At 41.5% G+C, this 576716-nt stretch overlaps 6 protein-coding genes across 9 annotated transcripts; all 6 read right to left on the minus strand.

Moving 5' to 3' along the window:
• Positions 1–58146: 58146 nt before the first annotated feature.
• Positions 58147–62060, minus strand: bcl2l10 (BCL2 like 10). Its single transcript, XM_060853155.1, has 2 exons — positions 61380–62060; positions 58147–59632 (listed from the first exon to the last, which is right to left on the minus strand). The coding sequence occupies exons 1-2, from the start codon at positions 61899–61901 to the stop codon at positions 59510–59512; spliced, it is 645 nt and encodes a 214-aa protein (XP_060709138.1). The 5' UTR covers positions 61902–62060; the 3' UTR covers positions 58147–59509.
• A 5239-nt stretch (positions 62061–67299) lies between these two features.
• On the minus strand, positions 67300–143635 carry LOC132834147 (guanine nucleotide-binding protein subunit beta-5). Of its 3 annotated transcripts, none has more exons than XM_060852790.1 (12): positions 143510–143635; positions 139035–139146; positions 134346–134482; positions 116341–116382; positions 115034–115110; positions 111429–111561; positions 98682–98825; positions 89432–89523; positions 89089–89137; positions 78997–79093; positions 73198–73364; positions 67300–68690 (listed from the first exon to the last, which is right to left on the minus strand). In XM_060852790.1, exons 1-12 carry the CDS (start codon positions 143633–143635, stop codon positions 68679–68681), a joined length of 1188 nt encoding a protein of 395 aa, XP_060708773.1. In that variant the 3' UTR covers positions 67300–68678. The 3 variants fall into 3 exon arrangements, with proteins under 3 accessions (XP_060708773.1, XP_060708774.1, XP_060708775.1); XM_060852791.1 differs by lacking the exon at positions 143510–143635 and adding an exon at positions 139561–139577; XM_060852792.1 differs by lacking the exon at positions 143510–143635 and adding an exon at positions 139463–139497.
• A 14099-nt stretch (positions 143636–157734) lies between these two features.
• Positions 157735–248615, minus strand: LOC132834367 (unconventional myosin-Vc-like). Of its 2 annotated transcripts, XM_060853199.1 has the most exons (41): positions 248382–248615; positions 235682–235792; positions 227775–227946; positions 227521–227665; positions 223529–223685; positions 222414–222557; positions 219321–219402; positions 218255–218362; positions 217268–217374; positions 215332–215597; positions 213225–213306; positions 212895–213035; positions 210141–210266; positions 209914–209997; positions 203806–203940; positions 203608–203705; positions 203394–203480; positions 203203–203314; positions 202435–202646; positions 201097–201262; positions 198081–198227; positions 196326–196490; positions 196090–196183; positions 191571–191634; positions 188745–188925; positions 183764–183857; positions 179392–179455; positions 175022–175102; positions 172325–172505; positions 170639–170732; positions 170298–170361; positions 167744–167912; positions 166930–167017; positions 166573–166680; positions 166292–166446; positions 165394–165483; positions 162187–162337; positions 160826–161111; positions 159524–159698; positions 158429–158509; positions 157735–157967 (listed from the first exon to the last, which is right to left on the minus strand). In XM_060853199.1, exons 1-41 carry the CDS (start codon positions 248406–248408, stop codon positions 157815–157817), a joined length of 5247 nt encoding a protein of 1748 aa, XP_060709182.1. In that variant the 5' UTR covers positions 248409–248615; the 3' UTR covers positions 157735–157814. The 2 variants fall into 2 exon arrangements, with proteins under 2 accessions (XP_060709182.1, XP_060709183.1); XM_060853200.1 differs by lacking the exons at positions 167744–167912; positions 170298–170361; positions 170639–170732.
• Positions 248616–254359: 5744 nt separating this feature from the next.
• LOC132834339 (unconventional myosin-Va-like) lies at positions 254360–456400 on the minus strand. Its single transcript, XM_060853108.1, has 41 exons — positions 455877–456400; positions 392895–393005; positions 384770–384941; positions 379950–380094; positions 362563–362719; positions 357059–357202; positions 353320–353401; positions 352224–352331; positions 350697–350809; positions 340667–340932; positions 336783–336864; positions 335706–335846; positions 334623–334748; positions 332838–332921; positions 328428–328577; positions 324467–324564; positions 320977–321063; positions 320694–320802; positions 316379–316590; positions 312991–313147; positions 311018–311257; positions 308478–308726; positions 308030–308123; positions 305902–306047; positions 304787–304912; positions 302035–302178; positions 300813–300872; positions 298767–298994; positions 297224–297324; positions 282306–282383; positions 280180–280378; positions 275794–275868; positions 274586–274679; positions 273096–273242; positions 270658–270812; positions 266118–266207; positions 265139–265289; positions 262497–262779; positions 260573–260747; positions 258479–258559; positions 254360–256800 (listed from the first exon to the last, which is right to left on the minus strand). The coding sequence occupies exons 1-41, from the start codon at positions 455901–455903 to the stop codon at positions 256648–256650; spliced, it is 5640 nt and encodes a 1879-aa protein (XP_060709091.1). The 5' UTR covers positions 455904–456400; the 3' UTR covers positions 254360–256647.
• Positions 456401–460074: 3674 nt separating this feature from the next.
• On the minus strand, positions 460075–471685 carry arpp19a (cAMP-regulated phosphoprotein 19a). The gene is made up of 3 exons (XM_060852785.1): positions 471555–471685; positions 464441–464563; positions 460075–461259 (listed from the first exon to the last, which is right to left on the minus strand). The coding sequence occupies exons 1-3, from the start codon at positions 471612–471614 to the stop codon at positions 461089–461091; spliced, it is 354 nt and encodes a 117-aa protein (XP_060708768.1). The 5' UTR covers positions 471615–471685; the 3' UTR covers positions 460075–461088.
• A 22009-nt stretch (positions 471686–493694) lies between these two features.
• atosa (atos homolog A) lies at positions 493695–563951 on the minus strand. Its single transcript, XM_060853046.1, has 12 exons — positions 563858–563951; positions 528943–529127; positions 528552–528757; positions 521343–521468; positions 518422–520027; positions 516208–516336; positions 511030–511109; positions 507137–507242; positions 499163–499321; positions 498845–498913; positions 497555–497754; positions 493695–494306 (listed from the first exon to the last, which is right to left on the minus strand). Exons 3-12 carry the CDS (start codon positions 528692–528694, stop codon positions 494153–494155), a joined length of 2772 nt encoding a protein of 923 aa, XP_060709029.1. The 5' UTR covers positions 528695–528757; positions 528943–529127; positions 563858–563951; the 3' UTR covers positions 493695–494152.
• Between the last annotated feature and the right edge of the window lie 12765 nt (positions 563952–576716).

Below are 576716 nucleotides of genomic sequence, written 5' to 3' on the forward strand. Positions count from 1 at the left end.
CGGATGCTGCCTGACCAGCTGTGCTTTTCCAGCACCACACTCTTGACTCTGTAACGGGCTAGTAAGCACTCCATTCAAGCAGCAGTAAATGCTGGCCCTGCAGTGACACCCAAATCCCACAAACGAATACAAAACAGTGGACAGTGACAGTGACAGTGGAGGAACAATGGCAGATATTTCTGTGTATAATGCAGAAGATGCAGGATCAGTTCATTCCAAAAAGAAAGAAAGATCCTAGGGGGAAACGTGGGTGGCCGTGGCTGACGAGGGAGGTTAAGAAACTTGTAAAGTTAAAAGAGAAAAAGTATAACATAGCAAAGATGAGTGGGAAAACGGAGGACTGGGAAGCTTTTAAAGAACAACAGAGGATTACTAAGAAAGGAATACACAGAGAAAAAATGAGCCACGAAGGTAAACTGGCCGATAATATAGAGGAGGATAGTAAAAGCTTTTTTAGGTATGTGAAAGGCAAAAAAATGGTGAAGACTAAAATTGGGCTCTTGAAGACAGAAACAGGGGAATATATTACGGGAACAAAGAAATGGCAGAAAAATTGAATTGTTACTTCAGATCTGTGTTCACTGGGGAAGACACAAGCAATCTCCCTGAGGTAACAGTGGCTGAAGGACCTGAACTTAAGGGAATTTATATTTGCCAGGATTTGGTGTTGGAGAGACTGTTAGGTCTGAAGGTTGATAAGTCTCCGGGGCCTGATGGTCTACATCCCAGGGTACTGAAGGAGGTGGCTCCAGAAATCATGGATGCGTTGGTGATTATTTTCCAGAGTTCGATAGATTCGGGATCAGTTCCTGCGGATTGGAGGGTGGCTAATGTTGTACCACTTTTTAAGAAAGGTGGGAGAGAGAAAGCAGGAAGTTATAGACCAGTTAGTCTGACCTCAGTGGTGGGAAAGATGCTGGAGTCTATTATAAAGGATGAAATTCCGACACATCTGCAGTAACAGGCTAGGTCAGAGTCAGCATGGATTTATGAATGAGAAATCATGCTTGACTAATCTTCTGGAATTTTTTGAGGATGTAACTCTGAAGATGGACGAGGAAGATCCAGTAGATGTAGTGTACCTCCCACATAGGAGGTTAGTGAGTTCAATTAGGGCGCATGGTATTGGGGGCAAAGTACTAACTTGAATTAAAAGTTGATTGGCTGACAGGAAACAAAGAGTAGTGATAAACGGCTCCATTTCGGAATGGCAGGCAGTGACCAGTGGGGCACCGCAGGGATCAGTGCTGGGACCGCAGCTTTTTACAATATATATTAATGATATAGAAGATGGTATTAGTAATAACATTAGCAAATTTGCTGATGATACTAAGCTGGGTGGCTGGGTGAAATGTGAGGAGCATGTTAGGAGATTACAGGGTGACCTGGACAGATCAGGTGAGTGGTCAGATGCATGGCAGATGCAGTTAGATGTGGATAAATGTATGGTTATCCACTTTGGTAGCAAGAACAGGAAGGCAGATTACTACTTAAATGGAATCAATTTAGGTAAAGGGGCAGTACAAAGAGATCTGGGTGTTCTTGTACACCAGTCAATGAAGGTAAGCATGCAGCTACAGCAGGTAGTGAAGAAGGCTAATAGCATGCTGGCCTTCATAACAAGAGGGATTGAGTATAGAAGCAAAGAGGCTCTTCTGCAGTATACAGGGCCCTGGTGAGACCACACCTGGAGTACTGTGTGCAGTTCTGTTCTCAAATTTGAGGAAAGACATTCTTGCTATTGAGGGAGTGCAGCATAGGTTCACGAGGTCAATTCCTGGAATGGCGGGACTACCTTACGCTGAAAGACTGGAGCGATTGGGCTTGTATACCCTTCAGTTTAGAAGACTGAGAGGGGATCTGATTGAGACATATAAAATTATTAAAGGATTGGACACTCTGGAGGCAGGAAACATGTTTCTGCTGATGGGCGAGTGCCGAAGCAGAGGGCACAGCTTAAAAATATGGGGTAGACCATTTAGGACAGAGATGAGGAGAAACTTCTTCACCCAGAGAGTGGTGGCTGTGTGGAATGTTCTGCCCCAGAGGGCAGTGGAGGCCCAGTCTCTAGATTCATTTAAGAAAGAGTTGGATAGAGCTCTCAAGGATAGTGGAATCAAGGGTTATGGAGATAAGTCAGGAATAGGATACTGATTAAGCATGATCAGCCTTGATTATATTGAATGGTGGTGCAGGCTCGAAGAGCAGAATGGCCTAGTCCTGCACCTATTATCTATTGTGCCAAACAAGAGATCCAATGGCATACAGTCCCAATGTTCTTTTCTCCAGGACTGCAAAACAATGGGTACTTTTCTTACAATCTCAAGTTCTTGAAAGCAATTGTTTTATCAAGGAAGGTAGGACAATTAGAAGGCAGAATAACATTTGCCTGAAGTTGTGCAGTGTGGAAAATATGGCATTGGAAGACTTAAAACCATGACGAGTCCATACATGTCATGGCATAGGGTGGGAGAAAGTTTACAAAGACTACAATGTAGCAGAATAACTGCCTAATGTACCCAGTTCCAACATGACAAAAGAAGAATAACGTCATCCAACAAACTCATAATTCATGTAATGCTTTTCACTTCCACAACCCTATCTGGCAGGTCGATCCATTGTGATCATTCACTGGAAGAAGAGGTTCTTCATATCATGTGTCTGAAATGTTTATTTTTTTCTCATCATTTCCCTTGTTGTCATATCTTGGCACATCTTAAAACAGGCTCATGGATTAATCTTATCTGTGCCTCTTAATATTGCACACACCTCTACTGGATCTTCTCTCCGTCACTTGACTTCAAAGCCAAAGAACCACACCTTCTTTCTTGCAATTCAATCCCTTTAATCTTGTGATAAGGTTCATGGTTCAAGTCTTTGTGGTAGCTCCATAGCGTGTTTTTGTCAAAACTGAACACAACACTGAAGGGAATAGCCAAGGTGCCATCCCATTTTAGCAATCGCACCATTCTGACTTAGTACACTTAGTTATTGAATATTGCTTATTACTGCCCCTCTGTACTTCAACATGTGTCTCATGTTAATCTGCCCTCACATCCTGCATTCAGACATTAGGTAGACGTGGCATACGGGGTTGTTTGTATGTCCACTGCCAATTTGACCACCAATCAGAGCCTTGTGACCAGTAACTGGCTTGGGGCTGTTAATGGTTGCTAGCCTCAAGCCTTCTGTCTGTCTGCCGTTGGACACTGACAGCAAGCCACAAATTTCCATAGGAGACTGCAAATAGGCTGACCTTATTTCCCTGACTTTTCTTGCATTGCTGTCCTACACCTCAATCCAAATCAAATCAACAAAAAATTATAAGAAATAGCCTATTCAGCCCCTTGAGCCTGCTCTGTCATCCAAAAAGTTCATGGCTGATCTGATTGTGGCCTCAACATTGCTTTACTGCCTGTCATTCCCCAACCCCCGCACTCATAACCCATGACTCCTTTGTAGATTAAAAATCTGTCCTTGGATATTTTCAATGATCTAGCCTCTAGTGCTCTCAGCAATAGAGAATTCCAAAGATAAGCAACCCTCTGAGAGAAAAAAAAGTCACTCTTTCAAATTTAAGAGGAAACTCTTTAAAATTATTTTTAGAAAGTGTTCCCTCGTTCTCCCGAGAGCACGGTACTCCCATGGGGCAGCACGGTAGCTCAATGGTTAGCACTGCTATCTTACAGGACAGGGACCCCAGGTTTGATTCCACCCCTTGGACAAATATATGGAGTTTGCACAATCTCCCCATGTCTATGTGGGTTTCCTCTAGGTCCTTTGGTTTCCTCCCACAGTGGAGAAAGTGAGGACTGCAGATGCTGGAGATCAGAGCTGAAAAATGTGTTGCGGGAAAAACACAGCAGGTCAGGCAGCATCCAAGGAGCAGGAGAATCGACGTTTCGGGCAGAAGCCCTTCTTCAGGAATCCTGAAATTCCTGAAGAAGGGTTTATGCCCGAAACACTGATTCTCTCCTGCTCCTTGGATGCTGTCTGACCTGCTGCGTTTTTCCAGCAACACATTTTTCAGCTCTTTCCTCCCACAGTCCAAAGATGTATAAGACTGGTGGATTAGCCATGGGAAGTGGAAGGCTTCAGGGACAGGGTAGGGAGGTGGAGCTGGGTGGGATGCTCTTCGAAGGGTTAGTGTGAACTTGTTGGGCCCAGGAGCCTGCTTCCACATAGTGGGGATTCTTTGATTCTAGTTTTCGATTCCTCCACAAGGGGAAATCTCCTATCAGTATCTACCCTGTCGAGTTGACAAATGCATTACTGAAATGTGACATTGACAGTACAAATTGTGAGATTTAGCCAGAGTCTAAATTGGACTAATGGAGGGACAATTCCATTTGCTTTTAGCGAAGAGAGGAATTCAACCAAATTGTGTGTTTGCACACTTGTAAATATTCTAGAACTGAAAGTATATTTTGCCATGAGTGTTCTAATTCTTCAGAAGAATAACTTGTATTCATCTTTCAGAATGGGTATTATTCAACCTGTTGCATGGAATAAGTATTCATCAATGTAGGTTTTAAATGTCAAAATCTAGTTTAAAAATCCTACAAATATTTTTCAAATAAGATCATCAAGACAGCAGTAGCTGTGTTGCTGATAATCTCTCAGTTGTACACGTCATCATTGATAATGGCAATGTATTCAGTGGGGAAATGAATATTTTTCTGTACAGTACCAATAAACAAGGGAGCCTCAAAGTCTGTCAGTTTCCTCCCAGGCTCAGAAGTTATGTACTCAAGAGATTCTGATTGCCCACATTGACAGGAAGACTCTAACTTTGATCAATGCTTGCATTTTAATCAGAGGGGTGTGATGGGTGAGCCTAAGCATCTACAGTTTAGAGAAAAGTGAGAAATAATCAACTGACCACCTTTGCCTGGTTGCTATCTCTTGCAAACTACTGGGTTTTCAATTTATTCATCCATGGGATATTATGGGAGTCAATGGCTCAATCAGCATTTATAGCCCACCCTTAATTGCCCTAAATCATGATGGTGAGCTGAGTTCTTGAAGCTTGAGGTCAAGGTACACCCACAATGCTGCTAGATAGAAAGCAAGGAGAGGGTGAGGCTGTACAGTTGTTGGCCACTTACCCTGGTTGAACATGAAGCTGATAACCCCAGTAGAGTCATAGGGATGTACAGCACGGAGACAGACCCTTCGGTCCTACTTGTCCATGCCAACCAGATATCCCAAATTAATCTAGTCCCATTTGCCAGCACTTGGCCCATATCCCTCTACATAAAGGCTGGAATTGACAATCCTCCCTCTTGGAGAGTTTGGCACTGAGGGAAAGGGTGTTTATCAGATAGGGAATGGCAACTGGGAACCCCACTGCTTACCTGCCTATGCTCCAATCAAGGCTTCTTGCCCACACCATTCAATGCCCTTAAATGGGCAATTAGTGTCCATTTCTCAGGATTTTACTCTCCATAACTGGCATTTCACCAGTCGCTGGACAGTCCTCACACTGCCTTTCTGCCCACCCTATTCTGGTCCTCATCATACAGTGAGATATTGAGAAAAGGGTTAAGTAAGCGATTACTTGAAGGATAGTTACTAAGCATGTGCATAAAGAGCTACTGTGCCACAGATCTTATGAAACTGGGTCTATAGGTTATAAGAGATTCTCACTCTACATCCCACATCTGTAGTTATGTTTGCTTATCTGAGTGCAGATATAGTGATATTGCAGGGTGTTGGGAAGGCACCCAGCTTTAGGATCTGTTGAGACCCTGAAGTGGTCAATTATTGACAGTGGAGACCCTTAGTTTGCCTCCGTACTGCACTGACAATGAAAGGCAGGCGAATGTGAAAAGGCCAATCTATAACTGGTTAGAAGGTGGGAAGAGTGAATTGGGGAGATCCTCCCCCACTCTTGTGCCTTCGTGTGTGGCCTCTGAAACTGTTCCGCAGTCCCCTTGATCATCCTCCAAAGGCCCAGATACCTCCCTGTCCAAAGGACCTGAGACATAGTTTAATCTGGACATCACTGAGGTTACTCATGGGCTTCCTTGCAGTCCAAGCAATGCTCATTACTGAATTCTGACGCTGCTGGGACCGTGCAAGACCCAGCTTTCGAGTGGGACTCTGTCAAAACCTGACCCCAACTCTTTAAGGACATTCAGAGTGTGTCAGGACTGGGAAGGCAGCCTTGTGTAAAGTCAATTGGTTTGGGAATGATTCTCTTTCTGGGCATTGGTGGGGTTGCAAACAGCAAATCAGCCCCATAAAAACACAGCCCAGATTTAATGTTATATGTCAGACATAATGATGTTTCAGCAGAATGGGGAAATGTTAGAAATGCAATAGTTTATACACAAGGGAATAGGGGGATTAAAAAGAGAAGGAAAACGGAAAGACTTTGATAGGGTGGAACAGAAGAGAGATTGAATGTCAAAGGAATTATGATGCAAGGCCGCAATTTAGCCTTTCGCACATACGCAACAGCAGCAATGATCAACTCTCAGTGGCAGTGCGACAAGTAAAGGGTGAAAAAGGTAAAAGCCAAATACTGTGGGATGCTGGAAATCTGAAATAAAGACAGAAAATGCTGCAAAAACTCATCAGATCTGGCAATATCTGCAGAGAGACAATCAGGGTTAATGTTTCAAGAAGGGTTTTGAGGAAGTCACATCACACTCTGCACTGATACTGCCAGATCTACTGAGTTTCTGTTTTCGTAAGGGACAAAAAGAGATGGCTGGAGGAGATGTGAATTGCAGAATGACGGTGGCACAGTGGTTAGCACTGCTGCCTCACAGCGCCTGTAGACCCGGGTTCAATTCCCGACTCAGGCGACTGACTGTGTGGAGTTTGCACGTTCTCCCCGTGTCTGCGTGGGTTTCCTCCGGGTGCTCCGGTTTCCTCCCACAGTCCAAAGATGTGCGGGTCAGGTGAATTGGCCAAGCTAAATTGCCCGTAGTGTTAGGTAAGGGGTAAATGTAGGGGTATGGGTGGGTTGCGCTTCGGCGGGTCGGTGTGGACTTGTTGGGCCGAAGGGCCTGTTTCCACACTGTAAGTCTAATCTAAAAAAAATATGCAAAAACACTGAAGCAATTAAAAACAAATCCTACAAGGAGAAAGGAATCAATATGGAGACAGATTACAATCCAAAACTGAAATTCAGTGTTGAGCCCAGAAGCTGTGAAGTGCAAATTCTTGTGCACAATTAGGAGTTTATTTATATTCCCTTATTTTCCAGAATGTGAGGGCCTAATGAGAGAAGTTAATATAGAGGATGGCTTGCTTTATTAAGTTGCTTTACATGCTACTGAGATTATTAATTTTATTGGAACTTTATTTTGCATCACTGGAGAGACTCAATGGAACCTCACAGAATTCTCCAGTCACTATCTCTGCAACCAGAGTTTAACCAGGGTAGAGGATGTAACAAACCAGGTTTTAAAAAATCCTGCTTCACCGGTTTAGATCTTAAAAACATTTAGATAAATTGGGTTGTTTGTAGGTATTGTGAAGGAATTGTTTGTTTGGATGATTTATGTGTGCATTTGTATGTCATCTGATTTCTGCATTTGCATTTTGTGGTGTTTATTCATGTGTTTATTTTGTTTATATGCCTCAATAAAATGTTTGAAACTCAGCTGAGTGTCTCTTCAAATCCTTCAAGGTTTTTTTACATAATTCTTCTCAACGTCAGCCAAATGTACAGACCTAATTCATTCAGGGCCCACACTCTTACCATAAGCTGACTTCATTAATATCATGTAAATTTAACATTAACAATGGGGAAAATGCAATTACAATCATAAGGGTTTGAACACAATGTGGCAATATAGCCTTTCAACTTAAGCAACAGCAGCAATGATCAACTCTCAGCAACTAGTGACAGCCATTTCCAATCAGTAATGTCAATGTACTGCTACCCATGCTGGCTGCTCCCAACTGGGGAGAAGTTGGTCAATGGTAACTGGGCTGAAAATGTGTTGCTGGAAAAGTGCAGCAGGTCAGGCAGCATCCAAAGAGCAGGAGAATCGACGTTTCGGGCATGAGCCCTTCTTCAGGAATGGTAACTGGGATCAACTATTCCTGATTAATATCACAGACCAGTTGTCAACCATTTCAGTGGATTGAGGAGTATTGTTTTTTACCTTTCTGGGGTAATCGGGTGGGGAGGTACTATGTCTGGAGTTTATACTGAGCTTCATTGGAATTGGAGGCCAGGGACAGAAAGGTTAGTCTGTGAACAAAGAGGAGAATTAAAATGACAGGGACTCAGGATCATGTTTGCAACTGAAGTTTACTTCATGCTTCACTTTGTACAGAAATGCTGGTCACATGATAAATGTAATAGCTACACTGCTGAATGTCTCCAGACACAGGGTGTGCAACATCAATCAGGATTGTGGAGTTATACTTACTGAAGTGCTGTGCACTTCAGAAACATTTGCAAAAATGTGGAGTGCAGACATTTTGCATTAAATCTGGCTCTCTCTATTCTGGATGTAGCTAAACTACAAATAACACGGTTTGAATTGCTAGGAAAATTCCACAGTGCTGTAATGACATAATGGCCCAAAAGGGAATAAGTGATGTAATCTCCACAACACACCAGCGACCGAAAGCCCAAATGGAACATATTTTAATACTGTGATAGCTTTCCACCCTGTGAGACAGTGGAGGTGTATTGTTCATATTCAACCTGCCTTGCAGACATAGCACAATAATCCCAGAGTGTATGCACAGCCAATAGCGATGGAAACATATTATTAAACAGCTCTACAAAATGGAACACAGTTGTTAACCCATGAGTTTCTGTATCAAAGGAGTATTTCCAATATCTCTGTGCAATGTGAAAATAAGGCAGTAGACAGAACAGGGAAGGGGGTCACCACAACATGAACCGCTCAGTTTTACTGAAAATGATCTAAGCCTCAATTTACACATTCGACATTCAAATGAATTGGGACAATGGAAGCTGCACTACCCCAAATAATCATTGTACAGACCTGAAGAGGTCAGTCAGGCTTTTAAAAGATCTGTTTGCAATCGGAGCAAATTAACTGGTGGGCCAGCTGTGGGGGCCTGCACCAATAGGTCAGACTCTGCTAAAAGAATAACAGGATTTCAATGTTACGGTAACCTGCAGATTGGCCAGCTACTTGTGACAAAGCAAAGATTGTTTCTGACTAGTGAATTATCACAAGTTGCCAACAATTTGAGCCACACTGCAGTCAGGTCCATGAAAACATCACTTTGCCCTTACAAGCTCCTCTCCAAGCCACTCACCACGCTGACTTGGAAATAAACTGTAATTTCTTCACTGTTGCTGGTCAAAACTCTAAAATTTCAGTCTTATCAGCATTGTGGGTCTACCTACAGCACATGAACTGCAGTGAGTCAAGAAGGCAACTTATCACTACCTTCTTAAGGACAACTAGAGAGGGACAGTAAATGCTGGACAGCCAGTGATGACCACATCCCACAAGTGAATGAAAAGAAAACATCAACATTTTCAAGACATTGCTGTATTTGCACATCGATTCCCATTGAACACACCACAGCAAGTTCACTCTTGTACCTAACTGCACAGGTACTCTTGAATCAGATGATGATTGTTAATGACATGAGAATTGATAATTATTGCCAGTGAAGCTTTTTTTCCCCAGAAAGTGAACAGTTAAGAGTGGCAAGTTTCACTCTTTCAGATTATGTACTGTTTTAGGAGATTTTCAATTGAAATATCTTATTTTCTCCCTTTCAGACTCTTCTTAATTTTGTTCTTCCTCTTATTTTATTTTTTCTTTATCATTATACAACAATGAAACACTGCAGAGGCCAGAGATCTGAAATAAAATGGACTCACAAACTCCTAACATTCTCTTGTACCTGTGTTCTTGTTTTTGCCGCAGTTTATCTGTTGTTTACTAGCTGTGCTACTTAACTCTGTGATCTGCCTGTATTGCTCACAAGACGAAGCCTCAGTACACATGACAATAAATTCAATTCAATTCAATAAAAATAGAAAATACTGGGGAAATGCAGCAGTCCTAGCAGCACCTATGGAACGAGAAACAAGAGTTAATGATCCAGGTACTGACTTTTCAACAGCTACACATTTTCAAATCTGGCCCAGTCAGGATGGAGGATTGCCAGATCTTAGATTTTGCAGGATTTCCAGCTGGATTTGGTGGAGGTCAAGGATCCCTTGGATTGTGGAGCCAATGCAGTGCACAACTAAGGTGCTGAGTTACTTTTGAAAAAAAGCCTCAATTAAAACTAATGCAAACAATAGTGAGTTTTTGGATACATCCAATGTTCAGGTTGCTGGGATTGATCTACCCCGCCTGCACCTTTGTGCATCTCCAACCTGCTGCACTGAAAGGCTGGATCTCGATCAGCAACAGATGACTCAACCGGGCGTCCACTGTTTCGATGAGTTGTTGTTACAGTCTCATCATTCACAGGTAACCTGGTGCGCTGGAGTGTAAAGACGAGAGTTGTAAAAATCAATAGCACCTGCATGTTATTTCACATCATATCATGCGACTCAGCTGTTTCGCAAGAATGGGTATTGGTGCAAAATCCATTTCATTCACTCAGTCCCTCAATGCTTATGGGATGATGAATAACTGCATGTCCTTTTTATTTCATTCAATCGTGGCTGGCTGGGCCAACATTTATTACTCTTCCAAACTGAGTCTGAGGTGATGGTAAACTGCCGTCTTGAACCACTATAGTCTGTGTGGTGTATACCCACAGTGCTGTTAGGCAGAGAGTTCCAGGGCTCACCTAAAATGGAGGAACAGTAATAGTGTTCCAAGTCAGGTTGCTGTGTGGCTTGGAGATGAACTTGCAGGTGATGTTCCTATCCCTGTATCATCTTTGTCCTTCCAGGTGGTGGAAGTCACATGATTGGAGATTACCAAAAAAGAGACATGGTGACTTATTGCAATGTATCTTGTAGGTGGTACACACTGCTGCTACTCTGCATTGTTGATGAAGGGAATGAATGCTTAAGGTGGTGGATGTGGTGTTGGTCAATCTCCATAATAGTTATTAGAATCATAAAATGCCTACTGTAGGGAAAGAGGCTGCTCAGCCCATCTTTTCTGCATCGACCCTCTGAAGAGCATTCCACCCAAACCCTGCTATTGCGCTATGAAGGATTTTGAGACATTGAGACAATATTGATGTAGAAAAGAAACTTTGCAGTTCTTGATCTGAGTCACATCAGAAAAATGAAACTTAGGCCTGGAATGTCTGAAGAACAGTGGCAAGTGTCATAAAGCATGTTATACCTGCTACAAACATAAACAGAAAAGCCCACCGAATCCTGTGTCTGTAAGGCACATAAATGGTCGCCTAGCAGATTTAACCGTTACATCACTTCACGAGACAGTGACGTCTTGCCCCTCCTCAAGTTGCTGGCCAATCAGAAGGCAGCAGGTATTGTGAGCAATACTGTCACTTCAGGTTGCTGCTGGCACAGCAACACCAAAGTCCAAGCATAGCTGTCAAAATAGGTGACTTTCCAGAGATGGGGGGAATGGTGGAGTGAGGGTAAAGAGGGGAGAGTTTCAGGTAAAGTCACAAGCAAGGTGGCTTTTAGCTGCCACACCGCTAACCCCACCCCAACCAGCCAGCCTCTAATCACCCCCAGATCAGGGCAAATCGTGCCCCCTTCTCCATCTTTGCTGACGCACATGCCCCCTCCACCCCCCTCACTTTCCGTAACCTGGAATGTCAAGTTTGGGCTATCCCATTCAGACCCTAATTGATGTGGAGACATTAAAGTGGCAAATATCTCCCTGATACCCATGGAAATATCTGCCCTTCTCACCATCTTCCCCAAATGAAGGAAGATTCCATCCAAACATTTAAAAGAAGGCTGATTGGCCTAATTCTGTGCCTGCATCCTATCTAAAGGTAATAGGCCATATTTAACTGATTTTCAATCACCCCCTACACTGACACCCTCTTCAGTATGCTCAGTCAGTAGTAATGTTTCAAAACAGTTTAAAACCCAGGACAACGTTTCATTCTCAATAAATGGCACTAAAATCATTGCATCAGAGTACAGAAAGTTTGAGACCATTGACTCAGCTCATGACTCTCGATAAGGTGCAACTTGGAATGTAATGACATATATTCCACATGCCTGGATGGGTGCAGCTCCAACAAGACAAGAAACTAGTCGTCCTTTAAAACAAAGCACCCCACTTCAATATCACACCATCCATCACCTGAAACATGTATTCCCTTTACCACCAGCACACAGAGTATAGCATCTACAAGGTGCACTGCAATAACTCACCAAGACTACTTTGATAGCAGCGCCAAGAATCTTCGATCTCTGCAACAGATGCAGGTGTGCATGAACACCACCACTTTCAAGTCACACACAGCCTTAATTTTGAAATACATTGCTGTCCCATCATGGTGTTTGGGTCAAAATCATGGAACGCCCACGCCAACAGCAAGGTGGATGGACCTACATCAGATGGAATGCAATTCTTTGACAAAGCAGCTTACCAGAATGGTGAGCACAATTAGTGACAAGCATAAACACTAGGCTTGCCAACGATGCTAACCCCAAGGGTGGATTGGAAGTTAAAGCAACTATTTATCTCACCTGTTGTGTGTGGGATCTTACAGCTTGTTATTGGCTGCCACATTTTCCTCATAACCCTGCTTGATCATTTCCTGAAGCCCTGCACCAACCCTTTTTGGGATATTAGGGCCTGTGTTGTGCTAACATTTGACATGAATGAATGAAATGCACTGATTTTCTGATCAGGCATCCCCTGTGTATGAGGCCTTGGTGATGGCTTGAAGCTTTGAAAGATTTTGCCAACTGAAGGCACCGCCAAAGCAACATATCAGCACTTGTGAAGAATCCAAGGAAAGGAGACTTATTGCATCGCGAAGTCTTTTTTTCCCTGTTTTTGGAGTGCCCCAGCAGACTGAGCACAAGAGATAAAGATTTTCTTCAATGCAAAATATGATCCATTTTTGTTTTCAATCAAGTATTAAAATTATGGTTCACATTTACAGATTAAAAAAAAACACGACTTGCCCTTCAATCAATTGAAAAGAAAATTTTTTTAAAGGCCAAGGGGACTTTGTAGTCCATTCTAGTACTTGGAGGAAGTCCAGTTTAATATTTTATTGTACCTTCTCTGTGATCTAGCATAGTAATTTTCTTTAAAAACAGAAAGGAAATTGTCCAACTCATTCCAAGGCAGCAACTGCCAATGTCAATTTATAGTTGAATACCAGGTCAACTAACAAGGCAGATTCCAGGTGGAGTCTGTCTCACATGAAGAATTTGCCATGGAAACCGTGAACCTATTGCATAGGATGGTTGTCATGGGTCTGTGTCACAACTGGACGATGAAGAGGATTCAGTATGCAACTCTTTTGTGGTATACAAGGATTGCACCTTTCTCAATGACCTATATACTCAATTCAGCAATTTTGAAGTGTAGCCACTGTTGTAATAGAACATAGAACAATACAGCGCAGTACAGGCCCTTCGGTCCTCGATGTTGGAAATAGAGCAGCTAAACAGTGACCTGCCACATACAGCATTTCCCTTTCCCCCACCTCATCCCAGTCCCAAACTTCCAGCTCAGCACTGTCCCCATGACTTGTCCTACCTGCCTATCTTTTTTTCCACCTATCCACTCCAGTCTCCCCCTCCCCGACCTATCACCTTCATCCCCTCTCCCACTCACCTACTGTACTCTATGCTACTCTCTCCCCACCTCCACCCTCCTCTCATTTATCTCTCCACCCTTCAGGCTCTCTATCTGTATTCCTGATGAAGGGCTTTTGCCCGAAACGTCGATTTTACTGCTCCTCGGATGCTGCCTGAACTGCGGTGCTTTTCCAGCACCACTCTAAATCTAGATCCTGTATTTATAATGTTCTAGATTAGATTTTAACACTATAACTTGAGAGTTAGAGTTTCGGCTTTGTATGCATGCAGTTGGTCATCTGGATGCAAACTGTACCCAAAATTGTTCCTGTTTGAGAATTTTTTTATCCCCATGTTTTCCTCAAACCAATATCCATTTCACAAATGGAAAATTTGCCATGGATCAATGCAATGAGGCCATATTTAAAAATAAATTAAAAATTGGTTTGCAAAGTATTGCTTGATATATTTAATAGTAACAACTTGGTGAAGTTTGATTCACAGTGCAAGAGGATATATCACAATGAAAATGACTTTAAAATATACAAAACCACATAGGACAGGACAGCAGTCAATTCCTGGTATATGTGAAACATAAATTCATTCAAATCAGTATCATCGTCATCAAAGGTTAAACTTGAACAGAAAAAAGCATGGTTTCATTACTTAAAACAGTCAAAAACTTGGACTACTAACTGAAAAAGAAAGAGCAGAAGGGTAAAAGTCCTCTTTATAATAAACTATGGGAGGGTGTTTTTCTCTGAAATTGATAGCCCTGAAAGACATTGAATTCCAAAGCCCCATGATCCCATAATGTCATCACCGGGTCATTAATGACAGAAAGAATTTTCACAAGCCGTTTCTTTGTTAACAAAGAATTGCAGTCTCGCATTGACATTTTGCTGGAGCCACATTTTTCAACCATTCAATAATGCTGAATTTTTGCCTCAGTTGACTGGTAAAAGGATATTCTCCATAATGAGATTATTAGTTATACCTTGTAAATTGACAAAGCCTTAGAAGGAGACTCTCTCTATATAGGATCTATAATCCATTTAAAATTATGGCTGTCCAATTAGTCAGCACTTAGAACTGAGGGTTCCAAACGATACTGTCTATGAGGGGCTGAGAGAAGCAGGACGTGTTCTAGTGAATTATGATGGTGACATTCAAATTGTGATTTTATCATCAGTGACTAGATTTACATTTAGTTTCCATTCTGCTACTAACCTTCAAACATCCTTCTGTTCAGTTTTGCATAGGCAATGTTTAACTAGTCAAAATTTGCGAAGAATTCTGACAATGCAGCAACTATTTTCAAGAAGTGTTTACTGGAGATCAGTGCATTGCAAAGTGACCTTTTCGGGACTTTCACACCTTGTAAAGGAACATGAAGGGAGTCACAAAATGAAACACAAACAGCAATATACTACATTACATTCTTTCATAAACACTTTAAACTAATGATGAATCATACAGCCAGTGACTCACTTCAATTGGACTTTTGTAAAGGATTAACTGATATCAATCATACTTCGAGAAATTTCAAACATTATTTGCATATGTGTGGGATAATATTAATGTTTCAATGCTTGTACATATGCACCATTGAAGTTAATTTTTTCCTCTTTAGCTTAACACCTCCTCTCTAAGGCATTGACCCTTTGCTGATGCATCTTTCCATCAGGTTGAGTTCTGTTTTGATTCATTGTTTAGATGTGATCCTTGGTAGCAGGATTTAACAAGATTTCATAGTACAGAGGGTAGGAATGCCAAACCTGCACCTCACTGGGCTCGCAAAGTATTGGAAAGAGAATGACTTTCTCCTCCCAATGCAAGGCAAGCTGAAGGTTTGAGCTAGTCAAGTGCCATTTTAAAATTTGACATGGGGAGCAAGAGAAAGTTCAAAAAAGGAAACTTGTGCAGTTAGAAAAAGGACTTTTTTCTTTATATTTTCAATTCACTCGTGGAATATGGGAAACACTGGCTGACCAGCATTTTATTGCCCTTTCCTAGTTGCCCTCAAGAAGGCGGTGGTGAGCAGTCTCTTGAACTGCTGCAGTACACATACTGTAGGGTGACCCACAATGCTTTTAATTCAAGGACCGAGACTGTGATACTGAAGGAATAACAATATATCTCCAAAGTCAGGACGAGTGGTTTAGAGGGGAGCTTGCAGGTGGTGGTGCTCCCATGTATCTGCTTTTCTTGACTTTCATGGGTTTGGAAGGTGCTGTCTAAGGATCTTTGGTAAATTTCTGAATTGCATCTTAAACATAGTACACACTGCTGCTACTGAGCATAGTTAGTGAACATAGAACATAGAACATAGAAAGATACAGCGCAGTACAGGCCCTTCGGCCCTCGATGTTGCGCCGACCGAATCCTACCTAACCTACACTAGCCCAATAACTTCCAAATGCCTATCCAATGCCCGCTTAAATGACCATAAAGAAGGAGAGTTCACCACTGCTACTGGCAGGGCATTCCATGAACTCACAACCCGCTGTGTAAAGAATTTACCCTTAACATCTGTCCTATACCTACCACCCCTTAATTTAAAGCTGTGTCCCCTAGTAACACCTGACTCCATTAGCGGTAAAAGGTTCTCAGTGTCGACCCTATCTAAACCCCTAATCATCTTATACACCTCTATCAAATCTCCCCTAAACCTTCTCTTCTCCAATGAGAACAGCCCCAAGTGCCTCAGCCTTTCCTCATAAGATTTTCCTACCATTCCAGGCAACATCCTGGTAAACCTCCTCTGCACTCGTTCCAATGCCTCCACATCCTTCCTATAGTATGGCGACCAAAACTGCACACAATACTCCAGATGAGGCCGCACCAGAGTCTTATACAACTGCAACATGGCCTCAGGACTCCGGAACTCAATTCCTCTACCAATAAAGCCCAGTACACCATATGCCTTCCTCACAGCACTATTTACCTGGGTGGCAACTTTCAGAGATCTGTGTACATGGACACCAAGATCCCTCTGCTCATCCACACTACCAAGTAGCCTACCATTAGCCCAGTAATCCATCTTCTTGTTACTCCTACCAAAGTGAATGACTTCACACTTAGCTACATTGAATTCCATTTGCCACATTTCTGCCCAGCTCTGCAACTTATCAATATCCCGCTGTAACCTACCACTTCCTTCCTCACTATCCACAACTCCACCGACTTTTGTGTCATCCGCAAACTTGCTTACCCAGCTTTCAAGCCCTTCCTCTAGATCATTTATAAAGATAACAAAAAGCAATGGTCCCAAAACAGATCCTTGTGGTACACCGCTAGTAACTGCACTCCAAGATGAACATAGTCCATCAACTACTACCCTCTGTCTCCTTCCAGCCAGCCAATTCCTAATCCAAACCTCTAATGTATCCTCAATGCCATACCTCCGTAGTTTTAGCATTAGCCTACCATGGGGAACCTTATCGAACGCCTTACTAAAATCCATATACACAACATCTACTGCTTTACCCTCGTCCACTTCCTTAGTCACCTTCTCAAAGAACTCAATAAGGTTTGTGAGGCACGACCTGCCCATCACAAAACCATGCTGGCTATCCTTGATCACGTTATTCCTATCCAGATGTTCATAAATCTTATCCCTTACCATTCTATCTAAGACTTTGCCCACCACTGAAGTCAGACTCACTGGCCTATAGTTACTAGGGCTATCCCTACTCCCTTTCTTGAACAAGGGGACCACATTCGCTATCCTCCAGTCCTCTGGTACTATTCCCGTTGACAATGACGACATAAAAATCCAGGCCAATGGCTCTGCTATCTCCTCCCTAGCTTCCCATAGGATCCTAGGGTAAATGCCATCAGGCCCAGGAGACTTATCTATTTTCATCCTTTCCAATATTCCCAGAACCTCTTCCCTGCATATTTCCAGGCCATCCATTCTAATCATTTGTGACTCCATATTCACATCTGCAACAGTGTCCTGTTCCTGAGTGAATACTGATGAAAAGTATTGATTTAGTGTCTCTCCAATCTCCTGCGCCTCCACACACAACTTCCCACTACTATCCTTGACTGGACCGATACCTACCCTAGTCATCCTTTTATTCCTGACATACCTATAGAAAGCCTTTGGGTTTTCCCTAATCCTACCAGCTAAAGACTTTTCATGTCCCCTTCTCGCTTCTCTTAGCTCTCTCTTTAGATCCTTCCTGGCTACCTTATAACTCTCTATCGCCCCAACTGAACCTTCACACCTCATCTTTACATATGCCGCCTTCTTCCCTTTCACAAGGGATTCCAATTCCTTACTAAACCACGGCTGCCTCACAAGGCCCTTTACACCATGCCTGACTGGTACATACTTATCGAGGACACGTAGTAGCTGCTCCTTGAACAATCCCCACATCTCATTAGTGTTCTTCTCTTGAAGCCTGTTTTTCCAATCCACACATCCTAAGTCATGCCTCACTGCATCATAATTTCCCTGCCCCCAGCTATAACTCTTGCCCTGCGGCGCACACTTATCCCTCTCCATCACTAAAGTAAAAGTCACCGAGATGTGGTCACTGTCCCCGAAGTGCTCACCTACCTCCAAGTCTAACACCTGGCCTGGTTCATTACCTAGAACCAAATCCAGTATAGCCTCACCTCTTGTTGGCCTGTCTGGGAAGTTAAAGTCCCCCATAACAACCACCCTGCTACCTTCACTCTTTTCCTGAATCATCCTCGCAATATTATCCTCTACTTCTCTAGGACTATTAGGAGGCCTGTAGAAAACACCTAACAGGGTGACCTCACCTTTCCTATTTCTAACCTCAGCCCAAACTACCTCAGATGGCAAGTCCTCTTCCATCGTCCATTCCACTGCTGTAATACTATCTTTGACAAGTAATGCCACACCTCCCCCTTTTTTACCCCCATGTCTGATCCTACTAAAACATTTAAACCCTGGAACCTGCAACAGCCATTCTTGTCCCTATTCTACCCACGTCTCTGTAATGGCCACAACATCGAAGTCCCAGGTACCAACCCACGCTGCAAGTTCACCTACCTTATTTCTTATACTTCTGGCATTGAAGTATACACACTTCAATCCACCCTTCTGTTTACAGGCACCCTCCTTCGAGATCGCTGCATTATTCATAACCTCCCTACACTCAAGGTCCTGTACCCTAAAGCTACAGTCCAGGTTCCCATGCCCCGGCGGAGTTAGTTTAAACCCTCCCAAAGAGCACTAGCAAACCTCCCCCCAAGGATACTGGTGCCCCTCAGGTTCAGGTGTAGACCATCCTTTTTATAGAGGTCCCACCTTCCCCAGAAAGAACCCCAGTTGTCCAGAAACCGGAATCCCTCCCTCCTGCACCATCCCTGTAGCCACGCATTTAACTGCTCTCTCTCCCTATTCCTCGACTCTCTATCACGTGGCACGGGTAACGAACCAGAGACTACAACTCTGTTTGTTTTAACTCTGAGCTTCCAACCTAGCTCCCTGAAAGCCTGCCTGACATCCTCACCCCTCTTCCTACCTATATCGTTGGTGCCAACGTGGACCACGATCTGGGGCTGCTCCCCCTCCCCCTTAAGGACCCGGAAAACACAATCAGTGACATCACGTACCCTTGAAGGGAATAAGTGCTTTTGGATGTGATGCCAATCAAGCAGGTTGCTTTGGCCTGGAGAGTGTCAAGCTAGAATGTAATTGCTTCTGATCTGCTCTTGTAGCCACTGTGCTTATGTAGCAAGTTTGGTGAATTTCTGGTCGATGGTAACCCCAAGGATGTTGATTGTGAGGGATTTAGTAATGGTAAGATTCTCTCTTATTGAAGATTATCATTGCCTGGCATTTGTGTGGAGTCAATGTTACTTGTCACTTTGTCAGCTGGAGCCTATATTGTCCCAATCTTGTTGCATTTGAACATGGATTGCTTCAGCAGTAGAGGAGTAATGAATTATGCTGAACCTTCAGCAATCATAAGCGAACATGATGGAGGGAAGGTCATTGATGAAGCAGCTGAAGGTGGTTAAGCCAAGGACACTACCCTGAATAACATGCAGAGACATTCTGAAGCTAAGAAGACTGACCTCCAACAACCACCACATCAGCCTATGTGGCAGGTATGACTCCAAACAACAGTGTTTGTCCCCAATACCCATTGATTCCAGTTTGTTGGGACTCATTGGTGTCACACAGTGTCAAATAGGGCCACGATGTCAAGGGCAGTCACTCTCATCTCAACATGGAAATTCAGCTCTTCTGTCAATGGTGGAATCAAGGCTGCAATGAGGTCAGGTGCTGAGTGAATCTCATGGAACCCAAACTAGGCATCACTGAGCAGGTTACTGCTGAGCACGTACTGCTTGATAGCACTGTAGGTGACACCTTCCATTACTTTACTAATGATCGAGTGTAGACTGATGGGGCAGTATTTGATGGAGTTGGATTTTTCCTGCTTTATGTACAGGGCATAGCAGGGAAATTTTCCACATTATTGGGTAGATGCTCGTGTCATGGCAGTACTAGAACAGGTTATGTTAGGGAACAGCAAGTTCTGGAACAAGTCTTCAATACTATTGCTGCAATGTTGTCAGGGCCCATAGCCTTTGCACTATTCAGTACCCCCAACTGTTTCTTAATATCACATAGCTTGAATCGAACTGGCTGAAGATTGGTATTTGTGATGCTGGGGACGACTGAAGGAGGCTGGGGTGGATCATCCATTTGGAACTTCCTGCTGAAGATTGCTGTGAATGCTTCAACCTTATCTTTTGCACTGTATATCACTTGGCAAAATAGATAAAGACACAAAAGAGAAAAAAAATATTTTGCTTGTTTTTGAATTTTTGGTGTTGGCTTTGGGACCTTACGGCTGATCACTATAAATACTTATATAAAGCTCCTCTTTTACACATTAGTATTTCACATTAATATTCAGTGTCAGAATGTACAAACTGAAAAAGCAGAGAACAGGCAAACTCAGATAAGTGACAGACTCTAGCAGCAGCAAAATAGTTAAATCAGGAAGAGTTGAAAGGAAAGGTCTGCACTTTTTGTAATCTCAGGTTCCATTTGTTTAACTGTTCAGAAGCAAGACTATCAACAACATCAGCAGTGCAGCACTGAGCAATTACTCCACTGGTAAACAGTATTACAATAAATGTTAGCGTCAGTCAGTAACATTGCCTTTCTGAATCTCTTCAAAGGTTAACTTTGATCATGGGTGTCTGAGTAAATCGACAAACTTTTCAACCATCAGGCTATAATTTCTTTGTATTAAGCGTTTGTAAACACACTTTTGGTAATCCGCCAACTACAGCACTAGATGCAGCTCTGTCCCTATTCTGATTGAATTTTCTCTTCTTCAAATACAAGATGAAGATTATTTAGTATCTTTTGCTTTTTGTTGTGAAATCATTACAGCTATATAATAAAATGTTTGGACAAAGCAAATGGCACAGGTGTGACAAAAACAACAGCATGCATTTAAAGAGCACTTCTAATATAGGACTAGGTGTGAGCCAAGATGTACAGGCAGCAGTTTTTGACATATTCATGTTTGCGGGGAATAGAAGACAGACGGCTGGTAAAGAGTGTGTTGGAACGATCAGGACTGGAGACAAAACTTCAAGTTTAATACAACAGCATTTCCTTAATCTGAGGAATTCATTCACAATTACCCCAATGTGCTATTTCCTTGTCTCACGCCAACCATCCATGTGATCTCGGAGGGAGACTGCCAAACAGCACTTCAATTTTCACCGTGCTGCTCATATTTCAATCCACAACAGATTAAATCATCATGGAACATAATAGTTCCTGTGCTGTTGGGAATCACAGAAAGGCCATGTGTAGGAGGTAAATGTCAGCGTTTAATAACGGAAGTATAGCTGTAGTAACATATACGGTTCAGTTTACATTATATTGAGTTCATACTTACTACCGTATTTTACAGAACTGCTCCAGGCTATATGTTGTTGACAGGGTTACAGCCAAAGCACAGGAAAATAGTTAGCTGTGACTTTTCGAAGAGGGCATTAGAGGTTCTTACATGGCATCTTACTGCTTTTCAGAGTGGGGTTTAGGTGGCGAGTGCTGTTCTCATCCACCCTCACTGTGCCAATTGGACATTTAATAGGAAATAATGGTGCCACGGTTGGCAATGTAATCAACCTGGTCACCACAGGACCAGGTCATTCTCTCTGATGAAGAATGGAATCATGAGATTCTAATCCATAGAATCCCTACAGTGTAGAAACAGGTCATTCGGCCCAACAGGTCCACACTGATTTTCCAAGAAGTAACGCACCCAGACCTATTGCCCTATCCATATTACTCTACATTTACGCCCGACTAATGCACCTAACCTACACATCCCTGAACACTATGGGCAATTTAGCATTCACCTAACCTGCACACCTTTGGACTGTGGGAGGAAACCAAAGCATCCAGAGGAAATAGAGAGAATGTGCAAAGTCCACACAGACAGTCGCCCGAGGCTGGAATTCGAACCTCGGTCTCTGGCGCTGTGAGGCATCAGTGCTAACCACTGGGCCACCAAGTCACCCCAAAGAATTCTAAAAATCAACTTTACTGATTACCTGCTATCCAGAACGGTGACTTTTAAAATCTTTAAATAGATGCATTTGTGAAACACAGCACATGGAATACATCAGCAAATTCATCCTTGAGCCACAACTTGTGACTCTTTTAGTGATTTGATTGGTTAATGCTGAACAGATGTTGTATGTGAAAGAAGTGACTTTATACCAGTGATGCCAAAGAACCAGTTTCGAAGTTTGCAATTGGTTGGCAGCTTGATAAATTGGAAGAACGGTTTACCTTTCATACAAAAGCCTACTCAAGGTTTAAGCAGTTTAACTAGTAGCATGTCCAACCTATAAACAAAAAAACATCCTATATAATTTCAACACTAAACTTTAGTTTACGTCTCTCAACATATTTTAATTTAAATATATACTGTTAGACTGAATACATCTGCTGTTTGAAAAATATTCTTCAGACGGGGCCCAGTCAGCAGCAGTGTAGATGGGCCCAGATGCAGGTGGGACCTAGACAACAGCAGCAGTCCCAGGTACTGGTAGAGCCCAGTCAGCAGTGGCGGAAGTAGGCCCTGGGTGTGACTGTGGCCCAGGTAACAGCAGCAGTCCCATGTGCAGACAGGGCCAACATCTGCTGTTTGAAAGTAGATCTCAACTTCAAATGATAGGGCAAATAATGTTTGGGTTAATTCAGCCCATTATCATCTCTACTTGTAATTACATTTTGCAAATAACAAAAGTATTAGATAAATTATCTAACAGAATGGTAACTTCCTAGATTTCATATTCAGAACCACTTGCATGCATCTAAGAAATCAATCCCATCAAATAATTGGAAACACAGCACAAGTGGCAAGAACGTTTTATGTCATCTGACCTGAACAGATTATCTAAACTGACCTTCTAGAGCAATACTGAAGGGGTGCTGCACTGTCGGAGGTGCTGTTTTTCTGAGGTGGTGTTACACAGAGGCCCATCTGCTCTCTTGGGTCAAGGTAAATGAGTCTACGACACTCCAAAAGCAGATTAGTCATCTGTGGTCTTCTGGCTGACATCAAAGTGATTAACCACAGCTTGCCTAGTCATTATCTCATTGCAGATTTTGGGAGCTTACTGTTTGCACAATGGCTGCTGTGCTTCTCACGTTACAACATTGAAAGTACTTCATTGACTTTAAAACACACAGAGATGTCCCAAGATTGTAAAAAGGTAGCTATTTAAATGTATACCTTTCTTTAACTAATCACCTGTCTAAAAGAAGTACAGTTGTACTTACTGACACAGCTGTAACTTTAATATATCAAAAGGAATTGCACGATTTAGTTAAGCTTGTCTTGTATGAAACTACACCTGGAGACATGGATCTCAGGGATCAGATGCAAAGTAAAAACATCTTGTAAACATTATCGGATGTAGGATGTGTATGAATTCCAATAATGCACAGGTTTGCAGCTCAACTATCTATTTGTGACTTGGCAGGAATCATAGCATGTTACATTACAGCCAGAAAGCATACTTTAGTGTGCTTTTTGAAGACAGCATGTACTAACAAGTCTGTTATCACTGTCCTTTCAGGTCCACTGGCTTGATTAGATAAGTTACTGTGTCAGCTTCAAATTCTATTTTTCTACGACTGTATGATTATAGTCAATGATATTCATTGTTCCTATCATAATAGCTTTCTTTTCAGGTTTATAAATGGGATTTACTTTGATGCTGTGCAGGGTTCTAGCCATAAGCCTACACTTGCTGAGATGAAGTCTATTTCTCTTCTACTTCTAGACCTTATAGTGACCTGCAAAGTCATTGCTTTGAGAAGACTCGGCAGTAACAAAGCCTCCAACTGCTGCAGTGAAGTCTGTGTGGATTACCATTATGCTTCTCCCACAGACTCTTGCCTGCTCACCATCCCTTCATGGGTTTCATATATATTCATATACCGCTATAAAAGTCACATGTTCTCTGCTAGATATCTCAATTTGAGAAACAAGCCTTTTGCTTGCGCCCTCAGTTTGAAATGTATCACTCCACACTGGGCTAATGGATTGGTTTTTGCTGGTTCCCATCCAGATGCTGATTAGCTTTTGACCATTGCCCATTGCCAAGACATCAATCTCCCCGGGCCAAAGCGGATTCGAAAGCCCCATCACCTGCCAATTTCCACTGAAAAAAAAAGTGTCTAGTAGTGTCAGTTCCTACACACACACTTGGAATCCCCACGTCTGAAATCAGGCACCATATTCAAATGAGCCCCAAGCTGACTCCATCCTGTCTACCATGAAATCTCTCACAAGAACTTAATATTCTCCTGTTGTCTCTGCCTTATTCTAATGCTACAAGCTGGACACATGAATCCTAAGCTTTGCAATGCTTATGCAAGATAGATATTCCTTCGCAAGTGGCTGCTGCTACTGACCTAAGCCTACTAAAAAAATCACCTTTTCCTTTTCCATTCTTGGGTTTTCCGTTAAAAAAAACCCTCTTTTCTAAACTTCACTTTCGGCATGGATGTGTCATTTTAGGCTGGAAAGCAAATGTTCCATTTTTCTTTCTCTCTCTCAACTCCCCACTCCCCTCACTGTTTGTTTTCAGTCCCCACAAAGATACCATTAACCCTTCAAAACCTACCCACTAACTCCTTTAAACCCCAGCATCCTGAAAGTGTCCAAACTCTCAGTCCCCCATCCTCCTGACTAATCTCACTGGGCCTTCTTTATGGATGTTGTAGTAACCCCATTGCCATCCCCTTACAGCTGCCGGCCAGATTGTCTGAAAATCATCCCACAAGTGGCAGAAGTCCCATGATGCTCCAATTTAGCCCACCTACAGCTGCCCATCGACTTCAGGAAGTGAGACATGGCGGGGGAACAAGCAGGCGAGTTGCCTCTATGCCCAAGTGAAATTCTGCTTTTACTGCTCCCTTCTCAGGTACCTTGTGCTCCCAAATCTCCATGCCAACTATCTCTCCAATACCCCCTTTCTCAACAGTATTCCAGAACTTTGTCCTCAGTATCCCAAAGTTTCTCCTTACATTGTCACAATCTCAGTCTCAAGTGGTCCCTCTTATTCAAAGTCAATCATAAACAAGATAATCTCTGATCACTGTAATATTCCCAGTCTTCTTGTGCTGTTAACGAGTTGCTGAGGTAAAGGAAAATATCAGGCAGAATTTCCCAACCTCTGATTGACGTCTGCAATAGTGAGACAGTTGGGAAAAAGGGCAAGAATGGAAAAGAGATTCTCAATGTCAAGAAAAACAAAGTCCAATTTTCCACTTCAGGTTTCAACAGTTTGATGAGAATCTGATGAGTGAGCAACAAGGGGCCTATTTGCATTAATTAGCATCTCATTGTTGCTTAATTTCACCTCAATTATATGCATGTTGCGATTTCCCCAGATAGCAAAGAAAAACTAGACTACCTAAGAGAGTCAGAGTTACAGCTCACCAGCATCTTCTCTGGGTATCCATTTGGGCTGGGTTTTCTCAGTGCCCTGAGCATCCTTCCATCCATGAAGGTTGGCACTGGGCATGTGCCAAGCCTCACAACATCATGGCACACCTCAGATTTACTTATACAGTTCAGCACTTCGGAGGACAGTTAAAAACGGTGTAGGAAAAGGGATAATCAGCCAGGGATAACTAGGGAGTTAAAGAAGGGTATCAAAGTGAAAGCTAATGCATCCAAAGTGACAAAGATTTGTGAGAAACTAGAGGATTGGGAAATCTTTAAAGGTCAACAGAAAGCCATGGAAAAAAAGCTCTAAAGAAAGGTAAGATAGCTCAGAATCTAAACCAGATAGCAAATGTTTCTACAAATATATAAAATAAAAAACCATGGCTAAGGCAAACACAGGTCCTTCAGAGGACATGAAGGGGGATTTGATAATGGGAAATGAAGAAATGGCTGAGGCGTTAAACAGATATTTTGTGTCAGTCTTCATGGTGGAAGACATGAATAAAATGGCAGTAATTGATGACAAGATGTCTATGGCAGGTGAGGACTGAGAAATGATCACTATCACTAAAAAAGAAGTGTTGGTCAAGTTAATGGAGTTAAAAGGTAGCCCTGATAGAATGCAGCACAAGGCAAAAGGCAAAATCCAACTATAGGCCTGATGGCTTAACTTCTGTCATGGGGAAAATGCTTGAATCTATCATGGAAGAAATAGCGAGACATCTGGATAGAAATTGTTCCATCAGGTAGATGCCGCATGGGTTCATGAAAGACAGGCTGTGTTTAACTAATTTACTAGAATTCTTTGAGGACATTATGAGCACTGTGGACAATGGGGATCCAGCATATGTGGTGTATCTGGATTTTCAGAAGGCATTTGCCAAGATGCTGCACAAAAGGCTGCTGTCTAAGATAAAGGTGTACAGCAATATGGTTAATATATTAGACTGGATTAGTTAACTAACAGAAAGCAAAGAGTGGGGATAAATGGATGTTTTTCTGGTTAGCGATCAGAGGCTAGTGGTGTACTTCATGGGCCACAATTGTGTACAATTTACATAGATGATTTACAGTTGGGGACAAAGTGTAATATGTCAAAGTTTGTTCCATTACTCATCTTAGTGTCATGTGCAGAGTGTACAGAGGATACTGAAAGTTTATAGAAGGATATATAATAGGTTGAGTGGGCAAGAGTCTGGCAATGGAATACAATGTTGGTAAATGTGAGGTCATCCATTTTGTTAGAAATTACGGAAAAATGGACTATTATTTAAAATATAAAAAAATTATTGCATGTTACTATGCAGAGGGACCCAGCTGTTCTTGTGCATGAATCACGACAAGCTGGTTTGCAGGTGCAGCAGGTAATTAAGGCAGCCAAAGGAATATTGTCCTTCATTGTGAGACGGATGGAGTTTAAAAATAGGGAGGTTATGCTGCAGCTGCATAGAGCGCTAATGAGGCCACACCTGGAGTACTATATCTCCCTACTTGGGAAAGGATGTACAGGCACTGGAGAGGGTGCAGAGGAGGTTCACTAGGTTGATTCTGGAGTTGAAAGAGTTGGCTTATGAGGAGAGATTGAGTAGACTGGGACTATACTCATTGGATACAAGAAGAATGAGGATGGGGAATATTACAGAAACAAAATTACTAAGGGAGTAAATAAGATAGAAGCAGGGAGGTTGTTCCACTGGCAGACAAATAAGGGGGAGTGGATTTAGGATTGAATTGAGGAGAAATTTCTTCAATCAAAGGGTTGTGAATCTGTGGAATTCCCTGCCCAGTGAAGAGGTTGAGGCAAACTTGTTAGATATTTTAAGGCAAAGATAGATTTTTGAACAGTAATGGAATAATGGTGAGTGGGGGATGGTGGCGGGGTGGGGGAGGTAAGAGGAGCTGAGTCCACAAAAAGATCATCCATGATTTTATTGAACGGTGGAGCAGCCTCAATGGGTCAGATAACCTACTTCTGCACATGTTCTTGTGTTGATGTCGAAATAAGGTGCATCTCAGGGTTCTGAACTTGCTTCCTTAGTACCTCATTTTGTATGCACTTGGACCCTCACATCATCTCTACCTTGCCTTGTCTTGTTGTACATTGATACTTCATCCTGAAGTGCAGACATTACAAACAATCAGCTTTTTGTGTTTGCAATAAGCATTGAAGGGGGTGAATGTATTGGGATAACACGATGCTATCCCAATGTCACAACTACACCAGATACCAGCAGCTTACACAAAAACAAACACTGTTTCAACCAAATGGTCATGTCTCAAACTTTAAGAATAGTCCTTAGTCCAGTAAAGGGGTATGATGTTGAGTCAAGAGTGCCACTGCTGTCAGTCAAGGGCATAGTTGGATTTCCACCTAGGATCTTAAACAGTTGGCTGCTTGGGACAGTTAAAATGGGGAAGGGGGAGTGGAACCTATCTCAATACAGTCTGGAGATTAGAGTCCAACTTGTGCAGAGATTTGTATCAAGACAACTGGAGGCAGCTTAGTCTAGAGCCTGATCCATTATCCATTGGAGCAGTCTACATATCAGACAGTAAGATAGGCCACAATCATTTCTGGGGATCCATGCACTAAAATTTACTGGGTGTTGAAAGCTAAATAAGATGAATAAGTTGCGGAAGTCAAGTGTAGGAGACAGCATGTTCAGATATAGAGGGGATAACAGTATAAGCCAATAATTCGACATACAACACTGGGAGACAACAGAGCTTAGGAGGGCAGGGTGTCATTTATGGTCACCACCACTCTGGATGGTGACCTGACATAACTAAGCAATATGTGTGAGGTTTAGGGGTAAAAGGCAGGAGAAGTGTTGAATGAAATGGATTTGGTGGTAACATGGGGACACTCAAACCTAATGGGGTTGACCATGCAAAGCAGAAAGGAATATGGAAATGGGGACTATATTGCTTCAGTTATATAAAAGCCTGGTTAGACTACACATGAAGTACTGTCTCATTTTGGTTACCTTACCTCAGGAAAGACATTTTTGTCGTAAAGGGAATACAATGAAGGTCTACTAGTTTTCTCTTCCCTTCCCAGGATGACAGAACTGTTCTATGAACAGAGATTGGGTAAACCAAGGATGTAACCTGCAGGGTTTCACAAGGTGGAGATGTGGTCTCGATGAAACCTATGAATTACATTAAAAGGCATAGTTGGTAGGTGCAGGGAAAATGTTTCACCTGATTGAGGAATCAAGAAGCAGGGGCACAATTTAAGAACAAAAGGGGAATAGTATTTAGGATCACGATGAGAATTTTTTTAAAAACTCATGTTTTGAACCTTTGGAATTTTCTACCCAGTGTTGTGGAGACTGTTGAGTATGTTTAAAATGCAGATTTCTGATCAATGACAATCTATCAAAGAATTATGGGATCAGGTGGTTAAAGGCATTTACAATCTCCTACATGTGACATTAATACACCTTATTCAGATATATGCTACATTATTTTAATGATCTGCACAGAGTCATCCCATTAACCTCATTGTCATAATATATGGAGGACCATAGTTAACTATTGTGTGCGCATACTGACTACTGAATGAGCATATTACTGAGAAGTTGCTTTGTTTGCAATAGAAACATAGAAAAATACAGCGCAGTACAGGCCCTTCGGCCCTCGATGTTGCGCCAACCGAAGCCTACCTAACCTACACTAGCCCAACAACCTCCATATGCTTATCCAATGCCCGCTTAAAAGACCATAAAGAGGGAGAGTCCACCACTGCTACAGGCAGGACATTCCATGAACTCACAACCCGCTGAGTAAAGAATCTACCCCTAACATCTGTCCTATACCAACCTCCCTTTAATGTAAAGCTGTGTCCCCTAGTAACAGCTGACTCCATATGCAGAAAAAGGGTTGACAGTGAGAACCTATCTAAACCCCTAATCATCTTGTACACCTCTATCAAATCTCCCCTAAACATTCCTTTCTCCAATGAGAACAGCCCCAAGTGCCTCAGCCTTTCCTCATACGATCTTCCTACCATGCCAGGCAACATCCTGGTAAACCTCCTCTACACCCGTTCCAGTGCCTCCACATCCTTCCTATAGTATGGCGACCAAAACTGCACACAATACTCCAGTTGAGGCCGCACCAGAGTCTAATACAACTGCAACATGACCTCAGGACTCCGGAACTCAATTCCTCTACCAATAAAGCCCAGTACGCCATATGCTTGGTAGTGGTTACTGGTATTGTGACCATGGCACCAGAAATAGCCACTGAAATTAGTGAGGAACACATGCACCTGGAAGTCCAGGACCAGCAGCAAATGTTGACTAACCTCCAAACAGAGATTATAGCAAAAGCTCCATTCAGGCAGAGCACAGGAGACCCACACAGTTTTTTGATAGATGAGCAAGATGCAGTACTACCAAATAAGAGTGTCCCGAGACACCATGATGCAACGGTCATCTGCAGGAGCAGTTCAAGTGCAGACCATTGCTAGCACCATATCAAAGGCAGTTGACCTCATTAATAACAAAGTGTCCCTTCAGTCAACATCTAATTAATGTCATAAATATATCTTAAATCTCAACAGGGAACATTGCTCAGGTATATCCTGCACACAAAAAGCAGGACAAATCCAACCTGGCCAATTGCTATTGCTTTGGTCTTGTATTGATCACAATCCAGAGCAGTAATGGAATGGACCATCAACACTTAAATCAAAGCAGCAATTGCTTTGCAATCATCTGCTCACTGATGTTCAGTTGGGGTTCCTCCAGGGGCTCGCAGCTGCATTAAGAGCTTTGCTCAAACATGGACAAAACAGCTGAACTGCAGAAGCAAGGTGATAGTGACTGCTCTTGACATCAAAGCCACACTTGACAGAAGCCCTAACAAAACCAGAGTCAAATTTATACCTGGCACAAAAAGAAGATGGTGATTGTTATTGTGGGACAGTCATTTATGCACAGGTTCCTCAGGATACTTTGTTTTAAAAATGAAAAATTCAACCTACTAACTCTGATCATGACACACCTCTGGAGCAGATGGGAAATCAAGTCTTCTGCCCCACAGGTGGAGACACTACCACTGCATAAGAGTTCAGAGTTTTTCAGCGTGGTGGTATCCTAGGCCCAACCATCTCCAGTTGCTTCAATAATCTTTCCACCATCATAAAATCAAAGCTGGGGATGTTTGCTAAAGATTGCACAGTGCTCATTATTTGTGACTCTGTATTAGATTAGATTATTTACAGTGTGGAAACAGGCCCTTTGGCTCAACAGGTCCACACCGACCCGCCAAAGCAAAACCCACCCATTCCCCTACATTTACCCCTTTTACCTAACACTACGGGCAATTTAGCATGGCCAATTCATCTGACCTGCACATCTTTGGACTGTGGGAGGAAACCGACGCAGACACGGGAAGAATGTGCTAACGCCACATAGTCCGTCACCTGAGTTGGGAATTGAACCCGGGTCTCTGGCGCTGTGACGCAGCAGTGCTAACCACTGTGCCACCGTGACTCCTCAGATGCTGAAGCAATCAATCATATCCAAGTTTGGGCTGACAAGTGACACACATCCAGGCAATTACCATATCCAACAAGAGATAATGAGAGAATAAAACAATTACCTCTTCACATTTAATAGCATTTAATCCAATGAATCCCCTACTATCAACATCACAGAGGTCACTGACCTGTGTGTGTAGCCACTGTATTTACATAGCTAACCACAGTATTTACATAGCTAGCCCAGTTCAGATTCTAATTGGGGTCTAGAAATCCTTCAGCGAACATCATATTCCTGACTCCAAATCCTGTTCACCATCATAAAAGGCACAAGTTTGGAATGTGATGTAGTAATCTCCATTTACCTGATGGGTATAGCTCCAAAAGCACAAGATGCTTGACACTACCCAGGACAAAGTGAGGACGGCAGATGCTGGAGATCAGAGCTGAAAATGTGTTGCTGGAAAAGCACAGCAGGTCAGCCAGCATCCAAGGAGCAGGAGAATCAACATTTCAGGCATGAGCCCTTTTCAGGAATGACCGATGGAAGATTCTGGAATGGTTGAGGAATCTGGAGTGTGGGGGTAAGTACATGAAAGTTTTTGGTACTTACTGTCTTTAATTTCCGATATGGCTAGGAAGAACTGTTTGTTTAGTGTATGGATTCTTCTGCGGATGAAGAACAGTAGAGGTCCTTTGCAGGTCTGTGAGAGTGTTGCCCTGAGCTGGGGTAGGGCTGACTGCAGGGAATGTAGGTAGCGGCGCATGGCTGCAAACGTGGAGCGGAGGATCCGGAGGGAGGTCTGTTGCTGGAGGCTTTGGATTTGTTGTAGGTACTGGTTGTCCTGATTGGGTCCAAATTTTGTTGGTCTGAACGTAGTCCGGAATCCATGCAGATTAGTCGGTTCCGTAGACAGGTGCTGAGGAAGGAGATGTGGCTGTGGTAACGAGTCTGTTTGAGAACGTGGCTGAAGAGCTTCTGGGCAGAGGAGATGACCTGGGGGGTGCAGTGAGAGAGGGACTCACTGAAATCCTTGTAGAGGGAGGAAGAGAGCTTCTTCAAGGAAGGCATCCTTGCAAGAGGATTCGCAGTAGGTTAAAATCTTTGAGGAGAAAGTGAGGACTGCAGATGCTGGAGATCAGAGCTGAAAATGTATTGCTGGAAAAGCGCAGCAGGTCGGGCAGCATCCAAGGAGCAGGAGAATCGACGTTTCGGGCATGAGCCCTTTATCAGGAATCATGAATTCCTGAAGGGCTCATGCCTGAAATGTCAATTCTCCTGCTCCTTGGATGCTGCCTGACCTACTGCGCTTTTCCAGCACCATATTTTCAGCACTATCCAGGACAAAGCAGCTAACTTAACCGGCACCACATCCACAAACATCCACTCCTTCCACCATCAATGTTTGGCAGTAGCAGTGCATACTATCCACAAGCATCAATACAGAAATTTGTCTAAGCTCCTTTGACAGCACCTTCCAAATTCATGACCACTTCCATCTAGAAGGACGAGGCCAGCAGATACATGGTTACACTACCATCTGCAAGTTCCCCTTCAAGCCACTCACCATCCTGACTTGTAGATATCTTGCCAATTCAGTGTCACTGGATTAAAATCCTGTCATTCCCTCCCTAATAGCACTGTGGGTCTGTGGACTGCAGCTAAGGAAGGCAGCTTACCATCATTTACTTAAGGGCAACTAGAGATGAGGTATAAGTGCTGGTCCAACCAGCAACACCCACATTCTGAGTGAATAAAAAAATCCATTTATCTTGTGAATTGATTAATGTGGTTTGTAAGTGCTGCTAGTATATACTGAATATGATGGGCACAATGGACGGGTTGGACCAAAGGGTCTGTTTCCATGCTGTACATCTCTATGACTCAATCTACACACAATCACACCGCTGTTAGTGGGACATTGCTGTGTGCAAGTTCTGACATTGCAACAGGGGCCACAAGTCAATAAATACTTTCTTGGCTATAAAAGAACTTTGGGAGGTCTAAGGTCACAAAAGATGTGTTATTTCCCCACCTGCTTTCTGCAGGTACTCTTTTATCCTGGCTGAAACAATCAAAGATATAATGTATTAATTCCAGTTGTCACTGTTCCCTTAAGTCGTCACTCAATGTACCATTCAAATAATTTTCCTCTGCAGAAATCCTTTTACTTAGAGAAGTTGCCTCTGTACTTTATAGTAAAAGATACATCCAGGCACTTGCCAATTAATTTTTAAAAATTTTAACTGCCTTAAAAACCCAGGTCTATTTTTATAGAAGTAAAATGGTGGTGCTGTGATTACACCCTCCAGTGGAGGTACAATCTGCATAAAATAACAATATACTCTATCACAAAATTTAGAAGGAAGATAGACAAGTACACAAGTAAAATATGTTTGCCACCGTACAGGTGAGATCACACCTCATAACTCAACTGGAATGGTTTAATGCTAAGAAACAAGGCTGGTACCTGTGGTTAGGATATATCCATCTATGTTTAGTCATGCAACAGCGAAAGTGTTTGTTCTGACTGTGTTGCAATTTTTTTTAGTTAATAATAAGGTGCTCTGAACTCATGCTGTGAACTTGTATGTTTGGAAAGCTTTCTTCAATCACAGACAATAGAGCTTCTGTGCCTTACTGACCATACTCCTTTCACCTTGTCAGAATCCAACATCAAAACTGCTTTGATACAGTACAAGAAAAATACAAAAGGAACATTATTCACTTTCCAGAAGTAAATTAAGGGAAAAGTAGATAAATTTGCATTTCATCAGCCTTACGATCGTGCGGGTGATGTATGACCCAACTGAGGTTTTGAAAGAGAAATCCATTGTGGACAGCGCAGGTGTGAGCACTTTGAAGTCCAGTTTGATCCAGCCAGCTGGTTTCAATAACGTTATTTTCATTTTAAAAAGGAATGATATATATTATTTGAATTGTATATTTTAAAAATCATTAAATTGTCTTTAGGAGGCAGTTTCAGAGTTTAAGACAGAGAAATTTCTTTCCTTGGAGAGTTGTTCTCTATCTAAAAACCAGGGGAAGCTGGTGAATGAATAGATTTGAAGCCAAGTGAGAAAGATTTTTGATCTGCAAATTAGACTAGGGTAATGGAGAACAGATAAAGGTGGAGTTTACATCATGTCCAGATCAGTCACGACCTTATTGAATCATGTGTCAGACTCAAGGGACTAAATGGACTACCCCAGACCCATTTAACTACTTATATTTCTGGGGGTGGGGGAAGTCTATTTGGGGCTCAGAATAGTGGTTTGTTGCTTGGAAGAGATATACAGTAGGATCTTAATTGGATTTTACAAAAATATTTTTGCTGAATTATAATTAATGTGAATCATGAATTGAGTGTCTACATTTATTAAAGCTGATTTTTGCAGTGCAGAAATCATTATTGGCTCTGGTTTCTCTTTTGTTTAATAAGCTCAAGAAATGTACACTGGCAATGTGTACATATGCAGAGAAGGGAATTGTTGTTGGACTAGAAATCTTGGTTCTCTGAACTTTGGTTGTTATTAGTACTTGCAAATGCTATTTAGGCAATTTTGTACTGCTCTGAGCTGATGCAAGGGATGTCATCTGAGGCCTTGTGATAACAAGTCATTGTTGCAACAGACTAGGGATGAAGATAAATTTGTGAAATAGAGTCTTCTCAAAACCAGTTAATTTTACATAGTTTCTTTTCAAAACAGTAAACCAATGTAGGCGTTTTGCTTTGGGAAGTTTGAGGGTTGTGGGAATTAGTCGTGGCGTTCCTGGTTAAAAACACCAGTCATCTTTGGCTCCCAGGTGCAGAGTCAGGTGGAGAGTAACATACACACACACACACAGCGCATTACCAAGTGATCCAAATTTGCTTGTATTCCTGGATTCAGATGATTCTTTCAATCAAATGGTAATCCTGCACAGGCCCAACCACAGAAAGAGAAAGTCAATAGTCAGGGCTGACAAAAATGTAGAAACACTCAGGAGTAACAAGAGTTAATATTTAAGGTTGATGAACTTTTATCAGGTTTCACTTTAATGTTAATTCAAATTCTTCATTCACATACAGTCCGACCTCTGCCAATTTCCATCATTTGTGTTTTTATTTAGGATTTCCAGCATTTGCATGGTTCTACTTTTCTGAACCTACAGCTACTGGTAGCTAGGCCATGAACTTCCTACATGATGTCAGAGGGAATACAGAAGGCATCTATCCAATCGTTTCGGAGCCTGGGAACTAGGCATTTCACAGACTCCTGCAGATGAAACTCTGCCTTTACTCCAACATTGTTGGGATCAGGTTAGTGTTGTGAAATATACTCAGACTCAAAAAGAACTATGGTAGAACACTGAATGGTCCTTTATGTTATCAACATCATATTAAGAGACTAGCCTTTTTCAAATTTAATGGAAGCTGTGTTCAACCAACTGAAAAGATTTAAAACTCTTTCCACAAAAATTAGAATTGATTCATTGACAGAGGACTTTTCCACCTTAAATTTAAATCAAGGAACTTCTGCAATGCAATCGACTCAATATAAGAGCAATCTATGTCATGAACAGTTGACAAAGACAAAAATAAAACAACTGACTGGATGTTATTAAGTCAGAATTACATCAATGCAACTCCAATCTAATCCAAACCACTCTAGATTGATCAACGAAGTAAATGTCAAGTTTTTTGTGGAGATGGTCAGCAACAGGGTTGACTGGTCTGCATCAAATTCACCACAGATTCCACAGCATATTGGTGAGGGAATCTGCCATCATTAAATATTCCCAAACACATTTATAAAATGCGCTTGAATAATTCAATATTAAACCCATTATGAAGATTTCCTTGCAGATTTTAAAACCCAATAGTTTTAATCAAATTGGGATCAAAAGGTAAATGGCGACTGAACTACAATTTTCCCTGAATTAGCCAAATAATGATCAGAGGTGGGCTCATTGTTCAATTCAGGGTAGCAGGTGAGCTCTCAAAGCTGATAAGACAACCAGAGCCCCTCCAGCACTTTTTTTTCCCCAGCAGAGAAAGACACAAGGTAAGCCATCCTCTCCCCAGAAATCCAAAAGATGAAGTCAGAAAAGCAGGGACAGCATTTAAGCCTGCCTGGAGTGCTGGGCCCCAAATCTGCTTCCTGGCACCTCACAGGCAGGCTGGAAAATTGCAGTCAACCTGATCAATAATTGTTCTCAATAAACCATTGAGTGCTAATTACTACCCATCACTTATGAGCATTACACTTGCTGTACCCCATAAACTCACCCCTGCAAAAATAGCCTGGAGACACATACAGGGGCACCAGCGTGTTGGCTGAATCTATGCCCTGCCCACCTCTGTTAAGAGCCTAATTGGGTGGATACATTCAGCTCATGTCTCCAATATTGCTCGACCAAAGCAACATACATTGTTTGTTAGATTATTCCAGAATCCCTCCAAGTGCACTGCAAGCATGCATTAATGCTGGAAATTGCTGGGAACAGGAGCTGTTAAGGAAATCTGGGACCCAACAGTCTATTTTATGAACCACAGAGGTTTAATGTTTGAGAACAAAGAGCCAGAAGGAGAGGTTGGGTACATTTGAGAAAACTAAAAATCTATTTTTTTTAAAAAAATCTAACTTTACTCCCTACAGGAACAGCACTCTAGTTTCCATTCTGTGCCAGAATGTTTGAGCAGTATTGCAGGAAAAAACTAGACAGACACTTTTGTTAAGTTTCTACACTAAAATCTCCAAAGTATACATCAATTTCTTAACTCAAGAAGGTTAAAAGGTGAAGGCTGATTTCTTTGGGAGGCTAATGGTGGAGCAGTGCATGTTGTCCAGTAAATTGCAGCAGTTTGCAATTCACAGTCTACGTTTGTCTCACTAGAAGTTGCTGGCTGGCTTACAGTGAATGCCATTAAACTATTATTATGAAAACAAAGTTTGGTCAGTTAACATTTAAATGAGTTCTGGGTTAAACAACTGACAAGTTGTATAATATTTTACAACTAAACTATGCTTCGACAATGTCAGTAATGTTTAAAAAGGCTGGTTTAATGGTTTACTGGACTTTAAAAAAATTGGCACAACAAAAGCTTACATCAATGTTGCAAGATTGTACCTGCCCTGAAATTACACACTGAAGAATGATTTATTAAAACAGCATTGTGCAAATGCAACACAAGCTATTGTTTCACAGTCATGTGTGCCAGATTATCTAACTGAGGAAGCAAAAGGCAAAGCCAGTATAATTATTTGCAAACAACTCAATCAGATCATGTTAATAGGCACATGTTTTGCAAGGTCTTGTCAGGGGTTTGGTGGATGCGGGTGGTCTTTGCATTCTTGGTTTAGTCCAATGAGCACTTTTGCTGATGATGCCATTCATTATTTGAACAGGTCTTAACAAACTTTTGAAATTCCAGCTTGTTCCAGATAGTTTCCTCATAATCAACATAAAGTTCATTTCTTTTAAAAAAAACTGATTCAAGTAAACTGAAACAGGACTTTTGAAGTAGGCTAAAGGGCACAAATTGAAAATGGAAAGCAGCTCCCAAACTGTGGGCCATGACCCATAACTGGGTCACAGGATGAACAATTAGAGTCATATGCTCTCTCTCCTGAGGCAGAAGTGGTGCTTAGGCAAGACAAACTCTGGCTGTAAAGACCTAGACCTACTGGATTGGTGTCAAAGAGCAAGGGTCAGCTGGCAAGTTCAAAACACCCTTTAACCTTGGGACGCTTTGCTAACAGAGTCTGGCATGTCTATTTGCTGGTTCTGAAGGGTCACTGGACCCAAATCATTAACTCTGCTTTCTCTCCTGAAATTAGTTTTATTTTCTAATCAACCACTCCAGAGATGTTACTACTTATCTCTGGAGCAGGAGGGATGTGAACCCAGACCTCCTGGCTCAGGGGTAAAGACACCATCACCTGCATCACAACAGTCCTGTCTGAGTAGCAAATTCACATCCCGAACTGGGAATTGAACCCAGGCCACAGCAATGAAGATACTGAATCTTAAGCATTGAATCCATGGTCTTGGCATAATTAGCACCATGACTGAACTCTCTGGGCTAGTGGCCATAGTATATCTTCAGTGGAAGACGCCAGTGCTCCACCAGGTTAGTACAACTAAAGATTACGCTTGGAAGCAGTCCTCTCAATTGGAATGTGAAGAATGATAGTGGTTATTTTGAATTCAATAGTTTTTAAATTCACGGTGAATAACAAGTCTGAAGGTAGCAAAGATAATGGAGTGCTTTTGGCCGATCTAATTTATAAATGCTCATGTAGTCGGGGTTACATTTTAGCATGGATAAAAAATGGTTAGCTAACAGGAAATGTGCATGTATGGGGTGTCTTTCTCTCCGTGGCAAACTGAAACAAGTGGTGTGCTGCAGGGATCAAAAATTGGGATTTCAACCATTTGCAATTGACACAAGTGTCTCAGATGAATGCTTGGAATGTGTAGTTGCCAAATTTATTGATAACATATAGTGAGGTAGGAAAGTGATTTGCAAAGAGAACATAAAGACACTACAGAGACTGTGGCTTGGCTAATCAAGCGATAGGTTTAGAGTGAGAGACCTAAGGGGCAACTTTTTCACACAGAGGGTGGTATGTGTATGGAATGAGCTGCCAGAGGAAGTGGTGGAAGCTAGTACAATTGCAACAATTAAAAGGCATCTGGATGGGTATATGAATAGGAGGAGTTTGGAGGGATATAGGCCAGGTGCTGGCAGATGGGACTAGTTTGGGTTGTGATATCTGGTCAGCATAGATGAGTTGGACTGAATTGTCTGTACCTGTGCTGTACATTTCTATGACTCTAAAAGGAACTGGCTGGCCGGATGGCCTTCTTTTTAAGAAAAAGAATACCCAGAAGTGCTATTACACAAACTGAGTTACCAAAATCAATGTGACTGTGTTTTCCTTTCTAAAGGCTAACCACCACCAGTGAAAGGTCCATGTAGCCAATTCCTGTTTGTTTTGTCTGTTTGCTGATTTGGTGCAGGTAGAGGCTAGCAAGTAGAAGTCTGTGATTGACAAAGTGCAGGAAAACCTGGCAGCTCATGCTATTGAGCCACGTAGACAAGTGGCAACTCCAGAGACTTGATTGTGTCATTGCTGTCTTTCTTGTGCTCACACTTTTTTTTAAAAAAAAGACTCAAAACTGATCACACTTCTAAACTTTCCAGTTCTGATGAAGCGTCATTATCAACAAAGCATTTACAGTTTCTCTGCACAGATGGTGCCAGTGCTGACTAGTCTTTTCTGCTTTTATTCAAGGCTTCAGATCAATGATCTTTGACCGTGGCCAAAGTATAAACAGATCAATTAAGTTGACCCACTGAAAATGCTTTCATGCCACAATGCTCAGTTTTGAGAAATGAACTTTTTAAAATGTTGGTCATGAAGAAATTGTATTGAGAATAAGCTGGAATTAGAATTTAAGACTTGTTAAAAAAATGGCATTATTAGATGAATAGGAAAACTCCCACCTGAAAATTCCCTTTCAAACCACACAGCATCTGGATCTAGAAATATAATCCTTTCCCTATAACTATCAAAATCCTGGAGTTCCCACTATCTGCGGAGTAGGTGCATATACTTTTATGGACTAGAGCAGTTCAAGGGGTTCTCAATAATCTTCAAGGTTCCAGGTTCGGCAATAAATGTTGACATCCCACTTAGAAGTAAAGAATAGTTAGACAACTCAAGCATTCTTGTGTATAGCCAGGAACCTGAATATACAGAGTTACAGAACCAATAACTTTCAAGAAGCCTTTGGGAATCCATTTAACTCTAGGTGTGTGAATGTACCAAGAATTAAACAAAATATACCATTCAGCAAATCTTTACATCTCAAACTGAGCAGTCCTCTGATTTTGTTACAACATCTGGAACTTCTGCTTATGATGAAAAACCTGGTAACTGGTGCCTGAAAAGATCTCTTCTATTCTTATGAATAAAACCAAAAGCCTCACCGGTGTAGAAAAAGCCCTTAAACATTTTTCTTGTTTGCTGAGCAGTCAGTCCCCTTCTTTCATATAACAGAATGTTATTTTTTCTAAATTAGTATTTCAGGGAATACTTAACAGACTTATGAAAAATATAATAACTCACAGTACTGTGCACCTGAGGTGTATATTCAAGTAAAACCAATGTCTTCTTGCTTCCACATGACCACTTCTGTAATAAGTCACTCCCTCATCACTAAATGTTAGCATGTAGTCTATGAATAAATTCATTTTCAAAAGTCATTGTAAAGTAGTGCTCATATGATAAATAATTGGTTGGGAAGTACTTTTCGCACTTAATTTTTAAAAAGTTGTAAAATGCATGTTGGACTTTTTAGGAGGATTACATCTGGCCTGGCCACAACTACTCAAATGGATAGAGCCATCTTAATGGCAATCCCTACAGGCCCAACTTTTGACAAAGTAACTCCAGGATTCAGCCATTTATTTGATTTTATCCAGATTTAGAAATCTATCAAAACAAATGTCAGGAACTGTCTTTTGATGATCAATGAAGATTAGATTGGATGAGTGAAATCACTTCAATGGCAAGTTGACCAAAGGGTCTGTTTTGGGGCTGTAGATCTCTATGACTCTAATATGCTTCGAACCCGCCCTAAAACTCTTGGGCAGTCCTGACTAATAAAATATTTCACCTATTGTGATATACGTGGTCATTTTGTAAACCATTTGTTCAGTCAGTCCATCTTGATTGCCACCCACAAAAGGAGGCTTCTGTTTATTTGTAGATTCAGTAATTCTAGACCAGAAAAAGGTATGCTAGTGACATCATCTGGCATCAACTACAGCCAATAAAAACAATACAAATACAGATAGTGTCTTCTGAATTCACAAGTACCTTACCTCAGAATGACACTGTCAGACTACTAACTTGATCTAATCTGCCTCAGCTAAAAATCACATCCACAATTTTTTTTAAAAAAAAAGTCATTTGAATCAAGGAATGTCTGGGAAAGGAATATGGTACAGTTGCAGTAGTTAATCAATATGTAAAAGCTCACCAGGCTTGTACATTCAGAATGCTGTTATTGAGTCTTTAGCTTATTTGACCAGTAGAATAGTTAAATATTGCAACAGGGAATATTTTCATCAGTCCAGATAAAGGATTAACTGGAATATCTTTCCCAGATCTCAAAAAGGACAAGCTTGGATGAAAAACCTTCTCAAAATACATAGCAATAGCATCTGAGATTGTTGTTCATGAGCCAAAAGTATATGAAAAAGGCTATCAAAGGATACAAAAAAGTATTGTGGTAGTATACCTACCTTGAGTCAGAAGGCCTGAGTTCAACTTCCACCAGGCATAATGAGCAGGTTGATCAAAGTTAAAAATCTCAACACCAGGTTATAGTCCAACAGGTTTAATTGGAAGCACACTAGCTTTCGGAGTGCTGTACCTTCATCACACAACCACCTGACTATAACCTGGTGTTGTCATTTTTTAAACTTTGTACACCCTAGTCCAACACCGGCATCTCCAAATCAGGTTGATCAAGAATACCTATCAAGACATTTGGAGCAAATCCCTGGCTAAAATGTAGCCGATTGGCCATGATTTAATTAAAGGCGGGAATAAGAATGAAGGGTCAGGCAACTTATCTATTCTTCTGTTACCAGCCTCTTCAGAAATTTTGATGTCAAGCTTTTTTACAACATCAAGCATTATTGTTGAATAGAGAGACAGGTTGTCAAAGACCTCTGTCTGGCAAATACGCAAACAACCAATTTAAGATCAACAGTTGGGCTAGTAGTATGCCTTAGTTAATAGTGTTGTAAGTTACATACTGACACAGAGCCCTATTCTTTGTAAATAAGTGTATCCATGCATGGCAGGCAGGAGTTGGTGGTGGAAGACTGATCATTCGCGGTCAAACCCTCAGGTCCCTGATGTAATTAAAGAGTTATGCCCACCTTCTGAAGCACAATGCACAACATCTCTCTGATGTGTTGCAGTGTCTATAGCTCAGACACCAGCTTGAACACAACCTAAGTTTCAGGCAGCCATTCACCGCAGGTGCGGTCACCATGCAATCCATTGGGATCCACCCACTCCTACATACTATAGCTGCAACACATCTGTCGAGCCATCTCTGGTAAAAAAAAGTGTTTAAGTGTACTTTTCAGCTACAATAACATCTCCTGATTTAAGACACTAGGCCAAGAGGGGCATAGAAGAAATATTCACTAACAATCTCTTTGTACCGGTTAGAGCCAAAATGGAGGGGCACAATGAGGCTCTCTGCCACCAACTTTAATCTCCTGCTGCCACTACACTCTCTCATAGGTTTGCCCTTCTTTATGAAGCTACTGTCCACACCCACACCCACACAGTTGGAGAAACTGCCGACTCTGCTCTCTCACTTGCTGCTTAGAAATGTAACTTGTTGGCTTCCGTTGCTGCTCTCATAATTATGAGGGACTAATGATAGGTGGTATTTTAAAATCTGTTCCCATAATCAAAATACAATGAAGTACAGTTAAAGATGGGATTAGTTTAGAATGGCATCATGGTTGGCACAGACATGGTGGGCCATTGGGACAGTTTCTGAGCTGTCCTGTTGCATGCTATGAACAGAGAGACAGTAAATAAATCCCTTCCCAAATCTGTCCTCATTTGACCTTTCTGCATCAGCACTAGTCCATTACATGAAGAATGCTATTGCACATTGTTATTACCAACAGTAATGAGTTTGTGTCACAGATCAGACAGGAGTCATGTTCATTGTAAAACTGGAGTCATGCATTAACTAAGAATTCAAAGGCAACATGGTCAATGTTGATAATTATGTTGTTCAGAAGAAAATAGATAGTAACCATCTGGTTTACTCAAATACAGTTGTGTCTGGTCAAATGAGAGACAAGGACCCTGCTCAGAAATTCATGAAAGTTTTAATCTCTAGTGGAGATTAGTACTTAACATGATTGGATCAAATTCAATTTTGCCAAATGAACGTACAATGTACCATAAGACGTAGGGGCAGAAATAGGTTATCAGGCATGCTCTGGTATTCAAAATTATCATGGCTGATCTGGTAATCTTCAACTGCACTTTCCTGGCTTTTCCCCCTAACCCTGAATTCCCTTACTGATTGTATATCTCAGCTTTGAATATACTTAGCGATTCAGCCTGGACAGCCTCTGCCGTGAAAGAATTACACAGAGATATTCCTCATATCCATCTCAAATTGCCGATACCTTGAGATTGTACCCTCTGGTCCTATACTCTCCCAAAAGACAAACAGCTTTGCTGTATCTACTGAGTCAAGTCCCTTAGGAATTTTGTTTCAATAAAAAGTTACTGTTCATTCTTCTAAACTCCACTGAATAGAGGTCCAACCTACTAAAACGCTCCCTATATGACACTCCCTCCATACCCAGGAACAGCCTGGTGAATATTATCTGAAACCAAAAGAGAAAATGCTGGAACATCTCAGCAGGTCTGGCAGCATCTGTAAGGAGTGAAAAGAGCTGATGTTTCAAGTCTAACTGACCCTTTGTCAAAGCTAACAAAAAGGGGAAAAATAAGGAGGTATTTATACTAGGCTGAGAGAAGGCGAGTCATGGCTCCAGAAGGAAAGGTAGCAATAAAAAGAGATGATAATGGCAGTGCATAGAGAGATTATAGGGAGTTTAGGAGCTGTGAATGACCAAGGCTGAAGCCAGTGCTGTGTGATAAAATATATGGGGAATTGGGGGAGGAAAGGGGTGAAGCAGAGGCAAAATGGAAAACAGGGGAGAAGGGTAGCAACGGGGGAAGAGGAGAGGAAAAAGGGTGATGAGAGAGTGGGAAGCGAGAGAAAAAGAGAGACCAAGAAATAAGAGGTACAGAACAGTGAAAAAAAAATAAAAAGGTAAATAAAATAGATGAATTCAACAACTTCAGATAATTTTATTTCAATGTTGAGACTGGCAGGCTAGCAGCAAAGACAGTTGAAGAACAAAAATAGTGGTGTTTTAAGAAAATAGTTCATGGCTCTCAGGAAAGATTCTAATCCGGAAGGAGGATTCTGGCAAGGGGATAAGCCAACCATGGTTAACCAGGTGGAGGAGTACCATCAAATTGTAAGTTTTTTTTCTTTCCATGTGGTCAACTTTTGTGGTAAGGTAGAAAATGGGAAAGTTGTTTTTAAAAAAAGTACTCATTTCAGATTAAGCAGCATTTCACTTGTACCTCTTTCAATTTGGTCTATTGCATTCGTTGCTCCCAATGTGGTCTCCTCTATATCGGAGACACTAAACGCCGACTGGATGATCGCTTTGCTGAGCACCTTTGGTCTGTACGCAATCAGGTCCCGGACCTTCCTGTGACTTGCCACTTTAACACACAATCCTGCTCCCATGCCCACATGTCTGTCCTTGGCCTGCTGCAATGTTCCAGTGAAGCTCAGTGCAAACTGGAGGAACAGCATCTCATCTTCCAACTAGGCATGTTACAGGCTCCTTCCTGAAGCACTCCAGTCAGCTCTGCCCTCATTCCTTTGAAGTTATCCTCATAAGCTTTTGCTTCTAACCCAAGTTCCTCCTTCTCAAACAGAATGCTAAATTCCATCATGTTACGGTCAGTCTCTAGGGATCTTTTACTCAGTCATCATTTGACAAACCTGAGTCATTACAAGTCACCAGATCCAAAACAGCCATATTCCTGGTTGGATCCACAGCATGTTTTCTACAAAACTGCCCCAAATACATATGAAATCTTTCACATGCCTACTTCTGCCAATCTGACCATCCCAATTTACAAGATTAAGCCACACAAAGTTTAAAAAAAAAAATGCCCTTAATACCTTCCAATTTATTCTGTCCCATCACACCCCTATACTTCTCCTACAAGTATACTCTTCCCATTTTTATTTCTTATATCCACTTGTATGGATTCCACATTTTTAATTCCAGAAACTTCTTGGTTATTAACATACTGAGGATACTTCCCATCTGTTTTCCCAGCTTTGATGTTCTGGTAACCATTGATCCATATTGGCTAGAGGATCATACCCATTAAACTAGGTTTGTGCTGCTAATTCATTTGCTTCCTTCCTAATACCACCTGCATTGAAGTATGAGCTGTGAATTTGACTGGCGCTTTTCCGGTTTTGATCCTACTTACTGCGCTTCTCCTATATTGACATACTTTCTCCTCTTGTCTCATTCAGAATATTATCCAGGTAACTGCCACAGCAATAATGCTGGTGTATCCTCTTGCTTTGAAGATTCCCTTTCCCCCCGCCCAAATCATACACCTCTCATTAGTCTGAGCTCTCAACGCAGCCCTAGTTATTTATTCCATCAGGGCACTGTCAGCATGGTTCAAGTAAAACACATCCTATTTCTACCTTGGAGACCAAACAATTTTAATCAGAGAAAGGCTTCTTGCATTACACAGCAGGAATTAAAATGTTCCATTTTTATCCTGATTCTTTCACAAATATCACTAGGTTCTCGAGTAGATTGTATAAGCTTGCTAGCACTGAGCATGCTTGCACATGTGAACAGGGATTGTGAACTTGTATTGCACAGTAAAAAAAAATTAGTAATGTCACAGACCACAGGTAGACAAGTAATTAATATTACAGTAGACTCATGTGGAATGTCATTAGTGGACCACAGAGCAGTGAGAAATTTATAGGCCTTCTGATTAGATTAGACTTAGTGTGGAAACAGGCCCTTCAACCCAACAAGTCCACACTGACCCGCCGAAGCGCAACCCACCCATACCCCTACATTTACCCCTACCTAACACTACGGGCAATTTAGCATGGCCAATTCACCTGACCCGCACATCTTTGTGACTGTGGGAGGAAACCGGAGCACCCGGAGGAAACCCACGCAGACACGGGGAGAACGTGCAAACTCCACACAGTCAGTCGCCTGAGTCGGGAATTGAACCCGGGTCTCAGGCGCTGTGAGGCAGCAGTGCTAACCACTGTGCCACCGTGCCGCCCACTAATGAAAAGTGTAAAAAGGTTTCATTTCAGAGCAGGGCAAGTTCTCACTTTTCTGATTGAAAAGTATCTCAGCTTAAATCACTTAGCTAGATTTAACCATGTTTGATGGCATTGCTATCACATTTGACAATACAACTATCACGATGCTCAGATTAAAAAAAGTGTTTACTTAGTATTAAAAATGTTTTGGGATGTCCCAAAGTCATGGGGAGTTGCTGCAGATGTCTTTCACCTGGTCATTTCTCTCCATTAAAAGAGACCCTGATTATGCATAACTGGAGGGTAACCATTACATAAGTGGGGGAATAAGGGGAGGAGGCAGGCCTCCATGAACTACCAATGGCAGGACAGGGATGGAACCCATTCTTTCAGTTTTATTCTGCACCACTCTTTAGTCATCTAGCCAGTTGAGCTTAACTAATCCTCTTACTCCTTTAATATTGTTATTTCCATTTTACTTTCTTCCCCATGGTAGAGACAGCTGTCCAGCCTGCTCTGGAACAATAGCTGGTGAAGGCTGACTATGTTTACTCTGATGATCATGAAGGAATAAGTAGAGGCAAAGAGGAGCACTGGTCCAAATTGAAATCCTAGGATTCTGAACTGAGTGAATTTTTTGAAGTGTTATTTCTGGTCTTTTGTACAAATGCTACCAGATCCACCGAGTTTCTCCAGCATGGTTTTATTTAAGAAAATACAGAATAGAGATTGGATTCAAAAATAAAATACCACTTTCTAAAATTAGCATTGGAAACTCTCACCACAACCTGTTACAGAAAGAGGGAAACTAAATTGAGGCATACACCTGAAGGGTTTTGGCTTTCTGAAGAGTAAAAGCATGATGGTCAAATGTTTTTAATTTGAATCATTGCAAAATCAGTTTCAAAAATCATCTTGTGACAAAAGCCTATAATCAGGTTGTTAACTGAGTCCTCTTAGCATTGTGCTGCTGAAAACATAAAACATCACTATTTGTTTTAAATGAGTTGGCTATTGGCGCACAATAAAAGCATATTTATCCAGTTACACCTCAAAACATGTTTATACAAACCCTGTAGGTTTATTACCCTCAAAGCAAGAACCCAATCATTGGAAGACGACCAGTAGTGTTATATAACTTCTAATGCTCAAAGATTGCCAGCATTCCAAAAACCAAAACGGAGCACTTGAAATCCAACATTCCTGATTAATCACAATGATTAGCATAATTGGGGAGGAATTTACAGCCAGGGAGGGAAGCATGCAAAAGAATACTTAAGTGAACAAAGCCAACTCCAATACAGGTTATTCAAGCTCCTACTCTGCTCAGGCTGGAAGATCAAAATGTTGCTCTATTCTTGTATATTTAAAGTTCAGAAAGTTGTAACTGGAATAAATATAACAGAAAAAAGATTAAAGTCTAAAAGACTTTTCTACCTTCATACTTTCAAAAATAAAGCAGCAAACCAGAGCATTACATTTTCAAAATACTTGAATGCTTAATCACATGCTAATTAGCTGTTGAACTTGACAGACATTGCGAACAACGCTATTTTCTTTGCAAGGCATCAGGGTATCATTCCTCTTGTCGCTTGAGGAATACTGCATGGCTCGTGCAGTCCATTCCTTTTGAACTCTTGTGCATAGCATCTCCTGAATAAATGTCTTTTAACATCAACTGTGCAGCCTTAGATTAAAAATAGTGTAATTTTTAGGACAGTAAACAACTCTGGATTAGGCAAACTGGATACAGCACAGGAATAGGCCATGTCATCCAGGCTGTATGTGTGTATTATTCTGCTCTCAGAGCACATGTTCACTGGAGTGTTTTTTTGGGGGGGGTGCGGTGCGGTGTTGGTGAAGGTGAAGAAGAGAATGGGAGGAAACAAAAAGGATTCCCCTGCGCTCTATTCATCCATCAAGTCTATGCGGTGGTCTCCCTATCACTAAACATTATAGCACAACCTTCAAACCTGCAAAAATAAATCCTGAAGTCCAAAGATCCTCAAGTGAGACAAGGTAGAACATGTTTAGCTATCTTCGGGTAAAAAAAATGAGGTCTGCAGATGCTGGAGATCACAGCTGAAAATGTGTTGCTGGTTAAACCTGCTGTGTTTTAACCTGCAACACATTTTCAGCATATTTAGCTATCTATTGGGCTAAAAACTAACTTAGTTAACTTTCAACAGGGTAATCCTCCAGCATAAGATTTACAGGAAGATAGTTCAAGAATGAAAAGAGTAAACATGACACGCATTTGTCTTTTTCTTTGACATGTTACTACCCCTTGTTGTCATTCCCAGGAATTTTGAACTTCTCTTTTCAGCTTTAAGATGTTGAACAGTAGGGCCTTGAAAGGAGTGTAGTGGAACGGAGGGATCTTGGAAATCAGGTTTAGAGTTCTGAAGGTGGAATCACAGGTAGACAGGACAGTGAAGGCTGCTCTCGGCACACTGGCCTTCATCAGTCAGGGTATGGATGGAAGAAGTTGGAAAGTTTTGTAGTTATACAGAACATTGAGGCCGGACATGGAGTAGTGTTCAGTTTTCATCACCTTGTTACAGGATGTCATTAAATTTGAAAAAAAAAGTGCAGAAGGAATTTACAAGGATATTGCCAGGACTCAATGGTCTGAGTTATAGGAACCAGTTGGACAAGCCAGGACGTTCCTCTTCCCCTTCTCCCTTCCCCCCCCCCCCCCCCCCCCCCCCTAACCTTTCGAGCATAGGAGACAGAGGGGGGAAGAAAGAGAGAGACCTGAGAGGTGCACAAGATCATGAGACATAGAGTGAGTGCACTCAGCCTTTTTTCCCCATCGTTGGGGAATTGATGAGATAGAGCATTAGTTTAAGGTCAGAACAGAAAGAATAAAAAAAGGGTACCTGAAGGGCAATGTTTTGTTTTACAGAGGATGGTATGCACATGAAATGAGCTGCCAGTGGAAGTGGTTGAGGCAGGTACATTAACAACCTTTAAAGGGCATTTGGACAAATACATACATAGGAAAGGTTTAGAAGGATATGGGCCAAGCCCAGGGAAATGGGGTTAGCATGGCTGGACATTTTGGTCAGCATGGTCCCAATTTGGGTCAAAGGGCCTGTCTCCGTGCTGTTGGACTCTGACTCTATATTAAAGGGAAACAATGGATTGACAGAGAAACTGTTGGTTGGTAAGTCTAAGAATAGTAATAAGAGTGAAACTAGGCAACCTCTTCACAAAGGGCGAGATTATAGAAATTTGGAACATTCTACAGCAGACTGAAATGTTAAATCTGAGATAAGTAATTCCTTTTGGGTGACATGCCCTCATTACATTACATTACATAACATAACATAGATGAGATGTCATCTCATTGAATATTAGAATGTGTAAGGAATGGCCTCCTCCTGTTCTAATGTTCATGTCGAGATTGCCATATTGGTCTAAATAAAACGGAATCATTAATTCAAGTCGTTTGTGCCTAGAACAAGGGGGAAAGAGGGCCATTAAACAGATTTTACATAATTACATGCAAATTAATCAGAAACAGGTCAAGACCTTAAAAAAATATAAACACTGTGCATAAAATTCTCACACACACTTACTGAGTACTAGTTGACTGCCACATTTGGTCACAAAATTTAGTGTTTCAAAGGCTTACTGCATGTTAGTCCCAGCCTTCAATAAAAGTGGCTTAAATGCAAGTGTCTAAATGCAATTAAGAGCATTAAAGTTTTATTCTAAAATAATCTTATGTCACTGACAGATCGTGACTGCACGTGCATAACTTCAGAAAGACATTAGAGAGAACTCAAATTTCAAAATTAGTAGTGGTTGCAAACTTAGGAACACAGAATGCAAGTTTCACATCTATGCAAAGGGCAATCATGCCCAATATTTTACAATATGCAAAGTTTCACTTATGACCAGTAGTACAGGATGTTAAATCAGCTGTTTCTGGCCAAATGCATGTTAATTCTGAGAAATCAGCTGTAGTGGGGAAGCCGTGGAAATAACACATGTGAATAAGTTCACCACAGCTTCAGGCTAAAGCGTTGACAAGTAGATATTGAGCAACTATTCCAAGGCTCCAATGTGTTTGCACAAATATGCACAACTTCACAGCATAACCAATGCAAGTATTTAAAAGACTTCAAAAACCACAGCAGTTTTCTTGATTGAAAAGTGTGTAATTTCAAACTTCATGTACAAGTTAGTTCTGATCTCTTCAAAGTGGAGCACAGCAAGATGCAACTCTGAATAATTAAAGTTTCACTCCTATTACATTGTAAAAATAGGATTGGGATTTTAAATGTTGAAGAGTGCACATTTCACATCTTTTGATTACCTAATACTAGGATGAATGTTACTGATTCAATAATTTTTTTGGATGAAAAAGGACAGACTGAATTATAGCCATTAAACTGGACTAAATGACATTTTGAACTGTTTTGTTTTCACTATTGCTAAGATCCTCATTTGAATGAGTATAGAAATCTATAGAATAAAATAAATTCAGCCCATCCTTTCCCTGCCAGCTCATAAAGAGTATAAAACTAGTCACTATTAACTCAGATTGTGCTTCATTGTTACAGTCAACTAACTTCAGGAAGAATTTTCAATGCATTATGATGTACCAAATCACAAAACATCTCACTGGAATGACCAAAAAGACCTTAAAAAGCAATGTTATGACGGGTGACTAATAACTTGACGAGAGAGAGCGCGAGAGAGATATGCAGAAGTATTGGGGCAGAAGATGGTTAGAGAAATAGTGCAAGGATAAGAATGGTAGGAAATGGAGTGTCATGGTAAGTGAAGATTTGTTTTTTGGGGGGGGGGGCGCATGTTGAAGAAAACCAACTAGGTGAGATTTGGTGCAGGACAGGAGATAGACAGATTTGAACAAACTGAGATGGGAATGAATTAAAATGGTAATTAAACATTAATGACTTGAGAGGAAAGGTTAGAAATGGGCTTGGAGCTTGTAAGGACAGAGGGGTAAAGAACAGATGTTTTGTGGAGATTGAAGACTGCTATTTTGAAAGGGTGATGATACCAAGGGAAGGAATCATTTACAATCTCAGCAATCTACCCCAATATCTGCTTTTCCGGTTCTCAAATTTTGTCAAGCAATGCTCTTGCAAGTGCATGAGGCATTGTTTCCTTTACAAAGGCTACATAAATCCCAAGTCAGTGTTGCCACACCTTCCCACCCTCTCCTCCCTTCCTTCCCTCCCCAAAGAAAGAAAGATAAGACAAACCTCAATGCCAGGAATCAAATTTAGGTTGTGAAAAGGTTGAGGAGACAGAGGTTTGATAGTATTGAAGAATAAATGAGGGGCACTTGATAACAGCATTGAGAAGGTGTTCCAATTGCCAGGGTTAAAGAATCTAGCAAACCTGAAGTACAAGATACGCACTAAAAATTCTAATATGGAATAAGGAGAAACCTCCTTACCCAAAGCAGAAATTTAAAAAGGGAAGCTATCCAAGTTCCAGCTACATGCATTTCCTTTTAATTGGACAGGATTTACAAACTAACATTACCATCAGATGCAATATTAGTTTAAAAAGGTGTGAAAACTGCAATAATTATCGTTTTGACAGGAAAAGGTCTTTTATTTTGCATTCGTTCCTCTACATCTACAGATTGCAAGTACTGCATCCAAAACTTGCCACAGGCTACATACATCAGAAAATGGAGAAGTCAAATGAAATTGCTGTTTGCCCACAATACCTTTGAAGATGGGTTCGAGGTCACATATGAAGCATCATTGAACACACCCTTATCCTCACACTATAAAAATCGGCAACCAGGCCATCTTTAGCCCTATTGAGGTCTTAAGTGGCTAATAAATAGCCATTTAAGGACCTCATTTCAATTATACCACAGGAAAATTAAGTTATCCTGCCTGTGGAGGAGCCACCTGCACCATTGAGGTGCCTTACGAGAAATCCTTTTAAAATATACAATTTCTATCCACAAAACACAACCTCAAGCCAACAGATTCACCTCGTTACATGACAGAGGTCACAGATAGTCTTCAGACCAATCCAAGGTTTCGATGATGGCAGGCGACATTTCTATTTGAAGGCAAATTAAGATTGAGATTGAATCATTGGATTACTAGCTCAGGAGGCAGGTACTTGGCCCATCAAATTGATGAGTAATCAATTAGTCCCATTCCTCATTTCTTTCCTCTCATCTCCCATGTTTTTCTTCATGCCTAGCACTTACCCTAAACATTTCCTATTAGAAACGTTTAGTAGTTACAATTGTATTTGTTACTGCCACCCTGTTATGCAGCACATTCCAGATCATAACAGCTCACTGTCCAACTGCTGTCAACGGAAACAGTTGCTGGGGAATAACACTGGAGAATCTGAAAAATCAACCAACCATTCACAACCAATCCCTGTCCAATAGGGACATTGATACAAAAATGGCTAATACACATGGAAATCCATGGACTTTCTTTTAACCACAATTTGATGATATTGAATGCATAATTTTCAGTTAACTACAGGCTTCATGTCCTCAACATGAATTCTGCTATTGGAAACTCCACTAAATATTTCATTGGCGGGCAGATTCATCATAAGGAAACCAATTCTGAAAGAGCTGACACCTCAATTTTATTCAAGCAATTTTAAGTTTGTAAATGCCCCAGATCAATAATGATTTCCACGCATCAGCAGAAACAAGTGCAATCTAATTACATAATCATTTTTAAATGACACTAGGGATTTCCCCAATTAGCCACAACTAATTTATGTGGGTCATGTCTCATCTGTTCTGTGTTAGTCGGTTAGACATTTTTCAAGTTGGAGCTTGGGAGTTTCCCCTCGCCCCCAGTTTATGCTGTAAATAGGTTTAAGATTAGCATCATGAAGCCCCAAGGTTCTGCTGCTGTCTGCTGGCAAAGTTGAAGATACTTTTCCTAAATTTAGTGAGTGCAGAATGTGTTCCTACCTAAAACAGGTAGTTACACAAAACAAGCAATTAACCACTTATGAAATGCTGCCAACATTAAAACAAGTTTAATCAAAACAGATTTGCCTCTCATTTCACCAGAAGGCACTAAACTACATTATAGTGTGGCTCCAGGCCTGCCAGCTGGCCTCTTAAGTGCTTTTCTACATGCGTGCACATCTAAAAAAAATTCAGAACACCGTAAACTTCAAAACTGAATATTCAAATTGGCTTACCCAATTAAGCTTACCCATTTTGGGGAAAGGGCATTAAGCACATTTAAGTAAAAGGGAGTAACTTGTGTGGGTTTTTAACCGAAAAGGATAGTGTTATTGGGTTACGACTTGTGCAACTTAGCCTGTGTGCTAAATACCAATGGCAGCAGAGAGAAAGCGGCATATCATTGCCAACATGGAGAGAAACTCAGCAGGTTACAGACTCCAGAAAAAGCATATCTTTATACAGGAGGTTTCTGTGGAATACAATTATTGACAAAAGACCAGTTCAGCTGAATGGCAGTGGATACCAGAGGTTGAATTTCCCCAGAAATTGTCAGAACCACATGATGCCAAGACTGTGCAAGTCATCAGGATATCTCTCAGTGCAACCTTCTAGGAGACAGCTTCCTAAGTGGCCACCTCCACATCCTATTAACAAAAGATGGTGGAGTGTGAATGTTCAAGGCTAATAGTAAAGAGGACCTGCTGCACATACCCACTGAGTACTAAAAAGGAGATGGTGAGGATATCTCAGTATGAAACATCTCACATACCTTCTACAAATTGGAGAAGGATAGATTGTTGGAATAGGAAAATGACATGTATTGTCAAGGGGACTTTCTCAATCTGAAAGCCCAAACAAAAACCAAGAACAATTGGCAGATGGCCATCTCCAAGTAGGTGCCAGCTCCGCAAATGGGCAGTGCTGCACACAAAACAGAAGAGCACTGTTAGCTTCAGAAAATGGCCCTAAAGTGCAAAGAGTGAACTCCTTGGCTTGAGTGAGCTCATCTCCTTGCAGCGAGGTGACTCGTTTGTTTGCAACTCACCAAGCAATTCCTCAGCAGCAGCAAGATGTACATTTGTAGTTTTCCCATATTTTCATAACAACTCATGGTCCAATGCAGGGTTAGGATATTTCAGCATTATAAACTTTGTGGATCTGACAACATTCCAGCTTGCTAACTAGAGCTTAGAGCCAAGTGCTAAGCCCACTCAGTAGGATATGAAGGTGGGTCTGACCAACAGGTCAGCTGAACTGTTGGTCAGACCCACCTTCATATCCTACTGAGTGGGCTTAGCACTAGGCTGTAAGCTCTGGTTAGCAAGCTGGAATGTTGTCAGATCCACAGTTTTAAAGGCTGAAATATCCTAACCCGGTCTTCAATATTAACCAGCATTTCACAAGGCATGCTATTCATATGCTTGAGCAAAATTACAATTAGGAATGAATGGTTGGAGTTTTAGCTGACAAAAAGAGCTGTTGTGTATTTGATCTAACTGCTTACTTTTTCAGTGGCCCACTCCCTGAGTCCAAGGTACTTTTCTATATTTATCATATCAATACATGCATTCTCTCAAGATCCTGTTAGTTTCTGCTCCCTTTCAGTTCTTTATTCATTTTACACTCCCATTGGAACTTCCAACGTCTCAGTACTTCACACAAAAACAAACCAAAAACACAATCTTAGGCCAATCATTGCAGCCTCTAGATATTACTAAACCGGTCATTAGCTGCATCGGGAAATTACAATTCCACTGTTCAGCTCCATTCAGACCATTTAGATGGAAATAATTTCAAAGCTCTTTGCTGGTTGAAGAAGAATATTTTGCATCTCGGTTTCGATGTTATGGACCAAGTGTGGGGGAAGTGGGACTAACGCAAGCAGTGTATTTTTGGTGATTAGAGTCTAGAGGTCAAAGGGTGTCCTCTGCATTGTATGATTCTATGCTATTTAAAACTAATCAGCAGTATTTATTCCTTCATTGACTAGTCTGTTTAGATTAATGAGTGTTAACATTTGCACCAACTGTGCATTTGGTTGCTAATTATTAATTCACCCAAACAAAACCAACCACCTGACTTTCAAAGGCACAATTACCAATGTTCTAATCATCTGTATTAGAATCAATGCTGCCAATTATAACCAGAAATACTGCAGAGGCAGAGTACTTCATAACGACTGGTCTACATACCAACCCCTGCAAGCCTCTCCATCATCTATATTGTTCAAGCCAGTGTAGAGAGTATGCAACATAAAAGGAACACATACATCCTGATAACACTTGCCAGAGGCACCAATATCCAGTTCACAGTAATTGCAAACATACCAGTCACAAGTTATAATTACTTTTACATTTGCAGACTTTACATACAGAAAAGAACAGCAACACTTTGACCCCCAACTTCCCCATCACCTGGATTTAGATATACAATCGTTAGGTCAGAATTCCCTACTTAAACCTGACATGACAAACGTGGATTCTCCTGCTCCTCAGATGCTGCCCAATCAGCTGTGCTTTTCCAGCACCACACTCTGACTCTGATCTCCAGTCCTCACTTTCTCCCACGAGTGTGCACTAAAGCAGTGCCAGGTGTCAGCTCACCATTCTTGGGGCAACCACAGAGTTAGTTAATACTACCCTTGCCTTGGAGCCCATGACTCAGGTTACATTCCAAAAATAATGCACCAAGTTGACACTTATGCAATTTAAGTTGGCGGGAAGTACTTTTCCTTTTTAAAAAAGCAGGAAGCATCAGATGGAATTAGTGTTTGTCCTGTGGTGCTATTGGTGTCCCCCAATGAACATCTCATTCAGATCATTATTACATCAATGTTTGATATCTTGCTGTGTTTATGAACCATTGAGAGATGCTATATAAATGCAAGTCTTTCTTTTCATGGAAATATGGCCGTGGCCACATTATTTATATCTAAAAGACCAATTAAAATTCTGTTTGCTGATCACGTCACCCAATTGACAAAAACAGTACTTACAGGTGGGAATATATATCCCACATACCCTTCAAAGCCTCAGGTACACATCCACTGGAGTTTTCATTGCCCTGGGAAAAGTATTTAGATCAAAATTGATCCAGTTGTAAACAAAAAACATTGCTGATCAGTGACTACAGGGGTCATTTGAAGGAGTTCAAAAATTCTCAAAATTTCCTACTCACCATTTACAGTAGGATTTTATAGTTGTAGATGTGTAAATTCCACAAACAGTGGACATCTAATCCAAAATTAAACATATTGTTACATTATTACTGGAGTTCTGGATTCACTATTTTAAAAATTCTCAAACTTCAAAACATCATGGTACCAACAGGATACATGCAATACACTTTGTTTGGTTAATTTCAAAACATCAAAGCGTATTGCATGTATCCTGTTGAAATTAACCAAACATCACTATATAACTAAAGAAATGAGCTACATGTGCAAGTTTCCTTTTCATCAATTCCCTCTTGACTTTTGATTCCATGATAGATTCTGAGAGGGTGGGGGAAGAAAAGGAGGAAATAGCATATGGGAAACTTAATTTTCAAAAAATAAATCTGGAAACAAATTCCAGAAATAAATAAATTCTCCAGACCACAGTAGAGCTTTGAGACTTACCTTTCAGCGTTTTTCTAGCAAGGATCAGGATTTATATGCAAGTGAGCTGAACTACCACATTGTGTTATTTCAAGAGGGATTCATTTGATTAATGAAATGATTCATCTGCCAGTGAGAATTGGCTCTTATGCTTTTCTTCAGGAAAATCCTTTATTCCATAGCAAACCAACTTTGCTAATTATACAGATTGTAGGCATTCTTTGCCATTACTTGTATGTAATGTTGATAACTTGATAGTGATATCAAGAACCACATCACTGCTGCAAGATAGTGGATTAGAGGTGGGGTCCGAGCTTATAAACACCATCAGTAACCATATTTTTAAAGTGTAGCCTTCACTGCTGTGTAAAATTTATAACAAATTGCTGAGTGATAACATCCCATTGTTTGGAGAAAATTAAGGTGCATCATAAATGCAGAAGTTGCTTATAGTAGAACCACTTTGCCATGGTGTACAGTGTTTTAGTATAGAATTCAGCAACTACAATATAAGTGTAAATATCCCAAGCTTTGTTATCATCCAAATATCTTCATTTCTGATCTCACGGGGAGCAAATTGTTATTTGAATCTTCCTTTGTGAAAGGTCACAAGTCATTGGCGTAATTAAGGGAAACCATTTATTCGTTTGTTTTTTTGCCAGAACATTCAAGTATAGAGAGTCAACTAAGAAACAGGACTGTAATCAGCTTTATTTCCATTTAAACGTTTAATCAGCAATTATGCATCCTCAACACTACCCTAAACTGCATGAATGATATGCATTCTTAGATTTGTCAGGTTAAATCTGCAGTTCAAAACTAAATGCAAAACAATTCACACAAAGAGAGCTGGGGACTAGGCTGTTGTCTTTGCATATGTGCATGATTTGTCAGTCTGATCAGTGGTGTTACCAGATAGATATAAACATTTGATGAAACTTATGAATTCATTGAGAGCGCCTACATCCACCTCTAACATCATTCAAACTTTAGCCCATCTAAGTTCAGCTACTCCCTAGACTAGTCCATTGCATACTCTCCCCTCAAGACACTTTGAAGTCATGCAAAACACTTGCTCGCCTACACACTGGCTCCTATGCCTGTGAAGCAACCTTGTTTTGAAGTCACTCAGGTCCTCAGTCCTCCCCTACTTCCATCCAGACTGCATGAGCACCAAATTTAAATTGCTGAAAGTGCCTTGCACTTTCAATTGCAGACATTCAGTTCTGGTTCATACTTTATGTCTCCAACTCCTGCCTCCTTTGGTCAGAGGGCCAAAATCAGTCAGGGGACCACAAGGTTCTTGTCAATTGTCTTGGAATGATTCATTTCCTTAAAAAAAAGTGCTCTCAAATAGCAAAAGCTTTAAGGCAATGGTGGTTGAGGTTAGAATATATGCCTGTATTTGTATCAGGTTTCACAGAGCCACTTGAATAAGCTAAGTTAATCGAGTGTTACCACACAGAGCCTCAAAATTTGCAAGTTTCATTGGTTTTGCCATTTTAGCATTACAGAAAAGTCACAACCAACTTTAGCCACAAGCACACCATCATATTTGGGGAAGATAAAACTTAGACACATTAACATTTTAAAAATTAAAATTATTTGAAACTATAGAATTACTTGCTTATTAAAGCATTGTACCCAAATGGCATACATATATCAGAGCTGGGGAAAAACAAAAGACAGTAAAGTAATACATATACAGGGAAACCCCGAAAAAGCAGTGTTTCCTCCTCTAACACTACTTAGAAATAATTAGAGCACAGCAAGGAATTTTGTTGATCAACCAAACAAATTTGACATCCTATGTCTGAGAACATCCCAAAGAATACAGGAACTATATATAATATTAATAGCTCCATACACCAAGGATAAATGCTCAGGTAAAAGCGAGCTTTTCAAAGCTGATTAAAAATCACAGCATGATTTTATTTTAATAAAATAAATACTATTATGCAATTTAATATGTGGGATGTTTAAATTGTGATTTACCAACTTCCACAACTGAATTGCTTACAACATTCTAACTTGCATGTACAATGTAATACAACCTTGATACAGTACAGAATTATTAACACTTTGCTAGTGGAAAAAAATTAAAAAGTTACTTTGCTTGCAATGGTTTGCTAGCTAATGTTTACACTGTACAGAGATATGGAAATACCATATTCCATTAAAATTGTTATCATTTAAGACTAAAAAGATTGAATAAGTATTACTACAAAATAATAATGGACTTTCGCAGATCAAAACTAATGACAGGAAAATGGAAGATGAGAAACTAACAGTACTTTATATATACACTGAAAGGTTTTATATTAGGTGGTTTCTTTTAATTTAAAATTTGGAAAAAGACATCAGATGCCACAACTGATATTCTATTGCAAAAAGAACAAATGGATGTCTTGTGATGAGTCAATTGTATTTGGCTATGCCTTGTCATATCTAGATTACTCAATAAGTTAGTGCAATTCTTTGAGATTCTCAGAACAGAACTAGGCTGTAGAAAAAGGCTTCTAATTTCCAGGTTGGTCATAACCTTGCCTTTTTTCTTCAATGCACTATTCTTACAAAAGCCTTTTTAAAAAGATTAAGAGATACTTTGTTGTATTGTAGGCAGTATATTAAATGAAATTTAAGTGTACAAACATAACACTAGCAAAACTGCAGACAATTTTTGAAAATCTTCTGGTTTCTTGCTGTAATGTCGCACACAATGGAAACCTCCAAAAATACCTTAGAAGTGAAGATAAAAACGGAAAACATTGTGCTGAGAAATTTATATCTTCTAGATGTTAGCAATTGTTCCAATTGGTCAGAAGCACCAGTCTATCGGACAGCAAGAAGACAAGCTAATCCAGCTATGCCAAACCCAGCAACTGTTATCAGCATGTTGCGTACTGTTGACTCTTGCCAATGGTCATCACTGCCAAAGAATCTGAGAAATCCCTCCTGTTAAGACAAAGAACAAATTTTACATTCACCAAAACAGCTTCACCCCTTTAGTTCCATTTGTTGAGTCTAATGTTACTATTAATATTTGGAACACTAACAGAACATGAAAGACAAACAACCGTATAAAATTCTGAATGTTAAATGGTCATATATCTTAACACCCAGGTATAGGGAACACTGAAATCAGATTACACACTAAAATATCTTCAAACAAACATCAGTACTGACAGTTTATGCTGATGCATAAAGTGTCTTGCAAAAAAAAAATATTCTGACTGTATTCAATACAGGGGAAAATCAATGGGAACATGAGAAATATTTAAACCTCAATAAAGTACTATCACTTCCATAAAATTAATAGATTTATATATTCTTCGATTTTAAATGCCAAGCACAGCACTGTTCAGCATAGAAATCAACCCCATTCAGAAAACAGGGAAGACAAGCAGCTGTGTTTGCTTCAAGATCCACATTCAATATCATGCATTGTGTATGCATAAGCCCAGCTGGTGCCTGCCAGATGTCTATGTAAATTTCCCTAGTCCATATTTCTTAATGCACTTTTATTGATAGAGGATCAAATACAAAAATCTACATATAAACGAGTGTACCACTTAAAATATTCAAACAATTTTTAAAAAATCAGCCAAAATCTCTAGTACAATTTAAAACATTTATCTCCCCTTAATACTAGGAAGGATTAATTTATTTTAAACACATTCAAAAACCCCAAAATGGAGATCTATGCTGTAGCATTTTAAGATTCTTGCAATTCTAAACAAATGAGGCTTCTGAGATTATACTATATTAACATTCTATTTCACATACAAACAGGTGACTTTTAAACCAAGACAATTCAAATATGCAACACCTTGAATAAACAATGTCACATGAAAACCTCCTCCACAACAGATTTCTTTTGTAAGAAAAGAAAAAAGGTTCCATGGTCATTTTAGTTATGCTGGTTGGGGTGGACAAGTTATGCTAAATAAACACGCCCAAGGAGTCAGTAGTGTTCCTGCCTGAATGCTTCAAATATTGAAATTAGTTGTTGCAGCATGGCCTTATGTTATTAGCACGAATGTTCAATGGAAAGGATAAGCGAGATACCACTTATCCAGTCTTTTGTTGGTCTGTTGTGAAAGGTTCAGGCCATCAGCACGTTTCCTAACGATCTCAAGGGGCTTGGTGAGCACGTGACCAACCTTTAAGCTTGCCTTCAAAGTGTGATAATCTCAGCCATTGCTCAATCTTTGCCCCAACCCATTACAGGGTAAACCACCGCGTCCCATTTACAAACCCGCTTGCTTCTCCAATTCCCAACATGAAGCCACGTTTGAGGGGTTGGTCAAGTAGCTCACACTCCTGCCTCAGTATTAGACCAGTGAGTCAGCACTCAACTATTAGCTACTACAGGAGTTACAGGGACATTAACACAGGGAAGAGCCAGCATAAAGGCAGAGTTAAAAAAAAAATCACACCACCAGGTTATAGTCCAACAAGTTTCAATTGAAGCACTAACTTTCGGAGTTAGTTAGGAGGTTTCGAACCTCCTTCAATCAGGACTATAACCTGGTGTTGGTGTTTTTTAAACTTTGTACACCCCAATCCAACACCAGCATCTCCAAACAATGATAGTACAAAGGCAAGGCGCTGATGAATACAGGGAGGAACTATTCTTGAAGGAGCAGGGAATCCGTACCCAAGGTCAGGCCCTGGGCTGCCTCCTGGACCCCGGACTTACCCAGCCCCCGTTCTGTTCAATCCACTCTCGCCGCTCCTTGCCCAGATAATTGGCCACACTCTCCGCCAGCGAATCCACAAGGCTGGGCCCGGCCTCCGGGCTCATGACGATGCCCGAGTCCCTCATGTGCCGGCCCAACACCCCGGCGAACGCGAAGATGCTCACCACCCGGCCCCAGTTCATCTTCTCGTCGGCCGACATCTCCTCCACCACCCGGCGCAGGAAGTCGGCCGCGGCCACCGCCGCCGCCGCCGCGGTTTCGGCCTCCGCCCGGCCCGACGCCGCTTCCCCCTCGGGCCCGGCCGCCGCCTTCCGCGGCCAAGCCGCCATCTGCAGGCCGTTGTCGAAGCGGCTCTTCATGTTGCTGAAGGCGGCCTGGTGCTGCTCCACCATCTGGTCCGCCACTTTGCGGAGGGTGAAGGCCGTCTTGTTGGGCGGCCTCGGCTCCCGGGCCGGGTTCAGGCAGTGCTGCAGGTAATCGCGGGCCAGCAGCAGCGCTTCCTCCTTCACGCCCTCCCGCATCCTCCTCGCCTCGGTCGAGTGCAGGCCTCGCTCCTCAGGCTGCTCGCTACCTGCTCCCAGGGCTCCGCTGTTGCCAGGGGTAACGGTTGCCCAGTCTCCTTGTTCCTCCTGCCCCGCCCTCCCACAGTCAGGTTGCCCCAGTGACGCTCGCGGCTTCGCCCCCCCCCGTAAACCCTCCCCTCCCGAATTCCGGTCGCCCCGGTGACGCTCGTGGCCCCCTTTCCCTTCCTGACGTTGCCCGGTAACACTGACAGAGACTGCGCCGACAGTAGCGGCGGAGCTGCCCTTTAAATGCACGTCACGTCCATTGTGACGGCGCACGAGCGTCACGTATTAAAGGGACGCTGGCCCCGCACCCCACCAAAAGCTGCCCAGCTCCTACCCACCCAATCCCTTACCCCCCCACACCCACCCTCATTCTCCAACCTAATCCCTTACCCCCCACACCCATCCTCATTCCCCAACCCAATCACTTACCCCCCACACCCACCCTCATTCCTCAACCCAATCACTTACCCCCCACACCCACCCTCATTCTCCAACCTAATCCCTTACCCCCCCACACCCACCCTCATTCTCCAACCCAATCCCTTACTCCCCACACCCATCCTCATTCCTCAACCCAATCACTTACCCCCCACACCCACCCTCATTCCCCAACCCAATCCCTTACCCCCCACACCCACCCTCATTCTCCAACCCAATCCCTTACCCCCCATACCCAACCTCATTCCCCAACCCAATCCCTTACTCCCCATACCCACCCTCATTCTCCAACCCAATCCCTCACTCCCCATACCCACCCTCATTCTCCAACCCAATCCCTTACCCCCCCACACCCACCCTCATTCCTCAACCCAACCCCTTACCCCCTCCATACCCACTCGCCCACCCCACACCCATCCTCATTCTCCAATCCAATCTCTTACCCCCATACCCATCCTCATTCCCCAACCCAATCCCTTACCCCCCACACTCACCCTCATTCCCCAACCCAACCCCTTACCCCCACACCCACCCTCATTCCTCAACCCAATCTCTTACCCCCATACCCATCCTCATTCTCCAACCCAATCCCTTACCCCCCACACTCACCCTCATTCCTCAACCCAATCCCTTACTCCCCATACCCACCCTCATTCCCCAACCCAACCCCTTACCCCCATACCCACCCTCATTCCCCAACCCAATTCCTTACCCCCCACACCCACCCTCATTCCTCAACCCAATCCCTTACCCCCCACACCCACCCTCATTCCTCAACCCAATCCCTTACCCCCACACCCACCCTCATTCCCTAACCCAATCCCTTACCCCCCATACCCACCCTCATTCTCCAACCCAATCCCTTACCCACTCTCATTCCTCAACCCAATCCCTTAACCCCCATACCCACCCTCATTCCTCAACCCAATCCCTTACCCCCCACACCCACTCTCATTCCTCAACCCAATCCCTTACCCCCCACACCCACCCTCATTCTCCAACCCAATCCCTTACCCACTCTCATTCCTCAACCCAATCCCTTACCCCATACCCACCCTCATTCCTCAACCTAATCCCTTACTCCCCATACTCACCCTCATTCCTCAACCCAACCTCTTACCCCCCATACCCACCCTCATTCCTATCCCTTCCCCAAACCCACCGGCATCCCCAACCCAATCCTCTCCCCATTCCAGTCCCATCCCCCATATCCAGCCTCATCCCCCATCCCAGTCCCTTCCCATACCCACCATCATCCCCTTACCCATCCTCATCCCCCTCCCAATCCTTTCCCTCATATCCACACCCTCATCACCCATCCTAATCCCTTCCCCCATACCCACACCATCATCCACCACCCCAATCCCTTTCCCCATTCCACATCCTCATCCCAATCCCTTCCCCCACACCCACACCCTCATCCCTCATTCCAGTCCCTTCCCCCATACCCACCCACACCCTCAACCCCCATCCCACTCTCATTCTTTCCCACCCACAAACCCCATCCCACGCCCAATCTAATCTCTTGCCCTGTACCCACACCCTCATCACCATCACAATCCCTTCCCCATACCCACACCCTCAACCATCATCCCAATGGCACCTTCATCCCTACCCACCCATACCTTCAATCCCCAATTCCATTCCCACCCTAATCCCCTGCACTATTCCTATCCCCCAAACCCCATTCCCACCCCAAAAATCCCCATCCCTATCCTTATCTCTACTCCCAATTCTCCAATCCACTCTCACCCCCTTCCACTGACCAGCAATGCTGCCAAGTGGATTATGCAAGTCAGTGCGCATGGTGGCTCAGCAGTTAGCATTGCTGCCTCACAGCAACAGGGATCCAGGTTTGATTCCACCCTAGGAAGACTGTCTGTGTGGAGTTTGCACATTCTCTGTCTGCATGGCTTTCCTCCCAAAGTCCAAAGATGTGCAGGTTACATGGATTCACTGTGCTAAATTGCCCCATAGTGTCCAGGGATTTGTAGGTTAGATGGATTAACCATGGGATATGCACAGTTACAGAGATGGGGGTGGGATGCTCTTTGGACGGTTGTGTGGATTTGATGGGCTCATTATTTCTCTAAGTCACCTTAGTCTATTTGTTTGATGGGACAGAAGTGCCACCTGAAAGTTTATTGAGAATAGGCATAAACACAGATGAATTTAAGGATGGACTCTCAGGCTTGCTTGTCTCTACTCTGCAGCTTTGTTCATGTCCAGGCAGCATTGAAAAGGAACAAGCAGTGTCTGTTAGTGTACTAATTAAAGTGGTGGCTACATAAGCACAGTGGGTAGAAAAGAATACAATGGTCCATTGATGAAGAGGAGTTTGGGGAGATTCAGGTGGACGATAAAACACTGACATTGGCCAATTTGGTTGAATGGCCAATTGCTATGGTTTAAATTTTAGATTAGATTCCCTACATTGTTAAAACAGTCCCTTCGGCCCAACAAGTCCACACGAACCCTCTGAAGAATAACCCACCCATTTCCCGCTGACCAATGCACCTAACACTATGGGCAATTTAGCACGGCCAATTCACCTGACCTGCACATCATTTGGATTGTGGGAGAAACCAGAACACCCAGAAAAAACCCACACAGATGCGGGGAGAATGTGCAAACTCAGCACAGACAGTCACCCAAGGCTGGAATTGAACCTGGGTCCCTGGCGATGTGAGGCTAATTCTACATACTTCGCTATTAAAATGTTTACAACACTCCAAACACCATGCCAGCTATGATTCAGCACCAGCATTCTTGTCTGTTGATTCAGAAGTATGTTGGTTCAAGCCATTCTAAAGTCTTCATTACCTCAGATGGGCTTTTATGTGGTACTTAGGTATGTGCTGTACAGTCAAGTGATGAGATTTACTGCAGCAACATCTACACCTTGTAAGAGGTTCCTATTTGGCAAATATCTTCTTCAACCAATGGAATGATCTGGTTATTTCAATGCTGTTAAATGAATCTTGCTGTAGAAATTGATTTTATTTTGTAAGTGGACACAGTGATCACACTTGAAAAGTGTTTCAGTGGCCTGAAAGCACTTTGGGATGTCTTATGGTCAGGCATTGTGCTGTAAAAATTCAGATCTTTTGCTTTGATGCTACACATTGATGACCAGTGCATTATAGCTCCCACGTGCACATTTACTGTTACAGAGCTAGGACTGCTGTACACCACAATATTGTAACACTTTCATGCCCATAAACAGACAGGCTGGCTGCCACATTATGACTTGCACCCCTATATATGTACATAAATTGTTTGGCACAACATTTTAAAGCACACCAGATGATAGATATGCACGTGCATTATTTCTTGAGAAATCAAAGTGAAGGGCCAAGTATCAGTGCAGCACACCAACAGGGCAAAGATAATAAAAGACAAAAGTTGATCAGGAAATAATGAATAACTGGTATAAAGTTTAGGTTTAGAACCAGTAATGAAGCTAAGGCATTCAACAGTCTGATGTCTGAGAAAGAATAGGTTTTGGCAGAAGACTGAATGACAATTTCATTAAAATGTGTGCCTATAGCTGAGGGATAGCATATAGAGGCATATTTAGAGATCATGAGAGTCAAGAGAGCAAAATTCAAATGTACACAATTTCAAAGGTAACAATAACATTATACAGTTAAAAATCACACAACACCAGGTTATAGTCCAACAGGTTTAGTTGGAAGCACACTAGCTTTCGGAGCGACGCTCCTTCATCAAGTGATTGTGGAGGGCTCAATCAATCACCTAATGAAGAAGCATCACTCCGAAAGCTAGTGTGCTTCCAATTAAATCTGTTGGACTATAACCTGGTGTTGTGTGATTTTTAACTGTGTACACCCCAGTCCAACACCGGCATCTCCAAATCAGAATAACATTATAAATATTCATCAAAGAGCAAGAAATAGTAGAATGGAAGGGTTGAGATTCAAAGTGAGAAAGGGATCACTTATCAAGCATGTCTGTTTCAGGACATCTTAGCTGAAGGATTTGGTCTGCCTTTATATATAATCTCAAAAGGAGACATTAGGCTTCCAGGGTAACATTAAACAAAGTATTGCAAATACGACCCTTTTATTTGAGGGGATACATCAATATGAAAGCAATATCAGAAGGAAACATTGAATAAATTAATATTATTTCATCAAATCCAAAATCTCCCAGTCCCTATGGCACCCACTGGTCAAGTGTGTCAGGGCGCTAACAGACATTGCATGCTTGAAAAATGTCTTTTTAAACATAATAGATTTCTAAATTAAGAAAGTTTATGAAATAAAGTTTTTTTTCCCCATTTTGATTCACGATATATTCTTTGGTGCAAAGAAGGACTCATTTCCTTGAAATATTTTTCACTGGCTGACCTATTTATTCAGCATAACTCATATTACTGTGACTTTCAGAAGCAGGGGTCCACCATGGTTAATGATAATCTTTGCCGGTGGGTAGAACTCCTCTTTTTGTTCGAGGTCACCCCTCTTTCTGGAGTGAAATTACTGGCTGTTTGAGAAACTATCACCCTGTTCATTTTAAATAGTTTAAAAATCAAAATTATGTGGAATCATTACCCTCTTCCTTATTTAAAGTCTGGTTGAAGATTTGTAGCTCGGGTGTCCGTTGTTGTGGTTCTGTTCGCCGAGCTGGAAGTTTTTGCTGCAAACGTTTCGTTCCCTGGCTAGGGAACATCATCAGTGCTATTGGAGCCTCCTGTGAAGCGCTGCTGTAAGCACTTCACAGGAGGCTCCAATAGCACTGATGATGTTCCCTAGCCAGGGAACGAAACGTTTGCAGCAAAAACTTCCAGCTCGGCGAACAGATCCTTATTTAAAGTATAAAATCAAAACATTTGACATTATTTAAAATATTATATGTTCCATTTATTAATTTTTGGTACATTTCAAAAGATTTACACAAATTTTCACCAAAGGAACTGTTTAAATATACACAAACAAGTACAGTAAACAAAACCAAAATTGTATACTGGTTCTACAGAAAAGAAATGCTTTAACAAGGACCCTACAAAGAGTCAGAGAGCTTTACTTTTTGCCTAGACCCCAGTAGTATTGTAACATAGTATTGCACTTCTTACCAAGTGAATTGAAATCTTCAAAAGTTCACAGTGCATTTAAATCTACTGCATTGGATTACATTGATTGAATTTTACAATTTACCACTTCAAACACTTTATGCTTAGGTTAGTCCTGCTGCAATATTCAATGTTGTCAAACAGTCATTGTCTATAGACCTACTACAGATTTGACATCTGCTATTAAATATTATTTTACAATTCTGTAAAAAAAATTATGCTGTCAAAATGGGCATGCCGAATTTTAAACAAAAGGGAACTTTGCCATCGATAAATAGTGTACCTATTCTGCACAATTCAAATTACTGTATATATCACATACATATTATCTAGCTTAAATAGATCCTCTACACTGTTCATTATCCAGTTCATTCACCATCACACCATAAATTTTCACATATAGTTCTTATTAAACACATAATATAAACAATTCTTTGTAACAATTCTTTAGAGGGTCTCTTCCCCCAGTGCAATCAACAATTTGACCAAAGAAAGCTACAAAAAATGCCCCACAGATTAAATCATTCTGATTTGAAGGGTTTGCTGAAAGAATCATATAACACAGAAACAACCCCTCAGTCTAAATCACCCACGCTGAGCAAGTTTCCCAAACTAGTTCCCACTTGCCTGCATTTGCCCATATACCTCTAAAACGTTCCTATTCATGTTCCTACCCAAATGTCTTTTAACTGTTCTAACTGTACCTGCATCTACCACTTCTCTGGCAGTTCATTCCATGTATGAACCAGTGAAAAGGTTGCCCCTCAGGCCTCTTTTAAATCTTTCTCCTCTCACCTTAAAAATATGTCCTCTAGTTTTGAACTCACCCACCCTGCATGGAAACATTAAAGTTTTGATGTAAATGTGCAAATTAAAGAACAACTTACAAATGGCCAGAAAGTGGGGGAACTTATTACTGAATAACATTTGGAAAAGGCAGAAACTATTTTGAAAACATTTTATTTGCTCTAGGTTGAATTGAATGACGGTACCAAAATAATAATTCTCTAATCTTCTACTAGAACTCTTAAATTATTAGATTGTCATTACAGACTTGGTTATATGTCACAAACCCAAAATATTTTCACATTTCCTATAACAGACAAGATCTAGGAGTCAAGCCATCAAATTAGTAACACCACGAAATCCTAGAGTGGAAACTTTATTGAAGATTGGGTGATCAAGTTCAAGAAACTTTAAGCCCAAATCTGCAAAACAGAATAAGAAAGGCAAATTCATTTTGTTGGTTTATACTGGTAATGATCTCAGTACTGTTAAGTGAAGACATTTCGGATCATTCACGGCACAAATTTTCTTCTCAACCTCACTCCAATAAAGTCATGAACGTATTTACGCAGAATGGATTTATAATTTCACTTGTCCAACAGAGAGAAATCGTCCACCAAGGGGCACACTGTGAAATTCTTCTCTCAGACAGTTGTGAATTGGTGAAATTCTTTAAGACAGACAGCTGTAGAGATAAGGTCGTTAAGTATATTCAAAGGTTATGACAGATAGATATTTAATCAGTAAAGGAATCAAAGATGATAGGGAAAAGGCAGCAAAGTCGAGCTGAGGATCAACTCCATGATCTCACTAAATAAAAACGAAAAGAACTGCAGATGTTGTAAATCAAAAACAAAAACAGAAATTGCTGGAAAAGCTCAGCAAGTCTGGCAACATCTGTGAAGAGAAATCAGATTTAATGTTTCGGGTCCAGTGACCCTTCCTCAGAACTGATGGTGGTTAGGAAAATGTGGGCTTTTATGCAGAAAATAGGGGTTAACGAGTAAATGATAGAGCCCAAAGAGAGATAAAAGCAGTTGGACAGAGAAAGGAGTGGATAATGATCTGGCTCGGAGGGTGAATTCCTGTTAATGGAGACTGGTAGTGGCTAACAATGGGTTGTGTGCAATAGCAGATTATGTTACAACACGGCCTGGTGTATAGGGTGGGGGCTGGGACATTAGAGCGTTCAAGACCCTTAAATTATTGAAATCAATATTAAGTCCAGAAGATTGCAGGGCGCCCAGGCGGAAATGAGGAGCTGCTCTTCCAGCTTGTGCTGAGCTACACTGGAGCACTGCAGCAAGCCGGAGACAGAAATGTTGGCCAGGGAACAGGATAGGTGTTGACATGGCAGTGACTGGAAGTTCAGGGTTTTTTTTGAGGGCAGACTGTAGGTGTTCTGTAAAACAATCACCCAGTCTACCCTTTGTTCTCCAATGTAGAAGAGACCACATTGTCAGCAGCTAATACAGTAGACTAGATTGTGAGAAGTGTAGAAAATGTGTTGCTGGTTAAAGCACAGCAGGTTAGGCAGCATCCAAGGAACAGGAAATTCGACGTTTCGGGCCAGAGCCCACTGTGAGAAACGTATCCTGTAAAGAGTCTACTCCATTCTCCCAGTTCCTCCAGTTCCAATCACAAATGTTCTTCAGATTCCAACTTTGACAAAGGAGCCTCCTAATGTTTACCTTCTTCCTTAACAGAAGATTCCCCAGAACCATCGTTGACAGGGCTCTCAATCGGGTCTGACCCAGCGATAGGATTTCCCTTCTCCTCACCTACCATTCCCCCAGCATCCACATCCAGAAGATCATTAGCCGCCATTTATGCCACCTTCAGCAAGTTGCTACCACCAGACACATACCGCCACCAACCCCCCCCCACCCTTCCTTGTCTGCCTTCAAGAGACCATTCTCTCAGAGACACCTTGGTGCACTCTTCCTTCCCTCCCAACACCCCGCAGCCCTATGGTACTTTCCCCTGCAATCACTGAAGGTGTAACACCTGCCTATTTACCTCTTCCCTCCTCAGTATCCAAGCGCCCAAACACATGTTTCAGGTGAGGCAGCACATTACATGCACTTCTCACAATCTAGTCTACTGTATAAGCTGCTCACAACATTATCTCCTCTACATTGGGGAAACCAAGTGTAGACTAGGTGACCATTTCACCGAACACCTTCATTCTGCCCAAAAAAAAAGACCCTGAGCTTCCATGTCGCCAGCTTAACACCTCCACCTGCAGTGCTCCAGTGAAGCTCAGCACAAGCTGGACCTCAATTTCTACCTGGGGACCCTGCAGTCTTCTGGCCTTAACACTGATGTCACTAAATCTAGGGTCTGAACTCGCCCATGTCTTAGCCCCCACCCCCACACACCAGATGATCTTATCACATTGTCTGTTATTATGTACAACCCACTGTTAGCCACTAACAGTCCTCATTAACAGCTATTCACCCTCCCAGCCAGACCATTATCCACTCCTTTGTCTGTTCAACTGTTTTTCTCTCTCTATTGTTCACCTATCATTTACTTCTTACCCCCATCTACTGCATAAAAACGCACAGTTTCCGAGCACCATCAGTTCTGAGGAAGGGTCACCAGACGCAAAATATTAACTCTGATCTTTCTTCACAGATGTTGCCAGACCTGCTGAACTTTTCCAGCAATTTATGGTTTTGTCCACGATCTCACTAAATGGCAGAACAGAATCAATGGGCTGAATGACCTAATTCTGGTACTACGACTTACAGTCTTCCAGGTTCTGCATTGCACAATCAGAGCTGTCAAAACAGCATAATCACTATGAAGCAAGTAGCTAACCAAGTGATTGACATTAACTGAATCGATCTAAAGGGGAGAAAATGAGGGGGGAGAAAACAGAACATAAAGGGGAGAAGGTGGAACTGGTATATGAAAGAGGTGGTGCTGGAAAAACACAGCAGGCCAGGCAGCATCCGAGGAGCAGGAGAATCGACGTTGCAGGCATAAGCCCTTCTTCAGGAATGAGTGGGCTGAGATAAAAGGTAGAGGGGAGGGAATTTGGTGGAGGGGCGTTGGGAATACGATAGGTGGAAGGAGGTGAGGGTGAGGGTGATAGGCCAGAGAGGGGGTGGGGGCGGAGAGGCCGGGAAGAAGATTGCAGGTCAAGAGGGCGGTGCTGAATCTGGGCACTGGGACGGAGATAAGGTGGGGAGGGAAATGAGGAAGCTGGAGAAATCTGCATTCATGCCTTGTGGTTGGAGGGTTCCTAGGCAGAAGATGAGGCGCTTTTCCTCCAGGCGTCGTGTGGCCAGGTTCTGGCGATGGAGGAGGCCAAGGACCTGCATGTCCTTGACGGAGTGGAAGGGGGAGTTAAAGTGTTCAGCCACGGGGCGGTTGGGTTGATTGGTGCGGGTGTCCCAGAGAGTTCCCTGAAACGTTCCGCAAGGAGGCAGCCTGTCTCCCCAATGTAGAGGAGACCCAAGCGCCCCGTGGCTGAACACTTTAACTCCCCCTTCCACTCCGTCAAGGACATGCAGGTCCTTGGCCTCCTCCATCGCCAGATCCTGGCCACACGATGCCTGGAGGAAGAGCGCCTCATCTTCCACCTAGGAACCCTCCAACCACATGGGATGAATGCAGATTTCTCCAGCTTCCTTATTTCCCCTCCCCCCACCTCATCTCAGTCCCAACCCCCGGATTCAGCACCGCCCTCTTAACCTGCAATCTTCTTCTGCCCCCACCCCCTCTCTGGCCTGTTACCCTCACCCTCCCCTCCTTCCACCTATCATATTCCCAGCGCCCCTCCCCCAAATTCCCTCCCCCCTACCTTTTATCTCAGCCCGCTTGGCACACCAGCCTCATTCCTGAAGAAGGGCTTATGCCCAAAACATCGATTCTCCGGCTCCTTGGATGCTGCCTGGCCTGCTGTGTTTTTCCATTACCACATTTTTCAACTCTGGTCTCCAGCATCTGCAGTCCTCACTTTCTCCTGGTTTATGAAAGAGTCAACAAAGTGTGAAGCTGGAAAAAACACAGCAGGTCAAGCAGCATCAGAGGGGAAGGGGAGTCGACATTTCAGATGGGAACTTTATAACGAATGGAATTCTAATACTTTAGACTCTATACACAAAGAAAAATGTACTGATTTTCTGTCTTTTGACTGGCTTGGATCCAGATTGACACAGTAACATATGAGAGTGTGGTGCTGGAAAAGCACAGCAGGTCAGGCAGCATCCGAGGAGCAGGAGAATCAACATTTTGGGCATAAGCCCTTCATCAGGAATCAGGATGCTGCCTGACCTGCTGTGCTTTTCCAGCACCACACTCTCGACTCTGATCTCCAGCTTCTGCAGTCCTCACTTTCTCCACAGGTAATGTCTGCTTGAAAATGATTACAAGATGCTAGTCTAATCAAAGTCCTGGGTGGTTGAGATTAGCCTGTCACAGCTGGCAAAACTGGAAAAAGTGAGTGAGCAAAAATCACAGATCTTCAAAAGTCAAGAGCCCAATCTTGGTGCAATTGCATTTGTGCAGTGGATTGCTATGTTTATCTCAAAATCTATCAGTTTGATCACAGGCCTTCTGTCAGTGTTTGGCAAAGACCTGTACACATTTGCAAGTGGAAATTGCAATTATGGCTTATATTAAGCACTCAGACATTCAATTTCCAGAGAAATTGATAAGAAATAGTGATACCAGCAGTGACTTCTATTTGTTGTCCGGAGTATGTTGACTGGGTACCAGGAACACCACCTCCTGCTAGCTATCAGTGCTTTGGGAACCATTGGGTACTTCCTCATTACATACTGAGTTGCCCTTGGAGGGGCTGTTTTAACATAAATGGAAACTTGAGAAAGCAGAAGACTTTGCGCTAGATCTCTTCCTCAAGTACAAAGTTGCAAAATGTTCTTATTTAATATCTATTTTTTTTAACAAACCAACCCTCAGAGTATGATCCCACGATCCTGAGCAGAAAGCAGTGCCATCAGGGGAAACTCGCAAAGTGCTGACCCGATTCTCATGTCCAAACAGGATTGACACTCGTGTTCCTTTCAATACATCCCACACATTGATGGTGTAATCGTTGTAACCAGCAAACAAGAGGCGACCTGGAGAATACAGCAAGCATATAGTTTTGGTGACCATTTTTAACTTTACATACTCAGTCCCTCATAATTCTGGACTGCGGATCCCATTTCATACTGGCAGAACAGAATGATAATAAGAGTCATGTGCAAGATGGAACATTCTGTCACAAAACTCTATCGTCCTGAGGGATAATGAAACATTGCAAATAGCTGTTTCAAGGGTGGATTGTCTTTTCACTGATGTGGAAAACCACTGCTTCCCAGATTTAGCAAGGAGGAATCACAGAATGATAGAAATCCTACAGTGTGGAAACAGGCCATTTGGCCCAACAAGTCCACACCAATCCTCCGAAGAGTAACCCATCCAGACTCATTCCCCTAACTTATTGCTCTAGGTTTATCCCTGACTAATGCATCTAACCTACATATCCCTGAACAACATGGGCAATTTAGCATTGCCAATTCACCCAACCTGCACATCTTTGGATTGTAAGGAAGCTAGAGCACCCGGAGGAAACCCACGCAGACACTGGGAGAATGTCCAAAATCCACACAGAGCGTCACCTGATGCTGGAATCGAACTTGGGTCATTGGCACTGTGAGGCAGCAGTGCTAACCACTGAGCCACCAAACGGACAGGAATTCTGTCCTGTGCCAATACACTGCTCTCAGATTCCCTGGGCCTCCTGGGAAGGGTCTTTGGGTCCATCACTCAAGAAGGAGCAAATGAAGTATTTTTAACAATGTACAAAATGGGGGAAGAAGGACTCTCATGGCTACCTGCCTCCCCACGTTATCTCATCCTGTGTCCCGTTGGAGGGATGTCTTGAGAGGTTTGTGCAGGGGCTTATGCTGTTAATCCTACAAATGGGGCAAGTCCAAAAATGAATAGTGTTGGTGTTTATTTTTAAGTTTGAAGTCCTCCTCCCCAAACAATGGTCTAAAATCATCACACATTACCATTACTACAGCACTTAAGTTTCCCAGCTCTCATTCTGCAATCCTTCCCACCTCTACAGTTTTTGCTACAAAGCAAAGGGGAGTTCATCAGTAGAGCACTGATACTATGCAAATAGCATGGTGCCAGGGACATCACATGTTTAACAGACACAGAGCCTTTTGGGGCACAATTATTCAATGTTCAGCAACCATCCATTTAGAAAGAACCATTTATGTATATTATTTAAGTCTTTCTCTTATGGGCAAAAATGGATTGGTTGAACATCCCTTTTGCATTTTCTCTCCAGTTTTATTGAACAGTTCAGTCAGACCCTCACCTCTCTGACTAAATGACATTTCCTTTTCACCACTGTCATCAACATGTTTTTGTTCTGAGCCACAGCTATACTGAACAAAAAATATTTTGCTTGGAAAGTCCCCATAACATTAAAATTCCTGACAGTGATCAACAATATTTTGAATTGGATTAGTTTTCAAACATACTTTATATTTTACAGCCTTACTGGGAACGGAGAGATGGACCTTTGTGGTACAGTTTCAAAACTCTTTCATATAGCCTGTGTTGTGTATTTTCCATGAGATCAATACAATAGATGTTCTTACACTGTAAATGACTTCATTAAATTATAATCACAAATCCCTTGCTGATTATTTTCTGTGAACAGTCTGACCTTTTATTCTCTCAAAGTGAGTTATGCTGCTATTGTATCTTTACAAAGGCTTGTGCCATCAAGTGGTCTGCAAGTTTCCACCTCTCACTGGGGCAGTCACTGGTACTAAATCTGAGGGAAGTAAAATAGCTGACCTAGTGGAAGCTATGTATCCTTGAAAAAGACAGGTTAACATTACATTGGAGAACAAGCATATACGAGAGAAATGGATTCTACCTGTCCCTGGTGTTGCGAAGGATGGGCCTGGCCTCACTGCTGCTGAACACCCCAAGTAGATGGACTGTTCCATATTATCTGTCCTTCGTGGAGAAATTTATGAAAGAAAACACCTTTGACCACAAGTCCATCAGGAAGTGGTCAGCACCTAGTGTTCTTGAGACACTTTGGGAAAAAGAGAGAGCAGATCCTGTTGAACGGTTTCCTGTGCAGACTACCAAAGTCATTTGGCAGAATCCCTCATTGCCAGAAATTTTAAACAAGCACCAGAACATGGCTGGGCTGCTGGTGAGAAGTGCCCTGCCTGTGAGATTCTTTATGCATGCCCAGACTGTCCGCGCCACCACACGCTGCCTTAAAGCAGCTGTGGAGGGGATGAGACTGTCACACATCTCCTTCTGGACTGTGCCTATGCAAACGAAGTCTGGAGAGGAATGCAGTGGTGTTTCTCAAGGTCCGTCTCAAGCAGCTCCATGACATGGGGCTACGTGCTCTACAGTCTGTTCCCTTGGATGCACACCAAGACAAACATCAAATGCACCTGGAGTACCATCAACTTGGTGAAAGATGCTCTTCAGTCTGCCCAAAACCTGCTGATCTTCCAGTTGAAGGAGTTGACCCCAACTGAGTGTTGCAGACTGGTACATTCCAAGGTTCAGGACTACGTGCTGAGGGATGCACTAAAGCTTGGGGCAGCTGCTGCCAAGGCATAGAGGAGAAAGACCACCATGTGAGGTCCTGCTGCCAAAGAATAATGGGCGGGGGGGGCATTCAATAATTGGGCCCTCCTGACACCTCAGGTTGACTGTAAATTTGTTCTCTGTACATAAAGAGAGTATAGATCTGAATGGCTTCATTAACTGTACACATACCTAAAGATTTCTATCTATGAATAAAGTACATATTTGCAATAAAACAAGTACATGATTTTTTCATTGGACATGACAGCAACAGTCTTATTAAAATTGTAGATGTTACTGAGCATGATATGTACTCAGATTGCACCAGGACAGGGTACAATCTTGAAGAACACAAAAATATCCTGATGCTGACCTCCAACTCCTACTCAAACAGACATAATGTAGGAGGCAGAAGCGGTTGGATCTGGGTACTATGTGTAGCACAGTGGCACAATGGTTAGCACTGCTGTCTCACAGCACCAGAGACCCGGGTTCAATTCCCGCTTCAAACAACTGTGTGTAGAGTTTGTACATTCTCCCAGTGACTGCGTGGGTTTCCTCCGGGTGCTCCGGTTTCCTCCCACAGTCCAAAAACGTGCAGGTTAGGTGAATTGGTCATGCTAAATTGCCCGTAGTGTTAGGTGAAGGGGTTAATGAAGGTGAATGGGTCTGGGTGGGTTGCTCTTCAGAGGGTCGGTGTGACTTGCTGTGCCGAAGGGCCTGTTTCCACACTGTAAGTAATCTAATCTAGTGTATTAAGACTGGCATAAATATCAAATGTGCAAACTGGAGGGAGATGGCATTAGCCATGAGTGCCACCTCTGTCAACCCTGGAGCTGCAGACCACTAATGCAAAAGAATGTCAACAATCTCAGCAGAGTTAGCAAGGTAACCTACATGCTAACTTCTCATTTTCTTCTTTGCATTTCAAGCATGAGCACAAATCCCGCGCCAATACTAATGATTCCTTTCTCAATACGCAATACCCAGTCTAGGATGGCTTGTTGTCTAGTTGGTTCCGCAAATGTATTAATCCAGAAAATATTCCCGTATACATTCCAGGAATTCCTCCTCTATGGTTTGCCCAATTTATATGCAGATTAAAATCACCCATAACTGCAGATGTTCCATTATTGCATGCATCTCTAATTTCCTGTTTAATGACATTCCTCATAACAGTCAGGGGGGAGGGGATGTCTACAGTTTGGGGGAGTCTTTATATAACATCCAAAATATCTACACAGATTCCACATTGTCAGAGGAAATATCTTTCCTTACTGTTATGTTAATTTCCACTTTAACCAGCAAAGCAATTGTTTGCATGTCACGGTTTGTGTATTCAATGAGACTTTGTTCTGACATGTCATTTTGTCATTGGGAGGTTACAGGAAAATATGTACTCACTCTTATAATTAGACAGATTAAAGTGCATGCGATGGGGTGTAGTTTATTGGAGAACTGGTTGACAGACAGGTGACAGTGTATAGGAATAAATAAGTCTTTTTCAGAATGGCAGACAATGACTATTGGGGGACTGCAGGCATCAGTGCTTGGACCCCAGCTATTCATAATATGTTTGAACGATACAATTATTGACATTTTTGTTTGGGAGGAGTGGCTGCACCTATTATGTTGTAAGATGAGCAGTGGGTTTACGAATGTCTCTACCTCAAGTGGAGAAAGAAGGGAATCAGGCTATGGTGTCAAAAGAAAGGCAAGATAAAAAGGTGACCTTTGCTATGATCTGCTCTCCAAGTGCCTATTATCTAGTAACTTGCTTGTTTCATGTGACTTTGGATCCATTGCAGCCAGGGACACCTCCTTGGCCACGTCCATGATCAGTCTTGAATGCACTAAAGTTCTGTTCTGACATCACATGCTTTCACCATACACAGGATGTTTACAACTTAGAAAGAGACCACTCAGCCCATCATGTCTGTACTGGCTCTCGGTGAGAACAATTCACCATGCAGGTTTTTCACAGAATAATAATATTAATTATTATAATTTATAGTCAGACTCTTAAAAGACATTTTTTAATTAGTCTGATAGAAACCAGTTTATATATATTTCTGTTATGAAGTTCACTCTTACTTTAATCAATTACAGATCTGATATTTTTTTTAAATCTGAAATGGTTTTCTGTGCAATTTGAAATCTTTCCCAGCATCCCTTCCTTGTTAGTTGTGTCCTTGGAGTGGATGTTGACAGAACTAATTCGACATATTCATCCATGTACTAAAGAAGAACATCCATTCCCTAATGTTTGCAAATCAATTTTACCAATTTGCTTAATAGATCCATTATTGAAAAAATTATTTGGAAACAAGCGTTAACTTTGAAAGGCTAGTTAAAATTCCCTTAACAATTAATGATTAGTAAAAGTATTAACTACATTCTTCAAAAGCTTTGGGAACTATATTTAGAGAAACTGTCAGCAATCATTTGAAAGGATATCTATGTAATTTTCTTTCTCTCCATTCCTGGCATTCACTATGTATTTAATTTTTGGTTCCCAAATTGGAAGTGCTGCACTGACATAATACTCATAGGTCAGGTATCTAAGAACAACTCACGTCTACTTAATCATTAGATACTACTACCAAATGGCATTGAAAGTACTAATCATTGCCATTAACTGCATACCTTTCTTTATTTCAACTGGATAGGACGAGACTGGATGTTCATGTTTGGAAAGAGAGAGGGTATCCTTGGAGAGGGAGCACGCTGTGTCCATCAATGCTCTCAATGCCTTTAGAGAAAGAGGTGGTCACCATGGGGGACACGGTGCTTTATTTCCCCATCTAACTCCATTTTGATTTAATTCCTTCCTGCTCTCTCTACCCCCACCTCACCTTTGGTGGCTTGCATTGCCCTTATGGGCTTTGCTTGTAAACATTCAACTGGCCACCTTGGTGTTTTACTGGTGGTGGTTACTAGTTTGGAAACAAAATTCGCATTGATTTTGGTGGGAGGAAGGTCACTCCGCTGTGCGTAACAATAAAAAACAAATGGACAACACAGAGGACTGAAGTACAAGTTTAGATTCAATGGTGTTTTTTCAGCTTTTGAATGTAATTCTGATTTCCTAGAATTGGCTGTTTTAGCCGTTATGAAGCTACTCACCACTCAGTGAAAAGTCTACACTGGAGGCACCAAAGATAATACTGTCCTTTGAGTAGATGGCTACTTCTCTGTCTGCACGGAGATCATACAGACGACACTGTAAAACAAGCAACAGTCTTATGAAAATCTTAAATTATTATAATTTCAGACTTACTTTAAAAACGGTAGAGATGTTGATGGTTTAAAATTTGTCAAGGCAGAATGGGACACTTTAAAAGATATTCCAGTTTCAGTTCAAAGCAACCCAACTCGCAAAAGACAGATCCTTTGGTTTTCTTGAAGCCTGCATATCTTTATAAATGGGCAGATGCTTGGTAAATTTTTTTTAAAGGTGGTTAAAGCACGGTGTAGGACTATGTATATTAATTCTGTGGAATTCCAGGAGACAATTGGTAAATTCTGTTACATCAGACTGGGTGGAAATGAGGAGATTGGCAAAACGGAAGGTGACAAGACTATATAGATAGTGGACAGGATACTCTAAATGGCAGGAAATGACTAGTGATATTCCACAAGCATGTGTGCTGGGCCTCAACAAGCAACTTTATTCATTAACTTGGATGGTGGGTTCAAAAGCCACATATCCAATTTTATAATGACACAAGCATGTGCGGTACAGTAAGGACTGTGTATTGAAATGGACAATCACCACAAGAGATATGAAGTGAATTGTCAAAATTGTGGCGCTGTGTGGTCATCCACTTCAGACCTATAAAGGTCTCTGCTCCACAGTCACGGTTGCTATTGTAGAGGAGGTGCTCACAACCCCAAAAAAATAAATAAGATCATGGAAGCAGGCCATTTAGTCCATCAAGCCTGCATTGACTCTCCACAGAACATCCCACACAGACCCTACCCCCTACCCCCATAACTCTGTATGGCTAATCCACCTAGCCTGCACATCCCTGGACACTATGGGGTAATTTAGCATGGCCAATCCACTTAACCTGCACATCTTTGGGCTGTGAGAGGAAACCCAGAACATAAGGTAGAAACCCACACAGACATGGGAAGAATATACAAACTTCACACAGACAGTTGCCTGAGGATGAAATCTATGACCCTGCGACCCCACTGGGGCTCATGACCCACAGATTGGGGGCCCTTAATTAAATAAATTGGGATTATATTCCCTAGAATTCAGAAAGCCAAAAGGCATCTTGTTGGGTGGTTTGGGGATATTTCAGGTAGATTGGGGGAACCTACCTTCACTTGCTGGGGTGTTTAGGACTAAAGACATAATTACCAAAAAAAATGCTTCAGGATTGAATTGAGGAAGCTGTGGATCTACCCACAGCACATGGACTGCAGGAGTTCAAAACGGCAGCTCACCATCAGTATCTCAAGGACATGCTCACATTCCATCAAATGAACAAAATAAACACTTCAATACAGAAGCGTTAGTTGAAGTTTGGAACACTCTCCTTTGAATGGTAGAAGGCATTGGATCATTCTTAATATTAAAATTGTGTAAAATTTTGGTTATCCAAAGGTATCAAGGAATATCTGCCAAAAACGAGTATGTGAATTTAGGCCACAAATGAGCCATGATCAGACTGAGCGACAAAATCGCTTGAGGGTTAAATGGCCTCTTCTGGTTCTGATCTTCTTACTTCCCTCTCTTCCTGCCCTGCCCTCCCATGCCCACTTGAACTGGTCACAAAGCGACCCAGCTTTCTATTGCAAATGACAATTGCTCCGTATTCTTGTATGCTTCCCCCAAAGCACAAAAATTGAAAACCTCGCCCTCACCTTTAACCCATAAGCAGCTTTATTCCACCTTAAGTATACACCCACCTTCAGACTTACATTACTACCAGTGACCACCAATCCTTAGACACTAGTTTTTTGTGGAATCCCCATCCCTTTGTCCCCTCATTAGTAGCAAAAACCTCAGCTTCCATTGTCACTGTGATGATGCTGTCCTTTAGCAAGGTTAGTTTGTCCTTGTTTTTTTTGAGACGACACACACAGGTTCCAAAACGTCTGGGTTGATCTACTTGGGAAGCTTTAAAATTTTTAAAACAAAACACTTGTACAATGCAATACAGTTCCCCAGCTCAGCATTTCTCTGGTTTGGTTGGGTTTAAGAAGTCTGGCTGTTCGGTGCCAGCAGTCAGTCAGTTTTGAGGCTGCTGGTCAAAGAAACAGCGACATGGAAGAAAGTGTTCCATATTGAATCTCTCTGCCATCTCTCTCTCTCTCTCCTGTAAGACCGTGTTTGATTTTTCTTTTTTTGCAAGGGGATTGTTGCAAGTATTTGGAACAGCATCAATAAATTGGGATAATCTGTTGGGTTTTTGGAGAGATTATTCTACATTCTGTTCTTGTTTGTTTGCGTTTCATTTGGTAATCTTGCAAATAAATTCTATTTTGTTTAAAACTAAGTGGTTGGGCCAGCTGCATCCCTTCTGAAATATCCATTCTATACCTACTTGAAACAAATGGCAAAGTTAGGGTCTGGGCTACTTTCCTGAAATGTTTTGAGGGGGTCTGACCTGGTCCATAACAGTTTGGGGGCTCTATAGCTCCGATTTGGATTTTGGTTGCTGGACCCAAAGGCAGTGAGTGGTATGTGCTTGTGTCTTTTGTTCTGGGTGTTGATTTTAGTTGTGCTTGGGAATTGCAATGCCTCTTTCAGTCACCAAGAGTTTTCTGGGGGTGGAAGAAGTCGGTCTGGGAGCTTTGGAAAAGGTGAATAAGGCCAAACTGCTGGAATTAGCAGACAATCTGGAGTTGCAGTTGCCTCCTTCCCCGAGGAAAGGAGAGATAATTATGGCAATAGCTCAGCATTTAACTTTGCTGGAAACACCATCAGAATCTTTGGAGATGGCTAAAATTCAACTAAATCAGCTTGAGTTAGAGGCAAAAGACTAAAGGCAACCTAACTTTGTTGAAGGAGATGCATCATCTCATCACATCACACAATCTGCCAGTTCCTCCCTACGGCATTTCGCCTCCTCCCCATTTCAATCTTCCTCTTCAAAAGCGCTCTCATAAACAAAACAAACAAAATGCATTCTCAACCACCTCTAAAGCACTCCCACCCAGGCTTGGCACCTGTTCCTCGCTACTCTCATCTATTTCTCTCTCCCCACCTCCACGCCACTCCCAGCCCTATCTAAAATCCCTTGGAACACCGCACTAAATGCTTTACATAACTGTCTGCTGCTGCTGTTGGCAAAGATTCACAGACACGAAGAGACTTCCGGCCCACCCACCATTCATAGATATCAATCATTGATGGAACAAATAATCCTCAGAGCTCCTGAGTGTTTGATTACATCTGAAAAAAAAAATCAGCTAATTTTCCGCAAATGTTTCCAAGATCGAGAGCTGATAGCTTCTGGCTCAAGAGAGAAAGGTTAATGTTGTTGATTAAAAAGTTCTGAAGGTTTACAGTTTACTGACTCCACATCAAAAAGTCCTTCATTGGCAGCAAAACACTTTGAGATGTTTGCCAAAAAATGCTAGATAGATATACGTCTTTCTTTTCTCAAGTTCATTGCAATCACACACAGGTAGTATTCCAGTATTCTCAAACCTCCGGGTGTGACGTTGGGGAATATTGTGTTTTTAAAAATCTATTTCTATTCCCTCTCTGCTCCACTTTCCTTGCTTGCAAATGGACATATTCCTAACCTGGATGGAGCCAGTCAGGACCATCAAAATGAAATTGTAAACAAAACAGGAAAAGATTTCAGCGTTTTTCTTCAACAAATTTAAAGGCTTCAATCAAATCTGTGGCTTCCAATGTTCGTGATGGGGACTAGTTCATGAAAGAATAGGGAATTTCTGAACTGACATTAAAGTGTTAAAATAACCCTGTGTAGTTCTGTAAACTTCCAGCTCAAAGTTTAAGAGCAAGGTACCATAGTCTAGATCTGATGAATCACTCTTTCAGCATGAGTGGAGGGTATTTTCCACAGAATGCTATCATCAGTTCAGAAGGGCATCTTACCCACAACAGAACTGAGCTAGTGTGTTTGTGTTTCAGTTTTTCTGTGATGACATATAACAGACCATTGCAAGCAAACAATCCCAGCAACTGGTTGAACAAATTGGTGGCACGTTAGCTCAATGGTCACCATTACTGCCTCACAGTGCCAGGAACCTGGGTTCAATTCCAGCCTTGGGGGACCATCTGTGTGGAATTTGCACATTCTCTCAGTGTCTGTCAGGGTTTCCTCTGGGTGCTCCAGTTTCCTCCACAGTCCAAAGATGTGCATGTTAGATGAATTGGCCATGCTAAATTGCCCTGTAGTATCTAGGGATGTGCAGGTTAGCCACAGTAAAAACCTCATGCAGGGCTATGGGGATGGGGTGGGGGCTGGGTCTGGATGAGATACTCTTTGGAGGATTGGTGCAGAGTTGATGGGTCAAATGGCATTTTTCTGTACTGTAGGGATTCTACGATTCTAACAAATCAAACACCATGGTGAAATCATATAGGGGCCTGAGTGACATGAGCTATGGCAAGATGTATGACAGAAGAGGATGACAAATACCACGAGGCTCATCTCGACATTGAGTTCAGCTCACTCCATCTCCTCAGTAGCAAAGCATGCTGAGATTCCCATCAGGCAGCAGTCAGATCTCACTTAATGGGGATTAACAGCGATTATTAAACACCTCGTTAATGCCACACTTGTCTTATTACTAATGAGCCTCCTGTCTTGCAAAACAAGTTAGATGTCAGAAAGACTCGACAAGGAAGTTGGATACCGGGTACCTGGTGAATTCAGCTCATTGCCTGTCCCAAACGACCTCTATGTTGGACACTGGGCAACAACATCTCAGGGCATGATCCTCGGGCACCAGCCTCAAAAAGCTTTCACCTAAGGCATTGGCATCTTGCAACTGCCAACGCATCCTGACCATCATGGCAACTGTCTGATTCACTGGATGGCTGCTCATGAGGCAAGAGTCGAAAAGTGTGGCACTGGAAAAGCACAGCCGGTCAGGCAGCATCTGAGGAGCAGAAGAATTGATATTTTGGGCAAAAGCCCTTCATCAGGAATTGGGGGGGGTACCTGAGAGCATCTGCAGTCCTGACTTTCTCCTGCTCACGAGGCAAGGCTTGCATTGCAGGGTGCTCTGCAAATAGCATTGAGAAGGCTGCTGTAGGGACACTGTGCTCAGGGACAGGCTCCCAGCTCACAAAACAGACCAGGCTACATCCCAGGGGTGCTTGCTCGCACTCCTAGTGTTCATTCATTTTGTGCCCACCTGCATGCTCACCCCATCCATGCCCTGCCTTGTCATGCAGTGCCATACCTGTAAGCACATTGGCACTTCAGCCAGAGTTCACTACTGCCATTTTAAGCCCAGACAGGCTGCCTGTTGTGTTTAGCATTGTTGAACTATTGGGGCATTTTGGTGAATGGCACATGCAGAGATACAGCATGTGCCAGTTGCCTGCGCAGCAAGCACCGGAGTCAAAACATGCAGTGCTGGAAAAGCAGCCGGTCAGGCAGCATCCGAGGAGCAGGAGAGTTGGAGTTTTGAGCATAAGCTCTTCATCAGGAATGTGTTGCAAACACACTCCACCTTTGTTCAATTCTGTGGACATGTCGGAAACTGGGTGGGGCCAGTCTTCTGTCCAGTTAAGGGGAACAGATATTGGTCAGGGGAGGGTGGGTGCTGTTTTTGTCAGTCAGGGGCACTGCCACACACACTTCAGTGGCTTTCTCATGGTTGACCCTCCACTTGGAATTCTCCATTATACTCCGGCGACTGTTCAGCGGTCAGTCCTGTAGGATCAGTACAAACAGCAAGCAGAATGGCATGTTGTCAGTCAGAGAGCTATGAATACAGCAGGCTGGACTCTGCTCAGTCCTGTCTAGGGCTGGTCTTCCATGTCAGGCAAAAGCCTGGGCTGAACATAGTCCTGGGTATCTGCCCATCAACCTTAGAGCAGCATCACTGAATCCCTTACTGTCAACATCCTTGGGGTCACCATTGACCAGAAACTCAACTGGACTCACCACATGAACACAGTGGCTACAAGAGCAAGTCAGAGACTAGGAATACTGCGGTGCATAACTCACCTTCTGACACCCCAATGTCTATCCACCATCTACAAGGCTACAAGTCAGGAGTGTGATGGGATATTCCACACCTGCCTGGATGGATGCAGCTCTAACAACACTCAAGAAGCTTGACACCATCCAGGACAAAGCAACACACTTGACTGGCACTACATCTATAAACATTCAATCCCTCCATCATCGGTGCTCAGTATCAGGAATGTGTACTATCTACAAGATGCACTGCAGAAACTCAAAGATCCTGAGACAGCACCTGCTAAACCCACGATCAGTTCCATCTAGAAGGACAAGGGCAGCAGGTACTTGGGAACGCCACCACCTGCAAGTTCCCCTCTAAGCCATTCACCACCCTGACTTGGAAATATACTGCCGTTCCTTCACAGTTGTTGGGTCAAAATCCTGGAATTCCCTCCCTACCGCCATTGTGGGTCAACCCAGAGCAGGTGGACTGCAGCAATTCAAGAAGGCAGCTCACCACCATCTTCTCAAGGGCAAATAGGGATGGGCTATCAATGCTGGCCAGCCAGCAATGCCCAAGTCCCACTAATGAATTATAAAAAAAGCTTTCAAGATGGAAACCTGCCAGAGCAGTGGGGGCATCAATGACTGAGGCAGGGTTGGGGGAATCAAGGCTTGGGTCAGAGGGGGAAGCAGAAGTATTTATAGAGGTAGGGATAGGAACAATGAGAGGGGGAAATTCAAAGGGAAGGCACAGGCAGGGGAATTTGGTACAGTGTTGAACACGGCGGGGGGGGGGGGGGGGGTTTGTTGGCGGTGACCACCACAGAGGAGAAGAGCAGGGTGGGCACCATTCGGGGGTAATGCTCAGGGTTCGGGGGCAGGAAGGAACAGTAATGAACCAAGCTCAACACGATGCATTTCCACATTGTGAGGAGGACTGAAAATGTGATGTGGAGGTATTGAGAGGTATGGGGGACATACAGGCTCCAGAGGTGGGGTACCCTTGTGACTAAGCACAGCTCGATGCTCACCACTATCATGGTGTCCCACCATGACTTTCCCTTCTCTACAGATAAAATGGTACTGGAAACTGGCTGGAACAATATCTGGGGATGGCGGGGGGCAAGGGAACATTGGTTTGATGGCTGACCAGCTCCATATTTGCTGACACTGCAGATCAAAAACACGAAGCAGCCATTTGCAAAACTCAACGATATTTCATTTACAAACACTGATTTGCTCTGCATGCAAATTGAGGCTGTTTAAGGATCAGTGGCCAGTCAAAGGCAGTTTGATGCATGCGTTTGGTGCTTGCACATTGAACCTGGTCATCTCAATAATATTGAAGAAAGCAGCAATGATGGTTCAAAAAGGGAAACCACAATTCGTTCAACTTCCATGGGTCCTGTGTGAGTCACACCAGTGAGAGTTCTTCTCTGTCATGGAGGTGGGTCAGGCTTCTGTGCTGAATGCTAATTCAGGGTTTGATTGGGAGGAGGATACGAAGGGGGGTGTTGTTCTCATTGCCATTGGTCATCACTCAGCTGGTGTGGCACCTTCGACAAGTTACTGTACACTTGGAGGTAGAATCCTCATGTCAATGTATCATCCACGTTCAGCATGCTTCACTGCATGGTCAGCTCTCGCCTGGACAATGTGCCACCAATGACTGCCCTGAGACCTAATATCCTCCTTCACTCCTTACATTCCCAATGCTAAGTCCTGTCCACTGGGAGTGCCGGGCCTTGCTGCTGCCGGGATGTTGGTTGCTGTGGGGGCTGCCTTCCCTGGATACAGGACGACCAGGGCCGATAGGATGTCCAGGAGCAGCAGGTCATCACCACCCCTCACACCCACACCCCCCCCCCCTCCCACCCGCCCCGTGAAGGACACGGAGCACCTGGCTCAGGGAGCTGTCACAGCCACACGCCCCTTCAGGATCATGGAGACACTGCACAGGAGGAGGCGCATTTTCTGGGGATGAGCGAGGGGCAGTGCCAATGCAGGCTGTGTATATCCCAATACACAGGGATGGAACTGAGCTGCAGGAGTGGGAGGCTGTCCGTTCCCTGGAGCCGGGAAGGTGACTACTGTCTTAAACATCTTTACCATTGGCACTTTCCAGACAGTGACCAGTGCCCAGTGCGGGATCTCTCAGTTGTACTCTGACAAAAAAATTAGGACAGTGACCAATGTTGTCTGGTCGACATCACATTGGATCATTTTGATCCCCCATGATGTGGTCAGTGCTGCTGCCCATGGGCAGTGGGATTCAGGACCAGAGCTGGTGTAGAGTGCCATCAACTGTACACATGTAGCACTGACAGGGCTGTATCACAACAGGAGAATTCATCACCAGGAAGGGATTCCATTCCATCCTTGTCCGGGAGACCTGTGACCACTCTTCCTGGAGCTGTGTGCCCACTACCTTGGCACCTACCATGACTCCTACATTCTGGAGCTCTTTCATGTCCCGGTGGTTGTGAGGGTCAAGGGGCCTTACAAAGCTGCTTACTGAGGTACATGGGTTACCCAGTGTGAACATAGTTCATGATGCTGATGCTTTAGTGTTGCACCGATCTCAATTGGGCATTGATGGAGCAGAGTATGGAGCTCTTCCAGATGTGGTTCTGCTGCCTTGACAGGTTGTGGGGCTAGAAGAGCTGGTGTGCTGCACTCTGCACACCTACAGCAGGCAACAAAGTGAGGAGACGGATGTTGAGGAACTGGTGAACAACACTATTGTTCCAAGCAGGAGCTTAGGACATTGGGGTGAAGGAAGCTGAGTAAAAAATGAGGTCTGCAGATGCTGGAGATCACAGCTGCAAATGTGTTGCTGGTCAAAGCACAGCAGGTTAGGCAGCATCTCAGGAATAGAGAATTCGACGTTTCGAGCATAAGCCCTTCATGTGAAGGAAGCTGACATTGTCCTTTACACAGATCAGCTGTGATGGGCGCCAACTGTCAGTAGGAACCTCATTGAAGAGAAGTGTGGGCAACATACAATTGTCGACTGATAAATATTGTCGTCATGATGCCCAAGCTTTGGGCATCATGGGGGCAAAGGTCAGCCTCCGCTGGCTTCATTGCTTTTTCCTTTGCCATTCTGTAAATAAAAGCTCACATCTGTGTTCAAGTTTGTGAGATTGCTTGCCTGCATTGGGAACAAGGTAGCACTGACTTGAAAAGTGTTCAACAGGGTGTAGCCCCGGGACTAATAAGTGAGTGGCCTGGTGGTTAAACAGAAATTAGAGTGAGAAAAGAGGGTTGCATGTGTGAGGGAGTGCCAGCCGTGCCAAGGCAGCATAGCCACAATGTTGCTGGTGACAGGCAATATCCAAGGGCAGCCTTTCAAAGATGGTGAGGCCACATAGGATGCCAACCAAATGCCCCTGGTTGACATCTAGACAAGTATTCTTGGAGCCCAGTTACTGGTGCAATGTGACAGCCATCCTGTGCACAGCAGGCTCTCACAGACAATGTTGGTAATGTCGATTGAGGAACAAATATCGGCCAAATTATTTCTCCTGTTCTTGGAAATTGTGGCAGCAGATCCATTACCACCACCTGAAATGATAGATTAGTTGAAGATCTTATCTGAAAGGCAGCCCCTTCAACAGTGCAGCACTCCCTCAGTACTGCGATGGAAACACTGGTCTGTCGAGGGTCTGGAGCAGGATGCAAATCCATAGCCTCCTTACTCAGAGGACAGAGTACTACCACATAGCCACACAGAACACCATGATTGGGAATAACAGCTTCTCTGAGGAAACCACAATCCTCGACTTGACCCTTTTTTTTTAATAACCAAAAGCTGTCTCAAAACGATTTACTTAAATTCACTGAAATGAAAGATTGCTCAGGAACAGAAAATTTGAAGTATTTATATGCTATCACCCAATGGTGGCAAACAAGTGCTACATAGTGTATCTAAAGGTTATTCACATTTAGCAGAACAAAATAAGACAGCAGGTTTGATGATCGTATGATGTTTGTCAGGACCTATTTTTGACAAAATAAAACTCTTCTATATAACATCTGGAGGAAACAATGATATGACCTCTGATTAAAGTTGACTTACCGTGGCATCATCTGAACCAGAAGCAAAAGCATCACCACTGGGGAAATACCTATTGTGAGAAAATGGACTTTAGCATCAGGTTTGCAACAGACCAGTGTATTACTGTGACCCAGAATGTTACATATTCTAGCTGTGTGACCATAGCTTCCATGTTAAACATATAATCATAGGCAGTGTACAGACATCATTTCCCACATGGCATGCATGCAGACACACACACACACACACACACACACACACACACACACACTCAGAAGTCATCCAATTTTTTTATCTGAATGAGGGAGTTAGTTCATAAATCTCTCATGCAGTTTCAAGAATTTTACAGAATAAATACACTAACCTAACACTGTTTATATCAGATTCATGAGTTTCAAAGGACTGGATACACTGACCAGAGCGCATGTCCCAAACCATTGCTTTCTTATCACAGCCCTGCAAGTAAATAAGAACATAAATAGACAAGAGATTGCATTTAACTGAAAAGTATTTACTTGACTTTAATAACCATTAACTATGTCAAATGCAAGGAGAAATTAAAACAGATAAAAAGAATTGTGGGAATGATCCCAAACAATCTACTCCTGCTAACTCAGTCATTCATTGGAATTACCCATAAGATCATCTATTAGTTACTCAAAAATGGACACAACTGTTCTGATTAAATTGTTTTATTTGAATCATTGGATCATGAAATTTCTTTGTGTAAAAACAATTGAAATAATCAGGAGGGACTGTATGTGAAATGTTATAATGGGAGAGTTGTATGAATATCAGATAACTCCCAATCATTCTTCTTTTGAATGACGATCGTTCACCTTCCTGCTGACTTGCTGAAATCAGCAGTTTGTGTTGGGGAGCTTGACATGTTGGGGAGAAATATTCACCACCATCGCCATCTCTGCGAAGGCATCTTCTTGCGCAGGATTCTACCTGACTAACCAGGCCACACGGCTCATTGGTGGGGGTGAAAGAAAAAAAAAGGCATTCCTGTGTTGGAAAACGGAAAGCGCAAACTTAGTACCCTTTGTCAATGACCACATCATGTCGATGTTTGAAATACTGAGCAGGATTTTACTCAACTGCAAAGTTAAAATTGGGCCTACTGCACCCAGTTGCATAAGTTTCCCCCTCACCCCTCCTGGACTGTGATCTTTAGGTTTCAACCTTGACTCTTCCTGGAGAAAGCTGAAATAAGTTGAATGTCATGCTGCAAGTGATGTTGAGCTGTCTCTGGAAGCATGCTTAAAAAAAGTGGATTACAATATTTGAATACCAGAGCATCTTTTATTTTACTTCTGGACATGAAAGCTCAAATCCATAGTATTGGATTTTCTGCATTAATTCACAGGATTAAGAGCTTGCTCTGCTGTTAGATTTTCACTCTGCTGCCATTAATGATGCTAAGCTCCAACTGCAGCAGAACTGAGGGAGACTCCTGAGACCCCAGTCTGGGGACTGGGAATCCTTTGCAAGAGCCTGTTTTTTATATGTGTTCTCCAGACACACTCAGAAGTGATAAAAAGAAGACATGTGCCTGATGAAGTGAAGATTTGACGCAAGGAGTAACCTCTTCTTTATAATGTCACATTGCATTGTTAGAGACATGCGTTGCTGGAAAAGCGCAGCAGGTCAGGCAGCATCCAAGGAGCAGGAGAATCAATGTTTCGAGCATAAGTCCTTCTTCATTCCTGAAGAAGGGTTTATGCCCGAAACGTCGGTTCTCCTGCTCCTTGGATGCTGTCTGACCTGCTGCGCTTTGCTAGCAATACATTTTTCAGCATCTGCAGTCCTCACTTTTTCATCGTCAGAGACAAGCCCATCTTAAAATCTTTAATTGTTACAAGAGATAATCGTTGGCCACTCTGACCTATGGTAACATTTGTAACTCAATGTTCAAGCCGTATTTCCCTGTCAATATATTCCTTCTGTCAAATAGGAGTCACATTCAGTTTTAAATGTGCTGACTGAAATGGATCAGTAGCCAACTGTAGCAATATAATCCATTTTCAAAAAAAAACGTTTTGCACACAATAAATCATTTTAATTCTCATATTGAACTTCCAGCACCAATCCTGAATCAGTGCCCCAATTTTCTTTTTAACCATTTGAATAAACCATCATCCTCCAGTTCAAGACAGAATTGGAAGGGAAGGAAATGGTCCACTTTTCATTTTAATTCGCTTCCTGCAGAAATTCTTGTGAAGGGTGAGATCACTCCAACAATAAACCAGTAAAACCACTGCACAGCCTTGAGCTAATGCATGTACATTGACCAGTAATTTTCCTGATGCACCAATAATAAAGAAATGGAAAGTACCTGAATTTAATCAATTGGGGTGGGGGAAAATCTGATCATTTTAAAGAGAATAACAACAAAGAAAAGCTGGAATTTTACAAATTGAAAACTTTGATTGAACAAGGGAAATTTCCCTCAGAATTCTTCTGGACTTTTTGATAATACACCTTCAAGAGGACATTTAATGTGTGCAGAACATAGCTGTTAATGTTGAAAGACTCTGCATGCTATAGAGTCTCACAGAGACAGGTTAGTCATTCAGCACATTCCGATATTCTCCTAGGAGCCTGTCCGATGGATGGATGGTTGCATTATTTTCAGAGGCTCCTTTTCCTGGGAGGATCCCAAAGAATTCGGAGTCCTTTTATGGTAGCTTGTCAACTCCTGATTGCAAGACAACTGTCATGGTTTCTACAGAAAGAATTAATGCAGGACATTAACTGGCCATTAAAGAACAATGACAGGTTTTCACAAGCAGGTTGCATCTGCTCGTACAATTTCTCAGTGAGAAGAAAGGCAAGGATGATCAAATTATTTTTTAATGAGATTACAATCCAGCATCTGCATATCACAGCGATTCCCCTGCCGCACCACACCAGACATGCTCAGTCTCGCAGACTCAGGTCTATAAATGGAACCAATTATCTCCCTAAAATCCAATTTAAAGTTAATTACAGACGGAAGGTCAGAGCAGAAAATCTTTCCTTCATGCTCCGCTCATGGACAAATTAAATTGAGAAAAACTGAAAATAAATGTGGAACAGATGAAGCGAAACAGCAATGCTACTTTGCCCACAGCTCCTGGGGAAACATAATTGCAACCATTTCGATGCTCCAGCATCGTAAGAACTCATTAAAGTGGGATATTTGGAATCAATGGAGTGGATTTGATGGACTCCTCTGGATGTACTTGTCTGGCTGAGAGAGGACAGCTGGAATGTGGAAGTCAGAAAGTTAACCAAATGGCCTTCCCACTCACCCTTGGCGTTTCTCCCATATTAAAGGAACAGGGAAGGTGTCAGGTAACCCGCAGTGAGGATTTAAAGTAGCCATTTAACAGCCAGTTAATGCCCTGTTATTGTTCTTTACATGGAAGCAATGTCCAGTCATCTTGAAATCAGTATTTCACTGATGTACCCCGAAGGATTTAACCAGAAGAAGGTGCCTCCAATAATGATTCAACCATCCTGGAGAGGGACTACTTAAAAAACATCTGCATTTCCCAAATCAGTCTCTACTTCTGAGACTCTTTAGCTTGCAGCAGCTTTTAACATTAATAAATATGAACATTAAATGTCCAATTGAAAATGTATTATCAAGGAGTCCTAAAGAATTCTAAGGAAAATTTCCTGTGTTCTACCAAAGTTTTCAAATGTTAGAATTTCAGTCGCTCCTTTTTATTGTTCTCTTAAAAGCAATCAAATGTTCCCACTTAAGGCAACTGAGGGCTTCATTCTGCCTCAGCTGCTCTTTCACCCATGACAGAGGAAGGCAGAGCCTGGCAAGATTTTACTACACTGGGCTGTTGGGCAAGCAGGATAGGATTTTCTTTCTGGGTTCCCGTAGCCATCTGTGACACCCCACTCAGCACCTTTCCCTCCTCTTTAAGTATCTCACCCTGAAGGCCTCTCAAAGCTAACAGCCCAACCTTAGGTACAGCAGTCAAGCCAATCCAAAACCCTGAATCTGCACTGGAGGTCCAGACTCCAACACTAGTGTGTTGGGACCACCTTCAGTTCCAGCAGTGGCCATTGCTCTATCCTGGTGCTTTGGGGATTAGACGCAATGACAGCCAATCAGATTGGTGCAAAAGTCTCACCCTGGAGTAATTAATTCTATTCCCAGAGTAAAAGCTGCATTTGGAAAAAGGGGAAAGCTTGGAGATTTGGACAATGACTCTCTGTAAAATCCAGTCCTCAGCACAGAAGCACAGCCCATCATGCCTTGGAGAAACATTGGGGTGGGAGTGATCTAGATTCATTGGTTAGTATTTCACCATCAGCTCTGTCAATGTTTCTTTTTCAAGTGTCTATCCAACTTCCTTTCACTGAATCACTCTCACTAGTTCAAAAGGTGATGTCACAGTTACTTGGTCCTTTTACTGTCCTTCAATCTCAATTGCCTAACCTGTAATTTTCCACATATCAAAATGAATGGTTGGAAAATTCCAGACTTCAAGCTAACAATTTCCTGTGCTGTGCTTCCTGTAAAACACCATTTCCAACTGGCTAGGCAGAGCTGGTCGTTAGACTAACACACAGGAGAATGCAGTGACGCTGACAACCACAAGAGCAGAAAGCAATTTAGTTCAACCACTTTGGAATCTGAAAACTGCATTAAAAGGAAGATCTGGTGCATCATTTGCAAAGATTGTGCTGATCATACAACAGGGTTCATTTCAAAACACGAATGAGTGAAGTTCTCTGTCATTAAAATAGCACTCCTGCCTCACAGTCAGGAAGAACTGCTTCATTGGCTATGTGCGCCGCACTTGTAAGTACACAAAATAAATGAGCCACAGAGACGTTCATGTTTTTGCAAGAAATACCAAGCAAACAAATGCAGATGAACGCAGTTGCAGTGCACATAGCAACCAGAGCAAATGCTTTCCCGTCTGACACGGGAATTTCCTGTGTATTTGTGCACCGATATACAGACTGCAATTGACGATGTGGCCCAAGAGACTGTGAAATTTCAGGCACATGTATTATTAGACCCCAAAGCTTTTCCATGTTTTTCAACTGATTCCTTCAGCCAAGTACCAATCTGTCCACCAGAACAAACCAGTCCCTAACATGACAACCTGCAATGGTAATTGCTCAAATCCTCTCTTCATATTCAGATCCGATTTTTAGTTGAAGTTCCTTTTTCTGATGTTTCACACAAAAACAACTTCCTCCAAAGATGGCTCATTGAATGCGTTTTTTATAGCATTGGTGTAAATCTCATTAAAAAGTTTCCCTAATCACACAACTAATAAATAAGTTAATGTACATAAATGTTCATTAATAAAGTCACAACTTCAGTTGTCATAATTAAGGAAGCAACCTATAGTGAGAGTTCCTCACTATCCTTGGCCCCAACTGTCTATGTTCGGTTACACCCCAGTTTAAATTCAACCGTATTCTAATGAGATTTGCAGAAAGCTTGAGCCAAACTCAAACGAGAGAATGGTTGGATTTTTGGGTCAAACTGTGCCTGTTGGTGAAATTCCAGAGCTTCAGGGGCAAAATTGGAATCCTAGTGCTCGTCGTTTAGTTGCCAAGGATGTCACCTAGTGCAGAAAAGGATGGCAATACTTCCTTGTGCTGGATACCATGCTGGGTGAGGGCATCACTGGATGTGCTATGAATGACCAGAGGTACGAATCCAGATTGTGACATCTGATCATGTGCTGTTCTCACACCAGCAATGCCATTTTACTGCTCAACACTCCAGTGAATGCTCTATCTAGCCCTCAAACAGCTGAGCAGGTATTAGCAGCAGGGGGAATTCCACCACCTGGCCTAACCAGTGCTAGTTAAAGCGACCATCAACAACTCACAGGTTATTTAGAGTCATTGAGTCATGGAGATATATAGCACAGAAACAGACCCGTCGGTTCAACTCGTCCATGCCGACTAGCTATCCCAACCCAATCTAGTCCCACCTGCCGGCACCCAGCCGATATCCTTCCAAACCCTTCCTATTCATACCCATCCAGATGTCTTTTAAATGTTGCAACTGTACTAGCTTCCACCACTTCCTTTGGCAGCACATTCCATAGACGTACCACCCTCTGTGTGAAAAAGTTGTCCCTTAGGTCTCTTTTATATCTTTCCCCTTTCATCCTAAACTTATGCCCTCTAGAGTCATAGAGATGTACAGCATGGAAACAGACCCTTCGGTCCAACCTGTCCATGCCGACCAGATATCCCTAACCAATCTAGTCCCATCTGCCAGCACCCGGCGTACGTCCCTCCAAACCCTTCCTATTCATATACCCATCCAAATGCCTCTTAAATGTTGCAATTGTACCAGCCTCCACCACTTCCTCTGGCAGCTCAGCCATCCTCTGTGTGAAAACATTGCCCTGTAGGTTTTTTTTTTATACCTTCCCCCATCTCATCCTAAACCTATGCCCTCTAGTTCTGACTCCCCGACCCAGGGAAGAGACTTTGTTGATTTATCCTATCCATGCCCCTCATGATTTTATAAACATCGACAAGGTCACCCCTCAGTCTGTGATGCTCCAGGGAAAGTGGACCTTCCCCATAACTCAAATCCTCCAACCCTGGCAACATCCTTGTAAATCTTTTCTGAATCCTTTCAAGTTTCACAACATCCTTCCGATTGGAAGGAGAACAGAATTGCACGTAATATTCCAAAAGTTGCTTAACCAATGCCCTGTACAGCCACAACTTTACATCCCAACTCCTGTACTCAATACACTAACCAATAAAGGAAAGCATACCAAATGCTTTCTTCACTATCCTATCTACCTGTGACTCCACTATCAAGGAGCTATGAACCTGCACTCTTAGGTCTCTGTTCAGCAACACTCCCAAGGACTTACCATTAGGCATACATGTCCTGCTAAGATTTGCTTTCCCAAAATACAGCACCTTGCATTTACCTAAATTAGACTCCATCTGCCACTTGTCAGCCTATTGGCCCATCTAATCAAGATCCCATTGTAATCTGAGGTAACCTTCTTCGCTGTCATCTGCAAATTTACTAACTATACATCCTACGCTCATTTCCAAATCATCTATATAAACGCTGAGAAGTAGTGGGCCCAGCACCGATTCTTGTGGCACTCCACGGGTCACAGACCTCCAATCTGAAAAGCTACCCTCCACCCTCTGTCTTCTACTTTTGAGCCAGTTCTGTATCCAAATGGCTAGTTCTCCCTGTATTCCATGAGATCTAACCTTGCTAACCAGTCTCCCATGGGGAACCTTGTCAAATGCCTTACTGAAGTCCATATAAATCATGTCCACCGTTCTGCCCTCATCAATCCTTTGTTACTTCTTCAAAAAACCCAATCAAGTTTGAGAGACATGATTTCCCACGCACAAAGCCAACTTGACTATCCCTAATCAGTCCTTTCCTTTCCAAATATATATACATCCTGTCCCTCAGGATTCCCTCCAAAACTTGCCCACCACCGATATCTGGCTCACTGGTCTATAGTTCCTTGACTTGTCCTTACCACCTTTCTTAAATCAGTGGCACCAGTCTTCTGGCACCTCACCTGTGACTATCGATGATACAAATATCTCAGCTAACACTACAGGCAATTTAGCATGGCCAATTCACCTGACCTGCACATCTTTGGATTGTGGGAGGAAACCGGAGCACCCGGTAGAAACCCATGCAGACCTGGGGAGAATGTGCAAACTCCACAAATAGATGCCAGAGGTTGGAACTGAACATGCGTCCCTGGCACTGTGAGGCAGCAGTGCTAACCACTGAGCCACTGTTCCGCCCCATACGGCACAGATAATACCAAAATTTGTGGTATATTGGACAGTGAAGGTTACCTCAGGGTACAATGTGATCTTGATCAGATGAGGAGTGGCAGATGGAGTTTAAATAGGTGGTGCATTTTGGCAGAGCAAATCAGGGCAGGACTTATACACTTAATGGTAAGGTCCTGGGGGACTGTTGCCAAACCAAGAGACCTTGAAAGTGGATTTGCTGCTATACAGGGTGAAGAAGGCATTTAATACACTTGCCTTTATTGTTCAGTGCATTGAATATAGGAGTTGGGAGATCGTGTTGTAATTGTATAGAACATTGGTTAGGCCACTTTTGGAATACTATGAATGGGACTAGATTAACTTAGGATATCTGGTTGGCATGGACCAAAGGTTCTTTTTCAATCCTGTACATCTCTGTGACTCTAGACACACCAGTATCAGAGCAGGAGGGTGAGAGGTTGAAATCGAGTGATGAGCATCTTCATCATCAATGTCTTCATGCTGCCCCTTCACTGCCTGTGCTGGTAGCACTTCTAGAGTTCTGAAAGCAGAAATGTACAGTGGTAAAGGAATACTGGGAATGGGGAAGTGAGTGGTGCATGCTTATAATAGCTGTAGGTATAGATTAGAAGTGAATTGGATATGAAGAGTAGGGGGGATATCAGAAAGAGGATTATCAAGGAGGACAGTCACTTTTGATGGTTTGAGCCCCTCCACTGCTCACGGCCTCAGCAATGAATGCTCACAGATTGTCAATACTATTTCCTTCACAGAGTAAAACAGGTTGGCACCCTTGTTCTCTGCAGTCATTCCAATAATCTGCAGCCACCATGCCCTTCATGAGAGTGGAAATGTATCTGGAGTCTCAGAAGCTGGATGGTGTGACTATTGTGGTTGAAAAGCTGACACCGTGTGGGTGTGAGACTTGTCTGAGGAAATGTATTGGTGATATAGACAATCAATCATCGAGAACTATTGGTGTGTGGGTGATTGACAAGTGGTGAATTGAACAGCACATGTAGGAAAACTGGTGAAGCTGATAGGAAATGGCATCTGAAGACACAATTATTGACCTAGATCACTAACGTCAGATCACTGAACTTCTTGCAGCACTGTGTCCAAAACCTTGGGCTTGAATCGTGCCATTAACGACTATGGCTACTGGCATCCACTGCTTTCTGACTACGCATCCAAAAGATCTCCTAGTTCGCGGTGTATGCCAGGTGTTTCTTCTTCTGCCCACCTCTTCCACCAGGGTCTCCAGTGCACCATCCAAAACAACAAAGCCCGCACTCTCCCATTTTATTCCATCATTCACCATTACCCAGAATAGAGTCACTTCTTACACAACTGCCACAATGCACCTCCCCTTAAATAGTTGCATGTTAGCTTTAAGTGTTGCTAGCCACACATGACATTAGTCACTGCACAAAAAACTAACCAATGAACAGTGCAGTTTGCATGAGCAAGAAGCTGAAATAATTTACGACAGCAGCCAGCGTGAAGTTAGCAAACTGTGGGAACTGCAACCCACAGGTACATGATAATCACATGTTGTTATCTGCTTGCCCATTTCTGGGGGCTACCAAATGTAGTGCTTTTTTAAGGACAGAATATAACTGCATTGAGAATGGAGTTACTAAATTGTCTATGGTAATATCTAGTGAATGAAGAACCAAACAAAACATGCATGACTCCTCACAATTATTCAAAATAATTCTTCTGACAAAACTCATGAAGTTAACATTCCGCACAGTGTTCTAGATACTGCACAATAACATCTCAAAGGGCTATGGTGTTCTTGTACTTGTCCCCAAGAAAATACTCACCCCTGACACAAATGTATGGCCGGTCTCAGATGGGGCCAAGTCAAGGCAAAGGACATCTGCGCCATGCCCATGAAAGCTCTGAAGCAGTTGTCCGCTCTCAACATCCCAAAGGGCACAGGTTCCATCACCACTCGATGTCAGGATCTATGGAGATACAGGAAAAGACGACAAAAAAGGTCATCAAGGAGGCAACTACGATTGCTTTTCAAACTGGCAATAAAGTCAACATTGCTGGTCCCATGACACAGTGGGTAACTATCCCCATCTCTGAGCCAGAAGCTCCAGATTCAAATCCCACCTGGTGACTATGGAAGGTGTGCCATAATGTGGCTAATTGATTATCAATCAATTAATAAACATTTCTGAGACACAAAATGGTAAGAATGGGAGAGTTTACCATGTGCTAGCTGCAGCGAACCAGCCTCCCTACAATGAAAGACTCCACTCACAGGTTTCTCCAATATTCAAGCATCACCATTGTTCTGGGGGTCAGGTCACATGTCACCAATAACCTCCCCCGCCCACCACCTCGAGGCCCAGGCCCAAGTAAAATACAGGCAGGGATTGAGTAAAGCTACCTTTAACTATGATTTGGAGATGCCGGTGTTGGACTGAGGTGTACAAAATTAAAAATCACACAACACCAGGTTATAGTCCAACAGGTTTAATTGGAAGCACACTAGCTTTCAGAGCGACGCTCCATCAGGTGGTAGTGGAGGGCTCAATCCTAACACACAGAATTTATAGCAAAAATTTACAGTGTGATGTAACTGAAATTATACATTGAAAAATTGATTGTTAAGCCTTTCATCTGTTAGAATACAGTGATAGTTTCACTTCTTTCATGTGTAAATCACAAAACCTTTTTTTTTAAAAAAGTTGCATTCTCGGGTTAACTGTTAACAATGGTGATAGCTAGACAATATGTTGAAAGTGTTGGCCCCCTGTGTTCTCTGTCTATGCCATGATGTTTAGATTGATTCTAATCTAAAAAGTGAGATAATGGAGTTTTACATAAGTTCATGCAGTTTTTGAGCTCAGAGTTCTACATGAATGCATGCAGTTTTTGAGCAAAGTACAATGTAACTCTGCAAGTACAAATTCACCCCACAAAATATATGTGTGCATGTGGGTCTTTGTGTGTGTGTGTGTGTGTGTGTGTGTGTGTGTGTGTGTGTCTCTCTCTATCTGGGCTGGGGTTAAGCGTGTAAGAAAGTGCATATGTGCGTGTGTAGTGAGTGTAGACTGTCTTAAGTCTGTGAGGGGGTGGCATGTGAGAGTGTGGGGAGTGTGTGTGCCTGTAAAGGTGTGTGTGGGTGTCTGTGTGTACGTGTGTCCGTGTATATGTGCACTCAGTATACATCAGTACAATTACGCGACATTGCCAAACAGACAAGGCAACAAAACTACACAATGTACATGCACGCCAAGAACAAAAAACTGGAGAAACTTGGTATTCTCACCAGTAATAGCACCCTGGAACCACAGTACACAACAATATCACTGTGGGGAAGTCTATCATCAACTTATTGGACCACACCCTTCGACCGGAAGAGATTGAAGTCCTGAGTAGGGGTCTCAACTTCTGCCCCACCACCAAAATGAACCCGTTGGTTCTGGCAGCAGACACGGAGGAGTGCATCAGACAGATGAGACTCCAGGAATTCTTTCAAGATGCCAGCAGTGATCCCACTGAAACAGTCATCACAGGGATCTGTAGAGGAGCGATCAAAGAAGGTGTCAACATGGACCCCATCGGAAGGCCGCTGCCCTGGGCTTGACATGTATGCTCAAACTGTCAGGAACTATATAAATGCCAGATTCATCAGCCGTACCCACAAGGTAGAGCAAAACATCACCCGTTCACAACGCAATGCCATCCAGGCTCTCAAAACCAATGACAACTGTCACCAAACCAGCAGATAAAGAATAGAACAGATTACTGCAAGGAAGTGTACCGACAACTGAACAACCAGGAACACTACAGGCAACTACCAGCCGATCCAACCAAAGAACACACCCGTGAATTAAACACTGATCAGAACTTTGGATCCAGTCCTTCAGAGTTCCCTACGTGCCCTCATCCCACGTACTTCTCGTGTAGGTGACTTCTACTGCCTTCCAAAGGTATACAAAGCCAACACACCGGGACGTCCCATTGTGTCGGGCAATGGGACCCAATGTGAGAATCTCTCTGGCTATGTGGAAGGCATCTTGAAACCTATTGTACAGGGGATCTCCAGCTTCTGTCGCAACACTATGGATTTCTGACAGAAACTCAGCACCCATGGACCAGTCGAACTGGGAACATTCCTCATCACAATGGACGTTTCCGCACTCTACTCCAGCATCCCCCACAATGATGGCATTACGGCAACAGCCTCAGTACTCAACACCAACAACTACCAATCTCCAAACACCATCCTACAACTCATCCACTTTATCCTCGATCACAACGTCTTCACCTTTGACAACCAATTCTTCATCCAGACACACAGAACAGCCATGGGGACCAAATTTGCACCCCAATAAGCCAACATTTTTATGCACAGGTTCGAACAAGATTTCTTCTCTATGCAGGATCTCCAACCAACATTGTACACCAGGTACATTGATGACATTTTCTTCCTCTGGACCCATGGCGATGAGTCACTGATAAAACTACACAGTGACATCAACATCCCACCATCAAACTCTCGACTATCTGTCTCATTCTTGGACACATGCGTCTCCATCAAGGATGGACACTTCAGCACCACACTCTACCGCAAACCCACAGACAACCTCACAATGCTACACTTCTCCAGCTTCCACCCAAAACATATTAAAACAGCCATCCCCTACGGACAAGCCCTACGCATACACCAGATCTGCTCAGATGAGAAGGAACGTGACGGACACCTGGAAGTACTCAAGGATGCCCTCACAAGAACGGGGTACGATGCTCAACTCCTCGACCGCTAGTTCCGACGTGCCACAGCAAGGAACCGTGATGACCACCTCAGGAGACAGACACATGCTGCAACCGACAGGGTACCCTTCGTTGTTCAATATTTCCCAGGAGCTGAAAAATTACGCCATGTTCTTCATGACCTGCAACACATTATCAAGGAGGATGAGCACCTCACCAAGACCTTCCCCACACCTCCACTACTTGCCTTTAAACAACCACCAAACCTCAAACAGATCGTTGTTTGTAGCAAACTGCCTGGCTCTCAGGACAACTCCATACAACCTTGTCACGGTAGGCGCTGCAAGACGTGTCAGAGTGTGGACATAGATACCACCATTACATGTGGGGACACCTCCCACCTTACACATGGCAGGTACTCATGTGACTCAGCCAACGTTGTCTATCTTATATGTTGCAGGCAAGGATGCCCTGAGGCATGGTACATTGGAGAAACCAAGCAAAGGCTACGACAACGGATGAATGGGCACCGCACAACAATCAACAGACAGGAGGGTTCCCTCCCAGTTGGGGAACACTTCAGTGGTCCAGGACATTCAGTCTCGGACCTTCGGGTGACCATCCTCTAAGGTGGACTTTGGGACAGGCAGCAGAGAAAAATGGCCGAGCAGAGGCTGATAGCTAAGTTTGGTACCCATAGGGAGGGCCTCAACCGGGACCCTGAATTCATGTCACATTACAGGTGATCACCATTGCACTATAAACACACACGGACACACACGGACACACACGGACACACACGGACACACACACACATATATTTTGTGTGGTGAATTTGTACTTGCAGGGTTACATTGTACTTTGCTCAAAATCTGCATGAACTTATGTAAAACTCCGTTATCTCACTTTTTAGATTAGAATCAATCTAAACATCATGGCATAGACAGGGAATACAGGGGGGCAACACCTTCAACATATTGTCTAGCTATCACCATTGTTAACAGCTAACCCGAGAATGCAACTTTTTAAAAAAGGTTTTGTGATTTACACATGAAAGAAGTGAAACTATCACTGTATTCTAACAGATGAACGGCTTAACAGACAATCAATTTTTCAATGTATAATTTCAGTTACATCACACTGTAAATTTTTGCTATAAATTCTGTGTGTTAGGATTGAGCCCTCCACTACCACCTGATGAAGGAGCGTCGCTCCGAAAGCTAGTGTGCTTCCAATTAAACCTGTTGGACTGTAACCTGGTGTTGTGTGATTTTTAACTTTATACCTTCAACTATTCCCCAGTAACTTTTCCCCTGCCTCAAAATAATATCAGTTACTGTCATAGCATCACCTTTTAACCATTTCCCAGAAAAGCATCTTCTAGTCTTTCTTAATAAGTTTCCAACGAGTGCTGAATTAAAAATAAAGACCTCCATTTATATATAGCCTTTCACAAATTCAGGACATCCAAACGTTCTTCACAACGAATAAAGGTGTTTTTGAAGCAGTGTCATGGCTGTCATGTACAAACTACAATAGCCAATTTGTGCACAGTAATCGCCCACAAACATCAATATAATAATTATCAGATAAAGACCAGAAGAGAAGGAACAAAAACAGAAATTGCTGGAAAAGCTCAGCTGGTCTGGCAGCAACTGTGGAGAGAAAGCCTTGGTCACTCGACCTGAAACGTTAACTCTGATTTCTCTCCACAGATGCTGCCAGACCTGCTGAGCTTTTCCAGCAATTTCTGTTTGTGTTTCTGATTTACAGCATCCACAGTTCTTTTGGTTTCTGTCAGAAGAAGAGTCAGCTTTCAATCTTGTGTTACCACTAAATTTTCCAAAAGGATCACTTTTGAAAAGAATACTGAAGTAAATCAAGGAATGCACGCTTTTTTAAAAACACTGATTCACAGAATGTGTGCATCACTGGCTGGGCCAGCATTTATTGCCCACCCCAAAGGTGAACCAGATAGGTCACTTTTAGGCCAGATCAGGTGAGAACAACAGATTGCCTTTCTGAAAGGACATTAGTGAATTAGACGGTTTTACCAAGAATCAACAGTCATTAAATTCAAATTTAACCATCTGCTGGAGTGGTAGTCAGACCCCTAATCCCCCTCCTGCGTCATACACCTAGGGTTAGGGGTTGCTAGCCCAGTGACATTACCACATCACCAACACTTTCCCTTAAACGCACAAGCCCATATAAACTCCTTCTAAGCACATGTCCCCTTTTAACCATTTCCAGAAAATCATCTTCTAGTCTTTCTTAATAAGATTCCAACGAGTGCTGAATTAAAAACAAAGACCTCCATTTATATATAGCCTTTTGTATTGCAGAGCTCGGATTCTCCGACCGTAATTTTGAAATAACTTCCAGAAAATTGGACTTTTAAACCTTCCTGGGTTCTGCCAATTTCCTGCCATACAGCTGCCATGGCAATTTCAGGCACATTAGACAACGTCTCTCCTGAGCCAACAGAAAATATACACAAGAAAGGATTGACTGCTCTATTGAGAAACAGCAAGAGAGGTGAATTGATTGGAAACCTCTCTTCAAGCACTAGCACAAGCATGATGGACTAAAGGGCCAAATGAATCGCTTCTGAGAGATATGATTCTGAGATATCAGTGGCTCATTAGGTGAGAGGCAGTAAGTTCATCTGTGCAGCAGCTTGTCTCAAAGTACCCACTACTGGACGATTCAAACAGCTCTCCGGGTTTATGGGTGAGAGGACCAAATCGGTTGCAAACAGCTTCCTGAGTCCTGACGTCTCCTGAAACTGACTGCTTGCTGATGAAGCATCCTAAACACACCAAGAGGTTACTTTCCACGTATTAGCCTTGATAAATTGTCAGCAGCTTGTTTAATGTGGGAGCTGTCATAACCAAACCAAAATCTTGGCAAGCTCTGATGAAGAGTCATCTAGACTCAAAACATTAGCGTCAAAAAAATGTGGTGCTGGAAAAGCACAACCAGTCAGGCAGCATTCGAGGAGAAGGAGAATTGACGTTCCATGCGTAAGCCCTTCATCAGGGTTCATGCCCAAAATGTCGACTCGCCTGCTGAATGGCTGTGCTTTTCCAGCGCCACATTTTTTGACGCTGATCTCCAGCATCTGCAGTCCTCACTTTCTCCTTCGAAACATGAGCATGGATGCTATCAGACCTGCTTTGATCTCCAGCTTTGGTTGTTTTCAGTACAGATTTCAAAATCTGCAGTAATTTGCTTCTCCAAACCCTGCTGTTGTCAGATTCAGGATGAAACCTGACTGAGAGCTGCCTACTCAGCACAATTCAGGAACTGGACTTGGGAACTTCCAGGACCATCAAAGTCAGCTCAGGATTGGGGAAACTTGCTGAATCATCAACAAGTGTCTATCCAAATACTTCCAAAATATTTTATTCTCTCAATTAGCTTCAAGTTAAAACCAAAAAAGAAAATGCTAGTGTCATTGTTTGACAGAGGCAACAATGAATGATAAAATGCAAAACTGATTTGTAAAAACTGGAAAATTTATCTCCAAGATACTGAAGATAATCTTTTGAACTCCAGGAGAATGGGTTCATGACTGAATGGCGTGCAAACATTTTTTTTCTTTATGCAGACAATTTAGTGAGAAAGGATAGTGGCTCTTGTTACATCAACCCCCAGGATCTTCAACAGAGGAGAACGAGAAACATTTCGAAAACTAAAAGTACTATGGCCTTACTGACGCAATTGGGTAACAAAAGGATACCTATACCCAGCTCTACTGACGAATCTCACACAACTTTGCACTTTGAAACTTCAACAATTATTTGTTACACTCACTCACTGCCCTTAATAAAGTATCCATGGACTGTCAACACACACTGTCAGTGCTGCAAGGGTGGGACTTGCTTCTGTACAGATGCATTACCAACAATCTTGACTGCATTTCAACAAAAAAAAGTGATGCATTTAGAACTTCCCTCCCCTCACTATGTGATTTAGGTGCTGTATAAATGCAAGATCTTTCTCTCACTGCTTCGTAACTCAGCCTGATGCACAGCTGCCATTTCCTGTACACATGTGCCATCTAGTGAGACAAATTCATTCATCCATCTTGCCTTTCATTGCAGGATATTAATCGGGTCAAACAGTCCATTTGTGCTTTTCATTTTGAATCTGAAGTTGTCATGTTTCTTTCCTGCTGAGGTGCCAAACTGATGGGAAAAACTTTATTTGAGATTGGACCCGTAACAAGAAGGACAGACAGGAGACGCTCTAGGCTATAATTCAGAAAATATAAATGCATTGTGTTAATATAGTAAGGGGGCTAAGCTGGTGATTGGGCTTAATTGACTGAGTAATCGTTTGGGTAGATACAAACAGCGAACAGACTTCTGGATATAAACATTTTTTAAAACACACTGAAATGGGTTGGACTAGTCTGGAGAAGGAGCTGTATGACTGAGTAGTCGATAAACTACCCACAAAGAAAGGACAGTTGGTTTCTGTTTCACCAACTGGCTGGGATCCAGACTGATACCGTATGCACAACCTGTTTGTCTCCACTGACAATAATTATCTTTGACTTTACATAGGTCAGTCATTTGCCACCTTTTTCTTCTCTAAAAATCATGAACTTAGAGTGGGGAACAGCTAGATGGTCGTATCGAGCCCAATATTCCTGCTGTACCAAATCGGAAGCCAAATACATGACTGCTGTAAGGAGGGATATGTGAGGTGTGCCAATATCTGAGAAAGGATTCTAATGCAACATGTAGAAAAAAGCTGGTGAACTCAGAAACACTCTCTCTATAATGACAACAAAGTGGAAATCACATGATCCAATTAGCCATGTCAAGCAGATCATCTCTACATATGTTGTGGTTTAAAACATTCCATTATCTTCTTCTAATACATTGCTTCTCAAGTACATGAAACAATGGAGAGAAGTTATAAACTTAACTCTGTCCAATTAAATTTAGATAAGCATTATTAATGCAGAGAGGTGAAGTTTCTCTTCTAAACCATCAAACTCTTCATTTGTTAAACATTCCTATCTCACCGAATGTTTCATTCTATCTGGGTTCCTTCAGTCTGCTGCATAGTCCTGGCTGGCACAGTGGTTAGCACTGCTGCCTCATGGTGCCAGAGACCAGGTTCAATCTCACTCTCCGTTGACCATCTATGTGGGGTTTCCACATTCTCCCCTTGTCTGCATGGGTTTGCTCTGGTTTCCTCCCACAGTGGGCATTTCTCTCCCAAGATCGAGTTGTCACTGGCCACCTACAATTTGCTCTGCTATCTTTTATATGTGGATGCTGACTGTCCCAGAGCTACAGCTCAGACTAGGGACTCAACAGGGTTTTAAGGACTGCTCCTTCCACTTCAACAATGGTTACTATGCCCCATGAGTCATTATCATTATTAATCAAGAGCTTGTATGAAGTGTCACTACACCACATGGACTGCAATTGTTCAAAATTGTGGACTAAAAAGACAATAAGTGTAGACCTTGCACTCACATCTAATGAATGAATTAAAAAGAAAATCCCATAGCCATCAAAAAGATGAACGATATAGAAGGCTTCAAAAATTCTTCCTAGACTTTGGAAATATTACAATGACCTCCACATATCGCAGAGTGACTGCTCTGCATGCTAATAGTGCAGCCAATTCCTGCCTGGTATTACAACTCAGTCTCCCTTTCACTGGATTCACAACACAGTGAAAGTAAAACATTTAATGATCCTCAAAATTACTCAATTGTTCCTAACGATGTTTAAAAGTAACAGCTATTGGTCACAAAGTTTATAACTTAAGAAGAAATTGTTAATTTTGTTTAAGAATGTAACATCAATAAACAAAAAAAATCATTAATTAATACCTGCTATCTAAGCTCAATCTTCTCTGAATATAAACCACTTCCTACCCACCTCATATTGATAGGTTTTCAATAAGAAGAAGAAAATGGAATAGGTTTAACCATACAGATATCTGCCTGACATCAATTAAAAGAAAAAAAATTGTCATTTGTCAGTTTGATAATCATTTCAATGACAAATACCAAAACTTTTAAAAATCCTTTAATGATGGGTTATATTACAGGCACATAGAACTGCCCATTTTGCTTAAATTTAAAAATCACTGGTCAATGCAAACAGCTTTTGCAGACCTCTAGAGATTTTTTCTAGTTTTTACTGACTGAGGTCTTTTTCTCAGAACTTTCAACATGTCGCTAACTGGAGAATAACTAGACAGAACAAAACCAAAAACAGCTTTCCAGTTCAACAGCTTCTAAAGCAAAACTACCTCCTGTCCAAACCAGTTCACTCTTTTCTTTTCAAAGTTCTCTATCGTGCCCCCTTGATTGACCATGTCAACCTCCAACCAGCTGCCAGCCCTTGAATGTAGCAACATCTCAGTGTTGAATCGTCTACCTTGTCCTCAGACCAGTTCCAACAGCAAGTATCGGTCTTTTGCTCTCTTTTCTTCAATACAAGCTACTGTTCAAAATTAAAGTTAAATTCTCAACTGCATCTCACAGTTTCACACCAAAAATGAGGAAAATAAAAGAAAAATAGTGATGATCTCAACAGTAGTAATAACTTGTTTGCTTTTTGTAAGTTAAGTGATACAATAGTATGTTTTTGGTGATCATGGGCAACAAGGGAATTTTCACCAGAACATTGGAGAATTTTCAAGAGTTGGAAAAGTCCACCTGAAGGTAGGTGGACTTGAAGGTAGATAGGACTGGGTTTAATGTCACCTTCAAAAGGCACAAACAGATGTTCTTTTTAGCTCCAAGTTCTACCTTAAATGTTGTTAATATGAGAAAACCATCATATACTCTTGAAGCATGTGTGCTTTACCACATTGGTGTGCAATGATGGGCTTCTAAATTAAACTCTCTACCAATCTATGCACCTCCACCACAAAAAATCACTAACTTTTAGTTTTGTTCTTCTCTACAGTCTATCAAGAGTCAAAGCATTCAAAAGTGGGAGGGATGTGATAGCACTGGAGAGGGTTTCTGACAGGGTTTACCAAGACATTGCCTGAGCTGGAGAGTTTCAGTTATGAAGAGAAATTGGACAGACTGAGGTTGTTTTCCCTCAGCAGAGGAAATGGAGAGGGACACCTTTGAGAAGTATAATTATGAGGGGCATAGACCGGGTAGACAGAAAGAAACTTTTTCCTTGATGGTGGGATCAATAACCTGGGAGGGGAGGGGGGTGTAGATTTAAGATAAAGGGGTAGAAGGTTTAGAGAGGAGGTGAGGCTAAACATTTTCACCCAGAGGGTGATGGGAATCTGGAACTCATCGTTTGAAAGGGTAGGAGAGTCAGAAGTCCTCATAACATTTAAGAAGTATTTTGATTCGTACTTGCAAAACCAAGCCATACAAAGACCAAGACATGGAAAATGGGATTAGAACGGTGAGGTGGTTGCTTTTGACAAACAGGACATAACAGGCCGAAGGGCCTTTTTCTTGTACTGTAGATCTCTAGGACTCCAGGATGCATAGAGCTAACTGCACCAAACATGAAGATTTTTACAGCGTTCTCTTACTTTCTTTCAATTTTGCATGTTTTAAGATGAAATTCATTTTGGAATGTTTTTCAACAGTCAATAATATAACAGCTCACCAAGATTGATTTTCTAAATCCTTTGGGATTGATTAAATCAACTCCAACTGTTTGTGCCTCAATCAATCCCAGTAGAGGCCTCTGGGTATATTCTGCACATTAAGCTGCTGCCATGGTAACTAGCTTCAGAGCCACTGATATCTAACCGTAACCACAACAGAAGACAAGAAATGTTTCTAAAGGAAAGTTGGACTATATCAAAGGATGAGTTAAACGGAGTTAATAATTTTGCAGAAGCAAAGACTGTATTCTACATTAATGGTTTACAAATACAAATCCTTTATAATGCTTTCAGTTAATGTGTTAAACTGAGGGATGCATAGAATACTCAGCGAGAAGCTAATAATACAGGGATGCAGGACGATGATTCATGAGTGATTAAGTCACAATAATGATTAAAAGTTCTGTTTTTATGGGTAGAATTATTCACTGTACAGTTCCCCACTGACTAATTGGCTGATGTTAGACATATCTCACCTTGAATACATTTTCTCTTCATCATCAGTATTCAGGCTTAATAATGCACTGAAATATTCTGAGAACTATAATTCATAATGGAAAACTCTTGTTCCTAACTGGGACTAAAACCATGTATAATCAGAAACATTTGCAGAGGAGATTATTTGGCCCATTACATTTGTGTTGGTGCTAACTCCCAATCCATAAAGCCATGTGATGTAGGAGTAAAAGTTGTCCATTTGGCCCATTGTGTCTGTTCTGTCATCAATGAGATCATGGCTGATCAGATAACCCTTAACTCCACGTTCCTGCCTTATCTCCATAATTCTTGGTTCTGTTCATGCTCAGAAATCCTTCTATCTCAGCTTTGAGTATTCTCAAAAACAATGACCCTCTGTGATAAAGAATTTCACAGAGCCATCACCCTCAGAAAGGAGAAATTCCTCCTCATCCTGTCTTCAATGGGCAACCCCTTACCCTGTGATTATGCTCTGTGTTCCACAACTCTCAAAATTTGTCTACAGAAGAACCTCAATTATCCGAATGACACGGGCGGGGAGTATTTTGTTTGGGTAATCAAAAGTTCAGATAATCAAATGCTTGGCTAAACGGTGTTATCCGGCATCCAATTATCCAAATTTCAGATAATCCGTAAAAGATCGTAAGGTCCTGACGCTTGACTAGTGGTGTTATGGACATCAGGACCTTGCGATCTTGTCCAGATAATCCCAACTTTGGACAGCTGAATCCCAGATAATCAAGTATTCAAATTAAAACTTTTTTTTGTCTACTCTTTTGTGTATTTTTTTTCTTTAAGTTTTTACATAATTGCCCATCAGTACTGTGACCCACTCAGCTTTGTGGGTACACATTTGAACAGACAGTACAAATATTCAAGCCCTATTCATTTGCCATTAATGTTGAACTCTGATGAACAGTCAGTCTTGAAACCTCCCTCTTTACAGATGCTGCTAGACCTGTGGAGAAATCCCAGCACGCCCTCCTTTCATTTCAGAGTTCCAGCATCTGTGATGTCTTGTTTTTGGAGGCATTTGTTTCTATTTCTCTCACTCTCATCCTTCACCCCATTTCCCACCATTGTCTTTCATTTGGTGTATCTGATCCCTCTCGTTTTACCTCATTCTCCACCACTTTTCTTTTCAGGTCTCCTGTACTTTGGGCTCACTTTTCCATCACTTGCATCTCACTCTTGTACTCTGTTCTCCTGAGTGACAATTTTAGCCAAATAGACAAAACAAATGGGAACACAAATGGACCATGTTCAGTGGTGCCATTACGTCTGCTGTAGGCTGTTTCTCTAAACAGCGAAATTGTCAGCAAACCTGTCTGGGAATGAAAAGGCTCCCGGTTCAAATTCTGCTCAAGGTCTTGTTGGCTGCAGAAGGAATGCTCATGCAGTTCAATGCAAGCAGTTAATCTGACTGAAAAATCCTCCTCCTACTCCCTACCTTTCTCCAGGAAAGAAGAGGGTCTGAAGATACACGAAATAGGCTCAAACTGAATAAAGACAATCTAAAACAGATAATTAAATGCTTCAGATAAGTCGATGCATTACGATGTTTAAGAAGATTGTATATTCGATCATGGGAAGGCCACACCATCATAAAGAAGTGCCCAATGTCCTGCATTTGCATTTATATTGTGAAAGGTTTCTCCCTGAATTGGTATGAAGAGATCACTGTTTATTCGATCACTGTTCAAACTGAAAACACTGTACCTGACTGGCCTTACCTGCATGTCTGAATTAGTGAAGCTGCAGGCAGACAAGTAGTTTGTGTGCATCGCAACAGATTTCTTCTTGGCCGCCATACTCTCATTTTTATCAAAAGTCAGTGGGTACACGGAGCACTTGTTGTCCAAGCCACTGGGGGGGAAAAAGAAAACGAACAGGTTGCGAGGGATGACTGAACACAGCACCACAAAGACTCGTGAGTGGCCCTAAAAGTCCCAGCAATGATAAAGTATGGCACAATCAATCAATCAGTCCATTAGACCCTTGCAAGCCTAATTTTTCAACTGGATCTTGTTCCATTCAGCCTATTTTCCTGCCCTTGCCCCCATAACATTTCAGACGGAGTGAAGAAAGGAGATTCAGTCAATCCAGTTGACTTGTAACTTATTTGTAGAGCAGACCAGTTTCCTCATCATAGCAGACCCGACTTGGAAATCCAGAACTTTCCAACAGCAGGAAAATTACTGCTGATTGATTTCATTCAGATGACATCCTTGGGCCTTGAGCGATGGAGGGGGCTACATATTGAGTCTTCAAAGCTGGGCTACAATTCCTGACATGGTAATTAAATGAAACTCTTTTCTCTCTCTTTTTCTTTCTCTCTCTCCCCCCTATCACCCCCCTCCCACCACCATCGCTCTCTCTCTCTCGCTGTGGTTGTCTGGAACCCAGATGAAAATATCACTCAAGGACAAAAGCAATCTGGTTCCAGGGCAGTCCATGGCATAACATGTTCATGTGCTAGTCCCAGTCATTAATATAGAGGAGGCATTAATATAGAGTCTAGTGAGTGCCCTCTACATCTGGCATTCAGCAGCTTAACCAACAACTCAAAAATGCCACTGGGGGCTGCTCACAAATCACAAAAAAAAATTCCATCCTGTTTTCCAACACCTCCTCAACTCAAATTGCTACTGACTCATTCTGGGTGCTAGCCAATTTCCTTACAGCCCACTAAGAACACCTAGAGTGGGACACCCACATGGCAGTTTTCAGTATCGGCCTGTGCCAACAATCAGCTCGGGATATCACATCAGTTGGAAAGGATGGCCAATGAAACCCTCCCTACATCCCAGTCTCTGAGATGTGCCCATGCCACTTAGGGCAAGACCTGCTTAATCACGCAGTTCAGAGATTTCCCTCCTGGACTTCTCCAGCATCAAGGAGCCTCTAGGCAGCTTGCTGCTGGCCACTACAGGCCCACCATTGACAGGGGACCCAGGCCACATGTAAGTGAGGGCAGATGGGCATCGTGGGGAAGAGTGGATTGGCACGAGGGGCATAGGGATGGCTCTCAGGAGACCCCATCACACAGTGATGTGTCCGTCAATCAGGCACTGAATGTCTTTGAAGAAGGAATTCCCTCAGGAGTTAACAAGCGACCACAACATGGTTTGTTTCACAAGCGTCCAGTGTAGTGAGTGCTCCAGCTGTCGCTGGGTGGGTACCCAGGATTAACTGGTGACTGACAACAGAGCAAGCCATCTCGGAGCACTCCCCTGTCCAATGAAATAGCCTCCATCACTGAAGTGTGTGTGTGTGTGTGTGTGTGTGTGTGTGTGCACGTGTGTGCGTGCGTGTGCGCGCGCGCGTGCGTGCGCGTGGACACACACACGTGCTTGTTACCACACCTTCTAGCAAACAGCTTGACAGCAGCAGTGGTAATCAGAGGAGAGGGTGCTCAAACTCCTAGCTTTTGTTGGTAGGTAATCAAAGAGGCCTGAAAACAGCATAGGAAAGTCAAAAAGGAGATATTTTTCCGAGGACTGGGACAGCACAATATTGCCATCATCCTTCCCTGATTGCTTCTGCCAGTGATTTTTTAGTTGGTCACTTATCAGCCACTATTCTCATACTCTGGGCACCATAAGGTCCATGAATTATGCAAAAATATTTCAATTAATGCAATTGATAGAAGATGAAATAAAGCACGCTAGAATAGTCAGCAAAGACACAAACCATGGTAAATCCTCTGATTGAGCACCATCAACATCTTCAGGACATGACAGAGCTGCTGTGGAATGATTCCCCCAGAAAATACAGTGGCTTAAATTGATGATCATTTCACGTCTCGATAAGATTTGGAGCCGGAAACGTACAGGATGGGAGGGGCAGGAAAATCAATGTTTTGGGTCAGGTCCCTGCATCAGGACTCTCATCCTTTTCAGGATCTTCAATGAATCAACGAGGGCGACATGTTAGACTGCCAGACTGGGGGGGGGGTGCAGCACGAAGCAAGTGACCGTAAATTGGTCATCAGTGGTTGAGAAAATCAGGCAGAGTGCAAATCCAGTTGCTTGTTCACTACCACTCTTTAGGCCTGACCCTCAAATTCAACAAAACTGACTGGACCCCCACTGCAATGGCCTTGCTTCCAGTATGCTCCCTAATGACAGTTGTCTCTGAGTGCATCTCGACATAACCTGCTCTCTCCTGTTGAAGTGTTACAATCTTGCTGAAACTTTCACTGAGTTTGACCTGTCTCTTTGCTGAGAGATAAGAGGCATCGAAACAGAAAGGAACCTGCAAGCAGTAATTACCAAAGGTGGCAGTTTGACAATGACCATGTGACAGTGGAAGACAAAGGCTGAAGATAGGAGTGGCCTGTAGCACTGACCACTCTTGCTTCTGTCCAGGGCCACTGGCACTTTTAAAACTGGATTTACTCTGCATCCAGGAGGGGTCAGAGGTGCATATTATCCACAAGAAAGTATTTATTTTTAACAATATTGACCTTCCTGCATTAGAATGCATCTGCTACGGAGTGGCATTTACGGAAAAGGTCTTATTGCTGGATATACCAGATATTGCAATGGGAACTGATCACCTGGCTGCAGGGATGTTAACCAATCCACCACAAGACTTTTGTTTGGAGTCCTACAAAGTGAATACACACAACGGAAGTACAAAGCTCTTTCTTAGCTAGTTGATCTTCTCCGGGACTTCATGGAAATGATTGAACAGAACGCAAGGGAAAGAAAAACAGGTCAACCATTCGAGATAGGAGCAGAAGTAGGCCATTCAGCCCCTTGAACCATCTCCACTGTGCAATAAAATCATGACTGTTAGTGTTTTGAATTCCACTCTTCCATTGACCTTAAATAACCCTTGATTCTTCTGCCTAATGAGAATTTATGTTCTTCTGCTTTGAAAATACTCAATGAACTTGATCCACAGCTTTCGGAGGCAAGGAGTTCCAAAGTTGTACAACCATCAGAAACCCATGGATAGAAGCCTAGCCTGTTCAACCTTTCCAATCCGAAAGCAGGGCCCAGGGAAGTAGAAGAGTGTGGTGCTGGAAAAGCACAGCAGGTCAGGCAGCATCCGAGGAGCAGGAGAATCGATGTTTCGGGCATAAGGCCTTCATCAGGAATTCCTGATGTGCTTGGTCAGCGCCACACCTTTTTATTGTGATCTCCAGCATCTGCAGTCCTCACTTCCTCCCAGGGCCCAGGGAAGCCATGGCAGCAGATTTTAACAAACCCCTGGCTGACTTTTCAATTGGAAATGCTGCCATAGATTTGTGTATGTGCTAATTGCTCACGGAAAGGGAAAGTTGTCAATAGAAAATATGAAGGTTCATGGTGAAAGAGACTGTACTCACCCACATGCAACAGCGCAGCCTGACGGGGCATAGGCACATGCCATCACCCAGGTACAGGGCATGGTCACTGCGTGTTCCTGCAAAACGCACCGTTACTGATCAGGCAAACAGCCAACACAAACTGGGGTCAGTAAAAACAAACATCAATTCCACAAGTGAAAGAAAGAAATCTTGGTCTGAGCTGTGGGCTCAGGATTTCTGATTCCCTTTAAAGCTCAGTCTACAGAGAGAACTAGAAGCAGAAACATTGCATGCTACTCTGGAGAGACAATTATTATCACAGGGTTGGACAGCATCAGGAACAGGAACAGCAAGCACTGATCTCCTGGCTCCTTCAGCCTGGTCACTAGTCTACCCAGAGTCACTCTGTGAAACAGTCAGGCAGTGAAAGCAAGTGCTGGGCCCAGATACAGATGTCAATCTAAATAATGTTAAAACAACTCAGTAGTCCAATTGTACATCTTTCAAAATGTTCAGGTGAAGGTATGACTGTGTGTGTGGGTGAGAGATGAGTTTGTGAAGGTCATATGCGTCTATGAAGTACGTGTCTATCAATGGGCGGGTGGGGTGTGGAGACGGGAGTAGGCAGATTGTCTGTGTACACATTTACAGGCTGTCTGTATAAAGGGCAATCTGTGTATATGTACATGAAGGTAATGTGTGTTTGGACAGTGCATATTTATATGAGGGCACATCCTATGTACAGGCTGAGCGAGAATGGTGGTGTGTATGCGGGAGTGTGCAAGAGTGAGCATGTGGGTTATGTGCAAGTAGTTGTGTTTGGGTGTGTAGGTGTGAATGTGTGTGTATAAGTGATTTGGGTATCTGGGCATGAGAGAGTGAGAGTGTGTGTATGTGCATGTATAAGTATGGATGTGTGTGTGTGTGTGTGTGTGTGTGTGTGTGTGTGTCTGGTAGTATGTCTAAGTCTATGTTTATGTGTGTTTGTTGCATGTTTGAGTGTGTAGGTATGTCTGGGTGTATGTGTATTTGTGTGTGTCTGTGCATGTGGGGGGGTGTGTGAGAGTGTGTGGTGTTTGGGAATGAGAGTGAGAGGGTGGGGGTGAGTGTGTGTGTATTTGACATTGCGCATGTGTTTGAGAGATATCTGTCCGTCCCCTTCCTCTCAATATTGAGACTAATTGCAACATCCCCTGCTGCCATCCTAATGGAGATGAGCCAACAAAACTGGAGATCTGCTCAAAGGATCAGGATATTTTGAGAGCTTGCTAATTTGTTAAAAATCACAGCTTGCAACACCATATAATTAGAAGAATGTGGAGTCAGTCTGTTAATTTGGGACTTACCTTGTTGGTTGTGAAAGCATCCCACACAATAACCTTTCCATCCTGCAAACAGAAGAAAAATTAGTCAGGACATATGCACTTTCACACTGTTTACAAAGGTGAAGTGGAGGTGCTGGTGTGGAACTGGGGTGGACAAAGTTAAAAATTACACACCAGGTTATAGTCCAACTGGTTTATTTGAAAGTACAAGCTTTCACAGAGTGCTGCTCCTTCGTCAGGTAATTATTGAGGCAGAATCATAGGACACAGAATTCGTACTAGAAGATCAAAGTATCATATAACTGAGGCAATGTATTGAGGCTTAACAACGACCTAGGTTTGTGCAATACATCACATCAGTTCTATAACACTTTGATCTTTCACTATAAATTGAGTGTCCTATGATCCTGCCCCACTAGCTACCTGATGAAGGAGCAGCACTCCGAAAGCAAATAAACCTGTTGGACTATAACCTGGTGTTATGTGATTTTTAACATGGTACAAATGTGAATGCAAGCCTTTTGACTGAGAGAAGGTAGTGCCGTGTGAACACAAAATCTTCCAGTCTCTCCAGGTGCCACCAGGGGTTGTTTAGAGTTACGGAATTTCTCTGGAACCTTTCTGACAGACTTGACACAGCTCCAACATCCTCACAGGCAGAAACCCAGAGAAATCAATTTAACCAATCGACCCATCACAGCATTTCTAATAGAGTGGCCAGCTACAGGGCAAAAGATGGTTTTCTGCAAAATGTTGAAAAGATAAGAATGAAACAATGAAATTTATTTCCATTAAGTATACAGATCAGAATGTTCTTCCAACAGGGGTGGAAAGGGGAATAAGGCCGGAACATCCCATTCTGGGCACCGGGGCTGGTTGGAATGGAAGATCTTGCTTTCCTCATTATTCTTGCTGGAACTTGTACAGAGTCCAGTAAACTTGACATTTCTATGTTAGAGTGGAGGCTTCATGGTGAAAGGGCTTCTCTATCAGAATAAATCTATCGGAGATCTCGTCCAGAGTTCTGCAAACATTGCACCAAGAATGGGCGTTGGCAATGGATGTCCCTTGTGGGGCACAAGTGAAACTACAAAGGCAAATGTCACCCTTTCCCCCACATAGCGGAGAAAGCATTGAAAATTTATTTACTGGTGTGTTTCACAAATGAAGTAACAGCCCTGAAGATACACCACAAGATACTGGCGCTCGGAGTGTGACAACAAGAAACAGCTGGCCCTCCTAAACCAGTGAGGACAATTCACCAATTGGTGACTGAGGGAGGAGGGGCTCCCACAGACTAATGTTTACACCATCACCATGGGGCAGAGTGGCCATTAAGAGCCACCTGCTTGACCTTACTCCTCTCCAGCTCCAGGTTCACCCTAACTGTTCCGAATAGTCACCGTACCAACTTTGCAGCAAGTGAGCAAGACAGCAGACAAGAATGGAAGATTCTGCTTTGTGTAGTAAATTCCTGATATTCTACTGATAGCTGAACAGGCTTAGAATCTTATTGTCAACAACCTGCGGTCCACATTATGTCAGCTTCCATTGGTGGGGATGGGAAAAATTGCACTTACAGCCACTCGTAGGAGAATGGGAGGAGGAAGATCAGAGAGCAACTCATTTTCCCCCCTCAGTGAAACAGTCAGGCTGGCCTGACACTGCTTCCTCAGAGGGTGCAAGGCTGCTTACAATCTGTAGTTCATTGCCATGTGCTGGTTGGATTCCATGCTTCAGGTGCTAAGTGCTCTGGAGAGGGAGGCTCAGAAATTACACTTTCTGTTGCCAATTCTTTATTTGGAGGGACAGAGGAGGAAGGGAGAGCTTGACAAGAACGTAGTGGGGGCTCTGCGAACCGGACTCCCCTCCTCACACCAGCAGACTTACATTCCCAATGACTCAATCAGCCTCGGAGTTCCCCCAACCACCCCGTCACATCTCATCAACTAGTAAGAAGCTAGGCTTCAGCTGAGGCCCATATCAGGGCTCTGGATGGATTTTACAATCTTAGGACCAGTACTTGACTTCAATATCTACTCTAAGAGAGCAAGGGTTTGCTCCATGCCAAAACCTAACACATCTACCAAGTACTAAAATTAAAACTATTTACTATGGAAACAATTGTGCTTGCACAACTTCCTCACCAACCAACAAAAAAAATGTCAGTATACTGGTGACAAAAGCCAGAAAGGAGACCTTCAGTTGCAGTGTGTTACCAAACATTAACTCCTTGATTCCTATTGAATTGTTATCTATGCATCACATGAATGCAAATCTGTTAAACTCTAAATTGCTTATTCAGTACAACTACATTCACATATCTCTGTAAACACATAATATCAATTGGGTAAAATCTGACACTACTATTGCCATTTCATGGAGCTGTCGGGAAACAACAGAAACTTGGAACTAACTGGATAGCTCTTTAAAGAACCGACAGAGGTATCTATGGTGGGCCAAATGGCCTTCTTCTGTACTGGCAAGATTAGAGTGGTGCTGAAAAAACACAGCAAGCCAGGCAGCATCCGAGGAGCAGGAAAATCAACATTTCAGGCAAAGGCCCTTCATTAGGAAAGAGGCTGGGAGCCTCGGGGATGGAGAGATAAAACGGGAGGGGGGAGGGGGCTGGGGGAAGGTAGCTGAGGGTGCAATAGGTGAATGGATGTGGAGGTAAAGGTGATAGTTTGGAGAGGAGGGTGGAGTGGATAGGTGTGAAGGAAGATTGACAGGTGGGACAGGTCATGAGGATGGTGCTGAGCTGGAAGGTTGGAACTGGGGTAAGGTCAGGGGAGGTGAAAATGTGTTGCTGGTTAAAGCACAGCAGGTTAGGCAGCATCCATGGAACAGGAAATTCGACGTTTCAGGCCAGAGCCCTTCATCAGGAATGAAGGAGGAAACTGGTGAAGTCCACATTGATGCCATGCACTGACCTGCTGTGCTTTTCCAGCACTATTCTAATCTGGACTCTAATCTCCAGCATCTGCAGTACCTACTTTCACCCAGTCCTTCTGTTCTGTGCCATCCTATGGAACATTCACCAAGTTGGCAGATTGAAGGCCCTGACTTCATTTGAACACGGCCAGTGAGGTACAGGTACCAAGCAAAGTGCCCGGCCTAATCTTGCTGGCTGTGGGACAATATCAATGATACTGCTGACAGTCTGGTTACTGGTACAGACCTTGGGTTTACACACAGCCTCTGAGCAAGGAGAAGAATCAGCCTGTGATCCCAGCCCTGATCAAAACCGGAGAACCAGGTTTGAAACCAAGAGCAGAGTCTTGGCAGAGGATTCAGGAAGCAGGTTTTGAATAGTGAACTCAATCGTGATGGTAAGTAGACCACACTTCCGAAACAAAATCAAAAATTGCCGGGGAAACTCAAGAGGTCTGGCAGCAACTGCAGAGAGAAAGCAGAGTTAACGCATTGGATCCAGTGACTCTTCTTCAGAAGAAGTCACAAAGCATTAACTTTACTTTCTCTGCACAAATGCTACCAGACCTGCTGAGTTTCTCCAACAAGTTCTGATTTTGTTTCTGATTAACAGCATCCCCAGTTCTTTGGGTTTCTTTTGTTTAGACAAAGTTTCTGACTTTAGTGGAGCAAGTCATTAATTGGTGGGAGGTCAGAAGTGGTGACCAATTAGTAGGAGTGGACTGGAATCAAGAGGCCATGTTCTGGTCCAATCAAGCAACCATTGCTGTGGCCACCATGTGTATATGGTCTAAAGAGAGCGAAAGCTGCTGGATCTTCAAACTGGCCTGGGTAGATGAAAGAGCACAGAATAGGGCATGAAAAGTGAGCATTATTATAATCTCATTACTGGGTGCTGGTGCACCCACATTGCAGCTAGGGAAGAAGTTCGAGAATTCTGAACCAGTGTCAATGAAGGAACAAGCCATATGGTTCCAAGTCAGAACGGTGTGTGGTTTGAGGGGTAGAGTTTTCAGGTGCCAACACTCATGTATCTGCTACTCTTGTCCTCCTCAGTGGGAGAGGTCGCAGCGTTTGCTAGGAACTATCTGAAGAGACATGGTGGGTTTCCGGAGGGCATCTGTAGATGGTATACACTGCTGCCATTACGAGAGAATGTCCTCACTGCTGGTCTTGTGATGAAGGGAAGCTCACTGAAGAAGCAGCTGAAGATAGTTGGACTTCTAACACTACCCAAAGGTACTCCTGCTCCGAAACCTTGAAGCTTAGATGAGTGTCTTCCAACAAACTATGACTACCTTTTTTTGTGTTAGGTACGAGACCAACTCAGAAATCTTCCTGATTCCCACTGACTCCAGTTTTGCTGGAGCTCTCTGATGCTATACTCGGTCAAGTGCTGCCTTGAGTTGCAAATGATGCTAAACACTTTATAATCATCAGCAAACCTGCCCACTTCTGACTTTACAATGGAGGGAAGGTCATTGATGAAGCAGCTGAAGATGGTTGGGCATAGGAAACTAGCCTAGGGCACTCCTGCAGAGATGATTTGGAGCCGAGGTGACTGACTTCCAACAACCAAAACCATCTTCTCTGTGCCAGGGTATGACTCTGACCAACAGGGAGCTTTCCCTGATTCCCAATGCCTCTGTCCTTGTCCATGTTTAACCAGAATGTCTTGAGACTTCATGTGGTCCACAGTCAACATTGAAGACTTCCAAGGCAACCGTGTCCTGACTGTGCCATCACAGGAACAGGTCAAACTCAGAGATGGTGATAGCCACATCTGCGATTCCTTACGCACGTACAAACTTCAACATGATAGCTGATCACTCGGGGAAGGCTTCAAAGGACTGGTACATTATTGGAGGGGCTGGGTCAATAAACTCTTCAACTTAATTGATTGTGCTCTGTGCATAAGCAGGCTTAGAAGAATAAAACCAGCTGTACACAAACAATCCCGGGACTTAGGCCTTTCTCTCTCTGAAGTGGCTACTCCATACATAGGATGTACCAACATCACAAATGAGCATCTGCCTGTTCTGTAAGGAGAGGCATTGTGCTTGAATCTCCTGGTGGATGTCACATCCCCATGGGGACTGAAGAACAGCTGCTCAAACAGTGAATGGAATCTCTTGACTCCAGCAGCAATGCCGGAACCCCAGTCGTTTCCCATTGGGACACTGTCTCTATTAACTACAATCAATATGCTTCATTTGAATCAATGAATCAGCATTTTATCTATCTCCAACAATTTTAATAAAATACAAATATTCCCTTCTGAGCCTGGTCATGCTTTGTCTCGTCTGGAAAAGCTGCAATTTTTTAAAAATTCAACTCTTGCAGCAAGGAAATCAAATTAATTGCAAATTAATTGTTTTCTCAGGGGGTGGGGGAGATGGAGCACTGCGTGAGACAATAGATTGCTTTGAGAACCACATTGCAATTAAATAGGAACTGGAGCACCATCTGGGCTTCAGACAGACAGGATGGAGCTCTGAGCCATAACAGACAGGCCGACAGAACACTGTAACACTGTGCAGGCCGGGATTGAAAGGATATGATTGTACATGGGGACTATCCTCACAATGAACTGCAGTACCACTGCAGTTTTATCAGGCATTTTCATAGAAAATATTCATTCTATCAACATAAAACGGTTGCTGAAAGTACAAAATTACCTAAAAAGGCTTTCGGGATTTGATACCCATTTGGAAGCTCATTTGAAGCGTCAGTCAGTAACACACTCACCACTGAGTCAGAATGTTGTGGGTTCAGGTCCCACTCCAGAGAGCTATGCACACAGTCCAGCCTGGTACCAAAGGGAGTACTGCACATTCACAGAAGTCACCTTTCAGAGAAGATGCTCTCAAGCGTAGATAAAAGAGCCCTTGGCAGTGTGACAAGGAAGGGCAGTGTGGTGACTGTAACAAGGTCAGCCAGGTGGACCTCATATAATACAGTTCCCCAATTGGGGCTGTTAACCTGGTCCAATCAGGGAACCCTGACTGACAGATATAACAGGAGTGTCCCTGCTAGGTTTCTCCAGCGCTTTGTTTTTATTTCAGATTTCCAGCATTTCTTTGTATTTATTTAACTGGAAATTTATCTTTTTTTTAAAAATAATTGTTCTGCTCATCAAAACAGCTTGCTGGACCTTTGAGATGTACTGGATATGTTTTATGTTTCTAAGTTTTGAAGTATTTGATTTAAATATTTATCCTAAGATCAAGGAGTTTCTACCATTTTGTTCAAAAACTATTTTTCCTATGGAAAGTATTGTTGATGTTGTTATAAGAAGCAACCCACGGGAGTTGGACAACTTTTCTTTGTTATTTGATATTAAAAGTTTGATATGCAATACAAAAAAAAACAGGAGTGTCAGGGGTTCAATTCACTTGGAGAGCTGGCTCGAAGGAAGCACGACCAGTGTCAAGCGCTATACTGCACATATAAAGGGTGACTTGGTGATGGGATACTGGCCTCTGTAGAGTTATTTCAGGCAGGACAGCTATTTATTGTGTCCAGCTAAACTTTTGTTCCTCAACTAACTCATTAAATCCGATTTCCTAGTCACTATCATGTGCTCAGTACAAACTAGCTGCTGCGTTTCCCTTATTGTAACCAGACTGCACTTCAGGAAATCATCCTAAAGTTATGAATGGTGCTTTACGTACATTGTTCCATCATTCTTTCAGTGTGTGACCCTGCAACATGACATTCCCTAACTGATAATCTATGGTTTTGGAGGTGTAACTCAGTGATCTGATTGCTGTTTTGGCTTTGTTCAGTTTTGAATCCATAAAGCTCTACATCTCTTTCAAATTTCACACTTAACAATTTCATCAGCGTTGCATGTGAGTTCCTCATTTTTCTTCCCATATACAGCACTTGTTTCTGCTAAATTCTATCGCAATTGTTTTTGCTTAACTGCCTAACTTATTAAGAATTGCACAAGCAGCAGCCTTCTTAAAGAATTGACTACCTCCTCCCAGCATCTGAAATTTTTACCAACTGGTATTACCTCTGAGCCATTGAGACATGTTGGAAACAGCAGTGGTCTCCCAGAAAGATTCCTGAAGCACTTCACTCATGAAAGCTACCTTTTCACAACATCTCGAAAAACTTCTAGCGATTTTCTAGATGAGGCTGATTTCCCTGATTTGTCCCCATTCTCTCAATATAGAATTCCTATGGAGTGGAAGCAGGCCTTTCGGCGCCGCATTTACCCTCCAAAGAGTATCTCACCCAGACCCAGCCCCTATCCCTGTAACCTGGCATTTTCCATAGCTGACCCAGCGAGCCTGCACACCACTGGACAAGACCAATCCAACCAATCTGCACACCTTTATACTGTGGGAGGAAACCAGAGCACCCAAAGGAAACCCATGCAGATGCAGAGAGAACGTGCAAACTCCACATAGACAGCCGCCTGAGGGTGGAGTCAAACCCGAGTCCCTGGCACTGTGAGGCAGTAATACTACCCACTGAGCCATTAAGCTGACCCATTCTCTCAATTTGGAACCATTCATGCATTTTGGAAGCCTGAACATAGCTTTCCGGTATTCCAAACTGAATCTGTTGGTTCTGTTCCTGTTCTTGATCACAATAATTTCTTCTCCTTGCTCTCATTGTTGATATGTTTCTCAACCTCATTCTCCTGCCTTTTCCCTGTAACCCTTGATCCTTTTACTAATCAAAAACTATCCACCTCGGTCTTAAATATGGTCAATGACCTGGCCTCCACAGCCCCCTGTGGCAATTGACACAGATTCACCACCCTCTGGCTGAAGAATTTCCTCCTCATCTCAGTTCTAAAGGGTTGTTCCTTCACTCTCAGGCTGTGCCCTTGGGTCCTGATCTCTCCTACACGTAAAAATATCTTCTCTACATCTACTCTTCCCACCCCTCTTGGTATTCAGTAAGTTTCACTGATTCCCCCTCATTCTTCTAAATTCCATCGAGTACAGTCCCAGATTCCTCAATCACTCCTCATACGATAAGCCATTCATTCACAGATTCATTCCTGTCAACCTCGTCTGGACACCCTCTTGTGTTAGCACAATCTTCCTTAGATGTGGGGCACAAAACTGAGCTCAATATTCCAAATGCAGTCTGACCAGAGCCTTATACAGCCTCAGCACTACAGCCCTGCTTTTGTATTCTAGCCCTCTCGAAATGAATGCGTTGTATTTATACACAGAAGTATGAATCCATATATTAGAGAGAGAAAAAAAAACATTAAATAAGAGAAAATGGACAGGAAGAAAAGTTGTATTTTCACATTTTGTAAAATCTCCAATGATTAAAACTTAAAAGGATGAGCCTGCACATTACAAAAACAAATTAGCTGATAGGTTTTAGCTTTTGGCAGTAATTTAAATGTATAATGTTAACAAAAAATTACACTTAAATTGACAAACCCCAACATTTTTTGATGTCTTCAGAGGGTATCTGGCAGGCAAATAATGCAACCATATTCCGTTTGAGTATTTGGAAGTATTATCAATCTGTTCCAAGTTGCCATCACACAGCTCTGGAGCAGGTGGGGTTTAAATGTGGGCCTCTATGGCTGAATTGTTTAGTAGATTTTCAGCTTCTGAGAAACAGGACCATTCATACGAAGACGTCACATAATTTGTTCCTTAATAATCGTGAACGCTGACAGCCTCCCCACTATTACTCTAAGGTACAGGTCAGTGCTAGAACTTGTGGCCAAACTGGATAGTTTTAGGATCCATATACAGAGAAACCTCGATTATCCAAAGGACCCGGGCAGGCAGTATTTCATTTGGTTAATTGAATTCCAGATAATTCAATGCCAGGTAACAGTTTAGCCGAACATCGGGATCTTGCAATCTTGTCGGATAATACAATATTCAGATATTTAAATGCAGGATAATAGAAGTTCCTCTGTAAAGGGGAATGAAAGGATTTGTTTTTCATTAAGTCCTTTACTGAACAAAACATGACACTTTGCTCCAACCATCAAAATTTAATCATTAATAGTTCCTTTTTCCTGATTTTGTTTTTCTTTGTTTTTGGTAGCTTTGTTGATTCATTGTTGCAAAATACTATTCGGCTGAGGCACTTTATTCCAAACGTAAAACAAAAATGGAAGATGGTGGTAAAAATATAACCTTATTTAATGCCATGTGGAGCACAGCTTGTTCGAGGATAGCTAATGGGATTACACTGCTTATCTGCAATTGTGCAAACTATTAATGATCCTCTCCTTCACTTCTGCAAAACCTCTAGGAGGGTTTACTGCTCCATTATATTTCTCAGAGGGTATGTCAAACTAATGTAAAGAAAACAGAAAATCCTCAAAGTTGGTACATCCCGATATTCATTAGACTATTGCTTCTGAGTATACACTCGTTGGAACACAGCTTCTGGCATATTGTCCAACCAGAAACCCAGGATCAGAATAGGGAGTCAAATCTCATCAAAACTCAAATACAAAACTAGGTGGAGCCCTTGTGCTGCAATGGTGGTGTCTTTACCCCTGAACTAGGAAGTCCCACCTGCTCCAGGTTAATTAGAAAGTTTAAAAAAAAACAAAAGTAGGTGGTAGATCCACATGTGATAACAACATTATACTTTCAGTGAACTGACAGACTTTCTCTTCCACATTTTTCAACCTTGTTGATGACCCGCCCCATTAGGTGCTCAGCCCATCAACCTGTTACTCCAAAAATAAGCGCCACACTGTTTCTTTGTCATTCAGTGACACAACTCAAACTGTTGACAAATCATCACAGCTCCAAGACTGTACTATCATCACAATAAACAAACACAAGGTCTATATTCATTAAAACTGTAAGATATAGGAGGAGAATTCAGCCATTTGGCCCATCAAGTCTGCTCTGCAATTCGGTCAAGTTTTGCAATCCTGCCTTCTCCCTGTAATCTTTGATCCCCTTACTCATCAAGAACCTATGTATCTTGGTCTTAAGATGCATAGGATCCATGGTGACTTGGTCACATGGATTCAGAATTGGCTTGCCCATAGAATGCAGAGGATAGTGGTGGAAGGATGTCTTTTTGGCTGGCGCTCTGTGACTTCGAGGAGTTCCGTAGGGATCCATACTGGGACCTCTGATGTTTGTGATTTTTGATATGGGCGGTGAAATAGCAGATGGAGTTTAATCTTGGTAAGTGTGAGGTTTTGCATTGTGGGAGATCAAACACTAAGTAAAAGTATACAGTTAAATGCAGGACCCTGAACAGCACTGATGCACAGAGGGATCTTGGGGTTCAAGTCCTTAGCTCCCTGAAGGTGGCCACACAAGTAGATAGGGTGGTAAAGAATTCCCCGATCAATAAATGATTGCCTTTATTGATCAGGGAATTGAGTACAAGAGTCAGGATAAAGTGAGAAATGCAGATGCTGGAGATCAGAGTCATCATTCCCGATGAAAGGCTTATGCCCGAAACGTCAAGTCTTCTATTCCTCAGATGCTGCCTGACCTGTGTGCTTTTCCAGCGCCACACTTTTTGACTACAAGAGTGAGGATGTCATGTTGTGGTTTTATAAGACTTTGGTTAGGCCACACTTTGAGTATTGCATTTAATTCTGGTCACATTATAGGAAGGACGTGGAGTCTTTGGAGAGGGTGCAAAAGTAGTTTACTAGGATGCTGCCTGGAATAGCGGGTATGGGATATAAGGAGAGTCTAGAAAACTTCAGGTTGTTTTCTTTGGAGCGATGGAGGCTGAGGGGAGACATGATAGAAATGGGGTTGAACCACACTGAATCTGCAAAATGATCCTGGCTGATCTGATAATCCTCAACTCCACTTTCTCATAACCTTTGATTTCCTTTCTGATTAAAAATATGTCTATCTCAGCATTGAATATATTAAACAACACAGATTCGATAGCGTGCTGTAGTAAAGAATTCCAGTTTCACTACTCTCTAAGGGAAAAAAAAAATTCCTCCTCATCTCTCCCTTAAATTGGTGATCCCATACTCTGAAATATGTCCTCTGGTCTTGGGGAAAGGAATCTCTCCACATTACTCTGAAATTATGAGATGCATAGTTAGAGTTGAAGGTCAGAATCATTCTCCCAGAGTTGAAATGTCTAATACTATAGGGCATGTATTTAAGGTGAGAGGGGGAAAAGTTCAAAGGAAATGTGAAGGACAAGTTTTTTTTAAAACACACAGCATGATAGGAGTCTGGAACACGCTGACAGGGATGATGGTGGAGGCAGATATGATTGGGATATTTAAGACACTTCAAGATAAGGACACGAATATGCAAGGAAGATGGACCAAGGGCAGGTAGAAGGGATGAGTTTAAGTTGGTGTCATGCTCGGCACAAAATTATGGGCCAGTAGGCCTGTTCTACGTTCTACATTCTAAACCACTCAATGACTTAGCCTCCACATGCCTCTGTGGCAATGAGGTCTCAGCTATTAGGATAATGGTTCTTCAGCAATCAAAATACAACTGACAAGGTCACAACAGCATAACTTGTGATCAAGATGTAATTTTAAAATACACAGCCCAATATGCAAACCGCACAAAGGTCACCATACACAACAGCATGCCTTCCATTGACCCAATGAATATCAGAAGTGGTCAATGTCATATCCAGTACATTTCCGGGTCTGGAGAAAGCCCGGAGGATGTCTCCTTTGCAATAATATAAGTTGATGTGAACTTTTAGTGAAACACAATAATGCCACGAAATAGCATATGGGTTAGCTGAGAAAATGGCTCTTACCAACTGCACCAGAAATTGATTGACCTGTGATTCTCATAGCTCTTCCAGTTACCATATTAAAACTTGCACCACTTCCTCCTGCATCCCTCAAGGCTACCACTAACTGCCACACCAATAGTTTCATTTCTACTTGAGCCAGATAGCTCCATGCATTGCAGTGCAATTCAATCAATCAGTTTAATAAAAGGTACCTACACCACTGGGGCCAAAGCAAGTTCCACTAATTGTCCCCGGAACATGCTCCAGCCAATTCTTATATTATTGCAGACAATGATTTATCCATCAGAGTAAAGATGTGTTAACCGTACAAATTTAAACAACATCACTGTCTCTTTAGAGATAAAAATGTCCTCCTTCCCACTCCCACAATTTACAACATATTCTTGTTTATGAGATGGCATGTGGGATTACCACCTTAACTGTCAATCAAGAAGTATGAGTGAGTTTTAAAACTTATTTTCAAATCAGCTTTACAGAAAAATGCCATAATAATCACCCACTGGAAAACTTGTAAATATAGAATTAGAGATTGATATATTATTGCACAAATATTCAAGGACTTACATGTGATGCAAAATAAGGCTTTCTTGAAGAATTCTGGATATTACATACAAGATTGCAAGGCCATAAATGTAGGCGGTTCAACCCACTGATCCGATAATCCTCAACTCCACTTTCTCATAACCTTTGATTTCCTTTCTGATTAAAAATATGTCTATCTCAGCATTGAATATATTAAACAACACAGATTCGATAGCGTGCTGTAGTAAAGAATTCCAGTTTCACTACTCTCTAAGGGAAAATAAAATTCCTCCTCATCTCTCCCTTAAATTGGTGATCCCATACTCTGAAATATGTCCTCTGGTCTTGGGGAAAGGAATCTCTCCACATTACTCTGAAAAGCCCAAGAGTTGTGTAAGCTTCAATAAGGTTCCTCTTATTCTTTTAAACTCTCACTTCTAATGGGTATAAGACCAACCTACTCAACCTCCTCTCACAAGAAAATCTCTCTATCAACCCATTGAACCTTTTCTGGATGGCCTTCAATGAGAGTATATCTTTCCTTAAACAAGGAAACTAAGGCTGTTCACCAGCGTGGTCTGACAACTGCCTGGACAGATTCAACAAGGCCTTCTATCTTTACACTTCATTCCTTTTGAAATGAAGGGCAAGAGACACAAGCATTTATAAAAGGAGCAACAGACTTACTGGTGTTAAGTTAATCAACTAGCTAACCAAAGGCCTCAACAAATGATCTGGGACTTTTAGATGAATTTGGTGATATAAATCTGGAATAGAAAGCTAATCTCAGTGATGGTGATCATGAAACGACATTTTCATAAAACCAATATGATTCACTAATAACCTTTAGGGAAGGAAATCTGCTGTCTGTACCACAACAATGACATTTAACTTATCCCTGAAAAAAAGGTCAAGCTGTATTCTTTCTTAACCCCTTGACATTCAATGAAGGTCTTACCATCACAGAAACACTCAATATTAGTAATAATGGGAAAATTCACTGGCACAACCACATAAAACTTCAGCTACAACAGCAGGTTACAGGCTAGGTATTCTGCAGGTGACTGAACACTTGGCTCCTTATAACCATCAGCAAGGCACAACAAGTGACAAGCATCTAGAATACTCTTGACTTGCCTGGGTGACTTTTACTCCAATGACACTCAACTTTAAAATGATCCGGGACAAAGGAAACCCTTTTGATTTGCACCCATCCAACCATGTTCATAGTAGCAACTGTGTGTACCAACTACAAGAGGCACAGCAACATCTTACCCTGATTTCTTCACAGCAAACCTACAACCTTGACCACCAAGAAGGACAATGGCCACAGCTGTATGGAATCACCATCATCTGCAAGCTGCCTTCCCATTTACATACAATTCTAGATTAGAAATACATCTCTATTTCTTCACCAATGCGGTGTCCAAACCATGGAATTCCCTCCCTCAGATCACTTTAGGAATGTCTGCATCATACAAATGACTGTGGTGGCTGATGGTGGAGAATCACCACCTCTGCTCCAGGGCAGTTAGTTTGTGCCTGAGTAGGGCATTACTGTCAGTGGGAAGTGGAGACAGGAGCAGCAAGAATACAGAGTACAGTAGTCCACAATGAAACCTGTGGTGAATCGTGGTGAAGGGAGGCTGTGAAGAAGTACAGCAAAATTGTGAAAGGAATTCTAAACACAAATGAGGAAATATGACATGAATGGAAGCTAGCAGAGGTCAGAACAATAGCTCATTAAAACTTAACACAGGATAGGGTCTAAGTGACAGCTCAACAGGAGCTTAATTGCTCTGCAGCTCATAACAATAGGTGACCAGAAGCAGCTAAAACATGATGACAGTGAAAGTAAAATACAAGTAATCTGAGGTGTGGTTTTGGCAATGCTGAATCAAATCTATAATTATCTTTCGTCTTTAACTATAAATTTATTTTTATTAATGTACCTGAATAATTTGCAAAATTATGACAGAAAAAAACATTTCTTAACATCATACAAGCAAGAGATGCTACAACATTCATTATGTCAATTAGGCCAAAGTCTACTCATCAGACAAAGCCTTAAAGTGCCCTTTAAGCTTCTTATTTCCAGACAATAAAGATTATTCAGCTTGGAAAAGCAAAGCTCTCTTCCCATATCAGATTAAGAGTTCCCCGAAATGGTTGTAGCAGGTTTATAATAAAATAAACAGACTTCCTTTCTGCCAACCTCTAAGCATCCTCTATTCCAGTTTCAATCTGAAACTTGAATTCAAATGAATTGAATATGCCATATGTCAATTAAAATTGGATTATTTTCTTCAATAGCAAATATGATGGGCTACACCTGAACCTGAGGGGCACCAGTGTCCTTGGGGGGAGGTTTGCTAGTGCTCTTTGGGAGGGTTTAAACTAACTCCGCGGGGGCATGGGAACCAGGACTGTAGCTTTAGGGTACAGGACCTTGAGTGTAGGGAGGTTAGGAATAATGCAACGATCTCTAAGGAGGGTGCCTGTAACCAGAAAGGTGGATTGAAGTGTGTATACTTCAATGCCAGAAGTATAAGGAATAAGGTAGGTGAACTTGCAGCGTGGGTTGGTACCTGGGACTTCGATGTTGTGGCCATTACAGAGACGTGGGTAGAACAGGGACAAGAATGGCTGTTGCACGTTCCAGGGTTCAAATGTTTTAGTAGGATCAGACATGGGGGTAAAAAAGGGGGAGGCGTGGCATTACTTGTCAAAGACAGTATCACAGCAGTGGAATGGACGATGGAAGAGGACTTGCCATCTGAGGTAGTTTGGGCTGAGGTTAGAAATAGGAAAGGTGAGGTCACCCTGTTAGGTGTTTTCTACAGGCCTCCTAATAGTCCTAGAGAAGTAGAGGATAATATTGCGAGGATGATTCAGGAAAAGAGTGAAGGTAGCAGGGTGGTTGTTATGGGGGACTTTAACTTCCCAGATATTGACTGGGAGAGCTATAGCTCGAGTTCATTAGATGGGTCGGTGTTTGTACAATGTGTGCAGGAGGGTTTCCTGACACAATATGTCGACAGGCCAACAAGAGGGAAGGCTATATTGGATTTGGTTCTAGGTAATGAACCAGGCCAGGTGTTAGACTTGGAGGTAGGTGAGCACTTCGGGGACAGTGACCACAACTCGGTGACTTTTACTTTAGTGATGGAGAGGGATAATCGTGCGCCGCAGGGCAAGAGCTATAGCTGGGGGCAGGGAAATTATGATGCAGTGAGGCATGACTTAGGTTGTGTGGATTGGAAAAACAGGCTTCAAGAGAAGAACACTAATGAGATGTGGGGATTGTTCAAGGAGCAGCTACTGCGTGTCCTCGATAGGTATGTACCAGTCAGGCATGGTGTAAAGGGCCTTGTGAGGCAGCCGTGGTTTAGTAAGGAATTGGAGTCCCTTGTGAAAGGGAAGAAGGCGGCATATGTAAAGATGAGGCGTGAAGGTTCAGTAGGGGCGATTGAGAGTTATAAGGTAGCCAGGAAGGAGCTAAAGAGGGAGCTAAGAAAAGCGAGAAGGGGACATGAAAAGTCTTTAGCTGGTAGGATTAGGGAAAACCCAAAGGCTTTCTATAGGTATGTCAAGAATAAAAGGATGACTAGGGTAGGTATCGGTCCAGTCAAGGATAGTAGTGGGAAGTTGTGTGTGGAGGCGGAGGAGATTGGAGAGACATTAAATCAGTACTTTTCATCAGTATTCACTCAGGAACAGGACACTGTTGCTGATGTGAATATGGAATCACAAATAATTAGAATGGATGCCCTGGAAATATGCAGGGAAGAGGTTTTGGGAATATTGGAAAGGATGAATATAGATAAGTCTCCTGGGCCTGATGGCATTTACCCCAGGATCCTATGGGAAGCTAGGGAGGAGATAGCAGAGCCATTGGCCTGGATTTTTATGTCGTCATTGTCAACGGGAATAGTACCAGAGGACTGGAGGATAGCGAATGTGGTCCCATTGTTCAAGAAAGGGAGTAGGGATAGCCCTAGTAACTATAGGCCAGTGAGTCTGACTTCAGTGGTGGGCAAAGTCTTAGAGAGAATGGTAAGGGATAAGATTTATGAACATCTGGGTAGGAATAACGTGATCAGGGATAGCCAGCATGGTTTTGTGAAGGGCAGGTCATGCCTCACAAACCTTATTGAGTTCTTTGAGAAGGTGACTAAGGAAGTGGATGAGGGTAAAGCAGTAGATGTTGTGTATATGGATTTTAGTAAGGCGTTCGATAAGGTTCCCCATGGTAGGCTAATGCTAAAACTTCGGAGGTATGGCATTGAGGATACATTAGAGGTTTGGATTAGGAATTGGCTGGCTGGAAGGAGACAGAGGGTAGTAGTTGATGGATTATGTTCATCTTGGAGCGCAGTTACTAGCGGTGTACCACAAGGATCTGTTTTGGGACCATTGCTTTTTGTTATCTTTATAAATGATCTAGAGGAAGGACTTGAAAGCTGGGTAAGCAAGTTTGCGGATGACACAAAAGTCGGTGGAGTTGTGGATAGTGAGGAAGGAAGTGGTAGGTTACAGCGGGATATAGATAAGTTGCAGAGCTGGGCGGAAATGTGGCAAATGGAATTCAATGTAGCTAAGTGCGAAGTCGTTCACTTTGGTAGGAATAACAAGATGATGGATTACTGGGCTAATGGTAGGCTACTTGGTAGTGTGGATGAGCAGAGGGATCTTGGTGTCTATGTACACAGATCTCTGAAAGTTGCCACCCAGGTAAATAGTGCTGTGAGGAAGGCATATGGTGTACTGGGCTTTATTGGCAGAGGAATTGAGTTCCGGAGTCCTGAGGTCATGTTGCAGTTGTATAAGACTCTGGTGAGGCCTCATCTGGAGTATTGTGTGCAGTTTTGGTCGCCATACTATAGGAAGGATGTGGAAGCTTTAGAACGAGTGCAGAGGAGGTTTACCAGGATGTTGCCTGGAATGGTAGGAAAATCTTATGAGGAAAGGCTGAGGCACTTGGGGCTGTTCTCATTGGAGAAGAGAAGGTTTAGGGGAGATCTGATAGAAGTGTATAAGATGATTAGGGGTTTAGATAGGGTAGATACTAAGAACCTTTTACCGCTAATGGAGTCAGGTGTTACTAGGGGACATAGCTTTAAATTAAGGGGTGGTAGGTATAGGACAGATGTTAGGGGTAGATTCTTCACACAGCGGGTTGTGAGTTCATGGAATGCCCTGCCCGTATCAGTGGTGAACTCTCCTTCTTTATGTTCATTTAAGCGGGCATTGGATAGGCATTTGGAAGTTATTGGGCTAGTATAGGTTAGGTAGGACTCGGTCGGCGCAACATCGAGGGCCGAAGGGCCTGTACTGCGCTGTATCCTTCTATGTTCTATGTTCTATATAGAAAATCAAGATTTGGAGATGCCGGTGTTGGACTGGGGTGTACAAAGTTAAAAATCACACAACACGAAGTTATAGTCCAACAGGTTTAATTGGAAGCACACTAGCTTTCGGAGCGTCGGTCCTTCATCAGGTGATAGTCACCTGATCAGGTAACCTGATGATGGTCACCTGATGAAGGAGCAACGCTCAGTAAGCTAGTGTGTTTCCAATTAAACCGGTTGGACTATAACCTGGTGTTGTGTGATTTTTAACTTCATAGAAAGTTGAGCAATTGAAGTTGAGAAAATCTTAACTTCAGCTGCAATACAAATTGATGATAGAGAAGTAAGTGCATATTTTCTAGAATAACTTCCAAAATTAAGCCCAAGATCATTGCCTCCCCAAACAGATTTGTGTTTTCTTCTACTGCAGGTTTCTATAGTAATGCAATGACAATAAAATGGTGGGTGGATGCAGATAGGTCTGACCTGGGAGGAACTGACAATTCTTCTCTTGTCTCGGCACCAGTCCATGCACAGCACTTTGTTTCCATGGCCTTTTAGAGTCCGTCTTGTCTTCATCACAAACTGTCCAAGTGCCTCTGTTCGCTCAGCCACCTGGTGAACTGGTAAGGACAGCAGAGAAGGAAACATTTGATAATCTTTAAAAAAACACATTGACTGAGAGATTAGAATCATGCCATTCGAAATGGATACCAGATCTTCGCTTTGGCAAAAATAAACAGCAGAATTTCAACATGGACTGCCCTGGACACTGTCTGGTATTAATTTAATCTTCATTCATTGTACACAGTTTAACCCCTACATAAAAATACACATTATACCTTCCTGCACAGAATCATTTAGGAAGACTTCAATGTGAACCTAACTTAGTAGTGAATTATTCAGACAGCCCCAGGCTAATCTGTAGCAGATGAAGACAGAGTGGTCCTCCCCCGTCAGCACTCTTTACATAAGTGTCAATAACTGAAAGACTGGATGTATATAACGCCCCCCTTCATGTTTATTAAAAAACATGATCCCAATTTCATGGTCTCCAACAGCAAAGCTTAAATGGGGGCAGAATTACAAAGCTGAATACAATGCAATTTCATTCCAAAATTAGTAGATGAAACTGAATAATTTCAACTGGGGATAAGAATTATATTAGCATCCCTGACAACCGAGGAAGTCACTGCTCCACCTGAAAGTAACAGTTACATCTTCAACTCTGCATTATTCCCTACTAGTAATCAGAAGTACCTTGCCATTTAAAAAGATGGTTCCTATACTGATTTGTATCTTCATCATATTAATACTCACTAAGCCTGTGCCAAACAAAAACTGCATATTTAACACTGACCGTTCACATAGGAAGCACAGTAGATCAATTAATATTCCTTCAAATGTACATTGTAACTCCAGCTGAGAAGCAAATGGATTATATACTGTAGAATAAAGCATAAAGGGAAAAGAGCAAATAAAAGAAATGTGAAAACAATATCTGATGTCAGAACAAGTGGGTCATTAAGCAATAGGACTGCTGTAAAAATCCAGCTGGTTCATTTATGTCCCTTAGAGAAGTAAGCTTGCTCTCATTATCCATTCTAGATCTATGTATGACCAGAGGGTCCACTGTCATCTTCTTAGGCTAATTAAGGATCGACAATAAGTAACGGGCTGGTCAGCCTTGCCCACAACTTGAGAATGAGTGACAGAGATCTTCTTATGCGTCCTACAAAGTGAATTAAGAATTTTTAAAAGTCTTATATCACTCTCAAATGCAGTTCAAAGAAATCCAGACACATTTATTGCAAGTTCATAATTCTCAGAATTAGTGCTGTGATGGATATTCTACATTTGAAAGCCATCTCTCCTGAGATTGTATAACCAATGTTATCTATCTGCGCAATAACCTCTGATCAATGCAGCAAGGTCTGCTTTGTCAGTTGTAGTAACCACAGCTTCCTGGTTCCAATTCAGGTAAAACAAAGTGAAAACATTTCAAACAATTCATTACATGCTTTTGATTTTTTTTTCCATTTTACAGTCCAGACTTTCCACTTGTCTCCAACAAACCATTAACCTTTCGCCATCACTGTAAGGCAGAAAGCCCAGAGGCAGATGTGTCCACAGCTCAGATCACAACTTGTCTTTTTTAAATCTTACATTTCTTGAGAAAGTAATTCATTATTTTGTTGCTAGGTCATGCAAACATACCATTAGCAACACAACAGCACAAGGACAAAGATGCCACAGTCTTCACGATCGGGTTAATCCATGGTCCATTATCCATCATAAAATTGGAAAACAGGATGGAATCAATAAAGAGGCCTTGATAAGAGCCAAGATAATGACAACTCCGAAAGGGTAAAGATTTGTTTTAAATGGGTCAGCACGGTCCCAAGGAAAAGAGACCTGAAGCACAACAAAAATTCAAATTTGCAACTTTAGGTTAAATTATATTTCTTGTATTTTCTTCCTTTGATAAAAATATTTGCATTCAAATGCAAAGCATAAATGGTATCCTTCTGCTGATTTTTCTCATCTCACCAATTTTGTCACTTTAGCAACATCAGACACTGAGTGATGAATGAGTCAAAAGACATGGTAAATGGCCCTGATGCTGATTTAGCTGATCTATTATAACTGGTCCTTAAGAATCTCATAGGAGATGCTGCTCTCTGGTAAATTAGCGAGTAATAGATCATTTGTTGATTATTCCTGGATACTGTCAAGCAGACTCCGGTATGAGGAAGGGACAGTGGCTCAGTGGTTAGCACTGCTGCCTCATAGCTCCAGGGACCTGATTTCAATTCCAGCCTCGGGTGACTGTCTGTGTGGAGTGTGCACATTCTTCCAGTGTCTGTGTGTGTTTCCTCTGGGTGCTCCAGTTTCCTCCCACAGTCCAAAGACGGGCAGGTTAGGCGGATTGACCATACTTAAAAATTACCCCATGCTGTGTAAATTAGGTGGGTAAACCATGGTAAAATCCCCATATAGGGTTGGGGTTTAGGTCTGGGTGGGATGCTCTTCAAAGAATCAGTGCAGGCCTGATGGGTCTTTCTGCCCTGTGGGGATTCCATGATCCTAAGGGAGGTGGCCATATCTGGTTGCATAGAATGTATATTGGCCCAGTTATAAAATACATTGAATATGCTCAAGCTCCTTCAAGGTCTCAGAAAACGAATTCTGAGCTGGTAATTCAGATCAGATATTCAAGTGAGTAAATACTTGAGAGCCAGTCATGAAGAAATGGAAAGATTAGATGAGATTTGTTGATCTCAGTACATCAAGGATTTGAGGCAACACAGCAATAGTCCTGCTCAGAAATGGCTACAGGAAAAGACCCGGGGATGAACCTGGTGGGATATATTTGGTGTAGTGCAGGTGTTCTCAATCTTATTGCTCCCAAGACCACCTCTTGAGTTATAGAAATTCGACCAGACTCCTGCAGCATAACCATTTCTTCTCTGTATTAACCAGTGATACTCAAATTAAAATAAAACCAGAGAGGAGAAAAATATACAGATTTAAATTTATCTGTTTTGCTAACAACTTGGTTGCTAACATCCAGTCTTTCCCCTCCCTTGTCTGACATTATCTGTTCTCTCCAAATTCCAACTGACCAGGAAGACCTCACATCATTAGTCTTCAAATGTTCAGATTCCTTTACCTTTAACAAGCATTTTCTCAAAATTCTATTTGTCTCAATATGCTACTGGACACAAATAGAATTCCCAATGGCAGACCAGATTGTACTTCAGCTTGGTGGGTGGAAAGAGGGAAACTACATGCATGAGATGGAACCAAGGAGAAATCAAAGTAGCAAAGAAAACATGGGGATGGAGGACCATTTACCAAACAATTTGGTGCAAGTAATCATTTCACTGGGGAACCATGAGCTGAAGCTTCAAGTCAGGGCAATGATCCTCGGTGCTGTATGTCCAACAAATCAGTATCTTATTTTAATGTCCTATTCCAGCTTTCCATCCTTGCTCTGTGTCCACTCTATGCATGAACCTCCTTCTGATTACTTTATAGACTTCATCCCGTATCCTTTGTGATTTCTGACAGACTCTTCCTTGAGTAAACTCTCATTAAATGGCATCTTGTGATTGACAAAGCACCTTGTAGAATGGTCGATTATCGTATCAGTTTGTTTTTTGTAGACACAATCTAGCTGTTTTTGGCAGACTCTTTAAACCCTTCTATGGATCACCCAGTGACTGACAGCTCCTGTTATACTGGACAGATGCTGGTTTATATAGAGTACCATGGCTAACAACTGGGAGACTTCACTGTGTCTCCAATGTTCTTTGTAACAGGACACTCTCCCATTGCTTTGGCATTCATTTTTCTTTTTAAACCAAAGTTGCATTTAAAAGCAGGTCACATTTCTGCTCTGGTAGCAGACAGGAGAACATCTGTGAGCATGGCACTGTGTGAAAGATTCATTCACACCTGTTCTCCTGAAGTAGGTTGGCTCGCTCCTTTCAACTTTACTAACAATATGTTCTTGATGGGGACTGGTATAAATATTCCAAGCACTGTCCAATTATAAGAAACCCCATTCTTGAAAATCTTTCACATGGATGGCACAGGACATCGCTGGGTAAAAGCAAACATGCTCTGTTTATCCTAGAAATGATTTACTGATTATTTTAAAATCTACACACACACCCTTCACAACCATCTATGCAATGACTGATTATTTTAAAACACAGACGCACACTAAGCAACCACCTACGCAATTATTGATTATTTAAAAATACACACATATACACACACACATCGACACACAGACACTTAGCAATCACCCATCCAATTACTGATGGATTTTAAAATCCACACACAGACTTAGCAAATACCTCTACAAGTACTGCTTATTTTAAAATCCACAACACACTTAGCAACTATCAATACTATTACTGATTATTACAGAATCCCCACCCCACACACACACACACTTAGCAGCACCTACACAGTTAGTGATTATTTTAAAATCCACATTACACACATCTCTCCATGATTAGTGCTGCAGTTTTGGATTATGCACTGGCTCAAGCTAGAGCCATGATAGGGAGGGCTGACAGAACACCCAAGACAGACACCGTCCATGTTCAGTGTGAGAGCAGAATGCCTGGGCCCTGGTGCTGCTGCTGCTACTGTACTCACGCTCCACATCATGAAGCTTCGCTCTCTCCTCTTCCAGTTTCCCCTTCAGCGTCTCTGCTTCCTCCCTTAGCGACGACACGGACTCATTCTCCTGCAGCCCCTCGGTTGCCATCTTTTTTTGACACCAAGAAGGAAACAAAAACAAGATTTATTTCTTTTTTTAAAAAAAAACAAAGGCTAGGTTTTTTCTCTCTGCGTTTAGATGCTGTTTGTTGTCGGAGTGATACCCAAAGCCCAGCTCAAACAGTTAGATGGAGGCTGGCTGACGTCAGTGGGAGGATACATCAGCCTCTCAGCAGCAACATTTCCATTCTGAAATGACCAGGAATGATCAATCAGGCAGCCAAGCCGACCAGACCAGGAGCAGGAGGAGAGCATTCACACCCAGACAGTTTAACCTCCCCTGTGTGGGTGTGCGTGTGACCTACTGGTTAGTTACTGGGACGTGGGAACGCGTCAGTTTCAAAATGTGACACTTCCCAGGCCAACACTGAAAGAATCCAAACGCAGGATACACTGTACGCACCGCGTTCCTGCAGTAACACTCTCCAGCTGAAGGGTGTATTCAATCTGCCCCGTGCACCTCTCTCCACAATTTCTCCAGACCCCTCCACCCAAACACGTGAACTGCGCCACCACACACTGGAGTTAACGGTGTCATTCCCACATTTTTTTTTAAAACGGGGGAGGGGTTGATTTTATTATTTCATTAGTGTCTTCCTGTCGTGGAAGGTTTATATTGTCTCATTTTGCAAAGAGCTGGAAAAATTGCAGTCTATTAATGTGGATGCACGGACACTGGACAAATGTCCTGCTCGTTTTTAAGAGGTGCTAACTCAGACTGGTTTCCACTCAATGTGTTCTAAACCCCCGTCCACCATTAACAGCGCAACACAGAAAACGCTGTTCAGACTGTATATGTGGAGACAGAAACCAGCACCACTAAAAAGTAGGGAACGGTAAGATTCAAAAATTGCCCATCACAATCACTGCTCCCATTTCCTTCAAAACATATTGAGCTTTACTCAGTGTTATCCATAATGTTATAGACCTGAAATGTTAACCTGGTTTCTCACTCCACAGATACTTCCTGACTGTGAAGAATTTTGAGCATTTTCTGTATTTTTTTCCACGTTTCCAACAGATGTAGTGCTAATGCTTGTCTTCACTTGTTTCAGCAATCAACACATCTGATGCTGGACCACCATCTAGATTAGATTAGACTTACAGTGTGGAAACAGGCCCTTCGGCCCAACAAGTCCACACCGACCCACCGAAGCGCAACCCACCCATACCCCTACATTTACCCCTTACCTAACACTACGGGCAATTTAGCTTGGCCAATTCACCTGACCTGCACATCTTTGGACTGTGGGAGGAAACCGGAGCACCCGGAGGAAACCCACGCAGACACGGGGAGAACGTGCAAACTCCACACAGTCAGTCACCTGAGTCGGGAATTGAACCCGGGTCTACAGGTGCTGTGAGGCAGCAGTGCTAACCACTGTGCCACCGTGCCGCCCACAAATCTGTGGCAATCTGTTGACCATTCCTTAAAGTCTCAGAGAATGTGATGTGAGGGTGGTACGGTGGCTCAGTGGGTAGCACTGCTGCCTCACAGCACTCGGGACGCAGGTTCGATTCCAGCCTCGGGCAACTGTCTGTGTGGAATTTGTATGTTCTCCCTTTGTCTGTGAGAGTTTCCTCTGGGTGCTCTGGTTTCCTCCCACAATCCAAAGATCTGTAGATCAGATGAATTGGCCATGCTAAATTGACCATAATGTTAGGTGCATTAGTCAGAGGGAAATGGGTCTGGGTGGGTTACTCTTTGGAGGGTCGGTGTGGACTTGTTGGGCCAAAGGGCCTGTTTCCACACTGTAGGGAATCTAATCTAAACTTAAGTCTGTGTAGTCTACAAACTATACATCCACAGGACAGTTTGAGGGGAGCTTCTGTGAATTTGAACCGCTGACAATTAAAGAATGGCATATTGTTGCAAGGGAAAGAATGAGTTTTATGTTGGAAGGCAATTTATGGTAGAGATTATCATTCAGAAGGTGTTGTCTAAGGAGCCTTGGAGAGTTGTGCTGTGCACCTTGTAGATGGTACACATTCTTGGCATTATGGGAGGCTTAAGGTGGGTTAGTTGAGGTATCAACCGGGGTGGGTTGCTTTGTCCTTAATATTGTGAAAATTCTTGAACATTGTTGGAGCTGCACTCATCCCGGCAAATGAATAATATTCCACCATGGTCCTGACTTGTTCCCAATGATTGAAAATATGAAACCCACCCCTCTGTGTCTCACGCCGTTCAGCTTTGAGTACTGCACCTATCCAGGCTAAATGGAGAGTATTCCATCAGACTCCTGAATTGTGCCTTGTAGCTGGCAGACAGGCTTTGGGGATTCAGGAGGTGAGTTACTTCCCATTGAACCCTCAGCTTCTGAACTGCTCTTTTAGCTACAGTATTTATCAGGCCCATTTATAACCTTCAGGATGCTGATGGTGTGGGGATTCAGGGATAGTAGGGGAACATAGAGTAGTACAGCACAGAAACAGGCCCTTCGACTCACCATGTCTGTGCTGACCATGATGCCATTCTAAACAAATCCCATCTGCCTGCACATGGTCCATATCCCTCTTTTGAGGAAAAAGTGAGGTCGGCAGATGCTGGAGATCAGAGCTGAAAATGTGTTGTTGTTTAAAGCGCAGCAGGTCAGGCAGCATCCAAGGAACAGGAAATTCGACATTTCGGGCATAAGCCCTGATGATTCCTGATGAAGGGCTTATGCCCGAAACGTCGAATTTCCTGTTCCTTGGATGCTGCCTGACCTGCTGCTCTTTAACCAGCAACACATTTTCAGCCCATATCCCTCTATTCCCTGCCTATTCCTGTGTATGTCTAAAGACCTCTTAAACATTATTATTGTATCTGCTTCTACCACCTGCCTTGACAGTGAATTCCAGGCACCTGCCATCTTCTGGTGTAAAAAAACCTGCTTTGCACATCTCCTTTAAACTTTAACTCTCGCACCTTCAACCTTTGCCCCCTTGTATTTGAGATTCCAACCTGGGAAAAAGACCCCGACTATTCGATTCTCTGTGTTATTGAAGGTAATTGACCAGCACTTGTGTGGTGTGAATACTACTTGCTATTTATCAGCTCAAGCCCAAATATTATTCAGGTCTTGCTGTGTGTGAGCTTCATTATTTGGAGAGATACAAATGGAAATTGTACAACAAGCAGCAAAAATCCCTACTTCTAACTATATGATGAAAGAAAATAATTGATGAGGCACCTGCAGATGACTGGAAATTCAACTTTAAAGGAATGAATTACATACTTACATTGCCAATGGTTCTAATATTAACTGGAGAAATGTTTGATTTATGGACATTAAACTCAGAAGAGGTCCTTATTCAATGGTGCCATCAACTATCAAATCCAATTGAATTTTCCTAACCATTCCACTTAGTCTCCAATATTACCTTTCTTCAAGTGCTAATCGAACTCCCTCTTAAGACATGATTACAATGTGAACGAATTTCCATTTTGTACCAAATATTAAATTTGTAAATCTGGCACCATCACCTGACTTGACTAGGAATGAAAGGTCACACCATTAGTTTGAGTTTGGAGTGTAAATTACATGTTGTTTCATTTATCGAATGTTTAGGGATTTGTTGGACTCCCTGGCACTTTACTGGCTAATCTGACATTGATTTCAGCACCTTGAAAGCACTCCCTGTATCTGCAACTAAAAGGATGGCTAAAGGTCTAGTTGGGCAACAGTGAATCAAAGTTCTGTCTGGTTTGAACAAGTTAGTTGTTCCCTCTGAACCAGTGATTCACTCAACTCTAATGGACATTCATGGTAATTTATTTCAAATCTCAATCATTTCATGTGAATAAAGTCTTCTAGGATCATACTCAGACAGAATTGGAAGTCCTGTGTGAAGTGCTTTTACTCTGCACTGATATTGCACAGTGGACTGCCATAATAGAGTGGACTACAATATCTAAAATGTGGTGGACGTAGGGCCAACAGTGACTTTCAGAAGGGAATGGGCTAAAGGCTTGAAATGGAAGTGTTTGCAGACAATGGGGAAAGAGCACTAGAAAGGGAATCATTGAGTAGCTCTGTCAAAGGCCTGGCATAGGCACTGATTGGCATTCTGGCCTGGACAATCCTATAAAAAAGTAAAAGCAGTTTAAATCCTAGATCAGGATCTGTCCAAACACAGAAGCACAGTAAGTGCAGGATTTCTCAGTGGACATTCTTTTCGAGACATTAGTAATCCAGTTTAACTGACCATATGAAGTTGCTTAGGTTTGAGGCCTATAATAATTCCGAGAGATATTAATGCTGACTACATTCATATTCTCTCCGCTAACTTGTTAAAACATATTTGAAGTTTGAATTATGTTTGCTAATTTGATAAATCCCAAAGTCTAGACGACTAATTGGCCATACCATTTCGACACACAGTGAGCAAAAGTTGATCTGCTCTGTGTCGATGTAAAGGTTCCGCAATGGCCCGACTTCCTGGCATTTTTCACACGGCCCGAAGGTCGCAGCAGCAAACGTCTGGTCACACATTTCACAGGAAGCTTAGCCTGGAATTGCAGACAGAAAAAGTAACATGAGGGAAGAAACAACAAATATTCAACAACACATTTGGTCAGTGACAAGAAAGCTATATAGTCTAATGCAATCAGGTAGAAACTCTCTCTCTCACACACACACATACTCAATTATTCACTCTCCACTAATGGACCAAATTACATTTTGTGAATTTAGTTTAATCAAACCTCATACCACCAAAGTAAATAGGATGATATCTTTATTACAAGAAATATAAGCATAGACCAGACCACCTCCTCACACAAGGGACATCTTAAATTTGAAGAGTCGACGAGGGTAGTGCTGGAAAAGCACAGCCAATTAGGCAGCATCTGAGGAGCAGGAGAGTCAACGTTTCGGGCATAGGTCCTTCATCAGGAATATGGGGGGGCTTATGCCCGAAACGTTAACTCTCCTGCTCCTCAGATGCTGCCTGACCTGCTGTACTTTTCCAGCACCACACTCTTTAACTCTGATCTCCAGCATCTGCAGTCCTCACTTTCTTCCTTTTAAATTTGAATGGCTATTACACGAAAGCAAATTCAGAAATGCAACAGGACTTGCTGGAAACACGCAGCGATGGCAAAGGTAGACGTAGAGATAAAGGATGGGATCGTCTGACCCGAGAGGTGCCAGGCTTGGATGCTGGAAAGTGGAATGTTGGTGCAACTGCACACTGCTGCCTTTCCATCTCAGTCAGAATTAACCTCTGCTTAGGAAGACCCTTAGTTGACCTGCCTGTTGCAATGCCAATTAAGAGTGTTTAAATGACCGATTATGGGCCTTGGCTCATCATCACTGGGATCAACTCAGCTTCAGCTGGCCCTGTCACCATGTGATGCTCCTGGTAACTAACACCTGACAGTGGTGGGGGAGGCAGTGACACTGTGGAAACATCACTGGCCTTGTAATCCAGAGCCCTGGGCAATGCTTTGCGGACATGGGTTTGAATCCCACCACGGCAGGTGGTGACATTTGAATTCAGTAAAAATCTGGAGGGGCTAGCCCAATGGGAACCGCAAAACCATGTTCGATGGTTGTAAAAACCTGATGTGGTCACCGATGTTCTTCTTGAACCCTTAGCCATTCTGGCCTACATGTGACTCCAGACTCACAACAATTGGGTTAGCTCATAATAGTTCTTCAGGCAATTATGAATGGGCAATAAATGCTGACCTCCTGCAATGCTCACATCCCATAAATAGATAAAACATATATGCTTGTCTCCTTGCAAGAGAGGGTTCTACTGACCAAAGGCAATCAGTGTCTGACTGAGGGAATAGAGGGGATGGTGTTGCCAGCTAGAATCAAACCCCTCCCTTTGCTTCTATTCCATTTCCCCCTTTTCAAGTAAGGCCAAACCTGAGCAAACCACCTACACATCACTTCCCATTGTCCCATATTCCATTATGTTGGGTCTTCCTGCTGCAACAGTCTAGGCCCTTCTATAATGTAGCTCTCAATGCCAGGTTCATGATTCTGCATGAAAGCCCACTGGTGGCCTTGCCATTGTCTGGTTGACATGCAATTTACAGGCCAGTATCTGGAGATAATGCAACTGTACTTAATTGTATTTTATCATTTATATAACTGATTTGGATGTGAACATTGGAGAAATAGTTCGTAAGTTTGCGGATGACTCCAATAGTAGACAATAAGGAGCTTATCTCAGATTACCAAAGAACCTTTATAAATGAACCAATAGCTGAGAAGTAGCAGATGGAGTTTAATTTAGATAAATGTGAAGTGTCGCATTTTAGTAAGGCAAACCAGGGCGGGACCTGTGGAGAATTGGAGTGAAGGGTCATAGTTCCTCGAAGTGGAGTCACAGGTAGACAGGATAGTGAAGATGATGTCTGGTACACTTGCCTTTACTGGTCAGTACATTGAGTGTAATAGCTGGGAGGACATGTTGTGGCTGTACAGGACATTGGTTAGTCCACTTTTGGAATATCATTTTCAGTTCTGGTCTACCTACTGTAGGAACCATGTTGTTAAACTTGAAAAGGTACAGAAAAGATTTACATGGATGTTGCCAGGGTTGGAGGGTTTGAGCTATAGGGAGATGCTGAATAGGCTAGTGCTGTTGTCCCTGGAATGTCAGATGTTGACGGGTGGCCTTACAGTGATTTATGAAATCATGAGGGGTATGGATGGTTGAATAGCCAAGGTCTTTTTCCCAAAGTAGAGAAGTCCCACAACTAGAGGGCACAGATTAAAGGTGAGAGAGGAAAGATTTAAAAGGAATCTAAGGGGCAACTTTTTCATGCAGAGGGTGATGTGTATATGGAATGAACTGCCAGAGAAAGTGATGGTTGAAACAATGACAACATTTAAGAGACATTTTGATTGGTATATGAATAGGAAGGGTTTAAAGGGAAATGGACTAAATGCTGGTAAATTGGACTATTTTAATTTAAGATATCTGGTTGGTATGGATGAGTTGAACAGAAGGGTCTGTTTCTGTGTTGCACATCTCTATGACTCTATTGGCTGGTTTGCTGTAGTCATGTGACCACTACTTCAATGTAGGTTGCTTCTGTGTGTAGGCTGTGGCAGCCATTAGACACATATCCCTTGAAATGAGTCAGGGATGGTGTACCTGCAGATGTGTGGATTGAAACACCTGTAAGAAAGCCAGCTTCTAAAACAAAGAGCATGGAAGATTTTGTTCAAAAACACAGTCTGAAACTTTGAAGTACGGTGCGAGTCACACTTCTCATGCTGTCAAAATGAAAGGAGATATGAGACAGAATTGGAACCTTTTTGCACTCTCAGTGACAAAGCAATGAAATAGCTACAGAATTAATGTCAAACTCTGAGCAAATAGGGTTTTCTATCAGAGCTGAAGAAAGAATGCAACAAATTGCATTGTAGTCTCGATCTCACCGAGGAGAAGAAAAGCATACAAGAGGTATGTAGGCTTTGAAGCTCATATAGCAAATTGGGACCTGTATAGAGCTTGATCGCACACAATGAATATGAACAAGCAGATTTGTCAACATAATCACAGATATATTTGCACATCTAGTGAACTTGCACCTTTACTGGGGAATGTTGATCCCATATGGTAGTGTGTGGTAGCTATTGTTCCTGATCCATTTCTGTTGTTGAGGAACAGTGGAACTGTAGGACTGAATGTAGTTCTGTACTCTGCAGGCAGCAGCTCAGGGAGAAGTGATCTCACCACCTCTACAGAGTACAGAAACAATATTCAGTTCTGGAGTTCCACTGTTCCCAACAACAGAAATGGATCAGGAACAAGAGTCATCACACACTACCACATGGAATCAACATTCTCCAGTGAAGGAACATCATCTTAAGAATGATCAGACAAAAGAACAGTCATTGACAATGCCCAAACACACAATTATGAGACCTGCCCAATTTAATGACTATGTATGCAACATGTGTAGAAACTGATAGCCATAGAACTGACGAGAGTTAATACACAATGTTCCATTCATGAATGATAACTTTCGTTATTAAATATGCATGCTGGATAACTTGGGTAATTTATAACTGCAAATGATAGTACACACATTTGTTTTTATCAAAAAGGGGATGTTTGGAGAAATTCCCTTGTATTTAGTGTACCAACTGGTTTTGTGACCTTTACATCTGCAGTAAACACCTTTTGGCATCTGTTAAAACCACATCACTTAAAAGAGGAAGGAGCAGCAACGATCTCTCGCTGACTCTCTCTATTTGGCTGACAGGTGATTCACAGCCCCAACAAGATTCCACCCAATGACCTCTCAGCGGAACCCGTTCTCTATTAATTTCTCTCTCCACAAATGTTGTTTGACTTCCTGAGAATTTTCAGTAATTCCTGATAGTTTAGAAATGCAATTTTATCACATGTAAAGCATCACAAAAGTCTGAAATAAAGGAAAAAATAACCCAGATATTGGAAATCTGAAATATAAACAGAAGTAATGGAGATATTCGGTAGATCTGACAGCATCTGTCAAGTGTAAACGGAGTTAATGTTTTAAGTCGAATATAATCTTGAAAGAAGAGTCATATCCAAAGCAACATGCTAACTCTGTTTCTCTCTCTCTCCAAACAGTGTCAGAGTCATACAGCACAGAAACAGACCCCTTCAGTTCAACCAATCCATGCTGAACATAATGCCAAACTCAACTAATCTCATCCGCCTGGCCCATATTCTGCCGAATCTTTCCTAATCACGTATCCATTCAAATGTCTTATAAACATTGTAACTGTACCCACATCCGCCACTTCCTCAGGAAGTTCATTCCACACACGAATCATCCACTGTGTAAAAAATTTGCCTCTAATGTTATTTTTTAAATCTCTCTCCTCTCATCTTAAAAATGTGTCCCCTAGTCTTGAAATTCCCCATCCTGGGGAAAAGACAACTACCATCAACTCTATCTATACCTCTCACTATTTTATAACCTTCAATCAGGTCACCTCTCAACCTCAAACACTCCAGTGAAAAAAGTCCCAGCCTATCCAGTCTTTCTTAATAGATCCAGGTAGTTGACTATTGCAAGCACTTTCTATTTTGTTCAGCACCAAAATCTGTACTCAATTTACTCAGATAAAAGAAAATGTAAAATATCCACAAGGTTTAACCAATTTGAACTGTAATTCAGATCACATGAAGAATTCCTCACTGCAGGTCATTACCTCACCTTTTAATTCTGAAAATCCACTAATTCCAAACATATGCTGGAATGGGAACATCTGAAACATTTATTTGCATGTAAAATGCCAACATTTGAACATTGAGATTCAATTCAGACATACCTGAACGTTATAGGAAGAATGCAGTTGGGATGCTGAAGTCAGGCTCTGAGAGACTGAGGATTTGAGAAGCTAATCCAGCCTCAATGGCCAAGTGATAATCTTCTTAAAGGGTTACAGGTCATTTTGAATATTTTTACTGACACCTTTAGACAGAACATTTTTATATTTGCTGCAACTTTGCACTTTATTGCAGGAAATGTAGAGAATTTAACAGAAAAATAAATTGAATATTTTGTGGGTCTCTGGAATGATTAACCATTCAGGTGATTTAGGAGTCAATTGGTGTCTTAAATGGATCAGCAAGTTGATCACATGATTTAGTTTCCAAATACTCAACGCAGCATTTGAAAGCTGTCAATCATCCTTAAAGTTCCTTTAAAGTTTCGAATCCATGAAATAAAATTTTTCAAAAGGTATATATTTTCATTGAATCTACAAGTTTGGATATATCAGTTACCAGGAATGGTTTGAACAATCCTTATGATTGGAAACTGGGTGGAATATTTACATTTTTAAAAATTTCATTCTTGGGATATAGGTATTGCTGACTCAACTAGCATTTATTACCCATCCCTAACTGCTCAGAGGACATTTAAGAATCAACCACACTAATGAGAGTCTGAAGTCACATGTAGGCCAGACCAGGCTAAGATGGCAGATTTCTTTTGCTGAAGGACATTAGTGAACCTAGTGTGTATTTACAACAATTGGTAATGGTTGTATGTTGCCATTAGGCTTGCTGTTTAAGCCATATATTTATTTAACTCAAGTTTCACGATTTGCCATGGTGGGTATTGGAACGCAAGCCCCCGGAACACTAGACAGAGTGACTGGATGACTAGACCAATGTCATTACACCATACCACTGTCTCCCTTGATAATAGTCAAAAAGTGTGGTGCTGGAAAAGCACAGCCAGTCAGGCAGCATCTGAGGAGGAGGAGAGTCAACGTTTTGAGCATAAGCTCTTCATCAGGATTGTGGGGGTGCCTAAGGGGGCTGAGAGATAAATGGGAGGGGGGTTGTTGGGGTTGGGGGAAAGGTAGCTAGGAGTGCGATAGGTTGTTGAAGGTGCGGGGTGATGGTGATAGTTCAGAGAGGAGAGTGCAGTGGATAAGTGGGAAGGAAGATGGACAGGTTGGACAGTTCAAGAACGAGATGCCGAGTTGGAGGGTTGGATCTGGGATAAGGTGGGAAAGGGGAGATAAGGAAACTGGTGAAGTCAACAATGATCCGGTGTGGTTGACGGTCCCAAGATGGAAGTTGATGCGTTCTTCCTCCAGGCGTCAGGTGGCTTGGATTTGGCAATGGAGGAGGCCTAGGAATTGCATGTCTTTGGGGAGTGAGAGGGGAAGTTGAAATGGTCAGCCACAGGATCCTCTTGAACTGTCCTACCTGTCCATCTTCCTTCCCACCTGTCTGCTCCACCCTCCTCCACAGACAGCAGAGTGGCTAGCAACGAGGTCTGTACCTGGGTATTGGTTCAAGCAAGTCTGAAAGAAACCTAATATTGAAGCAGACGGCAGATGTCCAATAGTAATTGAGACCTCGGGGAAAAGGCAATCCATCTATTAGGGTGGAACCAAAATATTTGACTGTTTTGTTCTGGGAGAATAGTTTTACCGCTGATGACACAGCATGAACATTTGAAAGCTCCCTGCCTAATCTCCTACACCAGCTTTTGAAAGCTCAGAGAGTAGAAAGGTGAATTAGAAGTATTACTACCTGTACCTGAGTGAACTAAAGAGGTGACCCTGATCTAGAAGAGTAATCAAGGAATCCATATGAAATAATATACAAACCTTTTAAGTAATCTGGCCAGCTTTGTTAATTTCTTTGATTTATCTCAACTTACTGATCCCAGATCCACTGCCCTTTGAACTCAGTTCCAAACATGTATTGCCCTTTGTTTGTAGAAGACCTTCCTAACATCTCCCCAGAACAGTGTAACTCTCATTCTCAGACTATGTTCCCTAGTTCTAGAATCCTGAATCTGTGGAAATAGTTTATCTTTATCTACTGTGTTTTTTCCTGTTAATATCTTGAAGACATTGATAAGATCACCTTTAATCTTTTAAATTCCAGAGAAATCAAACCTAATTAATATAATTCCACACCCCCCCACCAACTCACAATCCCCGAAGTCCAGATATAATTCTTGTAAACCTATGTCCCCCCAAGGCCAATATATCCTTCTGAAGCTGTGGTGCCCAGATCTACTGAACCTCTCTTAAGAAAGTCCCTCCAAACCTGATATCAACAGAGTGAACTCTCTCTAGAGAGCCTCCAATGCTAGTATATTTTAGTGGCCCAATATTTTCAGGAATATGACTACTGATTCCTGAATAAATTGTCCAAAACATTATGTCGTAGTCACAACCATAGGGCAGGTTTTCTATGACTTTGAAGTGGACATCCTGGGCAATAATTACCGACTTTAGGAAACCAATCACATTTATTGCTCAAGCCAACAATTGATCATTAAATTAAAATTGTAAATAATATCCATTGAGAAAAGAATTAACTCACCTGATAACAATCCCATGCTATTCCAGTAAAGGTAAGTACAATTTACCGATCTAATTTTTTAATAGGCTGAATGAAAAGATAAAGCCAGTCAGTGTAGGAGGGGAAGAGAGATGTGCAGCCAGATCAGTAGAGTTTAGAAATGTGCAGTGAAGTCTCACACAGAAACAAAACATTTGTTTTCTTTTATTTTCCTTTTTATGTTCCTTTTACAACACAAGTGTAAACTGTCCTCCAATACAAGAAGTACCTAATTTTAGTATCAAAGTAATGTCTCACTCGTCTGGTGTTTAGTAATGTTCAGTGACATTTGTTCCTTTCTTCACAAAGGGGTCAATCACCAATGGGCTGATCTTAGGTCAATTGCTTTGGCTTTAGTTATGTTATTGTTTGACTAATTCTACCAAATGTTTAAATGGTGTAGTTCTGGCTAATGTAGGTCTCCATTGCTGAGATGGTAACCCTGATAATAAAAATGAAATTAATAATCTAAAGGTAGGTCCTCGGGATTCAAGTATTAACAGGTGTGATTATTTCATTTGGCAGTTTGTTCCATTAGGGAAGAAAGGCTGTTGATACGCCATCTTAGAAAAGGAAGGTCTTTGTAATTTATCTGGATGGTTCCCTTGTGGTTTTGCATTGCCAGAAGGCATGAGGTATTTGTTTCTGTCAATTTCTATTCTATACAACATAGAACCTGGGTTAGTCTATTTTCCCTTTTTTGCTGTAGTGATTCCAATTCGAAATCCTCTGATCAAGGAAGTGACACTGGTGTATTTTCCACTTGAATTATGCAGCACATGTTTTGATTGTATCAAGCTTATCAAATCATAGGATCATACAGTACAGAAAAGGCCCTTCTGCCAATTGAGTACACACCACTAAAAAAATACACTACTACATGGGCGGCATGGTGGCTCAGTGGTTTGCAGTGCAGCCTCCCAGGATCCCAGGTTCGATTCCAGCCTTGGATGACTGTCTGTGTGGAGTTTGCACGTTCTCCCTGTGTCTGCGTGGGTTTCCTCTGGGTGCTCCGGTTTCCTCCCACAGTCCAAAAATGTGCAGGTCAGGTGAATTGGCCATGCTAAATTGCCCGTAGTGTTAGGTGCATTATTCAGAGGGAAATGGGTCTGGGTGGGTTACTCTTTGGAGGGTCAGTGTGGACTTGTTGAGGAATCTAATCTACCTCCACTAGGATCGCTTTAACAAACTAGGCCAGTAATCTTGAATGTTTTGGCATTTCAAGTGCTCATCCACGTACTTTGTAACGGTAGTGAGGTTACCTGCTCCAGTTACCCTCCCAGGCAACAAATTCCAGATCCCACCCCCCACCCCCCAACCTCTGGTGAAAAAATATTTCCTTAAATCTCCTCTGAACGCCTGCCTTTAACTTAAAAAGTATGCCCCCCTGTTCTGACCCTTGAACTGAGGGAAACAGCAACTTTTTATTCATCCTGCCCATGCCCATCATAATCTTATACACCTCAAATCAGGCCCCTCTCAATATTCTGTGCTCCAAATAAAAACAAACCTGAGCTTATCCAGCCTCTGTCCATAGCTGAGTTGCTCCTGGTGAATCTCCTCTGCACTCCCTCCAGTGTAATCACATTCTTCCTATTGTGTGGTGAACAGACATACACACAGTACTCCAGCTGTGGCCTCAGTTTTGACCAGCTCCAATGTAACCTTCCTGCTTTACAATATCATCGACTGATGAAGACAAGCATCCCATATATCTACTTAACTACCCTAATAACCGATACAGCCACTTTCAGAGATTTGTGGACGCACAACCCATGATCATTCTTAGCTTCTTAGAGTTGTGGGTAAATCATCCCAAGTTACCTTTAACTTGGCTATTTATTAAGAGATCTCACAATCAAGTACTGAAACAATGATTCAAACTTTGTTGCATGTAGCAACCAAATATAAGCCCCCTCAAGTAAACAAGTACCTGTATGAGTTATTACCTGATTAATGGTGAAATCTGACCAGAGCTTCAACCAATAGTAACCTGTCTCTGGAAGTCTCCAGGGTTCAGTTCTTCTGCAACGATGTTCTTCAAAGTTCTGCTGCTGAGTTGTTCTGGTGTTCAATTCTGACAGATTTTCCTCCATCGGTCTCAAGGTGATTTTTTTTTAAAAAGTACTTTCATCCAAATTATTGCAAGACTGCAGCTGCCTCTCTTATCAAATGTAATCTCTTTGTTTCTTGTTGACTATCTGCAAGATAGCTTTCAAATCATAGCTTTCCCATGATTAACTCCTTAAGTTCGTCTGCAGGGCATTCAGTTATGCTTATGGCATGAAGCATTCAGTTCATCAAGTAGGGGTCAAAGCAGTATTGTGTATGGAGCCTCCACTCCCATATGTAGCTAGTTGCTTTCAATTCCTATTTAAGTCTGTCCTAATCTTTACTAGTTTTTGTGTGTAACAATTTACCTTTTATTGATTCATTCAGTCCATGTACAGTTATTAAAATTCTGAAGCCTGTGATATCACCTTAGTGTCCTGACAATCTTTGAGTGCTTATTTATCTCTTTGCCAATAAGGATCCATACAAATTGTGTACTCAATAAATAAATGTTTCATAAGCCATGACATTGATCCAACCATTAACTTTTTCTGTAATATTTCACCTCTACAACAATCTTTTTCTTAAGAGTATTTCTTACCATTGGATCCAGTTCGGCATTTTGATACCGTGTCACGTTGTGCTTTCATGGAACAAACATAGGTCACCGTCACCTGGCAACGAAAAAGCCCAGGTGCAGAACGTGCAACATTACAAGTTGGGCAATATCTGAGAAACTGGAAGAACATTTCAGAAGTGGAGATGTTTAACAACACTTAGGGAACTAATGGAAATTGAAAGAAAATGGTGAGTGTGAACAATAGAAAATTATAAAATTACAGCTTCAAAAGGCTTGATTCTTTCAAATACAAAAAACAGACATCACTGATTTGACAAGAGAACTTTAGTGTATACAACAGACCAGTAAAGCTGACATTTCTTATCTGCAAGATTAGATTAGATTAGATTACTTACAGTGTGAAAACAGGCCCTTCGGCCCAACAAGTCCACACCGACCACTGAAGCGCAACCCACCCATTCCGCTACATCTAACACTATGGGCAATTTAGCATGGCCAATTCACCTGACTCGCACATCTTTGGACTGTGGGAGGAAACCGGAGCACCCGGAGGAAACCCACGCAGACACGGGGAGAACGTGCAAACTCCACACAGTCAGTCACCTGAGGCGGGAACCGAACCCGGGTCTCTGGCGCTGTGAGGCAGCAGTGCTAACCACTGTGCCACCGTGCCGCCCTACTGTATTTAAATCACAAGCAGTTCCATAGAGAGGGATGGACAGTGTAGCAATGGTAACAAGAGATGAAGATTCTCAACTTATTTTTCTCATGGACAGGTGGATAAACGCAGCTTTAAAATAATCTAGTCTTTGAAATGAAATAGGAATTGAGGTGGGTAAATACCTGTATACTTGACTGTAATACTGGAAGCTGAACAAATCCACAAGATAAACAGAATTTAATGGATCTATTTCCAGAAGAAACATTATGTATGAATGGGAGATACTGCCATCTAGTGCACTCAATAGTGTATACATTACAATTTGACAAGAAGTTTATTTATAATTGTTTAGAAGTAGTAGGACAACAACACTATCTGCAGAGTTGAATGCGGATGTGAGTAATGAGTAAAAGTGGAAGTACTGAATGATCTTTTTCCTTCAAAGTTCTTGGAATGTTAACAGTTTGTTCAGAACTGTTTCAAAGTAGATATTCATGTTCTTTAAGTAGCACATGCAGCTATGGTTATCTAATTTGGCAGCAAGACTTCCTTCCTGCACTGCAACTTAGTCAATGCAGTTATGACAATCTTCCTGTTTGGTATTTCTAATGAACTGAACCGAATTCTTTCAGGAATACTGAACAAAGGAAGTCTTCAATAGTTACAAAGTCACTGTACCTAACAATCTTAACCTGTGGTGCATAATTTTTAGATATCCACCAAAACTGTTATTTTCCATAAGTAAAATGCATTAGAATCCCTACAGTTTGGAAGTAGGCCATTTGGCCTATCAAGTCCACACCGACCCTCCGAAGAGCAGACCGTCCAGACCCACCCACCTGCATTACTCATGGCCAATCCACCTGACCTGCACATAGTCATAGAGATGTACAGCACGGAAACAGACCCTTCGGTCCAGCCCGTCCTGCCGACCAGATATCCCAACCCAATCTAGTCCCACCTACCAGCACCTGGCCCATATCCCTCCAAACCCTTCCTATTCACATACCCATCCAAATGCCTCTTAAATGTTGCAATTGTACCAACCTCCACACTTCCTCTGGCAGCTCATTCCATACACATACCACCCTCTGCATGAAAAAGTTGCCCCTTAGGTCTCTTTTAATCTTTCCCCTCTCACCATCTTTGGATTAGGGGAGGAAAGCAGAGCATCAAGAGGAAACCCACACACACACACACACACACAGGAGAATGTGCAAACTCCACACAGTCTGTGGGTGGAATCAAACCCTGGATCCTGGTGCTATGAGGCAGCAGTGCTAACCACTAAGCCACTGTGCCGCCTATAGTTTATGAGGACTACATTTATACTTGTGTTACTCAGAAGAATCATGTTTTGAGTTAAACAATAGAAAAATGAATTTTAAGAATTTTAATTTGTTAGGTTCATATCAGAAAATATAACTGGATGTGATAAAGAACTTGAATTTATATAGCAGCTTCCATGAAACATCCCAAATTATGTCACCAGTACAATGGTCAAAAATCATTAAACCACTCAAGAGTTAAATATTGTAAATAAGAAGAAAATAAATGACCAGATAATTTGTTCTAGTGGTATTGATTGATGGATAAATGTCAGCCAAGACATGATGAGATTTTCCGACTCTTATTCAAGTGATGTCAGCGGATCTTTTATAATCACCCGAGAGACAGAATCTTGATTCAACATTTCACCACAATGTGGGCCACAAAGCTACAGGGAATTGACCTCCTAGATTGTGTGAAGTCTCTGGAGTACCTGCCAATCAAAATGGAGAGTGTTCCCACTGAACTCAGGCTAACTTAAAGTAATAAAATTTATTGCAGCTATGAAGTTTTATCGAGAGGTCTATAAGTGAAACACTAAGAACGAAGTAAATTGACAGGAGTTTCCCTTATGCCACTCTCGTTGAATACGAAGATAAGCCAAACATGATGAAAGCTCAAGTAACCAGCTCTTCAAGTCTACAGAACAGAGCTGTTAAAAGTTCTGAACCAGTGTGTTGCTCTGAAACATGATTAAAGGGGAAACATCAGCACCTTTACCGTGTTAGGCAATGTATTGGTGAGAAGGACCAGCCGACCCATTGGAGTGAACGCATCATTGAACATTGTTCTTGGATTGCTGTATGTAATTAATTCCTCAAATAGAAGCATAACTTTTAACAGCATTATTGTATACGTACAACAGCAGGCTTTCTCACTAAAATCCTCATCACAATAAAATGTTGCATTTTAAAGCAATACACTATTCATGCTATAATTTGATTTTTAAAAAAATCAAGAATATAGTTCATACGTTTTTGGTCGCTGTAATGGTTCTGGTGAGCTACAAATCCCTCTCATTGCATGGGTATTACAACAAGTTCAGGTTAGTCATAGATGATAAACTCCATTTCCTCATGGTGACAATTAAAGCTGGTGTGTTTTGAGGCAGGTGAAAACAGTGATTTCATTCTAGTACAGTTAAAGCATTTTGAAATAATTCTTGTTGCCCATTGGGAAAATCTTCTAAACCCTTACAGACTGATGTGCCAGGTAATCATGAATTGTTTCAGATTAGGAGAGTAAACTGGCAGAACTGGCATATTGCAATTGAAATCCTTGCCTTCCTATTAGCCAACAGGGAAATAGCACAGATTTACAACAAGGGAATAACTGCAGTGCAGACACATCCATTTCTGTTGGATAATGTTGAATTGAAGGTGGTCTTCTCAATGTGGAAGAGTAGACCAGATGGAACATAGTTAAAAAGGAGGCAATTGTCTTGCTGCGCTGTTAGTGGTCTAAAAGAAATTGTCTTTCCCCATGCAGGCAATAGGCAAAAATGATTTTTAAATTTATAAAATGCAATACATTGATCTTTCGAGATTAAAATTTATTTTCTAATTTTACAAATATGCAGTGAAATCTCACACAGAAATGAAACACTTGTTTTCTTTTATTGTCCTTTTTATTGAACATCATAAGTGTATAATGTTAAAATATATTCTGTACAGAAGAATTAAAGTTTGATAAATAGGAAAAGCATAGAAACAACCTTTTTTTCCCCCTTAGTTCTAAACATGCATCACTTTTCTCTGTATAGTTAAAAAGCTAATTTCTTCAGAATCTGTACACCCAAACATTTTTAAAAATCTACTGGTATAAATTGTTGGGAGAATAATCTCTTATAAACACTATGAAAAACATCACTTGTTTCACCTTTATACAAAATATTAGGCAACATGAGTCTGCAACCGTTTGTGAAATCCTTGCAGAGTTTGAAAAATTATTGAATACTGTCCTTGTAAGAGCAGCCAGTCAAAACGTAGCATGTTTTGAACTTTAGTAAAACTAGACTGCATTTATTTTTGTTAAATACACAATATAAAAATGTAGTTAAAACTCAAATAACTCATTAAGTTTGGCATGAGAAAGAAAAATAAATACCCAAATCTCCAAAATCCAGGTCATCCAGGTCTTTAATATTAATTGTAAAACAATTCTCATCTTTGAAGTTTACCAATCGGATATTTGACACAGTAGCATTCTTTTAGATCCGAGTAAGGAAATTTAATTTGAAGCTACTGGGAATCTGGATGGTCTCCAATGCTTGTGGAGATGGACTAAATGGAAAAGTCACTTGAAAATGATATTTGGCATCAATTATCAATGTTGATCCATCTCCACGACTGTTCAGTTGTGACTAAGAAAATAAAAACAGCAAATTTTTGTTTTAGATTACTTACAGTGTGGAAGCAGGCCCTTCGGCCCAACAAGTCCATACCAACCCTCTGAAGTGCAACCCACCCAGACTCATTCCCCTACATTTACCCCTTCACCTAACGCTAGCATGGCCAATTCACCTGACCTGCACATCTTTGCATTGTGGGAAGAAACTGGAGCATCGGAGGAAACCCACGCAGACACAGGGAGAATGTGCAAACTCCAAACAGACAGTTGCCTGAGGCAGGAATTGAACCCGGGTCTCTGGCGCTGTGAGGCAGTAGTGCTAACCACTGTGCCACCGTGCCGCCCGCCCGCTTGTAACTTTTCTCTCAATCTCTCTCTCTCTCCCCAAACCCCTGCTTGAGTATGGGCTGTCCAATAGTTGCTTGTGTGCAGATTATGGAATTAGTTTTAATGTCAAAGATTATTTTTGCTCACCTGAACTTTGCGCACAAAGGATGGTGCCACACGTTTCTCAAAATCATCAATTGGCGTGTAGGAGTTCAAAATCTTGACAATCTGTTAAAATAAAGTGGGAAAAAATCTACATAATGGAAATACTCCATTGGCCATGAGGATATTAGTCATTAACATTAATCATTCCTACTGATAGCCAGCGAATTTATTGAATTAAACCTGTTAAGACAAAATCATAGTTATGTGTTTCTATCCTTATATTTTGTGTAGTGGTGAAAATAGTACAGCATAAATTCATTCATTTGCATTTCATGAGAAAACTCATAAGAAATTGTTATATCTGAAGGCCTGATAAACCAAAACATGCTACACATGTTGGAATGCAGACAATCAAACCAGAAACCTAAATAAACCAAATGAGGGTAGTAAGAAAATCAAATATATTTCCTTCAGTAGTTTATTTAATTCTCTCAATGTCCGATCTAATGATCTCATCAAAAATAGAGACTGAGCCAGATGAGATGAGAGAGTGAAGGAACATAAATATATATGGAGAGATGGCGGGGGAGGGGAGATAAGCGAAAAAGCAAGTAGAAGGGAGAGAGTGGCAGAGACAGAGAGAGAGAGAGGTGTGTGTGTGTGTGTGTGTGTGTGTGTGTGTGTGTGTGAGAGAGAGAAAAAAAGAGGGTGAGGGTGAGAGCGAAAGAAAGAGGACAAGGGTGTGCAAAAGAGAGAGAAAGAAGGCGAGGGTGTGAGTGATAGCGAGAGAGAGAGAGAGAGAGAGAGAGGGCAAGGGTGAGGGTGAAGGTGAAAGTGAGAGAGAGAGAGAAAAAGAGGATGAGGATGAGAGAGAAAGAGGACGAGAGAGCGAGCATGAGGACGTGAGACAGAGAGAGAAAAAAGAGAGGCAAGGATGTGTGGGGGGGAGAAGGAAAGAGGGTGAAGGGCTGGTGGGAGGGTGTGAGAGAGAGAGTTGTGAGGAGAGAGAGAGAGAGAGAGAAAGAAAGAAAGAGAGAGGCGGGGGGGGGGCGGGGAGGAGAGAGAAAGAGAAAATTAAAACGTGTCTGGCAACAATCACGAGAGGTCAACTGGAAATATTAAAAGTTAAAATCAGACCTGCACAGCTGAGAGAGATGTACATTTTGCACATATTTCTTTCATATCATCATCTGTGGTCTTGTTAACCTGAAGTAGCCAGGCAGCCTGAGATAGTGGTTCCAGGGTCTCTTTAGCATTGCTAGTCTGCATATTCTTATCCTTCAGCCACTCTTCCAAGTAACTAATATTACATCTGGGACAAATATAAAGAAACCATTCATTAATAATACACTCATCTAGACATCAAAAAGGTTACTGTGACCTCTGACAAAGATATTAATAATGAAAAATATAATACAGTAACACCACATTTTGAATTATTCTGAGCTAAACATGCATTACAAATAACTCAACTTAATCACAAAGAATATGACTAACACTATTTCCATTATTTTAGCAACATGCCATTTAAATGCAAATTTTCTGCTTTGTATACACTTCTTCCCTTTCTTCAATGTCCTTTCCTAGTAGCACGCATCCATATGTGTGACAACAATGCACTGCTTGTCAAGTATTACCTTAATTCTTTGAACACTATGTAAACAGAACACAAGTTAGAATGAGTGTTTACTGAAAAGAAATTTAACAACGTTCACACCTCTGGGTTATGAAGTTGATATCATTTTTTTTCTCTTCCAGACCTGTAGTCTTCACTAAAACTTGTGTCCAGTTTATTGCAAGCACAGAGCAGCACAGTTCAGCATAAAAAATGCACAAAAGATTTTAAAAATGTTTATTATGGTCTCAGCCTCAGTTCAGTTCCGCTTATGTTTAAAAGGTTGACTTTATAAGCTGGAGACCTGAGCATGTAATCTGCCCAGTTTGCTGAAATATTCAGGGAGTGCTGATTGTCAGAGATGAGGTCTTTCAGCAGATAAGTTAAACTAAGTTCCTGACTGCTCTCTTGGATAGATATAATGGATGATTTAGAAAGTAACATGCTAATTCTTTTGACATCCTGACTAGTGTGTAGCCTTCAATAATATCACTAAAACAGATGTTAATCTCATTGCTATTTTGGAGGTCTCCCTCTTCAGAAATTGGCTGCTGTGTTTCCCTGCATTTCTGCACTGACTAATATTCAAACGTATTTCAATTGGTTATAAAGTTCAGAGATTGTGAAGGGTGCTATACAAATGTAACTCTTTCCTTTTATTCAAATCTCTGTTCAGCTTTAGAAATAAAAACATGGAGGGGAGATTTAATCTCATTCCAGTCTGTTTTGTTTCCAGAGGGTTAAAATTGAGCCCATCATGTCATCCCTAACAGACCTGTTGCAATTCATTTTTTGTGAGGAAGTATTGAAGCAGAATGCTTTACCTTATTTGCATTCCTTTTCTGCATGAGCACATGTCTTTGCGCAGGAAGAGATTATTAAGGGTGATTGTTCCAATTAGAAAGAAGAGCTGTTTAACGGCCTGTTTGGTCAGATCAGTGTCCATGTCATGCTGACACATGGTGGTGAAGTAGTAGCTGAGCTGCTGCAAGATGGAAGATATTGTGTACTTGTCCACTTCTTCTTGATAATTTGAAGATCTTTTCCGAAGTCCAGTTGGCTTCATGCTCGAAATGCCTTGCAGGCTTTCATGTTCCAGCATTCCCGGTACTAAAATGGAGCAATAACAATTGTGAATGAGCAATTACAGTTGTAGAGTGCTACTGTATATCCTAATGTAATCACTGACAGTACACATCCCACACAAACAGGTGTGATGATACTATGGCTTTAATACGTTATTTTGTTCTTTTTTTTAATAAGGAGAGGTTTTAAGGCAGAGGCGATGAGCAGTCTACCAGAGCCACTGCAGTGAACAGTTGGTGAGGTCTTGGATTTTTTTCCTAAAGTTGGAACTACAGAAGCAGTCTGAGTGGGTGGGATCAAACTCTCAAAGAAACAGGATTTTCAGATTAGTTTTTTTTTAGTAGCAGCAGTTGTTGCTGGGGTCTCAACAGGCTTGGAAGCTGCAGGAAATCTCTCCCAGCTGCTACACTCAGAATTTTCTCGTGATTCTTTTTCCCTCCTGTGCTGTTGAAGTTGTTTGTGAGACATTCTGAATTTACCTTTTCTCCCCAAGAGGTGTGTTTATAGGATATTACTGTATTGGAACAGTTAATTACTAATAGTTACTGTATCTCGCATTCTGTTAAGTTTTCCAGTAGAGTTAAGTTATTTCAATCTCTTCGCTCTTTTATTCTATTTTAACTACAGTGGATGAATAAAGTGTACTTTGCTTTAAATCCGATGGTTTGACCAATCAAATTGTACCTGGAATGTGACACCTTATGTTTACTTTAAAATAAAAAAATGTTAGGGACTAAACTATCTTCTGAATATTTTGAGAGGGTTTGACCTGATCCATAATGCAGGCTACTTCTTTAATCCATCCAAGCTCACCAGGAAGAGTGCTATCACTTGACTGCACCACTGCTTATATGTGCAATACAGTCCATTTGCCGTCGCTACCCTTCACAACAAACACATTTATCAAACACATGCAGCACAGAGGTACAACCTCACCCCATTCCAACTGAGGCGCTTGGAATTTCATTTAGCATTACTTGTCTAAGATTCCTTGACGAGAATTTGAGATTTATTTTGGAGGTGATGGTGTAAGATCTTCTACAAGGACCTGATGTGCTAGTTCTGAACAGAATACAAGTGAAATGTAGACTATCTTTACCTATCATTGGTTGAAGGTCATCCTCCATCACTTGAATGAGTTGTTGGTAAATGTGAATGGCCAAGTCACTCAGAATTTGTCTATATTCGGACAGGTCAAAGTTTTTCAGACATTGGCTATTTTGTTGAGGAGTGTTGTACCTCATAAACTCCTTTATAAAAACAATAAATGTATGTTAAGGAGCAAGAATAATCACAGTACAAACAATAAGCACACACTTGATAAGTTGGAAAGCCCCATTTTCCAGCTGTCAAATGGACTAAAATACTCCTTGCTGAAACTACACACACACACACACACACACACACACACACACAGACACACACACACACACACACACACACACACAGACTATCCCTTACAACAAGGTAGCTTTGAACAGAGTGTAGCATGAAGGAGCCGAGTAAAACTGAAGTCAACGGCTCTTGGGCAGGAAAATGCATCAGTGGCTGGAGACACTCTAGACAAAGGAAGACACATGTTTTCATCTCACTTTCTCCTAGAATCCCTGTAGTACAGAAAAAGTGGAGCATCAAGTCTGCAGTGACCTGGTGAAGAGCATCCCACCCAGGTTTGGCCTATCCTCTCCTATCCTTGGCTGACCCCATCTTTGTAACCCCATATTTACCATGCCTAAACCACCTAATTTTCACATCCCTGGACACTATGGGCAATTTAGCATGGCCAACCCACCTAATCTATACATATTTTGAAGTGTGGGAGGAAAGCGAAGCACCCAGAGGACATGGAGAGAATGTGCAAACTCCACGCACTCACCCAGGGGTGGCATTAAACCTGGGTCCCTGACGCTGTGAGGCAGCTGTGCTAACCACTGAGACACTGTGCCACCCTCAACAACACAGTTTCTATCAACTGCATTCAAGATCCAATCATCATAGACTACTTCAGTAATGACGAATGAATTACTGGATAAGCAGGAATTTCCTCCAGTTAAACACTGTGGTAACAGTTCTTGTAAGGAACAAACTTGTAAGGACTGCAATTCCAGTCCTCAGCTACTGATGCCATTTTCTCCTTCTAGCAACTGTCTGAGGCTGAACCAGACAATTTGCATCCTTGGCATCATTTCTAAACCTTGAGTTAAGCTTTCCATTACACATCCCTGCCTCCATGAAGAACACCTGTTTTCACCTCTGTAGTGTTCCCCACCTGACTTCAACCCAGCTTCATTCATCTGTTACTGGAACTCTGATCCATGCCTTTGTTACTTCCAGCCTGGACTATTCTGATGGACTCTTGGCTTCTCTCCCAGAATCCTTCCTCCATAAATAGGAAGTTGTCCAAAACTCTGCTGCCTGTGTCCTTACACACAACAAACAATTAAATTGGGGAACATCAGGCTCCCAGTCAAGCAATACTCCAATTTAAAAGCCCTCATTCTTGCTTTCAAGATGCTCCCTATCGCTGTCATCACCTGTACTGCCAAATACATGTATGTTCATCTAATTCTGGTCTTTTGAGCATCCCCAATTTTAACTGCTGCACAAATGGTGACTGAGGCATCAGCCACCTAATGCCTGAGCTTGGGAATTCCTCCTTCAAATCTCCCTCCCCTCTCCCTTCTTTACTGTTTAAAACACATCGCTTTGATAAAACTATTGGTCATTTCCCCAGGTGCTATCTTGTACAATATGGTGTCAGAAATAGCCTTACAATATTCCCGGTGAATCACGTTGGCATATTTAATTACATTAAAGTTGCAATACAAGTACAAACTGTTGTTAATTGCAGAGACTTCAGATTCATTTGTTAATCCTTGAATAACAGACCAGCCCACAGTCAAATATTGTTTGATCTGGGCAGCATCCAAGCTTGGGCTGGTACATGACAAGAAACACTCAATAAATGCCAGGAAATCAGCATCTCCTCAAGAAGGAACCAAACTGCATTGCCTCAACACTACCATCAGCAAATTCCCACCAGTATAATACTGGTGTCACCAATAACCAGAGGTAATTGCACCAGATTTCCCTCTGCTGCCAGTGTACAGTGGTTACAGTATTCATCGCAAAGCAATTCTCTAAGGCTCCTTTAACTGCACTTCCTAAACATGACCTGTGGTGGGATGACAGCAACAGACATGGGAACACCATCAGGGTCCTAGTTCCCCTTCCAATCATACATCATCTTGCTGCATGAACTGCAGCAATTCTAGAAGGCAGTGTTCACCAAAGTCTACAAAGACAACTTGGAATGAGCAATACAATGCTGTCAGGAATGCTCATTTCTCCAGAATGAATATTAAAGAAGTTACTAACAAACATACTGAGGAAACGTTGTGGCCAAGAGTAAGGTGTCAGAGATATCTCAAATGAGCCCAATAGCAGTCCAATTGTGGAGATAACTTCACCAGATGGACTGGAGTGGATTATGAAGCAGCCCACCATAGAGTCGTCGAGGCGTACAGCATGGAAACAGGCCCTCCAGCCCAACTTGTTCATGCCACCCAGTTTTCACAATTAATCCAGACTCATTTGCCACCATCTGATCAATATCCCTCCATTCTTACCCATCCACTTAACTGTCCAAATGTTTCTTAAATGACAAAATTGTACTTGCCTCCACCACTACCTCCAACAGCCCGTTCAAGAGCCTCAACACCCTCTGTGTGAAAGAATACCTCTCTGAACTCTTTTGTATCTCACCTCTCCCACCTTAAACCTATGTTCCCTAGTTTTAGACTTCCCACTCTGGGAAAAAAGTTGTCCCCTATCTACACCTCTCACAATTTCATAGACCTCTACAGACCTGAGGGTCACCCCTCACAGTCTCCTATGCTCCAGGGAAAAATGCCCTAGCCTAATCAGCCTCTTTTCATAATATAAACCCTCCAATCCAGGTAGCACCCTGATCAATCTTTTCTGCACTTTTTCTAATTTAGTAATATCCTTTCTATATTAAGGCAACCAGAACTGCACAATACTCCAAATGTGACCTTACTAGCACCATCATCTGAAGGGCAATTAGAGGTGGGTAACAAATACTGGCCATACTAATGACCCCCACATCCAGTGAAAGAATAAATAAATAAGGATTGCACAGCCATGCATGAGTTTAATATTATCTCAATTGTAGGGTGGCACATTAAATACAACTTTAAATATAAATAGAAATTAATGTAATTTATAACAAAACTTGGAGATATAGTGAACAATTCCAACATTCCTGGATGTGACATCTTCTTACCTCCTCTCCACTGTACTGCTTTAAGCAGTTAAGAAAATGGACACTGTTGGAAAGCCAAAATGACAGCATTTCAAAATCTTCACTGTGATTCTATTAAACAAGACAATATTGGAAGAATGAGTATAAACAACTACAGAATATTTATTTTAAATAAAAAAACTATTGTTCATCTAAAAACCACTGAAAAATGTAACCTAATTTTGGTAAACTTGCTGATATCCTTACACTATTACATCTCTATCAACATTCCTGATGTTATTTAAATGTTAAATGTGTTAGCTATTTTCTCAATCAAATATTGAAAACTTCCAAAACACTTCATTGGTAACTCACACAATACTTTACACAAAACAGCTCATATTTCAAAATTTGTTTAAAAGGAAGTTTTTCTGAAAAAAATGCCTCTTGACTTTGTGGGGAAAGTGAGAACTGCAGATTAGATTCCCTTCAGTATGGAAACAGGCCCTTCAGCCCAACAAGTCCACACCGACCCTCCGAAGAGTAACCCACCCAGACCCATTTCTCTCTGACTAATGCACCTAACTCTACGGGCAATTGAGCATGGCCAATTCACCTAACCTGCACATCTCTAGATTGTGGGAGGAAACCGGAGCACCAGAGGAAACCCACGCAGACATGGGGAGAACGTGCAAACTCCACACAGACAGTCACCCGAGGCTGGAATCGAACCCAGGTCCCTGGTGCTGTGAGACAGCAGTGCTAACCACTGCTGGAGATCAGAATCTAATGAGCAGGCAAATCAACGTTTCAGGCATAAGCCCTTCGTCCTGATGAAGGGCTTATGCCTGAAATGTCAATTCTCATGATCCTTGGATGCTGCCTGACCTGCTGTGCTTTTCCAGCACCACCCTCTTGACTTTGTGCCAGGTTTACATACCTTAGTGACTGTTTTGATACCATCAAGTAGAGAGTTCATCAGGGATTTCAGCATTTCAGCATCATTACTATCATCGGTGTAACGTATACACATGAACAGGATACTTGCTGGCAGTATTGGAATCATATTTACAACCACACCACGTGGTTTTAGGTCTAGTAGTGAAGCAAGACCATATACATTACAACAGAGAAGACTCCTAAACGTAAGTCTAATATTAATACTGTTCATCTGTCTTTCAGAAATCAGAGATAATTGTAAAACAAAGAAAACAATTTTACCCAAAATTAGATTTTTTATGAGCTTTTCTTCATCCTCAGTTTTACATTCCAACATTCCAAGGAACTCCTTCTTCACAATGGGACTCACTTTTCCATTGGCTTGACTTCCTGTCCAGAACCATTAACACAGTTATGAATCAAGCAGGTTCGTCCACTTTCAAACTTTTGAATCTCAAGTACCTAAGTGATACTCTTTTAGATTTCTTGTAATAATATCAAATATCTGAGAAATATTTTGATTACTTTCCTTCTTGATTACAAAAGCTTGGTTTTGGCTTCAATATTTTGCTGTCTCTGCTATACACCAACATTTTCAGCCAAACAGCACTAATTAGGGACAAAGTTTGAGTTACCTACCTCTATCAATTGTTTTGGTTAAGGACTTAATCTGATGTTGCAACTTCCTGATTTGCTTTTCTTTCTGATCAAGACGTTCCTCCAGATCCTCCAAAACAAAGCAGACAGAGGATTAATCTTCACAGTCCCACAAACTGATCATCTGTGTTGAAGGCCAAACATTCATACTACAGTTCCAACTTTACTATCATCACATTATACAATTCCTATAAACAAGAGAAGGCCCTCCAATCAAATACAAAACATTAAATTAAAGCAAAACCATTCTCCTAGTTTTTACTCAGTGGCCTTTACAAGTTGCAAATCACATACATCTGCTGTAAGGTTATCCCATTAAAGGAATATTTTCAACAGGGCAGTAAAGAATGGGTGCTCTTAGCTAATGTTTGAATTGCCTCAAAGCCAGTGAATGTTTTATCAAGTAGGTCACATAAGCAATATCAGATTATTTATAACAAACATTTCATATTCATATTTCAATTAATGAAGCTCCAAATTCCACCCCCCCCCCCCCCCCCCCCCCCCACAAGAGCTGTGAATTCAATTCACCAAAGGAGCTTAATGATACACGTTCCATGTTGTTGATGGAGTATGAAATGTCCCCATTGTAGGTGATCAAGTTTCCAAGGACAGTATCCAAACTCAGCCAGTCTAGTGCTGACATAAGTTAAAGTTGTTGCACTGATACAAAAATTTCATTTTAAACACATTCTCTCCATTTTAAGATTTTAACAGACTTGCATTACATATATTTGCATCTAACAACATAAAAATTATCATTGAACTTTAGGGATGGCAATATTCCAGCACTCACCCAGTTTTCCAATGTTAATTGAGATGCTTCTTGCTTCATTCTGTTACTGGCTGCACTATCAGCTTGGGTCCAATTCAGTAGCTGATGATTCTCATTTTCAAGTTTTCTCACTTTATCAAGTAATTCCATATTTTCTTTGGCACAGTTAGCTTTCTGGATTTCTACCAATCTATATATTGTCAACAAATTGAGAATATTTCAGTAGAAAAACCTTACTGCACTGTTGTCGATTGACAGTCCTGACTGCTTTTATTTAAATTTTAGAAGGGCAATTGAGGCATTTGATACTTCATTTGAATATTAATTGTTTTGGTTAATATACTGAAAACTCCCAGTATTATTAACATTTAAAAAAAGGAATCATGCCTTTTTGTTACTGTTTAGGACATTGTTCAATTATAAACTTAATTGTAAATAACGGAGTTTTTAAAAAACGAATTGATTAAGATAATCAAGGTAAACAATTATGACTTAATTCTTGGCATTGCCTCTTGCAAATCAGTTGCAGCAGATATGCTCTATAAATCGTATTCTATTTTTGAATCAATTTTACAGGGAAACTGAAATAATATATAGATTACACTGGTTTAGAAGTCTTTACTTATATGCAAACAACATATATGAATGCACCTTGTATACCAGACTTTTCAGCAGATTAATATGAACTTGCTGTAAAATCATTTTGCAATTATATGTCCACCTACGTTTCAGGCTCAGTGACCCTTTCTCAGAACTCAGTTTGGAGTTTTCCCAGCAAGTTCTGTTTTTGTTTGAAAGAATCTTTTTGTCATTTACATAAATGATTTGGATGTGAGCATAAGAGGTACAGTTAGTAAGTTTGTAGATGACACCAAAATTGGAGGTGTAGTGATCAGCGAAGAGGGTTACCTCAGATTACAACAGGATCTGGACCAGATGGGCCAATGGGCTGAGAAGTGGCAGATGGAGATTAATTCAGGTAAATGCAAGGTGCTGCACTTTGGGGAAGAAAATCTTAGCAGGACTTATACACTTAATGGGAAGGTCCTAGGGAGTGTTGCTGAACAAAGAGACCTTAGTTCATAGCTCCTTGAAAGTGGAGTCGCAGGTAGATAGGATAGTGAAGACAACATTTGGTATGCTTTTCTTTATTGGTCAGAGTGTTGAGTACAGGTCTACAGGGGTTGGGAGGTCATATTACGGCTGTACAGGATACTGGTTAGGCCACTGTTGGAATATTGCATGCAATTCTGGTCTCCTTCCTATCAGAAAGATGTTGTGAAACTTGAAAGGGTTCAGAAAAGATTTACCAGGAAGTTGCCAGGGTTGAAGGATTTGAGCCAAAGGGAGAGCCTGAACAGGCTGGGGCTGTTTTCCTTGGAGAGCGGAGGCTGAGGAGTGACCTTAGAGGTTTACAAAATTATGAGGGGCATGGATACGATAAATAGACCAAGTCTTTTCCCTGGGGTCGGGGAGTCCAGAACTAGAGGATAGGTTTAGGGTGAGAGGGGAAAGATACAAAAGAGACCTAAGGGGCAATTTTTTCACGCAGAGGGTGGCACGTGTACGGAATGAGCTGCCAAAGAATGTGGTGGAGGCTGGTACAATTGCAACATTTAAGAGGCATTTGGATGGGTATATGAATAGGAAGGGTTTGGAGGGATATGGGCCGGGTGCTGGCAGGTGGGACTGGATTGGATTGGGATATCTGGTCGGCATGGACAGGTTGGACCGATGGGTCTGTTTTCATGCTGTACATCTCTATGACTCAATGACTCTAATCTGATGCTCTACTCAGTAAATGTTAACAGGTTAAGGTTCATGGGGAAAAAAAAGAATTAAAACAATAATAATGGAGTAATTCATTTTTTTCCAAATTAGGACATTTGGAAAATACTTAAAAAAAAATTGGTTAAAACAGGCCAAAGGTAACACTGGCTCAGAGGGAGAAAAATAAATGAATATTCTGGTGTTCACATTTCAGAATAAACATTTGATTATTACTTGAGCAAATGGTTGAGCTGCACAAAGATGTTCTCATTTTGGACTTTCCAATTGTTCACAATATTCAATGAAGACATGCCAACAGCAGTTGGCCTGACCCTTCGATCAGTGACGTTTCATGATTGAAATGGGCATCACATTTAAATGGCAAGCCAGAAGTATTGAGGAGTAAGGCTCCAGTAATAATACAATCCATTTGGTTTTGATTTGCACGGCTAATTATTATGTTCAAAGACGGATAGCAAAATATTATTCAAGAAATTAAATTACTACAACATCACACTATCGTGATTATATTGTTGCACAGAGCAGTAGAATTTTGTTGGTAATAGCCTCATCATGCAACAGCAAATCTGCATTACAATTGAGGTAATGATTAGAAATCTGAAGTGCAATATTAGACATTAGATGGGTAGAAGCTGGTAATTAATTATTCTGTTCTTGCATTTCGATGCACATATCCAGAGCTCTGCGTTTTTGCATTTAATGCAAAATATTGGTATCCTTCTTATATGTAGAACCAATCTTAAACTAAGTTAGATGTTAAAGGACTAATGTTAGAGATTCACACCTTCTTTGGAATCCTTCTTCTTTAAGATTGCCTTGTAATTGATCAGTAACTTCTTCCATTTTTTCTGTAAATTGGAGTTATTTTATCAGTGCACAGAATTTCTTTCATGTAATGTGCATTGCCTTCAACTATACAGCTGATGAGTAACGTTAGCTAGAAGCTTACTTATTAAAATGTCAAGAGACTGTTAACAAAATAAGTTATCTATGTTTGTTAGGAAAATTCAACACTTGCGAAGCCAAATATTTTATTTTAGGAAAAGCTATACTGAACTAAAAATCAGAGATCACACTCCACAATTTGTATGCTCTGGATACATGCGACACAGCATACATAATCACCTTTCATTTCCACAACCTGTCCTTGTAAGTGCTTCTCAATGTCTTGTTTTTGCTTTTGCAGCTCTAAGATTTGGAGTTTGAATTCTGGTATGACCTGAATGCACACAAAAATGGTTTACTCCTGATGAAGGTAAATTCAACACCATCAACAACATTGAACATGCAGCAGCTCTCTGGTATAAATGAACCAAACTCAAATGGCATCATGGATATTGGTAGGTCAACATCATCTTTGGGATATATGGATGTCCCCATAAGGCTATAAGAATATAGCCTGTACTTATATCTTTTAACCTTCTCCTGCCCACATTGTGAAGTGGGACAACACATTAATAGTGAGGCTTAATTTTAATCATTTTCTCCTCTACTTTTGGAATATAGTTCCACAGGCAATTCTCCAAGCAATTCTTAGCCAAACTGTTACTTTTCATTGTGAATCTGGTCAACGACACCTTGAAAGTGTGACCAGGTTTCTTTGATGGTTTGCCAGAGCATTGATGGAAACTGCACATATTACATTTCACAGCAGCTGCTGGCCAAGTCACAGTGAGGGATCAAGAGACCTACAACTGGGATTCTACCCAGGTATTTCACAGGCTAATTATGGGCTACTTCATCGTTGGGGTCATTGTTAGCTGTCCAAGCATTCACTTGTTATTCCAAGACAGCAATCTTATGAGGGATACTCAAATAAATGCAAAATACTGCAGATGCTTTATATCTGAAATAAAGAAGTACTGGAGAAACTCAGCAGGTCTGGCAGATTCTGTGGACAGAGAAACAGAATTCACGTTTCGAATCCAACAATGGAGTTATATCGGCCCCAAAACATCAATATCATTTCTCTTTCCACAGATGCTGCCAGAGCTGCTAAGTTTCTCTAGTACTTTGTGTTTTCATTTATTCTTGAAGAGGGACAATGGTGGATTTTTTTCTTCTGCTCCCCTCATGTTATAGCTGCTGACAAGCCTAGAGAATAGCAAGACTTGCCCCTATAACATTTTGCTCAGTTTCTGCTAGTGATGCACATGGGAAACCACAATAAATGGCTTGTTTAATGGGTTGCTGAACCTGTAGTCGATTCTTAAACAATGCTTTAAAATATAAAAAATATTGAAAGACTAGTTGGTGCCACTACTAAATTGCGTTAAATTTGTAATAGGAATAAAATTCCCATTGTCTTTACTTTCCTGTAACTAACAACAGAGGGAGACTTTCAGAGTGTAATGTTAGATTAGATTCCCTACAGTGTGGAAACAGGCCCTTTGGCCCAACAAGTCCACACCGACCCTTGGAAGAGCAACCCACCCAGACCGATTCCCCTACATTTACCCCTGACTAATGCACCTAACACTATGGGCAATTTAGCATGGCCAATTCACCTAACCTGCACATCTTTGGACTGTGGGAAGAAACCGACACAGACATGGGGAGAATGTGCAAACTCCACACAGACAGTTGCCCGAGATAGGAATTGAACCCAGGTCCCTGGCACTGTGAGGCAGCAGTGCTAACCACTGAGCCACCGTGCTGCCCGACTTCAGTGGTGTTATATATCTTTCTTTTAATATGGAGTTCATTTTTGTTAAATAGTCAATGAACCCATTTTGGCCTTTGCTGACATATATTAGAAACAAACATATATAATGTACAGCATGCAAGATCTTAATGATTTGATGATTGTACCAGATTTTCTTTAGCCAGTCTAGTCACTTCCTGCCGAATGGTCTCATTAGTGTCATTCTCTGCTTCGACTTTTTGTTGGAGATGCGTAGTCTCTTCACAGAGCTGATCAATTCTAAAACTGAGTTCCTCGATTTCTTTCTCGTAGTTCTCTTTCTGAGACTGAATATGCATTTCCATCACTCTATGGAATGGAAGGCCACAATTAATTGAATTACTGCTGTTCCGACAGGCACAAGTGTCTCTGAAAACGCCACAGAAATGCAAGCAGCTGACCAAAAAGTCACTAACTGACTTTTATTTTGAAATTGTCTGCAATCAGAGGTGCCTGAAACATAATTAAATATTTGCACAGCACTAGAGCAAGGTCATAAAAGAAGCCAGACTGTGTTAGGCAGCTGCCTGACCAAGACAGTAGAGGAGAGGATAAAGGATAAGGAATGATGAGAGAGAGTTGTGGGAAGGGAAAAGGAAGTTGGAATGACACGAGAGCATGGATAAAAAATAGGAATGGGGCAAAGGACAAGACAGAGAGAATAGGGAAGAATCATAGATTGCCTATAGTGTGGAAGCTGGCCATTCAGCCCACAGACTCCTGAAGAGCATCCTACCCAGACCCAACCTATCCCTGTAACCCTGTATTTCCCTTGGCTAATTCAACTAGCTTGCACATCCCTGGACACTACAGGCATTTTAGCATGGCCAACCCACCTAACCTGCACATCTTTGGACTGTGGAAGGAAACTGGAGCACCCAGAGGAAACCCACACCGACATTGGGAGAATATGCAAATTCCACATACTTGCCAGAAGGTGGAATTGAAGCCAGGTCCCTGATGCTGTGAGGCAGCAGTGCTAACAACTGAGCCACCATGCTGCCCCAAAGAAGGATAAAGGTGAGTGGCAAGTCAGAGTGTGGGGAGGATGGGTGGATGGTGGGATTTGGTGGGAAGGTGGTTATAAAGAAAGTATGAATAACAGGAGGTGAGAGGGAGAACAGAGAAAGGAGGACGAAAAAGATCTAGTGGGAAAGAGAGGGGGGTTAAGAGAGGCAAATGATAGCAACAAGGATGTAGAGGGGGACAATTAACCCCAAATTTAACTCCACAGTTGAAGGGTATAGAGGGGGGATGTGAATTGATGCTTTTCCATGATCAAATTTGGTCAATTGGGGGCTGAATGGTCAAGCTATCTGTGTCAATCTCCAAATTCGATCAGCAAATGAGAGGGATGGGAAATGAGCCTCTGCTTGAGCCCAGGCCTATAACAGGGCAAACAAATGAGAGGAAATAATCAAGAAGTGGTCGGCCCAAAGTTAACAACAGTAGGGACATCAGGACCACCACAGATCTGGGGAAACGCTGCCTATAAGAAACTAAATAAAGGTCAAAGAAAGCCAAAATCTACCTTTGCAAAGCTCTGAGTGGGCTAGGGAAACTATGAGTGAGTGTACAAACTGGGGCAGGAACGGAGATCAGGCAGCGAGCAGTGCAGAATGGCTGCAAACAGGAACAAAAGCAAAGATCTGGAAAACGCACATTCAAAAACAGGGCCACAGCTAAAACATCAGTTAGTGTAGATCGTAACATCTGCAATTTCATGGTCATTTCTGAGTGACTGGAAAAATCATTAATTTTAAATGTTAATTTTAATCAGCCAGGTAATATTATCTCTATAATGTCACCTCTTTCTGCAAAACTTCTGAATAAGACGACTCACTATTTTAATACATAATACAGAGGAACCTCGATTATCCAGCATTTAAATTATCCAAATATCGGATTATCTGGCAAGATCACAAGGTCCCAATGCTTGGCTAAACTGTGTTATCTGGCATTCGATTATCCAGAATTCGATTAACTAAACAAAATACTCCCCACCAGTGTCCTTTGGATGATCGAGGTTCCTCTGTAGTTGGAGGGAATGAACAAAAAAAATCAGAGCCAGGTTGGATACCCAGGAATGCAGAAGCCAATATGTACTGAGAAGGTAAAAGGCAAGATGAAGTCACCATGGTCCCAGAGGAATGCTCTCTCATTAGAGAGAGATGACTGGTAGTAGTTTAACTTGAGGGTCACCATGCCTCAAGCAAGGGGAAAGATTGAGAAGGAGAGTTGTTCACGAGATTCTCAACAGGGTAGGAATTGAACCCACAATGTTGGCATCACTCTGATACATGGACCAGCTGACCAGCTAACTGAGCTAACCAAGTGAGCAGTGACAATGAGACAACATCCTTCCTATAATTATCAGATCCTTAAAATCTTTTTTTCCTATAAATATACTTTTACTTCTCCGTCAAAACTGTTCAGAATTCACTCTTCACTGTCTGGGCTCATTACTGTCCAGCTGGTGTTTAAAACCCAGGCATCAACACAAATCTGTCACTGCAGCCTGAGTATTTATCAAAGAGATAATGTTTTTACAACCATCTTACCAAATGTATTACATTAAATTGCATGATCATTAATATAATTTGTAGCACATTAAGACAGGCTGAGGATGTAATAATGTACTCGATAAAGACAAGCCTTTTATAGTCCTTTACTTAATAATTCTATAGTGGAGGACTTAATTACATATAATTGTAACATGCAGATACAAGTACAATGCTTCTGCAGAAAACTGCAATCCACAAACTGTTCTGCAACATTTGCCATTATTAATTGACATAGAAAAAGATTCATTAATAACCCATCACCTGGTAGCTCTTTTCAATCCTTCATATGCCAACCAGAGCTCTCCATCTTCATTTAGCTGCTCCATGTCCTCTGGAGAAAGTCTCAAGTAAAGAATTATTTAAAGTTATTCAAACACCAACATGTTTTATATTTAACCTGATTGGCAATTAAAAGTTTATTCGGATAATCCTACAGGTTTTTAATCAGGTGCACCAAACTTGGAGAATATAGTGGAGTGACATCAAAAACAAATTGTACGTCGCAATAATACTTCCAATTTACTTTTAGAATTTGTACTTGCTGTGGACGGCCATTAAGTGAGAGTTTTGTATCTTCAACTTTAAATGACTGACTTACTAGATATTAGATCTCTGTCTCTTTTATACGCACAGGTTACTCAAATATAATTGCTCCCATCAAAATTGTTTACAGAAATAAAGCTTTTAAATATGGTGATTTTTAAACAAAAACTAAATACTCAATGCATTGGCAGGATTTTTCTGAAAGAGACAAAGGAACATATTTTGCTGTTCACCTTATGTACACCTGTACACTGACAATTAGTACATTTTCAGTGCAGATAAAGTGTCTGAAGCAATTCAACCAATTATGTTGAAGAACCCACACAGATTGTAAAGAAGGAATTGAAAGAAACAGAGATTATAAGCTATATTTAAATGGAAGCAAAATAAAAATCAGATCTAGGCATGGGACTAAAAGCAAGGCAGAGACAGTACTATACATTTATTAGAAATTTACAGCAGTAAGTTTATATCAAAAGAAATGAGATGCTAAAACTAATGTTTTTCAGGGTCGGAGGTTGTTCAAAAACAAATTTAGCTTACTACACCATTAAAAACTTAGCTCTTCTGTTTTCTTATCAGTCTTTAGAGAGAGCTTAGGGGTGATTAGCTTAATTCACATCATCTCCATGATCCATCTGCAGATTTTCCAGAAAAGCCTGCAACACTGCAGCCTGTGTAATATTACATTGACAGCAGTTCCCAGGCTTCTGCATTCATCTATGCACACATGGGCACCATTCCTGTTGCTAATTGGACAGCATTGGGCCATGCAATGGGCTCACTAATTACTCACCTACAAAAATATGATCTACAATTCAAAATTTAGTTATAATTAGAAAGCATGCACAAGGAGAGATAATTCTCATTTTAAAAAAAAAGCTAATTATAAAAAGAATTAATCTATTCCTGCTCCTACATTACAGCAGGAACAGTGTCAGCTCAGATATTCATGCAAAGGCTCCTGCATAGTGGTTCTCAAGTGTCACATGGTCAAACAACAGGTTTATGCCTTGCTTCTTAACTTGTTATTTTATTTAATTGCTCTTTAAAACACTTACCTTCCTTTTGTTGCTTGTGTTTTTTATTAATGGCTTTCAAAATTTTAGTTGATTATTATTTGCATTTTGGGATGAAGTTTTCTGTTTCAGTTTTCTATCTTATTTTCTTCTTTCGATTTTTAACTCCATTATGACTCTCTGGGTAGCCAGTCACAGAGTCATAGAGATGTACAACATGGAAACAGACCATCGATCTGACGTGTCTATGTCGATCAGATATCCTAAATTAATCTAGTCCCATTTGCCAGCACTTGGCCCATATCCCTCTAAACCCTTCCTATTCATATACCTATCCAGATGCCTTTTAAATGTTGTCATTGTACTACCCTCTGCCACTTCCTCTGGCAGCTCATTCCATACACACACCACCTTCTGCATGAAAAATTGCCCCTTAGGCCCCTTTTATCCTTTCACCTTAATCTATGCCATCTCACCTTAACCTCTGCCCTCTAGTTTTGAACTTCCCCACCCCAGGGAAAGGACCTTGGCTATTTACCATTTCCATGCCCTCATGGTTTAATAAACCTCTAAGTGAACACCACAGCCTCCAATGCTCCCAGGAAAACACCCCCAGCCTATTCAACCTCTCCTTATAACTCAAATCCTCCAACCTTGACAACATTCTTGTAAATCTTTTCTGAACCCTTTCAAGTTTGGCAACATTCTTTCTATAGGAGGGAGACCAGAATTGCATGCAATATATCAAAAGTGACCTAACCAATATCCTGTACAGCTATAATATGACCACCCAACTCCTAAACCCAATGCTCTGAACAATAAAGGAAAGTATACTAAACGCTTTCTTCACTATCCTATCTACCTGAGACTCCATTTTCTAGGGGCTATGAACCTGCGCTCCAAGGTTTCTTTATTCAGCAGCACTCCCTAGGACCTTACCATTAAGTGTACAAGTCCTGCTCTGATTTGCCTTTCCAAAACGCAGCACCTCACATTTATCTAAATTAAACTGCACCTGCCACTCCTTGGGCCATTGGCCCAGCTGATCAAGATCCTGTTGTGCTGAGGTAAACTTCTTCACTGTCCACTACACCTCCAATTTTGATGGCATCTGCAAATTTACTAACCATTCCTCCTACATTCACATCCAAATCATTTATATGAATGACAAAAAGCACTGGACTCAGCATCGATCCTTGTGGCACACCAGTTGTCACAGGCCTCCAGTCTGAAAAACAACCCTCCTCGACCACCTTGTCTTCTATCATTGAGCCAGTTCTGTATCCAAATGCCTAGTTCTCCCAGAGTTCCACATAATCTAATCTTGCTAACCAATCTACCATGAGGAAGCTTTTTGAATGCCTTACTGAAGTCCATATAGATCACATCCATCACTCTGTCATTATCAATGCTCTTTGTTACTTCTTCAAAAAACTCAATCAAGTTAGTGAGACATGATTTCCCACACACAAATCCATGTTGACTATCCCTAATCAGTCCTTGTCTTTTCAAATACACGTAAATCCTGACCCTCAGGATCCCCTCCAACAACTTACCCATCACTGGTGTTAGGCTCACTGGTCTACAGTCCCTAGCTTTTCCTTACCACCTTTCTTGAATAGTGGCACCGTGTTAGCCAACCTCCAGTCTTCCAGCACCTTGCCTGTGGCTATCAATGATCCAAATCTCTCAGCAAGGGGCCTAGCAATCATTTCCCTAGCTTCCCAGAGACTTTGAGGGTACACCTGATCAGGTCCTGGGGATTTATTCACCTCGTCCTCTGTAATATGGACATTTTTCAAGAAGTCACTATTAAATTCCCCTCATCCTATATCTTCCATGTCCTTCTCCAAAGTAAACACTGATGCTAAATACTTGTTTAGTATCTCCGCCATCTCATGCAGTTCCACACATAGGCTGCCTTGCTAGTCTTTGAGGGGCCCTATTCTCTCCCTAGTTACCCTTTTGTCCTCAATGTATTTGTAGAATCCCTTTGGATTCGCCTTCACACTATTTGCCAAAGCTATCTAACGTCCCTTTTTTACCCTACTTATTGCCCTTCTTAAGTATATTCCTACTGTCTTTATACACTAAGGATTCACTCAATCTCTGCTATCTATTCCCGATATACGCTTCCTTCTCATTCCTGACCAAGATCTCAATTTCTCTAATCATCCAGCTCTCTCTACACCTACAAGCCTTGCTCTTCACTCTAAAAAGGAACATACTGTCTCGAGACCCTTGTTATCTAGTTTTTGAAAGTTTCCCATTTTCCAGCAAGAGCTTCCACCTGCTAACATCTGCCTCCAATCAACTTTTGAAAATTCTTGCCTAATACAATCAAAATTAGCCTTCCTCCATTTAACACTTTAACTTTTAGATCCAGTCTCTCCTTTTCCAATCGCTATTTTAAAATTAATAGAAATATGGTCGCTGACCCCAAAGTGCTCCCCCACTGACACTTCAGTCAACTGCCCTGCCTTATTTCCCAAGAGTAGATCAAGTTTTGCACCTTCTCTAGTAGGTACATCCACATCCTGAATCAGAAAACATTTTGTACACGTTTAAATTCCTCTCCGTCCAAGCCTTTAACACCAAGGCAGTCCCAGTCTATGTTTCCCAGCGTGCACTACAGTATAGCACACTGCAACACAGAAAGAGAGAATTTGATTGGCATGCGAATTTTATGTACACCCAAAGACATGTTACTATCTGAAACAGACATTAGCAAGTTCTATTTTGTAAACATGTGGATGTTTTGTAATAGGATGGTTTAATTAAATTGTCGGTAAGCTATTTTGTTTTGCTTGCGGTGGATATTATGGAGAACAGTAACAGATGGCAGACTCTCACAGTCAAAATCCCACGATTCCAACTGAAGTACTGTTCTGCCACTGAAGAGACTTGGGAAAAAGCCAAGTTTTGTTCCAATATATTAGAAGTACAGTATTATTCAGGAAAATGGTTTAGTTCAAACCATAACTGACTCATTCTATTCCCAAACCTACACAGTACTTTATGTAATAATTAATTGGTGATAATGCCAAATTTAAACAAAAATATTCTTACCTCTTTCGTAGCTCCTCACCCTCTAAACCTCCAAGGAGCTGTTTTGTAATTTCTTCAACTTTTTCTGTCAGTTGGAAGATGTTTGTACAATTTTAGTTTTCGATCGCAACTGCTTATAATACCACATGCTGCATGATGTTAGGATGTGTATGCATTCCCAAAACTGCAAAAGCATTATAGTCACGACGTATCTGCCTACATTTTATGCATTAAAGATAATAATCATACAAAATTCCGATATTTCCTGCAATTTCACACTTTTGTTTGACACAATCTATTCTAAAAGGTAAAATCTAGGAGCTAAGCAACTTGTAATTAGCTGAGGGAGAGTTAGGGGAACTCCTTACCAATTCCCTCCCATCAATAGTAGATATTTTTATTCAATATGTTCAGAAATGTTAAATGATACTTTCAAGAATGGTGGGACTTTAACCCAGACCTTCTAGCCTGGAGGCAGGGAAACTACCACAGCCAAGTTCATACAGCATTAGTGCAGACATCTGCTGCAGTTCAAATCTTCCGTACAGCTGGAAATCCTAGTGGCTGGTTGCTAAGACATGTTTACTTTGCAGTTGTCATAGCTACACAAGATTGGCATTATAGCACGCAGCAGCATGAATGCTCCATTACCCCAACTCAATATAGATCAGAATCAACTTAGAATCAAAAACATCTAACACTTAGTGTTGATTCATTGTCATGTGCACAAAGTTACAGTATCATTATACTCTGTGACCAGCTGTTAGACTGCTGGGGAAAATGTTAACAGAATTATGTTACTAAGCAATGCCAGGTTACTCAATGTTGATTGAAAGTGCACTTTAAGGAGCAATGTAACAAACATTCGTAAGCGAGTGGTTTGTTTTAGCACCACTTCTACTTGCTTTTAAATTAATAAGCTCCCCTACACAGAGTTAGCAATTTCCAGCATTAATTTTCATCAGGAATTTGAAACTAGCCATATCGGTCAACTGGCCTTTATAATGCCCACCCAATTTTTGTTTCCAGTGGTCAATCAGATCTGGCACAGGATCAGTGGCAATCTAATACAGCTAACTTTACAAAATGAGAACTCTCTCCTTAAGTCTTCCGTATGCATTTTAAGTAGCAAGAGGACAACATCAGTAAAACACTGGCAAATTCTTCCTAATGATTCAAATGAACCAATCAACTGAAACAATGAGTTGGTACAGTATGTATATCCCATCGATCCTTACAAGGCCTTTTTTATTCTTTCATGGTGCTTTGCTGATTGCACCAGCGTTTATTGTCCACCCCTAGTTGCCCTTGAGAAGATGAGGGCAAGCCACAAGTAGTAGATACACCCTAAAGGCTATTAGGGAGGGAGTTACAGGATTTTGACCCAGCGACATTGACAGAATAGCAATATATTTCCAAGTCAGGATGGTGAGTGGTTTGGAGGGGAACCTATAGGAAGTGGTGTTCCCATGTATCTGCTGCCCTCATCCTTCTAGATGAAAGTGGCTGTGGGTCTGGAAGGTGTTGTCTCAGGGATTTTTGAGAATTTCTGCAGATAGTACACACTGCTGCTACTGAGAGTCGGTCAAAGAGATAGTGGAAGTGATACCAAAACAAGCAGGGTGCTTTGTTCTGGGTGGTATCAAGCTTCTTGGGTCTTGTTAAAGCTGCACTCATCCGGGGAAAATGCTTCGAAGGTTCTTAAGCAAACTTAAAAGCTGGTTATTTTCATCAAATATAAATTTCAGACCAGACATTTATCTACATATTGAACAATTAAAAAAAAACCTTTCATGGGATGTGGGCATTAGTGAGTAGACTAGGATTTATTGCCAAACCTAAATGCCCTTACGAAGAGGGGTGAGCTGCCTGGTGTGTAAGAGACACATACAGTGCGTTAGAATTGGAGTTCCAGGATTTTGACCCAGTGACAGTGAAGGAATGGCAATGTGGTTCCAACTCAAGATGACGTATGGTCTGGAGTGGAACATGTAGCTGGTGATGGTCCCAAGCATATTCTGCTCTTGGCCTTTGAGGTGCCAGACATCACTGCTTTGGAAGATACATCATGCATATGTGTATTTTAAAAAATATTGAACTAAACATCTAGATGTCAGCAATGCAAAATTAAAGAATTTATCAATACACATTGTCTCTCTCCAATGGTTGTGAAGCCCTGAAGTTAAATTAGCTTTTATTTTAACTCTAAAACAGAAACCATTTGCATTTTGAGAAGTACACTTAAAACTAAAATCATTGAAATGGTGCAGAAAAGCTGAAGAACAACAGGATTCATTTTCCACATAGGATTACATAGGATGTATGACATAAAAACTGACCATTCAGTCCAACCAGTTTATTTTTTTTTTAGATTAGATTAGACTTACAGTGTGGAAACAGGCCCTTCGGCCCAACAAGTCCACACCGACCCGCCGAAGCGAAACCCACCCATACCCCTACATTACCCCTTACCTAACACTACGGGCAATTTAGCATGGCCAATTCACCTGACCCGCACATCTTTGGACTGTGGGAGGAAACCGGAGCACCCGGAGGAAACCCACGCAGACACGGGGAGAACGTGCAAACTCCACACAGTCAGTCGCCTGAGTCGGGAATTGAACCCGGGTCTTCAGGCGCTGTGAGGCAGCAGTGCTAACCACTGTGCCACCGTGCCGCCCATAAATGTTCCCATTTATGCTCCAGTCAAGCCTCCTCCCATGTTTTTCATTAAAATCTTTCATCATGACCATCTATTCCCTTCTCCCTTTTCAATGTATCTGTACTATTCACTACACCTACTCCCTATGACGAGTGTTACACTCTCACTAATCCTTGGCTGAGGAAGTTTATTTTGAATTTCCTGTTTTGAAGTCCTCTGCTGGGGCTGTTTTCCCTGGAGGATTGAAGGGCTGAGGGATGACCTTATACAGGTTTATAAAATCATGAGGGGCATGGATAGGGTTATATAGACAAGGTCTTTTACTTGGATCAGGCGAGTCCAGAACTAGAAAGCATAGGTTTAAGGTGGGGGAGTCCAAAGCTAAAGGGCTTGGGTTTAAAGCAAGAGAGGAAAGATTTAAAAGGGACTGAAGGGGCAACGTTTTCACACAGAGGGTGGTGTGTGTATATGGAATGAGCTGCCACAGGAAGTGGTGGAGGCTTGTACAATTACAGTATTTAAAATGCATCTGGATGGGTATGGGAATAGGAATGGTTTAGAGAGATATGGGTCAAGTGCTTACAAGTTGGGCTATCTGGTCAGCATGGACAAGTTGGACTGAAGGGTCTGTTTCCATGCTATACGTCTCTATGACTGTATTAGGGAACCCATCCATCTTGAGCTTTCAAGAGAAAGGAGACACAGTCTATCAATCCTTTCCTAGAATGAATACCTACACTTTCCAGGTACAATTCCTGGAAATCTTCTCTGTACTATCCCCAGTTCCTTTACGTCTTTGCTTTTATAATAATACAGCCAGAACTACACACAGTTCTAATGTTTTGAAGTTGAGGAGTATTGTTGGAGTGTCGAAGCCTAAACATTACTTTGCTTCATATTGTTGTTGCAGTTAGGGGGAAAACTTGATGCTGACGCCAAGTTACAAAACTTGAGAGGTTCCCTCAACTGGTATTAGGACAAATTTACCCCAATTAGTACAGTTTCACCAAAACAAAATTAAAATGCTCTCTCTTCTAGAAAGGCAGTTAATCTCCAAAATTGTTGAATGACAGAAAATAGAGGGCATTTCATTAAGTTGAGATGAAATTTCCTCCAAATGAATCCCCTCATTAGCTGAGCCTTATAGAACTGAAAAATCAAAAAATTCAAAGTTCTGTCAACACTACATTTACTGATTTCATGTGAACTTACAGAGTCACCAGAGAATTTTGATTAGATTAGATTACTTACAGTGTGGAAACAGGCCCTTCGGCCCAACAAGTCCACACCGACCCGCCGAAGCGCAACCCACCCATACCCCTATCCCTACATTTACCCCTTACCTAACACTACGGGCAATTTAGCATGGCCAATTCACCTGACCCACACATCTTTGGACTGTGGGAGGAAACCAGAGCACCCAGAGGAAACCCACGCAGACACGGGGAGAACGTGCAAACTCCACACAGTCAGTCACCTGAGGCGGGAATTGAACCCAGGTCTCTGGCGCTGTGAGGCAGCAGTGCTAACCACCGTGCCACCGTGCACCAGAGAATAATATGAACTGGGAATAAAGAGCCAAAAGTCGTGGGAGAGAAACAACATTTTCTAAAGCTCTGTTCACATTGCTCATAAATGTAGTTTTAAATACAATCAAACCAGTGCCTACAAGTTACAATCTCTTCCCCAGTACGTATGAGCTTAAATACACGAGGACCCTGGCTGTTTTACCTCTCATTTCTTTTCTTTGCTTTTGCAGGCACATATCCAAATCTTGGTTCTTCATTTCAAGAGTTGCAATGTCTCCTTTAAGTTTTGGAATTACCTGTGAAAAGTTGTGTGACCTATTATACACAGGTTATAGTAATTCAAACACTAAATGCTTGTCATATGCAGATTACTAATTCGGCAAAGATTACTGATATCATCATAAATCAAAGTGTACAACTGGCAATTTGGATTCTTTCGGTGCAGTGGTAGTGTCCCTATCTCTAAGCCAGAAGGCCAGGATTCAAGTTCCACTGTTCCAGAGGTGTGTCATAACATCTTGGAGCATTGGTGGATTTGAAATATTTAAATAAAGTATTTGCATAGTTTAAAATACCTACAATGTTTTAAGTTGCAAATTATGGTAATGCGGAACAAAATTTTAAAAAATCTTGATCAAAAATGTACAGAGAAAAGAAGTTGAACAGGCCAGTTATAATTATCAGGCTACCTTGGTTTTGTAAGAAATGACATTGTCATTCCAAGATTCATGGCTACTCAGCGTGACACTTGACATATAGCTCATATCTCTAAAGGCTTGCATGCAATCAATTTTTAAAGGCTTCACTACAGAAGTGATGATCTGCACAAGGTGATTTCCTTTGAATTATTTCCCAAAAAGTCCAGACGGGAATGAGACGGTCACCAAACTTGAATGGTGTATCGATCCTCATTGGGCAAGGACAGAAGTATGATCGTTTGGAGACACTGATTTGAGCAGAATCAAAGCCCAGCAGGAGCTGCTGGGACACCATCATTGGCGTGATGTTAGAGCTGAAGGAGGGAAATGATTCATCTATTAGGATTGCAGTGTCTGCCTTCAGTGTGTTCTCCTAGTGCTTCTTGTGTGAGGATTGCAGTGTGAAGTCCCACTGCCCTTCCTGACATCTTTAATCATTCACTTCTACAATGTCAGATTCTTAATTGCAAGGTGACATTGGAAAGTAGATTATTGATTAGCGAGAAACGATAATTTAAATCTGCATTTCAAATGAAAGGACTTTCAGACACAGAAGATCTAGCTGCCAGCCAGCGAACGATATGATCGTTTTCCAGATTGTTGTGAAACTTCAGCCACTACAACATAATTTTGAAATAACTCCACAGAGGCTGGTATTCCAACACCAAGTCACCCTTTATTTACACGTGGAGAGTCCTTGATTCTGATCCATCTCCCTCAGAGCCAGCTCTCAGAGTGAACAGAACCTTTGACACTCCTGTTCTTTTTTTTTGTTATAGAGTTGGAGCCTCCTGTTTATACTTTTTTTTCTTTTTTGTGATCAGCCCCTCCTGTTTATTTTTTTTAAATTTAACCCCCACACTACCGCCTAGCTGCGGTAGTGCTTATTTTTTTCCCCAGCACACATGGTGTGTGTAAGTGTGCAGGTGCGAGACAACACTCCTGTTCTATTCTGTCAGCCAGGGCTCCCTGATTGGACCAGATTAACACCCCCAATCAGGGGACTGAATCTATGAGGTTCACCTAGCTTGACATTGTTGCAATCACTACATTCCTCCCCCTCTGAGTTGAAGGACATAGGCCAGTTCTTTTATTTGCAGCTCCTCCTGGAATGTTTTTAGCACTGAGTCAGGTTCCTCCAACTCTGACTCTGAGATGGACCTTGTGTAACACACAATAGCTCACCTCTTGCACTCCTGGAGCATCTCTAAAGAAATTCATTCTAATCTTCAGGTGAGAAAGGCATCAAGGTGGTGACATCCACCATGTCCATGTCAGATTCTGAGACATTTTCAATGCCTGATAGAAGAGGAGAACCCCACCAGTTCTGGAACAGTTGGAAAGGTTGTCGAGGAGCGGCGCACATTTTGCTCCTGCACCGTTTGAGAGTTTGCAGCTTTCACATGGTCCACATGCTTGTTCAGGACCATCGCACCTACCCAAACTTTATACATCACTGACCCTGACCTCACAACCACCATGCCTCTTACCCATGCAGCGCCATTCCCCTGGTTCCTACACCAAGCTTCACCCCCCTGAAATAAACAGTCTCTCTTGGCTAGCAGAATCTTGTGTCCAACATTGACATTCCTGATGCTGTTTCCCCCTCCACTTCCAGATCTGGGAAGATCATATTTAACCTGGTGCGTGGTCTTCTCCCCATTAGCATCTGCTGGAGCTAGCTCTGTAGTTGCATGAGGACTGGTCCTTTAATCAAACAGGAACTGGGACAGTTTGATATCTAGTGAAGCTGTAGGCTGTTTCTTTAAGCCTGCCTTCAAAATTTGGACTGCTCTTTCTGCCAGACTATTGGATAATGGATGGTAGTAAGCAGTCCTTAAATGGTGAATACCATTTGACTTTAGGAAATACTTAAATTCCCTGCGGGTAAATAATGACCCATTATTTGTGGCCAACTCCTGGGAGCCTGTGTACTGCAAAAGATGCTTGCAGTCTTTTTATTGCTGGCCCAGTGTTTAACGAATGAACTCTATGCATATCCAGCCACTTTCAGTGGGCATCCACAATGACTAAAAATATTGAACCCATGAGAGGGCCGGAATAGTCAACATGTAACCTAGTCTAGGGCTTACCACAAATCTGGGGGAGCTGTTGGTGGTAATTTTTGTCTTGTTGGCATTCTGGGCATTGCCCCACCAATGCAGCAATGTCTGCATCCCCGAGTGAATTTCTTTGTTAAAATTGTACCTCAAAGTTGTAGTAACTATAACAAAGGACCTCAGAATATTGGGGCTGTTAATCTGGGTTAATCAGGGAGCCCTGGCTGACAGATAAGAACAGGAGTGTCAGAGGTTCCGCTCACACTGAGGGCTGGGTCTGAGGGAGCTGGATCAATGTCAAGTAAATAAAGGGCGACTTGCTAATGGGATACCGACCTCTGAAGTTATTTCAGTGGCTCCTGAAGAAACTTGCTTGCCACAGTTGTCTTTGAGTTGGGGTAAGTATTTCTGGCATCATGCAGTTATTTGGGAATCAGCAGGTACAAAAATATCACATGCTTTACATCTCTTGGCAGATGGGAAATGTACAAATCAAACATAGGGACAATATGAGAAAACAACCAATGAGAAAATCAAGACTTATGAAAACAAACAATCCTGAATGACCAGTCAGAAAATAAATCAAAGAAAGCAAGTGCAGTCAATTCTGTTTGCAATATAATTAAGGAGAAGTTTGTTGAAGCTCTTCTGTCCTCTCAGACTATGTGGACTTCAGAATATTTTTAACAAAGTGACATTAAAACAATTTTTTAAAAAAAACAAGTTTTTCACCAGTAGTGATTGGCTTCAGGATAGGAAAACATCTCAGAAGGTGGAAACTGTTTGAACTAAACTGTAGATTTACAACAAAAGCTTCATGAATCTCAAAGCTGTATGATTCAACGGATGGATATCTGTGTATGAAACACAAATTGGTGACCATCAGCAAAGAATCCAATGCACCGACATTTCACATTCACATGGGCACACGGCAGATTGATCCCCAAGTCATCACTGCGGCTGAGGTTCACCAGGTCAGCAGAAACCACCAGTTAATTTTGAGGCACTGCTAAGTATGGCACTGCCACCTGCAATACCCGTTCCCCAGCTCTGTAACACCCCAGACCATTTTCCCACAGATTGAGGCTGTGTTGTGGGTACAGCCAGCCCCTAAGTTTGTGGGATGCTAGCTTATGGGCAGCTAAAACCAAACAAACATTGGAGACTGGTGAAACTTTCCAGTCAGCTCTCAGGTTCCTCTCTGCATTGGAAGTGGCCACCCCTCTGGAGATCCTTAGCATCACGGATTGCAGTCTTCATCCAATTTGGTTGGCTCTGCATGGGAGCAAGGAATGGCTGAAGACACTAGAAACTGCAAAGGCTCCTGGTCCTCACAACATTCCAGTATTGTATTGCCAGTGAACATTTAACAACCAGAGGGCCAGCACCTTAGCTGCCTTGTTTGTGTTACTTGTTACAAAATCAAAAGAGTTACATGTTCACTTTAGGGTGGAAGTGTTTTCTGAATTTTTAAAGTAAATTTAAAGTACAGCCACAGCTGCTAGAACAGAACAGCTAAGAGATGGGCTGTTCCAAAACAGGTACATGTAACAATTGGCTGTTAAATGGATACGTGAGTTTTGGTTGCTGTTTTGACAACAATTCAAATTTAACCAACTAATTTAAATAATGCCTAAGGGTACTAAAACCCAAGTGAGTTTGAATTTATCGTATTGCCAACATCAGACCAATGAAAGGGAACAACGTTGAGGGTATAAAGATGCAGGCATTTTAAAAATTGGTCAGAGTAACTGCCGTAGAGCTGGAGAGCTGGAGAGCTAACTGCCCATCTAGCATCTTGTTCTCAAAGAAATAAGAAGGCACTCTCTCTTACAAAAGATTTCTTTTTACTGCTTTTACAGTAAAAGGTAAGTGACAACCCAGGTTTATCAGCAGTTGGAAGATCGAAGACAATGGAAAAGGCAGTGACTATGTGGACTTGAGATTAAGTTAATGTAATATTTAATGAGTGTGTTATTGGAACAACATGTTAATAGGGAAAGAGTGTTCAGTTTGTTAATATTTTCATTTAGTGTTCACTCGTGGAGTTAGGAAACTAAATTGTTATATTTCTATAAACAGTGGAAATTAGGAGTTGTTTGTCACTCACTCACGTTTTAACAGATTATGAGGCGAGGTGAGCATTTCTGGGTGTTTGGTTTTAATTATCAGAGGGGTTTAACCTCTGCATCATGATATACTGAAAAGCAGAACACTAAGACCAGGCACAGGCACAGATTCAGCTGACAAGCTCTACCACCCCCTGAATACAGCATTGAAGGACATCACCATCCCACCAATTGGTACGAGTGTGTGTGCCCGGTCCCAAGTCCCTATCGATCATTCTATCCCGTTATATAACTGACATTTAATTAAAGCTAAGCTCCTCCAAACTATTATAAACCAAGAGCTGTCTCGTGCTTACTAGTGCTTCATCAGCCAGTTGGGCCAAATCCTTACGTAGACCGTCATTTATCAGGTACTCCTCTTGAATCTGTTCCTGTAACCGGATTCTTTCCTCTTGTAGATGTTTGATTTCATCAATCAGTGCTTTGATTTGCTTTTCATAATTCTCTTTCTGAGTCTGAAAATTATTTTCCAATGTTCTGGAAAGGACGAGAGCAAGAAAATCATCGATTGGTATCAAAACTGTATTGACGGTGAAGGAAGGTAGACTTGCATTTACGGAGCATTTTTCATGCCCACCAGACATTTCAGAGTGCTCCATCACCAATGACTTACAACGGAAATGTCTAGTAATGAAGAAAAAGTGGCCACCAATTTGCATGCAGCAAATCCCACAAACTACAATGTGATGCTAAGCAGACAATATCTGCTTTTCGAGATGTTGATTGAGGGATACATTGTTGGACAGGACATCGGGGGTTAGCCTAGTTGACTGGATGGCAGGTTTGCAACTGATAGTGATGCCAACAGTGTGGGTTCAATTCCCACCTGGCTTGAGGTTACAGTGGAAGTTAATCTTTTCCCTTACAAAGGGGTGGCATGGTGACTCAGTGGTTAGAACTGCTGCCTCAGAGCATAAGGGACCCGGACTCGATTCCAGCCTCAGGTCACTGTCTATGTGGACTTGATGGGCTGAATGGCCTCTTTCCTCAATGTAGTGATTCTATGATCGGGGTAATGCTCCTGCCCTTCCTCAAAACTGTACCATAAATTCTTTTGCATCCAGCTGAGGGGGAGCTTTAATCTAATATCTAACCTACAAAGACAGTACATTCAGCACTCCCAACAGTATGGCAGCATCTGCCTGGAATATTGTGATCAAGCACAATAATGAGACTTCATCCTGGAACTGTTTGTTTCCAAGCCGCTATACAAATGAAAGTTGCTGCCTTTGTGGTTTTATAGGCACCGTAAAGCTTTTCAAGAGCACTGTCTTCTAAATGGCTGTTTGGCTTCTCAGATGTGAAGATAAAATGGAGGATAAAGAAAGTTCACAGCTTAAATTCCCTACAGAATGGAAACAGGCCCTTCGGCCCAACAAGTCCACACCGACTCTCTGAAAAATAACCTACCCAGACCCATTCCCCTACATTCACCCTTGACTAATGCACCTAACACTATGGGCAATTTAACATGGCCAATTCACCTAACCTGCATATCTTTGGATTGTGGGAGGAAACCAGACCACCCAGAGGAAAAACACGCAGGCACGGGGAGAATGTACAAACTCCATCAACAGACCCCGTGGTGGGACTTGAACCCGTGTCCCTGGCCCTGTGAGGCAGCAGTGCTAAACACAGTGCCACCATGCTGCCCCATGAAAGCATATTCAGTCTTTTACTTACCAGGAATTGTAACACCTGCTACAGGTTAAACATTCACCGTGACGAAAATTTAATATGGGAGCCCAAGTGATTTGTAGAAGTTGGTTGTTCCTGAAATCCAACCAGCTCCAAGACATTATAAAATCCTTAATAGTCCTTTAGGGCATTCACAGCTCAGGTTTTCTAAGGAGGTCTGCTCAGCACTCAAACGTTATGAGAATCAGGAATAAAATTGGCTGGCAGCTTCTTTCACAAAATGCAGCAATTTGTTAAAATATGTACAAATATATATGCCTGTATATCTTTTTAAAATTCAGACTTGGGAAATGATCTTCACCTGCCATGGCGTCATTTACTGGCTGTCCTTAGTTGCCCAGGACAGGTCTGGTGAATTACCTACGAGTGTGTGGTTTGCCAGGCCATTTGAGAGACCAGATAAACCTCAAGCTCATCGTTTTTGGTCTGGAGGTGCATGTAGGCCAGACCAGCTAAGAATGGTAGATTCTCTCACTTGAAGGGCATTGGTGAACGAGACAGGCTTTATTTTCAAGATCATTGTTAATTAGTTGAAGTTAAATTCTCCTGGATGGGTTGAGGAATTGGAACGCATGTGTCTGCAGCATTAATCCAGACTTCTACATGACTAATCCAGTAATTTCAACATAATCTTTCCATCTCCTACACAGTCATAGAGTCATATAGCACAGAAACAGGTCCTTTGGTCCAACTAGTCCATGCCGAGCATAATCCCAAACTAAACTCGTCCCACCTGCCTGCTCCTGGTCCATATCCCTCCAAACCTTTCCCATTCACGTATCTATCCAAATGTCTTTTAAATGTTGTAATTATGCCCACATCCACCACTTCCTCAGGAAATTCATTCCATACTCGAACTACCCTCTGTAAAAACATTGCCTCTTATGTCTTCTTTAAATCTCTCTCTTCTCACCTTAAAAACAGGCCCCAACTCTTGAAATTCCCCATCTTAGGGAAAAGACAACTACCAACAACTCTATCTATACCTCTCATTATTTTGTAAACTTCTATCAGGTCACCTCTCAACCTACGCTCAAGTGAAAAAAGTCCCAGCCTTTCTTTTTAACTCAAACCTTCCATACCTGCCATCATCTTGGTAAATTTCTTCCGAACCCTCTCCAGCTTGATAATATTCTTTCTATCACTGTGTGACCAGAACTGGACACAGTGTTCCAGAAGAGGCCACTGTGGTTAAATTCCACTGAGTCATATTCAGTTCAGGAGTGTGAGAACTGCTATTAGTTTGTTGTAATTGGTAAATATCAAAAATGGATGAGTGCACTATAATTTTACATGCTTAAACCAAAGTTATGGAGTCCTTGTTCAGCTTATCTTTTCCACGCTTAATCGATTTAATGCAGAATTTTTTTTTGGAAAAGAAGAGTAAACCTCCGAAACAAGATAAGATACATGTGGTTTCTCACCTCCTCTGCTGTTCTTCCCTTTCTAAATCACCAAGATGCTGGCGTGTTATTTCATTCATTTTTTCTGTGAACAAACAAAATTAAGTAAGCAGTTATGTTACAGGACATATCCAACAAGACTCTAGACTTCTGCAAACATGGCTGTCTTCTTACAGTTCGAATCTTCTGGTTTTATAATTCAGTTTCAGCAGCTTTGAGGCTCAGCACAGACTAGTGAAAGAATCACCTCCGTTTCCTTTGTTATTTAATATCTACACCAAAAATATTGTGTTGATCTGGCCGAGTTCTGTCCCTTGAATGTGAACATTGTGGGTTCAAGTGCCGTAATCGAGGGGTTTGTTGTATCAGAGCTCCACTCCTTCCATTATGGTAAAATGTAAGCAGCGAGGTTATGCAGATGGAAAGATTAAAAAAAAGGAGCAAGAAATGGCCAGAGAAATTATTAATAGATAACGGCATGGTGGCACAGTGGTTAGCACTGCTGCCTCACAGCACCAGAGACCCAGGTTCAATTCCCGCCTCAGGCGACTGACTGTGTGGAGTTTGCACATTCTCCCCGTGTCTGCGTGGGTTTCCTCCGGGTGCTCCGGTTTCCTCCCACAGTCAAAAGATGTGCAGGTTAGGTGAATTGGCCATGCTAAATTGCCCATAGTGTTAGGTGAAGGGGTAAATGTAGGGGAATGGGTCTGGATGGGTTGCGCTTCGGCGGGTCGGTGTGGACTTGTTGGGCCGAAGGGCCTGTTTCCACACTAAGTAATCTAATCTAATCATAACACTGTTTTTGAATCCAATATGACTCCGCTGGTCTTTCCACAGATATTGCCAGATCTGCTGAGTTTCTCCAGAACTTTTTATTTCAGATTTCTGGCCACTGCAGTATTTTCCTTTTATTAAATTCCCTCTAATCTGCCTATCAGCAAAGGTAGCACATATGACAAGCAAGTCACCCCTGTTTAAGACACTGAACCTGCCTGGCTCTGCATAAAATCACAAACAGGTACTGTGCAATGAAATAACAAAGAAAATAGTCAAATAACAAAGAAACATTTAGAGGGATCGATTCTTGCTAGTAGTATAATAAAAGCAAAACAAATACTTACTCAGCACACCATAAATGCACTAAGTAATTTTATTCCATCAACCTATTCCCACCTCAACAACAACTCTCCTCTCTGACTCCTCCATCCTGGCCTTTGGTTACCCCTAGACTTTGCTATTCCAACCCTCTTCTGACCAGCTTCCCATCTTTCACCATTCATAAACTCGACTTCATCCAAAATTCTGCTGCCAGTACCTCACTATTTTTTGTGCTTTACTGGTTCCCTGTCTGATGGCACTGCCAGCATAAAACTCTCACAGCTATTGTTTAATTTCTGTATGGCCTCCCTCCTCATCTCTCTAACATTCCAAATCTTGGAGATATTTGCACTTCTCCAATTCTGACCTCTTTTGCACATCTGATTGTGAAGCCATTTGCTCCACTCTAATGGCTACTCCTTCTGCTAACCTCCAGAATACTCTCCCTAAATGTTCTGCTTCTTTTACCTCTTTGTGATGCTCCTTAAAACCGATTACTTTGAACAAACTTATGGTCACCTCTCCTAATATGTGGCACGTATTCTGACAAGTCTTTGCTTGATAACACATCTGCACAGTTTCTTGCAAATTTACACTTGGTAAAAATTCAAGTCATTGTTTCATAACATCTTAATTTTCAGTGTGGTTCTTCTGATTAAGTGCGAGATGACTAAGTTCAGGAACACAAAATAGATTATTAATTTCAGAAGCATGGCCAGCAAGGTTGCAAAATATGATGATGTTGAGCGAGTGACAGACGAATACAATAATTCACAAATGCCAAATGATCCTTTCCTAAACCAATTTCCTTACATTGTCTTAGAGTCATAAAGATGCATGGAAACAGACCCTTCGGTCTAACCCGTCCATGCCGACCAGATATCCCAACCCAATCTAGTCCCACCTGCCAGCACCCGGCCCATATCCCTCCAAAACCTTCCTATTCATACACCCATCCAGATGCAATTGTTCCAGCCTCCATCACTTCCTCTGGCATTCATTCCACACACGCACCACCCTCTGTGTGAAAAAATTGTCCCTCAGGTCTCTTTTATATCTTTCCCCTCCCATCATAAACCTGTGCCCTCTACTTCTCGACTCCCTCACCTCAGGGAAAAGACTTTGTCTATTTACCCTATCCATGCCCCTCTTGATTTTATAAACCTCTAGAAGGTCGCCCCTCAGCCTCCGACGCTCCAGGGAAAACAGCCCCAGTCTGTTCAGCCTCTCCCTATAGCTTAAATCCTCCAACCCTGGCAACATCCTTGTAACTCTTTTCTGAACCCTTTCAAGTTTCACAACATCCTTCCAGAATTCTTCCATCTTCTATGTTTTAGCATTAAGAACCTTAGTCTTTCACTAATATCCACGAAAACACATTAGTCAGTGAGAATATTCCACATCTGGTAATATCCCTGAAAGATAGTACACTGATATGGAAATACTTCCAGAGGTGCAGCATTACCATTATTGCATTGTTATGACATTGTTTGAATGTTTAAAAATGTAAATCAGCACAGCTCAATAAGACAAGAGGTGAGAGGTAATGCTTTCCCCTATCAAATGCATCATAAATGCGCAAAGCAGAACCAAGTAGTTGCTGCCAATTAATTGTCTTCTTTAAATAAGATATTTACAAATGAAAATGGGAATTGTAAGGATTCATATAAAACAAGATAACCAAATACTTTGGAGTACTGTGTCCAGTTCTGGTCACTCTGTTAAAGGAAGGTTATTATTAAGCTGGAGAGGGTTCAGAAGAGATTTATCCAGAAGTTATCTGGAATGGAGTTAAAAAGGAGAGGCTGGATAGGCTTGGACCTTTTTCCACTGGAGTGTGGGAGATTATGGGGTGACTTTATCGAGGTTTATAAAATCATGGGGGGGTTTAGATAAGGTGAATGGCAGGTATCTTTTCCCTAAGCTGAGGGATTTTAAGACTAGGGGGCATGTGTTTAAGGTGAGAAGAGAAAGATTTAAAGAAGACATGAGGGTCAATATTTTTACACAGAGAATGATTCTCGGAAGGAATGAGCTCCCAGAGAAAGCGATGGATGTGGATACAGTTACAATGTTTAAATAGCATTTAAGCAAGTAGCTGAATAAGAAATGTTTGGAAGGATATGGGCTATGCACAGGCAGGAAGGTTTGTTTCTATGCTGTATAATTCTGAGATAAATGCGAGATGCTGCATTTTGGAAAAGCCAATCAGGGCAGGAAGTATACATTTAATGGTAAGGTCCCAGGGAGTGTTGCTGAACAAAGAGACCTTTAAGAGCAGGTTCACAGCTCCTTGAAAGTAGAGTCACAGGTGGATAGGATGGTGAAGACGATGTTTGGTATGCTTTCCTTTATTGGTCAGAGCATTGAGTCGAGGAGTTGGGAGGTCATGTTGTGAATGTACAGGACATTGGTTCGACCACTGTTGGAATATTGTGTACATTTCTGAACATCCTTCCGATAGGAAGGAGACGTGAAACTTGAAAGGGTTCAGAAAAGATTTACAAAGATGTTGCCATGGTTGGAGGATTTGAGCTATAGGGAGAGGTTGAATAGGCTGGGGCTGTGTTCCTTGGAGCGTCAGGTGACCTTATAGAGGTTTATAAGATCATCAGGGGCATGGATAGGATAAATAGACAAGGTCTTTTCCCTGGGGTGGAGGAATCCAGGTCTAGAGTGCATAGGTTTTGGGTGAGAAGAGAAAGATATAAAAGAGACCTAATGGGCAACTTTTTCATGCAGAGTGTGGTGTGTGTGTGTGTGTGGAATGAGCTGCCAGAGGAAGTGATGGAGGCTCTTAAAATTGCAACATTTAAAAGGCATCTGGATGAGTATATGAATAGGAAAGGATATGGGCCGGGTGCTGGCAAATGGGACTTGATTAGGATATCTGGTCTGTTTCAAAGTTGTACTTTTCTATGACTCTGTTAGAATAACTGGTGAAAATGTGGGGCTGAATATAAATTGAAGATTTTTTCTGTGCTATCTTTGAGGATTTTAGGTTAATCAGATAAAGGAAGCCCTCAGGAGTTATGCAAAAGGTAGCAGTAACAACCCACAATTAGGTGGATTGCATAGATAGTCATTGTAGATAATACAATAATGAAAATGGCCATTCAAGCCATCGTGTGTGTGATGACAGTAAAACTGATCAATCCCACACTTCTGTGGGTTGTCCATGGCTCTGCAAATGTCTCCCATTAACTATTTATTGAATGCTCTGTTGCAGGTTATTAAATCTGTTTCCATCCCCATTTCAGGCAATGTATTCCAGATCATAAATAGCTCACTGAATAAATAAAGGATATTGTCATTTTACTTCTGACTGTTTTGCCAGTTTACTCCATTCATGTTTTCTTAATATTCTTAAACAACAATTAACAAATTGTAATAGTAAATGATAATACCTCAAAAATACATTTTCTAAAAGTAGCAGACACACCTTTCAATTCTTCGGTCTGGTCCTGATGTTGCTTCTCCAGTTTCTGGTTTTGTGCTTGTAGTGATAATGTTTGCTTTCTAAACTCTGACAGCGTCTGCATGAATTGCAAATTGGAGAAATGAGTAAAGTAGGCTTGCAAACATTTTTGTAGAACATCTGAAAGGTCCAATTTGCCTGCTTCCCCACCAAAATGATATGATTGTAGATTGACTTGGGGGTCCTATAAACAGAAATACCTGCTCAGTTTGGCCCTTGGATTTCTTCACTTGTTCCTCAATGACCTGCTTTTGTGTCATTGCTTTCTGCAGCTCCTCCTCAAGTTTTTGATATTTGTTGAGATCAGCTGAGTGAATTGTAGACAGATGTGTCAAACGTTCCAACAACCCCTTGTTCTCTTTGCTCTGATAAAGGAAGATAAACCCAGATTAGATACAATTAAAACTGGACATCTGTCTCTCTCTGTTCTACATATCTTTTGAAAGCTTAAAAATCATCCAATATATTCAGTGCACCATTTTGGACAAGAATGAAATCAAACTAGTTTGAGAAACATCTTGTGGAGTTGAAGAGGGTTTTGGCTGATAGTCAAGGGTCAGGGAGGCAATGGGCCAATTAGACCTTTGACTTTCCTCAGGGTCAAAGACACAAAAGGTTAAAGTCCAACCCACTGAGAGCTGCCAGTCAGCAGAGACCAGCAGCTCTACTAATCAGCGCTCCACTGCAATGACAGTGGTTACTGTGGGTACACACTCGGTTGTAAGGCACTCAGTTGGCAGCAAGGCAAGATCAGAGTGGTGCTGGAAAAGCACAGTAGGTCAGGCAGCATCTGAGGAGCAGGAAAATCGATGTTTTGGCCTTCATTCCTGATGAAGGGCTTTTGCCCAAAACATCAATTTTGCTGCTCCTCTGATGCTGCCTGACCTGCTGTGCTTTTCCAGCACCACTCTGATCTAAACTCTGGTTTCCAGCATCTGCAGTCCTCACTTTTGCCTAGCAAGGCAAGATGCCCATCCATAGGCCATTCCACTATGGGCTGGGGTGGAGGAGGGGAAAAAGGAGCAGCATATCGACCTACCATCTCCCGCTTCACTAAATGATCTCACCCACACCAACCGCAGCTCTGGGTCATTCCAAGATTCCACCCATTATATTTAAATTGTTTCCAAAATAATATGGCTAAAGTTGACTTGCTAATCAGTGAACAGGTCTGTCCGCAATACTGTGCCTATTTTATGGGCTTGCTAACCAGAAGGTAAAATTAGTTGGCATCAGTACCTCTTTGCATTTCTTAATGATTTGTGAATCTATCATTCAAATCAATTTCCACTTCTACCGCATTTAGACACTTAGTTTTTAAAGAATGGGCAGTCTCCTCATTCTCCTTATTCTGTCTACCAAAATGCACCACCTCAACCTTGAATATCATTTATCAGTTACACATCCACCCTGCCATCTTGGTACTGTTTGCTAGAAACTCATCAGTCTTCCACATTACGGAGTTATACCCCTTAGTAAGTCTTTTAGCATGTCATTATATCTTGCAGTTCATCACAGAAAAAGAACAAAGTTTGCCTTTCGCTATAAGGTTACAGGAGATCATGATTAATTGCGAGTGAGTTGCCTACAACATGCCATTTCTGCAAGCATTGCCAAAGTAAGTTTCAATACTTGTAACTCCGTGCACACTGCATATGTTTGAGGATGTTAGTGGACATAAGCTTATGCACATCGGTTGTTAAAGTTTGCTTAGTTAAACTAAGTTTTCTGAACATTACTAAACATGAAAGACAAGCACTGGATTGTAATTTATATTCTTTCTTCATTTATTTAGAAGAATTTTCAAAAGTTGTGAGAATTTGCCAAAGTAATATTAGACTAAACATGTAAAGTTTGACACATTAACATCTGAGATTTTATGCATTTAAATTTTAAATATATTCTAAAAACGTGCAGCAATTTTCAGACAGGTGATTGCCAGATATATGACCCACCTGCTCATCCAGTTTCTTGTGGAGTTGTTTAACACGAAATGAGAGCTGGATGTTCAAAACAAAACGCCGTATACTTTGATATCTGCGTCTTACCAACCAAGCGCGGACGTGCTTTTGAATTACTAAGGCTTTCTGATCTTGCTGCATCTACAAGAAATATTGAATCAATTAAAAGGTAGGTGTCTCTCAGATTTAAGATGCTGTCTTCCTTATCCAAAGTGACAAAACAGTCAATTGGTTACTTGGGGTGAATAATTAACTAAACAGCACTCATATATCATTGATATTTATGAATACTGTTTCAAAAACATAACTTGCTGTAATTGCCCGTGTCTCAGTCAGAAAGTAGCTCATCTCTGAAGCATTTTAGATTGTTCCAGTACATTGTATAAATGCAAGCTCTTCCTTTGCATTAGCTTTTAGTGTGAATACAATTCAGATAGATATAGATGTAGAACCTTTCTCTGTCCATTGTACTTCATTTGCAAACCAGAAACCCTTTTGACGTGTTCCCTATTTGAATCAATCTAAAATTTACCTGCACAACTAACACAGCTAGGTTGAACTAATCTCCTAAATTTTGATTTTTGTAAACTATTTTCCATCACTTGTGCTTTCAAAACATTGCAGTCATTTATTTACAGGGCTAAAATAATTCAAGTCTCTTCAGTGTTTCAACAATTCTGTGATTGCTGTTTTCTCTAGAGCTTGAGCGACATCCCTCTGGGATTGCACAGATTATTAAAAGTTAAAAATCACAACACCATGATGTTGTGCTATAAATTTTATGCCTCATGATCCTGCCCCACTAGTTACCTGATGAAGAAGTAACGCTCCAAAAGCTAGTACTTCTAAATAAACCTGTTGGACATAACCTGGTGTTGTGTGATTTTTAACATTGTACACCACAATCCAATACCAGCACCTCCTTTATTATTAAAGGCATTCTTTGAGCACAGCATTATAAAGATTAAGCATGTTTTTCTATGACTTGTCCTCTCACATTTTGACTATAGTTCAATGTCCTATTGATTTTGTTAATTGCTGGATGTCTTCAGCAATGAGTCTATCAACGCCCTATTAACCACAGCCTCCACTATTCATCATCAATGGTGCTCAACTTATCTTCCAAATGCAGAATGTTCCACCGGTCTAGAGTAGGCTTCATCTGCTCTCTTTATGCCCAAGTACATTGGAAGTTTAACATCCTTAGTTAGAAACATAGGATCTAGGAGGAGGTGTACGCCATTCAGCCCTTCAAACCTGCTCCGTCATTCAGTACAATTGTGGCTGAGTTGAACCAACTTAATACCCATTTCCCACTTTCCCCCCACACCCTTCAATCCCTTTAGCCCTAAGAGCAATACTAACATCTTTTTGAAAACATTCAATGTCTTGGCCTCAACTTTCTGTGGCAGAGACTCCTTGAGGCTCACCACTCCCTGGGTGAAGAAAAGTCCTTGTCTCAATCCGAAATGGCCCACCCCAGTACCATAGACTGCAACCTGTGGTTCTGGACTGCAGAATCATCAGGAAAATCCATCCTGCTTTGACCCTATCTATTCCTGTTAGAATTTCATAGAATTTCAGGCCAATTCAGGGGAAAAAAAAATAACCCACTGCTGATTGTTCCCCATGTTCCTCAAGCTTCTAACCCCCTGGTGACCATGGTGGGGTTATTCAGAGGCAGACAGAGAACATCCTGCCTTTCCTTTCCAACGCATGCTGCTTATTCGGCTTTCACAAATGATACTGACAATCCATAGTTACCTGTGTCTGTGTCTATCTTGTCACCCTTTTTGGACATCATTTCACCCTGTTTACAATCTAGCAGAGATTTAATGGAATTTGCTGACGTATCCCAGAATTGTTCTTGTCCCTAACTGTTAAAACACATTAATGTTGAAGGCATCAAGTCCACTTGGGTTATCACTCTTTGAGGAGGGCTTGCTTCTCCAGTGGATACTAGAGGAAGTGTTCATTTAATATACTGATTGTCTATTGCTTCCCCTTGGTTTTCTTCCCCATTAGCATCTTGGACAGTGATCTTCTTTGCTAATTGTTTGTGTATTTTTATTGGGGAGACAATGGCCTGTTGGTATTATCAAGATTAGAGTGGTGCTGGAAAAGCACAGGTCAGGCAGCATCAGAGATGCAGGAAAAATTGACATTCTGGGCAAAAGCTCTTCAACAGGTAGCCCTGCTACTCAGATGCTGCCTGACCTGCTGTGCTTTTCCAGCACCGCTCTAATCTTGCCTCTGATCTCCAGTAGGGAGAAAGTGAGGACTGCAGATGCTGGAGATCAGAGTTGAAAAATGTGTTGCTGGAAAAGCGCAGCAGGTCAGGCAGCATCCAAGGAACAGGAGAATCGACATTTCAGGCATAAGCCCTTCTTCATGCCCGAAACTTCGATTCTCCTGCTCCTTGGATGCTGCCTGACCTGCTGCGCTTTTCCAGCAACACATTTTTCAGCTCTGGTCTCCAGCATCTGCAGTACCCACTTCTGCCTAGTTGATTTATCACAAGACTGTTAATCCAGAGACCCATGTCGTGGGGATCTGGGTTCAAATCTTGCCACAGCAGATGGTGGAATTTGAATTCAGTAAATATCTGGGAATTAAGAGTCTAATGATGACCGTGAACCCATTGCCGATTGTCAGGAAAAACAAATGTCCTTTAGGGAAGGAAACTGCCATCCTTACCTGGTCTGGCCTACATGTGACTCCAGACCCACAGCAATGTGATTGACTCTCAACTGCCCTCTGGGCAATTAGGGATGGGCAGTAAATACTGACCTAGCTAGAGATGCCCTCATCCCATGAATGAATAAATGAATTCTCCACTTCTGTACTTAGTGTCTGCAGTTACAGATTTTCCAATTTTTTTAAAGTTTGTTCTCCTGTAATTGAGTTAAAATGTGTTTAGTCTTTGAGACAGTGATAATGCTTCCATATTCTCTTAATCTGCAGTTGACATATCCATAATCTGCACCTTTTTTGTGGATTTACAGCTTACCTTTTTATATTGCCTTCTTGCTAACCAGCCTCGGGTGAAAGACTGAATTCTGATGATAGCCTTGAGAATGAGGTGGTAATGACGAGACACTGAAAATCGCCGCCAATGTTTTTGGATTATAACTGCAGCCCAGGATTGTTTTAAAATAGCCGCATTCAATACACGTCTTAAAATAAAATCATATATGCATCAATAGTCATTTGGTAGTGCATAACTTAAATATTGCTGGAAAAAAAGGCATATTCTTTAGTTATTAACCATCAAACATCATTAATTGGTGCATTCTCCATGGCAACACGTCTACCAATCAGAGTCAAGTTACCAACCAACCCTTTCATTTACAATAAATGCTCAATTGCCCTTTGAATTATCCCAACAAATGCATGACAAAACGTGTCCTTTTCCTGTTATACATTCAAATTAATTACACATTAAACATTTGTAATTATTCTGCAGAGCATGTAACATGTGTAATGCATTTTATTTGTAAGATAATGAAGGGATATGGGCCAGGGCCGGGCTGGTGGCACTAGTTGAGTTTGGCATTATGTTTGGCATGGACTGCTTGGACTGAAGGATCTGTTTCTATGCTGTATGACTCTGACTCTATAAAATCCAATGCAATGTGATAAACCATCTGGAAGTCATTGCCACACATGGACCTCAGAGGTCTGTGCAGACAAAAAGTAGAGGGAATGCCAGTGGTGGGTTGGCTACTTAACCTAATTTACATGCCCTTCATCCCTTTTTAACTGAATGCAGCCCATTGGGAGCTTGTAATGGCCAGCCTTTGATTTCAAATCTAGATAACTGCTTGTAAACAACTTTGGAACATCCTGAGGGTGTGAAATGTGTTACATGAACACAAGTACATGGTTGTGTAGTGATAACGTCATTGGTCCAGTAATCCAGAGAGCCAGTCTGGGAGCCCAGGTTCTAATCCCACCACAACAGCTGGTGGAATTTAAATTCACTTAATAAAACATGGAGATGAGAGCTATCAGCAATTAACACAAAAGTCTATCTGACTAATCAATGTCTTTTAGGGAAGGAAATTGGTTATCTTTACATGGTCTGGCCTACATGTGACTCCAGATCCACAGCAATGTAGTTGCCTCTTAAATGCTCTCTGAAATAGTCTGGAGTACCATTAAGTTCAAGGGCAATTGGGTTTGGGTAACAAAGACTGCCTTAATAATGACACCCACTTCCATGAAATTACTTTTAAAAGGGCATACTGTGGTTTCATTACATTGATTAAGCCTTTCCCACATATGGGATTTCTTTGTTATTTCAAAGCGCACCCATAAATTGCAGCAGTGTGACAGGAACTCTTACCGTACAGCACGTTCCCCACGAACATACTGCTGAATGATGATAGCAGCTCGTTTCATTTTTAGGAACTTTTTCCGCTGAATCCAGCATCGCAGATTCTTCTGTATAGTGACTGAAGCAGCCCTCAGTTTATCTGCACGCAGTTTTTCCAAATAAGCCACTTGCCCCGCGCGAAAGAAAATCTTGGTTTTACCAAACTGGTATTGGTTTGGATCCTGGGGGAGGGAATGATGAAAGGGACAGTATTTATTTGCTTACTCAGAAAAGCACCGAGGGACCACTGAGCTCACAGTGCACAACCTTTTGTTAAGGTTTGGACATAGAGATAAAACATATGAGTCAGTGGTAGCTAGCTACAGTAACAATAGTTAACTTTTGTGTGACATGTAATTTTCATAAGTTTATTTCATGATATTTTGGTTGCATAGGCTATCCAAATCATAGACACATTATTTCACTGTATTCCTCTTACAAGATGTGTGTTATTAATTATGCAACTAAAGTAAGGTTGATTATCATGTAGTTTACATTAAGTCTTCACATTCACAGTAATTTTCTTGTACAGAAATAATGTAGAAAGTAACCATGACAGCATTATTGATTAATTTCAATGTATCAATTGTCAGAATTTTGATAAGCTGGTGTAAAAGAAAAATATGTTTTGGCTAAAGCAAAGCACAACAATTGATTTGGAGATGTTGTGTGATTTTTAACAACTGACAACAACTGAGTTTAGACAACTGCAGCTTAGCTTAGCCTTTACTTACTAACCTGAATTAAATGCTTTAAGACTTCTTTGCAGATCTGTTTTTTATCATCTAATGCAAGGTCTTGTTGTGACATCAGAATGCGGTAGCGACTGAAAAACTCAAAGTACGTCCACCTGAAAATATTAAGCTGAGAATTGATATTTATGCTTTTTCAGGCATTTGATGAAAGAACTACAGGAAGCTTAGGTTCACCTGGAAGGATAACTCTGTGCACTGATCCGAATAGTCTCCAGAACACCACATGCTCTAAGCTGTTGAACAACTCTCTTTGAATCATACCTAAAAACAGAAAGCTTACAATGTAGCTGTTGGAAATTCAAGTTATTAATGGATTTTCTTCTCAATTTTGTAACAAAAGTTAAACATTTCCATGTGGGAAGTTGGAAAGATGCAGCAGGACACTTACTCAAACTGGAGCTTCAAATCATTCGGCTTAATGCAACGCACGTAGTGAGGTGTTGTAGCATTGAGGGTGTCCATTAGTAGATGCAGAGAATTACGGAACTGTAATTTAACATCCACAAAGCAGAATTAGAAATGCATTGTTTCACAACAATGTTAAAGCCCCCCAGCATTAAACAAGAAGGACACTGCTTAATTATACCTTACTACCGACAGTTGTCCGGTGCTGTTTGTTGAAGGATTTAAATCCTGGTCTTGCAGGCCTGACTTTAATATTTGGCTTCAAGCTCCCTGTAGACTGTTCATTTTCTTGAAAGAAATCAGCTAGGAGACTCAACTGTGCAGGTAAAAAGAGAAAAAAGCAAAGGCTAGATTTAATGAAATGCATTTATGTTTTCCAAATCATGTTTAGCAGTTTAATTTGTACTCCAACTTTTGCCTAAAAAGTTCTTTTTCCATATTTTGGCAAGCCACATTTTCCATCAGCCCCAATTTGTCACCCTGGCTTATTCCACTCTTTTACTGGCTGAGTTTCCACAGGCACTATTTGTCTTTCCAGGAGTGGTCATTGTTCAAGCACAATTAAATACCAGGAAGCTTTCAAACTCCTGTTTGATTCTGTGCTTGCTCAGTGTCCAGTACACACTCACATAAGACCAATTGGACAGCTGTTCAAACCCGAGCAACTCAACTTGGTTTATTTGGTAGAATTTGGCTAAGCTTATTGTTCTTGTGCTGTCCAAGTGCTAATTTATCATGGACCAGAAATCGCATTTCTGTTTTGTCTGCAGAAATACAGATTTTATCAATGGACTACAAAGGGTGACAATTTGTCTGTATGATCCCTCATCACTGAACTATGTATGTTAACCATGCAGGTCTTTGCATTTTGATTAAAACTAGATCTCGATGATTCATGGCTCCATCATATCGGAGTGCTATACCACTCATATGGCTGCTACAGCATCTGGCAAGAACCACTACCTCCATAAATCACTGGAGATTGTAGCTCACCGTTATACATTAAATTTCTCATTCCCAAAATATGTACATGCTTCGCAGAATAAATTATGCAAGAACTCACACAATAATAGTGACGTTGTTGGAACAAAATCCTGGAATTCCCTCCCTATTGGCATTGTGGGTTTACACACGGCATATGGACTACAGAAAGCAGCTCACCACCACCACCTTCTGCAGGGTAAGGAAGGCTGGACAATAAATGCTGGCAGGCAGCAATGCCCCTGTCTCATATGTGAATTTTAAAACAACGTTCAGGGTTTTTTTGTCGTTTGCTCAGAAACCCATGAGTGTAAATGGGCCTCTCTGCTTTAAACTCTCAAAGACATCTTCCTTCCAATTTTAATTCAGGAGAAAAGGCTAGGGCAAAGGGAATACTAGCTGCAGGAAGTGGGAAGGTGCAGGTCAGAGAGAACTATCAGAAGACAGGTTATACTCTGACCCTCACAGATCGAGATGGGTTTCAGGAGAGCTTTTCAGTTGGGGTTGGTGAGGATAACAGTGAACAGGGTAAGATACCACAAGACATAGGAGCAGAAACTAGGCCATTTAGCTATTTAGTCTGCTTCGTCATTCAAATCATGGCTGATAGGTTTCTCAACCCCATTCTCCCACTTTCTCCCTCTAACCCTTGATCCCCTTGACAATCAAAAACCTATCTACCTCTGTTTTAAATATATTCAATGACCTGGCCTCTACAACCTCTGTGGCAATGAATTCCATAGATTTGCCACTCTCTGGCGAAAGCAGTTTCTCTCCTCTCTGTTCTAAAGTGTCTTCCCTTTACTCAAAGGCCATGCCCTCAGGTCCAAGGCTTTCCTGACAATGGAAACATATTCCCAACATCTTCTCTGTCCTGGCCATTCAGTATTCTGTTAGTTTCAATTAGATCCCCCCTCATCCTTCTAATCTTCATTAAGTATAGACCCAGAGATCTCAAATGTCCCTCATATGTTTCGCGTTTCATTCCAGGGATCATTCTCGCGAACCTCCTCTGGACCCACTCCAGCTCCAGTACATCCTTCCTGAGGTATGGGACCCTAAATTGTTCACAATATTCTAAATGTAGTCTGACCAGAACTTTATAAAGCCTCAGAAGTACATCTCTGCTTTTATATTCTAGTCCTCTTGAAATAAATGGAAACATTGCATTTGCTTTCCTAATTACTGACTTAACCTGCAAGTTTACCTTTAGAGAATCCTGGACTAGGACTCCCACACATCCCTCTACACTTTAGATTTCTGAATTTACTCCCCATTTAGAAAATAGTCCATGCCTCTATTCTTCCTACCAAAGTGCATGACCTCACACTTTCCCATGTTGTATTCCATCTGTCACTGTTTTGCCCACTCTCCTCACCTATCGAAATCCTTCTGCAGCCTCCCTGCCTCCTCAATACTACCTATCCCTCCACCTATCTTTATATCATCTGCAAACTTAAGCCAGAATGCACACAGTTCCTTCATCTAGATCGCTACGTGTAAAGTTACAAGTGGTGGACCTAACACTAAACATGACTAGTCACCGGCTGCCATCCTGCAAAGGGTGATCTAACCTTTCCTGCCAGTTGCAGAGGAGTAATCCAGACTCCTACTACTCCAAATTACTCTCTGAAATGGACCAAGCAAATCACTTTTACTTTGTTGAAAACAACTTATTGAAGAACATTGTGAATTGCATGCCCAATGCAGCCCTATTGGAGCATTGAGAGGAACAATTCCAGGAAAAAAATGCCATTGGCCATGTGAGGGCTCATGGCAATTTTGTCCAGAGATAGCCTTTTGATTGGTTTGTCAATTCAACAGTTGCTGTGGGCTCAGCCAATTGATTGGTTCTTAAGCAGGTGAAGGGCTTATGCTACAATCGTCGACCCTTCTGCTCCTCGGACACTGCCTGACCTGCTGTGCTTTTCCAGAACCACACTCTTCGACTCTTAAGCAGGTGCTTACAGTTTTGGGTGTAGACAATACAAGAGAAACATGCAGCCTTCAAAGAGAATGTATTGTCTCTTTTTGTCTCCTTTCAGAGTGGAGAAGAAGAAGAAAATCCCAGCAACCCATCTACTTCATCTTTTTCTATCAGCTGCTATCTCTGCAAATCTGTTGAAAGGAAGAGGGGTAAAAGCATCTCTGGAGATAGTCAAAGGATGAATTCTTAACCAATGAACAAAAGACTGAGAATTGGTGTATGCACAACCTCATGTTATCAACAAGGAGTTAAAAGGAATCAAAAGGAACAGATATTAAACAATTTAATGCTCATGAGCTGGACTTATACCACAACAGTGTTTCTGTTTTCCTTTTACTTTCCCCAGCCATCATACTTATGTCTTGCCTTGTCTTCCTCTGTTTGTGTTTGTACAACTATGGGAATTTTAAAAAAGGATGGTGCTTAAATTATAGGTATAAGTTAGCAATTCATGGGTGTTCTTTTGGCCATTGGTTAAAAGCAGTTTGATTGCAACAAATAATTGTATTCCTTTTCATGGAAAAGTTTAGGAAGAGCATATTCTTTTAACCCAAATTAGACAATTTGGTAGAACTGAGCAAATGAGTGATTTAATTAAACTTGCATATTTGTGGTGACTCTGGAAAGAGTGGGGCTTGATTCTCAGTGCACTATCCCAGTGAGTTGTGACAGGGTGGGATAGCCCATTGGTGGGGTTGCTTTTAGCTTCCTGGACCTGGTGTAAAACACATCTGCTCCTCTTGGTCCACAAGCATTGCTGTAAAGGCAATTACCTCACATCTTCAATCTCCTTTCTCTTAGTTGGTTTACATAAGAACAGGTTAAACTTAGAACCGTGGGTGGCATGGTGGCACAGTGGTTAGCCCTGCTACCTCACAGCGCCAGAGACCAGGGTTCAATTCCCACCTCAGGCGACTCTGTGTGGAGTTTGCATGTTCTCTCAGTGTCTGCGTGGATTTCCTCCGGGTGCTCCGGTTTCCTCCCATTGTGCAAAATCTGGCCATGCCAAATTGCCCATAGTGTTAGGTGAAGAGGTAAATGTAGGGGAATGGGTCTGAGTGCGCTTTGACGGGTCGGTGTGGACTTGTTGGGCCAAAGGGCCTGTTTCCACACTGTAAGTAATGTAGTCTAAACCTGAGGCCATGCAACCTCATTAAAAATGTTTAAATAACAATCGCACCTTCCTGAGAATAGATTGGTTGTCCATCCCTTATCCCACCTCCATTAAAATTAGGTGGTGGTGGACCCAGGTCAGTGCCCGCTTTAGAGTTTTACATTTCAAACTGCATTTATAGGCATTAAACCTTCCACTTCAGTGTCAGTTTTCATCATGTATTGTAGTTAACCGTATTGCAGCCAGCACAATCGACTGCACATTCAGAACCCCACATGCCACATGCTGCCTGACCCACTGTTGTTTAATGCATCCTACAACGGAACTAATTCAGCTCCAAATAAACTGGTTTAGTCAAGATGCTACAGTTCTGTGGGAAAGAAAGTGGCAAATGTATCAGTTATCAGCTGCTGGCAATACCTGTGCCAGAAGCATCAATTTGCAGAACAGGTCAGCCAAAAGGTTTTACCATTTCTTCCCAAGAACAGGAGGAAATCCATAAATAACAAAATTAATTCAAAAAGGCAACCATGTAATAAACTGTGCATCAGCGATGCTTGTGTTTAGTGACTGTGCAATATTGCTTCTTTCAGCAACGATGCTTTTTGGCACGGTGGCACAGTGGTTAGCACTGCTGCCTCACAGCGCCAGGGACCTGGGTTCAATTCCCACCTCAGGCGACTGACTGTGTGTGCGTGGGTTTCCTCCGGGTGCTCCGGTTTCCTCCCACAGTCCAAAGATGTGCGGGTCAGGTGAATTGGCCAAGCTAAATTGCCCATAGTGTTAGGTAAGGGGTATGGGTGGGTTGCGCTTCGGCGAGTCGGTGTGAACTTGTTGGGCCGAAGGGCCTGTTTCCACACTGTAAGTAAACTAATCTAATCTAATATTTTTTTCTTTTCTTCACTCATGGAATTTGGGCATCACTGGCTAGGCAGCATTTATTGCCCGTCTCTAATTTGCCCAGAGGACGGTTAAGGGACAACCACATTGCTGTGGGTGCGGAGTCACATGTAGGGTAAGGATGGCAGTTTCCTTCCCAAGGACATCAATGAACCAGGTGGGTTTATGAACAATTGACACTTGATTCATGATCATCATTAGACCCCTAATTCCAGAATTTGTTTTTTGTTGAATTCAAATTCTACCATGGCAGGGTTTGAAACCAAGTCCCCAGAGTGTTATCTGGGTCTTTTGATTAACAGTCCACTGATAATACCGATAAGGCCATCATCCCCCCCGAAATAAGTCTTGCATGCATGATTGTTCCGCTGTTGTTTAGAGACAAAAAAATACTGCAGATGCTGGAATCCAAGGTAGATAAGCAGGAGGCTGGGAGAACACAGGAAGCCAGACACCTCACATGCTGCCTGGCCCACTGTTGATTAATGCATCCGACAATGTAAATGGGACTAATTCAGCTCCAAATAACCTGGTTTAGTCAAGATTCCATAGTTCTGTGGGAAAGAAAGTAGCATTCGAGAAGATTTTATCTACATAACAGCTACACAACAGTCAAACCTACAGTCCAGAGCCATTCTTCATGAAATGAAAGCACAAGGGGAGAAAAGAGATGTTTGCTGATGTGGGGAATCACACTCCCAACAACTAAAATAAGTTTAAAAACAAATTTGGGAAGAAATTCTGTGTTGTTTTTACAAAGAATAACTAGCTAACAGAGCAGAATGTGATCATATGAAGCTATCGTACTTGTACTGAAAATGTGTTGCTGGTTAAAGCACAGCAGATCAGGCAGCATCCAAGGAACAGGAAATTTGACGTTTCCGGCACAAGCACTTCATCAGGAATGAGGAAAGTGTGTCCAGCAGGCTAAGATAAAAGGTAGGGAGGAGGGACTTGGGGGAGGGGTGATGGAGATGTGATAGGTGGAAGGAGGTCAAGGTGAGGGTGATAGGCCGGAGTGGGGTGGGGGCGGAGAGGTCAGGAAGAAAATTGCAGGTTAGGAGGGCGGTGCTGAGTTCAAGGGAATCGACTGAGACAAGGTGGGGGGAGGGGAAATGAGGAAACTGGAGAAATCTGAGTTCATTTGAAGTTCCTTGAAGAAGCTCTCTTCCTCCACTTTTTACTATCGTACTTGTACAGCAACAAAGCACTCCATCTTCAGATTTGTAAGCAGCCTTTAAAAATTGCTAACTTCCCTTCAAAAAAGATCTAAAAGTGATCATTACATTACAGAGGTGGTCACAAACCTTACTTTTCTTCAGTACATTAATCAATTCTTCATATAACGTGTCCCTGTTCTTTTCAAGGAATCCGTCACATTCATATTGCACCTTGACAGAGTGAAAAACAAAAAAAAAAGAGTTTATGGCGATATATTAGTTCCATAAATCTCAGCTTCCAGAGTTATCAGGTACATCGTTAATAATGAAGAACTCAAGGACACTGCAAAACAACTGCCCTGACGGTGTCTTACCTTGTCAGCAAAATGCAGGATGATGAAAGCTTTACTTGACATTCGAGGCTTCTCAAAGAGAGGATTTTTATTTAAGTAATTATTCTGCAGTTTCTGAAGCCAGTTTTCCTCTGTTCCTTGCGGCAACTGTATGATTAATATTAAAAAGAAAATCAATTTCATCTTTCCAGTTTCATGGAAACTACCTCATGAACCTTCAAGTGACTAGATCTTAAAACTGCGAACTGAGACTCAGGTTCAAGTATGGAAATTCAACTCAAATCACACACTCCCAAACAGCAAAGCAAAACCTTTATTGTCAAAATAATATCTATCAGTTTCTCTTGTCTCCACCATCCTTTAAGTTATACTTATTCTGGAAATGCCTCAAGGTAACTGGCTACTAAACTAGATTAGTTCTTTTGCTCTTCAGGTTTATTGACTTCTGAATGCCAAACTTTCAAAAACTGGTAAAACAATGGTATTTTGATACATATTCCTAAAATATTGGCATCTCCATGGCAACATGGTAAGTTGCCTAGGTATGCCCCATCCACAAAATTCAAGACAAATACAATCTGGCTAATGCCTGCCCCAATACTTTACCTTTTGATCATCAGCAAAATTATGGAAAAGGTTGTCCACAGTGCTGTCAGGCAGCACTTGGACAGCTATAACCAGCTCATTGGTGCTCAGTTTGGGTTCTGTCAGGCCCACTCAGCTCAAAACCTCACTACAGCCTTAGTTCCAATATGGACAAAAGAGCTGGTCTCCAAAGGTGATGTGAGAGTGACTTGCCCTTGAGACAGCATGGCATTAGGGGGCCCTAGCAAAACCAGATTCAGTGAGAATCAGGAAGGAAACCCACCCCTGGTTTATGATACACAGTCATCTCAGTACTGGATGTCTCTTGCAGGAGTTCCTCAGGGTAGTGTAGGTTCAAACATCTTCAGCTGCTTCATTAATGAGCTTCCCTCCATCATTAGGTCAGAAGTGGGATTTTCACTCATGACTGCACCATGTTTAGCACCATTCGCAACACCTCAGCAACTGAAGCAGTCTACCAAGCTTAGGCTAACAAGTGGTAATCAGCAAATCTGCTGCACAACTAGCAAATAATGACCATCTCCAACAAGACAGAATCAAACCATTTGCCCTTGTTGCATTGTGTTGACATGATCGAAATCCCCCACCATCAACATCCTGGAACAGAAACTGAACAGGACTAGCCATATGAACAATGTGGTTGCAACAGCACATCAGAGAGTAGAATTCTGTGGCGAGTAACTCATCGCATGATTCCCTGATGTCTGTCTACCAGCTATAGGAGTGTGATGGATTACTCTTCACTTTGCCTGAATGGGTGCAGCTCCAACAACACTCAGGAAGCCTCATATCTTCCAGCACTTAATTGACATCCCTCTCTTCAGCTTCAATGTTCACTCCCTTAACCATCAACATACAACGGTAGCTGTATGTACCATCTACAAAATGCACTTCAGAAAATCATTGTAGTTCCTTCGACAGCACCTTCACCTTCTTCTTGTTAGAAGGACAAAGACAGCAGATGCTTGGGGACATCCTCAGATCCCATCCAAGCTGCTCACCATCCTGATTTGGAATTATATTGCTGTTCTGGATGTAGGTTTGCTCACTGAGCTGGAAGGTTTGTTTTCAGACGCTTCACCACCATACCAGGTAACATTATCAGTGAGCCTCTGAATGAAGCACTGGTTGTACAGCCCACTTTCTATTTTTGTATTTAGGTTTCCTTGGGTTGGTAATGTCATTTCCTGTGGTGACATCATTTTCTGTGGGGACGTCATCTCCTGTTCTTTTTCTTAGGGGGTGGTAAATGGAATCCTAGTCAATGTGTTTGTTGATACAAACAATACATTGGACAGACAGGCAGAAAACTAGCCACCAGGATACATGAACATCAACATGCCACAAAAAGACATGACTCACTGTCACAAGTATTCTTACATACAGATAAGGAAGGACACCGCATCAACTGGGACAACACACCCATCCTAGGAAAAGCCACACAGAGACACACATGAGAATTCCTAGAAGCATGGCATTCCAACCGTCACTCTATCAACAAACACATTTACTTGATCTCTTTTTCCACCCCCTGAGAAAAATTACAGGAAATGGCATCGCCACAGGAAATGATGTCACCACAGGAAACGACATCAACAACCCAAGGAAACCTAAACACAGAAATAGAAAATGGACCATACCACCAGTGCTTCTTCCGGAGGCTCACTGATGACGTAACCTAGTATGGTGACAAAACATCTGAAAACATACCTTCCAGCTCAGCAAGCAAACCTACATCCAGAACCTCAACCTGAGCTACAAATCTTCTCAAAAACGTGCTATTATTGCTAATCCTTTACTGTCATTGGATCAAAATCCAGGAACTCCCTTCCTAATAGCACTGAGGGCTCCCTATGCTCCAAGGACTACTGCAACATGTTAATGGCATGTTTATTAAAATAGGGCATGGGACATTATTTAATCAAGAACTGTATTACATATAAAGAAAGACTGCTGGGACATGAGAGCAATAGGTCAGGGTTAGACTCGTGCTCTCTAAATAAATAAATCATCCATTTACTTCATGATCTAGCATGTGATCTGATACCACTTGATCGACTACATTTGTGATCAGAGTTCCTCAGATGTATTTCTAATTGCATCCTGAAGGATCTGTTTCAGCCAAATGCTCATAAATAACAGGCAATTATGTAAATATTTCATTCTTACCAGGCACTCCTCATCCAATAGCTCCAGTATACCCATCTTAGCTTCTATCAAATCAATGCAAGGTTGGTTGTCATTGAATTCTATCAGTGCCCATGGAATGTCTTCTTTCATGTATTCATCTTGCTCCAGTTTAAACACATGCTGCAGAGATTTTATATCTGAAGTGTTAAATTTGCATTTAATTTTCATTAATGTTAAGAAAACCTTACAGATGATGGTAGAGGTCAGAAATGCAACAGTTTCCAATCCACAAACTTGGTTGAAGTTATATCCCAAAAATGATGAACATGCAATAGAATGTATATGGCAGCATGCTATTTAAATACTCACCAAGTTAAATTGTTGCTGCAGTTTTTCATTGGCATAATTAATACAGAACTGTTCAAAGCTATTCACATCAAAGGTTTCAAACCTAAATGAATAGGAAATAATGATTTTGCTTGTACTTTTTATACATTTAATCCAAACAACAAAATCGGTTAATTATCCTGAAGGTACAATGATGTATTTATAGTTTGGATCAAAACTAAATGTTGTAGATTTTAGGTTTAAGTCTGTGTCTGCCATGAGTTCAGTCACAGCAGTAATACTGTCAAACCCAGTGCTCAGTTTATAAATAAATCAGAGCATTTAAACTCTAATAATTCAGCCTGCGTGAAAGAAAAGTTGCCACAGCCCTACCAGGCCAATCTCTCAGTACAGAGAGAGACAACTGGTGGAGGTTTAACCTGAGGGTCACCACATCTCAGGCAATGGGAGAGATTGAGAGGGAGAATCCTCCATGGTAACCTCAGCTGGTGCAGGAATTGAACTCATACTGTTAGCATCACTCTGAATTACAAACCAGTCATCCAGCTAAGTCAGCCAACCTTAAAATTAGGAATACACAAGAGACCAAGAGTAGAGGAGCTCAGGCATTGTAGAGGATTGTAGGGCTGTAGGACACACACACACACACAGATTGGAAGGAACTTGAAGTGAGAATGACAATTTTTGAAGTCTAGCTGTTGCTGGCTGGTAGGTAGTGAGGGTGAGCACACACAGGGACAATGCAGAAAACCAATCTGTAGGCACAGTGACTCCAACTGGCTTGCGAACTTCCTATGTAACAATTCGATGTCTGCCTGAAGCCCAAATTGAAATCTGTCCTTTTCAGTTGTAGGTTCAGCATGGATCAGTGAACGTTTGTTAGAAAATGCAATTAGATCGGCTTCGGATCAGAAATAGTGGCAAAATGGTGCTGTCCCCAACCGAATAGGTTCCAGATTCTAACCAGTGAAATATATGATGAATGACACCTGGATAAAGCACCCATTAGTATTCACTGAACTGAAGGCAGTACCCTCTGCAGATTTTGAAGGGAAAGAAAAATCACTTTCTTTATCTATTTATTGTTGAATACCTTCTTGGTAGACTTGCATTTGGATTGCCTGTTAGTAATCAGCAGTAACAAACTCAAAATAGGACATGGCATTACCACCTTGGGAAAATCACTGGGTCTTTACTTGAAGGGCCTGCCAACAAGAATCCATAGGACTAATCATTTTCAGGTTTATTAATGGCAAGTCCCACAGCATAAATAAGATCCTAGATACCAATCTAGATTTGAACCAGTTTATGTGCATACTTTACTGGAAAGTCCCTTCCTGCCCCAGTCCACAAAAATATTCATGGCTGTTGCTGTCACTGTCCCAGTACACTACCTTAGCCACCTGAATTTCCTGAGCTATGTCGATGTGGCCAACAATTGATAGGTCTCAATCCAGTTCAACTGCACTGGAGTGTCTACTGGCAATTCACTGGCCACACATAAACCAAATAGGACCTCAAAATCAGAGGTACCTTTGTCCTTAGACTCTGGGCAACAGACCTGTCACGCTCTCAATCACCCAACCAGAAAAGTGAACTCCATTGTGAAAAAGATAGATTCTCAACTTCATGTTTCTTTACACATAAAACAATAAGGTAATGCAGTTTTCACTCATCCATGAACATTTTAAACTTAAGCTAAATCTTTGTGGTCGTAACATCAGCTAAATAGATATAAATGGGGAGGCAATGGCTGAGTAGTAATATCGCTGGACTGTTATTCTAAAGACTTAGTGATGTTCTGAGGACCTGGGTTCAAATCCTGCCATGGCAGATGGTGGAACTTGAGTGCAATAAAAGTCCAGCGATGACCACAAAAGCTGATTGTCGGAAATACTCATCTGAATCACTAATATCCTTTAAGAAACTGTCACCCTTACCTGGGCTGGCCTACATGTGGCTCCAGATTGACTCTTTATTGCCTTCTGGGCAATTAGGAATTGGTAATAAATTCTGGCTTATCCAGTGATGCCTTCATTCCATAAATAACTAAAAAAAAATTAAAATGCCCAGAGCAATAACCAACACTTTGCTGCAAAACAAACAGAACAATATTTGAAACTTTTACCCATAAATGTCCAGAACGCCAATAAATGTATGCTTCTTGCCAGAAAACTGCAATGCCTTGTTGATGTGATCCACAATGCAGCTGAACAGATGAGCATAGATGTGTTTAGCCAAAGCATCTCTGGCATTGATTGCTTGACTCTTGGTCATGGGTTTGATCACAGTGTCTGAGGTAGTAGCAATTTTTCTGTGGCACAGTCCATGAGCCATCTCCTCCAGCTTGATCCCCAAGAGTTCAGAAAATACTTTCAGATGATCATCATCACGCTGTTTAGAGGAATACAAGAAAGACTAATGAAGATAATGATAGATTAATTCTTAAAATTAAATATTCAGTTGCTATGCATTCTCTTATTCCTTAGTAATTAGTTAAAATATTGTGTAAAAGCTCTGTGTTGATAGCCACTAATGACATAGCACAAACAATTCATAGAACACAGTCAACAGAGCACTGAAAGAGACCATCCAGTCCATCATACCTGTGCCTCTCCCAATTAATCCCACTGACCCCCCACTTTTCCCTCAGACATTCTCTTGTTTATTCACATATCCCATGTATTTCAGAAAGTTATTACTGAAAATATTTTCACCACACTGCTCAGAACTTGTCGAGTTGAAAATAAAGGCTGACTTGCCCTGGCTGTGTTTACTAATTACATTCAGTTACTTTTATGTTACAACTTTTTTGCCAGAGGAAAGAGATTCTCTCAGTCTGCTCTGTCAAAAACATTCATTCGTTTTGAACACCTCCATTAAGTGACCTTTCACTGCTCAATTGGGATCAAGCTTATTTTTTAGATTACTTAGTGTGGAAACAGGCCCTTCGGCCCAACAAGTCCACACCGACCCTCCAAAGAGCAACCCACCCAGACCCATTCTTCACCTAACACTATGGGCAATTTAGAATGGCCAGTTCACCTGACCTGCACATTTTTGGGCTGCGGGAGGAAACTGGAGCACCCAGAGGAAACCCACGCAGACAGACAGAGGGAGAATGTGCAAACTCCACACAGACAGTTGCCTGAAAGCGGGAATTGAACCCGGTCTCTGGTGCTGAGAAGCAGCAGTGCTAACCACTGTGCCACCCTTAACTTCTCTAATTTCTCCACATAATTTCAATCCCTCACCTCCAGTATCATTCTGCTTAATCTCTTTAGTATTACCTTTGCAATCGATTATTTTGCTCATGTGTTATATTCATAGAGTCATAGAGATGTACAGCATGGAAACAGACCCTTCGGACCAACTTGTCCATGCCAGCCATCTATCCCAATCTAGTCCCATTAGCCAGCATCTAGCCCATATCCCTCCAAATCCTTGCTAATCATATACCCATCTAGATAGGCTATATGGGGTTTCTTTATGGAGAGGAGATGGCCTAGTGGTATTATCGCTGGACAATTAATTCAGAGACCCAGGTAATGTTCTGGGGATCCAGGTTCAAATCCTATCACGACAGATTGTGGAATTTTAATTCGATAAAAATCTGGAATTAGAAGTACGATGACTATGAATTCATTGTTATAGGGCTGGAAAAACCAGTCTGGTACATTAATGTCCTTTAGGGAAGGAACGGCTGTTCTTACCTCATCTGGCTTACAAGTGACTCCAGACCCACAGCAATGTGGTTGACTCTTAACTGCCCTCTGGGGCAGTGAATGCTGGTCTAGCCAGCAACACCCTTATCCCGGGAATGAAGAAAGAAAACAATAGAAGCAGATTGAACACAATCAAATACAGTGTTAAAGTTCTTGGTATAGAATATATCTCAACTTTGACCTGTAGGAGTTCCAGATATGAACAAAAACACAGAAAATACAATTCAGTGATGTGTCATTGTTTACTTGAAGTTACAGCCTTCCATTGTGTATTTACTCTGTTCGTGAGTTGCAGTACAAGACCTAACAAATACTGAAGATTTGAGAGCCGTATCTTACTTTGACTGAGGATTTGTCATCACCCACAGCTTTTATTCCAACATTTCCCAGGTGCAGAATCCCTGCCAACACTTTGAAGATATCCATCTGAAAGTCTTTGTTCAAGCCTGCAACACAGGTTTCGTTTATAGGTAAATACACCCAAGACAGTTTAGAGGAAGCTTTCTGTTGAAAGCTGAAGCGATACAAATGTCTACCACCCAGAAGGACAACAGCAATGGCTGTACGGGGACACCACCACATGGAAGTTCCTCTCCAAGTCAAACACCATCCTATCTCGGAACTACTTTGTTGTTCCTTTACTGCCACTGGGTCAAAATCCTGGAACTGCCTCCCTAACAGCACTGTGGGTATAACTACGCCACATGGACAGCAATATTCCAAGAAGGCAGCTCACACCATCCTCACTCAGGCTACTAAGAATGGGCAATAAATGCTTGCTTAGCCAGAGGCACGCACATCTTTTGAACAAGTCTTTTAACAAAAAAAAAGTCAGGTGAAGGGAAGTGTATATATCACCCTAAATAAATTTTAACTGGAACAAGGAAAATTCTATTGTAGATATATTCCATGTGGGAAGGATCAACTTCAGGCTTAAACATTTCAAAGTTCCTTTGAATCCCACTTTAATCCCACTGTTAGTTATTAATTATGAAGTATTGTAGGGCTAATCTTTAATTCCCTTATTAAATCTTATTTTCTGTTTAGAATGGGACATGTTCAAAGAGGCCCTATTGGACCATAAGACTGTCCTCTCATTAGAAAGAGGTGACTGATAGTGGTTTAATCTGAGGGTTATCACACCTCAGGTGATAGGAGAAGTTGAGAAGGAGACCTCATGGTAATCTCAGCTGATGCAGGAACTGAACCCATATTCTTGGCATTACTCTGCATCACTAACAAGCCATCCAGCCAACTGAGCTAACTCTGCTGTGAATACAGATAGTAACACAGCCATTGGAGAAAATTTGAGATATGGTTACTTACCCAGTAGTGAAAATGTTTTTTGTGTTTCAATGAAGTCAGTTTGATCGTTAATACCATCAATCACAGTATTTCCACCCATGTTCACATAAGCGAAGTTCTCTGCAGGAGCTGGGGATATTTTAACATATTGAATCAAATGTTGAGCAAGACAGCTGTTGATTAAAAAGGCTTATGGCACTGAAAATCACTTGGTCAAAAACAAGCAAACACAGACTCAGTCTTATTCTCTCCTCATAGGTTTTGATTCACAGCACTGTGATCTCCAGCATGGGTAACGGAATGGCACAAGTTTTGAATCTATTGACAAGAAAACTGAAAGAACTGTGAATGCTGGAAATCAGAAACAAATCCAGAAATTGTTGGAAAAAACTCAGCAGGTCTAGCAACATATGTGGAGAGAAAACAGAGTCAAATATTTTGGGTCCAGTAACCCTTCTTCTGAACTGAAACTATTTAACTTGTGCTGTTAGCATCAATTTGATCCAACAGGTTATCCAGCCAACTGATACCTCATGTCTGATTTGTTGGTGCCACGTATACTTTTGCATACTTGTTATTACCTGGGAGTTACAGATAGCGATAGTAGAGGCTCCAATTTCCTTCCCATTACAAGGCTGACCAGAATTCATTCCCACTCTTACTGGCTGCCATTTTCTGAAATAAATTATAAGTTGTTGCTCAATCTGTTGGGTCAAACAAATGTTGCGTTGGAAAAGCACAGCAGGTCAGGCACCATCCAAGGAGCAGGAGAATCGACATTCCGGGCATAAGCTTCATCATTCCTAATGAAGGGCTTATGCCTGAAACGTCAACTCTCCTGCGCCTCGGATGCTGTTTGTCCTGTTGTGCTTTTATAATACCATACTTTTAGTCTCTGATCTCCATCTGCTGTCCTCACTTTCTCCTGCTCACACATACCTTCCTTGGCCATTGATTCCTAGAGTGGGAATCAAACCCAGAGCGTCTGGCTGAGAGATGCTACCCACAAGAATAGTACAATATTCAGAACAGTAAAGCTCTTAAGGTAACAGATTTTTTTGAGACAGAAAGCTATTAATATACCTACCTAATTTCAGATGCTTGAACTCAGGTCGATCTGCAGAAGCACAAAGCTGGTAGAATATGTGGTAATTTCTTTCATTTTCAGCCTAGATTTATTAAATAGATATTGTAATCCAATTATAATAGGGTCAAGTATAACTACAGCACTGATAATGAACTGACATTAAATATCTAGAGGACCACATTTCCAGTGCACTTAAAATAAGATTATTATGGAGATGTAGGATACAGACTTTAACAAGCAATAGTTACAATGTTACAATTTAAAATAGTGGACAAAGCGAGGTTATCTAATTGGAGCTTCCTCCAATATCCCATTTCAATCAGCATGTTGGTCCTGTTAAATTCAGCACTGTTCAACTTGTATAGCTTTTAGAAAAAAAGAATTAAATTAGATCCATTGCTGGAGATCATCGATACCTCAAAATATTAACAAATAATCAACTGCTCATGATACACAAAGACCAGTTGGCTCTTCAAGTCTGCTCCACTGTTCGAGAGTCTGGTTGAACATCTACCTCAACATCATCATTTGCTGCTATCTATATGTCCTTTGATGTTATTAGTATCTAGAAACATATCGTTCTTTGTCATGAACATACTCAATGTCAGAGTATACATAGTCAACTGGAGTAGAGAATTCAAAGGTTCTACACCTTCTGAGTAAATAAATCCCTCCTCACCTTGGTTCTAAATGGTTTGTTCCTTATTCTGAGACTGTGCTCCATAGTTCTGAATCTCCTCCCTGATACTGCAAGAGAAACAATGAGAATATGGGCCTAGTCTCCTTAAAATCTCCTTGCAGGGCAGTAAGTATTCTTCTTCATTCAGTTTTGTTTTGAAATTGATCTAGTTAATCTGGGTGACTAGAATCTGCCTCAATGTTGTTGATTTTGGTGAGAGGATAATGGTATGGCAATAATGGACCAGATTTTGGGTTCAGTAACAAAGTAAGGGCACTCACTATTGACCTTGAAAAAAGCTACCAATAAAGAGATGGTATATTCTGTGGTATGGCTTTGTCCTATCCCAAGGACAGATCAACTTTGGTACCATGTAAAAGGGATCTCTTTGCATCCAGCAACAGTGATATCAGCAAGCAGGTAATCAGCCAATGAGATTGAAGCATTCACAGACAGCAAACCAAGAGGTTAAAATCACTTAATGTCTTGAACTTTTAATAATTTATTTCTCTATTTAAAAAATAAATTATAATTGGATAATCCAAAAATTATTTTTTAAACCCACGTTTTAAAAATTGTGTGAATTTGTTTTGGAATCATTTGAAATTCCACAAACATAAAAAATAAATCTTGCTGAAAGGAGAGCCATATTGTTAGAACTTTTCATCTTGTGCTCCTCAGGAAAAATGCAAGAATGGCAAATTTCAAATCACCAAACCAACTTATTTGACAGGAAACAAGTTGCTGATTTGAAAATTGGCATTCTTGCATTTGTCCAGATTTTCAAATCCAGTACTACAAGCCAAAGTTGATATAAAAATTATTTTTGCAAGCTATGAAGGATGCTCAGCAGTAATTACAATGCATGAACACTATTAAACAGAGTTGTGTTTTATTGAAGAAGATAGAACATTTCCAAGGGTTTTTTACAGCAAGGCTAACAACCCAAGAGTGGATGTTCTCATCAAGTCAATTGGATCGCTGCTGATTTACAAGAGAAAAATCACACAACACCAGGTTATAGTCAACAGGTTTATTTAGAAGCACTAGCTTTTGGCGTGCTGCTCCTTCACCAGGTAGCTATGAGAGCAACTGTGCTATATTGCTAACAACAATCTAAGTTTGTTCAATATATTATTTCAGATGTATGGTATTGAAACCTTTTGCTGTAAATTCTGTGTCTAATGGTCCTGCTCCACACCACCTGATGAAGGAGTACTGCTCCAAAAGCTAGTGCTTCCAAATAAACCTGTTGGACTATAACGTGGTGTTGTGAGATTTTTAACCTCAATTTCCAAGAGGGCAGCGAGTGAGTGGGATGCTGAAAAGCACACCTTCTGCAAAAACATGGAACCAGCAACAGCGACATCCTAATGTCTCTGTTCTTCAATACATATGTAGATACTAGAAGTGACTGTTAGTTTCAATGTTATAATGATAGCAAATACTGACAGTTTCACTGTCATTACCACCACAAAATCTGGGACAAACACCATCCAATAACACTGAGCAAAAGTACACATGAACATCAGCTATCTGGACATTCCTTGCAAGTCACTTTGTGGAGTAACCCATTTCCTGTCTCTCCCAAGCCTGTCCACCATTTACAAGGCCCAAGTAATTCCTGATAAAGAGCTTATGCCCAAAACGTTGATTCTCCTGCTCCTTGGTTACTACCTGACCCGCTGTGTTTTTCCAGCAACACACTCTCGACTCTGATCTCCAGCATCTGCGGTCCTCACTTTCTCCCACTGTGATTGAATACTCCCCATTCGCCTAGATGTATGCAGCACCAACAACATTCAAGAAACTTAACACAATCTAGGACAAAGAAACTTACTTGCTAGATAACATTTCCACCACTTTCAACATTCATTCCTTCACATCACACAGTGTACAATATCAGCAGTATGTACCTTTTACAAGTTGCACTGTAACAACTTATCAAGGTTCCTGTTACAGCACCTTCCAAACCCATGGCCTCTATCACCTAAAAAGGACAAAGGCAGCAGATACATGGGAACATGTTCCCCCCCCCCCCGACTAGTGCACAACATTGTGACTTGGAACTACATCACTTTCACTGGATCAAAATCCTGGAATGCCTATCACCAGTGTGGCTGATCCTACACCCCATGGACTTCCGCAGTTCAAGAAGGCAACTCACCACGTTTTCCAGGGCAAGTAGGAATGGGCATAAAATGTTGGCGCAGCCAGCAATGCCCACATCCCATGAATGGACATTAAAGAAAAGAATGAGTGACTGATGAGGTGTAGAATAGCAAAAGTTAATCCATTGAAGAAAAGACAATTTTTTTTCAATTGTAAATGTGTTTAGCTGACTGTAACAGAAGGTCAAGAAATGAACATATTTTAGAACCACAATATTACTCTCTGCTAAGTGCAATTCTTACCTGAAACACCACCCTTGATTTTTCCAGTAAGTAAGTTCTCATATTTGCACCAATGATTCGATACTGGTTATTAAAACTGATCTCTGTGTATTTACCAAAACGGCTACTATTGTCATTTCGTGTTGTCTTTGCATTTCCAATAGCCTAGAGACAAAAACAGTGTTACAGCTGTCTGGAGGTAAAACAGAGTACAAGGACAGTGCAATCAAATTACCTACAAATAATTAGCTGTGACATTAACGCTAAAATGTGTTATGGAAATGTTATTTCTCCATTTCATTGAAAGAATGCTCGAGTTAAGGCTAAAATTTACAAATGAAAGAATGTCAATTTAACAATTTTCACAATTGATAAATTCATTTAAATAACTTCAGATTAAAGTTGAATTTAAATCATGCAAAAAGACATCTGTATAATGAAAGTTGTTTAATTTATATTGGATAAATTTTGAAAATTTAGCAAGAAAAAAGCTACCTTGAATTAAAGTTAGAGAAATATGCATTGTGAAGATTTTTAACTATAACAACATATATACAGGGATATTTATCCTATCACTGTCAACTTTAAGCCTAAGTTTCACTACTTTTTTGTAATACAGAACTGTATATCTTGTACATTGACTGTATGATTATTTATCACTATACAGCAAGCAAATAAATGATGCAGACAATTGAAATTAATAGCAATAGCTCTTGATTGTGTAAAAATTAGCCGAACAAAAAACTTCAAAAGTTGAAATATTACACTTAGATAGCTTAGAATAATTTCAGAACTGTAAGTAACTACAGAATGGGGACGATGGTTATAATTACTTTAAGGAGAATGTGAGATGCTTGAGATCAGAGTTGAAAAGTGTGGTGCTGGAAAAGCATAGCAGGTCAGGCAGCATCTGAGGAACAGGAGAATCGACGTTTCGGGCATACGCCCTTTATTAGGGATTGTTTTTAATCAACCTGATTGGATATGCTATGAAACATTTCAAGACAGATAGAACTTGAACTTGGACCTTCTAGTCCAGGCAGATGGTTATATGTTTAAATCTGATAGCCGTGTTTCAAGTATCTTCCCAAGTATCACGTTTCTTAACTATTACAAACTACTTTGCTGCTTCTTACCTCTGTTATAGGATTTGATGCAAGGACTTTATCTTCTACACAAGCCTTGCTACTGGACTTACTAACAGTAGCAAAATACCTCATCGCATATCGAGCAGACACAGTCTTCCCTGCACCCGATTCTCCACTTACAATAATAGACTGGTTTCTATTCTTCCTTCAAAGACAAAAAAAAAGACATTATACATCAGATGTACAAATAAAACCTAACTTACCTTGATTTCATTTCATTTATTGTCATCACATATATTGAGATACAAGGAAGAGTGTTGTTTTAGAGTAATAGAGTCATACAGCAGGAAAACAGATCCTTCGGTCCAACCAGTCCATGCCAAACATAATCCCACATTAAACTAGCCCCTACAAACCTTTCCCATTCATGTCCTTATCCAAACGTCGTTTAAACATTGTAACTGTACCCACATCCGTCACTTCCTCAGGAAGTTCATTCCAATGTGAACCACCAATTGTGTAAAATTTTGCTCCTCATGCATTTTTTAAAATCTCTCCCATCTCACCTGAAAAATGCACCCCCTAGTCTTGAAATACCGCATCCTAGGGAAAAGACAACTACATTAATCTCATCTAAACCCCTCATTATCTTATAAACTTCTATAAAGGTTGCCTCTCAATCCCCTACATTCCAGTGAAAAACGCCACTGTCTTTCTTTAGAACTTAAACTTTCCACACCCGGCAACATCCTGGTAAATCTCTTCTGAATTCTCTCCAGTTTAATAATATCCTTCCTAGAAGTGTAGTCTACAGGCAGATCATACCATACTAAAGTTTATTTAAAATAAAAACTAAAAATAAAAACTGCTTCTCTGCTGGTGAAGAGTTTAAAAAGATTAAAGATTGACAAGAAAATAACCTATGACATTGGACCATGAAACTACACCATCATCAGCATAATTAAAATAATGGCATTTTAATTAGCTTTAAATGCTTATGATTTGAAATAAAAATTGAGTCAAATTATTTTTGACTTTGAATCAAATTTTATTCAATAACTGGTTTCTTTATTAGGAGTATTATTTTTATCTCCAAATGGATGGTTTCTGTGCCATGGACCTAGTATGAGATTAACAAACGATTCCCAGAGATTATAAATATTCCGTACATATTATCAAAAGACAACATGTATCTTGGTATAAACATTTAAACTGGTTTACTTATATTTTAAAACAAACTTAAAAATGTAGCTTGTGGTAAAGTTCATGCAAAAATCCTCTAAATACATATAGCTCCTGTCTATATGATACAGAGTTAGGTACTTCAAATGAATTGATTCATGTTTGTACAAAAACAATGCATGCAGGAGTATAGTGAAATCTTAAAGCATTAGATATGCAACTAAGGAAACAATATTAACCCTTCTCTCAAACTTCCCAAGCAGAAACATAGTATTCATTGATCTTTTTGCTCCTGACACATTCAATAAATATTTTAGAAAGCTCAACAACCTGTATGGACCTCTAAACACACAATGTCCAAGATGATTGATTATATCCTGACATAGGTGGTTTTCATAAGCCCCTTCCTGCAAAATAGAAGAGGCCGACTGTAATGTTTAATAACAAGGTCAGCCAGGTGGACGTCATAAAAAATGAGTTCCCTGATTGGGTCTGTTAATTTGGTCTAATCAGGGAGCCCTTACTGACAGATATAAATAGGAGTGAACACCCTGGAGTTGTTCAGGGAGAGGTGGGCGCCGCAGGGAGTGGAGTGCATTATTTCCCCCTCCAACTCTATTTTGATTTAGTCCCTGCCCTCCCCTTCACTGTCTGATCACACAACATTGCCCTTTTGTGAAGGGCAGTGCTTGCCACTGGCCACTCGGGTGTTTTCCTATCTTCCTGGTGGTGGAATTTAAATAAAGATTCATGCACCTTGTGTCTCTCACTGTGTCTCATGCCTGCACAAAGAAAAAAAACAGGAGTAGAGTGTCAGAGGTTATTTGACATAGAGCTGACTCTGTGTAAATAAAGGGTGATTTGGTGATGGGATACCAGCCTTTGTGGAATTATTACACCAAATCTTTTTAACTGTCTATGCACATAATGATCATTTATCCCTGCTGTTGCCCAGATCCATCTCAAGATGATTTTTTTTTCTGTCTCAATCACAATGCAGCAACAGAAAGATGTCAACAGATTTGAACAACACATCCCGCACTTTTAGCAGAAACTAAACTACACAGTTAACTAAATTACATCCTGACATATTCAACATTTCAACTAATTCATTATTTGAGCAGAAAACCACAAGCCATTCTGTTTTTATGGACCAGACCAAATCCCTCAAAACATGTCAAGGGGATAGCCTAGACCCAAACATTTTTATGATTTTAAAGTGCCAAGTGTTATGTTCCAGATGCAATTTGATTGCTGAAACTATCAGACCTGAAGCAAAACACACCTTATTCATGCACAACAGTTAAATTACAACAAAAGAAAGTATGGAATACCTCTATTTAAAAACTTAACAGAGCAATAGATTATTCAACTACTAAACAGTAACTGTTCCAATAAAGTAACATGCTATAAACAGACCCTCGGCAAAGGCAAATTCAGTAAAATAGATAGACTCGCATGCAATTCTAGCAACAGGAAGAGAAACTGTAGCAAAGAGAGAGACGGAGATGTAGCAGCTTTCACAACCCCAACATCAACTGAAAGCTAAACAAACAATTCTGGCTCTGTGGGAGCTTGACCCCACCCATTCAGGCTGCTTCTATTGTTCCAACATTTAAAAAAAAAACAAGGCCTTACAAGCGGCTTATTTTACCGGCTTGAAGTAGACTCATCACCACCTCTGTCTCAATGTCTCTTCATAAAAAAGAACAGGACAAAGTACACCTCTTAAATTATAATATTATTATCATTGTGTAATAATATTATCACACAATGAATAAAAAGAAAGCAAAATTTGAATATAGAGAGACTAGGTTAAAAATCAACAGGACAATAGTATCTTACAATAAAGGTAGCAGAGCTTTGGATAAGAAGGTAGAAGATGAATGACCAGAGGAGCTGCAAGATAATTGAATCTCGAAGGAATAGCACCTTGGATGAGTGTTTTGGCAGTAGACTGTCTGACCTTAGAGTGAAACTAGGTGGTAGACCAAACTTTCAAAGTGGAGAGGAGACAGAACCAGAAGCTATGGTTCTACACCTGAAGTACTGTGTGCTGTTTAAGGATATGGGACAGGCCATTTAGGACTAGAGATGAGGAAACATGCCTTCACCCAGAGAGGAAAGCCATTCCTGAGGAAGGGTTTTTGCCAGAAACGTAGATCCTCCTGCTCCTTGGATGCTGCCTGACCTGCTGTGCTTTCCCAGCACCACACTCTCGACTCTAATCTCCAGAATCTGCAGTCCTCACTTTCACCCAGAGAATGCTGAGCCTGTCTCAGAAAGTTGTTAAGTCCAAAATATTGAATGTTCGGAATTAGTTGCTTAGTGTTAATGTGGCCAAATGGTGTGGACAGAAAGCTGAAACAGGGCTACTGAATTAAACAATCAGCCATAATCATATTGAATGGCGAAGCAAGCTTGAAGGTACTTGCAGTTTAAAATTTGAAGGCACAAGTGACTGAAACCTACTGGGATGCTAGATATAGGAACTCTAGAGTGAGAATGATATGAATAATATTTTGTATATTGTACCAGTGTGTAACTTGGGTAATATATTTAGCCATTTTGTTTTGCTTCAATTTATAAATGGAACATTTTGTGGTTAATTGGATAACATTTCTGCTGAATGTTTAAAAATCTTTGAATTTTTATGATAAGTAGTTATTTTGGTTCATTCTATTTCTTTCATTAACAAAATTCTGTTTTATTGTTACAGCAAATCCTGCAGTATTGTGTGCTTCTGGTTCAGTGAGGGAACACATTGTTAACTCCAAACAGATCAAAATATGATCTATTAAGCCAGTAGTAATATCAACTGGGACCAGAGCAATATTGAATAGGTTGGGAAGACTGACCTGGCCATTTGTTTGTAAGCTTCTTCGGACACAGCAAAGATATGAGGATCCATATCGCCCATATTCTGCCCACTGTAGGCATGGATGATGGCATCTCCATAGATTGGTATTTCTTTGTAAGGGTTAATAGCCACAAGAATAATGCCTAAAGTTTTTAAAGAAGTCAACAGTTATCATAGTCTAAAATCATTGTGTTAGTCAAATGACAATTTCCAAAAGTGTGTTGTGATATCTGCTGTGGGTTCATTACATACCACAGTAAGTGTAGATGAGTTTGGAATCCACAAAGCGCACTTTGAGATTATGCAAAACTGCAGGCTCATGGAGATAGCTGAGTGCCGTGAGGTCATTTTCACCCACCAGTATGTCTGGATTTCGGAGAGGTGGCAGTTGTATCTTAACAGGATCAATTGGATACTCCAATTCCTAAAGTGTTCAAATTAAATGATAAAAACAGAGCATATGAAAATGTACTTTTTTTAAAAATGCAACTATTCAACACTGAAGTCAATTAGGCTACATACAATGGAGGAATCAATACACTGGGAAACTAGTTATTTTGATAGCGTACACAGCGGCATGTATAGCATTTCTTTATTACCAGACATGGTGCCATGTTCTACTTTATCATTAAAAAATGGGAAATCTTTAAACCGTATACGCAGATGAATGCTGTCTAGTAACAATATTAAGGCACCAAAATGTGAATAATGCCATATCATTTATTTACTTATTTTTATTCTTTTGCATGGTACAAACTTCCATAAGCAACAATCATATTATATCAACACCATTCATCGCAGACCCCAATGTTGTTTGTTAACTACAGCACAATGGGTACATTGGCAAACACACAAGAAAATGTATTAGGATCGATTTATAAGGCAGATGACTACAATGAGTAAGGAAGTAAAATATCTGTTCCTCATTGAATGGAACAGAAATTGGTCTTTACAACTGGCTAATAGGTTACAGAAAAATATTTAAAGAATGTCTGCTGGGCAAATTTAGCAAAACTGGGAGGACCGACATTCAAATTAAATTCAAGCAGTCCATATAACAATAAAGCTAATTCAATTTAATTCAATTCACCTTCGCTTATTCTCTGGGCTGGACAAATTAAAAATTTAAAAAATGTGAACTATGTCTACACCTACATTGTCTTTGTCTATGAATGATTGAAGTTAAATAAAGAAAAGCAAAAGGAATAACCTGTTTGACTGCTATTTGTGTATTTACATATTAGTAAAAAAAATACTGGAAAAGCGCAGCAGGTCAGGCAACATCCAAGGAGCAGGAGAATCGACGTTTCGGGCATGAGCCCTTCTTCAGAAATGAGGAAAGTGTGTCCAGCAGGCTAAGATAAAAGGTAGGGAGAAGGGACTTGGGAGAGGGGCGTTGGAAATGCGATAGGTGGAAGGAGGTCAAGGTAAGGGTAATAGGCTGGAGTGGGGAGGGGGCGGAGAGATCAGGAAGAAGATTGCAGGTTAGGAAGGCGGTGCTGAGTTCGAGGGATTTGACTGAGACAAGGTGGTGGGGGTGAGGGGAAATGAGCAAACTGGAGAAAACTGAATTCGGAACCCTCCAACCACAAGGGATGAACCTAGATTTCTCCAATTTCCTCATTTCCCCTCCCCCCACCTTGTCTCAGTCAAATCCCTCGAACTCTGCACCGCCCTCCTAACCTGCAATCTTCTTCCTGACCTCTCCGCCTCCACCCCCACCCCAGCCTATCACCCTCACCTTGACCTCCTTCCACCTATCGCATTTCCAACACCCCTCCCCCAAGTCCCTCCTCCCTAACTTTTATCTTAGCCTGCTTGGCACACCTTCCTCATTCCTGAAGAAGGGCTCATGCCCGAAACGTCGATTCTCCTGCTCCTTGGATGCTGCCTGACCTGCTGCGCTTTTCCAGCAACACATTTTCAGCTCTGATCTCCAGCATCTGCAGACCTCATTTTCTCCTCAAAAAAATTGCATGTAGCTTGAATACTTCACTTATTCTGCCTGGCAAATGAGTAGACTTGGTTTCTACCCTTTCAGTATATTTCAATCAATTTAAAATATAAAATAAACAGTCAACTCTGCAACGTATCAGAATCTACTGTCCGAATCATGTGGAAACACTAAACTGATGGAATATGTTGACTCTTTAAATGAATGATCAAACATTATTGTAAACGTCATAAGCACATGACTTGGCTTTAACAAATAACATTCAGGTTTTTGAAGCTTGGATAAATGTCAAAATAATTGGTATTGACATATACTCAGCAGAAAGCACTGAATCTTCAGGTGTGCAATTCAAGTTTTCAGTGTGAGATTTTTAAAATTAAAACTTACAACACACTTCTTCAAAAATAACTTCTCAATACAATTCTATTTGATATTCTAAAATAGGCCATTTCAATTTTATAAACGATTATATAAATATTGACTGAAACTTAATAAAATTTCTATTCATTTAGTTGAATAAATGACCCAAACATTGATGGGAAAACTCACTTTGCCTTTTGCTGAAAGATGCAAAAATAATGTACGTTATGAAGAGACCATGAACAATAAGATAAGAAAGGTGCTGTCAGCTGATATGCAATAATCATAGTCAGATGGTAGCTCTACTGCAGCATGTGACTCACCTCCTGACTCCCCAAAGCCTTTACAAGTCAAGTGTAGATGGAATATTCTTCACTTGTCAGGATTAATGGAGCTACAGGAACACTTAAAAAGCTCGATGTATTCTGGAATAAATCAGTCCTGATCATCACAGCTTCATGGAACTCCTACAATGCCGAAAGAGGCCATTCATCCCATTGAGTCTACACCAACTCTCTGAACAGCATCCCATCCTGACCCAGCCCCTACCCTATCCCCATAACACCACATTTACTATGGCCAACTCACCTAATCTGATGTCATGGTGACAGTGTTGGACTGGAGTGGACAACGTTAATAATCACACAACACCAGATTATAGGTCAACAGGTTGATTTGGAAGAACAAGCTTTCACTGCGTTGCTCTTCCGGCATGTAGCAACCTGACAAAGGAGCAGTGTTCCAAAAGCTTATACTTCCAAATAAACCTGTTGGACTATAACCTGGAGTTGTGTGACTTTTAACTTGGTTCTCCTAGCCTGTATATCCCTGGACTACAGGGCAATTTAGCACGGCCAATCCAACTAACCTGCACCTCTTTGGATTGTGGGAGGAAACTGGAGCACCTGAAGGAAACTCACACAGATGCTGGGAGACTGTGGAGTTTGCACAATCACCCAAGGCTGGAATTGATCCCAGGTCTCTGGCACTGTGAGGCAACACTGCTAATCAATGAGCCACCTTCTTAAAAATGTTCACTTCCTCTAATAGTGACATGTCATGGCTGCAGTGCACTCCAGCAGTGGCTAAACCTGTGACCTTTACCATCGAGGAGAACAAGATATCTGGTATATTGAAACACGATCAGCTGCCATTTCCCCTCAAAAGTTGCACCGAATCCTGATTTGGAATAGATTGCTGTAACTATAGTGTGTGAATGCATGAGATCTTGGAACATCCTTCCTAACAGGCGTACGGGAGCTCCAACCGCACAAAAACCACAGCAGGCGAGGAAGGCAACTTACCCCTATCTCCCAAAAGCAATTGCTAATGGGTTAAATGCTGATGAGCAATGCTCACATCCCACGAATTAAACGAAAATACCATTGGCTTACTCATGATCTGAAAGTGGCACACTCGCAGAAATCATAGCATTCTTCCAGCGGGAAGCAGTGTGCCCTGACTCTTTAGGTGGAACAATCTGCCAGAGTCAGATTGCTGTCCACATTGCCGTTAGTGTGGTGAAACTAACATTCAAGATTTGTGCAAATTTTGCACTTTTCAATTCTATCCCTTCAGAACTAAACCTCATGTGTAGTTTTGTTTGTGGTCTTACTAACCTGCATTGTTACTTTTAGTGAATTTTGCACATGGATCCCACATCACTTTGCACCTCTACTCCATATGAATTCTTATTTTGCAAATAATAAATGACCACCTAATTTACCTTACCAAAACCTTTTCATATTTTCTCATTTCAAATGCTAAGGCCACGTTTAAATAAATATTTGGAAGGGAAGCAATTTTCCCCAGGTTTTCCAAATACTTGGAGATCCGCGAGATTGGATTTGAAGCTGAAACATCAGTACAGTCGCATAGATTGGTACAGTACAGTATTGTGCAGGTGCGATGGGCTCAATGACATAATAATTCTGAGATGCTGTGAAAGTCAGGTTTAGCACTAGACAACAATGTAGTGAAGAGTTAGAAGCTTATTCGAAGAACAACTGCTCGGAGAGTGGTTAATAGTTTGATTACCACATAAAATGCCCACCGTCATTTATCGTTAGAAAGGGATTTTAGTGAAGAGTACTTGACTAACGCCCTATCCTAATGGTGACTGGTAACCAAATCATTGTGGAGGGTTGAGCACGAGTTTGGAACATTTGGGTTTATTTGGTGCTGGAGGTTTGAAAAGAAAGATAAGTGAACTCTGCTTAGTCGAAGTATTTGCATGTCGTGGCTCAGTGGTTAGCACTCTGTCTCACAGCACCAGGGACCTGGGTTCGATTCTACCTTCAGGCAACTGTCTGTGTGGAGTTGTGCGGGTTTCCTCCGAGTGCTCTGGTTTCCCCCCACAGTCCAAAGATGTGCAGGATTGGTGTATTAACCATGGCAAATATGGGGTTACATGGATAGGGTAGAGAGGTGGGTCTGGGTGGGATGCACTTTTGGACGGTCGTTGTGAACTCAATGGGCTGAATGGCCTATATATATGATATATTTCATCGACAGGACCCTAACCTCTGCAACCAGAAAAACAATACACCGTTTCCAATTAAAATGTTCAACCCTTGGTGATGGCTGTTTACTGGTGTCCTCTCCGTGGTAGCACTGTGACCAGAGATTCCACTTGCCAACTAATCAGCACACTTTTCTCTCATGCAGTGTAAACTGTTTTTCCCTTTCAGATTTAATATTCTTGCATTTGAACTGGTGAGTGCAAAATGGAAAGCTTCAAATGGTGTCTCTTTGTCCTGCAATTTTCAAGTGCTGAATGACAAAACTACTTTTATCATTATTCTGGAAAATCTCTTCAGGGTTTTGCCTGAAAATGTTGGAGGGGAAAACCTGTCTACTTGGCACTGCTTCTGATGATATGCATTGAAAAGAATCCATGCAGACCACACAGGTAGCAATCCACAACATGTCTGCAATCAAGGAGCCAATGTGAATCTGCACAGTGCCACTTAATACTACGTTAATTAACTTCTCATGTCAAGTGCATAACTGGCCACCTCATAAGGAGCGAGGGAGAAGGAAATGCTTGGTCAATAGCATTCTGCTTGATCTGGAGGAGGAATGGGTGAAGGCTATGAAAGCTGACAGAGCAACTGTAACTGCAATATGGGACGAGGGCAAGAGGGACAGGTAGACATCTTCTCTCTGGATATAAGGTATGCTTCTTCCTCCTGTGGACCTGTTCCATCAGAACCTCCCAACATGTGTCTGGGATCCTGCATGACCTCTCACTCAGTCACAGTTATTCTGAATCATGCTGTTATGAACCAATCAGCAGCCTCCACATCTTGAGGAGAAATGATTGGCTGTAACCCACATAGCAATGTCATCCCATCCAGGTGCTCAAACCCTGCAGTGCCTGTTTTAGTGCCTGCAGACAAATTCAAATTCTGGTAAGCCGCAATTAGGACCCAAATTGACTGCTCAAACTAGATTTTCACATCTGAGCACCATCTGGCATCTGTTTTCACCAAAACAACTCCAAGTCTCTAGTTAATCTGTTACTTCTGTTTAACTTTTCAATATTTTAACAACCATCTGTGAGATAAGATCCAAATTTCCTAATTGCTCTAACAATGCCAAAGCAAATTCACTTGTGCTTTTTTTCATGGGGTCGTTTACACGACTACATTTCAAAATAGATTTTTTTTGAAGCATTTTGAGATGATTTGAGGAGATTGAAAGCACTATTACATGTTCAAACATCTCTGGGCCTTGTGTACCTCAGTAACCTCCTTCAACTCTTCAGTGCTTTGAGATCTCCCTGGTCCTTTAAGCATTCCCAATTCTTAGTCGTTCCACCAAATCTTCTGATAAATTCTCCAGTATTCAGTGTGTATGTTTCAGATTTCCAGTATTTTATAGAGTCACAGAGATGTACAGTACGGAAACAGACCCTTCGGTCCAACTCGTTCATGCTGACCGGATATCCCAACCCAATCTAGTCCCACCTGCCAGCACCCAGCCCACATCCCTCTAAACCCTTCCTATTCATATACCCATCCAGATGCCTTTTAAATGTTGCAATTGTACCACTTTCTCTGGCAGCTCATTCCATGCACATACCACCCTCTATGTGAAAAAGTAACTCTACTCTAGTTTGAAATAATTCATACAAAACATTTCAAATGTAGTGCAATTACTTGTCAGTTTGGATTAACATGGCATTCAACATGCTCACAGGACAAAGGGTACACAGTGTACCTGAAATACTTGAAAGAAGCCTGTCAAGTACACACAGATCACAACTGTAGGGTAGAAAACATGCTTACAACCCAGCTTATAGTTTTTGTGTGCATTCACATTACAAAATATAGTTGGATATCAAATTAACGAGGTAAAAACAATGTGGATGCTGGAAACCAGATTCTGGATTAGTGGTGCTGGAAGAGCACAGCAGTTCAGGCAGCATCCAAGGAGCAGCGAAATCGATGTTTTGGGCAAAAGCCCTTCATCAGGAATAAAGGTAGAGCCTGAAGCGTGGAGAGATAAGTTGGAGGAGGGTGGGGGTGGGGAGAAAGTATCATAGAGTACAAGAGGTGAGTGGGGGAGGGGATGAAGGTGATAGGTCAGGGAGGAGAGGTGGAGTGGATAGGTGGAAAAGGAGATAGGCAGGTAGGACAAGTCCGGACATGTCATGGGGACAGTGCTGAGCTGGAAGTAGGGCGAGGTGGGGGAAGGGAAAATGAGGAAACTGTTGAAGTCCACATTGATGCCCTGAGGTTGAAGTGTTCTGAGGCGGAAGATGAGGCGTTTTCCCTCCAGGCGTCTGGTGGTGAGGGAGCAGCGGTGAAGGAGGCCCAGGATCTCCATGTCCTCGGCAGAGTGGGAGGGGGAGTTGAAATATTGGGCCACGTGGCGGTGTGGTTGATTGGTGCGGGTGTTCCGGAGATGTTTCCTAAAGCGCTCTGTTAGGAGGCGCCCAGTCTCCCCTATGAAGAGGAGACCGCATCGGGAGCATCGGATACAATAAATGATATTAGTGGATTAAGCAGAGTACCAAACAATGGAGCTACGTAGTTATACATCTAAAGTTATTATCGGAGGCCCAGGAAATGGAAAATCAGCTTCCATGAACTTCATAACATAAAACTAACCTTACATTTTCTGATCTGGGAATGGTGCTAGCTGCAGCCAACAACAGGCTGAAATCATTTACATAAAAGAAATGTTCCTCTTTATTAGCAGCAATGCAAATTGTCACAATTCTAATGTAGGCACAGCCAGGATAGCAAAAAAAAAGCTTTCAGTATACAAAACAATCTTGCCTCTATATATCGTGTGTTTCATGTCTAATGGACATCCCAAAGCATTTTGCATGCAACAAAACACTTGAATTTTAGACTTTGCTGCAGTGAAGGAACTTGCAAATACCAAACAACAACATGATGACGACCAAGCAGTTTGTTTTTTGTGACTTTGATTAAGATATAGATTTTGGGCAGAATGCTGGAAATGACTCTCCTACTCCTTTTATTAAACAAAGAAAAAAGTCCTAAAGTACTTTCATGCTACCTGAAAGGGCAGATAAGATTACTGTTTAGCATCTCATTCAAAAGATTGCATATCCTACATTGCAGAACTTCCTTAGTACTGCACTGGACTGTCAGCTTTTATTTGTATGTTGACATCCTGGAATGAGGTTTGAACCCACCACAAGTCTGCAACTCAGCAGCAGGATTGTTAGCAGCTGAGGCACAGCTGACCCTTTGCTATACAACACAATGCAAACCAAAAATTCAATTAAATGATTTTGCAAATGAAAAAAAAAGTGTGCATGGAACAAAATCAATCACATTTATCTTAAAGTCTTTTGTCAACTTACAGTGCCATCTTCTAACTGCAGAAATAGTACATCTGATCCTTTCTTATAGTCCTTAGTAATCTCAGCTGATTGCCAGACTTCATCAGGGTCAGGGATCCAAACACTATTATACTGTAAAACAAAAAGGAAATCATCACATTTTCTATTAATGCAAAGAGAGGCTCTCAGCCTTCCATATTCTACATTCACCCTTTCAATTACCATGTTAAAGATGTTTTACAATTATAAATTGTTGCTAGTGTTCCCTCTTTCTGTCTGCCGAGCAATCAATTAAAAAGGGTGTGAAGAATGGGACACATACCAGTACTATAGGTACTGGAGAATTTTTACAAGAGATCATTAATGTGAATGTCTGCAATAAATTTATCCTCAAAGGGTGAAGTGAGCTTTTATTCCCCTGTGCATCTTAAAACAAATGAAAACGTTCCTTCCCAAGCATCTGCTGGATTTAGTCAGCTTTATTGCAAAACTGCCCAACAGCACTGGCTAAAGTCAGCGCTATATACTCCAGCTCTGTAATCTAAAATGATACTATTACCTCTGAACTTTATATAGTGTATCTGTAAAGCTACTCACTTGACAGACAATTTATAATATTCATTCCAAATTGTATCCTACCACGTTAGGAAACACCCTTACATGTATCTGTCTATATGTGTGCATGGTTTCGCTCCCAAGTTGTAAATGTTTATTGTTAGGACAGCACAAGCCTAACTTTAAATAATGCTTTTAAAAATTTCTCAAAACCAGTTTACATCTTTTGAGACTTCTGACTGGATGTGGCCCAAAAAGGTTTTGCTTTCGTGCAATTACACTCTCCAAACATGTAGCCCCTACCACCTCCCATGAAGAATAAAGACAGTCCAAACTGGGAACCCCATCATTGGAAAGCTCCCCTCCAAGCCTCACATCACAGAAATGTAATTGAGCAGAACGAGGCCATTCGGCCCATCAGCTCTGCAGATGAACACCATGACTTAGTGCCATTCTCCTGCCTTTTCCCCGTAACCTGCACATTGCTGAAAGAGAGACAATCATTCAATGTCTCTATTGAACCTGTCTCCATCACATTTCCAAGCAGTACATTTCCTATCCAAAACACTGGCTGACAGAAAACAAAAACTTTTACTCACCTTTTGTTTCTTTTGAAAAACATTTAAAAATCTTTAAATCATTGACTCCAGATTTACTCGGGTTCCTTGATGCCACACTCCGTCAAATGTTATCTTGACATCAAGAGTAACTATCCTCACTTCCCCTTGAATCAGCTCCTTTGCCCATATTTGGACAAAAGATGTAATGAGGTCAATTGATTGGGCTGGCAGAACACAAGCTGAGCATCATTGAGTAGCTATTCTGATGCAAGTGCTGTTTGAGAGCACTGTCAACAATGTCTTTGATCAATTTGCTAATGATTGAGAGGAGACTTATGGGGCAGTAACTGGCCAGCTAGGATTTATCCTGATTTTTGTGGACAGGACATACCTGGGCAAATTTCCACATTGCAGGTAGATGCCAGTGTTGTAACTACAATGGGAGGGGGCAGTTCGTTTTTAGAAATGCCTGTTGCTCTTCAATTATGCTACAATGAACCATGGGTAACTTCCTTACTTGTTGGCAATGGTGGAGTGGCACATCCACCAGGTCACGAGGTTATGGATGATGGGAAATACCATTCTGAAGTTCTGCCGCTGCAGCCGAAGATCCACAGGGCCTGACCAATGGCCAGATGTCAGGTCTGTTTGACATCCAGCCTATTCAACACAATGGTAATGGCCCAAAACACCATGGAGGGTATCATACTGTCATTAAATGTGTGGTTATCCACTTTGGTGGCAAGAACAGGAAGGCAGATTACTACCTAAATGGAGTCAAGTTAAGTAAAGGGGCAGTACAATGAGATCTAGGTGTTCTTGTACATCAGACTATGAATGCAAGCATGCAGGTACAGCAGGCAGTGATAAAAGCTAATGGCATGCTGGCCTTCATATCAAGAGGAATTGAATATAGGAGCAAAGAGGTCCTCTTGCAGCTGTACAGGGCCCTGGTGAGAACGCATCTAGAGTATTGTGTACATTTTTGGTCTCAAAATTTGAGGAAGGACATTCTGGCTATTGAGGGAGTGTAGTGTAGGTTCACAAGGTCAATTCCCGCAATGGCGGGACTGTCATCTGTTAAAAGATTGGAGCGACTGAACTTGTATACACTAATGTTTAGAAGGATGAGAGGGGATCTGATTGAGACATGTAAGATTATTAAAGGATTGGGCACTCTGGGGGTAGGAAGCATGTTTCTGCTGATGGGTGAGTCCAGAACCAAAGGACACAGTTTAAAAATAAGGGGTAGGCCATTTAGAACAGAGTTGAAGAGAAACTTCTTCACCCAGAGAGTGGTGGGTGTATGGAACATTCTGCCCCAGAAGGCAATGGAGACCAAGTCTCTGGATACTTTCAAGAAAGAGATGGATAAAGCTCTGAAAGATAGTGGAATCAAGAGTTATGGGGATAAGGCAGGAACAGGATACTGATTGTGAATGATCAGCCATGATCATAATGAATGGTGGTGCTGGCTCGAAGGGCTGAATGGCCTACCTGCTCCTATTGTCTACTTGTAGCTTTGATTTGAAGCACACCTAAAGCTATTTTGTATTGGTACAAAAGTTCAGGTGTAAAGGAAGTCTAACGCAACCAAGCCATATTGAAAAAGTGTTCCTTGTGGACTCCCAGTAAGAAGTGGATCTGGATATTTAATCCAAATGGAACAATTTATCTTTTGAGTGATCTGGTTACTCCTCCATTTTTTCCCCAAGTTTACTGTATACTGTATGCCTTTTATAAACAGGCATATTGTTTTCTTGCTGAAACAAGGTGGTTAACTCTTTCCAAATGTCGGCCTGTTCTATTCCGAATGTGGGTGCTCCTTAAAATTAACTTATACTTTCTGCATTATCACTTCCTCTTCTCACATCTGTAAGGATGACGTGTTTTATGGATTTAGACAATGCTCTTACTGAGATCCCGTTTTCCTGTTATTCCTAAAACCCTGCGGAAAACAAAGGTTATGCCACTTGACTGGGTATTTGAAATGCACTCGAATAATCCAGGAGTTCAGTTATCTTTCAGGTCCTCCCTGATTTTCTTTTTTAATATTATTTATCCTTACTGGTCCTCTTTAAGAATGGGGCATGGCATCATCCACCAACAGCCCATCACAGTCAGACTATTCCAAAAATGTAACAAAAACAGAAATCGCTGGAAAAGCTCAGCAGGTCTGACAGCATCTGTGGAGAGAAATCAGGGTTAACGTTTCAGGTTAACCTTCCTCAGAACAGCATCCACAGTCATTTCAGATTTTAATTTGCAATGTAACCTCAGTTACTGTACATTTCCATTTTTAATCATTCACTTTGTCAGTAAAAAAAATCTCATTTTATTTTACTTTAACATTACAATGTCAGAGATGAAACAATATGTCTCAATATGATTACCGGATTCAATGTATTGATTGATTAGCATGTAGTAAAATAAATCTTTCGATTATAGTGTTGTGTACTGTTATTATAAGCCAACATGATAATAAATAAAATCAGCTCAGAATATTTAGTCATTGCTCATTGCTATTAACTTAATCTGCTGTGGCTTTTAACCAATAAATCAGAGACTTTAAAAGTTGTGAACCAGTCACTCTGTGCATCTGCAAGCAAATGAAAGATCTTGAGAAAAGACTGAGCAGCAGTAAGTCCTGACAAGTCAAAAGAATCATGTCAGTGAACCCTACGGACAGAAACCATTGAATTGCTTTCACAGTTTTTCTCTCTATCGTGTGTGTGTGTGTGTGTGCGTGTGCGCGCGCGCGCGCGCGCACACACACGTGCATGCAGGGGGAATTTTTAAAGGTAATAGGATTATATGTTGACAGTTCATAACTCTTTACCTGTAGCTTAAATCTATTTGTACTAAATAGTCATTTTTGTTGAGAATAGAAAATTGGTGCTTGCTGTCTGTCACCCAGGATCTCGAGGAATTGAGGAATTTTGTGCACGGTTTTAAAATTTTTAATTCTTGTGACAATTCCTGGAATAGTGGGGCTTGATTTCCATTACACTATCCTAGTCAGGTGCTACATTGTCACAGCCTTAAATCCTCAATAGCACCGATTGGGAGAGAGGAAGGATGGACAGTTTTCTTGACTCGTGTTCGAGGAGTAGTTTCTGACTTGCTGCACTCTTGGTGAGGTGATGACCTGTCCAGATATTTCAGTTAGACTATGGTCATATCCACTCACCTTTTGACATTGGAGATTCTATTGTGTGACATGAGCCACTGAGAAAGTGACGACTGTCGATAAGGTTCGCAAAGCAGGAGAATTGACCTTTCGGACAGAAGCCCTTAATCAGGAATGTTGAGGGGGGAGGGGTGGGAAGGTGGGAAGCGCTTATGCCTGAAACATCGATTCTCCTGCTCTTTGGATGCTATCTGACCTGCTGCGCTTTTCCAGAGCCACACTTTGATTGTTACATGTGTCTGACATCTTTAACTGTGCAATAAACAACAACTAACTTAACATTGTACAAAAACATCTTTCAGCTTTTTGACCATTAGAATACTCTTAGATCAGCAATTACTTCATTAAGGGTATTTAGTTTATTTTTCTCAATTGATTTAAGAGTTAATAAGTATTTGGAGGAGTGATAAAATTAAGCATTTGGTCTAAATTTTGTTTCACGTGTTGGTGAAAACTTATGTCATACAGCTGATCACATGTGTAAAGAGCACAATTAATATCAAATTCAATACACAAAATTAAATAAATTATGCAACTGACTTCAATAGGATAAACATAATGCACATTCTAAATGGCACCACTCCAGACCCTGTATCTTCAAAGAATGTTTTCTAGAAATCAACACAATAATGCACAGCATTCAAACATCTAAAGTGTCCCAGACAATAAATTATTTTTGTAGTTAGTGATTGTTGTCATAGAGTCAAACTATAAAATAGCAACTAAAACTTTAACTTGCATTAACAGGCAAGATAGATATGACGTAGCCAGTTGTATACTGTAGACTGATTTTACTACCCGGACCATCATGGAAGTCATTTAACTTTAATGTTCACTTATTGCTATGGCAACTATTTGCCTTTTATTCAAATAAAAGGAGATAGGAACAATAATGAGAGAAATGGCAGCTGTTCACTGGCCTTTACACTTAGTTTAAGAATTAAAGCAGATATTATTATGTACACGAGGCAGCAGATTATACTTCATTTTAACTGTTTATTATACTCACTGAAACCACTCGGGAAATTGTAAAACAAACTTCTAAATTTTTTGTTAGTGTTAAACATTTAAGTCACTATCAAGGCATTAAAAGCAAGACGTCCTAAAGTGTTACTAGATTTTAAAAAGACATGTTTTGCACCAAAATGATCTCAAAATTCAATTATTTTTCAAAAACAGCTACAGTTATTTTACGATTAAGCAATAAGAAGTCCCTTCAAGTCCAGGAAAGAAAGTACACTGTTGTGTAAGCAGTCTACTTTTTAAAACCACAGTTGCATTTTTTTTTCAACCATTTTCTTTAAACTTGTTACTATCTCACAGTATTTGTCGTGGTGATGGGTGCGTAGTCTTATAATGACTGCAGCGTTACATCATCTAACATTTTTTAATGTCGCTTGTCACCTGGAGATCTCTCTCATCTAGTAACTGTCTCCTTCCTATTCCTTAATCCTGTCAGGTTATGTCTTTGAACACAATTGTCTAATCTCAATGTCTACAAGAGGTTAAGTGAAAGCTGTAATTCAGGAGGGATTTGGAGCTAATAAAAGGTCACTGTACAACCTTGGTGTCTTTAATATAGAAAAGCTTCTGAGGATACTTTATGGAGGTCTAATCAGAAATAAACTAACATCGACCCAAGAATGAAATATTGGGACAATTGGCCAAAGGTTGTATCAAATGGTGGCTTTTCAGGATGGTCTAAAAGGAGAGAGGGGCAACAAGCCAAGAGTGGAGGGACATAACTTTTGGAGCAAGCCCAGGTTTTGAAAGACACCGCAGCCAAGGGTTGAGTGAAGAGGAAAGGCAGCTAGAGTGAAATGCATAAAAGGCCAATGACAGAGAAGCAGGGAGTTATGTGGTGGTGCTATAGGACTGGAAAAAGTGGCAGGGACAGTGAAGGGTGAAGCAATGAAGAGATTTGAATCAAGAAGTTGTAATGGGATATACAGAGAGTAGGGAGTAAAACAAAGTCAGCCAGCAATCATGACAGAGTTAGGGCACGGAGAGTAGAGTTTAAGGAGCTGAATTTCACAGAGGGTGCAGTGTAGCAGGCCACCCAAGCAAGTGACCAAAATTATGGATATGGGGAAGTATGTAAGTTAGCCCACTGAGCTGGAAGGTTTGTTTTTAGACGTTTTATCACTATACTAGGTAACATCAACAGCGAGAGTCCACAGGTGCAGCGCTGGTGGTATGACCCGCCTCTCAATTTATAGATCTTGGTTTCTTAAGGTGGGTGATGTCATTTCCAGTCCTGTTTTTCAAAGTAAGGTAGATAGGATCTAAATCGATGTGTTTATTAATGGAGTTATGGTTAGAATGCCATGTCTCTAAGAATTCTCGTATGTGTCTTCGTTTCGCCTGTCCTAGAACGTGTTTGTTGTCACAGTCAAAGTGGTGTCCTGCTTTATCTGTATGTATTGAAACAAGTGAGAGTGGGCCATGTTTTGGTGGCTAGTTGGTGTTCATGTATCCTGGTGGCAAGCTTCCTGACTAGTTTGTCCAATGTAGCGTTTTTACAGCGGTTGCATGCTATCTTGTAAATGACGTTAGTTTTGTTGGTAGTGTCTAATAGATCCTTTAGGTTCATTAGTTGTTGTTGAAAGGTGTTGGTAGGTTTGTGGGTGATGATGATGCCAAGGGGTCTGAGTAATCTGAAAGTCATTTCTGATATGTCTTGGCTGCAAGGTAATGTGGCTATTGTTTTTTGGTTGTGTTGTGTCTGCTTGTTTGTGTTTGTTTCTACTCACCAACACACTTAAACAGCGACTAATGAACTCAGATCAACGTTGACCTGCATGCAACAGTTAGGTTCAGCCAGAGAGTGGATGGGAAAAAGGAATGGGTTGCATAAGGAGCAAGGTCATGGACTTTATAAATGGAGAAAGCAGGTGACAGGGTTGGCACAGTTTAACTGCAGGAAATGGATGCTCAAAGACTGAACATCAAATAAGCAACCAGACAAAGCAGAGGGGATGAAGGACTCCATGCAATTGGGAAGTACTGCCAGGTGTTGTCATTGTATATGAAACAGCAATAGCAAAGCAGCAAATGATGCTGTGAACGAACATGATGTAGATGAAGAAGAACAGAATTCCAAGGGCAGATACATCCTTGGATGACTCTGTAGATAAAAGTTCAAGAATTGGAAGAGAACCATGAAAATGCTCTGCCTACAATCAGGCAGGTGCACTGAGCTAGATAATGGAGGACAGGATGGTCAATGTCATAGGCTGAAAGAAGTCAAGGACAAATAACTTTGCACAATCACAGAGGATTTCATTGATGATGTATTGGAGATGATTAATACCGTTGATTCACAATGAAGGGAACACATTAAAGATGTTCCAGAGGTAACCTATTGTCGTTGCTGAGATTTAACCCTGACCCTCATGTTGTGAGAGTTTCATGACTGTCATAACTACAGCCAATATGCTACAATAAATTCCTCCTTTAAGAAAGGGACAGAAACTGTGAATGATGTGTTTTTGGCAGTATTTACAAGATGGCAGCATGACAACTAGGAGAATCCCGCAAAACCTAAATTGGGCATCGAATCTTCTTTCAATAACGTAAATGAGCTTCCACCATTCATTACGCCTCAATATTTGCTTTTCAAATGGGTCAAATTCGATCCTGTCTTATGATTTGAAGGGAGAGGGGGAAGTACGAAGAGAATGGGGTCAATGAATGGCACTCTCCTCCATCCAACCCTACAATGATTGAACTGACAAAGGTTCTCTCATTTTCTTGGTATAGGAACTGCTGAAGATTCCTAAACAGAGCAATCAGTATCCGTTTCACTTAGCACCATCCAAATGAGAAGAGGGGACCCTAAGTCTGCCCTTACTCACTCAGATTAGTAAACGGTGCAAACCTGTTTTAGCTTGCTGTCCTTTTAATTTGAGATCAAAGGACTTTTCAGTCACCTGAGGGGTGGGAAATGCGTTTTCAGATTATCCTGTTCAGAGATGTTACTACATAGCTCTGGAGCAGATAGGAACTGAACTCAAGCCTCCTAGATCAGATGTAGGCACACTACCACTATGCTATCCGAACCCAGAGGACATGGGAGTCAGAATCATGAAACAATGAATGCAACATAGAATTTCATAGAATCCCTACAGCGTGGAAACCAGGCCATTTGGCCCAACAGGTCCACTCCAACCCTCCGAAGAATAACCCACCCAGATCCATTCCCCTACTACTCCACATTTCTCCTGACTAATATACCTAACCTACACATCTCTGAACACAATGGACAATTTAACATGGCTAACACACCTAACCAGCACATCTTTGGATTGTGGGATGAAACCAGAGCACCCAGAGGAAACCCACACAGACACGGGAAGAATGTGCAAACTCCACACACTGTTGCCTGAGGCTGGAATTGAACCCGGGTCCCTGGTGCTGTGAGGCAGCAGTGCTAACTATTGTGCTGCCCCTATGGTGGTCCAATTGATCCCCAAGGATTCTTTAAAACAATTTCTTGTTGAGTAACCAATGTTAGGAAGATAAATGAATTTGAAATTAATTCTGCACCCACTTAGCCATAGAGATGTGTAGCATGTAAACAGACCCTTCAGTCCAACTTGTCCATGCCAACCAGATAGCCTAATCTAATCTAGTCCCATTTGTAGCACTTGGTCCATATCCCTCTAAACCCTTCAGGATTTCCCCAAGCACAAATTGGTCAACCTTCTCATCCCACACCAGCACCAACGCTACTTCCTACCCACCTCTTCTAATTAATATTGAAGCCAGAATGTTTATTGGACTTGTGCAGTGTTATAGATCCATAAATGGCTAAACAACAGCAATGGTTAATTATGCAGCCACAAAATAATTACTCTCAATGAGAAGAGCAGACAAGGGAGGGGCACTTGGCAACGAAGCTTGGAAGCAACTGAATATAGAGATCCATAGGGAGTGTGCTTCACAGACAATAAAGAAGTGAGTCAAACCCACATAGCATAGAAAAAAAAGTGGGCCAAGAATTCTTTTTTTCCCTGAAATAGCAATTCAAGTGACAACTCACACAAAAAACAATGGAAAGTAAAGACTGAAAACTTATCTTTTCTTAAAAACATTATCCTAAAGTTCAAAATCCAGGCTATGCCATATCAAGTATCTCAAATATTGTTACTCCTTGTTCCAAATAAATGTGAAGTCACCAAGCAGGTACCCCTCCCTGCCAGGCTATTCTGTTGATGCATAAATTATGGGCAACACTCAGAAACAGCTCCCTTACACACAGCTGGCCTGTCAACTTTAGGATGCTATTGTCAAAGTAGAATGTTAAAAGGCTGCTTTGTCCATAACTTGCAGACAGTTTTTTTAAAAGATGTTTTCAGATCTACATGTTCAGAGATGTTATTATTGCACATCCCTGGAGTTGGTGGGACTTGAACTTGGGACTCGGTTGACAGAGGTAGTGATACTACCACCAGAACACAAGAGCCTCTCAGACAGTATTCATACCATTGACAAGGGCACTTCTGAAAATTAATGACGACTAGTGCTTTAGATGATAGGTGATGTGGATATGCTCTTTTTTCATCTCTCCTGTTGTGATACCATTCATTGATCTATGGGAAGAAGGTGAATAATGAATATATTATACTTCTTATACTGTGGCAGTCCCACAGCACTGAATCCTGTTGCACATCTCAATATAGCAGCCAACTGTTCAAATATGAGGCTTAATTGTATTTTTCAAAAGGGGACAAGAAAACCAAAACTCAAAATTAGGAAAATTTAGTTTCTAATGTTGCCAGCACAAAGGAAGATGATTGTCCTTATTGAAGGTCAATTATCTTAGTTTCAGAACTGCATGGCAGGAGTCCCTCAAGATGCTGCCCACCTTCATCTTCTGTGGTATAATCTTGAACAATGACCTCTCCATCATCATCAGGTCAGACTTGTGTACAATCATCAACAAACAGCCAATGTTCATTTGCATCTCCTTCGATACTCAGTCAGTATTTGTCAACATGCATCAAGACCTGGACAGCTCTCAGGCTTGTGCTGCATTCATGCCACACAAATGCCTGGTACGACCAGAGAATCTAACCATTCCTCTTGATGGCCAATGGTATTACTGTCACTGAAGCTCCATCTGTCAACATTCAAGTTGTTACCATTGATCAGAAACATAAATGAACCAGCCATGTCAATACTGAGGATGCAAGAGCAGGTCAGAGGCATGGATTTCTGAGGCAAGTCAGCCATCTCCTGAATCCACAAAGATAGAAGTCAGGAGGGCGATGGAATGCCCTCAATTTGCCCGTATGTGTGCTGTAACGACACTAAAGAAGCCTGGCTGATCAGTATACCATTTATAGCCGTAAACATTCACTTCCCCCACTATTGATGCACAATGGCAGCAGTATGAACCAAGACATAATGTACTCCAGCAACTCCGAGTCATCTTCAACACTATCTTCCAAACCTATGATTCCAGTCACTTAGAAGGGACAAGAGCTACCAATGCATTATATGTGGAGATCCCCTTTAAGATGTTCATCATCCTGGCTTGGAGCTCTGTCACATCAAAGGAATGGTCACTGGGTCAAAGTTCTGGAACTCCCTCTCTCAAAGCACTGTTACATTATGCTCCATGGTTGCTTTTGGGGAATAGAGTCTCATACCCCACCTTGTTTTTTCCCCACTATTTGTGTTGCTAAAATTAGATTCCCTACAGTGTCAACACCAACCCTCCAAAGAGTAATCCACCCAGACCGATTGCCCTAACACTATGGGCAATCCACCTAACCTGCACATCTTTGGACTGTGGGAGGAAACCGGAGCAAACCCACGCAGACACGGGGAGAATGTGCAAACTCCACACAGACAGTTGCCCAAAGCAGGAATTGAACCTTGGACCCTGGTGCTGTGAGGCAGCAGTACCAACCACTGTGCCACCCATCCAAGTTTCTGGATAGGTTCAAAAATGAATCAAAAAAGGGGCATGCAAAGTGGAGAAGATGATGTTTTGTTTTGACACAGTCTTAGTCAGAACCCACCTGGAGTTCTCTCTCATTAGTTTTGATCAGGAAACCACAAAAGAAAAATTGCTTTGGAGTGGGCAATGGTGCAGATTCATTAGAAATATAGCAGGGCTGAAAGGGTTAAATTGAGGCTGGGTTAGAAAAAAAAATTGATCTGAATTTCCCTTGAATTTAAATGTTTGAGGGTGATTAAAATTTTAAATGATTCAATAAGGTAGATGCAAAGAAAAATTCTCCTCTGTAAGGTGATATCATCTGAAAATTAGAGTAAGGTCATAAGGAGGGAAATAAAGCAGGTTTCTTTCACAAAAAAAGCAATACAACCCAGGAGATTTCTTCGTCAATAATCTCTAATGTTAGGCAATTGGAACTTTGAAGACAGAAATAGATTAAGACTTTTGTTGTGTTGAGGTAAATGAGATTCAAGTACAGATCAGCCATCATCTATCTGAATGATGGGAGCGAACTGAAGGTCTGAATGGCTTACTCCTATTGGTCTGTCACAATGTGTTATTGTGACCATTCACCCCATCATGTCTGCACTGGCTCTCTGAGCATTTTAACATAGTTTGGCACTTTGCCAGTCAGATTTATAGGTGTAATTACAAAATGCATGACATAGTCAAACTATACAGGACCCTAGAAAGTTGGCATACAGAAGAGTGCACCTGGTACACTGCTTGTGGTAGGTGCCAGTCAGTTTCACAGTAATCACAAAAACAGGACTTTTCAACATTCGGGGCATTCTCCTCTCTGCCTTTGAAATTTCAGAGGATCAGCGTTCAATGAATTCTGGGCAAGTGTACACAGCCAGATCCTGTTACTGCCTCCAGGTGAGGTCACCTTTCTGAACAATGTACAACTTTCTTCCGGCTGTCCAAATTATCTCAAAACTTCAAATGGCTCAGAACCCACGTGAGAAAGCTGGTAGATCTGCCCATCACAAACGGAGAGATCCCAGCGGCGACATCCCAATGACATTAGGCAACACTGTCACACCGCCTCAGTGATAAAAGCGGTTCCATATGGTCTCTACTGTGGAACAAAGACCCAAATTGCTGGAGAAACTCAGCAGGTCCGGCAGTATCTAATGGAGAGAGAAACGGAGTTAACGTTTCGAGTCCAACTTCATCAGAACCCTGCTGAGTTTCTCCAGCAATTTCTGTTTTGGTCCCAGCACCCGCAGTTCTTGTTTTGTTTTGCTGTAGACGTTTCACAGCCACCACTTTACACAATGCTGTAATTCACCGAACAGCAAATTCGCCAGAGATTCTTAAAGTCACGAACACCTGCAGAGAATGTAGTCCTTTTACAGGTACAGCGGAGGGTATGCGGAACAGATTGGTGCATTTGATGCTGCCAGGATTGGCTGTGGAGAGTTAAATAAGTTACTGAGTTACCTTGGTGTACAGTTCTGCCACCGCCATAGGGAAGTGTCGTCTCAGTAAGTGCCGGAGTTAGCGTGCACTGCAGTTCCTCATAGCTGGAGCAATACGCTTGTTACAATTGCTTTCTGTCCTTCAGTCTTATTACGTCCCTCTGCCTCTCTCATACACTCACTGCCTGCCGCTCTCTCAGCACGACCCGCCTGTTATACCCAAACACCAGGTAGACTTTGCACCTTCTGTCTCTCTCTTCACCCCCACCTCGTGACAAGGGAGTGTCCGAAACTTAATCCGAGGCAGTCAGCTGGAAGAATCACTCAATCTTTAACTTCTCCGCATTCCATGTACCACAATGATATTTGTAAGCGTTTAGCATCGTTCCCAAATGTTAGTACATCCCTTCTTTCAATACCAATTACAGTGTCCAACGTTTTCTGAGAAATCTCCCAGCCCCAAAACAAATAAATGACCCAGGGATTGTTTAAATCCTGCAGAAGTTTGTCAAATCTGCAAAGAATAATGAAATATAGGTTCATAAAATATAACTTCAGATATTGTAGTGTAATCAAAACTCTGGTATTGTATCAATGAGGCTGAATACTACAGGCAAAACTGCAAACTTTCATAACAAAGGGCAATGACAGAAATAATAGTTCATCAGTCCACTCCCCCCTGCTCAAACTTGGGGTTCTGTTGCTTGCCCAGTCACTCAGGAGTAACTTGTGCATCAAAGTATGGCTGCTTCCAGTATGGCACTAGATAATACAATGTATTAAGTCAGAGAAAGGTAAAGTCACCGTAGTCTTAGAGAGAGGGCGTTTTAACCTGAGGGTCGCCACACATCAGGTGAAGGGGAACCCTTCATGGTAACCCCAGTCTGTGTGGGAATTATAAAGGTGATGATGACCTGAGTGGCAGAGCTACAGGCAATTTAATCACCCCTGGTTTATACATAGAGTCATTGAGTCATAGAGATAAACGAGCTGAAAATGTGTTGCTGGAAAAGCACAGGTCAGGCAGCATCCAAGGAGCAGGAGAATCGATGTTTTGGGCATAAGCCCTTCTTCAGGAATTCCCAACCCCAAGGAAAAGACTTTGCCTATTTACTCTATTCATGCCTCTCATAATTTTGTAAACCTTTATAAGGTCAGCCCTCAGCCTCTGATGCTCCAGGGAAAACAGTTCCAGCCTGTTCTGCATCTCCCAGTAGCTCAAATCCTCCAACCCTGGCAACATCCTTGTAACTCTTTTCTGAACCCTTTCAAGTTTCACATCTTTCCGATAGGAAGGAGACCAGAATTGCACACAATATTCCAACAGGTATTCCAAAGTATAGTATAAACAGCAACTTCAGATCACCAGCGATCAGGTACAATAACTAATGTCCAGGACCGACTGACTCTCTGTTGTCAATAGGATGGAATTTGTTTGAATCAGACAATAGAGAAGAGGCTTTTCAGCCCATCACGTCTGTACTAACTCGTCCCACTTTCCGCACTTAGTCCATAACCTTGAATGTTATGGCATTTTAAGTCCCCTCATCCAAGTACTTCGTGAAGATCATGATCAATGACCCTCCCAGGCAGTGCATCTTTCATTCAAAACAATTTCAACTTGCAAATTGCTGGATACAAATGCAATCAGCATGATTAGTATTAATTGTGAAGTACAACATGAATATTTTTGCATTGGTCTTTACCAAGGAAGGAGATGCTGTCAAAACCATGGTGAAATAAGAGGTAGTTGCAATAATGGATTGGCTAAAATGTGGGAAAGGGCAGATTAAGAGGAGGTTCTGGTTATACTTAAGGTTGTTAAGTGTCTAGGATCAAATGAGACACATCCAAGAATGTTGAGGGAAATCAGGATAGAAATTGAGGAAACATTGGCCACAATTTCCCATATTTCCCTTTGATTCAGGAGTGGTGAGGACTGAAGAATGGCAAATGTTTCACCTCTGTCTGAAGAAGATATAGGGATATTCCCAGAAAATACAAGCCAATCAATTTAACTTCAGTGATGAGGAGTTTAAGGATAACAATTCCTATTGTTAAGAGTTATTTGACAACTGCAGTCAAGTCGTAGAAAACCCAGTATAGATTTTTCTGAAAAAAAATCAGGTTTACCTGATTGATTCAGCTTCTTTGATGGATTATAGTTGATCAGAGCCATATGGTAGACATGAACATCCAAAAGACATTTGAAAAAGTGCCACACACTAGACTTGCCACCAAAACAGAAACTCATTGAAGAAAACGGATAATAGCAGCATGAACAGAGCAATGATACTACAGCTTTAAGAGGTATATTTTGTCCTGGGTTTCTTGCTGAAGTTTAAAGACAGTAGCACTGAACTGTCTATTCGAATTCAATTAAGTAAACAGCTCGCGAGGCCTTGATTTTGTTTTAGAAGTTGAAACAATAGAAGCAGCCTGAATGGGTGAGATCAAGCCCTCACAGATTTTTAGTTTTAGTTTTTTAGTAGCAGTTGCTAGGTTCTTGAAACTGCGGTTAGAAGCTGCAGTACATCTCTCCCTGCTACTCTCTCTCTCACACACAGTTTTCTCACAATGTTTTATCTTCTAGACTGGAGGATTACATGTCAGACAATCTATTTTACTGAATTTGCATTTGCCAAGGGTGTGTTTATGGAATGTTAATATATTGGAACAGTTACTGTTTAGTAGCTAAATCATCTTTAAATCTGCTAGTTTTTCCAATAGAGTTGTTTTTCCAATATCTTCCTTCTTACGTTGTATTTTAATCATAGTGTATGAATAAAGTGTGTTTTGCTTCAAGCCTGGTTAGTTTGACCAAATTGCACCCAGATTGCAATGCCTGGCACTCTCTTTTAAAATAAGAAAATACTAGGGTCGAGACTATCTTTTTTATGTATTTTGAGGGGGTTTGGTCTGGTCCATAACATTAGAAAGTTGACTGAATTGCTAGAAGTTAGTATGCAAGTACAAGTAATCAGAAAAGCTAATAGAATGTTATCACTTATTGAGAGGAGAATGGAATACAAAAGTAGTGAGATTATGCATTAGTGACAAAGGTGAGAAAACACCTTGAGTCCTGGTCTCCTTATTAAAGGAAGAATGCCAGGAAGCAGTTTAGAGAAGGTTTACTAGACTAATAGCATGAATGGGCGACTTGTCTTATGAAGAAACATTTGAGCAGGCTCAGCTTGACTCCACTGGAGTTTAGAAGAGTTAAGAGGTGACTTAATTAATATATGGAAAAGGAACATGATTGAGAAATTATAAATGGAGGCATATTGTACAAACAGCAACAAACCCATGAACATTGTTAAAACTTCGGTCAGGCATAAACTGCTGTACAATGCCCCATTATGGGCACCACACACTAGGAAGGAAGTGAAAGCTTGAGAAAGGTCACAGAAAAGATTTACGAGAATAGTGCCTGGGATGAGGGGCTGAATTCAATCCATATGGGTGGATTGGAAAAGTTGTTGTTCGTCTTACATTCTCAGGTTAACTTTAACAATTGGTGTCAGCCCAGATAATGTGTTGAAGATGTTCACCTCCTGTGTTGTTGTTGTCTGTGCCATAATGTTTAGACTGATTCTAATCGAAAAAAAAATGAGTGAAGAGTCTTACAAAAATCCATGCAGTTTTTGAGCGAAGTACAATGTAACTCTGCAAATACAAATTCACACCACAAATGTATATGTGTATGTGTGTCTGAGGTGGGGGGCGGGGGGGGGGGGGGGGGGGGGGGGGGTGTTGAGAGTGTCTATGAGAGAGTGTGTATATGTGTCTGTATGTGAGAGTGTAAAGGGGTCTAAGTTTGTGAGAGGATGCGTGTGTGTGTGTATATAGTATAATGGTGAACACCTGTACTGTGACATGAACCCAAGGTCCCGGTTGAAGCCCTCCCTACAGGTACCGAACATAGGTTTCAGCCTGTGCTCAACCACTTTGATAGCTAAGTTTGGTACCCATAGAGAGGGCTTCAACTAGGACCTTGGGTTCATGTCACACTACAGGTGACCACCACTGCATGATACACACGCACGTATACACACTCCTATACACAGACATGCACTCTCACATACTCCTACAGACACACACTCCCACACTCTCGTATGCACCCTCTCTCAGATTTAGACCTCATTATACTCTCTCTCTCTCACGCGCGCACACACACACACACACACACACACACACACACACACAACCCCCCATTCCAGATACACAAATCTACATGCACATATACGTTTGTGGGGTGAATTTGTACTTGCAGAGTTACATTGTACTTTGCTCAAAAACTGCATGGATCCATGTAAGACTCTGTTAACTCATCTTTTAAGATTAGAATTAGTCTAAACATTATGGCACAGACAACAACACACAGGGGGCTAACACCTTCAACACATTATCTGGGCTGACACCAATTGTTAAAGTTAACCTGAGAATGTAACTTTTAAAAAGTTTTGTGATTTACATATGAAAGAAATGAAACTAACATGGCCATTTGAACAGATGAGAGACTTAACAAACAATCAAGGTATTTTTCAATGTATAATTTCAATTACATCACACTATAAACTTTTGCTATAAATTCTATGTCTTCTAATTGTGTACTCCACAACCACCTGATGAAGGAGCAGCACTCCGAAAGCTAGTGCTTCCAATTAAACCTGTTGGACTATAACCTGGTGATTTTGTGTGATTTTTAACTTTGTACACCCCAGTCCAACACCAGGGCCTCAAATCATTTTACACAATGAGTGGCTATAATGTAAAACACACAAAGTGTCTTGGAAGCAGAAAATGTCAGGGTTTCAGAAGGAAAAATCCCTCAAAAGGAAAATAATTGCATGACTTTGGGAAAGGTGAACAGAATGGAATTAAGAGTTGTTTTTGAGCGAGCCAACTTTGATACAATAGGCTGAATGGCTTCCTTCTGATGGTAAAGCTTGCTCTACTCCTTTGAACAGAAAGTAAAAGTTCTCATGACACTGTCATTATCAAACCTTACCAGGTCAGGGAATACAGAGTAAAGCTTCCTCTACTCTTTGGAACTGGAAGTAAATTGAAAGTAAATCTCCCTCAAAATAGTGCTCATTAAAAACATCCAGGACAGGTACAGCACAGGATTAAATACAGAGCAAAGCTCTCTGTACTCTTTGAAATTGAAATTAAAAGTCCACCTACACTGCCCACACTTTCAGGACATGGGGTAAGATGGAATAAAGCTGTCTCTATTCTTATCAAGTGAAATTAAAGCTCCCTCTACACTATCTCAATCAAATACTCCCAGGACAGGTACAAGCATAGGGTTAGGTACAGAGTAAATCTCATTCTACTTTTCTCTGCCGTAATTATGCAATGTGCCAGCTCAAAATGGTGCAGTGATGGCAACAAGGTACTGAGATCTTGTTAAATGTGACAAATAATGAATATATTTTAAAAATTAACTGTGAACAGAGAATGGATTGACAAAGAGGGAGAATGAGAGAGAGAATTACTTTGGAAAGAAGCATCCTAACATTGGAACACCATGCACTGGGGTGCCAGCTTAGATTTGAAATCACAAGATTTCAGAGCACTGCTCCTTTATTTGCATTTCACCTGAAGGAACAGCAGCGCTCCAAAAGCTTGTGGTTTCAAATAAATCTGTTGGACTATAATCTGACTTGTGTGACTTCTGACTTTGTCCGCCCCAGTCCAATAACGGCACCTCCACATCCTTCAGTTATGAGTAAAGGATGTTCCATTTGTCCATTCCCAATCAGGTGACAGCACATCTCTCTTTGGAAATATTCACATGTGCTACTGACCTTTCAGCTTGGAATACATCATGCCTATAATAGAATAATGAGACCAAAGTTTTACGCTGCTTTCCAAAGGCAAAAAACAAGCTACTGATTGTGAAAATTCAGAAGCTAAAATTCTTTCTATAAAGTCTAACTGAGATTGGACAGGAGCTGCATCATCATCATCTCAAAAGAATACAAAATCTGCTCATACTGTTGAAATTTTTATTTGTTTTTACAAGTTGGACATTACCTTAGTACCTAGTTCAATATACATTTGCCATGATGCACACATTTACTAATTGCAACAAACAGGAAATGCTACAGGGTTGTCATAACTTTTCTGTACATCAATATCATACTCATTGTTTGCTAGCTGGTTAAGTACAGAAGTAATCATCCATGGTCAACATTAGTGATCTAGGTAATATAACAGCAATTGGTTTCCCCCACCTATTGTTGATATTTTAAATATCTCCAGTTCCTTAGCACTAACCACTAGTAATGTACTTACGTTTCATAACAGTTTATGATACAAAAAAGTAAAATACAATATAAGCAGGAAACAGAAAACTATATATACGCATAGGATTTAACTAAAGTGCACAACCAATATTTCAAAGGAAGATTGCCTTCATATTTTCTCAACACCATTAAGGAGCAATGCAATTTTTACATTGTTCTACATGCGCTGAGATTCATAATGCAACTTTTACTTTGTACCCTGGCTTTAATATTATTTTGAAAACAAAGAAAAAATACTGTTGTAGAATAGGTAGAGTTTTGTGAGTGACAATTACTATTCTACATCAAATTGATTTCCCAGGCAATCTTTCTTTAAGGATGTTTTTTTCTGTCTCCAGAACTTGTCCCCTTCACAAACACATGTTTATGTATAACCAAAGGTTATTATTATTTTTAGGATCACCAATCCATGTGGTGATTCTGTAATAGGTTGAATTAAGCAAATAGTTGTGAAAGAGAAATCTGGGGATTTTATATTTTAAGACATTAATAGATTGAAATGTACAAAAATGCAAAAACAGAAAATAGACAATGATGCATCACGGATTCAGAAATATTTCTACCAAAATATTGACCAACATTGATTTGAGAGATAATTGTGGAATTTCTAAACTACTCCATAAGCCTACAGAGTAGTGTATTGACCTTTAGTCCATTCTATCTAGAAAGACTTTTGCTTTCTGCTTTCAATTAAATATCAGATATCCAGTAGCATTATAAATAGGGACACATATAACATCAGACAGATATGTAAACCACTGCTCGGAAATCAGGTTTCTGAACTTGGATGCTCGATCAATACATTTAAAAACTTCAAACGTGTAAACAATGAAGGGTGCAATAAGTTATTATTAGCTCTATATTTATTCAATTTCCAGTCACAGCACCAATTTTCCTTAAATTGGGCATATCCAGGCTAAAAGTTTTCAGAACTGAATCCACAATAGACCTGCATCATTGGGAATTTGGAAGCTGGGTGGCGGACGTGTTTGTGGTGGTGGTGGTGGGTGGGTGTGGCACGGTTGAGATCGAGACTGCCCTCTCAGGGTGATGCCTGCATCATAGTCACAGCAGCCTGCATGATGTCTGACCCCTGAGGTCACTAAACACTGTATTGCAAATACTGGGGAAAACAAACTTTTAATTCAACTTCTGTGGTTGTCCCCTTTAAACATAACATTCACAATTACAAACTAATGAAATAATTGAGCAATTCCTGTATTGCAGAGTTGGAAGAAATTCCATTAAGGCGCATTTAAAAGGGAAAGAAGCCATGAATTCATGTACTGAAAAAAAAATCTATTGTTCTACCTATAATTTGTTTTCCTGTTGCCAAATGCCTTTATGATTTATCTGAGAATTTAATATTTTGCCCTTCTGTGTGCTTTTGTGCTTTAAGTGAAATTTGGAACTTAAAATAGTGATTATTACTTGCATAAATTAAGTTTAAAACGACTTTGAAAAAGGTGTAAAGTTGACATGAAATATTTTTTAGTGAATTACAACTCAACACTATACGGTGCAGTGCTAAATGTTTAGTTCAGCATTGTCGGAGGACACTGAACATGGTAACTATAATAATGTGCTAAGCAAAACACCAAAACTTACAACGTAATCTCTAGATTATATTCTAACAGACCTTTGTATTCTACATCATTCTACATCATATATTGACTTAAATAATAGCTATTGGACAAATGGTGCTATATATGGCAGTTGTACTTCCCCTTACTTCAAACTCCTAATAATTAAAAGTATGACACAACCTTAATTTACAGTTGTTAAACTCAAAGTATATTCATCAAAACTGCAGCATAGCAGTCATCATCAGGTGCTGCATGAAAGTGTTTGGCATTCTGCACTTTCAGCACACATTCCTTTATAATGCAAATATTTTAACATCTCTCTAGCTGTGTGTAGTGAATGGGGATGACAATTCTCGGACCAATGTAGAATTGATATCTTCAGTGTTCCTCAGACACGCAACAGGAATCCAAGGTTCATGCTGCTTGGAATCTGAATGCTCTCCAGTGCTAAAGAAGATGGGTTGAATGGGAATGTAACTGGAAATATGAACTTTGCATCCATTAGCAGCTGAGGTGAGTCTTTTCGATTTTGTAAACGAACCTAGAGAACAGGAACAGAAAATTGGAAGATAATTAACACAGTGTAGGTAGAATTATAGATTACAAATGTTACTTGTACTGGAAACAGGTTTTCTAACCTTGCCAGCACTTTACTAAATGTGTACAATACTTTTACAGAAACAACCAAGAGTTGAAATGGGCCATTTAGTTCATTGAAGTTGCTCCACCAATCAATAAGATCACGGCCTGTCTGTGATCCTCAACTTCACTTTCCCCATAATCCTGGATTCCCTCACTGAATAAAAATCTCTTAGCTTTGAATATTCCTGATGACCCAACCTCTGCAGCAAAGTATTCCATAGATTCACTCAGGTCAGAGAAGAAATGTTTCCTCATCTCTGTTGTAAATTTCCAATCCTTATTCTGAATTATGCATTTTGGTCCTAGACTCTCCCAAAGGGAACACACCATATCAACATCCACCCTGTCAAAATTCCTAAGTATATTACATGATTCAAAAACTCCTTCTCGTTTTTCCATATTCCAATGAGAAGATACCTCATAAGAAAACTCCTCTCTACTTCAAATCGACCGAAGGACCCTACTCTGCCCACCTCCAATACCAGCACAACTAATCACAATACGCCAGCTATAGTCTGGTTTGTTTAACAAGGCTTTACTAATTTTATACCTCATTTCTTTTGAATGTTGGCCTTTATTTCAATTTGCCTTCCTTATTACCTGAACATCTGATTCATGCATGACTACCTCAAATCCCTGTGTTGCAGCTTTCTGCAGTCTTTCTCCATTTAGTTAATATTCATCTTTCTAATCGTCCTGGCAAAGTGCATATCTTCACATTTTCTGACATTATATTCTATCTGCCAAGTTTTACCCACTCTCACATAAGTGTCAATATTTAGATTGGATTTGATTTATTATTGTCACATGTAAAACAAAACTTTTTACGGTACATGTTATCTAGGCAAATCATACCCTACATAAGTTTCAGAGGGTTGTGAACAGAATGCAGAATATAGCTATAGCTATATTATATGTTTAGGCTACAGAAAAGGTACAACTTTAACATATCTCTCTGTAGGCTTTGTTAATCCTCAGCAGTTACCTTCCCATGCACTTACGTGTCATTCACATGGACCAACAGTGATGCTTATTAGAGAAAGAAGAACAATCTTATCACATATGCTGTTGTTTCTTGTACAGAAGTGCCATGTCATGTACAAAAAACCTCCTACACAATTTTCAAAGGTTTTCCTTAAAAACTCACATTAGAAACAAATCTTGTAATAAAATCACAACTCCGCTAGTTTGAAAGAACACAGAGCAGCAAACAAGAACAAATTTAGTTCAAAGCTGCTCAACTTCAAAATTTGACTAAATTATGTTGCCAATATTCTAGTTAATCACCAGGAAGCCTTGAACATTTACTATGATCCAACAGCAGCAATAATTTGAGTTTTTCTATCAAAATATTTGCTGAATAAATGATGAGAAGTCACTGAAAAGCTTTACTAAACAAAATTGATCATTTACTATAATATAAACCCTTAAAATGAAATGTCACATTGAACATTCTAGTATTCATACTGCAAATTCCCAATTTTTAAAAATATAAATGAAAAGAATGGGGAGAACAATATACATGAAACATTTCTCTAAAGAAATGAAAAACTAAGGTAGATCTTGAAAAGTTTTACCTGAATAGTGCGTATGAATGAGGCAGTGACACGTTCTTCAAACTCATTAACAGGAGTGTACAGATTTAGGACTTTCACGATCTGTTTGGCAAAGATATAAAAAATATAACTCCCATTACAATCTTTAATTATGCAACTTAGAATTCTGTCACTGCGTTGGTTTGCTGTACCAACTGCTACCATGTTATCCAACACTATCAGATGTTCTCTCTCAATAAATTCTAATGGTATAGCAGTCGTAATATGAATTTATTGTTTGCTTTCCTTGACCAATTAAGTCTTTTCCTAATTAAATCATTTCAATCCCAATACAAAACCAGCATTTTTTTTAACTTCTTGGATAAATAACATGATTTAAATTTAAAAATTGCTGGAAAAACTCAGCACATCTTTCAGCATCTGTGTAGAGAAAGCAGAGTTAATGTTTTGAGTCCAGTGACTCTTCTTCAGATTGAGACACAAAACATTAACTCTACTTTCTCTCCACAGATGCTGCCAGACCTACTGAGTTTTCCCAGCAATTTCTGTTTTCATTTCTGATTTGGAGTACTGTGTCCAGTTTTGGTCCCCACACCTCAGGAAGGACATACTGGCACTGGAACGTGTCCAGCGGAGATTCACACAGATGATCCCTGGAATGGTTGGCCTAACATACGAGGAACGGCTGAGGATCCTGGGATTGTATTCATTGGAGTTTAGGAGATTAAGGGGAGACTTAATAGAAACTTACAAGATAATACATGGCTTGGAAAGGGTGGACGCTAGGAAATTTTTTCCGTTAGGCGAGGAGACTAGGACCCGTGGACACAGCCTTAAAAATAGAGGGGGTCAATTCAGAACAGAAATGTGGAGACATTTCTTCAGCCAGAGAGTGGTGAGCCTGTGGAATTCATTGCCACAGAGTGCAGTGGAGGCCGGGACGCTACATGTCTTCAAGGCAGAGATTGATAGATTCTTGATGTCTCGAGGAATTAAGGGCTACGGGAAGAATATGGGTAAGTGGAGTTGAAATGCCCATCAGCCATGATTGAATGGTGGAGTGGAATCGATGGGCCGAATGGCCTTACTTCCACTCCTATGTTTTATGGCTTATTTACAGCATCCGCATTTCTTTTTTTTATTTACATAAACCACTGCCAATGTAAGGACCTTAAAGGAAACATTTATTTCCTAACTCTCTGCCCCACACCTAAGTACTTACTTTGAACTTTCAATGTTTTTCACAAAAAATAAATCCTGGAAGGAGCAAGAAACATTTTGCGCAGAACATCGAACTGTTGATCATGGCTCCATGTCAATCACCACGAGTGTACATTTTCAATTGGGAGCTCCAGTAGAACAGGTTTCCATGAAGATAGAATATTTGTCTTAAATTACAACAAAGTCCCCGTGCTGTTAGTAATATTTCCAAACTGGTGACTGTATCCTCGCAGCCATTGCTGGTGCTTAAGAAATCTACCATGATAGCACCTGTTTTAAGTTGGAAAATACTGAAGATGACCACAAATCTATGGGTGAACACAAAAGCTCTTAGTTTTAAAGGATTTGATTTTTTAGAATTTTGGAAATCCTTTAGTCATCAACAGAAGAACCAAGTTTAATACTCTGAAATGTATTGGGGAAGCAATGGACACTGTCCAGTTGGACTTGTGTTCTGATTCTGAGAGGGGTAGAATTGGCCAAGGTTACTATAGTTGATGGCTATCCCTGTTGAAGATGTCTTTTGAGGACTGGATAGGAATCAGTCCTTATGGCTTGGCCAAACAGACAGCTAAACATTCACTGTCGACACTCAGTCATGAACAATGGCCAATTGATCCAGGCACCAGAGGATGATCAGTGTCTGATCGATATAAATGATACTGATATTGAACCATACCCCACAATAGGGAGTCAACACCTTCAACAAAGAAAAGCAAAAATTTGACAAGAAAATTGCTCTAAAAATGATTTTGAATGATTATTTGTGACAAATATAAACAGGGAGACATGATGCATGCAGCAAAACGGTTAGAAAACAGGTACACAGTGAGACAGCACACATGCGGAGATACAGCACATGCGCAGAGAGATTCAATCGCTTTTTCAGGTTACCTGAGCAGTGGTAAGATTACTGCACATGGAGCAAATGGCCTCTGCATCCTCATCAGTCTTCTTTTTCACCTGCAGGAGCTGTGCAGCCTGAATTAAAGGCTCAAGAGTTTCTTTCGCCCCACTATTCTGCAGGTTCTTGTCCCGCAGCCACTCTTCGAGTTGGCTGACATTGTACCTGCAGAACAAAACAAAACCCAACAAAATTACATCTGACCGTTTTCAAAGACAGATCCCTTCCAGGGTAGCAGATCATTAAAAGAAATCTTCTGAAGTTACAAAATAATTTCTAAATAGGTTATGTAAAAATAGTTCAAGAAACATAACTTGGCAGAAACATTAAACTAGAGTAGGTAGATGAATTTCTGTGGGGGTGGGCGACAAAAGGAAGATGGGAAACAGCATTGTTTCACTTCATTTAAGATAGAAAGAAACCAGGAAAGGGGTAAAAAATACTAAATAACAGCTGGCAAACCCATCCTGATTCTGACTGCATGAAGTTTTTCTAAATGTCCTTCTTCTGCCTTAATAGTGGACTCTAACATTTCCCAATGAAAGATGTTAAGTGGCTTAAAGTTTCCTGCTTTCTTTCTCCCTCCCTTCTTGGACGCGGGTGGCACATTAGCAGTTTTCCAAACAGCTGGAGCCATTTTGAAATCTAGTGAATTTGGAATACTTCAATTAATGCCGCTGTTACCCCTGCAGCCACTTCCTTTAAAACCCTGGAATGTAAGCCCTCAGGACCTGGAGACTTGTCTTCTTTTATTCCCATTAGTTTATTAAATTCTTTGTTCCTCACAACAGAGATCTTTCCTCCCATTATCACCTTGCTTAAGATTATTCAAGTATTATGTAATTTAAGAAAACAGACATAAATAAACTGAATCAATTGTGAAATTAATTGTTTTTGCAATGTTATCATGCTTTTGTTAAAAAAAATCAGACCATTATAAGTGATAATCTTGCATAATATCAGAAGTTTTTTTTTGTTTGCGAGATGCGGGTGTAGCTGACTGGGCCAGCATTTATTACATATCTCTATGTTCCCTGGGAGTAGGTGGTGGTGAGCTGCCTTCTTGAACCACTACAGTCTTCGTGTTTTAGGGACATCCACAGTGTTGGTAAGAAGGGAATTCCCAGATTTTGATCCAGTGAAAGTGGAGGAACAATGATATAGTCCCAGTCAGCATGGTGCTTGCTTTGAAGGGGAACTTCAGGCGGTGGTTTCCTATGCACAGAATGCCTTTGCCTTTCTAGGTGGTTGAGGTTATGGGTTCAGAAGACTCAGACAAAGGAGCCTTGGTGAGTGCCTGCAGTGCATCTTGTAGATGATACACTGTTGTCACTGTGCTTCAGTGGAGAAAGGAGTGAGTGTTGAGGGTGATGGATGTGGTACCAATTAAACAGGTTGCTTTGTCCGCCAGCATTGCTGGGGTGGTGCCTGTTGAGGAAAAGTGACACCCTTGATGGGCACACAATGTCAAATCCTGCTTTGGGTCAAGTCCAATCACTCTCATCTCTGTGGTTCAGCTCTTCTGTTCATGCTTGGACTATGGCCGTAATGTGGTCAGGAGCTGAATGGCCCTAAGCAACAGTAAGCAAGTTATTGTTATACAAGTGCCATTTGACGGCACTGTCAATAAGCCCCTCCATCATCTGCTGATGGTAGAGAGTACACTGATAGGGTGGTCATTGGCCAGGTTGGAATTGTCTTGCTTTCTGGTTGACAATAAGTATCAAACAGTACCGCAAGCACTGTAACTGGAGTCCCTGCACTCCCAGCTTGGAGGCCTGGGTTCAGGTGCCAACTGCTCCACAGGTGAGTAACATTCAGAGATGTTATTACTGAACAGGTTTTTTAGCAAATGTTGACAACAGTACTGTAGTGGATGTGACCTTTCTAACAATTCTGGATGGATCAAGTTACCTGATCTGCATTCCTTTGCTCCATGAACACATGTCCTTGCGAAGAAGCAAGTTGTTGAGGGTGACTGAACCGATGATGTAGAACATCTGCCTGACGATCTGTTTGATGAGCTCTGGATCCATGCCATGCTGACACATTGTGGAATGGAAATTATTCAGTTGTCGGACAATGGAATCTAGAGTGTAGGTACCTTCATCTGCAACACTGGAAGTCCTCTTCCGTAGACCCGTGGGCTTTAGGCCAGATACTCCCTGAATAGTTTCATGTTCCAACATACCTGAAACTATTTCACAATATGAGAAAGTTAGGATGAGAACTTTCAAGTTTGACGATGCTGTGGCTTTAACAGGTGTTTTATGCCATTTCTTTTAAGAGACAGATTAAACAAGAGGCGCTGAACACTCTGTGGTAACAAACAGCTTGTGAGGCCTTGGGTTTTCTTTCAAAGCTGGAACAATAGAAGCAGCATGGATGGGTGTGGCCAGTCTCAGACCAGAATTTCTAGGTTTTGTTAAGTTTTTAGATTCAGCAGAACCTGCTGGAGTCTTGAGGAAGTAAAAGATAGTTCTTTCCTCTCGGTTGGTTACGGCTATTGCAGACTGTCTATATGAGAAAATATGATTTCTGAACTTACTGTGTTGCCGAGGGATGTGTTTATAGAATGTTACTATATTAGAACAGTGAATTAGTGATAATTACTGTACCTACTATTCTGTTAAGTTTTGCAATAGAGTTAGGTTATTCTAAATTACTCTTTATTTTGTTTTATTTTAACTATAGTGGATGAATAAAGTGTGTTCTGCTTCATGCTGAGTAGCTTGACCAGTTGAATTACATCTGAAATTTACAATTGCTTTCAAGATAAAAAAAAATTAGTGTCTAGGCTACCTTAAAATATTTTCGGGGGTCTGGTCTGATCCACAACACAATCCAGTTTTCTCTTTGAAGCAACAATGAAGGTTAGTGTCAGTCCTTTACGGCCAACACATTAGTTTTCTTCAAATGATGCACTGAATATTTTCACGTTAGTCCAATTTCCAAGCACAATGTTGTACACCCACCTCCATTTAATACTGCCATTTTAAATTCTGTTATTCAATTGCTTTTTGTCCCCTACTCCACTCACAGAATAAAAGATATTTGGGCTTCTTCAGCATCCCTCACATTGCACATTCAACATTACAGGGTACCTATAAAGGCTGGTGGGACCCATGGGAAACAGAACGTCGCATTTTTCCACCCAGTGTCAAAAGCATACCGAGGTCGACCACACCATTATACACAAGATCCATAAAATGAAGAATAGAGTTGTATTTTCCACCCAAAAAAGTTTGGGAGGGTGGTGGGTCCATCATAGATACAGTCACTCACATTCAATTGTTGTATTCCACCAGAGGCAGTAAATATTTAAAAGTTAATATTTGCAAACTTCAATTGAGCAGAAATTCATTAGCGTAGCACCTCTGAAAGTTATAGTGCTGACTTGCCTCAATGCCCTAGGGTCAAAGAGCATTGTGAGCCATTGCCTGCATTTAATGATAGTCAATGTTAGTTGGAAGTACAATATTCCAAACTATAGGCAGGCTGAAATTTGTTAACGTTACATAGACTGACATTGATTTTTCCTCCTGCAGGACTACATTTGTTGCTAGCACAAACTGCACATGCAGCCGCTGTGCCTGTGAATATGATAGCTAGCAGACACCACGGGTAGCTGTCTGTACCAAGGAACACGGAACTGAATTAACTATCACAAAAAGCACAGTTTGTGTAAAATGTCAATGGTACAAGCTCTGTTTACTGAAATGTTCAAAATCTTGTGTATAGCAATGAGCAGTGGGGGACAGCTTGGGCAGGCAGGGAAAGGAACAGCAAAGTGGGTTAGCAAGGGGGTGGCAATGGGACAATGGGCATCAACAGCACCAACTTCTGTATTTCAGTGCAATGGCATAAGGTGGTGTTTAAAACATTGCTCCAATCACCACATATTTGCATTTGTGCTTTCATTTCACTTTCTACTAGATTTTCCAGCTCTGATTCATCACCCAGGCTTAAGCAAGCGAGTACAGTCCACACAGATCAGTTACCAGACTTTCAGAATCAAGCTGATAAATTTAACAATCTAACGCGGCAATGCTTATTGGCTAATTAGATTTGTGATTGACAGAAGGTTACCTTCCATCTTTAATGTACTTAATTGTCTTCATGTTCAAAAGCCATTTTGCACTGCTGTTGGAGTTCAGAAGATTTCCTGTCCCTTTTCTGTCAACAGAACGCTGGCCCCTTGTTTCAGTCTATTCTCTCATCTCAAGTAACAATATTTCTTGTTACCAAAGGAAGCACCTTTAGAACTCTTCCTCCTAAGGTTTAATGTTCAGTATGTAGGTGAAGAGTTTCCACAACAAAATGTACGGTGCCCATTGTATCTCAAAATAGTATATTCCCTTCTTCAAAAAACAATATAATTCAAAACTCAAATCATAAGTGGATTTTAACAAATCAATTCCTCTTATGTCCAAGCAAAAGCAACTTTTTTTCACAACAAACAGCTTCAGGAGCCGTCTGATTTCACAAGTCACAGACACTGTCTGTTCTCAGTAACAGATCTATTTTCTTAGTTCTCATTATTTGTAAATACTTACCGATCATTGGCTGCAAGATATTTTCCATGACCTTGGTCAGCTGTTGGTATATTTGAATGGCCAGGTCACTTATGACCTGCCTGTACTCAGCAAGGTCAAAGTTTCTCAAGCAATGATCATTCTGTCGAGGAGTGTTGTGCTTCATAAATGCCTAAGATAATACACATAGAGCATTGGTAAAACAGAGACTTGTAAGCTCTTTCCATGGAGAGAGCCCTCTTCAGAATGTTACACAACTAATAAATTAAATAGAGAAAATATAACATAGCCTACACCAAGAGACGTCAAACCACTTAATACTTTTGCTGTCAGTCTTAATTTAAAACTCTATGGGAACTGGTTTCGATAATGTGTGTTCAACTCCTTTGTGATGATTTATATGGATTAATGCTGTATTGAATGAATGGACCATGTGGACCCCCTAAATTCCATGCCCATTTTCTATTTGGAGGCGGTAGCATGGTTGAATGCAGCAGGTTTTTCCTCTTGTAAACCAGGGAGTTGAGTAGTGCCTAAAACATACTGTGTATTTATGGTTAGCACACTGGTGCAAGGTGGAACATAATCTGATCAGCAGATTTTAAACCGACATAATTTATCAGGAAATATGAATAAATTCCAAAATTATAGCCATTTAAACAAATTGTTATGTCAATTTATCTGACCATAAGTGTAAATGATGGTTAGGAGAAATTATTCAACAGCAGAATCATTACTTAATGCTTATTTCTGCTCTCTATTGCTATACCAAACTGGTTGGATCAGACACAATCAAATTCTCTTGAGTTTTGGAAATCACAGCCTTGTTTCTCTGCACGTTTTGTTTTGAGTTATCTTTTACTATTTTAACAGAATGTAGCCAGCACAATAACATGCAATTGTAATATGGAAAGGTACATATTCTGTAAGTTACAAAAGGATAATACAGTAAGCTATTTAAGAGAATATTTGCATGTCAGTGTATAAACCTGCACCTTACCTCTTCCCCACTGTACTGCTTAAGACAATGCAAAAAACGACAAGTGTTGGACAACCAGAATGACACAATTTCAAAGTCATCGCTTCTTTTCTGAAATAAAAGTAGGTTGTGAGAAAACAAGATCAGGAATCTTATATAAGCTTTAAAAAAATTCCCTTGTGAAATAGCACTAAATTGTTGAGTGCTCAGTTTGGATATTTAGTGTCTGCTCACAATAGTTTGAGCTTTTAAGAGAGCTGCTATATTACAAATAATCATCGTCAATCCTGTAATGTCGGTGATTCCGCAGTTTTAGAAAATATTAAGGTATGTTTATTCTAGAGGAAGTTCTTATGTGCAGAGAAAGTCACTTAATTTCAGCGAACAAAAAACAGAATTTGGATAGCCTGTTAATTTACATAGGTGTTCTGGCTATTGAGTTAAGTTTGTCTTGTGACTCATATCATGACACATAGAAGTACTGTCACTCAAGATAATTATTGCATAAGAAATGTCCTTAATACACCCATAATTTCACAATTACCTATTAAGATCCTGTTCTGAAATCTAAGGTGTTTAACAAGTATTCAAATTCAATGTATAAGTCCGACTAGAAAAAACTTTGCAAAAATCAAAATTGCAAATCTGCCATTTTAAACAAGTAGGCAGATGTTCAAATATATTCTTCTATTTTAAAGTTAAAAAATTTATGTTATGATAGCAGATTCTGGTTTTCAGGGATGTCCACAGGCGTTACTGAATCTCCCCCTCAAACCACAACACTCAAGTAGCCTTAGTGATTAGCATCAAGCACCAAATATATCTGAATTCAGTGTTGATTCACAGGAGAAGTTATTATGGATCTTTTCTCTCAGCAAGTTATGATACTGCAAACTTGAGAACTTTAATACCTGTTCAGAGATTGAAAGAATCAACAATAACACTTTCTGAGAATAAATTGTTTCCAGAGATGAAAGGAATTAAAAACATCAATTAACCATCCCTGGGAAGGAGTCGAAGCAACATAAACAAGCTGTTTCCTGGGAGAGAAGAGACAGTTTAACACCAAACGTAACAAGGAACAGGGAAGCTACCCCTGATAAGAAGGCAAACCACAGACTTCATGACTCCAGAACTGTAATTAATGTTGTGGATGAATGGATCTAAATGATAATCAAGAATGTCATGTTAAAAGCCTCATATACAGAAAATCCCATAGGAATTAAACTTTGGGATTCTTCAGCAGAGAAGAGCACTGCATAAGGATTGAACCTGGGCACATCCACAGACGGACATAATTGGTTGTAATTGCAGCTAAATTTCACCATTAATGAGCAAATAGTTAAGGTGGGTTGTGAGGCTTAACTTGCTTATTTGAGGGGTCTTATTTTGGTTGCTACATGCAGTAAGGTTCAAGTAATTGTTTCAGTCTTTGATTGTCTGTGAGATTTCGAAAGCTAGTGTCTCCGAATAAACCTGTTGGACTATAACCTGGTGTTGTGCGATTTTTAGCTGAATTAAAGGTAGCTTGAGGTAATTTACACACAACAAAGTAATGTTGGTAATTTCAAAATCATTGTCTCACACTGTTTGCTGACAACGTTCTGCTAATACTGAAAAATTGAGATTCACAGTGAAGTTCAACTGAATTTGGAGTGGATTTTTATATTCAGCAGCTCTGTTGCTGAGTAACAAAATGGCACCAAAGCTTCCTGGAAACTAACGTGGATGTTATTTAATAGTTACACATTAATTAAAAAAATGCACAAAGTGACAGTAAAGTCAGACTGAACTTCCATTTTCCCACGAATGTCTGACAGTTCAGTTTTTCTCTTGTGTTAAATATTCAGTAACAGTCCGTAAATTTCACTGTTTTTGAACCACTTCGTTTACATTTCCCACAATAAATTCAGCTTCTACAGTTGTCTTTTTACTAAAACGGCTCCAGACACAACTGATTAGCAAAATGAGACATCTGGCTGTGGTGTATTTGTAATGCAAAAGCAAAATGTATAACAAGTTCATTTTTTATTTTGGAACTTGACAGGTTTTCCAACCAGGTCACTAACACGGCCGCAAAATTAATACTGTGGACTGCGCCTTCAGATGCAACAAATATTTTAGCTTTTGCTTATGTCGAGCCGGGGAATTGCTCTGGGGCATTTGAAATACTGTTCCTAAATGACTACTTTCTGCACACATTGCCACGCTACACAATATGCGCACCTTATTATTCCACTGGATCACAGCATTGTAGGAGTGGCTATGGCTTTATGAATATGACAACTCTCAAGATTCTAATCATTTCATTCTATTTTATTTCCGCATACCATTTTAACTTTTCTTCCTTAAAACGTTAAGCATTTTCCTTTTCAAGGTTATTATTGAGGATCTTGCTTCCACAATTGTTTCTGCTACAATATTCCATACTCTCTCATATTTGTATTAATTCTCTTTGTTTCTCCTTTTGTTTTAATTTTAAATGATTGCCCTCTAGTTACTACCTTGGGCAAGGGAGAAATGTTTCTCTCTGATTTGCTTCATCAAAACATTGCAGAGCTTTGAACACCTTTTACATAACTCAACATTTTTTAAATGTAAGCTGTGCTTTCTTCAATCTTCATTCCGAATTAAAATCTTCTATTTCTTGGCAGAGTCTTGTCTGCATTCTCTCTAAACTGTGACAACTTTTCAGGAAGGCAGGTTGCCAAATCAAAATGTTACTCCAACTACTCAGTAACTTGTACAGAGGTCATCAGATTGAAGTGTGTTGCACTGACTCACTGATGCCTATATTGGCTGCAGGATTAAGTCACTAAGCCTCATGACATTAAAGTAAACAAGCTGCTGTCTGTTGCCTCCTGGATACAACCAACCTACTGAAACCAATATCCTGGAAACTCAACACCTAACACTCTTGTTAGTTAGTATGTCCTATCCTTTGCATAAACATCATCTTGTTCGGTTTCTGTAATATATCCTTTATTTCCCAGTTACTTGGTTTTCACGCAGAGTACTGCCAGGTCAGGTTTGAGATGATTTTCGATTAGATTAGATTCCCTACAGTATGGAAACAGGTCCTTTGGCCCAACAAGTCCACACCAACCCTCTGAAGAGTAACCCACCCAGACCCATTTCCCTATCCTATATTTACCCAGACTAATGCACCTAACACTATGCGCAACTTAGCATGGCCAATTCACCTAACCTGCACAGCTTTGAACTGTGGGAGGAAACTGGAGCACCCAGAGGAAAATCATCCAGACACGGGGAGAATGTGCAAACTCCACACAGACTGTCACCAGAGCCTGGAATCGAACCCAGGTCCCTGACATTGTGAGGCAGCAGTGCTAACCACTGAGCCACCATGCCGCCGGTGGGACTTGATGCTGGGCCTTCTGGTCCAGAGGTAGAAACACTACTACTGTATCACAAGAGCCATACAACTTGATGTATTGATATTTTCTAATCAATCTATTCAGAGGTGTTATCTGGAGCAGGTGGGATTTGAACTCAGGCTGAGAGTATAGTGCTGGAAAAGCACAGCAGGTCAGGCAGCATCCGAGGAGCAGGAGAATTGACGTTTCAGGCATAAGTCCTTCATCAGGAATCAGAGAACTCAGGCTGTCTGGTTCAGAGGCAAAGACTGTACAACCCTACCACAACAGTGCCTTAAAAATGCTTTACAAACAATCAGAATAAATTTCTCGCACACAACATTCTCTAAACTCCTGCTAGATAGATCTAATTGATCATCATAAGGGAGCCTTCATGCTGATGGTTTGATTGCATATAAAGGATTTATTTAATTGCAATCATTCTGGTTTGTGAAGCTGGACTATGTGACCACAGTAGGGGCCGGTGAGGGTGTGGCCTTATATTGTGCTTCATGGAGTATGGTCGCAATGGAGTAACAGAGTAAAATACCTCAATGCTGGGACACATGGTGCGCAGTAAACACAACGCAAAGCAAAATTATGGCTATCCTAAGATAAATAAAAACAAAATAAATGCTGCAAATACAGGAGAGAGGGAGAAATAGGTTAACCATCTTTAGACAAGATTTGGAGATGCCGGTGTTGGACTGGGGTGTACAAAATAACAAATCACACAACACCAGGTTATAGTCCAACAGGTGTACTTGTAAGTACTAGCTTTTGAAGTGCTGCTCCTTCATCGGGTACACTCCACAACCACCTGATGAAGGAGCGTCGCTCCGAAAGCTAGTGCTTCCAATTAAACCTGTTGGACTATAACCTGGTGTGTGATTTGTTATCTTTAGACAAAGCATCGAGTTCCCAATCAGCACTTTTCTTTTATAGTGCAGCTCCCAGTTTTTATAGACACTACTTCTTCTGCCCATCAGAATTAAATTGAGTAGAGTGCTGAATGGTCATGATATTCGATTGGCCAACAAAAAAACGCACAAATCCCCTCGCAGCAAGTAACAACTCTATAATTCACTGTTTTTCTACACATTTCATGCAGTGTACTAATGCTGTGTAAATGGATATAGATTGTACTTCCTGGATTCATACTATCCATGAAAAGAACTTCATACCTTCAAGATTTTCTTGATGCCATTAATAGTTGATGTCAGTAGGGACCGGACTCTCTGGTCATCATTAATATAATCAGCATGACGTACACACATAAACAGGATGTACGCTGGCAATCCAGGGATCAGGTTAACAGCCACACCACGAGGCTTTAGCTCTGCGGTTTAAAAGGAGCACTATTTCAGAAGATGGCATTAAATAAACATATACAGGTCAAGCTCAGACCACTATTTAGAATGCTGCTTGACGTATGTACAGATTGCACATACTGTAGCATAGGTCACAATGCAACTGAAAACAAGAATCAACATGGCATTTTCCACCAGCTTGAAGGTGATGCTATTCCAGTCCAAACCAACACGCAGCTGAGGTGTGTTGAGAGCTCGCTCATCGTTACCATTCACACTGCAGGTTGAGTGTTAACTCACAGATGCCATCACAGCGCCTTCACTTCAGTGCCTGAGCTAAGTGCTCAGTGATGACACAGTCAGATAAATCATCCAACACAGTTACTCACTTGGTTCCTCTACCACTTTCTTAAATATGAACAGAAAACAAAACAGACTAGCTCTTTTCACTGATCAATGTATTTTAATGCTTTCAGGTGCAGATTCAAAAAATCCCCAACATTTCCATTATCTCTCGCTACCTGGAATGTTTGACACACTGAACTGGGAATAAAGTAATCAGAGCAGCATTTTCCACTGCGTCAAGCCATTTGCTACCCCATGTCAGACCTATTCACCTTGCAACTGAAATACCTGCAAGAACTGTTCCTTGTGTTTTAAATAGTGAATGTGATAAGACTTATTTTATTATCTATCTCCTCACCCTGTCTCTTTTAATTAGTTAAGACAGGCAATGGTTTCATTCCTGTTAATGCAGATTTTCTCCTGCTAACCAGACCTCGCAGGGAGAGGAATTCAAGGCAGATGAAGTGGACTGATCGCATAAACTAAGCAAGAGCACCATCCCACTCTGCTCACTTGGTACTGCAGCACAGTTTCTAGGGACCAGTGGTGTAGGATGCATCTACTTAGCTTAAATAAGCAGTCAGGATGTTCTCTGTATCCCAACAGGTGAGCATGCAAGATAAAGGGCCAGGATTTACTGAACAGACAACAGTTATTTATTGTTATGGTGCAGTGATTTACGTCATTACATACATCCTCCTATGAACTGTTGCAACTTTGTGGTGCTCCAGAGATCTATACTCCCACAACTGTTGTTTATGCCCCCAAGGGTGTGAACCTTCAAGAACCGTGAGCGACATTAATTTCTGAATCCAATAATCAATGCGTTGCTACTGGACTGCCGGAGATGCTCACCAAATATAATGGGACGGTTTCAATTATCAAAGCTCTGCTCTCCTTAAAATTGATGGAAGAATTAAGTTTGCTGAATTAAAGCCACTGTGATTGCTACAGTCACTTGGTCATTACAGAGTGATGCTGGTGGTCGTCATGTTGTTTGGTAAATCAGAGGAATTGCGTTTTACTAATTGAATTAAGTAGTGATTAGATTGGTCTCAGTTAGTGTTCATTTTGATTTTGTGATGCAGTTCAGGCAACATCTACGGTCACTGGTATAAAGTACACAGAAGTTGTATTCCTATTCAGTGGGATATGATGGAAGCTGATTACTAACTGCAAACAGAAATCCAATTTTGCTTTCTTTAGAAAGATATGAATATTTAATCATTAATTCTATGTGCTGAGAGTGTGGCAATTATTGGTAAAATGCATCCATTTACATCATATTAAAATACAAAGTTAAATCAGAATAAAAAATAACAACTATTAGAGACGGGTTGAGTAATTGAAAAGTAAGAACTCTGATTTCTGAATTGCTTGTTCAATTTCAATGTAAGATGTGTAGGTCAGGTAGAGTTACAACTCCATCCAATAGATTAACCAGACTAATAGAGAAATAGGCTTTCAGCCTTCAAAGATAATGATACAATGCAACATAGGGACTTACACATGTCACAGGTGTAGGAATCAATTAAGGCCTGAAAGTTGGCTCTAAGTTTTGCCAAAGTATTGCTGTTGTGCTGATAGTGATGGGTCTACCAATGTGGGGTTGAGGAAGAGTATGAGGATTTTGACCCAGTGATGAAAACCAGTGGTGTACAGATGCTGAGGGAAACTTGGAGATAATTATGTTGAAGGTATACAAAGGGGCAATTCATGGAAAATTCAGTATACACAAGGCTCCTCACTCTTGCCCAAATGGGGGAAGCTTCAGGACGTGTTTCCCTCATTGCTATTATCTGTCACTCCAAATTTGGTTCAATTTAAGACTGTGTGCAGTTCCACAAGAACAACGCATTACAGTGCAGAACCAACGTGTCAATGATTCCAACTGCAGAAGTAATGGTGTTTTATCTTCAAATGATAAATGAGCAAACACAACTGATATTACAGAAAAATAAACTTGCCTAAGATAAGATTCTTGATAAGCTTAAGCTCATCATCCTTCTTGTACTCCAACATTCCCTGGAAATCCTTTTCTTTCCTTGGAATATTCACAGGCCGGATGGGTTCATCTGCTAACTGAGCTGGAGATACGTTCTCTGTCTGACCCACTATTACAAAGAAAGACAAAATGAGCAGGCAACCCACCCCAATGCTTTATTTACATGGAGTATTGTGTGCGATTTGTTTAGGCAGGAAGAGACTATAAATATTACAGTTTACTACTTTGACAAAATCATACGAATGAATAAGTTTTCAATTATAAGCAAAACTATCTAAGTTACATGTCCAAGTTACTGAAGTGCAAGTACTCAAATGATGTTCCCACTTTGTAGAGTGCTATTTTACATTGTCAAAAATATTAATTTCCACAATGCAAGCTGCATTTAAAACTGTCTTTATAATATAAACTACAATTGTAATATTGTATCTTGAGATACGAAAGAGAGAATTCAACGTTATACAAAAGGATACCACATAAAATCGATAGTCTGACAGTATGGGGGATCACCGATTTACAACTGTCTGATTTATGAATGCTGCTATTTATAAATGTGATCCCATACACGAGTGTAATTTTAAAGGCCCAATGTATCAACATTTCCTTATAAAAAACTCTTTTATATCATCCTGCATTGTATTCCAACTTGCGTACAAATTGATTTGCAAACTCCAGAATGGAATCCATTTGCAACCTGGGGGACTGGCTGCATTGTGGTTATATTACCGATTTGGGAATCCAGAGGCCTGGATTAATAACCTGGAATAACCATTCAAAACTCCTCAAAGGAAGCTGTAGTCACGTGAATTATATGGAATGAAAAAAACTAACATAAATAATAGTGTTCACAAAATTAATGCTCTGAAAGCTCATCTGACTCACTAATGTCTTGTAGGGAAGGAAGTCAATCGTTTTTAACTGCTTTAACCTACATGTGACTCCAGACCCACAGCAAAGAGGTTACCCTCCGAAATGGCTGAACAAGCCATTCAATGATTTTCAGGAAAGTAGCTCACACCCATCTTCTGAGAGGCCATTATGGATGGGCAATGAATGCTGATCTCACCAGCAATGGCCATATCTCACAAAGGAAGGAAAAAAATAATCAGATATTTTCAGGCGAGGGACCACAAGCTAAATGTCACTGTCACTTTGTAAACCCTTTCTATTGTTACCCATGAACACAAGAGTTGGAGTAGGCAATGCAGCATGTCATTTAATATGATCATGACTAATCTTTTTATTGTTACTGGGTCAAAAATAAGACTTAATTTTTCAACTTACTTTGTGACATCACATCCAAGAAGGGATATATCAAGAATACCGCACAGCAAAGTTACAGAAACATTAAATGTATTCCGTTTAATAGAGGCTTTGATAAGCAACTGTTGCAATTTAACTTACTGGCAGCTATTTTGGAAGAAGCGTGTTTTTCAGTCTACATAACCATACCTTCCAGTTCTCCAATTTTCTTTGCAAATACTTTGAGCTGCTTTTTCAACTTCCGGACAATCTTGTCCTGTTTTTCAAGTTGTTCCATAAGATCCTGTAATAAAGGGCAAAGAAAACTCAACTAAAAATACTGGAGTATGCTGCCAAAATTATGAAAATTTCTAACAGTCAAGATTAGTAAAATACCACAATGCAAAGCAAGTGCTGATTGCTGGCACGACAGGTTAGCATAGATAAATATGGATCATATGGCAGCAGGGGGTTAGTTGATGCAGACATGGCTGACAGAAACAAACCCTTAGGATTAAGTTGTTGGGTTAGCACGAATACCAGAAGCAGATTTCATCAAGACTAGCTCAGTGGATTTTAACTGGACTGATAAACTTTGGCAGAGTGGGTGAATAAGCTACACCTTGTGAAATCAATTCACCCCTTTGTAACTATGCTTCCAATTTAAGATGAGGAAACTGACTGGGTTAATTACTGTTGAGCCAAATGTATTTTTAAGGTTATTAAGAATTAATTGTCTTGCACATAACTAAACGTGTTATTCCGAGACTTCAATCTAAAGTTAAAAACTTATTCCAAATAACTGGATTAGATTCCACCCTGAAACTGTTGAATTTCTCCAATTCAGATAAACTCACATTCCAGAGCTACAGCAATAGCCTGGATAGTGCCATGAAGTTAAACATGAGCCCGAGTTGTCTCAGCTGAAGTACGTTCACTGGTAACACATTGCTTCTGGTTAGAAATAATAGCAATTCTTGAGTCCTACGTAGGGAAGTCTGTCCAGTTGACGAATCAACTATGCATTTAGAAAATGCTTTCTCCAATTTATGCAAGTTGGACAACATATGAACAAGTACTGAAAACAATCTTAAATAATTGATAAATTAATTTTAATAGCATTGTAAAGATAGCAAGAGAGAAGTACTGAAGTATTCTTGCACTTTCAACCAATGATTTAAAACTGCTGAGATTGAGACAACAGGATTAGCATTGAACTGCACTGGAAATATGTTGCTGTGCTGTGTTAAAACATGACAATCGTAAAACAGTAAGTTGCTGTGTAGCCACAATACATAGAGAGGTAAAAACGGATTTGTCTTCACAGGTGCACAGGCAAATCATTCTGCTGTTAGTGCTCCAGACAGAGAAAGTGGAAGAATAACAATTTAGGCCAAATAATGGTTTGATCTACATACAATGATCCGTTTGTAAAGCGAAATCCTGTAGAACTGATACTTCATGGGGTCATCTGCATATAACTCCTCATAATACTGCAAAAATAGTGGTGAGATTTGTGCTATTACCCAAACAGTTCAGAAATTGTGCCAATAAACCGGGAAATAGTCGGCAGTTATCTAACAGGAGTGAATGTGCCTTATGGTCATCACTTTATCTCAATAAACATGCTTAAAGTAACTCTTATTGCACTAATCAAAACACTAGCCTTAAATTTTGAGTGACACCATTGAACTAACTGGGTTTTGATCTCTCACCTCACTTGATTATCCTGCAGCAATTTAAACACACAAATGGAATTATCAGGTCATGTAAAATGCAAGTTCAAACAGAGATAACTTGCGCAGCGGGTGATCAACGAGATGGCTGCTAGAAGCTGCCAAAGTGCCTCTATAGGTTCAGAAATGGATTTTGAGATGGATGGTGCCAGTCTTTGAAGACTGCTCACAAGCTTTGCAAAGAGTTATGGTGTATTTTGTTACGTGTATGAACAGTTTGCCTCCCACACAGATAGAGTTTAACATTCTGTGGGACTAGGAGAAAGTACTGACAACAGTGGCACTGGTAAAGCACAACAGGTCAAGCAGCATCTGAGCAAGAGAGTCGATGTTTCGGGCATAAGGCCTTCATCAGGAATGTGACTATCAGTGCTTACTTTGGAGTTTGAGGCATAGTGATTGATTGGCACTGTACCTTATGAACAGCATATTTCAAACTATTCATGGATTAAGCCCAAATTTATTACTCAGCAACAATGGCTGGTAAACAACTTGTATAGCAGTGAATAATTATATTTAAGTTTCAAGTCTTGACAGTATATTATGCTATAGGAAATTACTGAATTACATCAGGTGAATTCAGTGCAATTGTGAACTGCAATATGATTTTGGTAACTGCAACTTGAGTAATTATAACCAGCTAAGTCTTTCCTTCAAACAAAGATGGACATGAGCAAATTTCCTACAGCCCCATGTCCATAAGGCCTTAAGATGTAGGCTATTTGGTCCATTAAGTCTGCACCTCCTGGAGTGAAGATGTTCCATTTGAAATAATGTAAACATGGAAAATAAGGGATTAAGTGTCATTTTTAAATAGAATATCAAATTATGAAGAAAAGATGTTGAAAGTACACAGCAGTCAATCAGCATTGTAAAGAGGAAAGACTGTTCTGGCATTGCACATACCCTTCATCAGAATTCCCATCATAAACAATCTAATCACTGAACAGATGCTAACTGACTTGTTGTGCCATATACCACTTTCTGTTTTTACTCCAGATTAGCAGCATTAGCTTTTCATTTTAGCTCATCGCATTTTGTCTGGGCAGGATTAGTCTCACACACTACTGTTGGGAGTACAGCCCTCTCCTGAAAGTGAAGGTGTGACCAGATCAATGTCATGGGAGTCAGCTGCCATTGTATTGTGTCTGTTTGACCAACCCAGCCCAGCTTTGCCCAGACTTCACCTGACACCCAGTGACTGGCTGCAGGAACACTCACTGAGTACAACCCAAACAAACAGTACACCTAGCAAACGTAAACCATTAGCTTTGAAAACCATACTTTCCTTTGGTGCCTACTTTCTAATTTACAAAGTTGCACTTCTTCAATATAAATATGTGAACTGGTGTGGCTGTGATCATGGCTGATTTGACTATGACCTCAACCCTGCTTTCTCTGATACCTTTGTTAATCACGCATCTGTCTGACCAACATTAGAAATATTCGATGGCCTGACCTCTACTGTTTGCTGGCCAAGTGAATCCCACAGATTCAAATTCTCCTCAGCCCTGTCTCAGTGGGAGATCCCTTCCTACTCCTCCTCATTCAGTCAGGGCTCCTGCAGCTTACTGCTGGTCTGTGTCTCTGCCAACAGTGGGTATCATGTGAAGACTGGACAGTCTACGCGACTGGCAAAAGGCCACAATACAATCAGACAAAGAATGGCAGCCGCCACCAGTGGCACTGTAGCCACATTCAGAGGAGGAGCTCTCATCTCTCCGGCAAGGAAAAACATTCTCTCGTCATCAACCCCACCATTTCCCCTCAGGATCACGCATGTTTCTATAGGATCACCTCTGATTCTTCTATACTCCCCTCAATCTAATCCTTTGTCTATTTCTCTCCCCATGCCACATATTAATCTCAGCTGTGGGTTTAATATTGTAATTTTCCTTCCTGCTTCTCAATTTAACATGCTCTTTAGTTTTCCTTTCAAGAGGGGTTCAAATTTTAACCAAGTGACAAAATTTGTAACATCTGCATATCTCTGCCAAAACATACTGAAATAACAACATTGTGGAACCATGTGAAAGTTATTAAAACACTTGGTGTAGGAACTAGTTAGTGATAAATAATTGAGTCAGTTTGGTTATTATGCATTTATGTATTAAATCAAAGCAGCTGTTTTGCAGATAGACTCCACGTTATGAAAGTGTAAAATTAACTCCTTCACTTATAGAAACTGTTGTTGGCCATTAGAATCCCTCTATCTGTATTCCGTTTTCCTCAGATACAAAAAGATGGTCAAGAGATCAAACCTTTGGCTCTCATCTCATCAGCCTTGGTCTTAGTTCTTAATGGGGTTGAAGGGGGTGGGGAGGTGGGGGAGGGTGGGGAGGGCAGTGAGTAGTGGACATGTGTCTGTGAAACCAGGTCACTGACTTGTCCACATCTTTGTTCTGTTCCAGACAGCACTGAACACTTCATTAAACACCAATAACTCCCCTTCATTAATCTCCAACGGAAATAGATTTAAGGGATTGGGCAGAGGATCGAGAGGGAATATGAGGAAAAACATTTTCACCCAGAGGGTGGTGAAAAGATGGAACTCAGTGCCTGTAAGGATGGTAGAGGGAGAAAACTTTATTATGTTTAAATAGTACCTACACATGCTACAAGGCACACAAGGCTAGGGATCAAATGTTGGAAAATGGGATTAGAATCGCTACCTGCTTGCTTTTGACTGGTACAATTTGATGGGCCGAGTGGCCTTTTCCTGTGCTGTAGATCTCCATGCCACCAGCACTAAATTCTGAAATCTGTGAACAAAATTTAAAATGCCAAAGATGGCAGCATGGCACTCCACTGTGGTGCTGGCATGATTATCTAACTAGATGAGGAAAAATGTAAAAATGATGGCTCCTCTTTAACTGTACACTGTGTCATAGAGCAGGTCATCTTTTTTAGAAAAACACCTGCTGATCATTTCTGCTGGAAAACTCAACGATTCAGCTGAAACCGAAAATGACTCTTGCTTAATGAATCATCGCCGAAATGCCAAGAAAAGAAGGGTGCAGATGAAATAAAGTTCCCACCACCAGGAATCCAACAATAAAACAGCACATTGCAAAGATGCTGCACTCTGAATGACTGCATGCATACCCTGCCAGGGCTCTAAAACAACATTAGGAATTGTGTATGGCTTGTCATAACTGGTAACCATGCAAGCAATTGACCATAAAATGACAGAACTACTAAAAAGTACTTCACATTCTGAATGTAATGCTGGATGACTGTAATCTCTATGATTATATTTAAGAATATAGTTTTCTTCTTCAGTTCCATAATATATCAGGCCAAGGCACCAAAGTCCCAGATGACCATAGGGCTGGTCGCTTATTACAGAGAGAAAGATGACTGGTGGAGAGTTTAACTCATGGGTCAACACCTCTCAGGCAAGGGGTGAGATTAAAGAGAGCCCTTCATTGTAATCTCAGCCATATGGGAATTGAACCCCTGCCATCCAGCCAACTGACCTCCAATATATTGTAGACGTAATGGGGGAACAGCAACTTCAATAAACATGGCTGAAGGTTTCAGTAGATGATCCCACTAGTACTGTGCATGTAAATATAATTGTAAACAACAAAGGACCTAATCACTACAGCTGGTAGCTTATACATGTATAATAGGATCAGAAAGGAAATGGGCTTCCTTTGTCATAGAATTATAGAATCCCTACAGTGTGGAAGCAGGGCACTCGGCCCATTTTCCACACTGACCCTCCAAAGACCCAGACCCGCCCCACTACCCTATCCCTGTAACCCAACATTCCCCATGGTTAATCCACCTAGTCTGCACATCCCTGAACAGTATGGGCAATTTAGCATGGCCAATTCACCTAGCCTGCACATCTTTGGATTATGGGAGGAAATTGGAGCACCCAGAGGAAACCCACACTGACACGGGGAGAACATGCAAACTCCACACAGACAGTATTTGGAGGCTGGAAATGAACCCGATTCTGCTGAGAGGCAGAAGTGCTGACCACTGAACCAATGTGCCTGACTAACATGGATGTATTTGGTGATCACGTTGGTCTGATAAAAGCAAAGTAATACTCACAAGATTTTCGTTGGTTAACCTAGTTATCTCATGTTGCAGACTGGCCTCAATGCGCGCCTCTGGGGGCAGTTGCAAATTCTGGGCCAATAACTGCTGCTGACGATTGATCTCCTCTTTCAAATTCTGTACCTCCCCACGTAAGATCTCCAGCTCATTCTCATAGTTCTTTTTCTGACCCTGAAGCTGAGATTCCAGCAATCTGCAGACAAAAAAAAAGAGAGGGCATCATCAGACTGCAACTGTAGCTTTCCAAAATCATACGCAACATGGTCAACCCTCAAGGTTACAGCGGTGATTGTGCGCAGTACTCACATCATGACATTCTTTAAACCTTTCAGTGTGTTACAGGAAAGTGGGGGAGAGAAAACATTCAAGAAACTCTTTTGAAATAAGAAAGAAAGTAGAAGGCATCCTCATCGTTTAACCTACCAACTAGTGAACTTTAATATTAAATCTTCATCGTCAAGTCAGAGTCATAGAACTATAAATAGCATAGAAACAGAACCTTCGGTCCAACTCATCCATGTTGACAAGATATCCTCAATTAATCTAATCCCATTTGCCAGCATTTGGCCCAATTCACTCTAAACCCTTTCTATTCATATATCCATCCATATGTCTTTTAACTGCTGTAACTGTACCAGCCACTTTCTCTGGTAGCTCATTCCATACACACACCATCCTCTGTGAAAAGACTTCCTCTTAAGCCCCTTTTAACTCTTTCCCCTCTCCCCTTAAACCTAATACCTCTAGTTTTGGACTCCCCCACCCCAGGGAGAAGACCTTGTCTATTTACCCTATCTATGCTCCTCATGGTTTTATAAACTTATATGACGTCATCCCTCAGTTTTCACTGCTCCAGGGAAAAATAGCCCCAATCTATTCAGCCTTTTCCTTAGCGCAAATCCGCCAACCCTGGCACAATCCTTGTGAAGTCTCTTCTGAATCCTTTCAAGTTTCACAACATCCTTCCTATAGCAGGGAGACCAGAACTGAATGCAGTATTCCAAAAGTTGCCTAACCGCAGCATGACCTCTCAATTTCTACAGTTTGTTAAGTAACACTTTGTGAAGGTTTAAACAAGTAAAGCAAAAATATGACATTCACAACAACAGATACAAAAACTAGCTGCTGGAAGCATATTGAAGACCACGCCTTGCGGATCTGGCTTTAAACAGTCATGAACATGGCCATAGCGACAGGTTACTAATGCATTTCCCAAAGAGTTCAGTATTAGAAGTTCCCGGGTTAATTGCCTTTGTGTAGATGCTACTTCTACTGGAAAGAATGAGTTTGAAAACTACATGCAGGCCGTCCTCCTTTGATGAGAAAATTCATACCTGGATTTATTTTTTTCTCAATTACATTTTACACACATCAGAATATAGGATGCCAGCACTGAGGAACTTCCTCATTACAACAAACAATATATTGAGTTGTATTGCCACCAGCTATAGAGCAAAGCTCCCTTTACTCTATTTAATCTTGTGGTGAGTCTGAGTTGGACTGGTAATTAACTATAATTTTGTGCTGGGGTCATGAGAAACCGAATTAAGATTGCGTCTTTTCACAGAGGGCCAGCAGTTTGGGTGAGATTTTGATGCTTTTTATACACAGCATTGCATGCTCCTCTGCATTCAATCTGTTAGATCATAATTAACTATATCAACTGATTTTTGTTTCATCACTCTTGATTTAGGAAAGGGACTGACTGTCACATGCTCTAAGGTTTTAAGAGCTGCCACCACCATGTTACAGTTCACAGTAACTTCTTTACCATTGTTATTCTCGGATTAGCGGTACATAGCTGTTAAAAAGGATTATTTGGCTGTCAAGCAGAAAATGTGCATAACTACTACTTTGAAGACGTTGTACAGCAGCTATTAAAAAGTTTCATTAGAATTCACCATCCACTTGTGAGATTTGCTCTTCGACAGCAAATTCTGCTTTAGGTTTTGTTAACACGGTAAGTCTACATCTACAAGTCTGAGTAGTTTTCACCATAACATTAAGACATGACAGTAAAACATGCCAAAGCATATTTCTGTAAGGTAAGTGCACAGCAACAATGGTTGGTTAGTGACAAAGTGCAAATGTAGAAAGGCCCTTGGCATAAACGTGGTAACCTGTTGGTTTGTTTTAACCCTTGGTAGGCCATCCAGAGCTCTCCATCCTCATTCAGCAAATGGCAATCCTGTGTTGGTCTTCCATGAGCACAAATTCGCAAACAGGGAAAAAGAAGGGACAAGTGATGGGAATGAGTATGAAATGTTAATGACAAGGCTCACAAATGATGGCAACATACAAGAGGGAGATACATTCAGACTGGATGAGACTACAGGAGTAAAACATTGACTTATAACCATCTCATATTAATTTCACATTTCATTCTGCTTTTGAAATCAAAATTTTGCATATTAATAACAAGTTACATTTCTGCAGTTGTTAACATTTATGCAAAAAGTACATCCAAGACAATCAGACAAAAACAGACAAGGAGGATGATCAAAACAGAAACATGTTATTGTCTAGAAATAACAAAATAAATAATTGCTATGGTGGCTACTGAAGACATGCGTTCAATCATTCTAACAGTGTTTTGTTTAATACAATGCTGAAGATCCTTGTGTTTTGACGAGTTGAATCATAAATTCAATGGTCATCTATCTTTGACAGAAAGTAACACTCCTATTCCTAGTTCATGCACTAGTAGGGGAGTAGGGAGTGAGGGGAGAGTGAGGGAGAAAGGGGGTCATGGTGAATCTTCCACCCACACTCCCCAAGTCAACTGGCAACTTTGGAACGTTATCGGTTTGGGACATGTAGGGGTTGCATTCCTGGAATTTTCCACAGTGTACCCCAAAATGGTTCATCAGAAACATTGGTGTCATTCAAGGGCAAGGTTAGATCCCCGCAAACAAAAAAAATAATGAATTTTCAAAAGTCAGAAGTTTGCTCTCTTAACAGCAGGGAGCTAAAAGGTCCCTTTTTCCTTCAGATCGGTTTCCAAATAGCAACTTTGATATTTGCTGTCACAACGGAGCTGGCAGCTCTGCTGGGCACATGCCCAAATCCTGGGAATGACCCTGTCCCATCCTATGGTCCAGGATGCGGTCAATGTAGACTGCAGGTGGTCAGAATTCATGAAATGCTGCACTTTCACCAGGGAACCCTGGAATTTCAGGCGCAAGGTCTCATCCAACTTATGAACATCTGCAATGTAGGAGGAAATTACTGCACTTGCTGGAATCTGTACTGAAACCCAAACATTCTGGAGATCACAGTGGGTCAGCATCTGTGCAGAGTGAACAAGCTAACAGTCCAAGTCTAGATGACTCTTCATCAGCTCTTTTAGTTAACAATGAATGGAAATCAGTCAATTAATCAATAATTGACACCAAGTGCTGTGGTGAAAGGAAGGTTATTTTCCTGTGTTACAGATCCCAAAAAGAAACTAATTACGGCTCATCTGAAAAGGGAGATTGATCTTTTGTAAATCTCCAGTGAAATAGGAATATACTTGTTTAATACTTTTTTTTTCCCTTCTCATTTTCTCTTCTAAAGGATTATATCCCCTTCCTATATAGAGCAGCTTCTGATGCTGGATCCAAGTGACAATTCACACACGCGCCTTGACATCAAGTGTCAACAAGATACTTGACTTTGGAGGCTATATCATGGATAAACACAATGCTGGCTTCACCCAAAATCCACACCTCTACACTGCCAGGAAGTATTCAGAAGCAGTAACACCAGCTCGACTTCATCTTTCTCACCCAAGGAAACATTTTGAAAAATTTTAACTAAAAGATAATTATAGTTTTGAGGCACGCCTTTGGCTAAGTCACATACCATTTGTATAAGTCACAACTTAAGTTATCAGGTTTTTATTCACATACTGATCAAACAAACTCCTACCTATGTTCACAACTCTCATACAATGACTCATGGACAAAAGAACAGCACAGAATTACAGATAAATTGGTGAGACTTATTCCAATGATCTAATTTTGCTACATTGTGGAAGTGGCATATTTTCTGCCCCCCTCATAACAGATCCTAGTGCTTCCAATTCCATTACTGAGCTAAAGGTGGATAAATTTCCAGCACCGGATCCCAGGACATTGTGGGAAATTAGGGAGGTTTGTGGGACCCTTAGCAGAAATAATCACGGGTAAGGTGCTGGAGGACTGGAGGGTGGCTAATGTTGTGCCTTTACTTAAGAAAGGCTGTAAGGAGAAGCCTGAGAACTTACAGACCAAAGAGTCTGACTTTGGTGGTGGATAGGTTGTTAGAGGTGATTCTGAAACGTAGGATACACATGCATTTGGAGAGGCAAGGATTGATTAGGGATAGCCAGCAAGGCTTTGTGCAAGGGAAATAGTGTCTCACAAACTTGATGGAGTTTTTTGAGGAAGTAACCAAAAAGATTGATTAGAGAAAAGTGGTAGACATTGTTTACTTGGACTTTGATAGAGCCTTTGACAAGGTGCCAAATGATAAGCCAATTAGTAAAGCTAGATTACGTGGGGAGCTTGCCAATTGGATACAAAATTGGCTTGATGGTCGGAGACAGAAGGTAGTGTTGGAGGTTGTTTCTCAGACCAGAGGCCTGTGACTAGCAGTATGCCGCAAGGATTGGTGCTGGGCCCTCTTCTGTTGGTCATTTACATAAGTGATTTGGATGAGAATATAGGAGGCATGGTTAGAAAGTTTGCGGATGACACAAAAAATGGTGGTATAGTGGACAGTGAAGAAGATTATCTAAGGGTACAACAGAATCTTGATCAATTGGGGTCAATGGGCTGAGGAGTGGCAGATAAAATTTAATTGTAATAAATGCGAGGTATTGCATTTTGGGAAAACAAATGAGAGTAGGACCTATACAATTAAAGGTGGAACTCTGGATCTGTTGCCGAACAGCAAGTTCAGGTACATAATTCTTTGAAATTTGCATCACAGGTACACAGGGTGGTTAAGAAGGTATTTAGCACACTTCTGTCATTGCTCAGATCTATAAGTAAAGGAGTTGGGTTACATGCTGAGGTTGTACAGGACATTGGTGAGGCCTCTTCTGGAGTGCTGTGAGCAGTTCTTGTCACCTGTTATTGGAAGGATAGTACCAAACTGGAGAGGGATCGTAAAAGATTTAGCACGATGTTGTTGGGAATGGAGGGTTTAAGTTATAAAGAGAGGCTGGGATTTCTTTCACTGGAGCATAGCAGGTTGAGGGGTGACCTTATAGAAGTTTATAAAATCATGAGGGGCATCGACAAAGTGAATAGTAAAGGTTTGTCCCCTAAGGTGGAGGAGTTCAAAAGTAAGGGCCACCTTTATTCTTGAGGTGAGAGGAGCAAGATTTAAAAAGGACATGAGGGGAGAAGTTTTTTTAAACACAGAGTGGTTAACGTGTGGAATAAACTGCCAGAGGAAATAGTGGATGAGGGTACAGTTACAATATTTACAAGACATTTGGGTAAGTACATGAATAGGAACTGTTTGAAGGGATGTGGTCCAAATGCAGGTACATTGGACTAATTTAGTTTGGGAACTAATTGGACTGGACTAATTGGACTGAAGGGTCTGTTTCCGTGCTGTATGATTCTATGACTCTCTTAACAGCATTCTAAGAACCAGGGTCCTCCCTGATACAAATAAAGTTCATTGATTTAGATCTAATCTTTCCTACGTCACGGTGTCATTGTTATGAGACATCCTCCCTTAATACACTATTACTTCCAGGGTTAAAAACATCTGAGAAAATAGCTTCACTGATTTCTATCTCTTAATGGGTTACTTTAGAAAGCTATATTTATAAGGCATGCTCTGACAGTCCTTGAGCTACCTAGAACTTGGTCAGTATTTATTTATTTACCTCAGGTTTAACATCATTTGTTAAGCAAAGGTATCAAAGACTATGATACATGTGGTTAGGCCACAGATCAGTCACGATCTCATTGACAGGTGGAACAGGCTCGAGGGGTTGAATGGCCGACTGTTATTCCTATGTTCCAAATTCTCCAGGAAACCTATCAAAGTGCTGTCTGAAAACTCCCATAATACCCACATCCTGATGTTCTCCACAACCAACATCAAGTCAGTCACCTTCACAGTAATGTCCAGAATCACAACCCTAGAAATACTGTCAGAAACCGTTGATGTTGATTGACCAAATACACATGGTCAAAAATGAGTTAGCAAATCAGTGTCAAAGTAATGGGTGGTGAATGTCAGAAAAACGTACTGTTCTGATTCTTGAGCAATTAACAGATATCCTCCCTGCCCATTCCACGTCAGAAGCTAATAAAAGACTTTACTCAAAGTCTTCCATGAATCATGATGACAATAATTCATTCCAGTTTGGCAGGATCTGCAGGTACGCTCACATTCATGGTTCCATTTTTACATCAGAAGGACCAATTTAACTGGTTATCACAGGATGCTTCCTTCACCTAACGTACAAATATGTCTTACGACCACCATTCCCATTGGCATCGCAATTTATTTCTAAAATCATTCTAATCCCTTTGCACCTACTTAAAGTCAGAGAGTCAATGATATACAGCACGGAAACAGACCCTTTGGTCCAACTCACCCATGTCGACCAGATATTCCGATTCAATCTAGTCCCACCTGCCAGCACATATCCTTCCAAACCCTTCCTGTTCATATACCAATCCAGATGCCTCTTAAATGTTGCAATTTTACGAGTCTCCACCACATCCTCTGGCAGTTCATTCCAAACATCTACCACCCTCTGCGTGAAAAAGTTGCCCCTTAGGTCTCTTTTACATCTTTCTCCTCTCACCTTAAACCTGTGCACTCTAGTTCTGGACTCCCTTACCCCAGCGAAGACACTTTGCCTATTTATCCTATCCATGCCCCTCACGATTTTATAAACCTCTATAAGGTCACCCCATCCCTATATCTCAAATTCTCCAACCCTGGCAACATCCTTGTAAGTAGTTTCTGAACGCTTCCAAGTTTTACAAAATTCTTCCAATAGGAAGGAGACCAGAATTGCACACAATATTCCAACAGTGGCCTAACCAATGTCCTGTACAGCTGCAACATAACCCCTCAACTCCTATACTCAATGCTCTGACCAATAAAAGAAAGCATACCAAATGCCTTCTTCACTATCCTATCTACCTACGACTCCTTTCTAGCTATCTACCTTTCAAGGAGTTTTGAGTCTGCATTCCAAGGTCTCTTTGTTCAGCAACACTCCCTAGGACCTTACCATTAAATGTATAAGTCCTGCTCTGATTTGCTTTCCCAAAATGCAGCATCTCGCATTTATCTGAATTAAACTCCATCTGCCGCTTCTCAGCCCACTGGCCCATCTGGTCAAGATCCTGTTGTAATCTGAGGTAACCTTCTTTATTGCCCACTACATCTCCAACTTTGGTGTCATTTGCAAACTTACTAACTATACCCCTTATGCTCACATCCAAATCATTTCTATAAATGACAAAAAGTAGTGGTCCCAAAACAATCCTTGTCACAGGCCTCCAGTCTGGAGAAACAACCATCCACCACTACCCTCTGTCTTCTACCTTTGAACCAGTTCTGTATCCAAATGGTTGGTTCTCCCTATATTCCATGAGATGTAACCTCGCTAACCAGTCTCTCATGGGGAACCTTGCCGAATGCCTTACTGAAGTCCATACAGATCACGCCCACTGGTCTGCCCTAAATCAATCCTCTTTATTACTTCTTCAAAAAACTCAATCAAGTTTGTGAGACATGATTTCTCATGCACAAAGCCATGTTGACTACCCTGATCAGTCCTTGCCTTTCCAAATACATGTAAATCCTGTCCCTCAGGATTCCCTCCAACAACTTGCCCACCACCGAGGTCAGGCTCACTGGTCTATAGTTCCCTGGCTCGTCCTTACCACCCTTCTTAGCATGTTAGCCAACATCCAGTATTCCGGAACCTCACCTGTGACTATACAAATATCTCAGCAAGGGGCCCAGCAATCACTTCCCTAGATTCCCACAGAGTCATACGGTACACCTGATCAGGTCCTGGGGTATTATCCACTTTTCTGGGCTTCAAGACATCCAGCACTTCCTCCTCTGTAATATGGACATTTTTCAAGATGGCACCATCTATTTCTCTATAGTCTATATCTTGTATGTCCTTTTCCTCAGTAAAGACTGATGCAAAATACTTGTTTAGTATCTCCCTCATCTCTTGCAGTTCCACACTGTTCTTTGAGGGGACCTATTCTCTCCCTAGTTACCCTTTTGTCTTTCAGGTATTTGTAAAAACTCTTTGGATTCTCTTTAATTCTATTTGTCAAAGCTATCTCATGTCCCCTTTTAGCCCTCCTGATTTCTCTTAAGTATACTCCTACTGCCTTTATACTCTTCTAAGGATTAATTTGATAAATCTGACAATATGCTTCCTTCTTTTCTTAACCAAACCCTCAATTTCTTTAATCATCCAGCATTCCCTACACCTACCAACCTTTCCTTTCACCCTGACAGGAATATATTATCTCTGGACTCCAGTTATCTCATTTCTGAAGGCTTCCCATTTTCCAGCTGTCCCTTTACCTGCGACCATCTGCCCTTTATCAGCTTTTCAAAGTTCTTGCCTAATACTGTCAAAATTGGCCTTTCTCCAATTTAGAATTTCATCTTTTAGATTTGGTCTATCCTTTTCCATCACTATTTTAAAATAAATAGAATTATGGTCACTGGCCCCAAAATGCTCCCCCACTGACACCTTAGTCACCTGCCCTGCCTTATTTCCCAAGAGTAGGTCCAATTTTGCACCTTCTCTATAGAACATAGAACATAGAAGGATACAGCGCAGTACAGGCCCTTCGGCCCTCGATGTTGCGCCGACCGAGTCCTACCTAACCTATACTAGCCCAATAACTTCCAAATGCCTATCCAATGCCCGCTTAAATGAACATAAAGAAGGAGAGTTCACCACTGATACGGGCAGGGCATTCCATGAACTCACAACCCGCTGTGTGAAGAAACTACCCCTAACATCTGTCCTATACCTACCACCCCTTAATTTAAAGCTATGTCCCCTAGTAACACCTGACTCCATTAGCGGTAAAAGGTTCTTAGTATCTACCCTATCTAAACCCCTAATCATCTTATACACTTCTATCAGATCTCCCCTAAACCTTCTCTTCTCCAATGAGAACAGCCCCAAGTGCCTCAGCCTTTCCTCATACGATCTTCCTACCATTCCAGGCAACATCCTGGTAAACCTCCTCTGCACTCGTTCTAAAGCTTCCACATCCTTCCTATAGTATGGCGACCAAAACTGCACACAATACTCCAGATGAGGCCTCACCAGAGTCTTATACAACTGCAACATGACCTCAGGACTCCGGAACTCAATTCCTCTGCCAATAAAGCCCAGTACACCATATGCCTTCCTCACAGCACTATTTACCTGGGTGGCAACTTTCAGAGATCTGTGTACATAGACACCAAGATCCCTCTGCTCATCCACACTACCAAGTAGCCTACCATTAGCCCAGTAATCCATCATCTTGTTATTCCTACCAAAGTGAACGACTTCGCACTTAGCTACATTGAATTCCATTTGCCACATTTCCGCCCAGCTCTGCAACTTATCTATATCCCGCTGTAACCTACCACTTCCTTCCTCACTATCCACAACTCCACCGACTTTCGTGTCATCCGCAAACTTGCTTACCCAGCTTTCAAGTCCTTCCTCTAGATCATTTATAAAGATAACAAAAAGCAATGGTCCCAAAACAGATCCTTGTGGTACACCGCTAGTAACTGCGCTCCAAGTAGGTACATCCACATATTGAATCAGAAAATTTTCTTGTACACAGTTAACAAATTCCTCTCCATCTAAACCCTCAACACTATGGCAGTCCCAGTCTACGCTTGGAAAGTTAAAATCCCCTACCATAACCACCCAATTATTCTTACAGATTACTGAGATCTCCTTACAAATCTGTTTCTCAGTTTCCCTCTGACTATTAGGGGGTGTATAATACAATCCCAAAAAGGTGACCTTTCTTATTTTTCAGATCCACCCAAATAACTTTCTTGGATGTATTTCTGGAAATATCTTCCCTCAGTACAGCTGTAACGCTATTCCTTATCAAAAGCGACACTCCTCCTTCTCTCTTGCCTTCCTTTCTGTCCTTCCTGTAGCATTTCTTATGATTATAATTTCCTGTTTTTTTGTTGCAGGTGTACAGCTTATTCTTTGCCATGTACTAATTGGATGGCAGCCACATTTGGTCAGCACTCTAGGTTGTCCCAGATTACTGCATCCCAGAGTTGGGGGGGAGATAGAATTGTAGAGACATACAGCACGGAAACTTGACCCATCAGTCCAACTAGTCCATGCCGATCAGATATCCTAAATTAGTCTAGTCCCACTTGCTAGCATTTGGCCCTTATCTCTCTCAACCCTTCCTCTCCATGTACCCATCCAGAATTTTTTTAAATGCTGTAGGTGTATCAGCCTCCACCACTTCATCTGGCAGCTCATTCCATACACTCACCACCCTCTGTGTCAAAAAGTTGCCCATCAGGTCCTTTTAAATCTTTCCCCTCTCACCTTAAACCTATGCCCTCTATTTTTGGACTCCCCTGCCCTGGGGAAGATTACTTGGCTATTCATCCTTTTCATGCTCCTCATGATTTTATAAACCTGTAGTAGGTTAGCCCTCAGCCTCCGACGCTCCAGGGAAAACAGGCCCTATTCAGCCTCTTCCGATAGCTCAATTCCTCCAACCCTGGCAACATCCTTGCAAATCTTTTCTGAATCCTTTCAAGTTTCACGATATGTTTCCTACAGGAAGGAGAACAGAACTGAATGCAGTATTCCAATAGTGGTCTAACCAATGTCCTACACAGCTGTAACATAACCTCCACATTCCTATACTCAATACTCTGACCAATAAAGGAAAGCATACCAAATGCCTTCTTCACTATCCTATCTACCTGCGACTCTACTTTCACGGAGTTATGAACCTGTACTCCAAGGTCTCTTTGTTCAGCAAAATTCCCTGGGATCTTTAGCTATTTTGAGGTTTGACACAAATCTAACCCACACAAAAATATGAAAAAAAAGATGAAAATGTCAGATGCTCTTCATTTCTCCTTTTACTTTGTAAGTTGCTCATCATTTGCTCTTAAGTAATCATTTGGAACACATGTAAATCAAGTCAGTACAAATCACAAAGAGTAGGCCTTACAGCCTGCTTGGCCACTTAAAAAAGATCGTGGCTGATTTGTAATTTCAAATCCATATCCTTGCCCACTCCTGATAACCTTTCACCCCCTTGCTTATCAAGAATCTATCCAACGCTACCTTAAAACCATTTGAGGACTCCAAATATTCTCCAAAAATCATCTCTGCACATACCCTTTCAGGACCCCTCACAACAATTAAACAGATCAATTAAACAATCCCACCCTGAGTTGTCTGAGAGTCTTAGTAATTATTACTAGTAGGCGAAAGTGAGACCTGCAGATGCTGAAAATTAGAGTTGAGAATGTGGTGCTGGAAAAAGACAGCTGGTCAGGCAGCATCTGAGGAGCCGGAGAATCAATACTTTGGGCAAAAGCACTTCATCAGAAATAGTAGCCCATTTACATGAAAATTTTGGCTGCATTGATATTTGGGGAAGAGTTTATAAAGAATCAAAAAGAGTCTTCATCGTTTTGTTGAACGGTGCCCAATCATCCCAGCCTCCCATTCTCCAGTGTTTCTTACTTGGGTGATCTGAGCACCTTAGTTTCATGAAAACCAGTGTCTCCCGACCAAACAAATGAGAACAGCACACAGGTAGACCTTGTCTCTCTTTTCGCTGGGCACACAGAGATGAGACATTTCTTCACCCAAAGAGTGGTGAGCCTGTGGAATTCATTGCCACAGGTAGTAGTTGATGCCAAAACATTGAATGTATTCAAGAGATGGCTAGATTTGGCACTTGGGGTGAATGCGGTCAAAAGGTTATGGGGAGAAAGCAGGATTAGATTATTGAATTGGATGGTCAGCCATGATCGTGATGAAAGGCAGAGCAGGTTTGAAGAGCTGTATGGCTTCTTCCTGCTCATATCTTTTATATTTCCAACCCCAGTGATCAGAGTGCTTATGCACTAGAACCACACAAAAGAAAGATTAGGTATCAGGCTTCAAGCCAAACTAATCCAGAATGAGCTATTTGTAATGCTGGTGGGAGTGGAGGATTCTGGGAATTTCTTTCTTTCCTTTCAGCCAAATCACCAAGGTTGGGGGATTATGGGGCAACTCATAATGATTGAGGTTTGCAGCAAAGATAGCACAAACACAATGGGCCGGATGGCCTCCTTCCATATCCGACTTAGTTGATGCAAAATCGACAAATGACAGGCAGTAAATAAATGACAAGTTCTCTTTTCTGATGTAAATTTCTACATTTGAAACTTTCTGCAAAATTAATTTAAAATAAATTTTAATTGATTGTCAACTCCTAAAAATACTCTTAGATATCTCACACCACAAGTCTAGACTGAAAAACGTCAGCTGATCTTTGGCTTTCAAGTAATGCTTCATTTAAAACATTAATGTATTTTGTTGACTTCATTTTATCGTTGCAATGCATTGCTCTTAGGCTTCACAAAAATGGTTAACATTACTTGCATTCTATTTTAGTTATGCTTTTTAGCAGGCACATTTAAAAATAATCATCATTCAGGATAAAGGCTTTGCTGACTGGACCAACATTTATTGCTCATCGTGCATTCGCCTTCAAGGTGATGCTAGTAAATTGCCAAGAGGGAACTTGGTGGTTCATTTGTGTGAGTGAGTGGGAGTGTGGGTGGGACTGTTTGTGGGTGAGTGTGGGAGCGTGTGCGTGAGTGGGTGGGTGTGAGTGGGTGGGTGGGTGTGAGAGTGTGAGAGTGTGAGAGTGTGAGAGTGTGAGAGTGAGTGGGTGAGTGGGTGAGTGGGTGAGTGTGTGCGCGCACGCGTGGGCGTGCGTGTGTCCATTTGGTGTCAGTAGCAGCAGTGTGCACTATCCACAAAATGCACTGTGGAAATTCACCAAGTTCCTTAGACAGCAAATTCCAAACCCACAACCACTTCCATCTCGAAGGATGTCAGAAGATACATGGGAACACCACCTGCTAAAAGTTCTCCTCCAGCCACTCACCATCCCAACTGGAAAATATATCGCTGTTCCTTCACTGTCGCTGGGTCAAAATCCTGGAATACCCTTCTGAAGGGCATTGTGGGTCAACCTACAGCATGTGGATGTGGCCGACAGCTTACCACCACTTTCTCAAAAGGCAACTAGGGATGGTCAATAAGTGCTGGCCAAGCCAGCGACATCCACATCCCATGAATGAATAAAAGAAAAGGTAACCCACAATATGTGCAGGAAGGAGTTGAAGAATTTTGACCAAAAAGAGTTTGAAATTTTAAATAAATGTTTTTGAAAAACTTGGCAAATTTAAATTTTAATGTGTTGTCTTCAGCTTCACATGCGCAGCTGCACTCTTTTGCAACTACCCACTGACTGCACATTTGAGGAAAACTGAAAACAGTTTTTAATTGATTAAATACTAACTCAATCTTTTTCAATGTTGCTCGGAAAAAAAGCCTAAAAAAAACTCCACGAGGGTATTGGAATTCCAATGTCCTGGAGTTTCGGGTTTCAGAAACATGTACTACTACAATGTGTAAAAATACACAGCTGACAAGATTGAGTATTGGAGGCAATATGAGGAAAAGCTTTTTTTAATCAATTGTGAGATTAGAATTTGGAATGCACTGCCTGCTAGGTAATAGGAAACAGATTTAACAATAGCTTTCCAAATAAAACTGGATAAATACTCGACCAAGAAATAAAATGCCAGGCAATGGGAATAGAGCAAGTTTAAATGGATTGCTTTTCAAAACAGCTTGCAAAAACCTGATGGACCAAATGGCCTTCTTCTGTGCTGCACTATTCTGCTGCTGGTCTTATCACATTGTTACTAGAATCCATAAAGTAATTTTTACTGTTCTTTTAGGCTTCGGCATTAAATAACATGCAGATATACCTCAGGATAGACCATAGTTATTCAACATAAACACTAGGCTGTGTAGATTTAAAGCATGATCTTAATGATTGGAAACTACAGATGATTTGGAGATGGGGACCATGTGTAGTGTGTCAAATTTTGCAGTTGTCACTATGATGAGTGGTACAGCGGAGTGTGCAGAGGATGTGACACGTTGCAAAGGGACATAGATAGTTTAAGTGAGTGGGCAAAGGTCTGGCCGATGGAGTACAATATTAATAAATGTCAAGTCATCCATTTTGGAATAACAGTAAAAAGGATTATTACTTGAATGGTAAAAAATTGCAGTATGCTGCTGTGCAGAGGGACCTGGGTGTCCTTGTGCATGAATTGCAGAAGGTTGGTCTGCAGGTACAACAGGTAACTAGGAAGGCTAATGGAAGTTTGTCCTTCATTGCCAAACGGATTGAGTTTAAAAGCAGGGAGGATATGTTGCAGCTTTTTTGGGAGCTGTATGAGGTCACACCTGGAGTACTTTGTGCAGTTTTGATCTCCTTACTTGAGAAAAAATGTAGCAAATGCAGCTTCCTTGGATAAGCACGTAAATGATGATGGGATAAAGAGGGAGATGCTGAAAATGTGTTGCTGGTTAAAGCACAGCAGGTTAAGCAGCATCCAAGGAACAGGAAATTCGACGTTTTGGGCATAAGCCCTTCATTAGGAATGAGGAGAGTGTGCCAGGCAGGCTAAGATAAAAGGTAGGGAGGAGGGACTTGGTGGAGGGGCGATGGAGATGTGATAGGTGGAAGGAGGTTAAGGTGAGGGTGATAGGCCGGAGTGGGGTGGGGGCGGAGAGGTCAGGAAGAAGATTGCAGGTTAGGAGTGCGGTGCTGAGTTGAGGGAACCGACTGAGACAAGGTGGGGGGAGGGGAAATGAGGAAACTGGAGAAATCTGAGTTCATTCCTTGTGGTTGGAGGGTTCCCAGGCGGAAGATGAGGCGCTCCTCCTCCAGCCGTCGTGTTGTTATGTTCTGCCAGTGGAGGAGTCCAAGGACCTGCATGTCCTTGGTAGAGTGGGAGGGAGAGTTAAAGTGTTGAGCCACGGGGTGGTTGGGTTGGTTCATCCGGGCGTCCCAGAGGTGTTCTCTGAAGCGTTCTGCAAGTAAGTGGCCCGTCTCCCCAATATAGAGGAGGCCACATCGGGTGCAGCGGATGCAATAGATGATGTGTGTGGAGGTACAGGTGAACTTGTGGCGGATATGGAAGGATCCCTTGGGGCCTTGGAGGGAAGTGAGGGAGGAGGTGTGGGCGCAAGTTTTACATTTCCTGCGGTTGCAGGGGAAGGTGCCGGGAGTGGAGGTTGGGTTGGTGGGGGGTGTGGACCTGACGAGGGAGTCACGAAGGGAGTGCGGAACGCTGATAGGGGAGAGGAGGGAAATATATCCTTGGTGGTGGGGTCCGTTTGGAGGTGGCGGAAATGACGGCGGATGATACGTTGTATACGGAGGTTGGTGGGGTGGTAGGTGAAAACCAGTGGGGTTCTGTCTTGGTGGTGGTTGGAGGAGCGGGGCTCAAGGGCGGAGGAGCGGGAAGTGGAGGAGATGCAGTGGAGGGCATCGTCGATCACGTCAGGGGGGAATCTGCGGTCCTTGAAGGAGGCGGCCATCTGGGCTGTGCGGTGTTGGAACTGGTTTTCCTGGGAGCAGATGCGGCGGAGACGAAGGAATTGGGAATATGGGATGGAGTTATTACAGGGGGCAGGGTGGGAGGAGGTGTAGTCCAGGTAGCTGTGGGAGTCAGTCGGTTTATAGTAGATGTCTGTGTTGAGTCGGTCACCCGAGATAGAAATGGAAAGGTCTAGGAAGGGGAGGGAGGAGTCTGAGACAGTCCAGGTGAATTTGAGGTTGGGATGGAAGGTGTTAGTAAAGTTGATGAACTGTTCAACTTCCTCGTGGGAGCACGAGGCAGCGCCGATACAGTCATCGATGTAGCGGAGGAAAAGGTAGGGGGTGGTGCCAGTGTAGTTGCGGAAGATGGACTGTTAAGCCATATTAGTTCATAGGTCAGCACAACATTGAGGGCCGAAGGGCCTGTTCTGTGCTATAATGTTCTATGTTCTGGCACTGGAGGGGGGTATAGAGGAGGTTCATTAGGTTGATTCTGGAGTTGAGGGGGTTGACTTGGATTATATTCATTGGAATTGAGAAGAATGAGAGGGGATCTTATAGAAATATATCAAATTATGAAGGGAATAGATAAGATAGACGTAAAGAGGATGTTTCCACTAGCAGGGCAAGAGGGCATAGCCCCAAAATTAGGGGGAGCAGATTTAGGTCTGAATTGAGAAGGAACTTCTTCTCCCAGAGGGTTGTGAATCTGTGGAATTCCATAACCAGTGAAGTGGTTGAGGCATCCTCGTTGAATGTTTTAAAGCTCAGATAGATAATTGTTTGAACATTAAAGGAATTAAGGGTTATGGTGAAAGGGCGGGTAAGTGGATCTGAGTCCATGAAAAGATCAGCCATGATCTTACTGAATGGTGGAGCAGGCTCGAAGGGCCAGGTGGCCTACTCCTGCTCCTATGTCATCAAATCAGAGCATAATGTACAAACAATGTATCCCCACACAACTGAACAAATTAATATAAGGACAAAAATTAAATCTGTCTGGTACTCAAAAACAATTACACAGGAAATTCTCTATTAGAAATTAACTTGCGTGCCAGATCACGGTTCCTGTATGATGTAGATCTCTGACGCAATTTAAAAAAAACTCAACACCATCTCACAGCACTATAAGGATTCCTTTACAATATGGAATCCTTACAATAATTCATAGTCATTTATCTCATTCCAATATAAGCCACCCCTTTATATATTAGCAGTCCTTGCTCCTAAGTATAATGACAAAGTATCAAAACAAAGTACTGAAGAGGGTGTGCTGATTAATGAAAGAACAGAAATGATGAGCATGTTAAATGAACACACACTAACACTCACGTTTACACCAGTCCCTCCAGCAACATTACCTGTTGGTTTCTTTAAGTCCCAAGTATGCTTGGGTTATTTCACCTTGATCCTTCATCTTACGTACATCCTCCAAGAGGACCATCGGGTCTGTCATCGTCTCCTGAAACAAGAACCCATTGAGATTTCCAGCAATATTCACTGTGGGATTTCACAGTTGAACATAACACTTGTTACGGGCAGCAAATAATCACAGCATTGAATAGGGCAAACTGAGGGGAGAGGAACTAAAACTCCTAATACTTGATTTCTTCTGATAGGAACCAACGAAGTGTTCATGCAAAATTTAAATGGCAAGAGTTAGGTCTGTCTTAAAAGGTGTTGACTTTCATATGCGTGCAGTTGCTGAGGACAATTTGCTGTTTCTGTGGTCTAAATGTTCTTTTCCAGTCTCCAAATGAGAACCATGATGCAAAAGGAAGGTTAGGTCACCATAGTCCCAGAGGACCATAGCAGTGCTCTCTGATTAGAGAGAGAGATGACTATGGTGAGTTTAACCTGAGGGTCACCAGGCCTCAGGCAGGAGCTTCATGGTAACCACAGCCAGGATGGGAAGTGAGCCCATCACTCTGCATCACAAACTAGCCATCCAGCCAAGTGAACTAATCGACCAAACAGATTCCCTTTAGGTCACTAAAAACAAGCAAAAGTAGTTAGTATTTTGACACATTCTTCAACAATTCTTGCTCACTCCAGCTTTTAAATTGAAAATATTCTCATATTCTATGTCCATTTTTCTGGAGGATGTGTGATGCATCAAAAAGGAGAATGGATCTGGAAAACTGATAGTGGACACTGGTTGTAATGTGGAGAAGGTGAGGACTGCAGATGCTGGAGATCAGAGCTGAAAAATGTGTTGCTGGAAAAGCGCAGCAGGTCAGGCAGCATCCAAGGAGCAGGAGAATCGACGTTTCGGGCATAAGCCCTTCTTCAGGAATGGGGAAGGTGTGCCAAGCAAGCTAAGATAAAAGGTAGGGGGGAGGGGCGTTGGGAATGCGATAGGTGGAAGGAGGTTAAGGTGAGGGTGATAGGTCGGAGTGGGGGTGAGGGCAGAGAGATCAGGAAGAAGATTGCAGGTCAAGAAGGCGGTGCTGAGTCTGATGGCCAACCTGCTGCGCTTTTCCAGCAACACATTTTTCAGCACTGGTTGTAATGTACCTTTATGATGTAAAGACCTGGCATCTGTGTCTAAAACGTGAGTAAGTAAAAACATTTAGCCATCAAAATGTGTTTCTGTGTCGAGCACTTACATAGACAGGTCCCAACACTGAACATTTTCAAAAACCTTAATACTTTTCCAAATTGGTCAGATAACAGAAAGGCATTTACCTTACTTTCCTAGGTTTGCATGTGGAATTGAGAGGAAGAATACAAAACAGTTTGTTAATAACTTTAAGGCATTACTAGAACAGTAACACAAACCAAGCATTGACTAAGGAATGTAACTGCATTGCTATAGCACACCTTTCTTTCCATAATGACTTAAAATATACAATTGAAGTATTGGTGGGCCTTTTTGATTTTGGTGGGGTACATAAGTCTTACCTTATGTGCCATTGCTTCCTTTTGACTGACCAACTGGGACCGCAGAATGAGAACTTCCTCTTTACGAACCTCCAGCTCTTCACTTGATGCAGTCAACTGGTCAAGTAGAACTTTGTAAGCAGGAGAACCAGGGGCTGTAACATGTGGGGAAGCCTTCTCGTTCAGGGCTCTGTGCAGTTCATTGAGTTCATTCTTTAGCTTCTTATTCTCAGACTCCAGTTCTTGCCTCTGTGGAATAAAACATGGATTAACTAATAAAAAGGCAAAATTCATCGTAAAACTGAACTCATAAGTTGAGTAATACCATTTCTTGAATCGAGAGACTTAATACTCTTAACGCAGTCGGGGAAACAGTTCTTCCAAGCTTATTTGCCTCCATTGTGTGGGTTTATATCAGCACCAATTGTGGTCATGTGGTGGATGTGTTGACAAGTGAACAAGTCTGTATGTAGAGAATGCTTGGAAGTTCACAAAGACACTTTCACTTTATGTGGAAGAACATTACTCTAATTGGAATAAATCTTGCAAAACATCTAAGTCACATGACTGTACTTGATATAATTTTAATATTAAGAAAAACAATATAAATTGTCGTTCCCTTTCTAAAGAAGTCTTCTTGTGTTTCAGTCCTGATAAGTGCAAGATGAAAGGCTTCTAATTTATGTCTCTATTTCACAATGGTTAAGAGATCTGAAAAAATACCATGATTTACACCAAGCTACACTCTCAGTTATTTAAGCAGAAATTCCAAGGCCTGGATTTTGTCACCTGCCACTGACCTCATTTACCTACAAAGATCAGCAATCTCCATGGCAGTGTTAATTTTATTTTGGTGCCAATTACAGGGGATCACTGGCATTCAGTGACATCAAACAGATTGAGTAACCAATCACAGGCACAGGCAGTAAATAATTGTGTATCTTTTTCACACCACTGAGTTTCCGCTCCGCTGGCTCACGTTGCAGACAAACTGAATATAGGCTCCAACCTCAGGGTTGTAGCAACATTAAAACTTCCAACATTTACTGTTATTACAATGGTGAAAGTGACAGTAACTTCTGGCATCCCCTTAGGTGCTGTAAAACACAAACATTGCTGACAAGTGATTCCAAATGCATCCCTGCAGATGGAAATCACTGATTTAATATAACTTTTACAATTCCCACTGGGATCACTCATATGGTGAGGGCTTTGGTTCTGGAGTGATATCATGCCAACTGCGATGCTGTATAAGTGGGCGGCACGGTGGCACAGCAGTTAGCACTGCTGCCTCACAGCGTCAGAGACCCGGGTTCAAACTCAGGCGACCGACTGTGTGGAGTTTGCACATTCTCCCTGTGTCTGCGTGGGTTTCCTCTGGGTGCTCCGGTTTCCTCCCACAGTCACAAAGATGTGCAGGTCAGGTGAATTGCCCGTACTGTTAGGTGAAGGGATAAATGTAGGGGAATGGGTGGGTTGCGCTTCAGCGGGTCGGTGTGGACTTGTTGGGCCGAAGGGCCTGTTTCCACACTGTAAGTAATCTAATCTACTCTTAAAGGAATCTGTTCTTCTGAAGGTTGTAAAAATGGCCTGACTAAATTCCATATTGCAGAAATAGGCAAGGGGAGTAATGTACTGAGGCTTCCTGTGAAATCTCTGCCTAAATACCTGGATTTTAGCCAAATCTCTCTGTTGATTGATACTTTGAACATCCAAACACCTCAAGGGAATTCAGGAATTGAGAATGTGGATGGGACATCATTTTGTTGAATGGTGGGACATCATTTTGTTGAATGGTGGGACAGACTAGAGGGGCTCAATGGGCAACTCCTGCTTCTATTTCTTCCTATCAGATTTGTTAAAAATATCTCAAGGGTTTCTGTCCATTGGTACTCATGCCAGTAGCTTCAAGGGGAACCATTTATTGATGAGTCACTGGTACTGTTGAAGTTTTTCTGACAAATTCTTCAGGCAGTGTCCCCCTCCCTCACCATCATATAGCAGACCCCCACCCAGGGAAGAACAGGAAATTGCAGGAACAGATCGAGAAGCATATAGCACCTTTACCTTGAGGGATTCATACTCCAGCTCAGCTCCCCTGGCTTTAACTTGCTGATCTTCCGCTTCCTGGACATAGAACAAACAAGACGCATTAGCTGTCTGAGGTAGAAGGAAGCATCATGCCACAACTTCACAAATGCGATCTAGATTTCTTTAATCTCATTACCCTTCCAAGATTCAATGCTGAAATATTGCAAGGGCACAGGTCAAAGATAGACTATGGAAGTCCATTTGCAGTGTTCCAGAAACTCAACCCCTCCCTCAAATCTGCATTCAATTGGACCTAAAGTGACATCTATTATCTCTACAATGGTCAAAGTCTCCAGAACATACCTTGCTTGGATCCCACTCTCTGCCATTTGACTGGATGGCAATGACACCTAATATCATAAGGCTGCAACTACAATCTGAATTCTCACCTCAACGAATGGGAGCTCCAACCAAAGGGCGACAGTCAGAGGGGATGTCAGCTCAACAGTGCCAACCCCTCATTCAGAACCCACTTGGAGAGCTGCGCTCAGTTACGAGCACTCCTGAATCAGGAAGCACTCTGCCACATCGGCTAAAGGAAAAGCTAGAATTTTCCCCCCTTGGTTGCCCAGGACCCTCTGACAATTGACCTTTTTCAAGATTGTGGCTGATGGATTTTAATTGGGTTGGGATATCGAGGGATACAGAGGAGGGTGGGCATGTGAAACCAAGGTGGGCCCATCATTTAGCTGAACGATGGGAACAAAGGGATTCAAGTCAAAAAATGGCCAGTTTTTGTTCCTATATAGGAGATGTTCCATATAATAACAAGGGGCATGAAAATCAAATCCGTTTTCCTGTGAAAAGGGGATGCATTTGACTTATTAAATAAAAAAAAAGTCACAGAACGACCAAAGTAGAGAATACTACACTGAACCAAGGGCTAGAACGACAGTGAGGGACAATAATTAAACTTGAAGCAAATTGACCATATTATTCCAAATAAATATGTCTGTGACTGGTACAAATGGCCTACTTCTGTGTTGGATATCCTATGTGAAAAGCACTAAATTCATCCAAAAGAGTGGGATTTAGAATAACCCTTCAATGCCCTTTCAAAGAGCCAGCACTTGAATAATGGAGTGAATGGCCTCCTTGCGTTGATTTGGATTCATCATTGTTTAAATTTTACGGACCAGTCACTGAGAAAGATCCCAGTCGGAATTTCCTGAATGGTCAGCTGAGCGCTGGGCATCACCTTCGCCTTGCTTCGTAATGCTTGTTCCTCTTTCCGATCGAGTTCTTCCTGTAAGGCTTGCTTCTCCTGTTCCAACTCAGTCACACGCTTCTGAAGTTTCAGGAACAGGGACATATCCAGAGCACCTCTCTGTTCTGGAAACTCCTATTTCAAACAGAACAATTATTAAGACAGGAATCAAACTGCCCACTTAACCGTCTCTGAAACAACACTGATGAAAGTTCTCTTAAATTTAATCAGGGTTACCAACAATGAATGAACAGGAATACAGAGAGGATCTGAAACTTCAAATCTTCAGATTTACTTCCTGTTTAAACAGTCAGAGAGAATTAAAATCAACCCAATAAGTGGATTATCTGGAGCCACTGTACAATCTGAACTGATCAAATGAATACAAATATTCTAAGGCTTGAAGTTAAAGATAACACTAGCGTTTCTACTGGTTAATTTGGAATTATAAGTCCATGTAACTTTGTGCAGAACATTTTGCTGTTGACCCGTTGCTCAATAGCTGACGAAATTCAAACCCTAGAGTTGACTTCAAAAAGAAATTGCATGGGCCCTTGAGGAGACTACAGTGAAATGGAACTGACTGGATTGCTCTGCAGATAACTCGATGGGCTGGATGGTCATTTTTTGTGCAGCAATGATTCTGAATTACACTATATTCGTGAGTAAGCATTTTGTTAATGATTTTCTCCAATTCCACAAAGGAAATTGCACACTCTTTACAGAAGGCTTTCCAGCGTTTTACATTGAATAGCGGGTGCCAACACCAAAACCAACAACTCACAATTGCCCGAATGCCGGTGGTGGCAGAAGCTGCTTATTATGGAGTGGTCCCTTCAGCTGTTAATAAGTTACTCCTGAGATAGATGTAGTTCTTAAGGCTAAGAGGATCAAAGAGTATGGGGAGAAAGTGGGAACAGGGGACTGAGTTGGATGATCTCACTAAAAGAGATAGGATTCTTAAGGGACGTGACAGGGTAAATACAGAGAGGATGCCTCCCCTCATGGGATAGTCTAGTACCACAGGCAATAGTCTCAGAATAAAGGGCTCCATTTAAGACAAGGATGAAGAAGAAAATCTTCTGTCAGAGGGTTGGAACTTGTTAACAGCGAGACCTGTGTATATTTAAGGCTGAGATAGATAGATTCTTAATCAAATCAGGGAATCAGGTGTTATGAGGAAAGGGAAAGAAAATGGAGGTGAGGGATATCATTCCAGCTAACAGAAAGTGAGGACTACAGATGCTGAAGATCAGAATCGAGAGTGTGGTTCTGGAAAAGCACAGCCCGTCAGGCAGCATCTGAGGAGCAGGAGAATTGACGTTTCAGCATGTGCCCAAACGTCGACTCTCCTGTTCCTCGGATGCTGCCTGACCTGCTGTGCTTTTCCAGCACCACACTCTCTACTCCGATACCAGATCAGCTGTGATCCTACTGAATGGCAGAGCAGGCTCAAAGGGCTAAATGGTCTATCCCTGTTCCCATTTTCCACATTTATTTGGCAAAGTGCCCAATAGGAAGCTATTGTGTCCCAGTGGACTTCCTGATTTCTATGTTGTGACTGAGATGGAAGAATGTCAATGATGATAAATAATGGACTGAGTTCAAATATTTTAGAATTTAACCTTGCCTCACCCTGCCCCAATTGGTTTACACATCGAGTCATACAACACAAAAACAGACCCTTCAATCCAAACAGTCCATACTGACCATAATCCCAAATTAAACTCGTCCCACCTGCCTGCTCCTGGCCCATATCCCTCCAAACCTTCCCTATTCATGAACGTATTCAAATATCTTCGAAACACCATAATTGTACCTCCAGCCGCCACTTCCTCAGGAAGTTCATTCAACACGTGAACCACCCTCGGTGCAAAACATTTGCCCCCAAGTCTTTTATAAATCTCTCCCCTCACCTTAAAAAATGTGTCGCCTAGTTTTGAAATCCCCCATCCACAGGAAAAGACAACTACCATTAACTCTAAGTATACCCTCTATATTTTATAAACTCCTATAAAATAAACTTCTCAATCTCCTTCACTCCAGGGGAAAAATGTCCTAGCCTTTCTTTATAACTCAAACCTTCCTTACGTGGCAACATCCTGATGAATCTCTTCTGAGCCTTCTCCAGTTTAATAATATCCTTCCTATTATTGGGCAACCAGAACTGGACAGAGTATTCCAGAAGAAACCTCACCAATGTCCTGTACAACCTCAACATGATGTCCCAACACCTATCCTCAAAGGATTGATCAACAAAGACAAGCATGCTAAACACCTTTTTGACTGCTCTGTCTATATGTGATGGAAACTTCAAAAAAGTATGTCAACCTTCTCTTTTACTTTTTACAGAAGTTGTTCACAATGCTGCCATTCACACCTCCTTTAGACAGATTCTTTGTCTCTTACATACTTGCATTAATACTTCCTCTGGTCTTGCAACATTCCACCTTCTCTGTCATTTAATCTCTCCAGTTTTCCACCGACTTCTCTTTTGTACTTTTCCTCCCACTGTCCTGTCTCTCTCTATCACCTTTCTAACTTTTCCCAATTCTCATAAAAGATTAAGAGCCTGGAATATTAACTCCCTTCCCTGCCCACAGATGCCAGCAGACCTGTTACACAGTGTTATAGAATTCTACTTCTTTGACCTGCCCAGTGTTAAATTACTTTGTACTGAGTTGTGGTGGACATAGGGCTATGTGTCTCTGAATAAAACAGTTGAGGAAGGTTTGGCACCAACCTCTGGTCTTCGCGTCCCATCCTCAGCTTCCCCTGGCTCAGAGGATAGCAGGGAGTTGTAGGTGTACTCCGACTCATTACTACTGTGCGTGGAATCTGTCCTTCGGTGACCAGGCTTCAACACATTCTGTAAATGGATGGGCACATCCGCCATTAACTTACTTCAATCTAACCAGAGGCAGATCCGATCAAACCCATTCCATTCTTTTAGAGCTTTGTTACAAAACATGCAAAATAATATTGTAGATCCAATGAAATAAAAGTAGAATTATAATAAAATATAAGCTATTTGTACAACCCATACAAGTCATTTTTATGCAAGTTACAATTACATATGCTAACACTGTGTACAATGCAATTCATTTCATAATTTTTTTTAGAAGTGATCTTATCTAATACTAATGAAGAATGATATACATTGCTAATCGGTGAAGAGGGAATGAAAATTAAAATTAAGTGTTGGTTACTTACGAATGTAATGTGTCGACAGGCGAATAATAAACCAATTACTTTGTGGATTGTGGATGGAGTATTAATTGTATATCAATTGTGGTTCACAATATGGAGACGCAGGCCATTAACTGAGTGGATACTTGGCCACACAGAAAGGATCTTTTGCTGCAGTGGTAATGTCGATATCTCTGAGCTAGGAGGCCTGAGTTCAAATCCCACCTGCTCAGGAGTTGTGTAATAATCTCTCTGAACAAGTTGATTAAAAATACAGACTTGGCTTTATAGAAGGAGTGCTGTGGTGCAGTGACAGACAGGTGAAGATCTCACAGAAGGGGAGCAGGAAATAGTTTGGGAAGAAGAGAGATACAAAACAGGGTTAAAAGCATCAGGGGAGTAGGTGAAGCTGTGGACAAGAGCTTGATGTCTGAGATAAGCACTGATGGTGATGTGGTTACTCACTTCAGGAGGTTGTAGGAACAAATGTGAATACAAAAGATGGGAACCAGAGCAGTTTGTAACGTGGGACATTGTCGAAGAGGTTGGTAGTTCAAGGAGGGGTCACACTGTAAGGCTGAGGAACAGTGTTTCGGGAGTGAAGCTCTGATGGTCATACTCATATGTAAATTTGGCTTTGTGGAGTGAAGATATATTCAAGATACTTACAACCAAAGATATTTCTTCTTTCAAGTTGTCGTAACGTTCCTCTAATCGGCAGAACTCATTAAGAAGAGACTGGTACCTGGACCTCTCATCGTTGAGGTCAATCTGAAGCTGTTTGGTCTCTTCCTCCATTCTCTTCTCCATCGACTCTGCAATTGGATCCAAGGTCAGTATTACTAAACCAGAAGATGAAGAGACCTTCCTTCCAATACAGTGACATTGATATGATTGATAAACTCAAGGATCCGACACTTCATGTTTGATATTGTCAGGGTCCCCATGTTATACTGTTAAGAGGGATAGAAAGCATGACACCCAGGGAGCTATTGCGTGGGACAGTGCTTTAATGCAGGGTGCTGAAGATACCAAATAAAAGGCTGCAAACAACATATAGTAAGCTCCACATTTTGGTTGTACCTTCTCAAAATGTCACTGCCCTGAGAGAGGTGAAAGGCTGATTGCTGAAGGACCTTCACACCCCACTAAGCAACCAGTTCAAGAAAACAACTGGCAATAGCCTGGGAGCACATCACTTCTTAGCTATACTGAAATCGCTTTTAAACTAATGAAACAAACCGAGATTTCCAGCATACCCAGTATTTTGCTTTTACTTAATGAATTGATGCATTTTTAAATACAGACTCATCAAGGTGTTGTGACCAACAACATTATGCACCAGGCACTAGAAAGTAATGTTTAAAAATTGTTCCATTATTGAAAAGGATTTACACATTTTTTTTGGCAGTTAGTGAATTTTCTTTTTCAAATGAATAGAGTGAGACTAACTATCCGCATCCCAACATCTGTAGGATATGGTGAAAAACTGCGGGATAAAGTCAGCAGCCAGGGGAATACTCTCAGCAGCTGGCGAATCTCTGACACAAAGTTTGTTGTCATTGTTGGGAGGCCAGTTGTCAAAAATCCTTCGAGTAAAAAATGAGGTCTGCAGATGCTGGAGATCACAGCTGCAAATGTGTTGCTGGTCAAAGCACAGCAGGTTAGGCAGCATCTCAGGAATAGAGAATTCGACGTTTCGAGCATAAGCCCTTCATCAGGAATAAGAGAGAGAGAGCCAAGCCGGCTGAGATAAAAGGTAGGGAGGAGGGACTAGGGGGAGGGGCGATGGAGGTGGGATAGGTGGAAGGAGGTCAAGGTGAGGGTGATAGGCCGGAGTGGGGTGGGGGCGGAGAGGTCAGGAAGGAGATTGCAGGTTAGGAGGGCGGTGCTGAGTTGAGGGAACCGACTGAGACAAGGTGGGGGGAGGGGAAATGAGGAAGCTGGAGAAATCTGAATTCATACCTTGTGGTTGGAGGGTTCCCAGGCGGAAGATGAGGCGCTCCTCCTCCAGCCGTCGTGTAGTTGTGTTCTGCCGGTGGAGGAGTCCAAGGACCAAGGACATGCAGGTCCTTGGACTCCTCCACCGGCAGAACACAACTACACGACGGCTGGAGGAGGAGCGCCTCATCTTCCGCCTGGGAACCCTCCAACCACAAGGTATGAATTCAGATTTCTCCAGCTTCCTCATTTCCCCTCCCCCCACCTTGTCTCAGTCGGTTCCCTCAACTCAGCACCGCCCTCCTAACCTGCAATCTCCTTCCTGACCTCTCCGCCCCCACCCCACTCCGGCCTATCACCCTCACCTTGACCTCCTTCCACCTATCCCACCTCCATCGCCCCTCCCCCTAGTCCCTCCTCCCTACCTTTTATCTCAGCCGGCTTGGCTCTCTCTCTCTTATTCCTGATGAAGGGCTTATGCTCGAAACGTCGAATTCTCTATTCCTGAGATGCTGCCTAACCTGCTGTGCTTTGACCAGCAACACATTTGCAGTCAAAAATCCTTCAGCAATGATGGGGGCAGTCAATCGCAAGGTCAGAGGTGGCAGTGACATTCCCAAGATGAAAATCTTGCTGCATAGGTCATAAAATAAAACTTATGATGCTGTCCTCAATTTTTATTTTAAATTACAATAATTCCTAAAGCACAATGCTCTCATATGATTCGTTTACAATTTTTCACTGACGCTCCCCACAAGGTACAGAGTCTCAACAAATCTATGAAGATCCTGGGAGCTTTAAGCTCCTCTGCCTGATCAAGCTGCATGTCACCCTCACAGAGAGATGCAAGTGTCACCTGTTATCTCTTTGGCCTGTTCCTGAATTTGAAGATTCAGATCCTCTTTCTCATTCTTCAGTAAAGTGTTCTGCTCCTTAAGCTGAGACACCATCTGTGAGGAAGGTTATGAAAGGACAATCTTAATTGTTTTGCCTTTCTTCATCATTAGTACTGTGCCACATGACTACCTTCATATTCCCCAATCAATCCTGCAATCCCAACTTTCATCATTGTCCTGGACTGCCACGTAGATAGTTTAATCTCACACTAGGAAAAACTGGGACCGATTCAGCAGTGGCATTCAAAACTCATGTCTGGACAAATTAGGTCATCTGCAGGTGTTAGCATTTAGATAATGAATTAAAAAATTACCTTCCAAGACTTAATTTGAAATTGATTTTTTTTTAGAAGGATAGTTTAAAGCTCTTATACAACTTGAAGAAATGGAGATGGTGGACATTCTCACCAGTTCTGTTTCCTCTTTATATTTCACTGCTCCTTCCTCAAGGTGTTTTTTCTGAGCCTGCGTTTCCTTGAGTTCCTTCCGTAGAATTGCGATCTCCTCCAACAGGCTGGTGATCTTGTTCGAGGACACTTTGGCATTTTCTTCGTTTACACGCAGCCGATCGACCTCTGTCCGCAACTTCTCCGTATCGTTGGTATAAATGACCTCCAAATTGCTCAACTTCTCCAGCAGCGATTTCATCTCCTTTGTCTACATTAAGGCAGAGGGAGGGAGGGTTAGTGGAGTCAGTAGCCCAGTGAGACAGCAATGAGAATCCAAAAGGTCACTATCTGATTAATTGGAGAGTAGAAGCATAGTCCTGAATCGAGCTAAACTGTGGAATTGGCTCATTGATGCTTTCAACAAATTGGACTATTTGTATGTGCCAGAAAAAAACCAATAGGATACCGTTTAAAATAGAACATATGTACGTTACCATGGCAGTCGGTTTATGTTAGGCAGAAGCACAGTGCACAGTGGTTAGCACTGCTGCCTCACAATGCCAGGGACCCCAGTTCAATACCAGCCTCAGGTGACTGTGTGGAGCTTTGCACATTCTCCCCATGTCTGAGAGAGTTTCCTCTGGGTCTTCCTCCCACAGTCCAAAGATATGCAGGTTAGAATAATTGACTATATAAATGCAGGGATAAGCTGGGGGGGTCTGGGTATGGGTGGGATACTCCTTGGAGGGTCAGTGCAGACTTGATGGGCCAAATGGCCTCTTTCTGCACTGTAGGGTTCCACGTTTCCATCTTCACAAATCATTGGGTTCAGGATGGGGGTGGGGGTGGCACACTGATTCAGAGGCCTAAAGCTGTAAGACAGGAGTTCAAATCCCATAGGAAGTGAGAGAGCCTAAAAGGTAATTATTTAAAAATGCCCATCTCATTATTAACAATGAATAAATTACATAATGGTACAAAAAGCCCTCTGGCTCAAATGCACTTCAGGGAATGAAATCTATCATCCTCACCTAGTCTTGTCAATCCATGCCTCCAGACCCAGAGCGATGTGGCTGACCCACAGCTGCCCTCTGAAATGGCCCAACAAGCCACTCAGTTGAGTGCAATTAGCAATGAGCAATTAATGCTGGCCCATCATCAATGCTCACATCCACTGAAGCAATATAAGAAATACCCTTGTATTCATCCCAAACAAGCACCAACAATCCAGTAGAATGAAGAAGAGCTGGCATCAGGAGTCTGTAGTGTAGGGGGGGTGTGTGCGTGCGTGCGTGCGTGTGTGCGCACGCTCACGCACGCGTTGGGGGACTGGTGGTGGTGTTGCACTCTTCAGTCCTGCCCAACAGAATGTTGAAGCTTCATGGACTCCCAGCCCGACTGTTTAGTTGGCTGTGCTGTCCGTGGACTGTGTGTTTGTTTGTTGTGGGTGACTGTAGCCTCTGTTTCATTTTTACAGGACTCTTCGGTTGTGCTTTTGGTTGCACTTCAACCCCATGCCCCTGATCGGTGGGCAATTAGTGCAAAGTGGGTGCTCTTGTAGGCCTGGACTCAGGCATGGCTAAAGTTGCCATCAACAGGGCAGGCAGCAGGGAGGGGATAGTGGTGCCCTGATCACATGCCCCTTTCTTGTGGCTACCTTTATGCCTGGATATCTTTGGAGGGGGAGCAGATGGTGTCCACCAATATCCTCAAGGCATTTAGAGAAAGGAGGTGGGCACCACAGGATGTGCGATGTATTACCTCCTCCTTGAACATTATTTGGATTTAGCTCCCCCTCTTGCTTCCCAACTTTTTTGTTCTCTTTTTATCACTGTCATACTGCCTCTAGTGGGCAGTTCTTGTAATTTGTTAATTGAATCATTGATAGAGTGGGTGATTTGTTAATTTGGTAATTGCATCAATTGAGGAGTGGGTGATTTGTTGGTGAGTTATAGCAATAAAATTCGGGCAATATACTGCCTGCTAAAATATATATCCACTCTCTTACACTCCCTCAACTCTCCAATTTTCTTCTCTCATCTTCTAGAAATATCAATTCCATCAGTAGATCACGCTCCCACCAACTGCAAGCACTCTTTCTGTACCTCTGTTTTTAAATCAACGAGCTTTAACATTGACACTCAAAGAGTGAACAACGTCACAATCAAGACTGAGTCCATCCTCACCCGAAATCCAGATACTTCCAGCAGAGGTCAGTGCTAGCAATGTTTGTAGTAACTCTCCAGCAGCCAGTGTTCGATAAGGTTGGGTTAACTCAGCAACAATAACTTGTACTTAGGTAGGACTGTATAAGGAGCAAGATTCCAGCAGAGGAAACGAAACAGGGAAATGTGTGCATGTGCACAGAACTGTTTTCTGGTGCAGAAGGGATCTAGCAACCTACAATACAGGTTGTACAATACAGTGGGAAACACTCAACTTTCAACTACAGACTGACACTACATTACATGGAGTTGAAGAATCAGAATGAGGAAGTATACAACTGATGACAGTAATGTCCATTGGTCCACCAGAGGATTGGAGAATTACGAGGGTTACCTGGTTGTTGACTTTGCATTGTAGCTGCACAATCTTGTTCTCCATGCCAATGTTGAGGGTCTTGTAGTGCTCGACTGATCTGGCTTCAATCTTCAGTTTCTTAAGCTCCCGCTTTGCCATCATGCGGCGGTAGCAACACTGCAGGTAGATGATGGCGTGCTGGATCCTCCTGTATTTGAGTTTCGCCATCCAGCCACGTACGTACTTCTGAAGGATGGTAGCTTTCTGTTCCCGGAGGATCTATTTGCATTTTCAAACAACAAATAAACGTTTAAAGATTTAAACGGCATTAGAAAAAGCTTTATATTGCCTGCCTTTAAGACAAGGTACTGGCATTGGATCTGATCCTTGAATGAATAAACCATTCTTGAAAGTTGCGTTTCTGGATTCCCTCCACAGATTGGTCTTTGAATCCAAGGAATTACTTTCAAGATGCAATTGCAACAGCCAATTTATTCACAGCGCACTATATGACAAACGAGCAGTTCACCTCTCGTCAGCCATGGCCCTGTGAAGATGATACCAGTTGCAATATAGAGGGGACATTGTATTTGTGAACAGTGCCATGTTATTTTGCTTTGGATCATTAAAAAAAGACATTGTCTTTAACAGGGCAGCTCAACCTTATCATTGCTTTGATGTATTAGGCTGCTGCTCAGATGCTGAATTGTAGATTGAACCTACAACCTCTAACCTGAGAGGTGAGCATGCTACCAACTGAGCCAGGCTGAGATCACAAATATCTGAACGATAAATGTACAATTTCAGAAAGAATTCATCACTACAATTGTTGCTTCTATAACACTGCTCATCAGATCATAATTGGAAGCAATTGAGATATAATTGTGTCCCACATTAACTGGAAGGCATATCCAGTTCAATGTTAATTTAGGATTATTCATGTGTGTGTCTGAATATGCCTGTGTGTGTGTGTCTGTCTGCCTGTCTGTCTATCTGTAGTGGAGGGGAGAATCCAAACATATTTTAAAATTTATTTTTTTAGAATCCAAATGAAGTCATTACTGGCCAACTATGGGGAAACTCTACTGTCGCTTATCAAACATGCCCTCTTAGTTTTGCACCCCAAGCATTCACAAGGGTTCATTTCTCTTTGTAGATCTCAGTCTTCACCATGCTCACTGCTTGATCCAATACACAAAGCAATAGCAAGGTCGGTAAGAGACTTCGCAGGATTTACACAGTGGCCGTTAGCACCCATGTCCGATTGCTGGGTTCTTCAGTAAAGATGCTCTACAGCATCAACATGGACACCGTACAAACTGGCATTCTTACTCACAGACCACGAATAATCATGAGGGATGGCTGATGGGAGAAATGATAAACTGGCAACATTGTACTTTGTGTCTGTATTTGAGGTTCAGGCTGAAGTGTAACATTGGGGCACACAGGAGAGAGATTTACTCCGCTTGCTACCAAATGACAATGCCATGTCTGGAAAATGCATCAATACTATCAACCTTCATTTTAACACTTGAGTGTATAACAACGAATACAATATTAATGTGGTTCCTGTGTAATATTTATGCATGCTATTGCGAGGGAGTAATTATATCGGCACATCATTAGTGAAATTGTATACTCTCAACTCTTGGCTGTTCTTTCTGGACATGCTCTCAGCCTCCAAAGCATAGCACTGCTGCCTCACAGTACCAGGGTCCCAGCCTGGGACGGCTGCCTGTGTGGAGTTTGCACATTCTCCCCATGTCTGCTTGGGTTTCCTCCGGGTGTTCCGGTTTCCTCCCACAGTCCAGAGATGTGCAGGTCAGGCGAACTGGCCATGCTAAATTATCCATAGTGTTAGGTGCATTAGTCAGAGGGAAATGAGTCTGGGTTTGTTATTCTTCGAAGTGTCAGTGTGGACTGGTTGGGCCAAAGGGCCTGTTTCCACACTGCAGGGAATCTAATCTAAAGACAAAATATGGATGAGTGGAATTACTGAAGCAGTCACTTACCGCCTTGTATTGTCGCCTTCCATGAAAGCCTCGCACAAATGACTGGATAACAATGGTCGCTGACAGGATCCGCAGGAACTTTTGACGAGCTGCATACATTCGCTGGTATTTCTGGATGATGATTGCTGCTCTGGTCCTGCGGAGGAACTGAGCATAGCTGGAACACAACAAAGGGCCCACTGTTATCCAAAATCTTCGAGGAGGAAGACATCCTGCAGCTATCACCCTGACAACTGAGGTCAAATCTTTGCACTGGGTGGGGAACTGAGTAATGGCTGCTCTTGTTTGAAAAGTGGCTAGAGGTCCCTTGACATTCACTCAAGAGGCAGGTGGCACCACACCTCAATGAAACGATGGCTTCCCCAACAGTGCAACACTCCTTCAGTACTTCCCCGAGATGCACTGGAATTCACAATGTCCTAACTCAGACTTACCTCAGTTCTTCCCAGTACAATCAATAACACTCACATCACAATGTTGTGGATTTAAACCAATAGACATTCTTTGTTCCTGCAAACAATTGAAGTATTGAGTAGGAGGAATATTTTTCAGTGTAGTCCCCTGTGTTCATTGGGTCAATTTGGAAAGAAAGAACCGTGTGGAAATCAGGGACATAGATGCCTTACATAGATTCAAATTGCAATGTTCACATGTTGAGAACAACCAATGCTGTAAAATATCCAAAAAATGTAACTAAGATACCCAGATCATTAGACCATGTTAAGAACAGGTTGATTCTTCATGTTAAATGAGTAATGATACTAACATGCTGTATGAATCAATGAATGAAAACCCTGAGGCAGTAGTGTTATTAAGTTTCATTCATACCTTTTCAATAAATAACTTAGACATGTTCAAGTTGGAAGTTTGCTCGCTAAGCCGGTAGCTGTGTTCTCAGACATTTTGTCACCATGCTAGGTGACATCATCAGCGAGCCTCTGGTGAAGCACTGGTGTTCTATCCCGCTTTCTATTTGTGTGTCTTGGTCTGTTAAGGTGGGAGATATCATTTCCAGTTCTTTTCCTCAGAAGTTGGTAAATGGGGTCCAAATCAATGTGTTCATCGATGGAGTTGCGGTTTGAATGCAAGGCCTCTAGGAATTCTCGTGTCTCTCTCTCTCTCTCTCTCTTTGGCCTGTCCTAGGATGGATGTGTTGTCCCAGTCTTAGTTGTATCCTTCTTCATCTGTGTATAGGGATACTAGTGAGAGCTGGTCATGTCTTTTGGTGGCTAGTTGGTGTTCGTATATCCTGGTGGCTAGTTTCTTGCCTATCTGTCCAAAGTTGCATTTGTTGCAATCCTTGCAATCTTTTTGTAAATGACATCCGATTTAATGGTTGTTCATACAGGGTCCTTTAGTAGCTGTTTCAGTGTGTTGGTAGGTTTGTGGACTACCATGATACCAAGGGATCAGAGTAGTCTGGTAGTCATCTCCGAAATGTCTTTGATGTATGGTAGTGTGGCTGGGGTCTCTGGGCGTGTTGCCTCTTCTTGTTTGGGTTTGTTGTTTAAGAATCTGCGGTCTGTGTTTATCGGATATCCATTGTTCTTGAATACACTGCATAGGCATTTTTCTTCTGCTGCTCATAGTTCCTGGGTGCTGCAGTGTGTTGTGGCCCATTAAATAATGTCCTAATGCAGCTCTGTTTGTGTTGATTATGTGATCAGTGTGTGTTGCTTTCCTGTGGATGCTGTCTGCAGTTCTCCATTGACTGTTCGTTCCACTGTGACATGTACAAAGGGGAGTCTGTTTTTTGTTCTCTTCCTGTTTGGTGAAATTTATGCCAGTAAGGATGTTGTAATGATATTGTAGGTTTCCTCTAAGTTGTTCCATTTTGTGATGACAATGGTATCATCCTCAAAGTGAACCAAAGACACAAATACCAGACAGCACCAACTCCATCAGCAAGGGCAGTATCCTCAAGCTAGTAGACCTGTGCCTTACTACCCACTTCACCTTCAACAATAAGATCTACAAACAAATCAACAGGACACCCATGGGATCAGCAATATCAAGATTCTTAGCAGAAGCAGTGATGCAGAGACTCGAACAAACAGGCCTCCCCACAAACCAACCCAAGCTTTGGGTCCACCCCATGGATGACACCTTTGTCATCACGAAATGGAACAAATTAGAGGAAACCTATAAAATCATTAACAATATCCTTACTGGCATAAATTTCATCATTCAGGAAGAGAACAACAACAGACTCGCCTTCCTAGACATCACAGTGGAACGAACAGTCAATGGAGAACTGCAGACCAGCGTCTACAGGAAAGCAATATACACAGACCAGATACTCAACTCCAGGAGCAATCAACCCAAGACTCTCAAACAGAGCTGCATGAGGACATTATTTAAATGAGCCACAACACACTGCAGCACCCAGGAACTATGAGCAGCAGAAAAAAAATGCCTGTACAGCATATTCAAGAACAACAGGTACCCGATAAACACAGTCCACTGATTCTTAAACAACAAACCCAAACAAGAGGAGACAACACGCCCAGAGACTCCAGCCACACTACCATACATTAAAGACATTTCAGAGATGACTACCAGACTACTCCAACTCCTTGGTATCATGGTAGCCCACAAACCTACCAACACACTGAAACAGCTACTGATGAACCTAAAGGACCTTGTATGAACAATCATTAAATCGAATGCCATTTGAAAAATACCCTGCAAGGACTGCAACAAACACTACATCGGACACACAGGATACACAGACACCAATTAGCCACCAAAAGACATGACCAGCTATCACTAGTATCCTTACACACAGACGAAGGAGGACATCACTTCAACAGGGACAACACATCCATCTTAGGACAGGCTAAACAGAGACACGCACGGGAATTCCTAGACAGTTGGCATTCAAACTGGAACTCCATCGATAAACACTGATTTGGACCCTGTTTACCAACCTCTGAGAAGAAGAACCGGAAATGATATCACCCACCTTAACAGACCAAGACACACAAATAGAAAGCTGGATAGAACACCAGTGTTTCACCAGAGGCTCGCTGACGATGTTTCTGGCATGGTGACGAAACGTCTCAAGAACTGAACCTCAACCTGGGCTATATATCTTCTCAAAAATCACAAATTTAGACTTGTATCAAACAATTTTCCTTTAGATTCCTTCTCCAATCAAGGAGTGTCCCTGTACCTTGTCTCTATCAGGGTGCTCAAAGTTCACCTGGATTGATGCATGTTGCAATGTTGCTCCATTACTCAGTGGCAGCTCAGGTGAAAACATCATTCTCACAAGGGAGAACTCACAATCACCTGTCAACCCTGTTGAAGAGGCAGTGCCCATGTACTGCTGCACAAGTATAGGTTCGCATCGAGAGATAATCGATTGGTTTGGAAAGCATCGTACCATCTGGCTTGGTAGCCCCGCACATATCGCTGAATCGTAATCGCGGCGTTGCGCATGCGGAGATACTTCTTCCGTTGCAGCCAGCTCCGAATGGTCTTCTGGATTCTGATGCAAGCAGCTCGGAGTTTGTCTGCTCGCAGCTTCTCCAGGTAGGCCACTTGCCCAGCACGGAAGAAAATCTTTGTTTTACCAAACTGGTACTTGTCCTCATCCTATACAACAAGGACAGAGTCATTATAGTATAACAACGGAGATGGGAATGTACCTATGCGAACAAAATAAATCAATTATTCTGAATCCACCACTGGTGTAAATCTCTTACTTAATGGATGAGAAATTCAGATTTAAATGAGTCAGCAACAATATTCCAACAGTCTGAGTGGATTGGGATTAGCAACTAGGAGACAGTGAGAACCGCACATGCTCGAGAACTCAGAGTTGATAAAATGTGGTGCTGGAGAAAGCATAACAGGTCAGGCAGCATCTGAGGAGCAAAAGAGTTAATGTTTCAGGCTTAACCCTTCATCAATCATCCCTCTTGCTCCTCAGATGCTGCCTGACCTGCTGTCCTTTTCCAGTGTCACACTGTATCTACTCGGGGGTTAACAATAATGGTTATCCTGCAGGATAGCCAGACACCTTGGGAATTAAGTCAACTAGATCCTGTCATTTTCTGGGAAAAAGTGAGGACTGCAGATGCTGGAGATCAGAGTTGTGAGTGTGGTGCTGGAAAAGCACAGCAGGTCAGGTAGCATCCAAGGAGCAGTAGAATCAACATTTCGGGCATAAACCCCTCATCAGGAATTTTCTGGTTTGGGAATAAATACTTTAAGTCCGGTTAGACCCTGGTCAAATATAGCAATTGCTAATTCGATCTCCAGTCCAAATGTTAGACACATGCCTAACAGAAGTGTGATACCTGTCTTTTAAATTCTTAACACAGATCCCAACGAAATTTTTATTCAAGAAGGATTCAAAAACACAAGTATATGACTGAAATTTGAAAATATTTATGAGTTAATGATTGAAAACATATGATACACTATGAGAAAGCATTGGCTTATTATGGATATAGAAATATGGTCACGGTGACCATCTATTTATGGAAAACGTCAGTTCAAACGTCTAGACTAAACAACAAATCAAATATTACTGTCTAATTATGGAGGTAGTTACACTGCCACTGCTGCTATCATTGTTACTCACCAAGGTCAATATTTACCTCTGCAATCCCGAGAATACAGAACACAACTTGAGGCAAATCAATGATTCATAATTCGTTCTAGTGCCTGACTTCAGTGTCATTTTACTGAGTATCTTCAAACCATGGTTACTGACATTCACTTAAATTAGAAAGGCAGAATTTGACTACTTACTAGTTAAATTAATATTAGAGGACGCTCAGTGTAGTTACAGCATTACTGAAAATGTTGTAGGAAGTAATGGTGACACTTTGAGGAAATGCACACAATACGAAAAGCTGCTTATGACAGAACCTGCTGGTATACAGAGGAATCTCGATTACCTGAAGGACATGGGTGGGCAGTATTTCGTTCGGTTAATTGAATGCCAGATAATCGAATGCTGGATAACATAGCTTAGCTGAGCATCGGGACCTTGCGATCTTGCTGGATAATCGAATACCGAATAATTGAGGTTCCTCTGTATGGGCGAATGTATTATGGTCTCCTGTGATTGTTACAGCAATTTTAAGATCATGATTCTTATAAGGACCTTCTAAATCTCCACGAGCCAAAAGGTGAAGGGCAGCACATGTATGGGAACACAACCAGGCTTTCCTGCAATCAAATCAACTATTTGAGGAAAATGATGTGCAAGGGTATGTGGGAAATGCAGGAGATTGGCACTAGCCGCTCATTTAATGAGGTGGTACAGGCATAATGGACCAAATGGCCTCCATATGCATAACAGCATTTCTGTGATTTTTGTGAATCCATACACCACCACGACTGGGAACCATTATTGTCCTTCCTTTGCTGGCTGTCACTGGGTCAAAAACCGAGAAGACATTTCCTAACCTCAGAGAATGTACCTTCAAACATACGGTCTGCAGCTTCCTCCTATCTTCACAAGGGGAGTTAGCTGCTGGCAATAAATCCTGACCCTTCCTGCAATGCACATGTCCTATGGTCAAATTAAACAGCACTTAAAAGGACAGTATAGGTTACAAAGGGGAGGCAATGGCCTCATGGTAATATTGAGAGACTATTAACCCTGAAACTTTAGATCATGCCCTGCAGTCCTGAGTTCGAATCCCACCTATGGCAGATGGTGGAATCCGAATTCAATAAAAAAAAGAATCTGGAATTAAAGGGTTTAATGCTGATCACTGTTGAAAAATCCCAGCTGGTTCACCAAAGTATTTTAGGGAAGGAAACCTGTCATCTTGACCTGGTCTGGCTAACCTGTGACTCCAGACCCACAGCAATGTGGTTGACTCAAAACTGTCCTCTGGACAATAAATGCTGGACTAGCCAGACTTGCCCACATCACACGAGTGAATAAAAAAAAACAGAGTCACCCCTTTGAGCAAATGGTGAAACATTTCTGTTTTTCCAAAATAGCCTTTTACAGGAGATCCAGTGAAACAGTCTTAACATCCCTTCCACTTCTTGTATGCCCTCATATACAACATGAAGTTAATGAGCATTACTCAATACTGAAGAAGGGTCACTGGACCTGAAACGTTAACTCTGGTTTCTCTCCACAGATGCTGCCAGACCTGCTGAGTTTTTCCAGCAATTTCTGATTTTGTTTCTGATTTCCAGCCTCTACAGTACTTTGAATTTTTTTTTAAACTCAAGACTGAAAACTGCTGATAGGATCATCACCACCTGTACAGTTTGCGCTGAGCAGTACACTATCTTGACTTGGAAATATATCACCATTCCTTCAGGGTCACTGGGTCAAAATCCTGGAACTCCTTCCCAAAAGGCTAGCTAAACCAAATCAGCAGCTCAAGAAGGCAGTTCATCACCACCTTCTCAAAGCAACCCGGGATGGGCAATAAACACTAGCCCCAATCAGCGACACGCCCATCCCATGACTGAATTGTAAGAATATTGTAATACTCTCCAAGTTTTCCATCCTCCATCCTCTGGAAACTACAGTACATCCCAAATACTGCTGCCTAGATCCTAGCCTTGACTCCACCATCATCATAATAAACATAAAACGCAAATGTTGGAAATCTAAAATAAAAACAGAAAGAGCTGGGGAAGCTCAGCGGGTCTGTAAGGAGAGAAAATAAGATTTTTCTTCAGAGCCAGAACTTCAATCTGAACTTTAAATGTTTCAGGTCCAAAAATGATTCTCTTTCAGAACTAGATTAGATTAGGTACCATACAGTGTAGAAACAGGTCCTTTGGCCCAACAAGCCCACACCGACCCTACGAAGAGCAACCACCCAGACACAACTCCCTCTGACTAATGCATCTAACACTATGGACAATTTAGCATGGCCAGTTCACCTAACCTGCACATCTTTGGATTGTGGGAGGAAACCGGAGCAAATTCACACAGACACTGGGAGAACGTGCAAAAACCCCACACAGTCACTGAAGCTGGAATTGAACCCGGGTGCCTAGCACTGTGAGGCTGCAGTGCTCACCACTGAGTCACCGTGCTGCCCAGAACTAAAGTTCTGAAGTTCCAGTTCTGAAGAAAGGCCTTACTTTTTCAAACTCGAACATTAATTCTGTTATTAACCCATTAACATGTTGCTAGAATTGCCAAATTCCTCCAGCATCTGCTATTTCGATTCCATCATCACTCTGACCTTTACTCACTGATCCTGGTCCCCACACCTCAACTTCTCAAAGTCTCCTTGACTTACCTTCTGCCACTCAATATAACCAGCCTATAGGACCTAAATGGTCTGTTTGATTCCGGTCTTATGTATTTGCCACCAGAAATGACCATGTCTTCAGCTCACCTGGGAGTCAGGTGTGGAACTTCATCCCTCAACCATAATCTGACACTTGGAGAACAGCCACCAGCTGTTGACCACCATTCCCAAAATTCCCTTCTTTGCTCAATTTCTGTTCCTACAATGCCTCAGTGAAACACTTCCAAATAAGTTTTGCTGTTAGATGCATGATTTCAATAACATCATCACATTAATGGGCATACAATAATAGACATGAGGATAAAGACTCGAGAATGGTTCATATTTTACCCTAATCACCTACTCAAAATATTATTGTCCACCAATGAAAATGCGAAGCCTTTATTGAGTATTTTTTTCTTATGAAACTGCAATTGTTTTAAAAATTGGTGCAATTCAAAAGATTACCTTGATTAATTTCTCCAGGACATTTTTGCATGTCAGCTTTTTGTCACTGAGGACATCTTTCTGCTTCATCAGGACACGATAGCGGTTAAAGAATTCTTGATATGTCCATCTGAAAAATCCACAAACTCAAATAAATCAAAGCAAATTGTCAACTTCAAGCCTGCAGGAAAACTGAAGAGCACGTAAAACATAAAGAGATTAAAAGATGACTCAAAGCAAAGTGGTCACTTCATATGATGATACAATGGGACTTCCACATCTCCTCTCAGATGGTGCACTTTACCTTGATGGGAAACCAGCAGCACTTATCCGAATGGTTTCGAGTACACCACAAGCTCGCAGCTGTTGGACAGCTCGTTTTGGATCAAACCTATGGAGACAAGTATATGTCAAGTTCTTCTCACAGATGTGGATGCAAAATGATCAGGTGAACCAGATTCTAAACTGGACCAAACCTGACAGCCCCGTAATCCTATCCTAGCCCTGCTCACCCCTGCCCTGGGATCCACAGACAACCACCAGGCCTGGAGCTGTTGTCATACCAGCAGCAGCCACCATCTCCTCAGTGGCGCTGCTGTCCAACAGCCCCACTTACTGCTCTCAGTGAGTGAGACATTGTGATTCCGAACTGGGCCTTACAAGTGGAACAACTTGTTGCCAACGTTTGCAGAAAAGAGGCAGTGCAGGCTCACAACCTAAGAGTCCGCCCAATAATCAGTGTGCAACCGCGATTATCGCAATGAAAGAGTAGAATAATCAAAAGAATACACTATATGGCCAGACAGTGAACAATGAGACTCTGAAGTGATAGCATTTAGAGGCAAAATTAACCTGGTCCTGGTCATACTCAGCACTATTCTCAAATGCAAGCTTCAAATGCACATAGGTTCCCTCTGTCGGGGTTCAGAACAACAGCAGTCAATTCAAGGCCAAACTTCACCAGTAGCTCATTTTTGAAGATAAAACACTTCAATGTCACTTGTGCCTTAACGTGATTAAATTCTCAGTGGATGGACAAAATCTCTCTAAAGCTAGCTAGCCCTATCCAGTTTAAAGTGATTCAGGCCCAAAACACAAACCTGGTTCTCATTTGTCAACAGCCAATCACAGCAACAAGCTCAGAGTCTCACCATCTGATAATTACACCTCTTCTTTTTTCGGTCTTTTAATTGTAGAAACTGACACATCAATGTGAGGATTTTGAGAGCTAAAGCTTTCAATTAATCAACTTCTTTCAATGCTGCTCAATGTTAACTCGCAAAATTTATAAGATTAAAAGGGAGACATCTTAAAAGCAATGCATCATCACATTAACTGAGCAGGGTCATACGGCACAAAACTCACATTTCATGTGTGATAGAATGGGTACATTGGGCAGTTACAACGTAGGAGTGTGGGGCATTTACAGTGTAGGAGGTGCTAGGCAGTTACAGTGTAGGAACGCTGGGCAGTTACAGCGTAGGAGGCGCTGGGCAGTTACAGCGTAGGAGGCGCTGGGCAGTTACAGTGTAGGAGGCGCTGGGCAGTTACAGCGTAGGAGGCACAGGGCAGTTACAGTGTAGGAACGCTGGGCAGTTACAGTGCAGGAGGCACTGGGCAGTTACAGCGTAGGAGGCACGGGGCAGTTACAGTGTAGGAACGCTGGGCAGTTACAGCGTAGGAGGCACTGGGCAGTTACAGCGTAGGAGGCACTGGGCAGTTACAGCGTAGGAACGCTGGGCAGTTACAGCGTAGGAACGCTGGGCAGTTACAGCGTAGGAACGCTGGGCAGTTACAGCGTAGGAACGCTGGGCAGTTACAGCGTAGGAACGCTGGGCAGTTACAGCGTAGGAGGCACTAGGCAGTTACAGCGTAGGAGCGCTGGGCAGTTACAGTGTAGGAGGCGCTGTGCAGTTACAGTGTAGGAATGCTGGGCAGTTACAGTGTAGGAGGCGCTGTGCAGTTACAGTGTAGGAATGCTGGGCAGTTACAGCGTAGGAGGCACTAGGCAGTTACAGCGTAGGAGCGCTGGGCAGTTACAGTGTGGGAGGCGCTGTGCAGTTACAGTGTAGGAACGCTGGGCAGTTACAGCGTAGGAGGCACTAGGCAGTTACAGTGTGGGAGGCGCTGGGCAGTTATAGCGTAGAAGGCACTGGGCAGTTACAGTGTAGGAGGCGCTGGGCAGTTACAGTGTAGGAGGCGCTGGGCAGTTACAGTATGGGGCGCTGGGCAGTTACAGCGTAGGAGGCACTGGGCAGCTACAGTATGGGGCGCTGGGCAGTTACAGCGTAGGAGGCACGGGCAGTTACAGCGTAGGAGGCGCTGGGCAGTTACAGCGTAGGAGGCGCTGGGCAGTTACAGCGTAGGAGGCACTGGGCAGTTACAACGTACGTGGCACTGGGCAGTTACAACGTACGTGGCACTGGGCAGTTACAGCGTAGGAGGCACTGGGCAGTTACAGCGTAGGAGGCACTGGGCAGTTACAATGTAGCAGCGCTGTGCAGTTACAGTGAAACAGCACTGGGCCATTATACAGCTCACACCATTACTCAAGATGTAGAGTCAGTCATTAAAACTTTTTCTTCCACAACAGGAACAATTCTACCAATCGACAACCCAGAATCATTTCTGCAATATAGTATTGCTTCCAACACGCTGTTGAACAATGAATTTCCTAACACCATTATGGAAGCACTTTCATCACTGAACAAGTAATGGAGCCACCCTTTGAGAACAGGGTAGTATCTTCCGTGTTGACCATTTCAGGGGTACAAATTAACAATAACTAGAACACATGAAATAGAAGCCAAAACAGGCCATTTGGCCCTTCAACTCTGTTCCATCATTCAATGAGACCTTGGCTATTCTCTTTGTGTTTTGAATTCCTTATGCCCAAGTACACTTTAACCTTTGACTCCACTGTTCAACAAGAATTCATTGACCTCCACTTTGAGAATATTCACTGAGCCTTCACAGCTTTCTGAGGCAGAGAATTTCAAAGTTGCCGAAACCTCGGGGAAAGAAAAATTCTCACCTTTCTCTTAAAACGGCTGAACCCTCATTTTTAAACAGGGCCCCCTAGTTCTCATTATCTCACCCACAAGAAGAGACATCCTCTCCATGTTTACATGACCGAGACCATATGGAACTGACATACTTTAACCTAATCACACCTTAATCTTCTAGTGAAAACAAGCCCAGTCCGATCACCTTTTCTCATAAAGTACCAACTCCAGGTACCAATCTGGTAAACCACCTCCAACTAGCCTTCAAAGCATTTATCTTCTTCCTTAAAAAGGACACTAATGCTGCACAAAGTCTCTCCAATGCCCTGTATAACTGAAGCTATAAAGAGTACTCCTTGGTGTGAAAATTTCAATTTTCAAACAAAATCCACATTTCATTGATGACTTTAGTGAAAGGGCCACACAATTACAACAAACAAAAAAAAAAATCACTGAATCCAGAAGGTCATAAAATTGTTCTTAATATAACCTTTCCTTTCTTCATGATTGCACACTAGAGGCTTTAAAGATTGTCTAGTCTATAGAAAATAAGACAGTGTAAAAGTACATCCCTCAGTGACAACATGCACAGGATTTTCTTTTGTTTGCTACAAGAAATTACAATGCATTCTGAATCAGTTAACACAACTTTCTATTTTAGCCCGTCTCAAAATGGTAATCTACAGCAAGGCTTGCAAAGTTAGAATTCTTCTTTTGTAGCCTCAGTGACAGAGACACAATGTCGCAAGTTAATAGGATGAGAATGAAAGCACATTTAGTTTGGCTTACGTGAAAGCAAGTTTGTCATCATTGGGTTTAATGCATCGTACGTAGTGAGGTGTTGTAGCATTAAGGGTTTCCATCAGCAGATGAAGGGAGTTACGAAACTGCAAGAAATTGAAATAAAAGTAATAACAATTTGCAAAATTGATCAATCAGTTTTACATTTTCCTCTCACCTGTGATTTGTCTGCTTTTATTTCTCCTCCTCAAATTTTTCCTGCCTTCGCTCCTTATTGCAGTCTCCATGGTTACCACGTGCCTTCCACTCTCTTGACCCACTGACTTCAAAATTACCTTCAAAAGTCTTGGTCAGACATCTGCTTGAGCCCAGAGACTCTCCTCAATTTTTTTTTGGGGGGGGGTGGGGGTTGGAGGAGAGGTGTCAGAAAAATTCAGGGACGTTATATGTTGATCCCATTTATCTGCTTCCCAGCAATCAGGTCTTCAGCTGGGAAACCTGGGAAAAAGGTGACACACCATCTCCTCAAGTCACAGAATGGGAGCTGAGAGAAGATAATGGACAATGCAGGGAATTGAGAAGTCACAAAAGAACACAAGCAGCTTAGGAATCTAACAAAAGGAAGGGAAGGCAAGACTGAAAATGAGAAAGGGAGCCTTCTCTTTTAAACCAGCTTCAGGCAGGTAGCAAACAATACTAAATAAAGAAGAAAAATATAAAAGTGAAAACAACAGAAGATAATTCACAAAGGTGCTGACGGTGTTTCACATGATCCATTAGCACCGAGCTGCCCTCCTTTATAAATCAGTAATTGGAACCTCTTTTACAGTAATCAAATGGCTTATCCATATGTTACAGCCTTGTAAGGTCTGACAGATGCAGGATTGGATTTAAAATTCTCATCCTTGTTCCCCAATCCCTTTGTGGCCATGCACTTCCCCATGTCTGGAATCTCCCCAGAACCTTCCGCAATATGCTGTATGTGCATTCCCAATTATAACGTCTTCACTGCTGCCGCCTATATTTACCTTAGCCCCAAGTTGTGGAATTGCCCCGTCCTTGCACCTCTCTTACCTGATGGAAAAGACTCGTCAAGCTTTATGTAATTTTCATTGTCATTGTTTGCTCTATATAGTTTCTGTGAAGGCATCTTGGAATCTTTCATTATGTCAGAGGTGCAATGTAAATGTAGATCCCTGGTATTGCTGCTGTTCAGACAATGGGAATCCAACAAATGATGCTGGTGCTGCTAGTTCTTGGTACCAAATCACAAACTCATTTTGCCTCAAAGCCTCAGTGACTTTTTTGCCTCATGTACACAGGGTCCCAGACTCTCCCACACAGTAACATCTCTCAGCCCTGATTGAAATCCTGTGGTAATGCCAACTTAAATAATTTAAGGAGAGGCCAGCACTTCTCTGCATGTGCCAGAGAGCGCCAGGTGAGTGTAGAGGGAGTAAGAGTGAGAGAGTGTAGCGAATGAGAGGGTATGAGAGTGAGTGTGAGGGTAAAGAAAGGCTGCCTAAGTGAGAGAGAGAGAGATTGTAGAGTGTGTGATAGTGAGTGAGAGAGTGAGAGAGTGAGAGAGTGAGAGAGAGAAAAAACTTGGCAGATGGAATATTATTTGGAAAGATGTGAGGTTATGCACTTTGGCAGGAAGAATAGATAAGCTGAATATTATTTAAATGGGGATGAACTGTAGAAAGCTGCAACACCGAGGGATTTGGGAGTACTTGTCCATGAATCTCACAAAGCTAACATAGAAGTTCAACAGATTATAGAGAAGGCATATTAAATTTTTAGCCTTTATTTCAGTTATATAAAAATTTGGAGGTTTTCCTGAAACTATCCAAGGCAGGGGTCAGACCGCAGCTGGAATACTGTGAGCAGTTTTGGTCTCCTTCTCTACAGAAAGCTCCACTGGCCTTGGAAGCAGTCCAGATCGAGAGTGACACCAGGTGTGGACAAAGTGAAAAATCACACAACACCAGGTTAGAGTCCAACAGGTTTATTTGGAAGCACGGGCTTTCGGAGCGCTGCTCCTTCATCAGGGATTTTATTAAGAACAGAGGTTGAGTAGGTTGGACAGGTACGTGTTGCAGTTTAGGACGATGAGAGAAGACTTATTGAAACAGATAAGGTTGTTTGGGGACTTGACAGGATAGGTGTTGAGAGGCTGCTTCCCCTTGTGAAAGATCCCAGGACATAATCTCAGAGTAAGGAGTCAACTATTTAAGACAGAACAGAAGGAATCTTTTCCTGTCAGAAGGTAATGAATCTCTGGAACTCTGTACCACAGAGGATTGATGAGGGCAGAGTGGTAGATGTGAACTATATGGACTTCAGTAAGGCGTTCGACAAGGTTCCCCTTGATTAGTAAGATTAGATCTCACGGAATACAGGGAGAACTAGCCATTTGGATACAGAACTGGCTCAAAGGTAGAAGATAGAGGGTGGTGCTGGAAGGTTGCTTTTCAGACTGGAGGCCTGTGACCAGTGGAGTGCCACAAATAATTTGGAAGTGAGCATAAGAGGTACAGTTTGTAAGTATGCAGATGACACCAACATTGGAGGTGTAGTGAACAGTGAAGAGGGTTACTTCAGACTACAACAGGGTCTTGACCAGATGGGCCAATGGGCTGAGAAGTGGCAGATGGAGTTTAATTCAGACAAATGCAAAGTGCTGCATTTTGGGAAAGCAAATCTCAGCAGGACTTATACACGTAATGGTAGGGTCCTAGGGAGTGGTGCTGAACAAAGAGACCTTGGAATGCAGGTTCATAGCTCCTTGAAAGTGGAGTCGCAGGTAGATGGGATAGTGAAGAAGGTGTTTAATATGCTTTCCTTTATTGGTCAGAATATTGAGTACAGGAATTGGGAGGTCATGTTGCGGCTGTACAGGACATTGGTTAGGCCACTGTTGGAATATTGCGTGCAATTCTGGTCTCCTTCCAGATGTTGCGAAACTTGACAGGGTTCAGAAAAGATTTACAAGGATGTTGCCGGGTTGGAGGATTTGAGCCATAGGGAGAGGCTGAACAGGCTGGGGCTGTTTTCCCTGGAGTGTCGGAGGCGGAGGGGTGACCTTATAGAGGTTTACAAAATTATGAGGGGCATGGATAGGGTAAATAGACAAAATCTTTTCCCTGGGGTCGGGGAGTCCAGAACTAGAGAGCATAGGTTTAGGGTGAGAGGGGAAAGATATAAAAGAGACCTAAGGGGGTGACTCAGAGGCTGGTACGCGCATGGAATGAGCTGCCAGAGGAAGTGGAGGAGGCTGGAACAATTGGAACATTTAAAAAGCATTTGGATGGGTATATGAATAGGAAAGGTTTGGAGGGATATGGGCCGGGTGCTGGCAGGTGGGACTAGATTGGATTGGGATATCTGGTCGGCATGGACAGGTTTGACTGAAGGGTCTGTTTCCGTGCTGTACATCTCTATGACTGAAGTGATGTGAACAAATAAGGACCATCCTTCTGGAAAGGACAGTAATAGAGCAGTCACAGTAAATGAACAACCCAATATCCAGCTTCGAACTTCCTAATCTTTTTCCATCGGAATCTAAATTCCCCAACAGAGGGAACTGAAACTCCATTTCTCTTGGTTTGTTGGTGAAGGCCCCCAAGCCAGTCATTGATTAGATTAGATTATTTACATGTGAAACAGGCCCTTCGGCCCAACAGGTTCACACCGACCCGCCGAAGCGCAACCCACCCATACCCCTACATTTATCCCTTACGTAACACTACGGGCAATTTAGCATGGCCAACTCACCTGGATTGTGGGAGGAAACCGGAGCACCCAGAGGAAACCTACGCAGACACGGGGAGAACGTGCAAACTCCACACAGTCAGTCGCCTGAGTCGGGAATTGAACCCGGGTCTCAGGCGCTGTGAGGCAGCAGTGCTAACCACTGTGCCACCGTGCCGCACAGGTTTAGTACAGCAGCAACATGGGCATGCAAACCCCAACCACTGAGCCACCTCAAGCCAAGTGCCAGTCTTACCTGGTGTCCCACTGATTTCTTGTGCTCCTTGCTGGCCTGCAGTGATCGAGGCTTGGCCGATTTCACAGTTGCCCTGGTAACAGGGGGACGTCCTTCAGTAGGGCTGGTGGCCGGTTTCTCATCTTGGAAGAGCTCCGCGAGAAGATTCAACTGGTTTGGTGTGAATCACAAGAACAAGCAGAGAAAAAATTCACATCAGCAAATCCTTAACCCTTTGTTCCGAAAGCTCACACCCAAGAAACCAGGCACTGGGTTGGCTGATGCTGCAGACCCACAGTCAACATTTTAATGGGGCAGCAATCCTATAACTGGCTCTTAGAAAAGACAAAAATTCAATTTGTGCACCAACCCAATTAACAGCTCAATGGTACTAAATAGAACAACACTGAAATTACAGCACAGAAAACCAGCAGATGATATTGGTAGAGGTACAGGTAAATCTTTGATGGATATTGCACCTGGTGTGGTCTCCTCTATATCGGGGAGACAGGGTGCCATCTTGCTGATCGTTTCAGAGAACGTCTCTGGGATACCCACACCTACCAACCCCATCACCCAGTGGCTGAACACTTCAACTCTCCCTCCCACTCCATCAAGGACATGCAGGTCCTGGGCCTCCTCCACCGCCATACCGTTACCACCTCACGTACAGTGGAAGAACGCCTCATATTCCACATTGGAACCATGCAACCACACAGGATTTCAACAGCTTCCTCATTTCCCCTCCCCCACATTATCTCTGTCCCAAGACTCCGACTCGGCACCCCCGTCTGGACCTGTCCACCACTCCACCTATCACCTTCTCCCTCACCATCACTTTCTCAGCTACCTTCCCCCCAACCACACCCCCCTCCCACTTATCTCTCAGCCCCAGCCCACAAGCTCATTCCTAATGAAGGGCTTATGCCTGAAACATCGATTCTCCTGGTCTTCGGATGCTGCCTGACCTGCTGCACTTACTCAACAACACACACTCGACCCTAATTCACAAAGAACCCAACTGACTGTTGATCAGGTCTAATTTTGACCTGAAATTCTCATTAACAACTCACCTCAAGATACTTGATCACAGGAGGAGAGCTGCAATGCTTCGGGTTCTTTTTTTTCAACCAGAAAGCAGAGAAGGGGCTTATGTGGTGCAATGGTAGAGTCCCTACCATTGGATCAGGAGATCCGGGTCCAAGTGCTACCTACTCCAGCTTTGTGTAAGAACATCTCTGAATAAAGTTGATTTGAAAATATCCACCAGCCAGCAGAGGCAGGGAGCACAGAGTTAAAGGCTTCCAATGAAGGGACAGGCTCCAAATATAGACTAGGCAGAAGTGGATACTGCAGATGCTGGAGATTAGAGTCAAGAGTGGACGGTGCTGGAAAAGCACAGCAGGTCAGGCAGCATCCGAGGAGCAGGAAAATCAACGTTTCGGGCAAAAGCCCTTCATCATTACTCTAATCTTGACCCAAATATACACAGTCCTCGCGCACTGACACAAGGATTGCACATCAGTTCCAACACTGCAAATGACATCTTCAGGATTCTATGTTCCACTGGGATGGTGCAAAAATCAACTCACTACTTCCAGAGAAAGTTCCTTTCAAATCTCACCGTAACTTTCTAAACACACTTCGAATACCTATTATTTACTTATCTATGCTATTTAACTCTGTGGTCTGCCCATATTGCTCACAAGACAAAGCTTTGCACTGTGCCTCAGTACACATGACAATAAATTCAATTCAATACCAGCACTGATTTATTGCAGAGTACAGATTCAGAATACAGTCAGTAACAGATAGCAATCATTAAGCTGCTGTGTTTCTGGCAATTTTGCATGCATCAAACACGGAATCCACTTTGTGAACTCTGTATGTCCTCTAAATTACAACTCCTCTCTATTCAAAGCACTGCGTCATGTTGAAGTACAGATTCATAGCCATTTCTTCAGTGGTCTTTCTTGGACAGGTGGCAGAGGGACGACGACATCACAGAGTTTCATTTTGTTCTCATCCTTCACACTTGCACTTTTTGGTAATCTCCATTTGCTATCTTACAGTCTCTCGGGATCGAGCAGTGTGTCCACTCTGCTTCGAGAGGTTCAGAGCTGGCAAAGAGTCCAACGCTGAATCTGCCAACTCTGCCGCACAGAGGGTAAGTGGTACGGGATGGGGGAAGACAGGTTTCGGGCTGCCTCTGATAACTCAACATCACTCATACACATCCCTAATGAAGTCTCTCAATGTGCTCACTGCCTTCCCGAATGAGTTTTCTTTGTCACAAGCCAGACCCTCCCTGAGGCAACAGCTGTATTTGATTTCTTCAGAAATGTTCTGAGGACATTAGCACAGTAATCCTGATATTCCCCTTGGGAACCTGTGCAGACAGCAGCTGGTTGGCAGTAGGCTGGTGTCAGAAATACCATCAACAGCTGTTGACAGAGGAGTTGGTTTTGAGGGATTAGCATCTCAATGCTGACCTAATGACTAAGATCTGTTACAAATCCACCTTTACATCACGAGTAAAAAGTGAGGTCTGCAGATGCTGGAGATCAGAGCTGAAAATGTGTTGCTGGTTAAAGCACAGCAGGTTAGGCAGCATCCAAGGAACAGGAAATTCGACGTTTCGGGCCAGAGCCCTTCCTGATGAAGGGCTCTGGCCTGAAACATCGAATTTCCTGTTCCTTGGATGCTGCCTAACCTGCTGTGCTTTAACCAGCAACACATTTTCACCTTTACATCACCCCAACTGTACGGGACACTCATGCAAGAGGAGCTCTAAGACTCTGTGAGGAATTGAGAGCAAGGGGGACACTGTCTCAGGCGAAGAGGTCAATTGTATAGGACTGAAATGAGAAGAAATGCCTTCACTCAGGGGACTTGATACCTGTGGAACTAATAACACCAGAGAGGGTTGTAGATGCTCCATTAGTGAGGAAATTCAAGGCAGAGATCAGCAGACATTCAGGGAATCAAAGACAATGGGATGCTGGTGAGATGATGAGTGGATCATCCATGATTATACTGAATGGCAGGGCAGCTTGGAGAGATAAATCTTCTAGGCTTCCTTTTTTAAAATATTTTTTGTATCATTCAGGATAGTGAAACTACTGACTGAGCTCAAGGACAGCCAAAATAAGCATGCATTTTTAAAAATCCACCATATTTATAGATAAGGTGGACTACAGTGAGGCTGATGAGGACACTAATGTCTCTATTCAATAGTCTCATGCAGCAGACAGATCAAGCCATATCCTTCTTGGTTGTTAGAACAGCGCAGCCCTGGGGCTTTCCATCTCATGCAACAGCCAGAGATACAAACTGGAAATTTTAAAAAACTTTTACCTTCTGAGGAGTCAACATCCATGTGCATCAAACAGGACAAAAGAAACGTAACAATCAGCATTGAATCAGAAAACGTAACCAAATAAAAACAGCAGAGTGGCCAGCGTTTCGGGTTTCCGTCTCTCTCTCTCTCTCTCCTGCTCATTCTCCCTTTCACTGCAATAATGTCCACCAATAGTCACTGCCCCCTAATACCAATTCTACATAACTAATGATAATGCAGGATTTCTTGAAATCAAAGGCCAAGTATCCTTGCTTCAGGATGGCTGACTTGACAGAAGTGAGTTGGGCTGGGGGTGGGGTGGGGTGGGGGGTCAGGAAACTGCACTGGGAGGCTTCTCAAATGAGGGCAGAGATATTTATGAGATGCCAACATCATGGAGATAGCCAGCTGATTTATATACTCACAACCATATAAGGAACACCCTTATTTCTGTCTCTTTCTCTCCTGCTCCCTCTTTTATTCTCAGAGGCACAGCACGTGCACACACACACACAGACAGATACAAAGCACGCGCGCCCACAGACAGACACAGCACGCGCGCCCACAGACAGACACAGCACGCGCGCCCACAGACAGACACAGCACGCGCGCCCACAGACAGACACAGCACGCGCGCCCACAGACAGACACAGCACGCGCGCCCACAGACAGACACCGCACGCGCACACACAGACAGACACCGCACGCGCACACACAGACAGACACAGCACGCGCACACACAGACAGACACAGCACGCGCACACAGACAGACACAGCACGCGCGCCCACAGACAGACACAGCACGCGCGCCCACAGACAGACACAGCACGCGCGCCCACAGACAGACACCGCACGCGCACACACAGACAGACACAGCACGCGCACACACAGACAGACACAGCACTCACACACAGACAGACACAAATCTACGTTATGATATTTTGTCGTTATTTTTTGGAGGAGTGTTGACAGATGACCAGGTGTGATACAGCTTTATAATAGGAGTGCTGCATTCTGTCGACACAATGGACTATTTTTCTGCCACAATTCCAGCAGTTCAGCCATGCTCACGATTTTCAGAGTGCACTCACCTTGCTCGCCTTCAGCACTGTGATCTGTTCCTCATACACAGTATCCTTGTTCTTTTCTAAGAAGCCCTCGCATTGGTACTCAACCTGTTAAAGGCCATTTGGAACAACACTAGATTTAGGTTAATGAATAATCTGCACAACTTCCTGTAAAAGGTCACAGTCAAGATTGATTCAAAACAAAAGCGCAGGAATTTGGAGATCTGTGTTTGACACAGCAATGCAAAGTTAATGGAGTGGAGAGCACTAGATCTGCTATTAAGAAGCTAAAATGTGCTTCACAGTCATAGGAATGGTAAACATCAGAAGAACAAATAGTCAAAATTCAAACAAAACAATTTTTAGGAGAATTGCAAGTTCTATATTTCTATCCAAGTTTCAAACATTAGACAGGTTAATCAATAAGATGGAAATATTCTTTAAAAAAATCCAGATATGACTAATGCCTCTCTGCTATAAAGCTTGAAGCAGCTAGATCTGAACCAGATTAATCTGCTTTCATACGGTGTACAGTAATCAAACTCACAAGATTAAAATCTTATTGGGAAACAGTCAGAGAAACAAAATATTTGATACTATTTAGTGACAGACAATGGAAACAACTTTTTTTTGCTCTTAAAACTACATTTCTCCCTCATTTCAAAAGAAAAGTCACGACTGACCCAATCTCTCAGCACAGAGAGATGACTGGTGGTGGCATAACCTTAGAGTCACCGTGCCTTCGATGAGGGGACAAATCGAGACGGAGAATCCCTCATGGTAGCCCCAGCCAGAAACTGAACGTATGCCAATGGTATCGCTGCATCACAAACCAGCCAACTAAGCTAACTAGCATCAGCATTGAGGAGCCGAGACACAAGTGAACCTATTGAAGGGCAGCCTAAAACATCCTGGAAGAATTGGAATGGGTTTTATGGTTGGTAATACAGATCTTACGAGAAAGTGAGGACTGCAGATGCTGGAGATCAGAGCTAAAAGATATGTGTTGCTGGAAAAGCACAGCAGGTCAGGCAGCATCCAAGGAGAAGGAGAGTCGATGTTTTGGGCATCAGCCCTTCTTCAGGATATGTTATGATATTTTGTCGTTATTTTTTGGAGGAGTGTTGACAGATGACCAGGTGTGATACAGCTTTATAATAGGAGTACTGCATTCTGTCGACACAACGGACTATTTTTCTGCCTTCAGGAAGAAGGGCTTTCCTAAAGAAGGGCTTATGCCTGAAACATTGACTCTCCTGCTCCTTGGATGCTGCCTGACCTGCTGCGCTTTTCCAGCAACACATATCTTTCAGCTCTGATCTCCAGCATCTGCAGTCCTCACTTTCTCGTAGTAATTTTATTTTTGCTAACTTTATTTCTCTCCTGAAGGTGCTGAATTCAAACAAACAGTCTGCCTTCAGTACCTGACTGCAGTGGTCACTATTTAGGAGGATTTTATTTGACTGAAATGGATAAACAAGTACATGCACTCTTCCAGCTGTGGTCATGGGATAATAAACAAGAGAAAGATTGCTCTTGACCAACTCTGTCAGAGTTTAGGAATGATTTTGAAGGGCAGAAGATAAAAAAAAATCCGTCAGTGCAACCAACCGTGAAGCAGGTCAAGAATTGGGATCTTTATGTGAAAGACAGTCATTGTTGAACTTCAGTAAAATAATATGAACCCTCTACTTGCAAAAAGAGATAATTGCTCTAACTACCTGGTCACCAAAATCATTCTTTTATTCCTCGCAAAAACGGAACAGATCAAGAAATCCAAGGAATAATGCAATTGAAAAGCTCTTTTACCTTGTCAGCAAAGTGCTGGATGATGAAGGCCTTGTTTGATAAGCGTGGTTTATAAAACAGCGCACTCTTGTTTAAGTGAGTGTTATAAAGCTTCTGAGCCCAGGTGTCATCAGATCCTTTGGGCATCTTAATGTAAAAGAAAGAACAACGCCAGAGATCAAGAAGGGTCAATATGTGCTTTTGTAAAATTAGAACAAACCTCAAGTGACAAGTACTCTAAACTCCAGGGGTGAAAGCAGAAACAAAATACTGAGGATGCTGCAGAGGTGAAATCAAAACAAAGTGGAGAAACTCAGCAGATCTGGCAGCATCCATGGAGACAGAAACCGAGCTAATATTTCAAATTCAATATAATGCTTCCTCCGAGCTAAAGGAGAGGTGGAGATATTAATGGGCTGTACACTGTAGGAAGAGATGGGTGAGGTGTATGTGGTACAGAAGGAGAGGGCAAAGAAAGGTTAGAGTGTCAGCAAACTAAAGAGCAAAGGTATCAATGAACAAAAGGTAAAGGGAGGCATAAGGATTGTAGAGAAGAGACAGTGCAGGCATCTGGAGATGGGAGTAATAGCAGAATGTTACAGATGGATTTTTACAGCAGCTCCTGGGCTTCTCCAAGGCCAACTCTGTGCTCCGGATTTGGAGCCACTTGAGTTCCTTCTCTAAGGGGCACAGAGAACAAGCTGGATTGGTTTTTTGCAAAACAATCTTGAGGCTTTTGTGATTAATTTACATGGTGCCGGCCCACACATTTCCAGGTTCAGCAAACTTCAATTTAGAACTTGCTCTGCCCAGATTTCAACTCTGGCTGTGGTCTGCCTGCATGCACCGCAAATCGACTACCACACCAGTTTGTAGTTTGGTCAAAATAACAGCCAACAATCTTTCTTAGCTGAACAAGTCTGTCAAAACTACCTGGACTAGGTGCTAGGGCTCTGTTGTCTGGAAATACAGTGAATGTCATATCTTACATACCTTGGTCAACTCAAACTGAGGAAGAAGCTCAGTTACTGTGATGGGAGAACACGGAGGCAAGTGACTCGTCACTGAATACAGGCCAACCCATGTACAACTGTCAAGGCTTACCTTACACTCTTCATCTAATAGGTCCAGGATGCCAAGTTTCGCTTCAATTAGGTTGATACAAGGCTGATTGTCATAAAAATCTATGAGTGTCCATGGAATCTGCTCCTTCATATACTCTTCCTGCTCTAGCTTGAAGACATGCTGGACAGCAAAAAGAAAGCATCTGTTAAACATCTCTGGTCTCCAAACTGCTCAATGTATCAAATCAGGTTAAAGTCAACCATTCTGAAATTTATTTATGACAGGAGAAAGGGTCTATTCCTACAGCACTACACAGTGACTCACTCAATGCTGCTGAATAGTTGTAGGGAACTGCACTGATAATGATCACTTAGTTTTGAGAAAGTACATTAGCCTCTCAGTAAAAAGCATTTAAATTCATTGGATGTTGAGGGAAACGCTCTTAGCACTTTTACAGGACAGCTTTTGTTATTTAACCTCAATGCAGATATCAGAAGGTGTTTATTCTAACCACTATTACTTGGCCATGTGCTACATTTAGTTCAGATTTTCTCTGTGGCCCATTATAGGGAGACAACATCCCTGGATACGGTGGCCACTCTACCTGACCTACACATCTTTGGGTTGTGGGAGCACCCATAGGAAATCCACACAAACACTGGGAAAATGTGAAAACTCCAAACAGACAGTCATCCAAGGGTGAAATCACACCCAGGTGCTTGGCGCTGTGAGACAGCAGTGCTAACCACTGAGCCACCGTACTGCTAATTCTTTAGTTCAGTGTGTCAAGCTGACCACTTCCTTGGCCTTTCTTGGGAAACCCTCTCTTGGTGTTTACAGGTCAAGCATTACAAGAGTAGGCATTACACCTGAATGAAAGCACAAGATGGAGTTTGTCACATCTGCTGGCCATTGTACTAATGGACCAACATCCAGTCCCACTGACTTCCTGAGAACTGAAGGATGGTTTTAACTGGCAGCCAATAAAACCTCACTTACTCAATCTCACTGTCCATGGGAATATCTAACCTTACGGACAACAGTACAAAGACCAGCACCAATTTAAACAAAAATTATACTAATCAAGACACAAAGAAATTAAGACATAGTACTCACCATGTTAAACTGCTGCTGTAATTTCTCGTTAGCATAGTTGATGCAGAATTGTTCAAAACTGTTTATTTCAAAAGTCTCAAATCTGTATAAATGTTCATAACATTAAATGCAGTAAGCAACTGAAACTTCACTTTGAAAATAAAACAAACAGATTGCTTTCTGAAAGCATGCACATTGTGAGCCTGGACTGTTAGCTTTATCTGGCTTGGTGTTAACGTGAGATTAATCAGCTATTCTAGAAACTGAGGGGTTCAAATTGGCCAACGCAGTCTGCTGAAAATATTCTGACAAAGGTGATAGGATATCACGTCAATGCAGAATTACCTCAGAATGGTCATGTAGGAGAGGGCAGATACTATCTCCCATGACGCCTGTATCCCCATTGCTGCCAAACTACACAGGGAGGTGGCCAATGGACTTGGAGCATCTCAGACAGGAACACATCAACAGAGTGATGGTCCCACACTCAGGATAGTTGGTGAAAGTAAGCAACAGCAGAAATTCAGGAGTGGCCCACTACACACACATACTCATCAACTGATCAATTCAATCAGACTGAGAATGAAAATAGCGGCAATTCATGGTATAAGAAATAGATTCAAAAACATTGTCATCTACTGTAATAAATGCTCAGATCCACAGGACATGTAAACTCTCCTGAATTCAAAACAATTGCTTTTAATTACGTTCTTTGGAACATGTGCATAGAACATAGAACAATACAGTGCAGAACAGGCCCTTCGGCCCTCGATGTTGTGCTGACCTGTGAACTATTCTAAGCTCATCCCCCTACACTATCCCATCACCATCCATGTGCTTATCCAAGGATTGTTTAAATCTCCCTAAAGTGGCTGAGTTGGGGCATTCCACTTTCTTACCACTCTCTGAGTAAAGAATCTGCCTCCGACATTTGTCTTAAGTTTATCACCCTTCAACTTGTAATTATGCCCCCTCGTACAAGCTGACGTCATCATCAGAGGACAAAGACTTTCACTGTCAAAACTTTCTTATCCTCTGATCATCTTGTACGTCTCTTTCAAATCCCCTCTTGGCCTTCTTTTTTCCAGAGAATAGACCCAAGTCTCTCATTCTTTCCTCATAAGAGCTTCCCTCCAGACCAGGCAACATCCTGGTAAATCTCCTCTACACTTTTTCCAACGCTTCCACACCCTTCCTGTAACAGGGCAACCAGAACTAAACACAATATTCCAAGTGTGGCCGCACCAGCTTTTTGTATAGTTGCAGCAAAACATTGCGGCTCCAGAACTCAATCCTTCTACCTTCGAAACCTAACACACTGTATGCCTGCTTAACAGCACTATCAACCTGGATGGCAATTTTCAGGGATCTGTGTACGTGGACTCCAAGATTGCTCTGCACATCCACACTACCAAGAATCTTCCCATTAACCCAGTCCTCTGCCTTCCTGTTATTCTTCCCAAAGTGAATCACCTCACATTTAGCTGCATTGAACGCCATTTGCCACTTCTCAGCCCAATTCTGCAGTTTATCCAATTTCCCTGCAACCTATAACATTCTTCCAAACTGTCCACTACTCCACCGACTTTAGTGTCATCTGCAAACCTATCCATCAATGCCTGTATCTAAGTCATTTATAAAAATGACAAACAGCAGTGGTCCCAAAACAGATCCTTGTGGCACACCACTAGTAACCGGACTCTAGGCTGAATATGATAAAGGTACAATTGAGGGAATGGCTGCTTAAGATGTGAATATGACACGATGAATTCTTGGGGCAAAAGGCATCAAAGGGAGTTGGGAGAAAACAGGTACTGAGTTGGATGATTGCCATCATCATACTGATGGAGGAGCAGGCTGGAAGGGCTAATTGGTCTATTTCTGCTCCTAATTTTGTGTTTCTACAATAAAACACGAGAGCATGATAAAGGTGCAATGCCCAAGTATGCTGTAGCTACAAGAGTACACTATAGATTTACAACACATCTGAAATCCATCTCTCTTAGCCTTCAGCAGAAAGAAATAGTCAAATCATTCAATTCAGTTTCTCCTGAGCAACTCCAAACTATGAAATAAGATGCGGCAGGGAAAGTTAAGGGAGCCCATCAAGTACAGAATAGCTTGGAGACAGTACACAAGGGGATAAGACAATGACAGACACTATTTACAGGATCTAGGGTAAAGTATCCCACGTTAAAAAGAAATAATGGATGTGACATGTTAAATGAGTGGTGCCAGGTTGGGATGGTGGTAAAAGTTACCCAGGAGTCAGAGAATAGCATAACACTTGACATATGTGATCAATGAAGAGCAGCAAGTGACCAATGGAATGTGAAATTAAATAGTCAGAGCACAGAACATGTTGGAGAAGGTTTTTTGTTTAAATTGTACAGCGCTTGGTTCAGTCCACAATTGACTTACTACATAAGGTCACTGAGCTGTGCAGTAAGACTGTAATAAATTGAGCTTTCATGTCTAACATCAGGCAACTAAGTGGTTACCCTAACAGTGTAATAACCATTCAACTTTAATTGATTTATCCTGGTTTTCAAATTCCTCACTCCCTTACCCGAACCTTCTCAAAAGCAACAATCTAAGTTCACGGGGCTTCCCCAGTTTTGATCACTTGATCACTAAGGCCATGTATCAGCCTCCAGGGCTCGCTCTCCTTTGTCTTCAAATCTATCTTTTGATCAACTTGTGATCGTACCATCTGCAGCTCGGTGTCAAATCAATAGTACATGTTTCAAGATACTAATGAGTAATGAGAAAAGATCTGTATAAATGCAAGAAACATTACATGACAGCTGATAACATGGAAACAGTTAGTCTGACAAACAAAGTTCAACAAAATTATCTTTTACTCTTTCACGTGATAAGGGCATGACCAGCAAAGCCAAAATTCACAACCCATCTTTAATTGCTTCTGAACTGAATGTCATGCAAGGCCATTTCAGAGGGCCAGTTAAGAGCCAATCATGTGATTGTGCGTCAGCCAGACCAAATAAAAGTGGGGGATTTCTTTTTGCAAAATAGATTAGCAAATCAGGGAGTTCTTTTTTAATGACATGCGCGCCATTACTGTGATCAGCTTTTATTGCAGATTTATTCATCAAACTTCAAATCCATTAGCTGCTGCGTTGGGATTTGAACCCACGTATTCATCAGAACTTTGGGGTTACTAATTCAGTATGATTATCACCTCCCCTAAAGGGCTTCCCAGGGTAGATTAATGACCCGTGGGTTCAGGTTTATAGAAGTCAAATTTGGTACCAAATGCAAGCAGCACAATGATCAAAAAACATGGAATGGATTCCCAGACATTGTACCGGAGGCCAAATATCCAAATGGTACCGGAGGCCAAATATCCAAATGGATTTGTTCAAGAATGGAACATTGAAAGGGAGAAACTAAAGGGGAATTTTTGAAATGGAAGAGGCAGGAGGAATAGTATCTGGGGTTTTGTGAATGGATGTACCGAGAAGGTGATAAATGATCATAGCCAACTGCCTTCACTTTCTTCAAACACTTAAAAATTTCACCTCACCCTAACCAAGACTTTGGATCCTTATCTACTCCGATCTATCTAACTTTGGCAACAACCTGTCTTACTTTCCTTGACTTGCTTCATCTGGAATCTTCCATCAGCATTTATTTTAAACGGAGATCCCCACGTACACCATCCAGAATCAAAATCTCATTCCAAACTATATTGTAGAACACATTGTAAACCACTACCACAAGTGACCACTAAGTTGCCTTGCTCTTGACATTAAGGGAATTCATGCTCTAACATAGAATTTCATGTGAATTGCAGAACAGTGCAGTGGAAGCAAACAGATGTTATGCTTCAAAGTCAATGTGAACATTCTTCAGAGAAAATAACGGCAGACCGTTCCACTCACCCGTATATATCCAGCACACCGATAAATGAATGCTGCTTTACTGAAGCTTGCAGAGCCTGGTTGACATGGAGTACAATCCAGTTGAAGAGACTGGCATAGATATGTTTTGCCAGTGCATCTCTGGCATTGATGGCCTGGAATTTGGGCATGGGCTTGATATAGGTCTCTGAGCCAGTGACAATCTTTCTGTGACACAGCCAGTGAGACATCTGCTCATAGTCCACGCCCAGAAGCTCACAGAAGATGATCAGGTGTTCAGTGTTTGGCTGTGGAGTCAGAAGAACACAATACCATCAACTTGTGCAATTCGGTCAGCTCACTTCCCTTCAACGAGGTAAAAACACACTGCAGATGCTGGAAACCAGATTCTGGATTAGTGGTGCTGGAAGAGCGCAGCAGTTCAGGCAGCATCCAAAGTGCAGCGAAATCGACATTTTGGGCAAAAGCCCTTCAGGAACCTGACGAAGGGCTTTTGCCCGAAATGTCGATTTCGCTGCACTTTGGATGCTGCCTGAACTGCTGTGCTCTTCCAGCACCACTAATCCAGAATCACTTCCCTTCAATGTCAGCCAGCTAAGACATAAAACAGCATTATTAAAGCTGTAATAAGGCCAAACCCCCCAATCACACAAATACAAAATACTGCGAATACTGTAAATCTGAAATAAGATCTAAAGGTGCTGGAAAAACTCAGCAAGTTTGGCAGCATTCGTGGAAGCAGAAACAGTGTCAAGGTCGAGTCTACAGAATTCGTTCTGAATTGAAATGTTAACTCTGTTTCTCTCCACTGATGTTGCCAGGACCTCCTAGGTTTCTCTAGCAATTCCTGTTTTTGATTTTACTTCAATCATATGGAAGGTGTGAATTTCAGCAAGCAACTAGAATGCACGTGGTGCTTTATTCAGCTCCTGCCCCCAATGTCAGAACTAAACACAAAGAAAACAAATTACAGTGGGATGCTGGAGATCTGAAAAAGACACAGAAATTGCTGGAGAAACTCAGCTGGCCTGGCAGCATTTGTGGGAAGAAAGCAGAAGTTAGCATTTCGAGTCCAATGATTCTTCATCAGAACTGCCTCGAAACGTGAACTTTGCTTCCTTTTCTCAGATGCTGCCACACCTCCAGCAATTTCTGTTTGAAATGACAATAGGAGACAGAATAGCATCAGAGATTGCCAGATTCATCCTCTGCTGTTAGCTTCTTCCCCTCCCTATCCTTACTAACTCAGAGGGATTGTGCATAAATATTTTGTTTGGGGCATTTCCTCAACAGGACTAAAATGGAGCTAAAGAGAAACAGTACTCCTGAGCATGGTCCACATCACCAGCAGGTCTTTTTTAATTGCTCTTTTCTTTAAAAAGCATTGCTATAATTACAAGGTGAAGTGTTCCATCAGGCAGTGGCCAGGCTCAGAAGTATCCAACAACTTAGTGACAGGAAGCTTTGGTACCTATAGGATTGTAAGTTAATCATCTATTTGTCTAACCTGCAGCAATTTGTTTAGAATTAATACACAGGTAGGGGAATAATAGGTTCCTTCTTTTCTAGTTACAATGCTTTAGTTAAATCAACCAACAGAGGGCACTTTTAACTTGATGATATTACAGCATGTATTCAGCACAGAATTCAGACACCATCATTAAAATTGCCAGTGGAGCTGCTGATAAATCAAATGACCAAAATCTCCAGTTAAAGTTTTATTTCCGGGAGGATTACAGTCCAAGATATTTTTGGAAGAGGATAATCTGAACATTGAGATTAAAGGAAAAATTATTTATGAATTCCATGAACTATGACAAATTAACTTAAAGCCTGGCAAAGCTTCAGCTGGAGTCTGGCATATAAATTGGAAATGTTATCTTTTGTATTCTGTGTCACTCGGCCTCTGTTTGTCTTCCTGCTGCGATAACTGAGCTGCAAGGTCTAAAAAACCTTCAGATGTATTTATGGTAAAGTTGATGTGACACATGATATCTTTAGGGATCACAGCCTGTCAGTGTTTACACTCCCATTTTAAAACGCCCACCGCGTTAGGTAAAAGGGGGAAATGTTAACAGGTACTTGTGTGTTATTTAGCTGAAGGGACATGAATTAAGGCTGTGTTTACTAACAGCAGTACTACAAGCCTCACCCAGCCTTTCTTCACAAAGGTGTATTTTAACTGGTTTGCTGACACCCACAGACTCAATTTTTTAAAAAAAGCATCATAGAGGATGAAAAAGGGTCATGCACCCATCATCTATCTTCAAACTTCTACCTCATGTCAAACATTTTCCCTGTAATCTCGTATGATCTGATTGAAACTTACAGAAAACTGAGGGGCCAGATGGAGCGGAGATGAAGTTTGACTAGTAGGAGAGACTAGGACCCAGATACACATCCTCAAGAGAGTGTAGGGACAACCATTTAGAATGGTGATGAGGAAGAATTTCTTCAGCCACGGGGTGATGAACCTGTGGAACTAAATCGCCACAGAGGGCTGTGGAAGCCAAGTAACTAAGTGCATTTAAGGCAGAGATACACAGGTTCTCGATTGGTAAGGGGATTAAGGATTACAAGGAGAAGGCAGGAGAATGGGGTTGAGATATGTATCAATCATGATCAAGATGTGAAGATGACATGATGGGCTGAATGACCTGATCCTGTTACTATATGATTAGATTACTTACAGTGTGGAAACAGGCCCTTCAGCCCAACAAGTCCACACTGACCCGCCGAAGCGCAACCCACCCATACCCCTACATTTACCCTTTACCTAACACTACGGGCAATTTAGTATGGCCAATTCACCTGACCATATCTTAATGGTTTTATGCTATGGCATTTTAAGTGCTCATCAAAATACTTATCAAATGTTTTGAGGATTCCTGCTCTTTCAGGTCATGAGTTCCAGATGCCACCACCTTCTAGATGAGAAACATTTCTTCAAATCCCTCAGAAATGTCCTGCTCCTTACCTTAAAACTGTGTCCCCTACCCCTCCTCCATTTATTGACTTCCTCAGGGAAAAGTTTCTCCAGTTTACCCTCTCTGTGCCCCCCCCAGTCTAGCTTACAGCCACCACTAGTTTGAAGTATTATAACATGCAGTACAAATAATAATGTAAAGGAACTAGTCCCAAAGGAACATTTTGTAACTGAAGAACAGCCCTTCAGCGTCACTGCACTGACACCACTGCGATTAAAAAATTAACTGTGGATGCTGAGGGTCTGAACCAAACACAGCAATTGCTGGAGAAACTCAACAGGTTTGGTAGTCCTCAATTTCTGAGCAAGTGTCACTGGACTCAAAACGTTAACTGTTTCTCTCTCCACAGCTGCTGCCAGACCTATTGAGTTTCTCCAGCAATTTCAGTTGTGTTATGGATGGGTCTTGTTTTTCCTAAGTATTTTACTAAAAAAGTAAATATAATTTCTCTGAATATCTTCTAAGAGCCTTTAAATATGTGGAGTATATAAAAGGTTGCATTGTCCAAAATTAGCAACAATATTTTAATGTTGATTTTGTTATGGTCGGTACAATAATTTAAAATAAACACTCTTGATTAAGTTAGAGACTTCACTAGAAAAGTAGATATACAAGTTTCCAGTGAATATGCAAATCTATTTAGCACCAAGGTTTCACAATGTGATTTCAAAGTAATCCAATCATTCAAACCAAACCAAACATTCATACAAGTTACACACCTCACAACAAAAGACTGCTTGAAGCATGGCACCATATTGTTGCATATACAGACTAATGTACAATCCAGAGAGAAGCTTGTAATTTCTCCAGTAAAACTTTGATTTTCATACAAGGCCTAAGTCCAACCCTGATTCCCTTCATTTAAAAACAGGTGCGGGCTATACGTGAATAAAATGCAGAAAGGATATGAATTTCTTGGAATCAACTGCAGATCTAACACCTTCCAGTTTATTTTGCCAGTGATCTCAGATTGGTGCCTTGCTTTTACAATTTTCAAGAAAATTAAATAGAAATAGCACCTACAATGCACAGTGCAACGTATATGATATAGGCCCAGGCTGACAGATGTAATGTTACAGGAATGTTTATGGAATGCAGCAGCCACAGAAGGTTGGAGTAACACAGACCCCATTAAACCATTAAACCCAGAAATGTAGGAAAGGTTGTGGCAAAGGTAACTCTGATAATAGCATGAAGATGGACTGAGGCAAACCAGGGAAGTGCCAGATGTGGACATACAGAAAAATGTCTTCTTGGCGTCTGGGAGATGTGGTGATGCTTAGTTGGCCATACGTCTATTATGTATGTCTATAATAACATTAGAAATAAATAAGATATTCTTTTCTTTCTAAATGCTGTTTAATGTAATATTCTTTAGATTAGATTAGATTACTTACTGTGTGGAAACATGCCCTTCATCCCAACAAGTCCACACCAACCCACCGAAGTGCAACCCACCCTACATTTACCCCTTCACCTAACACTATGGGCAATTTAGCATGGCCAATTCACCTAACCTGCACATTTTTGGACTGTGGGAGGAAACCAGAGCATGGAGCAAACCCATGCAGACACTGGGAGAATGTGCAAACTCCATACAGTCAGTCGCCTGAGGCAGGAATTGAACCCAGGTCTCTGGCGCAGTGAGGCAGCATTGCTAACCACTGTGCCACCGTGCCGCCCGTATAATTCGGTGGATAATTTGGAACTCACTTATTTAATTTTCAGAATGAAACTCGGCAGACGGTATGCACTGTACACAGCTGTATATTTGATCCAGGAACATTTGTATGTTATTTTCTATGTGCACATGACAGGGAGACACAATACAAAGATTGCCTATATACATATATTACACAGTTACACAAATGCAAGAGACACACATGCTGTAATTAATAATGAATTACATCTGCGTTATTACCATTACATAAAGGCGAAGCAACCCCTATTTAAATGACTGAATATTTAAGAGCACTTTCAAAAATATGCATTTTATTAAATAAGAAAATAAACAGCAAAAGCCTGAATGTTATTCCAAAGAGGATGACTTGTGGCAAAACGTCGATGGCTGAATTTCAATGCAACAATTTAACGAGGTGGCAAGGATTTATACAGATGAATATTCCTTTTATTGTCAATAAACAGTCACTCAGAAAATCACAGCGTAATGAATATGTTGCTGCAATCTCATGGAATAGACATGACCTGTTGAAAAATGAATCTCTCCCAAGACTCTGGCAGATGCAAAGGGCTGAGGGTCCTCCCCCAGAATTATTCCAGACTAAGCACAACATTCAAACAATTCTCCAGCAGGGCCAAGTTTCTGAAAATGTGCTTTTGTCTGATTTTAAATGATCTAATTGTGGATGAAATCACAGCTGCAACAGAAGGTCAAACACATCCTTTAATTGTGGAAATTAGTTCAAACTCAAATCGACATTGCAAATCTTCACATGCAAGAGGACATCAATAATGAGCCGACACTACTTATCCAAAATGTCTCGAGAAGTCCCTAATCCATGTAGCAGGCATTCAGCCATTGTGTCTCTACAAACAGGAGGCTGCTTGTTTTTTATGCATGTTGATTGGTCAACACTCTGCCACCACTGCTCATTGAGAGAGAGAGAGAGAGAGAGAGAGAGAGAGAGAGAGAGAGAGGGAGAGAGACTGGGAATCTGGAGATGGGAGTAAGACAGAGTCGAGGAGACAGGTAACAGGCAGGAACAGGTCAATCTGTGGCTCAGGGATCACAGAAACAGTACCAACAGGGGTCCTTGGCTCCCTTGGCTTTTTGAGTTCTTGACTATTCCTCAACCAACATCATTCACCGACATGGGGCATCCTTCCACCTATAATTATAGGTGATCAACCTGCTCAAACATGTTACGACATCTCTCTGGAGACAAGTGGGATTTGAACCCAGATCTTTTGGACCAGAGGCAGGGTCATTACCACAGAGCCACAAGATCTTCGGGCTCCTAATATTCTGAAGACAATCAATCAGTTTCACCTCTCCAGATTTCTCCACTACGTCCACACTCTCAGACTGGTCGCTCAGCAACTGGTTTTGAATGAGTCACTATTTCCTCCAATGGAACTGGAGACTGACGCGCACGTCTTTGGTCCCAAGCACAGGCACATTTCCTGACCTCAGACTCAACGAGGCAGCTTAAAACTTGGCATTCAATTACACCGAGCTTGAGTCTCCATCCTGATCCTATATCAGTCACTTCCATCTTCCCAACTTAAAACCATGTGCCTCTGCCCCTACCAAAGGCCAGTAACTGCCAAAACCACCATCCATGTAAGCTTCAGTCGAGACAAATCATTTTACTGTTCAGCCATTGTCCATCCCTCCCAAACTGCTACCACTCAAAGATTTGCTGTTTCGATCCTGATCCAGATCACACTCATCCATGATATCCAGAGGACACAACTGGTTTTGGGTGCCAAGACTTAAAATTCTTACTTTTCTTTGGGTGCAGTCAGGCCCAGCTCACTCCTTCTCCTCTCTAAATCTCTTCCACCCCTTCCTCTCTCTAACCCGCTCCAGGCCTTCCCCTCTTTAACCTCCTCTAGCCCTCCTCAACCCCTTCTCCTCTTTAACCTCCTCTAGCCCTCCTCACCCCCTTCCCCTAATCCCCCCCTTCACCCAAACTCTGATGCCTGTGCTCTTGGATGTGTAGATTCTACATCACTGATGTATTCTCAATCCCGACCTTAAACTCCTTCACGTATTCGCCTCCTGCTCTTGCTTTCAGATCACTTGTTGGCCAAGTGTTTGGTCAGGTCTTTCAATATGTTGTCAATGAACTTGATGCTAATTATCTTGACTGCACTACTGAAGGGCTCTGGTATATATGTTATGCTACAGCAACTTTCATATGGTAAAATGCCTCAAGGTACTTATCAGGAGTACTACAAATAAAAGTTTGATATTAAGATGATAAGGGAACACAACTGCAAGATGGACTAACTTGAGCCAAAGTTGTGGGTAGTTAATGAGCTCCTTAAAAGAGGAAAACTAGGAAGAAAGCCAAATGTTTTAGGGAGAGTTCCAGGATTTAGAGCCTTGGCAACTGATAGTCACCAATGGGGCAGCATTGAGATGGAGGTTGTACATGAGACCAACATTGAAGGACTTCAGAAATCTCAGAGATGTAGGACTAGCAGAGGTTGCAATGATATGGCATTTACATATACAAGCACAAGCTGTTGTTATAACTGCTAAATAATTGTTCAGCTACCTGCTAGGGTCAGTAATAAGCCACCTGCCAATACCTTACACTAGACAATCATGATACCAAGATTCTTTCAGCTTGGCTTTGTCCTATGATTTTATGAAACAACCTCCAACACAGAGGACAATGAACTCTAGTACGTTTTGACGTCCATCTTGTTAGCCCAAATTGCTATTTGAATATTAATCATGTCTCCTTCCTGAGTTTTTGTCAGTCCCAGAGAGCTTGAGGTTAGAAATGCTGTGGTGGAAGACTACCTTTGAAGTTTAATTGATGCACAATCATAATAAGCACCAAAAACAGGGAGTTTAAGTTGCAATTCGCTTGTAGGGAATGAACACTAACAACAGTGGATTTCAACATCAAAACCAAGATGAATGATCAGCAAAGACAACTTCAATGGTCTAACATTTTCTTTTATACTCTGCCTGTATTTTAATGCATAAATATCCAGGAAACAAAAAGAATTATTTTATGGCATTTTACCCAACATCAGCACATCTTCTTAAGGCAGCCAAAAAACTGCATCATGTTTGTGCTTAAATTTGTGGAACTGACAGGTGATAGAAGTACTTACCCTCGGCAACAAGAGACAGAAGGACAACCTGATAATATTATGAAACAGCGTTGAACCAAAGGACTGAGAGCCCTTTGGGCTGTCCCGAGGGAAGATACACGGAGACAGACATCAACTGCTATTGAAGGAACATCAATTTGGTGAGAGATGCTCTGTGGGCCTTGCTGAAACTTCCCAGTCATCCAAAGCAGAGAGGTATCCATGGTCATGTGCTGAAGACTGGCACATGCCAAGGTTCAGGACAACAGACTGAGAGACACTCAGGCTCAATGAGGAAATGTACCGAGACCTCAACAATCTCCTGAAGAAGGGCTTATGCCCGAAACGTCGAATCTCCTGTTCCTTGGATGCTGCCTGACCTGCTGCGCTTTTCCAGCAACACATTTTCAGCTCAACAATTTCCTGTCAATTGCACTATCCCACACAATTCCAAATGGGGAGTGACACTTGCTTTTTCACCCCTTTCCTTGACCGACCAAGCTCCAAACCACTACTTTACAGGTGAAGCAGCAATTTACTTGTACTCACTTCAGTCCAGTTCACTGTTCACAAGCAGTGTCCTCTACAGCAGGGACAATGAATGCAGTCTACGGGACTGTATCATGCAAGTCACCATGCAAGCATGACCCATGCACCTTTCCGGTCACTTGGCATTTCAATACATCTTGCTGCCAGGCTCATTATTGTGCCCTAGGCCTGCCAGATTATTCCAGTTGGTGGACACAGCATCTCAGTTTCCACTTAAAGTAGGCACTTTACAACTTCAGATCTCACCAGGTTTATCTATGCTTCATTTTGATTTGCACCCTCACACACATAGCTCCCAATCCCCCAGGTCCGTATCTTGTTTCTCTTTTTTTTGCCTCCACCTCAACTCACCTCCATTCTGTTATTAACACCTACTCACTATATCCTTACCTCAGCTTCTCGATAATTGTCACCACTCCTTTTAGCTTTTGTACTTTGACACTTACGTCCTCTGCTTCACTGACCTTCCCACCTTTCTGCATTTGCTCCCCTACACCTCGTTTATGAGCTTTCTTCTGTTTGGAGAGAATTATATTTCACTGTCCACAAAGGCTGCTCGGCCAATTGAGTATCTCCAGCATCTTCTGGCTTTATTCAGGAGATGACCCCATTGATGTGGGTCCAGAGTAACATTTCAGCCAGACCGGGAAGAAACCAGCAGATTATCTTCCCGAAAGGAGATTAGTTGTAACCATTCGTGACATGAGTTTTTAATTTCAGGTTTATTCATTGAAGTTACATTCCCCCCATCTGCTGTGGGATTCGAAATCTGATGTATTAGCCTGGGCCTCTGGATAACAGACCCAGTCGCATTATCACCACTCCACTGTCTACATTAGAGAGTGGAGCATGCTCCTGCATGGAGTTGTTGAGGCAATTAGTAGCAAAGCACTTAAGGAGAAGCCAAGTAAACGGGATGAAGGAACAGGGTTAGGGTCCATGCGATACAGAAGCAGAAATAGGCCATTTAATTCATTGAATCTGCTCCCTTCTCCACTTTCCTGTCTTTTCCCCATAAACCTCAACTCCCTGATTTAAAAAAAACAGCCTTGAATATACTTAATGGCCCAGCGTCAAGAGCCACCCTCGGTGAGGAACTCCAGACTCATTAGCTTCTGAGAGAAGAGATTCTTCCTCATCTCTGTTTTAAACTACAACCCCTTATTTGGAGTCGATGGCCTCTGATCAGATGAGGACTGATAGGGAGAGCAGCATAATGACCAACAGGCTGAACAGCGTGTGTTTTTGTGCTGTCATTCTTACATTAGGGAAATGTGAACTGTTGATGGGTCCTGGTCCAGATTTCTGCTTGAATGAATAATTCCTGAGGATATTGAGTGAAAATCAAATCGAGTTCATCTGTAATATTCACTCTATGGCCAAATCACCCACAAACACTCACTTCTATCTTGAATGAAGAATGTTGATTGTCTAACGGATCTTTGTCAATCAATATGTAAAGGAGGATGAGCCTTCAGAAATCCCTCAAGCAGCCCATGAATGCAAAAGCTGAATCTCTGAAGAAAGATGACAGCAGCTGTTTTCAATATCTCTCCACAGATGCTGCTAAGACAAGTTGAGTTTCCCCAGCAATTTCTGTTGATTATATTTCAGATTTGTAGCACGCTCTGTGTTTTGCTTCTACAATTCTCGCAGCCTTTGCTGTGGCTACAAATTGAACAAACTCTGGAGATTGTCCAATATTGGGGAATACTCACAGGGATAAAGCAGTTGTCAGCATCACGCTCGTTCGATTTAATTGCCACGTTTCCCAAGTGAAGAATTGCTGCAAGAATATGGAAGACTCCCATTTGGTAGGAGTCATTAATACCTGCAAAAGATTTAAAAAGGGACTTTGTCAAATAGGTTACTTTGAAAATAAGCATCACGTCTAAAGTGAAATCCTGTACCATGAAATAAGCTGAGAAATTAATCTTCGTATTTTACAGTTAACAATGAATTGGTTAATAGTCCCATTAAATAGCAGACAAAGAAACTAGGTACAAGCCAATGCCACAAACATGTTTCACCTTACAAGGTGCAATCTTTCATTTGGGAACATACTGAAAGCTGTGACAGTTCATTTTGTATCAGGCATTCTGGCACTTTGATCTCAAAATCCTGAGAAAAATGAAAGGCTATTTTCAGAGGGAAGAAAGCACATCTCTCTACTTCACAGACGTCGCCCTTTTCAAAAGGATGTTTCAAAACTGAGTGAGTATTTGGAATAATGTACCAGCACAGTTTTAAGCAACAATTTAAAATAAGTTGGATAATGTGACATTCTGGTTTGCTGTGAAGGTTGGCAATTTCTTCAAGGAAGGGGTTTTCAAAAGCAAGTTAAATTGACATTGGCTCACACTTACCTGGAAAAATAGACTGAATAATGTCAATAGTATGATCGGCCTGACTCACTAAACAAGCAGCAAGTGTAATGAGAGAAGCCCAGAGAAATGAGCATGACTTGTATGAATAAAGTATTTGAAGAAAATATTAAAACCAGGTGTGGCTGCAGAATACTGACTGCTATTTAGTTTGGTCAATGTGGGTGACTGACTGAACCAGCTACATAAATACCTCAGCTACAATAGTAGATCAGAGGCTGTGAATTCTGCAGGGAATAACTCGCCTCCCGTCTCCCTGAAACCTATTCACCATCTACAAGTCAGGAGTATGATGGGATACTCCCCACTTTCAAGGATGAGTGCAGCTCCAACAACACTCCAGAAGCTTGACATCCAGGATGAAGTAGCCACCTGCTTCAGTTTCCACTCCTACCATTAGAGGGCACCGTAGCTGTGAGTGTGCACCTTTTAGGTGAGACAGCAGCAACTGGCCAAGGCTTCTACAACAGCACGTCCAAAACAAATCAGCAACCTCGACCACCTAGAATTACGGCTCATGGAAAAACCATCATCCACAAGTTCCCCTGACACCACCCTGAGGTGGAAAAATATCACTGTTCCTTCCTCATTATGGAGTCAAGACTCTGGCCCTTCCTTGTGGGTGTGCATGCAACACACACAGTGTAGCAGTTCAAGGCGATGACTCACCACCAGCAATGGTATTGAACACTGGCATCGCTAATGACACACACACACAGCATGAACAAATAAACACAATGAGAACTCCAACCAAATAATGTTCGAGAGTCATAGAGAGAGGTTCAAATAGCCAAATCTGACTCTTAAGAATCAAAAGCTGAAACGTGAGATTGAAGTCAATGAAACACTTTGTATATTCACCTAGTAAAGAGCAAGCCTGCCTGGTATTCATCATTTCTTTGGCATCATCTATTCCCTCAATCATCGGATTACCTCCCAGATTTGTGTAGTGGAAGTTTTCAGCATTGCCTGAAAGCAAAAAGATATGAGCAGTACGATTAATTAATTGAAAACATTTTCAAAACAGAAAAAAAAAAGCATTTGGAAGATAATGCACACCAAAAGCACAAACTAAAATAATGTTCAATAATACTTCAGACAGTTCTCTGCAATCTCATTCCAATGGATGGGATGATCCACTTCGGTTTTGTAATCAAGGGTCATTTAGGGCAGTTTCCTAAACAAACTGAAATGACAATGACAGTCACCCTGACTGGGAAAACAGTTTTCTCTATCGACTGTGGTGTGGATGCCAATCCATGATATCAGTAATGGGAGGCAAACAGCTTTTGATTATGATACACTGTGCTCAAGGAAAGTAAACATTTTGATAAGCTGTTCCAAACAGGCAAATACCACAAGCGAATCTCTTTAAAAAAAAATGCAGAAAGGAGCACGTAGCAATGGCAACAAATTTTCTGGCAGCGAGACATGTTATTCCTCTCAGAGACAGAGGTCTGTACTGTTTAGGGACTGTTTGGGCTAATTGGGCAGCAATGTTACAGGATATCAGGCTGCATCAAATCTCTTGGCCTAGTTTTGATGCAGTTGAGGGTTCTAACGTGGCTTCTCAATTAATGGAGGAACCTAAATTGTACAAGTCATGGTACATGACTCGTATGAAAGCCATTCTTATTTGGGACCATTACATTGGACCATGTTATTCAACAGGAGTCAAATGACAGCTATGAAACCATTGTCAATTGTCAGGAACAACCATCTGACTCACTAATGTTCTTCAGGGACAGAAAATGCCATCCTTACCCGATTTGGCCTGTGTGTGACTCCAAATGAACAGCAACGCGGCTGACTCTTACCTTGTGTCTGGGCAATAAATGCCAGTCTAGATAGTGATGCCCACTTCTCATGAACAAATAAACAAAACTGCAATTAGGTTTTACGAGTTTCTTTGCTCATGATTTCAAACCTTAAGTTGAGAAAATAATGATAAACGTACTCAGCCTGAGAGCTTTGAATTCTGGTAAATGTTTAGAGGCACACAGCTGGTACAGAATATGATAATTTCTTTCGTCCTCAGCCTGGAAGAGAGGGCAGATGACAGTTTCAAATCTCATGGATGCAGTTTTAAAACAGAACTGAAGGATTTGACTAACACCCAAGGTGCGTATGCACGTACACAATTAGTTATAATGTCATCTAGGTCAACAACACAAAAAAAAGGCCCTTCAGCCCATTTGCATCCATACTGGTCAAAAACAACCATCTAACTTTTATCCTCCCATTTTCCAGCACTTGGCCCATTGTCGTGTATGTACTGGCATCACAAGTGCACATCAAAAAGCTTCTTAAATGTTATCAGGATTTCTGCCTCTGGTACATTTACAGGCAGTGAGTCCCAAATTCCCACCACTCTCTGGGGGAAACAGGTTTTCCACACATTCCCTCGAAACCTCTGCCTGTTTCTTCTTGTCAACCCCATCTATGCCCCTCACAACTTTATACTTCTCAATCATGAATGGAAGGATGGGAAGGTGATGGCCTTGTTGGATTGTTGCTGGTCTGTTAATCCAGAGACCTCAGTAATGTTCTGGAGACCCAGGTTTGAATCCTACCATGGCCGATGGTGGAATTTGAATTCAATATGGAATTAAGACTCTGATGATGACGACAAATCCAATGTTGATTGCCAGGAAAACCACTACCATTACCTGATCTGGCCTACATGTGACTCCAGACAGCAATGTGAGTGACTCTTAACTGTCCTCTGGGCAATTAGGGTTGGCACCAGTAACACCATCAACCCTTGAATGAAGTAAATACAAATTAATAATGCCCCCCTCTGTCTCTCTGCTCAAAGGAAAACAATCCCAGTCTCTCCATATTACAGAAACTCTCCAGCCCAGGCAACATCCCGGTAAACCTTCTCTGCACCCTCTCCACAGAGCAGTTACATCTGGCTTATAAGTGGATTGTAGAACTGCACAATATTCTAGCTGTGGCCTAGCCACCGTTTTATCTAGTTCTAGTATAAGCTCCCTGCACTTAACCTCTGTGCAGCAATGCATTTAATCATGGGGCACCTCCCAGTGCTAATAACACTCCCTACTGTAGCCATTCGCAATCATACAGCTGGGATTACAGACTAGTCTGACTGCTATTGCCACTCAGACTGTATGGCACCGAAACAGACCCTTCGGTGCAACCTGTCCATGCCAACCAGACATCCTAAATAAATCTAGTTGCATTTGCCAGCATTTGGCCCATATCCCTCTAAACCTTTCCTGTTCATGCGCCCATCCAAATGCATTTTAAATGTTGTAATCGTACCAGCATACACACACCACCCTGTGCATGAAAAAGTTGCCCTTCAGGTCCCTTTTAAATCTTGCCCCTCTCACCTTAAACCTATGCTCTTTAGTTTTGGTCTCCCCGACCCTGGGAGAAAGACATTGGCTATTCACCCTATTCATGCCAATAATGATTTTGTAAACTTCTATAAGGTCACCCCTCAGCCTCCAATGCTCCAGGGATAACAGCCCCAGCCTTTTCAGCCTCTCTCTATAGCTCAAATCGTCCAAGCTGGGCAACATCCTTGTAAATCTTTTCTGAACCCTTTCAAGTTTCACAACATCTTTCCTATAGCAGGGAGACCAAAATTGAACATGATATTCTAATAGAGGCAAACTCATGTCCAGTACAGCTACAACATGAAATCCCAACTCCTCTACGCAATGCACTGGCCAATGAAGCAAAGCATGTCAAATGTCTTCTTCACTACCTAGTCCACATTCAAGGAACCATGTAACTGTACCCCAAAATCTCCTTTTTTGGCAACACACATCGGGACCATCCATTAAATGTATAGGTCCTGCCCGGATTTGCCTTAGAAGTGTAACACTTCACATTTATCTGAATTAACTGGCCCATTAGCCCACCTGATCAAGATCTCAATATACTCGGAGGTAAGTTTCTGCACTGTCTACTACACCAACAATTGTTGGGGTCATCTGCAAACTTACCAACCATTCCTCTTATATATACATCCAAATCATTTATATAAATGATGAAAAGCAGATGGACCCAGCACCGATCCTTGTGGTACACCACAGACCTCCAGTCCAAAAAATACAACCCTTCACCACTACTCTGTCTCCGACCTTCAGGTTAATTTTGTATCGAATTGGCTAGCTCCCCTTGGATTCCATGTGATCTAACCTTGCGGAACCTTGCTGACAACCACATAGACAATGTCTACTTCTCTACTTTCATCAATTCTCTGTCACTTCTTCGAAAAACTCCAAGTTTGTGAGACATGATTTCCTACCCACAAAGCCTGGTTGATCTTCGAGGGGCCCTAATTCTCTCTCTAGTTACTCCTTTGCCCTTAATGTATTTGTAGGATATTTTTGGATTCTCCTTAACCCTTTCTGCCAAAGTGATCTCATGCCCCCTTTTTACTCTCCTGATTTCACTCTTAAGTACACTCCTCCTGCCTCTATACTCTTCTAGCGATTCATTCAATCCCAGCTGCCCCTACCTGACATATGCCTCCTTTTTCTTGATGAAAGTCTACATTTTGCTAGTGATCCAACATTCCCTACACCTACCAGCCTTGCCCTTCAACTAACAGGAACATACTGTTTCTGAACTCTCGTTATCTTATTTTTGAAGGTTTCCCACTTTCTAACTGTCCCTTTACATGAGAATAGCCTCTCTCAGTTCACATTTGGAAGTTGCTGCCTAAAACCATCAAAATTGGCCTTACTCCAATTTATAACTTTGACTTTTGTATCGAGTCTATCATTTTCCATAACTAATTTTAAAACTAATAGAATTATGATCACTGGCCTCATAGTGCTCTCCCATTAACACCTCAAGTCACTTGCCCTGCCTTATTTCCCAAGAGATGTAAAGTGGATAAGGAGGAAAACCATCTCTATAGATCAGCACCAACCTGTACCGTCAGTAACTCACCACATCCCCTTAACGGAGGATTTAACACCCTTAAGGGATAACATCTGACAACTCGGATAGGAGATAAGGAATCAGAGAGAGTAGGCAGTCATCTAGTGATTATTAATCCAGAGTCTCAGGTAATGTTCTGGGGACCTGCGCTAAAATCCCGCCACAGCAGATGATGAAATTCGTATTCCACAATACTCTGGAATTAAGAACCTCACGATGACCATGAATCCAATGCCAAAATTCACATCAGGTCCGCTAATGTCCTTTAGGGCAGGAAATCTGCATTCCTCACCTGGTCTGGCTGAGATGTGACTCCAGAACCACAGCAATTTGGTTGACTCTTAACTGCCCTCTGGGTAATTAGGGCTGGGCAATAAATGCTGGCTGAGTTTGTGACACCCACATCCCATGAATGAATGAGAAAAAAACCAGTAAATGCTGAGACTTGGACTCACATAGTGGCTGCAGGAGACTAAGGCTCTCAGCTGTTAATGGACCGGGAACCACGGTTTCCACCTTCATTCAACATTACAGTCCGAATCATCCTACATGATGGCTCAAAAATCTCAACACCTCCCATAGAAGTGGGTGTAAACTACTTTGAACAATTACTGGAAGTTAGCAATATGTACAATACATGCAGTCCCTATCAACATACTTTTAGAGATCTTGTAGGCATCTGACTACATAAAGGCAAAGTTGCCATAATCCCAGAGGACCATAGAGTTGCTCTCTCATGAGAGAAAGGTGTAACTTGTGGTAGCACATACCTGAAACACAACTCTTGACTTTTCCAGCAGATAGGTTCTCATGTTAGCTCCTATGATACGATACCTTTTGTCAAATCCAATTTCAATGTATTTCCCAAATCGACTGCTGTTATCATTCCTGGTCGTCTTTGCGTTTCCAATTGACTGCCAAGCAAAAAGAGACATGCACCTTAAAATGATTGTTTGATCAATTCTCATAAAGGACAGTCGGTCATGCCCCCACTGGAGAACTGGGCAGGCCTGCAGTTTAAAGCCCGACTGGATGAAAATTCTCTCTAAATCATACACAGAGTCAGAGTCAATCAGAACAGAACTGATTAGTTCCTCAAAGAGTCTGGACATTTGCAGAAATTTTGGGTCCATTAGATTAGTCATTATACAGAGGCACAATAAATCACACAGAATAAACAATTTTGAAAATCAGTCTCTCAAAAACAGACAGCATATGCAAAATATTACTGTTGAATTTTATCTTTGCAGAATCTAATCAAAAACAGCTGGAGTAATTTAGATTGCTGTAAGTTTGCTAAATGATTTGGGCTCTTGCAGTGCAGTGGCAGTGTCCTTATCTCTGAGTCAGGATGCCTGGGCTCAACTCCCACCTGTACCGGCAGTGTGTAATAACATCTCCAAACAAGATAGATTAGAGCACCTTTTCCCAAATGATTTGAAGTTGCATCGCTCTGAGCTCAATGCCAATGGAATTTGTGCAGCTGGTTAAGAGGGGCAGCTCAGGACTGTTTGATAATTCAGCACAACTGGGAAACATCAACAGTCTCGGTCAGTCCACATTGACAGCTGCTGCAAGCTCTCGAAAAACGTGTAGACTTGCTCTAGGGTAGAGACTGCAGCTGGAAGATCTCTTCCGTGGAATTACACTGTGTAAATTTATTGGAAATTACTCCATAAACTAAATCAGTCACAATCAGTTTAACGGATTCAGGTGAGGAAAGCAGGCACGATGCCAGGAAAACACTTGCATGCTTTAAAATCATTAGCCTGCCTCCATTTTACAACATATTGCTCCAAATAAAATTGTAATTTTTTGCCCCTCCCTCTTCGAGCATATTTCCCAACAATCCATTCTGCCAATTCCACTCTAAGTCTGCTTCCTCTCCTTGAGAAACAGTGCCCACTTTGCCTGTAGCCCTGGCAAGATAGGGAATTCGCAATGTTATACTAATCAATATCCTGGCACAAATGTTGTATCATACATCATTCCCTGCCTGAAAACTGCACAACCTTGACACCACATCACATGCAAATCAAGTTCTGTTCTTACATGCACCTTCCAGCTGGAAGGGTAATCTGGTTACCCACTCCCTTGCCCAAAGGCACAGAGTAAAACCATAACATTCCATGTGCTGCAGCAACTGAGGCTTACAAACTTATACATGGACCAGAGACTAAACTAGAAGCCTTGTGGATCTGTGCAGTTCAATCTAACAGGGCGAGCTGTCTGGGACGCTGAGTGCATTATTTTCTTCACCAAACGTGTGCGATTCTGCAAAGGTAAGGTGGCATTTTTTTTCCCCAAAAGCAAATACTTTGGGTCAATAAAACAGTTTCTAGCTCAGCTTCTATAAATTACCTTAGAAATACAAGAACACAAGAAATAGGAAAGAAAAATGGCCAGTCAAGAGAGCTCTGCGATTTAATACAATCACTGCGGCAAGCCTGGACTTCAACTCCACCTTTCTGCTCGCTCCCCACAGCCCTCACTTTCCCAAGAGACCAAAAATATGTGTCTCTCAGCCTTACATGCATTCAAAGATGATGTTTCCACGACCCTCCAGAGTGCAAAACTCAAATGCTCACAACCCTTTGAGTGAAGTGCGGCACGGTGGCTCACAGTGCCAGAGATTCAGGTCCGATTCCAGCCTCAGGCGACTGTCTATGTGGAGATTGCACATTCTCCCTCCGTCTGCGTGGGTTTCCTGTGAGTGCTCCAGTTTCCTCCCACAGACCAAAGATGTGCAGGTTGTGGTTTGCCATGCTAAATTGCCCATGGGGATGTGCAGACTAGGTGGGTTAGTAATGGGACATGTAGGGTTAAAAGGAACCTTCTTCAGAGGGTCAGTGTGGACTCAATGGGCCGAATGGCCTGCTTCTACACTGTAGGGATTCTATTAAGTAATTTCTTCTCATCCCAGTGTTATATGATCAATCTCTCTTATCCTGAGTCTGTGCCTTCATATTTAGACCCTTTGATTATCAGAAACAATCTCTCATAATCTACCTTGTCAGGCCCCTTCTGAATTTTGTATGTTTCATACCTCTAAGTTCAGAGGCTATTAGTCCAATTTAGCCCATTATTGGACAACTCCCTCAACCGAGGGACCAATTTAGTTACCAAACCCAAGGGAGAAGGAGGGAGTTAGTGAAGAATCTGTCAGTTTCTTTTACAATTCACTTTGGTCTTCGGAAATCTCACATAACTTTCACTTTACACTCCCAGTGGTTGTCATGACTAATGGTTCCTTCTACCATCGGTATTGTTTTTGAAGAAATGTTGATTGAGAAGTTACAAAATTCCTTAAGGTGTCTAACCATAACAGTTTTTAACTATGATTGTTTCCATTGAAAATATAATGCAACTCTTCCAAAGGTCAAAGATCCTAAATTGGGCTTCCATTTTCCCTTCTGCTCAAGGGAATATTCATATCTTCCAGCCTGCAATGAGCTGAAATACCATCTGCAAAATTACATCTTACCAGTTGCCATTCTGCCAGTCACATCACAAAGCGTGGATTAACTAATAAGCCAACATAATGAAGAGGAACAAAACTATATTAGATTAGACTCCCTGCAGTATGGAAACAGGCCATTTGGCCCAACAAGTCCACACTGACCTTCCGAAGAGTAACCCACCCAGACCCATTCCACTATCCTTTATTTACCCCTGACTAATGCACTTAACACTACGGTCAATTTAGCATGAGCAATGCACCTGACCGGCACATCTTTTGGATTGTGGGAGGAAATCGGAGCACCCGGAGGAAACCCACACAGAAATGGGGAGAATGTGAAAACTCCACACAGTCGCCCTGCGGTGAGAACTGAATCCGGGTCCCTGGCGCTGTGAGGCAGCAGTGCTAACCACTGAGCCACAGTACTCCCCTGTTGTTAACAGTTAACTAGCTAACAGCCTGTCGGTGACAGAGGGCAACTCCCACATAATTTTCTTTGGTGCGATGTAACTTGCACCAGGGGACAGGCTAAAGTTTAGAAAAATGTCAGTTCTCGTTTTCCAGAAATATCATCAATTGCAAAAGAAAGATTTACATTAACGTTTCAATGGTGAAATTTAAAAATGACACCCAAGAGTTAAATTTAAGAGGGTGACCAAGCCATTGATGGATGTTCTTCTTGTTCTAAAGATAGTCAATGTCATAGTCATTGTGTAAACAACTGCTTCATCATACAATTCGAAGTCCAATAGGTGCACGCATCATTGCGTCACGGGGTACACACCATTCTCTGCAATTTCCAACTAAACTGGATGTACAATAACCTCAACAAATCCATGCTGCAATCATTCCAACTTCAGCCGCGCAATCAGGACTTGCAGTTAAACTAGATAGTATTCCATTCCTGGAGAAGCCTTGTGGATCCATGCAGTTCATTCTAACACGGCGTGAGTCCCTCATGAGGGGGAATTAATTTTGCTCCCCATTCTGAAAAGTTCCCAATCTCTTCCAATGATTTCTATCATCTTTAGCCAAGCAGCTGAGAGGAGTTTGATATTTCCAATCAGTTTTCTTCTTTGTTGGCATTTGTCTTCTCTCAGCACTTCAGGAAGAATTAAGAATCTCTTCGAAAAACTAGCCAGGCCTTGGTCAAATGTTGGTGTGCTGTATTTAAGGTCCAAATGGAGTTGTGGAATCTGCCTTTCTAACAAGGAAGCGGTTAAAACACACAGATAAAAGCGAAACAAATACCCGCGGATCTTGTATGCTCATTATATGAGTGTCAATGTAATCTGCCTCTTTCCAAGATCAAAGAAAGTTTGCAATCCTAAAGATTTGCTCGAGCATATCAAAGTTTTCAAATGATCACCCTTTGAAAATTGTCCAGGGGAATTCTCTTTAAAAACAGCAGTCAAGTTCATAAAATTCAACAAATCAAGGCAAAACCATTTGCTCTATTAGTAACAGAGTCAATGTGATACAATATTGCTGCTAACACCACCACCTTGTAGCATCGTGTTCAAAGCAGCTGCTCCTGGCAGTTCAACAACTTTAGACAAACTAAGGTGGGATAAGTTCAAATGACTTTTGGAGACAGATGAACTACAATCTCCACTAGATGGTGAAGAACATATATTTGACCACTCCACCTTATTAATGACTCCATCAAGAAAACTTACAAAGGAAAATGACTAAGTTGTCACAACTTACACATCAACCTACATCAACTGCAAAGGCATTTCAAGTATGTTCTGCTTTTATATCATGGGTCCATGTTAGCTGTGTCCAATTCAGATAGTGTGAACAACACAAACAATATACTTAAGTTTACATGTAATCCTATCAAACATATTCAAGAAAATTTTTAATCTTTCAGGTAACATGAAGTAAACTGAAATGAATAAATTCATTCACACCATATTTAAAGAGAAATTCTTTTTCAACCTAAAGCAAGTGACAATTCAGCTTAGATTTTATAAGAGTCATAGAGTCAAAGGGATGTACAGCACGGAAACAGACCCTTTGGACGAACTTTTCCATGGCGGCCAGATATCCCAACCTAACCAAAGATGTGCAGGTTAGGTGAATTGGCCATGCTAAATTGCCCGTAGTGCGAGGTGCATTAGTCAGAGGGAAATGTGTCTGGATGGATTACTCTTCAGAGGTTTGGTGTGGACTGGTTGGGCCGAAGGGCCAGTTTCTGCACTGTAGAGAACCTAATCTAAGCTAATCCCACTAAACCCTTCCTATTCATATACCCATCCAGGTGTCTGTTAAATGTTGTAATTGTACCAGCCTCCACCACTTCCTCTGGCAGCTCATTCCATACATGCACCCTCTGTGTGAAAAAGTTGCCCCTTCGGTCTCTTTTATATCTTTCCCCTCTCACTCTAAACCAATGCCCTCTGGTTCAGGACTCCCCCACACCAGGGAAAAGACCTTGTCTATTTACCCTATCCATGCCCCTCATGATTTTATAAACCTCTATGACATCACTCCTCCGCATTCAATGCTCCAGGGAAAACAGCCCCAGCTATTCAGCCTCTCCCTCTCACTCAAACCCTCCAACCCTGGCAACATCCTTGTAAATCTTTTCTGAACCCTTTCAAGTTTCACAACATCCTTCTAATAGGAAGGAGACCAGAATTGCACGCATTATCCCAAAAGTGGCCTAACCAATGTTTTTCTTGACTCTTATCAAACATATCCTCTCAATGACCCTTGAACTATTACAGCATATTTCAGATTTAACCATTAGGAAAGCAGCGACTAATTTAGCCATTAGTTAAATTGCCTCTTTGTCATCAATCTCACCTCCATGATGGGGTTTGAAGCCAGGACCTTCTCTTCTACATTAGTCTCACTGGCAGAACCGCTGACTGTCGCAAAGTATCGCATGGCATATTTAGCTGAGACAGTCTTCCCTGCTCCAGACTCTCCGCTAACAATGATTGATTGATTCCGTTCATCTCTGAAATACAGATTATAAACTGTTGTATAGTGATCAGTTAGTAAAGCAAGAGAGGTGTGCCTTCTCAAAAGTGTAAATGATATTAAAAAAGGGACATAGAATCACACTCTTTATTTACGATAGAACATTGACAACATAGCTGAGAAAGCAGCAAGTGAGGGTGACCAACACCAGCCAAGACACTGCTGGGACTTACCCAGTTAACCAGAGGAGAATATCAGTCCCTTGATAGTAGAGAACTTGAATCTTGTCAAAAAGATAGATATATATCCAAAGTTTTTCAACTTGCATTCATCAGGACAAATGCAAGAATGTCACATTTCAACTGGTCATATTAACTTACACTACAGAACAAAGTGGTGTTGATTGGAAACAATATCCATCATGGTGATGGGGGTCTTATTAAAATGGTTTAGTGCACTGTAAAAATGTTAAAGGTTTTTGGTATCAAGAGGAAAGATTGGGGGCTTTACTCCAAGACCTATTACGTATGACAAGATGAAGGTCGGTGTGCCTTTGGTTCACTTTTCCTGTGTGAGGATATTGTTTCCAAGAGCTAACTGCAGTTCTCCTATACCACAGGAAATTCAGAACCAGTTCCAAATGCTTCTGTTCATACTGAATTTGTATGATGGAAAAATGAAAGGAAGGTGAATAAATTGACTGCAAAGTACAAACGGGAAAACATCCAATGCCTTATAGAACAGGCATCATGCCCCATTCCCCACCCCATTCTCCTACACACTACTTCTGCAACCAACTTACATTGATATAACACTTTTATTCAAGTTAAATGTTTCAAGCACTAACAGAGGTAAGAGAAATGACAGAAAGAGCAATTAAATACACAAAGAGATTTGAAGATAAGAATTCAGATTTCAAGCAAGGGGAATGGGAACAGATTTCTGGAGATTTGCCAGAAGATGGCTGACACTCCATTATGCAATGGTGCAGTGAATATACTTGATGTATGGGAGAACAGAAGGGCTCTTGCAGTGCTGTAGTAATGTCTCTATCTCTGAATCAGGAGGTCTACGTTCCAGAGATTTGTTATAACATGCCTGGATGGGAGACTGGAATATGGAGTGCAACTCAAGGTCACACAGAGAACCAATGGTGGTGCACTCAATTAGATTCAGCCTGACTTGGCAGTTAGGGAGTAGATGAAGTCAGGGGCATAGGTACAGAGCATTTGGTGGGAGCCAAGTTTAACAGCTTCAAGTTTGCTGAGATATAATTGGAATTAGTTCTGGCTGTTTCATACACCAATAATTCATACATTCAATTCAGCGGTGAAAAACTGTCAGAGATTTACGAGGGTTTTTTGGAAGTTTTTTTTCTGTAGTTTAGCACAAACATTAGTTTCCACCTTTTTCTGTCCTGATCCCCGTTTGCCACTGGGGAAGAACTCCACTTTCAGTTTAATAGAAATTTTGAAGAACTGTAACCAAATCACCCAATGAATTATTTAAACAAATAACAAGTAACAAATGTGGCCCACCAGGTGCTTTTGGAAGCTGTGACTTTTAATTGCTATGTCAGAATTCTTTTACGAGTGACCCAGCTACCTTGTGTCTCTTGTAAACCAATAGAAGCATGGGGAAAAGATAACCGGAAAGCAACTTTCTCACCAGTATAAGAATCATATTAGAACCAATGAACAGGAACCATTGAACTGCCTCCCAGCCTTTCTCTATCTGTAAGTTGTTATTCAGTGTGCACGCACGTACATGAATGTGCGTCTTTGTGTGTGACAGAGAGAGAAAATGCGAGAGAGACAGAGACAGTGAGAGGGAGTGTGTGCGAGAGACAGTGAGAGTGTGTGCATAAGTAAGAGAGAGATTAAAGATTCAATTTATAGCACTTATGCTGACTGTGTGTAATTGTTTTCTTGTAGGAAGAGTCTAATTATGCTTAAATAGTAACTTTTACTATGTACAGAAACCTGGGCAATGTTTTTCATCAATCAGAGTCTGAAAACCCGCTAGACCAGGAAAAATCAGGTAAACTGGGGAAGCCTTATGCACTTATTTTAAACTTTTAGGATAACACTGGGGAGAACATTTGCTCCCCTCGAGATTTGTGATAGCTTAACAAAAGTTTGTTTGTAAGAAGCTGCTTATTATTAGTGAAGAAACCTGGCGGACTTGTTTCTAATACTGAACTAAAGTAATAGTGATACAATTGACAACATCGCTGTCTCTTAAATTCAAACTTTGTTCTGACCAGTGGAGGAGTGAGACTAGAAAAGGAGCAGTCCACTGTTCCAACACTGGCACTGTGATGACACGGTTGCTAAATAAATACTGTTTGTCATTTTTGCTACTCATAATTAAAATGATCCTCTCTCCCACTTTCCCCATTCATTAACTCAGAATTGTGAAAGGACTCAGCCTAAGCATCAAGTCCAATTTGTGGTTAACTTTCAAGAGCCCATCATCAAATAACTTTGAAAGGGACTTTAGCTGCTCCAAAGGGACCAATATCCTCAGCCATGATTTGGAGATGCTGGTATTGGACTGGGGTGGACAAAGTTAAAAGTCACACAACACCAGGTTACAATCCAACAGCTTTATTTGGCAGCACTAGCTTTCGTAGCGCTACTGATGAAGAAGCGGCACTCTGAAAGGTAGTGCTTCCAAATAAACCTGTTAAGACCATAAGATATAGGAGTGAAAGTAAGGCCATTCGGCCCATCGAGTCCACTCCGCCATTTAATCATGGCTGATGGGCATTTCAACTCCACTTACCCACATTCTCTTCGTAGCCCTTAATTCCTTGTGACATCAATTGTACTATAACCTGGTATTGTGTGATTTTTAACTACCTTCAGGCAGTTTAAGAATAAAACTATTTACCAGAGTGCAGCACTCACTTCTGATATTTTAGCCAGCACTGTGGGAAAGTTAAACTAATTATTAACTTCAGATAGTCTTGTAATACTTGCAAAAGTTGCCAACGTGAAAACATAAAGCAGCCAACTGAGGGATAACCTGATGAGGTTTATTACAGAACATGGGAGGTAGCACTCCTGGATGACAAACCCAGTGAAGAGCTGTTGGCTTTAACAGCCTGGTTCTGTGCTGCCAATACAATGCCAATGCTTGGAAGACGCTGAGTATGTAGAAAATGAGGTGCACTCCTGGAAAGTGCTGTTCGGGGCAAAATGATTTATTAAAAGCATCAAACCCAAACATTGTGGCAATCAAATATAAGGATTAACTTACATATCAACGTAGAAAATAGCCTTAGCGTGTTTCTAGTATGATCTGTACTAACTAGTAACTTCAATGTCCATGGTATTGCTGCCATACACCAAATAAAAACACTCACCTGAATTGGTTTTAACTCAATTCTCTAAGGTTTGTTAGATTGAATAGAGCTGATGATATTCTAGCAACTAAAACAATGCAAACATAAGATTGCAAATATTCAGCGTCCAAAAAGGGAGCTTAATCAGCCTTTACCCTTGATGAAACGGGCATGAAACAGCTCATTTTGAAATAACTGCACATCACTGCCAGGCACGACACAATGAATGGCATCAGAAATGTTCCACTAACAAAGTCTGCACCTCCTGAAGTGTAGAGTCAGCCAGTTCCATTAGCTCCCAAAACAAGGGAAGGAAAAACAGCTACAGTTAATACCAATGGCTGTGTTTCCATTTACAAATCACTGCAGTAGTTTCCTGCTGTTCTTTTATCTGTAGCGAACAGTTGTTTGGAACATCCAGCTCCTGATGACTTGTTGTAATAATCAGTCTCATTTTGAAGCTTGCAAGATTGGTAGAGATGCAGTCGGTGCGCATGCTTTGCCAACAGTCCAGCCTCTTCCCAGAACACAAGACTGAAAGTCCAGAATAAACAGTGGAAGAAATCTTTTCCTACACGAAGATCATTGAGAATCTCTGGTGTTTTGCCACAAGAGGAGGGGAGGCAGTGGCCTAGTGATATTATCGTTAATCCAACAACCCAGCTCATATTCTGGGATCTTAGCTCAAATTCCACCACAGTAGCTGGTGGAATTTGATTTCAATAAAGAATCTGGAATCCAGATTCTAATGATGACCATGAAGGCATTGTCGATGATCAGTAAACCTCATCTGGCTCCTAGTGTCCATTAGGGAAGGAAATCTGACATCATTACCTAGTCTGACCTACATGTGACTCCAGACCCACAGCAATGTGGTTGAGTCTTAACTGCCCTCTGGACAATTAGAGATGGACAATAAATGCTGGCCCACCCAGCCAGAGATACCTACATTCCATAAGTTAATTTAAAAAAGAACTTTAAGAACTTAGGGTGACTAGAAAAGGTTATGAAATGACTTTGGGAATTAGGATTATAGAGAATCTCAAGGCATTTTAAACATATATTAGGTGCAAGAGGATAACTGGAGAAAGGGTAGATACACTCAAGGAGAAAGGAGGGAAATTGTGTGTGGAGTCAGAGGACATGGGCGAGGCCTTTAATGGGTAATTTGTGTCGGTGTTCAGTGAGGAAAGATATCAAAGGATGCAGCAAAATATAGATGAGTTGGGAAATTGGGTGGAAAATTGGCAGATGGAGTTTAATATGGACAAGTGTGAGATGATGTAACATGGAAGTTCAAATACAAGAGGAAATTATACTGTAACTGGCTGAACCCTTCGGAGCATTGATATACAGAGGAGTCCAAGACCAAAGATCCCTGAAAGTGGCAACACAAGTGGAGGAGAAGGTGGTAAAGAAGGCATCCAACATGCTTGCCTCCATTGGTCGGAGCATTGAATATAAAAGATGTCAAGTTGTGTTGCAGCTGTATCAGCCTTTGTTTCGGCCACATTCGGAGTATTGCGTGTAGTTCTGGTCACCATGCTTTAGCAAGGATATGGAGGCTTTGAAGATGGTGCAGAAGAGATTTACCAGGATGTTGCCTGGATTAGAGTATATTAGCTTTATATAGAGATTGGACAAACTTTTGATTGTTTTTGTTGCAGTGTTGGAGGCTGAGGGGTGACCTGATAGAAGTTTACAAAATTATGAGGTGCATAGAAATGGTGGATATTTGGAGTGAAGAGTGTGGTGCTGGAACAGCACAGGCCAGGCAGCATCTGAGGAGCAGGAAAATTGACATTTCAGACAAAAGTCCAACATCAGGAATGAGGCTGGAAGCATCAGGATATTTGGAGTCTTTTTCCCAGGTGAAAAATGCTAGATACTAGGCGGCATCTGTTTATGGTGCGAGGGGAACAGTTTAAAGAAGATGTGCAAGGTTTTTTTTTAAAACAGCAGGTAGTCAGTACCTGGAACATGCTGCCCGTGGAGACGGCAGAAGCAGGTACAAGAACAAAGCTTGAGGGGTGTTTAGATAGACACATGATCAGGTAAGGAATAGAGGAATGTGGACCATGTGCTGGCAGATGGGGTTAGTTTAAAACGGCATCATAATCAACACAGATATGGTGGGCTGTAGAGTGCGTTCCTGTGTGGTACAGTTCTGTGCTCTAGTGGTGAGTAACATTACTGCACAATTCAAAATGGTGTTGGTATCTAAAGATTCAAACTGATCATGCGTATGAGAGAGAGAGAGAGACAGACAGAGACAGAGAGGGGGGGGCCTGTGGCTCTGTCTGTGTATACAACCAGCTTACAAGAGCAGTTTAAACTCAGTGCAGACAGGAAGGCCTAATGGTCTCCTCCCATGCTAAAAACATACACATCTATTTTAACATTAGCAAGTCCTCCTCCAGGACAGGAACCCGTTTGTACTCAGGCTTTCAGCACTTTCTTATCAGAGGCCAGGCCCACGCGATGCTTTCAAAGCAAGGTCAAAAGGTCATCAGGACTGCAAGTAGCTGCATTTTTCTCAAAATCAATTCCAGTGGAAGTCAACTCCCTGACAATGCAATCCAAACCAAACCCCCTGTGCCAATCTGAAATAATTTGTTAGAAATTTCCTGGGCTGACCAGGAGTGAGCGGAAAATCAGACTTAAATATTGGAGGCAGTGGCTTTTGACTTCTTTCTATCTGTAAATAGTAGGTAATAAGATAGACTGATGGTCCCTAGTCTGCCTAGCTGCAGCATTTTTCGCGCTGTGCTATTTTTAATTTTCATGGAATAATTCATCCATTGGTTCAGGGGTTTCATAGGCTTTACGTAGAGCAAGTGGTTCCAACAATTGAGGTGGCAATGTGCTACAAATACCCAAAATCTGACTCCAGAGAAAACAATTTTAGATAAGTGTGAGCTTACAGGCTTGAAAGAAGCTGGGTCAGATGTAACCTTTTGAGATATACAAGACAATAAATGAGGCAGTTTCAATCATGAAAGTTGAAGCAAGGTTTGCAAATCTGACAGTGTTACAAGTTCAAAGCAAAGCAAAGACAAATTTAAAACATAAAAAGCACAGGTTGGTCTTTTGGTCTCACCCAGGGATACAAAACTTGAATGGTGGGAGGTGGGGACAACTAGGACTCTGGACGCACACCCAGTATCATGTCCCTCGCCAGACAGCAGGAGCGCACAAATAAACCTCACATCGGAGACCGAGCATCAACCAGCGCCTGGAAATAACGACAGCTCCAACTCAGAAATCTGAAATATAAAGCAGGTTGCAGGCATGGCGACCGTGAAACTACCATCGACTTGTAAAATCCCATTGGGCAGATTTAAGGGAGGGAATCTGCCACCTTTATCCAGTCTGGCTTATCCGTGACTGCAGAGACAAAACGATGTGGTTGACTCGACCTTCCACCTGCTCTCTCAGACAGCACAAGCAAGCTACTCAAAGGGCAGTTAGGAAGAGGCAACAAATGCTGGCTTTGCCGGTGATGCCTACCTTCCATGAAAGACTGAAAATAACATTTCCTGAACTAATCATTCGGATGCTCTCTCTCTCTCTCTCTCTGTTCTCTTATGTATTTTTGTTGATAATTCAGCTCGGCATCAAAAATACCACGTTAATATTCAAAGATGCATTTGTTTCTGACCAAACTTTTAATTCTTCAAAAGCTCTTTCAAAAAACAGATTTTCCATGATAAATGTTTACGGGATCTTGCTGTTTCTCTGCGATAGTGAGTGCCCGTACTTCTAAATTCTTTCTTTGGATAGGAATCGATTTGGGGCATCAAAAATGTAGACATGGCATTTCATAAACATTGGATACCCCTCTGTTTTTTTCCACTTATCCTTTTCTCTCACTCACTCTCTCCTTACTTTTTTAATCGTCCTTTCTTGTTTCTGTTGCTCTCGCACCTTTCTGCGTCTGGTGCTGCATCTCTCCTTTCAGTTTTGTTTCAGCGAGAAGCAGGACCACAGATCCTCTTGCACCCACGGGCATGACCGTTCCAGAGAATATCCCACCAGATCTTCAATGTCTTAGGGGTAGCGAGATTTGGAGAGCACACAGTGGGTGGCACGGTGGCACAGTGGTTAGCATTGCTGCCTCACAGTGCCAGAAACCCTGGTTCAATTCCCGCCTCAGGCCTCTGACTGTGTGGAGTTTGCACATTCTCCCCGTGTCTGTGTGGGTTTCCTCCGGGTGTTTCGGTTTCCTCCCACAGTCCAAAGATGTGCAGGTCAGGGGAATTGGCCATGCTAAATTGCCCATAGTGTTAGGTAAGGGGCAAATGTAGGGGTATGGGTGGGTTGTGCTCCGGCGGGTCAGTGTGGACTTGTTGGGCCGAAGGGCCTGTTTCCACACAGTAAGTAATCTAATCTAATCATGTGATTTGAACAGACTGTGGCAGTGACCACAGATGAGTAATTAGCAAATAAATGATTTGATTGCTGTACACAGTCCAAACACAGTACGTAAGAAGGGCATGGTGCTGGGCAAAGCAATTTTCTAACTTGTGATTAAAAACTATTGGTGTTTGTAAATTACCTTTAATTCAGCTACTTATTAACAAATCTCACAGACAATCAAATACTGAAACAATTATTTAAACTTTCCTGCGTATAGAAACTAAAGTAAGACCCCTCACATAAGCCAGTTAAGCCTCAAAATCCAACTTCACTATTACCCAATTAATGGTGAAATTTAGCTATGATTCCAACCAACCACGTCTGCCTATGGAGAAAGTGAGGACTGCAGATGCTGGAGATCAGAGTCGAGAGTGTGGTGCTGGAAAAGCACAGCAGGTCAGGCAGCATCTGAGGAGCAGGAGAATCAGGAAACTGATGAAGGGCTTATGCCTGAAATTTTGATTCTCCTGCTCCTAAAGTGCTACCTGACCCGCTGTGCTTTTCCAGCACCATGCACTCGAACTGCATCTATGTACAGGTCCAATTCTTGTGCAACGTAGTCCTCCAGAGGTCTGCTGCCAAAGAATCCCAAAGCTGAATTCTTGAAGAGTTTTCGGTCTGTGAAGTTTATGATGTGACATTATTGATGATCCAATCCCGCCATCCACAGCAGTTCTGGAGCCATCAAGTCTGTAGCTTGCCTTCTTATTGGGGTAGCTTCTGTGTTCCTTGTTACATTCAGTGTTAAATGGTCTGTTCAAAACACAGCCTGCCCTGCCATTACCTCCTTCGATTCTTCTGCAGACCAATCATCTGTCCGTGTGGCAATAAGGCAGCCAGTTATCAAGCAGTTGCTAAAGCAGTTTGTTTACATAGTTTAGACTTCTCATTTTCCCAGGCATGAATAATTGGCATATTACTTTCAATTCCTTCTCCCGTTCTACCAGGAAACACGTTTATTCCAGAAAGAGTGATTGCTGGTTCTTTCAATAAGTTATTAAAGTTCTGGAGGTTACAGTATCACACCATTTGATTGAAATATCCAGCTAGAAGTTTAGTGTGAGGAAAGGGATGATCAGTGATATAAAGCATCAAAACAGTTCTTATAAAAGCACTGATTTAGGGCAACATGGCTGGAGGAACCCAATATGGAAATAGGGTGCAGGGTGACTCAAGTGGTACACGAAACACTTCATCACAGAGCGGCAGCAGCTCGCTTTGTTGCGTAGTTTTAATACAAAATATAAAGCAGAAACAAGCCAATTCCTTACTAGAGCTTTAAAACAAACTTGCAACAGAGGCAGAGCGCTCTATCCATCAGCTGAGTGATCGCCTTCCTCTCTAGGAGCGTGGATATATTTGCCATGAAACTATTCAAATAAAGAGATCAATCAGAATTTTTTGTAGTTTATTGCTGAAGAATCAGTGAACAGAAAGTCAGACAGCTCATGCTCATCCACCAGGAGAGCCCTCACACCACTTACATAAACAGCATGCCAATGCGATACCTTCACATTGATCAGCTCAGTAGTACGAGACAATGAGGCAACAGGAACTGAGAGCCAGCTGCAAAACTAACGCAACAGAGGGATTGACAGGACTATAAATCGAACCGTAGTCTGTCTGCAAGAGTATGTTTGGGAATAAGTCATCAGCAATAGATGAAAAGAAGAAGAAAGGAAAGTTATGTTTTGAATCACCACAATACACAGAGTGAATATACGTTAAACTATGTCAACGAGTAAAAGTGTTTTTTCCCATTACCAGTGTAAACATTCCCTTGCCAGGGGTCTGGAGGCATCACCTTTAACATTCCCTTCTTCCATTAATGCACTGTAGTAGTAGGATGTGTCATTTGCAAGATACATTGCAGTAGCCCATCAAGATTCCTTTGACAGCAACTTCCAAACCTGTAACCTCTACCACAGGACAGGGCAGTAAATACATGGAAACACCGTACAACCAACTTTAAATTCCACTCTTAGCCTCACACCATCTAGATTCGGAAGTATATTGCCATTCCTTCATGGTGGCTGGGTCAAAGACCCTTCCTGACAGCACTGTGGGTATGTATATTCTATGGACACCTGCAGTTTAAGAAGGAAGCTCCCCATCACCTGCTCAAGGCCAATTAGAGATGGGCAATATATGCTGGCTTGGCCAGAGACACCTTCATTTTGATGGAATTTGTTTTAAAAATTCTATTTTTTCCAATTCTTACTGTTATTTTCAAATATCTTTTTAGTCTCACTCTATGGAGTCAGGAAGTGAATGGAACTGCCGGCCTCTGTATTACTTGCCATATTTGCATGGTTGGTTCAGTTCAATATCTAATCAGTGGTAATTCCCAGGGTAATGATAGCAGGGAAGTGTATGCTGGTGATGCCACTGAACGTCAAGTGAACTGGTAAGATTTTCTCTTGGTGGTTAATCAATAACCAGAAGACAGGGTCAATGGCCAAATAAGACTTGGTGAAAATTAGGATATAAGCAGCAGGCTTTATGATAATCTCAAGTTTACATTGAGGAGAGTGGAGAATGTTCTCTGAGACTGTCTCAGAATAGTCAAGTCCACAGGTAAGTGTATGAGGGTTCAAGCAGATGAGATGAGGCAGGGATGAAGGTGACTGAGGTGGAAACAGACAGCCTTCATAATAGAACAGACAGCACAGACTCCCAACTCTATGTCACATTAACTGTGTTTATGTTAACTGGAGCGAAAAAGGCATACTTGCTCTTTTCAACATTTCATATTGAGAGAACTGGAACTGACTTTGTGCGTAGGATGGTGAACAAGTTTACAACAGCTAACCCTTCAGGTCATAACCTGATATATTTTGTTTCTCTCTCCACAGATCCTGCTAGATCTGCAAAGATTTTCCAGCATTTTCCATTTTAATTACAAATTTCCAGCATCCGCAGTATTTAGCTTCTGAAACAGCTAATCTTCAACTGTTTAAATATTAAACAAAAAAAAAGCACAACAACTCTTTTCAATCAGAGATATATCTTCATAAGTTAAAACTGACTTTCCATAGCTTGGCTGAATAGATGGTTAAAAAGCGACATTACTTCTCTCAAAAATTAAAAGTAAATCAACAGCCATCTATTTAGACCATAAATCCAATTAATTTCTGGTTGCATAAGGACGATGATACTACAGACTACAAAACGTGATTATCAAATTGTTTTCACCAGCTAGTTACATACTGAAATAATGAGTTTCAAATGATTCACAGTCAGACGTTTGGAAATTAGTTCAAAAGGCATCTATATTCCAAATATAGCAGAGTGCAAGTTAACATAGGTTGATGAAATTAAAATGGAACAAATAGAATGGTAATTGAAACTTTTTTTATTTTTTAAGAAAGAAAACAATATATTAAGATAAGCATCAATGAATAAAGCATGCAAGCCCATGTTAATGAGGCTAATTAAGACTAGGGGTGTGTTAATGTTCCAGTCCCACAGCCACCCATCTTACAGCAGCTGTCTCTGCCTTTTCCTCCAACTGCAGTAGTTAATGAGATGCTGAAAAGGATTATTAGATATTTTTGTTCATTTCAGGATTGCTATAAATAAATGTCCTAAGACCCATTATAATTTATTTCTATTCTATAATTCAGCACTCGAGACTTAGAGAATCAAGCAACCACTTCTGCGAATGTGTTACCCATACATTTTTTTTGATTCTTTCAATAATGCACAGTTCTCAAAAGTTTTAAAAACTGTCAAAGCACAAAGCTGAATATGATAAACAAAGCAGCGGAGAAGCAACTAATCCACCTCCACAAATCCAACCAAAAATTTTAGATACATTTATATCATTCATTTTTGGATATGGGTGTTGTTGGATGGCCAGCATTTATTGCATGTCCTGAGGTTTTTTTGTCCTTTAGAAGATGGTGGTGAGCTGCCTTCGTGAAACTGCTGCAGTCTACATGCTGTCCGTTGACCTACAATGCCATCAGAGAGGGAATCATCAGGATTTTGACCTAACACCAGTGAAGGAAAGGCGATATATTTCCAAGTCAGGATGGTGAGTGACTTGGAAGGGAACATGCAGGTAGTGGTATTGCCATGTATCTGCGGTCCTTGACCTTCTAGGTGGAAGCGGTTGTGCGTTTGGAAGATGCTGTCGAAGGATTTGTGGTGAATTTCTGCAGCGCATCTTGTAGACGGTATACAATGCTGCTACTGAGTGTCGGTGATGGACGGACTTGATGTTTATGGATGTGTTGCTGTCAAGTGGGCTGCTTTGTTCTGGATGGTGTCAAGCTTCTCAAGTGTTATTTCAGCTGCACTCATCCAGACAAGTGGGGAGTAATGCACCACACTCCTGACTTGTGCCTGGTAAATGATGGACAGGTTTTAGGGAGTCAGGAGAGGAATTCCCTCGCCACAATATTCCTTATCTCTGACCTGCTCTTGTAGCCTGTGTTTATGTGGCAAGTCCAGTTGAATTTATGGTCAATGGTAACCCCAGGATATTGATAGTGGGGGATTCAGCAATGATAACAATATTGAATGTTAAGGGGAGATAGTTAGATTGTCTCATAATGGTGATGGTCATAGACTGGCATTTGTGTGGCATGACTATTAACTGCCACTTGTCAGTTCAAGCCTGGATATTGTCCAGAACGGGTTGCATTTAAACATGGACTGCTTCAGTATCTGAAGAGTTGTGAATGGTGCTGACCATTGTGCAATCATCGGCAAAACATCCCCACTTCTGACCTTATGATGGAGGGAAGGTCATTGATGAAGCAGTTGAAGATGGTCGGGCTGAGGACACTATCTTGCGGAACTCCTGCAGAGATGTCCTGGAGCTGAGATGAATGACCTCCCACAACCACAACCATTTTCCTATGTGCCAGCTAAGACTCCAACCAGTGGAGAGTTTGCCCCCACCCCCCTCCCCAGATATCCATTGTTTCCAGTATTGCTAAGGCTCCTTGATGCCACACTTAGTTGAATGCAGCCTTAATGTCAAGAACTATCACTCTCCCCTCCCCTCTGGAAATCAGCTCTTTTGTCCACATTTGAACCAAAGCTGTAATGAGATCAGGAGCCGAGTGGCCCTAGTGGAACCCAAACTGGGCATCACGGAGCAGGTGCTGTTTAAAAGCACTGTTAATAACACCTTCCAATACTTTCCTGAGGTAAATAAAACAAATAGTAGTTTAACAACATTTAGTCAAATGTCTAAGAAACCGAGATTTAAACTGGGTAAGACACAGTCACATAAAAGGGAGTCCTAGGCAAGGTGCATATGTCTGGCAGGAAACACACAGAGAGCAATGAAACTCTTCACTTGAGTGACCCACAGTGGAAGGAATATGTGACCTCACCCTCCAGGCAGCTGGTGGTGGCATTATCTTTCATTGTCCCTCACCCCGACACGCAGATCCCTCCATTTACTTAACTTCGAAAATACATGTGACGTAAGAGTCAAAGCTGGTGTCTGCAATGTAAGACTGTGACTCTTCATCTGCACTGGCACATCTCACAAGGTTGGCTGGGGTGGTGGGGGTGTGGGGGGGGGGGGGGGGGTTTGGCGGTCACGGGGGGTTTGTGTGAGGCTTGTTTTTCACACAAAGGGTGGTGAGTGCCTGGAACACACTGCCAGAGGTGGTGATGGAAGCAAACACAACAGCAGCATTCAAGAAGCACCTGGATGAATATATGAATAGGAAGGGAATAAGGGAAACGGATCATGTAAGTGAAGACAATTTTAACATGGAAGGGCAAAATGCGTTGGGGTAGGGATGGAAGGCCGAAGGGCCTGTTCCTGGGCTGCAATATTCTTTGTTCTTTTCTTTGACTCAAAATGGCACAGAGGGTGGGCCATGTCCTCAGTGATGGCCCTTCCCAAGACAACTCCAGGATGGTCTCATTGGAGACACATCTATCCTTCTGCTACTAATTCTGCACTATCCCATACTGTCAGCGGCAGCAAAATACACCAGTATGTATCCTGCAATATATTTGGGAGATGTTGCCAGTCTGGGGAATTGATGAATGTGGTGAACTTTAGAGTTGAACACCAATTGACAGAGATCGCTAGTAGGTAGGTGTTAAAGGGATAGCAATTTGACTAATGGATAAGACTGGTAGTGAAGTTAGGAGGATGAATGATGAATGTTACAGACTCAAACAAAAGCAAAATACTGCAGACAGTGGAAATCTGAAACAAGCATGGAAAATGCTGGAGGAACTCAGCAAGTCAGGCAGCATCGGTGGAGAGAGAAACAGAGTTAATATTGGAAATCCAGTAGATCCATCTTCAGAACAGGAAACAAATGTTGCCAGACCTGCAGAGCTTCTCCAGTGTTCAGTGTTTGTTGACGAACCCTACAGGACAACTGTTTTAAAATGTCTCCTTTAAAGGTAAAGTAACATTACACATGATTTAGAGATGCCAGTGTTGGACTGGGGTGTACAAAGTTAAAAACCACACAACACCAGGTTATAGTCCAACAGGTTTAATTGGAAGCACACCAGCTTTCAGAGCGCTGTCGCCACCTGATGAAGGAGCGTCGCTCCGAAAGCTAGTGTGCTTCCAATTAAACCTGTTGGACTATAACCTGGTGTTGTGTGATTTTTAACATTACACAAGCACTCCAGCTTGGAGGCAGGCCTAATATGGCCTGGTTGCCATGGCAGTGAAATTCCGACAGAAATCCTATTGAAACCAAGTGATAGTTTTCACACCATTACACAGTAACTCACAGAAAGGGGACAGCTGCTTTTGCACAGGCAGAAGCACAGGGCAGAGACCAAAGTGGAGAAGCAGGATGTTTATGAGAATGAATTTTATTCAACGTAACTGAAGGATGTTTGGAGATTTAAAAAGACACGGCATCACAGAGGCAGGCTTTGCTGATGCAAGTCTCTTCTCGAAGACTCAGGCAGAGTTCAAAATAACTTTTGAAGGACATCAATTTAGCACACTAGGGACAGGCAACCCTGTTGGAGAGCTGGGAAAAATCCATACTTGTTCTTGGAAACTATACACCTGCCAGAAGTGTACTGCATAGTAAAAGGGGATTGTGAGGGGTATCCCATAGCATTGGCTTGTATGTCAAAGTATGTCTTTAGCCTGATATTTTTAAGGTCTGTTGTATAATGTTTGATTTATGTTGATTTTAGTTTGTTTGTTACAGTAAAGTCTTGAAACATGAAATCTAGCCATTTGGTTATTTCTGATGGTGGTTTGGAGATTTCACCCTTTTTCTTCAAAATTCCCTGGTTTCTACAGGGATTATAAAAAGGTCATCTGAAGATTGAACTTGCTCACCTTGACAATTTTAATCTGATTTTCCTCCTTATTCTTGGAACTACATTCCTGGGACTGGCTACCACCAACAGCTCACCCCACTGTTTCTTAAGAGAGTGACCTGTCCTGCTTTAGGTACAAGATGCCTTTCCACCCCACCACATTCTGCACCAGCACCAACACCTCCAGTGCTTCATCAGAAAACTCTGGTGCACTTGCAGTGTACCTTCTAATTAAGAACTCGTCATTTTTAAGTTGCTCAAGCCAACCATGAAATCGAGACTCCTACTGATACATGCAGCCAATCAACAGTCCTGATGGTATGGGCTGTGTACTGCTATTTAGTGGAACTACAGATAGAATGTGTGTAAAAATGCATGTAATAATTCTGTTCTGCAAACCCCAGGCCTTTACAAGGAGTTTAAACAATTTAATCAGCAATAGGTTTTCACAGTAATCTGGGTTCAGGTTATCCTGAATCCAGATTTTGATCCAGTTGCATGTTTCTGTTTTTTGTTAATTTCCTAGAATGTTGTTCTTTTCTTGCTAACTATTAAAAACGTAGCTTCTGAAACCATATCATTTTGCATCAATCACTCTCTCAGATGTTGGGACACAGTGCATGTTGATATTCATGTATTAGACATCAAACTGCATTTGAAAAATGATTCATTGGCAATAATGATGTCATTCTATCAGGCAAAGCGTTATATAAATGCAAGACTTTCTCCAGAGCAAATAAAATCCAAATATTCAGGAAACATAAAGGGCTGACAGACAGGTCAACTGACTGGCAATGCTTTTTCAGCTCAAAACAAGTGTATTGTAACAATGTAAGATACAAGACAGAGGAGCAGAGATCAGGCCATTCTGTCCATTAAGTCTGTTCCGCCATTCAACCAAGGCTGATACATTTCACAACTGCATTCTCCCCATATCCCTTGATCCTCTTGATAAACCAAGAACCTATCTATCTCAGTTTTAGATATACTTAATGACCTGCCCTCCACGGCCTTCTGCAGCAATGAATTCCATAGATACACCATTCTCTGGCTGAAGATGTTTCTCCTTATCTCCATTCAAAAAGATCTTCCCTTTACTCAAAAGCTATGCCCTCAAATCCTAGTCTCTCCTCCCAACGGAAACATCTTCCCAACATCTACTCTGTCCAGGCTATTCAGTATTCTGTATGTTTCAAATAGATCCCCCTGCCCTTCCTCCCACTTCATCTTTCTAAACTCCATCAAGTATTAACCTCGAGTCCTCAAACATTCCTCATAGGTTAAGCTTTTCATTCCTGGGACCATTCTAGTGAACCTCCTCTGAACACGCTCCAGAGCCAATACATCCTTCCTGAGATATGGGGCCCAACACTGCACAGAATACTCTAAATGTGGTCTGACCAAAGTGTTATAGAGCCTCAGAAGTACATCCTTGATTTTATATTCAAGTCCTCTCAAAATAAATGTCCTCATTGCATTGCCTTCCTAACTACTGACTCAACCTGCAAGTTTACCTTCAGAGAATCCTGGACTAGAACTCCCAAATCTCTTTGCACTACTGAGTTTTGAATTTTCTCCACATTTAGAAAAAAGTCCATGCGTCTATTCCTCCTACCAAAGAACCTCACACTTGCCCACCTTGTACTCCATCTGCCACTTCTTTGCCCACTCTGATAACCTGTTCAAATCTTTCTGCAACTTCCCCACCTCCTCAATGCTTTCTGTTCTTCTATCTTTGTATTGACTGCAAACTTAGCCAGAATGCCCTCAGTTCCTTCATCTAGATCGTTAATGTGCCAAGTGAAAAGTTGTGATCCCAACCCTAACCCTTGTGGAACACCACTTGTCACCAGCTGCCATCCTGAGAAAGACCCTTTCATCCCCACTCTCTGCTTTCTGCCAGACAGCCAAACTTCCATCCATGCCGGCACTTGGCCTTTGACACCATGGGCCGTTATCTTACTCAGTAGCCTCCTGTGTGGCATCTTGTCAAAGGCCTTCTTGAAGTCCAGGTAGATAACATCCATTGGCTCTCCTTGCTCTAATCTGCTCGTTACTTCCTCGAAGAATTCTAGCAGATTCAGGCATGACCTCCCCTTGATGAAACCCTGCTGACTTTGCCCTATTTTACCATACACTTCCAAGTATTTAGGAATCTCATCAAAGAGACTCCTCTGCTTTAACAGCACCGTGGAAAGGAATGGGTTCATGCACAAACCTCGCCATTTGCTTGTATGCCTCCTCAGCCACAGCAAAGATATGAGGATCCATGTCTCCCATGTTCTGCCCACTGTAGGCATTGATGATATCTTCTCCATAGATAGGTAACTGTTCATAAGGATTGATGGCTACCAAAACAATACCTAAGAAACAGAAAACATTCAAATGATAAGATATAATGCAATAAGAGTTGAATTCCTGTCACTATTTTTAATTAGTACATTATTCAGGTTGGTAAGATTGAGAGAAGCAAAACGCAATCCCACAAATTAGTCCATAACAGAAAACTGTCACCGACAAGAAAAACTAATCCCACAGTTAAGATTAGCCAGGGTACAGAGAAAATGATCTTTATTTTCAGAAGGACTAAGGAATATCAAGCTCAGTTCTGAGGAGTATGTATCATCAGCACAGCAGTAATCAGCACTGCACAACTCTGGCCAAATACTTTTCAAAATATTATTCACCACCACAAACCAGTTACAACTGCCTATATTTTAAAACAGTGTCAGCAATCAACAGGAAGCAGAGAGTTTGTTCCGTAAGGAAAGAGAGAAGCTGTTTGTTATTTTTATTTTTTTATGAGATTCCTTACAGTGTGGAAACAGGCCCTTTGGCCCAACAAGTCCACACCGACCCTCCGAAGAGCAACCCACCCAGACCCATTTCCCTCTGGCTAATGCACCTAACACTATGGATAATTTACCATGGCCAATACACCTGACCTGCACATTTTTGGACTGTGGGAGGAAACCAGAGCACCCAGAGGAAACCCACACAGACATGGGGAGAATGTGCAAACTCCACACAGATCGTTGCCCAAGGCTGGAATCGAACCTGGGACCCTGGTGCTATGAGGCAGCAGTGCTAACCACTGAACCACCGTGCCGCCCCAATCCCTCTGAACCTCTACCTCTCCAAGTCACTCTTTAAAACCTCTCTATTCAACTGGGCTTTTGGCCAGCTCTCTCAATAACACTTTGTTGGGCTCAATGACACGAGAGATGTTGGTACATTTTACTGTAGTGGGAAGCATCATAAAGATGCTGTTAGAACAGCTTTATGTGCTAGCAATCCTTGCCACAATTAAGTAGCCCCATGTAATTCCCGAGTGCAACAACAAGAGGCGTATGGCAGCTTCTATTCTTCTCACTCTCCTCAGGTTCCCTCACACTCGGGAAGGGTACCACACATATCCAGAGACATATGAATAGTTGAAGAAAACACTGAAAAGGGTGAAATTGATTTTTTTTATTCCTTCATGGGATGAGGATGTTCACTGGCTAGGTCAGCATTTATTGCCCATCCCTAATTGCCCAGAGGGCAGTTAAGAGTCAACCTGCTGTGGTCAGGAATCACATGTAGACCAGTCCAGGTAAACATGCCAGATTTCCTTCCCTGAAGGATATTAATGAAGCAGATAGGTTTTTCCGATAATTGACAATAGATTCACGGTCATCATTAGACTTTTAATTCCAGGTTTATTTTTTAAATGAATTCAAATTCCATCATCAACCATGGTGGGATTCGAACTCGGGTCCCTGGGAATATTACCTGGGTCTCTGGATTAATAGCCGAGTAATAAACCATGAGGTCATTGCCTCCACCAGTTTGTGACATTTCAGAATATTTCAACTATCTGCAATTTCTCTAAAATGTAGGGAAATGGCATTCGAGGAGAAGAACCCAATTTCGACATGACATCAGCACAGGTATATGGGCCAAATCTATGCTGAGATTCCTATGATTCTAAGTGACTCATTCATATTTGTTACCACCATCTGAGTTAAGATTGGGAGCTCACGTTGGTTTTGGTCTATAACAGAGGGAAGAGCCACTCTTTTTGTTCTATTGACCATAAACAGATTGAGGTAATGCTTGTCTTGGGTGCAAGTGTTGTCAGAAAGGATAGCAGCTACCGCAACTCACTCTTTAATAATATAAAAGCAATCAACCAAATTGCAAAATCAATGTGTTACAGTCAATTCTGCCTCAAGCAAATTGCTTATTATTTATAAAATATTTAGCTGCAGAAATAATTTGAAATGTGTGTGGAATGTCACGGGAAAGAGAACATTTTGGAAACATAAGGTAAATAAACATGCGAAATCTGTAATCTAATCATTGTCTTTCACCTGAACAAAAGATTGTGAATGTGAATGGTCACACACTATTCGATGTGTTCAGCACCGGTTCCTTGCCAACCGTGGTCAATATAATTCAAGATGGATATTAGCTGCAACAAAATGACTTGCTGGAAGTCAGTTGCAAAGCCATTTGAAACATTAATGTTGCATGAAGCTACAACTCCTGTATTGCCAAATGTAAAAGAAGCTGTGACCAACAAGCAGGGCTTTCTCCAAAACATTACGCTTCCTGATAGCGATACATTTGAATGTGAAGTGAGAGGTTACATGATAGCCCGCATTGGTATTTCAGAACAACTCAACCATCTGTGATTAAAGCACAAGAGATAATACTTTGCATACTGCCTGCGAATGGGGTGGATTACATGGATTCTTTCAGAGTCAACTTGGTTCCAAGATCAAGAATCTACTGAATGGAAATTGGAATCAAAACCTGAATACACAACAGAAATTTGCACAGTAGTAGTAAAATAAAATTGATTTAGTGCACTGGACATCTAGAGAGTGGGAATGGATCAAGTCCATTGGAAATCTACACTGAATCCAGTAGCTAAGCAGAGTCCAGCAGAAAACTATTCCATTAGCAGCATGATATGGGAATATTAGTCATTTTGTAATAGAGTTGGCGTACTGCTGAAAACAGAAATGTTTTTGAAGCTTTTTGATTTGAACTTATTAGCATAGACACAAGAACATGAAATTTCAGACCGTAACAATCTGTACTGCATTTAAAAAAATGTTGACTGACTTATGAGTCAACTCTGATTGAAGTTTTGCCACAGATAACGTAGCAGGGAACTATTACTACACCCACTCAATTGTTAAATACAAAAAGTCAGAGTACATGGACATGATCCATTTTCATGTAGAAGCCTTGTGAATGAATATATATAGTTCCTAACAAATGCAAGTGAGCCTCAATAGGAGTTTGGCCAATAATTTTAAATTAGATATTTAAACAGCATTTAGTGAAACATCCCAAACGTGCTACGAATTACAATTAAAACCAATACAACTTCATAGTGTCTCACAGCCCAGAGTTAAATTAAGCACTTGACCTCTGAGAAAGGGGTGTCAATTCAATGATTGTAACACTTAAAGAATGGGTTGATAACGTCACAAAACATTAGCCTGTAACTTATGATAAGTACGTAAATAATTGCTTGACGGTACAGAACTTGAACATTGGTAAAAGGAGACAAGGAGTCAAAGTACAAGATAAAATGTTTCAAGTTCTTGCCTCCTTTTAGCAACTCTTAAAGCAACTCAAAGAGATAGCTGTAAGACTTGGAAACTATTGCACTGATTGTATTCTTCGAGTCAGAGAAGTTTGTGTCATTTGCCAGTTTTACTGATTTTTCCTTCTGGGAAACTAAGTGTAATGTTCTTTCAAGAGGATCTAGTATCCAACTAACAACAATTAAATTGCACCATAGTATATATTTATCACCAAAGGTCCACTTCCCATTATGGCAAAGAGAAATCATACTGTATTTACATTAACACAATCACACAGTTTATATACATATGTATACTTTATATACATACGTATACTATATATACTGCATTGATTTGATTTATTATTTCACGTGTTCTAAGGTACAGTGAAAAGTGTTGTCATCCATGCTTTACAGGCAGATCATACCACAGGTGCTTCAGGGTAACAGAATACCCCCACTCTGTCAAGTTCATGCATGTCCTGGGCCTCCTCCACGAAAAATCCAAGCCACCTGATGCCTAGAGGAAGAACGCCTCATCTTCCACCTTGGCACCCTCCAACCACATGGCATCAATGTTGACATCACTAATTTCCTCATCTCTCCTCCCCACCTCATCACAGGTCCAACCCTCCAACTTGGCACTGCCCTACCTGTCCATCTTCCTTCCCACCTATCCACTCTATCCTTCCCTCTGATCTATCACCATCATCTCCCCACCTCCATCTACCGAGCACCTTCCCAGCTCCCTTCCCCATCCCCACCCTACTATTTATCTCTCGGCCCCCTCGACCCTCCCACCACCCCCACATTCCTGATGAAGGGCTTATGCCCAAATCATTGATTTTTCCTGCTCCTCGGATGCTGCCTGTCCTGCTGTGCTTTTCCAGCGCCACACTTTTCAACTCTTAACAGAACAGAGAGCAGGATAAAGTGCTACGGCTGCTGAGAAGGTGCACAGAGAGATCAATACTAACATTCAAGAGGTCCGTTCGGAAAACAGATAACTTGCAACACATTTACTGCTTCTGGAGAGAGAAAAATAACAGCTTTTCCTCATTAATAGCAGTGCACCATATCATTGCCAGTAAGTGAGCATTACTGGATTCCCAAAGTAAAATCAGATGCAGTACCATGACCTAGTTTTGAATTTGCAGCAGTGAGCATCTGACACTGGAATCCAACAAATTCACCCACCACTCGTGGACAGCTAGGTTGGTAATGTCTCTGCAATTGTCATTAGCTGTCATAATTAAAATGAATTGGGTCTTTTCTCTGTGCACAATCGCATCGATCAATCTTGAATGGAACCTCAAGAAAGCAACAAGAATGTCCTGGCCCAAACCAATAAAAAAAAAGCTTAAAAATGTGTAACTGATTAAGGTTGAGTTCAAATCACCCAATGTTTTTAAAAAGTCAAGGGCAGAGTTGTTTCTGAGTAATTCCTTACTCACCGCAGTAAGTATAGATGAGTTTTGAATCCATGAAGCGTACTTTAAGGTTGTGCAGCACAGCTGGCTCATGGAGATAACTGAGTGCTGTGAGGTCATTTTCACCCACCAGGATGTCAGGGTTTCGCAGGGGTGGAAGCTCCTTAGTTTGTGGATCGATGTTATATCGAGTTTCCTGTTGTTAAAAAAACAGCATAACTTATAAAACCAAAATGGAACGATGCAGATGTCATGCAGTAGATTAGATTAGATTAGATTACTTAGTGTGGAAACAGGCCCTTCAGCCCAACAAGTCCACACCGACCCGCCGAAGCGCAACCCACCCATACACCTACATTTACCCCTTACCTAACACTACGGGCAATTTAGCATGGCCAATTCACCTGACCCGCACATCTTTGGACTGTGGGAGGAAACCGGAGCACCCGGAGGAAACCCACGCAGACACAGGGAGAACGTGCAAACTCCACACAGTCAGTCGCCTGAGGCGGGAATTGAACCCAGGTCTCTGGCGCTGTGAGCCAGTACTGCTAACCACTGTACCACCGTGCCGCCCAGTAGTTAAGCTTCTGACCAAGCACAGAGGTACCTTGGTACTTGGAGTGATATGACCTGGTACATTTTAATCGCAGGGACAAGGCTCTTGAGAAGCACCTTGTTTTTCTAAGTTGAAGACACTATAAAATTACAAGTTGTTGTTGTGTCAGCTAAGGCATACAAGGCGACTCCTATATCCGTGGAATTGTTTTCAGTTATCCGCTGGTTTACCGCAGCCCAAACATATTATAGGGAACCTTCCAGAACCAGGGACCAGGGACCAGGGGGCTACTGGGTAGGTAAATTTCCCATTGAAATGAATAGGTCCGGACTTACCCATGGTAGGTCTTAAAACATATCGCCCATGGGTATGAGGGGACACAACTGTTTCAAAAATTACAAAGAAGGAGTCTCCTGCACAGTTAGTACATGATATTATTCAAATATTCCCATGAACAGAAAAGAAGCACAAGAGAGAAAAAAAACTTACATTTATATAATTCCTATCACAATGTTAGGACATGCCACAGTGCTTCACAGGCAATGCAGTACTTTTAAAGGGCATAATGTAGGAATTCTGGCAGACTATTCGTACCAACGAGCACAATGTGATTGAGATAATGTAGTCAGTTTTCATGATACGGGTTGCAGAATAAATGCTGTCCAGAATACTGGTGAGAAACCACTTTTTCATATGCCATGTGATTGTTTACAGCTATCAGGACTGAACATTTTATCTGAAAGGCAACATCGCTGACAGGGCAGCACTCCCTCAGCCCTGCACTGAGCTGCCAGTCTAGGCTTTACTGCTGAAGCCTCTGGAGCAGAATGCGAACTCTCATCTCTTAACTCTGGGACCAGAGTGCTATCCACTAATTCAATAAACAAAATGTTAGCAAAATATCAGACCTAAATATCGTAGCTAACGAGTTGTTTCCCCACCTCAAATTATCAAAGGGAAAAAAATATTATGGTGGCACGGTGGCTCAGTGGTTAGCACTGCTGCCTCACAACACCAGGGATCTGGGTTCAATTCCAACCACAGTTAACTGTCTGTGTGGTGTTTGCACATTCTCCCCGTGTCTGTGTCGGTGTCCTCCCACAGTCCAAAGATGTGCAGGTCAGATGGATTGGCTGTGCTAAATTGTCCATAGTGTTCAGGAATGTGCAAGCTAGGTGAATTATCCATGGGAATGCCTGGTTACAGGGATACTCTTTGGAGGGTTGGTGTGGACTCAATGGACTGCTTCCACATTACATGGTTCCCTCTCTCTTCGGACCAGTTGGGAAGTATTATTGTTACTGCTCATGTTTACTGTACTTTGAGATTTCGATTGAATTTAATTTTGATTTCTGTCCTGATACTGAAAGAAATGCAATGGCAACACTCAGTTTGTCAGAGCTCAAGCAAACCTGATTTGGTTTAATGATGGTCTGGAGACCTTTCACTCCATGCTGAACTGCTCAGAATTGCCAAACATCACAGATTAACACAGGGAATAGGGGTGTATCACAACTGAACTGGTCCTACAGTGAGAAAGCCCTGCACTAGACTGAATGTAGGTGGAGGGTTTCAGGCATCACCCTGTTCTAAAGAAGATAATATAAGGATGTGGCTACATTATATCTCTTCCTTTACAGCTCCAGCAAAACCACATGGACAACACGTCTTTTCAAAAGCACGACAGTCAAAATTGAAGGAGTGTTCTCCGATGAGATCTGTAGAGAGGTCACACTGGCAACAGGTTTGTTTTTGGCAATCAATTTAATTATGCTTTCTACAACCCTGTGGATATCTGTGGTCTGTGTATTATTGGCAGAATTTCAATATTTGGAATATTTTGTCCATATTAATTAAAAATGCAGACCACGTGTCAAAGAGTAAGAAAATCTCCAGTGGCTTGGAGCCCATGCTCTCCTTCTGTACACTCAAATGTTAGGCATGCATCATAGCCCCATTGCCTGGTCTTGGAGAAGAATTCCTTTGCTTTTTGAAGATGAAATTTACCTCAGAACTGCAGTTTTTAAAAAAAAACTCGATAAATGAGATTGATTTGTTAATATAGTCTTAAGTTCTGTTTCCTCATGTCATAAAATTATCACTCACTCGTCAGCAATTTCCAACTGATAAAATCCTCAATATTTTCTGGAAGAATTTAAGTGCTGTCCATGTCAAATGACTGTGCTAACTGTTAACAATATCTGTCTGATACTATTACTTGGAAATAGACCTGGCAGCAGAGAATTAACACCATTTTACACTGGTTTCTGCCTTCCCTTCTCTAGATAAAGAGTTGGTGGGGGTGGGGGGGGGGACAGGAATTACCACTAGAATTACCTGAATATGGATCCAGGAAGGAGCCTTTGCTAATTGTCCCATCTTAAAAGTTTTACTTTTAAATCACTAACAAGCCAAAGTTATTGGAATAAAATTATCAGCAACAGCGTGTGTAGTTGGGCCCATTTTACAAAGTGCGTGCCAATCAGGAGCTGAGGAAAGGCACACAACAGGTAACAACATAGACTGGCCTATGTCAGTAGGAAGCAAATTCCATGCCTGGGAACAAATCCAATTCCTAACCAAAATGAGGTGACAACAACGCAATAATTCAAAGTCACACATTTATTCAAACAAGATTTTGAAACAGCAGAATACCTGAAAGTCCAAAAAGTTTACTTTCTAAACTCCTTTAGAAGTTTACATTTCTCCCTCCTCAAGGGTGCTGACTAAGTTCGAACCTACTTGAAACAGTCTATTCCTCAAACTTGATTTTGGCTTTCAATGTTTACATAAAGGAAATCAGGAACTACAAAGCACTTTACTGCAGTCACAAAACAGTTTGCAATGTTGTAATTACAGACTAGCTCAGTTAGTGAGGAACATGTGGAGCAGTATTCCTTCTAGGTGAAAATCCTGGAATCCCTTCCTAACAGGGAATACTGTGGAAATACTAAGAAAGAATTTTTAAAAAGTATAACGCGGGGTTGTTCTTTAATCTTTTGATTAACTCAAACCAACAGACTGAAAAAGTGACTTATAACTGGAAGGATTCAAAGTAAAATGTGATTGGACTACTTCACTCTAATTCCTAATTCGTTCCTAATTTAGAACTGACCAAAAATTGACACCGATTGGCAAACATACTTAGAGAACCAAACAGAACTAGGAGAACTAAAGATTCAAGAATATTCAAGGTAAATGTTTATCATCTGAGATGAACAGATTTTTCATCAGTACAGGGATTATGGGGAAAAAAGCAGGAAAGTAGAGTTTGAGGATCATCAGATAAGCCATGAACTGAATGGCCTATTTCTGCTCTTAATGTCTTTATGGTCTTATAACGTGACACATGGAAAAAGGCATACCTGTGCAGTGTTCTGCAGTGAGGGTTAGGGACACAGTGGGGCAGAATATTGCAAACTTTCCTGTGTCACAAAACTGGTCCCTTTTTTCTATAAGCTGTTCCTTTTCTCAAGGCTACTGTGTCCTTAATTTTTGTTTTCCAGAGGGGTCATAAAACCCTCCCAACTCTGAGGTGACTAGTTTGGTATAGAGATTAAAAAGGGTGTTGAAAGGCCTTTTGTTTATATGTAAATAGAGGAGACTTCAGGCCCAAGTGGTCATGTTATAGAAGTGACCTGTATAATGAAAGGGGAGTGGTCAGCTCTCTAAGTGAGCAAGGCAAAGGTGAGGACTTCAGATGCTGGAAACCAGAGTTCAGATTAGAGTGGTGCTGGAAAAGCACAGCAGGTCAGGCAGCATCCGAGGAGCAGGAAAATCTATGTTTTGGGCAAAAACCCTTCATCAAGCCCGAAACGTCGATCTTCCTGCTCCTCGGATGCTGCCTGACCTGCTGTGCTTCTCTAGCTGAGCAGTTCAGTCCAGAACTAGTTAGGAGTTCTGCTGTGTGGAAACAGGCTCTCTCTCGCTCTCCTTCTGACCTTCTAACTTCAACCTCTAAGCATGTATTCCATTTTTACTGTTTTTTTAAAAGGGGGTTTGCTTATTGGGACAGTTATATTCAGAACAACATAATTAAGTCTAGTTTGGATAGACTGAGTTCTGTAGGGGTTTTTTATTTTGTTCTTTGTGTTTCATTGTGTAATTTTGTGAATAAATGTTTGTCTGCTTTAAAACCTGGCGGTCAGCCTAGGTATCTTACTCCTGGTAATCTTCACTTACTGAAACAAATTGCAAAGTTATAGTCTGGGCTGCCTGCTTAAGAATGTTTTGAGTGGTCCGGCCTAGTCCATAACACCTGTTGATTGGATACAGATAGAAGTTGAAATGTGGAGAAGTGTTCCATTTCCTGGCAGAGACATCTGCACAAAGACTCCTCTCCCCAAAAGCTCGTAGTCAGTTTCCAAATGAATAAGACCCCCAGGTTTGGTTATAATGTGGAAACTGGTCTGTTGAGATGATGCTATGGCTTTAAGATTAGATTAGATTACTTACAGTGTGGAAACAGGCCCTTCGGCCCAACAAGTCCACACCGACCCGCCGAAGCGCAACCCACCCATACCCCTACATTTACCCCTTAACTAACACTACTGACAATTTAGCATGGCCAATTCACCTGACCCGCACATCTTTGGACTGTGGGAGGAAACCGGAGCACCCGGAGGAAACCCACGCAGACACGGGGAGAACGTGCAAACTCCACACAGTCAGTCGCCTGAGTCGGGAATTGAACCCGGGTCTCAGGCGCTGTGAGGCAACAGTGCTAACCACTGTACCACCGTGCACAGGTGTAGTTTTTCCTGTTTTTGTTTTGAAGAGTGGTTTTGAGCCATAGGTACTAGGCTGTCTCCTCCAAGCCAACCAGGTAACCAGCTTGAGAGGCTTTAGGGTCTTTAAACATTTTGGAACAAAAGCAGCATGAATGGGTGGAGTCAGACTCCCACAGAACCAGGGTTTTAGTTTTGTTTTCAGTAGTTGCTGGGGTTTTGAAGCTGCTACATCTCTCTGTTACAGCGAAAACCCTTGGTTCTCTTCCTGCTGCCAGAAACACATGAGAGACGATCATTTTATGAATTTGCCTTTGCCAAGGGTATGTTTATGGGATGTTACTATGTTGGAACAGTTGCTGTTTAGTAGTTAACTAATCTATTATTCTGTTAAGTTTTCCTATAGAGTTAAAGTCTTTCTTTTGTTTGTATTTTAACTGGGGGTAAGAATTAAGTGTGCTTTGCTTAAAACCAGTTAGTGTGACCGATCAGATTAATCTGAAACACAGCACATTACACTTGCCTTTAATTAAGGTAAAGATCAGGGTCTAGGCTATCTCCTTGACATATTTACTGGGGGTATGGAATGGTCCATTACACTGGTCAGTTTTATTTATTTTTCTATGGGCTGTGGACACTGATGGGAAGGCACATTAAGGGATGTGCAATTGTAAGAGGGGATGTTTGGGGCCAACCACATTGCTGAAAGTCTGGAGTAATATGTTGCCCATGGGTAAACTTGGGCAGATTTCCATCCTTAGAGGATATCAGATGGGGTTTTACAACAACCAATGACAATTGCCATTTTCAGTATTATTGATTCATTAATTGAAATTAAGAGCCACCAGGTGCCCTGGTGGGATTTGAATTGGTGCTCCTCAGAGTAATTACCATGACATCTGGATTACTAATCCGGCGACATTATCAATACACCACCCATCTCCCTGCCAACAAACACACTGCATGTCTTCATAGAATCCTTACAGTGTGGAAGCAGGCTATTCAGCCCATCTAGTCCGCGCTAGCCCTCTGTAGAGCATCCCACCCAGACCCACCTCCTTGCCCTATCCCTGTAACCCTGCATTTCCCATGGCTAATCCCCCTAACCTGCACATCATTGGACTGTGGAAGGAAACCAGAGCATCCGGAGGAAACCCACGCAGACACGGGGGAGAATGTGCAAACTCCACACAGACAGTCGCCTGAGGGTGGAATCCAACCCGGGGTCCCTTGGCACTGTGCGGCAGCAGTGCTAACCACTAAGCCCCTGTGCCATCTTTCTGATGGTTATTCATTTTTGTCCATGATCCAATGTTTGGAAATTCCAAAATTTCAGCAGATTGGACCATGCCCAACTTGTCAGTTTGTTACTCTAGTTACAAGGTTGCTTTAGGCTTTGGGTCTCCCCTGTGTTTGGTGGATGAGAGGTCTGCCATAGCCCAGCAATGGACTCAAGTCTGGCAAACGCATCAGTGCAACATATTAAAGACATTTGACAAATCGATATTTGTTTGGGTAGGATGTATAGCTCCATTGGGTGCAAGTGATTCGCTGAAATTTTTCATCACTGCTGCATTTGGAATTCATTACCAAACTGAAGCAGTTTTGCTAAAACCCTGTTTAGGATGAAGCCCAGGGGAAGGATGATATTTGTTCAGAATTGATGTTTTTTAAATACGAACATTTCCACGTGCCCAGAAGGTCTGCACTCTGTTTATACACAGAGCCGGTTTGTGTTGTAAATTCACAGAAAAATATTGAACGCAGCTTTTTAAAAATGACAGAAGGTGGCGAAGAAAAAAAAGGTTCATGCTGAGTGCACTTAGCAATCTGGGTCTAAACAATTCATTTTCTCCAAGTGATGTTACAAATCAAGTTACAGTTCAAACTTGCTTGTACAGTCACAAAAGTGAAATCTTTCATGCACCAGCCCACTCAGGTCAGTGTCTTAAAGCGTAGTTGCTTGTCTTTATTCTTGGATTAGAAATATTTCTGTGACATGCTTGAAGATTAGTAACATGCTATCATTTTAATCGACAGAGCTGAAAATGAGTTCATCACAAAAAATAAACAGAAGGGTGTTCATCCGGGAGCAATCAGATTTTAAAATTTCTGTAAATAACTTTACAGAATGGTGCATAACCATTCATTCGAGCCATTGGTATATGTGTGTCCATCAGTTGCCAAGTGAATTTGACAGTTAAAAACTTTCTGCTAGTTCCCAAGCACCTAATAAACAAAGTTTCCTTCAGGGTCATGTAGCTCAGTGGTAATGTCCCTCCCTTTGGGCAGAACGTTGGTGTTCAAGTCCCGCCTCAGAGTGCAACGGAGGTATGTCATAAATTTTCCAAACAAGGTGAATTAAAACCAAAACTGGAGAGCTTCTGTGAAGGGCTGCAAATGGATAAATTAGCAGAAACTCCTCATGTTCATATTTGATTTGGAATTTGAGCCAGTTTGTGGGTCGGGCTAACTTCCAGCTGACCCATTTTAAAAGGAGTGTAAAAGTTTGCAGAATCAATACCCCTGCTGGTCTAAACTGTGTCTGCAGTTCCGCAATTATTTCTGCTCAATCAGAACCACTGTGCCAAAATTCCCCTCCCTGATTCTTACATTTATGAACTCATTATTGCTGCTTCAACAAACACATCTTGACTTGTTCAGTGCAAGGGAAAAAGAAATGCAATGCGTACCCCCAAGTTTGATTATTTATGGAGGACATTACAGCGATTGCAAACAATCATGTCTGTGTTCTGTGACAGAAAGACAAGTATACATTTCAAAGTTGGTAATAATTATTCATTTGGCAAACTTGTGAGTGCACATTCTATCATGGATTTAAAACGCAAGACTTGGAGTTTACCTGCTCATCCTCGAATTTCAGATGAAGCACTGTGTCTCCTGGCTTGTAATCTTTCAGAAGCTCCGCGGATTTCCAGACATCCTCTGTATCAGGGATCCACACCCTGGCAAACTGTAACACACAGAGCAGGAACAGTTTGAGAATGAGCCCTATGAAGTGGAAGGAGTTAAAACCAATAACAGGCTCCTAATTCCATCAGTACCCCATCAGATCTTCAGCATGTCTTAAGATGAATGAGGAAAACCTCCTCAGGGTTTGCAGCTAAGTGGCTGCAACTTTCTCCATCTGCACATGTTATGTTTGCAAGTGGCTCATTCAGCATGATTCTCATCCAACTTAGTTCCATTTGAAGGGAATTGTGACTGTTGCTTTGTTGACACACCAAAAACTTGGTGGACCTGACTGTATAGTTCCTATCAATGTAATGACCAAAAGTCATTAAGAACCTTTGCCCAAAAGAGGGTCACAAAGTCTAGGGTGTTAAATGGGCTCACATAGCAAAAAGGTTTTGCAAGTATCAAATGCAGTTCTTAATTTGAACTTTTTGACAGCAGGAAACAGCTTTGCCCTTTACAAAGTGTACTGTGACAGGAAATAGAAACTTTCTTTTTGATACATTTGCATAATACAGAGGAACCTCAATTATCCAGCATTCAATTATCCGAATTTTGGATTGTCTGAATAAGATCGCAAGGTACCGATGCTTGGCTAAAACTGTGTTATCCGGCATTTAGTTATCCGAACATTCAATTATCCATACAAAGTACTCCTCACACGTGTCATTCGGATAATCAAGGTTCCTCTGTACATTATATAAGTTTGGATTTTGAAGTAGTGGCATGCTGGTTTTGATCTGTGCCTGTGAAGTGGTTTAATGATTATCTCCCAAGTATTGCTGTAACTATGGGGATTTATTTTTAAACACAGTATGCAACACAGTTTACTTCCTGGTGAGAAATGGAGTTTACTTTCATTGGTTGAGTTTTGAGTGAACAGAGGGAACAATTGTGCATTAAACTTTGATTAAAGGACACGTAATTGTGACTTATTTTGGCTGGTGCAAAAACCACAGTCTGACAAAAATGTCTGGTTTCAGTTCAGGGTTTGTAGAAGTCATGGTTAAAGTTAGACATGTAAGACCTTTTCTCTTGAAGGCGGCTATATTTTAGAACTCTTCAGATATAGGTTACTTCAGTGTAAGGAGTTTAATTTTAAATTTTCTAACCAGAACATTAAGTCTGAGCTCAGTTGTATGAAGACTCAAGGGAAAGGCTGTCAGATTTTCAGGACTGGGAATTGAAGCATCAGTTAAATTAAACCCTCCAGATCTGATACAGAAGGGAATTCTGTTTGGTGTGAGCATTGGAAAAAGGTGATGTTGGGATGAATGGGATAGCAATATACCATGTGTTGCAAAACATTTAAACTTGTTATAATATAAATACGTTGGTTTATTCCATTCTTCTTCATTTCTTTTGCATAATGCACGTGTTCTGTTGTTAAAGCCAAATCTGCAGCATTGCATTTTACAGTGCAGTTAAAGCAAAAATAACATCCATCAAGCTAGGTTTCAATCTGGGATCCGACTTCCCAAGCAACAACATCAGCTGGGTCCCACAGTAAGACCGAACGTGAATCAGAAGGAAACCGTCTACATCAGAAACATCTTGTTTTTATTTCTGGTGTTCCAAATATCAGACTGCAAGTTCAACCTTCCAACTGACTGACACAAGTATATAGGAAGCACAACTGAAGTAAAACACAAACACAGACTGCCATATTAAGGTAGATTGTTCTGAAGAAAGTAACAGCACTCGAACAACACACCTCGGAACACTTCAACCCCAGGGCATCAATGTGGAATTCAACAGCTTCCTCATTTCCCCTTCCCCCACCTCACCCTAGTTCCTAACTTCCAGCTCAGCACTGTCCCCATGACTTGTCCAGAACTTGTCCTATCTGCCTATCTCCTTTTCCACCTATCCACTCCACCCTCTCCTCCCTGACCTATCACCTTCATCCTCTCCCCCACTCACCCATTGTACTCTATGCTACTTTCTCCCCACCCCCACCCTCCTCTAGCTTATCTCTCCACGCTTCAGGCTCACTGCCTTTATTTCTGACGAAGGGCTTTTGCCTGAAATGTCGATTTCGCTGCTCCTTGGATGCTGCCTGAACTGCTGTGCTCTTCCAGCACCACTAATCCAGAAACATAGTTACTATTGCACAGATCATCCAGGACTAATTGTGAGAAAGAGACGGGCTGGTAAACTGCCAATAATGGTGCTTCAGCATTATTATTGTTGCAACAATGGCATTTTCTCCTTCACATTTCCACAATTTCCAAGAAGCAGCTGCTTTTGAACAGTTATTGCTGATTAACTTCTCAGAGTTAGTTAAATCTGGTTACCAATAGTGTGGGTAGCCCTTCAACAAAATGATAATTGCTCAGCATTGCCAAACTCTCTTTCCCAGAAAGTGAACAATTATAAAATGTCCAGTCATTATGCAGCGCTTAAAAACAAACCACCTTTGCCGCTTTATCTATTTTCCTGCCTCCCCAACTTTATGTCCCTTTCTGTCCTTGATTTGACATTGAACGCACCTTCCTGTTTATATCGCAACCCTTTAATCTGATCAGTTACGTAGCTACACCGATTATCACAGACGTTCCCAAGACTCTGCACCCGAAACTGCAATGTTATCAGAACTCCACCTGCCACTCAGGTAATACCAAGAGACGTTTGGCTGAGGGTCCAATGTGGCAAGACACCAATGGACAGAAATCAGAGCAGAAGAGAAAAGATGGTAAAGTCCCCATCCGTTATCCTACTCCCAGATTAAATATCCCTCTCATTAACAAACAGACCATGGGGTGGGCATAACATTTCACCTGCAATCTCCTCCCTTTCTAAATTACCACCCCATGTGCTCCATTCCAAGTTTATTCTAATTGAGTGGTAAATCAAATCCTATCAGCTTTGTATTGTCTTTACCATTTCATTCATTCATTGAATGTGTATATTCATAGCAAGGCCAGTATTTATTATCCATACCTAGTTGAGAAGGTGGTGATGAGCTGCCTTCTTGAACTACTGCAGCCCATGTGCTGTAGGTAGACCCACACTATCATGAAGGAGGGAATTCCAGGATTTTGATCCAGTAAGGAATGGGATATATTTCCAGGTCAGGATGCAAAGCAGCTTGGCGGGGAACTACATGGGGTGATGTTCCTATGGAGAAAGTGAGGGCTGCAGATGCTGGAGATCAGAGTTGAGAGTGTGGTGCTGGAAAAGCACAGTGGGTCAGGTAACATCCAAGGAGGAGGAGAATTGGCGTTTTGGGCATAAGCCCTTCATCAGTTCTCATGTATCAGCTGCCCTTGTCCTTTTGAGCGGAAGTGGCCATAGGTTTGGAAGGTGCTCTCTAAGGATTGTTAGTGAATTACTGTGGTGCATCTTATAGATAGTACAGACTGCTGCTACTGAGCGTCAATAGTGGCAGCAGCAAATATTTGTGGATGTGGCACCAATCAAGTGGGCTGCTTTGTCCTGGATGGTTTTGAGGTTGTGTTGTTAGAGCTACACCCATTCAGACAGGTGAAGAATTTTCCATTACATTCCTGACTTATGCTTTGCAGATGGTGGACAATCTTTGGGGAGTCAAATGGTGAGTTACTCGCCGCAGGATTCCTACCTCTGCCTCTGTGTTTGTAACCACTGCATTTATATGGCTCGTCCATCTCAGTTTCTACTGGATGGTAAGCTCGAGGATTTTGATAGTGAGGGATTCAGTGATGGAAATGATGCAGGATGTCAAGGGGCAATGATTTGATTCTCTTTTGATTGTGTGGCAAGAATGTTACACATCAGCTCCAGCTTAGATATTGCCCAGGTCCTGCTGCATCTGCATCCAGCTGTTTCAGTAGCTGAGATGTGAACATCTCCACTTCAGACCTTATGAAGGAGGGTAGGTCACCTGATGTTATTTTTCACTGACTCTCCACTGCATCCATCCTTTTCATGCTGGGCTGGTTATAAGGAAACCTCTCATTTCTTAGATGTACGAGTGAAAATGAAGGTTGATCGATGTACTGCACCATCCGTGTTACAGCTTTCAGTGTGGATTCTTCAGCTTCTACCAAACCAATTTAAACTAAAGAATGACTCGGTCATAGAGTTTTACCACACAGGAAGAGGCCCTTCAGCCCATCACATCTGAGCTGGACATCGAGCAGCCTCCTATTCTAGTTCTATTTTCCTGGGACCTTGTATGCTATGATTTTTGAAGGGTTCATCTGAACCCACCACACACTGGATGAAAAAAATTTCACCTTATATCTCCTCTAAACCTCCTGCTCGTCTTAAATTCATGCCCTCCCCAACCCCAGCTACTGACCCCTTTAATAAAAAAACGTTTCTTCCCATCTTACATATTTCCACCCCTCATAATTTTACATTCCTCAATCAGGTCTCTCTCAGTTGTGTTTGCTCAAAATGTGAAAAACAAATCTATTCTTGACTAGTGAAACACCCCAACCCAGCTAACAACCTGGGTGAATAGTCTCCAATCTTTCTGCTGCTATCACATCCGTCCTATAGAGTGGCAACTAGATCAGCACACAGAGTCCTCTAGCTGTGACCTAACTGAAGTTAGAGACAGCTCTAGTATAATCTCCTTGGTCTTGTATTCAATGCTTTGACTAATAATGGCAAATATCCCATATGCCTCCTCAACCACTTTATCTATCTGCTCCACCTTCAAAAAGCCAATGATGGAGACAGTTCAGAGAAGTACAATATAGATGGAGTTGAAGATGTCAGACCTCAGAGATGAATCTCTGGCCAAGGTGAGGCCACTGATCAAAGTCAAATCAGAACTGGGAACAAATGGTATCCAGTTGGCCAAAGGCTTATAGTCCCCATACACAGGGAGATGGGAATGTCACTGTACCAATAACCCAAAGCCGTGACTCAAGCTTTATGACCCAGGTTCAAATCCCAGCACAGCAACTGGTAGCATTTCGATACTATCAATATATCTGGAACATAGGAGCTAGTCTCAGCAATGGCCAGCATCACAATCATTATCCATTGTGACAAAACCTATCTAATTCACTAATGTCCTTTAAGGAAGGAAGTCTGCTGTCCTTACACAGTTTAACCTCTATGTTATTCCAGACCAAAGCAATGTGACTGCTCTGTGAAATTGTCTCTCAGCAAGCCACTCTGTTCAAGGAGAAGGGCAACCTCTGGTAAGGCTAGAGATGCTCATATTCCAAAGCAAAAGCACTCCCTTGCTCCACACACATCATCTGCCATGTGTAGGTATCACCATTACATGCTTCATAATTCAGACTCATACTGAAAGCATTCATTTGCACACTCACTGGGGAAACACTATTATAGAAAACAGTCCGGTCGATATCAGAAAGCAGTTATTTCATGGACACAATAAAAATGTCACTCTGATTCTGTGAAACCTTATCAATCCACTTTCTGCTTCCATTGGTAACTCTCGGACGTGCTTCTGAATTTGCACAAAATGGCAGCGTGCTGAGCTCATAATTGACACTACAGTCTTGTGCTCACATGGCATTCCCTTGAGGCAATGGAAATAAAAAGAATTTTGGAGACTGGTGAGGATCTCCATAGCAACCAGTAAATGGGTTCATCAGCATTTAGCCTGATGAGCTGGAAGGATGTACCGTGAGTGTTCACTGTTCCTGATGGCTGCAGCAAGACTTACAGCAAACAGAAAATGATTTGCAAAATAAACTTGACACACAAAATTGTTGGGTTTTTTTTCCTTTGGTTTCTCAATGTGCTCCTGGCAAGATTCCATTGGACAGGGGAAGAGACGGGGAGTCTGCATTGTCATTGCTCAGCTAATTGGCACAGAGCAAATGCCAACTATTCCAGATGTAACCTCACAGCTGGTCAATATGAAAACCCAATATATCTGACAGCTGGCCTCCTTTGGAAACAAAAGGCTTGGAAATTATCACCGGGAGCAGGGGATATGCCGAGACCTACTCAAGAACATCCTTCCTAAACGGAAGCACAAGAACCATTCAATTGGCTGCTTGAGTGAAAGCAAAGTTCAAAGGGCATTGCCTTGGATAAACTTCACACAGTCATCTGTGCTCAGAGAAGACAGCATCCCAAAATTCTGAAGACTTTAAAAATAAAAGAAACATTTTTCCAGTCTTGACCTCAAGTTGCTGCACTCCCAGGTCCACTCCAGCAGGGAGTGGAGATCAAAGTCAGTTGTAAATTGAAAGGAAAAGAGAGAATGCTGGAAAATCTCAGCAGGTGGCAGCATCTGTAAGGAGAGAAAAGAGGTGACGTTTCGAGTCTAACTGACCCTTTGTCAAAGCTTTGGTGCCAAGGGCTCGTCATTCTTTCATAGTGGACAGCTATCGAGTCTGGTTCCTCCTTCCTCTCTTCCTAGTACAAGTATCCCACAGAGCAGAAATGTGCAGGTTCTGCCAAATTACTAACATTAACCTACTGCGTAAAATGGCCAAGTTGCCACCGATTGCTCAGTTGTCTTCAGGGAAGTGTGGTATACGCAAGAGTCATAATCTGTGAAAGATCCCTAGGGCACTAATTTATTTTTTGACTGCTTCTCTGGAGACTTTCACATAGGCAGTTTCTCATTCTCACCCAACTCCTCAATGAAATGACATACTCATGTGCTAACATTACCGCATTACAGTACTAACAGCATCTGTGATTTTGCGTGCGGTGTTTAGAGTGACACGGAAGCAGACTTTGAAGAATTCAATAATTCCCTCAATAATGACCAACCATCCATTAATCTTAAAGCCATAAAACACAATGAAAGCATCAGATATCCAAGATGTCACGGTATTTAAATTGGCACAAGGCCACAAGGGTAAGCTAGCAATATTTTATTTTTCCAAAATAACTGAAATATGCTTCTACACACAAAAAGCCATCACCTTAATCACACCTTCCAGGTTGGTAACATAGCAACTAAGATGATTCCATCGCATCTTCACAAGGTCAGACTGCATTAACCAGTTAATTGTTACTCAGAGTCACTCCTGAACATCTGCAGGCTTTGGCTAGAATCATCAGAGCCATTTTTGTTTTATTCATTCACAGGATGTGGGCATTGCTGGTTATGTCAGCATTTATCAACCATCCCTAATTGCCCAGAGGGCAGTTGAGAGTCAATTACATTTTTGTGGGTCTGGAGTCACATATGAGGACTGCAGATGCTGGAAACCAGAATCTAGATCAGAGTGGTGCTGGAAAAGCAAAGCACAGCATCCAAGGAGCAGGAAAATTGACGTTTCAGGCCTGACCGGACAAGGACGACAGATTTCCTTCCTTACAGGATATTAGTGAACCTCCTTTTGTGACAAATCAATCATCATTGTCACCATTAGGCAACCTTTTCATTCCATTTTTTTTTAGTTGAATTTAAATTTGATAATCTGTCACGGTGGGATTTGAATCAAAGCCCCCAGATTATTAGTCCAGGTTTCTGGATTGCTAATCCAGTGTAAGGACCATAATTTGTAGATCGTTCATTACTTCAGCGATTTCAGATTTTCTTAGCTGCTAGTGTTTCTTTAGTGATGGGTTTGAAATACTTCTTTGCAATGTCCATGCTCTCCCATACCCTTTTTTGTCTCCCATGCTATCCCACATCCCACTGCAGCCTCCCTGCCTCTCCTCTCATATCACTGCTCCCTCCATACTTCCCTTGCAGCCTCCTCCTTCTCCCCAACACTCTGGGACCCAAGGTGGCTGCCTTGGTTAAAAGGTTGCTCCCAGTCAGAGCAAAGCAACTGTTGACAACTGGCCCTCAGTATCTGAGTCCTCCCAACTCTTGGCCCTCCACCAAACTCTCATTCCCCGCTGGCTCCCTCACTATCAGATGTTACTTATCTAAGTCCTCAGCACTCCTCCAGTCACAGGTTAGTTCCCTCTCACACTAATTGACAATGGGTTCATGAGTGAACTTAGCAACAGCAAGCATGACAGAGATCCAGCCTGTGATTGGAGGAGCAGCTTCTCACCACATGGCAATGGACAATGGGTAACGACGTGCATTTGCAGAGCTGGCATATGCACGATGGGCCGAGGGGACTCTATCTGCGTTCTATCCCTTCTGCAAGATTTCCTTCCATTTAAGTGACTCGGCTTTTCTCCAATGGTTCATTCCAGGATGGAATTTTCCCAGGCGTTTTGTTGACTTTTCAGAGTGTATTTGCCTACCACACCGGTGTATGCTGACTGCTAATCCAGAATTACATTCCACTTACTCTCCCTTCAAATTCCCTCCACCGCCCACGATATCTACCATATCATTGGACAATATTTCCACATCAGCTATCCATCATGTGACACTACGCATCCGCAAGATGAAAAAATGAATGACGATTTAAGGACAGTGCGTCCAAACCATTACAGTGAAAACAGAGTGGATTTAGTCCAAACTGGATACAAATCTAATTCCGGAAAAGGAATGAAAGGATCTGACCCTCCTCAAACTCTACATTCCTGAACATGCAGCAAATCCCAACGAGAGGCCTGCATACTCAAGAGGATATTGTGGCAGATAAGAATCAGAGTTCTACGGCATGGAAACAGACCATTCAGTCAAACTTGTCCACACCGACCAGACAAATTGTCCACACCAATCTGACCTAGTCCCAGTGGCCTGTACTTGGCCCACATCTCTCTAAACTCTTCCTATTCATATACTCATCCAAATGCCTTTTAAATGTTAATTGTATGAGCATCCGCCACTTCCTCTGGCAAACATGCACCACCCTCTGCGTGAAAAAGTTGCCCCTCAAACTTTTAACTTGCTCTGATTTAACGAGAGATTGCAAGTTTGCAAAGCAGCATAATCGCTTTGCCAGGTAGTGTGCTCCAACTGCTTACCAACCAAACGGGACTAACCCAGTTATTTTCAGAGCCACTCCCTGTGAGAGCCAAGCGATAAAAAGGAAAATGGAGGATGACAGCAGGCAGTGAGACAGGGCTAAGTCAATCTCATTTTAAAATTCACAGGTGACAGTTTGTTCTCACAAGCTTGTTTGACACAATTATAAAAGACAAAGCCAGCTGATAAAGTGTTATGAAACTGTTTCAAAGTTAGCCACCTTATGAAAGAATGCTGACTGGATGAAAGATCACTTGCACAGGAGCAATCTGCAATCAATCCTACAATATCCAGAGAGCAGGCCTAATGATAACTGAAATATCACACCAACTCAAGAGGTTTGGCATGAAACACTCCCAGTCAGGACATGTATTATGAAAGAATGAATTATGAGTGGGAGGAGCCTATTCGGCCCTCCTGGTCTGTTCTATCATTTCATAAGATCATGGCTATTCTGATTGTGGTATCAACTCTACTGTCCACACTTATACCCTGTCAGTGCTGCATCCGGGCACTGTGATTGGATTCAATTTTTAAAATCTGGCAAAATAAGCTAGTTTCATAGGCCACTGTCACTGAGACTATTAATTGTTGCAAAAAACCAATCATCCTTACCTGGCTTGGCCTATTCATGACTCCAGACTCTTAATTGTGTCCTGAAATGGCACAGTAAGCCACATTTCAACAGCATTTGGGAATGAACTATATCCCAGGAAAGGGTGTGAGAATCTAACCCAGCCTTCAAGATAATCAACGGCCCTGTTTCCACTGCTCTCTGGGTTTCTTCCACCGACCAATTACCCTGAGGAAAAGCTCTCTCCATCTTCAACTGGAGACCCTCTCCTATCCTTATTTTTAAACTGGTCCCTTAGATTGAGTCTCTGCCAGAAGGGGAAACATCATCCCAGTATCCATACTGTCAATGCCCCTCATACTCACTCATGGGAATTGAACATTGTCAATTGGGCAAAGTAAGCATTCATGGTATCTTCCTACTTGCCCAGGGAAGTGGGCAGTGTTCTTGAACTGAGTGGTTTGCTTGGGCACTTTCGAGTCAAACATATTGCTGTGGATCTGGAGCCACATACCAGGCCAGACTGGGTAAAAATGACAGATTTCCTTCCCAAAAGAAACACGAGCAAGACAGAACGGCATGACAACAAATACAAACAATTTTATCACCACCATTACTGGCACTAGCTTTTAGGTTCAGATTTAATTAAATAAATTTAAATTTCCTCAGGTTACTGCATTGCTGGGAAAACAGAGTTCTGAAGAAGGGTCACCGGACCCGAAATGTTAAATTTGCTTTCTCTCCACAGACCTGTTGAGTCTTCCCAGCAATCTGTGATTTCGGTTCAGATTTCCAAAAATCCACAGTTCTTTTGCTGGGACTTATACTAATGATCTGGAGATGAGTTTAAGCCTCTGAAAAAGTGAGGCCTGCAGATGCTGGAGATCAGAGGTGAGAGTGTAGTGCTGGAAAAGCACAGCAGGTCAGGCAGCCCTCCTGATGAAGGGAGTATGCCTGAAACGTTGATTCCCCTGCTCCTCAGATGCTGCCTGACCTGCTGTGCTTTTCCAGCACCACACTCTCGCCTCTGAATTACTAGCCTAACCACTAAGCTACTGTACCCCACAATATTTCTGCTGAATCTGTGAAAAACATAGTCACTTTGACTACCTGCTACTTTTAAAGGTTGTGACCAATGAATATTTAAAATTATGGATTGCAAGTATTTAAAATCAATATTTGACATACTGTTCCGGACTTTTGCATGAGTTTAGCCACTGAACAAGACTTTTCATATTGAAGTACAGTGGAGTATTTTGAACTGATTTATATTCCCAGGTATTTATTATCATTATCCAGCTTCCATCAACGTGGATCCATAAGTAACTGCAATACAAGAGTGGAAGGGAGACCCTGTGTCTTATTTTCCCCTTCATTCTGTGTTGATATGTTTTGAATCTTTTATAGGGACCCCATCCCACTCCACTGAGTCTGGTAAAACAGTGAGTTCTCATGATGTATGGAATAACAGACATGAACCGCCCACTCACCACTATGTGACACCTTGGTACAATAACACTTTCTGCAAGGAAATAGCAGCTGACTCGCTGAACATAGCAGACAGCAGCTCTCACTATGAGCTTGGTAACTCCTTCGGCACACATGTCCCCAGAGAATTCACCTGGGTTTGTGGATGACTGGGCGAAGGCATCAAGAATAAAGGTGAGGAGATATGCCCTAAAAAAGAAGTGCGATCAAAAATCCAAATTCCATTCCCAGGGCCCAGGGACCTGGTTTCATTCCGCCGTCAGGTGACTGTCTGTGTGGAGTTTGCACATTCTCCCCGAGTCCGCATGGGTTTCCTCTGGGTGCTCCGGTTTCCTCCCACAGTCCAAAGATGTGCAGGTTAGGTGGATTGGTCATGGAAAATGCAGAGTTACAGGGATAGGGAGTTGGGTCTGGACGGGGTGCTCTTCAGAGGGTCAGTATGGACTTGATTGGCCAAATGGCCTGCTTCCACATTGTAGGGATTCTATGATTCTATGAAATTGGTCCTTCACCTTTGGGTGGAATAAGGCAGTCTGTGACCTCATGCGACTAAATGTGATCAATGACTCAGTTACAATTCCCGACTCAGGCGACTGACTGTGTGGAGTTTGCACGTTCTCCCCGTGTCTGCGTGGGTTTCCTCCGGGTGCTCCGGTTTCCTCCCACAGTCCAAAGATGTGCGGGTCAGGTGAATTGGCCATGCTAAATTGCCCGTAGTGTTAGGTAAGGGGTAAATGTAGGGGTATGGGTGGGTTGCGCTTCGGCGGGTCGGTGTGGACTTGTTGGGCCGAAGGGCCTGTTTCCACACTGTAAGTCTAATCTAAAGTCTAATCTAATCTAAACATGAAGCAGAGACTACATTTCAGAGTAATTCATTTCCACAGGACAGTGGGCAGATGTCATAAGGAGATGTTTAAATGAGAACTCCTTCTCAAATTTTGAACTGAAAATTAACATGAAACCGGTGTTGCATAAATTGGATTACAGATCAATCTGAAAATCAGTTAACCATGCAGCATAATTTGTCACAGTGAGGCTGAAAGCATTCCCGTTGAGTTAACAGTTGAGAATTCGAGTGCAGGAGATACCACATTTGAAATGTACATTAAGAGAGAGTGTCACTTCAGAACAACACTAGCTCCTTTAAAGGTCTGACATACTGAAGTGGGTCAAAGCAGCATCCCACATCACCCAAGGAAGTGACTCATATTTCAACTCTCATGAGGAAGTGACATCCCTTCTTCTAAGCAGCCAACAGAAAACATCAGGATGATGAAATCTCATTTTATACAATTAGCCAAGCTAGGCTCAGTTGTTAAAATTAACCAACTCCAACAATTCAGGCCTCAAACCTTCAGCAATTCAAAAAGTTTGGAGTGGGCTTTGGACGATGATTTTGAGATCGTCCAAAGGGCACTGTTCTTGCATAAGCCAAGCCTCATTTCAGTCGCAATCATCACAGAGAGTCACACACAGAGTGAATTAATGCCCTTGCCCCATGGTGCACAGTGACAGGAAGCCATTTCATCAGATGGGAGGGTACTAGGTGGAGTGGCTGCCACCTACCCATCTCTCCCAGATCAGGTCCATGCCCAACGCCAACTGAGACCCATGAGTGGACAATTAATGCCCACTGGTCCTGCTACTACTAACATTGACGCAGGAGCAGAGAGAGGATCCGGCTAACAGGAAACTGCGGAAGCAAACTCTCGAGCTTGCCTGCAGGTGTGCAGATGGAAAAAGTACATGGAGTGGGAGAGTGGACAATTGACAGCTACCACCGCCCCACCCTTGTGCAGCCCGTTCTGCTGAATCCCCTTCTCCACAAATCCTACCCTGTGACTGACCAATCAACATTCACCGTTCCCCAATCATCACCACACTCCACATCGCTCGTTCACAGCCTAGACAATCTGCACTTTGGATGCATGCCTTATTGGCACTGCCAGGCAATGAAAAGCTGCCAACTCTCAAATCAAGGTGGGAGTGAAGCATTCCCACTCCGCCCCTCTCCACTGTGGCCAGTCAAGTGCCAGATTGGCACAATGTCTTTCCTGAAGAGGGACAACGCGGGCTCTTGGCACCTCTGTCTAGGTGACCTACATTAATGCCATCCATCTCACGTAAGGATGGATTTCAATGTGATTTAAACAGTCATACCATATGTTTACTATATTGGCAGAACATGATAATGCTCAAGTCAAAAGACCCTAAGTCAAGAAAACTTCATCTCCCATCTGGTGTTTAACTAAAAGCCTAACTACTTCCTTCAGGCTTCCTTAGCTAAAAATGAAGTTGGGAACTTGCAATCAACGGATCGGTCAATGCCATTCCCAAACTGGCCAGTAGAAGGCACTATGCACTATATTTACATCCCAGGCAGAGAGCACTCCATGGCTGGCATTATTCACAAAAAGGAACTCCAAGTCTCTCTACTCTATGGAGAGATAGACATACAGATTAGGCGGCTGTTTAAGGAATAAAGCACAACAGTTTCGACTTTAAAGAGGAACGGAGAGGGTCAAAATGGAGGAAGAGAATGGCCTTTGTAAAGTTGAAAGATCCTCTGCAACTGGCAATGCCTGTGTAGATTCTCGGAACCAACAGGTCAGTGCAACTCATTGCAGCCGGGGCTGTATTTAGTAATCCAAGGGGAAAGAGGGAAGACTTTTAAAAAATGAGTTTCTAGTTTCAGAGTCCCTAAAGTCATCAGGTCAATGGTGGGACCTTAGCACCTCCAGAGTTGGCCACACGAATGGTTTCTCTCTTCCTCAGCACAGACACCCAGAGATCGACCATCTAAATCCAGAGGATCAACCAATTCTTCAGGAACCAGAAATTAAAATGGGGACTCACATTCTAGAGGGTTAATCCCCATATCATTCAGTGCATTATACACCATCGGTCCACCACTGTCCCATTCAGAAGTCAAGCTTACAGTGAAATAGTCTGCAAAATGAAAATATTTTCAGACAGATAAAGATCTCCATGCTGGTGCCATGGTTAACTCCCTTAGCATACAAACAGGTGGGTCAAAGACTCCCACACTTTGAAGTGATTCAGCACAAAGCCTCTCCCATTGCTATCACACTTGCTGACTTCACATCTGACTCAGTTGTTTTATGATCAAGTTTTTACATACTGAAGATATAATTCTTCCTTCCTTAATAACAAGTATCGTAGAATTCCAATGTGTGGAAGCAGGCTATTCAGCCCATTGAGTCCATACTGACCCTCTGAAGAGCATCCCACCCAAACTCACCCCTTGACTCTATCCCTGCAATCCTGCATTTCCCACGGTTAACCTATCTAGCCTGCACATCCCTGGACACTATGGGCAATTTAGCATGGCCAATCCACCCTAACCTGCATGTCTTTGGATTATGAGAGGAAACCGGAGCACCTGGAGAAAGCCCATGCAGACACAAGGAGAGGGTGCAAACTCAACTCTACCATCTGAAGCTGGAGTCAAACCTGGATCCCTGGTGCTGTGAAGCAGCAGCGCTAACCACTGAGCCACCATGTAAGAGATTGAAACAAAGCTATGTCTAATTGCGCGCCAAGGTGGTGTGTCTATCCTGCTTGTGGTAGAAGGTTATTCAACACGAATTGCAGCAGAAATTGTTGGCACGATGCATACGAAACAACTCTCCATCAAATTCCACTGGAGCCAGAAAAATTGGGATAACAGCTAAGTACAGTCCAACATTCTTCAATAATCTTCAGATAGGCCTCCAAGAGATGGTACAATAATACCAAACAGTAATTGTTTAGATTCCACATTGGGCTGTACAGCAAAACAGAGAACATTCTTGTGGTCAGTGACAGGTAGATGAAGCAAAACAAAAACTTTAAAAAAAAAACTGGAGCGAGGCTTGATCAATTTCTGAAATCCAAAGACAGGTTACTGGCTCCACTGTCTGTCTACTTCTATCCTGTCCCATTCCAACCCCACACCTCATTCTAAGCACCTGCTTCCAGTGAACGATGTGTCAAAGCAAGATCAGACTAGTAACTGATCAACGGTGTAGGAGGGAATATTGAAATTCATGTTTCTGCAAGCCAAGGCAATTCTCAGCATATACATCAACAAAAGAGAGTCATAGAGCTATATAGCACAGAAACAAATCCTTTGGTCCAATTCATCCATGCCAACCAGATATCCTAAACTAATCTAGTCACATTTGCCAGCATTTGGCCCATACCCCTCTAAACCCTTCCTATTCATATACCCATCAGATGCCTTTTAAATATTATAATTGTACCAGTCTCCACCACTTCCTTTGGCAGCTCATTCCATACATGCACCACCCTCTGTATGAAAAAATTGCCTCTTAGGTCCCTTTTAAATCTTTACCCCCTCACCTTCACCGTAAACCCTGTAGTTTTGGCCACCTCTACCCTGGGGAAATGACCTTGACTATTCACCCTATTCATGCCTCTCATGATTTTATAAACTGCTTAAAAAAGTCACCCCTCAGCCTCAGCCACTCTAGGCAAAATAGCCTCAGCCAATTCAACCTCTCCCTATAGCCCAAACCCTCCAACCCTGGCAACATCTTTGTAAATCTTTTCTGAAGCCTTTCAAGTTTCACATCTTTCCCATAGCAGGGAGACCAGAACTGAATGCAAATTTCTCCCATTTATACGGAGAATTCTAAAGAGAAATTTATTAGTGTGACTAGAGTCAGGCAGTGACATTTACAAAAGTTTCCTATCCAACAGGTGACCTCGTCATTTTAGCAAAGTCTTGAGTGAAGACTACTCCTCTCCGTCCTCTTGTCATGCATTAGGTGACAATATGATTTATAGATGTGGAGAATAGAATGCAGAAGACCAAAGCATGAAAAGGAAAATAAATTTAAAGGGATTTAAGGTGCAGATGCATTGTACTAAACTGCAGTGAGGCAAAAGTAGTTATTTTGCTGTGAATAAATCAGATGGGACAGGTATTTCCAGATGGTGTGCATGGTTCACAGACCGTTCAGTCAGCGAGTAAATGATTTAGAAGCTCACCCATTTGTTCACCAGAAGCTATGACGCACTGTATTAGAATGAGATTCATTCACTAATCTCACCTCTACAAGTCACAACAGGGAAAGGCTCTGCACAAACCACACCTTGAAATTCTTCTACCAAAGGATCCCACCCAACATTTTACGGACTATTTACTTCCAATGTTTGCTTTTTAAATTTCAGATCCCAAGGATGGAGTGTTCTTCGAGTTCAGAGTCTTTGGTTTCAACTACTGGTTTCAGATTAAGAAAGAAACCAAACAAGAGGTATAATATAAAAAGATATTTCTCTTCAACAACATGCATGGACTAGTCAGATAATCCTTGCTCCACCCAGGAGGGAGCTTTACAGTTGCCTTAGAGACCTGGCGTGCAAAACTCAGGATTCAAACAATAAATCACAACTTCACTGCAAGAAGTCACAACTTTCTCTGTAGAAAAAGTGTGGACTTGGAGAAATTTGGAGAGTGGACACTATCTGTCCAAAGTAGATTAGGGCATATCCATCCATTCCTCCAGTTTCCAATGGGCCAAATGTCAACTTGCCAATCTGAACATCAAATCTTAAAGCCATTGGCTCAATTCCTACTCCTGGACTGAAGAGCATGCTCAAAAGGGTGCAGTATACTGTAAGCTGGCTGGCACAAGTTGAAGAGACCATTGCTGATTTTCCAAAGAAAAGCAAGGAGTTTTTCCACTGTCCTGGCTAACAACTCTCCCTCAGTAATGTCAAGGCAGACCAGCCAATCATCCCATGTCAGTGCAGAGTGTGGGATCTTGCTGTGCAAAACTGAGCTGCTGCTTTTGCCTCCAGATCAGCAACACAATAATACCTTGCACAGCCAGCCAGCCAGCAGCCCTCTACCCAATGAGTTGCTTTTGAAGTGCATCACTTGTTTTATAGGCAAATAGAGAAACTAGTTTCCATTGCGAGATAAGTGGTCTGTTAATCTGTCATTGAGTTGTTGACAGAGGGTTCAATTTTCTTCTTGCAGTTCCATTGTGAACACTTACACTCTTGAGCAGAGGATCTCAAACTGTTTCTGTTTCACCTTAGGAGATTCACATCCCACCATCTGCCTCTCTTACTGGGGCTGAGGACATCATGGGTCAGTATGGAATGATTGTCTCGAGGTGTTTGGAACACTATTTGAAACAGCAGATCAGTGCAAATGTCTACTCAATCAAAAAACTATATAAACTGGTAGCGATGCATGATATCGTCAATAGGCTGCTTACTTAGTGACTGTCTGCAGTTGTTTAAATGAAGTATGGGTCATTCTGCTATAATGCATTTTGTCAGTGTGAATTAGCTATAACGCAATTGTTGAATTATGGCCATTGTTTGGATAATGCAAACTTTCTACTGAACTGGCATAGCATTTTCTATTAGCGATCTTCTCCAGCATGATTTTCTATAGTGCAAGCTTGCAGAGAAACACAGCTGTCGCGCTATAGCAGCACAACCTGTAGTATAAGAGATATTACAGCCTTGCAGCATCAGTAATGGTGCACGACATGAAGCTACCACCACCAAAGACTGTGCTGAAATCAGTCCTAGTTCTCTGAGGCTACAGCCGCTCTAATTCTTGTTATATTAGGCAAAGCTATCCAACACTTAATCCCTACCCACAAAGTTTGAACTCCCACGACCTTCCAAATGAGATGAGAAAACTACCTTCAGGCCAAGTTAATGCCTTTGATTGCAATTCAAACAGAAAAGTCAACAATAAAATGAAGCACTCCATAATTACATTGCCCATTCCATCATCCCATTTTAATGTGTCAAGGTTGACATTGGGAGGACTCACCGGATGTTACATCCTATGAAATTGCATGAAAATAAACATCAACGTTGAAACTGTAATAATCGTTTCTCAATGTTGCACCAAGGGGGACATGTCACTAGAACTCCATTACACCTACAACAAACACACATTGTCAGCTTTTATAAAGCAGTAAATATTCAATATTGAATTGAGTACCACACGAGCTCGCTGTCAGCAAGGCACCAGCTAAACACCTCATTGGCACTACCTCAACCTGGCATCTGCCAAGAGCACAAGTTCAATAAATAGTGCCCTATTTAAACATTACTTACAATCCACCACAATGCCAAACTGCCTTCAAAATACATATTGATTGTGGGCACAGGGATTGTCAAACAAAGAAGACAAACGTACAAGTCTTTTCATGCTTACTATTTGTTTTTACTTCTAAGAGGAGGCCACCCAGTCTCCTCTTCATCAAGTAGGAGGGAAGGAGTGGTACCAGCCCTCGGCTGTTGCAGAGACTTGTCTCTCTGTCATAACTACATTTTTGGAGGAGGTTGGGCTTCAACGTTCGGAGGACAGAAGTCAGAATTGATATTTTGCTTCTTGCAGCAGAAAGTTAGATTGTCTAATCCAATCCTGAGTCAACAAAAGCCCCTCCACATAAAAGGAGGAAGTGGTAGAGCAATGGGTTTGAATAAAACAGCAGCCAAATACCAGATAATGTGCACAGAGTCACCAGGCCTGAGGCGGACCATAGTAGACAGCCACTGTTCTTGCACCAAGAATAAATTCAATCTCCAATTACATTTGACCTTGATCTGTTTTTTTACACATTGCACATGCAAAAACTAATGTGCAGCACATTAAAAGTACATGATTGCTTAATTACTGAGAATATTGCACTATTCAATCACATAAAATGGTGTCTTATTACAGTTTATTTCAAAGCATTTAGGAATTGTACAAGCAAACACGAGCTGCAATGATTTTCTTTTAAGAAAAGCTCCCCACATTTTGAAACTGTAATTTTTATTTTTCCTTAAGGCAGCAGATAGCCTAATACTGTGTGGAGAAAATAATCAATTTTATTTCAAACCTCTCATATCTGAGAGCAGCAGTCAACCATTCTCACCTACAAGGTACAACTTTAAGGGGTCTGTTCTACACCTTCATCTCATTTGGAAGGTCATGGGAGTTCAAACTTTCGAGACTTTACATTTAAAATTATGAATTCTCTATATACTCCCTCTTTGACCAACGCAGCAAGATTTTTTTTTGAAGTAAAGGGAATGAAGAGAAACAATTCAATCTGCTGAGTTAAGGTGGTTTGCAGGTGAACGATGGCAGTAACGTCTGTGCAAGGAAGTAAACTTTCATAAAGTAAGGGAAAGGATGGTAATGAAATTCTGAAGAGGAGAGAACAGCAACAAGATAATCAATATAACAGAGCAAAGGGGTCTAAAGACAAGCCTGAACAGGAACATAGACTAGGAACACAGGTACTGGGAGATGGAAGCCATTGGGCCCCTTGAGCCTATTCTGCTATTCAACGAAATCTAGCAGATTTTCTACCTCACCACCATTTTCCTGCACCATCCCTTGATAGCTTTAATATCCAGGAATCGATCAGTATTGGGCGTGAATATAGATGGTCAGTGATTGGACCTCTGCAGCCCACTTGAGCAGAGAATTTCAAGGTTCACAACCTCAGAGTGCAGAAAATCCCTCTCCCTCCAATCCAAAATGATCTACCCATTAATCTCAGACTGTGGTGCTCTCCCCTCACCCACCCCGAGGGAATATCCTTCCTATATTCAGACTGTTGAGCCCTATAAGCACTTGGCTTGCCTCAAAGTTTTCCAAACGCTGCAGAACACGACCCCAATCTGTTCAGTCCCTTAGGATAATCCCACCAACACAGGGATCAGTCCAGTAACCAGAAAGCAAAGACTGAAAGCAATGCATCTTAGAAAAGAAGGCGTATGGCATGCTTTTCTACATCATTCAGGGCATTGAGTATAGAAATTGGTAAGTCAAGCTGCAGTGGTGTAAAACTTTAGTTAGGTCACATTGGGAGTACTGTGGGGTCCTGGCTGTCACACTCTTGGAAGGATGTGGAGGTTTTGGAGAGGGTGCAAGAGGTTTACCAGTATATTGCCTGGATTGGAGTGTGTTAGCTTTAAGGAGAGGTTGGACAAACTTGGATTATTTTCACTCGATTCTGGGTAATTCAAGATGGAGGACAGGAAAAACTTCTGGCTGTAACAGGCTGCTCCTTTTTTGATGTATTTTAGGTGTTGGAGGTGATTTCCTCAAATACCAGGAGCAGCAATTACTGTTTTATATGCTGTTGCATTGTGTTGGAACTTTGGAGAAATGAAAAGTCAAAACAACGGCACTGTTATATGGCAGAGAGACAGACAAAGGGAGCACAGGTCAGGTCAGGAGACAGAGAGAGAGGGGGAGAGAGAGAGACAGAGAGAGAGGGAGACAGAGAGACAGAGAGAGAGGGAGAGAGAGAGAGAGAGGGAGAGAGAGAGAGGGAGACAGAGAGACAGAGAGAGAGGGGGAGAGAGAGAGACAGAGAGACAGAGAGAGAGGGAGAGAGAGAGAGAGGGAGAGGGAGAGAGGGAGAGACGGAGACAGGGAGACAGAGAGAGAGGGGGAGACAGAGAGAGAGGGGGAGACAGAGAGAGAGGGGGAGACAGAGAGAGAGGGGGAGACAGAGAGAGAGGGGGAGACAGAGAGAGAGGGAGACAGGGAGACAGGGAGACCCACGCTGCTAACTGATACAGCAGTAAACCTGTGCAGTTACTTCCTTTGCTGTTTGAATTCATGTATCGCTGGACATTGGAGAGAATCTGGGAAAATGAACAAACAGTGAAATTTGCAACTGATCTTGGGGGAACCTGTTTGGGAGAGGTCACAGCACAGAAACAGATAAGAGAATATCTTTAAGTATACCCTTGCTGGAAATCTACAATAATGAGTAGAGTGGATTCTTTCATGATTATAGGTTTTATTTGAGATATGTCTCTTGATTAAACTTAAAAATATAAGCCACAAGTATTAAGTTAGCCTGGAGCAATGTTCTGTCGAGGAATAAGATGGTGCTGTTTTCTGGATCTGTAGATTGGGAAAAGCAAAACTAGCCCTTAGTAGAGTGATATGCTCTTCTTGTCAGATGTGGGAGTTCAGGAAGAGTTTGTGTGTTACTGAGGATTATATCTGCAATAAATACCATTGGTTGCGAATCCTTTCAGATCGAATGGATCAGTTGGAGCGAGTTAGAGGCAATAATGAATTTACAAGAGCAAGGGGTGTGATGGATGGCGGTTACAGGAAGGAAGAAAAACTGCAGATTCAGTCAGGTAGATGGATTAACTCCAGAAAGGGTAGGAGAGGGAGCTGTCTATGGCTATCCGCATTTCAAACAAGTATGCTGTTTTGGAAAACATAGGGGGTGATGAATTCTCAGAGGAATGTAGCACAAACAGGCAAGTTTCTGGCATCAAGACAGATTCTAATGCAATGAGACGTACGCCGGGTTCCACAAGATTGATTGTGTTAGAGGACTCTCTAGTCTGAGGCACAGGCAGATGTTTGTGGCCAACAGCAAAAAAATCAGAATAGTGTGTTGCCTCCCTGGTGCCAGGATCAAGGATATCTCAGAGAGGGTGCAGAATGTTCTCAAGGGGGAGAGGGACCAGCAGGCTGTCATTGTACACATTGGAACAATCAACATAAGAAGGGAAACGGATGAGATTCTGGAGGGAGAACAGAGAGTTAGGCAGGAAGTTAAAAAAGACATCCTCAAGAGTGGTGATATCTGGATTACTCCCAGTGCTATGAGCTAGTGAGGGCAGGAATAGGAGGATAGAGCAGATGAATGCATGGCTGAGGAGCTGGTGTATGGGAGAAGGATTCACATTTTTAGATCATTGGAATCTCTTCTGGGGTAGAAGTGGCCTTTACAAGGAGGACGGATTGCACTTGAATTGGAAGGGGCCTAATATACTGGCAGGGAAATTTGCTAGAGCTGCTCGGGAGGATTTAAACTAGTAAGGTTGAGGGGGGACCCAGGCAGATAGTGAGGAAAGAGATCAATCTGAGACTGGTACAGTTGAGAAAAGAAGCGAGTCAAACAGTCAGGGCAGGCAGGGACAAGGTAGGACTGATAAGTTAAACTACATTTATTTTAATGCAAGGAGTCTAACAGGGAAGGCAGATGAACTCAGGGCACCGTTAGGAACATGGGACGGAGATATCATAGCAATTACAGAAACATGGCTCAGGGATGGGCAGGACTGGCAGCTTAATGTTCCAGGACACAAAATGTTACAGGAAGCATCTGAAGGGAGGCAAGAGAGGAGGGGGAGTGGCATTTTTGATAAGGGATAGCATTACAGCTGTGCTGAGGGAGGATATTCTCAGAAATGCATCCAGAGAAGTTATTTGGGTGGAACTGAGAAATAAGAAAAGGATGATCACCTTATTGGGATTGTATTTTAGGCCCCCCTAATAGTCAGCAGGAAATTGAGAAAAAATTTGTAAGGCGATCTCAATTATCTTTAAGAATAATAGAGTGGTTATGGTAAAGGATTTTAACTTTCCAAACATCGACTGGGATAGCCATAGTGTGAAGGGTTTAGATGGAGAGGAATGTGGATGTACCTATTAGAGAAAGTGCAAAACTTGACCTACTCTTGGGAAATGAGGCAGGGCAGGTGACTAAGGTGTCAGTGAGAGAGCACTTTGGGGCCAGCAACCATAATTCTATTAGTTTTAAAATAGCGATGGGAAAGGATAGACCAGATCTAAAAGTTGAAATTCTAAATTGGAGAAAGGCCAATTTTGATGGTATTAGGCAAGAACTTTCAAAATCTGATTGGGGGCAGATGTTCATAGGTAAAGGGACGACTGGAAAATGGGAAGCCTTCAGAAATGAGACATCAAGAGCCCAGAGACTATATATTCCTGTCAGGGTGAAAGAGAAGGCTGGTGGGTGTAGGGAATGCTGTATGACTAGAGAAATGGAGGGTTTGGTTAAGAAAAAGAAGGAAGTGTATTTCAGGTATAGACAGGTTAGATCAAGTGAATCCTTAGAAGAGTATAAAGGCAGTAGGAGTATACTTAAGAGGGAAATCAGGAGGGCAAAAGACATGAGAAAGCTTTGACAAATAGGGTTAAGGAGAATCCAAATGGTTCTTATAAATACATTAAGGACAAATGGGTAACTAGGGAGAGAATAGGGCCCCTCAAAGATCAGCAAGGCGGCGTTTGTGTGCAGCCACAATAAATGGGGGAGATACGAAACAAATATTTTGCATCAGTGTTTACTGTGGAGAAGAACATAGAAGATATACAATGTAGAAAAATAGATGGTGACACCTTGAAAAATGTCCACATTACAGAGGAGGAAGTGCTGAATGTCTTAAAATGCATAAAAGTGGAAAAATCCTCAGCACCTGATCATTACCCTAGAACTCAGAGAAGGTTGGAGAAGTGATTGTTTGACCCCTTGCTGAGATATTTGTATCAATAGTCACAGGCCAGAAGACTGGAGGTTGGCTAACGTGGTACCACCGTTTAAGAAAGGTGGTAAGGACAAGCCAGGGAACTATAGACTGGTTAGCCTGACTTTGGTGGTAGGCAAGTTCCTCTGCACCTCCCAAGTTTGGAGGGAATCCTGAGGAATAGAAGCAAATACGTTAGCAGTGTTTAAGAGGCATTTAGACTCATAAATGAAAAAGGGAGGGAATAGAGGGATAGGGAGCACGTGCAGCTCGATTGGAGTAGTTTAGAATGGCACAGACATGGTGGGCTGAGAGGCCCCTTCCTGTGCTGTCTGTTCTTTGCTTGACGTTAGGCTTTGAGAAGTGGTAGACTGGTGTCAATGTGATTTGGGAGCTATTCACTTTGGAACTCTTCAGAAAGGATTTCAAATTTAACCTCAAACAGATTCTTGCCCAACGTAACAGGCCCTTGTCAACAGGTTTGTTGATGTATGCAATTTAGGACACAGGAAATATGCAGGGATGAATAAATTTACATCCAGGGAATGCAACAATTCACAACATTGGTATGATAGAATCCCTACTGTGTGGAAACAGGCCATTAGACCCAACACGGTAAAAACAATGACTGCAGATGCTGGAAACCAGATTCTGGATCAGTGGTGCTAGAAGAGCACAGCAGTTCAGGCAGCATCCAACGAGCAGCGAAATCAACGTTTCGGGCAAAAGCCCTTCATCAGGAATAAAGGCAGTGAGCTGGAAGCATGGAGAGATAAGCTGGAGAAGGGTGGGGTGGGGAGAGAGTAGCATAGAGTACAATGGGTGAGTGGGGGAGGGGATGAAGGTGATAGGTCAGGGAGGAGAGGGTGGAGTGGATAGGTGGAAAAGAAGATAGGCAGGTCGGACAAGTCCGGACAAGTCATGGGGACAGTGCTGAACTGGAAGTTTGGAACTAGGATGAGGTGGGGGAAGGGGAAATGAGGAAGCTGTTGAAGTCCACATTGATGCCCTGGGGTTGAAGTGTTCCAAGGCGGAAGATGAGGCGTTCTTCCTCCAGGCGTCTGGTGGTGAGGGAGCGGCAGTGAAGGAGACCCAAGACCTCCATGTCCTTGGCAGAGTGGGAGGGCGAGTTGGAATTTGGGCCACGCAATGCGTCCATATGCACCCTCTGAACAGTATCCAACCCAGACCCATCCCCTGACCCATTACTCCACATTTACTCCTGACTAACGCTCCAAACCTACACATCCCTGAACACTATGGGCAATGTAGCATGGCCAATTCACCTAACCTGTACATCTTTGGACTGTGGGAGGAAACAAGAGCACCCAGTGGAAACCCATGCAGACAGTCGCCCGAGGCTGCAACTGAACCTGGATCACTCGTGCTGTGAGGCAGCAGTGCTAACCCCTGAGCCACCATGCTGTATCTCAAGATCAATTCTCACGGAAAAGACCAGTAAGGATGGCTTGGAAGGACCAAGATGCTGGCAAGAGTAAAATGCCTGCATGCACACAGAAAGGCAGCATGACCAACAAAGATAGTAACAATGGGGCAATGGGGGAAAGAGAGCCCGGCCTGAGAACAGTCTTGTTTCTCTCTGAAGTGGGAGGTGCAGAGGAACGAAATCAAGACCCTTGCACAGGCCAAGTATCTCAACATCTGAATGTTACAGAGAGAGAGAGAGAGAAAGAGAAAGAGAGAGAGAGAAAGAAAGAAAGAAAGGAGAGAAAAGAAAAAGAAAAGAAAGAGAAAGAAAGAGAAAGAAAGAAAAGAAAGAGAAAGGAAAAAAGAGAGATGGACTGGAAGAAAGTCAAGAGAAACAAGAGTTGGACACCAACTAACATTTGGGAACTATTCAATTTTCCAGTTATTACAAAATGAAAACAATGGTAAAGGAGGCTTTATCAAAGCAAAAATGATATGAAGAATGAAGACTAAGACTCCAGATATTAGCAGAAGGTCAAGTATCAGGTTAATAAGCATGAACCAATCCAAGCAAAAGAAAATAAAGAATGAAGTTCCGATGGAATCTCTAGGGAATAAACAGAGAGCATGTCAGAGACAGAGCTCCAATACAAGAGGCTGAATGGTCTGTATTCCTTTCAAATGTAGCTCTTTGCTGGGGGTGAAGCAGTGGGGGGTTGCCAAAATTTACCCTAAAAATTAAGATACATGAACTCTTCCTGCAGCCACACTCTTCCCTCTGAAAGGGAGTGCTACTCAGGGAGATAGTCACTGACAGACATTGGAGATTCCTGCAACACTGTCCACCTCCCCAAAACAAGAACACTGTCTTTTTACATGTGATTACTAAACCCAAGTTCATCACTGTTCGAGTCACACTCGATCTATGCTGTAGCAACTGAATAGCAAAATCAAATCTAGAAGCTGTATTTCAGATAGGTCTCAATTGCTTCAAAAAAAACCTCAAATCAGAGAAGCCAAGTTTTGGGAGGGCCGGGGGTTTGGGGAGGAGGATCAGAAATGTGCAGGTTCAATGCTATGTACACGGTGAGCTTTCAGAATCATCAATTCTCAATTTCCAGGGATTTCTTGCACACTCATTGTTTAATCAGAGTTAAATCCTCTCATTCAACCTGTTTACATTATTGATTAGAAGGCTTGCTGTCAAGAATAAGTTAATACAATCTCATAACTTTTAACATCGCAAAACACAAAAAGATTTTATTAAACAGTTCAAAGACAAATAGGAGGAGGAACCTTTAGGGGATAAGTGTAAATATTTAATGATAATCAGCCTTTTGCTCATCTTTCATTTTAGATGGGGTCTGGGTATCCATTTTCAAATATAGAAATACTGAGGGAGTGTCTTGGCTTTCTCGACAACCAGCTTTCTTTTAAAGTGTATGCAGTCGACAAAAAGGAGACAGTGACATCATGGTAACATGACTTAGCTGGTAACCCAGACCTCCAAGCTATCAGTCTGGGTGCAGGGGTTCAAATCTCGATCTGGTGCATTTTAATTTCAATTCATAAATTGGAAATATAAAATCAGCCCCAGTGATAGTTACCAGGTCACTATCATCTATTGTTGTATAAACTAATAGCATTCAAGGATGGAAACCTGCACCCTTACCCACTTTGCAATTGCAGATTCACAACAATACGGTGGAGTCTGAATTGTCCTCTCTACTGTAGCCTAGGGTAAGACTCAGTTTAAGGGCAATCAGGGATGATCACAAATGCTGAGCTTGCCAGTGATGCCTACATCGCATGCAGGAATTAAACACATCTCTCTGGTAGATATGACAAAAGAGTTATACATTACACTCTGCCTCTGAGTTAATCTGAAAGAGTTACAAAGCTCCTGTGTGCATGATGCTCAGACTGGTCATTTGGCTGTAACGCATTAACGTTAATTTGCAGTTACACGACCAACGAATTGGGAACTCTTTTTAAAGTGCAAGTTTTTGAAACGTATCGGCTGTAACGCAATGACATCGCCAACATTTAAGCCCGGTTTCCAAAGTGCAATTTTTCTATAACACAGGGTTGCACAAGACCACGAACTCCGGGATGCCAAGTCTCACAGAATCACCCTAATTGCATTGAATTATCTGAAATGCACTCCTCAGTAAGCTGAAAAGAGGCACGTACAATTTTATCTGACGAATGTCCAAAAGCTTCCCACCTTTTCACGATCACAATAGGTATTTGAATTCCCAATTTGTGGATTCTTAACCTCCCATCCATTATGTGTGCATAAAATTCCAAATCTGAAATATGTGGCGATCTGCATCTGTACTGGTTCCTTTATCACAATTTGAGTTTGAGACCTGAAAATGTTAACCAGTTTCAGCATGTGAGCATCCAGTGCATGAACATCAACCTCCCATGATCCAAACCATAGAAATCCCAAATGTATGTTTGGTGCGATGATAAAGAGCAGATCAGTGTGTTTTTGGGTGAGAGCACGGACAGTACATTTGGGAAAAGTTCAGTATTTACCTGAACCACAAGTGCACACTGATTCAACTTCAGGTGAAGGGCAGCATCATTCAGAAATGCAGCGTTACCTCAGTACTGCACTGAAGTCTGGCTCTGAGATTCCAACACATTCTTACTGGAGCTTGGAGGGTAATTCACTGAGCAAAGATGTGACATATCTTACACGTGCACTCGCCAACATATCAGTGGAAACAAATTCAGCATCTGCTGAAGTAGGGTCAAAATTGAAACATTAATTGTCTCCTATGTATAATGGTCAACTTCCTGCACATTTGCAACTTTAATTCCAGACTGGCACTATTTGGGGTAGATATCACAAAGGATGAGCAGCTTCAGTTATGAAGACAGATTGAAGAATGTGGAATTGTTCTGCTCGTTGAGAAGGCAGCTAAGAGGTGATTTGATAAAGGCTTTCATGATAAAATTATGAGTGGGCTGGATATAGTTATAGAGTCATAGAGATGTGCAGCATGGAAACAGACCCTTCAGTCCAACCTGTCTATGCTCACCAGATATCTTAACCCAATCTAGTTCCATCAGCCAGCACTTGGCCCATATCCTTCTAAATGCTTCCCACTCATATACCCATCCAAATGCCCTTTGAATGTTGCAATTGTACCAACCTCCACCATTTCCTCTGGCAGCTCATTCCACACACGTACCACTCTGTGTGAAAAAGTTGCCTTTTATATCTTTCCCCTCTCACCCTAAATCTATGTCTTCTAGTTCTGGACTCCTCCACTCCAGGGAAAAGACTAAAATTTCCTATCCATGCCCCTTATAATTTTATAAACCTCTGTAAGGTCACCCCTCAGCCTCTGATGCTCCAGGGAAAAGAGCCCCAGCCTGTTCAGCATCTCCCTATAGCTCAAACCCTCCAACCTTGGCAACATCCTTGTAAATCTTTTCTGAACCTTTTCAAGTTTCACAACATCTTTCTGATAGGAAGGAGACCAGAATTGCATGCAATATTCCAAGAATGGCTTAACCAATGTCCTGTACAGTTGCAACATGACCTCCCAACTCCTGTACTCAATACTCTGACCAATAAAGGAAAGCTTACCAAATGCCTTCTTCACTATCCTATCTACCTGCGACTCCATTTTCAATGAACTATGAATCTGCACTCCAAGGTCTCTTTGTTCAGCAACACTCCCTAGGACCTTACCATTAAGTGTATAAATCCTGCTAAGATTTGCTTTCTCAAAATGCAGCACCTCACATTTATCTGAATTAAAGTCCATCTGGCACTTCTCAGCCCATTGGTCCATCTGATCAAGATCCTGTTGTTATCGAAGGTAACCTTATTCGCTGTCCACTACACCTCCAATTTTAGTGTCATCTGCAAACTTACTAACTGTACCTCTTATGCTCACATCCAAATCAGTTATGGAAATGATGAAAAGTAGTGGACCCAGCACCAATCCTTGTGGCACTCCACTGGTCACAGGCCTCCAGTCTGAAAGACAACACTCCACCACCACCCTCTATCTTCTACCTTTGAGCCAGTTCCGTATCCAAATGACTGTATTCCATGAGATCTAACCTTGCTCACCAGTCTCCCATGGGGAACCTTGGTGAATGTCTTACTGTTGATAGGGAAAACAGATTTCCCCCTTGTAAAAAAGTGGCAAAAACAAGAGGAGATAGATTTAAATTTATTTGTAAATATGTGAAAATGTATTTGTAAATCTGATGTGAGAAAATATTTTTTCACTCAGCGAGTAGTGAGGTGATGGAATCCACTGCCTGGAAACACAGTGGAAGCAGATTCATCTGATTTAAAATGGTGGGCGAGGGTATGGGGAGGGAAACCAGGAGATCGGCACTGGGTAATGATGCTCAGTTAACACGCTGGTATAGGCACGATAGAGCAAATTAGCTTCTTCTGCACCATAACACTGCTGCGATTTTCAAATCGAGTTTGGTTCCACATTCGCTCGTTGTTTTGCAAATGAAGGCAGCTCCAACAGAATCACAATGTGCCACCTTTCCTTTCATTTAGGGAATGAATATCCACACCATGATCCACGTGCCACAAGTAACTCGGCAGCAGTGATAAACTCAGCCCTCAAAATCTCTCAACCCTTTCTGAATTTCTTTTCTTTCTTGCTGCTTTGCACAATTTGAATTTTGTGGTCCAGAAACATCCAAAGGGAGGGGGACACTACGGGAGCAAACAAAAGGTGCAAAAGAGAGACAACGAGAAAGGTCAAAGACGACAGAGACAGCCAGTGAAAGAGAATGGAGAAACACTGCACAATTGTCTAGAAAGAGGGACAGATCTTTTGTCGAGTTTTAGTCTCCGAACCTATGAATGGATATACTTGCAACAAAGGAAATGTAACAAAGTGTAATGTTAGCAGTTAACACTGAGTTAAAGAGGAACTTCACTCAGATTTTGGAATTCTCAAAACCAGAGGGCTGTGGAAGTTCAGTCATTGTGTACAGTCAAGACAAAGACTGATAAGTTTCTAGATATTCAAAGGTATTAAGGGATATGGGGAGAGGGAGGTAACATAATGGCATCATGTCACTGGTCAACGGAACTCCAAGTCAATCCTTTGGGGATATGGGTTCAAATCCCACTCCAGCAGAAGGTGGAACTTGAATTCAATAAAAATCTGGAATAAAGAGCGGACCTAATGGTGACCATGTAAACACTATGTCATAAAACCCCATTTGGTTCACTAAATTAGGGAAAGAAGGAAATCTGCAGTCCTTACCAGGTCTGGCACGTGACTGTGGACCCACAGCACATGTGTGTAACTTGGACAGATAATAATGCTAACCTAGCCACTGACACCCGTGTCTTGTGAATAAAATTTTTTTTAAAATGGGGGTAGTGGAGGAATATGGCATTGATGTAAACAATCAGCCACGATCCAGCTGAATGAAAGAGCAGGCTGAATTCCTATCACTCTGGGGAGCGGAAAACACTTTCACAATCAATTAATTATTTTTCACGCGTCATCCATCGGAAACACTGCAGCGAGTTCTCATAAACATCATGGAGAAAAACAGCCTGGTCATTGCAGCAGCTGTTTAGTTCTTTCCTGCAACTGCCTTAGTGGTGGATACGTTCGAATCTATTCTAATGTAATAAATTCTAATGACACATGAGCATTATCAAGTTTAAATTAAGTCATTTGTGACTTTTGAGGCTCCACAGAAGATGACGATCGCAGTCAAAAGTAAAAGCTTGGAAACACTGGAGCATTAACATCTTCACAGGAGGGCAGCTCAGGCCTAGGCAGCACAGCTTCACGTCAACTCTGTGGTTTCCAAGCTCTCTGCTTGTCAAGGAATGAGTAACTAACAGGATAAACAAATAAATGGGATAGATAGATACCTGCACACGTGGAAAACCATGAGTGAGAACTCGTATCTGCTGCTAATTTCACAAAACTGCTTCTAAGTTGTTTTTCTCTGTGTTTTTGATGACTTATTAAAGAATGGTATGGTTTCTGGATATCCAGATGGCAGGGTTGGCTGTGCTTCAGTTTCCTGTGACAACGTGAATCCATCACCTCTCTCCGGGAAAGAGACTAAACCCCAAATGGTGCAGAGAAAACTTGTATCAAAATTGCCAGTAGAATGTCTCTGTGGAGCAACACAACCCGGTTACGAATTATGATTAAATTAAGTTCAAGACAGGAAATTCTAGTTTTATCCTTATTTTAATCTTTAATCTGATTTATTTAATTTTAATGGAGCACTGAACTTTGTGATTTTCTTTTCGCTCTTGAACAGCTGCATAGCAAACAAACATCACATCATGGTCCCCGTTCAAATTCACCAACCACAGTGTTAAACAACAGGCTGGAACATGCTGCAGACATAATATAGCTCTTAAAAGGACCAGACTTTATGTAACACACAATCTCCGTCATACTTAAACTAATGCTCCCTACACAATGCTCAGTCTCAAACACTCACCAAAGCCTAACTACCTCAGAGATTCATGATGACCCAGTCCTGTTTCCATCTCTGACCTTTACCCTCCTACCCTGACCTGCTGGTACCACTCCCACCGGGAATGTCAATGGTCCTCCCAATAAGACACAGCAGGACAAACACAAATGCAATGGGCATTTACTCAGGATCTCTCACGTAAACAATGTTCCAAGCTATTTTTATTAGAGGATGGTGTAGTGTGGAAGCACCCACAATGCAGTTGGCAATGGAGTTCCTGGATTTTGACCCAATGACAGTGAAGGAACAATGCTCAGTTCTCAAAAAGTTTTAAGACAGTCAAAACACAAAGCTGAATATAATAAACAAAACAGCAGAGAAGCAACTAACCTACCTCCATAAATCCCACTAAGAATTTTATATACATATACTGTATATTCATTCATTCATGGGATATGGGTGTCATAGGATGGCCAGCATTTATCGCATGACCCTTGGTTTTTTTGTCCTTGAGAAGGAGCTACCTTCTTGAACTGCTGCAGTCTACATGCTGTATGTTGACCTACAATGCCATCAAGGAGGGAATTTCAGGATTTTGACCCCATGTCAGTGAAGGTATGGCAATATATTTTCAAATCAGGATGAGATGCGGCTTGGAAGGTAACTTGCAGGTGACGGTGCTCTCAGCTATCTACCGTCCATGTCCTTCTAAGTGGTGAAGGTCTTGGGTTGCAAAGGACCAATGATCTTTGGTGAGTTAGTGCAATACATGCTGCCAGTGTGTGTTAGCGGTGAAGCCAGTGAATGTGGAAGATTGTGGATGTGGTGCCAATCAAGTGGGCTGCTTTGTCCTGGATGGTGTCAAGCTTCTTGAGTGTTGTTGGAGCTGCACTCATCCAGGCAAGTGGGGAATGTTCCATCACACTCCTGACTTGTGCCGTATAGATGACAGACACACTTTCGAGAGCCAGTAGAGGAGTTATTTACGGCAATATTCCAAGCCTCTGACCTACTTTTGAGGCAACAGTGTCTATAGAGCTGATCCAGTTCAATTTCTGGTGACTGGTAACCCTAGAACGTTAATAATTTGATGTTCAGAGGCCAAGGTACCCCCTGTGGGAGACACCACAATCTATTAGTCACACAGTGTTGCTTGGAAACCAGACTTCAGCAACCTTCCAAAAAGCTACCTCAGTATGTTGCTTATAATGAGATCTAAAAAACCAGTCTGAACTGTCGATTTATTCAATGATCCAGAACATGCCTGGCTGACATTCTACAGCAGTATGCCAATTTAATTCAGCATCAGACAATAGTGAGCCTGAAAGTGGAGGTAACCATACCAAAAGCACATTAACGTCACTCAGGAAACCAAAAAGAACATGGAAAAGGTTTGGTAAAAAGATACAAAAAGGGCAAAAGAAGCTTTCCAATTCCCAATGTATCCTATACCATCTGGATTCAGCAATTAAGGAGTCATCCTGTACATTTAAAATATTATTTTAAACCAAAAGTAAGAAACTCACTCAGTGTTTTAGCTCACCCATATATTAGAAAAGTAAACTTTCTCCTACAGCCCACACAGATCAAAATATTTAATGCCATAGTCAGTAAGCATTGTACAGCAGCTTTAATCTAGAAAAGTATCCTAAAGCACAGTAAAAGGGGACTTAAAAGAGAAAAGGAATTCTAAACTATGTGACCCAAGCAACTGAAGGCAATGATAGGCAGAGAAGCGAGTGGTGAACAGGACATCGGGAGGATATGAAAATTATAAGTAGATCTGGCAAATAAAATACAATGTGGGAAAATGTGAAATTTTCCAACTTGACAGGAAGAATAAAAGTGAAGCACATTCTCTAAATGGTGGGAGTTTGTAGAGCTCCGAGATGCAGAGGGATCTGGCTGACTTAGTGCTTGAATTGCAAAAGGTTAGTATACAGGTTCAGCAGGTAATCAAGAAAGCTAATCAAATGTTACTGTTTGTCATGAGGTGACGTGAATTCAAATCTAGGGGATTATATAAGGCATTGGTGAGACCACATCCGGAGTACTGTGCACAGTGTGCAATTGCGAATTGAGAGGCAAAAGGAACATCAGAGATGGAGATTAAAATCAGAGGCTGAGTCATCGCTTAAAACTGGCCCCAAGGGAGGGACTAAAAGACAATGACCCATTTAAAGGAGATGTGGATTGGGTGGAATAAGGTCAAGTAGCAAATACAGGAGCTCAATAGGGTTGATCAGATATCTTAAATAAATATAGTCCCACTTCCCAGTATTTGGCCCATTTCCCTCTAAACCCTTCCTATTCATGTACCCATCCAGATGCCTTTCAATGTTGTAATTGTACCACCCTCCACCACTTCCTTCGGCAGCTCACTCCACACACGCTCCACCGTCTGGGGGAAAACCTTTTAAATCTTGCCCTTTTCACCTTAAACCTATGCCCTCTATCTTTGGACTCCCCTACCTTGGCAAAAAGACTTTGGTTTTGTTTTGAATGTTTCCCTTCCCTCTTCGCCGGATGTAGAAAATGGTGGAAAAATCACTAACTGCATAATGAGTCTTTTGGCATAAGAAAGGAATGCATCACTGCAACAATGCGATGGCCAATTAACTGGAAGCGTACCATGTGGTGGGAGTATGTGCAAGCACAGTTAGAAACTCGACATGTCCGATGAGAATTGATCAGCATTGGGCTTTACTTGCCATTTGCTCCCACAGTTAGCAACTCACAACCAGAAACAAAAATATTTGAGCATTAACTGATGGTTTCAGTGTCAGAGTCATAAGCATTAAATATTCATTTCCAAAAGGTCTTTTTAGGCATTGCTACTGTTTTATGCCACACCTTTCACCCCTGCAACCTCCACACCTTCTAAGATGGAACGCAAACTCTTAATTAAAATGGTATCAAATGTTATATAATAAAACAAAGAACTGCAGTTGTGAAAGATCTGAAACAAAAACAGAAATTGTTGCAGAAACTCAGTAGGTCTAGCAGCATGTGGAGAGACCGCAGAGTTCACGTTCTGAAGGAACCCCAGATTGGAAACATTAGCTCTGTTTCTCTCTCCACAGATACTGCCAGACTTGCTGAGTTTCTCCAGCAGTTTCTGTTCTGAAATGCTTCCTGGTGAGAATGAGAGAAACGGGCTTTATTTTATCATTGCTGTATGCGGAATAGTCATGGTTTGGAAAGAAAAAAGGAGGTTGCTGGAGGTGGACATGATTCCCATTGAAGTTAACATAAAAAAGTCTTGCAGCTCCCCATATTTCTGACGTCACTATATGACGTACTACATGGAATTGTGTGTTGAGGTACTGTTAATTTGATATACAGCTTTCCATTTATGACAGAGGTCCTTGTGCCACAACGAAACAAAACAGCAGTAAAAAAGATACCAACCTAGAGCAAGAAATATCACAGGCAAATGTGAACTGCAACATTTTATTTAGTGAGAATGTTATGAGCGTAAATGTGGGATTGGGGAAGTCAGTCAGGTTCACACTATTCCTGCATCACTTATTAAAACATTTGGTGCATTAGAATTAATTTATAGAGAGTTAAAAGAATCTAGAAATTAAGAATCAGTGAATATGAACAATACCTTTCCACTGTCTGCTATTTTAAAAGCAGTTTACTGAGCCATTTCTTATCTTCCATTCACCAACTGATACCATGCTCCTGCTGTTAGATTTCCAACAAAATGAGTTGGACTCTGTAAAGCAGCACTAAAGTCCCGAAAACTATTACTTAAAACTAAACATAGTCACAACTACTTTTGGCTTTTAAGCAGCATTGCAGTGGCCTGCAGAGTGCCAAAATTCTGAACTTGTCACAGGGAGTACGTTCCCTCTAAACCTCAGAACACCTTCAGCACATGCACTGCCCTTCAACAATGACCTGTACTTATGCAAAGCTTCTGATATACAAAAGTGATTAAAAAAAAATAAATAAAATCGGTAATGGTTTGACACAAAGCCACATGAACGCAGAAAGCAGCAACATTTCAGGGCATTCTTGACAGGATGACAGCAGTGTAGGTCTTGGAAGCCCCAGCAAGCCATGGCTGTGTGTTTAAAATGAGAGACAGTGAAGAGCTCGGAATTAGATGAATTAACAGATCAGAGGTTTACAGGGCTGAAGGGGATTGTAGAATTAGGGAGGGGCTATCGAGGAATTTGAAATCTCGGACAAAAATTTTAAAATCAAGCTATTATTTAACTGGGAGTCAATATAGGTAAATAACCACAGGGGTATTGGGTGGTATATGTGTTTGCGTGTGTCTGTATATGGACACAGGTACCAGTGTAGGGATTATTTTCAGGTTTCTGGAGAGTACAGCATTATTTTGGATGCAGATATTCCTTGTTATTCTGCTTTCATAAAACATTGGCAGATCTCAGCACCTTCAGTCTGTCTGCCCCATGCCATTTAATCCAACTGTCCCTCACACACAGTAGATGGTGAATCTACTAGTCAGTTTTATTCCCTAGTTTGCGAATTTGCATGTATAGGGTTAATTTTACACCTGAATTTCTGCAAAGAGCGACGAAAATAATGCAAATGGTGCAAAGCTTGGCATGGACTTTATGTACAAACCAACTTTAAATGATTCAAGATGCTGAAGTACAGCCACAGCAGGTCCTTTATATTCCTTTGCGTGTGCATACTGTCAATATAGTGCAGAGGGAAGGAGGGAGTGGGTGAGAGAGAGAAGTGTGGGCAGAGAAAGAGGAATAGGTGAGGGGGTGCCAGCTGAACACCTATTGATTTTTTTTTCACCCCAGTTCAGAACACTACCTTCCAGAGAGCAACAGCACAGTGATCCATCCCCAATACTGCAGGCAATTGATCTGGATACTTTAATCAGTCGGTCGGTTCAGCATTGAGCTGAGCTGAGTCCAGAGCATCAGTTTGGTTTATACAATGTCCCCCAGAGGAGATGGCTCCAATCAATGGACAGGTTCAGTTTTATAAAGAACGGAGGTCAATGGAAGGTGACTAGCAAGGCCTGACACCCTGAATAAAAAGAAGTTGTCTTTTCAACAGTTTCACCATGCACCTCTGCCCAGTGTGACCCCACTCCCATTATCCTCCATCTGAAGAAGTTGGATGGATCCTTTGAAACTCAGCTCTTTCTTTCTAAAGTGATTTTTCTTCTCAAGAGCCCATTTTTAACTTGTACGAAGACAGTTAGTCTACCTATTGTTACAGGGTCAAGAATGATTGTACTACAGCGATGTCCTTGATGGAAATAATCAGTCCATCCAGTGTTTCTCAGCTACCAAGCTACTGAAAAACGTTTCCTCAGAAATTGTAACTTGCAATAAATTCTTTAACATTTAATTGGTTCTTAAACTGCAGTTTTTAAAAAAATATTCCTGACTTGCGGCTTGTAGATAGTAAACAGACTGTAGGGAGTCAGAAATGAGGCACTCAATGCAGAATCCCCAACCTCTGACCTACTCCTGTAGCCAAGGAAGTTACATAATTGGTTCAATTCAGCTCTTCGAGTAAAAAATGAGGTCTGCAGATGCTGGAGATCACAGCTGCAAATGTGTTGCTGGTTAAAGCACAGCAGGCCAGGCAGCATCCCAGGAATAGAGAATTCACTATGCTGCCAGCAACACATTTGCAGCTCAATTCAGCTCTTGCCCATCGTAAACCCACAGGTTAGTATGGTGATGGCAGGGCATCAATAATGATAATGGCATTCAAAATTAAATGGAAGGTGGCTAGATTCTCTCCTCCTGGCAAGTAATTACCCTGAATTTATGTGATGTTGCTTGCCACCAATCAGCCCAAGCTTGAATGCTGTCCACTTCTTACACGAACATGGGCTGCTTCAGTATTCTAGGGAGTTGTCAATGATGCTAAACACTGATGCTGAACCAGGTGCTCCGGTTTCCTCCCACAATCCAAAGATGTGCAGGTCAGGTGAATTGGCCATGCTAAATTGCCCATAGTGTTAGGTGCATTAGTCAGAGGGAAATGAGTCTGGGAGGGTTACTCTTCAGAGGGTTGGTGTGGACTGGTTAGGCCAAAGGGCCTGTTTCCACACTGTAGGGAATCTAATCTAATCTGCAGAGATGTTCTAGACCTGAGATGACTGACCACTAACAACCATCTCCTTTCAGGTACGATTCCAACCAATGAAAGAGTTTCCCCTCATAATTCCTAATAATTTCAGTTATTGCTAGGAATCTTTGGTGTCACCCACCTGTTAAACACAGGCTTGATGTCAAGGGCAGTCACGCTCACTTCACCTCTGAAGTTCAAGCCCTTTTGCCCATGTTTGGACTAAGACTGTAATGGAGCTGAGTGGCCCTGATGGACCAAATTGAACATCAGAGAGCAGGTTATTCATGAGAAAGTGTCACTTGATGGCACTCTCAATGATACCTTCCATTCTTTTCTGATCATCAGCGATTGGTGGTAAGTGACCATTTTGAATATCTCCTGTAGTTTTCTGGACTGTATCTCAGTAGTTTTCTACATTACATGGTAGATAGCAGTGTCGTAATGCTACTGGAACAGCCTGACTAAAGATGTGGCTGGTTCTGGAACACAAATCATCAGTATGATGGCCAGAATATTACAAGGGATCAAAACATGTTCTCAGTGCTCTCCTTTGAATCAGATCAATCCCCTCCCTGATGGTAATGATAAAATAGGGATAGGCCCAGCTATATGATTATGAATTAAAGCAAATAAAATTCTGCTGCTGATGTCCCATGACACCTCATGGATGCCCACTTTCGAGCATGATGGAGGTAGTCCCGAGTATGATGGCTTTTACAAGAGACTGTACCTTGGTCAACTCCTACCAATAATGTTATAGGCACACACCTTTGCAACTGGTAGACTGGTAAAGACAACGTCAAGTAGGGTTTTGTCTATCACCATCTGCCGGTCTGGAAGCTACACTGTTCAGGACTCAGGTAGCTTGGTCAGTCGTGACACTGGTGAGTGGCTCTTGGTGGTGGACATTGGAGATGCCACCCCCAGAGTAGATTCTATGCCCTTTCTGTCCCCAGTGTTTCCTACAAACGGTGTTCAACACAGAGAAGCAAAGATGTATCAACTGAGGGAGAGCAGTTTGTAGTAATCAGTTGGACTGTTCCCATCTCACTTCATGGACTCTGAAGGCAATCGCGGTGCCATCATCAAGGGCAGATCTGTCCTGTCGCTGGATGAGGATCTACCCAAAGGGAAGAAATCTGGGACATTCACTCTAAGCTATAATCAATTAAGTAAGACAATATCTTGACTGATCTATGGATCACATTGCTCAATTTTGGAGCAAGTCTCCAGATGACAGCAAGGAGGACCCACTGGGCAGGGTGTGCCTTTGGCATTGCCAGTGCAAAAGCTGATGCCATGTGATCCATCCAATTTTATTCTTATTTGCAGTTTCATACAATCACTTAAGTCATTTCCGAGGACAGTTAAGAACCAACCACGCTGCTGTGGATCTAGAGTCACTATTAGCCAGTCTGGGTAAGGATGACAGATTCCCCTCCCCATAGGACATCAGTTAATCAAATGGGCTTTTGAGGATCTCATCATCGTGAAGATTAGTTTTTTTAAAATCCCAGATTTATTAATTATTGAACTTAAATCCCACCAGCCACCTTTGATTTGAACTTGCATCTTTGGAGTACTACACTGAACCTCAAATATAACTCCAAATCGCAACGCTAACGTGGAGCTTGAAGTGAAGCAACAAAGCCTGGAAAATAGCCTGATCTGTGCTTTATCCAAACACGTGGCTCCTTTGATTATAATATTTTCAATGGAATTGCTTCTACCTGCAGGAATCCACTGAGTCTGAGTCTGTTCATGTTCAGATTCTCCCCAGCCTCCCATCTCTGAAAAGGTCACATCGATTTGTAGATGTCTGACTTGGCACTAACGTTTTTTCGGCTTGGCTTTTAAAATTCTTTGCTGAAGTGGGTTTTTTTTTTGGCCACCTGAAACATCGGCTTGTCCTGATAATCAGCCACCAAACAGTTTCCCAACCCAGGACCCGATTTCAACTGGGAGCCATTAATCTACTTGGAATCCGGTGACTGCAAGACAAAAATTAATTAGAGAGAAAGAAAAAAGGGCTTCACATTCTTCAACATGCCACACTGTGGTTTCTGATGCAGACTGACACTAATAGTGAGGGTTCAGTTCCCGCACTGCTGGAGGTTATCATGAAGGACTCTGTTTCTCAACCTCTCCCCTCGCCTCAGGCATGGTGACCCTTGGGTTAAACCAGCACCAGGCGCCTCTCTCTGGTAGAGCAATGGAGACTTTAGCTTTATCTTTGACTACCCTTTACCTCTTACATGCAATTGCTTAACAACAGATCATGGTCAAACATTCAGATGAAAGGCAATTACCTGCTAAAGGGCTACAGTCACTTGAATATAGAAAGATAAAAATTGATATAATCAAATCAATTCTCACTCTGAAGGAGCCAATCAGGGTAAATGCTGGGAAGATGCTACCCTTGCCTGGGAGATTTAATTTAAAATTATGCGCCACAATCTCCATGTAAAGGATCAGCTACCTCGGACTAAGGTGAGAAATGTAGTCTCTCAAAGTATATGAATCATTTGAATTCTCCAATGCAGACAGGCCTGGCTGTTCAGTCCTGGAGTATATTCAGGACAACATGCAGGAGGACCTTGAGTATTAATGAAATAAAGCAGGAGATGGGTAGGATGGGAAGGTGCTGTCAAAAAGCAGGATCAGCCAGGACTCTACTGAAGAGCAGAGGAGGCCTAAGAATCCTTGGAATGCCTACAGTGTGAAACAGGCCCATCAGCACAACAAGTCCACACCGATCCTCTGAAGAGTAACCCACCCAGACCCATTCCCCTACCTGATATTTACCCCTGACTAATGCACCTCACCTACACATCCCTAAACAATGGGTAATTGAGCATGATCAATTCACAAAACCTGCACATCTTTGGATTGTGGGAGGAAACTGGAGCAACAGTGGAAACCCACGCAGACCCGGGGAGAATGTGCAAACTCCACACAGACAGTCACCCAAGGCTGGAATTGAAGCCAGGTCCCTGGTGCTGTGAGGCAGCAGTGCTGATCACTGAGCCACAGTGAATGGCCTCCTGCCGCTCCATTTCATAACTTCTTAAGCAAGTTAGGAAAGATAAAAATTCCATTTCAAAGGACTGTTTCAAAGCCATATGTTAAAATGACTGTACAAAGCTGAGCATACTTTATCAGAATGGCTCTTATTAATATACCAGGTTCTCCAGTTTCCTCCCACAGTCCAAAGATGTGCAGGCTAGGTGGATTGGGCATGGGAAATGCATGACTATAGGGATAGGATAGTGGGCTGGGTCTAGGCAGGTCAGTGCAGTTTCCATTGCTTGAATGGCCTCTTTCTGCCCTGTAGAGATTCCATAATTTAACATCACTACTCAGTTTTATCTGCCTCTGAGACCTCCATATCAAGGGATCTACCATTTTGAGCAGGGGCTAGATGTTTGTGTAATACTCTACATGATAACATAGCTAAAAAGATTAAATTTCAACCACCATTTCATTTCGAACTGTAAAGAAAAAAGGGGCTGAATTTCATCAATGATGAAACAGTGAGTGGTGAAGAAACTCAGGTGGTCTGGCAGCATTTGTGCAGAGAGAAACAGAGCTCCCAGTCTCATGAGTCTTCTTCACAATTATCTTCATTGTCATACTGGACCCGGTTTCGCCATCCAAAGGTGCTGCCACTCATACTGACTAGTTCTAGCATTTTCTGTTTTTATTTCAGATTTCCAGCATTCACAGCATTTTGCTTTTATTTGAATTATCATCCGTTGCACTGCCCAGAATGTATGTAACTTCACTTGGAAACTCAATGTTTCATTTTTGTATTTTTTTCTCCAGACATCTTGTTTTCAAAAAAATACTTCAAACTACCAGAACGGCTGGAAGATGATTTGACCAAGTTTGCATATCCAGATAAAACTCCCCATATCACAACGTCTGACGTAATGCCAAAGGGTGTCTCCACTACACACCCATTATCCAGTCTAAATGATGATCACACGGAGTGCAGAATCCCTTGACATCAATCTTAAATTTGTCTTTTCCCAATGTAATCTGTGTCCCTTGTACCTTACACAGGGACTGAAGTTCACTCTGAACTTAAGATGGAAGCTTCTTCCATTTCCTAATTCAATCCAAGACAATTAAGAATCAACTGAATTGAATGGTTCTTGACTGTACTCATCTCACTGGGACGCTGGCCTAGTCTTGTGATTTGAAGATGTTGCTGGTAATGATGTACAGTTCACTCAAGGAGCCAGAGTTACTGTACACCTTGACTTGTATGCTGTGGTCCGGAGTTATGGAAAGAGATGAAAGAGTTTCTAATTTTCTTTCCTTTTGACTAGGAGCCTCTTTTGTTCTTATTGCCTGCCATTTATAAACTGGCGGGACTTGCAGGCTGATATTTAATCTGTTAGGCCATGTTATGAATGCACCTTCCTTGGCCATCAAGCCCAGGAGTGATTCGAAACCCAACCGTCCAGCTCATGAATAGTAGCCACTGGATCACAATTTCCCTGGCTTTAAGCTAATGCTGTACAATTTAATCATGACCTCCTCTAATTTGCGCATGACTAATCTGATTTACAGTTTAGTATTTCTCTTGCTTGACGAATACTGGTCAGTTATTAATATATATGTCTCCATTTCAAAAGTGGGCGGGTTTCAGTTCGACATTGTAAATGTTTGATGGCGTTCTTATCCAGTTGGTACCCACAAGATGAGCAGAGTTGGACAGGCCTCAGCTAAGCTACAGACTGGGGAAGTCCATTGTGGAAAGGTGGTCCAGTGGTTGTGTTACTGGACTTGTATTCCAGGGGCATGAGTTAACTATCTAGGGCCAAGAGTTCAAATCCCACCACGGCATCTGGGGAATCTAAAATAAAGTTAAATAAAATTGGCTTTTAAAAAGCAATTGGATAGTCTTTTTTTTAAATAAAGTCCTTCAGGGAAGAAAATCTGCCATCCCTTCTGGGTCTGGTTTGTATCGGATTCCAAATCCATAACCGTGTGGTCAATTCTTAACTACCCCTTTGAAATGCCCTGGCAAGGGAGTCAGTTATTCAAGGAGGTAGATTACCCCATCTCCAAAGGGCAATTAGGGACGATTATAAATGCCCATATCTCATGAATAAATGAAAGGAAGTGCTTTAGACTTGTAAACTTGATTCGTTATTCAAGCAAACAAGAAAGGAAATGTTTCAAAAGCAAAGATTTCTTCCTACTTTATAATCATTGGTCTGGCTTCTGAGATCAAGCATCCCATAGGCAAGGTGGAAGGCACACGACAGAATCAAACAGAATGCATCACAGCTTTTAAACCATTATATTTCTCAACATTTCAGATACTGCTTCATGAAGGTGCACAACAAAGAGCTTGTGGAAATCTCCTTCAGTTCGTGCGTGAGAAGTACTAACAACAACAAAGTCAAATAGTTTCTAAGCAGGGAAGCGAATGTAATTGTACTGGGAAACCTCTAAAAGGCTGGATTCTCAGGCTAGCTGTGATGTTCAGTGTTAGCTAATAGGCCTTCCAATTGGAAAGAGTCTGCGTTGTCAGATTAATCTCATGATCTTTTGAGCAGTGGTCATATGAATCAGCAAACAAGACACTCCTTTTCATTATACACCAGTGTTATCATGAGACCAGCGCACAGCACCCCTACAAGGAGCCATGAGAAATCATTAGACTGTGATCTGACCAGCACAGAGCTCTTAGTCTACATGCCTTAATAATAGCCTGTCTTCATCAAGTCTTTCCAGTCTATCACTCCAGGATCTCGCTGTACAATTAATAAAATGTAAAGTGTTACAAGGGAGTTATTTTCAGTAGAGTCCCACAAGACATATACAGAAGTAGCAGCATCCACTGCAGCACAATCACGTAGACATGTAGACACAGTGGAAAGGGATGAGTGAGTTATTATGAAAGCAAACAAGATATGTACATGGGAATTTTTAAATACAAGGTTAATCTTTAAATCTTTTTCAAAATTGGTTGAGAATGATCATCAATTTTGACAACAAAGTCAGTGCCCTCACACTGCAGTATTTATATCCCCTGCCCCTCACAAATATCACTTCAATCTGGTACATCAGCTGGGCCATCCCAGGCTTCGGTAAGAGGTAGATGGAGAGACTGGAGGTGCATTCGTTCTCAACTTCCAAAAACCCCCAGAATCTAGTTTGAAAGGTAGGATACTCCTGAGGGGCAACTTTTTCCACAGAGTGTAGTGTGAGCATGGAATAAGCTGCCAGAGGTGGTGGTGGAGCCAGGTACAGTTTCAACATTGAAAAGGCATCTGGATGGGTATGTAAATAGGCAGGGTTTCGTGGAATATGGGCCAAATGCTGGTAAGTAGGATTACATTAATTTAGGATATCCAGTTGGCATGGGGAAGTTGCCTGTTTCCGTGCTGTATAACCGTATGACTATAAGTTGATGTGGGGAAGAGAGTAAGTGGAGATTGATAGAGTAATTTGCTTGGTAAAAGGGAAAGTGATCAGGGAAGTGACAAAGGGAGCAGAGAGTCAAAAGAAAACGGTTTTTGATCAGTCTACCCAGAGTGTGTTTAAAGGACTGTAACTGGTCAGACAGACGAGGGGGACACCAATGGTGTTGTACACCTAGTTTTTCAAAAGATATTTGATAAAATGTCTCATAAAATGTTAGGTTGGAAGGTTCAAGATCAAGGGATCGAGCTTAAATATTAGGAAAAGTGGAGAATTGGTTAAAGGGCAGAAAATCTGTCCCGAACAGTCTTGATAAGGCAGGCATGGAACTGTGGTTTCCTCCTATGGGTGGTTCCAGACCTCAGAACACAGTTTTAAAATTAGGGGTCACTCTTTTAGGACAGAGATGAGGAGAAATTTGTTTCTCTGAGGATTGTGCAACTTTTAAATACTCTGCCTCAGGGTGTTTTCAGGTTGGCAGTCTTACTGGAAGCATACAGCAAACATCAGGGCTTAGGCCTCAGCTACTTACCGTTTACATCAATTACAGAACAACCTCGATTATCTGAATGAAAAAGGCAGTGAGCATTTTGCTTGGATAACTGAACATTTTTACAGGACATTGAAATCTTGTTTGGATAATCGATGTTTGGATAACAGAGGCTGTTCTGTATATGGATAAGGAAACCAAGAGTTAGAGTAATTTATCTAAATTTACTGATAAGATGGCAAAGTATGCAGTGAGCAGGACAGAAGGATTTAAACAGGTAAAGATTACTGGGACAGAAAATGCGGAGAAGTTTGAAGTTCTTTACTTTGGAAGATAATTACAAGAATAAGAATATTTCTAAATGCTAAAGATAAAGGGAAATATTGGCATTCACGGGAATCCTCGCATAAGCAATCAACTGTTACTTGGTGCATTCTCCACAACAACTACTCTGCCAATTAGAAATTGCTTGTCAACTAATCAGTACCTCCTTCTCTCAGACTGTATAATCTGTTGATTCGTTTGATATTTGGTATTCTTGCAATTCTGTCCTGACAAATGCAAAGTGAAAAGCTTAGACAGCATGTCTTCTTTCCTCAATAAGAATCAGACAGTTAATATACAAGCACAGCTTTTAATTAGCGAAGTAATGGGTATGTTGGCTTTTACTACAAAGGGATTGGACTATGAAGAAGTCTTCCTGAAAATATAGCGCCTAGATGAGACTACAGTGAGACTACTGTCAAGAGTTTTGATCTCCTTACTGAAGAAATGGCACACAGGCCTCGGAGGCAGCACACTAAGGTTTTACTAGACTGACTGACAAGTGCAGACTTGGTGGGCTATAGGGCCATTTTTCATACTATAGACCACTATGATTCCTGTAATTGAAGATACTGCCCAGCTGAATTGAGTAGGCCAGGCTTATGTTCTCTGGAGTTTAGATAAACGAGCAATGATCTCATTTAAACGCTCAAAGGAGCTTGTCAGAGTATATGCCGGGAGATGGTTGCCCTGAGTTTAAAGTCCAGAAAATGTTGCGAAATAAGTGACTGGCCATTTCGGACTGCTGTTCCAAGTACGGAGAATCCTCCGCCACAGAGTGTTCTGGTGCTGAGTATTTTCAAAAAGATTGTTGAATGAGTTGAGAAACATGGATATAGAGTGGGAAGACGAAATGATATGAAAGAACAGACTCGATCTAATTCAATGAAGGAACAGATTTGAAGGTGGCAAACACCTACACTAGTTCTTATTTCCTTTACTCCTAAGTTCTAATTTACCAAAGGATGGATGGAAACGTGACTAACCTACTGTAGACCTACCACATCAGGATCCAGTATTGTGCTGAAAACTGGGCATTGGCCTTTGGAGGTTATAAAGTGGGAGTCACTTTGAGGTGTCATAGAGCTTTATTGCAGGCAATTACTGCATCCCGATTCAGAAGTACTTTTAATTTTATCATGCAGTTAATCCTGTTAGTCCTGGTGAGTCAGTCTAATGATAGAGATAAGTCTAATGATACAGATAACAGTCTTCTGGTTGAAAACACGATACAGTGTGCAACATAGCATAGCTCTGTAGAAGTGCAGAAAGGCAACTTTACCAGCAGATTGTTAGAAACAAAACCAATCTGCGTCAATGCTGGACCAGTCTCTGCTTTATGCATATTCTTACTCTCATCATGCTGCTAAAGAATGTTAACCATGTCTGCTGAGAAACAGGAAAACATTAACTTCATTTAAAATCATGTGGTATTGCATCTAGTCCTATGATGTATGCAGTGTATCATTCGCATTTCTCACCATGAGATCTAACCCCTTATCATGGCCTAGTTTCTTTCAGCCTATTAAATTTGGGCCAGCTTTCCGAGCATTTCAGAAAGGGAGATTACTGATACTTGAACACCAAGAATATGGAATCACATGGCACAGGTCTCTCTCATTTAAAACCCATTTTGTTTTAGTCAGATTGGAAGTCAAGGTACAACACACTGGCCATTCTTTGGCTGAATCAGAGCAACTTGGAACACCTCCCCCTTTCTTACTGGCTGCTGCAGCCCTGCTGGTAGAATACCTGCCTCTGAGTCACAACGTTCCAGGTCCTCTAGCAGTACCAATGGGGTGCTGCACTGGCAGAGGTAGCATCTTTCAGTTAACCGGTGTCCCAGATCCCTGCTCAGGTGAAAATAAATGATCCTATGTCTTGTGCTCAAAGAATAGCAAGGGAGCTGGCTCCCATTTCATGGCCAATGTTTCTCTCTTAACCAACACCTCCTTCACAAAAAATCCAAATATATAGCCCTGGGAAGACAGTGTCATAGTAGTAATGTCACTGAACTAGTAATCCAGAGGCCAGTCTGATGTTCCTAGAGCTGAAAAATGTGTTGCTGGAAAAGCGCAGCAGGTCAGGCAGCATCCAAGGAGCAGGAGAATTGACGTTTCGGGCATGAGCCCTTCTTCAGGAGCTCATGCCCGAAACATCGTCTCTCCTGCTCCTTGGATGCTGCCTGACCTGCTGCGCTTTTCCAGCAACACATTTTCAGCTCTGATCTCCAGCATCTGCAGTCCTCACTTTCTCCCTGATGTTCCTAGAGGCAGGGTTCCAATTCCAACCCAACAGATCATGACATATATATTTTTTAAAAGATAAAAGTGTTAGACTCATGGCACCCATATAATTACTATCAATTGTTACAAAAATCCATCTTACTCACTAATTAACATCTTCATGGAGGGAAACCTGCCACTCTTTCCTGGTCTGACCTATATGCGACTCCAGGCCCACAATAATCTGGGCAATTAATGGTAGTCTAGTCAGCAAACACCTCATTCCATTGATAAATATTTGAAAATCACGTTGCTAATTGTGAGAGCTTGCCATATTTTAAATTTGCTGCAATGATTCTCAGATTACACTTCAAAAGTATGTCATTGGCCAGAAAGTGCCCAGTGTGGTCATGAAACATGTTAATTAAATGAGTGTCTTTCTTTTCCCTTGAATACTGGTCACCAAGTCTATATTCAATGCCGACTTCATACAGAATGGCTCAACGCACAGGGAGAAAACCATTGATATAATCCAATCTTTAGCATCAAGCTGCACCTTTACCTCTATTTCCTACAGCAACCACATGAATTCCTCACCGAGTGCATAAACTATTGAAATACATTCTGACTAGGAACAAATAGCCAAAGGGAAAGAAGCTTATATTCAGGAGACATTTTTAGCAAGGCCACACAATATGTCAATTCACTCTGCAACCAATAATTATTTCAGATATGCAATCATGGTTTCATGCAGGTATATACGAATGACAACTGCACTCACATATGCCACAAGTATAACACAAACCAAAATATTTGGAATTCAAAGAATAACAGGCAATAAATTCTGCTGCAAAAATGTACTCCTTTCTGGTTAATCTTTCCCTACACCTCAATTCAGAAACTTAACTCAATCTTACACAGGCCAACAGGAATCCAGGTAAATCTCAACACTTGAGTAAAGTGAACCATGCATTCACTTCACTTCAACAAAATGTTGCAACACTCCCTATGCACATATTCATTAAAAATCTTTGTCAAATGCATTAAATGGCAGCAGAATCTGCATTTTACTGCTGCATTGCCACAAGTAATTAAACAACAGGATATCCCCAACATACCTGTTTGATACACTGTGCTGTTTGGCCATTACTGGTTTAGTGAAACATTTGAACAGTGCTCAGTGATGCGCCAGAGACACGTGCAGCAGAATTAACTGATTGCTTTTCATTTCTTATGGTTGAAATTAAAGCAGAATGCACATCTCAAAATCATAGAATGTAGACAATTTCATTTGCGGAGACATTCTGCCCTTATCCCATGCCTTTTGAAATATTCTTTTCAAACGTTTCATAGTTCATCATTCAGTGCCTATGCTGGTTCTTTGAAAAAACAATGAACTCAAACCCATGCAGTTCCAATTTTCTCCCCGATAAGTATATAGCTACAGCCAATTCCCCTTTGAAAATTACTACTGAATCAGACTTGCATCACCCTTTAAGACAGCACATTCCAAATGATGACAACTGTATTTATAAAAAAATAGTTTTCCCGGTCTCACTTCTGTCTCTTCCATTTTCCTGAATATATTTGCACTAGTTATTGATTCGCTTTCCAAAAGAAATAGATTCTCCTAATGTGAGTGCTTCATTTTATTTTCCACTTTTCTTTAAAAAAATTTAATAACTAGCACTGTGACTGGAAAATAACTTTGCAGCTCCCATCAACTATGCCTAAAAGATCTGTTCTCCCAATCATTTCACCTTTTGATGATTTCAAAAAGGAAACATAACCACTGCCAATGACAAAGCCTAGAGATAAATTGTGTTCAGTAAATTTTCAGTGCAATGTTGTATTTATATAAATGGTTTGCAGAATAAAATTGTCAAAGGCCAGTGCAGGAACAATATACAGTGGGAGTATAGTTTTTTTTTTAAACAGAATGCGCAACATATAACAACAGTGCAGAAAATTACATAAAAATAAACGTTTTTTAAATCCAAACATATTGGCCCTCAAGACAAGAAAATATTACCAAAGGGGATGACAAGAGAGAGAGAGAGAGGCAGAAAGAGAGACAGAGAGAGAGAGAGAGAGAGAGAGAGAGAGAGAGAGAGAGACACAGACAGACAGACAGAAGAAAGACAGAAGAGAGATAGGAGAGAGACAGAAGAGAGACAGAGTTTAACCAACTCTGAGATTCAATCTATTGGCAACTTTGAATCCCTCACTACTATCATCCTAGGAATTATCATTGACGAGGAACTGAATTCTTCCAAGTACTAAATACTGTGTTTATAAGAACCAGAGGCAAGGAATTCTACAATGACTCCCCAAAGTTTGTCCACCATCCACAAGGCAAAAGTCAGGAATAAGATAGAATAGTCACCACAGGCAAGATCACATCGCAGCAGATGAGTGCAACTCCAACTCAAAGCTCAAGACCATTCCAAACATTCAGCACCTTGCTGCATAAACATTAACTTCCACCACCACCAGCACATTGGGGCATCAACAGAATGCAATTCAACAAGTGCCTGAGTACATCAACAGCATTTGAAAACTGCAACATCTACCACCTAGCATAGCAGCGTAGATGTGTAGGGCTGCCTCCAACTCACACTCCAATTCACGCACCGTCGTAGCTCAGACTGTGGAACATAATTTAAAAACTTAGAGCCAGATGCTTCAAGAGTGAAACTGGGGAGCATGCCTTCATACAAGGTCCAGTACATGCTCAGAACTCTCTCCTGCAATGGCAATACTTGCATTTAAAACTGAAGGTATTAAGTCACAGATCAGCCACAATCTCAGTTGAATGGCAAAAAGCGACTCGGGGGCTAAATGGTTTCCTCCTGTTCCTGTATCATCATTCCTTCTTTATCTCTGGACCAAAATACCAGAATGCCCTGTACCTCACCACAGTGACTCCAGGGGTTCACCGCTATGCTCCCTGGGGAAAATTCAGGATGGCCTTGCCAACCATACTGTCATTCCATGAACAGGTTAAAAAGAAAATCAAGTTGCTGCATTTAGAAACAAGGGTAAAAGTACATGAGGAAAAGAAAGTGCAGAGCATCCAGAAACAGAAGTAACACACCAAGAGAGACCGAATGAACAAGCTTGGATCTATATCATGCATTTCATGCACTCGGAATTGCTCAACTCGAGCGGTGAATTATGTTTGATGTGCACTGACTGATTCGGACTGAATAATGTTTGGTGCACAGCAAGATCACATAGCAGCAGTGTGATAACTAGGCACTTGAACAGACTTGGGGTAAGTTGAAAAGGGACGGATAAAACACAGGACCCAAAAGAACTCCCATGTATTCTTAGAACAACAGCCTGGCCTCTTTTAGTGAAGAGAACCAGGGGTGATCTACTCCAGAACAAAGCAAGTAGGTGGAGTCTGGGATATAGGGATTGATTTGGGATATAGGCAGAGATTGATAGATTCTTGATGTCACGAGGAATTAAGGGCTACGGGGAGAATGCAGGTAAGTGGAGTTGAAATGCCCATCAGCCATGATTGAATGGCGGAGTGGACTCGATGGGCCGAATGGCCTTACTTCCACTCCTATGTCTTATGGTCGTAGGGATGGCACTTTAATTGGGCAGGTGAAAGGCTGAATGACCTATTCCTATATACAGTGGTCTCAGACACTTACAGCTATTTCTACATAAAGTCCATCTCAACCATCAAACAAGCATTTATTAGAAAAAGCAAGTAAGGCAAACAAATTGGAATCCAAGCGTTGAGAATGGCCATTTGCCAGATCACAGTCATACTCAAACCACACCTGATTAAGAATGGAATGTGTGGTGCTCCATGAGGTAGGAATCCTGTCTAGACAGCTTTAAGATACTCATTATTTCACAGCAAGAGCACCAGAAGCTGGATATCTTGCAGCAGTCAGAAAATAGCTAAATGCACGCCTTGGATAACTTCCACATACTAACCCCAAACAATAAACCAGAAGTTTCACTGTTAAAGCACCTTGTGATACATTAAGAGAAAAATACGATTGTTGAAGCACACTGGTTGTGTACTAGAAACCATGTATACTTCCATGTGTAGTTTCTGATTCTCTATAACCAAGTTACAAAGACACAGTCAGACATGCACCCTATTCCCATCTTGGTGAAGATTGCTAAAGGTGGGTCACACTTTATTTTAAATATAGGGAGAGGATGAGAGCCAGTGATCGCACTCACTCCATCTCCGAGAATCACGGATTATGGGCCTAGGTTGGAGCCTCTGGGAGGAGTTCAGACCAGCTTGTACATTTCCCAGGTAGCACCTTAAAATCTGGTTGCAGGAGATCCTCAAGGACAACTGTTCCTCCACGTTTTAGCCAAAGTACTGCTGTGACATGGTGCACTAGAATGTACATTTATGTAGCAACTTTAACAGGTTATAATATAATTCCCCAAGTGATTCACAGGGGCAGAGTTTAAACTGAGTATTAGTTTCAGGATTCTCATGTGATCATGGGGAGTCTGAAAGGGAGACTAAAAATGGTCAATTCAGTTAACTACCTAGACTGTGGTCGGACAGGGTAATATATATTTAAATGTTAGTTAACCTTTGGTGACAGTTTAATGATGATTTAACAACATTCTCCTGATGAGGGGGAATGACAGGTTCAAGACATACATCAACCAAGACAGAATAAGGGTCAAAACAATGCTAAATGTCTTTTCAAGTTGTTAAAAATCAACTTTATATGGCACACGCACAGTCTGCTAAAAATATGCTCTACAAATCAACCATCTGCACCTCAGATCCAATACCTGCTTGTAACTCACCAAGGCTGTCCCAAGTTGTAATTCAGCTGCATTCAACCCCGTCCATCCTCAAGACCTGAGATGAGTCAATATTGCCTCAGTGGGAGCATTTGCAACCAGATGAGAGGGTTGAGAATTCAAGTCTCACTCAAGGACAGGAACATAATCTCAGTTGACTTTCCTATGCAGCACTTGCAGCTACATTGAAGGATATAGTGTCTTTGGGTGAGGCAATAAACCTCTGTACTCTCATCTCACTGTAAACATGTTCCAGTGGTACCATTCAAAGACCAAGGGAAATCTCCCTCTGGCTTGGCCATTGTTGAACCCTCCTTATTTAGGACCTTGCAAACCTGCACCCTTGACCTCTGGAATGACAAGGGCAGCAGGTGCATGGACACACCAGTACCAGCAAGCTCCTCTTCACCATCACTGGGTGAAAACCACGGAACTCCCTTCTTAACTGCAGTATGGGTGTACCTATCCCCACACACACACCTCCACCTATATTCCCCTCCTCAGCCTTGGACTGAACCCACCAAGAAGGTACCACACCACCAACATCCCAAGGGCTATCAGGACAGGCTCCAGTCACTGAGGCCCACATCCTGCTGAACAAAAAAATAAGCCAACATTATCAAAACAGATCATTTGAGCATATATCTAATTGATATTTGCAGGATCTTGCTGAGTGCTAATCAGTGACTAGATTCCCTGACATCACAGGAGTGACAACATTTTAAAAGGACTGATTGGTCGTAAAGTGCTTTGAAACACTGAGGATATAAAAGGCAGAATATGAGACCACAAGTGCTGTCCCCTCATCCAACCATCCTGCCACTTTCTTTAGAGTTTGAGCAATGCTGCAAGAAACAAGATGGGAGCCGGAACAGATCTTAGCAGTCGAGATCAAATTCAATAATAGCTGATAACTGGAATACAAATTGATTCCTTAGCCATCAGATGGCATCTAGGATCAGACACGTTGAAGATAAACAGCTGGAGCAAGGTCCCAATGTAATAGTGTGGAAAAGCAGAGATACAAAAATGGCAATGAACCAAAGGTTGTGAGGGGTCAAGGGTACAGAGAGATGGGGGAAAAGGGTAGAAAAGTGCCTCTGTAAAACTAACAAAAATGGAAACTATTCTAAAGCAGTCCGAAGACAAGGGACTTAAATACATTCACATGTACTTCTCTACCCACATTATCCTTGAAACAATGATTTTCAATCCATTGTAAATTTTGAACAGTATGACCACCCATTTGACAACATACTAGACTAGTTGTCCTGATCAATACAAAGCATGATTAATAATGAAATGCTTTACTTAGAGAGTACCACTTTTTGCCTGGAGAACCTATATCCAGTGTTTCAGTGGTAACTTAACAATGACCCTCCATTGTTTCCTTTATTATTACAGCAAAGCAGACCACACAGAGCTCAGTAGAATTATTAAAGATTAACAATTCCCCGTGGATATGCAAAATGTTTAAAGCAGATGTCCAACATTTTATTTCATATTTGCATGAAAACATTACACAACAACACTGATTTCACACTGTTTAATATACAACGCTTACAAACATTTAGGAATCTAAACTAATTTCAGATAAAAATTTGAGGGAAATGTCTAAATAAATACAATTTCAGAATATTTGTCAGGAACCCTCTATATAAAAAAGGGAGGAACTTGATGTGCTATTCGACATAAAAATGTGTTTGGTTGAAGTATTGCATTTCTCACATTGAAAACTTTAGGCCTGAATAAAAACTGAACTCACTGGTCCTCAAAATAAAGAACTGTGGACCGGGAAATCTGAAACCAGAACAGGAAGTGGAGAAACTCAGCAGGTCTGGCAGCATCTCAAGCAAGATAAATGGATTCAACATTTCAAATCCAGTAATCCTTTTTCTGACATTAAATGTTCTGTGTTTCTCTTTACAGATACTGCCAGGCCTGCTGAGTTTCTCCAGCACTTTGTGTTCTGGTTTCGCCCTATAATTGGTTGATTTACTAAACCAGGATTTATTTCAGGTATAGTACACCGGCAGACTGACTTCAGGATCAGAATCTAAGGGAAAGAAAGCTAATTTAGATTATTTGGAAGTGATGGTGATAGAGGACATTTGAATCTTATATTTCCAAAGTTTAATGTCAATGCAAAGCCAAAACCAATTGCCACTGACATCAAGCCTGTGCTATAAATACGCTGTTGGAAAGGTCACTGTCAAATCAGTTTGTCACCTCCAACAGATTCAAGGAGAAAGTGAGGACTGCAGATGCTGGAGATCAGAGCTGAAAATGTGATGCTGGAAAAGCGCAGCAGGTCAGGCAGCATCCAAGGAACAGGAGAGTCGACGTTTCGAGCATGAGCCCTTCTTCAGGAAATTCCTGAAGGGCTCATGTCCGAAACGTCAACTCTCCTGCGCCTTGACTGCTGCCTGACCTGCTGCGCTTTTCCAGCAACACATTTTCAGCTCCAAAAGATTCAAACAAGGTCAATTACATTGAGTTAGTAAACAATGACAAATGGAGGGAATCAATGCAATTTAATCCTCAACAGGAAAATTCTGTAGTACTGAGTTACCAATGCACTGAACACAACTGAGCAAAGGAGGACCGTCAACGGACAGTCCCGTAACAGGCGGTGTTGCTGGTTAACATACTTTGGAAGCCACTAGATAGAATTTCGGAAAATCATCCAATGCCAGGGTCAAAATAGATTACAAAAAAAAGGATGACACAGATCTCTCTGCCAGTTACAGTTACAATAACCAAAATTCATGTATTAGGTGTACGATAATAGATACAACTTTGCAATCTATATGGACAATCTATACTGTAGGAGAAAGTGAGGACTGCAGGTGCTGGAGATCAGAGCTGAAAATGTGTTGCTGGAAAAGCGCAGGAGCAGGAGAGTCGACGTTTCGGGCATAAGCCCTTCTGCTCCTTGGATGCTGCCTGACCTGCTGCGCTTTTCCAGCAACACATTTTTCAATCTATACTGTCGGTCCACTAAAAGGTTAACAATTTTGTTAGGCGTGTAGGATAGTCCCTTGGTGGAGGAGTAAAGACCAAAACTACACTTATAAATCCATAGTAATGTACAACCACTCAGAGGTTCACAGTATTTTAATGTCAATGTGTTGATTCCCTGAGACTGTAAAGATGGTCACACTCAGTATACAAGGTGAAATGGTGTTTTCTTTTTGCTGTTGTTGCTGCCAGACAGAACTTGAATTGATCATACTCCTAACCATTTCATACCCAAATCAATTGCTGCTGCAATGTAATCACGGTTGGTGTACAAAAAAATGTAGCAGATAGTGGGATCTTGCTGTGTGTAAACCAAAAGCAAAATGAGACAAATAACCAGATCTTCTTTTTTAGTTTATATCGACTGACAGAGGAAATGACCATACCACCAGGAAAACTCCACACCTTTTTAAAACTGTGCACAAAACTGTAAAGCATAGAATTATCATAGAACCCCCTACAGTGTGGAAACAGGCCATTCAGTCCATCGAGCCCACAATCACCCTCTGCAGTGCATCACATCTAGTCCCAGCCCTCCATCATATCCCTTTAACCCTGCATTTCCCATTGCCAACCCACCTAGCCTGCATATCCCTGGACTCTATAGGTAATGGAGCATGGCCAATCCACCTAACCTGTACATCTTTGGACTGTGTGAGGAAACCCATGCCGATACGAGGAGAATGTACAAACTCCACACAGACAGTCGACTGAGGGTGGAATCAGTCCCTGGCGCTGTGAGGCAGCAATACTAACCACTAGCCACCATGTTGCTCGTTAAATACTAACTAACAGACAAGACCATCGTCGAATGTTTCATCAAAATACAGTAGATAAATTGAAATTTGAGACCTCTGACATAACTTTAGATTGGTCAAGCTTGTTCATATTCTGAAAACTATCCTCCATTGCCTGCTGCTACAATCACTAAGTATTCCTACAACCTTTAGTCTGATTTCTACCCAATGGAGAGTACATTAGGATTGAAAATGCAAACATTATTGTTGTTTTAATTAAAGAGAAACAGAAAAAAAAAGAGGATTCTTCTGCAACACATCATTGTTATCCGGGCAGCAAAGCAACTGGATATTAAACAAGTGATATTTATCTTCCCCATATACCCTTTTCTTCAATTGACATTTCAGAACCTAATTTCATTCCCAGTCTGGCTACATAGAATTGGAATTCTGATAACATTAAATTAAATTTGGCAATTGAACAAAATCCAACTGTGGACCCAATTGTAAAACCAAGCATATTTTGGACTGTGCTTAAAATGACAGAATAAGTACTTACTTTCACATACACAAAATCCCAATCCATCTGAAAATCCCCTCAATCATGTAATGTGTGTTGGGAATATTTTCTGCTTATATAGATGCCAGGTACACACAAGGAGGATGTGTGGACTGCAGCCTTCTCACTAATAAAATGGAACAATTTACTTGTAAAATATTGAAGTACATGATAACCCCTCCTCCATAAAACACACAGGAAACAAGGTCACAATCCTGACGCGAGAAGAGAACACATTACTAGGTGAATGAAGTCTTTTATACATAGCCCTAAAACAACATTCCCATCATCCAAATGAGCACAAGGGAACAGGCTGTTTGCAAAGACATGATAAATTTAGCTTTGTGCCCATCAGATGACAAGAGCAGGATTATGTGCTGCAGAAAATGCCGAATTATCTTTGCTCTCTTGCTGGTTCCCAACCACCAAGTTTGCATAACCCTTTCAGAGCTTCAATGTGATGACAAAGACAGGATTTCACAAGCTGTTCAGCCTCGTAGCAGATCACAAGAGCCCTGCCTGGTGATTACGTCACGTCCCAGAAGATAGGCTCAACTGGTACTACGCAAGTGAATGACCCTGAAAAATACCACTTCAAATCGAGACTGAGTCTCTGTGAATAAAAGACACCCCCTTTCCTGCTTCACTCCATTTAAATATTAACATTTACTGGTGCTGAAAGTTAATCTAGGATTTCTGTCAAATTATTCATCTTTATAATTTACTTTTTTCAAAATATTACTAAAACAAAAATTCAAATTCTCCAGCTGGGATAGGAGGGAGAGGAAATGAATTAAACAAGCCACTGTGTACCATTGCAACCCTGATGGGAAACAGACGAGATATTGTGCTGGGACTGGGCGTTATTAACAGCTCCTTATTGCCTATATAGAAGCTGACTCTCTGGTTTGGGTTGCAACTGCAGTTGTTGATCTTCAGTACATTACCCAAGTGGCCATTGCCCACCTGGGAGCCCAAGGGTAATGGACATCCCAGACAAAAAAGTGAGTCTCCTCCTCTCTCTACAGCATACCGAGAAGAGGTTCTCCTCCTCTCTCTACAGGCCTCATTCCTGATGATCCCTGAATGGGGTCATCTTAGCTTTACTTCTTGCAGTCATCATCTCTATAGGGATCAGAAGCCAGCACCTCAGTCAATTTCTGCTTTCTTATCTCCAATGTCACGGTTTCTAATTTTAGCAGCTCGACTAATCATTAACCCGTACAGATCAGCACACATGCTTGATGTGTAAAGACATCAGATTTGGTTGCAATGCCACAAATATTGAATAGGAGAAAGTGAGGACTGCAGATGCTAGAGATCAGAGCTGAAAATGTGTTGCTGGAAAAGCACAGCAGGTCAGGCAGCATCCAAGGAGCAGGAAAATCGACGTTTCGGGCATGAGCCCTTCTTCAGGAATCACAAATATTGAATAGTTTAGTCTTAATGCTGAAAATTCATGTTTAAACAGATGTGCGGAAAATGAATGAGAACAGGATTGCCTATCATAAACATAACATTCAAAACTATTTTTCGGAAAGATACGACTGCCCTGCACCTAAAATCCATTACCTTCTTTCTTTTTTGACAACGTACCCAGAATATCCCACTTAAAGTATCAATAATATAGAATCTTGGAGAGCACACATTCTCCTCCTCCACAAAAGGGCACACCTATTACATTCACAAAGCGCCCAGCTATATGATGATTGAAAACTATGTGTGAAAAAGCCAGCAGAAAAATTTGTACAATTATTCCTCTGTAATATTACATGGAGCATGTTAAAAAGTCACGAACAACAGTCCCAATGACTGCAGTTAAATACACTGCATGCAGACATTAATGAAGTGGTGATGACAGTGATACAACTAGATTCAACGTCAAATGAGGTTAAGAAAACACTCCTATTGCTGATCACATTACAACAATCCCATCTGCAAATGCAGGCCTGGGTGTTTGGCAAGAGCATTGTGCTTAGCTGTGATTCTTTACCTTTACTTCTGTGGTCAAGTAGGTTGCAATATTCACTGTCTAGGCCCACACTTTATTTTCCAATGACTTAAGTGTGCAACTTCACTGTGTGAAAGTGCTTGCTATCATTTTCATAAATCACCTAAAAGGTCAGTCATGCAATAACTTATCATGCCATTAGAACATAGAATGCTTAAAAAGAACCACAAATGCAAGACCTGGAAATTATAACATCCAAACTTTTATCAGAAATTCACAGATTTCTTCCCTTACCGTGCATCCCTTGCCCTTTTTTCCCTTTACTGATTTCGCGGGATGAGGGTATTGCTGGCCTCACCCTCATTTATTGCCCATCCCTAATTGCCAAGAGGGCAGTTAAGAGTCTACCAGATTGCTGTTGGTCTAGAGTCACATGTAGGCCAGGCCAAGTAAGGAAGGTAGGTTTCCTTCCCTAAACAACATTAGTGAAGGGCTTTTCCAACAACTGACATGGATTCATGGTCATCGTTAAATACTTAATTCCAGATATTTATTGAATTCAAATTCCACCATCTGCCAAGGCGGAATTTGAACTCAGGTGCTCAGAACGTTATCTGGGTCTCTGGATTAACAGTCCAGCGATTAGACTACTTGGCCATTGCATCCCCCTTACATTAACAAACAACATTAATAAGAGTGTCCGAACCGCTTCACCCACATCATTAACTTCCCCAACATGCGCGCGCACACACACACACACACACACACACACACACACACACAGCAGCAGTTCAGGAAGACAGCTCACCACCAGTTTCTCCAGGACAATTAGGGATGGGCAATAAAATAATGGCCTCGCCATGATGCTCACAACCCATGAACAATTTTTTAATAATTACTACAACATTAAAATGTAACAAAACACAGGAAGTAAAATTCAAGAAAAAAATAACCGCAGTCATTTCAAACATCAGTTTGTATAGGTACAAGGCACAAATAACAAGAACTCAAAAAGAACACTGTACAATGGCTCACAAATGTTACAAAATAATTTACTGTCAGTGTGCAAGTGGCACAGGAAACAATCAAAACAGGTTCATCACAGACCTTGTATATCACTTGACAAATGTGCTGATTGTTTGATTTATCAGTGGATTAGGCCTCAACTTTAAAGTGCATTTCGAATTTACAAGTGCAAAACTTCAAGAGGATGCAACAAGTAGCTGGAAACATCAGCTTTGAGAATTTACTCAATGAACTCCCATTTGTTCACAGCATGACAGTTCTTTAAAAGTCACTGGGTCAAAATCCTAGAAGTCCTTCTCTAATAGCACTGTCGTGGTTCATGAAGAAAGTTCACCAGCGCTAAGGACAATGGCCCAGCCAGCAAAGTCCAAATGCCATGAATGAATAAAACTAAAACTTATTTCCACTTAGATCAACCATGATACAAACTAAATTATTGGTTCAGACTTGCAGCAAATACAATTATGGCATTTAGCCTCGAACCAAGCTATTTATTTTCAAGGCCGTTGACATGCACTTTGCATAGGAAGTCATCAACATTTTTAAACGTGACTCCTAAACATTTCTTCAATGTTTGGAAAAAATCAAAAATTAATTCATCAGGCATCCTATGATAGAGTTTAACTTCTTCTGTCATGAAACACAATGCACCAAAGTTTCATAAATATCAGAAATGCATCTATTATACTCATATGCATGTATATACACATATACACACACACACACACACACACACACACCAAGAACAGGGACATAGAACATTACAGGCGCTTCGACCCTCGAAGTTGCACTGACCTGTGACACCAACCTGAAGCCCATCTAACCTACACTGTTCCATTACCCTTAAAGTTGGCGAGTCTACTACTGTTGCAAGGAGTAGGTCATTTGGCCCCTTGAGCTTGCTCTGCCACTCAGTATGAATGTGCATGACCTCACTCCACTGTTCTCCTCTTGTACTCTTTGACTCCCTGGTTAGTCAAGTCTCTACCTAATTCAGCCATGGAAATATTCAATGGCCCTGTCTCTGCCACTTTCGGAGGAAGAATGGTAACGTACATCCCTTTCAGAAAATAATTCAAATGCTGTGTAGGGCTAGGAAGTTAGAATGGTCATTCTTGGGACTGAATTAAATTCAGCTGGAGTTTCAAAACCTAAGATATCCACGTGAAATTGATTTTGGGGCAGTTTCACCCCAACACATCAGCAAAAGTATACAGTCCTCCAGCAAAAGAGTAAATTACTGAAAGTGGCCAGAATCAGCTCATTGTTGAAGAAACTCCAATTACTGACAGTCAGGGTGCACATGATGCTATAGTTAAAATAAATTGCTGGAACAAAGTTAAAGGATAGTCAAATTCACTGTTTGCTTTAGACTAGGCCAAACTGTTTCTTTTAAAACAAAATGCTCACACTGACTAAAGCAGAAAAATGATTCATTGGGGCAGCCCATATTTTGGCAAGCAGGAACTTTCTTTTTCCATTGCACTCACCAGCAAAACATGCAAAGTCCTACATAGCTCAGAACATTGAGCGTTGGAATTGGAACATCATGTTGAGATTGTACAGGACACTGATGAGGCCACTTTTGGGATACTGTGTACAGTTCTGATCATCCTCCTATAGGAAGGATATTATTAAACCGGAGAGGGTTCAGAAAAGATTTACCAGGACTTTGCTGGAAATGGAGGGTTTGAGTTGTAAAGAGAGGCTGGGACTTCTTTCACTGAAGCGTAGAAGCTTGAGGGGTGACCTTACAGAGGTTTTTAAATCATGAGGGACATAGATAAGGGTGGGAGAGTTCAAACCTAGAGGGCATATCTTTAAGGGAACAGAGTTAAGAGGGACTCAATGGGCATTTTTTTTTCATGCAGAGGGTGACTCATATGAGAGAGTGGTAGATACAGGTACAGTTACAACATTTAAAAGATATTTGGATAGATACATGAATAGGAAAGGCTTACAGGGATATGGGCCAAATACATACAAGTGGGAGGAGTTTAATTTGGGAAATTTGGTGGGCATGGATGAGTAGGACCTAAGGGTCTGTTTCTGCTGTATGACTCTGTGAGAATGTTCCCCTTCTCCCAAGAACTCAGTAAATTCATACATTAAGCCGTGAGCTGGAAACCAAAAAGTTGGAAAGGAAGAGAAAATCAATCATACTTTTCCTCATGATTGTTATCCAGACATCTACAATGAAAGTACTTGTGGGGTGGGAGGCAAGTACAGGATTAGACTGACTACAATGTCTTTAGTTGCCTCATCTGCTGCCACACATCATCTCTGCTCATATAAGTGGGCAATATTGACAGAAGATAGATATCAGAGGTTGTCCTACATCTGCAGAAATCATAACCCAGAGAAAATCTCCTTCAGGTCAACTGTAAAATCAGTGTAATGCTGGAAATCAGAAGTTAATCTGAGGCCTGATCTGTCTCTCAAATGCATGCTAAAGATCCCAATGACAATTTCAAAGGACAGCATGGTATCAGCGTCCTGGCCAATATTTATCCCCCACCAACATCACAGAAACAGATCAGCTGGTCATTACCAGATTGGCTGCTACATTGCAATGGGGAGCAGATATTAAAAAATACTTCACCAAATGTAAAGTACATAGAATCCAGTAGAAACAAGAGTCATTTATAAAGATCAGTCTTTCATTTGCTAATTTGGTAACTGTCACATCTACTGCCTGAACTCCCAGTGTAAATGCTATAATGTTCACCACTGAATCCAGTCCCAGCCATAACATGAATACCCAAGAATCATTGTTGCAATGGACTACATCAGTAAAAATAATTCATCAGGGGCGTACACACTCAAATATCCACTAAGAAATTGAATGCGTTGGAATGAATTAGTTTCTGGGAATAATGCGCTGTAGAATATGATGAACTACAGGACACTTAATGACATGATGATGGCATTACTCCCGTCAGATATATTCTAAGGCACGTTAGGTATTATTACTGTTACTGAAACATTTTCACAGAGTAGGTCAATAAACAAGCAATTAAATGACGAATGATTTATAAATAGATGGACCTGGCTGTTGTCTAAAGGGAAATATAAGGAATAATACTTTAGGAAATGAGCTGGAAACAGAAGGGGCACGGAGTGTGAACTACACCCAGAAAATACTGTAGAAACTCAGCAAATCTGGCAGCATCTGCGGGGAGAGGGAGAGAACAGAGTGAACGATCATTGATGTTACCAGACCTCCTGAGTTGCTCCAGCATCCACAGGATTTAGTTTTGATACGACAGTATTGGTCTGGGAAGCAGCCCTAGTAGGTTTTATATCCCAGGAGGACGCTGACCACCAGGAATCAATCACTCCCCACCCCCCTCAGTTTTCCAGAAATGGGCCCAGAAATGGCTTGGCGAGCCGCTCCATTTTACTGCCAACACAAACCCAACACAGCGAGGTGTTAGAGAACGAGACAATCCTTTGGGAGCATCTCAGTCAAACGCTGTTGAAATTAATCCGAGCCACAGCGCCGTTCATTCATTTCTGGTGCCAAGCGCTTTGGTAGGGGAAGTGTCGATGATGCGGAGTCAAAAAGCGCTTTTCTCTTCCTGCTTTTCAGTGTGTCTCTTTTTGTTTAGGCCAATAAATCAGCAGCTCGGATACATTTCTTTGACGTAGCGAGTTTTGAGAATGGGGAGGGAGGGAGAGAGAGAGAGAGGAGGTTAATTTCTCCGCGTCCAGCACCAATGAAGGGTGGGGGACTGGAGAAACTCAGCAATTACAGGTTTAGGGCAAATCGGAGCCGCTATATTTCTACTGGGGGGAAAAAAACTCCATTATGTGGAATGAATGGAATGTAGCTCCTCTTCCCCTCCACCCCAACACAGCCAGATGGAATATCACACCAGAGCTGTTCTCTACCTCACCACTGAATCACAAATCAAAGCCAAGAATATAAGCAGCGATAAGGACCACATCCCCCCAGTCTCTCCTCCTATATCCATTGTTCAATAGAAACCCTCATTCCTTCTCCCTCCCTCCCAGTCTGACCCTCTTTGCAATCCACTCGACAATAGGATGATGCACCGCGGTGATCTGCAACCGGCCTGAAGGAACAAAACCAAAGGGAGGGGTTGGAAATGTGAAAATCTGTTACCTTGGTGAAGAGCTCGGATGCTGCCATTCTCCCGAGGGGCGAGTCAGTGCCTGTGCGACCGTCCGGACCAGCCTCCCTCCCCACTGCACAGCGGTCGGAAAGGGAAGGTCGGGGGGGTTCAGTCAGCTCCCACAAAACATCGGCTTTCCAGAGCAAAAGGAACCTCGGAGCAAAACTGCACCCAGCGCCTTCCTGTGTCCCTGGGAATCTCAGCCGAATGTATCAAACGCCATGTTACCTGTGTTACTGAAATGCTACCCGGCTGTGCATTCTGGGTACAAGAGAGATAGACCTAAAGATGCTTTCTTGCATGAGAGAGGGTGGGTAGAGAGAAAAAAAATCTGAGCTCAACGTGCCTCCCATCGGGAGCAGCCAGTCAGCAAGTGTCAGAAATCTACCCGGAAAGACAGCGCCACCGCTAGGTCCCGGGGAAGCTCTGGAAAATATGCAAGGCAGAGGAGAGAGAGTCTGCAACATGCTGAGAGTTACTCCGTGTTCACTTGCCTGCACCAAGCTCTGCATTGACCCCACTCCACTTCCAAACGTTTGCAAGCAACTGATGCGTTCGGAATTTGTTCTGGGAGTATTTTTCTATTTGAATTTAAAAAACTAATTAGGTCACATCTCTTGCTCGCATGTGATTTTTCAAATAAAAATGTAAATACGTTTACAAAGAAACAACTCGCACTCCACATCTCTTGTGAAAAATCACACACAACAGGTTTAATTGGAAGCACGAGCTGTTGGACTTTAACCTGGTGTTGTGTGATTTTTAGCTTTGTACACCCCAGTCCAACACCGGCATCTCCAAATCATTTCTTGTAATCGAGTTAATTTTCAGAGCTGGTTTGATCTATTTACATTTTTTTATATCAGAGTGGTGCTGAAAAAAACACAGCAAGTCAGGCAGCATCTGAAGACCTGGAAAATCGACGTTTCGGGCAAAAGCCCTTCATCAGGAATAGAGACAGGGAGCCTCCAGGGTGGAGGGATAAATGGTAGGGCTAAACTCTGTTTTCCAGCATTTGCAGTCCTCACTTTTGCCTAGTTGATGTTTGCATGTCTCCCTGGGAATGGGTGGTCGTTCTCCAAAAACGATTAAATCTGGGGGGGGGGGGGGGGGGGGGGAGAGAGAAAACGGTACATCCAGGAGTAGCCTGGAATAAAAAGGCAAAACGGCAGAAAAACTCGACATCTGTGAAGATTTCGAGTCTAGTCTAACTCTCCTCACTTTACAGATACAGTCGGCCTGATGACTCACCGCAGCCGTATTAAACAGCTGCAACTTATTCATATATGAGACACGATGAGCGAAATTAGAAGGTAAATTTATATTTGCACATTTCGTGTCGTGGCATACTGTCCGGATACTAATGATCTCAAATGAAATCAGATGAACTGAGGACTATTGTGGCGCAGAGATAGTGTCTGAGCGAAAATGATTAGATTACCAGCAGTATAGAAAGAGGCCATTTAGCCCAACAAGTCCACACCAACCCTCCGAAAATTAACCCACACATTTCCCTCCAACTCATACGCCTAACGCTATGGGCAATTTAGCTTGGCCAATTCACCTGACCTGCACATCTTTGGACTGTGGGAAGAAACCCACGGGGAGAATATGCAAACCCCACACAGGCACCTGAGGCTGGAATCGAACCCAGGTCCCCAGCGCTGTGAGGCTGCAGCGAACCACCGTTCCGCCTTAAAATGTGTCATAACCCACCTTAAGAGGTTATTGAAAAATAGCTAGATGAATCAGACATTACACATTTGGACAGGCCCTGTTAGGTTGTAATTAGATGGGCAATACGTGAAGGAATATACACAGGAACTTATGGTCTGGAGTGTGGGGGGAAGTGGGTCCAATACGAACTTGTTATAGAACACAGGGCTATGGGGAACGAGTAGAAATAGATGTCCTCAGGTAGATGGTGCACTATGGTGGGCTGAATGGCTTTCTCTTGCTTCATTTGTACAGACCTTCCCAGGTCTGTAGATGTGCACTGAACTTGCATTCAGTGATAGGACACTGACACCATAACATGTCAATCAGTAAACTAGATTACAAATTAGGTGCGATGAACACACTCCAAACTGCACTCTGGTTGCAATAGGCCTGAACATCTGGCTCCTGTGACAAACTTTGACTGCTATAGTGACTGTCCAAACAATTTGATTTTGCATAGTCTAATATAGCACTGTAAATGAGACTAACTTCTGTATAGGTAATAACATTGACTGCTGTAGCAATTGCTTTTATATATATTTTTTAAAAATCACTCAATATTTAAGTATAGGTAATTATTTAACCACGTTATTTCAAACAGCACTCCAATTTAGAGTGCAAGATGATATTGGCGGCAAGTGAGATGACACTTGTTTCCTTACATTGAATTGATGCAAAGGTAGCCAAACTTTACGGTGAAAACCCCACTACATCTACTCAGAACAGCTGTTAGTACTTTAAGTTTACCTGGATGCAAATTTGGAGACCTAGAACATGTGGACAAGTCACAGAATCCAGTATCACTAGGAGTAGTAGGATTAGCAGACAAAAAGTACTTGATTAAAATAAAGTCACTGACCACAAGCACTGATTATGTACCTCTGCACAGCTTATAACTGTATATTTCAAATACATCTTTTACTGGGATTACAGATTAAATTTATTACATATAGCCTAAACAGGATGTTTAAAGTGTACACATTTTACAGTACACTATCATTTAACCCACAAGTACCAACAGATTTTTAAATTAGAAAACATGTTCAAACACACAGTTGATGTGAGATTGAATGGGCCTTTAAGTCTTTCCCAATTGATCAATGAAGGGGTATTAAAAAAACTAGCAGTGGACACTGAAATTAACTAACTTAAAATTAGCTGCAACATTCTAGTGAGAAATTCTTTGGATCATCCAATTCATTCCAATTTTGTCCCACATTACAAACTGTTGATATCTATTTAAATGTCAAGGAAAATTGATTTAAAATCCACAATTTGAGACTAGAAAATTTAAAGAAATGAGCTTTATTTGTGTGCCAGTTTGCCAGTCTCCAACATTAATGAAGGCCAGTTAGTGATCAATTTCAAGATGTCATCCTGTGATCTTTTAGGTTACAACTAAAATTTAAGGAAACTAGTCTAATCTCCTAAAGAAAAATGGAGGTGCTGCAGTCAATGTTCAGCATTACAACAGCTACCACCCTCCATACTCTGTTCTGTTTGATAACATTTTTGCTCACTGCGGCTCACTTCACGGTTGCCATTTGACCTGTCATTTCCACTGAAGGAAGTTATCAACATGGTATATCCAGCCTAAAGCACCAGGCACTTAAACAAAACCTTTAAAAAAATCACAAGCCTATATCAACTACCTAACAGCAAGACTTGAATACACTGCACACTTTAAGGATTTGACCACTAAAAGGAGACAATAGTCCCAAAGGAATGGCTGCATTTTTAAAAGCTTCCACTCTCGGTACCTTCATGTCAACACTATAATCCCCTGACTTGTTGGAGCAGAGTCTCAGGCCCATATTTTAGCTAAATGATGACAGTCTACAGGCTGGACAGAGGGCAACAACTGAGAAATAATGTACTCAAGAATGAGTACATACTTAGAGCATATACAATTTAAATATCAAAGCTACATTTATCATTTACCGGAAGGTAAAGAGACCTAGTTCTTTAAGTTTTGGATTTTGTTAACATTCTAATACTCACCTCTTCACAATAATCACACCAGGATCAGCACAAAGCCCATATGGTAGGTAATCATTTGTGGTTTAATTACTACTTCAGGAGGTAAAGAGCAGCCATGGGTAATATTTGACCAGAAGCTCCAGTACACAAACTACTCCAGGTTTTGATGAGTAAAGGTGTGTTCTTAAGACAGCTAAACTGTCAAGTATCAACTTTTAATTCCCTCCAACATACACTGGCAGGTAATAGTGGAAAATCATTCCTGATGAACAATGAATGGAAAGAAAGTTGGAGCTTCTACCATTAATATTCAAAGCTCAAGACTAGACACACACATGGCCTGATGGATATTATAAATCTAATTTACAGACAGACAGATTTGTTCTTCTCTGTCTGGGGTGGTTAAAGGGCTTACTTCTTTGCCCCATCCATAGTGGAAGAGAGAGGATAATCATTTACATATTCAACATTAACTTGAATATCCAGATATAGAAAATTATATTTCGCTTTTAATCTTCAAATTTTCATTTGAAAAAGTCTACTACACATGCCCAAATGATGCGATAGCTCTATCAACCAGCTAAAAGTGAGTCGCACTTCCTCAGTCATGTTTTGAGGACTTGAAGCACACCTACAAAGGACAGGTACTTCAACAATGCAGAGATTTCAGTTGAATTTCAAGATTTACAGCAATCAAATATTTACAAAGAATCTCCCAATGTTTAAGGCAGCCATTGCACATATTGTCCAAAACTATTTTATTTACAAAACAATGGCACAAAGTGACTGCACAGTCTATGCTCATGCACATTTCAATCACCTTGAATATATGACAGCCCTAACCTATCAATCTTGAGTCAATACCATTCAGAACCGCTAGAGACACAGTAATGATGAAGTGAAATACATCCAAGAGGGCAAATCAGAGTGGACAAATATTGTCCAATTTACAGACATTTAAATAGGTTTAAAGCTCTTGCGTTCCTCAAGATTAGCTAATAAATTGACAGCTGTCCTTGTTTACAAACATGCCATTTCCATTTTAGTGTTAATATCCACAAGGACTGTTACTTGCAATATTATGATTCGCATTTTACAAGAACATGAAAAAAAAGAGGGAAAGAGATTTACCTAACTCAATCAAAATTGGAAACTCACATTACACTAGTTAATGGGAAACCAGAAACAGTAAAAATGTAAAATACTTAATGGGAGCGCTTCTACAGAAATTACTATATGTACATTCCTGCCTGCTTCAGTATAAGAATTGACTACTTCCTACTTTTAACACCAAAGTCCTATTTATCAGTGCATGGTTCATCATTTATGAAATCTCAGGCTGGTCCTCAGCCTGAATTTAAAGGACTTTCTTGCAACAACTTGGCACTAGTTATCTGCTAAGCTGTCAGTCATGATGAAATGGAACAAAGAAAAAAGCTAAAACACAGGTATTAATAGCAAGAAAAAGGAATGACAAGAGTTTTATGTATTCTTCACGAGGTCTCAGACAGCCAGTTTGCTAGCAACAAGGGAAGGTTTTCTCTGAGGCAGATCTTGCGGAGTGGGAATGTGTTCCCCAGTCACTTGGTTCTTGTCTGCTCCACTGTTTGGCAGCTGCTTGTTCTTGATTTTAGCTTTAGCCATGTTGTAATCTCCTGAATCAAAGTACTTTGGCTGCAACATAAAATAAAGAAAAATTCACATGATAGCAATCATTCCATTTTTAAACAGCTTGATTGCAACTATTAAGTTTAGTTTTTGACAGTCACTTTGTAAAACATCACAAAATGCATCTGATGGTGTAAACCACACTTTCGCAACTGGCATTTACAGAAGTTATGATAATTAAAACCTAACTCCTGCCATCAAGCAGAAGAGATGTCAGGAACGGTCGTGTACATGCACTCAATGCCCAAGCACTAGTCGGTAGCCAGCTGCATGAAGCCCCATAAGTGAAGTCAACCGTTCAGCCAATTGAATCTGCTCTACCATTTAATGAGATCTTGGTTGATCTGATAATCCCCAACTCACTTTCCTGCCTTTTCCCCAGAACCTTTGGTTTCCTTACTACTTACATGTGTCTACCTTAGCCCTGAATATACTTATGGAGCCAAGCACTGTAGTACAGAATTCCACAGATTGAATACCTTCAGAAGAAACTCCTCCTCACCTGCTTCAAATAGGCAATCCCTTAATTATGCCTTCTGCTCATTCATTCTCCCACAGGTGGAACAAACTTTCTGTAACTAACCATACCAAGTCTCCAAGATTCAATGTTTTAGTAAGGTCACCTCATTCTTTTAAACTCTAATGAGTACAAGCCCAACCTTCCTCTCATAAGACAGCCCCTCGATACCAAAGACATGACGAGTGAACTCTGACCAGCCTCCAATGTGAGTATACCTTTCCTTAGAGGCAAAACTCTTTGCAATCCTGCAGAAGTGGTTTAACTGGTGCCTTGTATAATTTTAGTAAAACCTCCCCTTCCTTTTACAGTTCATTCCCTTTAAGTAAAAGCCAACATTCCATTTGCTATCCTAATTCCCTGGAACTTGTATCCTGGTTGAGATTCAGGCACAAGGATTCCCAAATTCCTTTGTACTGTAACTTTCTGCAGATTTCCTCCATATAATATCCAGCTCTTCTATTCGTCCAGCCAAAGCACAGGACTTCATTTTCCCTACATTCCACATAACATTCCCCATTTTTTTAGCCCAACGGCTTAACCTGCCGACATGCCTATGTGCAGACTGTCATCCTCTCCAGTCTTTTCTTCCTATTTGGTAATAGTACATTCACACTCCTCATCCAAGTCATGAAGATATTGTAAATTAACTGTGGCCCCAAAACTGATCCTATTTGGAATGTTTTTTAAAAAAAAAACTTATCAAAGAATACTGACTCTACAAATGTACAGTCATGGTGATATCATATGCATAAGGTATTGCCTACTAAACACCCTAAGCATTTCCAAAGAGAATTTTTAAAAACAACAACAATGCCTTTGAGGGAGGTGGGGCAGACCATTCTCTTTAAACTCGTACCTCAATATTAGTTTTTTTTTGAAAAACAGTGCATTGTTTTTAAAAAAAAGAGAGCATTTAAACTTAAAAGCCAAAGACTGATTGACTGACTGGTAATGCATAACGAAGGAAGTGCTCCCCCAAGTGTTACAGCACTAAAACACAGCAAAAGTAAAATATTGTGCATACACTGAAATAGAGTTTAAAAAACAAGCAAAACGATTTATACAATTTTACACGTCTGAAAAATAGCCACAAAAAAAAACTTGTCAAATGGAAAGATGGGAACACGACAAAATTTAATTGGATATACAAATTTAAAGTGATCCAAACACAATCGCCATGGATTAAATTGCAGAGTTACAAAATATTACAGGCTATTGATCCAACCCTTTGACAAAAGTTTTATACTAATTAAAAATTATCCAAGCAAACCTAGGACAGAAGATATTTTGGTTGTGAATGCAAAGAATATTCTTCATTGCAGGGAATGGTAAGAGTACTTAGCACAGATTTCAGGAGATACACACAGAACTGCTATGATAGGCAATGCAAAGACAAAAATGTTAATCAATTATATGAATGGAAGATAAATGGTTTCTATATAAAAAAAACCAGCTTTAGAAAGGAAAACTACACTACACAATTCAAGTGCAGCAAATACATTTCCAATTGGAAAGCAAGATGGTGATAATTAGCAGATAGTGAAATAAGATGTAACTAGATGTATTATTAATCAGATCATTCTGTACTTCTGAGCACCCTGTAACATAAGGGAAAATATGCTAGTTATTAGAATGTCAGATGACTTAATTTTGGAGCAAGCTGTAAAGTGTCTCAATCTCTCCTCCTCAATCAGAAGGAAAAGTATTGACCACCTCAAGTCAATCAGACCAGTAGAATTAGAGCCCAGTTATATCTGCTGGATTTAACAATCTTTAAAGAATCTCAGTGCACAGATGCTTACATGGCTACATTGCTCACTTGCTCAAACACCCAACATTGACGGTCAGGAGACAAAACTATTATGAAGTGCACAGTCAGACTATTGCAATACTGAGACATTTAAAGTCTTTCCACTGTACACATAAAGGTGAAGAGTCACAAACCAGATTTTAAAAATTCAAATTGAGCAAAGAATTAGAGAATTCAGAAAGCAAAGAAATATAGCTACAATAACAGCTATTAAAATGTCAAGAAAATAAGAGTGCAACACCTTGTATACAGGGTAAACAGAAACCCGTGCAATGTCTTTTCACAAGTTCTGGAGTGACTTTTTAAAATTGGAAGGAGAGAAGATTCAAACTCAACCTTAATTTAGCTAATTTCAACAAATAGTTCATTATCTTGTCAACTATTAAGAACTCAATTCAAATAACCATATGGCATAAAAACAGTTGATATGATTAAAAATTCCATATTGGAGATTTACCTAGTACAAAGCTATAAAACTGAAATCAAATCTGAAATCACTCAAGAATTAACAGATATCAAAGTAATTTATAGAGTCAGATGTCCAGCACAGAGACAGACCCTTTGGTCCAACTCGTCTATGCTGACCAGATATCCCAACTTAATCCAACACCTGGTCCAAATCCCTCCAAACCCTGCCTATTCATATACCTATCCAGATGCCTTTTAAATGTTGTAATTGTACCAGCTTCCACCACTTCCTCTGGCAGCTCATTTCATACATGCACCACCATCTAGGTTGAATAAGTTGCACCTTAGGTTCCTTTTATATCTTTCCCCTCTCATCCTAAACCTATGCCCTCTAGTTCTGGATTGTCTCACCCCAGGAAAAAGACTGACTATTTCTTAGAAATACGTACATCCTTCTGTAGACGTTTCCTCAAAAACTCTGATCCTCCAGGCTTCTGTCCCAGCTTTGGATACTTTAGCTTCAATTTTGCTTCTTCAGCTTTTTCAGGACTGATTACTGTGTCATCCATTTCCTGGAAAGCAAACAGAATAGGAAACCTCAGTGGACAGTTTTCAGTTCGAATGCAATTTAATCATCTCCAGCTGTAACTTAACAAAATAGTTCCTCCAATACAAACTCAAGGAATTTTATTGTTACTGATTTGACAATATCAAACTTCATAGATAACACCAAATTTGGGACAGGGAAGTTTCAACTAATGTGAGCAAGATTGCAACATACAAGCTGCATATACGAGGTGAAATTTCAGTTGGGGTTTAAAGAGATATTCTTCTCCTTGGATATTAATCTAATTCTCTTTGGAGCAAAGAGGACACTAAAAGTAATTGGCAATGAGAAAATGAGGTAACAAATGAAAGTTAAAATTGATGAAGTAACAGAGGGATCAATGAGGGCAATGTAGTTTGTGTATATAAAGTTCAAAAAGCATTTAACAAATTAGTATAAGATACAGCAGCATTGTAAAGTGGGTATGTTACTGAACTGGTAATCAAGAAGAGTGTTCAAATCCAATCATGGAAATTGGGGATTTAAAATTCAACTAATTAAAATCTGAAATAAAGAGCACAAGTAATAGTGACCATGAAACAACTGGATTGACACAAAGTCCACCTTGTTCACTCATGTACTTTGGGGTATGAAATCTCCCATTCTTCCACAGTAGCCTGTATGCTACTTCAGACCCCTGCACTTGACTTAATTGGCATCAGAAATGGTATAACAGCCACTATGTATCTGACTGCAGGAACTACAAATGTTCAGGAGATAGCTCAGTACCATATCCAAAGCTGTTAGCCTATGCCCTTTCTAGCAATGCCCACATTAAACACTTGTTGACAACATTCAAACCTGACAGATTAAAGGGCTGTAGCTACATAGTTACAAAACTGGCTAAGGACAGAAATAAAGAGTAATGGGTTTCCCAGAATGGATTTTCCACTTACCCAGTTTACTACAGTATGTGAAGCAATTCATTTTGATGCAAATGAGAGAGGAAACAAAAATGAATGAAATGGTATAACTTAAGACAGTACCAGGGTAGAAGAAAGTTACAATATTTTTGGTTTGATACAGGGCATTTGAACTGGAGCAGATTAGAAGAATTCATCAGTATCTTTAATAATCACCAGCCTCCATTAAATTTAAAGCCACATTCCAATGAAAGTTTGAAGTTAGCAAACTGTTTTCTTTAAAAAAAACTGATACTTCTATACACAAAAGCCCAACTATAAACATACCTTGTGAGGGTGAGATCACAGTTAATTTAAATATGCAATGAAATCACAAAGCTGGTAATTTAACCAGGTAGTTCCTACAGTATGGTGCTATGGCATCTCAGACTTAAATGTTACAATTAATACAATATCATCCATTGGTTTATCCTCTGAAAAATTGCATTGTTTTATCTCTCTCCAGTGGCTCCTAAAGACAATTCTGAGCTAAGATTCCACATTCACGAGCTAGTAATCCATTGCCTGAATGAAGTCAATCATCCTTGGCTACTTGGTAGCTGAGTGCTCCTTTGAGGATGATTTTAAACTATTCACTCTTCCTTGTGGCCTTTCCATCTATCCTCCAAATCCCACTTACAATCCCCTTCTCTCAATCCCTTCAGGCCCAGATGACAGACAACCATCCCTACAAAAAGGTGTATTCTAATTCTCCCTCTCCCCCTGCTACTTTTAGCTCCAGGTGACAAAATGCTGGCACACACATCCTGCTAACTACAGGTAATTTCTTCTTCACTACCAAGTCTAGTAGCAAACACAGGAGAGAACCAGCTGGTGAATGCAGCAGCTCAATTTTCTTCCATTTTTTTCCTCCCACTGGTATAGAAATTTAGGAGTGCAAGCAGACAAGTCTTTGAATATCCATAGCAGGTTCAGATGCCCCTTCAACAAGGTCAAGCACAAAAGACAGTTATTGCTCAAAATGTGACATGTTGCCAAAACTGTCTTACATTCATCTGGACAAACTGACAAGTTTCAAATAACCAAAACAATCTATTAGAAAATGGGTGTTTGAGTGATTGGCAAGTTGACTCACTGGCCATGACATGGCTAAGAAAGCAAAGAAGAAAAAGAAACATCGGCTTCCCAAGTTCTGGTTAGTTCACAAAAGCCAAAAAGCTTGAACAGTCATGTTTCCAGAGAACAGGTCCCTACTCGGGAATAAATGTCACTTCTCGCAAAACTAATGAAACATGTTAAAAGCTCATCAGATTATCGCTAATTGGATGTTAGTGTGGCTCGCAGTGCAAACAAAAGAATTATGTTCAAGCTTGTGCAATTTTCAATTCCCCAGGGGCTTGGGGAGCCTATATTTCCCCATTGCTTTCTACAAGACAACACCTAGACTAGAGTGCACTTACCAAACAGCACACTAGTATAATTTTTAATGATCATTTTCAATTTGGCAATCCTGCTTTTCTCCTGATAACTGCAAAATGAAAAGTTTCGACTTTTTTTCTGCAAGATTCAAGGAAGTTATGCAAAACTTTATGAAATATATCAGCTGAATACAGCATATATTCAGAACTTCATACTTTAAGGAAAACAAAATTAAGGGGGGGGCTGCTGAGGGGATTTACTGGAATGGCACTATGAAACAGATTCCAGTTACTTTGAGAATAACAAAGAAAATTTTAAGGAAGAGTTAAACATTATGAAAGATTTACAGAGTAAATCGGAATCTGTTTCTAGTTGCAGGTGGGTCAATAACTGGAGGACAATGATCTAAGCTAATTGTCAAAAGAACCAGATACAAAATTAGGATATATTGTAATTGGTCTCTTTCAAAAAAAATCCCCAAGACGGCCAATGCAGCAGATTAGCATTTATTATCAGTCCTTCCTTGAAGGAAACAATGGTGAGCCTGCTTTATTGATGAAGCCCCATGGTTTTGTCATAAAATGTAAAAAAATCACGATAGTGAAAAACAACTGCTTCCTTGACAATCTAGAAAATGGAGGTTAGATTGCTGCTGAAGACAACTATTTGCACTATAGATGTTTTCTAACCAATCTATTCAGAGACATCAACTACACACCTCTGGAGTAGTTGGTACTTGAACCTAGACTCCTGACTCAGAGTTCAGGACACAATTACTTTGGAGTGGCATGGTGACTCAGTACTGAGCACTGCAGCCTCACAGCAACACGGTCCTGGGTTCGATTCCAGCCTTGGGAGCCTGTCTGTGTGGAGTTTGCACATTCTCATGTTTACGTGGGTTTCCTCTGGGTGCTCCAGTTTCCTCCCACAGTCCAAAGACATGCAGGTCAGGTGAATTGGACATGCTAAATTGCCCATAGTGCCAGATGCATTAGTCAGAGGGAAATGGATCTGGGTGGGTTACTCTTCAGAGGGTCGGTGTGGACTGGTTGGGCCGAAGGGCCTGTTTCCACACTAAGGAATCTAAAAATTTAATCTACTGTACCACAAGTATTTTTATATCATATCGTGAACTGCAGCCACAGTTCACTGAAGATGGAACAGATGTGTTCTATATTATATCAAATTGAAACTTTACCCATTCAAGTAAAAAAAAAACTTTGCACATTGACTTCTGCCTTGTAGATGGTATAAAAGCTGCATGCACATTTGTCTGTGCGTGCCCACGTGTACGAGATACAGGGGGAAACTTGGCAACGGTAATGCCAATTGAACAGCAAAAGGGATAATTATGCTCCCTGGTTGGAGATTGGCCTACTGCTGTTCTTATATCCTTCAGTTCCACCACTTAGAGATCTTCGCTGATCTGGGGCACTTACATTGGCCCACATCCCATATAACTTAAAACTATCCCAGATTTAAAATAAATCTATTTCACATTAATTGCTTTTTGTCAAAGTGTTCCAAATCTCTACCATTGTGTAGACATCTCTCACGAACTGCCTAGCTCTAATTCTCAGACTATGTTCTGCCAGTTATAGGATTCCCAACCAGTGGAAATAGTTCATAGTTATCAACCCTGTCTTTTCTTACTAATATCTCAAACACTTTGATCTGATCATCCCTTAACCTTCTAAACAGGTCGGATTTGTACAAATTTCTCATCATAACATAAGCCCTGAAGTCCAGGTATCATGCTTTTAATCTATGTTGCATACTTGAAGGCCAATATATTCTTCCTAAGGCGTGGCACCTGGATCTGCTCAGAACTCCAAGTGGAGTCAAACCAGGGTTTTGTACAGATGCAACATAAAGTTCTGCATTCTTATATTCCAGTCATCCAGAAGCAGAGGCCATTAGCTTCCTTGATTTTTTTTTCCCCAGTACCTGTCTGAAGCATTTTAAAAATCTATGTACCAGAGTCCCCAAGTCTCTTTGGGCTTCCCCTGTATTTAACACCAGACCATCTGGATAGTCATCGCCTGGGACATGCACTTCACAACATCAATTGCTACTTATCAGCCCAAGTCAAGATGCCATGCACGACTTCATTACTGGAGAAATTCTACATAGAAAGGAACATAGCAATCATCAGCTAACAGCTCTCCACGTAACCTTATGACAAGGGAACGATAACAACAAAACAGCTGAAGATAAGTACTTGGGATACAATCCCTCAAATTCTTACAAAACCCTGCAGATGCAGTTAGCTTACAAATGCAACTATCTTCCTTTCCTAAACTCCAAAACCTAGTCTCAGCTCCAATTTCTGTAACTGCACCTTAACTTCCTGACCCACACACTGCAATCAATAAACAGCAGTGCCAAAACCTCTCCCACCAAATCCTCAATATTCTGTGCCATGCAAGGCTGCATACTCATTTCCTGCTAAAGGGCTTATGCTCGAAAAAAATCAATGCTCTTGCTCCTTGATGCTGCCCGTCAGTTGTGTTTTTCCAGCACCACACTTTTTGATTCTGACTCTCCAGCATCTGCAGTCCTCACTCTCTCCTCCTCCTCGCATATTGAGCCCTCTACAATACTCCTCTCACAACTGTGTGGCCAAATGCCACCCCAATTCCATTTACAAGTTTGTTGGCAACACCAGCGTTGTAGGCCGGATCTCAAACAATGACAAGACAGAATGCAGGAAACAGATGGAGTACGTAGCAGCATAATGGCAAGACAACAATCAGCAAATTGAAGGAATGGTCACTTACTTTAGGAAGCGGAGTGGAGGGCACACCCCTGCCCGCATCAATGGGCTGAGGTGGAGATGATAGAGAGATTGTCATGCTCTTGGGAGTGATGACCACCAACAATGTATGTTGGTCCATGCACGTCAACAAGACAGTCAAGAAAGCACAACATCTCTACTTCCTCAGTGCTAAGGAAATGCAGTATATCCACAAGGACTCTTCCCAATTTTAATAAATACACTTCAGAAAGTACCCTACCTGGATGCATCACAGCACATCCTAAGACTACAAGAAAGTAGAGAGTTGTGAACATAGCCCAGTTCATCATGCAAACCAGACTTCATCATTCAACCAGTGAATGTCTACACTTCCTGCTGTCTCAGGAAGGCAACCAACATAAACAAAGACTGTATCACCCGGTTATACTCTCTTCCATGTGCAAAAACAGCTTCTTCCCCGCTGTGATCAGACTTCTAAATTGACCTGAAATGTTCATTCTGATCCCTCTCCGCACCTTCTCTGCTGCTGTAACACTATTCTAAACTTTTGTTCTATTACCGCAATACATTGTATAAGCTACCATCTGCCTGTATATTAAGCAAAACAAGATTTCTCACTATCTTGGTACATGTGACAACAATAAAACCAATTAATTTATGGCCATGCTTGGACCAAAGCTGTAACAAAATACAAGGCAGAGACTGTGGCAGAAGCAAAACAAAGCACTGGTGTACAGATTATTAGTGAAGAGCTCCTTGATCGACCTGGCCACAATGCCTTATGGTCATTTGTAAGCAATTGGGTGGGAGCACACCAATGCAGCAACAACTGGCTGGCTTTCTGCAGTTTTTTGAAAGTAATTAACAACCATATTAAAACCTTTAATAACCAACAGAGGAAGTGGTAGAACAGCAAACTCCAATAAAATTCACATGTTTCTGCAATAAAGGCACCTTACAAAGGAACACAGGTGCTTGGACACATCACACATGGGAACAGTGCATCAGCAAAATCAGGACCTAAAGTGAACTAAGCAGATACAGTAATCATAAATGCAACTAGACATGAAATCCTGCATGTTGATCTTTCCAGTTGGGCAGAGTTCATTGTGCCGCAGGAGGCCAAGGCAGTAGCAGCATTCCAGTCTCTATAAAATGGCTAGTGCCCTCAGTCAGCAGCAGCAGGGGGTCCAGGGTGCCAAGACAACAGGACCATTCAGGATCAATCATGAAAGCTGCCAGTCACCACTACTCTCTCCAGCAGTGAACCATATGCCCCTCCCCACATCAAAACCCTTCCCTCATCCCCTACCTTCCCCCCCCCGCACACAAAACCCTTCCCTCATCCCCTACCTTCCCCCCCCCGCACACAAAACCCTTCCCTCATCCCCTACCTTCCCCCCCCCGCACACAAAACCCTTCCCTCATCCCCTACCTTCCCCCCCCCGCACACAAAACCCTTCCCTCATCCCCTACCTTCCCCCCCCCGCACACAAAACCCTTCCCTCATCCCCTACCTTCCCCCCCCCCGCACACAAAACCCTTCCCTCATCCCCTACCTTCCCCCCCCCGCACACAAAACCCTTCCCTCATCCCCTACCTTCCCCCCCCCGCACACAAAACCCTTCCCCCATCCCCTCTCTTTCTCCCCTCCCCTCTCTCCTCGGCCTGAGGTGCTCCGTTTCCCCCCGGCAGCCCATCTAAGACCACCCCCCCCCCACACTCCCAGGCTTGAGCACAGCCCGCCCCAAGGAGACGGTGGGCGGTTAGCGCAACGCTGCCTCTGAATGCAGCTTTATGCGCCCGGGAATGCGAGTGCCGCCAGCCTCTCCCCTCCAGGAACAGCCGCCCTCGGCCTCGCCCCCAGAGCGCGGAGACCCGGCCTCGGCCTGGGCCTGGGCCCTCCTGCCCCTTACCTGCCGTTCTTCAGCCGAAGCTTCCTCAGACCGCTTCACCACCTCGTTCCTTGATAACATTGCCGCCGGCCTCAGAGAAAGCGCTGGATAACTGAGTCTGAGCTGAAGCGTATCCCTCCGCACTGCTGTCTGCGCAAGCGTACTCCGTCACCCCGCCTACATTTATAACGTCACATTCTAGAAACTACCTCGGCATTACTTTAGAAACAGACTTTCTTTTCCTGAGTCCACTTGGACATATGTTTAATTGAAATTACTACTCAGCTGAAGACAATCAGGATTATTTTTTCGTCTTAATTTTTCATTCAGACAACTACCGTGTGGTGACGTAATCCGCAATGGATTCTGGGGGTTGTAGTTTCTTACCATTCCCCTCAATACTAGGCAATGGGAGACAGTGGTTGACTCATCTTGTATCCAGGTAAAAGTCGAAGATCAGTATTACCAGTAGAATTAGATTTAGATTTTATTGTCACGTATATACAACTGCATGAGTACAGTGAAAAGTGTATGACTGTGTTTTCCTAGATTTTCCTCATACCAGTTATTTGCTGGAATGCAGGAAAGATTAGAGAACAAAACTAGAAAGCAAAAGGAGATGGGAATGGGATCAGTAAAAATGCATCTCAAATCATAGAGTTCCTACAGTGCAGATAGAGGCCATTTGGCCCATTGAGTCTATACTGTCCTGTAGAGCACTGACCCTATCCCTGTAACCCCACATTTAATGTACTTAATCCACCCAGCCTGCACATCCCAGGAAACTACAGGGAAATTTAGCTTTCCCAATCCACCTAACCCGCACATCTTTAACCTGTGGAAGGAAAATGGAGCACATGGACGAAACCATGCAGACAAGGGGAGAATGTGCAAACCCACATAAACAATCACCTGAGGTTGAAATTGAACACGGGTCCCTAGCACCATGAGGCAGCTGTGCTAACCACTGTGTCTTAAGCCTAAGGGAATTGTAAATGCAAATAGTGGAATCATCACCAAAAAATCCATTTTTGAATGGTGATAATGTGTTGTAAATATCTTGGAATAAAGTAAATGACATAACTCTGCATGCAAATGTTTGTACACATCTATATGTTCCCTGGTGGTCTAGTGGTTAGGATTCAGTACTCTTATTCTTCCTGGTCAAGGAATCAAGATTGATAGAGTCAGCACAGTGACTCAGTGATTACCTCTGTTACCTCACAGGACCAGCATTCGATTCCAGCCTTGGGTAACTGTCTGTATGGAGTTTGCACATTTTCCACATATCTGCATGGTTTTTCACCAGGTGCATTGGTTTCCTCACACAGTCTAAAGATGTTCAGGTTAGGTGGATTAGTCATGGTAAATGTACGGTTACTGGCATATGGTGGGGTCCGAATGGAGAGTCAGTGCAGACTCAATGGGCAGCATGGCCTCTTTTTGCACCGTCGGGAATTTATGATGCCTGGATGAGCAGAAATTAGATACTGGGAAGGCTGTGACACCGTCATTATCCCTCTTTCTAGCAACTGTTTGATCCTGACCAAAGTATTCACAACCTTGGTGCTATTTTGACCAGAGCTAAACATTGAAACAACCTCTGGACCACCATTATACTGCCTGATGTTACCTTTCAGATCATCTGCTGAAACCCTTATTTATTCATTTGCCTTAACTATTCCAGCACAATCCTGGCCAGCGATGTTTCTTGTAAGCTGAGAAGCTGCTGGGAAGCTTCATGACCATTGATCGATGTGCTGATGAATGACTTCTGCTTCCAGATACTGCTGCCAATTCATACCCTGGAGATCCTTGCAGCAGCAAAACAAATAATGGGGAACGTTGTTTGCCACCCTCCTGTTACTTGCCTGTAAGAAAGTTCACCTTTAAGGACTCCTATTTGTACACAATGCTACAACACTACCTGCCAGATGATCTGCTGTAGGTTTGCAAACATCTCCTCATAATATATAATGAGTTGTACTGTTTTAAGTAAATGGATTGCAGAGTTAACCATAACAAGTGGCCAATTAATTGAACGTTTTCATGAACATGACATGGTGGATATCAGTGAAAACATTTAGCTGAGGAGGCCTATCATGCTTGAATAGTCAGCAAATAAGTTATTTTACAAGTGAAACAAATGGTCAACACTCTTAAGTCTTGCCAAAGTTTGTAAGAAAACTCTCAATGTCTTTGTTTGCTGCAGCATCAGTGTTGATAACATAGCTTGTAGATAAGTGGACAAATCCCTATCAAGAAGCGGTTTAGCTCACTTGAGAAAGGCAAGTGTAGCCACAATAACAGAAAGCAAGAAACGGCCAAAGGCATATTTTCAGAATGTTTGCAAAATTATCTAGATTAAATTGGGACACAGCAGACTTCCTAACAGAATTTTGAAATGTATGAACAGCATATAGCACTATAGTTTCTAGATTCAGGTGTGTCAGAAAATCAAGCCATTAACATTTACTTAGCAGTTGGGTACGATGATCTATACAGACATGCACAACAGAATTAATGGCTAAAGAGCTAAAAGATCCCTAAAAGATATGGACCACCTTAGAAAATCAATCCAGAGTCAAACTAAACTTTCATATTCATGTCGTTTAGACAGAAGCCCACAGAATCTATTTGTCAATTTATGTTTTTTGGCTAAATGCAAGTCTCATTCAATTTGATGGAGTGATTCTCACTGTATGGCTATATCTTATGTATCACACTGCATTAATTAGTGTTCCCATCCTAACAGCATGTATCCTGTTGACCTCTGCCCCATCTTACTATATGACATTCCAAGAACATCTCACCACTCACTGGAGGTTCCAGAATTGATCCACATCCTTGGCATTGGTGCCACATTTAACAGCCTTTAGTGCACCCAGACAAGCACTACCACTCTGGAACTACCCTCATGATTCCTGACGTTTGACCCAAATATGACATACGGGGTATCCTGCTTTGTGTACATAGTCCTGAATGTCATGACAAACAATAGTACACAGGTGGGATGTGCTTTTCCCCCAGGTCCAGCAGTGGAAACCATGACACCAGACTATGCCAATCTACTCCAATGTTGCCACCCTGGCTACAGCAGTCACAATTGTCTGGACCAGCACTGTAAGAGGAAGGTCAATGTCCTTCTCCACTCTGTCAGTGTAAGTGGTATAACACCTAATCCATCATTGTTACTGCAACCACCTCCTACAAATGCTCATGCTCCATTACTCTCACTATTGCCTGCACTATCTTCCCTGACTCACTGACACACACCCTGACCCCTGACAACACTAACCCTGCATGCCCTCTGCTCAAGACAGCTCTCCACCTGCATCAACAGTAACAGCTGTGACATCCACCTTCATCTTCCCTAATATCAGTATCTCTGCCATTCCAGGAGAAAAACAGACCATAATAGGGCAGACAGAATCAAGACAGGTGTTGTAATGGTGGGAGAATGGAGAATGGAGTGGAGGCAAAGTACAAAACAAGCTAAGACAAGATAATGCAAGGCAGGGATGCTGTGAGCATCCACGTAGGCTCAAAGTGAGTGGGCGCTATGAGAGCAAGCAAAGATCTTGGTGATGCAGCCTGGTCCAGTCCATGAGCTGAGTGCCTGTCCCTGAATGTATAGTGTCCTTGCTGTCGCATTACAGTGAGAGTTGCTGGGTTAGCCTGAGTGGTAACACTGAGGTGCAGAAGCATCCAGTAAGTTAATCAGAGATGTGTCACTGGGGTTCTTAATGCACGGCACATCCATTGGCTTGGGGTGTGTGTGGCTGGTGCCCCTGGAGCATGCCCAAGATTTTGTGCCGAGAGTCTAAAATAGCAATCCTTTGAAGCAAGTGGTGATTTGAACCTGCCAAGGACCTGCTCTGGTTTCCAATGTCAAATTATCCAGAAGCTAGTTTGTATAGTTTGGTAAGACTCAAAAAGTGTGGCGCTGGAAAAGCACAGCAGGTCAGGCTGCATCCGAGAAGCAGGAGAGTCGATGTATTGGGCGTAAGCTCTACATCAGGAATGTCTAAGATCACAACCTGTTGCAAGTTAGACTGTTAAACGTGATGTTTAAGAAGCAATAATGAACCTCAGTTGGGAACTCACCACTGTCTAGTAAGAATCTCACTATGCTGCTTGTGAAAATAATCCTAAACCTGAGAATATCATCTCTGAATTGAAAAAGTCTTTAGGGAATACTTCTATTACGCTCATGAAGATGAATGAACAACTGAACAAAGATGAAAGGAAGTCAGGTAAATTAAAAGCTCTGGATCATCAATTCAATGTGGTTGACTCTTAACAGCACTCTGAGTAATTAGGGATGGACAATAAATGCTGGTCTGGCCAGTGACGTCCATAGTCCTGCAAATGGATATTTTTTAAAAAATCAAATAATTGTTGGTTTACAGGAAGTTCCGAAGCTGTAGTAATCATAGGCAAGCAAAAAGTCCTACAGATTACAAAGACAATTCAAGGTCTCAGAGGCTGCCAAGAACACAGAGCTAATTTTCCTTCACCTTGAACTCGATGTTATTCCCAACATGTTCAGATGTGCAATGCTGCTTTTCTTGTGAGGGCAAAATTTCAGGAATCCAAATGCATTTACAATCTTCTGCTGGATTTGCAGGACATGGCTTGTGCTGCCTACATCAGAATACAGTCCCGATGTCATTCCATGGCCTTCCTTGTTGGAGTCTTTCATGTCCCACCATATGGAAAACTATACTAAATTGCAAATCTTACAGCCCACCTTACCAAAGACCTGTTCTACTTCTGATATTGCCCACAAAGGTGAATTCAAACCATGATCAATGAATCTAGATGCAGCCAGGCTATCTTTACTGTGGTTGTGATGCAACAAAGGCACAGAGAAATGGAGGAGAAATGGATGCTGCAGCAAGTCGAAGACCAAAAGCGAGCTCCTGCAAGTCTAAGACCCACAATGAGCTGCAGCAGCTGCCGAACACAGGCTCCACCTGAAAAGATTGGTCCCTTTGAAATGTACTGGAGGTACAGGAGCCCAGAGTCTATTGTTCTTGATTCTGCTTCCTCTAGATGATCCAGGTGCAGTATCACCACAAACTGAAGATGGTCCAGGCAACAGTCACAGAACTGTGTCATCTGCTGGAGATTTGAAGAGGCTGGTGGCCATTAAAATACCAGCTGTGCTAAGCTTGGCTGCTTCCAAGGAAACACAGGGGACATGTGTGAGATCTTTCAATTCTCACCCTACAAGTCCATCAAGATTATGACTGATATAACTTATGCTAGATCACAGTATTTCATCTCATTATCCTGTGACAAGGTCAGTGCTGGATCCTGGGCAGAAGGCTCTGCCAACGTAGCTGGCTTTCATTGGTGTAGAACACTGTAGACACGTCTCATTGAGAGTGCCAGATCATAGATTCATCAACAGAAAGAGGTTCTATTCCATCAAAGTACAAATCATCTGTGGTTGTCAGTATCAAATCTCAGAATTCTGCACCAGGCATCCTGATGGCTACCATGATGCATATGTCCTTGAGAACTCTCATATCCTTTTGTTTCAGCAGCTAGGTGCCTGACAAGGATACTTACCAGAAGATGAGGGCTACCACCTGCAACAAGGGTATTTTCATGAAGTAACTGCTGACTGAGGCTGAACCTCGATATCATGCAGTCCTTTCTTTATTTACGGTTCATTGCAGAGTAGACAGCAGGTTTCCTGGAGACGAGGTTCTAATGTTTTCATTGGTTAGGGGAACTCTTGCATTTCATTTCATCCCCTGGCTAGGCGACATCATCAGTGCTCTGGAGCCTCCTGCGAAGCACTTCTTTGATGTTTCTTCCGGTATTTATAGTGGTCTGTCCTTGCCGCTTCCGGGTGTCAGTTTCAGCTGTCCGCTGTAGTGATTGGTATATTGGGTCCAGGTCGATGTGTTTGTTGATGGAGTTTGTGGATGAATGCCTTGCCTCTAGGAATTCCCTGGCTGTTCTCTGTCTGGCTTGCCCTATGATAGTAGTGTTGTCCCAGTCAAATTCATGTTGCTTGTTGTCTGCGTGTGTGGCTACTAGGGATAGCTGGTCGTGTCGTTTCATGGCTAGTTGATGTTTATGTATGCGGATTGTTAGCTGTCTTCCTGTTTGTCCTATATAGTGTTTTGTGCAGTCCTTGCATGGTATTTTGTAAACTACATTAGTTTTGTTCATGTTGGGTATCGGGTCCTTTGCTCTAGTGAGTTGTTGTCTGAGCGTGGCTGTTGGTTTGTGTGCCGTTATGAGTCCTAAGGGTCGCAGTAGTCTGGCTGTCAGTTCTGAAACGCTCCTGATGTATGGTAGTGTGGCTAGTCCTTTGGGTTGTGGCATGTCCTCGTTCCGTGGTCTGTCTCTTAGGCATCTGTTGATAAAGTTGCGCGGGTATCCGTTTTTGGCGAATACCTTGTATAGGTGTTCCTCTTCCTCTTTTTGCAGTTCTGGTGTACTGCATTGTGTTGTGGCTCTTTTGAATAGTATCCTGATGCAGCTTCATTTGTGTGTGTTGGGGTGGTTACTTTCATAGTTTAGGACTTGGTCTGTGTGTGTTGTTTTCCTGTGTACCCTTGTGGTGAATTCTCCGTTCGGTGTTCTCTGTACTATCACGTCTAGGAATGGGAGTTGGCTATCCTTTTCTTCTTCTCTCGTGAATCGGATTCCTGTGAGTGTGGCTTTGATGATCCGGTGTGTTTTTTCTATTTCTGTGTTTTTGATGATTACGAACGTGTCATCGACATATCTGACCCAGAGTTTGGGTTGAATTTGTGGTAGGGCTGTTTGTTCTAACCTTTGCATAACTGCCTCTGCTATGAGTCCCGAGATTGGTGATCCCATGGGTGTTCCGTTGATTTGTTCGTATATCTGATTGTTGAATATAAAGTGTGTAGTGAGGCACAAGTCCAGTAGTTTAAGTATGCCGTCTTTGTTGATAGGTTCCACCTCCTGTTTTCTGTTCTGTATGTCCAGTAGGTTGGCAATTGTTTCTCTGGCTAGGGTTTTGTCAATCGAAGTGAACAGTGCCGTCACGTCGAATGAGATCATGGTTTCTTCTTTGTCTATGTGTGTATTCCTGATGACGTCCAAGAATTCCTGTGTTGATTGTATGGAGTGTTTGGATCCGCTGACCAGGTGTTTCAGTTTCTCTTGTAGTTCTTTGGCCAGTTTGTATGCTGGTGTCCCTGGTAGTGATACTATGGGTCTGAGTGGGATGTCTGGTTTGTGTACTTTGGGTAGTCCATAGAATCTGGGGGTGTTGTTGCTTTCCGGTTTCATTCTTTGTAGGTCAGCTTTGGTTATCTGTCCGTTTTTTTGTAGATTCCTTAGTGTGTTATTTATTCTGTTGGTGAGTTGTGACTGGTGACTTCCAGCTCGGCGAACAGAACCACAACAACGAGCACCCGAGCTACAAATCTTCGCACAAACCTTGAACACTTACGGGCGAGAGACGCTGAGACAAGCCAGGAAATGGGAATCCTGCGCTAACCGCCTAAGCGCCACATATGAACAACTCCGGTTCCTACACGAATGCCGAAAGAATCAAATCCTTCCACAATGTGTCAGGTACAGACCACCAGTCAATAATCCACAAACCAGGGAAACAGCCAAGCAGAACGGATTCAGGATGATCCAGGTAATGATCACAGACGCTCACAACCGACTGCACAAATACAAACAAGAAATTGCGCGCCAAAAGTCGTTAATTTCAAAAACCACTAATCATGAATGGACCCGGACCATAGAACAGGCTGTCACTATAGGACAGAACAGGACAACACACTGCAAAAAAACGGCACTAAAAGAAAAAATGGCCAAACTAACATACAAAAAAGAGGACACTACAACACACACCTGGGTTAAAAACCTCTCCCACAGACAGCTCACAGACATGGAAAGAACTATACTGGCCAAGGGACTCAACTACAACCACAGGGACGCCAAGACAGCAGACTTCCTAGCAGCACTAGAATGCACACTCAGGAACAATGGACTGACAGAAGAGACACAACAAACAGTGAGACAAACGGTCATACCTATGATGATAAGAAAAAGACAAACACATAACCTCAACACCAAGGAGAGGGAAGCACTGAAAGCACTAAGAAACGATAAGAACATAATCATACTACCGGCAGATAAAGGCAGAATGACGGTCATCCTCGACAAATCAGATTACATCAAGAAAGCACAACAACTACTCGCAGATACCAACACCTACCAAATGAAGGATTCTGACCCCACACACCACAACTCACCAATAGAATAAATAACACACTAAGGAATCTACAAAAAAAACGGACAGATAACCAAAGCTGACCTACAAAGAATGAAACCAGAAAGCAACAACACCCCCAGATTCTATGGACTACCCAAAGTACACAAACCAGACATCCCACTCAGACCCATAGTATCACTACCAGGGACACCAGCATACAAACTGGCCAAAGAACTACAAGAGAAACTGAAACACCTGGTCAGCAGATCCAAACACTCCATACAATCAACACAGGAATTCTTGGACGTCATCAGGAATACACACATAGACAAAGAAGAAACCATGATCTTATTCGACGTGACGGCACTGTTCACTTCGATTGACAAAACCCTAGCCAGAGAAACAATAGCCAACCTACTGGACATACAGAACAGAAAACAGGAGGTGGAACCTATCAACAAAGACGGCATACTTAAACTACTGGACTTGTACCTCACTACACACTTTACATTCAACAATCAGATATACGAACAAATCAACGGAACACCCATGGGATCACCAATCTCGGGACTCATAGCAGAGGCAGTTATGCAAAGGTTAGAACAAACAGCTCTACCATAAATTCAACCCAAACTCTGGGTCAGATATGTCGATGACACGTTCGTAATCATCAAAAACACGGAAATAGAAAAAAACACACCGGATCATCAACGCCACACTCACAGGAATCCGATTCACGAGAGAAGTAGAAAAGGATAGCCAACTCCCATTCCTAGACGTGATAGTACAGAGAACACCGAACGGAGAATTCACCACAAGGGTACACAGGAAAACAACACACACAGACCAAGTCCTAAACTATGAAAGTAACCACCCCAACACACACAAACGAAGCTGCATCAGGACACTATTCAAAAGAGCCACAACACACTGCAGTACACCAGAACTGCAAAAAGAGGAAGAGGAACACCTATACAAGGTATTCGCCAAAAACGGATACCCGCGCAACTTTATCAACAGATGCCTAAGAGACAGACCACGGAACGAGGACATGCCACAACCAAAAGGACTAGCCACACTACCATACATCAGGAGCGTTTCAGAACTGACAGCCAGACTACTGCGACCCTTAGGACTCATAACGGCACACAAACCAACAGCCACGCTCAGACAACAACTGACTAGAACAAAGGACCCGATACCCAACATGAACAAAACTAATGTAGTTTACAAAATACCATGCAAGGACTGCACAAAACACTATATAGGACAAACAGGAAGACAGCTAACAATCCGCATACATGAACATCAACTAGCCACGAAACGACACGACCAGCTATCCCTAGTAGCCACACACGCAGACAACAAGCAACATGAATTTGACTGGGACAACACTACTATCATAGGGCAAGCCAGACAGAGAACAGCCAGGGAATTCCTAGAGGCATGGCATTCATCCACAAACTCCATCAACAAACATATCAACCTGGACCCAATATACCAACCACGACAGCGGACAGCTGAAACTGACACCCGGAAGCGGCAAGGACAGACCACTATAAATACCGGAAGAAACATCAAAGAAGCGCTTCGCAGGAGGCTCCAGAGCACTGATGATGTCGCCTAGCCAGGGGACGAAACGTTTGCAACAAAAACTTCCAGCTCGGCGAACAGAACCACAACAACGAGCACCCGAGCTACAAATCTTCGCACAAACCTTGAACTCTTGCATTTCAATCAGACAGAGTATAGGGCATAATTCTTACTTGCTGTGCACTGCAAACTGGAGCAGGCAAAGAGGGAATTTAATGTATTGTGAAAAAACTGGGAGAACAGTAGCAGTCTTCTGAGGATAACCCATCATCAGTATTTAACTGACACCTGCTTCCAGTTGATGTGAGTTGTGTGAAATAATTGTTCACTGTTTGTAATTTTGCTGTTGCTCAGAAGGTAAACAGCCCCTATATTCTGAGAAGCAAATGCAGCCTCATTTTAAAATATTTCTTCACTTGCCCTGTTGTTCAGTACAAATTAACATTCTCAACTGTTGGAAGGCTTTTCAATACATGAAACTCTCACTTTGAACAATCACACTGTGCTGTGCTGGGCATTAAGGGAAAGTATAGAACTTGCTTAGACAGGGTCCTGACATGGTTGGGGGCTGTCAAAGGGTAGCCTGTGTAGTTTGATTCCTGTAGCTGCTTTTATAATGACAATGTGGATCAGCAATCCATCAATGAATGTGCTCTTGCAATTGCCATGAAGATCAATTTTTGCCACCTACATGCCTTCGCTCTTGATGTGTTGTGAAGAGCTATTAGTGGCATGCAGCAAATAACTTGGTGCACAGCTAGGGTCTAAACATGGTTCCAATGGTGTAATCCTACAAGGTCCCACCAATGGCAAGTTGTTCAACCACTTGCAGTGCAACACAGTGTGGGAGTAGTGCATACATAATGAAGTGAGCAGCAGAGAATTGAATGAGATCACTCACTCGAGCCCACAAAGAGAAATTCTCTCCATGTAAATTCCCCGAAATAAACACAGCCAATTTTGGTAAATTTCAGTCCGAAGGCTTACGTGTCATTGTAAATAAGAGAAAGAAGAGAATGTTATTCGTGTAACTTGCCTTGAAAAGAGTTAACTTTTAAAGACTCCATGTGCCGCATATGTACAATGTGGTGATTCTGCCTCACAGTTAATCTGTTCTGTGATTATACATAGAAATCAGTTGGCTTGCTTTAATGTCTCTTCATAACTTAATGTTTTACTGCTTCAAATAATCCATAGAGTTAATCAATCCCTGATAAGCAATTGATTATTCAACCTTTGACAAAATATGAGGCCACACCTGTAAACTTCAGGTTGTCCAAAATACTGCTGCACGCATGCTAGTTCTGACCAAGCTTAGTTCTCCTTAGCTTCTATATTATTGACTTAATTTGGTTCCCAGTTAAACAATACCTTGTATTTTTTTAATCCTCATCCTTTTTTAAAAATCTCTCCATAGCTGGACGTCAGAAAAACCACCAGGTCTTACGGGGTGGTGTAAGCTGGCGATGGAGCATCTTCTCCAAGATTACCTCACAAATATGGTGCACCACAAAACGGAGCAGTTTATGGGCCTTTTAAAATTATATTGAAACTGACTTGTCTGCAGTATTAGTCAGGGCCGTGGTATAGCCGTGGGAATCTTTATCGGCGCCCATAGGCCCCAGGAGGAGGAGACTGGAAGGAAAAGAATATGGGTACTGTAGGGGGTACTCCCAGGGATGTGAGCCTCAGTGGAGGTGTGATGAGTAAGAAGATAGAATAAAGTGGTGAGATATATTTCAGTTTAAGTTACTTGAATGTAGTTTAAGTTAGTATTTATATGTTTGTACTTTAGTTTTAGTAGATAGGTTTGTTTTGGTAGAATAGTAGGTTGTTTATTAACAATGATACTATGCTATGGCCTTGTTCTTTGTACTGTTTTTTTTTCTGTTTTGATGGGTTTTTTTCCTTTATATATCAATGTTTTGTAAAAGATTTTAAAAAGCTTTTCAATAAAAATATTTATTTAAACAACTTCTCCATGGCTTGACTCTCACTATCTCTGTAATCTCTTTCAGCCCCAGAACTCTTTGAGACACGTGCAGTGTTCCAATTCTTATCTCCTGAACATTAACAATTATAATTACTGTGTCATTACTGTCTGGGCTTTCAGCTGGATAGGTTCTCATCTCAAGAATTCTGTCTGGAAACCTCTTCACTTCTCTACCCACGTTGAATCACTTCTTCAACTTTGACGAAGCTTTTGGTCATTGGTCCTATCACTTTATGTGACTTGATAAATTTTGTTTTGTAATGATTTGATGTTACTGTGTGAAAGTTGCAATAAAAAATTGAATTGAATTTATTGTCACGTGTACCGAGGCACAGTGAAAAGCTTTGTCTTGCGAGCAATACAGGCAGATCACAGAGTTAAGTAGCATAGTTAAGTAAATAATAGGTAAACAGCGGCAAAAACAAAAACACAGGTGCAGATGAATGTTAAGAGTTTGTGAGTCCATTCAGTATTCTAACAACAGTAGGGTAGAAACTGTTCCAAAACTGTCTGGCGCGTGTGTTCAGGCTTCTGTACCTTCTCCCTGATGGTAGAGGTTGTAGAAAAACATTGCCAGGGTGGGATGGATCTTTGAGAATGCTGGCGGCCTTTCCTTGACAGCGGGCCTGGTAGATGGATCCTACAGATGCGAGGTTGGCCTTTGTGATTGTCCGGGCCGAGTTCACCGCTGTCTGTAACCATCTCCGATCTTGAATGGTACAGTTGCTATTCAAGGTAGTGATACATCCAGACAGAATGCTCTCGATGGTGCACCTATAAAACTTGGCAAGGGTATTTGCCGTCATGCCAAATTTCCTCAGCTGCCTGAAGAAGAAGAGATGTTTTTGGGCCTTCGTAACAGTGCGTCCACATGGTTTTTAACTGTGCCTGTTTTTTTTTAAACTGTGCCTGACTTGAAATAGCTTGAAGTTTAGGAATACAAACCCTTGAAGCATTGTCACTGGTGTAATTTAAGAACTGTGGCAGTACATTTGCGTGTAGCAAACCTCAACAAACAGCAATGTGATAATAAACACATCATCTGTTTTTTGTGATGTCAATAGAAGTCCAAATGTTATCCAGAACAACAGAGATAACTCCACTATTCTTCTTCAAAACAGAACAATTGTATCTTTCAGATGTATCTGTACTTAAAATGGCAGATTTTAAGAAGCATCTCCTTTCTGTGTAATTGACCAAGTCCAATATCACCTTCTGGTCTTGGTGTTTGATTTCATTTTATTATAATCCTGTGAAGCACCTTGGGATGGTTTATTAGTTTAAAGGTACTATTTACATACAAATTGTTGTTGAAATATGATTCAGGCTGTGTAATCATTCTAACATCCCAGTTCAGATCTAAACATTAGAACGGAAAATGTCATCAACTATACTAAATTTTCTCTGTCTCACTAATTTTCTTCTCAACCCATCTTATTCAAAACCAGATTGCACGAATGTTCAGGATTTACAATATTGGCTCCATGTTTTGAACAGGAAATTCGACGTTTTGGGCCAGAGCCCTTCATCAGGAATCCTGATGAAGGGCTCTGGCCTGAAACGTCAAATTTCCTGTTCCTTGGAAGCTGCCTGACCTGCTGTGCTTTAACCAGCAACACATTTTCAGCTCTGATCTCCAGCATCTGCAGACCTCACTTTTTAATCCATGTTTTGAAAGCAGGATACTCATCGTGAACCCTTTGTTTAGCTGTGGGTTCCAGAACTGAGCAGACGATTGGAGCTGAGGTGTTGTTTACAGGTTGATTGGTGTGGACTAGTGGCCAGTTGTCAATGGCAATGGTCCTCTGGCTGCCAACAACCATCAGTTATCAGGTAGCTGAACAACCTGTGCAGTGGACAAGGCAGTCAGACCAGAAGAGAAATCAGCTGGTCTGCAGCGGACAACTCTCCAAGTTCTCTACATTATGCCACTTCAAACTGGAAAAAAAACAGCTTATCTTTCCTTCCAATTTGTGACTTGGAAGTAGATAAGTCATAGACCTCTTGTAAGCGAATCTGTGACACTTACTAACCAGTTGAAGTCCTCAGAAAAAGTTGAGGAGAAACCATTAGACTGGCAGAATCAACTGGACAGATTTTCTGACAAACCCTGCAAATTTCTCTTAAAAAGTTTTCTCTTTTCAGCTCCACCCACCTCCCCTCCCATTTATTCTTGTCTGACTGGACATCGGTAAGGGATTTTGAGTTTTCATTTAAGTTTCTTTACTTGTAGTTAAAATATAATTCCCTATACTAAATAGTATTTCTTATTAATTACAGAAACCTGGACTGTTTTTTTCTTTCAACCTAGGTCTGAAAATAAGTAATTTGGGGATTTTTATTTGTTTCTTTTGAAAACTTTTAACTGTTGCGATGACCGTGGAAGGCTTGATGTCCAGCATTCTATCACAGTGAGGTGTGACACATTAACTTTCCCACTTTATATTGTATTGTCAGCAAACTTTGATACAAGTTTGCAGATGACCCCAAAATTGTAGGTGAAGTGGACAGCAAAAAGGGTTACGTCAGATTACAACAGGATCTGGACCAGATGGGCCAATGGGTTGAGAAGTGGTAGATGGAGTCTAATTCAGATAAATGCGAGGTGCTGCATTTTGGGAAAGCAAATCTTAGCAGGACTTATACACTTAATGGGAAGGTCCTAGGGAGTGTTGCTGAACAAAGAGACCTTGGAGTGCAGGTTCATAGCTCCTTGAAAGTGGAGTCGCAGGTAGATAGGATAGTGAAGAAGGCATTTGGTATGCTTCCCTTTATTGGTCAGAGTATTGAGTACAGGAGTTGGGAGGTTATGTTGCGGCTATACAGGACATTGGTTAGGCCACTGTTGGAATATCGCGTGCAATTCTGGTCTCCTTCCTATCGGAAAGATGTTGTGAAACTTGAAAGGGTTCACAAAAGATTTACAAGGATGTTGCCAGGGTTGGAGGATCTGAGCTACAGGGAGAGGATGAACAGGCAGGGGCTGTTTTCCCTAGAGCATTGGAGGCTGAAGGGTGCCTTATAGAGGTTTACAAAATTATGAGGGGCATGGATAGGATAAATAGACAAAGTCTTTTCCCCGGAGTTGGGGAGTCCAGAACTAGAGGGCATATGTTTAGGGTGAGAAGGAAAACATATAAAAGAGACCTAAGGGGCAATGTTTTCACGCAGAGAATGGTACGTGTATGGAATGAGCTGCCAGAGGAAGTGGTGGAGGCTGGTACAATTGAAACATTTAAGAGGCATTTGGATGGGTATATGAATAGGAAGGGTTTGGAGGGATATGGGCCAGGTGCTGGCAGGTGGGACTAGATTGGGTTGGGATATCTGGTCGGCCTGGACAGGTTGGACCGAAGGATCTGTTTCCATGCTGTACGTCTCTTTGACTCTATGACCCAATAATATATAACAAAGCCATCGGTTCTAATTTGAGTGATAATCTCCTGTGGCACCTTAATCTTTGATGAAAGTCTAAGTACACTAACTATATCCATGGTCTCCCCATTATCCACCTTCTAGTTATGTTCTCAAAAAATCTCACAGACTTGCCTTTCCCTTTCATAAATCTTTTTTGATGCTATGTAATCATGCCGTGGGTTTCTGATTACCCTGTTACCAAGGCTCCACAAAACGTAGGAAATGCAACGGTGTCACTGCTACCTTGTTTTGAAATTTTGAATTGTTTTGAACTGGAGCAGATGGCTGGTAGATTTTCAGCATTGCAAGTATTAAATTAGTTTGGATTGCTTTTGTCTAGATGTTTGTATCGGGCAGTGACTAGCAATTGCATATGAATTACTGGATTAAAAATATAGTAATGAGACAACACATCTGCTACTTGCTGAAATATGTGCATATAAATAGCTGAGCATTCCACCCTACATGAAGGGAGATACCCTTCAATAACGTTGTGTACTTCCCATACCACTCTCAAAACTCCACCAGCTCAGTCTTCTACAAACTACAGCTGCGAAGGATTGACAAAGACATGAGCAAATCAACAAAAGTCTTGGTATACAAGCAGTCGTTATCATAATCCTGTAAATCAGCGAGTCATTAACTATATTAGTGGGAGGAAGTGAGGACTGCAGATGCTGGAAAGGCACAGGCAAAAAGTGTGGTGCCAGAAAAGCACAGGTCAGGCAGCATCTGAGCAGCAGGACAGTCGACGTTTCGGGCGTTCCTGATAAAGGGCTTATGCCCAAAATGTCGACTCTCCTGCTCCTTGGAGGTTGTCTGACTGTGTGCTTTTCCAGCACTTTGAGACTATGAACTGTATTGATGACACACAAGAGCTTCAGAGAAATTCAACTAACAATGGCTCCACTGCAGCCTCAGGATTCAATAGCAGCCCAAACAACCTTCTTGAAACTAAATCCACATTCAGACAAATTCCTGTAAAACCAAACAGGGTATAGTGGACATCATCTCTCAATGACTGAAAAGCAACTCCCCAGCTGATTCCTGTTTTCTCAACTCTCAAACTGCCAACAGTCCAAGTCAGGATAAACAGAATACTAGAGACACTCTGAAGCTCTCCTTAAAGGGGAAGAGTGTTGGCATTAATGACTCAGAGGAGAGAGCTACCAATTGTCCAAATGGCAACAACCTATTTGTCAAGCCGAGTCATCGAGGAGCCCTAGCAATACTGGAATCAATGGATATCAGGGCAAACTTTCCAGTGGTTGGAGTAATACCTGGCATATAGGAAGATGGTTATGGTTGTTGGAGGTCAGTCATCTCAGCTCCAGGATATCTCTGCAAGAGTTCCTCAGGGTAGTGTCCTTAGCCCATCCATCTCCAGCTGCTTCATCTCCATCACAAGGTCTGAAGTAGGGATGTTCGCCAGTGATTACACAATGTTCAGCACAATTCACGACGACTCGGATACTGAAGCCGTCCATGTTCAAAGGCAACAAGATCTCAACAATATCCAGGATTGGGCTGACAAGTGGCAATTAACATTCTCGCAACACAAATGCAAGGCTATGACCTTCACCGATATGAGACAATCTAATCACTGTCCCTTCACATTCAATGGTTTACCATCACTGAATACCCCACCATCAATATCCTGGGGGTTAACATTAAGTAGAAACTGAACTGGACTCCCCAAATAAAACACAGTGGCTACAAGAGCAGGTCAGAGGGTAGGAATACTGCAGCAGGTAACTCACCATCTGACTCCCCAAAGCCTGTCCACCATTTACAAGGTACAGGTCAGGAGTGAGATGGAACACTTCCCACTTGGCTCCATGAATGCAGCCCCAGCAACACTCAGGAAGCTTGACACCATCCAGGACAAAGCAGCCATTTGATTGGTATGACATCCACCAGCATCCACTCCCTCCACCACCGACTCTTAGTAGCAGCAGTGTGTACTATTTACAAGATGCATTACAGAAATTCAAAAATTCTCATACAGCACCTTCTAAACTTCCACCCAGGAGGACAAGCAGATACATGGGAACACCACCACTTTCAAGTTCCCCTCCAAGCCACCCACCATCTTGATGTAGAAATATCACCATTCCTTCACCATCACTGGGTCAAAACCAGAGAATTCCTTCCCTAATGGCATTGTGGGTCAACCCACAGCAGATGGACTGCAGCAGTTCAAGAAGGCAGCTCACCAACATTTTCTCAAGGGCAAAAAAACCTAGGGAAGTACAAGGAATGCTGGCCAGCTTGCGACACCCACATCCCACAAATGATTAAAAAAAGAGAGATGTATCATTTTTTAGGTCAACGATTTCTAATAAGGCATGGAAGGAAAGAAAAGGAAGAAACTCCTACACTCTGGATCCATTGCTGTGGGACATCCTGTCCTGTTAGCACAAAGATCCACAGATCAATAATCGGCCAGTTCAGTCACAAAGACGTGACAAAAGCTCATAACCCTGAGTGGATGTCAGCCTCAAATGATGATATCAACACTTCATACAATACCAATTAATGTAACAGCACTAGTTTCACAGCAGTATCTTAAGCTCCTTTTCCAATATACAGCTATAAACATTTCTGAAGGTCACCAGACATAAAACCTTAACTCTATTTTCTCTCCACTGATGCTGCCAGGCCTGCTGAGTTTCTCCAGCAATGTTTTTGTTTCAGATCTTCAGTATCTGCACCTCTTTAATTTTATTATATAAATTGATCCTTTCAAAAAGTACAAATGCCAATCTCTTTTCTGCTTATTTACTTTACATAATTCAATTTCTCATATTTTGGACCATTATTAGTGATTGGGGGCATCAACTTCATTAGCAAATAAATCCAGAGGAGAAAGTGAGGTGAGATTAGGATTATATTGTACCTCAGGATTCAGTGATGACCCACCTTGTAAACAATAGTTACACAATTCAAGTTGCATATATTGGTTATAATGGGATTTGCCATCTTTCCCATGATTGCTGTGGTAATTATGTCTTTTGTTACTTTTCTCAAAATCCAGTATTGTGTGGTTAAACAGTAAAGAAAAACATTAACACACGCCTTGAATAATGGTGTTGATTCTCTTTTTTTGAGGTTTGCTGTATTAGCTTTGTTACTACTGGACAGAGGTATCTCCATTCTTTAAGCTACATAAATGCAAATAAATATTCAACTCAACATTTGATGATGCATCAATAGTTGAAGAATCTATTATAAACTCACACTTGACTTAACTTCCTTGTGGACATTAATGTGGACTTCACCAGTTTCCTCATTTCCCCTCTGCCTACCTTACCCCAGTTCCAACCTTCCAGCTCAGCACCACCCTAATGACCTGTCCCACTTGTCAAACTTCCTTCCCACTTATCCGCTCCACCCTCCTCTCTGACCTATCACCTTTATGCCTTCCTCCATCCACCTATTGCACTCTCCACTATCTTCTCCCCAGCCCCACCCCCTCCCATTTATCTCTCCATCTCAGAGGCTTCCAGCCTCATTCCTGATGAAGGGCTCCTGCTCAAAACATTGATTTTCCTGCTCCTGAGATGTTGCCTGACCTGCTGTGCTTTTCCAGCACCATTCTAACCTTCCTTTAGGACCAACATCATTCATACTTCATTAACCTCTCACCAACTTGCACTTATGGAACTTATTTCTTCAGTTAAAGCTGTGTTGCATTACCAAATCAGTTCCTTCCTTCTGGCATGGTTTTCCTATTTTGCAAAACTACTCAAAAAAAATGCATATCCTCAACCCTTTGACGATTACTCATCTGTAATCCCCTTTTCCCAAACTCCCTGAATCATTGCGAACCAGATCTGTACACATCTCTAAATTTCCCAGAAGCAATCACTTCAACCATATTTGCAGCACCAAGACATATTTGAGAGTTCAATACCGACAGGTTATATTTCTAATTTCTGTGCTTATTTCAACACAACTTGATCCCTTTCACCAATATTCCTCTGGGATCAATCTTCATAGCATTATTTGTTTCATTTGTACCTACATTAACATAGCTCTCATCCACAGAGTCATCTTGAAAGTGTCACAGAGTACCATTCTGAAAGCTTCCCACTCAGTCTAGTGCTACCTTCAATTACATGATTCATAATAACTGCTCCATCTTCCAGAAATGTGCTAAGGATACTCAGCTCTGTCATTGTCATCGCATTTGTTCAGAATTTCATCCAAACAGCAAACAAAGAGTAACGCAGAAGTCCCCACCAATTACCAACAAGTCAGCCAAGCCGTCACCACCACACACCGTCAAAGTAAAACCTCACCACCACCAAGAGATTCTTGTTTAGGTCACTGTCACCTTTAGACTGTTCTTTACCTTTTTATTAATAGACTTCCCATCGTTGTGGTTCTGTTCGCCGAGCTGGAAGTTTTTGCTGCAAACGTTTCGTTCCCTGGCTAGGGAACATCATCAGTGCTATTGGAGCCTCGTGTGAAGCGCTGCGGTGATGTTTCTTCCGGTATTTATAGTGGTTTGTTCTTGCCGCTTCCGGGTGTCAGTTTCAGCTGTAGTGGTTTGTATATGGGGTCCAGGTCCATGTGTCTGTTAATGGAGTTTGTGGATGAATGCCATGCCTCTAGAAATTCCCTGGCTGTTCTCTGTCTGGCTTGTCCTATGATGGTAGTGTTTTCCCAGTCAAATTCATGTTCCTGGTTGTCTGAGTGTATGGCTACTAGGGACAGTTGGTCGTGTCGTTTTGTGGCTAGCTGATGTTCATGGATGCGGATTGTTAGCTGTCTTCCTGTTTGTCCTATATAGTGTTTTGTGCAGTGCTTGCATGGTATTTTGTAAACTACGTTAGTTTGGCTCGTGCTGGGTATTGGGTCCTTTGTTCTAGTGAGTTGTTGTCTGAGCGTGGAAGTTGGCTTGTGTGCTGTTATGAGTCCTAAGGGTCGCAGTAGTCTGGCTGTCAGTTCTGAGACGCTCCTGACGTATGGTAGTGTGGCTAGTCCTTTTGGTTGTGGCATGTCCTCGTTCCGTGGTCTATCTCTTAGGCATCTGGTGATAAAGTTGCGTGGGTATCCGTTTTAGGCGAATACCTTGTATAGGTATTCCTCTTTTCGCAGTTCTGGTGTACTGCAGTGTGTTGTGGCTCTTTTGAATAGTGTCCTGATGCAGCTTCGTTTGTGTGTGTTGGGGTGGTTACTTTCATAGTTTAGGATTTGGACCAAGTCCTAAACTATGAAAGTAACCACCCCAACACACACAAACGAAGCTGCATCAGGACACTATTCAAAAGAGCCACAACACACTGCAGTACACCAGAACTGCGAAAAGAGGAAGAGGAACACCTATACAAGGTATTCGCCAAAAACGGATACCCACGCAACTTTATCACCAGATGCCTAAGAGATAGACCACGGAACGAGGACATGCCACAACCAAAAGGACTAGCCACACTACCATACGTCAGGAGCGTCTCAGAACTGACAGCCAGACTACTGCGACCCTTAGGACTCATAACAGCACACAAGCCAACTTCCACGCTCAGACAACAACTCACTAGAACAAAGGACCCAATAGCCAGCACGAGCCAAACTAACGTAGTTTACAAAATACCATGCAAGGACTGCACAAAACACTATATAGGACAAACAGGAAGACAGCTAACAATCCGCATCCATGAACATCAGCTAGCCACAAAACGACACGACCAGCTATCCCTAGTAGCCATACACTCAGACAACCAGCAACATGAATTTGACTGGGAAAACACTACCATCATAGGACAAGCCAGACAGAGAACAGCCAGGGAATTTCTAGAGGCATGGCATTCATCCACAAACTCCATTAACAGACACATGGACCTGGACCCCATATACAAACCACTACAGCTGAAACTGACACCCGGAAGCGGCAAGAACATCCATCAACAGACACATCGACCTGGACCCCACATACAAACTACTACAGCTGAAACTGACACCCGGAAGCGGCAAGAACAAACCACTATAAACACCGGAAGAAACATCACAGCAGCGCTTCACACGAGGCTCCAATAGCACTGATGATGTTCCCTAGCCAGGGAACGAAACGTTTGCAGCAAAAACTTCCAGCTCGGCGAACAGAACCACAACAACGGACACCCGAGCTACAAATCTTCAACCAGACTTTAGACTTCCTATCCCTCAGTCCATTCAACAGAAGTGGGAAAATGTCCAAAACTTTGCTATATGCATGCCATTCCATCGCAACTCCCCATCCACTATTTTTTTAAAATGCTTCCTCTAAACTCCTCTAGTATGTTCGTCCTTTGCCATTGTCAAAACCTTCCTCAAAATGTACATTTGGATCATTACTTTGAGTTATATTCCTGAACTGTTCTTCAACACTCCTGCTTCTGTAAAACATATTGGGTTATTTACTATTTTGGAAATATTGTATATAATTTGTATATTTCATGCAGAAGAATATTAAGATGGTGATGAAAAATCATATTGACTGCTAAGGATTGATGTATGAAAAAACATTTATAAATTATTTCACTTGGTGCTAGAATTTTGTTCAGTCTTTCTGCTATGGAGAGGAACTTACCTATTAATTATTTTCATTAAGTTAGAGACTTATCAGATAATGCCATGTATGAACATTGCTGAGAAAAAAAATGTGGTGTTGCCCTCTAATACTGAATAGCCTGAGAATTCATTGTCTAAAAGCATATTAGAAGATTGACCACTTGGACAAGAAACTGGAGGCAGCAGGACTCAGAACCTTTGAAGAAAAACACATAAGAATTGTGTAAATTGCTCCACTACATTGTTGGACCAGTTTAGGAAAGCATAATTCTGGAACAACAGGCAAAGACTAAAATCTAATACTCCTTTGCACACAGTCATGGACCGACAGATAGACAAAGAACTTTACATATATTTTGTATATTTGTGTATTATTCATGTCAAAAGAAATACAGAGTATGATTTTACATAACGTTATGCTACATAATAACACTAAACAGGACAAAATTACCTGTGCAATAAGTGAAACATTAATTTAAATATTAAATAAAAAGACAAAAAATAAAATGTTTAAACTCTAAACTATTTCTGGTTTTTACTATTGCAACACATCCAATAAAGTGGTTTGTGACTTCCATTGTAACAGTACAGATAATATCAGGATATCATGGTTTTCATTCCAGTCTACTGCTCCATTTAAATACAAGGGAGTTTATTCAAAACACTTACACAAGACTGGTCCACTGTCTAATAGGTGCTGGGGCTCTAAAAGACTAGTACCAATAAATTCTCACAATCATGTATTGTGCATTATTTTATTTCCATTAATTAGCTGAACACATGTCATTCTCCAGAAAACAAAACAGAAAAATGTCCTAAAGAATACAAATATTTCTAACATCGTGCTGAAAAATGAGGATTTGTTGGAATCTCTGTATAAGATTTCAATTCATATGCAGCACCACTGTCAACTTCCATCGACTTTCGAGAAAAGAGGAGTCTGACATCTCTATGGAGGTAGATCTTTCCAGATTTTGAACTCTGGAACCTGGAACACAAAAATATTCACATTATTTGTTGACTGAATCTCTATTATTTATAAAGTATAGAAAAAAGCTGAATTATTTGTCTACCTTCAAGAAAATAATGACATTGACAAATTTGCCCTTTTCAACAATTTGTGGAACTGTTTAGAAAAACCAGACATTAGGTTGGACAGGTCTAAACGCCCATAAATGTATTTATAAACAATGAATTCCAAATGTTGCAGTGACTTATCTCAAATCTCTGGCCTCGCAAATTTTGAAGTAAAACAAACCGTGGGAGAGCACGGATTTCAATCTGGAAAGTTCTGGTACATGGATCTCTATGCATTGATAAAGGAAGGGGAGTCAACCTTCCTTGGCTTTTATTTTCAAAAACCTGTTCTAAAGCCTGGAATTTCATTTTTCAAAAAACGTTATAAACTTGACCACTGCATTTGAACTGAGAATACTCTTCAAACAAAAAACTTCATTGGTTGTAAAGTGCTTTGTGATGTCAATGCTGCTAAGGGTCCTAACCAAATCTCGGTATAAACCTAAGTCTTTCTATATAAAAGAAATCCCATGATTAATCTACAACATGAGAACCAATTTCTCCTTCCACTATTCTTGTGCTTTTTCTGTAGTGTCGGCCCACAGCAGTAAGTTATTAGGTTCAAGTGTGGATTTGTCTATGATGGTTCAACATAAAATTACCATTAGTTTTATATAAACTAAAACCTGGAAACAAACTCAAATTAAAATGCAGTATATTTACCTCATTAGCAACAGGACTAAATTCACTTCAAGAACTTATACTTCATTTTGAGAATTATGTAAGCCTTCCTCAACTAAAACTCAATCTTCGAACACTACTGAAACTGCTCAGATGGAAGTACTGCATTGAAGAAAAAATATCATGATAAAATACACGATTGTTTTCCATACTACATACTTTTTACCTTGTTTTTGTTTTTTCTTTAAAGACTCCAGAAATGTTTTTGCCTTTAGCCCATTTCTTTGTAGGTCTGAATGACTGAGCTCCATGGTTAAGTATGTGGTCATTTTTAAAAATTAATTCATGGGCCAGCATTAATTTCTCATCCTTCATTGTTCTTTAGAAGGTGGTGATGAGTTGCCTTCTTGAATCGCTGAAGTCCAATTAATGTCGGTGGACCCACAAAACCATTGGGGCAGGAGTTCAGGGTTTTGATCCAGCGACACTGAAGGTCTATAGAGGAACTTGCAAGTGATGGTGTTCCCTACTATATGGTAGTGATTGAGGGGTTGGGAGATGCTGTCTAAGAAACCTTGGTGAATTTCTGCACTGCATCCTGTAGATAGTACCCACTGCTGCTACTGAACATTGATGGTCGAGGGACTGAATGTTTGTGGATGTGGTGCCAGATGACTGTTGTACGTAGAAATCAAATCAGAAAACATTGCTCTAGTCAAATATGCATATGGCATTTTGCCAGAAAAATTCACTTCACAATATCTCTTCCCTCTTTCTTATATACTACCAAATTGGAGTTAGGTCTATTATTTACACAATTTATTGCTATTCAGCAAAGTCACTAGTGCTGCTATGATATATGGTCTTTCTAAAGCTACAAAAGTGGACAACTGATGAGCTAAGAATGTATCATTAATGAGCTCCAGTCTTACATCTATCGTTATAATATTTTTGACACCCAAGTTCACTTTTACCTTGGAAAATTAAGCATTGGAATCTGAGAAATGTACTGAATATATTATCAGCTACCTTTCCATAATATTTTTAGATTTAAATGGAAAAAAGTGCAAATTTTGCACCGCAAACAAAAAAAAGTGTCACTTTAAATAATTTCTATTTTAGGGAGCAACAAGTTTGTCAGATATACTGCACTGAAAAAAGGGGAAAATTAAGTAACATTTTGTTCAATCTACCTATATTGTTTTGTCAATGGACACAAATTGCTGTCAAAATTGTCTGCTTGAACTGGTAGCTTGCAGCACGTGAATCAGTAATTTGGTTATTGCAATAATAATAGGCAATGCAAAAAAATCCTATTTAACCAATAAATTCTTTTCATGGCACTCAGTGAAATTCTGCATCAGTATTCAAATCACTTGAATAACTGATTCATTAGTTCGAGGGACAGAATAATACTGCTGACAAAATGTGTTTGAAATCTTACTATTGGGTAAATCTAGCTCACACATATAAAGCAGACCAGAGACCAGAGTTATTTGAAGAAACCAATAAATCACTCAATTACAATACAGCAAAGCTGCTTTGTTAAGTCAAGGATTGAACTGAACCTCAAGCACAAATTGTACATCTGTCCTTTGCGGGGCAAGTCTTACTCTAGATTCATAGAGTCATAGACATGTACAGTACGGAAACAGACCCTTCGGTTCAACTCGTCCATGCCGACTGGATATCCCAACCCAACTAGTCCCACCTGCCAGCACCTGGTCCATATCCCTCCAAATCCTTCCTATTCATAAACCCATCCAAATGCCTTTTAATTGTTGCAATTGTACCAGCCTCCACCACATCCTCTGGCAGCTCATTCCATACACATACCACCCTCTGTGTGAAAAAGTTGCCCCTTCGGTCTCTTTTATATCTTTCCCCTCTCACCCTAAACCTATGCCCTCTACCTCTGGACTCCCCCACCTCAGGGAAAACACTTTGCCTATTTATCCTATCCATGCCCCTCATAATTTTGTAAACCTCTATAATGTCACCCCTCAGTCTCTGACGCTCCAGGGAAAACAGCCTCAGCCTGTTCAGCCTCTTCATATAGCTCAAATCCGCCAACCCTGGTAAATCTTTTCTGAACCCTTTCAAGTTTCACAACATCTTTCCGATAGGAAGGAGACCAGAATTGCACGCAATATTCCAAGTGGCCTAACCAATGTCTTGTACAGCTGCAACATGACCTCCCAACTCCTGTACTCAATACTCTGACCAATAAAGGAAAGCATACCAAGCGCCTTCTTCACTATCCTATCTACCTGTGACTCCACTTTCAAGGAGCTATGAACCTGCACTCCAAGATCTATTTGTTCAGCCACACTCCCTAGGACCTTACCATTAAATGTATAAGTCCTGCTCTGATTTGCTTTCCCAAAATGCAGCACCTCGCATTTATCTGAATTAAACTCCATCTGCCACTTCTCAGCCCATTGGCCCACCTGGTCAAGATTCTGAGGTAACCCTCTTTGTTGTCCACTACACCTCCAAGTGCAGTATAACTTTGAAGCATTCCATGTTTATAGTTACCTCAAGTGGACGAGGTAGCGAAGTATTCTTTCCTCAGTCTGAATTACATTTTCTTTATTGGCATGTCCGACAGTTTCACGTTTCACTGGAACTGAAAATGTCCTCTGTCGTAGGAATGTCTGGTGATTGGCTGGCATATCTCTCAGATCATAAATCACTACAAACATCTTTACCACTGTCTTGTTTGGGTTAAATAAGGTCTGAAAAACAATTTACTCTTTTTTAAAAAAGAGATTAAAGGTTTGTATAACATTACTCAAAAAAAATGCCAAAAGATTGCCTGGCATTCATGAATTTCATCAAAAGCAGAAATAATGTGCACAAAACGTGGTGGCATGTTTATGAAATCAAGGTAATATGGTTTCAATACATGTTCACACACACACACATACCACTATTTCACATAATATTGACCATCGATAGCAGTACAATTAAACTTTTTAAGTTCTTCCTATAAGCATGATTACTGTTTGCCATGTAGTGACTGAGGTTGAGCATACATACAAGAAATATCTTCCCTTTTGGAAATAGGACTTTAAGCTAGTAAGTACAAAATATGAATGAATGGCATAATGGTAACTGTCTGAATTTAACAATTCTCAGGTGGTGTGATGGAGAGAGCTTTCTTACATTTACCGCACCCACAGTGTGAAGATTGGCAAGTCTTAGCAAATCATATTTCCATCCCACAACTGCATACCATGTGCGAAATTTCCAGAGTATAGAATTATCATCTTATTCTACTGTCACACATTAACTTATTCTAAAAGGCCAAGATTCCAAAACATAGGAGCTTTTACACATCCAATTAGAAACCCTTTGCAGTTCACAAAACAAAAATAGCTCCACAATCTATGAGTATGAGCAATCACAGTCTGTTTAAGGTTGCACTAAGAGATAATGTTAAAATACAACAGTTTGCACTAATCTGAGAAATCACTACTCTTAAAATGTTACATCGTGTGTGTGTGTGTGTGTGTGTGTGTGTGTGTGTGTGTGTGTGTGTGTGTGTGAACCAGAGAGGAAGTATCAAACAAAAATAATAGCTTATTAAAATTTCCTCATGCAATTTTCATAATATTTCAATGAACGCTATCTGTTAACATGTTGAAGTGAATGAACAACCTGGCGACCTACACAGTTCTAATTTCCACTCCCAGTACATCTAGAAAACGATCAAGAGATATTACAGGTTAAGTTGATTCCTTGTGTTATCATATGATGTTTGTCAAATGTTCCATACATCTGAACAGCAATTAACAATCCAGAAAGAACCTTAACCTAACTTACCACTTGTATTGTTCCTGATGGAGGTACTCGATAGCCTCGTTTTCCCAAGGTTTCCAAATTAATTACACCCTACAAATAAATAATCAATCATCAATTCAAAACAGGCTGCTTTTTTACAGGAATTTTCAATTATCAAAAATAGTCAAATAACTTTTTAACTGTTAAGCATCAATATCAACATACCCATAAAGAGCAAAAATTAACAAATAAATAAATGAGTGATTTACCAGTCTGAGAGATATGGGTCCTAACCAAATACTGCTACACCATGACCTTGATCACAAGTCTTTAACTACAGGAATGTGTAATAACACATACCATGTAGGGTGATGGTGCATTATCGTCAGAGACACTGTAGAATGACACTTCAACTGGAAGAGTCATGTGACTGGGACAGAATGTTCCACTCGCTCCCACCTCAGCCGTGAAACCATCAACAGATCCTAAAGGTTCCAAGCGGAAATTCAGGATGGACTCCTGAGAACATTAAAAAGACATTCAGGTTAGAATTACAAGACAGTTTGGATCAGGTTTCATGGTTTTGTTCTTATTTTATAAGCAATACTACTCAGCAATCAATCATACAACATATCCAATCAAGTTAATGCATTAATGGTGTAAATATCCACAAAATTCCAGTATGAAATAAAATTCAATTAATACAAATGATCCACCATAAAATTAGTTTTATTTCCTTATGTTTTGATATAACACCCTACAAAACAAACTGGTGCAGTGTAGAAGGCTGAAAGGTATATTCCAATCTTGGACGCTCTAAGGATAGTCATAAAATATTTAAGCAGTATTTACAATTTATGATGCCGTATGAACTGTTGAATTTATTTGCAACCATGTAACCTGATTATATAGGACCATAAAGAAATCTGATCCTAACAAACAGAATTATATATGTTCCTACATTGTTTTGCACCATACACCTACTTCATTTTTTGATGTAATTATTTTCTGCCAGGATTAAAATTTTCTAAGGATTGACAAAATACTTTAATGTTAATGTATATAGAATTCAACTGTTACTAAAATCAGGATGTTTCCATGGTTGTTTAAAATACATCAGGAAAAATGGAATGTACAATTTTGAGATGGAATGGACGTATATTTTGGTAATAGCCAAACAACATGAGACTGTGTCCTGTTGCTGTTTAATGATAATAACATTAGAAACTAGTTACAATATTACAAGAAAACTGGGTATCAGCATAAGGCATATTACATTTTGCTCTGGTGTGTTACACTCATTTGACTGATCAAAAAAAAGTAAAAGTGAATTTGGTGAAAATCTGTTATTGCTTACAAAGGCTTGTTAATGTGCACTCAAATGTACCAGGTTTCCATTGGTGGCAACAGAAACAACAGTGTTCATAAACCCAGACTCTGCCGATGAGCAAAATTGACACTGGTGCAGCTAGTCTATCCATGCGGTATCTGTTGAATAAAGATTTTGTTGCAATTGTTCCACTAACAAGTTTAGTATCAGTTAGGTGGAAGAGGACCACCTTGTAGCCAAAGATTTACAGAAAACCAAGAACCTGTCTGACCAATGATTTCAGGCTGACTGCATCACCTCAACAAAGGATTCTGGGCAATCCAAGATGGAGGACAGGAAAAATTTCTGGCTGCAACAGGCTGCCCCTTTATTGAGGTATTTTAGGTGTTGGAGGTGATTTCCTCGAATTCCAGGAACAGCAATTACTGTTTTATATGCTGTTGCATTGTTTTGGAACTCTGAGGAAAAAAGATCAAAACAACTGCACTTTTAAAAAAGGAGGAAGACAGACAAAAGGCAGCCACCACAGGGGGAGAAAGAAACACACCTATACTGCTAACTGACACAGCAGTGAATCCGCACAGTTACTGCCTTTGCTGTTTCAGTTCATGTATCTCTGGACATTGGAGTGCATCTCAGAAATGTTAACAAACAGCGAAATTCACAGCTGACCTTGGAAGAACTTGTGTGGGAGAGCTCACAGCACAGGAACAGATATGTACAGAGTGTTTAAGTGTAACTTTGCTGCAAGTCTACAGTAGTAAGTAAAGCGGGTTCTTTCTTGATTATATGTTTTATTGAGCGCTGTCTCGAGTAAATTTTAAGAATATAAACCATAAGTGCAAAGTTAGCCTGGAGCATTATTTTTTAGAGCAAAACGATGGTGCTATTTTCTGGGACTATAGATTTGAAGGAGTAAAGATTGCCTTTAGTAAATTGATTAGATTAGATTAGATTAGATTAGATTACTTACAGTGTGGAAACAGGCCCTTCGGCCCAACAAGTCCACACTGACCCGCCGAAGCTCAACCCACCCATACCCCTACATTTACCCCTTACCTAACACTACAGGCAATTTAGCATGGCCAATTCACCTGACCCACACATCTTTGGATTGTGGGAGGAAACCGGAGCACCCGGAGGAAACCCACGCAGACACGGGGAGAACGTGCAAACTCCACACAGTCAGTCGCCTGAGGCGGGAATTGAACCCGGGTCTCAGGCGCTGTGAGGCAGCAGTGCTAACCACTGTGCCACCGTGCCGCTCTTCCTGTCGGATGTGGGAGTCCATGAAGAGTTTCCATGTTACTAATCCTATCAGATCACATGGATCAGTTGGAGTGGCAGTTAGAGGTAATAAGGAATTTACGAGAGCTACGAGGTGTGATGGATGGCAATTATAGAAAGGGAGAAAAGCCACAGAGAGAATCAGGTAGATGACTTAACTCCAGGAAGGGTAGGAGGGATAGGCAGGTAGTGGTTATCTGTGGTTATCCCCATTTCAAACAAGTATGCTGTTTTGGAAATGTAGGGGGTGATGAACTCTCAGGGGAACGTAGCATGAACAGCTAAGTTTCTGGTATCGAGCTAACTCTAATGCATTGAGGGGTACGTGGGGTTCCAAGTGATCAATTCTGATAGGGGACTCTCCAGTTAGAAGCACAGACACACATTTCTGCGGCCAGCAGCAAAATCTCAGATTGATGTGTTGTGCCTCCCTGATGCTAAGATTAAGGATATCTCAGAGGGTGCCGAATGTTCTCAAGGGGGAGAGGGACGAGCAGGAGGTCATTGTATACATTGGAACTAACAATGTAGGAATGGAAAAGGCTGCGATTCTGAAGGGAGAGTAGAGAAAGTTAGGCAGGAATTTAAAAAGGAGGTCCTCGAGGGTACTAAAATCTGGATTACTCCCGGTGCTATGAGTCAGTGAGGGTAGAAATAGGAGGATAGAGCAGATGAATGCGTGGCTGAGGAACTGGTGCAGAGTAGAAGGGTTCACATTTTTGGATCACTGGAATCTCTTCTGAGGTAGAAGTGACCTGTACAAAGAGAACAGATTTCAACTGAATTGGAAGGGGTCTAATATATTGGCAGGGAGATTTGCTAGAGCTGCTCAGGAGGATTTAATCTAGTTAGGCGGTACCCAGGGATATAGTGAGGAAAGAGATCAATCTGAGACTGGTACAGTTGGAAAAGGAAGGAGTCAAACAGTTAGGGCAAGCAGGAACAAAGCAGAGCACAAGTTAGGATTGATAAATTAAACTGCATTTATTATTTTAAAAAGGTGGGAAGGAAAGCCAAGGCAACTATAGAGCAGTGAGCCTGACATAGGAGGTGGGTAAGTTGTTGGAGGGACTCCTGAGGGACAGGATTTACATGTATTTGAAAAGGCGTGCATTGATTCAGCATAGCTTTGCATGTGGGAAAGCATGTCTCACAAACTTGATTGATTTTTTGAAGAAGTAACAAGAGGATTAATGAGGGCAGAGCGGTAGACATGATCTATATGGACATCAGTAAAGTGTTTGACAAGGTTCCCCATGGGAGACTGTTTAGCAAGGTTAGATCTCATGGAATACAGGGAAAACTAGCCAATTGGATACAGAACTGGCTTGAAGGTAAAAGACAGAGGGTGGTGGTGGAAGGTTGCTTTTTAGTCTGGAGACCTGTGACCAGTGATGTGCCACAAGGATCGGTGCTGGGTCCACTGCTTTTCATCATTGATATAAATGATTTGGATATGGACACAGGAAGTATAGTTAGTAATTTTGAAGATGAAATCAAAATTGGAGGTGCAGTGGACAGCAAAGGAGGCTATCTCAGAGTAGAATGGGATCTTAATGTGATGTGCGAGTGGAATGAGCAGCGACAAATGGAGTTTAATTTAGATAAATGTGAGGTGCTGCATTTTGGGAAAGCAAATCTTAGCAGGACTTATACACTTAATGGTAAGGTCCTAGGGAGTGTTGCTGAACAAAGAGACTTTGGAGTGCAGGTTCATAGCTCCTTGAAAATGGAGTTGCAGGTAGATAGTATGCTTTCCTTTATTGGTCAGAGTATTGAGTATAGGAGTTGGAAGGTCATGTTGCAAATGTACAGGACATTGGTTAGGCCACTTTTGGAATATTGTGTGCAATTCTGGTTTCCTTCCTATCAGAAGGATGTTGTGAAACTTGAAAAGGTTCAGAAAAGATTTACAAGGATGTTGTCAGAGTTGGAGGGTTTGAGCTATAGGGAGAGGTTGAACAAGCTGGGGATGTTTTCCTGGAGCATCAGAGGCAGAGGGGTGACCTCATAGAGGTTTAAGATCATCAGGGGAATGGCCTAGGATGCATAAGTTCTTTTCCCTGAGATGGGGATGTCAGACTAGAGGGCATAGGTTTCAGGTGAGAGGGGAAAGATATAAAATGGACCTAAGGAGCAACATTTTCACACAGAGGGTGATATGTGTATGGAATGAGATGCCAGAGGAAGTCATGGAGGCTGGTGCAATGGCAATATTTAAAAGGCATCTCAATAGGTACATGAATAGGAAGGGTTGAGAGAGTATGAGCCAAGTGCTGGCAAATGGGACTAGATTAGGTTAGGATATCTGATCGGCAAGGATGAGTTGGACCAAAGACTCTGTTTCCGTGCTGTACATCTCTATGACTCTATAACACTTTACTAAACTTAGTATTATTTGCCTGTGAGCATCTTAAATAGTTGAGCGGCAAATGGTTTAAAAATAGTGATGCAATACTCAACTGTATAGTCATTTCCTGTTATATGAAATCAACACTTCAAAATTCTACGTGGGTAAAATACTATAAAATGCAAAACAAAAACCTGAACCAACCAAGAAACCGATAATTCAAGCACTGTCGACATAATTTTGGACATGTGAAACATACTTTAAGCTTTTTCTTAAATTTCTGCGATTAGAAAGCCCATCTGGTTCACGAATATCCTTTAGGGAAGGAAATCTGCCACCCTCACCCAGTCAGGCCGACATGCAACTCCAGATGGACAGCAGTATGGTCAACTATTTGTCGCACTCTGAAAATGCTGAGCTGTTCAGTTCAAGAGCAATAAAGAATACATTTTGGCTGAAATATCATGAGTTGATAAATCAGGTTTTGAAACATGTAAACACTCTATAAATGTTCTGTTCTAGTTGATTATTTTTAAATTCCCAGTTTTGGAGCTGGAAGAATGCCACTGTTCCATTATTGCTTTTGGATGTAGAGGGGTGTACAATTAGTATTATTGTTGCAGACAAAACCTTTCTGCTGGCAAGGTTATTATAAAGCTAAACAAAAGGGTGAACAGTTAGTAAACATTACTGACTCAATTCACCAAGGTGGGAAAAAAAAGTGAAATAACCAGTGTTTCTAATCTTCACTTTTAAAATCAAAAATGGCAAGATTAGCATTCCTCATTTCTATTTAAAGAAAATAGCTCTCAAAAGTACCTTGGCTTCTAAATGTCAGAGCTGTATTCTACGTGATTCTGACCAACATTTAAGACATGGACTAAAAGAAAATCCCTAGTTTCGCAAACTTCCTATTACTGTGTATAACATTGACAATAGAATGCCCATGATAGATTCCTGTTTATTTTGGTTGTTTATGTTTGTTCATGCATTCTAACTTCAGCAAGACCATTAGCAATTATTTGGCAAACCACAGTTGAAAATGACAATGTACCGTCAAGGTCATTTTGTAGCTTCTAGACTCAAATGCACATGCAACAGCGAAACAGGCGAATGACATACAGGATCAAAACATGTACCACATTACAGTCTTACAAATATTACTCACACAAAAAAAATTGGCAAACGAGCTAAAAATTATGACTTTTTAAACGTGTACTTTAATACACACATCTTAACATACAAGAAGAAAAGACACTGAAAATCAGTCATGGAACGAAAATGTAAACCACAAGTGACAGATTTCATTTGAAGCACATATTTGTTACGCAGCTTGACTTAATTGCTCCTCTTCCAGGTACTAAGTTTTCTCAGATGTTTCCTCAATATATCATTAAAATATATTGATCATCCAAAAATTCATGGTACCAAGTACAATATTTCACTGATTCTTAATGCTGTTGAAATTGCTGCAATTGACAATTTCCTCCTGAAAATTCAAATGACATACCACTGCTGAAAATGCAGCTAATTGAATTATTACAACCAGATTGGGAAATATTTCAACATTTCAGTGCTAATCCTGATTTTTTTTTTATGTTCAGGCTGAAGTTACAAGTGTGTCCAATTTTGGATGCCATATTTTAGGCAGGACATCAAGGTTATGGACAGAATGCAAAAGAGGATCATGGCAGGCTTCAGTTACGACGACAGACAAAAGAAGCAACTGGGCTCTTGTCATTGAATCAAAAACAGTCAAGGTCAATAGAGCTGTTCAAAATTATGAGAAGTCCTGTTAAAGCCAGAAGGGAATAGCCATTTGTACTGTTCAACCAGTTGGTAGCCAAGTTGTAGGAAGTTAAGATGTTCACCAAAATAATAGCGAGGTTAGGAGAATATGTTTAAGACATGGATGTTCTCCTATAAGCTGCAGCAGCAGCAAAATTAATAACATTTAAAACTGAAGGAGGAGTAATAAGAGCATCAGAGAAGCGTAGGAGAATGAAAAAAAAAGGTTCTTTCAGATTTCTAAACATAGATATTGGGTTCAATAGCTGCCTATTAGACTATATATAGCTAAAGATTACATTTCCTTGAAACCCTTTCTTAACCTTGAAACATTTCTCAAATCACAATCTCATTACTAACAATAAATACTTCCTAGTTTACACGGTATTAGTGAGAATTGTTGATGTCACATTAACACCAACAGAAATGAAAAGGGCCCTCGATTATATTACAAATAATGTACAAACTCCTCACCTCCCAAACAACAAAACTGGTGCAAGCAATTATTAATTCCAGAAAAATATCATAATTGATAATAAAAGGTACTTTTTAAAAATAAGAAAAAACGGTCCTCAATTCTTGTCTTCAAAAATAAATGGACTTGAGATTGAAATTTATGAAGTACTACTTGGAAACCAAAAGTTTTAGACATAATTTAAACCATATGCAATCTGTTAATATTCTCCACTGTATCAACCTACATAGCCTATTACAACATATGTAGCTACGGTAAGTTATACAACATTGTTCACTGAATTATTCAAGTCAAAAAGTACTTCAAATTTCATATTTGGTGTGGTTAAAAGTACCTCCTTAATTTTCTGAAGATTCTCTTTTTCACTGTGAGAAGAACAAACATCTCCACTTAGATCCATATGGCAAATCATTTTCAAATTGAGAAGTGGAAAAGGTAGCCGTAGTATCTTGTGCTGGAACTCCTTTAAGACTAGACCACTTTAAAATGGAGAGCTCCTAACAATCTTCTTAACATGTAATCAGAAAATCCTGTCTCACGCATATCACGAGCATATAGTTGCCCTTACTGGCTGAAACAGGCCTAACTACTCAATTCAAAATAGCAATTTGGTAATATAGTTTAATTATTTAAAGATATTTGAAAACATTTGAAGGCACTGGATTTAGGACTTCAACACAGATTTGCAGGCATAAATTAATGTACAGCCATATTATTCTTGAAATCAGAGAGGAGACTTAGCTTAACAAGGACATGACATGGGGGTCTTGCTCCTTTCCCAGGCTATGATATTAAAAGCACAATGTATTTTGAACAAAAACCTACCAGTAACTGTGTTGACACTACTTATTACCTTGACTCAAATGAGTAACGTGGAAAATTCACCCAATCGTATGTCAAACTCTTGTTAGCAGATCTGAGAAATAATGCTTAACACTTGATATATGAGTAGATCTAAACATATCTGTAAAGGTAATTCACTGGATTTTCAAACATAAATAGCAGCAACGTCACTCAAAAAACCTCCTTAAAATAAGCCAAACACAAGATCAGTTGTTTAGCTTATTTCATTCTGCATGACAAGTATGGAGTTATGATTTGTACCTCAAAATTTCCAAGCAGGCTAAGACTAGTTGCTGGTGGAGCACTGATGCTCAGGAGCTGCTTCCCTTGGTCAGCATCATTCTCTGGTCTTAAATACTGCCTCCGGCTATAAAAGGAAGAGAAAATATGACATAAAAGCAAATACTCTATCTTTTGGTAGATGAATTTGATACTAGAAGAAACCAAACATTGTCCCCTCTGTGTTTTAAATTATCCAAAAACTCTGTAAACTCAGAATATATTGTTAAAATTCAATTAAACATGAACATTTAAGTAGTAACCTTTAATCGGCTCAAATAAATAGCCCAAAATACTTCTAAACTTATTTCAATAAAACCGTCCCTCTTCACTGACTACTCAAGTGCCTTACTAAGTACTTATGGCAATAGAAATAACAAAGTTTAGAATGTGCCTTTGTATTCAGAATTTTACACAGATTCCCCCTCCTCCAGCTTTCAGTTCTTTTCATTTCTGTGCTTCTAACTTTTGACTGGAAATGCTTATTGGTATCCAACATTAATTTCATCAGCAAAAGTTATGTCAAGCATACTTCTGCACAAAGAATACTGTGTCAAAAAAGAAAATGTCATATTAAGCATAAAAAGCATCAGCAATTAGCCAGCAGATAGCATTCAACTCTGTTAGTGGTACCTCTACTAAGGCACTTTTATATAACATTAAAATTCCAGAACACCAAGTTTTTTTCAGGTTGTAAGTTTGCTTGCTGAGCTGGTAGATTTGTTCTCAGATGTTTCATCACCATGCTAGGTGACATCATCAGCAAACTTCTGGTGAAACACTGGTGTTCTATTCCACTTTCTATTTGTGTGTCTTGGTCTGTTAAGGTGTGTGATATCATTGTTGTGGTTCTGTTCGCCGAGCTGGAAGTTTTTGTTGCAAACGTTTCGTCCCCTGGCTAGGCGACATCATCAGTGCTTTGGAGCCTCCTGCGAAGCGCTTCTTTGATGTTTCTTCCGGTATTTATAGTGGTCTGTCCTTGCCGCTTCCTGTTGTCAGTTTCAGCTGTCCGCTGTAGTGTTTGGTATATTGGGTCCAGGTCGATGTGTTTGTTGATGGAGTTTGTGGTTGAATGCCATGCCTCTAGGAATTCCCTAGGAATGCCTAGAGGCATGGCATTCATCCACAAACTCCATCAACAAACACATCGACCTGGACCCAATATACCAACCACTACAGCGGACAGCTGAAACTGACAACAGGAAGCGGCAAGGACAGACCACTATAAATACCGGAAGAAACATCAAAGAAGCGCTTCGCAGGAGGCTCCAAAGCACTGATGATGTCGCCTAGCCAGGGGATGAAACGTTTGCAACAAAAATTTCCAGCTTGGCGAACAGAACCACAACAATGAGCACCCGAGCTACAAATCTTCGCACAAACTTTGTGTGATATCATTTCCGGTTCTTCTTCTCAGAGGTTGGTAAACAGGGTCCAAATCAGTGTTTATCAATGGAGTTCCAGTTTGAATGCCAACCATCTAGGAATTCCCGTGCGTGTCTCTGTTTAGCCTGTCCTAAGATGGATGTGTTGTCCCAGTCGAAGTGGTGTCCTACTTTGTCTGTGTGTAAGGATACTAGGGATAGCTGGTCATGTCTTTTGGTGGCTAGTTGATGTTCGTGTGTCCTGGTGGCTAGTTTTCTGCCTGTCTGTCCGATATAGTGTTTGTTGCAGTCCTAGCAGGGTATTTTGTACATGACATTCGATTTAATGGTTGTTGGTACAGGGTCCTTTAGGTTCATCAGTAGCTGTTTCAGTGTGTTGGTAGGTTTGTGGGTTCGATGATGGCAAGAGGTCGGAGTAATCTGGAAGTCATCTCAGAGATGTCTTTGATGTAAGGTATGCAAACCAGGGGCTTCCTTCAGACCCTAGTCTCACTTCCCGGCACACCAACATACAGACTAGCAAAGGAATTTCACTGTAAACTGAAATACCTAGTAGAAAACTCAAGCAACTCCACCCAAAAATTCCTGAACATCAAAGATACCAAGATAGAAGAGGAAGTAGTCATGGTCTCATTCGACGTAATAGCACTATTTACATCAATTAACATCAGCCTGGCCAAAGAAATACTGACCTCACTACTAGATAAATCAAGGTCACAAACACCAAACAGTACCAACTCCATCCCACTTCACCTTCAACAACAAGATCTACAAACAAATCAACAGGACACCCATGGGATCACGAATATCAAGATTCTTAGCAGAAGCAGTGATGTAGAGATGAGAACAAACAGGCCTCCCCACGATCCAACCCAAGCTTTGGGTCCACTATGTGGATGACACCTTTGTCATCACGAAATGGAACAAATTAAAGGAAACCTATAAAATCATTAACAATATCCTTACTGGCATGAATTTCATCAAACAGGAAGAGAACAACAACAGACTCGCCTTCCTAGACGTCACAGTGGAATGAACGTCAATGGAGAACTGCAGACCAGCGTCTACAAGAAAGCAACACACACACACACCAGATATTCAACTACAGGAGCAATCAAACCAATACCCACAAATAGAGCTGCACCAGGACATTCTTATTCAAATGGGCCACAACACACTGCAGCACCCAGGAACTATGAGCAGCAGAAGAAAAATGCCTGTACAGCATATTCAAGAACAACAGGTACCCGATAAACACAGTCCACTGATTCTTAAACAACAAACCCAAACAAGAGGAGACAACACGCCCAGAAACTCCAGCCACACTACCATACATTAAAGACATCTCGGAGACGACTTCCAGACTAATCCGACCTCTTGGCATCATAGTAGCCCACAAACCTACCAACACACTGAAACAGCTACTGATGAACCTAAAGGACCCTACACCAACAACCAGCAAATTGAATATCATTTACAAACTACCCTGCAAGGACTGTAACTAACACTACATCGGACAGACAGGCAGAAAACTAGCCACCAGGATACACGAACACCAACTAACCACAAAAAGACATGACCAGCTATCACTAGGAGGACATCACTTCGACTGGGATATCACATCCATCTTAGGACAGGCTAAAGAGACACACACATGGGAATTCCTAGAGGCCTGGCATTCAAACCAGAACACCATCGATAAACACATTGATTTGGACCCCATTTACCAACCTCTGAGAAGAAAAGCCAGAAATGATATCACCCATCCTAACACATAACAGAAAATGGGATAGAACACCAGCACTTCACTGGAAGCTCACTGTTGATGTTACCGAGTATGGTGAAGCAACGTCTGAGAACAAACCTACCAGCTCAGCAAGCAAACTTACAAGCTGAACCTCAACCTGAGCTACAAATCTTAAAAATTGCAAACCAAGTTCTTTTTCTATAACACTGTATTTGGAAATACATTAAATAACATATCTCACAACAAAGGGTGTGCTATAGAGCAGGGAAAGGTCTGACATGGACGTGGGCACAAATAGTTTAAATGTATCACAATGAGAAAAGTGGCATCAAGGAGCTCCAATTCAAATAGGTTAAAGAATTACAGTAAGAAGTCCTAAGATGATTAGTACTATAGCACACTCTGCAGATAAGTCGTCCTAAAAATACCGTTCTGATTAAAGCTTCATGTCAAAGTTTGTTGATCGAGAAATTGCAAGTCACAACGTAGTCAATTTAAGGAAAGAAATTAATAGCGGAGAATGATCTCAGGCAAAACTGTGGAATTGTTTTAAAAAAAATACAGCCAATTTATGTAACTTTTAACTTTAAATATAATTCACAATCCTCAAATGCAATTCATTAGAATAATTGAATGAATTGCCAATTAATTTGTGTATGCGTCCTGTACGAAAACACTTTCACTTGAATCCTGAAGAATGCCACTTGTTTTTTTTCAAACTGTAGAAAAAGACACAGAAATACCTTTTGCAAGGTACCCCTTTTAGTCTTTGCAATGAAGTGTCCAGGTCAAAGTATCCCGAATGTTTTTTTCTTGGTGGAACCTTGGTGTACAACAAGATAAATTCTATTAAAAATAAGTTACGCTGACTTACAGACTCTTTGACACTAAACCACATCAAATGATTGTAAAATAGTCTGCAACAGTAATTTACAGGAAATATCCAGAAAGATAATATTTTGATTTCTATTCCAGAAAGCTGGGTGGTGAAAGATAGAACTGAACCTGAAGGCTTACACACTTTTATAAGTTATAGTCAGAAGGATACATATTACAACATGCAACATTGAACAACCAGTTTAATCATCTTACTGTGTATAGCAGCACAAGTGAAACCCCAGTTAATGTTCATCATCTGGCATTACGAAACAATTAACATCTGATACTGTACTAAACAATTTCAACCAAACATGAAACCTACCTGCTATACAGGCACACAAAATGAGCATGACCAGACTGGTTTTGAAATTTATTGGAGAATAGAATTTCCGTGTTTTGGACGCCACATTTTTAAGAACAAAGGAATAGAAGGAGAATATTCTGCTCCTCCAATCTGTCTTTACCTTCAATTAAATCATGGACAATCGTTACCTACACTCTGTTCACCCATATATCATCCTCATCCGTTCATACCCTAAGCCCAACATAAGTCTATGAAGGTCTTGAATATTTCAACTGATTAAACAGTTGCAGACTCTTGGGAGAATATACATATTTTCACAACTCCAACAGTGGAACACTGTTTCCTGATTTCATGCAAAAATAGTCTAGCTTCAATTTGAAGATGTTGCCCTTTGTTCTGGGATTCCTCCAAAAATAGGGATAACTCTCATCATTTTAAGAGCTTGATCCACCTTCCTGCTAAAAGCAGGGAAATACAAAGCTTATGCCATTTTTCCCTCAACATTTCATCCTTTCACCAAATCATAATTTTAGTGAATACTTCTTATGGTTTCATACTCAAGATGAATGCAGCACTCTAAATTCTGATAAAGGCTCTGTATAACCGAGGGACCATTTCCTCAGTTTGGATTCCAGCCTGCTGAGACAAAAGACCACCATTTCATTTTCTTTTTCATTACTTCTTGTTTTCTGTCTGCTAGTTTTCAGCGTTTTGTGCACATGGATACCAAAATTCTTTTGCTATTCCACATCACAATCAATATATTCCTGTTTGCTTTCCTCAGTTCTGAATCAGATGACATTACATTGAGTCATTTTTGACTTGAATTGCCTTAGTTTTGTCCACCCACTTAAATGATATTCATGTTCTCATTTAACAACTCAATAACACCTAACTCACTTAAGTATCTTTAGCACCCTTTCTCCTAATATGTTTCTAAAGCTTTGCTATTACCTTTGGTGAACCTTGCAAGTTTCTTTCACATTCCATAAGACAGATATAGGAGCAGAAGTCAGCCAATCAACACATCGAGTCTGCTCCGCCAATGAGACCATACCTGATCTAATAATCCTCAATTCCACTTGCCTGCATTTTTCTTGTATAGATTAGATTAGATTAGATTCCCTGCAACGTGGAAACTGGCCCTTCGGCCCAACAAGTCCACAATGACCCTCCGAAGAGCTACCCACCCAGACCCATTTCCCTCGGACTAATGCACCTAACACTATGGGCAATTTAGCATGGCCAATTTACCTGACCTGCACATCTTTGAACTGTGGGAGGAAACCAGAGAACTGGAAGGAAACCCATGCAGACACAGGGAGAACGTGCAAACTCCACACAGACAGTCGCCCGAGGCTGGAATCGAACCTGGGACCCTGGAGCTGTGAGGCACCATGGAGCCACCATGCCGCCCACAAATCGCTTGATGCCCTTACTGATAAAAATCCTGTCTCAGCCTTAAACATACTTAGCGACCCAGCCTTGACAACCCTATGTAGTCAAGAAATCCACGTTTTCACTATCCTCTGAAAAACAAAACTCCTCCTCATTGGTCTTAAATGCACAGCCTTTTATTCTGAAATTACACCCTCTGGTCCTAGGCTGTCACACAAGGGGAAACAATCTTCCCATATCCACTCAGTCAAGTCCCCTAAGAATCTTATATATTTCAATAAGACCACCTTTCATTCTTCTAAACTTCAATGAGTACCAGACTAACATTCTTCTAAGAGGATCCCTCCATACACTCGATCAAGATAGAAACATAGAAAATTGGAACAGCAGTAGACCCTTCACCTCCTCTAGCCTGTTCTACCATTCAACGTCATCATGGCTGGTCATCCTATTCAGTACGCTCTTTCTACTTTAGCCACATATCCATGGACCCATTTAGCTCTAAGAACTACCACCTACCTCCTTCTAGAAAACATTCAACACTTTGAGCTCAACTGCTTTCCATGGCAGAGAAGTCCATCGGAGTCCTAAATGGCCTACCCTACATCCTTCAAATGTGACCCCTGGTTCTGTGCTCCTCAGTCTGAGGATCATTGCAGTAAGGATGTTCACAATCCCGTTACAATTTTATAGGTTTCTGAGATGTCCCTCCTTTCTTCTAAACTCCAGCAATGAATGCAGTTGACAAAACTCCAGGCTGATGAACCTTCTCTGGATTGCTCCCAGGGCCACCATATCTTTCTTTTCATCAGGAGCCTTGACCTTGTTCGAGCTGAGGTCTGACTAGTGCTCTGTGTAGCTTTAGCAAAACTTCCTTATGTTTATACCCAATTCCCTTTGAAGTAAAGGCTAATATTCCATTGGCCTTCTCAATTACCCACTGAACTTAAATATTAGCTTCTTGTGAGTCATGTACAAGGTTTCCAAATCCTGCTGTTCTTTAGCTTTCTGCAGTTTTTCTCCACTGAAATAACATTCAGCTCCTTTGTTCTTCCTGCCAAAGTGCATAACCTTACATTTTTCCACTTTATATTCCATTTGCCAAGTTTTTACCCGCTCATTTAACTTGCCTGCATCCCTTTTCAGATTCTTTGTCATCCTGACTATTGCCTTTTCTCCTATTTTTGTGTCATCCACAAACTTGGCTATAGTACATTCACTTTCCTCATCCAAGTTATTAATGAATCATACATAATTTTTTTGTATTCAGTCATGGAATGAGTGTGTTCCTGGGTAGGCCCAGCATTTATTGCCCATCCCTAATTGCCCAGCTATTAAGAGTCACCGCATTGCTACGGGTCTGGAGTTACATGTAGACTAGACCAGGTAAGGATGGCAGATTCCTTCCCTAAAGGAATTAGTGCACCAGAAGGGTTTTTCCAACAACCGACAATGGATTCATTGGAATTAATAGTCTAACAATGACACCGTTTGAGGCCCTAACATCAATGTCTGTGGCATTCCACTACTTATAAAGGTCCTTTTTAACATCTTTCACTGCTTTATTTGATTGACTGTTTATTCCTGCATTCTGCAAAATGTAATAACAAATTCAATCATTGCAATAAACATTTATAAAATAGTCCATTACAATAAGGTTGTTAACTAATTGTTGTCAGTTAATTCACTGTAATTGGTTTTCTTATGGTTCTCAAAACTTCTCCAAAATATACTGCAGAACTTAATTACCTTTACTTAGGCTACTTTGCTTCTGTGTGGATGAAGAAGTGAATCTCTCCCAACATAATCATGTTGTTTTTGTCATCTTCTTCCACAATCTGATATTTATGCAATCTATCATGGGTGTCACACCCTACCCTACTCCACTGACAATTACATAATTCTGAGGACATTTTGGCTTCTTGGAACTGTTTTTAGGGGTAGATTAAGACCATCAATTTCTTTGTGCCAGATTGAAGTTGCTAAATATTGAACAGAAGTTTTACAAAAATCTGTTTCTACCACCAGATGTCACAAATGTATTCACAGAGCGCTGATGTGAAATGTCAGTAATTCAGTACTGCAAGCACTATTGCTGTAAGGAGATTTGTTTTAGAGACTGAAAACGGGGACTACTTCAAAATATTCCAATAAAGTCATTCCGATAATGCCAAAAAGTTTTGAAGACCTGTACTTATAACAGATGGATACTAACGTGCAGAAGACAAAGAAACTTAAATTTAACAAGTAAGGAAAGGAAATAGCAACATGATGCATTTTTTACTTAGTCAAAAATAAAATGATGTCTGGTGTGAGTAATCTCCAATGTTTGATCTTATATAAAGTACCCTGCCTATACAGCTCACAGAAGTGTAGCTTCCGTAACTTACTGGTTAGTTGAGCAATCAGCATCCAACATTTTAGAGAGACAAGTACTGAATGGTCAGACAAGATTAGGAATAAACTTTGAAAAAGATTTCCACTCAAAAAGTGTTACATTAAATAATAATTGAACACTTTGCTGTGCACAATTGCAGTAAATTGCCAATCAAATGTGTGTTTACAGACTTGTCTGAGGAATACAAATGCGTCATGTTACAAAAGTCTACCTCTGGCCAAGCAGCATGCAAAGTCATTGACAGCACAGAATCCAGTCATTCAAAATTTGCAGGTATGACTCAAATGAAGCACCAAATACATAAGCCTCCACCAGCTGTGTCCTGTAATTATGGTATTAAGAGGCTTTAAACAATATGGCCTAAGGTCTAAACAGTTTGAGGTTTTTTTCTCAAAACAATTTTGAAAAATGTAGATCAACTTTTATAAGTTGGAAGAGGCCAGTTTTAATCACCTTCTTCATGGGAAACGTGGGACAGAATCGACCTACTTTAATGCTGTCATACATGACTTGCAAACAAGTGATATCTTACATCACTGCCAGCAATGCTGCAGGACCTGTGGAATGGTTTCAGTTTTAAGTTTTTTTTATTGCAGTACTTGCCTTGTGTCATTTTAACAAACTGAAAAACTGCATACCCAGAGGAGATCTCAGAAACAGCAGCAGCTGCCACACTCCCTGAGCAAAATGGCAAGCGGATTCTGGATAGGTGGTGAGGGAGCAGCGAGAAGGGTGGAGTATGGAACAGACAGGAATGAACAACAATGGTCACTCAGCAATAATGCCAGCTGCACGGACTTTCTGTTCCAGCGAATTTACAGAGGAGACAGCATTATAATTACAGCACTTTAAATGACCCACTCTTAGAAAAAAAAACTTATGAAAATGTGTATTTAAAAATAGAATATTAAGCCAGTTAAAACAAAGGTAATATTAACTTACAGGACTTGAAAGTAAGGGCAATCCAGTGCATGGGTGAAAAACTTTAGTTGAAACCCCATCTAATGAACGTCGATTTTGCTTCTTCCAAAAGTTGCCAGAAGGTTTCAAAGGAGATTTTGAAAAGTTCTTCTGCAAGAAAAATGTGCCCCATTATGGACTTACAAACTAAACAGAAAGTAATGGATATTTGGAATTTTCTGAGGTCTTTGAATAGTAGTAAATGACCAATAGTTTATAAAGACTTAAATAAGGAAACATTTTCACGGTTGGATGCTGCACTTGGCTAAAGTGTTTCAATCTAGTCCTGAATAACTGGATGACAGTTCCACTTAACGCCTTGGTAATATTTCAATGAGGCTGTGTGCTGCACATTTAATTCCCAGTTTAAATTTCACCCTGGACCTTGGGAAACTCAGCAGCTAAATGACAGGGTGGACTCCCGGATCCAGAAATTAAGTACCTTTCCACTTAACTGCTCGAGTCAGCTTATGCTGTGAAGCCCCTCACTAACCCGCAAGTCTGTCACAACCTTGTACTGACTAAACCCTCCTTTTCCTCACTAACCCTAATCTAGCCTCCAATATCTCCCAGTCCTTGATTGATAGTTGTAGTGGGAGATAAAGACAGAAAGTGCACTAATCAGGCTTACTTACTATTTTTTTTACTGCGACACCTGATCACAAAAAAGCCCTCCATCAGACTTCAAAGTTAACAATAAAGCAATTGTATCTAGTTGCTTGATGCTGGCATTGAGTTTTAAAAACTGAAAAATTTGTTTCACAATCTCCCATTGGCATCCTTCATCTTCATGGTCAATGTTCTTCACCAAGAGGTACATGTGCATTTGCAAGCTGAGATATTTAACTGCTTAGGAACAGTGATGGATAGAAAACTCCCATGGGCTGATTTGAAACTGCTATGAAATACTGTGACAGTAAGGTAGTTGTCTTTCATAGCACTCCCATGAGCCAGTTTCTGAACTATCCAGATGTTCCCAGTTATTTTCAGCCTAATTTGAAACAGTTGAGTTCTGAATGAAAGTTACGCAAGACAAATTAATTATCCTATATTGCAATCAGTGCACAATTATAATATTCATAAAGGTGCCAAACAACTGTAATACTGAATAAATCACATGCAAACAGCTCAGTACAGTAACAAGAATGACCAAGAATTAATATTGTACATTGAATTAAGATATCATAAAGTAGGACTTTTTTTACTGAAATTAGATTCACAAGTACATATATACAAAATCTAAGAAACTATACCACTTAACATGCAAATCAATTCATTTATTCTAACTTGCAAATATTTGTATTATTTTGATCCATCACTTCTAGGACTGTAATACTACTGTAAACCAGCATTTGCCTCTTCCCTACACTTCCTGCTGTCCAATGCTGAAGAGAGTCAGCAGCAAGGGAAACAGAGTTGGGGTGGTGCATGACAGAATGTGGGAGGGGAGGGGAAAAGGTGGTGGAAGGAGACAAGTTAGCGGGGAAGTTTGCAATCAAAGTCATAGAAGAAGCAAATGGGACAAGACCGTGTGGACAGTGAGGGAAGCAAACCAGTTATGAAACAATGCATGACATACTGCAGGGAAGTGGGAGAGAACGGGGGTAAAAGAAGCGGCAATGGCTGTGGGAGAAATGAGGGTACAGTGAGGCAAGCAGGAAGGGACCACGTGCAGAGTCAGGTGAGGTGCAGCGTATTGCGAGGTGTCATTGAGGGTCAGTGAGCAAAACAGCAAAGGTCTGCAGGGGCAAGGCAGTGAAGAGAATCAATACTTTCTTTTAACATAAAGGAGGCAGCTGTACGGGATGGTGCTGTCAGTGATGTTAAAGGTTCTGACATGGCATCTGGACATGAGGACAAAAAGGACTCCCCTAGCTTTTTGTATCCACAACCACAACCTTATATACCTAATCACCCAAACACCTATGGAACTCAGAATTTGCTCGAGTTGCCTCCCAAGCACATAATGAAAGGTCCCAATTAAGTGTGATTACTAAAACAGAAAGTGCCAAGAGTGTTTGGAAGATTGATAAAACTCATTAAACTTGAGTCTGCATATGACTGAAGTTAACGCAAGGCAAGAGCATGGTGAATATCTTTCCATAATATTAACAAATTGTTGCATTCCAAGCTAGTCAAATTAAATTGCTTCAAGATGATTAATTGCCAATGGAGTGGAAAGTAAAATGTTCTTACACTATGCACCTGAGATCCTCCAGGCTTTTCTTTACAGTCTCCAGTAAGTCTTCTTGGCACGGCTGAATTGCGGGTGCACTGTAATGAGTCACAGCTCTGATTTTCCACATCGGTTTTATCCTGCTCTCCTTTCTTTTTTGAACTAACAGCTTCTTTGGCTGCAGGTTGTATTGTGCCAAAGTAACCATCACTGGACGTATCCAATTTATTGCTTTCAACTTTGCAGCAGGAATACCCCAAATCTCTGCGGTTTGCAGAGGCTGAACACCAGGGATGTGAGCTTTCTGTGTTAGCTGATTTATTTTTTGCATTGTTTATGACGTTGTGAGTACAAGTGCTCGAATCCAAGTTACTAGGATAGGAACAGTCTGATTTTTCTCTATTAAATGTACTTGCATTGTCAAGTTCTGAGATACCATGGTGTGTATCAGGGGTATGTTGATGTAATTTAGAATTATCTGTACAGTTCGCAAAGTCCTCATGGAAGGAAACAGGACATAATGACTCTACTGTAGTTTTCTTATTGATTACAGCGTTGTCAGATTGTGGGCACTTGCAGTTCACTTTACCTGTGTCAAGGGTTTGTGACGGGTCTGATTTATTATGTTTATTTACAGTTCTTTCAGCAGGACATTTTGTTTCTGATGCTCCACTGTTATCAGTAGCAGAGTCCACTGGAAATAGTTTTCGTCGTGTCTGTGATTTTGGGCAAACTGTTTTATCAATGCCAACTTTTACCTTTCTACATAATGTGACTGGGGTATCTTGGGAAGAGGTCCTGCTCTTCTCCATGCATCTGTTTTCGAGGAAACTGCTTTCAGTGCAGGCAGCCGAACTGCAAGGAGTCTCTTTCCCTCGGCTTTTCAGGCTTTCTTCATATGAGCTCTGAAGTAGTTTTGCACTCGTTGAACTTGGCTCTTGCACTGCACTAAAAGGACTTCCAGCAGTATGTGTATTTTGTTCACAATAACTCAACTGTTGGGCAATTCGTGCAATCACTTCTTCCCTTTCTTGAAGCAAATTTCCTATCAAAGGGTTAATCTCACCTGACAGAATAGGAGAAGATGTACTGCTGGTTCCATTGGAATCTGTAGCTGCAAATGACTTTAATGTCTTCATAGTTTGGCTCTCATATGACTGTAGTTTAGTTATTTCAGTAGCATTTGCCCAATTGCAACACTGAGTCTTAGTCTGTGAATTTCTGATTTCAGGTATTTTGTCAGAATCACTTGTTGATGATTTGCCTGGTTCCAAGATCTCAGGAGAAGGACATTTTCTTGTGTTTACTGTATTTGTTGATAGCGATCCATGGTTTCTGACAGCTGTCAATGTTTGCTTATTATACTTCTGTTGTACCCCTGGCATACAGTGCTCTTTTCCACTGGTAGATTGAGAAGCATCTTTTTCTTGACTGGGAATATTTTTCCCATAGAAACTGATAGTACTATGGATACTGCACGTCAACAGTGGGTAGGTAGGCTGCCTGGGCAAGGATAGAACACTCACTCGCAGAGCCAGGTTATGGGAAATATTAGGAATTGGAAAGACATGTTCAACTGGAGGCTGGGTAAAATTTAGCAACATATCTTCATCTGTTGCACTTATTCTGAAGATTAAGCAAAACAAAATTAACAAGTCACATACAAAAATATAATCGGTGGGGAAAAAAAACTTATCTAATGTATCATTACACCTAATACTGAAACAACAAAAGCTAAAGCCTGGAATTTCTATAAGTGAAAGGGTTTCTCATCACTGGAGACAAAAGCCAAGGTGGGTGTATACCTTCCTTTGGTGGGAAGTGGGAACTGGAGTTGCATTTTATAAGGTACAGTTAATTTAGTGGCTGCTATTGGGCTTGCCATCCTTTAACAATAGTGCCCCTTGCTCACCCATTCCAAAACAGTTGCTAAACCAGAGGACCAGCAGCAGTGATCTCACTGGGAGTGGAGGCTGCTGGTACGAGAGAGGAAGAGTCCACATTGACAGATAAATCCCCTCACAACCAGCACAGCTAGTTAGGCAGGCCCTGCCAAGAGGTGTGCAGTCACAGAGGACAGGAGGCACTGAATGCCACAGAATTAGGCACTGCTCCCTGAGGTTCCATAGTGGGCTAAAGAGTGTCCAAGGAGAGCCTCCTTATATCCCCAGAGCCCAACAGGATTTACCTAGTAATCCCCTAACATGCTGAAGAACAATCCACCATTGCTTCTATAGCTTCTTTAAAATGCCTGGAGGCATATTTATAAAATCCTTTAATATAAAACAAGTTGTTCTTAATTATTTGTACTCTCCATTAATCTTGTCATGCTATCTGCACTTGGACTTTGAAATTTCTCTGGTCATCCTTCTTGACACATAGGAAACACCTGACTTAGATGCAAATGACATTTCCCAATATACTTTTCACCACTGAACTTCATCTGCCACAGTTTTGCTGACTCACTTAATGTGTCAACATCCCGACTTTCTGATCCCATTTACACCATAAACTGCCCTAATTTAGCGTTGCCTGCAAACAGATATAATGGATCTCTCTTCCTTAATTATATTATATTATACAGTCCCTGGTGATCAGCACTAATCACATCCAGCAAATTGGAGTATATATTCAGCATCCTCACTTTCTATCCCATATGTCCTCACCAATTTTCTCTATTTGAATGTGTTACCTCCATTATCATGCCAGGTTAATTTTGAGGTACCGCGTGGACACGTCTCTCCTCATCTTGCCCTTTGCTTGTCAATTGATGTCCTTCAAGCTATACATAATCAGTACAGAAAGATGCCTACATTTTTTTGGGGGAGGGGCTATCGCTATTATTTATCATCATTAATTATCTATAACAAGAAAAAGAACAGGAACCTTTCTTTTTGAAATATACTGTTCCAAAACATGAAAACACTATTTATTTACTCACCGGTAAAGAATATTGCGTGGAACAGCACCTTGTGATGCACTCAGCCAAGCACTCAGCTGAGAAAAAAAGACATATGAACGGACAGCTTGCAGAAGACTCCTCTCTTCAATCAAACGATCTCCAGTTCTGAAGGTTTAAAAATAAGAAACTTTAATAGTATTATTATAACAAATGTTATGATCTCAGTTGATGGTAATACTGGACAAGTCAGATTCCAGAGTGAAATCCCACTGGAGAGATGACAAATTTTATTTTTACATTTTGTTTACTGTGATAGTCGCTGGACATATTCAAAAAGGAGGCTACCAATATACTTAACAATATCAAAGTTATTGCACAAGGCAAAAAAAATCTTTATTTCACACAAGTTTAGATTCAACCCTGTTAACTTCAAAAAACAGTCTTGTATGTATTCAAAACTCAGGGGTCACCCAATTTCCATTTTAAAGTTCTTTGTTCAGTTAACATGGTTATAATTGGTTTCTTTCTAGAAAATATCTGTGTTTTTCATTAACTAATGTTTTTTCATGAGATCTTTAAATTACTTAATCTTATTAAATGTGTTTCTTAAACTCATACATTCAACAGCCACATAGGATGTCTTCCACTCTGACATCTTAAAGCGTTCTCTTACTAGCTTCTAAGCCAATCCAGTCTGCCTTGACTGTTTTGGAGACTGCTAAACTGCACTGACGATATACTTTCTTCAGAATGACCTGCTTCTGTCCAAAAAGAAATCTGCTCACAGACTGATCTATCGAGTAGTTCTCTCCTCCTACCTGAAAGGCAAATTATCTTTGAATCAATCTCCCTGTGTCATTGTATATTTGACAACAGCCCAAATTTTTCCTCTTCGACCCTTGTTTCAACTATTCAACTCAAAGATTGTTTTTTAAAAGCCTCTTTTCAATGCATGTAAATAGATTTCCTAACAATCCTTCAGCAGAGAGGTAATGCAAAATGAAAATAAAACTGAACTGCCCTTAAGCCACAGAACACAGAAATTTAAATCAAAATTAAAGCTATACATAGTCCTATCCACTTTACAATAGATTCCAAATAATAATAAAAATAAATTACGAGCCTTAATAACACCTTCCTGCAGAAAAGTCAACTTTAAGAGGCATTTACAATTTTCTATTACACGTTTCTCTTATCATTACACTTATTTTACTTTAGCAGATTTAATTTTGACCAAAGTAATACTTACATTAAATAGACATGGAGTTTCTATAATTATCACACTCTGTAAGCCAGTTTTGGTCATGATATTTGTTTTCTTCCACTAATATCTCTTGATGCTATCTGCATAATATTATCTATACTGGTTGTGTGAGGGATTTTGTGGTTGCAGCATTAAACTCCAATGAAACAAACAGTCTCAAGTTCTTGTTATGAAACATTTCAAGAAAAATCAAAAGGTTATGAGCAACAAAATTATTAGATATTTAGATTTCAAAGTGCGGTAAAGCCAATACCAAATTCAAAGTCTCTTTCTCTACAGAATAATTCAGCTAGCATTATTTAAATTGCAATAAAAATAAGTAAGTGGCGGCTCAATCCCCATTTCATTCCCCTGTAGTACCACTCTCAGTAGTACTGGTAAACAATGTAAACAGCTTAGCATAATTCGAAATTGCTACAACTAGTGCAAGGCAGTCCAGCTTTCAAATTGTCAGAGGTCTTTGACAGGCTTTCGGCTATTGCAATTTCTTGTCTTTATCAACTTGTCAAAAGCACCATTACAGTGCTGAAATTCAGAATGAACTGTCGATAAAATCCACTCATGCCAATATATCATAATATTCTGTGCTTGTCTTAGACATGACAGATTCTAAATTAGCCCTTAGTTGCTTTTTCTAAGAATTATTTTATCTTGTCCCAGTGTAGCCCAAATAAGTCAGAGCCATATAGCATGGAAACAGACCCCTCAGTCCAATTAGTCCATGCCAACTATGTTCCCAAACTAAACTAGTTAAGTGGACCTACCGTGCCTGCCTCTACTACCTCCGCTGCCAATGTGTTCCAGGCACGTACCACCCTTTGTGGAAAGTACTTTCCAAGTGCATCCCCCTTAAACTTTTCACCCCTCACCTTGAATACATGACCTCTCGCGATTGAATCCCTCATTTTGGGAAAAAGCTTATCTCTATCCAGCCTGTCTATACCCTTCATGATTTTGTAGACCTCAATTAGATCCCCCCCACCCCCCCACCCCTCAATCTCCCTTTTTCTAATGAAAACGATCCTAACCTATTCATCCACATCCTTTTGGTGGTGACCAGAACTGTACACAGTATTCTAAATGCGGCCGAACCAAAGCCTTGTACAATTTTAACATGACCTGCCAGCTCTTATACCCAATACCCCATCTGATGAAGGCAAGCATACCAAATGCCTTCTTGACCACTCTATCCACCTGTGCAGCCACTTTCAGGATACAATAGACCTGAACATCCAGGTCTTTCTGCTCATCAACTTTTCCAGAGGCTCTTCCATATACAGTATAATTGGCTCTAGGATTAGACTTCCGAAAATGCATCATCTCACATCTGCCTGGATTGAACTCCACCTGCCACATCTCTGCCCAACTCTCCAGTTATTCTTTATTCTCCTGTATTCTTTGACAGTTCCCCTATGCTTTCTGCTAGTCCACCAATCTTAGAATCATCTGCAAATTACTGATCAGACCAACAATGCCCTCTTCCAGATCACTTATGTACATCACAAACCACACTGGCCCCAGCACTGATCCCTGGGGAACACCACTGGTCACCTTTCTCCATTTCGAGAAACTCCCTTCAACTTCTACTCCTCTCTGTCTGCTGTAGCTCAATCAGTTCTTTATCCATAGTCTAGTGTGACCATCAGCTAGCCGTATAACATCATACAAATTCCCACATGACAAATATCTCTTATTGCAAAAGATAAAAACCCTTAACAACAGTTTTTACTTTTAAAAAGGAAGTCTTCTTCCATTCCTCAGCAAAAGTACAAGCTCTCCTGTCCACTATTCTGTTAATTGCCACCTTGACAATATAGAGATGCTTGTACTTCTGTAATTTGTTGAATCATCAAAAGTTCCTTGCTCCTGATAGGAACACCCAAGACGGCAAAGTCTGGGGTGAGATGCTAGACAAACTGCAGTTCAAGAACATTGGCTTAATTGCATATCCGACTAGCTATGAAGGCAGAAGGCAGCTACAGTGGGAGGGTGATCCGAGTAATTGAAGTTTGATGTATCATCAAAATCTGACCACCAACTCATTAAGACTGTATGGACAATTATAATGCCAAGGCCCCAGCTTGAAACAAAGTGATGCACAGTCACCTGCCAAGGTTAATTTGTCAAGTTATGTTGTGACAGAGGTCTCCTAAAGTGGACAGGGCTATGAACCTGGTCATGAAAGTACACACAGGTGACAGAAGCATGAAGACCATTAGACTCTTGTGTTGGGACAGAGGTGTCTTTGAGCAACAGCATTTGTGATTGAGGAATCCTCATGTAAACTCTTCTCATCCCAAATTGGTAGATAACTAGAAAAGGTGTCCTAAAAATAGACAGTTGCACTTACCCCTGGTTGGGGTACTATCTCACTGGAATCACCAACTGAACGTTTAAAGAAAGATAACACTTATCCTTATTACTTATTGGTGCATATGATGAATAACAATGAGCTTTCTGTCCTGTTTCTTTCATTTACTTCAAGCAATACCAGGCTGAGGTTCAACACTTCAACAGTGGAAGGTAAATTTCAAACAACTTCATCTCCCAAATCTAAAACTGTCAGCACCAGACAGTTCACCTTCAAACACCATAGGATAAAATATACCACCCAAAAAGTACATATATAAACAGATCTTCAAATTGAACACCCTCATAGCATTTGTAATAAAACCCTACTCTGCTCTACACACAAGTACGTAAGTAAGGTACCAACTTTTTGGATAATACTGAAGTATTCTCAAATCAAAAACACCAAGTGGATGATTCATCCACTTGCTAAGAATCCCAGCATCACAGATGCCAGGCTTGAGTCAATTCCACTCACTGCACGTGATTTCAAGAAATGGTTGAAGGCTCTGGATACTGTGAAGTTTACAGGATCAGACAACATTCCAGCAGCAGTACTGAAAACCTGTGCTCCATCTAGCTGTTCCAGTAGAGCAACATTGGCATCTACTCAGCAGGATAAATCCAACCCAGCATATACTATCCCATCAATCTACTCTCAAGCATCAACACGTTGATGGAACAGAAAATTTTCAGCACTTTCAACTGGCATTTTCCCAGCACATACAAATGGTAGCAGTCACTGAAGATCAGTCATCTCATTCCCAGGATATCACTGAGGAATTCCTCAGGGTAGTGTCACAGACCCAACATTTTCAGTTGCTGCAATGATCTTCCTTTGACCATGAGGTCAGAGGGGAATATTTGAAGATAATTGTCCAACGTTAAAAACTATTTACAATATCTCACACGCTGAAGTAACTAGTGTCAACTTGCAACAAGACTCGGACAACATCCAGGTTAGCGCCAATAAATGGCAAACAACATTTATGCACACAAGTACCATGCAATAACCATCTCAAACAATAAAGAACTTAACCATCTCCCCTTGAAGTTCAGTAGAATTATCATAACTAAACCCCCATCTATCAATATCACCGATTTATCACTGATCAGAAACTGAATGAGATTAGTCAAGAGATTAGTACACAAGAGCAATTCAGAGGCTATACGGCATATAACCGTCCCTCCAGTGCCTGTCTACCACCTACAAGTCAGGAGTGTGATGGAATACTCTTCACTTGCCTGGATGGGTACATCTCTAATATCACTCAGTAAGCTCTAAACCATTGAGGACAAGGCAGCCACTTGACTGGCACACCATTAACCATCAACAATAGCAGCAGCATGAACCATCTACACAATGCACTGCAGTAACTCATCTAAGTTCCTTCAGACCCACTGACAGCCCATGGACTGGACAGATTTGTGTAAGGAATCTCATCACCATTTTCAACAGCTATTAAGGATAGAATTTTAACACTGGCCTAGGCAGCAATGCCTACATCCAATGAACAAATAAAAAACTTCAACTTTAAAGCTCTTTTCTGGAGGCTAACAACAACATCCTTTAGAAACACAACACAATCCAAATAGAACAGTAGAAGATTATGAGAGAAGCTCCTCCAGCATCAGAAGTGGTAGTACTAGTAGCACATTTATTAGTGACATGGAGGTGCCATTGTTGGACCAGGGTGGACAAAGTTAAAAAAAAATCACAACGCCAGATAATGATCCAACAGGTTTATTTGAAAGTACAAGCTTTTGGAGTGCTGCTTCTTTGTCAGATAGCTAGTGGAGCAGGGCTATAGGACGCATAATTTATAGTAAAACATCAAAGTGATAAAACAACCATTTCAATGTATTAAACAAATCTAGATTGCTCTTAAGTCTTTAATCACTTAGAATGGGTTGCGGGTTTCAATTCATTAACATGTAAATCGCAGAACTTCTCTCAAGTCACAATCCCAAGACAGCTGCAGGTGACATCTCAGCTCAGACAATGCATCAAAGGTGGAGTCTGTCTGTATTCCAACCTTGAGTCAGACTCATTCTATTTCCAAAGTAGGAATTTATAAAATGTCACATGGACTGTCTGCCTACAGATTGAGTGCTTTTTGAACAACGTAGAATGTATCTGCCAATATAAATCTGCAAATGCAAATTCACCCCATAGACTTACATGTGTGCACGCGTGCAAGTGAGGGAGTGTAAGGGAGTGACAGAGACATCGTGAGTGTGTGTGTGAGAGACAGAGTATATGCCTGTGAGAGGGTACGCATGAGAGTCAGAGTGTATGGGGGTATGTTGGACTATAACCTAGTGTTGTGATTTTTAACTTTGTCCACATTTACTAAATAATAATAATAACAACAGGATGACATGAGCCAGGATTTCATCGGATTGTGTGTTATAGATGTACTCTGGTTCTCTGTGCAGAAAGGGAAGGAGACATGCATGATCAGCAAATCCAATTTCAGGCCATTCTGCATTAACTAACTGTAGTCATCCTGCTCCAAGAATATTTATTCTGTTTGCAGAACCTGATTAGATAGTACCAGACTGTTATTTAGATTAGCAGCAGCCGAAGAGTCGGCAGACACATTTGAACACCCCAACCAAATCCATAATCTAGGGATAGGGTAAATAGATAAGGTCTTTTCCCTGGGCTGGGGGAGTCCTGAACTAGAGGTCATAGGCTTAGAGTGAGAGGGGAAAAATTTAAAAGAGACCTAAGGGGCAACATTTTCACGCATACGGTGGTGCGTGTATGGAATGAGCTGCCAGAGGAAGTGGTGGAAGCTAATATGATTAGAACATTTTAAAGGCATCTGGATGGGTATATGAATAGGACGTGTTTAGAGAGCTGGCAAATGGGACTAATTTAGGAAAACATGGACAAGCTGGATTGAAGGGTCTGTACCTGTGATGTGTATCTGTATGACTTTATATGTAACAGCACCAAGTTTGCAAAGCTTCGGCAAGTACTTCTGTTCAGCAATGTAAGCGCCTATGCATATTCTATAAGCAAAATACCCTATTTCAATAATTAAACTATTTTAAAATGTTAAAAATTAAAACATTTATAAGCTAATACATCCATAATTTCAGCATTAGAATAATTTTACTATGTAGGCTTCTGTACATCAGCATATACTGCAATATTTTTGTCACTCTGTTCTCAGCACAGTCAAGATTTCATTTTAGAGTGGGTTAAAAAGAGTATAATGAATGAAAATATATGGAGAGCACTGGGAAACACTGTTAGAGATGACTACAAAACCAAATTTAGTCATAATAAGGCTCCCTTATACTTCATACACAAATTATCTGACTAGAGATCAATTTATCCCAATGATAGTTGCGCCAAATTATCTATTTTGCATCTATTAAAGATGCTAAATCTTTTACCCACAGTGAAACAAGATTATTAAACCTAATCACTGAGTACATCGTACCAAAACAAATTCCATAACCAAAATACAACAGCAGTTGATTCTTGAAGTCTTACAATGGTTTCGGTGTTGTATTCTTTTCTTCAACAGCATTGTTCATTTTTTCACAAAACAAAAGAAGGAAAATAAGATGACCACTAATTTGGTAGCATTTTACAATAGTGAAGAACAAAGACTCACTGTTTGGGCACTGACTGTAAAGACCACCTTTCCAGCAGCAAAGCATCCTGTTTGATAGCAGGGTCGTTTATATCACTCCCCTCCGTGGATGGACCGTCAGTGTCGCTATAGCAACAGTCGGGAAGCAACATCACTTCAACCATGATGGAAATATTATTCCTCCACAGAAGCAAAACCCGAGACCTGGTTCTTCTAGCCTGACAACACTGTCAAAATACAGGGGGATATAAAATAAAAGAGAAATTATGAGCCAATGTGAAAACAAAACTTTTCAATCAAAATCCAACTTGTCCACATTGACAAGTTATTGATTTATGTTTTTAGTTTGGAGAGAAATTAACATTTAATATGAATTGGATATCTTCTATTAAAAAGTTTGACAAGAACATACTTGTGGCACTTTTTCAATGCATTCGTGTTTTGTACTTAATGACTGTCCAAGTTGTGCTGGAGGGCAATGAAATCCTTCTGTACGACCTTTCACCGAGCATTCTGGAGTGCGCCCCTCAGTGATCAGCAAGGTCAAGGAAAGCAAAAACTCCTCAGCATCGTATTCAAAATACTCATCTATTGTATCTGCAAGAAAAAGAATAAGTATTTAACTACATAGGACTCCTTATAAATCCCATTAGCCTTCCCTATCTTATTGTACACAAGAGCTAGTATGAAGAAGCTGGATATTCTAAACAGTATTAATCACTGCAGGAAGTGGCTCAGCAAATGTTTGAAACACAATAAATAAATTGAGCCATAATCTGGGCTAACCACGATTAATGAAAAACAGGACTAAAACGTAAAAAATTGACAAGGATCATTTGTGGTCATCTCAGATGTTTATGACAACTAAAATAGCCTATGATTTCTTGCAGAGGCTTTTTAAATCAAACTAAAGTTTGGCAGTTGTTCATTTTATTTCAGGCACCACTAAGAAACTTAATTACCTTCAGTATAGATTAAAAGCATTCATTTACTAATTGTGAAAACCATTGTTCCTCTTTGAATGTCAAAATGCCTACATCACATCACACACAGTGAAGGATTCATAATGAATATATACTGGGTCCTTTGTTACAACTGATACCAAATCCAGCCAATAATTAGAAGCAGGAATTAAAATTCAGCAGTTCATGGCAATTATTACTGCAACAGTCATTGTGCAAGTTGTGGAGCCCTTTGTGGTTTTTACTGTAAATTCTGTGATCAAATTATCTTTTTGGTATAAAGCATAACACTGAAATATCATTTTGCAACTAATTTTGTTAAGAAAAATTCAAAGAAAGGAATCAGAAATATAGTCCAGGGGGTCTTCAAAAATTCATCTGCCTGATCATAAATTCAATTGTACAGCAATTACTTTCTTTATCACAACAAAATGTACATCCAAGATGGTAACACCGGTATGGTAGGTAGTGTTCAGGCTCCTGAGCTTGTCTGCGCCAGGTTGGCTGCATCCTTCTCTCTTGCATCTTTTTCATTTCTCTATTTTCTGGCATCGTGGGGAAGCCAGAGTGGAGGCTGGCAGGTCATTAGCTGCGGCAGTGGCAGTGCCTAGTGTGAGGAGTCCTGGCTGCAGTAGGCCTTGGGGATTCAGTGGGTCGTTGTCTGCGGCAGTGCTTACCAGGTTGTGATAAGCCTGTAGCGCGTAGAGTCCTCAAGGCCTGGGACACTTTGCAGAAGCCCTCAAGCTGCGTTGGAAGACCCCTTTTACAGAAGATGAACTCTATTTCTTTTTATTCTTTTTGTAACTCAAACGGAGCCAGATCGTGGTAACATTTTTTACTGTATATTTCTAGATATATGTGGCAATAAATAATCCATAATTCTCAAAGTCATTCTGTATGCAATGCAACAGAAGGTAGCCTGTATTCATTGTAGGAGCAGAGGCAGTGTTACTATGGTCTGTCTGGAATATACATTTCTTCAATTTGCTTTACAACATGCTAAAAGTTTAAGTTTGTTGGAGAAGACACCCTCTTGGGTTCAGTAGCATCAGGTACTTCCATACACAATCTGAATGCCATATTCAAATAGAGTTGGCTTACACTGCCTTCACTGTGCTCATACAATAATGATGGTTTATAGCAACACCTGCATATTTGCAGCCCTATTTTATACACACATACTTCTTCACACTGTTCATTCAGCTGCTTGATTTCACATCAAGCAGGCATAAATGACAACAGTTACAATAGATGAATCCAAACAACAGTACAGATTTACCTCAATTCGTGCTCGTCTCTGGGTTGCCTTAACTTAAACATAAGAGCCAAGGGGAGAACCTCTGAGTTGTCTTGTAGGGTTTTCTGAGTTTGCTCTCTTCAAAGATAGAGATCAAAAGGATTTTTCAACTTAGGTACAAGGTTTTTTTTGAAAAAAATTACTTGAATAAACCAAAAAAATTACTGACTGTTTAGACTCTCAGACAAATAAATAGAATGGTTTACATCTTTGGCCTGAAAGCCTTTCCTATAAATTGAGTACACTTGCAACATTAAGGTTAGTCGTTTTCAAATTCCTTTTGTGGAAAACAGGCAAAATTTCCGATTTATTTACTTATCAAGAGAAGTTACTTTTTTTTGGAACTTGCTGCGAAATTTACCAAAAGAGATGAATGATCAGCTTTCAGTGGTGGCATGATGAATGTTTATGAGGAGTTCCTCTTACTCTTCTTGGATCCGTGCCATCTACCCAAATGAGTAAAGTGAGGCAGTTGGGCCTTGTTTTAATATCTTATCCAAATGATAACATGCTCAATAATACAGCCTTCTCTGGACACTATGTAAAAAAAAATTCAAATTATCACAACAGGCAGAATTCTCAGTCAGAATTCAGGACCTGACATGAAGGCAAGATGGAAGTCAGAAAAGTGCAGCGTGATGTACAGTTATCTGTTGTGATTTCCCCTCGAATGGCCAAATTAATGGCCAGAATGTAGGTGCAATATCCAATTAAAGATGGGAAGTTGGCTTTCAAAGCTCAAGGGGCAATAAGATACCCTCCAGCACAGAGGAACAGCAGATTGATTTTTCAGGTACAAGTGTGGGAACCCCAAGATTTTGACTTTAAAATTAAAAAAAAAACATGTTCCCAACAGCTAGTCCACCACTGTGAAAGGGAACTTCTCTCAGAATTGAGCAATTCAAAGCCTGCAGGAGTGCTGGTTTCCTGGTCTGTAACTGGGAGGGCGAACCAAGGCAGCTACATTAAATTAGCATCTAATAATAGGGCTTAATAAGAATTCAACAAGGTCAACTGACACAGGTAGCAGTGCTGCTCCCCCTTTCCAGCTCTGGGCAAAGGCCTGGTACAAGATGATGCTGGAAAACCAGCATGTCAGCTTGAATCTTCACAGCTGTCTGTTTCTGTACTGCGTGCCCCCATTGGTTCACAACCTGGAGTTGAGACTAAACCTGGGCTCTTCGCATTTACAATTGACAGCAAAATATGGATCTCAATGATAAACCATTTTTGAAAGACATGAAATATACAGTCTTTGGATGCAAATTTAGATGGAAACTGCACCTTTCAAAATAATAAAGTTTATAGAAAATAAACCACCAATATGCTGAAAGCAGCGTTTCATCAGCCACTTATTTTACAAATAGGAATCAAAATTTCAAGGCAAGGACAAAAAGCACTATTCATGCAGTAGGCTCTTGTTATCAAACCACTATTAATCTAACAATATGGTTATTGTTACTTACAGTGACAAAGAAATTGTCATATGAAAAGGAGATACATGCTTACTGAGGCACAACTAGTTCAGATAAATGCCAAAAAAATACAATTTGAAGAAACAAAAATTGCTGGAATAAATTCAGTAGGTCTGGCAGCATCTGTGGAGACAAAGCAGAGTTAACCCTTCAGGTGCAGTGACCCTTCTCAGAATTGATTGTAGCTAGAAAAAGGTTGGTACTTATGAAAGCAGAGAGAGAGAAGGAAGAGTAAACGATGGTGGAGATTGAACCAAGGGAGAGAGAGAAAATCAGTTGGGCAGACAAAGAAATAGGGAAAGGTCAGTTTGGGAGAATGAATAGCTGCTAATGGGAATCGTGAATGGCTGACAATGGTTTGTTTCCGATAGTAGCCCATACGATGACAAGGCCTGGTGTGTGGGGGTTGGGCTAAGAATATGGGAGAAAACATTTAAGTCCTGAAATTTTTGAACTCTATATTGAATCCAAAAAGTTGTAAGGTTCCAAAGTAGAAAATGAGGTCCTGTTCTTCCAGCTTGCACTAAGCTTCTCTAGAGCAATGCAGTAAACCAAAGACAGAGATGTTAGCCAGGGAACACGGTGGTGTGTTGAAATGGAAGGCAACTGGAAGATTAGGGTCATTTTTGCAAACAGAACATGGGTGTTCTGCAAAGTGGTTGCCCAGTCTGTGCTTCATCTCCCCAGTTTACAGGAGACCACATTGTAAGCAAATACAATTAATTAGATCGAGTGAGGTGCAGGTAAATCACTGCTTCATCTGGAAAGTGTGTCTGGGACCTTGATTAGTGAGGACAGAGGAAGTGAGTGGGCAGATATCTCACTTTCTGCAACTGCAAGGTCAGATGCTTTAGGAGCATCCTGGGGTTGTGGTTTGGATGGTTTTGCCATCCCACTGGGAAGTGGCAGAAATGGCAGCTAATGATCCTTTGGATGTGGATGCTAGTGGGATAGTAGGTGAGGTTGTGGAAGAGAGAGAGAAAAAAAAAAGAGGGAATGAGACCTGAGGTGCAGGAAATGGGTCAGACATGGCTGAGGACAACCAACTCCCATTCCTAGACGTGATGGTACAGAGAACACCTCACAGAGAATTCACCACAAAGATATACGGGAAAGCCACACACACAGACCAAGTCCTGAACTATGAAAGCAACCACCCCAACACACACAAAAGAAGTTGCATCAAGTCACTATTCAAAAGGGCCACAACACACTGCAGTACACCAGAACTGCAAAAAGAGGAAGAAGAACACCTATACAATGTATTCGCCAAAAACGGATACCCGCGCAATTCCATCAACAGATGCCTAAGGGAGAGACAATGGAACGAGGACATGCCGCAACTCAAAGGACTAGCCACACTACCATACATCAAGAGCATTTCTGAACTGACAGCCAGACTACTGCGACCACTAGGACTCATAACAGCACACAAACCAACAGCCACTCTCAGACAACAACTCACCAGGACAAAGGACCCGATACCCAGCATGAGCAAAACCAATGTAGTGTACAAAACCCCATGCAAGGACCGCACAAAACACTACATAGGACAAACAGGAAGACAGCTAACGATCCGCATCCATGAACACCAACTAGCCACAAAACACCACGACCAGCTATCCTTAGTAGCCACACACTCAGATGACAAGCAACATGAATTCAACTGGGACAACACTACTATTATAGGACAAGCCAAACAGAGAACAGCCAGGGAATTCCTAGAGGCATGGCACTCATCCACAGATCCAATCAATAAGCACATCGACCTGGATCCAATATACCGACCACTGCAATGGACAGCTGGAACTGACAACCGGAAGCGGCAGATTCAAACCACTACAAATGCCAGAGGAAAGATCACAGAAGCGCTTCATAGGAGGCTCCCAAGCACTGAGGATGTCACCTAGATGACAGGGACAAAATGTCTGCAACACAAATTCTCAGCTCAGTGACCAGAACCACAACAACGAGCACCCGAGCTACAAATCTTCTCACAAACTTTGAACAATGAGGACCGTGTCAACCATGGTGGTGGGGAATCCTCTGTTGAGGAAGGTGGTAGACATTTCAGAGGCCCTGTTGTAGAAGCTGGCATCGTCTGAACAAATGCAACTGAAACAGAGGATCTGGGAGAATGTATTTGTGTCTTTACAGTGGGAGACAGTGAGGACGGCAGATGCTCGAGATCAGAGTCGAGAGTGTGGTGCTGGAAAAGCACAGCAGGTCAGGCAGCATCTGAGGAGCAGCAGAATTGATGTTTTGGACATAAGCCTGATTCGTGAAGGGCTTATGCCCGAAACGTCGATTCTCCTGCTTCTCGGATGCTGCCTGACCTGTTGTGCTTTTTCCAGCACCACACTCTCAACTGTTTACATTCTCACACCCTGCCTACTGTATAGTCAAAATGGGTCAGCCAGTCAGGCAGCATCCAGGGAGCAGGAAAGTTGACGTTTCAAGCATAAGGTCTTTATCTCAACAGCCTCACATTCCTGATGAAGTATCTGTGGGAGTTGGTGGAATAATGGTGGCCAGCCTATCCCCACAAATGGAAACAGATGTTGAGGAGGGGAAGGGAGGACTCCACATGAAGATGAGATTGGGGTGGAAATTAAAAGCAAAATGGATAAATTCTGCCAATCAACGAGAGAGGGATGCAGCACTGATGATGTAATTAATGTCCTGGAGAAAGACGTGGGACTGAGAGCCAGAGTAGGACCAGAACAAGGAATGTTTCACGCACCCCACAAAGAGACAACAGTCAAAACTGAGACCCATGCAGGTACCCATGGCCACACGTTTGATATGAAGAAAGTGGGAAGAGTTAAAGGAGAAGCTGTTCAAGTTGATGGCAAGCTTAGCCAGTCAGAGGAGGCTGGTGGTGCATGGGACAGTTCAGGCCTTTTTTTCCAGGAAAAAGCAGACAGCCCTGAGACCATCCTGATGAGGGGCTGGTCTTTGCACGTCCACGGTAAAAAGTGGAGCCCGCAAACTGGAAATTTTGAAACTGATGTAAAGCGTCAGAAGAATCACAGATGCAAGTGGGAAGGGATTGGACTGGGGATGAAAAGAAATCAAGTCGAGGTAGAACGGATGAGTTCTGGGAGGTAGAAGCAGACAGAAACAATGTGTCGGGCTGGGCAGTCCGGTTTGTGAATTTTGGAAAGAAGGTAGAAGCAGACTGTCCGGGACAGGGAGACTATAGCGAGAGATCACCAGATAAAATGAGATTGGTGATTTATGGACACAATAGCCTGGCCTTCCATGGTGAGGTCATGATGGCATTTTGTCAGTTTCAGAATTTGCAGTTCACAGAGCCCAGCAGCCTCCTCTTTGGTTTCTTTTTGTACAGTACTTATTAGAATAATATCCTATAACCTCTCAAATGCAGAACCGTCATTCAGAATTTTTTGTGTGTGTGTACTTCTGATGTCTCCGAGGACAGACACAGAGCGCACGCGCACACACACAAGCCCCTCTTCACAATTTCTGGTTGAGTCACCAGTGCCTATGATTCAGAGATGCTAACACAGGATAAGTTGCCTTAACTACAGGCAGACAGAAGAGAAACACAGCAAAGTTAAAACACACCACTCCTGTGAATCAATGAGTTACATTTGCTGACCTCTGCTTTTGTTAAGTCAATGCAGAAACATCCTAGGTCTACACATCACTCACATGTGCTTTTTAATGTCAAAAGGACAAGAACACTGGCAACATGGCAAATTCAACATTTCAATAGTTTTCATTTCTACTTAAAATGTGTTGTCTGCACTTGATGTCTCAGGTACATACTTTATTCAATTCTCACACTTATGGTTAAACGTTCTAAGATTATTCTGAAATCCACAAATGTTTTGGTTCCTAGCAATCCAGACGGGATGCTACCATCCTTTATCTATGAAGTGAAAAACTTCACAGATTCAACAGCAGTTTGCTTTTTTTTTATTAATACCCCTTATACTACATTTGTAGTCAACTAGATTTGCTAATCAGCAATCTAATGAGGAAAAATTGTGGTTTTTTTTTTACTTTTCATGTATCTATTCATTTGATTTGATCTGTCCACAGTTAGCAATCTTCACTTTGTTTAAAATTTATACGTGGGAGACTATTATTTTGACTCCAGTCTTCTCACCAGCATAGAAATTACCGTTTAGTAGTGTTCTTTTGATACTACTAATGAAAGAACATCAGTTTGAAATATCAACTGTTTCTCTCTTCACTTTGCTGCCTAATGTTCCGAGTACTTCCATTACTTTAATTCATACTGCATTATGGTGATGATCGGGGTGTGTAGTATAAAGAGAAAAACAATAATTTAGGAATGGGTGAGTTTTAAATGTCTTTACTTCCTCAAACAGCCACAATTAATTACACAACTATTTATATACTCAGGCAGGTACTGGGATCACAGAAACACAGCTGGAAAATGTGTTGCTGGAAAAGTGCAATAGGTCAGGCAGCATTGATTCTTCTGCTCCTTGGATGCTGCCTGACCTGCTGCGCTTTTCCAGCAACACATTTTTTAGCTCTGATCTCCAGCATCTGCAGTCCTCACTTTCTCCTCACAGAAACGCAAGCCTTAGAAACAGTACATACTGCTAAACACAGTAAATAAATTACTACTCATTAATAAAGTATTAACAGACAGAAGGTCACAAAGATTTCGTTGCAGTAAAGGCAGTTTTTTTAAAAACGTGGATTGATTTGTAGTTTGCATTCACTGGAAATTGATAACGTCTCTGAATACACACTTGAAACTGAAGAATCAAAAAAAACTTTTCAAAGGACAAAGTAAAACAGAAAAGAGCTTAAATGCAATGTAACAAAACAACAAACAGCAAGAGGAACAGGCACATCACTTAACAGATATTTTACCCCACATTAATATAACCAATACCATACACATCCGAAACAGGATTACCTCAATATCAATGTCACACTTGGCAATAAGAGAGAATAAAGCTTTGTTTTCAGGTAATGAAGTACAAGACCAGTGCCGTTCAGTGGGTATCTCATGCAACAAAATAAACAAACCAACTAGCTGATGAAGCATGTTCATATAATTGAGAATGCAGACAACTGGGAATACTTAACCTCAAACAGAACACACCCTATGTTTTAGTATTGCTTTAGCCAAGTTTATAACATAAACTAAGTATTATTGAAATTACTTTAAAATTCAAAAAGATTACTTCTTCTTACAGAATCTTAGTAAGTCAAATTTATCTTTTAAATGTTCACATTAATGATATATGTGGCTACACTATCGTCAGGTGAATCCTACAACAGGTATATGAATTATTATTTTTCTGCTCCAGCCTAATACACATTGTATATCCAATACTTAAGCAGAAGACATGATTCAGCCATATGACAGAGTGCATTCACACCAGTATCAACAATCCTTTGCGAATCAGATATATCTGCTTGCATTTATTGAGTCTCCAACAATGTAGGAGATGTTACACGGCCCTTCACAGAATGTGAGCAAAATGGAGACCAAGCCAAAAGAAAGAGGAGAAATTAAGACAGCTAGCTAAGAAAAACTTCAACAAAAACACAATCTTAAACGGAGATAAAGGAAGTGGGCAGGAGATGATGGTCAGGGACGTAAATCAATGGGACCCTTAAAAAGCTGAAAGCATGGTACCATTGACACAAAAGGGCTGCAGCTGTATTGAAGCCAGACAGATCAGGGTGGAGTCTGTGCAGTCAGAGCAGGTTATGGAGTGAAGGGGGCAATGTATCAAGTAACTATTATGATAATCAAGACTGTCGTGGTTTATTTTTGAATATAAAACTTCATCATCCAATTACATTAGAATGCGGAGATATAAAAATATTTTAATTATTGAGTAGTGCAGTTTTGATGTGTGCATTTAAAGGCTGCAGTCCTATAATTTTACATATTGCATAGTAATTTCCAAAGTAAACAAGTTAAATGTACAGGACACAGACTTTATATAAATCATCGGCTAAGAAAGCTTCAAACTCCAAATAGCAAATCTGCGAGTTTTGTTTTACGATAGTACATTTCTTGATTTTTAGATTAGATTACTTACAATGTGGAAACAAGCCCTTCGGCCCAACAAGTCCACACCGACCCACCGAAGCGCAACCCACTCATTCCCCTACATTTACCCCTTTACCTAACACTACGGGCAATTTAGCATGGCCAATTCACCTGACCTGCACATCTTTGGACTGTGGGAGGAAACCGGAGCACCCGGAGGAGACCCACGCGCACACGGGGAGAATGTGCAAACTCCACACAGTCAGTCAGTTGCCTGAGTCAGGAATTGAACCCAGGTCTCTGGCGCTGTGAGGCAGCAGTGCTAACCACTGTGCCGCCCTAAATCTGTACAACCTGACAAAAACTGGATAGATACAATATTTGTAACAATGACAAGTGAGATCTTTATAGACAGAACAATAGTTTGGTAATAACTTTGGAAGCATTCTAAATTTAAAGAAAACCCACACAGTTAAACATCTGTTAACTCTGCAGTACCATGTAATTGACAATAGTTAGAAGCACCTAAGAATCTTATTTTTGTAATGATATTAGTCATTATTGGCAACCCAGCACATACTGAATCATCTAAAACTCTAAAACCAATGTAAGCAAGTTATAAAGTTACAAATTGTTTTGTACTTAAGGACATTCTGTTTATGACATACTATAATTCATATAGGTAAATATAACTTGAAAAATTAAAAATGTAGACTAAGAATGTCTTTTCGTATGAGAAACAAAACAAAATTTTGATTTTGAAAATTAATTACATTTTCTACATGTTGAATTAACAGGTGGCTTCAGTTCTAGAACTGATTAGATTAGATTACTTACAGTGTGGAAACAGGCCCTTCGGCCCAACAAGTCCACATCGACCCACCGAAGCACAACCCACCCAGTCCCTCAGACCCATTCCCCTACATTTACCCCTTCACCTAATACTACGGGCAATTTAGCATGGCCAATTCACCTAACCCGCACATTTTTGGACTGTGGGAGGAAACCGGAGCACCCGGAGGAAACCCACGCAGACATGAGAAGAATGTGCAAACTCCTCACAGGAGGTCGCCTAAGGGGGGAATTGAACCTGGGTCTCTGGTGCTGTGAAGCAGCAGTGCTAACCACTGTGCCACCGTGCCACCCACTAACTAGGTTCATACCTACTACTTTTCCTTCAAATAAAACAACTTTTTTTAAAAATGCAGTTAACAGCAGGAAAGGCTTCAACATCTGAAAATGGTTTAGTCAATAACACAACGTCAATGCAAAAAAGAATTTACAGATTACTTAAGTAAATCTAACTTTGTATATTTCCTTGTAGTGATTTGACACTATCAGCTTACTTGTGTGTAATGCTTTATAATAACTTTACACCGCCCATCATAGCAAACACTGAAAGCAGACTGCCACATACATTTTCTGGATTCGTGATTTTTCATTCCCTATTCTAACACCAAGAGTTCAGATCTCAGTCTTGGTTGACAATTACAGTACAACTTTGCTCAGTAGGACACAGCAACAAAGCACTCCTGCTCCCTGGTGAGTGCAGGAAGAACTGTTTGCAGTACCAATTCGGATAGCAAAACATAACTGCTCTTAGCCAGTCGCAGAAGTCCAATGACAGAGCAATTTTCAGTTAATCCACTCTCTTTCCAAATAAAGGAACCATGAAAGTTGATGCTGTTGCAGGAATTTTAAATTAAACGAGTATTAAACAAACCATGTTATGGCTGATAGTTACAATATATTGTTTCAGAAGTTGAAGGGTCAAACTAAATACAGTATCAACTTTTATTCATCAGAAGTAACTTGGTGTGCCTTTTCATCAAATTCCATTTTAGTATAGATGGCACATCAACTTCCACAAAAATCTTGCTAGATTTTCAAAAGCATATATATGTGTGTGTATATAAAATATATATTATAAAATACTTAGTCCCACCTGCTCCAGACATGTGTAGGTTGACGAGAAAAACAGATACAAAACTTACTTGTCACTGCAATAATCATGATTTAAGCACTGTATTTTAGACAACTTCCTGAACCCCTGTTAAATACTGTGCATAACACATGATGTAAGCTTTTGAAGTTATTTATCGACAAAAATCATGTACACGAAGCTTCTCAAATGATTGTCCCAGTGACCTCAATTTAAACTCAGAACAACGTGACATCCTCTCTTTTCAACAATTGCTGATAGGGTGCAAACCTGTGGCAGATAATACTGATACTTCAGACACTGGCAAGTTATCATTTATTCAATGCAATTGAGTACAATGTAAATTCTGTCATAGATCATCAGGGCCAGGATCCGTGGCGAACCTCTATTTATCCACTTTTGATTTTCTTTTCTACATTTGGCTGTCCATTTAGATGGGTAAGCAGAATATTTTACTTCAATCTATAGTGAACAGAGATCAGGGTAGGTTAGAAATCATTTTAATGCACTTCTCGTAACATTTGGGTGAATTTGACGTTAGCATCTTTCTCTATATTAGAGCGGTGCTAGAAAACACAGCAGGTCAGGCAGCATTCGAGGAGCAGGAAAATCGACGTTTTGGGCAAAAGCCCTTCATCAGGAATAGAGGCAGGGTGCTGCAGAGTGGAGAGATAAATGAGAGGGGTGGCGGTTGGGAGAAAGTAGCATAGAGTACAATAGGTGAATGGGGGTGGGGATGGAGGTGATAGGTCAGAGAGGAGGGTAGCAAAGAGTACAATGGGTGAACGTTGCCCTCCACCTCTTCCAAGACTTCTGTTTCCCGACGCCCAACGCCTCATCTTCACCATGGATATCCAATCCCTCTACACCTCCAACTGCCATGAACAGGGCCTCCAAGCCCTCCGTTTCTTCCTCTCCTGACGTCCCCAGTAGTCCCTTCCACTTCACCTGCACATCCACAAATATCATTTATTGTATTCGTTGCTTCCAATGTGGTCTCCTCTACATTGGGGAGACTGGACGCCTCCTAGCAGAGCACTTCAGGGAACATCTGCGAGACACCTGCACCAATTAACCCCACCCCCCCGTGGCCCAACATTTCAACTCTCCCTCCCACTCTGCCAAGAACATGCAGGTCCTGGGCCTCCTCCACCTCTGCTGCCTCACCACCCGACGCCTGCAGGAAGAATGCCTCATCTTCTGCCTATAAACACTTCAACCCTATAGCATCAATGTGGATTTCACCAGTTTCCTCATTTCCCCTTCCCCACCTCAACCCAGCTCCAGCCTTCCAGCTCAGCACTGCTCTCATGACCTGTCCTACCTGCCTATCTTCCTTTCCTCTCTGGCTTATCACCTTCATCCCCACCCCCACTCACCCATTGACATTGAATCTTAAGGCATTCACACCTTAACAACTTCAAAGTTGTGATGTTGCTTGCCTCACATTAAAGGAGGAGAGCAGTCTTTATGGGACAAAGGTTTCCATCAGCTTTGACAAAGTTTTGTTTTAATCAGCGCCGCCGCCTAAATCACATCTCTGGCTGCTTGTTCATACTTGAATCAGACTCTTCAACGCGTTCATCATGAAGACTATTTGCATCCATCTTAGCAACACTGTCAACTTCCACTCTTCACTTGTTCCTGCTGCCTTCAAAATGTTTACCAAATTTCATTACATCCATTCTATTTCTCAAGCACCTTTGCGCCAACCGCTAACGTACAATATCAACTCAAATTGTTGCTAAGTATACATTTCATTTATTTCTACTGACATACCTTTAAAAATTAAACAGAAAATTTCTACTTCAGTCCTAGATCAAGTTTTTCCTGTAGCCTCACAACTTGGTTCCTTCCTATCTTTTCAATTTGGAAACAAAGACAAAAAGCTTAAAGTTTAAACACTGCTTAAACACACAGTAATTAACTGGTTTCTTCAGACTGATTCCTTAAACTTGTTCTTCAGCCAATTAAATGTACATAACCAAAAAATTAACAGTATAACAGCAGTCAAATTACAATCCCCTAAAAATATGAAATGAACTTATTCACATAACTGGCAAGTTTATAGAAGAGCCTTGCAAGAGCCCCTACCCCGTACATGGGCTGGGCCAGATTTGAAAATTTCTCCAGACTTAGGAATTTGAAAGTGCTTTATAAAGATTTCTCTGTATAGCTCAAAATAAACTCAAAATTAAACTGCAAAGATTTGATGGCCCACAGTATACAGAGGAACCTTGATTATCTAACTGACAGGCAGGGAATATTTTGTTTGGATAATCGAATGCTGGATAACAGTTTAGCCAAGCATCGGGACCTTGCAATCTTGTTTGAATAATTCGAAATTTGAATGCCGGATAATCTAGATTCCTCTGCATCAAGGAAATTTCTTGTGATAAATCCAAGTGTGAATGAATGAAAAGCAAGTTGCATTTGACTAAGTTTCTACCCTATTGCTGCAGAACTACAGTATCTAGGGAACACAGAAACAACCAGTGACAACAAAATGGAGAAAGACCAGGAGTTATAAGTGCCTGAAAACAAATTCTGTGTACAAAAGACACAAGAATCCAGTTCTAGAAGTAGGAGATGATACAGAGTGATATTTTGCTGGACTGTTAATCCAAGGACATAGGTAATATTCTCATGGAATTTGAATTCAATTAAAAATAAATGTGGAATTAAAAGTCTAACGATAACTATGAACCCATTGTTGAATGTCAGAAAATCTATCTGGTTCACTTATGTCCTTTAGGGAATGAAATCTGCTGTCCTTACTCAGTCTAGCATACACGTGATTCCAGACAGTCTGACCTATGTTTGACTGTCCTCTGGGCAATCAGAGATGGGAGTAAGTGCTGGCCTAGTCAGAGACACGCAATCTTGTGAACTAAAAAAAATCAGCTGAACTCAAATATAGTACTACGGTTAATGTTTCTAAAAATCAACCTTATTACAAGTTAAGCATGGCTATCAGTTGGGGTATGGTTAATTAAATCATTTTTGCAGCATGTACATTATTGATGTTGTGATTAAAGAATGTAATTCTGGGTGCAAAATACCAAGGATTAATTGTGCAAGGTCAGCACTATATCAAGGATTTATGTGGGGTTATTCTGTCACTTAAGAATTGATCAAGAAATTTATGGCATGACAATTACATTTATGAATAAATGTTACAGCTGAATTAAACTGCTGCATTGCTGTATGTTCTTAGTCAGTTAAGTTGCATCCATAGCTACATAAAGTATTAACAAACTTGTTTTTATTATTCATATAGTGCGAATTAACTCTACAGAATTTAAAAGAGCTTCCTTTTTGAAAACATTCTTATCTATTATATTTAAAAACTTAAATTAATGGTTATTTGCATCAATGTGAAACAGCTTCACTTTAGGTGTAAATTGGAATTGCAGCAGATGAAAACTTGAGGAATTCTTGTGGTACATTGGTAGTGTTTCTACCCCTAGACCAGGAGGCCCAGCTTGAAGTTCAGAGATAACAACATCGCCAAAGAGGTTAATCAGAGAAAACTTTTCACTACACGAGGTTTATCTGTTTGATAGAGTCAGACTCCAATGTTTGTTTGTTTTCTTCATATGCTACTGTACCAAACCAAACTGGTCAGTGACATTGTGTACGTGTGTTTTATGACTAAAGTACAGTTTTGAAATTTAAAAAAGTCTCACCTGCCTTTACAGAAGCCCATATGGAAAAATAAGCCAGCAGAACAACCCAGACTCCATGGGGCATTTCTTAATTGTACACAACTATATTTACTTTTCGGTGAATAGTCCAAGAAATGGCTGATGAAATTCAATGTGAGCAGATGCGAGTCTTGCACTTTGGAAAAAAGAACACAGGCATGGACTATTTTATAAACGGTGAGAAAATTCATAAAGCCAAAGTATAAAAGGGATCTGGGAGTGCTAGTCCAGGATTCTCTAAAAGTTGACTTGCAGGTCGAGTCCGTGGTTAAGAAAGAAAATGTAATGTTGTCATTTATCTCAAGAGGGTTGGAATGTAAAAGCAGTGATGTGCGACTGAGACTTTATAAAGCTCTGGTTAGGCCCCATTTACAATACTGTTTTGGGTCCCACACCTCAGGAAGGACATACTTGCATTGGAGCATGTCCAGCAGAGATTCACACAGATGATCCTTGGAATGGTAGGCCTAACATAAGATGCATGGCTGAGGATCCTGGGATTGTATTCATTAGAGTTTAAAAGGTGAGGGAAGTTCTAATAGAAACTTACAAGATAATACATGGCTTAGAAAGGGTGGACGCTGGGAATTTGTTTCCGTCAGGCAGGGATACTGGGACTTGTGGGCACAGCTTTAGAATTAGAGGAGGTCAATTTAAAACGGAAATGAGGAGGCATTTCTTCAGCCAGAGTGTGGTGGACCTGTGGAATTCACTGCCGCAGAGTGCAGTGGAGGCCAGGATGTTTGGTGTCTTCAAGGCAGAGATTGATAAATTCTTAATCTCGCAAGGAATTAAGGGATACGGAGAGAGCGTGGGTAAGTGGCGTTAAAATGCCCTTCAGCCATGATTGAATGGTGGAGTGACTCGATGGGCCAAATGGTCTTACTTTCTCTCCTATTTCTTATGGTCTTATATAATTGAAGTACTGGGAGGGTCCAATAACTGAACAGACCCCCATTTAACTTCAGCAGAAGCGTTTTACATTGTTGAAATTAAGACCATTATTGGTCTGCCAGAGTGCACAAGTGAGATTGTTTGCTTTTAAATAAAGTTTTAGGTGTCATATGGACAATCCACAATGACATGCAAGACAAATAATGTCAATGTATTGGATGTCAGACAGTTGTAAACAACTGTTTATCCTGCATGAATTGTGCCACATTGTGCCAACTTCCTGAGTACATCGCTGCGAAATGTGTAAAAGGTTAATATTTGCTCTTGCACCAGTATCAACCTTGGAAGAAAATGCATATTGTCCATTCCTTTTGGGACGTAATACTTGGATAGTGGTAAAGGCTTCAGAATTTCTGATGGTGTCAGTGAAGTATTAAAGGTCACCATTAACCGGCTGGGGTCCCCAAGCTGAAACAACGTGGTTGGCTTGTGAACGTTTTTGATATGCTTGTGTGCACAGGAAGATGATTATGGTTATTGGAAGTCAGTCATCTCAGCTCTAAGACATCTCTGCAGGAGCTCCTCAGAATAGTGTCCTAACCCAGCCATCTTCAGGTACTTCACCAAAAACCTTCCCTCCATCATAAGTGGAGACTGTCACCGATGATTGTACAATATTCAGCACTCCTCAGATAGTGAAGTAGTTACTATCTGACTTCAGACCCCATGCCAGGCAATAACTATCTCCAATCTAATTAATCAATAACAATCTAATTCAATGTCTCATATTATTCAATGGCATTACTATCACTAACGTCCCTACAATTAACATCATGGGGGTTAACTTTGGCCAGAAACTCAGCTGGACTCTCCATACAAATACAATGGCTACAAGAGATCAGGAGCAAATGCTGCAACGAGAATTCCCTTTCTGACTTTCCGAAGCCTGTTCCCCATCTACAAGGCACAAGTCGGAGGTGTGATGGAATAATTCCCACTTGCCGAAATGGGTGCAGCTCCAACAACACTCAAGCTTGATACCACCCAGGAAAAATCAGCCCGCATCCATAAGCATTCAATCACTGATGCTCAGTACACATCGCTATTACTATCTACAAGATGCACTACTGAAATTCACCAAAGAGCCTTAGAGAACACCTTTTAAACCCATATCCACCTTCAATCTAGAGGGACAAGGTGGGGGGGGGGTCAAAGGGGATCACCTAGCTTGTATAAGCTTTAATAAACTTTAATTGTTTGCAGAGGTTGGTGTGTACAAACTACATCTCATGTGCGAAACCTTGGGAAAAGAATGTAACACTTGAATTCCTTCCCTAATGACATTATGGGTTTACCTATGGCACATGGACTGCAGTTCTTCAACAAAGCAGTTCCCTCCACCTCCTCAAGGAATAAAAGCTCGAGATAGGTATTAAATGCTGCCCAATCTGCAACTCCTATGTCTTGCAAGTGAATATTAAAAAATCTGCTTATTTAGATGCTAAATTATGATTTTTATAAGTCTATGCCGATTGGGTATGTTAACTTAGATTTTAGATATTTCTAATCAACTTGTTCAGATATATTATTATACATCTCTGGTGCAGGTGGGACTTGAAGTCGGGCCTTCTGACCCAGAGATAAGAACACAACTGCTGTGCCACAAGAGCTCCTTGAATTGAATTTTTAATCAATATGACTACGTTGGTTTCAAATTTTGAAGATTTTATATTAAATGGCTCATTTTTAAAAAATTTACCGAGCTGAAATTAACAGTGTCGGCTTTACACTTTCAAACACTTCTGAGAAATTGAACAGCCCAGAACAAGTGAAAATATGCATTTGAATTCAATCTCATTTGCAGATTGAGTTAATATCTCACATTTTGGACATTTGAGAACACTGGCCCACATTTTGTGGCCTTAATAATCACAAAACTTTGTTGTTATTCAAAATGACAGCAACAGTAGTTTGTAAATGTACAGTTAAATGTGAAAATTTGGAAAGTGCTGTTGAGGATATCTTGGTCCTAAAAAAGAATCCACTGTTGAAGTCTTCACAAATAAAAATTAAACTGAAAGCAGTGATTTGACACAGAATTCAACCTGACATATAATTTTCGTTTACAGCAACAATTTTTTTTAAAAAACTCATTCATGGGATAAGGCATCGCTGGCTAGGGCAGGTATTCATTGTCCATTGGGCAGTGAACAGTCAACCACATTGCTGAAGGTCTGGAGTAGCATGGAGACCAGCAGTGGTTTCCTTCCCTAAAGGACAATAGTGAACCAGAAGGGTTTGTCCTGACAATCAACAATGCTCATCATTAAACTCTTAATTCCAGATTTTAAAAACTGAATTCCAATTCCATCATCTGCTATTGCAGATCCCCAGAAAATTACCTGGGTCTCCAGATTAACAATCCAACTATAATATCTCTAAACCATCATCTTCCACTACGAAAATGTTACAACTTAAGGGGTACTTGAGTTTTTAATGATTTATCATGTGATGATGCTGCTCCTTTAACATGTTTATGCTATCCTTAGCTTTTGTTTTCCTCCAGAGAGATCATAAAAGCAGTAATTCCGAAAAGTCTGGCTTGAATGGGTTTTAGCACCAATTTGATTATAGCTAACAGATACTGCCTCAGGTATAAGGCTTTCAAGTTAAATAAAAAACACGTACACTGAAAGGAGAGTGGCCAGTTCTCCCAGCTCAGCTTTTCTCTGGTTTGGTTTGATTTGATTTGAAGCAGCCTGGCTGTAAACTGAAAAAGAGGTCAGGCCAGTTAGAGGCTGCTGATCCAAGAAACAGCTACAAGGAAGAATGTATTCCATGCTGCCATCTCTCTCTGTCCACTAAGGTCCTGTGTTTGATTTTACCTTGTTTACCAAGGGGTGTTTATGGGGATTGTTGCAGGAATTTGGAACAGCATCATTAAGTTGATGGAGTCTCTGGGCTTTTGGATAGGTTAAGTGACTCTGTATTCTGTTTTCTTTTGTTTGTGTTACATTCAGTAATCTTGTAAATAAATTCTGTTTTGTTTAAAACTGAGTGGTGTGACAAGCTGCATCTTTCCTGGGATATCCACTTATACCTGCTTAAAACAACTCGCAAAGTTAGGGTCTGGGCTACTTTCTTGAAATGTTTTGAGGGAGTCTGGTCTGGTCCATGACAATCGTGTCATAGTTATAACTGTACAACTGGAAAACGTATGTTTTAGATGTCTATAGTGTCATTACCATTTGTAGATTAGATTAGATGCCCTAGAGTGGAAACAGGCCCTTCGACCCGACAAGTCCACACCAACCCTCCGAAGAGTAACCCACCCAGTCCCATTTCCATCTGACTAATGTATCTAACATTATTGGCAATTTAGCATGGCCGATTCACCTGACCTGCACTGTTGATGAATAAAAATACTAAATATTAAAAATTATATTTTAAAAGCTGAAAAATTAGCTTCCAATTAATCCTTTTCAGACATCGCAATCCTGACCCCATTCTTTTACTCATGCTTTATGCTTTTTTTAAAAATGGGTGTTTTTGCCCTTCCTAGTTTGCAGTGTGAGAGCATTCTCAGTCTAATTGTCTGTTCAATTTTCTTGGTGATTTTACAGTTGCTATATACCAATACCAATGCAAGAATGAGACTATCAGTCATTTGTAATGGAGGCAAAAAACATCGAGTACAGTGAAATGCTGCTGTTGGGATAGATCAAATATTGTAATTTAAATGTGTTATATGCAAATAGCTCAGTTTATTCTATTTTATCTTCTGTTGTGTAATAAACTTCTGTTTTATTGTTAAAGCCAGATCTGGCTGTGTTTCAGTTAAAGACCACCTTGTGAACTAAACCAAAAAAAATGATCTTTTTAGCTATATTTCAGGCTAGATTCTGACTGACTTGTTAGTGGGCGGCACGGTGGCACAGTGGTTAGCACTGCTGCATCACAGCGCCTGAGACCCGGGTTCAGTTCCCGACTCAGGCGACCGACTGTGTGGAGTTTGCACGTTCTCCCCGTGTCTGCATGGGTTTCCTCCGGGTGCTCCGGTTTCCTCCCACAGTCCAAAGATGTGCGAGTCAGGTGAATTGGCCAAGCTAAATTGCCCGTAGTGTTATGTAAGGGGTAAATGTAGGGGTATGGGTGGGTTGCGCTTCGGCGGGTCGGTGTGGACTTGTTGGGCTGAAGGGCCCGTTTCCACACTAAGTAATCTAATAATGTCAGTTGGGATCATAAAAGTATTCAAAAGTTATGTTGTCAAGATTCAACAAATTGTACAAATTCAATGCAAATAATTTACAAAATATGATTGATTAGAACGGTTAGATTATTAAGTGATACACAAGTTGATATGCCAAAGAAAAAGATTTAATGATACAAGTTTAACATTCATGTAACCCAGAGATTAAGGGAGGATTTGGAAATCTAATGAAAGTCAAACAGGAAACTTCAGGACAGTAGGAGAAATAATTTAAATGCTTCTGACCAAATGCTGCAGCTCTGTTACTATGACAGATGAATCAAAATAAACCATGTTCTATGCGCAGCTAAAGCATAAACATCTTCTAGAGTGAAAAGTGGCATCACATTCCCTCCAACCACCCAAATGTGAAAAAGGAGCACTACAAGTTTGTCACAATTGTATTATTGTTATTTTGACAGTGGAAGTAGAGCAAAGCTGCCAATTTAGTTCAGTAGGAACCACATATTTTAGCCACTCAAGCTTATTCCATTATTTAATTAGACCATGGCTGATAGATACCTCAAATCTGTTTGCTTGCCTTTGAACCGTAACACTCAATGCTTATGATTAACAAAAATTAGTCAATGCCAGGTAATTGTCACAGCATCCAGGTCTTCTAAATAACGGAACAACAGTTTTCCATTACATGTTATGAAAATATAAGCACTATCTCAATTCAGATGTCTGAATTAGCCATCTCCAGTGTAGACATTACATTCCTCTCCTATGAATTCTCTTTGAAGAAGAAATAGGTTTTCAGTATCTATTAAATACTTCTAGTTTTTAATATTGTATTTCCACTCAATTAGTTCTCATTCTTCTCAATTTAAAAGAACACAGTATTAATTTATGCAACCTGTCCCCATAACTTAACCTTTACAACGTTTCCTCTGTCACCCCCATCCCTTTAATGTCAACAGCCCTCCTTTGATATGAGGTGCTCAGAATCAAACATTGTATTCCAGAAGGTCCCTGATGAGGGCTCATCTCAAGCATAGCTTCCTCCTTTGTATTCCAACCCTTGCGATAAAAGCCAACATTCCACCAGCTTTTCTGATTAGTTTGTACTTGTGCGTTGGATTCTAATTATTTGTTTATCTGGATACCCTTCTACTCCTCCACAATTTCTATTCTGAACAGTATACATTGAAAGAATGTTTCAATAAAAGTACACAATACATTGCAGTTTGATTCACTCAGCCAAGCTAGCTTGAATTTGCTGTACTGAGTACAGTCTTTTGTCCACTTCATACATAATTCCAAAGTATTCAATAACTTTATATATGCGGACAAAACTTGTTGTCAGTACTCCTTTTATTAGAAGGGAAATGATGATTACAGCCTTACAGTTGAGATATTAAAGAGTTAATTTGCTGTGCTGACCTGCAGAAAATTGGATGTCCCAAGGCTAGGGTGGGATGTCTCGGTCTTACAGGTAGACGACTGTAAGGAATTTACATTCCCATCCTTGCCATTCAGAGCCATTTGCATGGCCATTTTCTAGTTATTCAGAGTAAAAGAATTACATCATCATCCTCTTCAAAGTCAATAAGAAAAATCCAATTGGAATTTTGACTTCTCCCCTGTAGTTAAAAAAAATTCACAATAGATTTGATCATTAAGGAATGGTTTACATTGTATTTTTTCTGGAAATGATGTGGTCACTGCATTGAGTCTTGAGGGCATGTGACTGGGGAGAGGGGATGGCTGTGAGTTGTCATGTGGGCATTACGGACTGTGGTGTAAAGATTTTTGGGTAAAGAATGGACTGTTTCCTTTGTTCAGAGAGCTCTCGACACGGCTCCACGAGCCCTGTGAAGTGTGTTAAAGGGTTTCTCCAGAAAGCTTGTTCTTACTGTGCTTAATAGAATTTTGCTTGTTCACAGAAGTTGGTGTCTGCAGTTGCATCAAGTGTGTAAAACTCTCGGGAAAGAGAATGTAACACAGTATCTTGGAGTGCACGGAACACTGGAAGCACAACATTAAAAGATTGAATAATGCACAATTTTATCCCATAAATTTATTCTCCCCCTGGAGATTTAGTTTGATTACTCATGCTTGTTGCCACCTTGTGAGCAAGTACCTCTGCAAAATGATAAAGAATGAGGATGTGTTTATAACAGCGTTAGGCCCAATTATAATGAATTCCAAAGAAAAGAAGCTACATAGAAATAAAAGTGAAAATTATTTGTTTGTGTGGTTTTATAAATCATAAACCTCAGTCATTACAAGGTCACTTGAAGTTCTGTCAAATGCAAGGCTATTAAGATAGCTGATTTTTTAAAACCAAGAAATGTTTAGGAAAAATAGAAAATGCAAAGCTGTCTAAATTGTTCCAAACTAACCAGTTATACACCTCACAAGCAATTCATGATGTATTAGAACTGTTGCAGTTGCATGGTCATAGCTTTCTGAACTAGTTGAAAGCCTTAGTTCTTACATGTTATTTCTATCACTCTGCCAGAAGATCATGGTTTTAAGTTCCACTCCAAATGTTTGATTATATAACTAAACCAGTATTGAAGAGAGGGGCACTGCTGGGGACCCCAACTGCCTCTCAGACAGCTTTACAGAATCCTATGGCACTAATCAGGGAACAGGCAGGAGACTGGAAGAACACTGCAAGCCACACAGTATAAGGAGGTGGAGAAGTCGACATTTTGGATATAACCCTTCTCCAGGAATGGAGGTGGGAGTAGGAGTGGCTGCAGATAAAGAGAGGTGGGGGGGCGAGGGGTTTGGGTGGAGAGAGGGTTGGAATGGTGAGGTAGTGATAGGTGAACAAAGGTGTGAACTGTTGGTGGATGGGGGGGATGAATCCGGTTGATAGCTGGAAGGAAGGGCGCGTAGGTGGTTTAGAAGGGAGGACGCAGGGTTGAAAGGGATTCAGGGGATGGTTGGAAATGTTATCTGAAATTGAAGAACTCAATGTTGAATTCTGTAGGCTGCTCATGTGGAAGATAAGGTGTTTAGACTAGATTACTTACAGTGTGGAAACAGGCCCTTCAGCCCAACACGTCCACGCTGACCCGCCGAAGCGCAACCCACCCAGACCCATTCCCCTACAATTACCCCTTCACCTAACATTAGGGGCAATTTAGCATGGCCAATTCACCTGATCTGCACATTTTTGGACTGTAGGAGGAAACTGGTGCACCTGGAGGAAACCCATGCAGACACGGGGAGAATGTGCAAACTCCACACAGGTCAGTTGCCTGAGGCGGGAATTGAACCCGGGTCGCTTGAGGCAGCAGTGCTAACTGCTGTGCCACCGTGCTGCCCAACAATTCCTCCAATTTGCAGTCTGGTTTACTGTGGCATTGGAGAAGGTTGAGGATGAACATGTTGGATAGGGAGTGGGAAGGGAACTGAAACGAGCGATGACCAGGTCAGGCTGGCCCTTATGGGCCCAGCTGAGATGCTCGGCAAAATGTTCCCTAACTGTACATTTGGTTTTCCCGATATAGAGAAGACCACACTGAGAGCACCAGATTCAGTAAACTAGGTTGGAGAAGAGGCAGGTGAACCTCTCTCGCCTTGAAGGACTATTTGGGGCCCTGGATGGAGATGAGGGAGGTGACGTGCTGGCAGGTTTTGTATCTTTTATGGTCACAGGGGAAGATAGTTGTGGGGGCTGGTGGGGAGAGTGGCGCAAGCCAAGGAGTGATGAAAGGAACAGTCAGGGAGAGGTGGGAAGGGAAAGCTGTTCTGGATGGTGGGGTCTAACTGGAGTGGCCGAAGGTGTTCGAGGATGATACACTGGATGCAGAGATGAATGGAGTGGAAGGTGAGGATAAGGAGTACCCTGCCTTTATTATGATTGGTGGGGTTTAGAGCAGTGGAGCAGGGAATGGAGGTGGTCTGGTGGATGGCTATCTGGATGTGAAAGCAAGGATTACATTTGTAGGGAAAGCTACTGGGGGCATTGGTGGGAGTGTGGTACGAACTAAAAAGTGACGAATGGAATGGTCCTTCTGGAAGGCAGAGAGGGGTGGGGACGGGAAGATATTCTGGGTGGTGGGGTCGAATTGGAGTTAGCGGACACTTTTGAGGATAACCTGTTGAATGCATTGCCTAGTGGGATGGAAAGTGAGCACAAGCAGAGACCTTGTTCTCACTTTGCTCTCTTCCCACACTTGCAGATTCAGCAAAGTAAATTTTTGAACTTCAAACATTTGCAAGAAGAAATACTTTCAGAACTTAACAGGAATTGACTTTGACGTTTTCTCAGCCAAAACTTAACAATAACACAATACTCATGACTTCAGACAAGGATATTAGAGCTTTACCAAACATTATATAGCAGGGAAGGGGAAGAGATGAAAATTTTTCACTGTAGGGATTCTATGAACAGACAGACACCAGAATCCAGGATGTAGCATTGACAAAGCAGCCAAGTTTGTCAATAGTCTAGAAACTCTGACAGTCAAAAGCTGAATGGCAACAAGCTTCACAGCCTCATTATACTTCAGGTTCCGGCTCACCTCAGTTCAAGCCAGAAGTAGAGGAGTTGGAAACAGGAAAACATTCAGACTTCAGACTCCAAGTTCTCCCCAACACAAGGCTCAAACTAGCCCAATTTTTATAATTAAATGACCCCCTCGTTCCACCCACTTGGATATAAAGGGGAAAAAATATTAAAGGTTACATTGCACCCAAGTCTCAAAAGCCAGTGCAATAGGTGAAAAAAAACCTAGATTTTACTGGTGCAGGATTTGCAGAGGCAGTTTTTGCAGAGCTGTAAGACAATTCCAAATAGTGGAAATGAAAAGGAAAAGAAGAGCACACAGGGCTGAAAGCAATCATTGCGTGAGGGCAGGGAAGGGACTGGTGATGCTATGTGGAAGTGAACATTTGACAAGAGCTGAACATTCTGACTTATCAGTAGTTTGTGGAAACATAGATGTCAATTTAGAAAGTATACTGAACTTTGAGATAGAAAGATATTGATTAAAAATTGATAACATCTCGGGGATGGGGACAGTCAACACAGACAGTGTTACACAAGGTTTGTAAACAGGGAATAAATGAAAAAAACCAAAAGATGTTTCTTCTTCATCATTTTTCGCTTGAAGTGAGATCGGGGGATTAATGGAGTTTAGGGCACAAGCACTATAAGGCAACAGAAATCAAAAAGGACAGTTTCAATTTTGTCTGTCAAAAAGTTTTGACAAGATTTGATGTCATGCAAACAATGCAGATTCAAGCAAAACCTTGGAATTAAAAGAAGGTTAAAGGGTCTGTTCCATGCTGTACATCTCCATGACTCTGTGTGTATATATACATATATATATATATAAAAACGTGATTGCCTGTTTAAATGTCACAGTTGGAATATGAATTATGAAAAGGAGGGGACAAGAGCAATACTAGAATACATGCACCATGACCTTGTGGGGATAGCAAAAGCAACACCACAGAAGTTGTCAAAATATTAACAGTAAGGGAAACTGAGTACATGAGAAGGAATGTGCTGATGAAATAGAGGGAAAAGAACAAGTTATGAATCATTTGCTAACAGGACTTCAGTGATAAAACTCATTAGCAGAGTCAGAGAGGAATTCTTATGACTTTTATTGTGGGAATGAAGAGTCCTAAAAAAAAAGTGAAGACAGTTTAGGAACTTGCCAAGGGAATTACAAATAGAAAGACATCCAAGAGTCTGAAACTAGAAAGTTATCAAAGGATGTCTGCCTGTTGTGATCCAAAGGTAGCTTTGGGGTGACAAGCTATGGATCGATGATTTGGGGGCAAAGTGGTTGTGTCAAAGGTTGCATAGTGGTTTGAAATTGTAACCGAGAAAGAAAAACAGGTTTGCAATGAAGAAAGTAACTTCAGGAGGGATTGCTTTTGAGAAAGGACAGAAAGTGAGGACTGCAAATGCTGGAGATTAGAGTGGTGCTGGAAACGCACAGCAGGCCAGGCAGAATCCAAGGAGCAGGAAAGTCAATGTTTCGGGCAGGAGCCCTTCATCAGGTTAACTAATGAGTCAAGCTTTGGAAATACCAGAGAGGAAAAAAGAGAGAACAGAAATGGGGAAAAGGTGAAGGAAGGGCAAGTGTTGACAGTGAACAGAGATATTTTCACCCTCGAATGGGCAAGAAAGAGATTAAATTGTATGTATGTAAAAGCATCGAGTATCATTAAAAAAAAAACTGGGGAGGGGTACGATCAAGCAATTTTAATATTTTTAGGGGCAGCTGGCAGGGCTGTCCCCTTTCACCATTGCTTTTTAGGTGGTGATTGGAGGCCATTCGTAGGGATCCCAATATATCAGCTCCAGAAGTGGAGTCAAAATCAGATAAGATCTCATTGTATGCAGACAATGTACTTTTTTTTTGACAAATCCAGCAGTTTCGTGCCTTGCCTGATACAATGCATTCGTGCGTTTGGTGCTTTTTCAGGGAATAAGATTAATTTTGCTAAATCAGAGGCTATGCCTATGGGGGTCTTTTAAAGGAGCTAGCTCTTGAGGGCTACTATAGATTCCCATTTAGGTGGTCATGGTCGGGGGGGGGGGGGGGGGTTGTGTGTATTTGGGCATATTCATTACTCCAGTTCTGGATTGGCTGTTTAAAGCTCATTTTATTCAATTATTTGGAAAAATTAAACAAGAGCTTCAAAGATGGGAGGCACTTCCAGTCTTATGGCTTGGTCGGATAGTGCTTATTAAGATGAATATTCTCCCTTGTTTGTTATACCCTATACAGATGCTCTCCCTGATTTTCAATAAACAAATACTCAGGAGGCTGAATGGCTGGTTCAGCTCCTATATCTGGCATTGTAAGCCCCCCCCCCATTAAATTAGCCAAACTGCAGCTGCCTCACAGATTGGGGGGAATGGACCTTTCAGACATTAAAAATGACCAATTAAGCTTGCTTTTGACCTACGTGAGTGTTTGGGTTTGTGGGGATCTTCTCTAAATATGGCTAGATATCGAAGCCTCCCAGGCAAGGTGCCCCCTTACCAGTTGCTGTTTTTAGACAAGATGAGGACATTTAGGGAATATTGCCATAACCCAATAGTCATCAATACTATTAAAGCACGGAGGACAATTCGGCAGAGGGAAGGCAATATTGGCAAAACATCTTTGTTTACATCTTTAGTGGGTATGCTGGGTTTTTAAACGGGGTAAAATAGATTCAGGATTTAAATTTGGGCAGCTAGGGGTGTGTCTTGCATGGGTGATTTATTTGAGGGACACGTAACGATATCCTCCAATCAGTTAGTACAGAAGGACGAGTTATCTAATAGAGACCTCTTTCATTTTTTTTCAAGTTAAGGATTTCATTCAAAAAAGACCACACTTTTGACTGATCCCTGCAAATCCGACAGAGAGAGGGGGGTGGTAAGGGCTAAGAGTACACTCTCACCCAGTACTTTATATCATCAGTTGGGGGGTGCCCCCTCAGATGAGTCTGATCGACTCTGCAAGATGTGGGAAAGAGAGCTGGGTGTTGAAGTTTCCTCGGAGGCATGGAAGGATATTTGGGAGAATGCAAGGAAGGTATCAATTTGCAAGAGGACCCATGCTTTACAGTTGAAGACTCTCCACAAGGTCCACTTGGCACCTGACTGTCAAAATTTAAACCAGGGATATCTTCAGCATATCCCAAGTGCAAGGTCTGCATGGGCACTCTTACCCATTGTCTTTGGTCTTGCGATAGGCTTCAAACATATTGGAGTGCTGTGGCAGGCACAATGGAGAGGATTTTGTGTGTAGGGATGGAGAAGGACCTTATCTCTCTCCTTTTGGGCCTACCCACAGTATTTCCTGCAGATGTGCATAAGAAAAATCTTTTCAATATTCTCACGTTCTGTGCAAGAAAGAATATCTTACTAGGTTGGGTATCCAAAAAACCCCCAGGCCTGTCGGGTTGGCGGAAGATTGTTATGGACCATATTCCCCTGGACTTTCTCACAAATGTGGTACACCACAAAACTGAGAATTTTTACAAGACATGGCAGCCCTTTTTGGAATAACTTCAGATTTATTTGCCAAACTAACAAGGGCTTTTATATAGCTGTAATTATTGTGTTTCGCAAGACAAATATCCAGGGAGGAGGAACTGTGAATGTATGAGTGTTTTGTTTGACTGGGCTGAGTTATTACTATTTATTTGTTTGTTGTTGGTTATTTATTTATGTATTTAGTTAAATAGCTAGTTGAGGTTTTTTTAAAATTCTATATTTTCCTATTATGTTCATACACTTGTACATGAGGGTAGTTGGTTTTATTTTATTATTTGGGGGTTTTTTTGTACTGTTTTGAATTGCATTGTGTTTTGCACTTGTAATGTTAAAAATAATATATTTTTTGAGGAAAAAATAGATTTATTTAAAAAATGGGGAACTAGAAACATTGACAGAAATTTGGCTCAGGTCAAAAAAGGTCTAGCATCTCAGATTATAACAGTTTTTGTATAGGTACAGTCGGTAAAAAGGAAGATGTAGCAGACTTCATTTGAGATAGTATCATTGCCCTTGAACGAAATGCAGTTCCTAAATTAGAATCTATGTGGTTGGAGGTGAGAAACAGCAAGAGAGCAGTGACCTTGGTGGGTAATTATTACAGGCTTCCAAATAGTGGGAAGGAGGAATGAGCTGTCAGAGGAAGTGTTGGAAACTGGTACAATTGCAAAATTTAAGAGGCATTTGGATGGGTATATGAATAGGAAGGGTTTGGAGGGATATGGGCCGGGTGCTGGCAGGTGGGACTAGATTGGGTTGGGATATCTGGTTGGCATGTACAGGTTGGACCGAAGGGTCTGTTTCTATGTTGTGCATCTCTATGACTCGAAGTAGAAGTAGTAGATGGAACTCTGCAAGACAAGTAGGGTTGTGATCAGTGGTGATTTCAATCACTGCAGGGTAGACTGAGAAAGAGGTACAGTGTGCAGCACAGAAGGAGAGAAATTCTTGCAATGTGTGCAGGAGAATTTTCTGGAACAGGACATTTGTAGTCCTACCAGGCAGGAAGATGTGCTGGATCTGGTCATAGGAAATGGGGTAGGCCGAGTGGAGAATCCAAAACAAGCATTTGAGAAACAGCAATCGTAATAAGAGAAGGTTCAATATTAAATTGGAAAAGAACAGAGGTACTAAATGAGTACTTTGCTTTTGCCTTTACCAAATTAGAAAATAGTGATAATAGCGTAGTTGAAAAATTAGTGTGTAGCAACTGAGCAGTACAGTGATAGATGAAGAAGAGGTGCTAACAAGGCTGGCAGTCTTCAAGGTAGAGAAGTCACATGTCCTGATGGGATACATCCTAGCTTTTTGAGAGGGGTAAAGGAGCAAATTCCAAAGCCATTATTTGAAATTTTCTCGGTCTCTCTGAACACAGAACTGGTCCCGGAGGAGTTGGAAGGTCATGTTGCAGCTGTACAGGACATTGGTTAGGCCACTATTGGAATATTGCGTGCAAATCTGGTCGCCTTCCTATCAGAAAGATGTTGTGAAACTTGAAAGGGTTCAAAAAAGATTTACAAGGATGTTGCCAGGGTTGGAGGATTTGAGCTATCGGGAGAGGTTGAATAGGCAAGGGCTATTTTCCCTAGAGTGTTGGAGGCTGAGGGGTGACCTTATAGAGGTTTATAAAAGGTTTCATGAGGGGCATGAATAGAGTAAATAGACAAAGTATTTTCCCTGGGGGGTGGGGGGGTCCAGACCTAAAGGGCATAGGTTTAGGGTGAGCGGGGAAAGATATAAAAGACACGTAAGGGGTAACTTTTTCACGCAGAGGGTGGTACATATATGGGATAAGCTCCAGAGGAAGTGGTGGAGGCTAGTATAATTGCAACATTTCAAAGGCATCTGGATGGGTATATGAATAGGAAGGTTTTGGAGGGATATGGGCCAGGTGCTGACAGGTGGGACTAGATTGGGTTGGTATGTCTGGTCGGCATGGACGGGTTGGACCGAAGGGTTTGTTTCAGTGCTGTACATCTCTATGACTGCAAACGTGAAACCATTGTTTAAGCAAAAGGCAAAGAATAAATCAGAAACTACAGACCTGTCAAACTGACTCAATAGTGGGAAAACTGATGGAGGCTTTGAGAAAGTGAAGACTGCAGATGCTGGAGAACAGAGTAAAAGGTGTGATGCTCAAAAAGCACAGCAGGTCAGGCAGTGCCCAAGGAGCAGGAGAGTCGATGTTTCGGGCAGAAACCCTCATCAGGAATGTGGTGGTGGTGGGGGGGGGGGGGAGAAAATGAGAGATAAATAGGAGGCGGGGCATGGGGGAACCTTGAAATACGATAGGTAGATGAATGTGGGGGGGGGGGGGGTGATGGCAATAAGTCAGAGCAGAGGGTAGAGTGGATAGGTGGGAAGGACGATGGACCAGCAGGACAGTTCAAGAGGGCAGTGCCAAGTTGGAGCGTTGGATCTGGGAACAAGGTGGGGGGTGGGGCAATGAGGAAACTGGTGAAATCAACATTGGTACCTTGCAACCACATGACATCAAGGTGGAAGATAAGGCTTTCTTTCTCCACGCGTTGGGTGACTAGGATTTGGCAGTGGAGGTGACGTAGGACTTGGCGGAGTGGGAAGGGGAGTTGAAGTGTTCGGCCACAGGACGGTGGGGTTGTTTGGTTTGTGTGTCCTGGAGATGTTCTCTGAAATGTTCCACAAGTCAGCATTCTGTCTCTCCAATGTAGAGGAGACAGTAGATGAGGTGTTTGGAAGTGCAGGAAAATCTCTGGTGGATGTAGAAGGATCCTTTGGGGCCCTCGATGGAAGTGAGATGGGAGGTGTGGGCGAAGGTTTTACACCTCTCGCTGACGGAATGGTCTCTGTGGAATGCTGATAGGGGTGAGAAGGAAAATATATCTCTGGTGGTGGGATCTGACTGTAGGTCACTGAAATGGCAGAGGACGATGCATTGTTTTCGGAGATTGGTGGGGTGGAAGGTGGGGACAAGTGGATTCTACTGTTTTTGCGGTTGGAGGGGTGGTGTTCACGAATGGAGGTGTGGTAAGTGCAGAAGATGCGCTGGAGGGCATTGTTGACCATGTGGGAGGAGAAATTGTGATTCTTGAAGTGTCCTACCTGTCCATCTTCCTTCCCACCTGTCCGTTCCACCCGCCGCTCCAACCTACCACCATCAGCCTCAACCCTCACCTGCCTATCGCATTCCAAACTACAATCACCCAGTCCCACCCCCTCCTGATATTCATCTCTCAGTCCCCTTGGGGGCCTCCCACATTCCGCACTCCTCTACTTCACGGACGCTGCCTGTCCTGCTGTATTTTTCCAGCACCACATTTTGACTCAACATGGCTTTGTCAAGGCCATGTAATGTCTGACAAATTTGGTTTCTTGGAAAAGATAGAACATAGAACAATACAGCACGTTACACATTGGATGATGGTACTGTTCTGGATGTTATATATTTGGATTTTCATAAAGCATTTGTATGATGCTACATGGCAGATTGGGTGGCAAATTAAAAATATTTAGGATTGATGGGTAATTAGTGTCATGGATTAGATATTGGCTAAAAAGATAAGAAACAGATGTAGATGGGCACTTCTAAGATTGGAGACAAGTTGAAAGTGCTGTTCCCCAGGGACCAATGTAAGAACCCTTGCTTTTTCTTATTTATAAATGATTTGGACGTTTAGTGTTGAGCAAAAAAAATCTATATTTTTAGATGGTACTAAATTAGGGAGAATAGTGAATTATGAGGATGATGCTGAGCAACATTGACAAGTTGGACAAAAAGACAGATGCCTGGCAGATTAATTTCAATGCAGAGAAATATGAGGAAACACAGAGAGACAGTACAGGGTCAATGTTATGACTGAGAGGAGCAGACAGGTTCACATGCATAGTTCTCTGAAGGTGGTCAGGCACTTGTAACAGTTATTAAGGCGGCTTACAGGTTACTTGGGTTTATAAATAGAGACACAGGGGTATAATATCAAGGAAGTGGTGTTACACCTCCTCAAATCATTAGTCAGATCATATTTGAGGCATTGTGTTCAGTTCTGGGTACCTTATTTAAAGATACCCTGGAGACAGTGCAAAGGAGATTTACTAGAATGATGCAGGAATGAGGGATTTTAGATACTAGGAAATGTTAGAGAAACTGGACTTATTTTCCTTAGAGCAGAGAAGATTAAGAGGTGACCTTATTGAGGTGTTCAAAATTATGAACAATTTTGACAGGATAAAGAAGGATATTATGTTTCCACCATGGTAGTTCACTAACTCACAATTTCAAGATTATCAGCAGGAAAGCTAGGAGTGAGAGGAAAAGAAACCTCCACTCAGAGGATTATTAGACTGTGCTATCTGGGAGTGTGGTTCGGGGAGATTCCATAGGGCAGCTCTTTCTGGAGCTGGTGCAGACTTGATGAATTGAATGGCCTCCTTCTGTATTGTAAAATTCCATGATTCGACTCAAGTCTTTCTGAATTTGATCGGTCTGATCTTTGCGCAGAGTAATAATTTATGAGACAGTTGTTTAATTATATTTTTCCTTGATCCAGACAAAAACTATTTACTGTTTGCCTTAAATCAATTGAGTCCACTTCAGGATCATTCGATCAGTATTGTGCATTTCAATTTTGCAGAGATAACATTATTATGGCACAGAAAAGTGAATGGGAAGGATCACTGAAGAAGGGTGTATAATGTATAGTACAGGTGCAGCCTTCTGCTATGGCACATAGCACAGACAAAAGGTGAAATGAAAATTAAATTGAAGACACAGAGGTAATAGGGAATACCACAGATAGAAGTTAGTTCCAAAAGGGAGAGATCACAACCACAAAGATTTTTCTCACAAACTTCTGGGCTTGTTATCAGGGTCAAATAGAGGTCAGAAGCCTGCACCAAGGGACACACATTTCCTGTGATTTGGTTAATTTGTGATCATAATGCAGGCTCACCAATAGGAGGCTCTCTATTACTGAAGCAGTAAATGAAAGAAAGCCCTGTCTCCATCTTGAAGTGTTTTCTCTCATGTCAAAAGTAAACAGAGTTACCAACGTGAAGGAGGAATACTTCCACAGCATGACTTACTGGAGGAGCTGAAGCCCGGTAATTGGTTGAGGTCTGAAATCCTGCCTAGATAGTCAACCCCACCCTTCTATCTTAGCCTTCCAGGCAGAAGACCGTCTTAAGGTATCTATACTATTCATGATGCCTTTAGGTGTCTGGAGGTTGGCTAGAGTTTTCCTGTCTCAAGTCACTGCTTCCAGGTAGGAAGCCTGCCATACAAAACCATCCCTGCAACCCTCTTCAACTACTTGGCTCCAGCACTCATAGCACCTCTATCCATTATCCTCTCTGGGAAGAAAAGAGAGAAAAAAAAAATGATGAGCCAGCAGCATTAAATTTCAAACCCACCCTCTCCCGGAAGAAAGGGCCTGTAAAGCTGAGAATAAGACATTATGATCAGACTTGTATACTTCAAAATAGAGCTCCAGTACAACCAGTATAACAAGATTTTCCTTAGAGATAAACTCACCAACCCCTCCCTGAGTCAGGACCCAAATATTCAGCACTTCAAAAAGGAGTCAATGTAGGAAGGGGTTCAATGTTTCCTTAAAAATGTTCAGCTACCCACTCTGGCAACTTACAAAGGTCTGTCCATTTAAGACTTGTGTCATGACACACAACAAATTTAAAAGCCTACACTTATAACTCGTGCTTTACAAAAATAAAACTTTAGGGGGCATTTTGTTCGAGACAGAAGAGGAGCAAAGTGAGAAACATAATGATCACATGTTGTCGTCGTGAATGTAACAGAAAATAAATACACAGATGAGGATGTAGTGTCTTTTTGTTGAGAACCAGGTGTGGAAGTGGATTGAAAGTGGTTCAGTGAAAAGGGGAATGAGGAAAACAATACCCAAACATGTGCACTGCATTTACAAGAAAAGAGCATAGAAGAATACATGCCCTGCCAGTGACAAAACCCCACTCTTTCAGTAAACGTGTCACACTGTGAGCATAGGGGAAAACAGTCACAAGGACTGACCTCATTGTTGCTGTCAAAGTATACAGTAGCTTTGGTCAAATGTACCTTAAATTATGGGGAGGCTGAACTGTTCAAAAAAAAATTTCCTAGTATCAGGAAACCACGAAATATGGAAGTCTAAAACTGAGGAGTTCACTTTGATAATCCTTGTAGTTTAAAAGTGGCTGAAATGAAAATATCCTGTTGAGAGATATGTAGGAAGAGATTAATAGTCTAATAGCCTACAAAGTACTAATTTGTAAAACAAATCATAAAAAAGGTACTGGTTGAGTCTGTTCCCTTTATGGAGTGTTGTTTCAAAGACAAAACGAAACAAAATATAATCAAGTGCACAGCTGAGAACGGAAGCCATGTAAATGCAGAAAGCTGCCTAGATGGTGCGTCTGCAAAGGTTCTAGTCTTTTTTTCTTGCACAGATTACAAACTACCTCACCTAAAGCAGACAAATAGTGACAAAGAATTGATAATGCTTTGCTAAGTGTCAGAGGAAGAGCTCCGTAACGTATCCTAGCAGGCAGAAATCAAAGAAAGCTGGTCTACAAATCACAAATAAAACGTTACGAAAACAACTTGAACCCTTCCTATTCATGAATAATTTATGGGAATGTGAGTCATACGTAATAAATCTACTGAACTCAAATCACATAAAAGAACAAAGTTAGAGAAACCTCATCATTTCTGTGTATACTTTTTGTGTTCAACTCACTTAAACATTTTACGGGGGGCGGGAACTAAAAAAAAGCAATGAAAATACAATGCACAAAAACACTCTTCACAGTACACACCTTTTCTATGCAGCCATAATTTTCGTTTTTGAACAAAGAATGTTTGACTCCTTGAGTAAAGGAAGTTGCCTCTGGCTAATGCTGGGCTGTACTGTCAGTATCTGAGTGCACCAGATGTCTGCAATGGTCAAAACAACATGTTCTGCTGTGGTGCATATTAGCTCCAGCCTATCACTCTGCAACGTACTGTTTTAACAATGAGGCAGACTTACAGCAAGCATAGCAACAGCCGTGCAAGCTGATTGGCTGGCAGCAATAGAAAAACCCCAGTGTCAAACTCTACTATAGTTTCCTGTTCAGCAATAGTGATTCCTTGTTTTCAGCTGCAGGCAGGTAAATTAAAAGTTGAGTCCAACAATAGCAATTTTGGACTAAGCCACTGTAAATATTAAAGTACACATAAGCTAGACATGTAAATTGAAACAAAGCTTAAAACATCTCTACATTCATGAACAGGGGTTATTAAAAATGTGGTTTTGATCCTTCCTACTACAAAATCCGGACAATGCACAATATAAACTCATTTAAATTATTCTTCTTAGTTAATTCTAAAGGATAGCTCCCCCACGTGGAGGTCGAGCCCCAGATGGGATCGCAAACTAATTCTGGAGGTCGTGAGTTCTGAACCAGCAACTGCCGCCATGGAACTCGAGCCCAACAGCTGTGATCCCACTCTCAAAGGTCTGAAAACTCACTGGCCCTTCCATACCCCAATCTCACAAAGGTCACAACCATTTTTAACCCTGAAAATGGGGTAACAATGGGAAAACGTTTAGGAGATAATGCTGTTAATTGTTATGAAATCAGAGAAAAGTCACTAGATCTTTATCTTCAAAAAAGTAGTTTTATCCTCATGTAACATAGAAACTAGCCCTTTGATCCAACTTATTCGTGCCGACCAGATGTCCCATTTGTAAGCATTTAACCTCTAAACCCTTCCTATTCATTTAAATGTAATTGTACCCATCTCTGTTCCATACAACGATCATTCCCTGTGTGAAAAAGCTACCCTTCAGGACATGGAGTCATGTGGATGTACAGTATGGAAACAGACCCTTCGGTCCAACTTGTCCATGGCGACCAGATATCCCAACCCAATCGAGTCCTACGTGCCAGCACCCGGCCCATATCCCTCCAAACCATTCCTATTCGTATACCCATCCAAATGCCTCTTAAATAGTGCAATTGTCCCAGACTCCACCACTTCTTCTGGCAGCTCATTCCATACATGTACCACCCTCTGCATGAAAAGGTTGCCCCTTAGGTCTCTTTTATATCTTTCCCCTCTCACCCTAAACCTATGCCCTCTAGTTCTGGACTCCCCGACTCCAGGGAAAAGACTTTGCCTATTTATCCTATCCATGCCCCTCATAGTTTAGTAAACATCTATAAGGTCACCCCCTCAGCCTCTGACACTCCAGGGAAAACAGCCCCAACCTGTTCAGCCTTTCCCCATAGCTCAAATCTTCCAACCCTGGCAACATCCCTGTAAAACTTTTCTGAACCCTTTCAAGTTTCACAACATCTTTCCGATAGGATGGAGACCAGAATTGCACACAATATTCCAACAGTGGCCTAACCAATGTCCTGTACAGCCGCAACATGACCTCCCAACTCCTGTACTCAATATTCTGACCATTAAAGGAAAGCATACCAAACGCCTTCTTCACTATCCTATATTCCTGGACTCCACTTTCAAGGAGCTATGAACCTGCACTCCAAGGTCTCTTTGTTCAGCAACACTCCCTAGGACCTTACCATTAAGTGTATAAGTCCTGCTAAGATTTGCTTTCCCAAAATGCAGCACCTCACATTTATCTGAATTAAACTCCATCTGCCACTTCTCAGCCCATTGGCCCATCTGGTCCAGATCCTGTTGCAACCTGAGGTAACCTTCTTCGCTGTCCACTACACCTTCAATTTTGGTGTCATCTGCAAACTTACTAACTGTACCTCTTATGCTCACTTCCAAATCATTTATGTAAATGACAAAAAGTAGAGGACCCAACACCGATTCTTGTGGCACTCCACTGGTCACAGGTCTCCAGTTTGAAAAACAACCCTCCACCACCACCCTCTGTCTTCTACCTTTGAGCCAGTTCTGTATCCAAATGGCTAGTTCTCCCTGTATTCCATGAGATCCAACCTTGCTAATTAGTCTCCCATGGGGAACCTTGTTGAATGCCTTACTGAAGTCCATATAGGTCACATCTACTGCTCTGCGCTCATCAATTCTCTTTGTTACTTCTTCAAAAAACTCAATCAAGTTTGTGAGACATGATTTCCCGTGCACAAAGCCATGTTGACTATCCCTAATCAGTCCTTGCCTTTCCAAATACATGTGCATCCTGTCCCTCAGGATTCCCTCCAACAACTTGCCCACCACCGAGGTCAGGCTCACCCGTCTATAGTTCCCTGGCTTGTCTTTACTGCCCTTCTTAAACAGTGGCACCACGTTTGCCAACCTCCAGTCTTCCGGCACTTCACCTGTGACTATCGATGATACAAATATCTCAGCAATAGGCCCAGCAATCACTTCTCTGGCTTCCCACAGAGTTCTCGGGTGCACCTGATCAGGCCCTGGGGATTTATCCACTTTTACCTGTTTCAAGACATCCAGCACTTCCTCCCCTGTAATCTGGACATTTTGCAAGATGTCACCATCTATTTCCCTACAGTCTATATCTTCCATATCGTCTTCCACAGTAAACACTGATGCAAAATATTCATTTAGTATTTCCCCCATTTTCTGTGACTCCACACAAAGGCCGCCTTGCTGATCTTTGAGGGGCCCTATTCTCTCCCTAGTTACACTTTAGTCCTTAATATATTTGTAAAAATCCTTTGGATTCTCCTTAATTCTATTTGCCAAAGCTATCTCATGTCCGCTTTTTGCCCTCCTGATTTCCCTCTTAAGTATTCTCCTAATTCCTTTATACTCGAAGGATTCACTCAATCTATCCTGTCTATACCTGACATACGCTTCCTTCTTTTTCTTAACCCTCAATTTCTTTAGTCATCCAGCATTCCCTATACCAACCAGCCTTTCTTTTCACCCTGACAGGAATACACTTTCTCTGGATTCTTGTTATCTCATTTCTGAAGGCTTCCCATTTTCCAGTGGTCCCTTTACCTGCGAACATCTGCCTCCAATCAGCTTTCGAAAGTTCTTGCCTAATACCGTCAAAATTGGCCTTTCTCCAATTTAGAACTACAACTTTTAGATCTGGTCTATCCTTTTCCATCACGATTTTAAAACAATAAGAATTATGGTCGCTAGCTCCAAAGTGCTTCCCCACTGACACCTCAGTCACCTGCCCTGCCTTATATCCCAAGAGTCGGTCAAGTTTTGCACCTTCTCTAGTAGGTACATCCACATTCTGAATCAGATAATTGTCTTGTACACACTTAAGAAATTCCTCTCCATCTAAACCTTTAACACCATGGCAGTCCCAGTTGATGTTTGGAAAGTTAAAATCCCCTACCATAACTACCCTATTATTCTGACAGATAGCTGAGATCTCCTTACAAGTTTGTTTCTCAATTTCCCTCTGACTATTAGGGGGTCTATAATACAATCCCAATAAGGTTATTATCCCTTTCTTATTTCTCAGTTCCACCCAAATAACTTCCCTAGATGTATTTCTGGGAATATCCTCCCTCAGCACAGCTGTAATACTATCCCTTATCAAAAATGCCACTCCCCTTCCTCTCTTGCCTCCCTTTCTGTCCTTCCTGTAGCATTTGTATCCTGGAACATTAAGCTGCCAGTCCTGCCCATCCCTGAACCATGTTTCCATAATTGCTATGATATCCCACTCCCATGTTCCTAACCGTGCCCTGAGTTTACCTGCCTTCCCTGTTAGGCTCCTTGCATTGAAATAAATGCAGTTTAATTTATTCATCCTACCTTGTCCCTGCCTGCCCTGACTGTTTGACTCATTTCTGTTATCAACTGTACCAGTCTCAGATTGATCGCTTTCCTCAATATCTCCCACCTTACTAGTTTAAATCCTCCCGAGCAGTTCGAGTAAATTTCCCTGCCAGTATATTAGACCCTTCCAATTTAGGTGCAATCCGTCCTTCTTGTACAGGTCACTTCTACGCCAAAAGAGATTCCAATGATCCATAAATATGAATCCTTCTCCCATACACCAGCTCCTTAGCCATGCATTCATCTGCTCTATCCTCCTATTTCTGCCCTCACTGGGAGTAATCCAGATATTACTACCCTCGAGGACCTCCTTTTTAAATTTCTACCTAACTCTCTGTAATCTCTCTTCAGAATCTCAACCTTTTCCCTTCCTATATCGTTGGTTCCAACGTGGACAATGACCTCTTGCTGGCTCCTCTTCCCTGTGAGAACATTCTGCACCCTCTCTGAGACATCCTTGATCCTGGCACCAGGGAAACAACGCACCATTCTGTTTTTCTCTGCTGGCCATAGAAACGTCTGTCTGTTCCTCGGACTACAGAATCCCCTATCACAACTGATCTCTTGGAAGCTTTCTCCTCTCACCTTAAACATATGCCATCGAGTTTTAGACTCAATGAAATGACCTTGGTTATTCACCCTGTCCATGCCCGTCATGATTTTCTTCACTACCTTTGGATTTCTAATAATCTACAATCAAATGCAAAACAGAATTGTTTAAATGGGTTCCCAAAAGATGGGAAATGGTACCAATAGGACATGGCACAACTCTCAAGAGGAAGAATGACTGGCGATTCATTTTTCTTGCTGCACAAATAGCTGGACCTCCCATTGTATCCATTAAGATGGTAATGCTTATCATCAGAATAACTCAACAAAGCAGACTAGATTAAGGAAAGTGATGTAGTTTCTAAAAATGCCTTCATCAAATTATGAAGAAAATGAGTCACAAACTTTGAAAACTTCAAAGTTAATCCTTTTTTTCCATAACATTGACAAGGTAAAGCACACAAGACCAATTAAAAGTGTAAACTAATCATGGATCATGATGACCATAAACAACTTGACAGAAAGAATCTTGAATGGTATGAAGTTTTACAAGACTTGTCTCAATTTGTAACTGGAATTTAAAGTCACTTCTCACTGGAGAGACAGATAACTAGATAACTAAGCCAGATTCATCCCCTATCCTTGTCAATTTAGATTAACTCAATTGTGTAGGCAGTTATTTGGTGCTTGAACAGAGAAGAAGAAATCAGTCAACCTGGATTTTCCTAATGAAGAAGTGTATATGGAAAAGTTAGAATCAGAACTGGCTACAGTCGGCCCCACAATGTCAAGACAAATATGAATAATGGCCAGTTGGGGAAAGTACCAAATGTTATTTAGTGCCTATGAAAGCAACAGTCAATATTCACAGAAGAGAAGAGGCACAGGGAGAGTTGCTCAACAATGCAACACAAGAAGTAGAAGCAGAGGTTGCCTGCATGGACCACATGACCTGCTCATCATTCAATACAATCATAGATGATGTTCGGCTTAAACTCCAGCTTCCTACTCACTCCCTATATTTCTTGATTCCCTGACTAACTGAAAATCTATCTATTCCGGCCTTATGAGGCATTAGCAACACTCTGGAGGACAGCATTCCAAAGATCCACAAACAATTTCTCCTCATCTCAGTCCTATATGATTATTCTGAGACTGTATCCCTGTGTTTAGAGTACAGTAGCTTTTGTCATTTCCATCATACACGACTGATACAATAAAATCCAGTACTAAGGGACAGATTTCCTGATAAGCAGAAACAATCAACGTCTATCCTTTCAAGCACCTTCAGAATCTCATATGTATTGCCAAAATAGCATCTTATTCTTGTAAACTCCACAGATTATAGACCCAATTTCCTCAGCCCCACATTTTAGGGCAAACCCATTGTCCCAGGGACCAATTTAGTGAACCTTTTCTGTACCTGCAATTAAGGAATATTCTTTCTTAAACGTGGAGACTAGAATTGCACACAGTGCTCCAGATGTGGCTTCACCAAAACCCTTCACCACTGGGGAAAAAAAAGTCTTTATTCGTGCAATAAAGGCAAAAGTACTATTTACCTCTTTAATTGCTTTCTGCACCTCCATGCTAATTTTGTCTTCCTTGTTAGAGCACACTTAAATATTTGAACATCAATTCCAACAATTTTCTCATCTTTTAAAAAAAACTCTACTCTTCTATTCTTGAAACTGAAATGTATAACTTCACACTCCTCTACATTCTACTCCATCTGGTATCTTGCTGCCCACTCTCTGAAGTTATCTATCTCTCAGAAAAGCAAAACTATCGGATGCACCACGGGCCTCGATCTGAGTAAAGTTCCCCCATAAATAAACACCAGAAAATTAGCAGCAGCTGAAATAGGAAATGAAAATTCACACTGGAGCAGTGCAGGGTATAGTTCAGACAAATTAGTCAGATTAACTAACTGTATTCAACTTTGGTGTATTTGAACAATAATTTCACTAATTTGTGTATTTCCAATGGATTAAAGTGCTTGAAATCATCTGAATCCCTTGCCAACACTTCAGACTTATACAAATTCAGGGTTCTTTTTTTTTATTTTGGAATTGATTATGATGTTTCTGTGAATATCACTTAAAATGCCAACAGACGAGAAGTGCAAATAAACAGGTTTAGTTAGGTTATGATGGTATAAATATGGTAAAGTCCAATAATTTAAAGGATTTTATCCAATATAATGCAGGCAAAAATAAAAAAGACAAACTTGGCTTTAAACTTAGAAAACTTTTGCTCTACCAAAAAGGAAAACAAAAATGTACAAATCCAACAAAACCTTTCTCCCCCTGCGAGAATGTGTGCTCAAGGTTTTAAGGCCAGGTAAATACTCACTGCCCAAAACTGTTCAGAAATTGTGAAAGAAAGATGCAATCATGGTAGTCAGAAATAACTGGATTTATCCAGTTTGATCAGCTCTTTAATTCTAGATCAAAGAAGTTGCAATACCATTCTGGCAAAGACACTAAAGTTGTAATTTATCAGAAGCGCCATGGTAACAACTATACAGATACGGCCATGAATGAAGTACTAACACTGCAAGTGTTTCTCACTCACTACTGAAATATACAAGACACAACTGAAGTCTCCATCAGATAATATAATTGCTTCTTTTGATAGATACTGTCATTTTATGACGACAAAACACTTCTACAATACTTTATATTATGATATCTGAGATCCTGCATTTCATATGCTATATATGCTGCGTAGAGTTTCAGTTCTTCCGAGTTTTGCACTGTTACTTGGTAGTGCTTTTCCTAATTGTTTACATTGCAAGCGTTGCATTAGTGCAAAAGGAAATGTAACAAAAGAAGACATCTAAAGTTAAATGGATACTAGACCATTATGATAGGGCTTTTTTAAAAAAAAAGTGCATCCTGAAACATCAGAAAAATTAACATTACATTTTTAATTCAGCTATGAAGATAAGATAAACTTGCCTGAAATATATTTCATGGAAGGAAAATTTCTAATGTTGCTTTTCCAATATGTACCTTTGATTAATACATTATCAATTCATGATTTTAAAAACACCACAACCATTAAGACCTAATTTGTGTTTATTTGCTGTTTTTCATATCTGCAGGATGTCCAATCACTACACTGTCAATTAATAACCTTTGAGATGTAGGGGTCAGGTCTTTGTCAAGTTGACAAGTATCTGTGGACCATTACAAATAGTAGGCAAACTGGTTGTGGAAATCCTCCTACATGTGTGACAAATCAAACTTTTGCCAACAGGAGAAAGGAGAAGAGGTGTGATTCACAAGAGGGAAATCCAAATACAGTAGCGCCATTTGAACTTGGTGCTAAGTTCAAAGAGATGCTATTTGGGCTGTTACGGGACACTTAAACTACAGTGAGAGACATGACTACAGGTTTAAATGTAAACCCCCTTGAAGGATGGAATAAGTCTATTTAATGGTAATTATTTGAAATGTTAAAATCCCTAGAGGTTTAAACATGACAAAAATAAATACATGCATCAGTGTTAGTTTCAAAAATGTAATATGCTGGATTGCCTTATTTGACAAGCAAGTGTGGCACCTATTCAGACATAGACTGACATAGTCATATGGCACTAAAACAGATCCTTCAATCCAACTTGTATATGCTGACCAAGTTTCACAATCTAAACTAGTCCCATTCGCCTGCGTTTGGCCCATATCCCTCTAAACCTTTCCTATTCATGTACCCGTACAAAAGTCTTTAGAATGTTGGAACTGTAACTGCATCTGCCACTTCCTCGAGCAGTTCATTGCACATACAAAATACCCTTATTATGAAAATGTTGCCCCTCAGGCCCCTTTTAAATCTTTCCCCTCTCACCATAAAAAATGCCCTAGCCTAAGGAAAAGACCTTTGCTATTCAACTTACCTTTGCTCCCAATGATTTTATAAACCTCTATAAGGTCACCCCTTAACCTCCCATGCTCCAGTGAGAAAAATGCCAGCCTTTCCATGTAACTCAAACCTTCCAGACTTGCTAACATCATTGTAAATCTTTTCTGCACCCTCTCCAATTTAATAACATTCTTCCTACAGCAGGGCAACCACTACTCACCAGTACTCTGTACAACTACAACATGACATCCCAACTCCTGTACTCATGGTCGAAACAATGAAGGGCAAGTGGGGAATAGACTATCATACTGCTGACTTGTGCCTTGTTGATGGTGAACAGTCTCAGTTGTACTTTCATGTTGGGTTCCTGAACACAGAATTACCACTTTCATACTGGATGGGTAAGTAGAGTAGGTTAAACTTACTTGAAAATATAAAACAAATTTACTTAACAGACAGCTAGCTAGTTCATCTCTGTTTGACCAAAAACATTGAAGTGTATCTGGAACCTCATGTTTACCGTCACCTTCTGTAACTTTCCATAACACCTTCAACCATGGTTCATTAGCTGTTTATTCCTCAAGTTGGTTGCACTTTTGCTGGCCAAAATTAATCAAAATCCACCTTAAGCAAATCTTCCACTCTAATGTCCAGACTGTCTAGTGTGTCTGAGGTAACCATTCAAGTACCAGGTTTGTAGCAAATTAAGTTTCACTAGAATTCGTTATGGTGTAGTGATGCCTTTATCAGCAACGTTCCCTTTAAACTGCACATAGGTCGCTGCTGCATTTGGGCCTTAGAGGTCTGTGCAGTCATTAAGAAAACCAGAGTGAACACTTTTTAACCATGGTTTTACACCATATCATTTCCAATGGTTTATGATCTGTTTCACATTAAGTTACTTGCTGAATCATGTGATACAGAATGCCAAAGCAAGTGTTTCATGCTCTGTATTGCAATAATTGGATTGTACTTGTGATAAATTGACTTGCCATCTTGCATGATAAACGCTCCTGGCCTTTTTTAGAAGATTTCTAGAATTGCCTTCTTCGCCATGTCGCAGTATTGTACTACTTTCTGCTGAAAAAGCTAATCTGAGTGTTTTGAACACATACTGATAATTCTGCTGCCATCATATGGATTGTATTTCCTTACATACTCTCTGAACAACAAGGCATTTTGGAGAAGATTGGTATGCATGACATTAGGAAGTAAAATCAGAGATGTCTCTATAGGTCTTCTTTGTCTTGAGCAATAATCATTTGTTGTACCTCTAAGACTTAGCCCTGGGTTAGGGCTGATCCCATAACCTAAATATAGAGAGAGTCAAAAGAGTTGACTTAACCTAACATTCACCTGGTACTTTTTACTGTTGAAGACAAATCCTTCTCGATTTGCCATCATTGCCATCAATGAGTGTAGATTTCAGTCATGTTCCTTTTTGGTTCTACCCATCACTGCAATATTGGCAATACATTAACACACATTCAGTCATTCCATCATATGCTGCTGCATCAGACAGATAAATTTAAATGTAGTCTCTGTAAATAATTTCTTGTAAACAGTGTCCTGAAAGCAGTGACTTCCTGAGATTCCTTTGCCAAGTGAACCAAACAATATACTTGGCACCCACCTTGCGTCATGTGAATTTGGGTTTCAATTCTTCTAAGAATGGAACTTATGGTAGGCATCCCTTTAAAGGAAGATTTATAAATTTTGAGCCAAACATACTTGATTATGCCATCTTTCCTTCACACATTTGTAACAGAACTGCACAGGTTTGTGTGATGTACACAATGAATGATAATGTAGTATATAATTCAGTTCACTCTAAAGCTTCCCTTGTACAAGAACACTACACTTTCTGCGAGGGCCGACTGATGTAACTGCAGCTTTTCTGAAATTGGTACCTTGGTGATTTTGGGAATGATCACAATGTTGAGTTTTGTACATGCAGGTAGTCCATTTGTGTCCATCAGGTAAAAAATAAGGTACTTATGGTTTTCATGCAGAATTGCCATAGCTGCATTTCATCAATGTACAAATGGAGTCATAGAGATGTACAGCATGGAAACAGACCCTTTGGTCCAACCCATCCATGCCGAACAGATATCCCAATCCAATCTAGTCCCACCTGCCAGCACCTGGCCCACATCCCTCCAAACCCTTCCTATTCATATACCCATCCAAATGCCTTTTAAATGGTGCAATTGTACCAGCCTCCACCACTTCCTCTGGCAGCTCATTCCATACACGTACCACCCTCTGTGTGAAAAAGCTGCCTCTTAGGTCCCTTTTTTATCTTTCCCCTCTCACCCTAAACCTATGCCCTCTAGTTCTGGACTCCCCCACCTCAGGGAAAAGACTTTGTCTGTTTATCCTTTCCATGCCCCTCATAATTTTGTAAACCTCTATAAGGTCACCCCTCAGCTCCAGGGACAACAGCCCCAGCCTGTTCAGCCTCTTCCTATAGCTCAAATCCTCCAACCCTGGCAACATCTTTGTCACATCTTTGTGTAGTGTCAGGTTGCATCTCTGAAGCCAGATTTCTTACATGGGTGAGCCCAGTGTTCTTTTGAACCACATGATCTCCAAACGTCCTGGTATGTAGGACAGCTTCACAGTGCACATAATAGATTGCATTTCCCACACAGCTTGACTGATGTCAGTGTCCTGGCTACTGTGCTACTGGCTATCAATAACTGGAGCTAATGCCCGTGGATATTGTTGTTCAACTACATACAGCAGCTTCATGTTTTATGTCAGGTTTGTATCCCTACGTCATGATCTTTTCTTCACTACAAGTAGTACTTATGGAAAATTATGACAGACATTGAAACCACAACCAGTTCATTATCCACTCAGGTCACTCAGCCTCTGAGAAATTGCAGTGTTTGCTCTTGAACTGATAACTGATTCTCATGGCTGTTGCCAGTGGACATTAACTCAAATGGTGAATTCTAAAGTTCACTTTTCTCATAAAGCATCTTCCACTGTATAGCAGGATTTCCCAGGTCCTGTTCAGACAGGTCTTAAGAGTCGACTCTGCAACATCTCATTTCCACTAGCTATCTTCATTTTCACTGCTTACCTATTCAGTGTTGTTATGGAACAGAAGAAAGTCATTTTGTTCATTGTGTTTGCTCCACCTCTGTACATTTTAACTTAGTACCAATTTTTTTTCTTTTCCCTGTAATCCTGCATTATTTAAATAAAATCAAATAACCCCTTGAATGTCTCAACTGAACCTGCCTCTACTACATTTCCAGGAAATGTGTTTCAAATCCCACCTCCTTGCTATCTGAAAAGGTTTTTCAATTCATAGTTGCTTCTTCTCTTGGCCAGGAATTATTGCTTAATGCACAACTGCATGGGTTAAACTCAATTACACACCCCAGTCTTTCAAAGCACTTGAGAGTTCCTGCAAAATAACGATTAACTTTTTGGTTTTTACAGTGGCTAAATCTAAGAAACATAGCTCCATCTTATGCTTAAAAAACAAACATTCAGATGTACTTCCAATAGTCACTGACATAGTCTTCCAGTTCATACTGGTATATTTGGTAGTCATCTTCCTGATGGTCCCTCTCTTTTGCAATTGTTATTGACGTCTAGGGTATAGTAGCATGACTATAAAGTTACTTTAAGTGCAGTTTCAACAATGCAGCTGGTGAGCTTCCTTTGCTTTTGAAAAAAAAATTTTGTTCTGTTTTTGGCTGTGATTCAGGCTTCTCTGTTTCACAGGCATTTTCCTTTCAGTACAGGAATAGCACCTGAAGTTTTCATAAAAACCTTGCAGCTTTCACAACTCAAATCTTAACCAAATGCTGCCCACATGGGTCACTGATTTGGCCAACTCACAAATCAAGGACTCACTGTTTAGCCAGTGTCATTTGTTTCGTATTTTTTGCTGGGATCCCAGTGAAAATGTAACTTTTGCATCACTTCAGATCTTGTGTGAGAAGTTTACTCTGGCTTATAGTGTTAGGACCACCAATACTTCTGTTTTTTTTCCCTAATTTTGGGTTTGGAAAAGAGTTGAAGTTGAGAATTGATTATTGAGCTTTGAACAACAGCCAGTTTCTAAACAAAAATGGCCTGGAAAGATAATGCAGGTGAATTACTTCTCAAAGGTCACTGTGGAAAGCTAGGCACTGAGACATCGTTACACTCAGGAATTTAGCAAGTGGTTTGATGTTGACTTGGTCAAAGACCAACCAACCAGAGGATGTTGAAAAGAGAAAACACAAAAATCAAATGGTGCTGACGGGGTTTGGATAGGAGACAGTTTTGTTTTGGACGCTTCAGGACTAGGCTTTTGGTTTTGCGTTCTCAGATTTCGCTCCAGTTATTGAATTGTTTAATCTTCTGAGAAGAGACTCCCAGTCTATAACATGATGGTGAATAATTCTGCTGAAGTAATTTGCATTGACCAATGGCTTCAAAATCCAAGCAAGACAAACAGTCCTTTAATACAATCCACTAACTAAGGATTTCTTAATGCAGGAA

The sequence above is a fragment of the Hemiscyllium ocellatum genome, chromosome 39 (assembly GCF_020745735.1).
Source record: "Hemiscyllium ocellatum isolate sHemOce1 chromosome 39, sHemOce1.pat.X.cur, whole genome shotgun sequence".
Classification (NCBI taxonomy): Eukaryota; Metazoa; Chordata; class Chondrichthyes; order Orectolobiformes; family Hemiscylliidae; genus Hemiscyllium; species Hemiscyllium ocellatum.

Bases quoted from the DNA above. Each gene is read 5' to 3' on its own strand.
- LOC132834147 (XM_060852790.1), bottom strand. From the start codon at position 143,635: ATGTGTGACCAGACGTTTGCTGCTGCGACCTTCGGGCCGTGTGAAAAA. The intron at 111,562-115,033 runs GTGAGTACAGTC...TTTCCCCCCCAG, and splicing joins GGCTGCGCTGTTGCATGTGG to TGGCTTGGACAACAAGTGCT. The intron at 98,826-111,428 runs GTAAGGCCAGTC...GTATCTCCATAG, and splicing joins TCACTAATTCAGACATGCAG to ATCCTGACATCGAGTGGTGA.
- bcl2l10 (XM_060853155.1), bottom strand. From the start codon at position 61,901: ATGCGGGAGGGCGTGAAGGAGGAAGCGCTGCTGCTGGCCCGCGATTAC. The intron at 59,633-61,379 runs GTAAGTCCGGGG...TTGTCTTAACAG, and splicing joins TTGAACAGAACGGGGGCTGG to GAGGGATTTCTCAGATTCTT.
- atosa (XM_060853046.1), bottom strand. From the start codon at position 528,694: ATGGTTGAAGTGATGTTGCTTCCCGACTGTTGCTATAGCGACACTGAC. The intron at 497,755-498,844 runs GTAAGTTAGGTT...ATTGTTTTTCAG, and splicing joins CATCAGGAACAATACAAGTG to ACCTTATTTAACCCAAACAA. The intron at 494,307-497,554 runs GTAACTATAAAC...TTTGTGTTCCAG, and splicing joins CGCTACCTCGTCCACTTGAG to GTTCCAGAGTTCAAAATCTG.
- arpp19a (XM_060852785.1), bottom strand. From the start codon at position 471,614: ATGTTATCAAGGAACGAGGTGGTGAAGCGGTCTGAGGAAGCTTCGGCT. The intron at 464,564-471,554 runs GTAAGGGGCAGG...TTTGCTTTCCAG, and splicing joins CTTCGGCTGAAGAACGGCAG to GAAATGGATGACACAGTAAT. The intron at 461,260-464,440 runs GTACGTATTTCT...TTTATGTTGCAG, and splicing joins GGAAACGTCTACAGAAGGAT to CCAAAGTACTTTGATTCAGG.
- LOC132834367 (XM_060853199.1), bottom strand. From the start codon at position 248,408: ATGGCGGTGGCAGAACTGTACACCAAG. The intron at 166,681-166,929 runs GTAGGTAACTCA...GGTTCTGGACAG, and splicing joins AACCAAAACAATTGATAGAG to GAAGTCAAGCCAATGGAAAA. The intron at 158,510-159,523 runs GTCTGATTTTAA...TTATTTTAACAG, and splicing joins CATCTCTCTCAGCTGTGCAG to ATTGTCAAGATTTTGAACTC.
- LOC132834339 (XM_060853108.1), bottom strand. From the start codon at position 455,903: ATGGCAGCATCCGAGCTCTTCACCAAG. The intron at 393,006-455,876 runs GTAACAGATTTT...TGTGTGTTACAG, and splicing joins CATCCGAGCTCTTCACCAAG to TTTGCCAGGGTGTGGATCCC. The intron at 302,179-304,786 runs GTTGGTGCCAAA...TGTTTGAAATAG, and splicing joins ATGGGACGCGAAGACCAGAG to GAGTTTCCAGAACAGAGAGG.